General features: G+C 42.1%; 2 protein-coding genes, 1 long non-coding RNA gene and 1 other non-coding gene across 4 annotated transcripts; 1 reads left to right on the forward strand and 3 right to left on the reverse strand.

Moving 5' to 3' along the window:
- Positions 1 to 1,938: 1,938 nt before the first annotated feature.
- TBC1D9 (TBC1 domain family member 9) lies at positions 1,939 to 112,016 on the reverse strand. Its single transcript, XM_045798932.2, has 21 exons — positions 110,983 to 112,016; positions 67,308 to 67,418; positions 54,893 to 55,011; positions 47,918 to 48,146; positions 47,245 to 47,506; positions 45,307 to 45,514; positions 39,693 to 39,899; positions 38,617 to 38,787; positions 37,721 to 37,871; positions 34,808 to 35,022; positions 32,356 to 32,473; positions 30,775 to 31,060; positions 29,907 to 30,036; positions 19,203 to 19,301; positions 18,987 to 19,055; positions 14,123 to 14,363; positions 9,162 to 9,227; positions 8,260 to 8,346; positions 5,373 to 5,447; positions 5,175 to 5,278; positions 1,939 to 4,105 (listed from the first exon to the last, which is right to left on the reverse strand). Exons 1-21 carry the CDS (start codon positions 111,110 to 111,112, stop codon positions 3,386 to 3,388), a joined length of 3,798 nt encoding a protein of 1,265 aa, XP_045654888.1. The 5' UTR covers positions 111,113 to 112,016; the 3' UTR covers positions 1,939 to 3,385.
- LOC123793418 (U6 spliceosomal RNA) lies at positions 33,948 to 34,053 on the reverse strand. The gene has a single exon (XR_006779953.2). It is a non-coding gene; the product is annotated as a U6 spliceosomal RNA (small nuclear RNA).
- A 50,868-nt stretch (positions 112,017 to 162,884) lies between the features above and the next one.
- On the forward strand, positions 162,885 to 169,955 carry LOC148109071 (uncharacterized). Its single transcript, XR_015726434.1, has 2 exons — positions 162,885 to 163,151; positions 169,820 to 169,955. It is a non-coding gene; the product is annotated as an uncharacterized LOC148109071 (long non-coding RNA).
- A 16,223-nt stretch (positions 169,956 to 186,178) lies between these two features.
- Positions 186,179 to 447,790, reverse strand: RNF150 (ring finger protein 150). Its single transcript, XM_045798931.2, has 7 exons — positions 446,646 to 447,790; positions 294,138 to 294,388; positions 269,319 to 269,390; positions 268,779 to 268,861; positions 242,155 to 242,251; positions 234,486 to 234,696; positions 186,179 to 194,589 (listed from the first exon to the last, which is right to left on the reverse strand). Exons 1-7 carry the CDS (start codon positions 447,130 to 447,132, stop codon positions 194,471 to 194,473), a joined length of 1,320 nt encoding a protein of 439 aa, XP_045654887.1. The 5' UTR covers positions 447,133 to 447,790; the 3' UTR covers positions 186,179 to 194,470.
- Positions 447,791 to 510,935: the final 63,145 nt, after the last annotated feature.

Consider the following 510,935-nt stretch of genomic DNA (forward strand, 5'->3'; position numbering starts at 1 on the left):
TAGTGACTCTTTTACGCTGCTGTTACAGGATCTTTCTAAAACTTCCCTGTAATCATGTTCCCGTCCCATCCCAACTTCCTACAGACAAATAAACAAGCACGTAGGAATGGTCATGACCTGTCACTGCCTGTCCACCCAGAGACCGATTTCTCAGCACTGGTCCGTATTCTAAGAGGAGAGGAACGTTGAGTATACAAAGTATTACAGTTTATTCATTTTCCGCACTGGCTAGTTTGAGTGGTTACAGCATCCTCTGTCATGCTGTCAAAATCTGTGAGCCACGTGTGCGATTTTAACCCCTCCCTCAACTCTCACTCTGTTAGAGTCAAGAACTGAAACAGCTCTACGCTTAGGCCCCCGAGACCAGCCCAAGACTGGGAGGCTGCCAGCAAATCTGTGGGAACAGAAAAGTGAGTCCTGCTGTGACAAGGACATACTGTGAGCTGCCCTCTGTCTGGCTGCTCGGGCTCCCAGACCACGTACCTGGGAGGGAGGTGAGCACACTGTTGGCATGTGAGCCTTCTCACTGCCGGTGGCTCCCTTTGTGGGACTTCCACGTGGCTGTTCCCCCCCCCCCCCCCGTATCCAGAATCAGACTGGAAGTGACGCTGGATGGAACGAGGCTAGATCTGTGGTTTCCCTAGCATCCAGGCTCCAGATGGTTCCTTCCTTCCTCCTGGCAGTAGCTTTTGCTTTTGAGTTTTCATAGGTAAAAGCCCTGCTGAGGCCAAGGCCCAGCACTCTGTAGCGAAGAGCTCACTGGGATGCCAGGTCAAGTCCATGAGGGCAGACTCAAGAGAACCGTCTGGAGGGTGTAATGTTTATTAGCCCGGGAATCTAATCATCACAGAGCTAGTTCAAAAGGGACCACTCAGAGATAGTAAATCACGATCAATTGAAATAGAATAATCCATGAAGATACTAAAAAGACACAACACAACCATTACAGACAAACCAGGAACTTGAATCTTTTTTCAGAAAATGCTCTGCCTGCCTTCTGCAGGCTGAGGAAGATGAGCTGACAGGCCTATTTGTCTCATGGGCTAAGCTGTAAATAACCAATTCAAAGGCTCGGGGCTCCTCCGCATGCGGCCTAGAGAAGCCGACGGACTAAACACGGCGTTAGGCAGTAAGTATGTTCCTGCGGCGTTGCACAGTGGGGTGTCGGAACGGGGGGGGGGGGGGGTGGGGGGGGGGAGGCCAGTAGCACAATCCGGCATCGACACAGACGTCTGCTCTCAGAGACACACTGTTCAAAGCCCGCTCAGCAATCATGGGAAATTCTGACTCCTCTTGTTTATCTGGGGCAACACATTTAAACACATGCTTATTCTCCCCCGCCCCCATCCCTCTTCGATTTTGGCAAGGTAGAGGTGAGCAAGAGTATCAGATTTTATAGTTCTTTTTATCTTTTTTAGATTTTATTTGAGAGAATGAGTGAGTGAGAGAAGCAGACTCCCCGCCGAGCAGGGAGCCCGACATGGGGCTCCATCCCAGGACTCCGGGATCATGACCCAAGCCGAAGGCAGACGCCCAACCGACTGAGCCACCCAGGCGCTCCAGCAAGATAGAAACCAGTGATGGAATGATGTGTAACTGTCTTAAAGTTAAATGAAATGAATGACTACTCAACTAGATACAAAGCAAATGGTACTACAGTGTATTAATAAGGATGAAACAGAGGGATTTTCATGCTTTTATCGCTTCTGCAGGGTAAGTTAAATAATTAGATAACTGATAAGCATTCTCTTCCTTATTTTAAATACACCCATTCACACGCACATCACTACATATGGTATTTCTTATCTCAAAATATTTGCCTGTAAGCGCTGGTGTACTTAGTCAAAATGATTGCCCAGAGAGAATCCCCCGTCCTCAGAGTTGTCGGAAGAGTCACGTCATTGCCTTAGGCAGGAACGCACACACTGAGGTAAAAGCTGTGTCTGAATATCTGATGTATTTTATTTGTTCACATTTGTCCTACTTGAGGTTAACACTACTTCACTGGACAGTTTAAAAATCATTCTGTAAATGAAATAAAAAACAGCAGCAAGAGCTAAAATAAAAACACAATGCATCATAAAGGAATGTGTTGAAAGAACACTGTGAAGAAGCAAAGAAAATGTGACCATGATGATGATTCAACAAGGAGAGAAAACCTTCAACATCTGTAAAAGGCAAAACTGTAACAGTAATAAAATTTAAAAAAAAGCAAGAATCCAAAGTGCAGGTGCGCTAGTCTTCTTTTCCACATCCATTCAGGAAATAGATAGAGCATACTATTCTTTTAATAAAGTGACAAGTTCTGCTTTAAAACATTCAGGTACGTTATCTTGCAGATTTTTTTTTTAAGTTTACACGATCTCTACTTTACATTGATCTAACTGGAAAGATGATCATAGGCGATACATGGTATATAATTTCTCGAATCTATGTAGAATATAGAAATGGTAAAGTTTATTGTTTTAGTTTTTGCTTTATTTGCAATGAGTAACAAGAGGCTGAAGATCCAGTATCAGAAGCATCAGTACTTTTACTCTTTCCAGGAAAAAAAAAAAAAAAATCCTGAGCCCTCTGTCATCTTTGTTGCCATTTTCAGATTCTCTGTAACAAAAGACTGTTCATTTTCCCTGAATTCTGGTCAGCTGACTTAAATAATCAGAATGGTTTTCTAATGCAAAATCAGTCCGGTATTGGTCCAGGTTGATCAACTACAAGGCATGATTCTGGTGTCATGTAAAAATCAGTTACATGTTCATAATTGTTTAGAACCTCAAATGTTTTCTGCTTGAAAGGAAACATCTGTTGAATATGATTTTTGAATAGAGGACTTTAATGAAATATATTTCAAATATTAAAAAATATTTTGAATGCTCCCTAAGATGGTACAGGATTTCCCTCGGCTGACAGTGTCTTTTCCCTCTGGGAACATTCTTGTGTTCGTGGCATTCATTTTCCTTACGGGTCTACTTTCATTTAGAAAGCCCAAATACACAAATGGCTGTTGCCTTATTTAGCATTAAAGAGCACTGTTTTTTAAACCATGGCTACAGCTCAACAGCTAGATTAAGAAGTTAAAATACACACATACCACGGACAGATTCATCTTTTTTTGGAATTCACTGAACAAACTGTATTCTGGTAAATCCCCCTCCCCCCAAGACAGTGTACTGTACCTATATCGAGGTGTTTAAATATTTCTCCAACGGTTTTCATTGTATTATATTATGAAAACACTAGGCTTCAAGCCGGGTACTAATAAATATTTAATTTAAAGGGAAGAAAGAAACCCCAACACAGAACATTAAAAAACAAACAAACAAAACAAAACAAAAAACCCCTTCCCCTCCCTCCCGTGTCCCCATCCCCAGTGAAGGCGCAGGTGTCAGCCTGACAGGGCCGAGATCTCATAGTCACTGGCCGAGGTGAGGGGCTTGCCCAGCATCCGGATGTTTTTTGCACTGGTGATTCTGGCCATCATGCACACGGGCTTGTCAAAGTACTTCACCAGCGCCGGCTCAGTCAGGAGGGAGGCCAGGAACTGCTCGAAGGTGATGGCCCAGTCCCGGTCCAGGCTGGTGCTCCGGGGCAGTGCCCCCGTGCCCTGGCCGCTGCGCACCAGGACTGTGTCCTCCCCAATGTCCTCGCAGTGCAGCTTGTCCTCCTCGTGGGAGCCGGCACTCAGCACCGAGTACGAGGACATGGAGCTGTCGTCCTTGGTGTCGTCATCGGAAATCAGCATGGAGGAGCAGGCCCCGTTGTCCCGAGGGGAGGAGTCCTCCAGCTTAATGTCCTCCATCTGCCCTCCCAGGGAGTGCTCCTCCTCCACCGTCAAGCTGGCCGGGAGGGGTTCAACAGACTCCACCACGTAAGGCTGGCTGGGCCCCTTCTTGGGGAAGAGCATGCCTGGGATGCCCGGGGTGCAGGTGGTTCCGCTGCCCCCGCTGCCGCCCTCCTTTGCAGGCTGGCTGACAAAGAGCTTACCGACCTCCCCAATCTCCAGCAGGAGGCTGGTCACTGCAGCCGTGGCGTGGTACAGCTCCTGCTCGTTGGGGTCTTCGCTGAACATGTTATACATGGTCTTACACAGCTCAATAAACTGCCCCTGAGAAGTGATTCGGAGAAACACAAAGGATGTGACCATCTCATGGGAAGCACAGAGGCAGGACTGAAGTGGATTGGAAAGCTATTTAATATTAGGGTTCCTAGGGGCGCCTGGGTGGCCCAGTTAGTTAAGCGTCTGCCTTCGGCTTAGGTCATGACCCCAGGGTCCCGGGATTGGGATCCAGTCCTGCATCGGGCTCCCTCCTCAGTGGGGAGTCTGCTTCTCTCTCTCCCTCTGCCTGCCATCCCCCCTGCTTGTTCTCTCTCTCTCTCTCTGTCAAATAAAATAAATAAAAACTTAAAATATTAGGGCTCCTGAAAGACTCCAGAAAAAGTCCTAGATGTCGGATGAATTGACGTGTTGCTTAAAGTCTCTTTACTCATGTTTCCATTCCTTTTAATTTGAAAATTTTTCAACATCCATAAAAGTAGAAAGAATGAAATAATGAACCTTCATGTACCTGTCACCTAGAGTCAGAAATGACTGTCAGACAGTTGCTCCATTAACTCTTTTATTCTTTGTTCAAGTATCATAAGTAAATCCCAGGCCTCATCTCATTTCATGTCTACACGCTTTGGTATACAGCCCAAGGTGAGCTCCAGTCCCCTCTCCCATGACATGAGCCCCCACCCACGTGACTTATCTGCTCTCCGTCAGGAAACCCAGCATTGTCATCTTGTGTTACAATTATTTATACTGTTTTATCTGCCTCATGACATTTCAGCTTCTTAAGGAGAAAATGTGTTAGATATCTTTATAGCCGAGCACAGTGATCTGAAAACAGCATGAGCTTGTCTTTTGAGTATCTGAGGGTATTTTTAATAACTGAAATGAGAGTGCTTGTAGTCTCAAAATGGAATCTTGTGTGATTCACATTTCTCTGAAGGGGTCACCTTCTCACGACTGAGCCTATTTCTGATGCACAAAACCATGCACAAAACAGATCCAAACAGACCCTAACAGCCCGAGTTACCATTATCTTTGAGGGGTACTTATGCTACATTTTTCTATGACTAGAAAACAGAGCGCCAAGGTTCGCAATGAATAAACTGAAATGTTAAACACTTACCTGATTCAATTTGGGTAAATCCTTTGCGTTCTTTGATTTAGATTTATTTTCTGGAGTCCAGAGTCTCAGATAATTACGATTTTCTTGAGAATTTGCCCTCTTCCCTAAAACCGAAGTGTCAAGAAGTAAGTATTCCAAGGTCAAGAAACAAGTGTCCCGCCAGCACTAAGGTAAACTAGCCAAGGAGGACATTCTTACCTCTGTCTGGCTGCAGACTCACTGTAACGAAGCCGTCATCTGCTCCGTGCTTCCTCCTGCTATCCAACCCAACCACTGCCAAGAAATATTCACAAGAAAAAGAGCACAAGATTATATAATAAACCCAGAGATTCAGCAGTTGTAGCAAACAGAAAAACCTCTAGGTCGGGTTGCCTGATTCAGCAAAACAAACAAAACCAAAACCAAAACCCAGGACATGGCGTTAAATTTGATTTGAGATAAATAACCAATAATGCTTTAGTATAAGTGAGTCTTAAATATCACATGGAACATAGGCTGAACAAATGATTTTTTAAGTATCTCAAACTTAGCTTTTACTACGTGTTCCATATTTTATCTGATAGGCCTACTTCTCAGTAATGGTTTCCCCCAGAATTATTTTTCGCAACTGGGGTTCAGTGTAGAATTAGGGATTAAAGGAACGATGTCATGTAGTCTTCCGTACTTAAAAAATGGTGGTGTTGGCCCAGTGAATGTTGATTTCCCTACCCTCTCTGTTACATCATCATCTTAACTTTGTACACATGAGACCAGTTTTCTGCCAGGCCTTGCAGAAGATCAAGAACTTAAAAAAAAAGATCTATGTTGATAAAAAGGAAAACAAAAAAATCCTACAAAATTCCTTACACTCATAATCTGGTATTTCAAAGATATGATAACTTTCAAGGAAACCACTTATAACTGTTTTCCTTTTTCTTCTTAGGACATCACAGGGCACATAAGGACTTCAAAAAGGAGAGGCATATAACCCCCACCCCCATTCCCATTCAGTCTTTCAGCTGTCAGAATACATTCTAGCAGTTCTCCAATCATCCAAACGGTGGCCAGTTTGCCCGATATGGGACCTTTGCTGAATTCAGCATCAGGTTAATCTCACCAGCTTTTTTAAGACAGAGCGAGCTCAGTGTACTATATGTCACCAAGAAGTTCTTCTCCTCTTAATAGCTGAAAATGATTTAGGAAACTAGTAGATACTAAAAAATATTTAATATATGGTGAGTTCATGCAATAGATATAATACAGCCATTTAAAAACCATGTTTTCAGAGAACGCTTCATGACATGGTAACATGCTCACTAGATTTTAAATGAGAAAAGTAGGATACAACACTGTATAGGCAGTTTGGCCCCAGGTTTATATACCCTACATACATATTATTATAATTACAAGTTATATGAATAAAGATGACAGAAAAGAAATATTTCAAGATACTGTTATCTTTGTATCATAAAATTTTAAGATTATCTTTAGCTTATTTTATATATTGTATTTTAAGAATTTCAACACAAAGCAATAGTGATTTTGGAGTTTGAAAAACATTTTTAAAAAAGCAAATTTTGATGATTATTAAATACTATTGGCATGTGAGCACTGCTGAAGCATTCTGAAACAGGTGGACCCTTCTCTGAAATGAGTATTTAAGAAAGACAGGGCTCACATTTTGCAGCCAAAATACTACTGCTAACAAAGTTAAGAGTATTTATAGGACATACTAAGACACTATGCGAAAAGCCTTCTTACATTATCTCCTTAAATTACCATGCTACACCCAAGAGGACAGCTATCATCTCCATTTTCCCCAGAAGGAAACCGAGACTCAGAAATACCCAGACCTACGTGAGGTCACCTGGGTAACAATATACAGAGTAGCAGAGTACCATTCTGTCCACAGATCCTACCCTCAACTCGTATTGACAATAAGAAGAAGACTAGATCTGGTTCACCCCTTTCTACTCAATCATAATAACACAGTTTGATGACAGATGGTGATTATACTTATTGTGATGAGCACTGAGTAATGTACAGAATTGCTGAATCGTGCTGTGCAGCTGAAACCAATACAACACTGTATGTTAATTATACTCCGATAATAATAATAATAATAATAATAATAATAATAATAATAAAAGCTGGTCTAAACCGTGCTAATTTTCGAATGGCAAGATTTAAGAGGCTAAAGGACCCAGGAGCAACCACATTTACTTTTGGACTTGGGTGAGGTCATGAAGCTTCACTGATGACCAGTGAGAAGGTAAATAACGGGCCGCAGCGGGAACATGGGAGACGCTGCTGAGATTCGCACAAGTAAACAGTACGTGCCGATCTACAGATCTGCAGACGGATACAATGAGTGGAGTCATGTCTGTGTCCGTCTAACAACTACATGAGGCAGCAGTCAGCACGGTTATTTTGTAAAGGGCCAGAGAGTTAATATTTTAGGCTCTGCAGGCCATACTGTCTCTGTCTCAACTACTCAGTTCTACGCCTGCAGCACGAAGTAGCCAGAGGCAAAACATAAACGAGCGGCTTGGCTGTATGCCAATAAAACTATTTCTAGGCGCTGAAGTTTAAATTTCATATAATTTTCCCCTCATGAAATATTATTATACTTCTGATTTCTAAAAACCATTTAAAAATGGAAAAGCCATTCTTGGTTCACAGGCTGTGCAAACGGACCATGGACCACATTGGGCCCACGGGCAAGTCTGCTGACGGCTGTTACAGAGCAAAGACAGATACAAGAGAATTCTTTCTGGCAGACACGTCCTGATTCTGGAGAGCAGCATACTAACAGGATGATGTTCTTAATGAGCCTGACTACAGCAGGGAGAGGGGAGCAAAATATATAGCTCTTTGGGCCATGTTTTCCCTAAGCCAGGGGGACACGGTGTACATGGTCCCTTCCGTGGGCCAAGTAGCCGCTCCCCAGTAGTTGGTTGCCCGACTTCAGAAATGTGAAAAGTAACATACGAGGCAACTGGATTGGTATACTTCTCTGACTGACTAGCTTAGGAGACAGCTTCTTCCGATGACGGGGGCTCTGCAGAAAAGAAACACAGTACCCCTGGCGAGGAGAGTCGCTTACCATGTGTGCATTCTGGGGTGATATCTTCAAAGAAGTACTGAGTTGCTTCAAAAGCAGAATCTGGCTCGTCTTGATCAGAAGATGGCTCTAGAGAGAGGAGGAGAGGTAATTCTCAGATTGGCAGAACGGAGCCTCAATGAAAGCGTGCTTTAGCTGTTAAAGCAGTGACAAGGGAGAGGGTGAGAGCTGACGTTACAAAGGTGGAGTGGGGCCCATCACCGGGGGCCCTGAACGCCTGCAGCCTCTAAAGCCTTATGAGGGGCAGGGGGGGCTCACTCCATTTTTCACTCCATCTTCCTTTTTAACAACCTCACACAAAAGTGTCCTTTTATATCTCCTTTTTATGAGATTTTCCCAAATTTTGTGAAATGCTTCACAAACCAACTTTTAGGAAACTGTATGCAATTAAAGATAATTCTCGAATCTACAGTTCTACCCTATTTCTGTCCTTCATGCTAATTCCTCATATATATATTTTTTAAGTGTTTGCTAGATATATCCCAGCTACAGGCCAACCTTTTTAAAACCTGAGCTCAGAACCTCTCCATCTTTCCCACTTGTTTCTATCAGTGTTAAAACGATTCCTTCTTAACTCAAAGTCTCAGGGACCTACCCTCTTTTCTCTTTTACAACCTTTGTATCCCATGAGTTACCAAACGCTATTTGTTCTCTCTCTTGCAGAAGTCTGCTCTTTTCTATTACAACTCATACCTCGGACAGGTAAATGACCATGGATTCAAGCACTTACTGATTCAGGAACCGATGTAGGTAATTACTATTCAGATCACCCTTAGTGACCAGTGATTTTGTGTGTGTGTACACACACACACACACACACACACACACACACACACCCCAGGTCATAGCTACAGATACATGGGCTCCTCGTGTAGCTCACTTACCAGGCACGACGTGCATTTTGTACAGGAGTTTGAGTTTCTCCGTTAGGTCCCCGTGGCATGCAGCACCTAGAATCACGTAAGTACCAATGTGATATGTATTGTGTGGTGCCAACACCTGTGGGCTTAGCATTCCCCCGGAAAGTCTACTTTTTGCAAACTGAAATCAAGATACTGGGTGACAAAAGGTCTGGCCAGCACATATTTGGGCTAAGAGCTCTGGAACCAGGATGCCTGGTTTCAAATCCTTTGTACTTACTATACGCCCTTCAGAGAGTTAACCTCTCTGTATCTCTGTTTCCCCTGTATAAGGCCGGATGATACACAGAAGATTCTACCAGTGGTCTTGACATCAGGATCAAAGGAATGTGAGAATTAAATGTGAGAACACATATAAAATGCTTAGAATAGTGCCTGGCACATAATAAATGCATTATTAATAAGAAAAATCATGACTGGGTCTCAGCACTCTAATGGAATTCAGAAATAATCTCAAAATATGTTTGAGATTGCTTCCAATTACTCATTGTAGAAACCCCGTTTAGTTGTTTTGGGAGTCTCCAAAATGTTTCTTCAGTTTAATTCATCCTAATCTATCTGCCACTAAATCACCATCACTTCAATCAAAAGAACTCTGTTACTTCTTCCTTTGAAGTCCCTATTTATTTCAGGAATCAGAAAATCCTCTGTAAATATCTAGTCTTAGAGCACCTAGTTGGAGATGAATCAGCTTTGGGAAAAGAGGAATCACAGAATCTGGGTTAGCAGGAACATCGGGGGTTGTCTTGTCTGATGTCCCACTGAATGTAGGCATCTCCTGTGATCCATGAAAGACCGGAGTCTAGCACCTGCTTGAACACTCTCAGAGACTGGAGATCGTCACCACCAGAGGCATTTCATTCCACCGATGTATTCTTAAATACTGAAAATTCTGCAGTTTTTCTGTCTTAGGATCCCTAACCTGCAATCTCAACTTCAGAAAGTCCATGAAGCCCCTAAAATGTAAAATTTTTGTCTCTATGTCCATATGTCTTTTTGTGGGGGAGAAAATATCCACAGTCCTTATTAGATCTCCAAGAGTCCATGACTCAAAGGTTGAGAACTGCTCTTTCCCTTATTCTACTCTTTAAAGGCAAACAGAATATTTCTGTTGCCTCAATACCACAAACCTTCAGATTTTGAGGATAACGCAGCTGTCTCCCTCAAGCTTATCTTTTCAAGGCAAGTTTATCTATTTTCCACTTTCTCATGTGACATAGTTTGTAAACCCTTCCCTACTTTTATGCACATCTACCTTATGTGTCAACTTGTCAATCAATATCCTCTCTCTGGAAGAAGAGTTCCAGAAGCCTCTTGTCCACTTCACAGAATAGTGGAGCTATTCTCAACTCTTCTAATACAGACTGAGTCTGCGTTCAATTTCTTATACTCTTTCACTCTGGAGTTTCATATTGACCACATGGTTAACTAAACCCCAAGATGTTTGCACAACAACTAATACTCATCATGAAAATAAGGACATTTATTAATTCCTTGCTTTGTGTTAAGTCCCATGCTATTTAACTTGTGTAGTTCACTTTCCTCGCACAATTCTATGAGATGGAGATAAATATTATCTCGATTTTACAGATGAGGAAAGTTGAGCTTATTGGTGGTAAGTACTGCATTCAAGGTCATAGACTAGTAAGTGGCAAGCCCAGGATCTGTACTGACATTTGTCTGACCCTAGATCCCATGCTTAAATCCACCATACCATATGTAAAAACGCTAGCTAGTTTTTTGGGTTTTTAAAATATTTTTTATTTTTAAGTAATCTCTCTACCCAACATGCGGCTCAAACTCACAACCCCGAGATCAGGAGTTGCACACTCCACCAACTGAGCCAGCCAGGCGCCCCTGTTTTTTTTTTTGTTTTTGTTTTCATAATCATTTCTTAAAATTTAGGATTTCCGGTTTATTCTTACCAATTTGTTGTTGCCAATCATTTCCTCCAGTCCTATTTTTTTTAATCTCATTTTTGTCATTCAATGTATTGGCTCTCTCTCTCAGCTTCGTGTAGCCCACACATTGGGGGAGTAGGCCTCCTCTCTCTCTCTTTTTTCCAGTTATAAAACTACCAGAGTTGGCCTTTATTGAGTCAACGTCACATAGAAACTCATTCTTTCAGATCCCCAATATTCAAAATATCAGACATTGGACTTTAGTTGGAAAATTTGGTGAGCAATACTGTTTTTTGTTTTTTGTTTTTTAACAAGTTTTAATTTGGCCTTCTTTTTCTGTGGCTTCAGTTGCCGACTGAGTCCAGTAGAGGGGGATGAAGAGTAATCATAGTAACAATAATAACTAACCCTTTCTAAGTCACGCACTGTTCCAATAACTCTACTCGAAGTATTTCATTTAATCCTGACAGTAACTCATTTGCAAATGAAGAAAGATCAGAGGTTAAATATCAAGCCCAAGGTACTAGAGAACTCAGTTGTAACTGATTCATTAGCCATCCCACGGCGGGGGGGGGGGTAGTGTTTAGCCAGTCACCCAATCACCAACTTTTACATACTCCTCCCTTTTCCATTTATAACGAGCTATCTGTCAAATGACCAGCTGCATCATGACATCTATGACATATTTAGAGACTGCCTTTCAGCAACACGACTGGAAAAGGAGATACAGCTCATTCGTGGCTTCTGATAGGAACCCTTCATTTCTAATTCCATATAGACCATCTGTTCATGAATTTCTCGAGGGAACTTTCTGGGGACTGGCATTAAAATTACTAATCCATCTTTTCCAGAATTCATCTTTTAGTTTTTAAAGACTGAACAGAACTTCTCTTTTCTGTCTGTCTCCGTAACTATAATTGACCCACATAACTAACAACAGCTCTGAGCATTTTCCCAGTATCTGGGGCGAGGCTTACTTTGCTCAAGAACTCGATTGCATTTTGAGAAGCCTGAATACTCTTTTCCAGTGTTTTCACTATCCCGGACTGCAAGCTTCTCTTTCCTTTCTTGAAGATTTTAAAGAGTATTTTCTTACTGGAGTCACTGAACTTAAGTAAATTAAATATTTATATTGATTTCTATCACTTTCTACATGCAGAACGGTCTCTTTTTCTTCTTCCTTATCCATGTCCAAAGATAATTTTTAAAAATCTCCTTTTGATAGCTACCAATCTGGTAATAAGTAGTTTACCTTGGAGTAGAAAAGACTGGAAGAGGGTCAAAGGGGTCTTTGGCCCTGGATTGTTTCGCTTTTTTTAAAAAGTGGAAGGTACTTATGTGTTACTTGTGTAATTAAAAGTTGATGGCTCCTCCTTCCCTAAAAAAATACCCTGCTTGCTGTCGTCAGCACAGACTAGTGAGATAAGGGTGAGCGATCAAGACTGACAGCCCTTGTGTGAGTCCCAGGCCCAGCAGGACTAACTGTACAGTTCAGTTCAATGACAGATTAAGTATTGACTCACTAAAAACTAATATCCCAGCAAGTTATTTAACTTTTCGGAGCTTTCATCTCTTTAACTGACAAAGGGGATGGGATGATAATAGTAAGCAGGTGGGTAATAAAGCATAATAGTAACAGCACCAACTGTGCCCCTGGAGTGCCTGGGGTCAAACTCCAACTTTGTCGTTGTGTGCCTTGGGCAGATTAAAGGTACATTTAGCATTGGGGCTGTGCCCGGAGCACAGTAAATGCTGCATGTCACTGGGATCCCCTCAAAAGGCTGCTGTTTGGATCTTGCGATCAAGTACAAATTCTAAAGCATCCAAACAGCGTCTACACTTAAAAAAGGCTAGTTCTGGGCTGCCTGGGTGGCTCAGTGGGTTAAGTGGCTGCCTTTGGCTCAGGTCACGATCTTGGGGTCCTGGCATCGAGTCCCACGTCGGGCTCCCTGCTCAGTGGGGAGCCTGCTTCTCCCTCTCCCCCTTTGCCCGTGCTCTCTCTCTCTCTAAATAAAATCTTAAAAAAAAAAAAAAGGCTAGTTCTTCCATGTCCCCCTCCCCCTTTAAGCATACACGTGAGTGCTTTATATAAATAATTCTTTCCTTCCTAAGAGCATCTCATCTATACCCCTTTGCCTTTTTAAAAACCATCCGCTTTCTCTGGCCTTTAAGCCTTCTAGTCATTATTCTTAAAGATTTAGAGCACTTTTTGGAATCATCATTGGCTCCATGCCTGACCCCTTCATCTTTCCTAGGCATGTCGTTTTAAAGTACATGGCCAACGTCACAAAGTAGCACAATTAGAATCAACTTTTTTTCCCTTTTTCTCTCATTCTGGCAGCCTGACATAACGCCTGCTACAACCAGAACCTCCTATCTGCTGGGCCAACCTCTACCAGCCTGTAGCTCTTCTGCTGAATAACACGCAGAACAAGAGTTCAAAAGAACAGAGGGCAGTCCTGCTAACACAGAATCACGGTCAGTGAGGCTGACGGGCAGAAACTGCGTGCTGCTTGTGAGAGTGGGTGTCCTTGCTCATGACGGTCCTTCCTCCAAGCAAAAGGGAGAGAAAAGACCTCCATTTAGACTGCAGAGCTGTTGTGGTTTCTTCAGCCCTCTATTAAAAACATTATGAAATGTTTTTATAAAATTTTATGAAATATAATACAGTTTTTGTCAAAGAAAAATAATCCACCCAAATATTTCTTTTTCTCTTATAAAGTTATCATAGTCTGTGGTTTCAGTGTTTAAGTTGGCATTTTATTGTCTTGCAGATTCTCTGATAATGTATTTTAACTAGTGCTGAGAGCTAACTAACGTAGAAGAAAATGCTTTACTCATATCGTAAATCCATTCGCAAAAAACAAATGTCACCAGCAGTCTGCAAACCTTGAAATGTGCTCCCCTGCCCTCTAAACCCAATCTTGGGAGGCAGAGTGGGGCTGGGGCCCTGAGGGCAGCACTGAGGACCACCAGGAGCGCGGCATTGTCCCCTCCAAAGTTGTCATAACATCATGTGCTTACTTAGCCCAGAGACAAACTCTCGGAAGTTTATCAGAGAATCTCCGTTTTCATCTAATAACTGGAACAAGCGGGAGGCCAGCACTTCCGAGTGAGTTCCACAGGCCCAGGGAAAGAGGAGAGCAAACATCCCCTTGAACTGCTCAAAGTCGATGCGATACTGTTCAAGGTAAGGCAGGCTGGGGTCGTGCCGGTCCAGAGCATTGCTGCTCCCGCCCCAGTAGCAGCTGGTGAGATGCTCTGCCTGGAAAAGGAGAGAACAGGAGGGTTACTGGGGAGGCGATCTCACAGCAAATACCAGGAAGAAAAAGGCCCTGCCTGACGTTGGGAAAAAGGCTTTTGGTCAACCCGTGTACATCTCCTGGGGCAGTGCTCTGGTCTCAGGGCTCCCGGTGTTCTCCTTGTTCTACGCAGACCTCCACCGCCCACCCACTAACTGCACAGTAACCACCCCTGCAGCTTACATCTGGTGTGAAAGGTCCAGTTCGATTCCTGGAGGCAGGTGAAGAAAGCCCCCCCCCCCCAAGCATCCCTCCCGTACCCCCATGTTTTCTCCCTCACACACACACTCACAAGCATAAAAAAATAACTCCTGTGAAAATAAGCAAAACTTTTCATTTAAAAAAATTAAACAGAATGTTAACCTGAAAAGGCTCTGTCATTTAAGTGATCTGACCACCTTGTTTTCTAGGTGAGGGTGAGAAAGCCCAGAGGCTGAGTGGCTCTCACAGGTTGTCCACCCAGTTACTCAGAGCACAAGCATGATGACATTGGGGGTTTCTGAAGTCCTAGTGTAGTGGCCCATAAACCCCCTGTCTCTTGGTCACTGAAATTACATAAATATCATAGTCACAGTATTCAAGCTACAAACGTGTGGTCTTCTTATTGCATACATCTGAAAATAGCTCTAGGAAAATTATGAGTAGGAACCACTATGGGAAGGAGAATAGAGAGCTGGAAACAACAAAAAGCTTCCTGTTTCTGTCCTTAGAAACAAGGCAGCCTCTTATTCATGAAGTCATATTGATTCTGGTAGATATATGCACCCATTCTAGGAAGACCACAAAGATAAAACTCTTGTAATAGAAAAGCCCAGAAGGACACCCCTCCCCCGCCATTTACAGTTAGCTCTGGATGGTAGATGGGAGAGATGGGAGGGGCATGAAAAGGAGGACTTTATTTTTACTTTATTCCCTATTGTACTGACTATTTCACGACAGTAACGTATAAATCCTGCAATAAAAAAAAAAGCACTTTCGAAACAGATCTTTCCCCCTTGCCTGGGAGTTGTGTAAGGGGGGGTCAGTCATGTGCGTAGTACTTCAGTTTTGCTCTCACTTAGAAAGGAGCAAAGCTCAAATGTCTCTATCACAATTGTTTACTGGGAATCACAGCTAATAAGTTAAGAGAGAGAGGAGTGGGAGTAGGCAAGAGAGGAAGAAGGAGAGGTGGGGAGCAGAGACAAAGCCAGGCTTCCACAATGCAGTCTCAGGAGAGTGAAGGAAGCAGGTCAGAGTTCACCAGGCCTTTGGGGCACATTCCTGGCTGCAGAGGGAGGTCAGAGTGCGCCTATCAGAGGAAGGCAGGTAGGCGAGGCTGAGATCAGAGAGGCTGAGATCAGAGAGGCCGCAAGGATTGAGCGGGAAGGGGATGCCCAGCAGCCTTCTGTGGGTGGGACGGTGTTGGTGATCCGCCCCTGGGAGGAGTCCTCTTTACCTGAGCTATGTCAGTGGATAAAGGTTGCCCAGAGCATTTCCTCCTACTGAAACCTTCAAGTTACTCTGGAACCAGGCTTGAATGTGGCTCCAGGCCCTTTCATGGTGCTCCCAACCATCAGGCAAAGACAAGCCTGTACCTTGATAAGCCCCCACACTCCATCATGTAGGGACCAGGGACCCAGACATCCAGAAAGCACCTAAGGACTCATTCAGAGTTCAAGAGAAACTAGGGCAAAGGGGCCCTGAACTACATTTTCCATCAAACATGCCTCAAGGTGGCAGCCTTTCCACCTTTTTCCTCCAAGTTTAACTTTTTATTTTTTATTTTTTTTAGTTTGAGTACAGTTGACACACAATGTTACATTAGTTTCAGGTGGAGGCTTAGTGGTTTGACAAGTTGATGAGCTCTTTGGGAGAGGGCTGCATCTTTCCTTTGTATCTGCAGAAACCCCCCTGGAAACTTTTTAAAGGACTCAAGAGGCTGGCAGAGTGTCTGACACATACTGACACCTCAATACATGTTTGTTCAAGTGATCTAACGCCGATTAGAGTGTTCAGAAGACTCAAAAGAGAGTCCATAACTGAGGTTTTTATCTTGGGTTCCACAGTTATCTCTTGAGGCTCCTTCCCAACCCTGATGCAGTCTCAGATTCTTTCTTGGGGTGCTGGGTAGATTTGGGGAACTCGGGCAGGGCTCTGGAGTCTAAGAATAGCGTGTTTTCTTCAGGCATATCCTCAGGGTCCACAGGACACACCTGGTACCTGACGGTGCGCCGAGCAGAGAGTGCAGGGTGCCCAGGGAAGAAGCCGTGGCTTTAGCAATCTCCACATCCGGGACTTCCGCACAACCAGCCTGGTCCTCCTTGCCCGGGCATCCCCCAGCCTCCTCTTTCTAATGTCACTGCCCTTCCCGTTACCTGTTCACAGCCTTGCTGCCTCCGGCTGCTACTCCCGCTTCTGTTCACTTACCCCAAAGCCCAGCTCTAACCTCCACGCCATCCCATGAAGCACATTTCTTCTGGTCCTCAGCATCCCTTTATAATCGGATCTTAACTGGATCCTTGTATCTTTTTGTTTTGATCCAAGCTGGATCATTATATTTTTCCTTTATGAAACCAAGAGGGACCCTTTATTATGGATAACCAGCTTACACTGAGCAGTCGTTACGATGTACGGATAAAATACGGATCGGCTGGCATATTATAAAGACTTCACCGTCAAATGCCAAAGGGAGGCTGGTGGGGGAGGGGGTGGTATCCACTCTGCGGGTCACACTGCTGGGCTGCACGAAGGGCATCACTAACCAGCCGTGCACCCGCATCAGAAACATGCAGAGCTTATACTGGATGGGTAAGTGATCACTAATTTACCTATGTATTCAACACACGTGTTTAGAGCACCTGCCAGGCAGAGCCCCTAGGGCAGGCAGCAGCAAAACAAGAAGAAATAAAATAGTGGCGCTCTTCAGTAGCTCACAAGCAAGTGGGAATATTAGCAAAAACATTCCCAGCTATCACATCCTCTGATGCTAAGATCTATTAGTACTCAACCCAGATCTTTGTTCGTCCTTTTATGCTTCCTGCTATCTTTGCAGTCCTCCAAATAGTCATGTTTAGCTCTGGCAGGAAAAGGCACTACATACAAGAAGCTATCCAATTAGAAATCAGGATAAACCTTACTCCAGTTAGAATGGCAAAAATAGACAAGGCAAGAAACAACAATTGTTGGAGAGGATGTGGAGAAAGGGGATCCCTCCTACATTGTTGGTGGGAATGCAAGTTGGTACAGCCACTCTGGAAAACAGTGTGGAGGTCCCTTAAAAAGTTAAAAATTGAGCTACCCTATGACCCAGCCATTGCACTACTGGGTATTTACCCCAAAGATACAGACGTAGTGAAGAGAAGGGCCATATGCACCCCAATGTTCATAGCAGCAATGTCCACAATAGCTAAATCGTGGAAGGAGCCGAGATGCCCTTCAACAGATGACTGGATTAAGAAGTTGTGGTCCATATACACAATGGAATATTACTCAGCTATCAGAAAGAACGAGTTCTCAACATTTGCTGCAACATGGACGGCACTGGAGGGGAAAATGCTAAGTGAAGTAAATCAAGCAGAGAAAGACAATTATCATATGATTTCTCTCATCTACGGAATATAAGAACTAGGATGATCGGTAGGGGAAGAAAGGGATAAAGAAAGGGGGGGTAATCAGAAGGGGGAATGAAACATGAGAGACTATGGACTATGAGAAACAAACTGAGGGTTTCAGAGGGGAGGGGGGTGGGGGAATGGGATAGACTGGTGATGGGTAGTAAGGAGGGCACGTATTGCATGGTGCACTGGGTGTTATACACACCTAATGAATCATCGAGCCTTACATCGGAAACCGGGGATGTACTGTATGGTGACTAACATAATATAATAAAAAATCATTAAAAAAAAAAAAGAAATCAGGATAAAATTGGTATCGGCATAAAAGACATCTTTTCAAAGTTTTCTCCTGCTCATTGCCACATTTTTACCTATGAGGCTGATAAAGATAGTTAAGAAAAAAGTATTTTTTTCTAGAAGAAAAAAATTCTACTTTGCTATATTTATTAATAAAATGTTTTGTCATTCAGACCTAAGATTGGTATGGGCTGAATTATGGAACGAAAACCACAGAAATTTAATCAATCAGGCTGTTCCTTAGACAGCTGAACAGCTTTCTTCTTATTCTAGCTACATATTTCTTTTTCAGTGTGTTTTAACATAGCTGAATATAGGAAAGCTCTAAGGGTGCTTTAATGCAGCTTAATATTTAAAAAAAAATCACAATTTACAATAATTTCAGGCAGTGTTTAAACTCAATTGCCATTGCTCCAATGAGTATTATAAAGTAATACCCCTTTTTGTCAAGTCCAAGGAAACAGCTAAAATATATGGAGCGCCACGAAGCTAAAACATCGGCTTAAATGAGTTAGGAGAACATGCTCATTTTTCACATTAAGCATTCCGTTTTTATACTCTCAGCTCTCTGTATTTACACATGTTGATCCTCACGCTGTCCTTTAACGACTTAACAGGAAAACCTACAACTAACTGAATCGTTAAAGGGAACTCTTTTATTCCCCTGAATGTACATGGATTTGCTTTGAAACTCACCTTGAAAAGAGCATAAAGTTCTTCTAGCTCATCAATAGTAAAGGAAGTTTCTGTCACAATTGTCCGGACCTATAAGAAGGTAGACACGATGAATTTCACAATCTCAAAGATATTATATTGGGAAAGTTTGTGATTTTCTTCTTTTAAATCATCTCAGTCTGTCCAGCAGGAATTTATGGAGAAAGAAGGCCACTCGCTATCTTTCAAAGGACCTACCACGTTCCGTTTCGTAGTATCCTCCAGGGTCTGGATCACCTTCAGTCTCTGTTTGAATCTCATCTGCTCAATCAAATCTGCCCGGATGGTTCCAAATTTCTAGAAAGGAGCAACAGCGGTATTTCTGAGAGATCTGCTCAAGCACACAGTATCATGTCTGCAAGATTTATGGAGACACACTCCAGATACATAGAAGAAATTTCTTATGAAACGACAGGCGTCCGAGACTATACCTTTATTTATTTTAAAAGCAATTTAATAACCATAAGTAAATACAGGAAATTCTCATGCTTAACAACCGAACTAAATTTCAAAGTCAAGTTAGTCTTGCTCAAATCAACAACAGTTTATAGGGAAGAAAAGGTTAAATAAGGCCATCCGGGCTGTAAGAAAAAAATGCTTCAAAGGAAGAATTTTCTTTACAAGAAGAAAGGAAGTATCTGAGGCTTACTATTAGCCTGAGAGGTTGGAAGAAACGACTGTGTGAGGCTCCCTGTTCCTGTTCTCTAGTTCGATAGCATTTGTACTGGTTCAGAAACACACACTGTCTCTGGATGGCAGACACCATGGGCTAGCTACCTTTCCAAACTCCAAAATACCTCCTATTACCTGAATGTTTGTTGAATGAAATTTCAAAAGCTAAGTGAGTCTCTCAATCTGAAGACTGAGAAGGAATATACCGAGTTTTACATCTCCTAGCGGTGTAAGAGAAAAACAAAGAAGTTCTGCTTAAAGCATGAAGCTTGACCCATGCAAGCAATGTCTGACATGGTTCAAGACATTAAAAAGATAAAGAAAAGGTCGACAGATAATATCAAGTGTTGGCAAGGTTACAGTACAACCAAAACTCTCAGATGCTGCTGCTCAGAGTATCAGTTGGTACAACCATTTGGGAAATTGGTCCACAGTATCTACTAAATCTGAAGAGATATACATACCTATGACACATTCCTAAGTACTTCCCCCAAAAGTATATATGTTTTTAACCAAAGACCTATGCTAGAATATTCATAGTGTCACTATTCGCCAAAAGCAAGTAACCACTCAAATGCTCGTGCTTGAAATTATGAAATGAGGAGTAGCATTATCTAGCCAAGACAAATGCGAGACGTTCCTAACCGTTGTCACACAGACTGGCAGTTGTCTTCCCAATCTGTTCTCCCTTCACGTATATAAATCAAAATTTCAGCCGAGTACCCAGCTGCTCAGCAAAAGACTACACTTCCCAGCTTCCCCTGTGGCTTGTTGTGCCAGGTGACTAGATTCTGGCTAACAGGATGTGAGTAGAAATTTCATGGACAAGGGCTCATTCAAGGAGCAGAGCACATGAACCCTATCTCCTTCCTGGGGGGATAAGACATTTCTTAAGAGTGGATAAGAAAAAGCCTGGGTCCCTGATGCCACTGAGTGCCACACCAGCCCTGAAGCACCTCAGCGGACTCAAGTGAGAGACAAACAAATTTCTATCCTGTTAACTCTACTTTGGAGTCCGTTGTTACAACCGCCTAGTCTGCATCCCAAGTAACAGAAGATCTAACACTTATAAACTGCTTCTTATGGTGCTTGGCGTAAGTTCACGTGTTGTTGTTGTTTTTTTTTTTTTTAAGATTTTATTTATTCGACAGAGATAGAGATAGCCAGCGAGAGAGGGAACACAGGCAGGGGGAGTGGGAGAGGAAGAAGCAGGCTCATAGCGGAGGAGCCTGATGTGGGGCTCGATCCCATAATGCCAGGATCACGCCCTGAGCCGAAGGCAGACGCTTAACCGCTGTGCCACCCAGGTGCCCCAAGTTCACGTGTTTTGTTTTAATTCCACTTAATCCCATCTCCTGGTTCTCCTCATTCCTCACTGGCTACTTCTTTTCTGTCTCCTCTGCGTATCTTCCCCATCTCTAAACCCTGAGGAGCTCCAGGGCTTCGTCTTTAGACCCCTTCTAACAACACTGACTCTCTGGGGACTCCCAGTCACGGTTCACCCCCTCTCCCGTCACCACCCTAGTCAAAGCCACTACTGTCTCTTATAATAGCCTCTAAACTTATCTTGCTTCCTCAAAGCACCTTTATTTTTCTCCCAGAAGGAAGAGTGTTCTGTCTAAACCCTGTGTCTACTGACACTATGCTGGAAACCCCAGGCGCTTTATAGTGGGTCAAATTCTGAGTCTTCAGCTCAGGCCTACAAGCCCTACATGCTCTCCCTGCTCCACAGCTACCCCTCTGCTCATTCCCCTCCAGCCACAGCAGCCTCCTATGGCTCCTAGAATGCGTCATGCAGGCTCCTTTGGCAGCCGGAGCCTGGGCGCTGCCTGCCCCCTCTGCCTGGCACGTGCTTCTTGCCAAAACCCATGTGCTTGCTTCCCCGTGTCATTTGTGTCCTGGCTAAATGTCACTTCACCAGAAATAAAACCTTCATAGCTCACATCCACCTTTTACCCTGTTGTGCTTCTTCTCGAATTTATCATTTTACGTTATGTTTGGTTTTTACTTCTTATACCTACCCCCCCCCACCCTTACTAAATGAGAACAGAGGCTGTGTCCACTGGAGTGGGGAAGCGTGCTGATTTAATAAGTGTTCAACAAATATTTGCTGAGTACATTGAATCCCCATGGTAATACCAGGAGGAAAGAAAGGGCTTTCCTTCTCCCCATTTCAGAGACAAGCCATCAGAAGTTGAACAAAAACTATTAACTTGCTCGAGTCCACAGAGCTGGTGAAGTATTCACTGCAAAGTACATGCTAACGACGGAACCGGGATTACTTCACACTGGGCCATAGTGTGCCTTTGATTAACAACGAGAAAGCATTAGCCGTGAGACAGAAGGAAACGAAGTTTTATCGCACCTACAACTGGCAGGGCCACTACGGGCCACGTTGTGGGCCCCTCACCATAACCTTGTCAGTTGGTACTGTTACTTCCATTCCACAGATGGGAAAACCAAGGTTCACAGTGACCCAGAGTTCCACAGGGGCGGCGCTCCAAGTTGGAGGCCCGGAGCCCAGCTCCATACCTCCGCCACCTACCATTCCATCCGACAGTAAGTTCCTCCCTGTCTCTGTGTACGTCAGAACATAGATTTTTGGAGCTACACAAAATCTGATTCAAATTCATGTTCTTTGACTAATTAACTGTTGTGACTGCACAATTTAGTCGCGTCCTTTGAACCTCAGTTTCTCTGTAAAATGAGACCCCAAAACTGTCCCTGTACAACTGCTGTTAGAGATAGATATATTAATATAAAGTATCAATAACAGGGGCGCCTGGGAGGCTCAGTTGGTTCAGTGTCTGCATTCCGCTCAGGTCATGATCCCAGGGTCCTGGGATCGAATCCCGCATCAGGCTCCTTGCTCTAGGGGGAGCCCGCTTCTCCCTTTCCCTCTGCTCCTCACCCTGCTCATGTTCTCACTCTCACAGATAGATAAATAAAATCTTAAAAAATGAAATAAAAAATAAATTTAAAAAACTACTGATAATAGTACTAATATTAAACACTGGCTTGATAAGCTTTGCAGATTGCTAAAGAAAGAATTATTTCCCCCGAAGCCTGACCTTCGAAGGCCCCTGTATATTTATATTTAATTACCTAGATCTAGTTGTTTCTCAAGTAGAAACTTGAGAAAGCTGTTTGCTAGGCAGGACCCTCTCCCTGGGACTGGCCACAGACAGAACGCAATGGAAATACAATGAGGCTTCCATCTGAAGCAAACAGTCCCAACCTAAAAGGAAACCACCGAGTCCAAGTTCCTGACTGGCTATTTCCGGAGGATGTCTAAAGGAAAATGAGCAATGAGAATGACTGGGTCCCTCTCTCTCTCTCCCCTTCTCCCTCTTTCTCTCCCACCTTTTGCACGGGCTATGACAGAATGAAATGCTAAAAATGGGGCAAATAAAAGGTGGCTCAGTCCATCCTGGAGCCAACATTTCCCATTACCCGGAACAAGGGCCCGGGTGTAATCCTCTCTCCCAGGCACTGCACATTTCAGTCCCATGAAAAGAACCAATTCACTAATGTAACAACAATTCTTTTTCTAACAAATAGAATTTAGTGATGGGGGTGAAGGAGCCTAAAATTATTATTCTAAAATCTACTCTTCCTTAAATAATAAACAGAATTATCCATCCCCTTTACATCTCTTCTCCCATTCAATTTTTTTTTTTAAGATTTTATTTATTTATTTGTCAGCGAGAGAGCATCTTCTTTAAAATACACCGCTGGGGCCCCTGGGTGGCTCAGTTGGTAAAGTGTCTGACTCTTGATTTAGTTAGGCTCAGGTCATGATTTCAGAGTCGTGAGATGGAGCCCTGCCTCTTAAATGTTTCTGAATTTGTGGGGTACTTATTTCGCTGGGATGCAGAATGGGGCTCACCCCTGTTAGCTAGAGGACTAAACACCATTCGCACCTGAGGGTCCTTTCTTTGGCCCGTAATCTCCAAGTGTCTGGGTGAGTGAGGCTTTGCCTTGGAAGAGTGGGCCGGGGGTGGGAGGAGCAACAGACGGGATGTGAGCCTCTGGACTTAGAAAAGCTGTGAAGTTGTGGGAGGCTGGAACCAAGGCATGGGTGATAGATTCTCGAACAGCTGACGGAGTACTTCCCCCGAACTGTCCCCTGCCGCCTTCTGCAGTGGTGGCATCTGTCTGTCCTGCACACGTGTGTGTTGGGCGGGGTGGCGGTCTTCAGGTGAAGGAAAGAGAAGGATGAGGAGGAAGAAGATAAGAAGGAATCAGGATATGAAGTCAGTGTGGACTCTGTTTGTTGGAGTCGCATGGAGTCTCTTACGTTTCCCAAATGGGTTGTCTCTATAGGGTCCTCCGATCTTTAAAGAACTCTCAACTCATGACAATACTCACATCCATGCAACACCTTCATAACTCTGGGTCAGAAAGCAGGCCCTTAATTTACCACCAAAGTTGCTCTCCTCAAGGTACTAACTCTTTCAAGATTTTTGCCTAGCAGAAAGGGCTAAAAAAACCATTGTCACACAAGAAGAAGGCTTACAAAAAACACTTGAATCAGCTTCAATGTAAAATAGCCCATGTGAACCGATTATTAGCTAGCTTGAACATGCTACTTACAACGTAAGAAAAGACGAGTAGCAGTAGAGACAAACAGACCTAGGGTCTGAATCTCAGCTCCAACATACCGGGAAACCTCGGACAAGCTACCTAACCTCTCTGAGTTCTGTTATCTGTAAAAGGAGCATAAAAATACAACCCAACTCTCAGTCTTTGGATCACTGATTCTGATAGGGCATGGAAAAGTCAAAGCACAATGCCCTGTATCGTTATATATTTACCTACAATTTATTTTAAAAGTTGTAGAAATTACAAAGAGGCAGCCAATAGGCTAGAAAGACCGTGGCACGTACCGTTTGGCCCAGAGAGTATTTTGAAAGTTAGGCCAATTCAAATAAAATCATGACCTCCAAGTTCTCTTGAAAAATCATAGGTTCTGGAAACAGTGGTTCCTCATCTCCAGTGGCAGACAGACTGGCCCACCACCAAGCAGGCCTTTACCACCTAGTACCCCAAGGCCACTTTTCCCCACTCCTTCACCCCCTGCCCACTTGGTGTCTGCCTTGCAGGCACAGTCATGTGAACTTGCCACCTGCTCTTGAGCACCTTCTCTGAAAATACACCGTTGGGGCCCCCGGGGGGCTCAGTCAGTTAAGTGTCTGACTCTTGATTTAGGCTCAGGTCATGATCTCAGGGTCGTGAGATGGAGCTCCTGCACGGGGCTCTGCGCTGGGCATGGGGCCTGCTTCAGATTCGCTCTCTTCCTCTCCCTCAATCCCACACCCCCTCTCCCCCTCTAAAAAACAAAACAAAACAAAAACAAAAACAAACCCAAACCTCCATAACTCTGTTAATGTAAAGTCTGGCCTCTATAAAGGAGACATGTTTTTGACAGCTGGGTATTATAGACAGGGTACAGTTTCACAGTCAGATATGGATGCAAATCTCACATTCCACAGAAGTTTCATGAAAACCAATGACCCTCAGCTTCCTTATCAGCAAAATAGGGAAAATTATTCCTACTTCTTTGGGTTGGGTAAGAAGTTTATGTGCTACACAGGCAAAGCAACTATTACATGGTGGCTGTTATTACTCCTAGTAATGTTGGCAAAAGGGGGAGGGACAAAGCACATATCTAAAGATCAGGCAGAATGTACTAATGTTGTAACTCAGGTTCCACTAACAACTGGTGATAACTAATTTAGAGGTCTACATTTCTCTTTTGAGGGATGAGTAGCCTTTTAAGAATTAAACTTGGAAATCAAAGCTATGCATTAGCAAAAAATGTCAAGCCCCAAATGCCCTCCTGTTAGAGATACATAATGAAGGGTTTACAAGTGAAATAATATGCTGTCTAGAGATTGCTTGAAAATACTCCAGGAAAAAAAAAAAGTGACTTAGATGAAAGAGATCAGAAAAATGTTGGTAACTGTTGGACTGTGTGATGGGTTATGGAAATGCATCAGGTCATCCTCTGGATTTCTACTGTGCTGGAAAACCTCTATACATTAAAGAACGAGAAAGAAAAATATTCACATGAGGTGTTGATAAGGTATCCCCAGGGCCGAGCATGATGCCTGCCATAAGACAGGCACTTACAACATCTTAAATGAAGATTTTTTTTCAATAAATGGATAGACAAACAGTGTTTCTTGTATCTCTGGGGTCTTCCCCCACTGACACAACTGTAGTATCTTCTTTGCCAGTCTATTCCTTCAGCTCTCCCCACTCCAATTTATTGCACGGGGAGCAGAAATAATGTCCTTGAAGAAAAACTCCCCTCAGCTTCCAAAGGGCTGTTGAGTGCCTTGCAAATAAATCAGTGGCTTCAAGATCCCCACTAGCCAGCCTCTCCTGGACCAACTGATCTCATGTCCATATGTACATGTACAATTCCATCTCCGTTCTATCCAAACAAATCCCACTGGCTCTAGCTTTAATGCTAGAGAGCTTTCTAGCTGTGTGGCCTGGAAAAACTAGCTCAACCTCTCTCAACTTACATGTTCACCTTAAAAATGGGTTAATATTTACCTAGTGGGGCTATCTGTGAAGCACCCTGCCCACACAAGGTAGGCTCTCAGCGAGCGGTAACTTCTGTGGTCCTCATTAATAAGCTCGACACATTATCTGGAACTTTCCTAACTGCTTGTCCTGCACAAACTCCTCCCTGTGTTTTATAAGCCACATCCTTCCCCTACTTTTCTCAGATTCAACCCACTGGGTTGGGTTGTCTTGAACACGAAGAAACTGCACAGTGGCCATGTGCGTGCTGTAAGGTTCTTCTTGTGCCCTTGTGCTTCTGAGGAGGGTCTCACCTTGGTCTATGGATCAAACCCGAAGGCTGGGGCTTTGTCTTGCACTTCTGCATAATTCTGCAAAATTGCAGAGCCCCCCCCCCCCCCCGCCGGCCCACAAAAGAGAATACTGTCTTTCAAATGGTCTGTACAATTCCTTCCAGTAGGGTCTTAGGAGAACTTAAAATGAGCAAGAATTTCTCCATGAGGCATTTATGAATAAAGTTATCATCTCATCAGGAGAAATCTGATCGATAGCTAACCTACCTCCAGCCACCTGGGGAGTCCTTGACAAGACCTCAAAGCTGAATGTACTTCCAGTGTTTTTCCTACTTTTCTATCTTCCTGGCACAGAAATAAATGTGTTGCATGCCTCAGAAAACCGGTGTCATGCCTTAGTTCAAACCAGGTTATAACCAGCCTCTGCGACTAGTGGCCCCATTCTGCATCTAGGGCAGGGATTCTCAACCCTCACCAGGCACTGGGACCATCAGGGGAACTTCTAAAAAATACTTATTTCTTAGGCCTCATGCCAAAGATACAGATTTAATTGGTCTGGAATGGAACCTGGGAATTCACATTTTTAAAAGGCTGACTTTGGAAAAAAAAGTAAGTGATTTTAATGCACAAGCGAGACTGAGAACTATCAATCTAATGGTTAGGAGGGAAAAAAGAGAAAAGCAAGGGTTTGTGGTGGTCCCTCTAGGCTGAACTGTAAGGCACTGGGGAGCCACTGGAAACCGATGAGCAGTGTGGTGACACGAAGTAGAGACAAGAAAAAACCAGTCATGCATCGAAGACCAGGTGATGCAGGCATCACATCGGTATCAGTACAAGGGGTCGTCTATCCAGGCAGAGGAAGGAAACCGCTGCTGTATCCTGCGATAGGATGCTTGACAGCCAAAGGGCCACCACAGGGGATCAGCCGGACAGGAAACCAGCCCTTGGTCTTGCCTCCATTCTCTTCTCTTTCCCATTAAAAATAGCTCAAGTGCTGCCTCAGCATGTCGTTAGCTTATCTGCTGTCAAGAATAAAGCTGTGTTTCCACCTACTAAGCTTTATGACTTTGGTCCAGAATTCTCCTAACAACAAAGGTTTCAGGGGATGACTTTAGGAAAAAGCACCCACCGCTATAATAATAACTATTGCCTTTAATCACATGGGCTCTTTTTCTGGAAAAATAATCATCCAAAATTTCCAACAGACTGCTATCCAAAAGTCCTGAGGCAATGATGTTTCTTTACTGAATTATGATAATAACCAGTTTTGGAGAGACTGATGTGAAATAGCCATCCTTAACCTCCACTGGTGGAAATATACATTAGGACAATCTTTATGAAAATTGGACAGCATGTGCTAAGAGCTTGGAAATAATTCATACTTTTTGATCTATTGCTATAGATCTATTCCTTAGAATGGACTCTAATAATCAGAGATGTGATATTTGCATACTAGTTTATCATAGAATATATATATATATATATATATATATATATATAATCATACCATATAAGTTTGCTGTAAAATACTGAAAATTTGGAAGTAATCAAAATAAATGTCCAACAAAAGTGACCAGTTAAATAAATTCTGGAACTTCATTAAAGCAGAATATTAATAATCTATTAAAATTATGGCTTTACAAACTATGGAAAGAGCCCAGATGTCCATTGACAGATGAATAGATAAAGAAGATGTGGTGTATATATACCATGGAATACTACTCAGCCATCAAAAAAATGAAATCTTGCCATTTGCAATGATGTGGATGGGACTCTAGAGGTATTATGCTTAGTGAAATGAGTCAATCACAGAAAGACAATTATTATATGATCTCACTGATATGTGGAATTTAAGAAAACAGAGGATCACAGGGGAAGAGAAGAAAAAGTAAAACAAAACGAAATCAGAGACAAGCCACAAGAGACTCTTAATCACAGGAAACAAACTGAGGGTTGTTGGAGGGAAGGTGGGTTGGGGGAGGGGACAACAGGCCGATGGACATTAAGGAGAGCACGTGATGTAATGAACACTGGGTGTTATAAAGAACTGATAAATCACTGAACTCTACCTCTGAAACTAACGATACACTATATGTAATTGAATTTAAATTTAAAAAAAAGAAAAAATTATGGCTTTAAACAGTATTTAATACATTAGAGTGCTCGTTGTATATTTTAAGTGAAAAATAGGATTTGCAAGGCACTTTTTAGTAGAGACTTATCTTTTTAAGTGTATTTTGCAAATATAAAAACATACTTGAGGGAAAATATGGTAAATACAGTTTATAGACTATTTTTTCCTCATATTTTTCCATAGTTTCTACATTTTAAAAAATAAACATGCATTACTTTTATGATTTTTTAAAAGATACAAAAAATGTTTTGTTTTCAGTATGTACTGAGTGTCAATGAAAATTTTTAAAAATAATAAATGAACAGTCTTGCCCCCTTTATGAGTGAAAGGACACACATTTCTGAAAAGGCTTCTGGATCTATACCAATATTTTTTAAAGCACCAAGTTTTTTGTTCACTTTAAGAGAGGTTTCTTCTGACCTCAGCTTGTCCCTCACCATTAATCCAGGCTGTTCCTAGTTGGCATGCGGACAGTCACAGTCCTACAACCCGCACACATCTGTCAGGGGTACTGTGCTCAGCAGAGTATTCACGTTCTTTCTTACTGATCATTTCTATAAAAAGTTTTCAGAGTCAAGGATCAGGAAATGAAGAAACCATTAGGTATTATGCACACTTGAGTCCCTGAGGCTCCACAAACCACCAAATGCCCCTGAGTCCATAACACTGGCTCCTTCACCTCTAGAAGCTCATTAGTTCTACTCTGAGACTCAGGACTAGATCCAGGGTCACTGTGGACCGGAAGGCTTCTTCCCCCACCTATGCCAAGCAAATTTAGAGAAATACGAGGACTCTGGGTCTTCTCGAGGATGGTATACACTATTCCACGTGTCCTGGACTAAAGAGAATTGGCTTGTTTCCTTCAGGGAAGACCCAAGTACTTGGCATGAGACAGGAAGTGGATTGATGCATACAGGTCAGCCTCACCAGGCCTGCTCTTGACAGCCCCTCCTTAATACACCCAGAGTTGAATGTGAGCTGCTACTTGGTCCAGCTTCAGGGTGGGCATGGCAAAGAAAGCACCAGAGGGTCAGAGCTTGTCATGCCATTTGCGCTATGGTCTGAGACCCCACGGGAGTCCTAGGCCCCACTCTGTTCCCATCCCTGGAGCTCAAAGCTGTCAGCTGGAAGGCAGCTAGGCAGCTGTTTGCTTTGACAATTAGTTCTCCGAAGGTGAAAGGAAGCAGGTATACCCGTAGTTAGCAATGGAAGCAGGTGCCGCGCTCTCAGAGCACTGGTAACACTCGGGCAGGAAATGAGACCCACCTCATAAGACGTTCTGATGAGTCTGAAGATGTCTACCTCAGGGTAGGGCTCCACGTCATCACTGAGCAGGGAGTGGAGGTGAGGGATGGGAGGCAGTGTGCTGTCTTTATTGGTCACACTGTCTAAATACCTGGACAAAGAAATGAATCAGAAGTCACGGGAGGCTAATTTGGAATTCTCCCATTACGGTTCTCTACCCGTGTTCTGCAAACGCTGCATTTTATTTTATTTTATTTTTTTAAAGATTTTATTTATTTACCTGATAGAGAAAGAGACAGCAAGAGAAGGAACACAAGCAGGGGGAGTGGGAGAGGGAGAAGCAGGCTCCCCGCTGAGCAGGGAGCCTGATGCGGGGCTTGATCCCAGGACCCTGGGATCATGACCTGAGCTGAAGGCAGATGCTTAATGGCTGAGCCACCCACGCGCCCCTGCAAACTCTGCCATTTTAAAAAAAGCCTAGAATTTCCTAAGAACAGAATGAAATTCTCCTTCTAAAGAGGCAGCTTATTAAAATAAATCCTCAGCCACAGACAAAAGTGGGCATTATGATTACCACCAAGCCAATTAAGACTCATGAAACCAAGGAGGAAGATAGAAGGCAAGTTCAGAGAAGCCAGAGGCGGTTTACAAAGTGAGGCTTAGAGGGCACCTGGGTGGCTCAGTCGGCTAAGCGTCTGACTCATGATTTTGGCTCAGGTCATGACCTCAGGGTCATGAGATCAAGCGCTGAGGCTCCGCGTGGAGTCTGCTTGTCCTCTCCCCCTCCTCCTCCCTCTGCTTGCGTGTGCACACTCTCTCTCTCAAATAAATAAAATCTTTAAAAACAGTAACAATAACAACAACAACAAAGCGAGGCTTCGCCCGTTACCTTCCCAAAACAGTCATGGCCTCCCCGTCGTCCTTACAGCTCAACAGTTTGTCCACGTTTGCATCCAGCACAGCCAGGGCCAACTGGAATATCACCTTGATTCCTTCATAGAAGAAACAGTCCACGACCACAACTGCACTCTCAAACGGCATCACGCTGAGGAACAGCGTGAGGAACCAAGACAGGGAGATGGTGGAAATCACGCCCAGGTCCTGCATGCAGTCGTACAGCTGGGGGACATAGTCCCGTGCTAGCTCCTCGAAGACACCCTGGTCCACCAGTGCGCCTGCAGCAGGGGCGGGCACAAAAGGCCACAGGTGAACCCACCGCACCTTCTTCCTGAGGGACCCCACCAATCAGCTCGGCTAAGATAATCTAGCTCGCAACTGCTGCTGAGACAACTGGGCTCCTTTCTCTAACTGTTCTGCTGCTACCATGTTACTAGTTACTGTGTTACTAGACCAAGGTGTCAACACTGCTCAGTCAGCAGATTAGTTCTGGGTGCTTCTTCTCTTTCTGGAGCTTTCCTGGTCTGGTTCCCTACCACAAAAGAGCAATAACACAACCATAAGGGTTGTTGGAAAGGTCAGTTTAGAAAGTTCTCCTGATATGTAATTGTTTGGCTAGGCATGAAAGATATATCTCAGTAGCTCCATTTCTTGGCAAACTTATTTAAAAAACAAGTTACTTTTCTGGATGCATAGTCCCCATATATGAGGTGGGGTTTTTTTGTTTTGTTTTGTTTTTAATGTGACTTTTTTAAACTTAAAAGCATTCCAGGGGCACCTGGCTGGCTTAGTGGTAAGTCAGCATGAGACTGCTGGTCTTAGAGAGTTAAGTTCCAAGGCCATGTTGAGTGTAGAGATTACTTAAAAAAGAAAAAAAATCTAAAAAAAAAAAAAAGCATTCCAGTTGTACATACATTCTCATGATCAACTTACTGACATTTCCAGAGAATTATTCCAATGAATCAAATTAGTGTGAAAAGGTTTAGATATGAAGAGCACAAGAGGGAAGCATAAAGCATACATTTTACCACTAGCAACAAAAAGCTTGTCCTGCTAAAATCAGTGTCTAATACTTGAGAGGATTATAAGGAGTAAGAACAGTAATTTGTTTAAAGGCTTATAGTCATTGTTTCCTTGCAATGAAATCAGTTCTGAAAAATACCATAGAAACTTAGTTTTGGATAAATTTTTAGATGCTTTTTTTTTTTTTTTTGCATACTTCTGCTGTCCATAGAGTCCATCCGCTTCATGAAAACTTTTTTTTGTCAAATCTGATTGATGGTCAACATATTTGGTGCAGTTCCCACATGCCACAGAGTGACAGCGACATCGAGTGTTTTCTATAACGATTTCTCTAACAGTGAAATGTGTATATTCTCTTAAGCTCCATGGGGCTCCTTTGAGTACAATCCATATTAATTCAAGCCCTCTCATTCCCATTTTGGGAAACTGGAATAATCTGAAACTCTTTTGGCTAATGGTGACTGGAAATGGTGTTCTAGCCAGCACCCTGGCTCTAGGAACACCTTCGCGATGAGCCACGGGTTAACATGTTAACTCCATCCCCACATACCAACAACTCTGGTGTTGTAGTAATCAGGAAGCATGCGCTCGCACAGAGCCACTAGCAGCCAGAAAGCTTCCTCCTCTTTGGCATAAAGCAGCAGCACGGATGTGACAATATTCATGGCCTCAAGGAATGAAAAAGGGTGTCATCAAATATATTTCAAGTACATCAAACACAGGTTAACATAAGAAAGTTTGTGGACCTAAAAAATTACTGAGTTAGTCTCACAGGGTCGGCAAACTTTTTCACCAGAAGGGCAGGTAATAAGTATCTCTAGGCTCTGCAAGCTCCACATACATATTCTTCTAAGTTTTGTTTTGTTTTTATTACTTAGAACCCTTTAAAAATGTACAAACCTTGAGTCCTTGAGCCTGGAACTGCTAAGGGCATTCAGGAACACCAGTACTCACTAAGGACTGAGCCCCTGTACGCAGGCAAGCCCTCACTCAAAACCTTTGCCCCAAGGCTCTTTGACAAAGCTTTTAACCTGCTAAAATCTCAGTGTTTCTAATCCTTAATTCACAAGGTAAATATTTCCTTTTTAATCTTCCATAATGGTTTCTATAACCCAGTACACATGGCCTGAGGCTCTCCTCTGAGAACAATAAAACCTTTCAAATTTGGAAACCTCACCCACTATTTCCATCTGGATAAGGATGGTAGAGATAAGCAACAGTGATTTAAATTCTAAAGTAACCTACTTTATTAAAAGATATTACCACATAGCTCATAACCACTCAAGGCTCAAAGTACTTTAATAGTCCTCTTAATTAAAAAGAGAAAGATCAAAAGATAAAAACGAATTCTGTAATTGTAGAGGCCAACTAACTCCTGTACTTCTTCTGATCTTTTACAAACCAGTAACTGCTCCTCCGACCTCTACAACATACATACCAAAGAAAGGAATTTTGGTCCAATAGGCTTTTTCTTGTAAGTTGTAATATTTTCCCAAGTGAAATCATTATTAAAATTCCACTTGAGAATTAACCTGCTGATTCTAGTACACGATCAAAGTCGTGGTTAGCTCCTTAGTCATTCAGTCAAGGTAAGTTTGTAACAGGCTCTGGACTAAGTACTGGGCGAGAGGAAGTGGGGGAGTACAGTACGGTGACCAGTCTCGCAGGATTCATTAGATGGAAAGGTTAATTAATCAATTTGGGGGGTGTACTTAAGGGCTAGCAAAAAGGTAAAATACAGTGGTACAGGAAGACCCGTACTGTGTGTGTAGAGGAATTAAGCCTGCTTTAGTGTTTATCTATCTGCCTACCTACCTACCTTTCCCTCTATCTATCCATTTTTGCGTTAAGCGGTCATTTAGTAAAAAATATATTATGCCATCTTTCTGGATTTGGGGGATGTTTGAGGTATTTGTCAATGTATTAAAAGTTGTATTCTGCTGTGATTTCTTTTCACATTTTTTTGGAATATAGTTGACCCAAGTTTATACATTAGCTACATTCATCGCCAGTGTAGCTACCCGTCCGTCCCGACAGACACACTGATACGTCGCTATTACAGTATCGCTGACCACATTTCTTATGTGTGTCTTCTATTCCCATCACTTGCTGATTCCAGTACTGGAAGTCAATATCGCCCACAAAAATATGGAATGTTGCACATATTTGCGTGTCATCCTTGAGCATGGGTCATGCTAATCTTCTCTGGATCGTTCCAATTTTAGTGCAGTGCTGCCAAAGCGAGCACAAGCCTGCTTCAGCTTTTAGCTGGGCGGTCAGAGAAGGCCTCTCTGAATATGTGGCCTTTAAGTCTAGAGTCACGTGATCTTGGCGCTTTCCAAATTGGGCTAGATGTACCAGTACAAGGGGTAATTTTAGTTGGTAGGGGGGCAACATTTTTTGAGTACTGGATTAAGCATTTATTTTCCTGGGTATTAAAATATAATCATAAGATATAAAAGTTATGTTCTCAAGTATGTTCTTACTTAAGGTGCAAAGTAGGAGCATTATGGGACTCAGAATCCAGAATTACAGGCCTGGGGCTCAGACCCGCTCTCTTTTACCTCAGGGAGGGATGAGGGGTAGCTCAGAGAGTAATCAGAAGCGACCTGAAGGTCACCTAGGTATGAGGTGCCGGATCCAGAAAGGGCATTTTGTCTCCCAGCTCCTCTGCTCAGTGCTGTGGTCCCAATCCAGGGAGAGTTTGTTCCCTAGGGGCTATCTGGCAATGTCTAAAGACAGTCTGGCTGTCACAACTAGGCAGTTCCACTGGCATTTCGGGGAGAGGTGTTATTAAATGTGTTATTAAACAGGAATGTTATTAAACATCCTACAAAGCATGAGACAACCCCGAACAAAGCATTATCCAGTCCACAATGTCGGTAGTGCCGAGGTCAAGAAACTTAAATGCAGGGATGGTTCTGTTAACCATTCTTCTTTATTCTTCTTACTGACTTACTGGTTTATAAACAATAATAATAAAAACCACCTCTGTCATTTACCTGGCAATATCCTATGTTAGGATTTCGAAAAGCATAAGCTGTTAAGACTCTCCTTAGAGCAGCAATGCCCATTTCGTTCTGGAAAGCTGGGTGTTCTGGAAGGGAGCGGTGTAAATCCCTCTCAATCTCTTCTGTGGCGAGATTATACTTCCCCATGGACTTCTCCACTAGATCTTCGTAGTACCCGGGATGCGTGGCCTTCTCGTTGATGGCACCTAGGAGATACCCAGCAGATACACCATCCGAAAGGGCGGGCCCTGCCCTCGGTCTGCAAACACAGCTTACCCGGTGAACCTCTTCGCGTTCCTTACCACGCAAAGGACACTTGCAACATAATGACAGCCCACAGGTGAGGGGGGCTGTTGCAACTGCGGCCAGACTAATAAATTTACTTGCGGCCTGAATCCTTCTTTCAACTTCATCGTAAGCCAAATCAGAGGTTTGCAAGCTAAAAATCTGTGTTCCGCAGAACTTCCTCAGATGATTCTGGGGCACTACTGGGGCAAGAAGAGGAAGGAATAAGAGGGAGCCAAAGCTCCCCCGTCTCATCCCTCCCTCCACCATAGCAGGTCTGCCGGTATTTTATTGGGGTTTTCCTTAAGATTTCACTCAGACGAGAAAGTTCTGTCTCCCTTAACAAGTTTAAAAACGGCTTGCTAACGCATAAGCTTTGAAGAACTCGAACGGCCATACTGCAGGGTAGGAGCAGGTGTTCAAATGTAGGCAAGGGTTTTTAGGATTGCAGTGGGTGGTGTGGGCATTCCTCACAGTGAGCACCGCTCTGGAGTCCTCAGGTGGTGGGGATGAGGATGGGGAAATGGGTTGAGAATCACTGGTTTAAGATATTTGCAGTTTAAGATTCTTGAAGACAGAAAAGCCTGTATGAAAATATCTAAATCTAATTAAATATAACGTGTAATTATAAATATCTATACATACATAGACATATACACATATAAAACACACACACACATATATATACATACTATACATACTACCCCCCCCCCCCACACACACACATACTAAATGACAGGATAAACTGATCTGTATTTCACTGATTAGAAATTAGAACCCCTGGGCTGGCCTGGACTGTGTCAATGATAGTCACCCAGAAGAGACAGCCTTCCCACTCACACTCACCCTGGAAAAGGAAGTCTGGTTGACAGCAACTTAACACTGGCTTTTGCTTTGTTCTCAAGGGAGATTTGCAAAGCTATCTTACCATCTGGCCTGCAGGTCACTTCACTGCGTACACCGAGCCAGGGCCTGGTACAGTGGCTCTGAGAGTCATGGGGAGCAGGGCGGGACCCAGGCAGGGCTCCTCTATAAGGAGTGGGGCTCTCTCCATAGGTGAGCTGGCTTGCATCCTACCACATGTATCCTACCCCCAGTGAGCTGGGTGGAAATATGAGCTGAGGGCCTCTCCACCCCGTGGCCTCACATCGTCCATCACCGTTAAAGAAAATATGGCGTCCAACTCTAAGTGTGTCTCTGCAACAGTGCTGTGTACTATTGTGTCCTATTCCTTGGCTCTCACTTTGAATCTCATTTTCAGCCAAAGAGCCTGTAAATAACTTCTAATTTGAATGAGGTTGAAAATAACATTTTTCATTTACTGTATCAGTGTCCTGAATCAGTTTGTCAAGGTGACTAGTTCTCCAGACACAAGGAAGACAGAAGACGGGACAGTAAGGCTCTTCTTGGGCTGGATTTGTAATCAGAGATCATTTGACTCAAATTTGGATTTCTAAATGAGGAGTTAAGGCTGGTCTACTTAAGGAAAATAAGCCACGTAAATGAGGATAGAACAAGCTAGTTTTACATAAATCACATAAAGCCAATTATTTTTTAGGATTCTATCCCCCAACTGCTGAGATGTTAATACATCTCATTACGGGCAATTACCATTTATATCTACTTTTAGAAAGAAATATGAGTTTGTTTGGCTGTTTTTAAAAGGCTTTCCTGTAAGTGTGGCCACTATTCTTTTAATTTTAATGTCATTTTTAAAATAAAAGGTTTTAGTAACAGCACTTGGGTTGCACCATCTTAGGTTCAAATAAAAATATTCAAATAAGCTTATCTAAGATGATTACATTTCAGGCCTCTAACCAGGTACAGCAACTGATTTATAAAGACTGGTGACACCAAAAATTGCCCTGATGTTCACGACGGAAAAGACCCCTGGGATACACTGGACACTTTAAGCTGGGAGGAAGGCATGATGGACCTAGCCTGAAGAGCCTCTGGTCTCCAGCAAGACTCAAAGGTGACCCCACAGGGCTCTGTTGGGGCATGAGCCTGGCTGTGGACCAGTGAAGGTGGGCACATCTTTCCCACCGGTCCTTGACACACCCCCTCCTGTCCTTCCTGGCACTCCAGCTTGGGGTGTTAGTGTGATCTAGGCCTTTAGTTCTAGTGCACATTCTGGCCTCTCCTTCCCATTTCCACGTGATAACCAGAAAATCCAGGCGGTGGCAAAAACCAAGGACGAGGCTTTCTCATTCCTCCCTCCCTGTGTCTCAATGACTCCCAGCATGTGCCACACTTAAGCATTCTCAATGACATGTATTCTCATCACTGGGCACAGCCAGGAGAAGGCAAAAAAACTCCCCAAATCACAAAGAATTACGCTCTTTCCCTTTGGTTCTCTTTTCTCCTAAGTAGTGTTAGTGAAGGGATGGAAGAGGTTATGCAGACTTGAGGGATGGTGGCTTCAATATCTGGACACTTGTATATGTGTTCTGTGTTTTCACTGAGGGACTTCAACACTCTAGGGAGGAAAGGCAATTTAGTGCTGAACTGGAGGGCTGCATATTTGAAAGAGCCCAGATGCATGATGGAAGGCGGAAAGGGAGCGCTGAGGTCCTGCACACTCCGGGGCCAGGGCCCCCAGCCCAAGCCCGGTCATACCTGACAGCAGCAGCCAGAGCTCCCCCCGCATGCTCTCTGGGATGCCCTTCAACACCAGCTCCCGTGTTTTTTCTGTGCGGTACATGCAGATCCCTTGCCCATACTCAGCAAAGTGAATCTTCCAAGCTTGCTCCTTCAAAAATTCTTTGGCCTGAAACAGATAATGAAACATTATTATGTCCCAAAGCACTTTAAGGATGGCAAGGAGAGGTTGAATGGAAAGTCAGAATATCTCCCCTAGTGAATGGAGTGGTTATGTTCTGGACAGAACTCTGACGAACAAAGAACTCAGATTTTCTATAGTCCTTCCCTCATTTGATACCGGAACCTAATTTGAAGCCTGTGGTTCTGCTTTGAAGCTTTCTGGACCAGAATCAGAATTCCACTTACCTGAAACAGGTCAGCAGAATGCAAATTATATTTATGGCTTTATGTCCACACCTCCAAGTGAAAATGAGTTGATAATTTTTAAATGTGGGCTGAGAAATTATGTACTTGTTGGCTGACTTAAACAACAGTTAAAAACAAGACAAAAGTCCTTTCATCGAGCCCCGCATCGGGTTCCCTACTCAGTGGGGAGTCTGCATCTCCCTCTCCCTCTGCCTCTCCCCCAGCTCTCTCTCCCTTGCTCTCTCTCTCAAATGAATAAAATCTTTAAAAAAAAAGAAGAAAAAAAAAAACCCAAGACAAAAAAATGTCATCCGTACTTTATAACTCATCTCCTTCCGTGAAAAAGCCATTCTAAAATTTAATGAGAGATTTAGATAAAAATCTGCTTTGCTTACAGGAAGGTATTTATTTACATGGATACTTATGAGTTTACTTTGATTAAAAAATATTTTTAAGTGCTATTGTTCTAACATGGAAAGCTTCAGGCACAAGCAGGAGGCACCCACCAACTTGGGGTTGAATTCCTCCGGAGACCGCCGTCGGTACATGGTCATCAGGGTCTGGGTGGCTGTGGGAACGCTGTTCCCGTTCAGGTTAAATTGGCGCTCTCCATCAGCATCGGAGCTCGTGCTTCTCTGGGGGCTGGAGGAGACGAGGCTGCTGGGCCGAGAATACACCTGCCGATGCAGAGAGGAACAGATGTTGAAAGAGTGTGGGCTGTAGAATCCACTTCTTCAGTGTCCTCTGTACAGACACCAATAGCTACGTCATGGTTGCCAACATGTTTCTTGCTATGTGAAAACAGGAGGACGGCAGCAAGCCAGCGCTTGGTGGAGATTAAACAGGTGTGTGGGTCATAGACCATGAAGCTTCGATGCTCAAAACAGGTTTCCTCTTATTTTAGATGCATTTTTGCAGCAAACTGGTTGGCTGCTAGGTTCTGGTTGGCATGCGTGCAAAGCATGACATGGCTGAATCAACTCTTATGGGACCGCCTCCCCATGCCCGCTCTGGCTTCTGATGCCCCTGTGAGCTTGGACCAGGTGGACGGAGCAGGCATGTTCCTTGTGAGGTCATCATCTTTACAATACATTTCACCTGCCAGTAATTGCTCTGTCACTTGAGCTGCTCACCTATCTTCCTGGGCTCCACTTTCCCTGGATGTCAGCCCAGGGCCTAATTAAAAAGGGACACAGTATGTATTTTATCATAATAAAGTCATCATCGTGATGTTGCATTTCAGATTCCAGAGTTTATTTAGTGACCTCTGTACATTCCCAACAATGTCAATATACGGACCAGAGTCCCTTGTTGCGTAAACAGGACCAATTACTTAATAAGTTTTTCAACTACAAAATAAGAAGGTTAGGCCAGATGATCTACAGGGTTCTGTCCAGCTCTGTGATCCCAAAGACAAACTCCATGAGATTTAAATGAGCTATTGCTGAGATATTGCTCTGGGCATCAGGGTAGCTGCCTTATCTTAGCATAGCTTGAGGATCAAACAAAATGGACAAGGAGGGTACCACTTGGGCAGAGTAAATAGGATGAATGCATAGACCCACAGGCGAATCCCACAGACCTCATCATCAGAACTGTTGTAGCTGCCTGCAAACTCTTTGTCCGAGTATATCTTGGAGGTCGTCTGTTGCAGGAAATCCGAGATCCTCTGCACTAGAAAGTCTCTATCTTTCAAATTGGCAAATAGGAAGGTCATCCTGTTCCTGGTGCTGATGGATAAAGGACTAGGGAGTACGCTGGAGCTATCTGCCTTTTCCACAATTGTCACCTGAAAGAAACAGGAAACAAAGAACATTACTTTCCAGGAATGACCCAACAGCAGCCTCCGAGTAGCACCAAACAAGGAATGCAACACTTTTACATTCTGTAGGAACCACCCATATTCTACTGAGGCAAAAATGAGATTCTCTGACTCTGTTCCAATAAAAAAAAAATAGCTCCTAACAACTCAAACTGGAGCTCGTATCAGAAGCTGGACTCATCGTGCTGGTCTTTCTAAATCAGCAGTTCTACACTGGGAGTGATTTTGCTCCCGCAGAGTCATCCGGCAACACCTAGAGGCATTTCCGGTTGCCAGGAGTGGAGGGTACCAGGCATCCAGTAGGCGGAGGCCGGGGATGCCGCTCAACAGCCCACCGTGCACAGGACAGCTGGCCCCCAACCAAGTCTGGCCCACAACGTCAACGGGGCCACAGTTTAGAAAACTTGTGAAAAAACTCCCTGGTTTTCATTAAAATTTCAAGGAGTCCTAAAGGAGAGGACTCCTCGCTGCTGCGTCATCCCTAAGAGACAGAAACAACCTGTGATACCGGTGCCTTTTTACCAGGCTTAACGTTGGGATGGTTTCCAAAACCGCACCAATCTTTCAAACATCTCATTCGAATTCCAGGGCTTGCAACCCTCCTCTTACTACCTGAACATTTTAGAGGCTCAATTCCGAACAGACACGATGTAAACAGCTTAATCGCAACCCCACTGCACGGGCTGACCCTGCGTGCGCGAGGCTGTGCGCATGCGTGTGGTGAAGTAGCTCTACCACGTGAGGAGACGAGCAGGAAAGGACATCTGTTTCAGCTCTGAACTGAAGACATACATTTGGGTCTTTATAATAGGATTTTCATCAACTGGAAGCTAGGGTAAGTGCATAAAAATATTTTTCTTTAGCACAGTAGGAAAAAAAATCTCAAGGCAAGCCCTAGATAAATGGTTTATTTGCAGCAGCTCTGACTATATCCTTAAAGTTCAGTTTCTCCTCCCCTCTTCATTTCCACCTGTAAGCTGTCTAGACAGGTTCAACTTTAACCTCCTCATCAACATTTTCATGTGAAATACATTGTCCCCAAAGCAGAATTTGAAAAGCTTTTTCCCCTTCACAGCTAAGAAACCTGTTGGAGTTGCCTGAAAAGTTGAATGGCCCTAAGTACAAAATGGGGACAACTGGGATCCACAGAGGGAAGACTGCAGGACCTGACTTCTACTCTCATATTTTAGCAACACATACAGTTAGATATGTATTTATATATTTTTTTAATTAAAAAAAATTTATTTATTTGAGAGAGGGAGGGAGAGTGAGTGGTAGGGAGAGGGGGAGAGAGTCTGAGGGAGACTCCACGCTGAGCACAGAGCCCGAGACATGGGGCTCGATCCCATGACCCCAAAACCATGACCTGAGCTGAAACCAAGAGTCAGACGCTTAACTGACTAAGCTACCAGGTATATTTATATACTTTTAAAGGAATCCCCTGAGGTACTTGGAGGTGCACATTTCCTAATGCAAATAAGCTGGAGAAATAGGAAAAAAATTTCTTTATCATGAAGAGGATTTTCCCATGGTACTTAAAATGTACTAAACAGTACCTATTTTTAAAAGATCTATAGGGGTGCCTGGGTGGCTCAGTCGGTTAAGGGGCTGCCGTTGGCTCGAGTCATGATCCCAGAGTCCTGGGATCGAGCCCCGCATCGGGCTCCCTGCTCAGCGGGAAGCCTGCTTCTCCCTCTCCCACTCCCCCTGCTTGTGTTCCCTCTCTCCCTGTCTCTCTGTCAAATAAATAAATAAAATCGTAAAAAAAAAAAAAAGACCTATAAAAACCCCTTTTCTCACAATAATTTTTTCTGATTCTTTTGGTCACCAGCTGTCTCACACTAAATGACAAATGCCAAGGGGACATAAGGTTCAAGTTCCTCATCTAAAACCCAGATAGCCATGTGGACTTGATGAGGTCAAAGTGGAAAGTCCTTTAGCTAGATTACGAATACAGAAACAACCAGAAAGCTCCCACATAGAACATAAATGCTCACATGGACCACAAAATATTTTTTTGCTGACAAATTATTTCTGGTAGGATCCGATCCCATAAGTTTTGTGACGCGAGCAAAGGGCAACAGCTACATACGAGTATTCTAGTTTAATGAGACACGTTTCATTACCAACTTGGGTTATAAAACTAGATGGGAATTTAGTCAAAGCTTGATGTTTAACGTGTAATATCTGCAAGGTAATTTACGATTAAAAAAGAGAGACTTCATCTGGAATCTCTAATGAAAAACCCGATCGGTTCACTTCATCTCCCTGCTTTGCTGCCTCAGGAATTTCTTAAAAATCTGTAGTAACATATGATCCTGTGCCTATTTGATCCACCTTAAGTCTATCTGTGGAATATACATTAACCATCTCCAGTCCATATTTTAGCTTATTTATAAAAAATTAAATGAAACAACAATTCCTAGTTTATATAGTCCTAAAGTGGCCGCTTCACGTAGGATGTTCCCAGGGAGGCTGCTGCCCAACAGTCAGCTTAAGTCAGTTCTAAAAGGTACCCAGTTCACGGACAGACCCCCTCCGCTCAGACAGATCCCATGTATGGGGGGAGGGACAGAGGGGGGGGGAGGAGAGGGGCCACCCCATCACTTTTCTGTCATTAAGATAACGTAAAGGTTGTAAAAATTACACTGAGTCCTTTGCTTCTTCCATTAGTTGGGATTAGGGATCTATTGTTCAGTACTCTGGAGATTCATCAGGTTAAAGAAGGGGCACTGCTGCCCTCTTTAAAGTTGCAACCACGCACCATCACATGCTTTATTTCTCAAGGCTACTACCTCCAGTGTTGTTCCTCCTCTAATTTACCCTGAAATATGACTGGGTGATCTCTGCTGTACCAGCTGTTAGGGAAAACAAGCAAGCCAAAGACGGGCTGAGAATATCAATCCCCATTCTCTCAGCTGCCCTGAACTCTCACTATTGTACTGTATGCTGCACTGACGGGTGAAGAAGCCAGCAGGAGGTGGGGAACAGGAGAGCAGACATCTTGAGCCAGCCCCACTCCTTCCTTATCTCTATTTGGATAAACAGAGTGAGGACTCCCTCGGATTCACCAATGAGCATCCTTAATCCTGGAACCCTTTGCCCTAGCTTTTGCAGGTAACTTCCTTTTGGGTCGTCCTTGGTGAAGAAAACCAGAAATGAAGAAAATGAAGTTTAGTAACAGTCTAAGGCAAAGAAGGTACATTTGCTGGAAAAAGTTATGAAATCCACTCCAGAGCCAAATGTAAGTACTTGTCGAATTATCCACCTCAGAATTCACCCCCGCCACATTTCACCTCACACAGTGTTATAATACCAGTTTGCTCATCTTAGAAGAAGCAGAACTAGATTTGTCAACTACCTAACATTTTGGATTCTTTCTGACCCACCCATTCGGCTTCTTGGAATTTATAATTCCTACTTTAAGGAAAATTATATATATAATTGGAAGAAAACGAGAAACAATGCAAGAGTCCAAGCACAGGCAACTGAACAAATAAAATTTTATACATCCAGTTAACGGAATAATATGCAGTCATTAAAATGATGCTATAAAAAACATTTAATGATATGGGGGCAAGTTTACTATACATTCAGTGTTGAGGGAAATAAGCAAAAAACAAAAATTCCCTATGTTTTATATCTAAATAACATACATGACATATACACAGCCAAGTACAGAAAAAGCCTAGAAAGCCATACAGCAGAATAACAGGGGCTACCTTTGACTGGTGGAGTAGGGATGAATTTTGTTTTCTTTTTATTTGTCTGTACTTTCACAAATTTTCTGTGATAATGGTGAGTTATTCTTAAAACAAAAGAAAACAAGCAAAAACAGAAAAAATCTCTTTAAATAAATATCTCTTTAAGAAAGGAAAAAAAAGGCAGAGGGATACTTGAATCCTTTACTCTAGGGAATCTTAACAAAGGGTCAATCTTAATTACATAACCGAAGTTTCTAACCACCTTAACTTCTAGAAAAGGACCAGGGCAGGTTGAAAGTGGTCTCCAGGACTAGAAACTGTAGGACTCTAGCCCCCAAGAGCCTAACCTGGAGTTCCTTCTCAACTCCGAACGTCAAGGCAAGTTCTCCGAGGGAGTACTGGAACCACCTAGCACCGTGGAAACAGGGCAGAGGCCACCTCCTCCCGAGAAACAGTAGAATGCGTACAGAGTAAGAAGGAACAACGTCTTCATGGTGCACGAGAATCAGCCTGGGACTTTATTAAAATTCAGATTCCAAAACCTGCAGAGATTCAGAAAATGTGGGGCGGGCTCCAGAATCTGCCTCTGTGGCCAACAGCCCGGTGGTTCTGTTGCTGGTAACTGGCCGACCAGATCCAACACTTGGCTTTCTGATTCACAATCTAGACTGTTTCCTTGGGACCAAGCTGCTCTTAGGCCATAAGCAGGTGTAATAACTACATTTTCTAGTTTTTGTATTTGATGCTTTGATATCCTGGGCCTTGCTGACCCTGGCAGGGGCCATCCTCCCAGAGTTAGCGAACTCCAAGAGATAATAAAGGACTCACCTGGGAGCAGGCCATTCCTGTGCAAACCAAGCATGCAGAGGCCACCACACTGCTTCCACCTCCTTTAACCCAGCTCTCACACTCAGGGTCAACTATCCTTGCCCTGGTCACCCTGGGAGCCCAGATACCAGATAGCTAGGGATGGCCCCTATGCCCCTGCTGAAATTATTCCAACTAGCCCATCCTAAACCTGCTTACCTTGCCTTGCCTGTTTCTTCCCATGGAAATCACAATAAAGGCTCTTGCCCCTATTTCCTGACTCCCTCCGCCTATGGACCAACCATGGTGCTTCCCCAGTGTGCCCCATGGCCTCTCCCAGAGGGATGGTGAGTAGAGCAAGCTCTCTTTCCAGGACGGCCACCTCCTGATGTGTTGGCCTCACCACACCTGAATAATAGTAAAATCTCCATTTTAAAACTCTAGGCAGGAGGCCCCTGGGGGGGTCAGTTGGTTAAGTGTCTGCATTCAGCTCAGGTCATGATCCCGGAGTCCTGGGATCGAGTCCTGCATCGGGCTCCCGGCTCAGCGGGGAGTCTGCTTCTCCCTCTCCCTCTGCTCCTCCCTACTGCTCATGCTCCCTCTCGCTCTCTCTCTCAAATAAATAAAATCTTTAAAAAACCCCCAAAAACCTCTAGGCTGCCTTTTCTAGGAAGGAAAGCTCTTTCAGGTCACTGAGAGCAATGACAACACACAAAAGGGGGTGACTGGGGCCACCAAAGAATTATGAACATTCACCTATGGTTAAAAACCAACGAAATGCTGGTAAAGAAAACATCTGTGGTTCACATAGAAAAGGATTACAAAGGAAACTCTTAGAATATCCACTTTGACCTGACACCTACCTCCCGGAGTGGGATGATGAGGCTACACAGATTCTCGCCCTTGCTGGTAAAGCAGATATAATTTGTGGACACAAACATCTGCCCCAAAATGTGCATTTTGTTGAACGGAGTCCAGAGGGTGCAGTCGGTGTGGCCGTCTAGTTTTTCATCTTTGGGCAGCCGGAAAAGTGCACGGTATCTCTCACTCTTTGCCCTGGCATCGAGATCACTGGAAAGCAATAACAGAGTCACCTGACAGCGAGAGCAACATTTCAATGGCTTGTGAAGGAGGCCGCAGGGGAGGTCCCCTGGTCCATCTCTCTGCTCCTCCATCCTGTCAGACTCATCCCCACCTTCTCGCCCTTCTATTGGAGCGAACTCTAACCTAGGACCCAGAAGCACAATTTAATTATTTTAATATACTCAGGCCCCTTGGGCAGTCATTTTACAATCAGTACTATAAATGCTAAAGAATCTTAGGAAAACCAGGTCTGGATAGGAAATCCACTCTTTTTCTAAAGGAATACAATAATTTCTAAAGAGATTATTCGCACTTCTCCAGAGCCACTTTTGAGGCCTTATCGCTTAAGAAAGATCTAATGAGAACGCAGACGAGCCTCATGAATCTACTGGCTATCACTGTCCGCCCTAAAAAGACGACAAAATTGCCTGAAACACAGAAACAACTAGAGTTTCCAACCTCAGCTCAGTTGTTTTTCCCCCTTTTTCCTGTTTATCAAGTCAGCTGTTCAAACCTCTCCTCTCAAGCTTCTGTGCCACCTCGGCCCCTGGGTGGTCGACTTTCTGGCTCCCCAGAACAAAGGGGAGCTCCCCCCACGCCCTCCCTTTTCCCTCCAATTCGCTTCCACCCTCACCTGCCCTTGCTTTCTTTCCATTGCAGAGGGAGAGGTATCGACACACATGCAAGCGATTTTTCCCATGCCCTATTGGATGTCGCTTCTATAATGACTGGTTTTCTTACAGCTTTAGCTCTGTGCCCCCTCCTTCCCCGCACCTACCTTCACCACAAACCCTTCCCCTTCTATCCTATATTCAAATCTTTTACATTCTAAGAAGAGCACTCCCTCCTCCTTCACCACTGAATTTCTTGAAAAAGCAGTCTACACTTGCCTAATTCCCATTCCTTGCCTTTCCTTTGTGACTCAATCCACTGCAGTAACACCACTCACCCTCAACCAGTCTACTGAAACACCTCACCGGACAGCTTAACGCAGTGATCTCTTGTCACGTTCCAATTCCCAGCTGTAGGCAGGCATTTCCAATCCCATCTATGTTCGGGGCCGATCTTCTGTGTGATGCTCTGCTGACAACCAGCTCCACACAATCAAAACGGAGCTGGCGCATCCCTTGGACACGCTCTCCCTCTCTCACTCCCCACTGCAGTTCCGGAGAGTTCTGTGCATATACTCACACTTGACAGCATGGACTTTTCCCTCGCCCTCTCTCTAGCTCCACTCCCACATCCGGACTTCCAGGTTTGTCTGCAACCTCTCCTCGTCACATGCCTTGCCACTTTCTAGACACTGATGGACTTCACTCCCTCTGTGCTTTCCCCTTGAGATTCCGGCATCATGTTATTCCCTCTGCCTGAAACAGCCATCCTACTGAATCTGGATGGGGAACTTCTACTACCTCTTGAGATCCATTCCAAGCAGCCTCCCCTGAGGGCCTTTCCCACCACCCTGTCCCATCTCCCCATAGCACCCCGCCCCCTAGGACCAGAAGAGTTCCCGTCACTTTGTGGCAGAGTTGGCCGTGCTGGCCGTGTCCGCCTCCCTCATTGACATTTGAGCCCTTCAGACAGCCTTTTTCAGTTCTGCATCTATACCCAGAAAAGCGTTCGGAACCTTGAAGTGATTCAGAAGAGGTTATATTTCATAAAAGAATGTAAGAGTTTCTCGTTCCTGAAGTGTGTAAGACTCTGTCTCTGTCACCTACCGTTTTAGAGCTGACACTTTTTTAGGAGACTTCCTTTTCAGTTTGGGCAGGGATCTGTCCTGTTCAAACCCCTCATTATCTAAGAGCTGCCTCATGGCGATGTTGGCGAGCTGCTCCATTAACTTGAAGGTCTCGCTGATGCTGAGAAACACGGAGAAGAAATGTTCACCGGACCTCGTGCTCACTTTGATCACATCAGGCAGAAGCAGCGTGGCGTTCTTCTCCAGCTGTGTGATGTCCACCCACCGGATCACCAGCTTGGCTGAGCAGGGGAACAAACTGGTCAACACCGGGCCCCTTAAAATCCCCGAAGGATCCTTCAGTCTCACAACCCAGCCCCCGCCCGCGCTGAACTCCTCTGAGTGGGCATGCCCCTTATTTATTACTGTTTTGTCTGTTTCAGAGACAAATTCGGACCCCAGAAATTCCGAAGTCATCATGATTATGAAGTCCATGTCGATGACATTTATCATAGCTTCGGGGAATCTCTGTTACTTAATAACCTTTTTTTTAATAGTGAAAATAACTGACTTCACTTATTATGTAGTTAAAACACAGTGTTGACCGAGTCGTAACTACAGGTCTGTTTTTGGCATTTTGACGTGGTTTATGCGTTTAGGGCAAACCTCAGCAGACTTTCCCAAGCTTCCCTCTGAAATTCGAGACAACTCACCTTCCCTTCCCATAAGGAAAGAATAAAAGCAAAGGTGGTTAATACTGAGGTACATCCAACCCTGACGGGGGACCTTCCCCTTCCAGTAGCTGCAAGAGTAATAGTTGACGAGCTTCTCTTCCTCAGGCATCCCGAACAGCCTGTGGAATTTCACAATGGCTTCTTTAAACTTCTCCGTGTCATCATCTTCCTTCACATCATTGATCTTGTTATACTCTGCAATGATGCCCTAAAGCAAGGAGACAACGAGGCACGCCAGGAGCATTAATAAGACTAGGGCTGCTTTTCGCTGCCTGCTGTAAATACTGGAAAGGAAAAAACCAATTCCTAATGCTAGAATTTTTTTTTTAATTGATACATTCTTTTTCAAAGGCACCCCCCAAATTCTAAGCCCGTTACCGAGGAGCACTTGTGCACTAAAAGATCTTCAAATAACAATATGGATTTATCTGTTTATTGGTGCTAGTCATTTTAAGAAGTTCACTTATGATGAAGCCCATGGTTTTATTCTACAAATGAGGAGATGTAAAGATTTTGCAAGTTAGACTGTTTTTCCTAGCTCATCATGACGAAGTCACCCCAAAGGTCAATTTCTGCTTTTCTCAACATTACTACTTCATTAAGAGAACAGAGATGGTTGGCTTTCATGCAGACCAGGGGAGATCCATTTGGAACCAGGGCTAATTCGGGGGTGAGCAGGCTCTGGTCACGTGCTGCGTCAGGGAACTTCAGACAACCACGAGGTGGCATGAGGGCCCTGGACCTCTGGGTGGGGAGAAGAGCCAGTTCAGGAGAAGGATGGACAAACCTTTCCCAGTTGGCAAATATACCTACAGCCTATGTGACATTTTGAAATTATCAATGCCTTTAGAGGGGGAAAATATATATATATATAGAGAGAGAGAGAGAGAGAAATAAATGAATGAGTAAATATATATATATATATATAAATGAATGAGTAAATAAAAGTGACTGAGTGGGAACCCACTAGTAAGTAGGAGCAGTTGGGTTTCTAGGCAACCCCAACGGCCAATCAACTTAGAGTAAGCCTGGAGACCCTCAAGTGGGCTAATACCTGTTCCCCTGGACCACTTAGCAGGGCTCTGACCTAAAGTCAGAATAAGGAGACTATTAGAAGGGAGTGAGGTATAAAAAAAACCAAATGATACCCATGTTTTGAGTGGAAAAACATTCAAACTGCATTATCCCAGATCTACCAACTATCACACTTCTAGAATGCTCATCTAAATTTAAAAAAACAAACTGTTTCTAATGTGAGAGAATTTGTGAGGCTACAGAACTGAGACACAACACTTTGGAACGCTCCAGGGCCTAGTACGTAACATCAACAAACCAAGCCTTGCCAACTGATTTCAACAGTCAGGGTAATAGTCCCCATCAGGTTCAACTCCCAACTTCCCCACCTTTAAGAAGAGAGAGGATGTAGAATGCAGAACCTCTCCTTAGTTTGCTTGTAATTTTCTAGCCAGGTGGACCAGATGATGGAACAAAGGGATGGAACATCTCCTTCCTTTATGCCTTACAGGTTCTACGTAACATAAAACGGGTTATCCTGGTCCCAGGCAACAGCTCCACATCACTTAGAAAAATTACTACAATCCAAATATTTGGGATGCCCAATACAAATTTAAATACACAAAACACACTGACACAGAATTCACAAAAAGGAAAATTAACTTCGTGAACATGAAAAAATGTTCAACCTCATAATCAAAGACAGAAAATTCAAACAAGAAGACCCCAACTTTTACCTATTAAAGCTGGAAAACCATTTAAACAACCAGAATGCTGAAAAGTGAGCAATGGTATAATTGCACAGGGATTCTACTAAACTGACAGTCTCTAGGAAGGGCCACTAAAAGTGTGTAAACTAACTCAGTAATCAACATTTTGTAATTTGTAATCTATCCCAAAGGAATGAAACAAAAACTAGAGGAAGACTTATATGAAAAAGTGTTCACTGTAGTGTATTACTGTTTGTGCCTGCCCCCACCGGTCTCAAAGCTAAGGAGACTTCTAGAAAGAGAGGAATGGTAAGGTCAATAGTGGGATGATATTCCACTATTAAAATAACAACTAAAAATTTTATAACAATTCCAGTCAAGGAAACAAAGATGTGATACAAAATTATATGCACAGTAAGACTACTATGATGATAAAATGCACCCCAAAAATCTAGAAAGAAATATGCAAAATGTTATCTATGGGTTTGGATTATGGTTGCCTCCTCTGTAGTTAATTATTACATTTATAATTTATAAAAGTTAATTAAATCTCATAACAAATAAATTTGTTGGTTCCCTTCATTATTGGACAACTGAGAATGCTTAAACCATTCATTTGCACATGAATGACATTCTTTCACACATAATTGCATTAATAGCAATTCCTTTCTCATAATTGGTTTCAGGGGAATTAAATGTGACATTTTTGGTATAATAAAAACAGTGAGAACAGCTATTTGACATAATTGGTCCTTCTTTTCTTTTCTTTTTTTTTTCTTTTTTTTTAAGATTTTATTTATTTATTTGACAGAGACACACAGCCAGCGAGAGAGAGAGAACACAAGCAGGGGGAGTGGGAGAGGAAGAAGCAGGCTCCTAGCAGAAGAGCCTGATGTGGGGCTCGATCCCAGAACGCCAGGATCACGCACTGAGCCGAAGGCAGACACTTAACGACTGTGCCACTCAGGCGCCCCTTGTTTTATTTTCTATTTTTCTGTGTTTGTGTTTGTTTTCCTCCTGGCTATTGTCACTTCTAAGCAATCTGCATCTATTGCCCAAAGATAGTACCACCTGAGGGAGGACTAGCAAAACCTAACTGAGGACCTCGGTAGTGGCTCCTGGGCAGGGAAGAGGCCTCTCGCCCATCCCCACACCAGTCAGCGGTCCCCTGCGACACGGTCAAATGAGGAACCTCACACTCTCTCCATTTCCATTACTTCCCAGAAATTCAGACACATGACTCAGAAATGAAATGAAGAAGTTATAAAATCAGAAGGGTTTTATCAATAAAATAACTCTCAGTTATTCGAGAACACTCTTTTGTTTGGAAGCTCCCACCTCCTCCCAGCTTCAAACTGACCCTTCTGAAATCAGCCATCCTGAAGCAGCAAAAGATCCATCTTGGGGGCAAAGGGTAAGGGAAAGGAAGAGGGTGATATGTTATACGTGCTTTTGGGCTGCTCAGCCCTTCCTAATTTTATGTGGTCCAGTTAAAATTCCGTTCTCTCCCTCAAAAATATCAGACCCTAAAAAGCAATGATAGTCTACTTCTTTTTCTGATTATAAAACTACTACTTGTTCGTGTAAAAGTTTAGTGAAAGAGAAGAAATCAAGTAGAAAGTGACCATCCTGTGTAATTTTAATGAGAAGAGAACTATCAGGTCACTTCCTAGAATTCTTCCTTAACCTGGGTGTAAAGAAAGGCTTCCTAGTGATGACTAAAAATTTGGAAGGAATTTCTAATTTTGACTAAATAAAACATTTAAATGTTCCATGGCAAAAACTATCATGAGCAAAGTCAAAAGACAAATGACAAACTTAGGGAAAATATCTATGATCTATATCTCCAATAAAAGGCTAGTCGCCTTTATATAAAAGAACTTTTAAAAATTAAAGAAAAATAAGACCAAAGTCCCATAGAAAAATAGGTGAAAGACATGAGCAATCTACAGAGATATAAAAATGGCTATTAAACATTTAAAAAGATGTTCAACTTCAGTCATAAGTGAGATAAATGTAAATTAAAACAACACTAAAATATTTCTCCCCCATCAGATTGGCAAAGCCTCAAAAGCTTGATAATCTACTTTTTTGGCAAAGTTGTGGGAAAACAGGCATTCCCATACATGCCAGTGGGAATATAAAATGGTACAACTCCTGTGCGTGGGGGTGAATTTGGCGATATTAAGCAAAATGACAAGTGCATTTACCCCTTGATTTGGCAATCCCACTTCTACCAATTTATCATAAAGATAGATCCCCACAATACACACACACACACACACACACACACACACACACACGTGGAGATTATATATATATATGTAATATATCTCCATATTCATATATATCATGTATATTTTTATATGTGTGAATTATAATTCATGCATATACTATATGTTTGTGTGTGCGTATGTATATAACTATTTATAATTTCTAATTATAATGTATAATTTATATACATTATATACATTATATACATTATATAATTATAATGTATAATGTATACACACACACACGTGGAGATATATATATAATATATATAATATATTATATATATATAATATATCTCCATATTCGTATATATCATGTATATTTTTATATGTGTGAATTATAATTCATGCATATACTATATGTTTGTGTGTGTGTATGTATATAACTATTTATAATTTCAAAATATTGGAAACTACTTAAATGTCCAAGTGTAGGAGAGTGCTGAATTCTCTATAGCACATACACACATAACATGCACCTATGAAAAAGAATTAGGCACTAAATGCAATGTGGGATCCTGGATTGGATCATGGAATAGAAAAGGACATGAAGGGGCGCCTGGGTGGCGCAGCGGTTGGGCGTCTGCCTTCGGCTCAGGGCGTGATCCACATCAGGTTCCTCTGCTATGAGCCTGCTTCTTCCTCTCCCACTCCCCCTGCTTGTGTTCCCTCTCTCGCTGGCTGTCTCTCTGTCACATAAATAAATAAAATCTTTAAAAAAAAGAAAAAAAAAGGACATGAAGTGGAAAAACTGGTAAAATCCAAATAAAGTCTGTAGTCAACAATATTGTTTTTCTAAAGATCTATTTATTTGAGAGAGAGAGAGAGTGCACATGCATGCACACAGGACAGGGTGAGCAGGGGGAGGGGCAGAGGGAGAGGGAGAGAACCTCAAGCCGACTCCCCATTGAGTGCAGAGCCTGATAAGGGGCTCGATCCCACAACACCGAGATCATGACCTGAGCTGAAACCAAGAGTCAGATGCTTAACCGACTGAGCCACCCAGGTGCCCCTGTAGTTAACAATATTGCATTACTGTTCATTTCTTAGTTTTGATAAATACACTATGGTTACAGAAGATGTTAATATTAATGGGAGCTAAGTGGTAGGGTCTATGGGAATTCCCTCTCCTATCTTTACAGTTTTTTTGTAAACCTAAAAATTAGTATTTCAAAATAAAAACAAAACTATTAAAATGTTTTTTTAAAAAACAAACACAACATGTGGATACTCTCTATGAACTGATATGAAGTGTTACCCAAGAGTTACTGAGTGAAAAGAGCAACTGCAGAGGAGCATACGTACATGAAGGCTTATGTGTAAGAATTAAAAAGAAATAAGAAAAATACATACATCTGCCTCTTTTTACAAAAAGAAACACAGGAAGGACAAGCCAGATAAGAAGGAAGTTGGTTAACTACAAGAGGTTGGGGAGAACAGGGTAGCAAGGAGGCAGAAGGGAGTTAACGCTTTGGGAAATTTACAATTTTGGAAGCATGCTAATATTTTCTGCATGCAAAAAATGAAGTTAAACTAACAATGCAGCAAAGAAGAAAGGGCCTGAAACTGAAAGCAAACTGAAACAAAGGGTTGATTCCAGGACTGGGACAGAGAAAGTACAAGATGAGTTTGGGACATGGGGTGCCTGGGTGACTCGGTTAAGTGTCTGACTTCAGCTCAGGTCATGATGCCGGGGTCCTGGGATCGAGCCCTGCATCAGGCTCTCCGCTCAGCAGCGAGTCTGCTTCTCCCTCTCCCTCTGTGATCTCTCTCGCTTTCGCTCTTTCAAATAAATAAATAAATAAATAAAATCTAAAAAAAAAAAGAGGAGTCTGTGGCATCCCATATAGCAGAAGTAAAGTGTTCAAAAAAGCTACAGGGACATGTCACAAGGACAAAGGAGGCAATCTGTAGGTGTTTCCTCTAGCTAAACCTGGGATAGTGTGAGTGCCAAAATTATTAAGTCCAGTAATGAAACATGAACAACTGAAAAACACAGGAATCCACGAGTCCATAACAAAAATAAATCAATGAATAAATGCCAAGAGAGCTCTTGCTTATAGCAGAATAACAGGTGCCAACTGATAAATGTGAGAGAATGCTGGGATCAGAAAGCGATCGTTTTGTAAAAATGTCACAGCGAAGACTGGTTCAGACAAAAAAATCACGAACGGACACTAAATCATGGGGCAATTTTGATAAGGAGTAGGTTATTTGCATGGCTTTAGAGTGTTTTCCCATAGAACATTTCAAATTGTTTATTATTGGAAAAGGCAAAATTAGTAACTCTACAGTGGAGAACCCGGGTAGGTAACGCCTTGCTGGGTTTCTATCAGCCACGAGGGGAGATATCATGTGCCTCCAGAAATGACACTCTGAAAAGGACGTAAGGTCACTTATGAGGTGCTCCTCCTGGGTATGCATAATCAGAATCAAATCCTAGGAGACATCTAACAAAACCTAAAATGAAAAATATCCCGTTAAAAAAAATAGAAACACATACATAAAAACATGAATGTCATAAAAGACAAAGAAAGGCTATAGAAACGTTCTAGATTGAAGGAGACAAGAGATGAAAACCAATTCAACAGCTTCCTAGACTGGATCTTGCACTGGACTGAAAGGGAAAAAATGCTAGACACTGGGTCAATGAACAAGATTGGAGTATGTGCCAAATATTAAAGTATAATGTTAACGTTAAATTTACTGAAGGTGATAACTGCAGTGTTATTATTTAACAGAATGTTCTTAGAAATACACAGTGAAGGATTTGGGGGGGTGGATTCCCCTCAAACAGAAAGTAAATGAGCACTCCATTGATACTGTAAATGGGGTAAAATGTTAACAATAGGAGAACATGCAAAAGGTCTACAGGCTCTTATTTTTACAACGTTTCTGTAAGTGTGAAATTATTTCCAGTTAAAAGTTGAAACAAAACAAAACAAACAACCCTCTACCTGTATTTTTCCTCTCACAAATGTGGTGATATCATTCTCGTTTTCAAAGATGGACAGTGTCTGCAGTAAGTTCTGCTCAAGCCATTCCCAGTGTTCGGTGATTTCCTTTCTGGAACCGCCTATATGAATAATAAGATGATAAAACATGATACTAACATTTCGTGAATTTACAAGATACTTAAATAGACTCATTTCATCAATACACAGTGTCACTAAAGGAGACCGCTGTCCCAACAGCTCTGCCTTTAAAATGCTTTCTCCCTTTCTAAGTAAGCAGTGTCTTATAGTCAAGTCTTATCAGGTGGGTTCAGAAACTTCTCCGACGCTGTCTCCAGTTAGAAGATAGCAACACTTCTCCCACTTACTTCTCTGGATTGGGACTTGAGTACGACCCTCCACTTGTCTCCCTCCTAGAACCTGCATGCCCTTCACAAGGGAAGCTAGATCTCGTTAGGATACGAGGTTACGGTTGTTAAGTTGCAAGAATATGAGAGCTTTGGTATGCCCCTGGAGGTCTGATGTAACCACCTTCTATAATGGGCAAAAATGATCCTCGCTCACTTCAATTATGAATGAGATGTGAAAGTGGACGATCGCTGTGGAACAGCTGCCTGGCTCTCGCAAGCACGGCTGCCTTGAAATGTAATGGGATGAGGTCATCCTCACAGCCTCCGAGCAAGTCACCACACTTCGGTCAGTGATGAGAAGCATCAGTCACCTCGCCTGGCAAGCTCCACACTGACACAACCCTAGCCTTGTAGCACATGTAATGGGCACCGCTCTCCGCTCAGGGCTGCACGGGTCCCACGGAGGTATGCCGCCAGGATGTGGCTGTAAAGATACTGGGCTAAATTCCTTCCCCTTCCCCTTTTATTCTTGCTCTGGGATTGTTAATGATCTTGCAGAAAACCATGTTTTATAAATCATTCATATCCATATATATAAATCGTAGGCTACTCATCCCAGAATTAAGGAATGACTTTCTGATTCCACTGATTCAACCTCCAGGCATCTCCTTAGATTTCCAAGCTTTCTTTTCCTTAATTTCTTAACAGTGTCTCTTCTTCTCTTTGTTCTCTGTCACCAGTAATTCACGGTAAGTCAGAATCGCACTCTGACTCCTGACAAAGAAAGGCGGGAGGCACGAATGTGTCTACAATGATACTCAGAACTGTCAGAGCAGAACTAAAATCTCCCCGAGGTGAGGCAGGTTTGAGGGGTTTCAGAACCACTGTGTAAGGAGAGAAAAAACAAAACCAAACCCAAGTTCATTTTCTTTTCTTTTAACACTAACCACAAAAGCTGCCTACACGGAATACCGATGCAGAGGATGAAAGCAGATTTGTTCGTGGAGAGGCAGCGCTGTGAAACACGAAGAACAGACCGCTGATCTCTGTGGGCGTTACCCATGGCTCGTTATTTGGGGCCACAGTCAACCACAGGGAAAGACAAGTGATGACTCTGTACCGCGATGTCACGGAGAGAGCTAGAACGCAGACACCTGCGCCCCCTCACTCCGCCACCAGCCAGTGGATGACTTTAGACAGTTTTGTTTAATCTGTAAAATGGAGATGAATTAAACACACACACACACACACACACACACACACACACACACACCCCTTTATCCACCTCAGAGCAATGCTATAAAAATCCCAAGGAATAACGTCCACAGAGATACTTTGGAAAATAGGAAATATTTTTCAGATGCAAACAACAATGCCCATTTGGAATATTGAGGGGAATGAGTCATTTTGGAGTTTACCAGAGTGCTTTAAAACACTTCAGACTTCAAAATTTTAAACAGTCACTGGAAAGGTTTCTTTCTTTTTAAAGATTTTATGTATTTATTTGAGAGAGAGCAAGCAGAGCATGAGCAGGGGAGGGGCAGAGGGAGAGGGAGAAGCAGATTCCCCACCGAGCAGGGAGCCCGACTCAGGGGCTCGATCCCAGGACCCTGAGATCACGACCTGAGCTGAAGGCAGACGTGTAACCAACTGAGACAAGCAGGCACCCTGGTCACTGGAAAAGTTTCTAAAACATGCCGTGCCCTTCCTTGTCCGTAAACAGGTCCCTACCATCACCAGCTGTGACTGGCTGTGATAGGCAGATGGAGCCTGTTAATGCCTGCCATGAGCCCGCCACCCCGGGCACCTGTGCTTGCTGGCACTGTCGGATGTGTGCACCTCGGGACAGAGGCACTCCTGGAGACCCACGGGACGGCTGAGCTTCCACAGACCTGCCGGGCACAACTCCCAGCACCTGTCTGATCTTGCTTCTTCTTCTGCCCCTGCCTATGCTGATCGCAGAGGTGCTTTCCAGAGGCTGGTTTTCACACGGTCTGGCTATTGACTGGTACCTTACCATGCGCGGCCCTTGACCAGGTACTTGACTTTAGAGTCCTGGTTACGTTGGCTCTGGAATCCAGCCTCAGCTCACCCTCACTAATGTTCAATTATTCTGGATGGAAAAGTCTTATCAGCTATAAGACCCAGGACAGAACAGGTGTGCTTTCAGCTTTGCACATGCTGCCTTCAGAGTGTTCTTTCTGCACGTATTCACGTAAGCACACGCAGCCACCCACACATGCAGGGTAAAAATGGTGTAGGTGCACACATATACTCATTCAACAAACATTTACTCATACTTCCAACTGTCGTGGATAAAATACAAAGACATTATGGCTAATTCTCATCTTTTTTTTAATATATATTTTTTAAGATTTTATTTATTCATTTTTAGACAGAGAGAGCACAGGGGCAGGGGAGAAGCAGAGAGAGAGACAGTACCCTTGTACTAAAGCTCAGATTTACTATAAACATTGTTTCCCCACCTACTGCCTTCTCTGCCGTCCCAGGACCTGCTGTGTCCCACCCGTTACACTGTCCGTCATGTCCATGATCTCCACCTTGTACCACCTAACACCATATGCACCACCGGCTCTTCTACTTCTTGCTGCCCAGGATGGAAATCCCCGCATTTCTATCTTCGATTACTACCACTGCCCCCCACTGCTGCTGCCCGTGAGGCTTCCATTCTGCTCTCCATCTCCTGTTGCTTCTCCCATACTTCTGAGTGTCACATGAAAAGACTAGGCCTCTAGAGTTATCCTGAGCCGCTCACTGCTCCCGCATATAGGAGAGGAGCCGACACCGCATATCTCAGCATCTTGAGGTCCTGCAGCTCTTTCAGTGTGCTCAGTGCCTTGGGCCTGCTTCTGTACTACCAGACAGGTTTTGGAGGTTTCTTCTGGCTCTATCTATTATCTAAGATTCCAAAGTTCCAGAAGACTGAGCTCTAGATAAGGAAGGACTTTGTGTACCATTATAGGAAACCATTTTCACCATATACTACTCGAGAAGAGAAAAAGACACAAATGCCATCAGCCACTGGTAGTTTCAGGAATTAACTATGGACACTTATCTATACCCAACAGATACTTTTTTTTTTATTATGACCAGTTAGCCAACATCATTAGTTTTCGATGCAGTGTTCAATGATTCATTAGTTGTGTATAACACGCAGGGCTCATGACAACATGTGCCCTCCTTAATACCCATCAACCGGTTACCCCATCCCCCCACCCTCCTCCCCTCTGTAACCCTCAGTTTGTTTCCCGGAGTCCACAGTCTCTCATGATTTGTCTCCCTCTCTGATTTCTTCCCATTCATTTTTCCCTTCCTTCTCATAATGTCCTCCATGCTATTCCTTATGTTCCACGTATGAGTGAAACCACATGATAATTGTCTTTCTCTGATTGACTTATTTCACTTAGCATATTCCACTCCAGTTCCATCCACGTCGATGTAAATAGTAGGTATTCATCCTTTCTGATGGCTGATTAATACTCCATTGTATATATGAACCACATCTTTATCCATTCATCTCCCAAGAGATATTTTCTAGGGTGAGTAATGAAATATACCTTTTACATTTATTGCTTACTATAGAAAAGCACCACATTGTCTGAACACTTTCCTGAATGCTCCAGGTTCTGGGGACTAGAAGTACGATCAATAGGGATAAAACAGAGCTGGATTCCCTGACCCAGCAGACGAGACAAATTCTGAAGACGCCATTCTTGTAAAAAGTATTTCTGTAATCAGGTGTCCATTCCTGTCCAGTTCTCACTCCAGACCAGAGTCCACATTACCTCTCAGAGATCACAGAGCAAATGTCCTGTTAACTGCTTGAGACCCACTGTCACTTTGCTGGACCACTCTTTAGGAATGAGCGAAACGCCAAAGGAAAAATGTTGAAATCCTAAATGTTCCTTATAAATAGCTCTTTCCTTTCTCAAGACACTAAATACAAGTGCTGCAATAGTTAAGATCTTGGAAACTTTCTTTTGTTATTTTTGAAGGTGAGGTAACAGGGGCTCCGGTGCTGTGACTAGGGACTGGTCTGTTTACCCAGAAGTTTGAACAGAAGGTGTTAGATGCTCAGAATAAGGAAGGACTGGCTTGGCTGTCGATTTTCTGGAAAGGCTTCATTTACAGAGCTATAGCAGGAAATCCAAGCTGACCTGACTGTGCAATCAGCTGGAACAACGAAGAAAGACAGCGTTGGGAATGAGAATCCTTCAGAAAATCCAAGTCAATCCAGGCTGAAGCATTCTGCTGTGGTAAAAACTAGATCAACACTTGAGGGGCTTAAGGTTACTTAGAAATTAATTTTGGAAAAATGGGAATCTTTATCTTTTGGAGTGGTGGTTTTTGTTTTATTTATTTTGTTTTGTTTTTAAGAATGCTAGTCATAGGCCCTGTTGCACATATCTGGGCAAAATTTGAACATTATTTAAGATGATGAAAAATACAAAATCATCCTAGTCTAACCCTTCACCTAACTTAAAATATATCTTAAAGTACATAAAGACTACTTGAAATAAAAAGGAAGAAGTATTAAGATGGACCCACGATTTGATTCTATCATATCTGGCCTCTGACAAGTAAAACAAAGGCTTAGGGCCCCACTGATAGATAATCAGCAGATATTTCTTTGTGATGCATGATTACCTAGCTCCGAAACCTATACTTAAGGATGAATACCTACCATTTACATTGATGTGGATGGAACTGGAGGGGTTTATGCTAAGTGAAATAAGTCAATTAGAGAAAGACAATTATCATATGGTTTCACTCCTGTGAGGAACAGAAGGAATAGCGAGGAGGGAGAACTGAAGGGGGGGAATCAGAGAGGGAGACAAACCATGAGAGACTCTTGACTCTGGGAAACAAACTGAGGGCTGCGGGAGGGGAGTAGGTGGGGGGATGGGGTAACTGGATGATGGGCACTAAGGAGGGCACGCACGTGTTGGGATGAGCACTGGGTGTCATACGCAAATAATGAATTATTTAACGCTACATCTGAAACTAATGATGTACTATATGTTGACGAATTGAATTTAAAAAAAGGATGTTAGTTGGGAAAACAAAACAAAATGCAAAAAAACAAAACCTGCGTAAGTGCAGTAAGTATGACTAGAGATTAATAATAAGAAGCCTGGTTATCAGGGAGACAAGATCACATCATAGATCAGAACACAGGCTTTGATGTCAGAAAACAGTACAGCTGGTTTCAAAAGTACACATACTGACTTGTAATCGTAGGTAAATTACTTAATTTCTTTGTGCTTCAAATACCTCATCTGTAATATGTAGGTAATAACCCATACCACATTGGTTTGTGCTGGGGATTAAAGAAGATAACACACACATGTGAAGTCCTTAGCACAGGTCTAGAATACACAAAGCACTCAATAAACAGCTGCTTTTGCTATTACCATTGCAAGCAATAGACAAAGATCTCATTTGACAGGTGATGCAGGACGCATTTCTAACTTCTGATGTCAGGGCACTAAGATAGCGGCTGTTTAACCCTTGCCTGAGTAACACACATTCAGCAAAAATCTCTCTGGCCGTGGCATCATTATGTTCGGACTGCAAAGTGTGCACGTTACTGGAGTAAGGTGCGCCTAGAACAACTCCTTGTGTAACTACTGTAAGCTTCTTACATAACCCTGCCTCTGATCTCTTATGGGTCATAATAATATGCTCATAGCATTATAACCACTTTGAGAAAAGAGAAGCCCGGGTAACTCCTCCAGCCTTGACTGTAAAATTCTTACAGTCCTGGATGTGGTTGATCTCCTTACTTTACTTATCTCACTTAAGTGCCAAGGTCCTTTCCCGCTCTGATGGGGAGAAAGTAAGTGGCTATCTTTCTGGAAGGCAATCCAGCCAGAGACACTAAAAGCCTTACAGATATGTATACTTTTTGACTCAGCATATCTATTTCTATAAATTTACCCTCAAGTGATGAATAAAGGAATGTGAAAAGATTTTTTTCAGAGGATATTGATTCAGGTTGTTCAAAATGCAATTAACATTAGGGGAAAAAAGACTTATGTTTCCGATAATAGTGTATCAGATAAATTATATTACACACAAAATAAAATATTGTCTACTTATTAAAACTGACATTACAGAAATAGTTTTATTAACATGGAAAGCCTATACATATATGTACATACACACATATATACATATATGTTTTTACATACACACACACACATATATATACAAAGTTTCAAAGGTGATTTGGAGGGGCTCCTGGGTGGCTCAGTCAGCTAAGCGTCTGACTTTTGGTTTCGGCTCAGGTTGTGATCTCGGGGTCTTAAGATCAAGCCGCATGTGGGGCTCCGAACTCAGCGAGGAGTCTGCTGAAGTTTCTTTCTCCCTCTCCCTCTGCCACCCTCCACACCCGTGTGCTCCTTCTCTCCTTCTCTAAAATAAATAAATAAATCCTTAAAAAAACATAAAAATAAATAAAAAATAAACAAAAGGTGATTTGGAGAGTGGCATTATTGTTTTCAAACTTTTATTCCTTTTGCTTATCCGTATTTTCTAATTCTCTGCAATGAACATGTATTATTTAAAGAAAAAAACAAGTTCTTTTTTTTCCCCTGGAAAAAACCCAAATCTTTAGTTTTTCTCCTTGCCTGGCACAGCCCAGACTCCAGACACCTGAGCTTCGCTTTTTTAAAGATGTATTTATTTATTTAGAGAGAGAGAGAGTGAGCAGAAGCGGGAAGGCCAGAGGGAGAAGAAGAGAGAATTCCAAGCAGACCCCCTGCGGAGCACAGAGCCTGACACGGGGCTCGACCCCACAACTCTGAGACCATGACCCTAGCCCAAATCAGGAGTTGGATGCTTGACTGCACCACCCAGCCGCCCCTCAAGTTCTTTTTCTTAAGCTGCTGTGTTCCCAAGGATACGAGAATAGTTCTTGAGCTACCCGGACCAAGAAAGGATGGTAAAATACCAACTTCCACATTACATGCATTTCATGTGGATGGCAACTAAATTACCCCACATTTTCTCTCTCTAGTGTAGAGAAACGGCAGAAGCAGAAGCAACTAGCAATCTCTAATTAAACGCTGGGTCTTCCCAGCTGCTGACTGCAAGAATGCTTCATCATAAAAGCCAGTATAGCACTGCTCAAAAAGTGCTGGGCTAGGAAGGGGGAGACCTAAGAATTAGGTCTCAGCTCTGCACTAACTAGCTACAACCAGCTTTGTGAACTTGGGCAGTTCACCTTGCCTCTGCATCCTAGTGAAATAAAACTGTTAGGCAAGATGGTGACTAAAATATCTTGCAGGTCTGAAAATGAATGACCATCTAGGCCCAGATGAAATTCTGGGATGGTAAAGAAAAGAGAAACTAAATCAGCAGGGAGCCCAATCAAGGCACTGAGCAGGGCTATGTCATCAGTGAAGTGCCCATCAAACACACATCCCCCACCCCATCTCCTTTATCAGCCCTGCTGGAAGGTCAGATGTATCCACAGGGAATTGTCATCAGCTCCTTCTTTCTGTTTGTCTCTCTTCTCGGTGGTCCCAGAGCTCCTCTGTAGACAACGTCTTTGGAGTTACCAGCATTTTTATGTGTCTATATTCTCACTGAGGCTGTATAACCCTTCTTACAGTTAGAACCTTCTAACTCTTCTAATGGGGAGAGCCAAATGGTTTGCCTTCTACTGAAATCCAATGAAGGCCAAGGAGGGCAGAGGACTGGGCTCTCTCCAGCCTCTGGGGCACCAAGTCCAAAACACCAGCTGCTGAGGGAAGACCTGTAGCTGTTTAGCTCCCTAATGAGAGCCTCAGATGCAAAATGGTCAGTCAACTGACTGGTGGGGAGAGGGGGAGACTGTCGGAATATAACAAGCTCAACAAAGCTGGCTAGACAAATTCCTATGGTACTGCTTCGTTTATGTTCTTAGAGATGGCAAAAGGTATAATTTAATGCATAAACCACTGAGCAAAATGCAATTCAGCAGGCTAGAATTGATGGCACAATGGAATATCAACCAAAGAGAAAGGTGGTTGGGACTCCTGGGCGGCTCAGTTGGTTAAGCATCTGCCTTGGGCTCAGGTCATGATCCCAGGGTCCTGGGACCGAGTCCCATGCTGGGCTCCCTGCTCAGCGGGGAGCCTGCTTCTCCCTCTGCCTGCCACTCCCCCTGCTTGTGCTTGCACTCTCTCTTTCTGACAAATAAAATAAATCGTAAAAAACAAAACAAAACAAAAAACAAACAAACAAAAAAAAACCAAAGAGAATGGTGGCTTCATTTTGGGTGGTAGTGGAAAAAAAACAGTCATTACTGAGGACTGTTTTGGGGTCCCTTTCCCAATTAAAGGTCTCAATGCCAAGGAAAAGTAAAAAAACAAAACAAAACAAACCAATCAATCTGGATACAACTGTTAAATTAGAAGCAGCATATGAAAATAATGTTTTACCAAATAGCTCTTGCTTTTCCCCGCTCTTCTTTCTGTATGGTTCATACCGCCAAGGGCCAGGTGACTGACTGCTATATTGGGAGTAAGTGAGACTCAACGCAAAAGACTCCCCCTCCCTGGCTCTTTGCGGCTCAAGTCTAAGGCAAGTCAAACACCTAGGATTTACCCCTGCTCTTCTATAGAAAGTGGTCTACACGAACACACTGATGGTAGACGCTCCCTTGAATCCGATTTACACGCTGCGAATTCACGACGCGTACGGCGCACAGCAGTGTTTTGCAATCCTGTGGCTTCTACGGGGCAGGGAGTCAGACTCACCTAGTTTTCTGCTGATGCTTCTCTTACAGCAAAGATTCATGAAAGTTAAGCAAATTAAAAAGCTCTTGACACACTGTCCCACCAAATACCAATTCTGTAGTTCACAAAAAAACAACATTAAAATTACAAACCGAAAGGTCAGCGTATCAGAGAAATCTGAAAGCTGGCAGCTTCCGCTCTTAAAATCCTCTCCTGAAACGGAGCCAGCAATTTGGGTTTTAAATGGAATTCGGTAAGAAGGACTAATGGGTGAATGGGACTTTCACACTGGTTGTTACTTCCGTGGACTCTTACATAAGGAAATTCTGGAGGTATCTCTATGGGTAATCAATATCCACAAAAGCTAAACTGAAACTGTTCTTGGCTTATTCTAATGAGATCATGCAGTTGTGACAGGCATTATTTACTGGGGAAATGAAAGTACATCTCTTTGTGGGATAAATTATGCCATCAGCATGTATTGCCTCGTGTTCCTTAGCTTTGGTTTGGCAAATAATTCAGGAATAATTCAGCTTTGAAACTCTGGGCTCTTTCCTACACGAGCATTCACAGGAACACCCGCTTCACAGAATCATAGAATGGCAAAGCCCCAGAAACTGAGGAGTAGCGATGTCGGGTCACAGGGAAAGAAGAAAAGGCTAGGGCTGAGGCGGCAGGGAAAGAAAAGTCACAGAGGCACACACCAGCAGCTCCCCTCACCGTAAACACAAGCTGACTGGCAAGGCCAGGCGCCTAGAGTTGCTGTGAGGAGACCTATGAGGGCTCCAAGGAGCTCCAGACTCCAAAGGATCTCAAAAGCCTCTGGACGCAAGTGGTAGGCAGGCTGGAAGGTGAGAGAGAAAGTGTCAGAGTGTCCTTTCCACACGGTTGTTAAGTCAAGTGGTTAAGCGGCTCTGCCTGATTTCCAATTCCCTTTCTTTTTACCTCTTCACTTGCTGCCTACAATGTCTGTTTTAACACATTCTAGAATGTTTGCCGACTAACTGTGACCCTTTCCCCACCCCACCCCCCAGGGCGCTTCCCCTCTACAGTAGCTATTGGGTCCTTCCCCTGTGTATTGAATGATGGCTGGAGTGCTGGCTTAGAAAAGCCTGGGTGGCTGGGGAAGGCCTGTCTTCTTCAGGGTCCCCGCTTCCCTCTTCCTTTAGCCTCGATCTCCTTCCTCTCGCTCTAATCCCCACCCTTCCCTCCCAGGTGGTTTTCTCCATGCCCTGCACCCTGATGCCATTCCTTCATTCACCAGAATGCATAAATGACTGATATATTCCATCATTTCTCATGGGACTGTTTGCATCCTAACCAGAATAACTCGAAAGGAATATAACACTACAAAGTTAGAATTTCAGGTACCATTAAATCCTTGAGGGAGCATTCCTAGGGCACCAGGGCCTTCTGGCAGCTGGAAATCACACCCAGATAACCTCTCCTACCTGTGTGAAAGGCCAGCTGAGATTCCTGCATTTAGCTGGGCACCCTGCAATCAGCTGGCACTGCGTGGTACTGGCTCACACTGGGCTATAATTGAATATTTATTTCTGTTCTCAAGAGCAGAGACCGGATCTAATTATTGTTATATCTTTAGATCCTAGGACAGTACTTCCTACCGAGTAGAGATCAATTTAAAGACTGAGCAAAGTCAACTGAAAGAGCTCCCAATGGCCGAAGCTAGAATGATTTGAGCAAGAAAATAAAGCAGCATTGGACTCCTCCAAAGTATAAAATCAATATGCATGATTCCATACTGATAAAAATAATTGAATAAATGAAAAATCCCCACTCCTTAAGGGTGGGTTGTGCATAGTGACTTCCAGAGAGTATATAGCATGGAAAGGGGAAGAAGTTGTGATATAACAGTGGAGAAACCAAAAAAATACTTCTTCAGCTGGGTGATCAAGGAAAACCTCATCAGTCATAAATTAACAATGTGTACCCTTGCTTGACATAATGTAATAAAAATAGCACTTTATCTCTCTGATCTCCCTCAACAAAAATCCATCACCTTAGCCTAATCATGAGAAAAACATCAAATTCCAATAGAGGGACATTCTGCAATATACCTGACTAGTATCCTTCAAAACTGGCAGGGTCATCCAAAACAAGGAAAGCCTGAGAAACTTCCACAGCCAGGAGCCTGAAGAATCATGACAACTAAATATAGTATCCTGGATAGGATCTTGGAACAGAAAAAGGACATTAGGTGAAATCTAAATAAACTATGGCTTTTGTTTAGTAATAGCGTATCAAGGGGCGCCTGGGTGGCTCAGTCGGTTAAGCGTCTGCCTTCAGCTCAAGTCATGATCCCAGGGTCCTGGGATCGAGTCCCACATTAGGCTCCTTGCTCAGCGGAGAGCCTTGCTTCTCCCTCTGCCTGTCACTCCCCTTGCTTGTGTTCTCTCTCTCTGTCAAATGAATAAACAAAATCTTAAAAAAAAAAAAAAAGTAAATTAGCTAAAACAAATGTACCATACTAAGATAAGATGTTAATAATAAGGGAAACTATGTATATGAGGGCAGATTAGAGCTCTCCGTACTATCTACCCAACTTTTCTGTAAATCTAAGACTGTTCTAAAATATAAAGTCTAATAATAATAATAATAATAATAATAATAATAAATCAAGCGGAGGTAAAAAAATGGAAAAAAAATAAGTTCTCAGTGCCTTTGCTTTTTCCATGGCTATTTGCAAAGCCACATGCAAACTTATACCTAAAAAAAATCTTGGCCACTTTGGGTTAAAAATTCTTGTGAGAGATCCAATAATGGCAGGGCTGTTGACCACCTTTTTAAACACAGGACATTATTATAGATTATGATCAGGGGGGAAAAAAAAGATCCCTACTCAAGTAGGAAATAGGGTGCTCAGATATGTAAGTATTACTTAGTACACCCAAGTAGTCCCCACATACCTTTTCATTTCCCAGCTGCCCATGGAGTTAAGCTGGGGTCACGTGACTGGTTCCAGCCAACACCGTGTAAGTGGAAGAGATGTGTGTGACACGTCTGGGCCCAGGGAGTTAGATGTGGGCGTGCCTTTATCTCCCACTTTTCCCTTCTAAGTCGTTCTCCCATGCAGGCTTTGTGTCACTATGGATGGAGAAGGCCCAGGATCCAAAGGAGACTTTGCCAGAGTGAGAATGGGGTAGATAAAGGAGCCATTAAGATCTGGAGTCTACCTGCTTTAGTGGCTATGGTTAATTACCCTAACATACCAACTGATTGTATTCCCAAATAAAGGTTCCTTCCCTTCTGGCAGAAAGTTAATGATAATGTTTCTCTGTATTTCTGAATATCACTACTTACCACAGGCGATGGTCCAGTAGACCAAAGAGTCTGGAGTCTGGTATAGGATTCGGTAAGGAGCCACCCGAGCGCTGGAGTCCAGCACGACATCAAGGGTACCCACGAGAAGGCCTGAGGGTGGAGAAGGGAGAAGAATGCTTAAGGGTTTCCCCAGTGCTTCCCCAAATTCCCAGAGGCAGTGTCCACACACTCCTTCTGTTGGACCTCCTTCTTCCCCTACAACTCCTCTCGACAGCCCCTCTCCTGTCGCACCCCACCGTGACAAAATGTTCATCTGAAACAGTCCGATGCTGGCTCTACAGTACTTGTTCCAACAACCTCCAAGAGAAACTGCAAAGTTGGAAGGCAGTCTGCTGGTATCAAAAATAATGGGAGGCTGACAGAGCTGGGAGCTCAGTCCCTGGCATATGCCGGTATTTACAAATGCTTACTTAAAATAAAAATAAGTACGGTATTAAGCACTTATGTGTTGGTGTCTCTGCTTTATCTACATTATGCCCATGTGCATTACTTCCTCCCCGTTTTCACCTAAGAAACAAATCCTTAATTTGAGTAACTTGCCAAGGCTGGGAAGCAGTCATGTCTATCTGAGTCAGTGTGCCAGGCTGGCCTACATATTATTTTAATCTGTCCCACTTTTCTTTGTATTGAAAAAGTATAGGTCAGCTCAGCAAACACCAAGGAAGTACCTACTAGGTGCAAGGCCAAGCCCCCGGGCACAAAACATAGTAAGACAGAGTCCTTAAGGCATTTATAATCTAGTAGGGGAGAAGGCCAAGCAGTGACTGAACACTTGTTTAGGCGTGAACAAGGACTGTGAAACAAGCATTTTCACACCTCAGTGGCAGAGTCCTTTGGCATTTGTCACATCCATCATTAAAACCAGAGATGGCTGCAGGTGACTGCCCTCTGCAAGGATGCAGTAATTAGGCTGAGGACCAGAAAAGGCATTGGGGTAGCATACGGTGGCATTCTGTGGGTCAGGAACCCCACTGATCTGTCCAGACCCTGGGGGAAACTTGCCCACGTCATCCAAGTCCAGGATGCCTCAACAGTCAACAAATGAATTTATCTATTTATTTGTGAGAAATGCAAATACTCAGTACACCAATGCTCACTTAACAAGAGGCAGTGTTTTCTGTTCTCAGGAGTGCAAATCTGTTTTGTAAGTACCATTCCTCCAACACCCTTCCTCCAGGAAAGAGTGCCTCCTCTATCTACCCCAGCCTGGTATTAGGCCCCGAACATTTTCTTCACTATTCAAAAATAATATGGACACACCCACAAATTTCACAAAGTCAAATAAACTATATCCCTAACTTGGCAGGATGAATCCAGAAGATTCCCATAAAGTAAATGCCCATGATTATTCCAAACGTCTGACAGAAGTCAGCAGGGAGCAGGATTTGGACTCAGAAGAACCAGTTAGGAACTTGGGCTACTTTTCATCTTAGGGCAAGACATCTTATTTCCAATGCCTCGGTTTTCTCAATGACAAAATGGAGACAGTATCGCAGTTACAAGATTGTTCTTATAATAAGATCGAATGTAACAGGATTTCAGGGCAAGAGGCTGAGTGGAATAGGGGTTAAGAAACCTGTCTGGAGGGGCGCCTGGGTGGCTCAGTCGTTAAGCGTCTGCCTTCGGCTCAGGGTGTGATCCCGGGGTCCTGGGATCGAGCCCCGCATCGGGCTCCCTGCTCCACTGGGAGCCTGCTTCTTCCTCTCCCACTCCCTCTGCTTGTGTTCCCTCTCTCACTGGCTGTCTCTCTCTCTGTCAAATAAATAAATAAAATCTAGAAAGAAAGAAAAGAAAGAAAGAAAGAAAGAAAGAAAGAAAGAAAGAAAGAAAGAAAAGAGAAAGAAAGAAACCTGTCTAGAACTTGCCAAGACACTCCTTTATTTAGTTTGACTTCTACTTAGATGGCATGTCTATTAAAAATGGCTTTGGGATACTACTGAGATAGCCTGCGGCTGCGAGGGGAGGCGAAAGGCCCCCAGGCTCACTTGCTCTGCTCCTGTTGAAGAGAAGCTGCAGACCGGGAAGCAGGAAGCTCAGTGCCTGGCTCATAGCAGGATTTTCAGGAAGTTCCGCTGAAACTCTTGCCACTAGTATCTCCTGACATGTTGTCTTGTGACAATGTCTTGAGGTTTGGTTCCCACCCTATCACCATATTGAATACCTTGCTGTGGGTGATGCCACTGAAACTCACTTCCTTCTGCACTGGCAGCCTGGGGTCATGGAAAGAGCCATACTGCTGAGTCACCTAGTGTGCCCACGAGCTCAGTTCTGGCTCTGACTCTGACAGAACCAGTTCTGTGGTGTGGACATGCCACTTAACTTCTTGTTGCTTTGATTGGCTCAGTTGTAAAGTGATTATAATAGCACTTGCCTTCCTGGACCAAGGTTATTAATCAAGAAGCCTACAGGAGGTTAACCATGGGCAAGTCCTACAGTTGTCCTTGGTCTTTGTCCAAGGACAGGAGCCCATTTAGGTTCACTCCAAACCACAGTGACCATAGTCAACCTGAACACACCAGGAAAAACAAACTTTCACTAAAGTGGAAATTAATTCATTTGTTTGATCTGGCCTGTAGGAAATACATTAAAATCCCTACAGCCTACAGTTTTCCAAGGGGTAAATTTCCACATAATGCCACGCATGTATGCATTTTTGTTTTCTCTACTGTGGCGTGGATTTACTGCAAGGACCTCTAATTCCTTTTCATTTCTCTGCAGATGAAAGACTATATTAATAGGAAAGCAGAAAAGAGCGTGAGCTAAGCTGGATTCCCTTCAATGTTAACTAGAAACACGAGTACATCATTCGTAACTGAGTGTTTGTAATACTTCACTCTTCTTGAATCAAAAGAAGAAATGAAATCCCCAAATACTGGAAATGTCACGTACATTGATTCAAAGGAACACACACTTCCTTCTGGGCTTCGGGAATTCGGTCAAGGATTAGCCTACAGGGTTTAATGAGCCTACAAGAGTGTCCTCACAGACAAAGGTTCTTCATGGGCAAGCACAGCTCGTTGGGCAGAGCAGCCAACAGAAGCGGTCCTGGTTCTGGAATTCTTCAGCCCTGGCCCTGCCACCACCCAACTCTCACACCCAGCCTCCCTGAGCCTCAGTTTCCCCATCCTTAAGGTCTCACTAGACTTCTATACTTTGTAACACACAGGAGGGAAGGCCTCTGAAAAGGTTCAACCTGATCCACTCATCTTGGCCACCGCAAATGTCCCCAACTAAAATCCATCTTCAATACCCACGATCCTAATTAACAAAATCTCCAGGGTCACTCAGGGACAAAGAGAACTGGGTTGTTCAAAGAACACACCCCAGAGTGAGGGCTTCTGATTAGATAGCAGCTCATGAACGCTCAGTGTGCATTCACAACTTGGCACCACCAGCTTCCAGTAAGATTTAGATGAAAACAAATAGGTACACACATACCTACTAGAGGGTCCATGCTGAAATGCTTTAGACTACAGACAGCATAATATTGTAATACTCACATGACGTGCACTCAGTACAATCAGAAAACTGTTGTGAAAATTCTTTGAAAATTTAAGGTACTAGATATTCAGACTCTGGGAAACAAACTGAGGGCCTCAGAGGGGAGGGGGGTGGGGGGAATGGGATAGGCCAGTGATGGGTAGTAAGGAGGGCACGTATTGCATGGTGCACTGGGTGTTATACGCAAATAATGAATTGTGGAACATTACATCAAAAACTAAGGATGTACTGTATGGTGACTAATATAACATAATAAAAAATTATTATAAAAAATAATAAAATTAAAAAAAAAAGTAGTACTGTGAATCGAGGTATGCAGGTGGCCAGTCGAATCAAGAAATACACTCTTCCACATTAACCCAGATGTGCCCTTTCCCTTTGTAACACTGACCGGAATTTCCCCTCCATTTGGAATGTTGTGCTTATCTGTTAACTCTCACTTCCCACTGCCTTAAATGACAAATTCCTAATTATTTAAAACCTCTCTTTCTACCCCTCATCCCCTCCAAGTTCTGCTTCTGTAGTATCTATTGAATTTATTTAAAATTACTGGCACATTTGCCTCGTTCCACGTGGACTCCTCTTTCCAAAGGACCTCTTATGGTGGAGGCTGACTCTCTCTGACTCCTAGGTCCTGCATTTTGCTTGGGGCACAGTAAGCCCTGAACACACGTTTGATCAATGGATGAGCGCTAGGTTTTGAAAACCTACGGAAGTTACCACTGTGCTACCTACACACTATGGGTACAAAGAGTCAAGACTCTGGGAGAGGGAAAATATTCCCCCTATAGCCACTATCCATACAGAATACTACAAGATGGGAAATCTGAGCCAGAGAATCCAATCCCCCTCACCCCACCCCCCCAAAAAATCAACCCAGCAATCAAGATTTTCTTAGAAGTTTTATTACTCATACCTCTGAAATGGCTGTCAAAATACTGAACCTTTGATCATTTCCCACACGAAGCGCTGGTAGCAGCTGCTCTCGTCAGCTATTTCTGGTGTTAAACAGTCTTTGATTGCCTGAGATAACTGAGTCAAATTATGGCCCTCAAAATAACTCTACCTATTGTATTAGTTTGGGGGCATCTTGTAACATAAAAATGCTGTTTTCAAGGAGATTCAGAAAACACTACAAAATTGGTACGTTTAGGCTTCCCATCTGCCTGTGGGCACTGGAGGGTGTGCGATACACACAGTCATCGCTCGCTCTGCTCCCGTGTAGGAATGTAGGAATGTGCCTGTGACAATGACCCATCACCTACTGACGATCTTGGAATACCTTAACGTTAAAGGGGACAAGATCCTACAGCTCACGCAGCCTTCCTCCACCCCCTCAGCCACGCAGCCAGTCAGAGGTCTACAAAGACCATGGCAGCAGAACAGTCAACTGCACGGGCAGGGACAGTCCCTCCGCTGAGACTGCCACAGATGCCCTAAGCACTATTGTTCAAGGATGGCTTTCAAAACCACAGAAGAGTATAGGAAATTACAAATACATGCGCCACTACTCTGACTTTCAACATCTGACCTCAGCTGCTTTGTTTTTTTTGTTTAAACAAAGCAAATGTAACACACATAGCAAGGGTCCCCTTAATGCCTCCTCGATCCTATTTCCCTCTCTCCATTCACCACTGTCAGGTTGTTTTGTATTCCCCCCACCCAGGTCCTTATACTTTTATTGCCCCTCGTGTACATACATGAATGCACACTTAACACTGATGTGCACTTAAAAATTCACATTAATGATGAAGAGTAGAAATTGTTTGGCAACCTGTTTTTTTCACCCAATAAAATGATGATAAAGTTGACCCAGGTTAGACTTGTAAATTTGATTCACTCGTTTTAAATGCTGTATAATATCCACTGTATAAATATAAGTTACTCTTTTTCCTAATAAAGGACATTTTGGGTTTATCTCCAATTTTTTTCCTATAATAAGCACTGCAATCATTTTCCTTATATATGATGTTTTAAGCATGTGAAAACATTTTAGAATGGAATTGTTGGGTCATAGGGTAAGTGCATCTTTAAACCTTATCAGACATTACAAAATTGCTCTCCAAAGTGATTATGCCAACTTACTCTTACCAGGAAAGCTAGAGAATGTTTCTCCACAATGGTCCCAACACTTAGTATTATCAGTGTTTTGGTTTTTTGGTTTTTTATTTTCACCAATCTCAAGGGTGAGAAATAGTATCCATTTGTTGTTTTTGTTTTTAAGTAAGCTCTACACCCAGCATTGGGGCTCGAACTCAGAACTCTGAGATCAAGAATTGCATGCTCTACCAAGTGAGCCAGCCAGGTGCCCCTCCTTTGGTTATTTGAATTTGCATTTTTCTGATTATTAATGAGTTTGAGTATCTTTTCCTGTTTATTGGCTATTCAGGTTTCTTATTCTGTGACCGATTTGCCTTCCCCACCAAACTGACTTGTGCTGGGGATCCAGTTCAGAGATTCAGAGTTTACCTTTTAGAGGCTTCCACGAATATATACCCTGCAATTCATTTCACCAAATATCCACTGATCTCCCTAAAGCCAGAAAGGCGTATACTTGGACTTACTTCTTTATATATATTCTATATAAATGGAGGGATTTGGGATCAGTATTTACAAACCCCTCTGCATCACTCCCATGGAAAGCTTCCGTAGGTCACGGGCTCCCACCTTCTCCTACCTGCTGCTCCCAAGGTGTTATTGGTACATCCCCTGTAAGTCTTAGCACTGAGGTAGGGTGACATGCTCTTAGGCAGAAAGTAATTAAACAGTAACACCCAGAAGCAGCTGCTGACAGAGTTATAACCTCCAGAGACACCGCAGTTTCTACACTTCTCTTAATGAATCTTGTTTCTTCCCACCAGTCTATGAGCTCCTGGAGGACAGGCACAGCCTTGTTTACTTTGGAATTCCCAAAGCCTACAGTGAGTCCCTCAAGTTATGCTGAATATTTATAAACTGGGCCACAAAGTTTCACTTTGATGGACATTGGAAGAAACCAAGAATTATTTTCAAACCTTATTCAGCTACCATAGTACCTAATAAGTTCTAGCAAATTGACCTTAAATAATTAAAATTGTCTAAGAATCATTCAATGAATGGAGACCAACACTTGAGAAAAGGTTGGAAAATCCCACCTCGGAGAGTGTGAGGTAATACAGATCAAAGCCACATCTAAACTTTGTACCACGGGAGATCAACTTCTCTAATTTCAGAAGTAATTTGCCACTTTTTAATGAATGTTGAGACTTATCTAGAATTAAGATGGACCAAAAGCGGAGATACTTTGGGAAATCACAAGTCTTTCTATTCTCCTACTTTTGGAAACTAGTCCAGAGATTGGCAGTTGTTGCCGAAAACCCAGAAAATTACCCTAAAGTTTAGCCGGTTTAAACTCTTACGCCTACACACAGACTGGGAAACAATTTGTTTGCATATCATACTGGCCAGGGGACCAGGCGAGAGACTAGGAAAAACCATCCTGTGTGCAGTGAAGGAGAATGCTGGAATCGCCAGTGGGGGGTCAGCTCCAGGGCTATAAAAGCACCCGAGTCCATAGTGTCACCATGAACCATGTAAAGGGACACACGGACTACTGTAGACCAGCTACAGTATCTCTGAGAGGGGCCCTGTCTGTAAGGAGCTGAGGGATGTAGGTTTGTTGGGAGAGATGGCTGGGGCTGGAGATGGGGGCAATGAGTTTCTCAGTTTCACAACCTCAAAGAGTCTAACAGCCTTTGTCAAACAGGGGTCGTACTGGCTAAAAGGGAGAGACTGAACCCCAATACTGGGATTCTACCTTCAGTGTAGAACTGTCTGGGCATGTTTTTATTTTAAGTATTGCATACATTCTAACCCCTCTAGCATGTTCAGGTAAAAACAGTTTCTCAACACAGTTCAAACCACTGTTGTTGATTTAACAGGCCATCCACAACTCTCTCAACTTCAATAGCAGTCTGTCATGACATCATCCCAGCCACAGGTACATCATGGCCGCCTTACCATACAACAATGCCTCTCTCTTGAGGGGAGAGAGGAGAGTGCCCGTCTTATACACACACACACACTCACACGATGTCACCATTTGTGGAAAGATGAACTCACGAGAAGTCTGGTAGCACAGGAAATACCCTGCCAACTCTGTCAATTAGGCGAGTACTCCTCAAGCTATTTGTTGTTGTTGTTTTTTAAAGATTTTATTTATTTATTTGACACAGAGAGACAGCCAGCAAGAGAGGGAACACAAGCAGGGGGAGTGGGAGAGGAAGAAGCAGGCTCATAGCGGAGGAGCCTGATGTGGGGCTCGATCCCATAACACCGGGATCACGCCCTGAGCCAAAGGCAGACGCTTAACCGCTGTGCCACCCAGGCGCCCCTCCTCAAGCTATTTGTGATCAAACACCAGTTTGGTTTTAGTCTCCAATCGGTCATAGACTGATGACACTTTTGTAAAATATAGTACATGTGAAATGCTATCTCTATAGAATATGAAAAAAGACAAAAACAAGCCTCCAATTTTTTTCTTATTTAATTCAACAAATTGCTCTAGGTTTCTAAATGCTTAATCTCAATTTATGTTCTTTAGCTCAAGGCAGTGGTAACATATAGGCTGCAAACCAGTACTTTGAATAGCACTAAATTAGGGACGGGAAGGCTGGAGGGCAGTAATTTCCTTGGGACTGTGTTTATTAGAATCACACGCATCGTTTTAAAGAGCACATTCAGTTCTATAATACGCATTTTTGGGGGGGAAATTAACACACTTGTCTACCCACTGCATTAAAACGAAAGTCAACAAAGTCATTTCTCAATTGAAGGCGAGAATATATGAATGGGGAGGCATGAGGATTTTGTTGTATATTTCTTCCAAGGGCACTGGTTTAAAAGTGTGGAAAATCTGCACTTCTGCATTAGATGAGTCTTGGGAGACCCTTGATGCACTTCTTACCAAAAGGGGGATAGGCTCAGGGGCAGAAAGACAAAGCTCAGAGAGGCAGAGCACTCCCTCTGGAGTAGTTCGAGCTCATTCTGCAAGGCAGGGTCTTTGAAGTTCATGCTTGCTTATATAAGTACAGTAGTTCCCTCTCCATGGTTTCACTTTCCTGGGTCTCACTTCCGCCCAGTCAACTGCCATCAGAAGTAGATGACCCTCTTTCTGATTTGTGGTTAGAAGGCCAACAGTAGCCTCACGCATGGCACAATGCCTACGTCATCCATTTCACTTCATCCCACCACGGAGACATCTGATCATCTCACGTTATCACAGGGAGAAGGTGAGTGAGTACAGTCCAATAAGATATTTCAAGGGAGAGAGACCACATTCACATAACTTTACTAGAGTACATTGTTATAATTGTTCTATTTTATTAGTAGTAATTGTTGCTAGTCTCTTACTGTGCCTAATCTATAAATTAAACTTTACCACGGATATGTAGGTATAGGAAAAACATAGTATACATGGGGTTAAGCGTTATGCACAGTACCAGGTGTCCACAGGGGGGTCTTAGAACATATCCCCCACAGACAAGAGAAAACGACTACACACAGAAAATGAGGGCTCAAAAGGAGAGAAAGAAGCCAAGACTGTCATATTCTCCACCACAGAAGATAAAGCACACAGGCTGGTTTATACCTAGAGTAAGTGCAGAAACTACAATCTGAAGAGCATTTCCGCAGCAGAGCCGCTGTCATACAGCCAAGGAGTATGTGCTGCTCAAATCTACCAAGCACCCTTGAAGGCCACGTCTTCCAGGAGCTGCTCCGGTTCACCCTGTAGCCCAGTCTCTTAAAAGTCACACGCACCTCCTCCTACAAAAAGGCAGGCCAGTTGGAATTGATGTCTCCTTCTCTTTGGGGCCATGTCTGAGAAGGAATCATTAAAATATTTTAATACCTTACCTAACACCCCAGTTAGGACTAACTACATAATTTGCAGGGCTCCGTACAAAAATAAAATGCAAGTCCCCTTGCTTGGGAATTCTTAAGAATTGAAAGACAACTAGTAGCACATTCAACCAAGCCCGGAGCCCTCTAAAATGCGGGTTCCTGGGCTACGGCACAAAGCCACATCCCCAGCAGGCCGGCCCCAACCCCAGTGGGGTGGTGGTGATTTCATCCCCACAGACAAGCCGGTTGTTCTCAGACTTTTAGCAGGGATTCAAGTCTGCTCTGACATAGACCACTGAGGACAAGGAACTGAATTTATTTAAAAAAAACTCTCTAGGTACCTGTGTGTTCTGATTCCGCAAACAAGCCCTCAACCCGAAAAGAGGAAGGTAGGTGCACTTTTGTTACATTGCCAGATGCTTCCATATATGCAACAGGAAGGTGTAGTGTTTCTGATTTTGACTGTAGAGGCAGGTATGGAAAACTGCAACTGGTGGCTCAGGGCTGGCCAAGGTCAGCCTGTAGAGTGAAGATGGAGGGACCTTTCTAGTGCTGGTGGGAGTAGTTCCACACTGTGAAGCCTACCATTTCTAAGAGATAAGCCACATCCATGACCTCACTGAAGCCTGGGCACGATGCCCCTCGTATACCTTCTACCCGGTGGGCCACACTTGTAGGAGACACTCACTGTCCCAAGATCATTGCCAACCCTCCTAATTCATGGAACCCCTTCTCCACAACGAATTCATATCATGAGATAGAAGCAATTATGAATTTTAAATTACATTTAGGTAATGACCTAGTATGTCTAAATAAGTTATAGTATACGCAATGATAGATATTGAAAATCATGCCCTTGGGGCGCCTGGGTGGCTCGGTGGCTTAAGTGTTGGACTTCAGCCCAGGTCATGATCTCAGGGTCCTGGGATCCAGGCCTGCACCCAGCTCCCTGCTCAGCAGGGCGTCTGCTTCTCCCTCTCCTTCTCCCCTGCACCCCCCCCAACCAACTCATGTGCTCTCTCTCTCTCTCTCTCAAATAAATAAAATCTTTAAAAAATAAAAAATAAAATCATGCCCTGAAATGATTATTTAATGACACGGTGAAGGATGTCTGGTATGTTATGTGAAGAAAAGAGCATAAAACTAAAATTTTTGTTCCATAGGATTCCAACCAAATATAAGTATAATATCACCATATTATAAACTATAATATATGCATTATTTTTTAAAGACTACAAAATTAACATATTGGTGGGTGAAATAATTTTACTTTTTTCTGTATTGTTCTGTGTTTCCATAAGTTTTTCAAATGTACATTCAATACTTTCATGATGCAAAAAAATTGTTTTGTTATCTCAATTACTTGCAACCTTCTATCGTGGGCCTGTTTTACTTACAGAGAGGTTAACAGCCTTAAGGAAATGAATGGTCACTGCGTTCGTGAGAAGGCTGCTACTTCACTCAAGATAGTCACAGGTTAGTCACCTTGTTGCTAGAATGCAATCCCACGGGGAGGGGGTCAATATCTAAAAGAATGGCATCCTCAAAAACACACTCTGATGGAGAGGGGCCTGGCTTTATCTTTCAGAAATTTGTTTAAAGTTCATTTTTTCCCTCTGGTACACAAATCGCATCAATACCATAAACTGATCCATATTCAATCACGCGGCAGCAAATTGCTTAACTCAATTGTAGGGACTACAGATTGAAACAACTAGCTTAAGTCAGGAAGTTTATATTCCCCAAATAAAAACTACAAACGTTAAATGGATGAAATTAGTTTTGCTACTTTCATTACTGAGTCTTCATTGTAATAAGTACCCATGGCCCTGCCTTTGGCTACACATAAGCAAGGCAAGGAAAGAGGCTGTATGTGCTTCTATTTACATAGCAAATGTCCAGGAAGGATGTACATTAAACTGTTAATAATGGTTACTTCTAGGAAATGACATCGATATGAGGAGACACCCCATAGGGAAGAAATCAGACTCTTTTGACTATTAGAACTATATATTTTTTTAATTTTAAAATATTTTTATGCTTTTGGAACTATGTAAAACTAGACTCTTGAGTATGTATTACAACAAAGTAATAATACAAGAATAAAGAAAAACAAAATATTATAATAAATACCCTGCTCTAAGACTTTATAAAAGATGCAACTCTGTAACCAATCCGCTCCTGCTACTCTCTCTACCGGGCACGGGGCTACCCTCAGCACACCCACAGAGTGATTGGGGGCAGAGAGCAGAATATCATCCCGGACCTGATAAGACTGCCTTTCACCAGGGACTATGGTCAAGGCTGACACACAGGGCTCAGAGGTGGCCTGGAGTGAAAGATGTGGCAGGCCAATCACACCCTCTTCCAGGGAATTTGAGCTGAGAAATGCTAAGTGAAAATTCAAATAGCTACAGAAGCAGAAGATGAAAGGATTTCAAGGCAAGGGAACGGAAGGGAGCACACAAGCCAGATGACAGGGAAGCAGGAACACCGAGGTAAAGGAAAGAGGGAAAGCAGAGGTCAAGAAAGGCAGCCGTGCCCCAAAAGAGAAGGGGACAGAAATGCAGAGGGCAGACAAGCAGCCCGCCTGCCCCGCAGACGCACGTGCAATCCCCAGGAGCTGGGAGGGGAGGAGGGAGGAGAGGAGCCACTTCCCCACTGCTGCCTGGCTCCCTGTCAGCTTTCCGAGCGAGCCTGGTTCCAGCTCCTGGGCACCCCGGCTACAAGCACCAGGTACTAGAGGCCTGAGTTCCTTGCACCCAAAGCGCCAACTAAAACCCTAACTCACGCCTTTGGCTCATCTAAGCTGAACTGAGTAAACATTCCCTTCAGTACGGCAGGAAGACTGGTTACATAACCAAGTATCAAGGCATTAACAGCAGCTTAATAATATGCTTTCCAGCCTTGCATCCCAATATTCCAAAACAGACAAAAATAGCAGCTACAGGACTGTAATGACAACAGTCATGCTATTTCCAGGGGAGTTAGAGGAGCCACCCAGCTTGATCACTGGGAATTTTGTCTGACTCCATCACCTGGAAGGCATGCACCTCCCCTTGCCTTCCCTCTTCAGAAGAATTCCAGTTCGGGGAGCCTGGGTGGCTCAGTCGACTGGGCGGCCGACTCTTGGTTTCAGCTCCCGTCATGATCTCGGGGGTCCTGGGATGGAGCCCTGTGTCTTTGTCTTTGGGCTCTTCGCTCAGCAGGGAGTCGGCCCGAGGATTCTCTCTGCCCCTTTCCCTGCTAGGACATGCACTCTCTCTCTCTCTCTCTCTCAAATAAATAGATTGATATCTAGACAGAGAGAAGAATTCCAGTTCTAGCTTAGCCTTAATGCACCTAGATAAGGTTAAAGGGATATTTCACAGAACTCATTCAGTTTGTGACACATCAAGTGATAGCAGCCTTCATCTAAGGTCCAGGTAAAGCTTCAAAGAGAAAAGTGAGCAGGGAAGACCTGAATATAAAGCGGCTATCATGGCACCCATGACTGGAGAAACTAAACAAGGAAGCTTGCCAAACATGGTTTCACTTTGCAAAGCCAGCTGTGTAGGAGCAAGTTACGCCCTTATTTTGCCAAGTTATTCATCATAATATTATGCATTTTTCAATATATGTAAATGACCTGCATATGCAGATGAGTCCCTTATGGAATACATGAGATCCAAATGAGATTTCCTAAGAACAGTTCAGGTACGGCCTCGAAATAGCCTATAAAATATTTGGAAAAATACTGATAATGGATGGAAAAAGGTTTCACTGACAATTACAAAAGCAGTATACGGAGGTGGGGGGAGCATTCCGTTGCAACATGATTTTAAAGTTGTTTTCAAGAAACTGTTCTTTTCTCCTGTTATAAACTATGTCATGACACAAGAGACATGGAGCAGCATGACCCCAAGGGTGTGATACCAGCAATGTCACCGCCTCAAACATCCTCAATTGGAGACTGAAGAACAAAGATGAAAGGTGAGGGAAATCACTTTTCTTTTTTCTTTAAGATTTTAGTTATGTATTTACTTATTTGACAGAGAGAGAGAGAGAGCGAGCACAAGCAAGTGAAGAGGCGGGCAGACAGACAGGGAGAAGCAGACTCCCTGCTGAGCAAGGAGCCCAATGCAGGGCTCGATCCCAGGACCCTGAGATCATGATCTGAGTCGAAGGCAGCTGCTTAACCAACTGAGCCACCCAGGCGCCCTGGAAATTATTTTCCATATTGCTGTTTTACTAATGAATGGGGAAATTAAAGTAATAAAGGTCTTGTGATGTTTCTCTCACCCTGAATTACACCTTTTACACCTAGCTCCTTAATTTGCAAGTGAAAGTGACATATGTACACATACATGTATATACATGCATAGTGTAGACACACGTACGTACACACACATACCATAACACATCACGCTCATTGAAAGCATGTTCATTTAAACCGAGTTTAAAGTAGTGTGGGCTCTGAAAGACCCCTGAAAGCTTGGCTTCGATCTTTGGATTTAATGGAACATGATGATGCAATGAAAGAATAAGGTTACATCAAAATAAATATTTTCAAACTTTTTAAAAAGATAATCACATGCTAGAATTCCTTTTATGCCAGTGTTTCTCAACCAATATACTCTCTGAATAAACACCAAAAATGCCATTCTCTCCCTCAGATTGTTATGCCGCCTACGCATGATTCTGTAGAGAATCACCTTATATTCCCTGAATGGAGAAGATACACACAGAAGATTTTTGCCCCAACTTTCCTTTCTGTCATTTGTTTGAGAGAGATACAGAGAGAGATAGAAATAGAGGGGGATAGAGAAAAGGCTGTTTTTTAAAACAAATTATCAGTTATAAAATAACAGTATTTTAAAATTTTTTATTTTAGAGAGACAGAGACAGAGAGAACACAAGTGGGGGGAAGGGCAGAGGGAGAGGGAGAGAATCCCAAGCAGACTCCCCACTAAGCACAGAGCCTGACGCGGGGCTCCATCTCACTACCCTGAGATGGTGACCTGAGCTGAAATCAAGAGGCAGACACTTCACCCACTGAGCCACCCAGGCGGCCCTAAACTGACAATATTTAAGAAGCTTCTTCAAACTGCACTAGCTTCCTGTTCATAACTACTACATAAATCATTCAAATATGGTCTCTGATGGCGCATTCACATCCCCTATCCTTTTAGACATGCCTCCCCTTTGTGCCCGTTATGACAGTTGATGGCTATCAAATTCATTTCCCGACAGCGTGTCCTCTGGAGCCACGGATGGCAGGGACAGGCACGACGCTGGGCACAGAAAACAGGGGCAAACGCTCTGCTGAGAAGGCTCGGGCACGGGGAGGCATGGCGTCCCAGCACTCCCCGGCTTCCAACTTGCCCTTCACGGCTCGAGGGCCAGGGCCTCTGAAATGCACACCACGGATCAGGAGGGCAGATTCTTTCCGCAGCTCAGTCACACTGTGAAGACCAGGCACTCGGAGAGGCATGTGTTTCCCGCCCTCACAGTTTCCATGGGGAGCAATCCGGTGCAGTATACGAGCGGCAGGAAAGCAGGACCCTGGGTTCCCAGGTGCCCACCCCTTACTTCTCTGTCTGCTAGGCCAAGAGATGGTCACAAGTGTTTGTTGTTGCTGGGTTTCTGTTTTGTTTTGTTTTTTGCATTTTCAGAGTTTTATTGAAAAGACAGAAAGGCCATTCCCGAGGGTTTTTGTGGAAGACAAGCCATGCCACTCAAGTCTGGTTTTGAAATACACTTTCAGCACTGGAGAGGCACATGGATTCCGCAGCCCTCGGTGGAGCTGAGTGGGGTCTTCCCCTGCGTGTCCTGCTAAGACTACCATTTGCAAAGTGTGCTGTGATGTGAAAATAGGTGGAAAGCTCTGTGTTAGACAAAACAGAGCACAACAAGGCTTCAGGTCGCAGCACATTCCACTACAAAATTTCTATACATTTAATCTCAGTGACATAATTCAACTGAGTTAACAGTATGTAATTGTCCCATAGTTTGCCTAAAAAGTTGTACTAAACATGCTTTAGTTTACTTATATGCAATATATGTATTTTTCTTCTTTTATAAGAAAGAAGCATAGGGGTGCCTGGGTGGCTCAGTCAGTTAAGTGTCCAACTCTTGATTTCAGCTCGGGTCATGAGCTCAGGGTCATGAGATAGAGCCCCGCGTCAGACTCTGTGCTCAGTGGGGAGTCCGCTTGAGACTCTCTCCCTTTCCCCTGCCCCTCCCCCTGGCTCATGCTCTCTCTCTAATAAATAAATGATGTTTTTTAAAAAGAAAAAAAAATACACCCAAATTTGTACATTGGGAAGTGATTCATGCGACATTTGCCTGATCTTTGCTTCTCTTTATGCTAGTTCTTGGGAAATTTTTATTAGGATCAAAAAAAGTCTCCCCTAAAAGTGTTGGGATCTCTGATCCCTTTCTCCAATCTTCTGAAAGGACCCCGAAGAAGTGAGCCAGGGCCACCCCATAACCGGTGCCCAGGTCTCAGGCCTCCTGCCCCCCAGCCAAAGAGTCCAATGAACAGACAACCACTGCGACTAAACACCTTCCCATGAGCAAGCCAAGTGATTAGGAAATTACTAACATGCCTACTTCAAATTATTTTCAAAAAGATCACCAGGAAAACCGCTTAGAAAAACTCAGCTCTTCTAACTTAAATCTGGAAGAGTACCCGGGAATCCAAGGGAAACATTTAGATGTTTGTACTGGCCTACTTCCTTGAGGGAATAGGAAAGTTTCTAACGTGGCAGGGCCCACGCCGTGTTGCAAAGAGTAATCACAGGCAGTGGTTTAGGTTCCCACTTCCCCACTCAGGAGCTGTGTGCCTTCGGACAAGTCACTTAGCCTCTCTGAGCCATAGTTTCCCTCCACTAAGTCGGGGATACTTTATCTTCTCTGCCCGTCTCCCATGGTTTTTGGAAAAGTCAGATGACATATAGAATATCTTGCCTGTGTAATGTATCTAGAATTTTTTTGAAATAATGTTTAATTTTAGAGCAAGAGAGAAGCTTTAGGTCACACATTTCCATCTTCTTGTATTACAGAGAAGGAGACTGAGCATTAGATGAAAAAGTGCTTGCCAATGTTATGTTTTGAATCCTACTAATGGTTATAACTGTCTAGAAAAGATGGAGGAATAAATATGGTCGCAGTTCTGGAGATCCTCACTTTGTTGGGCATTGGACATATAATCTATCTCTACTCTCTTGGAGGAAAATGGGATCTGGCTGGGAAGACAGGAGGAGTCCATGCAGACAAGTACTATTAGAATGACAATTTGCTCCGTTAGTTCAAGGATGCATGTTAACAGATGCCATAGGGGCGACTGCCCAGGGCTGAGGTGCTCCTGCAAGGGACAGTTTTGAACAGTGTCCTGGAGTTGGGCTTTGGTAGAAGGTAACACTTAAAAGCACTGAGATAAAACTTGCTAAGAAAGTAAATCTTAAAAGTTCACACCACAAGAAAAAAAAATTTTCTCGTAACTATGTATGGTGAAGATGTTAACTTGACTTATTGTGGTGATCACTTTGCAATATATACAAATATTGAATCCTTATGTTGTACACCTGAAACTAACATAACGTTATATGTCAATTATATCTCAAATATATAAATAAACATATACATTCATAAATACATAAACAGCTAGCATGGAGAACCTGAATGGGATCCCAGTTTGACTATATCCTCGGGTCAGGATGGAGCAAGGCATACAATTTATAAAAACCACAATTTCTTCACCCAGGCAAGGTTGCAGCAAGGATTAAAAGATGTGATGTGTAAAAAACATTTCCACAGCGCCGGGCACTTTGTAAGTTTTCAATAATAGGAACTACGGGGGTTGCTGAGGTGTGGCAGGGTAGCCCAGCCAAGAGGGCAGGTATGGGGCATGCTTGGGGAGTGACCACGAGGTTTGGAAGAGAGACCAGATTGTGGCTGGGCAGCCCGGTGCTACACCGTTTGGACTTTACTCTACCCATGACCGTTTCCGTCTGGAGCTACATAGGTTGTTCAGAAATCCCTCTGATGGCGTTGTGTAGTAGTTGGGAAAGGGGGAACGGAAGCCAGAAGACAAATTAGGAACTTTTTATGAGGAGGAGATTTACTGAGCCCCTTCTTTTACACCAAGAACTTTCCTTATACAGAATCACCTCTTTAATCCTTGTGAACCCCCAGCAAGTTCTTACCCCATTTCACAGATGAGACAATAGAGGCTCAGAGAAATTAAGGATGAAGCCAGGATCTGTGAACTGTCCAGGTGAGTCCACGGTGGTGCTTCCCCCGTACAGGTGATAAGGGCCACAGGCTGTCAGGTGCAGCCAGAAAAAACAAATACCGCTTCATTACCTGTCATTACTTGGACGGTAATACTGGCCATCGCAGGGAAGGTGGCAAATTCTCTGCTGTTTTTATTTCCATCAGGGGCAAGGGTTTCTTAATCCACTCTTTCCGGGGAAGAGGGAGGGGGACTAGCCTTTGAAGAGCTGGTTTCTAAGGTGACCCATAAGCTTCTACCCCTGGTAGCAAGTTCGACCCTCACAAGTTAATATTTTCCGCTTACTGTCCAGGAGGGAAGATGGACCCTAGTAGCTGGGCCCACACACCAGCTCCTCATGTGTGCACCCAGAGGGGAGCCACTGTGGCCCCAGCAGCAAACACAGCTCCTTTCCTGGTTCCTAGAAGGTGCTTTTCTGTCTGGGATAAATGTCCTCACTATAGCTCAGCCAGCCTTCAAGGAAGTTTCCAGAATTACCCTGGCATCTAACTAACAACAGATAACTAGACCCAAAGGGAGAACCTTAGGGTCTGGGGAACAGAATCCACATTTCCACTAGAAGCCTGTTTATACTCTGGTTGGAGAAATGAAATGAAAATTGCTCTATATGCCAAGCAGATGTATATTATTCCAATGGACCCCTGAAACAACCACCAGTTATCACCAATAATATCTAACACCGATACCGCTATCACCAATAATGGCTAACAGCAGTGACCATATGCCAGCTGCTGTCCTTATCACTTTATATGCACTTTCTAATTTAATCCTCACAACATCCTATGCCATATATATATATATACGTATTTTTTGTCATCCCTATCTGATGGATGAGAACACCGGGGCGCAGAGAGGTGAAGCAACTTGCCCAGTGGGCACGCAGCTTAGGTGGCAGCTCCAGTCACCGTGCCCAGGGCAGGAGGACGGCAAAGCCTGTGACAGCTCACCGTACCAGCTTCTAGAATCATTTCTTTAAGGGAGTGGAGGTTGCTCAGAAGGAAGTAGTACAAATAAAAAGAGGAATAATCAGAACTTCCTCTAGTTTCCAGAAAATTCAACCTTATTTCAGTCCTTATCTACTTTAGATCCTACAGTGTCCTTACCATTTCGATAACTTTTTTAACCGACAATCTATTAAAAACTGTGGTATTCTCGTCAACCCCCACTTGTGGAACTGTCGGAAATTCTCATATGTAAAGATGACTCACAGTCAAGATGAGAGACTCACAATAGGCATTGTCTTGGAAACTGTGCGTCAGCTTAGAGCACCGGTTAGCCTGTAACAGATCCTGATTTAGCCTCCCATCTGTGAGCCCACAGTGGTCCCTCACCTCTCTTCATCTTCCTAAATCCCAGAGTGGCGGAAGGCGGAACACTGGTACCTGGCTACCAGCAAGGTTTTGTGACAGAGTACTTGAGGAGTCCCCGTCTTCCGGCTGGTCTGGTGAATAACAAGGTCATTTTGACCCAGTGTCTAGATTTATTCTCCAGTGGCTGAATGGCCATCTTGGCATCTTGCCCAGCATCTCCATTCCCTTAGCATACAGTCTTTCTACCTGCTAACACCTGCTCATCTCTGCCTATGTCTTAACCAACTGCCTTTTGCTGAGACTCTCAGAAACATGCCTAGCCTCGGTGGGTCTAAGTGTCTAGCTCCATTCTCCCAGGGCCGGCCTGTCCCATCACCAACCCAGGATTTAACCCTCCCCTGCCTGGATTCCCACAAGGCCGGAGCCTGTTTTTCAATCAATGGAAGTAATAACTGATGCTGAATCCATACAAGTCAGGGGCCTTTGGGGGACGAGAAAAAGTTAATTCAAGCCAAGCTTCAACAATCAGAATAGCTCCAAATGACACGAAATCAAAGAAGTGTTACAATATTACCTGGGCATATGAACCAATTGTTGCCCGTCTCTCATATGCCATGATGAAGACGGGTATCTGGTCATTTGAGAAGTTCCACTGATCACAGATCATTCTTCACCTTCACTCATTTCCCATAAAAAACACCAGCCCTCAGAAATCTAGAAGGAACAGTGGCTGTGTATACTGCACCAAGTGTGTTTACCGAAATCCTTTCTATTAACCTTTTCACCTGGTTCTACAAAGAAGTAAATCACTGTCATAATAAAGCCAAGGCCATACATATTTTTACTCAGTCTGAACTTAGGTCAGAGATCTAAACATGCCCCGAACAGACCATTTATTTATCAATTCAATCATCCATTCACCCAGCAAACATTTACACAGTGACTTACCAGATGTCTGGTATGGGGCTGAGTCATGGCAATGCTATGTGGATCTTAACTAAACCCAAGGTTAGTGGAGACTAACTAATTTGGTAAATAATGTAATTCTGGCCTGATATTAATTCTCAAAAGTAATACCATTCTGGGGTGCCTGAGTGGCTCGGTTGGTTAAACATCTGCCTTTGACTCAGGTCATGATCCCAGGGTCCTAGGACTGAGTCCCACATTGGGCTCCCTTTCCTTCTCTCCCTCTGCCTGTTGCTCCCCCTGCTTGTGCTCTCTCGCTCTCTGTCAAATAAAAGAATTAAATATTTTTTTAAAAAATTACAAAAAAGACCTAATACCATTCTAAGCCTTTCACTCTTCTTTCACCCTTCAGCTATTACTAAATCAATTAGACCACTATTTTCTGCTCCATGCTGTTACTTATTTATTTGGTGGGGTTTTTTTTTTTCCATATTACTTTGAAAAGACTCTCATCACCATTTTGTCTGAAATGTCATTCTCATCCCCTGTAAGGTGTGCCTCTGACTCTCCCCCTTCTTTCCTTCTCAGAGCATTGAATTTTGCCAATAATTCTCCTTCCTGTCTACTGAATTATGACTAATTACTCTTTGGGCTCTCTCTTATCATCTTTCATGCCTCCCCTCATCACTGCTTTTCTCCCTCTTCTTTACTTCTTTCAACTTCCTTTGGGAGTGGGTGAGCTTTTCATTTTTTCTTAGACCATCAAATTATATTGCATGATGGAAAGCACAGTATTTACTCATTAGAGTCCTTTCAAATGAGAAAGGCCTTACTGTGTCTGAGTGACTATGGCATCTCGAATTACAAACTCTAATAACTCCTAGTAATTACCCCTTATATGCTGTACACTCACTCTCAGCTTCTCTTCTCAAGACCCTGGGTGGCTGACATAAATAAAAGGGTGTCCATATACCACAACTTAATCATTTTGGCCTTCCTTCAAGGACTTACTATGAAGAAGGCATCACCAACAGACCCTGCTTCAAACTAACCGATTTTTATCATTACTTTCCAGTCTTTGACAGCTTCCTTCCAATTTGGATAGGCACTTAAAATTATTGAAATGAGAACATTTTTAACATATAGGCTCCATAAAAATGTCAAATTTAATGATCAAAAACGCTGCTTTTCAGGGGTGCCTGGGTGGCTCAGTCAGTTAAGCATCTGACTCTTGATTTTGGCACAGGTCAGGATCTCAGAGTCGTGAGATCCGGCCCTGTGTCAGGCTCCCTGTTGGGCGTGGAGCCTGCTCTGGATTCTCTCTCTCCCTCTGTCCCTCCTCTCTCCCCCGCCAAAAAAAAAACAAAAACAAAAACAAAAAAACTGCTTTGCAATGGCATAGGTAGCATTACTTTCTGAACAAATTTAAGATAACGAAAGTCACAAAAATAGCAAGTGATGGTATATTTGTAAAATGAGACCAAATGGGCCTGATAAATGCAAGGTCACTGTGCAGTTTCCAGGGTCAGCTGGCCATTTCTGTTCTACCCTTCTCTCTTACCAAAGTGCTAAGGAAAAGAAACCGGATACAGGCTAAGGCCGGGGGTGGTCTGTTACTGGATTGATAGGCAACTGAAATGTCCTCGTCCAGTGTCAGGCCCTTGAAGCTCTGCAATAGGTAAGAGTGATGTAGGAAGTACCACATGACTCCAGAGTCATGTGGCTATGACGTAACCCAGAAGTACAACCGCCTCAGCACTGCTGAGTACATGTTTTGAAGGCTTTTTCAAAATTCCCTTTGAATTTGGAGTAGGAAGGCTTTCTATGATTCACAATCCAGAAACCGCTTTTTTTAAACCCCCAAATTTCTACATGCCAAAAATACCCTAAGTTATGTCAAAAGACAGACGGGGGAAAAAGATGCAACTCAGATCACCGACAAAAGGCTTACGTCCTTAATATATAAATAGTTCCTAAATGCTGGTAAGAAAAAGAGCAGCCACCCAATAGAAAGTGAGCAAAGAACAATAACAGACAGTTTACAGAAGAGGAAAGAGAAATAGTTTATAAATATATGAAAAATGTTCAACATCACTTATAGGAGAAATGCAACTTAAAAACATACCAAGATACTATTTTCACTTATCAGAATGGGAAGAATCCAAAGTTTGATAACACATTCTCTTTACAACGAGACTGGGAAAAAAAGGCAGTCTTCACATAGTGCTTGGGAGAGTGGAACTCAGTAAAACCCCAAGGCAGGGTGATTTGGCAACATGTATCAAAATTCCAAATGCAAGTATCCAATGGCCCTGCAATTTCACTTCTTGGTATTTACCCTACAGATCTGTTTCACTTAGCTAAATAACATTTACAAGGTTATTTATTGCAGCATTAGTTTTATAGTAAATGTTTGGAAACAACATAGGGGAGAAGTTAAAGAAACGATGGATTTGCCATATAATGGAATAATAGGCAGCCATAAAAAAAAGAAAAACAATGGCAGCATTCTATGTCCTGATATAGGAAGATATACTGTTCACTGAAGAAGAGTAAGGTGCAGAACAGCCTTTCTGTACAAGGAGTTGAGGGAAGGGTGGGCTAAAGCTATATACTGGTGTTTGCTTGTATATGCAAAAAAGGATCTGGGGAAGATACACCCAAAACATGAATACAGTGGTCACCAAGAGGGAGGAACGGGGCTGAGAGATAGTGCAGTATATACCTTTTAATAGTTTGGGGTCTTTGAATCATAGAAATGTATTATTATTCAAAACTTATTTATATTTTAGGAAGTAATTTCCTGACTGTCGAAGATGTTCTTTGCTGAGAACAATAATAAATCATTAACCTCAAGAATTAGAGGCTACCTGAGGGTAAGCTGCTAAGAGTCATCATTTGCAGTCTCTTCGTGTCTTATACAGCTTCCCAAACATGAATTATGGACCTTAAAGGTGGAAACATTTTCACAACCCCCACCCCAGTAGTATCTTTCCTTGAAATGGCATTACTTACATGCACACAAGCACAGAACCAAGTATAAACTTCTTATGCTCAAAACTCATTTACTTTCTAAAGCCAAAATGTATTTTCAAATTAAATAGAGCAAAATTATAGAACCAAGAAAAATCTAAAATAACCAGATTATAATTGAAAGACGAGGCTGATGTGTTTGAACTACACTGTCCCTTAGGGCAGGAATCCTGTGTAGGTTCTCCGGGATTCAGTATATTGCATTACCTTCTGTTACGCTACCACCATCTTCCTCTATTCACAGTCAGGAACATCTGCGTGGCCTGTGTTTAAATCATCGGACCCTCCTCTGACCAAATGTACCTTTGATGTATTCCCCTCCTCCGTCAGTTTCTCAATGGCTGAAAACAGCTGATAGCAAAGTATCAGACATAAGGCCGAGCGCTACCTGAGCGCTGAAACTGCTATCGTTCATAAGATGGTCACTCCAATAATCCAGGATAAACTTGTATTAAGATTATTTAATTCACATTATTAATTTTTAACATCAATGTGTCTTCCTATATCAGGACACAGAATGTCGCCGTTCTTTTTCTTTTTTGTGTCTGCCTATCATTTCATTAAATGGCAAATCTATCATGTAATGCTGCACAGTGAAAAAATCAACTTTAAAAATTATGAAGAGAACTCAGGCTGAGAGTGAACCCAGATCGTGGGATGCAAAACACAACTGTAATCAGTTACTATGTTTGTGAGATGCTGCCCCTGTTCATTGCCCCAGTTGAAGACTCTGCCCTGGTTTTTAAGCCTCTGAGGGATCAACTCTGGCCCCTGAGCCTGCCTTCAACCTTCGATGCCCTCTTTGTGTCACTGCGCACAGCTGTGGAATCGCCTGGTCCCGCTGCAGTGCCCACTTCCAGGCTTACAAACCCCATCCCGGGGCAGAGTCTCAAACCACTTATGGGCTAGGATGAGAGTGTGGACGATCCGTGATGACATCATCCCCATTTAGTACAAATGACAACTCTCCATAGAGGGCGCATGCATTTCAATCTGCATTTCAAAGTGTCTCTCAGTAAGTCTTCACCAAAACCAAGAAACTAATTTCAGCATGAAACATCTGTGCAGATTCTTGCTGAATCCAGGCTCTCAAGCGTAGGGATGATGTCATGTATTTTTGCATCTTCAGTGCCTAAACACCTAATATGTTTGACGGATAAGTGAGTCAACGGATGAATAAATGAATGAATGGGTGATGAAGTAGCAGAGAGTACAAATAGGGAAAAGGCAAAAAAGAGCTCATCCAACTGTACTGTGGGCTGGTAGACTCTAGCTGAGACATGAGCTGGCCTCTCCTTCCTATCTCTAATATCTCTTTGATTACACAAAAGCAGTACTACCCTTTTCAATTAAAATCTTTCTCCAATTGTAGTAGTTTTTATTATATTTCTCTGACAGACTATGGTTTAGCATCTTCATGGGCATTTATCTGTAAAGCATTTGCAGGTATATTATAGAGGGGCAGTCTGACACTTGGCCCTCGCCAAGACGAAAGCTGAAACGAGGAGATTCTACTGGACTTCAGTTAATGAAGAATGTAATGTGGTAAACACTTTTCCATCAAATGGTACAGTGATTATAAAGGTCACTGGCTACATACTTCAGGCACATTCTTCTGATACCACGTTCAACATCAGTCAGGAATGTTGGCCACAGTCCAATCTAAGGAGGAAAGGAAACAATTTTCTCTCAAGTTCAAGCAGCTTCTGAGCTACATGAAGGTCTGCATTTATTTATTTATTTACTTCACAAGGTAGAGAAGTAACTGCTCCGCCAAAGCTTTTGATTAAGTTAGCCACTTTAGAAAAGGTGGAGATCTACTTCCTTTGATGAAAATGTAGGCATATGTGATACAAATAAAGGGGAGTATTTACTGCCATTCTGGAGTCCATACCAGATTTTTCTGGCATTGCTTTGTTCCCCTATGTATCCTTCTCCTTTTTGGGTTTTCTCTATGTCACAGTCCTCATTCACCATAACCATGGAAGGGGCATTAACGGGTTGCCCCATGTCTCTAGTGACGTTTCGGGAGGTAGGCTGCAAAGTGTTTCAGCAGGTGGGCTCAAGGCAGACTGCCTGGGTTCACACACCACTAGCTCAAGCACTTACTGGCTGAGTGACCTTAGGCTCAGTCTCCTTCACCAAAAAGCGGGGATAATGGTAAGTGCTACTTTTGGGGGTTGTTCTGATGGTCAAAGGAGTGCACCAGACTCTCAGTAAGTATTCAACTGGTATTACGTATTATTATTATTAGGATCACTAGTTATTAGGAGGAGTCTCACTGCCCAAATCCAGACACTGTCTTCTGACTAACCCATTAAAAAAAAAAAAAAACGAGCCTTTGAAATCACCAGAATGACTGATTCACAAAAGCGTAAGTGGTTTGCAAGCTTGTGCCTGTTTCGTGAAAGAAAACCCGGTCCAAAATCCTTGCAAGCTCACAGTAAAACAATACTCAGCTAAACATCTGCAAAGCATCTCAGTGCATCCAGACTCATAATTCATTTGATCTTAGTGAAAATCCCGAGGAGCAGTTACCTTTCGCACCCTATACCTGTATGAAAAAACTGAACTTGGTAGCACGGGGACTCAAAGCCCAACTTATTTCTTATCCCAAATCCTCTTCTCTTTCCGCTGCACCCCGAAGTGAAAATGATTCCTAACTGGTGCTTTGGACCTCGAGGTGGAATCCGGTAAGAAGCGTGCCTACTTGGGGCTTCCGCTTCTTTCCGATAATGGAAACCTTCTACTAACAAAAGGAGTTGAGTGCCATGGGGTGAACCTCCCCACCCTCGCTGCCCATTCTGTAACTCCTCTTCACCAGAGCCAGGACTTACTGAGCTCTTGCTAGGCTCCGAGTGCTGGCCTCAACGCTTTGCCATTTATCAATGTAAACAACTCCAGTACGAGGGTACTCTCATCCTTACTTTAAAGAGAAGACTGAGGCAGGGAAATGCAATTTGCCCCGAATCACACCAGCCTGGAAATGAGAAGTCGATCTCAAACTCAAGTACAGGGCTGCTTTAGGTCTCAGAGCAATGTATTCATTGCAAAAAGGTACTGAATAAGAGGGATGGGTGGTGGGTGGTGCGGAAATGTAGCCCCAGCTCCATCCAGGGGGTCGGGGTGGGGTTGGGGGAGTGGCTGTGTTTTCCCAGCAACACAGCTCAGAAGGGACACCTTGTTCTAAGTGCACACGGCCCTGGGCCAGACCTGCTCAGGAAGCAGCTCCAAAGCCGTGCTCTTAAACACAAGCCTATACTCTTAAACACTACACCACTGGCCCTATGGGGAGTACTCGTTGAAAATATAAACTCAAAAGAGCATTGATGAATGTATGAATAATGTATAATAAGTAATGGGTTCTAAGTTATTACAAGGGAGTGGGATTTTGAGGCATGGGATAGATTATACCTTACTCTTTCCTGGCTGACTTCCAGGACAGCAAGTCTCCGTGGACAGTTGCTTATCCTTGTCGGACACCTGCCGCAGGCCTTCTCTGGAAAGAAAACCAATCACTAACAGGTACCTTTGTACAGCTACAAATATATTCAATTATGCAAATGTGTTCTGCCTTAATAGGCAGATACTAATGCAAGATGTCTCAAATATAAGAAGACCTTTGGGAAATCAGAACACCTTTCCCAATGAGGACACTCTTAATGCTTATTCATCCAAGTTTTAAACAAAACATTGCTCAGTTCCCATCTCATCTCATTAAGTGTTTATTTCATTAACTGAAATAAAATCTGGTCTTGGTCAGCTGGCATCAGCCACGCCACCACCAGTTAAAACCAGTTTTGATATAGAACTCAAGTCTTTCCAGAGCTTTTTATATTACAGGATGTAACACTCCACCAAGCCCCAGAATTCCCTCGCTGTTATCAGGAAACCAGGTTTTCTATGGAAAGTGTGATTTTTAGAATCAGTAACATGTTGGGGCTAATTTCAAAGAGGTTGAATACATAGCAGGGAATGAACATTCCTACTGATACATTCCAACCAACAGCATCTATTTGTAAATTGTAATAATGGACATCACGGTGAAACCGTACAATACCATTGCCGGTATAAACAACAGCCTGGGACTAGCTAGCTCAGTGACTCGCTAGTCTGCCCTGGTCCCGTCACTGCTGACTGTCTCCCCGACACTGGGAGGAAGGCCAGTTTCCACTCATCACCTTGCACTCAAAAAAACTACAATCATTGTTCATAGTAATGAAATGTATCTCTAGAACCAAACACTACATCTCTATTCAAGCTGGGGGGGGGGGGACAGGCTGAGAGGACTATAGGTTTCAAAATATTTGGGAAAAGGTATTTCTTCGTGCAACAAAGAATATTCCTAAGTGTTTAACATTTAAAAAAATTGACCTTTACTATACAGACAATATCCCTCTTCCCTCCATTCCCTCCTTCCTCACTCCCCTTCAAAAATCATTATTTGAGTTTAAAATGCCAGGAGTTATTAAACATCCAGGTACTAATCCCTCCTTTATTTAGCTGGTGTCAAGATTAGACTTGCCCCAGGGGAAAACAAGAAAAAGTCTTCCCAGAGAAATTTCTCTTTCTGAGAGATGTTTTCTAGATCCTTCAGGGGTTGCAGGGGAGGGAGGGACCGTAAGTCCTTCTTAATGTCAGGATCTTCATTTTCCCTGTTACATTTCAGCAAACAACCCAACAACTTTAAATGAAACATTAAATTCTTACTATGTGCGTTTAAACACTCACTTCTATAAACCCAGACTCTTCTCGATTGTACCTGGGAGCCTGGCAACCAGGACAAAGGGCCTCCCAGGAACAGGCAGGCAGGCTTCCTCCCCATTTCCTGTTTTGATTGTCCCAGAATGAAATCATAACAAGGTACATGGAACTGTTTGACTGTGTGAGATGTAAAAATAATGCTTGGCCTATTCCCCAAGAAATAAGGAAGAGTCGGTCAGTTTCACTTAGATTTAAAAATACAGAACCTGACAATTCGCCATCCCAGACGCTTACTGAAACCAAACACTGTCCTTTTCCTTCCTCTTCTCTTCTTTCCTCCCCGTCCTTTCTTTCCTGTCTTTCTTTCCTTCCTTCTTTCTAATGAACGTCTGCTCCTGTGGGCAAGTCTGTCTTCTGTGCGCACTGTTTTCTCCTGGCGCTTGCTGCTACGGAGCTGGTGGCTGCCCCGTGGGTTCGGGATAAGGTCACTGCAGCTGTTCCTGCTTTGGCGGAGTGGATGGAGGATTCTTTGGAAATACAAAATCCTGACACCGTATTAAACCTGACTGACGCCTTCAGCTTCCAAAGCACTTTCAGTACCTCATTTAACCCTCACAGTGAAATGCGAGGTGGTTGGAGGGAACCATCCCCACCTCCAGATGGAAAATAGCCCCAAAATAAGAGACACCATTGCTGAGTCTCCTTCCACTCTAGAGATCCTTCTAAGATAGCAACCACCAAGAATGTTTAAGCTCTCTCACTACAAATATAATTTACAATGAAAAATATAGAATTTCTCTTTATCAAATGCTCTCTTCCATAAACAACCTCAGACAGCAACAAATATTCTCTTTGACATTTACATTCTCTTTGAAGGACATCTCCAAGCCCTTTCAGAGATGACCATCCCCATTTACTAATAAGCCTTTTGAAAGTACTCTCTCTTCCATTCTGTATAAGCATTACGGATCCTTTAAGACAAAGATCCAGCTGGTAAATAAGAACAAGGAAAAGAAAAGTTTTCAGCTAAGGACTTTAAAAATCTGTGTGCTCTTCTAAACTTTAAAAATGTGGGTTATAAGCACAATAGAAATAGAAACCCGCAAGTGGCACACGCGCTACAGTTGAGTATGGCTGTGACATCCAACTGTATTCAGTCCCAGTAACAACCTGAAATCTCCACCAAGGGCAAAAGAGCAAGGAGATGTCCTTTGCTGCCCGAAGTTTCTACTGGCTTTAAGAAAGGGGAGACAGATCACAACACATTATAGATATTTCTACCCAGGTACAACCTAAGTTATTTAAGTTGTGGAAAAGTCCTAGGGTGTTTGTGTGGTCAAACACATCCCAAAATTGGCATCATGTGGACAAAACTAGCAGCACTCCAAAAAGAACAGCCCATACATCTATGAATCTTTTCAAAAACAAAATGACATGAGGCCTTTCTGAAGACTCCATGGAATCTGCCATGAAGATGGGGTTGTCAGAAGGAAACACTGGCTCTTCTGGGGGAGACAGCGAGGAAGAAGGAGACAGTGGGCTCTCAGATACACAGATTAGAACAGATAAATGTTAAAGTCACAGGGCAGACGGCAGCCTCGTCCTAAAGATCACAGGTTATGCCTGGGCAGTAATCTTGGGCCAGGACTGAGAGACAAGAGGTGGTCCAGCTGCAAAATAGAGGCTGGGAAGAAAGAGGAGTTTGCAACTCCTATTCTGAGGATTAGGCTTCTGGCAGTTAAGTGAAGCGGAGCCCATGCTCTGTGATGGTTAGCCATGCCGTCTGCTCAGATCTGCACAATGACAGACTGATAGCTGAACTGAAGAGAGCCAAAGGGAAATGTCAACTCGCTGCTCTGTATTTAGACTCCATTCCTCTCTCCACTCGCCCAAAGAGAAGGAGAATTAATAAGAGAGAAACAGGGAAGTTACCTGTTAGAGTTGTGTGCTCTACGTTACAGAGCATCCCACAGAGGGCTGCCTGCCAAGGGCATCTATAGGGAAGGCAAGAGCCAACTCCCTCCTTCTCTGCCCCCTTCCCTCTCCCCCTACACGCATGCACACACACACACACACATACACGTGTGCACACACACACACCCTAGGGTCTTCCCCACCATAAGAAACTGAGAACTGTAGTTGAACAGTCCCACATCTGGGTACCAGGGTAAGAGTAAAAGAAGCACCAGCATTTTTATCCCTGTATTCGAAGACAGTGATGCATTCCGATTGTTTAAACAATATATAGCAACCGAATTACCTGGAAATGGATAAGCCTTCTTACAATTCATAGTAATCCTGGTACAAGCAACAGCAATAAAGTTCTGAAAACTGCTTTGGTGGAAAATTCCGCACTGAGAAAGGTAAGACTGTAGGGTATTAGCTCTTCATTTATTTGATTCACAATCCACTTTAAGCAGCTAATGGAAGTGGTGGGGCCTCAGCTTTAGAAAAATACACACTCCTAATGAATTCCATAAGTCTTGTATATGATTTCAGGCCATTCAAGGACCTCCTGAAATCCCCACCAGCTTAAATATTTCTAAAAGAAAAAAAGGTTTCAGGAGTATGATCCCATAAAAAACTCAATATTTTTATATCCACAGAGAAAAGTAGATACTAAGTAGAGAAATTCTTTATGACATTTGACATAAATTACATTACTAAAAAATCAATACTGTATGTCAAGTTTACATTTTTCCTCCTTGGGGGCCATAAATTCTTTGACATTGACCTCATTCACAATAAGCATGGATACTGGTCTTCTCTGTGAAATATTCAGACAAACAGGCCTTTCCCTTGTCTGTCCTCCACCCAGAGGCTCAATATGCTTCTTGACTGGAATGGCTCCACACTGTGGTCCCAAAGACAGGTTGCTATCCCAGGAAATGGGAAAAGTTTGGAAACCTTTTTAGGAAAATCCATAGATGGTGTTCGGATTTCCACCCTGGTGTACACAGTCACATAAGTGTCAACCACGACAGCCGCTAGTCAATGACGTTACAATCCAGGAGAAGGGGCAGCCTTGCTCTGCCTGTTGCCTTCATTTCCACACTAAAGACGGCATTTCTAAGACTGGGGCGCACTTCGCCCCAGTTTCCTTTAGCTTTCCAAGTGCTCCTTTCTCTCTTCTTTTTTATCTCCCTTCTCCCTTTCCGAATTGAATCAAAGTCAAGTGCAAATCCAAGCTCTGTCTGTTAGTAGCAGGGTCTTCTCAAGTATCTTACTTCTCGAAGCATTCACTTTCCTCATCTGTAAGAGAGGGAACATCTAGCCTACAGGGTTGTTATGAAAATCAAATTTGTGACATATGATAAGTTGTCAGCAGAATGCATGAACCACAGAAGGACTTCAGCAAACGTTAGCTCCTCTGCCTTTATAATTATCACATTTGTAAAATTAATAAAAAATATACATAATCAAGTATTAACTAAAAAATTTGACCACAATAACAATGCTTTCAAATTTGGCTTTTGACCACATAGATCTGAAACTTTATTACAAAGATGCTTTTAGAAACAGTGCATTTTCTATTATTTACTATAGCAATAGATATGTAAATGTTATAAAATGCCAGTGGGGTGAAAGACAGTAAACGAATTAATATTTCTTTTTTTTTATGCTTTAATGAAAGAGTCCAAATATAGGTCTGGTAAGTCTTGCTTATTTTTATTAAAGACTACCTTGGTTCCTAGATTAACATAGAGATTTAAAAGATTAATTGGTATTACTGAAATGTAAATAGTTGTTCTTATTAAGAAGTATTACAGGCAAGTAACGTAGAAAAAAACTAAAGATCAACAGAGTTCATTTTTTTTTTGTTCTTCCGAATGTAAACAGAGATCAAGTCCTTAATGTCCTGCTTTGACCTTCCCTCTGGCAAGTACTTGCCCAGCAAGCCTTAGAATAATGCAGATGCGAAGGGGAGTGTTTCACAGACCTCACCTCTAGGACTACACAGTTACCTGCCCAGCTCTGTGCTCCTAGGACCCACACAGAAAGTAAAAGAATTGCTTCATCTAAATGCCAGTTTCTAGTCCAGATCTCCAGAGGAGAGTTTAGAAGAACCTTCATCGAGCTCTAGAATGATCCCAGCGCTTTTGAAAGGATGTTATAAATAACCTAACAGCAAAAGTGTGAAAGGAGATTCGAAGAAAGCTAGAAGCCAGTGGCAATTTTAGAAACCTTTAAAAATGATTGGCCTATCAGGGGCTCCTGGGTGACTCAGGTCATGATCCCAGGACCCTGAGATCCAGTCTGAACTCCCTGCTCAGCGGGGAGTCTCCTTCTCCCTCTGCCCCTCTCCCCTGCTCCTGCTCCTGGCTTGCTCTCTCAAAAATAAACTTTCAAAAAAATGACTGGCCTATCCTCTGAGCTCTTTAGAACATACATCTAACAGGAAAGGAAAACAAAGAAATGCGGAAAGTGGGTTAAGGACTATTCCATCATTCTCTGGTTTAACTATTAGAACCCATGTTTCTAAATTACAAACTCCTGATTAACTATTAACCATTTATACATATAAAGAGAAAAGGCAGTCCCTCTCTGTCTCCTGCCCCAGTCTTCTGCTTAGAAGTCCCACTTGCCACGTCAGAGAGAAATCATTTGTGCAAGGAGAGAAGAGAAGAGGGAAGGACAGAGGAGAGAGGCAGGAGAGTGGGAGAGAGCACTAGGTTTCCTGGCAGAGTTTTCAAAAAGTGCCTGTCCTGGAAGGGAAGGGGGAGAGGGAGGGAGGGGAAAAAGGCAGGTATGTAGAAACAATTTAAAGTTGCTGATCAAAAATCACCTTTAAAAAAAATTACCATCTTCCAAAAACCCTGAATATGATTTAGCTTTTTTAAGCCGCCTAAATATCAGACAGTTATCCATTTGCTTTAACAGCACCCTTTGAAAAATGCAATGTCTCTGTAAACTGCAGACTTCCCTGGCTTGCACACTAGTGTGAATTAGTTAGGAGTCAGCTGCCTCCTAACACCTTCCCTAGATCATCTGCAAGGGTAGAACAACGATGGGCCATCATCTGTGAATGGCTCTTTATGCCTGTACTTTACATAACTTAATCCATAGAATCCTCGAAACAGGTGCTAAAGGATTATTAAGCCATTTTACATAAGGAAATCAAGCTCAGAAAGGAAGAGAAACTTCCCCGGGATGCTATGTCTTGGTAATAGATGGGGCTGGGATTTGAATCCCAAGGTCTGCTTAACTAAGGGAAGGACTGGAAAAGAGCAGAGCCCTGTGACACAGGTAGTAAACACAAAGAAGTTGCGTGAAGAGCAATCCTGGTGGTTTTCCAGCTTGCCTGTGGCATTCCTTACACTCCACCGTGCCTTGAAGCACGCATGGGCTTTAGCCCCCAACACCCAGAACTCGAGGTGGTACCTACCAGAGCTGTTGGCATAAGCCACCCAGTTCCAAATGACAAAGTCCTGACTTGTACACAACTACAAAACAGGCTTTGTGTAGGCTTTTGTGCAGGCGTGGGAACCATCCCACAACTGAGAACCTGATCTCTTCAGAAAGTGGGAACCCTGTGCATGAGAGCAAAGCAGAAAGTATATGCAATGTCCCTAGAACAGGAGGTGAGCCCAACCCCTCAAATTTATGAAATGGATCTTGGAGTAAATAGTCCCCTCGCTCCTTTTTAAAAGTTTGTTTGTCTGTTTATTCATTTATTTAATCTCTACCCCCCGCTGTGGGGCTCGAACTCACCACCTCGAGATCAAGAGACACACTCCTTCAGCTGAGCCAGCCAGGCACTCCCACCCCCCCACCTTTTTGAGACCAGTTTACAAAAACCCAGAAGATTTCAAAAGCCATCTCCAGGCCTACCCGAATTACACGCATTCACTCTTCAGCCTCTTTGTAGAATACGGTAAAGTCTCAAGACAAATGGGAATGGGTGATTCAATCATTCTGTGGACGAAATTCTCTTAAAGTTCCTAATAACAAGTAGAGGGGGAAGAATTCGTGGAACAAGCAAGCAACATCTGCTTTTATCTAATCATGCTCCTTGCTAGGAGCACGTGCTTATTACGTATTATGAGCCAAGTGCATACACAGCTGCAGAGGACTGCCCATCCCAACACAGAATCACCAGTTATGACATGAAACTTCATCAGGATCTAACACAAATTTTACTTGCTTTTATATATCATTAATCCACAAAGAAAAACTTTTACTGCTATGCGCAACCAGAAGCCCCTTTGTTGATACGGTATGTACAAATAAGCAAGATGAAAGCGTTCACCCTAAAAAGGCACCTGTTAACTGGTGAGGGCTTTAAGAGCATTGCTTTGTTAGTTCTCTCACCACTGTGAATTATTTGTTCACACAGGGGAGGAAAAATTTTCCTCGACTCTCTTAGGATCCCTGGCTGGGTCTGAAAATTAAACAGACAAAGATAACTGAAGAAAAACATACAAATTTTACTAAATTTGTGCATGTACAAGGGAGCCCTCACAAGAGAATAAAGAAACAAAGAAGTGGCCAGAGCAGGAAGCTTTTATACCTTTTAGTCAAAGAAACAGTACTTTGTGAAAGACATAGGGGTTTGGGCTAGGAGTAATCCAACTAGAACTAGATTGTCTTCACCTTCCTTAACTACGAAGATAAGGGGGAGTTTAACAAGGTTTGTTTGTTCCTCTGGTGCCTTCTCTGGGCAGATAAGAGTCTGTTGTCAGGAAAAGGGGAATTTATTTCCTGCCTTGAGGCAGAAAAGTGAGAGTGTTTTCCATGTTTACTGCTCCTTAATTGCTTTTAGCTCAAAATAATTCCTATGTCAAAGCGACATGTTTTTGGGTGACAGCCTGGTTTTCCTTATCAGTAAGCCAATGGGGCATTTCCCTAGTTGTGAAGGTCTCCAGTGATTCAAAAAGTCCAATTCCTGGGGCGCCTGGGTGGCACAGAGGTTAAGCATCTGCCTTCGACTCAGGGCGTGATCCTGGCGTTATGGGATCGAGCCCCACATCAGGCTCCTCTGCTATGAGCCTGCTTCTTCTTCTCCCACTCCCCCTGCTTGTGTTCCCTCTCTTGCTGGCTGCCTCTATCTCTGTCGAATAAATAAATAAAATCTTTAAAAAAAAAAACAAAAACAGAAAGTCCAATTCCTGGGCAGTCCAGTGCTGAATCTCTGATGGGAACCATCTGAGAGATTTAGTCCTCACTAGTATCATCATCTTCAAGCCTACATTCTTACTTCTCCCAAATTTATCGATACAGGTTTGATCACTAGGTTAGTAATGAATGGCTCAGCAAGAGCCATTCTTGCCTTTTCCTTCTTGTATATCTTTATAAAGTTCAGCATTCATAATAGCTGGTACTCAAGCACATTTCTGACAGAACTGCTTACAGCGGATATTACACTTTTGATTTCCGTAATGAGAAACTGTCTTGATCTCTTGGTGATATCCTCTAACTTGAAGCACCTATGTTCTAATTCACCTGGGATCCATGGAGCTCCTGAAATTGCAATGTAACATTTTGGGGGTGTTTTCATTTTTCTGGAGATAGAGTCAATAGTTTTTATTACATTTTCAAGGAAGATAGTAAAGAAAATAAGATTAGTCCACACCATTATAATCTTGTAAAGAAAAATAAATAAATACAAAATCTAATTGGCCTTTAACTTATTAGCTGCGACCCATGGCAACGCACACAACCTTTCTAACACCTTAGTTTCTTTTTCTGTAAAATGGGGATAATAATAGCAGCCACCTTATAATGGCACACAAGGTAATTTGCTACTAAGGACAACTCTACAGAAGGGATAAAATACACTTTAAAATTTCAAAAAATTAAAAAAACAGAAATTACTTCACTTAGGAAAGAGAGCAGCTCAAAGAGAAGAGCCCTCATATGGGCAGCTATTATTTGGGGAGGTATTTGCCACTTCTAGAAGGGGCTGCTGAGTGGCTGAAAGTCTGGATGTGCTTTTAACAGAATCAGAGATTGGGAAGACAAGGATAAGAATCAGTGCCACCAAAGTGGTAGGGAAACCAATACTGCTTCCCTCTCTTTGCTTTGGGACCTGCAAAACCTACAACCTAATCATAAGTGTGAATCTTAAGTAGGCAAAATCACCTGGTTGGAGCTCAGTTTTGAAATATATCAATACCTAAAGTGATTTTGGTTTGCAAGTGGCAGGAAAAAAATTCTCTCTTATATCAACCATCTTCTACTTCAGATTACTTCTGCAAAGTAGAAGTACAATGTCCAGCACATAATCAAAAGTAGCCAGGCATACAGGAAGACATAACAGCATGAATGAAAACTGGGAGAAACAAGAGACAACAGAACAGACCCACATGGGCTTTAGAACATGGGAGGGAACAGAGACTATAAAACAACTATGCCTGCCATGCTCAAGATAGATTTTTTTTTTTAAAGATTTATTTATTTTAGAGAGAGAGCGAGAGAGAGAACAGGGAGAGGAGCAGAAGGACAGGGAGATACTCTCAAGCAGACTCCCCGCTGAGCACAGAGCTCAACTCAGGGCTCCATCTCACAACCCTGAGTTTGTGACCTGAGCCAAAACCAAGTCAGACGCTCAACCAACTGAGCCACCCAGGTGCCCCCAAGATAGATTTTTTTATATTGAGAGTTTTGATACATAACTGGAATTTATAAAAATGAGCCAAATGAGAATTTTAGAATTTAAAAAGTAATTCAGAATGGGTAGGCTTAACAGACTAAACACAATTAAAGAGATGGTAAATTAAAACATATACCAAAAGAAAATAACCAAGATGAAACAAGTAAAAGTCAGAAGGTAACAGACACAGAAGATACAATGAAAAGATCTAATATACACATAATGGGTGTGCCAGAAAGAAAGATGAAAAGAATGAGGGAAAAGCAATATTTGAAGAGACAGTGGATGAAAAGTTTACAAAACCAATGAAAGAAGTCCTATTACACCAAGCAGGTTTTTAAAAAATCCACAAATAGCTGGATCATAATAAAACTAGAAAACCCTGAGGGTTGCCAGAGGGGAGGGGGTGGGGGATGGGGTAACTAGGTGATGGGCATTAGGGAAGGCACGTGATGTGATGACCACTGGGTGTTTTATGCAACTGATGAATCACTGAACTCTACCTCTGAAACTAATAATACACTGTATGTTACTTAATTGAATTTAAGTAAAATAAAATTTAAAAAAAAACTGCAGAAAACAAAAATCAAAGAGAAAACCTTAAAGGCAGCTGGAGAAAAAGGCATATTATCTACAAAGGAATAATAATTCAGAGTGACAGTTTACTCCTCAAAAAAAAAAATAGTAAATCATTAGACAATAGAACAGTATCATAACCATACTTAGAAAAAAATTAACTGTCAGCCATTCAAAACAACAATATCCTTCAAGAATGAAAGCAGAACGAATACATTTTCAGGCATAAAAGACAAAATTTCTCAGAAGCAGGCTCTCACTAAGGGAAACAAGAAAAGGGCTTTTTTTTTTTTCAGACAATAGAAAAATGATTTCAAAAAAAACACAGAAATGGAAGAAAGTACAACAAAAACTATAAACATATGTGGAAATGTAACTGAATACAGACTTAAAAATAGTAATTATATGTTTTCATGTTGAAATATGTAAGAATTAAAATATACTAAAACAATGGTATACGAGTTGGGGGTGGGGGGGTGGTAAATGGAGTTAAAGTTTTCCAAGGTCCCTGTGTTATCTGAGAAAAAATTAAAAGTACCAATTTTTAAAAAATTAAATAAAATGAAAGTACCAATGAACAATATACTTTGATAAATTAAGAATGCATTATAATCTCCAGGGTAGCCACTAAAAGAACAGTGAAATGAATACAAAATTTCTAGCTAATAGAGGGTTGAAAATGTAATTTTTTTTAATGAAAAAAAAATCCCATAGCCTAACAAAAGGGAAGAAAAATTAAAAATAGAGCAGATAGGGAAAAAAAAGAGAAAGCACTAGTAAGATACTAGAGTTAAACCCAAGTCACATGTATATTGACTAAATAATCCAATTAGGAGGCAAAAATTTTCAAGCTGGATTAGGGAAAAAAATCAACTCTGTTATTTATAAAAGACACATCTAAAATATCACCGTATGTCCTACAGATATGAAAAATGAGATTATTAACAAATTTATGCCAATATATTTGAAAATCTATATGAAAAAGATAAATCCTAGAAATAGCTAATTAAACTGACAATAAAAGAAAACTTTAAATTATTTGAAATACCATTCAACAAACCTACAAATAAAAGTTCAAGGCTAGCTAGACTTCCTCACCAGTGAATTTTGCCAAACAATATCAGGATGAAATAATACTACTATCACACAAACTCTTCTAGAAAATTGAACAGAGTGAGCTCTCTCCAACTTTTTTTTTTAAGATTTATTTATTCATTTGAGAGAGAGAGAGGAGAGCACAGGGGGGAAGGGCAGGGGGAGAGGGAGAGAGTCTCAAGCCAACTCTGCTGAGTGTGAAGCCCCAGGAGGGGTTGGATCTCACTACCAGAGATCATGACCTGAGCTGAAACCAAAAGTCTGATGCTTAACGAACTGTGCCACCCAGATGCCCCTCTCCAACTTAATTAAGGCCAGTATAATCTTGATACCAAATTTCACAATGATGTTATGAAAAAGAAAAAGTACAATCCAATGCTACTAATTTAAAAGGATGCAAAATTCCTAAATAAAAGATTAGCAAGTGGGGGAGCCTGGATACAAGGTCAATATGAAAAAAATAACTATATGTCTAGAGGTCAGCAAAAATTGATCGGAAAATGAAATTTTAGGGGCGCCTGGGTGGCACAGCGGTTAAGCGTCTGCCTTCGGCTCAGGGCGTGATCCCGGCGTTCTGGGATTGAGCCCCACATCAGGCTCTTCCGCTATGAGCCTGCTTCTTCCTCTCCCACTCCCCCTGCTTGTGTTCCCTCTCTCGCTGGCTGTCTCTATCTCTGTCGAATAAATAAATAAAATCTTTTAAAAAAAAAAAAAAGAAAATGAAATTTTAGAGAGAATTTTTTTTTAAGTAGGCTCCATACCCAGTGTGGAGCCCAACATGGGGCTTGAACTCAACCCCTGAGATCAAGACCTGAGCTAAGATCAAGAATCAGAAGCCCAACCAACTGAGCCACCCAGGCATCCTAGATATTTATTTCCTTTTTCTAAGGATTTTACTTATTTATTTGAGACAGAGTGGGGTAAGGAGCAGAGGGAGAGGAACAAGTTGACTTGGCACTGAGCACAGAGCCTGACTTGGGGCTGGATCCCATGACCCTGAGATCATGACCTGAGCTGAAACTAAGAGTCAATGCTCAACCGACTGAGCCACCCAGGCACCCCCAGGTGCCCTAGAAAATGAAATTTTAAAAAGATAAAACATACAGTAGAGTGAAAAAATATGAAATATCTAGGAACAAATCTAATAAGATATGTGTAAACCCTCTACACAGAGAACTATGAAACATCATTGAGAGAAATTTTAGCAGATCTAAATAAATAGAGGAACAGCCCATGTTCATGGACCAGAAGACTTGATATCATAAAGATAACAATCTTGCCCAAATTTATTTACAGACTCAATGCAATTGCAATCAAAATCCCAACAGTTTAAGTCTTTGTTGCTGCTACGGTTTTGTTTTGTTTTGGTGGAACTTTAATAAGTTGATTCTAAAATGCTGTGTAAATGTAAAAGACAAAGATAGTGAGAAACTCTTAAAGGACAGAAAACAAGATAAGAATACTTGATCAAATGAATGTGAACTCTTATGATAAAACTACAGTGTGATACTGGTGCAAGAATATTCTAATAAAGAAAAGGAATAGGCTAGAGTGCCCAAAACAAATCAATTGTCATATATCTGGGCACCTGATTTATGGCCAAGGTAGCCCTACAGAGCAGTGGCAACAGATTAACCAATAAATCATGCTGGGGCAACTGGATGTCCACACAAACTTTTTAAAAATAAAACATGACCCTTATCTCACACAATATGCAAAAATTAATTCCCAGTGAATTGTAAATATAAATTTAGGGGTTAATACTGAAAAGTTTCTAGAAGATTATAGATTTATAACCTCAGTCTAGAAAAAGACTTACTGAACAGGACACAATAAAACGTTAACCATAAAGGAAATGGAACCTATAAAGAATTCAGACCTTAAAATTAAGTGAGAAATTACTCTCTCCTTAAGAGAGTAAATAGGCAGGCAAGCAACAGAATGAAGATTTTGCCACACATATAACCAACTATGAACTCATCTCTAGAATATATTAAAAAATAACTATAATCAGTAAGAAAAAGATAAATGAAACAATTGAAAAGTGGGCAAGAGACTTGAACAAGCACGTCAGAACAAGCATTTCAAACAGCCAATTAACATGAAAAGGTGCTCAACCTCATTAGTCAGGAAAAAGCAAATGAACTCCGCAATATTACTAGAAAACCACCAGAATGGCTACAATTACAAAGACTGATGATGTTGGCAAGGATATGGAGCAAGGGAAATTCCCACATGCTGCTGGTGGGAGTATACTGGTACAACTACTCTGGAAAACAGTTTGATATTATCTGCTGAAGTGGATACACATAACCTATGAGCTAGTAATTCGTCTCCTGGGTACAGACCAAATAGAAATGTATGCCCATAGGCACCAGGAACACACACAAGAAAGATCATAGCTACCTTGCCTTTAATGCCCCCAAAAAGATCATTCAAAGAGCCACCAACAATCCGGTGGACAAATATGAACAAATGACGGTGGTATACTTGAGTGATAGTTTTCCATACAGCACAGAAAAATAAACTACAGCCAGAAACAACATTCATACATATCACAACCACAATGCTGAGCAAAGAATCCAAACGCATGAACACAGACTCTGATTACATTCATTCCTTGTTCAAAAAACAGGCAAAACCAAAACATGTGTTTAGAGCTATGTTGTCAAAAAAAAAAAATCTATAAGGAAAAGTAGCAAACTGTTACTAAAAAAAACACAAGGATAGTTTTTTGTTGTTGTTTTCTTTTTTACCTTTGGGACAGGGTAGGTAATGATGGGGAGAGGGTTACAAGGAGGAGCTTTTGGGGCAATGTTCTATTTATTATCCTGGTATTAGTTGGAAGGTGTCACTTTGTGAAAAATCACTGTGCTCTGAATCTTTATTTTGTGTACTTTTCTGTATATGTATGAAATCTCAGTTAAAGGGGGTTAAAGAAACAAACCTAATGCATCTACAATAAAAAAAAAAAACTTCATTGCCTCAGTACCTACGTATATTGCCTGGATTCGGGAAGGGAATAGCTTAATTAAAAAAAAAAACAAAAAAAAGCAAGGGTCTTCGCTGTGATGCATTATTTTTTATAGCTTTTACACTGACATCTCACCAAGCATGTGGACCAATGAGCATTCCTGGCCAGGTCTCACTGAGCAGGTTTCCCATTCATCATCTCATCATCATCACCATCCATTTAATGAGTGCACAGGCCCGGGTAAAGCACATTATATAAAGGTCCTGAGCTCTTCCAGAAAATCTCCAACAGTTGACGCCCAACACTTGGTCATGTCTCCTCACAGGCTGATGTTTTTCTTTCTTCAGTTCTCAGCTCAAGTGTCACTTCTTCAGGGAAACTTCCCTTGCCCCCATCCGTGCCCACCCCCTCCGACTAGGGTAACCGACACCATGTTCCTCCCCTTTGCATTAGGACTGGTCACTCTCAGTTTGCTCTCACCTCCCAGATCCATCCCTAGGTGGCTGATCCCTAGGGACTAGATTACCAGGACATCCTGTCCAGCTTGGGTTCCACAGATGATAGACAGTGGCAAAGCTGGCAGGATAGGAGGAGAGAAGTCGGGCATGTCCTCTCCACTTCCTTTTTGCTGTGCTGTTTCCGGGGGAGCCTGCTTCTCCAGAGGCCCAAGCTCCTCCTGCCTGACTCCAGCTCACAAGGCTTCCAGTAACATCATTCCTGCTGCCTAGAGTGGTAACAGCCCCCACCGCTGGGCCTTTCCCCGGTTCTGGTAACCCTGCCTCCATCTTTCTAAGTTGTCTTTTCACCAGCTCTCTTCATTTGAACTAGGTTTGGTTCTGTTTTCTGCTGGGACCCTGTGGAGTAGCAATTCTATATTAATTTATATGATGATTTTATAAACACTTGTCTTCTCCACAAGGCTGTGAGCTTCATGACGCTGGCACTTCAGACATTGCCAACAAATATTTGTGAAATGATTTAGTAAGCTAATGAATGCATGAAGGAACTCATGTTAGGATCAAAATATGCTTTACATAGTACAAGGATTTCTAAAATGCTCCTGCTACATTTAACGTGGCATCAATCTATCAGAGCAGACATTTTTCCTCTTTCAGTTGAAAAAAAGCCTTTGTTGGCAGGAATATGTTTACTCATGATAACAATTTCAATTATTCTAGCAATAAGTGCAATAGTTAATGATTTTTCAATTAAAAAGACAACTTTATCTTTCTGAAGTATCAATAATGAGATTCCTGGTGGACTGTGGTTAGTTATAGCTCTGAGTGAGTAGGAAAATAATAAAAATATTAACTCGGAAAAGAAGGCTCTGCATCTCTGATTTTTTCATAACCTATTGCATACGACTCTAGAAAAGAAATACTATTTAGTAGTTACACAGTGTAGGATGGTTAGCTCCAGGCAGGAAATGTTCTTTGTTAATACAATAAACTACCTACTTTACCTTGTTGTTTAAGGCTTAAAGAAGGACAATCTGGGCTGATCCCAGTATCAGATATGCAAGCTACATATTAGTGTACATAGTTAGACAACTTCTACAAAATGAACTGGAAAATTCTAATCCTAGGCCACTAATCAGAATTTCCAGAACAGGGTCTGGAGCTCTGCGTATTGCCTTCTCTTTTATGGCAGAAAAAGTGTAGAAAAGTCAGGTTAGGTATAGGCGACATGTTATATTAGCAAGATTCTTTAAACACATATATGCCATAAAATGTGTCACTTGAATTTTAATCTAGAGAAAACTAGTCCGTTAACTACAATCGCACTAAATACATACCATATCAAAAATTTTTAGTTAATAGCACAGCATTTTGAAAGCAACAATTTGGCTAGCATGCAAGCTCCCAGAGGTTGATATAGTTTGGACTCTGAAGTTCATCTCTTTTCTGGTTAAACCTCTCCTATTTCTTCTGCTAACTTCGTTGTAAGAAGTATCCCAGTTCTCTTCATTCTAACCACCATGGAGAGGGGAAGGTCCAATTTCTCTAGTATGGTATGAGTTCAAGATTATTTGGAACCTCTCAGCAAGCAAACTAGTTAGTTAATAACCAACATCTTTCTCATATGGCACTACTTGGGATATGGGTCTGATTTTACAATCCTGAAACGACAGGGCATGGTTTTAGTAATAGTTTCATTATTAATAATACCTTGTGAGAGGATTCGGCTAAGTGATTGAGTTAAAATAGTTAAAATGCAGTTACACTGCTAATTCTTTTTACAACCAGATAACTTGCTTCATTATGTCTAATTACGTGCAGCAGCAACAACAACAAAAATCCTTTTTCATTCTCTTCAGTCATAACTAATAAAGGAAATGACCACACCAGCCTCTTAGTGATTGCTTCCCTGGAAACAAAAGGGCATTTTATACCTGATCCTAACACCATCAGTAAACAGAATGAAGTAAAAATCAACCGTCCTCTCCCTCACTTGCCCATATACAAAGCGATATTTTTTAAGGGGGATGGGAAGGGGGGGTCAGGGAGAAGTACTGCATCAATTCCTAAAGGCTGCTCCCCCCATCTCCTTTCTCATCAACATCACCCACTTAGGGGGCGCCCGGTACTCGAAGGGCCCCCTAGCCTGACAGGGTCAGAGAAGAATCATCTCTTTGACAGACTGAAAAATCCTGACTCCTGATGCCTTCCACGCACCCAAGTGGGGCGGGCCGCCCAGCCCCGGGGGACCGGGCGGTGTCCCGGGTGCCCGCAGCCCAGGGCCGCGGGCGGCGCCGCAGAGCTGCCGGCCCCCTCCCGCACAGACGGGCCGCCGCTCCTTACCCGCCAGTCCGCCGCCGCCGCCTCCATCGCCCGCGTGCCCCTTCCTCCGCTGCAGGATGAAGTAGGGGTTGGCCCTCTCGGTGATCCACAGCGCGTTAGCCAGCAGCACCTCTTCGGGGTTCACCCACATGTTCCCGGGCGCAGCGGGCGGACACACAATGGGGCGACGGGTCGGGTCCTGCACACACCGGCGCGCACGGGCGCGCACTCCCGGGCACACGCGCGCCCTCCCGCCCGCTAGGTGCGGCGGCTGAGAGCGACTTCAGCAGCCGGCCGCCCGCGGCGCCCGGGCCCCAACAAAGCCCCCGCGGGAGGCCCGGGAGGACGGCGAGGACGCGGGCGCGGCGAGCAGCATCGTCCCCACGGCGGCGCCGCCCCCCGCGAGCCCGCGGCCGCAGACGCCCAGGCCCGCCGCCCGCAGCCCGGCTTCGGCCCACGGCGGCGCGAGCAGCGGGAGGAGGAGGAGGAGGGAGCGGTGGCGCTCAGTCCCGGGAGCCGGGTCCGCGGCGAGAGGTGCTGGGGCGGCAGGAGCGCACACGGCCCCGCGGCGAGGACCGAGCTGGGCTGGGGCGCGGCTGCTCCCGCGGCACCGAGCGGAGCTCCGGGCCGCCTCGGTCTCTAGCTGCTCCGCGCCCTGGAGGCCACGGGGCGGTTAACACTCCGCGTCGGGGCCACTCGCACACGCAGCGAAGCCCGGCTCGCCGCTGGAAGGACGCTCCGGACGCTGCGAATGAATGACGCGAGCGCGGCTCACTGGGAGCGGGCCCGGGTGACAACAGTTTCCGCGGACGCGGCTCCTCGGCGGGTTCCGAGCGCTGAGCCCAGTTGCTGCGGCCGGCTTGGGGGCAACCTTCTGGGGACCGTGGGCCAAGCAGTCGGCCCCACACCCATTTCAGCAGAGAGGACGCTGCCAGCCTCGGTGGAGGTGTGTGTGTGCGTGTGTTTGCTGTGTGTTTATGGTTGACGCTCTGCAGGCTAGCGCCACCCCTCTTCCCAGGAAATAAGTGTTTCAAGGTTCCAGACTAGGAGCTAGATACCCGGTCGGAAGTGGACGCAGCCAATGGTTGTCCGTGTTTTTGTTTCCTGCATCCCTAGGGCAAGTCATGCGCTAAACTTGTCACCGCCTATAACCCCTCCCCCTCTCCATTGCATTGTAATTAAAGTGGCCCAGCTAAGTGCATTACATCACTTCTTTCCTTGACCTGTGGGGCATGAGCAATAGCGAAGTTGGAAGCAGCCCAAGAGCTTAGGCCAACTAATTCACACTACAGCTGTTCCTATTTCAGGCATTTGGAGATCCGAGGACCGGGCACAGCAGAATTCAGGGATTTATTCACACTTATTAGATGGATTTTTTTAAAAAATTGTTTTTAATCATTGAAATCAGAGACACACAAAGGCCCCCTTTATCCTTAAACGGTTTGGCGTTCCCCCAATACTTCAAGCCTCTTGGGATCACAGCCAATCTACCTATGTATCTGATGACCTTTTTTCACCTCTTTTTTACACCGGGGAGATCTGCAGACAGCCAGATCAGCAAAAAGAGGCTCTACTTCCCAGATAATGGGAATTTACCAAGCTCTGCTTTGTTGTGGACATCCTAGAGACTTCTTCCTTTCCAAATAAGCAAAGCAAACCATTCTCAAAGCAAACGAGACTTTCTAGTGTGGACTTAAGCATTTTACTTCTGTAGCTCTCATTTGAACTGCTGAATTCCTTCAAATGGCAAAGTGAATGCATCCCAGCCATTTTAATGAGACTGCCTCCGTGCCTGTCGGTTTCTAGTCAGCGAGCTCTCAAGGAATGGAAGTCTCTCTTTGCCTTATCACATTGACTGACCTTCTGCCTCTTCAGGAAACATTTTAGACCTCCAGGTATTTGTGGAAACCTCACGTATTTAACACAGACTCAAAAATGTCATTTGGCATCTTTGGCACAGTGCCTTTAGTCACAGAATCTATTGCAAGTCAAGCACAATAAACATTAAGATTGCAAATCATACATATGTAAAAATCTAATTAATAATATATTTATATAACTGAATATTTTCGAAGGGTTCATGAATATTCCTTCATTTTATGTAATTAGCATTTTTTAAAACTCCACTAAGTACCTTCATATTGTCTTTTTTTTTTTTTTAAAGATTTCATTTATTTATTTGAGGTGGGGGGCACACAGGGAGAGGGAGAAGCAGACTCCCAGCTGAGCAGAGACCAGACACGCTGAGATCATGACCCCAGCCTTAGGCAGATGCTTAACCAACTGAGCCACCCAGACGCCACCCCCCTTTCATATTGTCTTTTAGAGTGTCCTTGTCCTACTGCTCAAAGTTGTGGTTTGAGAGCTCTACCATAACCCCAAAGTGTGATTTTAGCTTAGCACTTTTTATCTATTGGTACCAAAACGCATTAATTCAACACGTAACTATCGAATGCCTACTATACTCTAGGCCCTGGGGATAACAAGTGAACAAACAGTATAAAAATCTTCGCCTTCATGAAGATTAAAATGTAAAAATAATAAAAAAACAGAACAAATTTACAAAAACTTGCTCTGAGAACAAGATTGGGTGCCAAGGGGAAAGAAGAAAAAATGTGAAGTCCTTAGCTATTTTCTAGTTCTTATAAGAGGTAGAGCACATTCTTTCCAGGAAATCGGGGTTTCCATTATTATAATGAGTTGTGTTACTTGTAGCAGAAGGCATTGCAAAGAATCAGAAAAGCTACAAGGAGTTTATGGCAGCTTGCTGGTCTCATACTGCCAACTAATCGCCTACTAAAGTGTATCTTTGTTCAAAAAAAAAAAAAAAGACAATCAAATATACCTGAACTAGAAATAATGCAAAGAGAACCTAATTAATCCAACCGGTTCCTCAGTGAGATAGGTAATTTTAGCTTTCAATTCATTCTCACTGATTTTAAGCCCAAGGATTGTCTCAAACCACTTAAAAAAGAAAAGCATTTAACAGATGCCTAGATAAAGTAGGGATAAATGATGTCAGTCTTTGTGTCTCACTGAAATCTTTTACTCTCCCTTCCCCCACACAGAAAGAATCAACCCAACTAGGGTTTTGATGCCCCCACACCCATCCCCTCCCGTTGGAGCAACCCATGGGTTTGCTGCTTAGTGGGCAGATCTAATTGAAACAAAATTGTGAGGGTAGTAGATTTGTCTTTGGCAATTCTTACCCCCCCCCCATTCCTACAATGTTTCTACTTTTTCTGCTTATCACCTTCTCAGTGGTCTATTTTCCTCTCTGTCCTCACCCCTCTCCAATTTTGCCTTTTAGGGATTTGCCCCACCCTTGGAAATGCTGTGGAGTCTTGGGGACCTTATTTCTGCCCATACCCTCTCACCTCTCAACTCCAGCAGCCTCAAGCGTGGGCAAGTCAGTAGAAAATCCAGGTCTAGTTTCAGCAGAGAAAATTCACCCAGCAGAGAAAGAAAGTACTAATGCTTCCCTGGGAGAAACCCACTCCTTCCCTAGCCTTCTAGCTGAAGGTAACATGTTAATAAGAACCATTTTTTCTTAAAGTGCCCATATTTTCCTTGTCCAACGTGGAAGGGCAGTAGCTACGGTAGGACATGTGGAATTTCTAGTGTCCAGTGAGGTAGAAGGAGAAGGATTACCAGTTGGAGTAAAGAAGGGTGATATTGTTTCAAAGATCCAAGATTTTATAGTAGCTTTGATATCTGAAGAGACCTTCCCGGTGGGTCTGCGTTGCTAATCCAGCTGGAAAAACTAGATCTACCAGTCACCACAATGTCTACTCTGCAAGTAATAGAGCTAATTGATGATACAGAAGCCACAGTTTGGTTCTTTGAGCTTTAAATGGCTGAACAGATCCGTAGCCAAGACCATGACCATCCTTACATGTAAGTGCACATTGAGGGGAAAGATCCTTCAAAACAGCTCGGGTCTGTAACAGTACTGCCCTGCGTCTATTCAGTGAATCAGTCCACCTTTTGAATTCTGAGATGCTCTGGAAATCAAAAATGAATAAAACATTATTTCCTTCCATGTTGGAGAACTGTGGTCAGATGACCTTTGTCAAATGCTGTGTTCCTGGAATGAAGAAAAGACAGAAGACAGCAAGTCTTTGGGGGGAAAAATGAAGCAAGGTACCGCACCAATTCATTTCCTCACTAACTGTCATTAAAGAGGGCACGTTTTAATGGTTGGGAGAGATAAGGTCAAGAGCTTAGACCATGGGGAAGGGAAGGGAGACACTCTGCCTGCTTCAAAATCATCCTTGCAAGTTCCCTGAAAGCCAAGACTGTGAAAAGATCGTTGTCATAACCCCGGGCATAGCACATGCACCTCTGAAAATGCCCAACAAGGAGGTGCGTACTTGACTGCTGAATTTCAAATTTAAGAAAGGTTTAGAGATTTAGGAAGGAAAAGAGACCCTGATTACAGTTACATTCAGCTCCTCATATTATGTACAAGGAAACTGAAGCTCAGAAAAAGGAAGAGGCTTAAAAAAGAGAGAAAGAAAGAAGTCAAGAAAGAGAAAGAAAGAAAAGAAAGAAAGAAAGAAAGAAAGAAAGAAAGAAAGAAAGAAAGAAAGAAAGAAAGAAAAGAAAGAAAAAGAAAAGAAAGAAAAAGGAAGGGGTTTGACTCAGTTCACATAAGTAATTAATAGCAGAGTTGGAATTTGGTCTTTTTATTTAGGTGACTATTATGGCCCCAAATCTTAATGGCGACTTTTCCTTCTTTCCCCACATATTGTCACATTTTTCTCAAAATTAAAGTGATTGATGATTATTTAATGCTGTCATGGCCATTATCTATCACTGTGGTCTGAGTCCATATCCACTGATGGGCTAGATCTGAGTCACATGCCTGCCCTGGAGAGGTGGTGACAGAAGTGAGGGGTCAGTGGGTGTGGGATAGTCCCCAAAGGAAAATCATAGAGCTGTTATCAAAATAAGGTGTGAGGGTTGTGGGCAAGCCTGAACAACAGACTTCTACTAGATAACCTACTGCTGACATTTTTTTTTTAAGATTTTATTTATTCATTTGACAGAGAGAGAGACAGCCAGCGAGAGAGGGAACACAAGCAGGTGGAGTGGGAGAGGAAGAAGCAGGCTCCCAGCGGAGGAGCCTGACGTGGGGCTCGATCCCAGAAGGCCAGGATCACTCCCTGAGCCAAAGGCATTTGCTTAACAACTGAGCCACGCAGACGCCCCTGACAATTGTTTTTGAAATGACTAAATCCTCTTGGTTGTAATTTTCTATTGCATAAATATAACATACTTTGTTTTGTTTTGTTTTCTGCTAAAACCTAGTGTTTTGACCCTTTTGATAATTAAGGTCAAAGATCATTTAATTTACCAGAGGGATGAAGGAAAGAAGAAGGAAGGAAGGAGGGAAGGAGGGAAGGGAAGGGAAGGGAAGGGGAGGGGAGGGGAGGGGAGGGGAGGGGAGGGAAGGGAAGGAAGAATTTTTTGTAAGAACTCACATAGACTGTACTAGTACCAGAAACCTTCAGGAAGTTCTGGGACCAGCCTCTCAACCTCTCTCTTGCACTTGCAAGATAGGGTTTTGATGCCCCCACCCCCACCCCTTGGAGCAACCAATGGGTTTACTCCTTCTCTCCCTCCCTCTCTCTGAATCTCTGGTTTTCTTCACAGGTTTTAGTGTCTTTTCTCTACTGACTAGCCTCCTTTCCTCACCCATAGTTTCTGTTCCTCTTAACTTAAGCATGTGCGTGACTCAGAGCTTCTCTGCTTCCATCTTTTGTCATTGCTTTCAAGCCATAGCTCCACTGTTAACTAAAAACTTCAGGTATTTCATAGCTGTAATTCATCAAAGGGAGATTGATTCTCACCTTATATTTTTGTCCAAGGACCAGGTTGTCACCCAGCCAATGACTGGCTGCCATGTGGTCAGATTACCAAGACATGGCAGCCATGTACGTATGCTTGTTGTGTGCGACTGATACTTCACAAAGTCTCACTGTAAGTTCATTTTTTATTAAAAAATTCGTCATTTTGAGAATTGACCCATTACTTGGCCTTCAAATACTCTACTACCTGGGAAATGTCTGACATCTCCCCTGTTTTGCATAAGCCAATCAGCCATATCAACAAAGGCAAACACTCTTTACTCTGGTCTATAGCTGTGGGCTCCCATGATGCATGATCATAAAATAACCTCCTCATTTCTTTTAAGGATTTTTTTCCCCTACAGTCATGCTGTTCTTTTGCCAGTGACTAATTTGTCCATTTTCTTGCTTGTTAAAAACATGCAAAAACCCCACCATCAACAGGATTTTTTAAACATGTGAATTTTTTAAATGCAAATTTTTTAAACATGTGAATATAGGTAAAAAAAAATAGACCAGGACATTGATATTAAGGTAATAATAGTGTTTCTTCTGAATTGCACGTATAAACCTAATAAGTAGGTTTTTCTTTTTTTAAATAGAAGAATACAACTTTTTTTTTTCCTCTGAGGATAAGAACCAATATTTTTACCGATTTTTTTAAATAAAGTACTTTGATTCACACACGTGTTTTTATGAAAGAAAATGGTCAATTTTACACAGATTCTCTAATTCAAAAATACAAGGAAAAAATGCAGTTTCCTTTTTAATAAGACAACCCAGCTATCTTTTTGTTAAACTGACGACATTCCTAGTAGAGAAGTACTATATTCTATCTTGAATCTCAAATCTTTAAAACATTTTTATATGTTGGACGAAATGATTTAAAAGAAAACAATATCTAGGCATCCATACTAACACAAAATAACGTATCACCCAAAGTCCCTTCATTATCAACTATATTTAAACGCTTTACCTCTTAATTCCCTCAGAGCTTAAGGGGCTCCTGGGTGGCACAGCGGTTAAGCGTCTGCCTTCGGCTCAGGGCGTGATCCCGGCATGATGGGATCGAGCCCCAAATCAGGCTCTTCCACTGGGAGCCTGCTTCTTCCTCTCCCACTCCCCCTGCTTGTGTTCCCTCTCTCGCTGGCTGTCTCTATCTCTGTCGAATAAATAAATAAAAATCTTTAAAAAAAAAATTCCCTCAGCTTTAGATTACATATTATAAAACAGAATATAATCTGAAGATTGCAAATCTTTGAAAAACTGTAAGTATATAACATTAAGTGAGGAAAAAAAAAACCCAGCTTATTCTCTGCACCAAGGGAGAAATAGTTCAGATCACTTAATTCCTAAAGGATAAGCATGCAAGTTGGCTGTGGAGCTATCTTTATCAGAATTGGGGAAAGGCAAAAAATAACTCACGCTTTATTTATCCCCAGGGCTCGTAACACTCTCATTAGGCATTTATTACTGAGGTTTTTTTTTTAACAGAATATATTGCCCTTTAGTGACATCTTTGATTTCTTCTATAAAATACAGACCTAAGTAGGCATTTTCATCATAAAATCGTACTGGTGAGAATTTTGCTTTTTTTTTTTTTTTGTCACTTGTGATCCTCTTATAGGCTGTGAAATGCAATCTTCCATAAAAAGGGACGTGTTAAATCACACTGATTTCTATTCCAATGAAAATTACAGTTTGCTTTTAATGGGAATGACTCAGTCAATCAAATCGAACCTTAGACATACTGTCCCCGAATGAAACTTGAAAACATAATTCCTTCTTTCTTCCTTTATACAGAGCCAACCCTCACTCACCTAAAGAGCACTGAAGTGGGAGGCACGTATTTAAAGCACAAAAATATATACCTTTGAATGTATCCTTGTCACAAACTGTGGCCCTTGGATTTTAACATGAAGTCTCAATTAAAAAGCCTTTTGAAAGAAAAGAGAAAATCTATCTCAGATGGGCCAATAGAAAAATCACAGAAGTGTAGATAAAGACAGCTAGTTGGTGGTTACATGAAACGGTGCTATTTTAGAGATTCCATTTGATTAAGTCAACTCTATAAAAGTAATTTTATGGCTACAGTGGGATCCCACGGCTAGGTGCAATTTCGAGATAATACGGCTTTGCATCTGTGCTTGGAAGATTTCTTTGCTGCTTGTTCCATAGGCAGAGCGAAAGGGAGGATGAGAACTGTGATGATGTCCTCTTTCCCTCAGAGTGTGCAAGGACAGGGTGGAGGAAAGAGGTCCCTTTATGCTCCACTCCTTCTATTTATATGGGTAGAGTAGGCTCTGAAAAGATCCTGAAGATGTAGGCAAAGTTCAGTGACTACCCCAGCATCTTGCTCAAACTTAAAAGGGAAACACAGCCAATGCGAGTGATTCTAAATGTTCCCCTTTCGAAGAGATGAGGGTTCCTAGGTAAAATGTGTGGTGAACCCTCCCCTCCGGCTGCCAACGCGCAGTGTTTCCTGAACAGAAGGGTCACCTACTAGCCCAGCTGCTTCACAATGTTTTGATGAATCTGGCATATTTTGAAAATGGATGGCTTCTAGAACCTCATTTTACAGCTAAAAATATAGGCATTTAATGCTATTGTAATAGTTTTTTTCCCTAACCTCTTTGTTAGGATAGTTCTTCTTGTTAAATGTGGTTTTGCCGGGCGCCTGGGTGGCTCAGTCGGTTAAGCACCTGCCTTTGGCTCAGGTCATGACCCCAGGGTCTTGGGATCAAGTCCGGCATCAGGCTCCCTGCTCAAAGGGGAGCCTGCTTCCCCCTCTCTGCCTCTGCCTGCTGCTCCCCCTGTTTGTGCTCTCTCGTTCTCTCTGACAAATAAATAAACTTTTTAAAAAATGTGGTTTTGTCCATGTTGTACTTTTATGGGAATTGATATCCCTCCTTGCTGAGGGGTTACTAGCCAAAGAGACTCAGGGGGAACATTTGTCTTTCTGGCTGCTCATGACCTGAGCATTCTTCCTCTTCTCAGGGAAGTCCCTCAGAAGGCCACCGGACTTTCTCAGCCAGGACCACCTTGGGTCCCACTTGGCTCATAGGCATTGGTGACCACCCAGGTGTAGCTGGATCCACACCCAGCCCTGGAGTCGGCCACACCACGTCTTTCCGATAAGACTGCCCTTCTCCCAGTCCCGGGAACCCCTTCCAGGCCTGCTGGTGTTCAAGTGGTGGGGGAAGAATGGAAAGACAGAAATTTTTGGACCCCTCTCTGCCTCTGGGAGGTCTGCCTTCCCACCACGGACATGACACAACTCCACTTCCTATTACACCTGCTTCAGTAGGATGGCGGGGGGTGTGTTACTGACGGGGTAGAGAAAGCAGGGTGGGGCGTCTTCTCACTGAGGCATATAGTGGAAGAGGAACTGGAAGAGGCCCTAGTTCTCTTTCTGTTGTGTCTTAAACTTACAGCAGGAGCTCTGCTGTCACATTACGTGGGATTCAACCTGGGGAGGCCATGGGGGCAAGACGATGTGTGTATGTGTGGGGGGGATTATTTATGCACACATCCTGCATATTATATGGTTAAAATGTATTGAGCATGAACTATGTCTAAGGGCATGTATATTATTGCATTTGCTCCTCACAGCAACTCTTTGAGGGAGGAACTAAGTAAGCTATTATTGAACTCCCTGTTATAAATAAGGAAGGAAACCAAATTACAGAAAGTAAAGTAACTTGAGGTGCCTGGGTGGCTCAGGCTGTGAAGCGTCTGCCTTCAGCTCAGGTCATGATCTCGGGGTCCTGGGATGCAGCCCCGTATCAGGCTCCTTGCTCAGCAGGGAGCCTGCCTCTTCCTCTCCCACTGCTGCTTCCCCTGCTTGTGCTCTTTCTCTCTCTCTCAAGTAAATAAATAGAATCTTAAAAAAAAAAAAAAAAAAAAGGAGAAGTAACTCGACCAAAGTCATGCAACTAGGAAGTGGTAGAGTCGAAATTCAAAACCAAGCTGCCTAAACCCAGCCTGCCCTCTTAATCATATTCTTTTTTTCTATAAATATTGTCTATTATTACTATCATTTTATATTTTTATTATTTGTCTCAATATGATTATCTCAATAAACTTTTTTAGGTCATGAAATCATTCTCAGATCTTCTTTGGTATAAGAGAGAGTTTTAAGTGCTTTGAATGCAGATAGGCAAATGAGATTATACAAAAACAGACCTGTCTGTGAGGATGTGGTGGGCTCCTCTCTTCAAGGTTTTCGGCAGGGAACTGTTGAATACAGCCCAAAATTCTGTGTCGACTTTGGTTTTCAGTTCTTTCCTTCATTTTTTATTTACATTTCCGGCAAGAAACTTAGGCTCTATGGTTTCATTTGTCTGCCTTTTCTACCATTTGAAAGTCATAAGATTTGTGTATCTCGGTGGTTCTCAAATGTTAGTACACCAGAACCACCGGGATGCTTGTTGAAAGAGACTGCTGGACCCCCGTTCCAGAACTTCCGATTCGGTAGGTCTGAGGGAGACCTGCGAATGTGCATGCCCGACGAGCTTCCTGGTGCTGTTGGCAGTGTTGAACCAGGGGCCACTCTTCTGGGAACCACTGGTTAGATCAAAAATGGATATGTGAGCTGGAAGCTATTTCTTTTAGACAAGCATGGATTTACTTAAACAGACAGGTAAATCTAGGTATCGGGCCTTCGGCCCTGGATTCATATGCCCCTTGACCCCAGACTCTACCTTGTAAAATGATCTCAACGGATCTCTCAGTTTTACGTTGGGCCCCAGACTACCCTTGTGATCCTGTATTCACTGCTGGGCTCTACTTATAACCAACACGTGACGGCACTAACTGTTGGCGAATACCTCCTAGATGCCTGGCATCTGCTGGGTGCTGGGAGTGGGAGTGCACGTCGAAGAAAATCAAACACTATTACACCTGCAAGAAGCTTATAGCAGGCAGGATTCAAATATTAATCAACAAATAAAATTCAATTCTACTGTGATAAGCATTAAGAGGGAGAAGGCCATGTGTTCCGTGATCTCGAAGTCGGGGGTTTTACTAAATCGTGATCATCAGCACCTCCTGAGGTGATGCTTTAAGCTGAAGGATCAGAGAAACCCAAAAACCCCACTCAAAGATATTGCAAATGATGTCTATTTCAAATGGTAAGTAACATTAAATACAAAATAATTTTAGCAAGAGGAGAAACGTTCCCAAAACCCAAGAGGGCCCCTGTGGATTGTTTTGGTTTTTTATTTTATTTTACTTAATTTTATTTTATTTTATTTTATTTTATTTTATTTTATTTTATTTTATTTGAGAGAGAGCACAGAAGGAGAGTGAGAAGCAGACTCCCTGCTGAGCAGGGAGCCCAACATGGAGCTCAATCCCAAGACCCTGAGATCATGACCTGAGCCAAAGGCAGACACTCAACCAACTGACCCATCCAGGCCCTTAGCCCCTGTGGATTGTCGAATGGACTAGAATGTGTGGTATTTTAGTAAACTACAAATCCCGTGACACTTCTGTACTTCAAAGTGCCAAATCAAGTTTTAAAACATCACATGAATCTCATAAGGATTGATCAGGGTTTATTTCTCACTTATCCGGGGATCCGCTTGTGTTGGGGAAAATATCTAGAGTTGGGAAAATGCTCATAGTCTCAGGTCTTTTAGAAAAGTTTATTAACGCAAATTGTTCTTAGTACTTTCCTCCTCCTCTGAGGGGAAGTGGAAAATAAAAAGCTAAAATACCTTTGACTCATATGAGCGAAACTGGTGTGAATCTCTGGAGCAGTCCAGCTTTGTTCCAATGAAGACTCTGAACATTTCCTCAAGAAAATAATCTTCTCTCCCCAAGGCTTATTAAAGAAAATGAAACACATTTCCTAGGCTGTGGGAGTGAAATACATCCCTTAATTTTTATTTCTTTTCTCTTCGCTTCCTAGGTAGAAGCTGAGAAGAATCTGAAAAGCTGAGTCACAACACTTCCCGTGGCAGCGGGTTGGAAGAGGAAAAGAGTCCCAGGGGCGTGAGTAGTAACGGAGGGAAGAACTGTTTGCTCAGCGATCAGGTGACAGGCTTTGGAGACCCAGCATTCCAGGATTATTCCCTAGGTCAAGTTCAGGAAGAAGTTAGTCATGTGGCATTTAGGCATATGGAGGCTGTTTAGGAAAGACCTTGATAATGACATCACGGAGAGGGAGAGCCTGGTAGCCAAACTACATGCCTCCAGCTGTCTCTGAAAGTTGGCAGAATATCTGCATTTGGCAATTTCTATAAAATAAATATAAAATATCTAAAAACGCAAATATTTTTGAAGCAGAATCTCATTTCTAAGAATTTATTTTACACATAAATATGTGTCAAAGGTGAACATACATCTATTGTATTGTGGCATTATTTGCATCAAAGCACAAAGATTGAAAAAACCTAAATGTCCTTTTAACAAAAGACAGGTTATATAAATTGTGCTATATTCTTATAAATGGTATAAATCACAACTGTTAAAATATGAAACCCCTCTACATGTATATCTGCTATGAAATGAGTTTATATGGAATACCGATAAGTAAAAAAAAAGCAAGGTTCAGGACAGCATATGTCGAATGTTCTAATTTATATAAAAAGAGGGGTTATCTCTATCCATCCATCTGTCTATATTCTAGTCTATTAATAGTGGTATTTTCCAGTAGTTTCCTCTGGAAAAGGAGGACTCTAGCAGTGAGGGTCTGGGATGAGAAGAAGAATTTAAATGTCCTCAAATCCCATACGTAGTATATAAACATTTTACTATGCCCATGTGTGTTTCTTATACAATTTTTTTAAAAAGTGTTTTGGTGTTTTTTTTGTTTGTTTGTTTCAGAAAGAAGGACCTGACTGTGTGTACTCCCAGTCGACTCCAGCACGGGTCAGGCTCTTTGAATTCTGCAAGGTAGAGGCTACATTAGTTGTATTGGTAACTCTGTTGTATTTGTCTGCTCAGGCTGCCATCCCAAATATCTCAGGCTCGGTGGCTTCAACAACAGAAATTTATTTTATCATGGTTCTGGAAGCCAAAAGTCTAAACTAGGGTATCAGCAGGTTTGTTTTCTGGTGTGATCTCTCTCCTTGGCTTGTAGGCAGCTGTTTCCTCACTATGTGCTCACATGTCTCTGTGCATGAGTAGAGAGGGAGGTATCTGTTGTGTCTCTTCCTCCTCGTATAAGGACACCAGTCCAACGGATCAGGGTCCCACCTTTTATGTCTTTCCTTAATTAACTTCTTAAAGACCCTATCTCCAAACACAGTCACATTGGAGGTAAGGATTTCAACGTATGAATTTTGGAGGGACACAGTGCAGCCCATAAGACCTGGTAAGTGTTTCAGAGCATCCACATATTTTCAAATCAGCCTGGCCTCTCACACCTTCCTTTGTGCTCCTTTTAGCACCAATAGAAGCAGGTGAGGAGGTAAGAACTGTAGCAAGAGATTGTTGGGGGTAAAGTGGGTCATTAACTCTGAAGCTGATATTGCTTGTGGCCTCCATGTTCTATCAGCACCACACCCCTCTCTCCTGCCATTCTGGGTCCAAAAACAATCAACTGGAGCCTATGATCAGAAACCACGTCTGATTTCACTGCTTCCAGAACAGTAAGATTATCTGCAACGAAGTAATTGGTAAAATAAAGCAGTGTCCTGAAAGAGTTCATTGCCTCAACTTTTTTGAGTGAAATGTCTTGTCTTTTCTCCTTTTTAAATTTTAATGGGCCAGGTGAATTGTTAAGCATACAATTTGCACGTAATGACTGAGGCCTTTGGCATTTTCCATGTGAATGCCCTTGGTTTTATCAGAGCGGCCTAGCCTGTGAACCGTATTGCATTGGAAGTGATCTTGTTCTCTATGATAATATACAAAGGCTCTGGGGGAGAAAATGTGATTGTCTAAGCTGGCCGTGTGTCTGCGATAGTGCTTTCTGAGGCGTGATAAGGACACTCAGCCTGTATAAGACATCCGTGGAGGTGAAGGATGAGGAAATAGAGAGGTCAAAGGGAGAGTCAGAGGCCCCATGGTAACTCAGAAGAGCGCCATTGGCCCTGAATCCTTCAGTGGTTCACCACAGCTTTGCAAAGGAAGTCTCAGCCTCGTCTGTCTAGGACGGCACTCATCTCCCCGTCTGCCTCAACCCCCACATTCCCACCTCATGCTTCACGCTCCGGAAATAAGGAGCTGGTTGCTGACATCTACTTGCGTCATGCTGACTCCAGATTCTCTGCCTCTATTCAAGCTGTTTGCCTAGCCCGAAATTCCCTCTCTCCGTGACTTTGCTTTGATAATTCTACCTCATGTTTCAACATTCAGCAGAACAATCATCACCTCCGGGAAGCCTCTTTTACATCCATGGGCTAAATATCCCTCTTCTGTGCTTGCTCAGCTCTGACCTCTTACTATCACTCTTGCTGTCTCTCTGTCTCTTTCTCTCAATTTCTCCTCTCTCTCTCATAATTGACTTTTGTATCCTAACCAGTTGGCACAGTGCCTGGCAGACAGGTAGTTTTAAAAAAGCATTTTGAACTGAACAATTTAAATCTAATAATTTATCTACGACATCTGATATCTATTCACAGTGACCAGAACTTTCTCCTGGCAAAACTGTTAGTTGGAGGGGGGCGCCTGGGTGGCTCAGTCGTTAAGCGTCTGCCTTGGGCTCAGGGCGTGATCCTGGCGTTCTGGGATCGAGCCCCACATCAGGCTCCTCAGCTGGGAGCCTGCTTCTTCCTCTCCCACTCCCCCTGCTTGCGTTCCCTCTCTTGCTGGCTGTCTCTCTCTCTCTCTGTCAAATAAATAAATAAAATCTTAAAAAAAGACAAAAACTGTTAGTTGGAGAAGACCGGACTTGGGACTAGAGGTAGACTCTTTGCATACGATGTTATTCCTCTCTCGGGGTTCAGGGCACAAAGATGCCAGCCTGCTTGCCTATCTGCTTTCTGGAACTAAAACTGAAGGACTGCTGTACGGTAGGAGCAGGAAGAATACAGCTGGAAAGCAAGAGCTCTTGGCCCCAGGAGCTGGGTTAATGCTTACTCATCCATCCATGTATTGTAGCCTTACCTTCAGGCAGGCCTGGTACTACGTGCAAGAAACAAGACACAGACTTGGCTCTCCTGGAATTCACAATTTTGTTTGGCTGATAGCTGTGGCAGCAAACACTGCCGATTCTTCTCCTAGGCATTTAAGATTACTGCTTATCATGATAAGCAGATATAAAATATATAAAATATTTATATATAAAATGTTTGGCAATAAAACATTTTAAAGATTTCTTTCAATCTGATTTTTAAAATATTTGTTTTTTAGAGAGATCAGTGGGGCCCATCATTGTCCTCTCACTTTATCTTTGAGCCTCCAAAGGAGAGATCACTTTTACTTTCTTCATACTTCGCCTGGTTTTCCACCACCAAATGGCAGCACCCAGGGAGGTCTTCGCCAGATCCTCACTTGCCTTGACTTTCCTGTAGCATTTGAGGCCATTTCTTTATTAAAAGATTTTGTTGATTGATTGATTGATCAATTGCTATAAGTAACAGAGAACCCATGGCTATTCTCATGGCAAAGCAGAAAGAGGACATTTCCTGCTTCATGCTGCTTTTGTTAGAGGCCTGGGGGAAGGAGAAAACAGGAGCCTTTTATTTCATACTTTACCCGGTTTTATATATTTATATATAAAATATTTACATATATTTATATTAAAATATTTACATATATTTATATATAAATTATTTTTATATATTTTTGATAAATTCTACCCTTTATAATTAAATCAGCCATATTTGTTTTCCCTCTAGAACATTCTGTAAACTTAAATAGCACTGAGTTCATTCTAATATGGTCTCCTGGCTTAGAAAAAATATCATTGCATTCAGTGGAATCTAAAGGTTTGACTGATCTAATGAAATATAGTCCTGGTAATCAGATCCCATGAATAATACAAATAGTAAATCGGGTTTTCTTTTTAAAAATTAATACCTCCTAATATGACATTGTATTCCAAAAACTGAATAGAGTCCACTCGGTGCCTTTTAATGAAACTTAAACTGTACATGTTAAGCCAACCCCATATTTACCCTGAAAATATGTCAACAACTTATGGAAGGAGATTTGTTGTGAATGAGATGATCTTTTTCAAACAATTTTTGAGTTTGCGTGTGGATCAGCTATTTTGACAGATAAACTCGTTCTTGTTAATCTAACACCAAATTGATTCAAATAAATAACTGGCTTGATTGATGCTTTTCATCGAGTTGGCTTAAAACATTTGGCCAAACTGACTTCTTGTTTTGGTATCTGGTAGTCACAACTAAAGAAGTTCATTAACTAAACCAGCTATTTTTAAAGGCTCCGTGAACCATCTGCCAGTCCCTTTCTAGGCTCCACGGAGCACTTCTCATCAACCAGGAAATTGGTCAATTTGACCAGCAGTTTTAGAACATTTCAGATGTTTATTCAGCTAGCAAACCATGACTGATTTTCCTATTTTTTCCCACTGATACAAAGAAAACAAATAAGTCTTTACTGAGGTGCTCTCTTCCATCTCTAACACAATGTATTCTATTTCTGAAGAGATGTTAATCCATGTGAAAATGAATTAACAGGGTAAAGGGGCACATTCAGTATTCAAGAGGACAGGTACACTGTAGAATAGTAGAATCCTGAGGATTAATTACAGTCAAGAATTCAAGAAGTACTTATTTAGCATTGAACATAATGGGTATAAAAGATAGGACATAATGTCTCTACCTTTAGTTTCAGTTCAATAGAGGGAGGTAAAATAAGTATACCAATGGGATGGAGGCCACAGGCCAAAGCACAGGGAAAGGACATTTAATTTAAGGTATGGCTTTGGCCATGTTAAACTACGATTTTGTTCTCTTACATCTAAAATTGGCCAGTAATAGCAAACTCACATTGCTGCAAGATTTCAAAGAAAAAGCCTACGTGATAGAACTTTTGTAGTAGAAACCTACACAAGATTACTATCATATATGCTACATGCACATGTGTCACTATCATACGTATGTGGATAGTACATGTATGCATGTATATATATATGATATTATGCATAAAAAAGGGAAATAAATACGATGGGATTTCAAAAGCACTGGTATCTGGAGAATTTATAAGACCGATGATTTACCTTCGTTCCCCTCCCCTTCCTCCTCACTAAATTGGTAGTCGAATTATTTTATTATTGTAACTGCGATGGAATACAATTAGGAACGGAAGCTTGTTTCCAGGACCCTAATAGGAATTCTGTCCTTGTCAACCCAGTTTCCCTGTCCATGGAAGATTTCTTCTTGCTAGTCCAAAAGCAAAATCCATCCACATAGTGAATTATGGAGGAAGTAGGGAAGATGAAAGAGGAAAAAGAAAAAAGTTGGCACTTGGAAGGTGGACAGAGGGGCTTCTTCTGACAAGGGGCTTAAGGACAGCTGCCCTGCAGCAGCCATGGGGGAGAAAAAAGTAAGAGAAGACTGGGAGTTTCACCAAGTGGTACTGTGGATAATGTGTTTGGATTTCTTTTACTGTCCTACAAGATATTTCAGTAAAGAATGCAATTTATTTTTCCTTATCTTTGCTGTTTGGACTGTGCTTCATAAACATAGTACCAATACTGAGCCACATGGGTTTGGATATATTCAATATTGAAAGTATTTCATAGGTGTTTGCCACGTACTGGGCCGGTACAGCATCTATGTCTGCAGAGATCAGCAAGAAAGCCTCCAACCGCAAGAGATCAAGGGTCTTTAGTACAGATAAGCCTGTGTGCAATGAGTGAAACCAAGTGTTTGGGGGCTAAGGTGGACCAGAGCAAAGGTTTTACGTTAGATGTATGTTCTTAAAATATGGCAGCAAGGGGTGTTCAGGAGTGCTGGGGATGCTGGACACCAGGAAGATCATTACAGCTCCAGAGATGGTTCCCGACTGACCTAGGGAGGTGACAATGGAAGAGGAGAGACAAGAGGGGGGAAGACTGAAACCATGTGCTATTTTTCTCCTAGAGACTCTGAGCTGCTAAAATTTTTCTGTGGATCTCTTTAAGGTTTGATTCGTTATGTAGATAAGCCAAGAAGGCCAGAGTGATTTCCTCATGATTTTAAAGATGACTCCAACACACGGAGAAAATCAGAGGACAGAGTCTTCCGCAATAGGTGGAGTACAAGATTTCTTCAGGAGGAAAACTAGAAGTGCGCTATTACATTGCTAAATGCTTATTAGGTCGTTACTAACTTCCTTCATAGCTGAACTTGAATGCTCATGCTTGCAGTAGATGCTGTCATTTCACAACGAAATGTGCAAGGTGTCTACCATAGCTGTGAGCATGTGAGTAATCTGAGCGTTCTGTTCGACACGGGGCAGATGATGCATCATGACTAACGAGGGATACATTCCATCCTGGTAGCTTGAATTACAGCAAAGCAAAGAGGGAAAGAGGATCAAGCCAAATACACAACACATTTTTAAAAATTGTGTCTTCTATTTCATGTACTGTACTTTCTGTCGTCTATGTGAGCACGGGAAAGGAAGTATGAGGTGAAATTCGAATCAGGCTTCTCCTTTCAAAGTTGGTCATTAGCTTAAATAAGAGTGTTTCTGTGCCATGGTTCATCCCTCAGTGAGGAGGAGGGAGATGGGGGAGAGGAACACAAAGGACGTTTCCCAAGTGCGCACTTGGGGCCAGGCACGGTCCTGGCCGCCTCACCTGTGATGTCACTGGCTGGCAGTGGCGGGAGCGGCGGGACAGGCAGTGTGAAGAGCAGGCTCACTGGCTGGGGTCCTGGCTCAGCCACCTACTCCTGTGACTCTGGGCAGGTTATCTCCTGCTCCTGGCGACTGACACTCCTTGAGCTTTTATACTTACTAGGCAGGGGGCAAGGGCTTGTTTTGTTTGTTTGTTTGTTTGTTTATGGCCCTCACAGCATCCTTATAATAAGAGACTGTTACTGTTATTTTGAAGATATGGAGGTAAAGAGAAGTTAAAAGAGGGAGAACGTAAAGGTCAAAAGCATTTGGTTCTATAGCAACAATGCTGGGTCCCATCCCCGCCGGACCACTTATTAACTTGGGTGGATTCCTGAACCTCTCTCGAGCCTGGTAGAGCGTTCTCTGAACAGTGCTTGGCGCTCAGGAAAAGCTTGGTCATGTCAGCTATTAGTATCATTCAGTGAAATGGCAGCGATCCTGTTTGTGAAGGACATTTCCTGCTGGGCCTTGAGTAACCAAGAGAGGGAGGGTATCTTGTCTTTAGGACTCCAGTCTGAGGCCAGGCGCTGTCCAGCACACGCAGGTATTTGTACGTGGGTAGTTATGGCCATGCATGCCCTCTCTGGTCCTTCTCTCCTCCATCAGGGTGTGTGTTCCTCTTTCATTTCCCCTTGGGGCTCTGGTGGGGAGGAAGGGGGAAGGGGAGGGGTGCCACGGCCTCGTGATGTTTCTGAAGAACAAATCAAGGCTGCAGTAGTGGGTGTTCCAGAGTGCTAGGACCTGCCTCTTCCAGAGCCAGCTCAGGTCTTTGGCCACTTTACGATCCGAAGAGTGAGGTCTTTGGCTTGGCAGCCCCCCAAAGCCAATGAGCTGCTGAAGATTCGTCATCAGAGGTGTGTGTCCCCTTTTCTGTTTTGATGTTGCTGCCTGTTTCTTTCCTCAGCCCACCCCCTCTCCAGCCTGTTATGATATAGGCTTGGCCCAGCCATGCAGAACGATCTCCAAAGGGACAATGAATGATCTTGAGAACAAAATGGCACATAACTTGAATGGTTTCCATACATCTCCTTTGGAGATGTTTGAGCATGTCCTAAGTGACCTGGATGGTTCAAAATACAGCATTCAGTGTGTCCCAGCCAACTGTAGTTAGGTGTCCATTGAGATGGCCATGGCAATCTGGTTTGAATTATGAAAGGGCCTGTTTAAGGCCAACTAGTATAGAGAAGGTATAACCCCAGGTGTAGAGTGTGACTAGTATCAGTTCCTTTCTAAAAACAACATTTTCTGTTTCCAGTGTGAAAATAGGTAAACAAAAATGTTCAATGAGCTGATAAGGATCATCAGAGTGTATGCAAAATTTAAAGAATAATTACCCAATAAGTTAAACCATAAATAATATTTAAGATTAATAGTATTTTCTGACTTCAAAATTAGCTTACTATCCTATCAATATAAAAGTAGTAAAATAAAATTATGCAAAACAAGGTGAGCTTAGTCTCTAGAATCAGAGAATGAATATAAAGGATTAAGCTAAATGGCTTCTGAACAGTGCCGGTGATGGCTGGTTTGTAGGCTGGTACCCTGGAGGGGTCGGAACTTAAGGCAGGGTCGAGAACTGGCCCTTCGCTCTGTCTCAGTGTCCCTGGCCTGCTTCGCCTACTGACCCCCTTGCAGCAGGCAGGAGCGGTTTGAGGAACGTCACCTTGACATGGACGCAGGGTGTGATAGGAGAGGGCTCCTCCTGTTCTGTATGGACAGCTGCTGCAGAGGAAGTCTCCTGGTGCCCCTTCCCCTTCCACCTGGCTGGTGGTGATGACAGAGAGAGAAAGAGAGGGGAAGGGAGAGAGAGAGTGACAGGGGAGGGAGGAAGAGGGAGAGGGAGCGAGACGATAGGCATGATATCTTCTCTGGGCTAAGGCTGTCCCATGCACTCGCAGCTCAGGGGGATGCTCTGTCTCCCCCCGCCCCCCACGCTTCTCTGTGCACTCCAGGGACCTCAACCAGCAGGGCTGGTAGGGCTTAGAAAAAACTTACTTCTATTGCTTCCTCTGGCATTCCCAGAAGCTCCATTAACAGCTCTGGTATCTTTGGCACTTGTTTTGGGGGAGGGTTAAAATTTTCTCTTGCTCCTGGGACACCTGGCTGGCTCAGTTGGTAGAGCATGAGACTCTTGACCTGGGGGTTGCGGGTCGAAGCTCCATGTTGGGTGTAGAGATTACTTAAAAATGAAATCTTAAAAATAAAAATTTCTCTTACTCCTTTCCAAGCTGAAGATCAGTTTCTTTAACAGAAAAGATGAAACAAAGGAAGAATTGAATATTCCTATCATTTTTTGTGACATTGAGTTTATGTTGCTAGTGACGATCTTGATTTATAATAAGATACTATATATTGCAAAAAAAAATAGAAAGACATTCAAAATGTCTGATTTCTTTTTTCAAGAAATAATAGAAAGAGCAATGCAAGGAGGAAATAATTATCAACATATTGCTAGGGAGGGAAAATATTAATGTATTACAGAGCATGGCAAAGACCATTAGTTAGTTATTCCTCAGTGCTATGGGTCAAAGGGTGCCTTCCCCCAAATCCATATGTGGGAGTCTTGATCCCCAGGGCCTCAGAATGTGACCTTATACGAGATAGGGTCTTTACAGAGAAAATCAAATTTAAATGAGGTCATAAGAGTGGGTCCTAATGTAATATGACTGGTGTTCTTAGGAAAAGGGGAAATTTGGGCATGGAGACAAGCATAGAAGGAAGATGGTATGAAGACACAGAGGGAGGAGACAGCCACCTACAAGTCAGGGAGAGAGGCCTGGAACAGAACCTCCCCTCACAGCCCTAGAAAGTAGCCAAACTGGCTGTCGTCTTAAAATCAGGAGGACTTCTAGCCTCCAGAGCTGTGAGACAGTAAGTTTTTGTTTTTTTAAGTCACATGGTTTGTGGTACTTTGCTATGGCGGCCCTAGCAAGTGAATGCACTCAATCATCACTTCCAGTGGTGACCGCCAAGGAACCATGCCTCCCAAGATCTATGCCCTTCTCACTCCACTCCTCTGGAATCTATGCTGGTCCCATGGCTTGTTGTAAACCACAGAAGGCAACTGAAGTGAGGCTGGGCCAGTTCTGGGCCAAAGCCCTAGGAAGGCCTAGCTTTCAAAATGTTGCACTCTGGGGAGGCCTGAGAGGCCATTTAAGGAGTTTGGCTACCCTGCTGGAGAGACCACATGGAAAGGCCTTGTAGAAAGGGAAACATCTTGAGTCTACACAGAGAGAAAGCTCCAGCTGTCCGTGCTTGTCAGCTGAAGCCAGCCTTCCAGCTATCCCTGCCAGGGAGCCACAGAGGCGAGTGAGCCAACTTGGACATTATAGTTGCGGCCACTGTCTGACCGCAATTACACCGGAAATCAGCAGAAGAACCACCGTTTGATTTAGGGTTGTGAGCGATAAAAAAAAGTCGTTGTGTCTTAAGCCACTGAGTATTGGAGTCGTTTTGTTACATAGCCATAGATAATTGAAATATTCCCTTATTTTACAGCAACAGAACTTCCAATAGACCAAGTACTGGCCAATGGGATGTTAGGAGAAATAGCATGTCCTACTTCTAGAACGTGTCCTTAAACCCCTTTCCTCTAACCCGCTCTCTGGAATGTGAACGTGCTGTCCATCTCAGGCGATGAGTGAGTCATGTCCTAGAGATCGCTGAGCACCGAGATAGCCTGGGCCCCCGTCATGCCTGCCTTAAACTGTTAGATGAGAGAGAAATAAACCCCCTGTTGACTGGTATTCGGGCTTCACTGACAGCAACTAAACACATATCCTAATTAATACATAAGGAATTTTTATTGAAGAAAACATTTTACAATCTTTTTCTCAGAAAGTTTCTCAGCATGTTTTACAGTCTTTTCCTCAGGAGGCTGTTTCTCCACACTGCAGTGAATTAGGACATTGCCTTAAATGAAAGAAGGAGATAAAATACAGGATGATAACATGGGATCCTACATACATCTGTATGATGACTTTCTCCAGATGTGATCTTTATAATATTAATTCAACGTACTTAGTTCGTAGTTCCGTGACGGGTAAAATGAAAAGGGGTAATTCACACGAAGGGGTTTTAAAATGAAGCCAGGAGGCCACTAGGAGATGGGCCATACGCACGTTCTCACTGGTAGAGCCATGAACTTTTGAACTGGGCCAAAACACAAATATTCCAAGGACTCAACCTGAACACCTGCAACTTGCTGTGGTAAAGACTTTGCTTAGTGATAGCCCTGGCAACCAATTATATTTAGCCACGATTAGCTCTCTGCCACCAATACCAATCAAAAATTCTTCGTAAACAATGTATATAAGCATTTCCTTTCTCTTTAGAAACCCCTCGCTTTGCACCTTAATGGGACACTATCTAGGTTGCTACCCAAATCTATGTACTCTGAATTGCAATTCTTTGATCTCAAATAAATGTTTTTGCTTAAGTTTTGCTCCCTGACAATTTTAGGTCGACAGTTCCTAGGACACCTCTGAAAGAGTTTGGAAAGATGGCAGACCATGTCCATCTTCTATCTAGAGATTTGCAATGCACAAGAATCTTTTAAAATTCTGTAGTACTGAAAAGTGTTCCACTCAACTAGAATCCCATGGAACTCCCTTTGGGAAACAGTAATCCAGAAGGGACTAGATTGGTTTGTGTTGACACTGCATATTTTTGTGAGAATAAAAACTGGAATCTGAGTTAAAAAAAAAAAAAATCCATGCAGGACTGAGTTGTGTTTACTGGACAATCTCTGCTTTTCCTTTCACTAGCTCTTTGGTTTTGATCTTCTGGCTGTGGTTACTTTAAGAACCCAACAGACACCTTGAAAGGCTTTCTTCCCAGCCTCTGGGCTCTTCCTAGGTCAGAGACTCTTCCTCCACCACAATAGCCCCAGGGAGAGCTTTTCCCTTTTTTCCCTTGTCTGCTTCTCCTTCCTTGTTTCTTTACCGAGAATTTGTTTTGAATGGAGTTCTCGCTTGCTTCTTTCTCACCAAACCTCGGCCTCGGGCCAACTCCAGTCCTGGCTTCCAGTGCCTTAGCCTGGCCCAGTACCACTCTCCTGGAGCTAATGGAGGGGTTTTGGTATTCAGCAAGGTCTTTTATCTGTGAGAAGGAAGGAGCAACGGAAGGAATTAAAGCTGTCTAGGGGAAACACTGCTGAGCTTCCAGACTGGCCTACTAGGTCTTGGATCACTGTTTGGGTCAACTCAGGGGCACTGGAGCTGCCCTGTCTGTCTGAACTGAGTTTTGTCCCCCCTGCAGAAGGAAAGACTGAAAGATCTACTGGGGAGTTTCAGACCTGGAAAGGCTGCAAGAAGGCGTCAAGATTCATCACTTAGTCAGAATCGAATTCACATGCAGCACAGAGCCAGCCAGCTGGTGGCGGATCTTTGTGCTGGTTCCTCTTTTCCCACATCTCATTTTCCGTTTTTGATTAATCTCTTCCTTCTGCTTAATATATGTTTAGGTCCTCCTATAAAACCATTGACTAAAACTATCGGCCCAAGGAGATAAAAAATCAAGGCATTTGAAAACTTTCTGTGGCTGGATCCCAACAAGGATCTTGACAAACTCTGGTCAGGCTCCTCTGAGCTCACTTCTGGACTAAGCTTCAAACTGGGTCTATAAAAACTGCAGGCTTCCTCTCACCCCATGTCCGCCCAGCCCTCCAGGTGCGCGCATGCACACACACACACACACACACACACACACACACACACACACACGAGAAGAGACTTTCTTTCTTCCTTATTTCTTTTTCTTTCTTCTTTCTTTCTTTCTTCTTTCTTTCTTTCTTTCTTTCCTTCTTTCTTTCTTTCTTTCTTTCTTTCCTTCCTTCCTTCCTTCCTTCCTTCCTTCCTTCCTTCCTTCGATTTTATTTATTTATTTGACAGAGAGAAAGCCAGCGAGAGAGGGAACACAAGCGGGTGAGGGGGGCAGGTTTGAGAGGGAGAAGCAGGCTTCCTGCCAAGGGGGGCTTGATCCAAGGACCCTGGGATCATGACCTGAGCCAAAGGCACCAGCTTAATGACTGAGCCACCCAGGCGCCCCCACACAAAGAGACTTGAACAAACACTGGCATGATATCTAGCAGCTTAAGGCCACATCCCTAGGATGATTCTAGGGCCCCTTAAGATGCCTGCCTGCTCTTTTGAGAAAGCTCAGTGAATTCAGGAGAATTCGCCGTTTGCTCTAGCCCAAACTGGTAAAAGGCAGACAGGCCACTGACTTCTCTCATACAGCAGTGACTTTAGAAAACTTTAATTATAAATCATTTCTCTGACCCTTTGAGCCATAAATCTTCTACCACCTAGAACTGTCTTTTCAAGGACCCGAGAGCTGTCAGTTTGCAATGCAAACATTCAAGGGGATAAGGTCACTCTCTGCTGCGGTCTGGTGCTCCCCTTGCTCAAACTTATCTCACTGCCTTTTGTAATAAACATATGAGCAGTGTGTTTCTTCTCTGGATAAGCACCATTGAACAAACCCGGAGGTTCTAGTCACAGGGACCAACTCCCTTTACAATGCTCAGTGCCTTTCCTTTAGCACCTCCCACCTTTAAAAGGGCTCCTGCCTTTGGTTTCAGCCAAACTGAGTTCCGTTCATGCCGGACTTTCTTTTCCTGTTCAGTCGTTATTACTGGATAACGTCTACCCTTACTGCTGTAGCTAGAGTCTAGCTTCGTTTCCCCCGACAGTCAGAGCGTTGTTTGCCTTCAGCTTCTCCTGACCTCCACGTGCTCTTGGCTTGTTCTCATTCCTCCCTCGTTCTCATTTCTTTTTCACAGAATCCTGCAAGTGCAATGGTCAGACTCTCCTGATCAAGACTGAACCTTGCTCACAGTGAACACAGCAGAGGGTGTGTGTCGCGCCGTGGCCAGGTGTTGTCATTAGCATATTATCTGACCTTTCTGAAAGATTGACTCAACTGTTAGATAAGACTTAATAAAAACTCATTTTCTCTGGGCTCTTTTCTTTCTCCTTACCTCAACCTTTTCTGTTCTTCCTGCTTATTCTTTTTGCCTCAGGGCACACCCAGAACATTACATTGGGGGTTTCTTTTCTTTTCTGTTCTTTAAGATTTTATTTATTTATTTGTCAGGCAGAGAGAGTGCTGGAGCACAAGCAGGGGGAGCGGCAGGCAGAGGGAGAAGCAGGCTCCCCGCTGAGCTGGGAGCCCGACTGGGGCTCCACCCCAGGACATTGGGATCATGACCTGAGCTGAAGACAGACACTTAACCGACTGAGCCACCCAGGCGTCCCTACACCGGGGGTTTTCAGTGATATTTGATGTATGAAATAAAATGCAAACCTTCTGAGCTCTAACTGTCCCCTTTCCACGGTGGCTTGGGAGAACCAAAGGCAGGCTCAGCGTAGGAACTTCCAGGACACTGCTCCGCTTGCGATTCCGGGTGGAGGCTAATATTGTCGGTTGAGGACAGACGTGATTGGGTTTCTTGCTGAGTGCTTCGTAAGAACCAGTGTGGGAGTGCGATGACTTGACTGCATGTCTTGCCAGCCCTGGTGCGGCTGTTTGTGGGAGGGACAGCCGGTGTGACCACTAAGAAGCTGGAGGGCTTAGGTGAATATCCAGCCACCGTCTGTAATTCAAGTTCATGACTGTGGATCTTCCGGACTTCCCTGTCCACGCTCATATGCCCCTATGTGGCTGTGGTTGTTAAGGACAAGCTACCAGAAAGGCATCTTTGCCAGCCGGACCAGTGAAACAGAGACTGAAGAGTAAAACACCAATGACAAACCCCAAACTCCCAAGTGGACAACATTCTTCATCCCCAAACCGTAGGTACCTCCCGGAAATCCTGTAGGATGTAAAAAAAAAAAAAAAAAAAAAGTGTAGACACCCAGTAAATATTTATGCTGCAGGCACTGTGTTAAACACTTTATAAACATTATCTCATTTAATCCCCTCAAGCTCCTCTGTGGTCGGTTCCGTTACTACCTCTATTTATGAAGAAAACGTAACTGAGGGGAGGTTAAGTGATCTGCTAAAGGTCAAACGCCTAGCAAGTGGCTGAGCAAGGACTTGAACTCATGATCTGTCTCTACCTCTCCGATTTTACATCCTTACCAGGTGATCTCTTGGTCACACCACTGGGCTTCCGGCTCTTGCTACAAAAGCCAAGCACGTTCTGCTCTGACACCTGAACACATGCTGCTCCCACCGCCCGGGACTCCCCTGCCCTCAGGTGACACATGGGCTTCTCGCTCCTTCCACCCAGGTCTCGGTTGACTAGCACTCTTGAAGTCTTCTAACTCTCCTATCTACAATGTTATCTCCCCCCTCCTCCCTTGCCAGTCTTATCTCCAAATCCTGCCTTATTTCTCCCTCTAGCGATTATTTTTTTCATCTTGGACCACTGCCCTGAAGTCTAGGCTCTGATGACCAATTGCCAACTTGACATCTCCACTTGGCTATCTACTGGTTTCCTCAAACTCACTGGAGCCGTATCCAAAAGGGAGCTCCGATCCCCCTCCCACCTTCCCGCCAATCTGCTGTGTTCCTCATTTCAAGGAATGGCAACGCTCTTCTTCCAGTCCCCGAGGGCAAAACCTCTGAGTCACTTTTCAGGTCTTTCCTTCCATCACCCCTCCTGCCCAATCTGTCAGCAAATCCTGTTCTCTACCCTCAAGGTAAATCCTGGCTCCAGCCAGCTCTCCCCGCCTCTAGGCTGCCTCCGGGCCTAATCACCGTTGCTTCCCACCGGATTAGTGCAATCATCTCCTCACCGAGCTAGCCTGCTTCTGCTCTGGGCCTTTCAGTTTGTTTTCCACACAGCAGCCAAAGCAAGCCTCTCAAAATATTAGACCATGTCTCCTGCTTTACTCTCTTCAAAGAGATTTCACAGTTTTATGCTTATCTTCTATGCTAATGGTTATCAAACCTAGTATTTCAAGTTCCACATATGACGTTTCAAACAGCTGCCCTGAGGAGGCCTGGTCCTTGAGAACGTAGGCAAAAAACTCGTGCCAGGTGTCAGCACAGAAGAGCACAGCCAATAAAGGTTGGTTCTTGTCTCTTCTCAGGACAAAGGAAAGGCACACATCAGGGAAGGCTGGGGTGCAGATGGAGGAGGCGGGGACCGAGGAGGGGGTGGTTCTGTGACCCGCTGTTTTATGGCTGCTCGGTAGGCTTCCCCTCATTTGCATCGACCTTCAAAACATGGAACTAAAAATCTGTCTCCGGCCACCCCACTCCCCCTCAGGTGCTTCTACCTCCTTCCTGTTCACTGTAAGAACAGGTGCACTTCCTCCCTGGAAAGAATTCTCGGCTGAGGGAGCCACACATGCGTTTTTTGGGCATGTCCTTTTTGAATGTTTCAGGGGAAGGAGACGTCCAGCTACTCCCCTTGCCAGCTCTGTGATGCACGTCACATCTCTTTTTCCTTTTGGCAAAAATGGGTTTCTCGTCTGTAGAATGGGTACATTATTTGCTCTGTCTGGTACTGTGTGTTTCCAATGAGATGATAGGATGCAATAGTAGTTTGAAGATATTAGATGTGTATAGTTTTCATTTGTAATAGACTAAAAATATTCTATAATAAAAGAGAAAAGAAGTTGCTGGAAACTGGGGGGTGGGGGAAACGGAGAAGTCTGTGAAGGGCAACAAACTTTCAGCTATCAGATGCATAAGGTCTAAATAAAGTCTAATGTGAAGCATGGTATCTATAGTTGGATAATACTGTTATTGTGTAATTGAAATTTGCTAAGAGAGTAGAACTTAAAAGTTTTCACCAAGAAAAGAAAAAGGTAAGCATGTGAGGAGATGCACGTGTCAACGTGTTAAGTAACTGCATGGGACGAATCCTTTTACGATGTATACACATATCCAATCACCACTTTACATTTTAAATATCTTATAATTTTATGTCAGTTATGCCTCAATAAAGCTGGATTTTAAAAATAAAATAAGAAAATGCAGCACTTCTAATCTATTTTTAAAATATATTTTATTTATTTATTTGGGAGAGAGAGGGCCTGTGAGCACCAGCAGAGGGAGAGGGAGAAGCAGACTCCCTGCTGAGCAGGGAGCCCTAAGCAAGGTTGGATCCCAGGACCCCAGGATCATGACCTGAGCCAAGGGCAGACACCACCCAAGCGCCCCAGCACTTACTATCTAGTAGACCCTTCTAGAGTAGGTAACCAGGCTTATCTCACAAACAGAAGCACACGGCTCCTGGAGTAACAAGTCGCATTGCTCCCTTCCTTCCACTGCAACACCCCCCCCCCCCCCCCCCGCCAAGAGCATTTATTGAAATTGGAGACTTTCCCCCAAGGTTTCTGGACCTTTACAGAGAAAAAGAGAATAGAAGTTTTTCCAGCGTAAGACCTGTCCTGATCTTTTTATAGCTCGATAATGCTTCCATTAATTTTTTAAAGTTTTGTGCTTGTTATTGGTAAGATGTCATAAAATACAGTACAACCTTTTAAAAAGATTTAACGTAAACGAAGAAAATGACATGTATTAGTTTTCTTTGACTGCTGTCACCGATGACCATGAATTTGGTGGTTTAGAACATCACCCGTTTATTCCTTTGCAGTTCCAGAGGCCAAAAGTTCAAAATCAGTTTCTCTGGGTGAAAGTGAAGACGTCGTAGTCCTGTGCTGTCTCTGGAGTTTCTCTGGGAGAAGCTGTTCCCTGGCCTTTTCCAGCCTCTGGTGGCTGCTGGCACCTCTTGGTTCACAGCCCTTGCTCTCTCTGCAAAGCCATCAGTGTCGCGTCTTCACGTCTCCCTCTGTTTCTGTCATTTTCACACCTCCTCCTTTCTATTCTGTGACAGCTCTCCTCTGCTTCCTCTTAGAGGGACACTTGGGATTGCATTTAGGGCCACCCGGATAAGCCATGGTACTCTCCCCACCTCAAGATCTGTAATTTAATCCCATCTACAAAGACCCCTTTCCCTTGTAATGTCCTGTTCCAAGACTCCAGGGATTATGACCCGCGTATCTTTGGGGTCATATTCAGCCCACCACTGGAAGGGCACTATTATTTTTTTAATAAAAAGTTCAAAAAATATTTGCTAAATAATAATAGTAATAGTAATAATAATAATAATACAGTGCCTTCTATGTGCTGGACACTGTGTTAAGTATTTGGTGTGTGTGTGTGTGTATGTGTAATCATTTGTTTCTCACTTTGAAGATTTTGGCTCAGGTCTATTCAGGAAATGCAAGAAACCTTTTGGCCCACCTACATCACCTGCTTCAATTTTGTACTGGTAAAATAATTTAGTTATTTCAGTAATAGGAATGAAAAGTTATTATTAAAGAAATGTACAGGGAAACGGGAGGTGGAAGGATTGTCAACTCATTTGTGTTTCCAATAGGAATACAGTCATTTAAACTTGAAACGCACTATCTTAAAGTGTAATTACTGGAAAGTTATAAGCCCCCAAAATATTGTTGATGCACCAGTTAACAATACATGAGTTAACTCGACAAGCAACGATAAACTATGTGGATAGCAAGGAAGCTAAACTAATGGGTATTGGTGGCTAAAAGAACAAAGAGTCACAGTGGAGAATATAACCATCTGAGAATAACACTGATGACAAGATTTGCTTCCTGAGAAGAGCAGGAATCCCATCCCACACCTGTGGGGGTGCACGGGCAGTAGGAACTTTGGTACAGGAACCAGCATTGCCTAGCAACCAGTCTACTGAATTACAGTCTTTAGTAAACCTTAGAATATGATCATTTTCACTACCAACACTGATTTTTATTACTTCTCAGAGGCTTACTCTATTTAGCAAGTCTTGATAATAATGATGAAACTTACGTATTTGAGCCTTTACTATGTGGAAAGTACTGGGCTAAAGAGTGCATTAATTTCTTAATCTCGCATGGATAGGAATTATAAATCCGAGGCACAGTGAAATCAAGTATCTTGCTCCATTACACAGCTAAAAAGTAGTGGAACTGGGGAGGATCCCAGGCAGCCCTTAAGAATAAAAATGAAAGGCTCTGGCATAGTTTGGGCCAAACTTTGAGAATCATTGTTTTTGACATTTAGACCGCCACTTCTTCCAGAGTAGATATGTATAACTATAAACACTTTTATAACCTCTACTCAAGCCACCTTAGGATTGGATTATAGTTACCATTTACCTATAGATTTCCTCCATGAAATTGTCAGCTCCTAGAGATCAGAGAAGTCATCTTGTTCTTTTTTTTTCTATGGCTCTAGAGAAATTTCTAGCATCTCTTACTGTCTCAAAGTATGTTAACATGACTGTTTCATGTGGTAGAGCTGACCACCATATTTTACTTCTCTGCTGATCTCCATGTATTATTTTAGTAACTATGTATCCAGCACTAGCCTCAGTCATGGGGTAGAGTGGTGATAAACTCATGTGTGGTGCTCCCCTCCAGCAGTTTGCATCCAATGGGGGAGACAGGCGTTGAAGGAGCCATTAATGTGATACAAGAAGAGATGCCATCTGACCACGCTGTAAAGGTGCTACTTCTAAAGGAAGGTCAGGGAAGGACTCGTGGGCAAGTGTTGAAGGTTGAGAGCTGAAAGCTGAGGGGTGGTAAGTCAGGTTGGGGGGGTCGGGAGTGTGGGGAGGATAGAGAGAGTGTCCTAGGTAGAGGGACGGTGTGTTGAAAGGTACAGAGATAAGAAGCATGAAGCACGTGAGGGCCCAAAACAACTTCATCAAGTTCTTGAGCCTATAGGACAAGAGGGAAAAAGGCCGGCGTGGGCTGGCTCTGAGAGGGCCACGTTATGGATTTATCCCAAGGCACTGGGAAAACACTGGAGGGTTTTTGTTTGTTTGTTTGTTTTATTATATTCTGTTAGTCACCATACAGTAATCCCTGGTTTCTGATGTAAAGTTCGATGATTCATTAGTTGCGTATAACACCCAGTGCACCATGCAATACGTGCCCTCCTTACTACCCATCACCAGTCTATCCCATTCCCCCACCCCCTCCCCTCTGAAGCCCTCAGTTTGTTTCTCAGAGTCCATAGTCTCTCATGCTTCATTCCCCCTTCTGATTACCCCCCTTTCTTTATCCCTTTCTTCTCCTACTGATCTTCCTAGTTCTTATGTTCCATAGATGAGAGAAATCATATGATAATTGTCTTTCTCTGCTTGACTTATTTCACTTAGCATTATCTCCTCCAGTGCTGTCCATGTTGCAGCAAATGTTGAGAACTCGTTCTTTCTGATAGCTGAGTAATATTCCATTGTATATATGGACCACAACTTCTTTTTTTTTTTTTTTTAAAGATTTTATTTATTTATTCGACAGAGATAGAGACAGCCAGCGAGAGAGGGAACACAGGCAGGGGGAGTGGGAGAGGAAGCAGCAGGCTCATAGCGGAGGAGCCTGATGTGGGGCTCGATCCCATAACACCGGAATCACGCCCTGAGCCGAAGGCAGACGCTTAACCGCTGTGCCACCCAGGCGCCCCTGGACCACAACTTCTTAATCCATTCATCTGTTGAAGGGCATCTCGGTTCCTTCCACAATTTAGCTATTGCGGACAATGCTGCTATGAACATTGGGGTGCATATGGCCCTTCTCTTCACTACGTCTGTATCTTTGGGGTAAATACCCAGTAGTACAATGCCTGGGTCATAGGGTAGCTCAATTTTTAACTTTTTAAGGGACCTCCACACTGTTTTCCAGAGTGGCTGTACCAACTTGCATTCCCACCAACAATGTAGGAGGGATCCCCTTTCTCCACAACACTGGAGGGTTTTATTTTATTTTATTTTTTTATTTTTTTTTAAAGATTTTATTTATTTATTTGACAGAGATAGAGACAGCCAGCGAGAGAGGGAACACAAGCAGGGGGAGTGGGAGAGGAAGAAGCAGGCTCCTAGCGGAGGAGACTGATGTGGGGTCCGATCCCATAACGCCGGGATCACGCCCCGAGCCGAAGGCAGACGCCTAACCGCTGTGCCACCCAGGCGCCCCTACTGGAGGGTTTTAAACAAGGTTAGTGTCTTGCTAGGATTTACATCCAGAATGATTTCATTTGTTGTGGCGCAGAGAATGGCTTGTAGTAAAGGCGTCCAGGTGGCAGAGGATGGAAAGAAGCTTCAGATGCCTGGTCAACTGAGCAGATCAACCAAGTTCCTAATTAAAGTATTAGAAAAAAACTTTCTCCAACTGCATCACTAATCTCATCCTCTGTGATCTTTGGGAGGGAAGAGTATGTGGCTTAGTACTGTTGTGACTCTTTTTTTTTAAAGATTTATTGTATTTATTAATTTGAGAGAGAGAGAGAGATAGCAAGCACAAGCAGGGGGAGGGGCAGAGAGAGAACGGCTGAAGCAGACTTGGCGCTGAGTGCAGAGCCCAGTCTGGAACCTGACTTGGGGCTCGCTCTCACGACCCTGAGATCATGACCTGAGCCAAAATCAAGAGTTAGATGCTTAACCCACGGAGCCCCTCAGGCCCCCCAGTATTGTTGTGAGTCTAAACTCCATGCTGAAGGTCAAGAGAGTAGCATCAGCTCCACTTGCAGATGAATCAGGCCATGATGTTTAAGTGGTCCACCATGGTGGGGGAGTGGGGGACAACCAAGGAGCCAGCGGAGAGACGCGGTAGTTTCCAACCAGAGCTATGCATCTGAACCACCGTAGAGTCCAGGGCCCCATTCCAGATCTACTGACTCACACACTCCAGAGGTGCTTTCAATGCCCTTCAGTTAAGAACTTGCTGTCTAGGGCAGGAAGAACTGAGGGCCTGAATAGGCCTTTTCAGAGAAGAGTGATGTGGGAATTACTAAGGAGATATCATTTCCAGGACTTGGCAAGCAATTGGATGTGACACAAAGAGAAAAGAAAGAAGGTTTCATAGACAAAGGTATCTGCGATTGTCCTTTAGGCCCTTTATGACCTGGGATTTTGTGAGAAGTGGATAAAGTCACCCATGTGGGCACAGGTTGGATTTAACCCCCCGACAGCCCTTCTGCAGGGTGTTCCCATCCTCGCATCTGTCCCATGAGGCAGCACTGGTTTCCCACCTGGAAACTGGAGGCCTAGGCTGCGTGGGACATGGGCAGGTGAGCAAAGAGACAGGTAAGTTTGGTTTGGATCGTGGTATGTTGGTTATGCAATAGGATATCCATCCCTCTGCAGGTATTAGAGCAGGTAAGTGGACGTGGGGTCTGCTGCTTTTTTAAGACCAAGGGTGGAGCTGAGAGCTATTAGTACAGAGGCAAAGGCCAAAGGCAGGCCATTGACTGCTACAGCCAAAGGGATGATTACATATAAAAAACAGAGTTCCCTATTACCCAAGTGTAAGTGGTGACGGTTAAATTAGATTCGGTGGGAATAAACAACCACTTAGATCGTAACCAATACTAGGACAGAATTCTCTCCCTACAACTGAAAGGTCTTCCCGAAGCTTGGCCTATAGGATAGCAAGCGATACTTTGTTTGGGTCACTTAAGGCCTTAGGGAGAAACAGGAGCCAACCCTGTAGGAACTTACAAATATTACCACACATGTTGGTAACTCAAACAACGGAGCACTTAATAACTAAATAGACCGTCAGTGACATTACACGGGCCTAAGTTAAAGGGCACTGGGCTTATTCATTGCCATGTACTGACTCCTGCTTGTGAGATGCTTTTCAGGATTCTGCCCCCCACCCCCATTTACCCGAGATGGTTAGAGGTTCGCTTTGCATCATTGCAGGTAATGTTTATTTGCATTTTAAGGGTTTTTTTCTTTTTTCTTTTTTTCTCTATCTGGGTTTCTGCTCAAGCGTCCAGCCCTTTCTGTTCTGGAGTTGCTCTCTCCTGCTTCCTAGAATAACTCTGATGTTTGTGAAGGACCATTTGCATCACCGTCTAGGTTACCTCTCAAACCCAAAACAGAGCAGAACTTTGCAGCCTGGCTCTGCCAGTTCCTCTTAGAGGTTTCGGTTCTCCCGGCAGAACATAGCTAGCTAGTAATAAAAATCAACACTTGCTGGACATTTCTGAGCACTTGGTGTGGGGCTCGGTGTTTTACCCTTACAATTATGTTGTGAAGGGAGTATTATTATCACCATTTAAAAATGGGGAAACGAACCCATAGCCTAAAAATTTGGGTCAAGGTAATCTCACCTGTCAGTGGTAGAGAGAGATTTGAATCAGGTTCAGCTGACTGTAAAGCCATAAACGTTCATTTTTTTATTATGATGATGGACATATAATATAATATAATGTTATAATATAATGTAATATGTTATACATAACATAAATTTACCATGTAAAGCATTTTTTAAAGATTTTTTTTATTAGAGAGAGAGAGAGCATAGCAGGGGGAGTGGCAGAAGCAGAGGGAGAAGTAGGCTCCCCGCTGAGCAAGGAGCCCAACACGGGGCTCGATCCCAGGACCCTGGGATCTCACATAAGTGGAGTCATACAGTATCTGTCCTTTTGTACCTGGCTTATTTCAGTCAGCATCGTAGGTCATAGCACGTGTCGGGACTTCCTTCCTTTTCATGGTTGAATAATATTCCACTGTGTGTATCACACCACATTGGCTGAGGGCATTTGGGTTGTTTATACCTTCTGGTTATTGTAAATAATGTTGCTGTGAACCTCGTCCCTGCTTTCAATTTAAGGTCCTTGATCTTAAGCACCAGCAAGGAGTCATGGCTCAGAGACCAGGTCGGTGAGCATGCAGTTTCCTTTAGATAAACCAGAGCAATGCATCTCCGACATGACAGAGAGGAAAGGAAAGAGTACGGGAATTTGTTACCCTCCCAAAAACTTCCCAGCAGAAGAACAGGGGCCACTATTGTTGACCTGATCATACCTGGAATCAGTCATGAAACATAAGTCACAGTTCTTTTCACAGTAAAAACCAAAACAAACCACCCCCACATTCTCACCAGTATAGAAAATGCTTTTTTTTTTTTCTTAAAGAAACCCCCTGTTCTTTGGTGTAATTTATATGACTGTGCCATTTCAACCGCCCCCCCTCCCCAGCCTGCCTGGTTCTCTCCCTGTCTATCCGTGGGCACTTTGGCTCATGCTGATATTTGCACAGATCTGTTTCACTGGGAAGACACATTTCTCACTCTCTTTGGTCATTCTCTATCTTGACAGAGCAGGACTGGCTTATTTCTTGGTAATTAATTAGAAAAAATGTGAAAATGAAACTTTCTCTCCTGATTCTCCTTGGTAATCTCTCAGTGCCAAACCTCTTCGGCACCCCCGTCTGTTCTCTTTCCCAAGACCCCCATGACCTCCCCTTCCTTCAGTGTCTCCTGGTTCAGGAGGGTCCCCAAAAGAGGCTGGATAGGAGTCACCAGTGTGTCAGGGATTGGGGAACCCTCAGGGTTCCAGGGGAAAGACGCCCCTGCCCTTTGCTCCAGCCTCGTCTCCTAAAGCTGCCCCGTGGCTCCCTCTGGCCCTGCTGCCTTCCCCGCCTCACTGCCCTCTGCCCAGGGCTTGGCTCGACCCTTTTCTGACGCTCTGTCATAGGAACAACAAAAATCCACAGGGACGTGCACCTACATTCTTACGACTGGGGGAAAGGGACCCAGGGCTACATGGGAATGCTAGATGGGTCGAGCTCCGCTCTGCCAGCAGGGAGGTAGCTGTCCCTTACTCAGAACGACAGGGCGGAGAAAAGTGGTGTCCCAAATCGCAAACCAAGCTGAGGGAGAACCGGGAGTGGAGCTGGTAAGACTCGCAAAAAGAACACGAGGCAGATTTTAGTTTGGGGGTCAGAGTGCGAAGCCAGGAGATAGAAGAAGCCTGTAGGAAAGGTTATGATAAAGGGAACTTGAGCTGTGGTCCTGCCCTGGGAGGCCCAAGATGGGGGCTAAGGGTCAGGCACGGAGCCCATACTAGTCCTCCTAGAGTTCTGAAGGGCAGGTGGGAGGAGCCGCGGTGACACACCTGAAGGTCTTCCCTGCGGGAGTTTCAATCTGCCCTTTTAAGGCTACACTGGCCATGAAGAGAAAAGCCATCTTAGAAGGGTGGGTATTTTTTATTCAGCCACTAGGTTTTTTTTGTTTTGTTTCTTTTTTTTAGAGAGAGAGAAAATTCGAGCACGATGGGAGGGGCAGAGGGAGAGAGAGACAGAGTCTTAAGCAGACTCCTCGCTGAATGCAGGGCCCGACACAGGGCTTCATCTCACGACCCTGAGATCATGACCTGAGTCAAAATCGAATCAGATGCTCGATCAACTTAGCCACCCAGGTGCCCCACTTTTTTTTTAATGTTTGTGTAAGTAATCTCTATACCCAATGTGGGGCTTGATCTCACGAGCCCAAGGTCAAGAATCGCATGCTCTTCGACTGAGCCAGTCAGGCGCCCCTGGTCACTTTCTGTTCTCAAGGAGAATTTCTACTGTAGTCCAGCTTCATGTATTTATGCATTAGGAAATCTGCTTTTGGTGTTAGGATCAATGTTCCCTCTGAATTTTTTAGGCTTCAGGTGGAATATCTTGTTAGGGGCCGAACAGAATAGGAAATTGGAATTCATGGAAATAGATATTAATTTTGAAATTGAATACAGTTTAAAGTGGCTTCCCTGAGGCTTGGGCTCCCTGGCAGTTAGGCATTTCAAAGCTCTTGCTATCAGCCCTCCTCCTCCCTCCCCAACCAAGCAAAGCTTCTCTGGCCCTTCTCCACACAGTCAAGCCCAGCCCGTTGTGCAAGACACAGCTCGGTGCCAGCTCTTCCAAGAAAGTGGCCTGGGCTGCCGCAGCCCCGGGGACTTCTCTCCTCCCTCCGCCACATGGCCGCGTGACCTGTGGTCTCTCCCACATGGACATATTCTCCTGACTTAGACCCAGGAGACGCCATGCCTTCAGGGGGATCCTTTTGCTTTCTGTATTCTGGGTGGTAAGTGTTGTCCCTTGAGAAGAAGGCTCCCGTGTGGGAAGCAGGCTCCATGGATTGTGTTCTCCACAGGCAGGTCCCGCCCGTCGCTGGGGCCCAAATTGGTTCTCAGAAATGACCTGTTGACTCAAGCACCAGGAAATCAAGGATGAAGGGCCTTGCTTTCTTGTCACACCTCAGTGCCACGGTGTTGCAGAACCATTCGGAGGGAGGACAGCGTGCTAGGTTGGCAGACCTTGTTTTCCACGCTTTTCTAAAGTTAGCTCCTTCAGTGGCCATTTCCTAAACCTCATAACCAGAGAGGGACATTGGGAACAGGGAAGGGTGGGGGTATTAGGTTTTTACAGAGAAACAGCCAACAGAAAGGGGGGGGTCGATTTTAAAGGATAGGTTCGGGCGACTGCGGGGTCCTGGGTAGGCCGGCAGGTTGGAGACTCAGGGAAGCGTAGCAGTCTCAGTCCAAAGGCAGTCTGATGGCACAATTCCTTCTCACTTGGGGGAGGCCTGTTTTTGTCCTATTAAGGCTTTCCACGGATCTGATGAGGCCCACCCACATAATACATGGTAATCTACTTTACTCAACTTCTACGAATTTAAATTTTAATCTCATCAAAAAAACACCCTTGCAAAAACATCCAGCATGTTCAACCAAACAGGGGACTTTCCCCGCCTGTGGGATTGACTAGCAACTAGAGGATTTAGTGCAAAGGCCTCTGAGCCATATTTCCAGTGAGACTAGAAAACAAACAATTCTCTAAATGGGAAAAGGTCAAAAGGGAGAAGCACCAATCAGATCCAGGCTGCCGATTTTCACAGGCAAGGGAACAGATGGGCCACATAAGGCACCTCTTCCTGGGAGGCCAGACACAGCTGTTGAGGGCTCCTGAGAGACCCCAGTGCGCCCCCAGACCCAGCTGGGGGTATCCTCTGTGGACCTGCTGCTGCCCCCCGCCCCCCACCCCCAGGCCCCCTTTGCTCCCGGCATCCAGCCTGAGCCGCAGGCTTGGACAGAGAGGGTCCCGCACTCTGGAGAGCCCCAGCTGGCTTCCGGGCTCTCCTCCTCCACGAGAGCAGGTCGTCTTCTTTCTTTCTGCTCCGGAGAACACTTGGGCACGTCTTCAAGCTGTGCTCCACGGCCACCTCCCGCATGAGGTTCGGCCTGCATGTGTCTCTCCTCCTCCGTGAAGCTGTCTCTGAGCTGGCTCTGCACGGCACGCGGCTCAGGTCAGCAGGTGTGGTCTACGATGGGTGTGACTGTGGTAACCAAATACCACACGCTGGGGGCCTACACAGCGCATACATACTTCTCACAATTCGAGGGCTAGAAGTCCAAGATCAAGGTGTTGTCAGGGATGGCTTCTTCCCAAGCTTCTCTCCTTGGCTGGTAGGTAGCCATCTTCTCTCCCTGTGTCTTCACATCGTCCTCCCTCTGTATGTGTCTGTATCCAAATTTCCTCTTCTTTCTTTTTTTATAGTTTTTTTTTAAAAAGATCTTATTTATTTATTTGAGAGAGAGTACGCACAAGCAGGGGGGAGGGGCCGAGGGAGAGGGAGAAGCAGGCTCTCCTCTGAGCAGGGAGCCTGATGTGGGACTCGATCCCAGGACCCCGGGATCATGACCTGAGCTGAAGGCAGATGCTTAACTGACTGAGCCACCCAGGTGTCCTAAATTTTCTCTTCTTGTAAGGACATTAGTCATATTGGATTAGGGGCCACCCTTCGGGTCCCCTCTTAATTTAATCATCTCTGTGATCACACATCTCCCAAGTCACCTACCTCCCAAACAAGGTCTCACACCTGAAGGACCAGAGGTTAGGACTTCAGCATAGGACTTTGAGGGGGCACACGATTCAGCTCATAAGTGTCCTTGGGCGAGCTGCTCAAGAGCTCAGTTTCTTCACTTGCACTATGGGGATGGTAGGAATGGGGGTCCCACAGGGCTTCCGTAAGGCCGAAATGAGTTGATGTGAGTAAAGGAATTAGCACAGAGCCTGACAAACAATCATTATTCAGTACACGACAGTTGTTTAATAATGCTACTTAACGACTATTGCTATCTATTAAATGTCTTATTTAGTAATTTTATATTTTTGGGCACCTGGCTGGCTCAGTCAGTAGAATGTGCAGCTCTTGATCTCAGGGTTGTGAATTCGAGCCCCACGTTGGGTGGAGAGATTACTTGAAAATAAAATCTTTTAAAAAGACGTATTTTTAAAAGTTTAACACTTAGAATTGTTCTTATTAAAATAAGAATTAATGACAACACTGAGTTAAAATTGTGGGCTTTGAAGTTACACAGACGTGGATTCCCAGCTCCAGTAGTTGCTTGATCAGTGGCAAGTTATTCAATCTGCTTGTCTGTGTCTCGGTTTTTTGTTTTTGTTTTTTTTTAAAGTAGGCACCATGTCTAGCATGGAGTCCAACTCGAGGCTCGATCTCATGACCCTGAGATCAAGACCTGAGCTGAAATCAAGAACTGGCCACTTAACCAACTGAGCCACCCAGGTGCCCCTGTGTCTTGTTTTTTTTGATCTGTAAAGTGGGGACATGAAATCACTATGTCGCATAACTATGTAAAGACCTGCAGAGCTGATGTATACGAAACACGTATTAACCATTCAATGAATGGTAGCTCCATCAGTTACATTAAAAACTAACCCAGAGGCTGCAAACACAGTCCTGAAAGAAGAGTGAGGCTTACGTCTCTCTCAGGTAACAGTGAGCCAGCCAGACTGAGAAAGAAGGCAAGCCCTCTGCTTTGCAAGGTCAGGGGCACGCTAGGTCCCTTCCCCTTTGTTCTCTGCCATCCCAGGGTGTTGTCCTCATCTGTACAAAGTGGGGTTTGCTGCAAGGTCCCTGTTACAGCCAGTGGGTGGGAGAAAGAGACAATCTAGGATAATCGACTTTCCTTTAAGCAAGTGACACCCATGGAAATTTTCTCATCTGTGCTTAGAACTTGATCCCATGGCCATCGCTAACTCTAGGGAAGCTGAGAGATACAGTCTCTAGCTTGGCAGCCTGTGCCGAGCCAGGATTAGTCTGTTTTCATGGAAGGAGGAAAGAATGGGTTTGGTTGGGGGAGGGGGGCGTGGCGATAAAAGGAGTCTGCGGCAGGAGCCTCTGTATTATTACTGCGTGTCTTAAGAACAACACTGGCATGCCTTCATTATCTTCCCACTATAATTACACTCTGTGGTCCTTGAAGGCAGGGATGTCGCCTACCACTTCAGTTCCTCTCATTACATCTCAAGAGCCAAGCCATAGACGCAATTGCGCTAGTCGTTTGAGCAAATACTTGGATTTGGTTGTATGCGTCAAGCAACACAGCACTAATGGTTATACCACAAAATCAAGTATCCTTTAATTTTCGAAAATGGTATCTTCAAATTATGTTGTCTAGAAAGTAAATAAGATTTTTCTAGTTTACTTACATTACAAACTCTTAGAGGCATTCCCGAGAGAAGCAAGCAATATGATTAGCAAAGAAAAAGGAGGGCCCAGGCAGGGCTTTGGAAAAGGATGTGATGTGAAAGCAATGAACTCCTTGATTGAGAACAAGTAAGAATTTAAAGACTGATATTTCATATAAAATGTTTGTAAAATAGTTCAGCAGTAACATTTAGCAAGTGTGCTCCCCTGTCCCTTGCACAGTGTTGGTATTTCCCCCTACGTGTGTGTCATTGTTTCCACTTATGACTCTGACCACAGTTTGCCAGTTTCTTGAGCTCTTACTTTTCTGAACGCCCCCACCAACATGTTTCTATAGTCACCAAGATTTTGCCATTCATTCTCTTCTTTTCTTTCTTTGTTTTTTTCTTTTCTTTTCTTTTTTAAGATTTTGTTTATTTACTTGAGAGAGAGCAAGAGTGAGAGAGAGAGCACAGAGGGAGAAGAAGAAGCAGACTCTCTGCTGAGCAGAGAGCCTGTCATGGGGCTCGATCCCAGGACTCTGAGATCATGACCTGAGCTGAAGGCAGACTCTTAACTGACTGAGCCACCCAGGCGCCCCATCCTCTCCTTTTCTTTTCTTCTTTTTTTTTAAAGATTTTATTTATTTATTTGACAGAGATAGAGACAGCCAGCGAGAGAGGGAACACAAGCAGGGGGAGTGGGAGAGGAAGAAGCAGGCTCATAGCGGAGGAGCCTGATGTGGGGCTCGATCCCAGAACGCCGGGATCACGCCCTGAGCCGAAGGCAGATGCTTAACGACTGAGCCACCCAGGCACCCCCCTCTCCTTTTCTTATTCTACTCTTTTCAAGCGGTCCTATTTGTTCTAATACATTTTTTTAATATGTAGACTCATGTTTTGTGTTGAATTCCAGCTTAGAATTTCCTATCTGATGCCTGACCCTGAAGGTCACATAGCTAGCCCCAGTGCCACCTGCCTAAAGTTGAGCTTGTCATCTGGCCTGTCCATCTGCTCCTTCTGTGTTATCCACTGCAAGTAGGAACATTACCATCCTCTCTAGACGCCAAGTTAGAAAGTCTGGACTTACCCTTCCTCATTTCTACCCTTTGTCCTTCTCCTAGCCCCCTCCCTAGAATCTAACTGGTTACCAATGGCTGTCGTTTCTAACTTCACGAAGATTTTTGAATGCTTTCCTTCCTCACCATCTTTTCTATCACTGCTGTATGCTTTTTTTTTTTAAATATCATCTGTGGTAGTATCATGTGATTGGTTCTAGTCTTTACCCAGCTGCTCTCTAAAATACGCATCTGAGCTTGTTATTTCCCATTAAACAATTGTTTATGGTTTTCCATGGCCACTGGCGGGTTGGGTAAATTCTTTGGCAAGAGATTCAGTAGTCATTGTACCATGGCTCGTCCCTTACAGTCTTATCTCCTGTATTACTCAGTATGCAACCCACAGTCTGCCTCTCTGGCATCTCCCCAAAGCGCTTTAGAAAGTCCCATTTCTGTATTTTTGTTGATCCTAGTTCCTCTACCTGGAACATACAAGAGAACCAGTAAGCGCCATGAGGGGTAAGGAAATAAGAGGATCACTGCCGTCTAGTATCATTAACAAAGCATTTCGTTGGAGGGTGGATCTGCAATGGGGAATAATGAAGCACATAATCTTGGATCTTCATAGTAGGGAAAAGATATAGACCACACTGCTTATCATGGGGAGTTTGCAAATACACCCTTTACTATTTTGAGCCATTTAACTTTGGGCAAACTTCTTTATCTTCATAGAACCTCAGTTCCACCAGCTAAACTGAGGAAAAAGAGAACATTATCCAGCTAAGGATAATAATGCCCCTCTCGAAGAGGTAAATGTCTCAGGCTTTCTCCAGGTTAATTCTAAGTGGCATTAACCTGGAGAAACAACACAACACAAAACCAAATAAAACCCTCGTCCCTACCCGAGGAGCTTGAAGTTAACCAAGTCAGCATCGGAGCAAGTGGGACTGGTGATGAGTTTACTGAAGACTAAGAGAGGAGCAAGGTGTCAGAGAAGAAAGTGGGAATCAAAGTGGGTCCTTTTTTTTTTTTTTTTTAAAGATTTTATTTATTTATTCGACAGAGAGAGAGACAGCCAGCGAGAGAGGGAACACAAGCAGGGGGAGTGGGAGAGGAAGAACCAGGCTCATAGCGGAGGAGCCTGATGTGGGGCTCGATCCCAGAACGCCGGGATCATGCCCTGAGCTGAAGGCAGACGCTTAACCGCTGTGCCACCCAGGCGCCCCCAAAGTGGGTCCTTTATACTAATCCTTCTCCTTGATATGTTCCCGTCTCCTTGACAGTGACCAGTTCTTCTGGAAGGTGGTAGAGTCAGCATTTTCCTGGGCAGCCCATGGCTCCCACAGAGCCTCCCTGCTGGTGCTGAGCAGCATGGGGACACGATAATGGAACACTTGACAAATATCTGGTGAATGATGAAGGCAGCTTCTGTTACACACTGGCAGGATCCTTCAGCTGTCCGGACATGATGGCATGACTATAGGGCCAATGAGATGTTTCTCCACATGGGAGCCTGCTTCTTCCTCTGCCCCTCCCCCCACTCGTGCTCTCTCTTTCTTTCTCTCTCTCTCATTCTCTCTCTCTCAAATAAATAAAATCTTTAAAAAAAAAGAATTTTCTCACATCATACAAAGCATTATTCTAATGCTAAGGAGATTTGGTTGGCTTGGACATTTTGGCTTGCAGAACTTAATATTTTTGATCAGGCAAAGGGATGGGACTGGGATCCGTTTTAGCTAAATGCATGTGAAGAACTGTTTTCAGAACATCAGTGGACTGTGACTCATGGACATGGTTCGGACTTCAGCACCAGGAGAAGAAAATTTGGAAGAAAATCCCACAAATCATGGAAATCTGACGCCTGTGCTGGGATTGTCCTGGTTTTTCCGGAACCCGAGTCAGCACTTCCTCTACGACTCACGGGGCCATCAGGCTGCCGCTGGAATGGACCAGATATGGGATGCTAGGGATGAAGGAGTGACTAAGTATTTGCAACTGTCACTTAGTGAAAGCTTTGGTGAAACGCAAAACTTGGTTAGAGTGAGCTGACTATGGAGCAATGATGGAAGCAAGACCGCTGGTCAGAAGACGGGAGAAGGCGACCGGGAGAGGAGCAAGGGGATGAGAATTTGGAGGACAGGCTTGGCTCCTTGAGAGTTTCTCCTGCTAAGCCCATGGACTTGTGCCTCAGTCTCAGGTAGGAGAGAGAATGAGCAGAAATGTAAAGGATGGTTTTCACATGCGGGTCACTGCATGGCACTGAGAACTAAGGGCAAGTCTCGTCTGGAACTATGGTGACAGAGGGTGGCACAGGGAGGACGTGCCCCACTTCAGTAGAGCTGCTCTGAGCAGATCTGCGCAGGCTCAGTATGATCGTGATGGCCAGCCTGGGCGGTAGAGGAAAGGCATCCTCATTTGGCTTTGCCAGCAAAATTCTGCAAGAGGGCCAGAGCAGAAAAAAAGGAAATAACAAATGACCAGAAGTGGTATAAAATATTTGTCTGGGGGCGGGGTGTGTCTCCCTGGCCAGAATGGCTTGAGTGGGGGAGTAGAAGGTCCCACCCAAGGGGGTGAAAGTGAACCAGATAAATGTGTTATATCAAATCACCAAAACAAAGTCTCCCAAATATCTATCCACTCATGCCAAATCCCAAGTCATGACATCACTAAAGAGACTGCTTGCTGTTCTTTCATCAATTTAATTTGGAGGCTGGGAGATTTCATGTGACAGAATCCTCTTAGATATCCACAAAGCTTCCGCACGCCGCTGTGAATTTGCTCTTCCGAAAAGAGTGCGAAGATGCATCTTGTTTTTCTAATGGATTTCTTCCAAAGAAAGGTATTAAAAGACGAACTTCATATTTTCAGGATTCCTGTGTGTGTGTGTGTGTGTGTGTGTGAGTGTGTGTGAGAGAGATTTATTTTGATCTTATCAGGAAGGATGTCTTCACACCTTGAGAGCAGCTAGGTGCATTTTGTGTATGTATCTGCTACCATCTGGGCCTCTCGGGGATCACTGTCAGCAATTTCTAAGTATTCTTTCTTGCTATTATTAATAATTGCACATTTTTGTAATGCTCTTAAGCTCACAGAGCGCATTGACCTAACACCTGAATGCACTTTCTTTTCCTAAGAAGATATGGACCACATTTTATGGACGAGGAAACTAAGACTTGAATATCCTCCTCAAGGACTAGCTGCTAATGGGACAGATGCTGTCCGTCTGCAGGTTTCCTGGTGTTAAACGTTTATTCTCTTATCTATGCAGAGGGACATTGTACTACCAGTAAGTGCTTTTCACAAATCATTTCTCAAATGTAATTTTATCCAGACCTTATCAACCAAGTTGTTAAGCTGGAAAAAAATAAGAGTTCCCTCCCACTGATCTAATTGAGAAAACAGACCAAAATGTAGCCAGCAGGAAGAAAGAACATGCTAAGAAAACTGAGGCTAAGACACTTTGGTGTCTGTTTCCCAGATGGAAACGGTACTGTCGTGTGGGACTTACTGCTCTTAGGGCACTGGTATCCCATAGAGAGGACATGGCACGGGGCTGGCTCTCTCTTTCCATGAACCAGCTGTCTTCTGCTGTGTCTGTCCTCATCTGAAAGCTGGGCATGGCGCAAGGAAGCCCAGCCTCCCTGCTGCTAACACAGCACGCCTGCAGCTGTTAAACCTCCAAGCCGTCACCCTGGAAAACACCACAAGACAAGCTGTGTGTGGCTCACTCCTCCCCCTTGGACACCCCCAAACTCTGCCTTGTCTGATTCCTCTTCCCCTTCCACACCACTTGTGGTGTTGGCTTGAAGGAGCTAGCCCTCCTCTGAAAACGTCGGAGGGAGCCCTCTGTTCATCTTCCCTGTGAGGCATCAACACGTTGCCTGTTCCTCCTAGAATATATTGTCTTTAAAAAACCCACTCGACTTCCATGTTGTTCGGGTGAGCGCTCCTGTGATTGGGGTGGATAAAAGTGTTGGAAACCATGGCGCCTTGTCACTGATCACTTCTGGACTCTGGCAAGCTAACTTCTCCCTGGCTATTTTTGGAGCGATGACTCACTGTCAGTTCAGTACATTAGAAAACTCCTTAAGGGCCAATAGCAAGGCACCGAGTGGAGCGGGAGAATCTCCTACCCATTCGGTGTTTACCGAGAATAATTCAAAACATTCGCTAAGCAAGGCCAGGTGCAAGAACTCTTGCTGCCCAGATCATTTCAGTATCAACTGTGCTGTTTCCCTTACCGATATCTAAAAGCAGGGACGATGTATGAAACATGCACATTTGTTTACTAGTTAGAGCACCTTTTGTTTTTCCGAATACGGTTGGCTCGGTTCCCCTAATTCGGTTCCGGTGTGTGTGCGCATGCGTCACAGTGCAGCGGTCTCCAGCATGGGCTTGGCCTCATGGGTGGCCTCCCCCCTGGGCTTGGCTTCACACCGGAGCTGCTGCCACTTGCTTAAGAGGGGCCGGTCCCTTCCCGTGAAGCTGGAGCTATGGAAAACCACATTTAGACGCAGGAATCAGGGGTCTTCTAATCACTTATATTAGTAACGTCTTTTCATTTCTATCTGAAATATATGTGACAAAACACTTTCAAGTTGCAAAATCTTTTGGATCTCCGTGAGAATCCTGTTACCAGCAAGAATTATCCAGAGTTCACAAATAAAAGAACTGAGGACCCTAAGCATAAGTAGTAAGATCATAAGAATAAAGGTGACTTCTTGCTGCCGTCTATTGAGGAACTACTCTGGGCCAGGCATGGTGGTAGGTGCTCTACTCACATTACCACTGATTTCGTATCAGCCCAGCCAGGTACACCCTGAGCCCCATTTCACAGACAAAGAACTTGCTGTTCTGTTGCTCAGTGAGGTTGTTACTTGCCTCAGGCTAGATAGAAAGCACCAAAGTTCCAGATCCCGGGGTCTTTCCACCCTATCATACTTACATAATTTGCGCAAAGAACTGAGGTATTCCTACTATAAATTTAATTTGCTTTCCGTTGCATCAAAATATGCCTATTTTAAAATTCACCCTTGATTGGTTTCCCTTCCATATTCCTTTCTTATACACCTGGATTTCCCTACCTAAGAGTGTCTGATAGAAAACCCACCATGTCCTAAGACGGCTTGCTAGCCCCTCAGGTGATAGTCCATTCTCTCAAGTCATGGCATTCTCAAGATGGAAGTGAGTTTCATTACCTTTTTTAGAAAAAGGAAATACCAGAAACAAGGAAATTACACGATGAAATATTATTATCCCAGGCAGGGGTTTTGGAACACACGCACTCTTAGTGAGGGCTCTTTCGTTTTACTGACGGAAAATCAACTCAAAATGTTTTTAGCAAAAAGACATTTATTAGCTCAGGTTCCTGAAAGGTCTTGGGAACAGCTACCTGCAGGGCTCTGTCTTTTTCCATTTCTCCCCTCCGTATTCCTCTGTTATCTTCCTTTTGAGTCAGGCTCCCTCTGAGGACTGGTGTGCTCTCTTGCTCCAGCTGCCATAACAAAGTACCATGGACTCCTTTCAAACAGCAGAAACTTCTTTCCTACAATTCTGGAGGCTACAAGTCCAAGATCAGGGTTGGTTCCTTCTGGGGACTAGGAGGGAAGGTCCTGTTCCAGACTTCCTCTCTGAGCAAGGGCAGTCTGTTGAGGGAATAGCATGAAGAAAGTCACTGAGTCATGGAAAAGCATGGTGTATTTGAGAAAGAACCCACAGTCCAGTGCTGTTGAGGCAGAGAGTGCGTCGAGAAATTTCTTTCCAGGACTTTGTGGTAGCTCGAGAGGGCAACTCCAGCCTTGTTTCTGCTGGATCTGGATCTGTAGTTCGTTGGATAATTATCTCCAGTTCTTCATTTCTTTGTTCTATGTGGTTCTTGGTCCTCATTTGCCATATGAAAGTGGCTTTCATGGGCCTGAGAATACTGTAGTTCTAGGAGAGAAGCAGAGAGTTTAAGATGAGGAACAGAGAAAAATAAGGAGCTTGTGTGTGGGTCTAATTCCCTATGAAAGGGGAAAGCAAGTCTAAGTTTGGATGTCATAGGGTTACCTTGAACGTCCGCTGTGCAAAATTAACTTAATTAATGCAATTGTCTTAGCCAAGTCTAAAGTTAATCAATACCTTCAACTTCCTCTGAAATAAATCCACACTGTTGACTATTTTAACTTTGATCATTCCCCTCCCAATTTACACGTTTTTGTTGTCATTTTATAGTCAATTTAGCGAGGGTCTGTAAGTAGTAAACTCTCTCAGTATTCGTTCGTTCATTCATTCATTCATTCATTCATTCACTTATTTAGAAAGCATCTATGTTCAGTCCACAGACTAAGGACCACGAGAAGATGCTCAAATACAAGTCCTGTCTCCCAGCTTGCTTAGTCTCTGGTATTTTTCATCTGGTCCCCCAATATTTCCTATTCTCTTTTACTAACTGTTCAAGTGAGACTCTTGTCAGTGCCTTATATTCTCCTGGGCCAAACCTGCTTTTTTTTTTTTTAAAGATTATTTATTTATTTATTTATTTGACAGAGAGAGAGACAGCCAGCGAGAGAGGGAACACAAGCAGGGGCAGTGGGAGAGGAAGAAGCAGGCTCCCAGCGGAGGAGCCCGATGTGGGGCTTGATCCCAGAATGCCAGGATCACGCCCTGAGCCAAAGGCAGATGCTTAACGACTGAGCCATCCAGGCGCCCCCCAAACTTGCTTTTGATGTAACACTTCAATTAGGACTGTCTTGCAAGTTTCTCAGAGAATTGTACCTTTACTTAAAGAATGCACTCAAGAGATTGTGTACACAGGGCTGTGAAGGTTGGTTTGTAAATGGTGAAGCCCACTGAAAAATTAGTTCACATAAGCCCTAATCTAGACTTCACTACTGGCCTTTCACTTTCAAAAATAAGCTTTCTATCTGGGGATATTTTTAGATTACATAGAAATTGCAAAGGGGATGCAGTAAGTTCTTGTATGCCCCCACCAGATTCAGTTTCCTCTAATGTGATCATTGTGCATTACTCAGATCCATTTATCAAAACTGAGAAACCCTACATTGGTATGTTGCTATTAACTAAACTTCACACTTTATTCAGATTTCATGAGCTTTGCCACTAATGCCCTTTTTCTGTTCTAGGCTCCCATCGAGGATATCATATTATGTTCAATCATCATGTCTCCTTAGTCTCCTCTGGTTTGTGAGTTTCTCAAAGACTGATTGTGACCTGGGTGGTTCAGTCAGTGAAGTGTCTGACTCGGATTCCGGCTGAGGTCGTGATATCAGGGTTGTGGGACTCAGCCCCGTGACCAGCTGTGTGCTCGGCGGAGATTCTGCTTGAAATTCTCTCTCCCCCTCTCCCTCTGCCCCTCGTCCTGCTCTCTCTCTCTCAAATATATAAATAATTATACCTTAAAAAAAAAAAGGACTGATTGTGACCGTTTTTGAAGACTACTAGTCAGGCATTTTGCAGAATGTTCCTCAATTTGTCAGAGAAATTTGTAACAAATGATGAGAATGGGTTTATAGGTTTGGGGGAGACCACCACAGAGGTGAACTATCTTTCTTACCATATCATATCAGGAGGTATGTTGGTTTATGGTTTTAGAGAATCTATTTCTTCTCTTAAAACCTTGAGCTTTTACTCGTCTTCATCTAACATACCGTACGCAAATCTTTCCTTCTGATTTGGCTCTGTACAATCTAGCTACGAAAATTCTCTAATTTCCCCCACACTTCTTGACAGTTTTTTTTCTTTAATCCTGCTCTTTCCTCAAGCTCCATATGTCCCTCTTCATCTTTCCCTCTCTTCCTCTCTCTGTGCCACCTCTTTATCCCTCTTCACAACATCGGTTCACTCCCTAATTTACTTGCCACTTGGCCTGAGCCCCTTCCTGGCTTCTGATTTGTTCGCTAGTGATCTATAATGATCATCAGATCTCATGAAGGAGTAAGAGAAATCAGGAAATGAGACTGAGAAAGATGAGAAAAGACTGTGACATCATGGAAAAAACATAGCATATAAGCCAGAAGAGTTGAGTGGGAAAGACAGCTCTTTCATTCGCTGATTTGCTCTCTATATGCACCTCACTCCCTGTCCAGGTGGAATCATCATCTTCTGTAAGAGACGATACTGTTTCAAACTCCATGTATTGCACCTGGCCCCAACCCCATTTGCCTGCGATACTCTTCTCTCCCTCCCTGCCTATCCTTTCTGAGATCCAACCATCTGGTAAACTTCCAGCTCATCCTTCTGGAGATCTAATGTCCGGTGTGATGATTATAGTTAACAATACTGTACTGCATACTTGAAATCTGTTAAAGGAAATTGACCTGAAGTAGTCTTACCATACAAACAAATGGAAACTATGTGAGGTGACAGATACGCTAATTAGCTTGAGCTTGGTAAACATTTCACAATGTATACATATATCAAAACATCACATTGTATACCTTAAAAATATATAATTTTAATTTGCCAAATATACCACAGTAAGGCTAGAAAAAAAAAAGAATCAGTTTTTGAGTAATTTTTAGGTCCTCTGGAAAAGTTCATCATTCCCCCCTTTGAGTTATCAAGTATTATGGTCTCTAATATAAAGGACCACAGGGTCTATTGATCTATTTATTTATTTAATGTATTAAACTATTTTGGGTTCTCTGAGGACACTTACTATGGCTTATATAGTTTTCCTTTGTACCTATCACAGGTGCTTATTTGACTCTTAAAATTTTTACGGAATGACTAGATCAATTAATATTTAATGTTGGGTAAGTCAAATAGTATCATCCTTAGGCTTATTGTAAAGATCAAATGAGACAGTTGTGGAAGCACCTAGTAAAGTGTAAAGAGCTATGCAAATTTATGTCAATCCGCCATCACCTATTTCTTATTCCCGTGAACGCCCCCTACCCCAAATACTTGGTTTTTATCACTCATATGGCACTCACCTCACCATAGTTTGCGGGTAGGTCATGTGTATTAGTTATCTACTGCTGCGTAACCAATAACCCCCAAACTCAGTGACTTAAAATAACAAACATTTATCATAGTTTCTTTTCTTTTTTAAGATTCTATTTATTTATTTGACACACAGAGAGAGAAAGCACAAGCAGGGGGAGCGGCAGGCAGAGGGAGAGGGAGAAGCAGGCTTTCTGCTGAGCGGGGAGCCCAAAGTGGGACTTGATCCCAGGACCCCAGGATCATGACCTGAGCCAAACTGAAGGCAGGTGCTTAACTGACTGAGCCACCCAGGCATCCCTGCCCCCATCATAGTTTCTGAGAGTCGAGAACCCAGGTACAGCTTAGCTGAGTCCTCTGTATCAGGGCTTCTCAGAGACTGCGTTCAAGGTATTGTTGGGGCCCTGCTTCTCAAAGCTCAACTACAAAAAGCATCTGCTTCGAAGCCCACTCACCTGGAAGGGGGCAACCTCAAGTGTTTGCAGGCTGTTATTGGTCAGAGACTCCCTTCCTTGCCACAGGGACCTCTCCATAGGGCCACACACAACATGGCAGGTTGCTTCCCCCAGAGCAAGGGCTAGAGAGAGAGTGAAAGAGAGTGAGAGATGGCGAGCAAGACTGGAGTTCCAGTCTTTTTGTAATGTAATCTTGAAAGCGATGCCCCATCCCTTTTGCCATATTGTACTTGTTTAAAGATGAGTCAGCTATTAGATCCCACCCACACTCAAAAGGACAGGCTTACGCAGGACATGACTCTCAGGAGCCAGGGATCATTAGGACCATCCTAGAGGTTGCCTACCACCGCGCGCGACCAAACTGCGATCACTCCAGAATCTAGCCCTGGCTCACGGAAAATAGGTAGGGCCTGCGTGGTTCCTAAGTTGATTTAAAGAGCACAAAGCTGTGGACACCGCCGAGATAAAACAGGTGCTGCCACCAGGAGAAATGTTCCCAAGCATCTCCTTATCTCTCCGCACCATTTGCACTGCTGTGTGGGCCACCCAGAACTCCTGCTGGGCACAGCCGGAAGGGGACAGTCGGTTCCGGAAATCAGCGCACCCTGCTTGAAGCGTGGCTCCAATGTCTTCCGGCGCTGGGTCTCGAACTGCGCATTACTTACAGGTAGCAGGGAGTCGTTGAGTCACCCACCCCACAAAGATGAATCGAGTGGTTTCTACTTGCCAGGCTCTAGAAATTCAGTGGTAAAGAAAAGGAAGTCCCTGCTCAAGCCTGCGCTGTAGTGATTATTTTCTCTTTGGGCCTGACATGGTTTCTCTATTAGTGTTCCGGAAAAGGAGCCAGACTTGATTGCACGCTGACTGCTCCGTCGTGCCGGCCCCGGGAGGAATATCTGAAAAGGTATTACTCATAGCAGGAGGGCTGCTCCTTTCTAACTCCCTCAGCTTCTTTAAGTCTTTGCTCACCTATGATAAGGCTTGTCCTGACTGTCCTATTTCATGACATGGACGGACCCCTCCACACCCACTCCCAATTCCCCCTGGCCTTCTCCTGCTTTCTTTTGGTCCACATCACGTATTATCTTCCAACCTCATTTACTTACTACCTTTGCTCCCTAGTGTCCCTCACCCCTGTTTGAATCTAAGTCCCACAGGCGTGGGGATCTTTATTTTCTCTCTGCTGTATCCCCAAAGCCTAGAACTGTGCTGGGCACCTAGTTGGTGCTCAATAAACATTTGTTGAACAAATGAATGGAGTCCCTCCAGGTCAGGCTTCCTTTCTAGGCCCCACTTTGTAGTTTGGGAAATTTTTCATAAAGGAAGAGAGATGCAGAGGGAGCCAACGATGCTCTTAGCGGCCACTGTTGGCTCCAAGGAAGGGAATTAAATGTAATCTGTTTGTGGGGCTAAGAGATGAGATGCGATGAGTCAGTGCCAAGTTGGCCGATGATGGATCTGTGGCCGTCACTTTCTCTGGCTCACTCTTCCAGGCTGTCCATAGCCCCAGCTGTCTGCTGTTCACTCTGGCTCGGTGAGTGCGCACACGGGCAGAGCGGGCGGAGGAATGAGAGCCTGGGGCTGCCTGGTGATTTGGAGTGACTTGTGTGTAATTGGAACCGAATCGGCACCCCTGACCGTTTATCCCCCAAAGAATGGGGAACTGTTGTACTCCTCAGTCAGTTCAGAAAGTTAGTGCTGTGATTCTTCCAGGCCTTACAGATAATAGGAAGTGATTATGGGAAGTGAAGCTACTTTGGCTGACCTCCCCTTTTTAGTTTAACTTTGTTATCGCTTCTGTCTTACTTGCTTTGCTCCTCATTGCATGATAGGCTTGAATTAAGAATGATCCTTTGGCTAAACCCTTAACATTTTGATGGGAGGGGAGAAGTTTTACTTCAGCTTTGAACTAAGTTCACAGACACACGTCCAGAGGGGGATGGGAAACAGATCTCTGCTTCTCTCCTGTGGCTGCTTTAATCTACATGGAGCCCACCTCGGAAAGAAGGAAGGACTTACCTGTCATTGCTCCCCATCTCCTCTCTTGTCCACCTGCCCTCGAAGTCTCATGTCTGCTTCTTCCTTCTCTGGCCTCGGTCGTCATTGTTTATTTCAACTCATCTGGTTTTCCCTTGGAAGTGGTGTCAAGTCACAGCAGATCATCCAGGAAAGAAGGAAAGGGACTTCGAGGTCCAGACTTGCTGCCTGTGGAATTAACACACCTTAGCAGAAGTCTATGTGTTTCTTTTCCTTCTTTAGAAACCGCCCCCCCCTTTTCCTTTTTTCCTTATAGAACAGGGCAGGCTCCAGAAATGAGGCAGACATGAGTCCACCCACCAGAAGAGGGTGAAAATGGAGAAAGGCCCTTCCTGTCATATAAATTTGAATGGAAATAAAATCTATAACTCTGGTGGGTAGGAGTTCTCTTCAGGGGGCCAGAAGTGCTAGGAGAAGATATTAATTATGATACGTAATCATATCTTTAATCTAAGAGTCTGTAAAATCTAGTGCCCTGGAGGCTCACTTAATATTAGTTTCAATTTTTAAATGGATATTTATTTTTATACTTTAAGATGAAATATGTCCGTTAATACACATGGAATAATTGAATTACCATAAACCGAAGAAAAGCACAGAAGTAGAGAGAGTACAAAATTAAAATCATATGTATTATCCATCACTTGAAGACAACTAATATTAACATTTTGTCCTACTTCCCTTCAGTCTTTTTTTAAATGATCGTAACTATCATGATTACGTAACTGTAACTATATAGTTCCTATTATTCTGTATCCTTGTGTCTTCTCATAGCATGAGACATTTTCCCTTTTTTTTTTTTTTTAACAAACTCCCCATGAACATTTTTCTCAAGGGCTGCAAAATAGTCCAGGAACCCTATGGGGTGTAGTTTCCTGACCCAATCAGCAGATCTAAACTAGGAATGAGCATATTCTTTCTATAAAGGACCAGCCAATAAATGTTTTTGGCTTTGTGAGACATTTATCTCTTTCACAGCGCTCAGCATTACCAAAGTGGCGCAAGCAGCCAGGAACACTATGTCAACCAATAAATGTGGCCGTGTTCCACTAGGACCGTATTTATAAAAACAAGCCATAGGTCCCGTGGGCCCCACAGGCCAGAGTTCGTGGACCCTCTTCCAAGCTATTATGTCGTGTTCATTTTTGCTATTTTAGATTCTGTGATGATCACGGCGCTTCCTCCACTAGGACCACTTCCTTAGAAAACTCTAATAGTAAAACTGAAGTGAAGACCAAAGTCTTTGAAAAATGTTAAGGCTCTCCATGTTGCCAGATTTCTCCCTCCAAGGACACAGCCGTCAGCGATGTGGGATACTGCCAATCTTACCCCATTTTTTTTCAGTATTTATTTTACTCATTTCATTCAATGTCATGTTTAGAAGATAAATTGCTAAGTGGGAAAAAGCAGGCTAAAAATAAAGTGTGAGGAAAAATGTGAAATTTACAGTGAATAAAGAAATCTGTCATTTTGATGGGCAAAAATATGAAATGTCAGGATTGTTTTAAACTGCGTTGCCTGGAGGCTGGGTGATCTCCCGGCTTTGCTGTTCTGCTGCATTTCCTGTTTTGTGACATGTCTGCTTCTCTCTTTGCTCCCTTGGACTCCGACGCATTCGCCTCTCCACCTAACTGTGTTGAGTAAGTTTCACGGGAGACCTCTAGAACTACCTGATGACATCTTAAGAGGAATGTTTAAATACATTTTGAAGTATAATTAACAACGGCGTTTTAAGTGGTCATTGTCAGTTTTTTGTTTGTTCCGTTGTTCTTTTAGAACCGCGAGTCAAGGGAATGCAGGGGCCGATCAGCCTCTATTCAGAGCAATCCGTAATCACACAGCCATGTAAAGCGGCTTTATCTTTTTAAGTTTCTCTCTTCATCACTCACTTCCTGTGGCAGCTGTAACAAGTGAGCACAAGCTTAGTGGCTTAAAACAACAGAAATTGATTCTATCCCAGTTCCGGAGGCCGGAAGTCCGAAATCCATACCACCAGGTGGAAATCAAGGGGCTGCCGGGCCACTTTCTCTCTGGAGGCCTTCTGGAGCCCGTTCCAGCTTCTGGTGGCTCTTGGTGTTCCTTGGCTGTGGCCACATCACTCCGATCCTGAAGATCGGCAGCTTTGACTCTCTCTCTCCGCTCCGTCTTCCTATCACCCTCTCCTTTGTGAATGTCAAATCTCCCTCTGCCTCCTCTTCTAAGGACACTCAGGACTGTACTGAGGGACTCCCGGGTCATCCAGGTCACCCTCCCCATCCCGAGATCCTTAACTGAATCACATCTGGGAAGCCCCTTTTTTTGACTAAGGTGACATGTTCAGGTTGCAGGGGTTGAGTCCCAGTATCTTTGGAGGGAGGCATTTCCCAGCCAGCACAATCTCCCACTTACCCTCCTCTTCTTGCCCTTTGCGTAGTTAAGCACTTCCACACATTTCATGCATTTTCTTCCCATTTGCCTTCCAAACATGGATTTATATATTTATAGCCTCAAGGAATGTGTCATGTGGTTGTGTTTTTATCTTTTAATATTTAAAAAAGAAATGGTATTGTGCCATAAAAACCTTGCTGTTTCTTCTTTTCCCTTCAACATTATATTTTTGAGGTCTCTCTGGGATGTGACTGTAGCTCTCATTCTTGTTTGGCTGGTGCATTTTTCTTTTTTCTTTTCTTTTCTTTTTCATTTAACATTTTTTTCTTAGCCAAACGCACATCCCTCTACCTGTGGACACATGGATGATCTCTGATTCCAGTTCAGCTATAAATTTTATATCATTACCTTGTTTGGTTTCACAAACATATGCTTGACTTTTATAATAATATGAGCCAATGATCACCGAATGCTTACAACATGCTGGGCATTGCACAAAGCACATTTTAAACCTTGTCCATTTAACATGTCCAACAGTACTGTTAGCTTTGTCACTATCACTTTTAAACTTAACAGGGACCTGAGCGACAGAACAGCCAAGCAACTGGCCCAAGGTCATAGAGCCAAGTCAGTGGGAATACAGTGTGAAAAAAGCAGCCCTTATTCCCGAGGAATTCCAGGTCAGATGAGGGAGGACTATACACCCTGAAAGTCCATGGCAGTGTGGGTACACACACACACACACACACACGCACACACATGAGATTTCTCAGATGGGGCCGAGCCCATGAACCCGCTCGCCTCATGGCAGGCACCATCTGGCTGGAGGTCTGGGATTCCCATTCGTTCTGGCTCTTTCGGCCTCTCTGCCTTGACTCTCTATTCTTTTCTCTGAACATAAAGCATCAGAACAATTGCCAAGCTCTACACATTGTAACCCCTAAACAGCTCTCAAAGTCATTGCTTAATTTTCCCTGGTGAGTATTTCTTTTCTTTATGGTTTTAAACATGTAGTAAATGTTTATTCAGTGCCTATTCTGTCCAGACGTTGTTCTAAAGCCACAAACATTAAGTCAAGGTTTTGTTCAACTCAGTGAGGTGGGTATTATTATTTCCCCTATTCTCAGGATAAAGAAACAAAAGCACAGAGAGGTTAAGTAAGTTGCCTGAGGTCACAGAGTTGGGGTTTAATCCTGGCAGTCTGTAGATAATGAAGCTTTCAACTGCTATGTATACTGCCTTCCTCCCCCTGCTGCTCTCTTTATTTTTCTCCTTATTCCTTCCCTTTTTCCCTTCCTTCCTTTCCATTAGCAGCTTTCTGTGTTAGACCAAGGATATACCAGTGAATAAAGCAGTGCCCTCGGGCACACACAGTGGGGAGGATGCCCATAAACAAACCAGCCAGCAAACAAACAAAATTGACATTTATGATTAATTAAGGAACCTTCTGGGTGCTGTGACTTGTTCTTCCTTAAACCAATCTTAGCATTTTAAAATGAACTCCATTGTAGAACCCACCTACATTCTTTTTGGAACTCTTCCGGATGTATTTGCATACAAATCTTACCTGTCTTCACATGGGTCAAATTCCAAGAAGTGTTGATTTTTTTTTTCTTTTACGCTCAATACTACGGGCACAGTGAATGTACCAAATAAGTACAAGCTGGATCAATGGATTGATGGAGTAGCTTCGGTCAGTGCAAACCCTGCTTGGTGGTGGCTGGTTACCCTTAGGTTCTCAGGTCAGGGCCAGGGCCTGGCGCATGGCTGAGTCAGCATCGGGCTCATTGATCTGGGGGAGGCAGGGGCCTGCATCCTCACAGTCCAGCAAGAATCTACGGATACGTCGGAGCAGGGCAAAGAATTCATGACCAGATTTACGTAAGGAAGAAAGGCCTATCTGACATGCTGTTCGCTGTTCTGGATACTCTCACTTGTTGGGCTTCGTTTAGGATTTTAGGAGTTCTTTAGCCCGTAAAGTGGGTTTGCCTGAGCTCTGGGAGAATCTGTAATAAGCAGCACACATTTGTTTGAATCCTGCCAAGCTGGCCAGGGCTAAAAAATTATAGTAATTAGTATCATGGCAATAAATGAGTTTCTAAACCCTCTTTTTTTTTTTTAAAGATTTATTTATTTATTTATTTATTTGAGAGAGAGCGCACACAGAGAGAAAGGGAGAGGGAGAAGCAGACTCCCCACTGAGCAGGGAGCCTGATGCTGGACTCGATCCGAGGAACCTGGGATCATGACCCGAGTTGAAGGCAGATGCTTAACTGACTGAGCCACCCAGGCGCCCCAGTAAGCCCTCTTAATGCCAGAAAAATAAAGTCAAAACAAAGTTCTCCGTGTGTGTAGTACTGCCTTCTAAAATAGGGGGAAATTGCTCAAAAGGCATCAGTGTGCAATGGATGAGAGGCAGACCAAGAGATGTCATTTGAATTTAAAAACGTATGTTTGTGTCTTTGAAGTCTGGAAGCCAGGCCTGCTTGAGCCTTGTAGCTGCTCTCTTCTGTGTAGCTGCCGTCCCCCATGTCGCTGTTTGGGGTAGCTGGCATTGCCTGAGGCCTTGGAGGTATGGCCAGTCCTGGTCTGCTTCCATCGTAAGGAAGATTCTCCGCAGGCAAGTTCTGGAAAACTTCAATTTCCTCCTTCTAGTAAACAGTTTATGATTCTGTGCTCTGATGTACATACGAGACAATCCGTGTGTCAGTTGACAAGGAAAAAAGCTTATCGAGAATGTTTATATCTCCATATGACATTGACCTGGGTCCAGAAAATAATAAATCTTCCAGGAAGAAGAGAATGCTTTCTACTTCAAAGGAAGTCATCACACCTCTGAGTGCCTCCACCTCAGCCTGGGAAACCCTTGCAGTCTCTAAAAGTGCGCTTGTCCTGGCCTAAGGCCAGAGACCTGGGTGTCAGGGTTCCTGAACACCAGAAAGGATGACTCATCCTTTCTCCTCTTTTTTCCACTCTCAGCCTCTGACTGATACCTATAAGATAGCCGATTATGCCCATAAAGATCTCAGCTGGTGAGGGACCTCAGAATTCCATGGGGTTCCAAATGGAGTTTACATTTCATTCACAAAGCATCGTTCGTCATTCATTAACATATACGTAAAGCTAGCAAGGTCATGTGACATTACGATTCTTTGTTTTTCCTCCTAGATTCCAAGGACTGCTTACTCATCTTGGGCTTCCTTGTCCAGGACGGAGCCTGGCAGAAGACATGCCTTCAGAGGCTGTTTGTTTAATGAGTAAATCAATAAGGAATGCTTTGTTTAATAAATGGAAATGTCTTTGACATATTTGTTGATTATAAAAAGTCTGAAATGTCATTGTAAAACAAACAAAAAAAACAACAACTCATAAGTATATAGAAATCTCTAACACAGTAGCTTCTTCCAGAGATAACTACTAGTAGGTTTGAGGTCTATATCCACAGGGCATGCCTCACAGAAAGAAACAAGAAAGGAAGGAAGAAAGAAAGAATGTGATTTTTTTTTTCTGTAACATCTTTTTTATTCAATATATGATGTATTGGGCATATTTTCAAGTCAGTACATAGGGAATTTGTGAAAAGGAAAAAAAAGCTTATAGAAAATATTTATACTGCCATGTGACATTGACCTAACTGTGGCTAGAAAATGACAAATCTTCCAGGAAGATTTTCTTAGTACCTTAGTAAAACTTGGTAGGTGTAGAGCATAATGAAATTAACAAAGTAACTCCTGTTGGACTCTAGATTGTTTCCAGTTCTTACAATGATAAATAATATTGTAATGAACGCCCTTGTTAACAAACACATTCTTTCACACTTGTCTGGCTATCTTCTTAGAATAAACTCTAGAAATAGAGTTGTGAGGTCAAGGGTAAATATTCAAATTTTTTATATTTTCAGATCACCCTCTAGATAACCTGAAATTTTAACTAATTTTATTTTTAACAAATCAAAAATTAATACATGGCTATTAATAATAAGTAATAAGTTTACTGAAATAATAATTTTAATTCAATTAAAGATTTCTGTCAAGGTATCCTCATTAATGCTGGACATTTTCAGTGTTAAGACTTTGCCATGATGATGGGTTCCATTGCTTTGCTTTATACTCCCATCATTGTTTGTGAGACTAAACATATCTTCATGTTAGTCTTCAGCACTGTCTTCTTCCTTGACTTTCTTGTTTTGTCTTTCATACATTTAAAGTTTCTAGATTGTTTCTTAAAAAGATTTTGACATCATATTTTTGCCTAAGGAGCTCAAGGCTGACTGAGTTTTTATTAGTCGTAAGAGGTCTCTGTGAGATAGATTTGATTTTCCAGGATGGGGCTGCTTGTAGCAGCGAAGTAGACTGAGGCATCATGGTGGGGGTGGAGTATTGTTAGCGTCTTTCCGAGGGTTGAGATATAAATCTATGCATGTCACAGTATTCACATTTTGATCCAGTAATTCCAAATTCTAGCAAATTTATCTAAGGAAAAAGGAAAAGAGACAAGTATTGATATTCGAGGATGTTCATCCTCTGTCATTTATTTAAAAATGCATGATTTGAAAATTTGGTACATGTTATTGCCATGACTTTAGTAATGTGACTGGCAAAGGTTAAGAGGCATATAGAATCCAATCATATTAGTTAAGTAACAGTAAGAATTGTGGCCTAGACGGAGAAGAAGAATGGACACGTAATACAAGGTGATGAACGGAGTGAGAAGTTGAATCCTGTCAAGTGGGCAAGAGATAGAGAAATCTAGAAAAGAGGTGCACATTTCCCTCTATGCAAAGCAGGAGGCAGTACTAAGAACAGTATGAGCAGAACGCAGGGCTGTAGACTGCACAGGAGAGAGTCCCCGTTGCGACACTGACTATGAATGGAGCTGGTACAGTCATCAGAGACACTGGTGAGTTTGCCAACATATCTCCAGCCCTAGATCGGGCATCCTTGCCCGAACTTTCTGGCCAATGAGTGATCTCTACTTGCCGATGTTGTCCTCCGCTTTCTCCTGTCGTGGTAACTCCAGCAGAGTCTGCCTTGAGGTTTACCAAATTTAAGTCATTCATCATATCTGTCAGTTTTGGATCTGTTACAATTAATGTATTCATACCCCAAACACCCATTCTAGATTCCACCTCATATTCCTGTTCTCCACCTACTGTCTCTCTACTTCTGAAAGGTAATCCTTTAAATAAGTACAAGATTCCATTCGTTAGCACCTGCTGTATAACAAACTATCCCGAAACTTAGCAGCTTACGTTAATATTATTTTGCTCACAAGTCTACAATTTGGCAAGGTTGGCAAGACAGCTCATCTCCCCTGCTGGGCAGCTTGAAGACTGTGAGCTGGATTCCTCTGAAATCTTCCTCACTTTGATGTCTGGTGCCTGGGCTGGGAAGATAAGAACAGCTGGGACTGAGGTCATTTGGGGTTCCCTGGGAATTGGCCTCTATCCCCAGATCATCTCTCCATGTGATGGCTGCAAGATAGCCCACTTTCATATAGATCAGCTTGGGCTTCCAAGTCGCATGTTCCTAAAGAGAAAGCCCGGCAGAAGCTGTATTGTCTTTTATGATCTCATCTTGGAAGTCTTGTCACACCACTTCCAATGCATCCAATCAGTGGAAGTGTTTTCAGAGGTCCCAGAGAGTCAAATATCCCATTGTGAATAGCACCGTGGGGTGGGAGACAGTGTTGTGGCTGTCTTTGGAAAACACACTCTTTTACAAAAGTCAAGATAGGTTCATGGACTATGTATGCCAAAGAGTGAAACACGTTAGAAGGACTTTCTTCCCCTAAAAAATGTAGTAGTACTTTGACCACTGCACTTTGAAATGCGGTCTTCTTAGATTGCCGCCAAAGAGCAGATGAAGTGGGAATGGTCGCTAAGGGAGGTTTTAAGCAGAGGGCTTTATGGGGACTTTTCTCAACCCTGAATGTTTGAGAAAGACTTTGCTGTGCACTACCATCAAATCAGTCTGTTAGCAGCTTGTCATCAGGTTGTTGAGTCTCAGGCACCTTTGCCTTTCTTGTCTTTCTTTTGGGCTTGTCTGGATGGTCAGTACTGTCCTTAGAAAGCAGAGGAAGCTGAAGGCCATCCATTCCTAAACCGCAAGGGCGGGGAAAGGACGCTGCTCCATGTGGGGACAGGTTGACCAATAGAATACGGCAAAAGTGACACACATGTCTGTTCCAGGGGTAGCTCTTACTGGCTTAAGAGCTTCTGTTCCTGCCTCCTCGAAGCCAGCCACCATGTCAGTGCAACTAGCCCACGACTAGTAATCCGTGAGAAGACCTGGCTGTGTGGAGAGGCCCTGGACGAGGAGACATAGTGTAGCGCCAGAGGGCAAGGTGCATAGAGGCACCAGGAAGTGAGGGAAGGAAGCATCTGGAAGTGGAGACTCTAGCCCTAGCCACTCCAGGAAACCACGCATGGATCAGAGACAAAGCCCCCAGCTGAGCCTTTCCTGAAGTCCTGTCCTACAAAATCCTGAGTAAAATAAAAGGAATGTTTTTAAGAGTGCTGACTTTTGAGGAAGTTTATTATACAATAGACATCTGGGGCATTGTCCCACTCCATTGTTGATACCATAGGGAATTTCAGTTCTAGGTTTTATTTGATACTTCTTAAAAATGAGCACTTTTTAAAGACAGAAATTTTTACTGGTTTACTGACCTTTTTATTCTGAGATAATTGTAGACTCACATGTGATTATAGAGATAGATTCTGTGTATCCTTTGCCCAGTTTTTCTCAATGATAACATCTTGCAAAACTATAGTACAATATATAACCAGGAAACTGGCATTGATACAGTCAAGATACGGAACAATTCCATCACCATTAGGATCACGTGCGCTGCCTTTTTACAGCTGTACCCACTTCTGCTCCCATCTCCTCATTAATCCCTGGAAACCACTCACCTCTGACCCATGTTTATAATTTTGTCGTTTCCAGAATGTTATGTAAATGGAATCCTTCAAGATATAACCTGATGGGATTGGCTTCTTTCACTCAACATCATTCTCTGGAGATTCATCCAGGCCGTTGTATGTCTCAATTGCTCATTCGTGTTTGCAGCTCACTGGTGTTCCGTGGTGTGCGTACGCCATGGGTGGTTTAGCCGTTCACGTACTGAAGGGCCACTAGGCTGTTCCAGTTTTTGGCTATCATGAAAGCAGCTTCTGTGAACACTTATGTATAGGTTTTTGTGCGAACATAGTCTTTATTTCTCTGGGATACGTGTCAGGAATGTAATTCCTGGTTCATAGGATAGCTCCATGTTTAAGTTTTTAAGAAACTGTCACACTGTTTTTCAGAGTGGCTGTGTCATTCCACATTCCCACCAACAATGTGTGAATGACTCAGTTTCTCTACATCCTCACCATCATGTTTTGTACTGTTATTTTTTTTTAATTTTTAGTCCTTCTCATAGGTATGGAGGAGTACCCCACTGCGGTTTTAATTTACATTTCCTTAATGGTTCATGATGTTGAACATCTTTTCATGTGCTTATCTGCCATCTGTCTATCTTCTTCAGCAAAATGTCTCCTCATGTCTTTGCCCATGTTTAATTGGAATGCTTGTTTTCTCTTGTGGAGTTTTGGGAGTTATCTATACTAATTTTGTCAAGGACTTTTGTATTTGTATTTATCAGGGATATTGGTCTGTAGTTTTCTTTTTTGTATTCTCTTTGTGTGGTTTTGGTATAAGAGTGATACTGGCTAAAGAAAATGAACCGGCAGATGTTCTGTCCTGATGTTCTGTCCTGATGGAGAAGAGACCGTATAGAATTGGTATTAGTTCTTCTTTAAATGTTTTGTAAAAATTTCCGTGAAATCCTCTTGATCTAGAGATTTCTTTTATGGGAAGATTTTGTATTTACAGATTCAATTTTCTTTTCTTTTTTAATATTTTATTTATTTGAGAGAGAGAGAGGGAAAGCATGAGTGGAGGGGGGTAGGGGCAGAGGCAGACTCCCCACTGAGCGTGGAGCCCGATGCGGGACTCGATCCCGGGACTCTGAGATGGTGACCTGAGCCAAAGGCAGATGCTTAACCCACTAAGTCACCCAGACACCTCACAGATCCGATTTTCTTAATAAATATAGGGTCATTCAAATGATCTATTTCATGTTGGCTGAGTTGTGGTAGTTTGTGTTTGTTGAGAAATTGGTTCATTTCATCTAAGTTGTGAGATTTATGTGTGTACAGTTGTTGGTAGTGTTCCCTTATTACGCTTTAGGGTATCTGGAGGATCAGCAGTGATAGTCTTTGTTCATTCTTAATGTTGGTAGTTCATGTCTTCTCTCTTCTTTCTTTGTCAATCTTGCTGGAGATTTGCCAATTTTTTTGATCTTTTCAAAGAACCAGGTCTTTGCTTCTTTGATTTTCTCTATTGTTTTTCTGTTTCCAATGTTATTGATTTCTGTTTTAATTTTTATTGTTTCCTTCCTTCTGCTTGCTTTTGGTTAATTTTACTCTTTTTCAGGTTCTTGAGGTGAAAACTTAGATTATTGATTTGAAACTTTTTCTCTTCTCTGATCACACATTTAGCACTATAAATTTACCTTGCTTTGGATTCACTGGGCTTCTTGACTCTGTGGAATTGTGTTTTTCATCAGTTTTAACTATTCTGAACTTTAACAGTTCTGAATAATTTTAACAGTTCTGAAATTTCAAATACTGCTTTGGCTCCATTTCTCTTTTTACCTGTTGAGACTTCAAGTAAGCATGTGCAGTCTTCTTTATTCTTCATGTTTCTTACCTTTTCTTCTGCACCAGCAATTTGACACTCCAGCCTTCATTATGGATACTTTTATTTTTTTTTCCAGTTCATTTTTTTTTTATCATGTGTTAAATCTTCTCTTAAACCCATCTGCTAAGTTTTAAATTTTGGTTATTTTATTTCTCATATCTCAAAGTTCCATTTGATCCTTTAAAAATCTGTTTTATACTTTTAACTATGAAACGATGACTCTCTTGACAGTTTCTCTTTTTCTTCAGATGTTAATTGTCAAACAAAATTTTAAACATAGTAAATTTATCAATTCTAATATTTGAAGTCTTTGTAAAATTATGATAGTCTATAGACCATAGTCTATATATTGTAGTCCATAATTTCCACTGGGTATCACTCATGGCATGTACTTCTTTATGTGTTTTGTTATCTTTGACTTAATGTTGGATTTGAAAAATGTATTGGATAAATTATTTGAGGCCTAATAGAAGTTGGGCTTTTTCCAGAAAGAATTTACATTCGATACCAGGTGCTTGGTGGTACTACTCGTTTAAGACAACGCCAAACCAAATTCAAGACTTGAAACTTCCTAAAAAATAAAGGAGAGGGAGAAGAGTTTAACTGCAATTTTGTGCCAGGACTGGTGCATATAAGGGTTGCAGCCCTTCGTAGTCTAGACTATTATGGGGTGAATCTCCCATTAGACTTTCTATTTTATGTCATCTCTGGGCTTTGACTTCTTTCTTTCTCTCTCCAGAAGGCTAGCAAAACAAAAATCCAAAATATTTGGGATGGATAATTACTCTGAGAATGAAAGAAACTTCTGTCTTTACTTGAGCCTCTTGGATCCTGATTTCTCTTCATTGTAAGCGTAGTAAATCCTTACTACCATCATGTCAGTTTTTTGATTCTTTTAAGATGATATGTATATATCCACACACACATGTATATACATATATACATATGTGTGTGTGTGTGTCTTTATATGCTTTGTTTTGTTTTTTAATTTTATCTCATTTAAAAATTAAGCTTTTACCAGGAGCGCTGGTCCGAATAACCTGACTCAGCATTTCAAAAAACAGGGTGGGCTTTGTTAAGAGAGTAAATGCCCTAGAATTTACACATTGTGGGCAAAGGTACTCCCTTTTGCTGTTTTTCTCTCTGGCTTCACTTCCTCTGAAGTCAGCCGGAATTGGTTTTCATCTCATCAGAAGTAGTAAATTCTGAAATCCAAGTGTTGTTTTTCTGAGACTGTGTGTGTGGTGTGGGATAAATGAATAATTAATAGATATTGTTATTCTATCATTTCTTGCATCCTTGAGATTCAGATTTCTCATCATAAAGGAGATGCATACATATGTAACAGAAAAGTAATTAGAAAATAGTGTGGTACTGACCTTGAATCAGAATTGTCGATATAGGGCACCTGGGTGGCTCAGTAGGTTAAGCAGCTGCCTTTGGCTCAGGTCATGATGTCGGGGTCCTGGGACGAAGCCCCTCATTCTGCTTCTCCCTCTTCCCTCTGCACCACCCCCCACTTGTACTCTTTCTCTCTCTCAAATAAATAAAATCTTTTTAAAAAGAGAATTATCAATATAAAGTCAAGAGGTATTTTTTTTCTTTCGTTCCCACCCCCCCCCTCCTTCTTCTTTTTAACGTATATATCTCCAAAGAGACATGGAAATAATAGCCATGCCTCTAGCAAAAAACCAAACAAATAAAAAACAAAAAATAAAAAAATAAAAAACCCAAGCCAGTAGCAATGAGCATTGCTAGTTCCCAGATCGTTTCTTGACATATTATTTCTTAGAGATAGGCCGATTCCATGTTTGGGCAGAAAATGTACACGATGATTCTGGAACATTATTATACCAGATAGTGAGGAAGCTCTCGAAGACTAGTGATATCATGTAAAAAGGACTTAGAAACCAACTCAAAGATAGAACAGTTTAAGCTTCCCAAAGTCTAAGCGAAAGGAGCAATCTAACTGGTGTAGTCCAGTTTATAACAATCTTGCCTTGGGCATGGCTTTCCCTGGCATTCAGTATTCTCACTAGAACCTCGCCCTGCTAAGGAGAGGCTGCACTGAGTCAGGGGCTGAGTTTTCCAGGTTCCTTGGTTTAATAATACCCAGCCCAACCTGAATCAACATACAGAGGTGCTAATCTGCTCCCCATCAGCACAGGTATTCTGGGAGATATTTCTCTAGAAAATATGTGCCTCTGATAACCTGTCTCAAATATGACAAAATTTTTGTTTGATGTCATCTTATCTCTTATTTTTTCTATTATTTTTTCTCCATATTTTGTAGCTAAGTGCTTTTCTTGTTACATTATTTTCCCCAACTTTCTCAAATAGCCTTGTTTATAATAGCCAAATACTTACTAGTTCTTGTTCCTGAGTGCAACATTTTTTTCTTTTTGGATGAAAAAATTAAAACAGGCAGGCATGAGCTGGATTAGTTGTTCCTTCAATCTTCTATTCTATAAATATATGTTGACAACCCATGCTAAGCCAGGTCCTACGCCAGGCCCTGGGATACATGGGGAATAAAAACATGAGCCCTAATGCCAAGGACCTTGCAGTCCACAGAGGAGACTCGATCTCAATCTAACAACCACATAAGAGAGTTATCAACGCTAACCGTTGTTTAGTGCTATGGTTAGCACATGGAGCAGACCTGTCACTAGAGGTATGAAGGCAAAGTACAAGGCGCTATGTAAGCATTTAACAGGGCTGTCTAATCTAGGGGTGAGAGGAGGTCTCTCCAAGGGAAAGCTTTCGAGCTGAGACCCCAGGATAAGTAGGCAGTAACTAGAAGGAGGGGACAGGGGCTGGAGCACATGGAATGAGTGGACGAGTGATAAGATAATGCTAGAGATGTTATCAGGGGCTACATCAACAGACTCTGCAGAATGTTCAGAATTTTGTATTGTACTCGGACATAATAGAAATGGGAGGGTATTAAAGAATTTTAATTGGGTCGCTCTGTGTGTGTGCTTGCGTGCTGTTCCTGGGGCTGTGTTTAGGTAAAGGGTTAAGAGCATGCGCTATCTTGAACGCTACATGGAACAGTACAGTTGCGGTCAATGAGTAGATGATACTCTAAGAATATCCTTCCCACATTACAGGAAAACGAGTCTGGTCTAGGATAAGGCATTTCTAGATTTGTCAATTCTAGTCAGCTTTTCATGGAGGGATATACGGTTTCAGTAATACGTAGCCCTAAGGGCTCTGTTTTCTGGTAAAGTCCCTATGCTCCCCTCTGTGAAACACCTGTACCCCAACCATGTAGGTTTCTATTGCCTAGTTGCACTTTCCTGCCCTACGAGTATTACTGGAGATTTCTGAATGCTTACTCTTTCTCAAAGTTACCCAAGAACTCTTCAGAGAGGAAGCCACCTACCTCTGAGCCAGTGCCGGTGTCTTTTCCATTTGATGGGCATCAGAGCCCCCTACTGGGAGAAACACAGCTCAACGCCATAAATACCGACACAAAGGGCAAGAGTCCTGTAACATGTGGAGTATTTTTGTGTACGTGGTTTACCCATCCGATGTTAAATGTAATTACTGTGCGCCAGCTAAGAAACCTACCCATTACCTTTGCAATAAGTCTGACATGTAGTTGTAAATAATTAACTTCTCATTTGGTACATTTTCCAGTTACTCTGGGTTGAGGAGTCACTGTAACAATTAATACAAATCTCAAATTTATAGTCTTAAAAAAGTCTGGAATTGATGTGAAGAAATAGTTCAGTCCAATCTCCTGCTTTAAGAAAAAGAACATCAAACATCGTTAGGATGTGGAGTTCTTTGTTCTCTTCCTAAAGTTTCCCAGGAAGGATACTCCACAGTACCAGCAAAGACCAAATTCTGTGTTTTTAGTCATCCAATGGTTTCTTATTTGATAAAAATATCTTTTAGAACAAACTTATTTCAGAATAGTTTTATACTTGCAGAAAAGTTACAAAGATAGTATAGAGAGTTCCTGGATGTCCTTCACTTAGTTTTCCCTACTGTGAACATCTGACGTGACCATGGGACCTTGGTCACAGTTACGGAGACCACGTTGGTATAGTATGATGAACTGACCTTCAGTCTTTATTTGGATTTCACCAGTTTTCTTTGAAGGTCCTTTTTCTGATCCAGGATCCCATCCTGGACACCACATTACATTTCATTGTCACGTCTCCTTTGGCACCTCTGGTCTCTGAGAGTTTCTGTGACTTCGCTTTTGATGATCTCGATGGTTTTGAGGAGTACTGGTCATATATTCAGTAGAATGCTCCTCCGTGTGGATCTGATGGTTTTCTCATGGTTACGATGGGCTTCTGGGTTCTGGGGAGGAAGACTGCAGAGGTGAAGTAACCCTCCCATCACATCATATCTAGGAACATGCTATCAACATGACTCACTGCTGCCGAGGTGAGCTGTGATCGCCTGGCTGAGGTGGGTGGTGTTTGTTGGATTTTTCCATTGCGAAGTTACTCTTGGTTGTTGTTTTTATTTTATTATTTTATTTTATTTTATTTTTTAAAGATTTTATTTATTTATTTGACACAGAGAGACAGCCAGCGAGAGAGGGAACACAAGCAGGGGGAGTGGGAGAGGAAGAAGCAGGCTTCTAGCGGAGGAGCCTGATGTGGGGCTCGATCCCAGAACGCCGGGATCACGCCCTGAGCCGAAGGCAGGTGCTTAACGACTGTGCCACCCAGGCGCCCCTGTTTTTATTTTATTTTTTTAAATTTAACTTTCTCTCCTTTTATTTTCTATAGATAGAGAAACTTGTCAGCTTTCCTTTCAGAAGAGGGAAGGCTGTGTAATCTGGTGGTGAAGGACCGCTTTTCGGAGCCAGAGAGATCTGAGTTTACCACTCATCTTCTGTGTGATCCTGGGCAAGTTGCTTCCTAAGCTTTACTATTAGAATTTGTAGGATGGGGATAGTAGTACTTTCCTCAACTGCTAGGTTGAGGGTCAAAGGACACGATGTACATAAAGCCCTTACGGACCCGCTGATGCAGCAGCGAACTCTCAGACTCAAATGCTCGCCATGATTACTAACATGAATATGACAGCAATAATCATGAGCACTGTGTATTCACTTTAAAGACCCTGCTGAGTTTATTCCTCTGTCCACAGCAGCAATTCCTCAGCATGCAATGCGTTCCACTGGTATGCCGGGCTTGCCTTGGGGCCTTTGGGCTGAGAGGCTATGCCTGGCTAGTTCATTCGGTCGTGGGTTTAACAATCTTCCATGAGCTCCTCCTCGATCCTGAAGATACAGTGTTGAACCAACAGATACAGTGTGGCCATAGCCCGCCAGTCAGGTGGAGAATGCTCAGACAGCGGGACATGGGAGCTGTGGGCAGGGTTAGATCAGGTGGGACCCTGCACGTCAAGTGTAAGGAGAGCCTTGATTACCCCGTCCCTATCTGCAAGTCAGATAGTCTGAAGCAATAAAGCATTTTAGGGATGACATTCACTCTTCTCCAAGTCCACCATCATACGATCAGAGTAGCCCGACCAGACTAGTGACTTCAGCTATTCTCCCCTTCCCGTCTTGATTTTGGGAACTCTGTGCTTGAAACGACTAGAAAGGTGTTTTCAACCTTAGGATATGTTAGTATCAACTGGGGGATTCATTGCACACGTATTTTATATCCTGTACCTGGTATTTCTGAGCCTGCCTCTGCACTCTGTTCCTTGCTGTGCTGTGTTTTCTCATATACTTTGGGATTTGTGATTGTGAATGTACGTTCTTTTGCAGCGTGGCTTTGAGGAATTTCTTTGAGACCTGGGTTCGGAGTATTCCTCTCACGGTTCAGAGTATTCCTCCAGTGAGGATATGAGTTCATGAGTTTGATTCTACTAAACACTTAGTGTAACTATCAATTTGGGACCATTTTACACCAAGTCTGTGCCTTAGGTATTCAGGTCACACTGGTGGTTGGACTTGGGTCCAGAGCTCATGAAAGGGTTGTTAGGGGTTAGGGCATCTGAGGGTGAGAGGTGGGACCAGGGGCCTTATCTTTTCTACACTTTGTCTAGAACCAATGCTACTACTTATGAACATTTGCTTTTATAGTTTATTTACCAAGGTCTCCTAGTTTATCTCCCATTGTGGTGTTGGTTTTGTGCCGGAGTCTCTGATTCTGACCCTGGACTTAGTCCCTGTTCCTGGCAGGAGCAGCATAAACCTTTCCTTTGGTCTGTTTTTGTACGGCCTTTGAACTAAGGACAGTTTTTATATTTTTAAAGGGTTAAAAAACAATAAGGAAGGAAAGTTACAGAAACCACATGTGGCCCACAAAGCCCAAAGTATTTATTATCTAGCCCTTTACACCTTTACAGAAAAGAAAAAAATTGTGTGTCCTTAGACCACCAAGGGTCAGCATATGTACCCAGGGCAAACTGCATTTCTGATGTTCATTTTCCCCTCTGGGTAGAACCTTCTAGTTTCCAAGAATCGCTCTTACTTTACCACCAGCTTAGCTATTCATCTTAAAGGACATTTCTAATATCTGATCCTCATATTTTTAAATGTTCTGTAGTCTAGGGGGTTTCTTGGACATCTATTTCCCCATAATATATGGAAAAGAACTCCTCCCTCTAGACTTCCTGTCAAGCAAGTCTCAGGGCTACAGCAGGGGCTGGAGCAAGGGCAGGCTGTTGTCTGTGAGGTAGTTTTGGAAAAAAGCAAAATAATAACTATTTTATTTTGAAGGAGTGAGTCTAGAACGTAATAACTCACATTGGGATGTTGAGGCAGCCGGCTTCCTTGCACAGCTAAAATTAGACCGCACTCACTGGGGACCCCGTTGCGGATAGTGGGTTTCGCATGGGTGGGCGAGTGTGGGGGTGTGCACGTGTTCGCGCCCATGTCCCCCTGGGGTTGTGTCCATCCTATTCTGTTTCCAGATTAGAACTGCTTCTGATCAGGGAGTGTTTCCCGACTACACAACAACCCCCCTGTCAATCTAGTAAAGTTCAACTTTCAGTTCTTGGTTTTTCATTCCTGAGATTTTTGAGTCGTCTGGCGTTGCCTCCCCATTTATGGAAGGATCATAGTACAGCCCAGAGAGCTCTGGCAACTCAGGAACCCCAAGTTCTTAGCTTTCACTCTGGTCCTCATTAACATTCTCCCTTTTTCTCCTCCTCCTGGTTTCAAACAAAAGAAATAAAAAAAAGCAGGGAAGACAAAGTGACGAGGCAGATGGCCCACGTTCAATTTTCCCTGTCGTGCTGGGAGAGCTGTGTGCTCTCAGACATCCGCCCAGGCCCAGCGGGATGGGATCTTATTCTCAGGTCTCCCTCTATTGTAGTCTCATGTTGTATAATTACCTTCTCTGCCCTCACATGTATTGATAGGTCCTGATGCCATTTCTAACGCTCTGAAGGATGTGGGTTATTTTATTTAGAGGCCTGAGACCCGCGGCTCCCACTAGATCTGTAAGATCGATGACAGCTGTGTTGTGTGTACAGCTCTCGTGGCGACCACAGCAGCGGCCCGCCCCGAAAGCTGGCCCTGGCTTCTCCCCTGGCGGGTCAGTAAACGACCCTTAAGAACAAAGAAGGCAGGAACATGAGGGGGATGCATGCAGGGGTGCTTAGGTTAAGGGGGTCATGACTGTGATCAGACCCTCTGGATGTTCCCACAGGAGAGGATGGGAATGTCTTCCACGACAAAAAGGTCTGAGGGGCTTGGACAGTCTAATTTTTACCTCCCAGAGTGCCCACTGCTTGGAGACTCAGGGTAAGGTGCTGTGACTGCAAATCAATGATGGGACATCTGCTCACGGTAAAGCTGAGGGCCCCCTGGTCTTTGACAGCGGCACTGTCCCTTATTCTCACAGCCAAGAACAAAGACTCACAGAGACCTGAGGGAAACTATACCGATGAATGTGATGGAATAAGAGGTAGACTGTCTTTGGATCACTAAGGATGATGGAACAATTATTCTAAAATGTCTATGTCTCATAAACAGGAAACCTCTCTCAGTCATCTGAATTACATATCAGTGGACGCTTATCTCTTCTATGTATAGTAATTATCACAGAGTAAATATAATTCACACTCTTCCCCTGCATCCCTGTCCCCCAGTCTGGTGTAATGCATTGCTCAGCCAAGGCGAAGAGATGGGAAGAGACACCAACGCTGATTTAGAAGGAATTATGAGACCTAGATAGGAACTAAACATATTTTTGTACTTAAAAAAAAAAAAGATTTATTTATTTATTTGAGAGAGTGAGAGAGCACGAGTGGGAACAGCAGAGGGAGAGGGAGAGCGAATCTTACTCAGACTCTGCACTGAGTGCAGGGCCCAACATGGGGCTCGATCTCACGACCCTGAGATCATGACCTGAGCTAAAACCAAGAGTTGGAGGTTCAACCCACTGAGCCACCCAGGTGCCCCCATTTTCTGTACTTAAAAAAAAATTTTTTTTTAAATTTTATTCATTTATTTGTGAGACAGAGAGCCCAAGCAGGAGGAGGGGCAGAGGGAGAAGCAGGCTCCCCACTGAGCAAGGAGCCTGATGTGGGACTTGATCCCAGGACCCTGAGATCATGACCTGAGCTGAAGGCAGACACTCAACCAAATGAGCCACCCAGGCGTCCCTTTTTGTACTTTTAAAACAATGGTTTAGCTCCTCGTACTCCAAACATCAGTGTTAATAGAGTTAAGAAACAGGGGCAAAGCTGGCCTAGCTGGCTTACTGCAGAGCTCCGAGGAGTTTCACATTTTCCATTCTCTAAAGGACGGATATGCTGCATGACTTCTCAAAACAAAAGCCTGCCGAGTGGAGTGTCTCGGAGAGCAGGGCCTCTATTTCTCCGGGAAAGGTGACAGCAGGCTGCGTAGCCGTCCAGTGCTCCGTGGCACCCGTGTGGCTGTGAGCAGCGCCCCGTGGCCCGCTTCCCGGGACAGCTCTGGTCAGGTGAAGCAGGCAGCAGGTGGCCAGTGCGACCTTCCCCTGAGCGCTGGAGCGGGGGCAGGAGAGGTGGAGAGCGGGGAGACAAGGTCTAGCAGCTTTTTTCTAGTTTGAACGCCAACATGTTCCACATAAGTGGTCTTGTCCTGTGCAGTTTTGAAAATGATGACCTTTGAAAAAGAGGACTGTCATCCATCAGCTTAAGAAAAGCTGAGTTACACACAATTAAATGGGTAACTCAAGAAAAGGCTTCTCGTAAGTTTTTAATCGCTTCTAATGTATTCTATGAAGACTTATTCCAACTGAGTTGACCTTGGGACGCTGTGTTGTAATTTCTAACAGATCCTGGCATGGATCCCACAGAATCCATTTTCCAGTTTGGGAAACCCTGGTCCAGCAGAAGGAGTGTCGAAGTTGGAGAGATGGTTTCTAGATCCTGAGTCATAGCCTCCCCCCCTCCCCTCGCCGAGCCACACACGCAGATGTCAGCTTCACTGCTGACAGTAGGTGTCTGGGAAGGTTAAAATCGCAATAACAAAAGCATAAACGAAGTTCGAAGTGCCTTCTAATGTGGCAGAATCTTTACTGTCACTAACGATTCCCCGATTCCCTGGGACTATCTTCCTACCTACAAATGAGGCCAGCACTGGCCCCTAGAGCAAAGCCTCCAGGGCACGAATGGTTTTCTGGCTATCGACACAGCAGTTGGCCATTTGGGTGGGAAAGAGCTCCAGGAGGCCACAGCACTCAATACAGTTTGACTTTTGCCAGAACATTCTGGCACATTCATCTGGACCACCATGTGTGTGATCTGCAGACTGGCCAGAAAGACCTCATAGGGAAGCAAAGTAAAATTCTATTTGGGACATTGTTCATTTTACAATAAAAGCACACACACTTATGTTTGGGAAGAAGAAAATAAATCCATTGGGTTTGTTTTGTTTTGTTTTTTCCTGCTAACTGGGAAATATTAGATCTGCTAGAATCCGCAGCTCCTGGAGGGGTGCCTTGCCAGGTGGAGGGCTTCAGTCAGTGGCTGAACTGCACTGGGCATGTCTAACCCTGCCTGCTCCTCCAGGGGACATGTCAGCAATCTTGGATGGGCCAGACAGAGGTTCAAAGGCACACCAAGGGGCCTGGCAGTTTCAAGAAGGTGATAACAGCAAATAGGGGTGCCTGTCCTTTTTTAACCTTCCTTTCTTACCTCTCCAGCTGGCAGCTCCCATATTTTTTATTTCCTTAGCATTCCCTTGCTAATTCAAGGGAATTGCTATTAAAAATCATTTAGAAAGTATAAGTAAATATAAAAAAAAGACCTCACCCCCCCAGCCCATCTGGTGGTCCCTGCTTAGGGTACCCTGCCCAAGATGGCATACATTGTAATCTCAGTTCCGACAGAACAGCACTCAGGCTAATTCAGCTGCCATTCTTCTTCTGAATTGCTCAAAATCTTCTTTTTTAAAAATATTTTATTTATTTATTTGAGAGAGAGCGCACGCACGAGCAGGGGGAGGAGCAGGAGAGGGAGAGGGAGAAGCCCGAAGCAGAACTTGATCCCAGGGCTCCATCCCAGGACCCTGGGATCATGACCTGAACTGAAGGCAGACGCTTAACCGACTGAGCCACCCAGGGGCCCCTGCTCAAAATCTTCTAATCACTTTACTTAGAGGAACAGAGTTAAAAGGAGGTCGGGTGCCTGGCACCTGAGAGAAATAAAACAGTTATTAAAATCTCTCATTTTAATGTTTTTAAAACATAATTATGATGTAATGATAAATACCAATGTATTAAAATCCATAGGGTCGCCTTTGGAACTCAAGACGAGCCAACGCGATTGGGAAATATGGATGACACGAACACAGGCATCTGGTTCCATTTTATTAAAAAACAAAACCAAACAAAATTTTGCAATGAAATTTCCTAGAATTCACAATCCTTTTCAAATCTTTATAGTTGCATTTTTTTCTGACCGGTACATAAGAACACCATTGCACGTATTTACATGATCGTCTGCTATAGAACAAAGATAGCCATGTTGTACGGTTGAGTGTTTCCAACTCTCGTCCTTAATACTTCACCACTAGCCCAGTATGAGACAGACTGTTTATGCTCGCCAAACACACAGATAATAGAATAAAGCAAAATAAAAGTCCATGTCTCTTAACAGAAGACAAATCCCTTTAAAGACAGTTTTTTAAACTTCTGTGTATTTCAAGAGAGATATAAAGTGCTCTGGAAGGAGTAAGGTGGGTGACTGAGGCGGGGACAAAGCAAAGAGAAAGAGAGTTATACCACCTTCCTCCCCCACTGCCTACCCCCCCCCCAAGCCCCAAGCCAACTACACCACCTTCACCAATCATTTAAATATACCTGTGATTTTGTACAGAAGATGATGTTTTGGTAAAAAGGCTACATGATCCACTACTAAATTTCTTGGCAATGAAGAGCTAACCAAGGTCCACATTAAAAGCTACCCATGCAAATGCCATCAGGGGTCATTTTTGCGATTTTTGAGTCAGGTGGCAAATAAATCCAGGAAGCTGTCCCTTGATCTGAAGGTGGAGGATGGGGAATAGTGTGACAGCACCACCATGTGTACCATCTGCAGACTGGCCGAAGCACAATTCTACCTGTGACATCATTTCTTGTACGATAAAAGCACACAAATTCATGTAGAGGGAGGAAAAATAAAGCCACTGCATTTTTTTCTCGCTAGCAGGGAAATACTAGAGATCGGTTTACGGTGCCATTTCTGAATATTTTAAAATGGTAAATTCTTTGTAGCACTTTTTTTTTTCCAGTGAAAATAACAATGTGTTATATACAAAGGGGTTAAAAGAAGTCGGGTTTTTTTTCTTTTCACATTATTGAGATGGCAATTGCTGGTCATGGTCTGCAGTCTATAAAATTGGGTATCACATATACACTGCCTGGGAGGCTCCCCTGGAAACTAGAATAATCATCCTCCCAGCTCATGAATATTTTAAAGAACAAGTCCCATTATTTTTCAGGAGATGAATGGAATGTAACTTTTCACGAGTACAAAATTACTTCAAGTTTTCTAAATAGAAGGGACATCCCACTATAAAAATAACAGCCCCTGCCCTCCCTCCCCCACCCCCACCATCTCTTTCTGGTTATAAAATGGTACGACCATTTCAGATTACTAATGTGAAAGCAGGAAGTAAATATATTATTATGTACATGTACAAAACACGTCAGTATTTCACACCATTTACATTCATATGAAAGAAGTCTGTTTATTGATCTTCCTTTGTGATTTGACAAGAAGAGAGTTGAGATAAGTTACAAAACACTCAGGCCCTTGCCTTCGAACTCTGCACAAACATCCCAGCCGGACGCAGCTTCTTTGCCAACAGAACTAACGAGACGCTTTGACATTTGCTGAAGAAAGGGCTGCTGAGCGCAGTAAGATCTTCTGTGGGGCTCTCCTTCCACGTTTCCGAGCTTGTGACATGCCTTCCTCTTTTGATAAACGTGGACCAAATTCTCAACTACCGAGGAGACTGTATGACGGAAGGCAAGTGACGAGTCCGTGGAGGAAATGGTGACCCTAGTCAAATTAACTGGCTGAACGCATAACGGCGATTCTGCCAGCAGAGGGCGCCCTGCCCCCTCGCACTAACCGCCTGCTCACCAGTAAGTACCCCAGAGGCCAAGAGGAAGTCGTGCCCTGGCAACCCTTCTTCAAAGGCTCTGCTCTCTAGTCGTACAGGCAGTAGTTTGGTAGTTTCTTCAAAAACGCGGGATCCACTCTAATTACGAAGCTCTCCTACATGAAAATTCTTTGGCTATTTAAAATCTTCACATTCTCAAAGAGAACAATAATTCCGAGTACAATAAAGCGCTAGTTTTGTCTAAAACTTTTTGAGGGAAAAGGGGACGAAACACCAGACTAAAGATGGTGTGGTACTAAGGCCACGATACTTTTTTTTTTTTTTTTTTTTTTTAGATTTCTGGATTTAATAAGGGCAATCACCAGCCTGCAAGAGAAAACCCCCTAAGGTTTCACAGTTTCGTCTGACCAGGCAACCCACCTTCCCTTTTATTGACAAGAACATGAGGAGAAAATTAAGCGAGTCAGTGGAAGAACATGTGTCCATTTGGATGGTGATCGGTCTTTGGTTTACATAGCACACATGGTCCTCACATTTTCCTGCTCCTCCAAGCCCTTCGATTCAGTTAGGATGACAAGACCACAGACATTCTGCCAAGCAGTGATTCTGGGGCCCTTGGGTGGAGCTAAGTTCTCCACAGAAGTTCTCCCTTGCTCTGTACAGAACTGCAGACCCCTTAAGAGACTATGTCCTTGCCTTATCATTAACACCAACAAACATGTCTCAGGTGGCCATGGAGCGAATGGCTCTGTAGGAAGTGCAAACGTCAATCAAGAGCAGCACAAAGATGAAAAGGTCTTTGATCGCTGAGATTCCTGAAAAAGCCACTTGATTGAGGCAGGCATGGTTCACGGCTGATAGAGAGATGTGAGTGACCTCATTGGGTTCTTTGCACAACCAGCAGGTTTTGTCATTAAAGGGCTTGATAATGAAGGATCTACATCTAGGATCCAGAATCACCTCTTTCGTTTTGGGGTAATTTCGTGTCATCACAAGGGTCAAAATGGAAGCATGGCTACCAATCTGTATGGGTTTTTACAAATTACTGTTCCTACTACAAAGGGCTTGGAGCTGTGAGATGGGGAGACAAGGGGGCAAAGAGAAGAGGTGAGTGATGCTGAGAGACTCATTCCTGTTTCTCAGAACTAATTTATCTTTCAGGCAATCCCAACCTTCTTTGCAACCGTGAGTATTTAACTCACGAGGGTTAAACTTCTTAAAACACACACATACGCACCCCAAAACACCAGGTCAGCTCCAAACCTAGGGGATGAGCATTTGTCTGGGAAGGGTGCCCATGTTCATATCCTGCCATCCTTTCTCACTTCCTGCGGGCTAGCATTCCCACCTCCTCTTAATGCCATCATCAATTACACGTCTGTGACACACGGCACTGCACAAGGAACCTGGGTCCCTCCCCTTAGGAGAATGGATTCTTTGTGTCTCTTTTTCAGTCTTTAAGGAAAAAGTGGCCTCTCAGATCCCTTAGGAAGAGGAAGTTCTTGTGCTAAGAAGCTGAAGTAAGAAGCATGAGTGGACATCAGATATGGTCAGCCCATACATTTTTCTTAGAAGCCCTAACCTCAGGGCCTGTGGTGAACTAGGAAGGTCACAAATGCCCAGAGTAGAAGATAATAGATCTCGACAGCATTCTGGAATTGCGACTTCGCCATTATTTGCCTAGGAGACTTTTCTGGCAAGGAAGCCTGAAAAAAAGGCAATAGCTATAGTGGTCTGTGATTAAATTAGTGCTAGGAGAGGTGAAAACATGGCTAACTCCATTATGGAGGAAACTGATTTGCCTTTAGAGTAAACTGGTTTTCCTCATCAGAAGTGCAAATATAGACATTGCCACACAAGAAAAACAAGAAAAACACCCAACAGTAACAATGGTAATCACAATAATGATAAGACTATAGATCCAAAGCCACCAAGGTTTTTTTGTCCCGAAAGATGGGAAAAGAATGTGTGTAGGTGTGTGTACAGAAAGAGACAGGCAGTCAGAGAAAGCCACACACACACACACACACACACACACACACAGAAAAGGGAAAGAAATCTAAGATCAAGCATATAAAAATGCTACTGGAAATTGCTGCAGGGGCCCCAGCACCACAGAGGGCTGGGTCCTTGCTCCACAGAGGATGTGACTCCCTATCTTAGATTTTCTGAGTTTTGATTTAATGAGATTTGTTTTCAGTCAAGGTGATGCATTCAATGGATAAATAAATGCCACTTATTTTTTATGCTCTGCAAGCATTTTCATCTCAACATAACTCCTAAATAAGAAAGAACCCTATGTTAGGCTATCTGTCACCATTTTTGGTTCTGAAGGTGTGGTGGCCGCAAGGACGTCGGCACTGTCCAAAGTAGCCACTGGGCAGTGTGGTTTCTGACATAACCAAACCCAGACCCATGAATGTCCAGAATGAGGGAAATGCTGGAAACAATCTTTGGACAGGGATTTGCCTCCATGGTTACCATCATGACTAGGTGATGTCAGAATAGGAAGGTGCCTTTGCCAGTATTCTTTTTTTTTTTTTAATTTTTTTTTTTTTAAGTCATCTCTGTATCCAATGTGGGGCCTGAACTCACAACCCCAAGATCAAGAGTCGCATGCTCTACCGACTGAGCCAGCCAGGCGCCCCTCCACTATTCACTTTCTGCCTTCTCACAACTCCCTTTCTTCCTGCCTAAGTGACAGAGTTAGTATTTCAGGGGCGACTAAGCCCTGGAGACTAAAATCAATGTTTAGCTGCTGTACTCTTGATCAGGGCTCAGTTCTTCTCAAAGGGATCAGCCACACAGAAAAGGCGATTCCCGAGGTGACTCTCAGTTTTTCTGAGGGAATGGAAATGCTCCCTTTCTTGGCCACAGCCTTGGGGGGAGAGCTGGTGGTTGTAGGCTGTTGTGATTCCCCCAATAGGCTGGGCAGTCACAACCCCAAAGACTTCTCAAGAAGGTCACTCAGAGTCTTGCATTTGGAGTCAGTACATAACTTTCCCACTTTCCCCCCTCAAATCCCAAGGAGGCACTGGCACTGGGAAAAGGCCTTCTGCCAGCCCGGAAGCAGGAGAACTAGGGATTGAGGTGAAGTTGGATGACTGTAGTCCGGAATTCTTTTTGGCTCCTGAGTGCCACATACCAGTCTGAGGGTTTGTCATAGAAGTGAGGGAGATAATTTTGTTTCAGCACCAAATCAATATGGTTTGTGTGACTTAAAAAAAAAAAAAACAACTGGTCAGCGAAGTAACAGTGACAGTAATGGATATCAGTGTATGGTTAGAAAGATCAGGCAGAAATTTCAAAAAGAATGGCCTGAATATTTACTCATTACAAAACAAACAGGTCTTTGGGCCTCTCATTAGGCAACTTGGGTGGAGACTAGCTCTCTCTGGAGGTAATTAGGTTTTAACTTTTTTTTCTTTGTAAGGGTCAGGGGATCGTGTGAGAATACTGGAGCAGCTCTGGGCGGGTCCAGCTGGGAGCCACGGGCCACGCGTGGCTGTTGAGATGGAGCTGGAGATGTAGCCAGTCCAAAGTGAGGTGTGCTGCGAGCACAAACCACACGATGGGTTTAGAGGACTTAGTACAAGAAAGAATGTAAAATATTTCATTTATACTTTTTATGTTGAAACAAAAAGATTAAATAAATGATTAAAATTATTTTGAACTGTTCCCTTTTCCTTTTTAAAATGTAGCCAGTAGAAAATGTAAAATTCACATGGGTGCCTTGCATTATATTTCTATTGGATAGTGCTGGTCTGGACACTCATTATAGGAAAATGCACATCTGTCAATACACAATAAAGTTTGCATATACTTCTAGAGGGTTCCCAGCTCAGAATTTCCTCTTTGGGGTGGGGGGAGGTGGTGAAGAAGGCTATGGGAGAAGGTTTTCCTTTCTTTTAAACCCTTCTATGCTGGTTAAACTTTTTTTTTTTTTAAACCACTAAAGCCACAGGAAAATCCTCCGGAAACAAACCTTTGGTAAGTGGAGAGCCTCCTAGGCTCCAGAAACTCCTTGGGGTAGTCACAGGCCTCAGAGGGGTACACGGGCAACTGATTTCTGATTCACCTGGTCACCGGCAGGAAGAGACAACACCCATCAAATGAAGGATGCCATCCAAAAGGCATTTTCTCTCCTGGGTATGGAATACGATTTGTATTTCTCGTGCTGTTGGATTGTTCTTCTAATTCCACGTGACCTAAGTTAATACCCGGATGTGCTTCAGGTAGAGCTGACTGAAGGAGTACATGGTGTAACCCTATGCTGACCAAGAACAAGAACCACCCTGAGATGAAGAATCCCACACTAAGGACTAGGATTTGAAGGTATCCAGAGATAACAAACTCTGTGACTAACCGTGGTTTTAAACAAGGCAAGACAAAGCCACTCTTACTTGGACTTCGACCTTGCATCATATCAATATTCCTTTTCAGCAACATAGGAGTGCCGAATTCCAAAAAGCCATTAGCGCATGTCACCTGCCGAGGAACCGCCCCTAAGGTATGAAGTCAGCGGTATGTCATCGCCATCTGCCAAAACATGGACCCTCCTGACAAAAAGCTCCTTGGCAGTCTTAAGGCCAGAAGAAGCCTCAGCCATCATCTTGTGAAACTCCTTCATTTCGCAGAGGGAGAAGATGAGGCCCAGCAAACGCATGGCTCAGCCAGGACTCCTGGTTCAATGCTGTCTTCACTCCCCCTGCCTGCCTTCGCACACTGACACTGGGTTTCATTACAGGAAGTGTGACACTCCCAGAGAGAGGTGACATTTCTGAAGGTGGTAATCATTTTCCCTGCCTTGCTGCCTACTTAGAAATCATCAAATAGGAAATCGTTAAAGATGGTGAAAAAAGAGCAACCAGAAGTCTGACATCTACCCCCTTGACATCCAGTCCATGTTTCGGCAGCGGGGATTTACGACACAGCCCAGCTCTGGTTTGGGGATGAGTATTAGTGTAATGAGGTGGAGAAGCCTCGTCAAAGACGTAAATAACTCAGTGAGAAAAGCTCTCCTTCTTAGTAACCCACATGTCGCCTTCTTATGGAGGATGAGGTGATCCGCGACTGTCCAGGGAAACCATTCACTACCTTAGTCATCTCTGCATCTGGGTAGTCTAAATGTATTACAAAATTGCCCACTGAAAAAATAGCACATCTCTGTCATAGTTACAAAAAAAGAATAAAAACGTAAGTAGTTTAAAAATGCCGGTGGGCTTCAGTATTGATTGGATGCCTCTTTCCCTCTCCCTCCTTGTCTCTCTCTGTTAGAAGAAACGGTTAGCAAATTCCCATGCTGTACTTTTTAGATCGAATGGTTTATCAAATCACACGTCCCTCCTCAACTTGGTATTTAGATGTACTCGGGGAGCCCTGGGAAGCCAGCTGCTAAGGATTCCCCTAAACCCTTCCTGGAGGTCTGGTGACGTTTAACAGAAGTGTGTTGGGATTAAGGTAAAACCTAGGTGCTCCGGCAGCCCCCACTGTGTTGGACACTGGGCTCCAAGAGGATTGGGTCTCTTCTGAAGCCTCCATCGCCTGCAGAAACCACTTGTGGAGGGAACAGAAGACCGTTCTAGCCTTGGGGACACCAATAGAACAGACGTTTTCCTTTTGGGAAGAGTATGTGGTATCTGGTCTTAAAACTGGGCTTGCCGTCCCAGCTACAAGCCCTACGGTCATGGAGAACAGCGCCTCAGCCCTGGAGGGGACTTCTGAGTTTGGGATTTCAGTCAAAGACTGTAAAATCCAGGCAAAAATGGAGCTTCCTTCTCATGTCACGTGGGCCATTAACAGAGCCTGGCAAGTGGAAGCCAGCGTGATGTGGGTGCAAATAGTGAGTATAACCTCGGTGGGTTCAGAGCTTAGTGCTGGGGTCTCTGGCAGCTAGGATCTTTAAGATCTACTTAAAAGAATTTAGATTCTTAAGGAAAGCTGGCCTTAGACGGTTTCAGGGTGCTGCGGCACTTCCCCAAGCCATGCACACTTCATGCTGAGAGGTCAAGGCCATTCATCTCAGAGATGGTGCATACAAACCGATCATCGTGGGAACCGGTGCTTCGAAACAGAACTCTCTGCAAAAGCTGGAGTCAGCCAAAGGGGTGGACGTCCTTAAACCACACACAGTCTTTCAAAAGAAACTGCCAAAGAAATCAAACAACATTCCCCAAACAACAAAACAAGACCTGGAAGAAGAGGAAATAGAAGTAAGAAGCCCTAAACATGTCCTTCCTGTATGTTTTAGGAGCTTCTGAAGTGTGTGTCTACAAGGACATGGGAGGGAGAATCAGCTTTCGACTTCCCAGCTGCCAAGGCCGCGGACTGTTGGACAGATGGAGAGACGGCTTCCTGATTAACGTGACTTTGGATAATGCTTTCGTTCCCATTCTTGAGTGGAGCGCTGTGGAGTTACCAAGTGGTTCTGGAGGTGTGGTGTGCCCGGTCCAATTGTTGAGGTCCTCCTCCCTTCCTTCCCCTTGGGTCCTACCATCCCTTTGTTCTATATTCACCGTTTCAAGACTTCACCTCTTCGCAGTCTTGGTCAGTGGAAAGTTCTACATCAGACAGTCCAACCTCCATCGCCATAATCAGCGAGATGTCAGAATCACTGCTTACAGCTGGCTCCTGCTCGCCTGCTAGGAGAAAGCAAAGTTCATGGTGAACACTGAACTACGTTTTTGGACACTGGTTATTTTAATACAATTGTCTTTAGTAACATTTCTTTGATGGCTGAGAGAAGGCATTAGAAATATTGGCTATTTTGTAAAAAAAACCCCAAAACTAGTTAGAGCCTCATTTCACACTATAGCCCAAAATAATTTCTAAGTAGGTCAAAAAGTTAAATGTAAAAAAGAAACTAATATAGCTAGAAGAAGATATATCTTATAAGTGTATATCCAAGTAGGAAAATATCTCATATATCGAAGTAGGGCAAGAAATTCTATGTGGAAAAGCAGCTGAGCAATTCACAGTAGAGCCGATCGATAAATGTGCATAAAATTCAAAAATATTAAAAACATGAAAAATAAGATCAAAAGGCATACATCAAACTTGAAATATCTGTGAACATTTCACAAAGGGCTGCATTTTCAACATAAAGATTTGAAATCGGTAAGAAAAACTAATCAGAGAAGTGGGCACAGGTTGCTATTATATAATCCACAGGGCAGTATAACATAAATGACCGATGACTATAAGGTAGAAATGGGCTGTTTTTTTAAAAAATAAAATCTTCACTCTTGAAGAAACATAGCATTACACTGAGGCAAGTACTTTGATTTACTGCATGGAGAACTGTGACATTTTCACTCAGTAATTTCATTTCCAGAATGTATCACAGAGAAACAGAGATGCAAAAATATTCATTGAAACATTATTTACAGCAGCAAAACATCCCCAGTAACAAAGTCCAACAACAGAGAATACAACATAGAGGAAAGCGTGTTACTTCTAGAACACCAGCTCCTTGTTGTAACAACTAAAGTGGCATTTCCAAAGAACTTGCAGTTACGTAAGAAAATGCTCGCAGTATTCTTTTAAGTGAACACTGACGTAGTCAAAGCTTTATATACAGTGAGGCTGACAGAGGACATTAACAAGAAGCAAGAGAAAATTAACTAGAAGCAAGGAAGCCAACAGCGATAGGAAGAGTTGTCTCAAGTTTGGGGATTTACATTCATTTTCTTAAAAAAATTTTTTTTTCAGTTTTACTTCCAAACATTCTGCAATGAACAAATATCATTCATTCACTCAAGATATAGTCAGTCCCCACTATCTACAAAGGATCTGGCTAGATGTGAGGGACCTGGGTAAGAGCAAGACAATCCCTGTCTTCAAGGCGCTTACTGGCTCGTAGGAAGACACACTATTAGATAGTCAATCACAGCACACTGGGATATGCCTGCTGCTGGGAGATGCAGCGGGTGTTACAGGAGCAGGTAGGAGGGCTGTGTGACCGACTGCAGAGTCAGAAGGATTCCCATGGGGTGCAACGTCTACACTGAGCCCTCAAGGAGAACTCGTATTCTAGCCAGACGAATGAGAAGGAAGCGTCTCTTAAGCACTAGCAATAGCACGTGTAGATGGAGATGTCCGAGCATGACAGGGAGCCTTCTACAGACGGATGTCAGAGCGTATTGAAATAGGACCAGAAGGCAAGCTCAAGCCAGGGACACCGAAGGGAGGCCGGGGCGCTCAGCTGCAGAAAAGGCAGCTTTAAAACCAAAAGAGCTTGCAGGTCCCATTATCCTGCTGAAGAAACACACCATTAGAAGACAAGCAAAACGTCTTGGTGGTCATAATACTTTTGCTCTGATAATCACTGGTATAATTTCATGTTGAGGTACGCTTAAGGAGAATACAGGAGTTTCATGAAAGACGGAATTCTTTTTTTAATTTAAATTCAATTTGCTTAACATATAGTGTATTATTAGTTTCAGAGATAATTCAGCGATTCATCAGTTGCATATAACACCCAGTGCTCCTTATATCACGTGCCCTCCTTAATGCCCATCACCCGGTTACCCCATCCCCCCACCCACCTCCCCTCCAGCAGCTCTGTTTGTTTCCTATGATTAAGACTCTCTTATGGTTTATCTCCCTCTCTGTTTTTGTCTTTTTTTCCCCCCTTCCCATCCCTTACATTCATCTGTTTTTTTTCTTAAATTCCACATTTGAGTGAAATCATGTGATATTTGTCTTTCTCTGACTGACTTATTTCGCTTAGCATAATACCTTCTAGTTCCAACCACGTTGTTGCAAATAGCGAGATTTCATTCTTTTTGATGGCTGAGTAGTATTCCATTGTGTGTATGGTATGTGTGCATGTATACACACACACACACACATTCACACCACCTCTTCTTTATTCATCTGTCGATGGACATCTGGGCTCTTTCCATAGTTTGGCTATCGTGGACATTGCTGCCATGAACACTGGCATGCAGGTGCCCCTTTGAATCACTATGTTTGTATCCTTTGGGTAAATGCCTACTAGTGCAATTGCTGGGTCGTAGGGTAGCTCTATTTTTAACTTTTTGAGGAACCTCCATACTGTTTACCAGAGTGGCTGCACCAGTTTGCATTCCCACCAACAGTGTAAGAGGGTTCCCCTTTCTCCACACCCTCACCAACATCTGTTGTTTCCTGACTTGTTAATTTTAGCCATTCTGACTGGTATGAGATGGTGGGTATCTCATTGTGGTTTCGATTTGTATTTCCCTGATGCTGAGTGATATTGAACATTTTTTCATGGGAAAAGACAGTGAATTCCTAAGATGTTTAAAAGGAGACAAACAGAACTAACAAAAAGTTCTGGCCTTAAGAATGAGCTCGACAGAACTGGCTGCTTCACAGGTATATATCCAAACTAGAGACTGAGCTCTAATAGGTTTCCTAGGCCCATGAATGCACGAGGCTCTTAGTAACGGAGACAGATCCATGGCTAGAATAAGGCTTTGGAAGCAGCTCTCGGCAGATAGAAGTACGTAGTATTTGAAAATGGGGGCACTCAACAAATATGTAATAAAACTAGTCATTTAGAAAAAAAGGCAAAATTGGATCCCTGCCCCACATTACAACAAAACACATTCTAGGCTGGGGAATACCTGTGTCTATACCTATATTTATAACTACATCTAGACCACATCCACATCTGTACCTGTATCTGTAGCCCATTTTTAATTGTGTGTGTGCACTTCCTTCCCATTTATCCTCTTCTCCAGAGCCACCTGGTACTTTCAATCCCTGACTTTTTGCAAATTGGGATGGTTCTCTCTTCCCTCATGGCCACTTTGCACTTGTTTTCTCTTCAGGGCTATGGCTTGCTGCTGTGCAGGCTATGCTCAGCACCACTCCGAAGAAAGCCTTCACTTTGGAGTCAGAGTAAGCAGTGTCCACTAGATTGGGACAGTGCACAACCTGCACAGCTGGACACAGGAGCTCGCTCTGTTTCTCAGATCCACTAAGTCCTTGGCCCTTCATTCATTTTTTTCCAGTTGCCCAGATCTTGTTATTGTCTCTTTTTACCTTTTCCCTGTCCATGTTGGTCTACACCTTATAAAATTCCCTTGCTGTAATTTATGTGGGGTTTTAGGAGAGGCTGGAAGTAGTTTCATATGTTCAATCTACTCGTTTCACTCAGCACTCTCCTAAAGCATCACTTTTACAAGGAGAAATAGAAATAATTAAAATTGTATTCACAAGAACTGGGAACCCATTTTACTTCATGAGACTGTATTCTAGTCTCAGCTACAGTAACTACACGTTACTTTATCTAAGTCACTCTGTCCTCTAGGGCTAAAGTTTGGTTGTCTACAAAATGGGTTTGGACTAGATATCTCAGAGTCCTTTCCAGCTGTTAGAATTTGTACCTGGATATGCTGATGTCACCCTAGCACAGTGTCTCCTACATGCTGCTTTCTCAGTAAATATTTACGAGAATTCCCACCGAGGAACAAAGTTGTAAGCCTCTCTTTTTGCACAACTCTCCAAATTGTTGTTGTTGTTTTGCTAGAACATTCTTTTCTTAATCCAAAAAATGTCTGTTTGTTGTACATTTAATACAAGTATATACTAAATGGGAGAATTCACTACTTTGAGGTGTAGTGAAAGCTGAATTATTCTTATTCCTGGAGATAAAAAATGAGGGTTATATTATAGAGATATAATATTGATTGTTTGATTGCTTGATTGATTGCAATGGCCTATGAACTAATTCAGCTCATGAATGGCCAAAATTTTCAGCTCACAATTACACTGTAAGTCAACCAAGGAGCTCATCAAGGGGTGGTTTTATGACTTTCATAAATATCTAGTAAAAAAAACCAAAGGCAGCCCCAATGAAGGGCTGAGTTGGTCAGCGTTCTATGAAGATAGTGCTATGGACCCGCAGCGGCAGCTTCTCACCCCCACTCCTGGCTTTTCAAGCCACCGGCCTCAGCAGCTTTCATGGGCTCATTCTCACTGTAGTGTTTTCTAAATTGGAACTTGTGAATTGAAAGAAAGAAAGGCCATGGGGACTGATGGAACTATGGCTGCTGAATTCGTGATGCTATTTTGGAAAACGACCATCCCACACAACCCCAGGCAAAGATGAATTCGAATCAATGAAATCCGATACGTGCCAAAAAGTGGTTCAATTTTTACAACGTAGCACCACATCAAGCATATCGTCTAATCATTTTCCATTTTGAAACTTTAAAAAAATGATCTGAAGACATTTGAAATTATTTTTTTACTCTGTCCCGTGTTTTTATGTGAACTTAGTTTGTTCCAAAATTTTTGGAAGCAGGGCTTTATCTTTTAATTAAGGCAGATGTTTTACTTTGAGGCCACAATAATACAAATGAAACTGCTGTCACTAAAACATTTAGAAGGTTCTCTGTAGGTGGTACTAATTGGTGAGTGTAAAGTAGCTATTAACAATATAAATGATCACTGAACGTTACCTCCTTCCCTGCAAAAGCTGATATAAAAGGAATGCAGAAATAACACTGGCCTTTACTGAATCCTCACAACAGCCCTTTGATGTAGGTAGCTTGATTCCTGTTCTACACATGGAAAAAAAACAAAAAAACAAAACAATTCTCAGTCCATTGGATGCAACGGTATTCTACCTACTTGACATACTTCCTTCTCTTGGTTTTCATGCATTATAAAGACATCAAGAGAACTGAAACAGAGAGTGATAGGATCCACTTAATATTTTAAAGATCACTCTTGCTGTCAAGTGAAGAACAGATGGGTAGGACAAAGGGTGGAGGGAATCTGGAGGAAACTATTGCAGCAAAACGGATGAAGCGTGCTGCTGGCTTTGGTACAACAGCAGGGATGGAGACAAGGGGACACACTGAAGAGCTATTTTAGAAGGAGGATATACAGAAAGGCGATGCGCTGGGCAAGGGCAACAAGAGAGGAGAAAGTAGAGGATAACCCCCACATTTCTTGAGCAATACAGGTACCATTTACCCAGCGGGAGGAACTGGAAGATGAACCGGAAGGGAGAGAGCAAGAGTTTAGTTTCGCGTGTGCCATGTTGAGAGGCCCAAAGGGAGATGTGAGACATGCAAAGGGAGATGTGGGCTTGGCAGCTAGATAGAGACAGGAGTCTGGAGGACAACACATGAAGTGAGAGGCTTCAGCAATTTGAAACCAGTAGATGAGGTGTTTCTAGCAAAAGATTACAGAGAAAACACCAGGGGCAGCGCTCCCCAGAGCACAGAAACCTACTGCCAAACACTCAAACTCATCCCGCCAACACGATTCATTTGGCCTGCACCATGTTTTCCTTCAAAGTATGAATTAGTTATCCATATTTAAATGTCACAATATTTTACATACAAATTTAGATTTGAAATTTATCTTGGAAAAAGAAATATCTGGCAATATATGCTCAATTCCGGGGATGAAATCATTGAGGGGGAACACAGTGAGGGCTGCCCCACTTAGCTCAAGCAAAGAGGCTCTGGGTCTCCACAGCTGTCCAACCGTCTGTTGCCCTGGTTCATGGTACTTGGCCTGTGTAGCTATGCCAGCTGAAAACCTCATATTTAGGGGGAGGGCAGAAGAACACCAGAGGAGGGTAAGCCCCCAAAGAGCGTGAAAATGGCCAGAGAATACTATGTCATTGATTCAGTTCTTTTCTTTTAAACATATTCTGTTTTACCTCCTTTATTGGCACTGACTCACAATGAACAATCCATACCCAAGGAAACGAGGTACTGTGAGCATTACTGTTTTGGTTGGGTGGGTTTTAAGGCTAGCTCTGTCATCTAATTCACAGTTTCGAGTGTCTTTATCACAGCATTAACGAGCATCTGATGAGATGGTGAGCAGGAAATTCTTCACTTTAAATGGAGCTTCGTAACCTATTTTGTTGACCCATAACTACTGCTTTCATACATTTCCACATTTAATTTTAAGCAAAATCCAGCAGTAGCCTAACCTAATCAAAAATTTCTTAGTGTTGGGATTTATTCCATTTAATCCATAAATTATAAATATCTTAGGTTTATGTCTTTCTTCTTTAATATATAAAAAAATTACCTAAAGACTCAGTTTCCCTTTGTGAAATGGGCAATGCAGTTGTAGTTCTGTATCAAGTTTGTATCAAGTGTGCCTGAATGACTGTTCAAGTTCCCTCCTGGGAACAGAAGACCCTGAGATCTGCCTTGTCTGGTGTTGCATACCTGGCCTGTCCCTGGCACTTCTTTGGCTCCGGCCCATGCCCCCATCAGTGTTCCCATTTCAGAATCCCACCACGCTCCTTCAGAAATAAGAGGCACTTGGCAGATGTCTGTAGCACTGAAGCTGAATGGAAGTTCCTCTCTGGCCATGTAGGGCTCAAGTTTTGTATTTTGTCAGCCAGTAACAATCTTAATGCTTATTGAGTACTTAGTACATATCAGGGATTACACTAAGTATTTAAACAGATTGTCTAATTTCATATTCAAAATCAACCTATGACATAGTATTATTTCTATTTTCAGGCGATGAAATTAGGGCTCAGAAAGGTTAAATGCCTCCTGAGCTTACACTGCAAGTAAGATATGGAAGGAGAATTTGAACCTAGATCTGACTGCAGAGTCCATGAACTTGACCGTATCTATACTTTAGAGGGGAGATTCTTAACCTGAGGATTAGTGGGCTTGTGGGGGCATCCATACAAGCTTATACGGTTATGTGCAGATATACATTTTTCTGGTAAGAGGAATGCGTTCACTAGATTCTCGCCAAACCACAAAAAGGCTAAGAGCCGTTCACCGAAGAGATTCCACATCCTGTGTGCAGTAAGAGTGGCTTGCCTTCCTTTTTAGTGCCTATTTTGCTTTACATTTCACTGACTGTATGTTCTGTTAACCTGATATGACACTTTTCATATGAAGTCACTGTTTTCCTACTTAATTGTTTCTTTCTGATGGCTATTCAAAGCTAAAGCAGAAAATTATCCTTCCCAGAATGAAGTTTGATATTTACTGCCTGTCTTATGAAAGAAGGCATAGAGCAGTCGCAGGCTGGAATAAGTCCTCCTCTGTTAAGAATGAACAAACATTGCCCTCAGAGTAAGTGGTCTCTGTGCTGAGAGAAAATAAGGTGGTGATGAATATAATCCCCCAGGTGTCCTGATTCTGCAGGGGGTCTGGTGTTACCTGCTGGGAGCCTCTCTGCATTACATAAAGCCTTATTTTTTCCCATGTACTTGAAAAATCAGGTTTCGAAGGAAAATGGCACCCTTCCGCCCACTGCTACCAATGCTTATCTTCTTGAAAATAAGACATCATTTCCAATCGCCCCTGTATGATGCAAGAGCACCACAGGGGAGATGCTCAACCAGACTGGATGACTTAGAACATTACCTTTTCATCTCTTCTCAGAAGTGAGGTTTCTTGGGGCTGGGGCACTGCCTATATTATTCCCCGTCATAATCTTAGTGGGCAAGTTAATTCATGGCAAATGCAGAGTGCTTTCAATAAGGAAATGTGTTTTTCTCGCATGGATTCCTTGCCTTATCTCTTCTGCCTAACAAGAATTTCTGAGATAAACTTCTAATTTGGTTTAGATTTTCCCTTTCAGGAGGGGCTGCTTCTGCGAGAATGGCAGGCCTGAGGGTCACTGTCCTTAGAGGCTGGGCAATAGTATTAATAACAACAGCTAGAATGTACTGACTCCTTCCTGCTTGCTTCACAACGACATTGTGAAGTAGGCGTACGATTGCCCCAATGACGGCTACGCATTTCACAGGTGCAGCCAACTTGTCCAAAGTCAAGTGCACAGAACGGGGCAGGAATGGAATCCCTACCCCAGCCCGTGATATTGACAACTATGCCATTCTGGAACGGGAGAGCTGCCAGGTTTTTATGTGGCTGCTAAGCTGGTCTTACAGACAACACTTGGCCACCTTTGGGAACTGAGCATTCCAGGGCGACAATATGAATTTATCCACCTGGTGAAGTGACTTCTAAATTGTTCCAATACAACTAGCACTTTTGCCTTTTTAAGTTCTTGCTCCATAATGATAAATATATGCATGTTGAGATCAAACTGGAAAAATTCTTTCTTCCCCTTTAAATGGGAAGGTTTAAGGCATTATTTTTACGTGGACTCGGTGAAGGAGAATTTCCAGGAAGCTTATATACTAAGTAAGATCACATCATTATGATTTCACTTTGCTTTTACCTCTTCATCACTGCTTTTCTTCCCTGGTGACACTTCACCCAGGAGGGGAATGATTTCGTCCAATTGCTCAAATTCCTTACAGATTTCATTAACAGTTCCTTCGTTGAGCAATTCCTTACTAAGTGCCAAAGAAGGGACAATGTGACTTTGGCGATAGTTTTATATTAGTTTGTGCAGGAAGGGATGTAAAACCTAGTGAACATTTATTAACATTGTTAACAGCTGTTTTACAATCCCCGGTTAGGTTCCACCTACAGGAAACCTTCAGCAGTAAGTGTAATATCTGGTATATGTAAAGCTCTCGGGAAATGTGAATATAATTGGAATGAAAAAAAGTAATAAAAAAAAAAGGGCAAGCTGCCAGATAGATTTAGAGAGATAGGCAAATATACACACCCATTTTTACAATTGTATAAAATTATCTATAGACTTCAATTATTCATCAATTTATTTAATCACTCTTTTATTCAACGGGTATTTACTGATCACCTTATTAGGTAGGCACCCAACACTGGAGATGAGCTGTGGAGGAAATAAAGATGAACTAAAACACACTCTTACTTTTAAGTTGAATTTGATCTAGTAAAAGACTTGCACCTGTGTAAGTTTAATCCAAGGTGATATATGCCAAAGGTGGTATAAATAAAATGCTAAAGAAACAGAGGGGTGGGGAGAATTTTGCCTTCAACTGGATAACCAAAGGGCTTCATGAAGTGGATCACAGGTAAACCAGTGGTGAGATCTAACTGGTACTGGGAAGTATGGGGAGGAGGGAAAACGGCATTCCTTTCAGGCGAACCAGCATGATTGGCTGTTATCAGAGCATACGTCAAGGCATGTGGACTGGACTGTAGCTTAGGATATGGACGATGATGCGCTATGTGCCAGAAGTAGCTGGTAGGTACTCTGCACCCTTCCCGCCCTCTCCTGGTTCATGGGGAGCAAGAAGGCTGGGAACTGCATTTCCCAGGCTCCTTTGCCAGCTGGCTTATGTGAGGTTCTGCCAAGGAGATTGGAAGGCAAGAGGAAGAGGGAAGCTACTATACTTCTGGTTCAGGTTGTGGGTTCCAGAAGTGTTGGCAGTGGTTTCAAGAGAATCAGAGTGGGGAGGAACTGAGTTCCTAGTTAGCCTCAGTGCTGGGGCATCCCCAGCACAAGCAAGACAGCCCTGGCAACATCAGAATAGCGAATGCACACTCAGGTGATCTCGGTAACACCGCTGGATACTTTTTTTTTTTTTTGTAAATCAACTTTATTGAAGCATAATTTACCTACAATAAATTGCGTCTGTTGAAAGTGTATAATTTGGGGTACCTGGCTGGCTCAGTCAGTAGAGTGTGTGGCTCTAGGTCTCAGGGTCATGAGTTTGAGCCCCATGTTATGTGTGGAGCCTATTTAAAATTTTTAAAAAAGTGTATAATTTGATGAGCTTTGATGGATGTATACACCTGTGCAATCACCATTATGATCCTGAGGGTGTTCTGAAATAGTGAACACTTCGATTTCCTCCCACAGTTTTCCCGCGCCCCTTCAGAGTCAATCCTTCCTTCTGTTACTGGCCCCAGGTGACATCTCATCTGTTTGTTTTTTTAAAAAGTAACTTTTCATCTGATTTTTTCAACATTGGTATAATTGACATTTACGGGTGGATAATTCCTGGTTGTGGGGGGGGTGTCCTCTGAATTGCAGGATATTGAGCCGCACCTCCATCTCTACCCGCTGAATGCCAGTAGTCCCACCCTCTCCCCAGCTGTGACAACCAAAACGTCTCCAGACATTGCCAAATAAATCACTCCCAGCGAAGACTCTGGGCTCTAGTTTAAGGTGCATTTTCTATCATGCCAGTTTATAGCATGCCGTCTCTGGTGTCGGGTTCTTTCACTCAGTACGCTCGTTTTCAGATCTGTCCACGATGTTGCACGTATCAATAGTTCATTTCTTTTCATTGCTGGGTAATATTCCATTGGACGGTTGTATCACAGTTTGCTTATCTATTCACAAGCTGACGAACATCTGAGTTATTTCCAGTGCTTGGTTATTGTGACTCAAGCTGCTATGAACATTTGCGTGCAAGTCTTTTTGAGGGCATACATTAGAAATTTTTAAAAAAATTTAAACTCAATTAGCCAACATACAGTACATAATTAGTTTCAGATGTAGTGTTCAATAACTTGTCAGTTGCATATAACACCCAGTGCTCATCACATCACATGCCCTCCTTAATGCCCATCACCCAGTTACCCCATCTCCCCACCGCCCCCCCCCCCACAACCCCTCAGTTTGTTTCCTTTAGTTAGGAGTCTCTTATGGTTTTTCTCCTTCTCTGATGACTTCCCATTCCATTTTCCCTCCCTACCCCTATGATCCTGTTTCTTTCATTCCACATATGAGTGAAAGAGGGCATAAATTTTCATTTCTCTTTCGTAAACATCTAGAAGTGCATTGCTGGGTCCATATGGTAGGGATATGTAAACTATATAAAAAACAGCCAAGGGGCGCCTGGGTGGCGCAGTCGTTGAGCGTCTGCCTTCGGCTCAGGGTGTGATCCTGGCGTTATGGGATCGAGCCCCACATTAGGCTCCTCCACTATGAGCCTGCTTCTTCCTCTCCCACTCCCCCTGCTTGTGTTCCCTCTCTCGCTGGCCGTCTCTCTGTCAAATAAATAAATAAAAAGTCTGAAAAAAAAAACCAGCCAAACTGTGTGTGTGTGTGTGTGTGTGTGTGTGTGTGTGTGTGTGTGAAAAGTCACAACACATTAAATTCACTCTCAAAACAATTTTCAAATATATGGTACCACATTGTCAACTCTTATGTACATTGTTCTGCAACAGATCCCCAGAACCCTCTTCCTCTAGCCCTCCCCACCCTCTCTCCCTCTTTTTTTAAAAAAATTATTTATTTATTTGAGAGAGAGTGAGAGAGCACAAGCAGGAGAGAGGAGCAGAGGAAGAAGGAGAAACAGACTCCCCACTGAGCAGGGAGCCCGATGTGGGGCTGGGTCCCAGGACCCTGAGATTGTGACTGGAGCCAAAGGCAGATGCTTAACTGACTGAGCTGCCCAGGTGCCCCTTCTCTCCCTCTTTCTAAAAATAAATAAATCTTTTGAAAAATGCCATTGATTCTCATGCTTCATTCCCCCTTCTGAAGCATGAGAGACTAGGGACTCTGAGAAACAAACTGAGGGCTTCAGAGGGGAGGGGGTGGGGGAATGGGATAGGCTGGTGATGGGTAGTAAGGAGGGCACATATTGCATGGTGCACTGGGTGTTATACGCAACTAATGAATCATGGAACTTTACATCAAAAACCAGGGATGTACTGTACGGTGACTAACATAATATAATAAAAAATATTATAAAAAAATAAAAATAAAAAATGCCATTGAGATTCTGATAGGGATTGCACTGGGCCTGCAGATTACTTTGGGTACTATGAATGTTTTACCATATTAAGTTTTCTAATCTATGACTATGGGACATTTTCCCATTTATTTGTGTCTTTTAAATCTCTTTTGGAAATGTTTTTTGTTTTACAAAGGGAGTAAGGGGGTAGGCAGAGGGAGAGAGAGAATTTTAAGTAGGCCCCATGCCCAGCACAGAACCTGACATGGGGCTCGATCTTACAACCCTGAGATCATGACCTGAGCTGGAATCAAGAGTCAGATGTTTAACTGACTGAGCCACAGGGCGCCCCTCTTTTGGCAATGTTTCATAGTTTTTAGTATACAAGTCTTTCATCTCCTTAGTTACATTTATTCCTAAATATTTTATTATTTTTGGTGTTACTGTAAATTAGATTACTTTCTTAATTTCCTTTCAGGTTATTCACTGTAAGTGTTATAGAAATGCAGTTGTTTTTGTGTGTTGATTTTGTATCCTGCAACTGCTGAATTCGTTTATTAGTGCTAACAGGGATTTTTTTTTTACTTGAATCTTCGGGATTTTCTACATATTAGATCATGTCATCTTCAAACACAGATATCTGACTTTTCCTTCCAATGTGGATGCTCTCTATTTTTTTCTTGCTTAACTGCTCTGGCTAGGACCTCCGGTACTATGTCAAATAGAAGTGGTGAGAGTAAGCATCCTTGTCTTGTTCCTGATCTTAGAGAGAGAGCTTTTAGTTTTTCACTGTTGAGGATGACGTTCACTGTGGGCTTTTCATATGTGACTTTTAATACACTGGAGTAATTTCCTTCTATTTCTAGTTTGTTGAGTGTTTTTATCACAAAAGTGTGTAGAATTCTGTCAAATGTTTTTTCTGCATCAAGATGATCCTGTTATTTTTATCCTTTGTGCTATAATGTGGTGAATCACATGTTGAGATCTAGGATCCATTTTAAGTTAATTTTACGTATGTGTGAGGTAAAGCTTGGCGTTCATATTTACCCAAGATTTTTGTGATCGTTTTCTTATATTAAATTTCCCTCTTTTTAAATACCTAGAGTGATTTCCACTTTCCTGACTGGTCTCACTGATTACAGTGATGAGGTTGGAAAGAGAGGCTGTACGAAAATGAAGAGGAATTTGAATGCCAGGCTAACAAGTCATAAACGTTTTTTTAACATACATGGGTTTTATTATGTTGTGCGTAAGAAGTACTTGTTTAGATAAACTGCTAAAAAATAAACAGTCTCGGGGCGCCTGGGTGGCACAGCGGTTGAGCGTCTGCCTTCGGCTCAGGGCGTGATCCCAGCGTTCTGGGATCGAGCCCCACATCAGGCTTCTCTGCTATGAGCCTGCTTCTTCCTCTCCCACTCCCCCTGTTTGTGTTCCCTCTCTCGCTGGCTGTCTCTATCTCTGTCAAATAAATAAATAAAATCTTTAAAAAAAAAACAGTCTCAGTTTCTCTCTCAACAAAATAGTGATAATACTCTTTTGTAGACTGTAATGACATTCGGTACCTTTTTGTGTAGATACACATATGCATGCACTTGTGTGCGCACACACACACAAACACACACACACTGCTTTGTGTCACCATATGCCTGACATGTGCTGTACCAGACGATACACTGCCATTATCGTAGTTAATAAATTTACTCAGAACCTGCTTTATTCCTTTCCCGTTAAGACTCTTGGCTGCTTCCTTCTTTGCCCATTAATGTGCTGGCAGACAATGGGTACCTTCTCTTTCCTTGTCACTACCCTACTGTTTCTATAATGTTCTGTTTCCTCGGTGTTATTGGATGCAGGCTGATGCATCAACATTTCATCAAGAGCTCATTCACCATGTGACAGCCTCATCCCTACTGCTTGTAAAAGTGTCACCCTGTCACAAGATAGCCTAACACAAGAGTCAGAGGAAACTAGAGAACAGGGCTCTGATGGAAACACAAAGTCTAGTTTAAAGGTCAGGCTTCAGAACATAGTCAAGTCGGGAATCTTTCACTTCGCTCTGGAAGGGATGGGGGAGGGCAGAAGTAGGGACACGGTTTCTTACACATACCTTTTTTTTTTTCTAAGATTTTATTTATTTATTTGACAGAGAGAGACAGCCAGCGAGAGAGGGAACACAAGCAGGGGGAGTGGGAGAGGAAGAAGCAGGCTTCCAGCGGAGGAGCCTGATGTGGGGCTCGATCCCAGAACGCCGGAATCACGCCCTGAGCCAAAGGCAGGCGCTTAATGACTGCGCCACCCGGGCGCCCCTACACATACCTTTTTGAAAGAAAGAAGCATTTAAATAGGGACTCTGCTGAAATGTAAGTCTTCAAAAAGAGCATAAGCAAACTGTAAGGTAATAAATAGTTCAGTGCTAGAGGCTAGACACTGCCAAGAGCACATTTGGGTCTCTGTAGGCAGGCATCATTTTACATCAGTCTGTTCTACCACCACAATCAATTTAAAGTTTTGTTTGTTTGTTTTAAAGATTTTGCTTATTTATTTGAGAGAGAGAGTGAGAGAGAGAGAACAGAAGCAGGGGGAGTAGCAGAGGGAGAGGGAGAAGCAGGCTCCCTGCTGAGCAAGCAGCCCAACACAGGACTCGATCCCAGGACCCTGGGATCATGACCTAAGCTGAAGGCAGATGCTTAACTGGCTGAGCCAGCCAGGCACCCCTCAATTTAAAGTTTTACTATGGTTGTCATTTCTGACCATTCTGACCATCTGCTTTCCCATAAAGCACATCGAGAAGCCTGCTTATAAAACTTCAAGACTGCAAGTCATTTGTTTAGAGGAACCCCTGGTTGCCCCTACCTCCTCCAACAAACACAGCATCACTCACCTTTGTCTGGTGTGAGAACAGGTTATGACCTGGTGTTCTGGGGCGGGAGGGGAGGACTCAAAGTGGTGGCACAAATAAGTCCTCAAAAACTGTTAGACTCCTCTCAGCTCAAGAAAAGAGGCCTGATGTTTTGACCCAGAGCATGAGTTGAGATCCCAACAATAAATTACTGAAATTCACAGCAATGGGGATGGATGTGCCTTCCTGGAAAACCTCATGGATTCTATCTGAAGCACAAAGTAGCAAGGGCAGTGGTCCAGTCATGCATTATAAGATCATAACCTAACCCATTCCTCTGGCTCGCAGAATGCAATTTCTAGCTCCTTGTGTTTAGGGCAGAAACCAGAATTTTAATCAATATTTGGCCATGCAATGGGAATTCCTTGCCGTGAGTTTAGGGTAAAAGTAAGGGAGATACAAATGATGTAATGTGATATGATTTATTAGAAAGATATATTTGATTATTCAAATGACCAAAATATATTTCTCAGATATATTCGATCTTCGTCTACAATTTCTGAAAACACGTCAGAGCCATAAAGGTGACAAGGGTGTCTTGTTATTAAGGTGGCTTCTGGACGTCACCCAAGGGCAGGAGGTCCAACCACATGATTAGAGAGTTGGAATGTTCAGTCCTGCCCCGACCTCCAGGGAGAGGAGAGCGGCTGGAGTGTTGAATCAGCCAATGACTTAGTCATGACTGTGTAATGAACCCTTCATAAAGACCCAAGAGGACACATTTTTGGGCCCCCCTTTTTTTTAAGAGCTTCCACACTTGAGGAACCAGAATGCTTCAGAGCCAGGCGCCAAGCTCCAGGAGAACAGAAGTTCTTTTGTTTGGGACCTCACCATATGTATCTCTTCTTCTGGTTGTTGATTCATATCCTTTAATAAACTTAATTATATCCTTTAATAAACTGGTAAACAGAAGTGTTTCCTTGAGTTCTATGAGCTGTTCAAGCAAATCTTTTAAAAAAGATTTATTTATTTATTTATTTATTTATTTATTTATTTATTTATTTGAGAGAGAGATAGAGAGTGCACAAGCAGGAGGGGCAGAGGGAGAGAGAATCTAAAGCAGACTCTGTGCTGAGCACAGACTCAGACGCAGGGCTCCATCTCACGACCCTGAGATCAGGACCTGAGCTGAAACCAAGAGTCAGAGGCTTAACTGACAATGCCACCCAGGTGCCCCTTTCTAACAAATTAATTGAACTCAAGGAGGAAGTTGTTGGTACCAAAAATCTGTAGCTGGTCAGTCAGAAGCACAAGGAAACAGCCTGGGCTTGTGACTGGAAGTGGAAATGATGGTGGTGGGGCAGGCGGTCCTATAGGACTGATCCCTTAACCCGGGGAATCTGACACTATCTCCACGTAGATAGGGTCACCATTGAGTTGAACTCGTGGCCATGCTGCTGGTGTCTCCGAACTGCTTGGTGTTGTATGTGTGGGATCCCCACCTCCCCCAGTGGGATGGGATCAAAATCATAGAGGAGAACATAGGCTGTAACCTCTTTGAAATCGGCCATAGCAACTACTTCCATGACACATCTCTAAAGGCAAGAGAAACAGGAAAAATGAACTTGTGGGACTTCATCAAGATAAAAAGCTTCTGCACAGCCAAGGGAACAGTCAAAAAAACTAAGAGGCAGCCCATGGAATGGGAGAAGATATTTGCAAATGACACTATAGATAAAAGACTGGTATCCAAGATCTACAAAGAACTTCTCAAACTCGATACATGAGAAACAAATAATCAAATCAAAAAATGGGCAGAAGATATGAACGCTTTTCCAATGAAGACATAGAAATGGCTAACAGACACATGAAAAAATGTTCAAAATCATTAGCCATCAGGGAAATTCAAATCAAAACCACCTTGAGATATCACCTTACACCAGTTAGAATGGCAAAAATTGACAAGGCAGGAAACAACAAATGTTGGAGAGGATGTGGAGAAAGGGGAATCCTTTTACACTGTTAGTGGGAATGCAAGTTGGTACAGCCACTTTGGAAAACAGTGTGGAGGTCCCTCAAAAAGTTAAAAATAGAGCTACCCTATGATCCAGCAATTGCACTATTGGGTATTTACTCCAAAGATACTGATGTAGTGAAGAGAAGGGCCATATACACCCCAATGTTCACAGCAGCATTGTCCACAATAGGTAAATTGTGGAAGGAGCCAAGATGCCCTTCAACAGACAAATGGATAAAGAAGATGTGGTCCATATATACAATGGAATATTACTCAGCCATCAGAAAGAACAATTACCCAACATTTGCAGCAACATGGACGGGACTGGAGGAGATTATGCTAAGTGAAATAAGCAGAGAAAGACAATTATCATATGGTTTCACTCAATTATTGAACATAAGAAATAGGAGGGAGATCGGTAGGAGAAGGAAGGGAAAAATGAAGGCAGGGTAAACAGAAGGGGGAATGAACCACGAGAGACTATGGACTCTTGGAAACAAACTGAGGGCTTCAGAGGGGAGAGGGGTGGGGGATTGGGATAGGCCGGTGATGGGTAGTAAGGAGGGCACGTATTGCATGGAGCACTGGGTGTTATACGCAAACAACGAATCATGGGACACTACATCAAAAACTAAGGATGTACTGTATGGTGACTAACATAACAATAATAAAAATAAATAAATAAATAAATGGGGAACCCCCCCCCCCAAAAACAACAAAATCACACTCATTCCCTTTGTATCTCATTTCTAGTTTTATACTCCCAACAAAGCAAATACTAGTAAAACCTGACATGAGTCTTTGCATTTTATACAAATGTGTATGGGGGGGGCACACACGTGTGCATACATCTATGCAGGTAAGAAATAAAACTATGAACAAGTTAAGTGCTATTTTGTGTAAGCATTCAACTTTTTACACAAATGAAAGCTTGCAGCATATGTTTTTTTCAACTTATTTTTTTTCTTAATCTTGTTTTTTAATGCTGTTAAAGAGTCCATCTAAAAATATGCTGTATTTTGTCTTTCTAAAATGGGATTATAATTTCTGACTATTATAACAATTTTTCCTTATATGTATCTTCTAGCACATTCTCCATAAATGTTAGTTTTCTTTTCCTTTCCTTCTTTTCAGAGTAAGAATACATGATCACTTTCTTCTCTAGGGAAGGGGCATTTTGAGGAGTTTTATATAGCTCCTAGGTGCTATCATTTCTTTTGGCTTCCAGAAAATAAACATTAGAAGAATAAAAGAAGTAAAGAAGTGTAAATGACCGCTTTTAATCACTGGTCCCAAAAATGATTGATTATAATAGCTAGTCCCCTGCCCATAACTACCAGTATTTCATGATTATGGCAAGGGTCAATGAGGATGGAAGGTGAGGGTGGGCAATAGCACACTGGTAGAAAATGGCAGATTTGGCACAAGATTGTTCTAACATCCTTTTTCACAATTATAAATATTGTTCTGTCATCATCATCTTCATCATCGTCATTCATTATTTGCTTTCATTACTTGCTTTCAAAGATTTGAGTTCATTTGAAAGCAGGCTGCCCGTATCTCAGAAAGGCTACATTACTCTCTCAAGGTCTCCTGAAGTGCCAGTAAGTGGCTGAGCTAGGACTTGAACCCAGCTCTCCTGTTCCTGCTTGGGTGGTTTTTATGGTGCTCGGTGCTTTGCTAGCAGGCCTAGGGGGTCTACTATGGGAGGAACCCGGGGCGCTGGGTGTGGTGCGTGAGGATGGTGATGATGATGGAGGTGAAGACAGTCACTGGCACAAGAAGAGCCTAGACTGTTCTTTCCACACCCATCCTCTCCCTGCCCCAGCATTTAGTGTAGCAAATTCAGAGGGAGACGATTAGTTAATAGGGTAATGAATCTTTGTTGAAACCATTTGTTAAACCCTCTCATTTATTTTACTAATCTGATCTTTATTTCCTGGAAAGCCAAAGTGAAACAAAACAAGCACCTAGTAGCTACAGTGAACTTTATCAAATGCCTCTTCCTAAGATGATACAGGAAGGAGGGAGGTAGACCAGTACTTCACTGGACTACGCTGTGTTGGGGACTTTTCATTTTTCATTAGCCCCCACAAAACCAGTTTAAGTTTACCTCTTTACTACATTTGAATTGTCCTACATTTGCACTGGGTTTGAAAATGGGTTTTGCTAGTAAAAACCCAAATAAAAAGAAGGGTGTGGCCAATTCCAGCCTTCCACACAATGGCAGTTTGCATCCTGCTAACTTGGGCTCTAGTAAGTGGGGTAGGGACTCTTGAGTGATTTTCTTCTTCACTCCTGCAGGCTCCTTCCCACTGGGATGGGTGTGGCCAGAGGTCAGAGGGTAGTGCTGCCCGCCACGATGCTACTGCCCCTTTTCTGAAGAGAGCCTGTAATCCAAGATATCCTTGACACCTGATTAACAGCACCGCCTTGTTTCATTATTTAAATATTCCACCCATGCAGGTATTTTTCTCTTAACTAGAGCTGTTAGCTCTCAGAGGGCAGCGGCTTACTTCACATGGACACTGCCAAACCTCCATCCCCAATGCTATACAAATAAATGAAATATAATGGTAACCACCAGCATGCATTAAAGAAAAGAATGGGAAGATCTGAATAAATTATGTTGGTTTTTAAAAGGCTAAAAACATTGGGGAGGGAGACACCTACTTTTTTTTTTTTTTTTGATTAAGTAGGCTCGGTGCCCAGTGTGGAGCCCAGGTTGGGGGCTGAACTCACGACTCTAAAATCAAGAACTGGGTGCCTGGGGCGCCTGGGTGGCTCAGTCGGTTAAGTGCGTGACTTTGGCTCAGGTCATGGTCTTGGGGTCCTGAGACTGAGCCCCACACTGGGCTCCCTGCTCAGCGGGGAGCCTGCTTCTCCCTCTGCCGCTCCCCCTGGTTGTGCTCTCTGTCAAATAAATAAATAAAATCTTAAAAAAAAAAATAGCCAGGCACTTAAGCAACTGAGACACCCAGGCACCCCCTGGCCATCTTTCTAATAAATATTCCCAAGTTTTCATTGATAAGAATTACAACTATGGATCAAATTTAAAAAACCACTGGGACTATGCCCAACTGACTGAGGCACCCAGGCACCCCAAGACTCCTGCCCTTCTAATTTCAAGGCTGCATGCAAAATGTGACATTAGGACATCAAGCAGGCCCATAGAATGAGCTAAGAAAAACAAGATCTAGGCTATACAGTAATTGAGGTAAGTGTTTCATTTACTTATATGGGCCAGGAATCTTACTCGTGCTCTTCCCAGCCCCTTCACCTTAGTAGGTATCTTCTAAGAACATTTTCTAGTTTCTTATTTCTCTTTAATGGTTTCAGAGTTGCGCTCAGCACCTCTCTGAGAAGAGGGGCCGTCAATGTGGCATTCTGTCTCTCTGGCTGACACGGGTGGGGGTGTGACTAAGCCAGCAGTTCTGCCAGAGGCTTGCTAAACTTAAACATGAAGAGACGAGAAGAATTCAAAAGGTACCATTTCGAGACGGACCATCATGGGGGTGAACATATCTATGATAAACACAGAACAAGGAAAATGACTTAAGACCCAGCAATTTTCTAATATCAAGGATGGAAAATAGAAAACAGAGATGTTTCATCCTAATATCCTTGAATATGTGTTCAAAAGGCCAAATCCCTTGACCAAGCCCGTCGGGAGTTTGTGGAATTTAATGTGGGGGTGAAGGTCTTAGCATTTCCTTCAGCAGCCTGAGAGTGACCATTCCCCCTCTCTCTGTAAACTAATGAAAGCTATGCAAATCCCTCATGTAGACAAAGCCTTTAGCAGACCTGGCAAATGAGACCTATTTAGAAAAAAAAAAAATGGCACTTGGCAAAGTAACTTCTACTTTGTACACATCTGTTTTACATCTGTCAGAATCCAAATTTCTTCAGGGGAGGGGTGATTTCATCCTAGTTCAAAACATGCATTTATTAATAAACATTATACCGAATCACTGACATTGTTGGCAAAGTGGCTTTGTGCAGCTGATGAAATGGACTTCTAGATTAACTTCTGGTGAGCTTGTTCTAGATACTTTCAGAGTACTTTAGAATGTTTATCCCTCCAGTTATACTTAGTATCTTTTCTGATCCTTGTGTACAGAGTCATTTCAACATGGGGTCTATGTGGATTCTGAATTTTGCTTTTTTTTTTTTTTTTTTTTTTAAGGATCACGCTCCTGCTATTTGGAAAGATTATTGATGTCTACAACGACTTCCCCTGCCAGCTTCCCCCCATTTTTTAAATCCCATGTTGGCCTAAATATTTGTCCGGGACAGAGCTCCCGCCCAACCCCCTTTGATTGCTGCATGCTGTGTTTATCATTTTGCCAGTGCTCCCCAGTGGCTCATAATGAATGAACATTTTGAACTTGTATTTCTGAAGGGTCTATAGACACAAGCATAGACAGTGTCCCAAATAAGAGGAGCTCTATCGCTGGACAGATCTTACCATTTGGTCTTCAATGTTTATTTTTTCCCCCACTTTTCCTGCTTGCAAATAATTTATATGACTTTGCCACAGAAAAATAGCTGCCTCACACTATTGTTACAGTCTCCTGTAACATAGGATGCTTTGCCAAAATTGGTAAATAATGGCGCAGGGTGCTTAAAAAATCCATAAATCCCCAAATCACATGTAACCCACTCATCTGGTGCTGAGCTGAGTTTCCATGGATAGCCAGGGACTGTCTTCCATTTCGGGAACTCATAGAGCAAACTCCGTCACTCCCCCAGGATCTGCAAGCCTAGAGACAAGTAGCAAGGATCCTTGAGAACTCTATCTGTGCAGACCCTGCTCATTAACCCATCGGAGACTGAGGCTCAGGCCACCTTCACTTTTCTTAGGCTCCCCTAAGAGAAAATCTCCTGGAGAGGGAGGTACACGCAGCATGAGCGCTGGTTGAGATTTCTGAGACCGAATATTTTTCCCTCAAAACTTTGACTGTAATCCCAGCATCAGAGGTGAGTGTATTTTTCCATTTTATGGTTGCATTTTTAGAGAGAGAGTTTCTATAAGAGGGGGCTGCATATTTAGGCACTGAGAGAGTCCTGGAAGTAGAAGATGACTGTACCGTAAGCACAGACATGCATCAATGTAAAGGCAAAGTCCCAACAATAAGACTTGGCAGATAAAAACATACTTGACTTTAAGAAATTAGCTATATACATAATGAGAGCAAGGTCATGGTTCCATATGTTCCATAATGGTTAATGTTCATCAAGATTAAAAAAAATTAAAAAGAAAGAGTTCCTACCATTATAACCTCCTTCCAAGTACAGCTGACCCTTGAACAATACAGGGGATGGGGCGCTGACCCCCACCCAGTTGAAAATCTGAGTATAACTTTTGCCTGCCTCCAAACTTAACTACAAATAGCCTACTGTTGATGGGAAGCCTTACTGAGAACATAAATAGTTGATTAGTATACATTTTGTGTATTCTAAGTATTATATGCTGTATTCTTACAATAATGCTAGAGAAAAGAACTTATTAAGAAAATCATAAGAGAAAACACATTTATAGTAATGTACTGTATTTATTGAAAAATATGTGCACATAGTGGACCCATGTACCTCAAACCCATGTTGTTCACGAGTCAACGGTATTAAGCTCCCCAAGCAAATTTTCTACACTGTCTTGGACAGGAAAGAATGCTCCTTAGCTGTTACTAGTTAGTGCTATGCTGCAGCTCTCAGCTGCCATAAATCCAAAGGAACTATAAAACATAACCTTGTTGCCTTATCCTTTCTCGGCAGTTAATTTTATGACACTAAAGACCTCTTTCCTCAATAAAGTTATATAGTTGAGAAAACTAATCGTGATTTTTTCCAAATTCACCTTTTGCTCTACTGGATCAAGGACTCTCTTTAGTAACTCAGGACTGTTGGAAGTATTTTCTCTACAGAAAGCACTTCCTTTTACCAGGAGGTGATTCCAGAGTTACTGCTTATGGTCAAAACGTAAATGAATGCCTATAACGTAGCGTGTTGGTCACATACCAGGTCTAAGAAACAACGAGCAAAGAAACAATTGTTTTAATAATCAAAAGGCAGTGGTCTCTGTCTCATATAGCAATGTTGGCTGCCAGGATTAAATCTCCATCAAGATCTCAAACAAGATAGAACTGAATAAAAATATTCTTAGATTTTCTATCAATTTGCTTTTGGGATTGGGATCAGTGTCACAGGGACCAGCAGGTATGGATAGACAGTGTGGGAATTTATCACCCAAGGACCAATCACACAAAGTGGCACCAAAGTGTGTTCAGTTGGGAAATATTCAAGGCTGAGTCAGAAAGAAAGAGGTGAAGTTAGTTGGGTTGAAGAGAATGTTCCAACGCCAGTGTCCCTGAATAAAATTAGCATCAGGGTAGATAGAGATGAAATGTACATGGATTGTAGGGGTAGACAACCCAGGATGTGCGAGGTGCCCCAGGTCTGTTCTCTCTGGGCAGGCATTCTGGGATGGCAGCACTAGTCCTCAGACTCTGGTTTTAGAAAGAATCACCCAAGAAGCCGGATAATAATTCCACTACTGGGTAATTACCCAAAGAAAATGAAAACACTAATTTGAAAAGATACACGCACCTGCATGGTTCTGGTAACATTATTTACAATAGTCAAGATATGGAAGCAATCTAAGTATCCATTGATAGACAAATGGATAAGAAAGATGTGGTGGAGTATAATGCAGCCACAAAAAAGGATGACAGGGTGCCATTTGTGACAACATAGAGGGACCTTGAGGGTATTCTGCTAACCGAAATAAGTCAGGCTGCAAAAGTCAGGCTGAGAAAGACAAAACCAAATGCATAAAACAAAGAGAATCAGACCTATAAATACAAAGGATAGACTGATGGTTGCTGGGTGGGGGGAGCCGAGCGGGGGGAACTGGCAACATGGGTGAAGGGGAGGGGGACATAAGGCCTCCAGTTATGGAATGAAGAAGTCATGCGAATAAAAGGCCCAGCGTAAGGAACGCAGTGAATGATACCATCAGAGCGTTAAATGGTGACAGACGGTAGCTACACTGGTGGTGAGCACAGCATAATGTACGAACTTGTCACATCACTATGTTATACACCTGAAACTAACATGACATTATTGGCCACTATCCTCAAATAAAAAATTTTTTAAAAATGACAGTTCTTAGCCCAGCCTTGAACATTGTGATTTGGTAGATCTGGGCTGGGGCCAGGAGTCTGCACTGCAGTTACAGCCCAGGCGATGTCCGCCCACAGCCGAGCAACGCCAGAGTGCGGGGAAGAGCCGCTGGGCAGAGTGACAGAGCTCTCAGCCCCGCCTGCCATCTACTCAACGTGTGACTTCTGATGAGGTTCCTGGACCACTCTCACGTCAGCTGCTTATATGTAAGGGTGACAGTAATTGTGAAGGTTAAACAAAATACCCTAAAAGCTCTCGGCAAGGTCCTGGGCACATGGTAAATGCTTCATAATGCCTGCGCTCCCTCTCTCTCTTCCACTTCAGACAAGAAAGAACATTTTTTAATGCTTTTATGGACCAGACCCTTTTCCAAGGAGTTTTGATTACATTTAATCCCATGAGGCGGGTGTTCGTATTACTCGTGTTTTACAGGTGAGGGAGTGGAGCCACAGAGAAGTTGACCAATTTGCCCAAGGCTGGCAAGAGCCTGCATTATTTTCAGGGGTACAAATCAGGGACAGGGAATGTGAAAACCTCGCCGCTGTCTAATAAAGACCCACCCTTCACTTCCCGGCACCCTTACCATTTGGTCCTGTTCCCCGATGCCTCACCAGCCGACCATGACACTTGCACTCAGCGTGGACACAGACCCACACGCTGTAATGTCACTGTAAGTGTGTCCTTCCATTGTAGGGCACACGGGCTAGGAACACACCATCTAAAACTGAGGACTGCTTTACTTGTGGGGGCCCATTTCCTTTTTCCAGATATTAGAGAGCGTAAAGGTCCATTAAAGAAACAATGACACACGAATTTGTTTGGGACGCTGTTCCCTCTCTGACAAGCGAAAGTGGAACCACACGGTTTCATTTTCAGGAGTAACAAATTGAGAGTCATGACCAGAAACGTCACTGAACCCTGTTGAGATGCAGTGAACTACTGTGACACAGAGTTGAGGGTACGGAGTCACGCGTGTATATGTGTGCAGGCACGTGCGTGTGCCATATAAACGTAAGATGCGTACGTGCACGTAAGTCCTGCTTGAGGCACACACGCACACTACACGCTATGCAGGTGTGAGTGTGTGCGAACACGTGTGTTCCTGGCATCCGTCTGTGCATGCACGTGCACGCTCCACGTGTGACACTAAACTGATATTATACTTTGATTTCCAAATCCAATTTCCTAATTAACTCCTATTTAAACCACAGCCGCAGTATTATTATGGTATTATGTTTCCTTAAAAAATTCATTCCATTGCTCCTGTTGTACAGCAGGGACTTAAGCGCAGCCAACACTTTCTTGTGCTGACAGCTCTGATTAAGGCAGAAGTCTTTATTTGTATAAATGACGTTTGACAAAAATTCTTTGGAATAAACTTTAGTCTATAAATCTACTAATTGTTTCTCCCCGCTGGGAACAGTAGTCACCAGTGAGAGCAGTAACTGTGTCTGCGGCTGCCTGATCGGCACACATGGTCGCACTGCCAGGATTTTACCAGTGCTGTTATTTTAATGCGACCTAATAGGACTATTCCCAACTGTGACTGTCCCTTAGACATCAGTGCCGATGACAGAAGCCCTGCTTGCCCTGAACCCGTCTCTAAATTTGTGATGACAAAGCTGGGGTGAGCTGCGGAGGGCATGTTTGGCACTGAGGGCCCGTCATGACTCAGGTCTAGCCAGTTAGCACCACCAGGGAATGAGGCCCAGGATCGCTGCAGCTTCCAAAGCTTTCAAGTTGCAAATGCAGATTTGTATGTAAAATCTAGCTGCATTTATTTATTTATTTATTTATTTATTTATTTATTTATTTATTATAATTTTTTATTATGTTATGTTAGTCACCATACAGTATTTAAATGCTAGCTACTAACTAAAGCATCCTCAGAAGCATTCTCAGGCCCAAGCTTGACTCCTCTGCCGGCAAGAGGAGTCACACGGGACAATAGTTTGCTCCCTCTGCCCACAGTAATTCTTGGGAATCCCTAGAAATCTATTTCCTAGTGGTTTTTGGATGATGAGCCAAGGCCCCGGGGGATTGGTGGTGGTGGTGTGTGAGTGCATGTGCACATGGTGTCTATGTGTGTGCAAGTGTGCATACACGTGTGCGCAGGAAACCTCGCTGGATCCCCACCTTGGCGTGTGCTCCATGGGAAGCCTCTGGAGTGAGGAGGATGGAGAGTCTTCCCACCGTCCTGGCATACTGACTGACTTACCCAGGCCAAGTGGCATATGACCTAACTGATCACACCACAGCTGGGGTGGCTAACTCAGCCACCATGCATGTTCTTCTCTCTAGAAGTTTCTCTGCAAATTACCCCCAAAGGGAGGAAGCACAGTGAGGACCACCTCAGAAAACACCAGTGAGTTAGATACTTCTGTATCTTCAAAGTCTCCTAGTGGATTTTCTATGTGGGGGTGTGGCACCCATTTGCTGAAGACTCAGAGGTTTCTAAAATGGGTACTTCCAAAATTTTTGTTCTAAGCTGTTTCCCCGACGGAGCAAAATCTGAGATTACTAGTTTATCCACAGATCATTCATCTGCAGGGCTGTCTGCTCAAGACACTCTCTACGGTTATTTGTGGGGCTGCAGTCTATTGAGTACCATACAGAGCTGTGCGCAGAAAGACCTAATTATGCCTTTCTAGGAACTGACACTAATGGATTGTTGATTGATTGATGGGCTGCCTCGTGATGATCCTGATAACCTGAGCCGTTTCTCTACAAATGGTGTTAGAAGGACAGTCATTGCTTTATATGAGATCATGGTCATAAAGCTTGCAGTCAATAACTCAGTAGTACTCAGATGATCAATTAGCGAAAAAGAGCGTGCAGTTCTGGCTCAGGACGTGAAGCACTTCTGGTAATTGAAGAAGAACCAGGTAATGTCCAATGGTTCAGGATACAACCTACAGCCGTAGGGCCTTGGAGTCTATCTGAGAAAGGCGCTCTGTAGATATTTTTATGAGGACGGTCCAGTGGCACTAACAGGGACCTGCAATGCGTCTGTACAGTGCGTGCTCTCGTGGGGAGGTGCTGGGTGGGTGGGGAGAGGCAAGCCGGCAGCTGCAGATACATGCATTCATTTCGCCCTCACAAGGGGTAGTGAGGTGGATTATACTGGAACAATTTTAAAGGAAATTAAGGCCCAGGGATGTGAAATTGAGTTGCCCACAGCTACCGGCTCAGCGGGCAGCCAGGATCTGAGCCCAGATATGCCTGATGCCAAAGTCATCTGGTTTCCCCCCAAGCCTGGATTCTCTCTCGGGAGGGTTATCTTCACTCATCGTAGATGAATATAATATAAATAGTAACAGCAGTGCCTATGGTATCACGCAAAAAAGGGAAGAGTTTCCTTTAGGCTGTACCAGCACCGGGGCCTTTGGTCTGTGCCATTTCCAGGCCTCTGCAGAAGGTGCTGCACTGGGAGGTGGTGGAGCCTTTTCTCCACACCCCCCCCAGCCCCCTCCACTGCCATTTCTGCCACTCTGGCTCGCTGCTGCCTTCAATCCCCCATTTCTGCTGTGTAGTTCAATATCAATAATGATAAATAATAAATCATCGATCCATTTCCATGAGGCATTATTCTCCCTCCTTCCTTGCGGTGGGGGACAAGTGTAGCATTTGTGCCCCTGTCCAATGGGGGAGGGCACAGAGTCATCCCAGAGGAACTGGTTATGGGGAGGCTCGTCCAGTGGTACCTGGGTTTGGCTTGAGGATCCTTGGAAGAATATATGTATTTTCTCTTCATTAGTGGAAAAATACAAAAATATAACCCAATACAGCCTCCTCTTTTAACTATTGCTGTTGTTGAGTTCTTTAAAATTCTTTAGCATATTCATTCGTTCATTCAATGAATGCTTATTGAGTCTAACTATAGGCCAGAAACCGTGCTGGATTTTGGGATGTGAAGACAAAAAGCCACAGTCCATACTTTTTAAGGTCCGATAAATTCAGTGGGGTGACAGACCCTTTCTTAAGAAATTTTAACAGAGGGGCGCCTCGGTGGCACAGCGGTTAAGCGTCTGCCTTCGGCTCAGGGAGTGATCCTGGCATTGTGGTATCGAGCCCCACGTCAGGCTCCTCCGCTGTGAGCCTGCTTCTTCCTCTCCCACTCCCCTTGCTTGTGTTCCCTCTCTCGCTGGCTGTCTCTATCTCTGTCGAATAAATAAATAAAATCTTAAAAAAAAAGTCTTTAAAAAAAAAAGAAATTGTAATGGAGAATTGCTTGGAAGAAGAGAATTCTAAAAGGAGCATCAGATTCTATTCTGCTTGGAGTAGGAGAGAAGGCATCTCAGCGAATACAGCAGATGAGCTGTTCCTGAAGGATGCACACGACTTGGCAGGTGAGGGAGAAGCGTCGGGGGACGTGTGTCTGGAACTACGAGCAGCTTGGAGATGCTCTGTATCAAGCACCAGGTGGGAGTGGTTAAAATCCAGAAAGAGATACGCTGATGCCAAATGCTTCCGGATTTGTTTAGATTAGCCAGCCAGAGATTTTAACCCATAGGTGATAAAAATATTTTGAGCATAACAGTGACAAGATCAGATTTCTGTAGACGGTTCTCCAGGAAGCAGGGCGAGGACATACCGGTGGGGCTCGAGGCTGGAGGCAGAGAGTGCAGTGGCAGCCGCAGAGAACGCAGAGGTAAGCGAGGATAAGGTCTTGAGTTACAGTAGCAGGAGAGGGAATGGGCCATGGGCAGATGGTTAAAAGGCAGACTAAACATTCGGTGACTGTTTTACAACAGAGGGAAATAGAGTGGAAAGAACACAGGTAATCCCACCTTATTGGCTTGAGCACTAGGAAGTAATCTTGTTGTAAAATCTGTGGTCACTAATTTATCTAATAAACCTATACACTCATATATTACAAATATAACACAAATGTGGCATATGCAAAAAAGAAAACACTCTTAAAAGTTTTGTACCATGAACACTTGCTGAAGCAAAGTGTGCCATGCAAGGCCATAGTTTTCACTGTAGTAAAAAAACACATTTTGGGCAGGAGGGATGCTGATACAAAATGTATGTGGAATTAGTGAATTCAGTCTTCAGTGGCATGTCAACTGACTCTTGTTTTTCCTGATTTTTAAATTTTTCAACCACTCTTTTTTTTTCTTGCCAAGAACGCAGTTTAACTAGACAAATAGCATTTTATCTTTTCATCATTCTCTGGGAATTGTCACTCTGCTATATTTTTAATATTCGAGCATTCTTCTCATTCTCTGAAAATTCCTATTTCTTATAGTATCTGTTTCAACAGTATCTCCTGCAAGATTATCTCCTCTGTAAGGACACAAATTATAGCTTATGGAATTCTGTGCTCTGAGTTATCTTGGTTTCTTTTGGATTTCTCTGTTTTTATTTGTTGCAGTCTCTCTCTCTTAGATTTAGTGCCTTCTCATAACTGTCTAGCCATCCTTGCTTTCCACTCCTATTTACCAAGGAAGCATTCTAAGCGTGCATGGGTGGGGCTTGCAAGGGGAAGGGACCTTGTTACAGGCCTAAGACCCCCAGCAGGTGGCTCAGGATGGAGAAGGGGATCTGAGGGGCCTAAATGTTCTGCCGCCTAAATGTTCTACGGTCTACCACCAGAACTTTTGAGCACCACTCCTCACCCTGGCCTTCCTGGGCATCTGGTGCCCTACATCTTGGGGATCCCCAGGGTTCTGAGCTAAACTGCTTGTTTCTTATCAGCATCTTCCTTAGGAAGCACTTACTAGATTTTGTCTTTCTCCACTTTGCTAAATGAATTTCCACTCATCTGTTACCCAGAATCTGTTGGCCTATTGTAATCTTTTTATGTTCTTAGTGCCCATACAGGTTTTTATTTTTTATAAACCCTTTGATGGGACTTTGTTAGGTAGCAGAGATAAACCTGTGGGTTCAATCTTTCATGTGTAGGCAGAAATTTCAAGTTGATTCTAGATGGTTCTTTCACCAAGAAAACCAGTCGTAATGCCCTTGAGTTTCAACCACTTCCTATGGGCATGCTTTAACTAGATTTTTAGCTACGTACTATTATTAGTCTGGAACAATGAGCTTTCCTAGCATTTCTCTGCAGGCAACCAGTATAACTCTGTAGTCCAGTATTAGAAAGACTATTTGGCCAAGGCAGGAACTCGATTTAGCTCCTCTATTTCAGTTTTTCCTTTTGGGATAGATATTCCTGCTTGCTTCTGCTGCCCAAGAACATTATGAAGACAGAACAAGATACTGTGGGTGAATTATGCTTTGAGACCTTAGGAAGAATGGCCAATCACTGGATTCAAAGAATTCCTTTCTGCCAGGGGAGAGCAAGCCTCAACTCCTTGAAAGAGGATATTAAGATTTCTTACTCCTACTGCTTTAATAATGGATTAACATTAATTATTAAATTAAATGTTCTTTACAAAATATGTTTCTGCCTCATAATTTCTATAGAGAGGGGAATCTCATTTTTTAGCATTCAACTTGTTAACCAATTAAACTAAATCCCTAATAAAACATCTGGTGTTTAAATATTTCAGTGACAAGTAAAACAGAGTCTGGTTCTAAAATATTCAGGTGAACTGGAGCTATTCTTAGGTGATTATCAGTTATTTCCATTAAAATTACATGAGGGATACATGAATGGAGCCACACAGTGTAGCCTGCCCTAGAATGGGGATCCACCGAGAGGGATTTGCTTCCTCATTTTGGGACCAACAGCTCTGAATGTGGTACTTGGCAGAACCCTCATTAGTTACGTGGAAATAATACCACTTCCAGAAGATGTCGCAGGGCTTTTTTTTTAAAAAAACTACTTGCCTGAGAAGAGAAAGTGAGGATATATGCGGTATCTACTGTAAAAATAAAAAGCATTATAAACACACAAAAATCATATGAATAGTGGTTGGAACTAAACACCAACTGTGTATTCATACACATATCAAGACCTAAACATAGACTTCACACCGACAGCCCTATCTACTGAAGAAATTCAATGCTCTTTTTGAAGTATGGCTTCTCATTGCCTAGCACCAATATTACAGCAGAATCGAGAGTTGCTCCGCATAATATTTTGGTTTGTATCACATGTCACCATCACTACCATTTTAAAAATCACCACTAAAGGCTCTATGAGAGCCAGGTGAGTGGTGCTGAAGAGCTTCTGTGAGCAGACGGTTGTCACAGTCTGGGTCCGGGGTACACTGTGTGGTGGGCTCCTAGGGGCTCTGGCAGTGTTGTTCCTGCCATCTACACACATTGTCTTTCCATCCACTCATCTGACTCGAAGATGGGCAGATGCGGCATCTCCTAAAACCCTCTCCAGTTTCAGAGAATGTGGCGGTGGGGAGAGAGCTGGGGCACAGTTCCTTGCTAGTTGGCTTAGAGGCACTAGAAGGGGAAGGGTAGCAAGAAGAGCGCGTGAGAATGCCAGATCTTGACTGAGTCTTTCCTAGTGGGACTTGGGAGGGTGCCAAGAGGGAGTCTAACTGTAATCATAGAGTTATAGAACTGGAAAAGATTTTAGAAATCATCTGCTAGGGGTGTCTGGGTGGCTCAGTTGGTTAAGCATTCAACTTTCGGTTTTGGCTCAGGTCGTGATCTCATGGGTCATAGGATGGAGCTCCATGTCCAGGTCCCCACTCAGCGGGGAGCCTGCTTCAGGATTCTGTCTGCCCCTCCCCCTACTTACACACACACTCTCTCTAAAATAAATCTTTTTTAAAAAGATTTTTTTTTTTTTTTTAGAGAGAGAGAGAATGTGAGAGAGAGAGAGCACAAGCAGGGGCGAGGGATAGAGAGAGAAGTAGACTCCCCGCTGAACAGGGAGTCCCATGCAGGACTCGATTCCAGGACCCTGGGATCATGACCTGAGCCAAAGGCAGACGCTTAACCGACTGAGCCACCCAGGCACCCCTAAAATAAATAAATCTTAAAAAAAAAAAAAGGAAATCATCTGCTAGTACAAGTGCCTTATTTGACAAGTGAGGAAATGAACGTGCAGAGAGGCTAAGTGACTTGCCCAAGGTCACATAGCTAATTGGAGGCCAAATCAGGACTAAGGCCCAAATTTCCTGCCTCAAGCTAGTGGTATTTCCCTTATATCATCTTACCTCACGTAGTAATGTCCTGGTGGTTGCATTTTTTTCCCCCTGTACCACTGACTTTCATTTCTGAAATATTTTGACTTACAGTACCCTGAGACTCTGAATTTTCAGAGCCAATTCTTATGTCATTCAAAAGGCATTTTCAGCTGTTCCTGCTTTCTGAATCTTTGAATGATGGAATTTCCTCACGATATGCTTTAGAATTGAAATGCAAAGAGAAATGTTATCTTACTTGCCCTCCATGCTACTCAAATATCGAAAAAGTGCGGACCTGTGAATTGTGTTTCCTGCCATCAGCTGCCCCCTCCTGCTGAGATCCATGTTCCGTGTGACAATGCCTGACAAAATGCAGGTCTACTCAACAGCCCTTTCCCCAGCCCACTTTTGGAACAGCTGCTGAGCTGCGACGCTTAGCTGGAGCCAGACAGCCCTGGGAGAGATTCATCAAGCTGGAGATGGCGCTCTCAACAAGTGACTTAGAACCTCTCAGACAATCTCCCAGAAATGGATGGATTTGGTCTGCTGGCTGGGTTACTCTGTTTCAGGAAGACAGGTTTCTTCCACCTGGATGGCGTATGTCATGTCCAGACTGAGGGCTCCAAGGGGCAATACATCGGGGGGTGTAAATTGATTAATTCTCTCACAGGCTGTTTGTAAATCTACAGGTTCTCAACACTTCCCGTCAGAGGCAGCAGACGCACGAGACAGAAAAACCCTGGCAGCCTGGTCCTGAGTGGGCTTTCTTGGATTGGCAAATGTTTTTAATCAAGAAGAAATTTTTTTAAACAATTTTTTAAAAAGATTTTATTTATTTATTTATGAGAGAGGGAGTGAGAGAGAGAATACGCAGGGAGAGCAGCAGAGGGAGAGGGAGAAGCAGGCTCCCTGCTGAACAGGGAGCCCAACATGGGGCTCGATCCCAGGACGCTGGGATCATGACCTGAGCCGAAGGCAGACGTTTAACCGACTGAGCCACCCAGGCGCCCCAAGGAAAAGTGCTATCGTGGAAAATCTGGTGGCTTGTGGATTGGACAGTTGCCACCTGGGGCATTTGATGACCAAGGCACATGCTTATCACAATGATCTTTCCTCTTCAGAACAACTCTCTCTCCGCTGATGCTGTCACTGAGCTGGTGAGCTGGATGTCTCAGAATCAAGGGGGTGATGCTGCTCTGGGGGCCTGGCACATGATGAGACATGGCGCTGATTGTGGGGGGCAGTATTGCCATCTGCAAATGCTTTCTTCTTCTTCTTTTTTTTTAAAGATTTTATTTCTTTATTCGACAGAGATAGAGACAGCCAGCGAGAGAGGGAACACAAGCAGGGGGAGTGGGAGAGGAAGAAGCAGGCTCACAGCGGAGGAGCCTGACGTGGGGCTCGATCCCATAACGCCGGGATCACGCCCTGAGCCGAAGGCAGACGCCCAACCGCTGTGCCACCCAGGCGCCCCCAAATGCTTTCTTCTATACAGAAGTAGTCCACCTATGGCTTAACTATTTTCTGAAGGAGAGAGGACAGTGGGGTCTAAACTCTTACAGGCTTGGCTGATGCTGCTGTCTGCTACAATGGAATATTCCCATAAATCAAAGCAATCACCTTTCCCAGGCTAATGCGAATCTTATGGGCACCAAGGGAGATCATTTTCATCGCTGGTTCCAGCCAGCATATTCATCCAGAGTCAAGGGTAGCTACTTTGCCATCTCAGGCTTTGATGCAAGTCACAAAAGCAGACATGGCTACTTACTCTTGCCTCTCCCATAAACAATGGAATACTTCAGCTAGATGTGTTTATTTCTGGATGCACCAGCATACTTTGCAGTCACATAAAACCTGGAAATTGCTGCTTTGCAAATATAGCAGAGCGTAGATGCACATTTGAAACAGAAATGTAATGCTCATACCAGCCCTCCCTTTTCTCTCTCTGTTGTCTCGACTCAGACGTTCAAAACTGGATTCCCTGGAAAAGTCCTGAATGTATGGTCTGCCTTGTTTTCACATTCAGGCTGTGGGCAGAGCAAGGCTAGGGGCATTTAAAGCTTCTGGACATGGATGTCTTAGTGCTTCACCGATTGCTCCCTAAGTAGTAAACAAAGAACTTAAAAAAATGAGTGAATGTCCCCTCTGGCCTAATTTTAAGAGAACGTGTCTTTAGCAATGAAGAATCCTCAGAGAGGCTTATACTGAGTCCCTCAAATCAGAGAAAGCAAATCATTCCAGAGACTATACACAAGTCTCTGAATGAACTTTCTGGAAGTTTTCCCCATAATTAGGATGGAGTATGTGTCCCTGGAGGGCTCCTGGGGATTACAGGGGGAGCTGTTGGTGGCTTTTTTTTCTATAAATGCCTCCCCCCCTTCCCCGGCTGCTGTTTCGGCTATGCTTTAGCAATTATTTTTGTCTCATGAATGCATTTTGAAGAGTATGAGCATATTTTTTTTTCCAAAAAGGCTGACCTATCTCTAGGTTCTTTCAAAAGAGACCATAGTTTAGTAGCCTTCTGTGCTAAGAATATGGTCCCTCCAGTAGAGGTCATCAGGATGTTCAGAAACTAATTCTTTAGCTCTCTCGTGGGACTCTTCCTGACTGTTTCTACTGAAGAGGTGTGGACAGCCTCTCCCACCTCTATCCACTGCTTTGCTCCCCATTCCACTGCTGGACGTATGATGGATATGAAGGGGAACCTGTTCCAAGATTCTTGACTGCGTCACCCATCTTGAGATAATAAAGAGGAGAGAGAAGGAGAGGGAGGTAGAGAAACTGGTAAAGAGATTGTCTGAGGAGAGAGTATGGTCCTGCTGAATGCCACCCCTCTAACAAAAGGGGTGGGGAAGGGCTACCTCCCACACCCAAGCCCAGAGAGGAGTTACTATGAGGGCACCCTAGAGGCAATCCTGAAATGTGTTCTTCTACGTGGGACTGACTCAGAGAGAACGGACTTCAGCCTTCGAAAAGCTAAACCAGACTGTGGACTTGGGTCTCTTTCCTGTCTGGAGGGTAGAGAGAGGAGGCAGATGGCCTGCATGAGGTCAGAGGCCAGACACAGCTGCTGGAACGGAGAGGACTGTCAGGACAGATGACGTGTGAGGGTCCAGACCTGGACTGGGCTCAGCTTGGGCCCTATCCAAAAGGGCCTAGAGGGTCAGGGTACTTCAGCAGACAGCAGCTGCGAACAGACTGGGGATGTACTGGGGAGGCAGGGGGCCCTGCCAGTACGCAAGAGAGCCAGCTGTCCTGAGGCATGGGAATTACAAGGAAAAGGGCCCTGCAAAAAAAAATCTGTGTTTGGGACCTGAAGGGACCTTTAGAACTGTCAGTTACCTAGAAGTGAGCAGAAAATTCCTAGGCCTGCTGGAATTTTCATCCAGGGGAGGGGAATATTATACCCACTCTGTACATTTAAAGTGGCAGTGAGGCAAAAATAAAGATGTATTTTAAACACATCACACATCGTATTTGCGGAATACACTGGATGCACTATGCTTCCCCCAAGGATCAGAGTTGATAGAAAGTTAGCGAAGGAAGTCTCCTGGAGGAATCCCATACCACATTTCATTTCCACTGGCCGAGTACATAATAATTCATGCGTGCCGCTTAACTTCTGTGAAATCTGAAGACCAGATCTCCCAGCAGCACACATTTTGGCATGTGCTCAGAAGATACAGGGGTAGCTTGCAGGTGTCTTGATCTGACCCATCTCCATGCCTCTTTCTAGCTCACAGCTCCCTCCACCCCTCCCACCCTCCACTCTCCACCCTCCACCACCTGGGCTGAAGGCTGGCTTTTCTGGTCAAAGGTAGAAGGAGTAGCAAGTGGGTATGACCAAGAGACTGCTAGAGGGCTGTGGAGTGCAGTGACTCCATAGAGCAAACGGGCAGCTTCCTGAAAGAACAAAGGGAAGGTTTCAGACCCTCCTGAGTGGACGTGGGGTGGCACAGACTGTTTCTGGGGGGAACTAATAGAGTCTTCTCCTCTTGTGTCTTTAGCTCCTGTCTGGAAGTCTGCAAACACACAGAGCTGTTTATTTAGCTGTGTTTTTCTTTGATCCTCAGGAACTTTTCCTCCTCCTGAAGCAAATCCAATAGGCTGCAGCCCGGGCCTGGGGAATGAGACGGCAACGTCTGTTTGGGTGCAGTTCGGCGTGCCCGCAGGTAAAGACCCGCGAGGGACGTCGGAGCGCTCAGGCGCACGCCCCCTTGCACCGAGGCTGGCAATCCCTGTGTGATGTGGGACTGCCATGTGCGGTTGTAAAAGGCAGAACGTCAGACACATTCGAGATAATGCGGACGAGCACATCTTCCTCCCCAATGTCAGACTTGCAACAAGTCTGGGTTTCCTTTGCTGTGTAAGTGCTTTTCTTTTTTCCCTTTCCTGAGACTGGAAATGATCCTTCCATGCCAGATTTTTCCATCCTCACTCTGAAGGCAAGCTGTTCTCCCCCCGCCCCCCCGCCCGAGTGCTGAAACGACTTTCACATGCATTCGATCGACCACACACCAACGCCATTTGCCAGACAGGAGGAGCAGAAGTAGGCATGAGCGAGCAAGGAGGAACGACACACATTTTCGATCTTTCTGAGATTCAGGGAAAAAATGGGGAAAAGGAATACGTACATGAAAGAAGGGAGCAAGCAAGTGTGTTTATTTTTCTCCCCTTGTTCATCCTCGGAGCACAGCGCAGCTAAGCACGGGGCTCTGGAGCCGGACGGTCTGAATTCCAACTCCACCTGTCACTAGCTGGGACCTTGGGCTGCTTTCTTTAATCCCTGTGTGCCTCCATTTCTGCATCAGTAAAATGACAATAAAAATCCTATTTCCCTCAGAGGGCTTAAAAGGGTGCCGGTGCACAGGTGGTGTGATGTATTTGTAGTTATGGTTATTTCCTCATTATCTAGTAATTTCCTGGGTCTGTCGAGATGTGAGGTGGGAAAGGAGAACGTGAAGAAAAGTTAGGTCCAACCTCTACCGGGTTACTTATCTGTGATTCGCAGCAATACCGCACGCCAGCTACACTTCATTCTCCATGCACGTTATTTTTAGACAGCATTAGAGCTCGTTCTAACGGTCTTGATGAGAAGTTGAATCTTTTCACCCATTTATTCACACATCTGTGTTTGTTCATTTATGGATCAGTTATTTGAGTTAGGGCACTAGGCCATTTACAAACTTGTAAACAGCAAAGGATTTTCTTCTTAAGGAATCTCTATAGCCATTTGGTTGGTGACATCAACAATTAATCAGAATGACTGCGTTTGGAACATTCTGTTAGATCCCAATAAATAAAACTAATCAGAAATAAATGGGCTAGGAAAAATAGCTTGAAAATAAACTCAGTTTCTGTATTAAGAGACTGATTTTTCTAGCCATATTCCTGGATGCCATCAGTCTTCAGACTACAGAGGTGGCCTCGGGCCTCTTTTTCCTCAAATTTACCAATAGCTTCCTCTACAATGACCCGGCATTTTTCCTTCTGTCGAACAGGAGCCCCCTGCTTCAAGATTAGGTTGGACACATCTACTGAAGGCCTGTCATGGACTAAACACTCTGAGTCTATTTTAGGCAAAAACAGTTTCGAGATTACGAATTACACAGGTGCAGACCATGATTCTGTATTTCATTTTTGGATGTATTTTAGCCCACAAGTTATGCCTTTCCACTTGTCAGCTGGGCTTTATGGGGATGTATGAAGTATGTATCCACTTTTAAAAATAAGGAATCTCACACATAACACATTTTCTCTTGAGAATGAAATAATATTTTATGGCAAGGAAAAGGATCTGTTTTTGATTGGGTTCTTCTTATGGGCTCGAGAAAAGCTATGCCGTCAGTGTTTTCAAACTGCTGGCAAAATTTTATCGGGCCTCCCAATATACTTCACTTAGACCACGAGCAGTGAAATGTCCGACGGTAAGCAAAGACGTCAACAAACGCAAAAATCACGGGACAGTCTTGTACCCTGAAAAGGGAACTTATCGTTTGACCTGTATCAGCCATTTACTCTTCTGGGCCACGACTCTCTCATGCTAAAAATTAGAAGTTTATCAGGGTGAAGATTAAATGACTATTAAGGTTCTTCTGCCCTGAAAGTGACTAGGACTCTAGGTCTGTGCTCTGGTACGGTAGCCACATGCGACCCCTCACACCTGAACTGCCGCTAGCTCAAACTGAGATGCTCTGTCAATGGAAAACACACACCAGATTTTGAGGAGTTAATACAAAAGAAAGAATGCAAAATATTTTGAGCACATTGGGTTAAATAAAATAGATCATGAAAAGGAACTTCACCTATGTGTTTTACTGTGACTCCAGAAAATTCGAAATTACGTATGTGACTCACAGGATATTAATACTGGACAGCACCGCCCTAGACCTTCAAAACAAAGGGATGGGAATTTTTTAAGGACTTCGAATGTTTTAAGTCATTGTTTCAATATTGTGGTTGTTATGCCTCTAAAAGTCATGTTTTCAAAGTCAAAATTCTTATCCACCCAAAACTAATAAACTGTGCGGGGAGAGATAATTTGCCACCAAGTTCCTCTTAAAGTTACTTTCTGTTGAGGACCTCGGGAAGTTCTACAGTCATTATACTCAACATTCAAACCCTATGGTAATGTCTCAATTACCCCATATGAGATTATCAGGAAATATACCAAAATGTTATTAAAAGTGATTATTTCCAGGTGGTGTGCTGAGTGATTTTTGTATTCTTTTTTATTCTTTTCTTCATGTTTCAATCTTTCAACAGTGAGGTCTGTTGGTTTCTTCATCAGAAAAAAAGCATATCTTTACAATTCAGGCTGAATAATTTTACAAATTCTACGAATATCACAAATATGTAAAAAAGAGACCAACTTAAAAGGAAATATCCCCAAAGGCTTTAATCTGCTTTTCTCCATTTCCAAATTTTCTGTAGTGAATAGGTTACTTCTATAAAGAGAAATAATACACCTTATTTTAACATCTCAATTTCCACCCACCCTTTAAACCTTAAACCAAAGTTAATTTGCATGCTGGTTTTCTTAGACCTCCTGAAGGTTTTCTCTCTCCTGTGTAAGACTAAAGAGCAGGCAAGAAGAAAGGGAGGCGGTAAACAGAAGGGGGAATGAACCATGAGAGACTATGGACTCTGGGAAACAAACTGAGGGCTTCGTGGGGGGGGAATGGGATAGGCCGGTGATGGGTAGTAAGGAGGGCACATATTGCATGGTGCACCGGGTGTTATATGCAAGTAATGAATCATGGAACATTGCATCAAAAACTAGGGATGTACTGTATGGTGACTAACATAATATAATAAAAAAATATTATTAAAAAAAAGAGCAGACACTTTAGGTTTTAGCTTCAATCTTGATGCTAACACAGCTATTTAATATTTTTATAACTACCATCAAACAGAACCAGAGTTCGAGTATGTGCGGAGGATGGTGAAGAAATCCAGGGGAAAGTTTAATATGCCACAATGTACGGGTTAGGCTGGACTGTACAAACACCCATCTAAAGGAATGCCGTTTCCATCTGAGTCCTGCAGCAACAGCGGAGAGCACCCCCCTGCATGTAGCCCGGACCAGCTCACAGGGCCATGTGCACACTTTCTCTCTATCCCTCTCTTTCTTTCTTTCCTTCTCTCTATCCCTCTCTTTCTTTCTTTCCTTCTCCTTTCTTTTTTCTTTTCTTTCTTTTCCTTTCTCTTTCTCACACACACACACACACACACAGTGTGTGTCCTAGCCCAGTCCCGCTAAGCCTCCCCTGCAGTTGCTTTTTTCACTTGCCCTTCACCAGACCAGACCCAGCACCCTACACACTTCAGGTACCCACTTCTTGAGGAAAAGTGTCTTTTTCTAATTCCCATCTGGTGACAACCCTGTGGACGATGGCGCTAAGCACAGTAGAACTTACTGTTAGTAGTAAAGATGACTTCTCCTTCCTGCAGGGCGGGGTCTGTATCCGGCACCACCTGCAAGGCTCCCACCGTCCGGACAGCAGGGTCCAGAGTGACTGAACTTTCGTTTACAGTCGTGTCGCTCGCGCCTGTGATCTGGTTGGTGGGTGGGCCTCCCAGAGATCCATCGAAGTCGGTGGGCAAGTCATCCATGCAGTCGGCGTTGGGCTGATACGAACAGAAAAGGATCTGTCCTTAGTGCTTGTCGCCAAGTTAGAGATGAAAGGTTTACAGCCTAAGTATTTTGTCTCAGTGGAAAACCAAGTTCTTTACTGTTTTCCTCCTGAATCACTTAAAAAAATATTCCATTATAGTTTCTGTAACTAACATGAAAACATCTTCCAAAATTTCCTTTTCAAGGGTTCCATTTAGATCTAGATATAACATTTTCATTCCAGGAGAAGCAATATTCATATATTACTATCATCTTGGGGGGGATAAGGCATTTATTTATAATGATAGCCCTTCCTTATCTATAATGTTTACTCCTCATATAGGAAGTAGCCGGCAGCTGATAATTACCCCTGAAGACCCATGCATTGCTTGCAAATGCACTGATGACAGCAGAGTAGGGGAGGGGCACAGAATCTGCCTCATGGTGCACTGTTTAGTAGAGATACACACAAAAGCACAGGGTGAGGCTGTTTTTGTTGTGGCGGTGGGTAAACATGAGCTAAAAGCCAGCTGTAAAAACTAACCTATTTACTTAACAGGCAAATTAATCATAGGTTTGTCAAATCCTCTAAATTAAAATTTTAGAATCCTAAAACTAGGGTGATGCCATCTAGTTTAATGATCCACTCATTGCAAGACTTCCCCTCCCTTCAGGCCCTCATCCTCGGATCTCAGACAGCCTCACTTGAATAACATGAAAATGGGGAGCTCTCTGCTTTCGGGGCAGTCTGTGTTGGCTAGATCTGTTACACTATTCATCCTATCATTGGGCAAAATCTTACCCTTGGCAAGGTTTTCTCTTTGGTCTTAATTCTGCTATTTGAAATTATATTGAATATATTTATATCTCTTCCACAAACAGCTTTTAAAATGATTTTCAGTTGTTGTGCCTCTTTCTAAACTCCAAAATCATTTCAAAAGGATGGTGTTGCAGAGACACACGGTCTTGAGAAATATGAAGAACAGCCAGGACTTAAATTCTTCTTTGCTTGATCTAACCATCAACATTGCCTTGAGTGATGACCATTACGTGGTTTTGCACTTGCAATGGACGCAGATCAGGACAGGCAGGATCAGGGGAGGAAAATTCTGGATTGGCACTGATTGAATTAACATCACAATGGCTACACTGTGCTCAAAGTTCACCCAAAGGGAAAATCTATAACTCATGGACTCACGGGGAGCACAAAGCAAGAAACCCAAAGCGGGGGACTCTTGTCTTAATTTTCCACTCTTAAACCAGTCTCCCAAGCTCCACACCTGGGTTTCCAATAGTCAGCTGGAAATTTCCATCAGTCTCATAAAAAACTCAAATTCAGATCATTTCTTCTATCTCTGTATTTTCTCTTCGTTTCACCTTCTTCATCTCTATTGGAAGTGAGCCAATTCATTGAAACACAAGTTATCCAAAGTCAGTTCACTGAAAGACCAACCCACCATATTTATTAAACTTAGAGGTCGTAACACTGGACACGAGCAGGTATGTTATGGACTTTTTCTCCCCATTCCCAGCCTTCCTATTTCCTTCATAGTTTCTTCCCTGGTATATTTCATTCTCTACTTTCTTACCAGAGCACTTTTTAAAAAACAAAACAACTAAAAAAAATGGGGCACCTGAGTGGCTCAGTCAGTTCATCATCTGTCTTTGGCTCAGGTCAAGATCCTGGAGTCCTGGGATCGAGGCTTGCATTGGCCTCCCTGTCAGAGGGGAGTCTGCTTCTCCCTCTAACCGTCCCCCCTCTCATGCTTTCTCCCCCTCACTCTCTTTCTCTCTCTCAAATAAATAGAAGTCTTAAAAACCCCCAAAAATGTATGATTCTTCTTTTCTCTTAAAGAATGAATTATAAGCTCCTTAGTGGGGCAAAATAGGGTCTCTACACCCTCACCTCAGCCAGCTTTTCTGGCCTCACCTCAGCCTTTGAAACACAGACCATATATTTGCTATCTCAGCGCTTCCCCTTATGCTGTTCCTCTGCTCAGCCCCAAACATCCTCACCCCCTTTCCCATCCCCAGGTCTCAAACTAACTGTGATGAATTCCTAACCATCCTTCAATTCCCAGGCCAAATGTCACCTTTTCTAAGTAGTGTTCCCTCCCAGGTAGCATCTTTGATACTGTGACAGTTTGTAGGCATTTTTCTCTTTCTGTTACAGTTTATTTGTAACCGGGCTTATCTTTGTCTCACTCTACTGGTCCACAAGATTTCTTCTCCGCCCCCCCCCCAGTTTTATTCAGATATAACTGACATGTAACACTGGTAGTTTAGACAACAGGATGACTTGATACACACATATATACTGGACAATGATTAACACATAAGTTTAGTCAATATCCATTACCCCATATAATTAGAAGTTTATTCTTGTGATGAGAACTTTAAAGACCTACTCTCTTAGCAACTTTCAAACATACAATACAGGATTGTTACCATGCTGCACCTTACATCCCCAGGATTTTTTTATCTTATCATTTGACCACCCTCACCCACTTCACCCCTACCACAACCCCTGGCCTCTGGCAACTACCAGTCTGTTCTCTGTTTCTATGAGCTCAGGTTTTTACGTTCCACATATAAATGAGACATGGGCTTTTTAAAGTAAAGCCACTACATTATATTGGTCTTGAATTCCAAGCCCTATGCTCAGTAAATGTCAATTTGAATATTTTATCCCAGTCTCAGTTTACTGTTGTGAGAAGCTGGGAATGTTAGTGTCCACCCTAGATCAATGAAGGGAGGATTTGAGAAAATGCTTTTAAAAATTGTCAAGTTGTGTGTGAAGGCAGGGTATGCTATTCAAGGGTAGAATATGCCACCCCAAAATGTGCCGCTGACGTAGGATTATTTTACAGTTAAACACAGTCAAGAAGAAGCAGATAAAGAGATGTTCTCTGCCCTCTCCCCGCCTTATTTCTCTTGACAAAATACAATAAAAAAAGATACCCACTGTAATGGGAACTTCATGATCTGCAAGCTGTGCTTTCAGGTCATAAATTTGTAAAGGTGGCCTCCCTCCTTGTACCAGGAAGAGAAGAACGTTCTTATCACCAGAGTCTGGGAGTTGACACCAAAATGGATCTGTAATAACACATCTTACTACCATGACCTCATCTACCATTAGTTTCCCTCATATATGTACTTTCCCACAATTTGCTTCCCTAGAAACTCAGGGTCCTTTTCCTTTGTCTTGTCACTTTTCTAAAAATTTTTCTTTCGTGAAGATGCTCTACATGTCCAGGTTCTACCACCCCTTTGAGTTACTCATCCCTCGGCGCTCCCATGCGCATGTGCAATGCACATGTGAGTAAATGTCTAGCTCTTTCTCTCTCTCTCTTTTTTTAAAGATTTTATTTATTTATTTGACAGAGAGAGAGACAGCCAGTGAGAGAGAGAACACAAGCAGGGGGAGTGGGAGAGGAAGAAGCAGGATCCCAGCAGAGCAGGGAGCCTGATGCGGGGCTCAATCCCAGGACCCTGGGATTACACCCTGAGCCGAAGGCAGACGCTTAACAACTGAGCCACCCAGGCACCCCTAGCTGTTTTTCTCTCAGTAATCTTTTGCCAGTCTCATTTACAGGACCCCGACCAGAGAACCTAGGAAGGTAGAAGGGAAAAACATGTTTTTTCTTCCCCCACAGTATATAAAAGTACTTCTAAGCAAAACTGATTGTGTGTGGGGTGTCACGGAAGAAAAGATTTCACGATGAGAATACGCTGCTGGTTGGTCTTTCATCCAGAAGCATCTGAATGCAGTCACAGATGCGATAACAACTGACATATTTTTCAAAATGTTGACTTCTCTTGTCAATATTGTTCCTTTGTTTTATCTCTTTTCTTTTAAAAAAAAAGTTATTAATTTTGATGCAGAATGTTCTCTTTTACTTTGTGGACTAGGAGGAACAGTATTATATCCTTAACAGAAGGGGAAAAGAGAAAGAGCTAATCAGCTCAGTGAGACTGCTAATTGTGGCATACATGGATAATTTGGCTTAGGTATAATATTTAATAGACCACAACTTACAGAAACTCAGTTTATATCCACTCTAAGTGGTTCATCAAATAGAAGAATATTTTGAAAAGAAACCCAATTTATAGAGTTCCAAGAGAAATTACAGTCACAATGTTTAGCAGAGATGACAAACGCCATCTGCAAGTGAATCCGGTCTAGGTATTCAAACTCAGGTGAGCACGGGAAAACTCCTCAAATAAACCAATCTCTAAATAGCCAGGAACCTGGGAATACCCCAGCTACATGGGATTTCTATGCAGTAACTATCGTCCTGTTCCTATCAGGACAACAGTGACAGGAGAAGGTGTTTGCTGGGATACGAACCACCTGGCTGTCATGGTACCTTGTAGCACTCTCTGAGACCCGTGTTCTGTCGTCTACAAAGACACCTCTAGACCTGACTGGAGAGAAAGGAGGGTGAAGCACTGTTGTGTAGATAAAGGGATGAGAACACTTCTGACAAGAAAGGGCCCCCTGCCCCTTTAAGGAGCAGTATTTTCTTTCTCTTTCTTTTTTTAAAGGTTTATTTATTTGAGCAAGAGAGAGAGATGTGAGAGAGAGGGCACACAGGGGGAGGGGCAGAGGGAGAGGGAGAATCCCAAACAGAACTTGTGATGCGGGGCTCGATCTCACGACCCTGATATCATGACCTGACCCTGATATCATGACCTGAGCCGAGATCAAGAGTAGGATGCTTAACTCAGTGTGCCACCCAGGCTCCCCAGTATTTATTTCTCTTGGCAAAATACAATAAAAAAAGATACCCACTGTAATGGGAACTTCATGATCTGCAAGCTGTGCTTTCACTCCTTAGCTCATTTGAGAGAAATCCACTTACGAAATGAAAATGTCCCCAGTTTCCAGCTTTCAACTGACAGGGATTTGCCTTATAGCACAGGTGTGTACAAGGATACTCAAAGACAACAAAACCAAAACTAAAAACGAGCCAAAAAATCCGTACCACCTGTATCTGGACAATTTGACCAAGATTACAACCGAGTCCTTGGTGAGCGAACACTGTTCAAAGGAGGGTCAGCCTGAAATTCATAGATCCGATTCTGTGACCGGCAGCCTTCAGACCCCAAAGGGCAACAAGGCCACAGACCTTGACCGAGCACTTGGCATATGAAAGGGATACAGAGATAAGAACCAACAGGCACTAATTGTTAGAGACTGACAAGCTCTTTTCAATTTTCCTTAAGAATGGAATATAAGGAATTTAGAAAAAATATAAAACAATCTCTTCAAGCAGCATAGAAAGGCTTTCAGTCAGCTCTAGGAAGTGCTTGCTAATTGAGAAGGTGGCGAGCTTGTCCAGTGACATGGAAAGTTAAACGAATGCAATAAAACGTCATCTTTCTGGTATAGTTCAGGCATAGTGCTACCCAATGGCGAAGTATGGAGTGGAACAACATCCCAAATTCCTCCCAGATCCAGACTTCAGTACCATTCTCTGGGACAAAACCAGAAAAGCCTTCGGGAGGCAAGAGGGTAGCCATATGCCTTGGTGTTTCCCGAGAAGTAGCACGCATGCTTTCTTCTTCCTGGAGGCTGTTTTGTTCTCTGGGTCAAGCTCAGATGCGTGTCATGTTCTTGTTCAGCTAGACTTATGAATCCTTAGTAAAATCCAAAAGATGCTACCCGTGTTTATTTTTCTGGAACTCAGGTGTGCTAAGTAAAATCCTATCGTCCATACTTGGTGGGCGTGGAACCATAAACAAAATGCCCAACTGCTAAAAGTGAAAATGTTATTCATTTTGGAAATAAGCCCAAGGGCCACGCAATAATTCTATTTTTAAAACAGTGTCTTTTTCTCAACTCATTCTCAAGTAGCTTCTGGAGAAGTCATACCTCCTCTGGAAAAGTCTGAAGTCAAATGCTATTTAGTACAAAACTTAACTACCAGGGGCAGTTTGGTTTCATTGTCCTGACCAGGAAGCACTGGAGCTTCGGAAATACCCTGAGGAACAGGAACTGGGTCAAATAATGTGAATGTCTACCTTTCACTGTAAGGATTCTAAAGACGTTGGAGACAAAAGACAACATACACATATGCAAGCACACACGTACATACATTTCCCCCTCCCCGTATGAACCAGGTGCAGCCAGAAATGTAAAAAGTGCAAACCCTGAGTTCAATTTTCTAAGCTCCCAATATCTGGTAGAGAGGTTGGGTTCTTACTAATATTTCATGTTCGCTGTAATTGATTTTCACCTTGAATGCATTACGCCTTTACAACTCTGGTCTGAAAATTTAGTGCATTGCCTTTCAAAATCTAGCTCAAAGCCACGGTCACACGAGTTCATTTGTGTTTGGTGTATCAACCATGAAAAACAGCACACAGCTGGCGTGGACGCAGCTGGTACCGGGTAGAATACCGGGTAGAAAATTCTGCCAATGCCTGACCTCTGAATGCTTCCGGTGTGCCCTCTCCAACAGAGCCACTCTGCGAGTCCTAGGATAATTAGCCCTTTGGCATTAAAGGAAACCTTTGATATCTGATCCTTTCTTCTTCAGTGATATCTTGGGACCCTTAACATTCTCTTTATTCTCTGCCATTAGTGGTGAGAAGCGACAACAGAGAGGCTGCGGCAGAGTGGAGGGAACGGGGAGGAGGTTGCGCTCCGTATCCTGTTTGTCTAGCTGCTTTCGGACAGCGCCTATGTTTGTCCCACATCCCTGTGCAGCCCTCGGATCTGGTGGCCCGGCTCGCTTCCGGCCCTCACTGCAGTAGCTGGTGCCTCACCAACCACCCGCTTGTGGGCTTCGCATGCATACGGTCCTGGGAAAGCCCTTCCCTGGAGCAGCGAGCCGGCCAGCTGGTGGGGTTCGCTTTGCACTGGGGGAGAGGCTAAATTTCATAAACACACAACTGAGGGCACCAGCGGGATGGTAGCGCTAGAATGAAGGGGCTCTGGCTCTGCTTTCCTGTTCAGTCAAGGTCTCTCCGGAGACCTGAGTTGAGCAGGGGCTCGGGGCCAGAGTCTCAGTGGCTGGCTTTCCCTCCCCTTGTTCAGGAGAGCTCCTTTCCCAGGAAAGCTAGGTGCAGGGCAGCCTCAGAAAGCACGGCACGCAGATGCCCTTGCAGACAGTGCGTGAGTAAGGACACAGGAGGCGAGCAATGGGCAACTGGGCCGTCCGCCCTCTGCCGTGTCCTGCCTGCGCTCACACCCTGGAGCCCAGATGAGAAACTACAAGCTTCTCGAGAAGCAACATCTCGAGTCACAGGCGTGGATGTGGTGAGAGGGTCGTGATGTGCTCCAACTGAGAGAAGTGAGAGGAGAAATGTTTTCAGACATGGGTGTCCTCTTGGGGCCTCAGCGGATGATACCCCTGCTGTGCAGATGAGGGGTCAGAGAAAATCCACGTGTGATGTTTTCTCCCTGCTTTGGGGGTAATGCAGAAAGACACACATTACGATGCTGTAGGCTGGGCTGTGCTTACCGGGATCCCTAGGGCTTTAAGAATGTTCATCTTGCACATGGGACAGGTGCGATGGTCTAGAAGCCAGGGGTCAACACAGGACTTGTGGAAAAGATGCCTGCAATGAGAACCATACATCTTAGAGCGGCGGTAACTGCAGAGACGACCTAGTCCACCACAGCCCAGAGACTTGTCCAAGGTCACTCGACTGCTCAGAGGCAGAGCCAAGACTCAAACCTCCGTCTCCTAGCTCCTGGGCCAGGGAGCTTCCGCTTATACCCTGCACTGCTACAGTCAGAATTTGTCTGGATCCCAGGTCTGTCCTCTGTGATTCACAACTGAGTCTTTCAAGTTTTAGAAAATGTAGAGAATGAGAGACTTTTCTCTTTCTCAGTAGGAAGAATGCTTAGCGGAAAGAATGTAAGCAGGGAGGCTGCATAAACCTTTGAGGATAACTCGACAGAGGCTACTTGCAAATAAATCCAAAGTTTCTTTTTCCACGGTCAGAAGACAACTGCAAAATAAAGGCTTGTTTCCATTAATATTTGGGCTATTACACAAAAGGGCAGAAGAGCTCCTGGAAGCATTTAACAACACAGATGACATTTTATGTTGTGATGGCTGCTGGCTGTCAAGTCAGAAGCTGCAGTGAGCCGTCCTGTAGCCTTTACTGTTGGCGCAGCTGATGTGCTCAATGCCACTGCCGCTCTCACGCACCAGGCCCGGGAGCCTTCCCTGCGAGCCAGCAGAAGCGGGGCACTAGGAGGGGCAGGAGGGGGGCTTCCTAACTGACCTTTCACTCAACTTGGCTCTCAGGGGCCCAAGAGATCATCAGGGACCGCTCGAGTCAGAAGCTTTGCTTCTCACTCACAAGACTCCTGACCACAGGCAAAAGTAGTCAGAACTTCCTGCCTGGGGCAGGAAGAGAGGGAACGGTCTGTCTGAAGTATGAGGGCTTCGCAGGACATCCCGTCCGTGCCTGACCTCGTCCTCGGTGCTGCACTATTCCCGGAATACGTTTACTCTCTCTCGCCTTTGTCTTCTTTCATAGTAACGGTTCTAATCGTTTACTTTGTGTTAGAGGGCTTTAGGCTCAAATGCTTCAAAGGGACCCTTAAACAAGGGAAGAGCGCAGCAAGGGCCAGCTTTTAAATGGAAACTGAGAAGAAACCCACGTGCTGAGGCTGGGGTTAGCTGTACACTGGACGGGATTAGGTTGGGGATTAGAACAGGAGGAGAGGAGCAACCTGCATGTGTCATCATGTTCCCAGATGATCGTTTGGAATGCCCGCAGATTTATTCCTTGGAAGATACACATCACACTCATTTGTTCCTACATCCATACATTCGGCCAACAAGTAACAAATGCCAAGGATCGTCCTCAACGTGGGGAATCAGCATGGTAATGATTTGGCTTCTTCCCTTAGGGGGTGTAAGAGGAGGAGCAGATGTTAATAAAATACTAGAAATCAACTACTCAGCGACAACAGTGCGCGTATCGCATTAGAAGAACACGGGGTTCGGGGAGGCTTATAACTGGGAGACTTATCTAGTTCGGGTACTCAGGGGAGATCTTCCTGATGAAGTGGCAAAGCGAACACTTGAGGGCTACACGGACATTATCCGCATGGAGGGGAGGGGAGAAGAAGGAGGGCATTCTAGGCAGAATGATGGACTGGCACGAGAGCCCCGAGCTGGGCACAGGCAGAAGTGAGGGAGGGACTAATGCGGGATGAACCCCCCCGACCCCCAGAAGCAGTGCAGACCTCCCCATGTTTGGGCTCTTCACTAGGGGAGCAAGCTTGGAATCTGAACGTGCTCATCAACTGGTGTTCCTTTGGGAAAACTGCTGGACATCATGATCCTTCTGACTGTTCTGGGGAGGCAGCCTCTGCTGCGTCTCCTGCACACGTGCTGGTGTAAGAACGACGGGAGGCCAGTCAGCAGCTGTCTGAGCCTCAATAAGTCTCTTCTGATCCCTAAGCCTCAGATACCCCACCTGGAAGCTGGAGATACATGCAGAGACATCTTCCCAGAGTCTCCAGTCCGCAAAAGCTGGTAATTATTCTCGAACGCCCCTAGGCATTCCACTCTGTGCACTGGTCATTCTGACATCTCTGTGATGGTAAGTTCTGTGGGTCAACCTGGCTAGGCTGCAGGGCCCAGTCATTCAATCAAACCCTAATCGAGGGGATGTCACAGATCTGGTTAACATCTATAGTCAGTTGACTTTACATAGAGGAGATGATCCTAATCTATTGAGGTGGGCCTTATCTAATCAGTTAAAGGCCATAAGAACAAAACTGAGGTTTTCTGAAGAAGCAGAAATTCTGCCTCCAGTCCACGGCATCAGATTCTGCCCGAATTCCTAGCCTGTAGGCCTGCCCTGCAGACTCCTGACTTGCCAGCCCTATAATTGTGTTAAGCCAATTTCTTGAAAAATCAATGCCTTGAAAACTCCCTTATATACATACGATATATAATATAGTACAATACAGTGGGATTCTTTGGAGAACACTGACCAGTACATCCCCCAATGAGAATATAAGGTCCATGAGAGCAAAATTCTTGCTTGCCTAATTCATTGTTGCATCCGCGGCCTCTAGAATAGTTCCTGGCACAAAGGTGATGCTCAAGAAACATTTGCTACATGGATGGATACTTATCCAGAGGCCTGGTACTCCTCACTGCCTACGCACCGCCATCAAGCCACATGGCCTCCCTCTAGCTAAATCTCTTTCACATGCTCTGCTTCCCTTCTATTCTCAAAGCTTCTCCCTCACTCCTAATCTTGTTAATGGTCTTTATTATTAAAATAACTTCTCAACTGCTCTCCATGCCACCAGCTTTTCCTGTTCTTTTCATCCCACTCATCCTTGCCAGATTTATCTTCCTAAAATACAGCACTGGTTGCGTCACCCCGTTGTTCCATTCTGTTCTGTGCTAGGAGCTGGGTACAAAGATGAATAAGACAAGGGCCCTCCACCAATGCAGGAGCACAGGGCTTCAGTGGGTCCCTCTGAACTGCAACAGAAAGGCCACTGAAAAGCCACACTCCCGGATCCACTGCTTTCTGGCTGTTTGGTCTTGGGCAAGTCTTAACGTCTCCAAGACTCAGCTGCTCACCTGTGAAATTTTCCTCAAAGTTTGGAGTTTGCAAGTGAATGAGTCCGTGTGTGTGTGTGTGTGTGTGTGTGTGTGTGTGTGTTGGGGTAGAGGGGATAAATAATAACCGCAAGGCTTAAAACATAACTCCTGGCCCTCCTTAATTATAAGCTACCATTAATCTTATTCATACCACTGCACTGTATCTTGTTTTTAGATATATTATTACTCTGATTGCTACTTTTTAGAATATACTTTTAACATTTTAACAAGTAAAGGCAAATTTGAAAAAATCAAAGGGAGAATAGGGCAAAAACTCCAAGTGCTAAAGTGACACAGAGGGCGATCGTGCTGATTATTAACTAACATTCATTTATTTCTAGCCCCATATTTCTTGTGTGGACCATCAAATATGAAGACTGCATCTTTATCATTGGAATTGCAAAACAATTCTTCCCTCCCCATGGAAAGAAAAATAAAAGTTACTAGGCTCAATAAATAAACAAAGAGATAGGGAAAGAATCGGGCCTTTAGTGAGATGCACCAATGGCTGAGTAAACATGTCTATGACAAAGTCAATCTCAACTCATCCTGTTTGTACCATCCACAGTACAGCACTGTTCCTTCCCCTGTTTCAACAAAGGCTGCGGGAGAAAGTCCATATTGAGGAACAATGGGACAAGAGAGTCTATCTCTTCACAATCCTGGCAAGCTGGAAACACAACAGAGGATTGACCAAAACTCTTCTCCCTCTGTAGTCATCAAAGGGAAGCAAATGTTTATGAAAAAGTTCTTCAAACACCTGACAAAAGATGATGCTGACAACCGCCTCATGACGCTGAGCTGATTATGAGTAATAAGTTCTCACCTTTTTTTTTTAGCAGTAATGACCCAGTTAAGCTCATTTTCACATTTATTAATTCTTTTTTGTTGTTGTTGTCCTTTTGCCTATGTGTGTGACACTCTCTCCAATTAAATAGCGTTTTCTTCTCCACATGGATGAAGAATGGAGCCCTTCTGGCCTATCTCATTCGTTTTCATGGGCTTTGTCAGCCCCTGACATTGACAGTAAAATTCCGTGGCTTCCCTTTTAGCACCAATACAAGCTGCTTCATTCCCTTCAGTGACATGGTTATCAAAGAACACGAGTCTCTCAGGGACCCAGGCAACATGAACTATTTAAATAGGATGCATCTAGTGCTTCTATGGGTAGTCAGGATATTTTCTCAGAGCCTCAGAATCTTATTTGTAAAGTTGTCAATGAAGTCAGAGTTTTTAAATTAATAAACACAAATTTAATTTAATTAATAAATATCTACTGGTTACTAAATGCCTACGTTGTACCAGGCACGCTGTATACATTATTAGTTCATAACGGCTCTGTGAGGTAGAAATTATTATTCCCATTTTATGGAGGAGTAAGCTGAAGGTCATCGAAGTAAGTTCAACTCTCCAAAGAGCTAGTACGCTGCCGAGCTAGAGCTCAAACCCAGTCTGACAGCCAGTGGTTTTACCTAATTCTGCGCTCCACCACCCTCCTTCCCCTACTGACTGTCGTGGGTGGGGGGTTGGGGTGGGGTGGGGGAATTCAAACTGTTACTCTTTCCCAATGTATTTTTGTGGTTCAGCTTTAAGGAGATAGCATCTTACAGGGGTTGGGGATCAGGCAAGACCAAGGGGACAAGTGATCTGCCTTAAGTATATTCACTTGGCTCCAAAAGGGAAAAGCTGTCAAACATTGGCCTCATCAGGACTATACTTAGATATTAGTTTGCTTGATTTATTTGGGAAGAGGCTAACACTGGCCTCTAAATGCTCTGTACTCCTCCATTCTCCACTGCCCAACGGATCTGGTAAATGTTGCGTTGGCAAGCTCTATCACCTTTCCACAAGATTTTCATGTTTGAATTATGAAGTACCAGAGAAAGTTATACCCAACTTTTTTTCAGGGCTTTCTTGACATGGTCTGGTTTCCCTTTCTTGCTTTAGCTTTCTGAAATACAAACATCACTCTGCAGACTTGGAATGCTCCAGCTGCCCCTCCCCCCCCCATAGCACCAAGTCAAGATGCATGAACACAGAGCACACAGAAGGCTCACCCAATCTGGCACTTGTCACATCTTCTGTTATGCCCCCACATTTACCCCATACTTTCGCCATCACTCTGGAATGCCCTTCTCAATTTTTTCCCCCTGGTGTGTCAAATCTTGCTCATGTTTCAAGTCATAGCTCAGATATCCCTTCTCTTCTCTGAACATCCCATCCCTTTTCTCGAAACTCTGCCAGGGAGAGTTAGTTTCTGTTCCTTTTTGCCCTATTGTGTTTTCCTACATAAGCTGCAGTAGCTGAGTATGTGTTCTGAATTTTGGAGTTTGACCACCACTCCTTAGCTTTGTGACCTTGAGTAAGTAATTTAACTTGCCTGTGTTTCAGTTTTCTCTTTTGTTTTTTATGACAATATCCTTTAATTGATGTAACAACCCTCTGAAGTGATATTGTTTGTGATAATCCCTCAGAGGGCTGTTATAACAATCAAAGGACAAAGGACATAAGGAAGAAAAAATGAAGCCCAAAGTTAGTAGACCAAAGAAAATAACAATGATCAGAGCAGAAATGAATGAAATAGAGACTAAAAGGACAATAAAGAAGATAAATGAAATTAAGACCTGGTCTTTGAAAAGATAAAATCAACAAGTCTTTAGCTGGACTCACCAAGAAAAACAGGGAGACGACTGAAAATCAGAAATGAAAGAAATGTTACAACTGATACCACAGAAATACAAAGGCTCATAAGAAACCAGTATGAACAATTTCATGCCAACAAATTGGGCAACCTAGAAGAAACGGATGTGTTTCCAGAAACATACAATCTGCAAGAGTGAATAATGATGAAGTAGGAAATCTAAACAGACCGATTACTAGCAAGGAGATTGAATCAGTAATAAAAAACTTCCCAACACTCTGGAAAACCGTGTGGAGGTCCCTTAAAAAGTTAAAAATTGAGCTACCCTATGATCCAGCCATTGCACTACTGGGTGTTTACCCCAAAGATACAGACGTAGTAAAGAGAAGGGCCATATGCACCCCAATGTTCATAGCAGCAATGTCCACAATAGCTAAATCGTGGAAGGAGCCGAGATGCTCTTCAACAGATGACTGGATTAAGAAGTTGTGGTCCATATATACAATGGAATATTACTCAGCCATCAGAAAGAACGAGTTCTCAACATTTGCTACAACATGGACGGCACTGGAGGAGATAATGCTAAGTGAAATAAGTCAAGCAGAGAAAGACAACTATCATATGATTTCTCTCATCTATGGAACATAAGAACTAGAATGATCAGTAGGGGAAGAAAGGGATAAAGAAGGGGGGGTAATCAGAAGGGGGAATGAAACATGAGAGACTATGGACTATGAGAAACAAACTGAGGACTACAGAGGGGAGGGGGGTGGGGGAATGGGATAGGCCGGTGATGGGTAGTAAGGAGGGCACATATTGCATGGTGCACTGGGTGTTATACACAACTAATGAATCATCGAGCCTTACATTGAAAACCGGGGATGTACTGTATGGTGACTAACATAATATAATAAAAAATCATTATTAAAAAAAAAAAAAAAAAAAAAACTTCCCAACAAATAAAAGTCCAGGACCAGATGGCTGCATTGGTGCAATGTACTAAACATTCAAAGAAAAATTAACATCAATCCTTCTCAAACTCTCCCAAAAAATAGAAGAGGAGGGAGCTCTTCTATAGTCATTTTATAATACCAGCACTGTTCTGATACCAAAACCAGAGAAGGACACCACAAAAAATATATATATAAGCCAATGACCCTGATGAACATGATATGATGCCAAAAGCCTCAACAAAATACTAGAAAAACAAATTCAACAATACATTAAAGGGGTCATACACCATGATCAAGTGGGATTTATTCCAAGGATGCACACCAATCAGGGGATGACCCACAAATCAGTCAGTATGTTATACCACATTAGCAAAATGAAGGATAAAAATCATATGATCATCTCAATGGATGCAGCAAAAGCATCTGACAAAATTCAACATCCATTTATGATAAAAACTCTCAACTAAGAAGGTATAGCGGGAAGGTACCTCAACATAATAAAGACCATATATGACAGGGGCGCCTGGGTGGCACAGCGGTTGGGCGTCTACCTTTGGCTCAGGGCGGGATCCCGGCGTTATGGGATCGAGCCCCACATCAGGCTCCTCTGCTATGAGCCTGCTTCTTCCTCTCCTACTCCCCCTGCTTGTGTTCCCTCTCTCGCTGGCTGTCTCTATCTCTGTCAAATAAATAAATAAAATCTTAAAAAAAAAAAAGACCATATATGACAAACACAGCTAACGTTATATGCAACAGTGAAAAGCTGACAGCTTTTCCTCTAAAATCAGGAAAAAGACAAGGATGCCCACTTCTACCACTTTTATTTAACACAGTATTGAAGTCCTAGACTTCACGATTAGGCAAGAAAAATAATGGCATTGAAAGTGGAAAGGAAGAAGCAAAACTGTCACTATTTGTAGATGACATGATATTATATGTAGAAAATCCTAAAGACTCCAACAAAAACTGTTAGAATAAATGAATTCAGTAAAGTTTCAGGACACAAAAATCAATACACAAAAATCAGTTGCACTTCTATATACTAACAGTGAACTGTTAGAAAGAGAAATTAAGAAAAAAATCCCATTTATAATTGCATCAAAAAAATACCAAGGAATAAATTTATCCAAGGAGGTGAAAGACCTGTACATTGAAAATTATAAGATATGGACAGTAACTGAAGACAGACATAAACAGAAAGATACTCTGTGCTCATAGATTGGAAGAATTCAATATTGTTAAAAATCCATACTACTCAAAGCAATCTACAGATTCAATACAATCCCTATCAAAATTCCATTGTTAATTTTCAAAGAGATAGAATAAATAACCCCCAAATTTATATGGATCTACATACACAAAACCCCAAATAGCCAAAGCAATCTTGAAAAAGAACAAAGCTGGAAGCATCATGCTCTCTGATTTCAAATTATATTACGAAGCTATAATAGTTGAAACAGTATGGTATTGGCATAAAAACAGACACACGTAGATCAGTGGAACAAAACAGAGAGCCAGACATAAACCCATGCAAATACGGTCAATTAATTTATGACAAAGAAGCCAGGAATACACAATGGGGAAGTGCAGCCCCTGCAACAAATGGTGACAGGAACACTGGGCAGCCAAAGAACGAGAAGTCTACCCCTATCTTACACCACACACAAAAATTAACTCGAAATGGACTGAAGACCTAAACATAAGACCTGAAACCATAAACCCTTAGAAGAAAACACAGCCGGTGAGCTCCTTGACATAGGGCTTGGCAATGATTTTTTGACTCTGACATGAAAGGCAAAAAGCAACAAAAGCAAAGCAAAACAAAACAAAAAACAAATAGAATAAAATAAACAAGTGAGATGACATCAAACTAAAAAAAGCTTCTGCAGAACAAGGGCAACCTCAACAAAACAAAAAGGCAACCTACTGAATGAGAGAAGATATTTGCAAGTCATGTACCTGATAATATCCAAAATATATAAAGAATTCATACAACCTGACAGCAAAACATAGTCTAATTAAAACATGGGCTGACGATCTGAATAGACATTTTTCTAAAGAAGATATCCAGATGCCCAACAAATCATGAAAGGACGCTCAATATCACTGATCATTAGAGATATCCAAATTGAAACCATAATGAGATATCACCTCACACCTGTTAAAATGGCTTTTTTTCAAGACATTACAAGACATAGCAAGCGTTGGCGAGGATGCGGAGGAAAGGGGGCCAGCACGCGCTGTTGGTGGGAATGCGAACTGCTGCAGCCGCTGTGGAAGACAGTATGGAGGCTCCTCAGAGATTACAAATAGAACTATCATATATGATCTAACAATTCCCCTTCTGGGTCTTTGTCCGAAGAAAACAAAAACATGAACTCAAAAAGACATCTGCACCTCCACATTCCTTGTAGCATTACCTATAACAGCCAAGATAGGGGAGCAACCTAAGTGTCCACCAATGGACGAATGGATAAAGAAATATGGTGTACACACACACTCTCTCTCTCTCACACACAATGGAATATATTACTCAGCCACAAAAAGAATGAAATCTCACCATTTGTGACAACATAAATGAACCTGGAGAGCATTAGACTAAGTTAAATAAGTCAGAGAAAGATAAATATTGTATGACGTCTCTTGTATGTGAAATTCAAAAAACAAAGACAGCAACAACAACAGCTAGACAACAAATAGATATAGAGACCAAATTGTTAAGTTGCCGGTAGCAGGTGGGAGAAATGGGTGAGGAGGTCAAAAGGTAAAAAGAAAGAAAGGAAAAAAGATACATAGTTTTGGTGCTGCTTCGCTAATATCATTCCAATGAATTGGAAACCACTGATTACATGTTGATCTTATATTCAGATATCTTAAAATTGTCTTATTTGTTCTAATACATGTTCACAAATGCATAATTACTGTTGATGAAAGAATATTCCTTGCTGATATTTTTGCCCAAACTGAAATTAAGACTTCAGATAAATGTGTTAAAACACTTGCAAAAGTGGTGCTCCTGGGTGGCTCAGTCAGTTAAGCATTGGACTCTTGGTTTCGGCTCAGGTCACGACCTCAGGGTCGTGGGATCGAGCCCCGTGTCAGGCTCCATACTCCGTGTAGAGTCTACTGGAGATTCTCTCCCTCTCCCTCTGCTCCTTCCCCTCCCCCACTCCTGCTCACACTCACATGTTCTCTCTCTCAATTAAACGAATAAATAAAATCTTAAAAAAATAGTTGCAGAAGTGTTTCCTAACTAAAATAAGAAAAACAGAAATTAAAACAATGAAATATTTTTGTGGATAATTTGCATTTATTTTTAAATTTGATAATAGCTTGTGCTGGCAATGGGGTAAACACTCATATACTTTTGGTGGGAACATAAATTGGTCTAACCTTCTATGAGAGCAATATGGCAGACTGCACCAATATTGAAATGCATAATTCCATTTATCCTGCAAAAAAAGAATCTGGTTTAGATTTAGGTCTTTAAACTGAGAAGAAATTTAAGTTGTAAAAGAAAAAAGGATGAAAAATATAAAATATTTAGAATACTATCTGGCACATTAGAAGCCAAAGTACCATGGGTTTTTTGTTTGTTTGTTTGTTTGTTTTTAAGAGAGGGAAGGGTGAGCGGCAGAGAGAGAATCTTAAGCAGGCTCCACGCCCAGAATGGAGCCAGACACAGGGCTCAATCTCATGACCCTGAGATCATGACCTGAGCAGAAATCAAGAGTCGGATGCTTAACTGACTGAGCCACTCAGGCACCCCTGGTTGTTTTGTTTTTTGTTTTTTGTTTTTTTTTAAATCACTTATTTACATAGGTGAAATTAACAGTATTTTAACAACTGGTACAGCAAAGGCACTGATGGATCAGAACAGATACCAGCTCTAAACGGTGAACACAGCCCCGCAGGCTCAGGATTCACCCTGCTTTCCTGTTCTTCGTCCCAAGTGAGTTTGAGACACACTGGGAGGGCAGAGTCAAAGGATTTCTATCTCCAAAACCTAGCAGAGTACCTAGAATAAGATATACTTTTCAGTATTGTTTGCTGAAAAAATGAATTCTGAAAGTCCATTTCCCCTAAGTCATGATTTAATTAACAACAATTTAGTTCTTATTCCTTGTAAGTGAGCTTTCCGTGGTAGAGCTCACTCAGGAAGCACTTCTCTCTTTTTTTTTTTTTTTTAAAGATTTTATTTATTTATTCGACAGAGATAGAGACAGCCAGCGAGAGAGGGAACACAAGCAGGGGGAGTGGGAGAGGAAGAAGCAGGCTCCCAGCAGAGGAGCCTGATGTGGGGCTCGATCCCAGAATGCTGGGATCACACCCTGAGCCGAAGGCAGACGCTTAACGACTGAGCCACCCAGGCACCCCAGGAAGCACTTCTCTTAATTTTTATGGATTCTAAAATGTGAAACAATTCTGCCTTCTTCTGGGGGCCAGTGGCTCCCAACAAGAACATCAGGGGCATTGATGAGGCTATGCTCTGCCTAGACTGCCTGGTAGACATCACACACAGCCATTCCTTTTATGCACATCTCATTTTGGGAACACTGATTTATGGATCTGAGCACAAGCATTACTAGGTTAGATGACCAAAACGGCAGTGAGGATGGCACTTAGAGAATGACGACTGAGCCCAGACAGTGTCACGGGTGTTGCATAGGAGAAATGTATTCTATTCCTCCCCAGAGGACAAAAGAAATCTAAATTGTTCTCATTGATTTTCTTACAGGATTCCATTTGTCTAGCTGCTCCTAAAATCAGGTGAATTCAATGAGAACTTCACCAGACTCTTGACTGTCACAGCTTTGAAAGACACATGGAAACGTTGTGCATTTTCTTCGGCCCAAATGCCATGCCTGTGGTCCAATAACTAGCAACCCAGGCATTCAATGTGTCATGGGATTTCTCTACATTTTCTCCTGTGCTATGTTATGCAGACCAGTAGGTTATTTCCATCCTTGTTAGTGAAAAAAGAACTTCGTTGACACAGCAGCACTTGAATACAGTATGGAAGGTACATTTCTTAGCTATACGTGAGAAAATCTGGAAGAGTACTTCTGTATGTTGCTGAAGAGATTCTTAAGCTGATGCCAGAACTCACTACTTGGGATGTTGCATTCTCAGAAAAAGTAGGAATATCAACACAGAAGAACAAATTCATTAGTGCATAATAGTTATATAGTACTACTTTATACAGAGCACTGTGCAAGGCATTGGGGCTGCAAAGATGAGTCAGACATGCATCCCTCCGGTGAGGTGCTTTTAACAAAGAATTGATAGGCTGATAGGAAGATGCACAGTCCGTACTGTGTAGAGGTTACAAGCTCAGGCTTGGGAGGTAGAACAAGTTTCATTTTTGACACAGTTTGGCTACAGTCCTGAGATAACCCTTACCCTCTCTGAAACTTAGTTTCTTTGCCTGTAAAATGAGGATACGAGTACCCATTTGAGGCACTCATTAATATAATTCATCCAATTCGCTACCTCTGCATCTTTCAAGCACATGGGATGAGTACAGGCTCTCCTGTTGGTAGCCATGGCTATGTAACTAATTCTGGCAAGATTAAAAAAGAAAGAAAGAAAGAAAGAAATAACAGATTTCACTTCAGGCCATGGGATTTAATTACTGACCTGTCAAAATTTACAATGTTCGAGATGGTAACTGCTTTGTCACCCGACAGCCACGAGAATACACTCTTTGTTGATGCACAAATAAACACAAAACATAAGAAATCTCTGTTGTGTTATAGCCACTGAGCGTTGGGACTTTTCGGTGGTGTTGGTGCTGTTGCAAAACCTTGGCTATCCTGGCAAGAAAACACCACACCAGGTTGTTGTAAGGATTAAATACTTGTTGGTTAAGTGCTTGGCTAGTACATGTTCAGTGGATAACGGTGCCATTAACTGTATTAAGTGATATTAGTAAAACATATGAAGGGATGGGTCATAAAGAGATACAAATAAAAGTATCACAGAATTCAAGGAAGGGAGCAGTTACTTTGTGAGGAAATCAGGAAACTGTAGGATGGGAAGAACTTTCAAGTGTGGAGTGGAAGCAAGGCTCTGAGGAGAAGGAATTTACGTAAATAAAGACAGCAGCAGTAGCATGATAGGTATGAGAAACTCAGTGGGGTTGAAAACTAGACTATTTAAAAAGTAAGAACAGGAACTAAAGCTGGAAAGGATGGCTCCAAATCAGCATTTTGAAATAATCTAGGTGGGCTGAGTAGCCGAGAGGTATGAACACTGAGGAAAAGAATCACGGAGCTGAGCTCGATTTCCCTTCCTCCTTGTGATGATGGGCTTCTGGTCATCAAGTTATTTCCTTCCACACCGTCTCATTTTTCTATGTCTCCTATACAGAAAGTCCTTGCAGTGGTGACAATGTGGTAATGTGGTGTTTTGGGGCATGGTGTGGATCAGGCCAGGTAAGCAGACACCAGCCCCTCCCTGTTGTAACCCTATCCAACTGGCCCAGTGCCTCACTGGGGGGGGGGGGGTGACTCTGCTATTGGGCTTGGTCTGAAACCTGTGGACCTATTATGAGAAACTGCATTTCCCTGATTCCCCCCTATTTAGGTTATGGAAACACTGTTGAAAACAAAAAAGAAGAAAAGGAAAAGGAAAAAGGAAAAAAAGAGCTCTCACACAGAGCCAGCAGTAACCATATTCTGGCTATTGTTTAAAAACATAATTACTTTGTTTTGGCAAGCTAATACACTATGTTAGCAGTTTTACCTGATGGAGGGAAAGAAAAAGAATTCACTGAAGGACATTACTACTTCCCTCACAAGCACCGGCACTGCCTTCCTATGAAGAAAGCTGGCCTGTTTTCAGGGCCACACAACCAAGCCTGGAACCACTGTGGAGAAAGTAAAACCCTTAAAGCTAGCCTCCATTCGATTCATTTCCCTCGGGGTGCTCCCGCATTTGGCTTAGAGTGAGATGGGGTTTTCTGGAGCCGACTTAGGCAAAACCATATTCCCAGAGCCGAGGGCGGGGCAAAGGTGTCAGATCTTCTGCCAGATTTACAGTGGAAAGAACACTGGCCCCGAAGTCAGAGAACCTGGCTTTGCTTTGGGCCCTGTGACCAGCCTCTCTGAGTTAAGGGTTTCTTTTAGTAAAATAAAGGAGCATTAATGGTACCCGCTTTACCTCTGGTATAGGGTGCTTTGAGATGAAACTAGACATTATATGTAAGGGAGCTTTATATATAAACAGCAGAGTGCTTTTCAAAGTTAAAGTATTGTAATAAACAGCCACTTCATTTCACCTAGTTGCCCACAGCATTAGGTTTAAAGAGCATTAAAGAAAACCCAACAAAACTTCAAATCCTAAGATCCTCTCTTGACTACACTCAATTTCTGTTTTAGCTACAATGGAAGAAATGGATCCTTTGGGAATGCAAGTTCCAAGGGAATTGCAGAAACCCTCATTTTATAGGTGTCTCACTCTGTTAGGTTCTGGTACAGGGTGGCTCTCTGCTTAAAACTTGACCCTGGTCTAATTATATCGTTTGGCTGGGTCAGCAAAGCTGGTTGGCATTCGTCCCGTGCGTCTAGTTGATTAATATAACTGGCGATCAGGACATTTGAAGTCAGAATGCCATATTTAACAAGGTTATTACAGTTCGAGACTTCTTTCCTACGGCAGCATTTTCTCTGTCGAAAGTACAACAGAAAATAACTCATCAGACATCATTTATCAGCACTGCCATTTCCATTCATGTTTCCTTCCCTTAATCCCTTAGATTAAGTGATCACTAATTTTTGGCAGTGTATACATGTAAACCCGAAGGAATCAAAGAAAAAATTACTAGAAAACACCATCAACAAACTTTGAGTTTAAGTTTTATGTAATTCTGACTAATGTACAAAGTGAACTGCTTTTTATTTTTTAATTTTTTAATTTTTATTTTTTTAAAGATTTTATTTATTTATTTGACAGAGAGAGAGAGAGACAGCCAGCGAGAGAGGGAACACAAGCAGGGGGAGTGGGAGAGGAAGAAGCAGGCTTCCAGCAGAGCATGGAGCCCGATGCGGGGCTCGATCCCAGAGACCTGGGATCACGCCCTGAGCCGAAGGCAGATGCTTAACGACTGATCCACCCAGGCGCCCCAGTGAACTGCTTTTTAAAAAAGTCCACAACATAGCTTCTTTGGTGCTTAAGACATTTTTTTTTTCCATTATTTGAAATGAAGGTATAATAAACAGTAAATTGCACAGATCTTAAGAAAGCTTGGTTTTCTGAGTGTGTATATGTATATATTTATGTACAAATATCCAGATATGGATACTGTTTCCATCACCTCCAGACAGTTCTCTCCTCTCCCTACCAGTCAATACCCACTCCTTGCCATGAAACCACCATTATGACTTCGGTCACCACGCACTAGCTTTGCCTGTGACCGAATTTCATATAAATGGAATCATAAAGTACGTATTTATTTTTACCTGGCTTCTTTTGCCCAACAAGATGTTTTCAGAATTATCTGTGCTTTGATATACAGCAATAGCTTATTTCTTTTTATTGCTGAGTAATATTCCATTGCATGTAAATACCAAACTGATCTAGATTTACCTGTTGTTAGACATTTGGGTTATTTTCTTTTTTTTTTTTCTTTTTTTTTTTGCCCATTATGAGCAAACATGCTATGACCATTCTTGTACAAGTCTTTCTGCGAACATATGCATTCATTTTCCTGGCGACAGATCTAAGAGTGGAATTGCTAAATTAGAGGGTAGTATGTGTTTAACTTTAGTAGAAATTGTCAAACAAATTTCCAAAGCAACTATGAAATTTTAAACTCCCACCACACCATATAACTTATAATTTGGCAGAGTATGTAAAATTACATTTCTGAAAAAATGAGTGTTCTAAATAATAGTTTTCATATGCAGTGACTATTGAGATGCTTTATACCCACAAAATTTCAGATAAATTTGAAAAATACAATTAATTAATTGATCAGTTATCTTATTTCTTGATAGGGAAGCATTAAAGAGATAAACAAAGGATAAAATTCATAAATTTTATAAAGTACTTTTTTTTTAGTCAAAAAGCATTATAAAAACAAAATAAAAACAAATGAGAAAAAAATGAGAAATACTATTTACTAAAAATATGAAAACAAATATTAAAAATAGTCAATATCATATTTTACCAATTCTAGGCCATACCACCCCCCCCAAATTAACATCTCTGAAATTAGGAAGCGTCTTACAGCCAATGACAATTTACATCAGATATGATTTACGATTTGGTCAACAGTATGGATTAAGTACAGAGTACTATGGTAGTTAATAGTAACGTCTCAGAGAAATCAAAGACATGGGAACCAAAACTAAGCACTCTCTTTATACTTGGCTATCAGATGAGAAAGATGCTTAAACCATGCTGCTCCGCGGTTCTGAAGTTTCACTAACATAAGCACGCTCTCATCCCGCTAGTGGGGAGTAAATCATTACCACCTTTCAGGAAAGCAGTTAGGCAAAACTTATCACTTCTAACCCAGTAAATTTACTGTTAGGAATGTAGTTTGAGGGATAAATACAGAAAAAAATATAAACAATTAAGGTCGTGATTTTGTAATGGTGAAGACTAGAAGCAATTTATTTGCTGACCAGTAGGGGGCAGTTAAAATAAACTCCAATAATGGACTATATTATGCAACCACTAAAGTATTTTAAAATAATTTCTTTTTTATTTTAAAGATTACTTTATTTATTTGAGAGAGAGAGAGAGAGAGAACACGAGTGGGAGGAAGAGAGAATCCGAAGCAGACTCTGCACTGAGCATGGAACTCCACATGGGGCTCGATCATGACCCTGAGATCACGACCTGAGCTGAAACCAAGAGTGAGATGCTTAACTGACTGTGCCACCCAGGTGTCCCTTAAAATAATTTCTAAAGTTATAGCAAAATGCTTACTTTTTAATGTCAAATAACAAAGTAGACAAAAATTGTATTAATGGCCTGCCTCTACAATGTTTGACAATATACATGTGATGCTTACATCTATGCATTAGAAAAAATTGATCTACCGATCATTAATAATGATTACTTCTCGGTGGTGAGATTAGATTTGTTTACTCCCTTATACTTCTATTTTCAAAATTTCCCACAATTAGCAATAAACCTTGAAGTTATTTTAAAAATCACATCTATAAAGAACAGCTGTGAAAATGATGACCAATAATCTAATCTGCCTAACATGCGCATGAAAGGATAAGTCAAACCTCATGAAAATCAGCCAATACTCATCGCTCTTTTAAAAAAAAAAGGAACTTGGAAAAAAATCTGCTCCTAATCAAGCCTACGTAACAGGCATGGCAGGGTAAAGTCAGGATAGACCATTTCTGCCTGGCTAGGAAGCACCCCTTTGTTTCCTGCTTCATAAGTTCTAGGACTCATAGTCAGAATCCTGATCACATTACAGAGCTTTATATATGTAATATATATATATATTATTTTTACTCATAAACAGTTTGGAATTTTCTGTCCACAGAAAATGTCCACAGACATTCAGTTTATTTGACTCATCTTACAATCAGACTGGCCCCTGGCATTAAAAATCTTAAGGGGCTAGTACCTATTTTTAGTACTTTCAGTAAAACTCGATTGTGATTTTTAAAGTTTTCAAATATTAAAATGATGTTCATTTTTATATGAGATAATAAGTTATTTTTATGTTATGTGGTTTATTATGACCCTGTAGTATCTGGCAGGGAGAGTGAATGAAAGACCCTTTGCCCCTAAAAAAGGGAAGTTCACAGATGAATATCAGGACTGAACTGCGATATTTTCTCGTGTTGTCATTAAAGGATCCAACACCTGGCTCTCCCATCAGAGTTTCAGGAGAAGCAGGGGAGCCTATGAACTGGCCAAGTGGGTTGGGTTGGAGGCATCCAACGAAAACAAGAAAATTCCCTGAGACATAGTGAACAGTTTTCCAGGGAGGCCCATTGGATGCAAGCCATTCTTAGTGGCTAACATCTCCATTAGCTCAGTACAACTTACTAATTTGATTTTAAGGGGGCTGGGCCTTGCCAGGCAAGTCAGTCTGGAAGTCATAGGAGGCATGCTTGTTCAGAAACTTTTACCAGTGGATCCCTCTACTGTTTGCCATGGACTTTATACTAGATGTCTCCCAGAGCTGTTTCTCTGGTAGAGGAAAATGTCGCCTGTCCTAGAGCACAGGAGTTAATGGATTGTAACATTTGAGGAGGCAATAATGAGGTCCATGTTAAAACTCTCTCTCAGTTACATTAACTGAGAAAGGAAAGCAGCTGGCTGGCTGACTGGACAGGGATGATGTATGGGCATCTTGCCGACTGTCAGCATCTGTAACAGGCCTTTCAAAGAATTCATCAAAACCCGTAGAACAAATTTCAGCATTGACTTTTCAACAGCCCTCCAAAACATTCCTTTTCCAAATTCCCAGGCCTAACCCTTTTAGGTTCTGTCTGACTCAGATATTGAAATGTCACCAGAAATTCCTTTGTAAGTTAGAGTATCTATTGCCCCAATTTGCACATATAAACTTCATTAGTCCTTCACTATAAATTTGTTCTATACTCTAACAGTAACCACGTCTTCTTTTTTGATTTATAATTTGGCATATTATTGTGTTTAAGTCTCCATTTCATCTCTTTCAAAACAAATGGTGTTACTTGTGCTCTGATCTTTGTAAAACTGTAGACTTTTGTTTAAAAAAAAAAAAAGGACAGTATGATATCTTCTATGTCCACAGCTACCAAAGAGAGCTCTTAAACCGACACAGTTGAAATTCGGTCTCATTCCTAAAATGGCGAGAAGAGGAAGAGGCAGGGCAACATAGCCCTTACCAACAATTATCTATTCAAAAGAACTCTGCCTAAACGACCAAGTTATGGGCATGTTCTGGGGCCAATAACTCAGAAGAAAATCTTAAAAAGATAAGCCAAAGCTGGTCCTCAAGGTTTGGGTTTTTTGTTGTTGTTTTTTGAATAATAAAATCTGTTTCAGTGCTTGAAATCTGTTTCTTCTGTTACAGTTTTTGAGTAATGATGCTACTTGCTGGACTTTTTTCTATTGTTTAGAATCAGAATGGAAAGATATGGGCATGTTTTAAACAAACAAATATAGATGTATCTACCAGTCACCAGCTGATATGGGCAGCCATTTTCAACTACTCCGAATGCTGTCTCATGGGGGGTTTACTTCCCAAATCTCTCCTGACTAGATCAAGCTCTCTACATTCCCAGTGCCAACGCTGCCATTCAGGCCTTCAGCATTTCTTACCTTGACTTAGTAACGGTCTCCTCACTGGCCCCCAGCTCCTGTCAGATCCCTCTGAGCTACATTCCACATGGTGTCACATGCTATATGTACAGCAAATGCTGAACCCCTTAGCAGGCCCCCAGCTCCTGGCTATTACCCAGGTGGGCACTCAGGTCCTCTATGATCTATACCTCTATACCATTATCCCCGGCTGTGCACTATGCTCTGTCAATTCCAGGTTACTGCTAGTTATTGTTGCTTGAGATATTCTTACCTCTGACTGACTGGAAAACTCCTTCAGTAGCGCTTTATGGAAAACACGTAGGCAATTTGAATTCATAACCTCAGAAACAAGGAAATAACCTGAAATGTGACCCCAGGTCTACATAATAGCTATTTATCAGAGCAAAAAAATCTATATGCACAGCCTAAATGTCCAAAAATAGTCAAATAAAGTATGGCATAGGAGATCTATTAATTAAAAATGATGTTGACAAAGTTTTAAAAACGTGGAAAATGTTTATCCTAGAAAAGACCTAAGGTGACTGAGGAGATGCAGATATCCAGGAGAATGCCTTCCACGACCCCTTGCATGAGCGTTCACCTCTTCTCTGGCAACCCAGTGTGTTAGATTAGGCTTTGCTATGATAACAAATTAAACCCCAAATCTGAGACCTGCCCAATAAAGGTTTATTTCTCACACAAATTTGTGTGCAGTTTGGCTGACTCCAGAGCAGCCATCTTCCATGTGGTGACTCAGGGATCCAGGCTGTTTCCTGCCCGTGTTTCCATCCACTCAGCATGGTTCTAGGGCTGCTGTGGCAGAGTAAGCAAGAGCTGAGGGCTTGCCTCTGCCCTTGAGTGTTCTCTGAGGGCTGAAACTAGTGCTATGGCCCTCCAGTGAGCAACAGGCTGAGAAACGTGGGAGTACACATGGACATTCGGGGTACAGTGCCCGTTTCTGCCACAGGGAAGGCAAAGATGCCCACCACTTAAACGTTCCCTAAAACTGGCCTGACCTTTCCCATAGTTATAGAATTACAGCACCTCTTGGTATGTACAGATTGTTTTTTTAAATAAAGGGCTAAGCATTGTTAATTAAAAAAAAGTATCATAAAAGCAAAAGAAGACATTAAAACAAGAATGGAGACATAAAACAGTCGGGGCTGAAGCTAAAAAAATCCCTTTTGGCTAGGGGTGGGCGACAGATTTGGCTCTCAACTTTCCATCAACAAACATAGAAAAAAATCTGGACGGTATCATAATTCAGTACTCACAGTATAAAAACATTCCCTTGCTGGGAAGAAATGTGGTTACGCCGTACATGAACTGCTCTGGCAAGCCCTCATGAAGAAGCCACAGGATAAAATCCTAATAAGACACACAATGGCAAGTTCCTGAAGATTGCTTCTCACAGCAATCCCTGATAAAAGTGATGGCAGTGGCCCCAGCCAACTCAGCTCTCCCGGAAGGAGCTAATATGCAATAGGATATGATTCCCAGTTTTCTGTGAACCTAGAGGTACATTTTAGGGACACAAAAGGACTGAATTCTGCTTCAATTAATCTTCCCAAAGAATAGCTTTTTAAAAGTCACACTTTTGCTATACTTAATGAGTTTAAAGTTGTACTTGCTGAAAAAGTACCTGGAGTCCAGCTCATCTAGCTGGATAATTAAAAATAGGCTTATCAGAATGAATAATTAAGGGGCAGGAGTTGAAGCAGGAAGATTAGCGAGAACGCTGCTGCAGAAAGCCTGGGAAGAATTGATGGTGGTAATGATGTGAGCGATGGTAACAGGACCAGTGAGAGTTAATCATAATAAGAGTAACATCATATTAGTATTGCAGGAATAGCAACAAGGACAACAATACCAGAAACATGTAGAATTATCATTCTTTGTTAGGTTTTGAACTGAGTATGTAAAAACCGATTTTTAGTTAGCCAGCTTAAATTAGATGCTTAAATCAAAATCTAAGTTTCTTCATGGACATTTTCTTTTTAATAAAAGTCAAGGCTAAATTACAAACACAACACACACACACACACACACACACACACACACACACACACACACCCCCTCCAGACTAGGGGAATGGGGAGTCTGTGTTTAATGCTCACAGAGTTTTACTTTGAGAAAATGAAGTTCAGGAGAGGGATAGTAAAGGCGGTTGTATGACAATGTGAATGTAGTTCACGCCAGTGAATTGTAAACTTAAAAACGGTTAAAAAGGTCAATTTTTATGTTACATGCATTTTATCCCAACCCCCTCCAGAATCATCTAAGCAAACAGATAACCTTGCTCGGGACAAAACTGACATCCTGTTGTGAAGAATGAGGAATCTGACAAGCCCTGGACCCACAGACCCCCCACTGCCCTTGACTCAGAGGCTGCTCAGAGCGGCCATGGCCATTGCTCGCCTTCAAACATTGGAAGCTGGCTTGAAGCCCCAACACTAAACAGTACAAGTGCAATGCTTCCCAAGCAGAACTGCTTCAGCACAGGTGTTCCTAGTTGCTTCTTTACCCAACCACTACTCCCTGCTCTAAAATATAATATGCAAAGACCCCAAAATACAGGCGGTAGTCACACTGCCTCCTACAGCGTCCTCCAGGAGACACTGTTTACAAAATGTAACTCCGTGAGGGAACGTGTCGCATGGGAACTTTGTTGAGGAGCAAGGTAAAAGTGGGGGCACATCGATGGGAGAGAATAACTTGAGTTTTAGAGGATTTTATTGCAATCCAACTGTAACAACAGGAAGCCAGCAGGGCATGCTGCCTCCACGGGCCACTCCGGCACACCCAAATGATACCGACATGGGCTGTCTATGAAGTGCTGCTTTTGTCTGTCTTCTCGAGTGGGGTGGGATGGTGAAACACGAACGGCGCATCAATGGCTTATGAAGAAATAAGCAAAAGGGAGCCTGGAGACATTCCTGTTTAACCTCAGTAGAAAATTCTGCCTGGCCTGCGAAAATGTCCTGACTCCCGAGGAGCAAGTTCTGCATAAGCACCAACGTCCCAGGGGCTTTGGTCGGTCTATTTAACTTAGATCTTGATCAGCATCTGCCCACAGAGTCAGAGGCCAAAGGAAGGTCAAGATGCGCCACTAATAATCCAGAACCATTTTTAACATAGTCCTAGAATATTAGGTGAAAAGAGCAGGATGATAAATGATGTCAATAGCAGTATCTCCAACTTACAAAAACAGGTATAGCAAATAAAAGCAAGGAAATACATAAAAATGGTAGCAGTAGTTATCCGCATGGGGGAGTTAGGTAGATAATTAAATATTTATCCATTATACAGATTTTCTAAAATGAGGATGCAGTTGGCAAAGCAAACCATTGTTAGAAAATACGAAGATGTTCTTTCCCCTGGGGAGCCTTTCTTGTGCCTGATATTGCTTCCTCCAGTTTTTAAAAATCCATCTTGCTATTGCTGTTGCACATCTCACTCTGTATTGTGATTACTTATTTAAATTCCCATCCCTCCTCCACACTAGACTGATTTCCTTCAGAGCAGGGATCAGGCCATTTATCTTTTCAACTCTGGTACCTCTTACTATTTCTGGCATACAGTGGCTACAAAATAAATGTTTGTTGTTGCAAATGCAGCATTTAGTTACTAAAAAGTTTATGAAAAGGGTCTGCTTGTTATCAAGGAGCTTTAAAATTCTTCCTGCATCATAGAAGAGTTCCCAAAGTCAAAGGAAAGACAGTAGTAGAAACTAATATCCTCCTAAAGTAGCGATAATGCTGGAGGGATCAATTCGAGAAAGCAAAGAATTTTAGAGGCACCTAGGGTATGGACGCATACATTGCTTTTTTTTTTTTTAATGGCAAACAAAGACTTCTGCCCTGCCCAAGGAGGCTCTTTCTGAGCAGGACTGTTTGAAACTGGGCAGGTAAATAGACTGAAATGAATAACCATTGAAGAACAGTAGAAACACCATAGGATTAAAGCTCTGGAAAAATCTGAGAGCCCAACTTATTCTCTGGACAAGGGAAGATGATACAATTTCCATTATATGCTTCAATAAAATATCTTCTTTAGCTAAAAATGATAATCACAAGTATAAACCTGACTCACAAGAACCAGCCTTAAAATACAACATGATGTAGATTTCGGCATATATATGCTCTACGCAAAAACCAAAGTTCTTTGGAAAATACCCCAGTGGTGTATTAGGATCCAACCCAAACCACAAAAGTTAGAGCTGTCTGACCCCGAGTGCTTTACGTGCTGCTGCCGATGCGCATGCCCGCTGGCCCCACGCGTGGGGAGCCTCGCTACCGGCCTGCGCTGGGGAACGCCCCTAGGGAAGACAGAGCAAGGCGAGAATGTAAGTGTGTACGCGCATGATTTAACTTTAGTAATCGCCATGACAACAAATGAAGAGGGGAAATCATTTATTAATTCATCCTAATTTGTGCAACGGTTTCTAAAAGAGGCAAACAAGAGAATGATTCTGAAAAAAATTTCAGTACAAGAATATCCCGGAGTGATTTGGAAAGACACCCGAAGTGGCCACAATAGAGAAGTGATACATGCAGCGGGTGAGGAGTCAGGAGGCCACAGAAAAGAGTATAAAAGAAGGAAGACAAAAACTGGATCTTTTTTTTTTTTTTTTTTGAAACGATTTATACTCCAAGGAGATGCAAAAAATTCTGCGGGTGAGTCAGCCTGGAAATAATGAGAAAGAGTCTATAAAGTTCATAGGAGCTGGGGCTTAATAATACCCCAGAGGAAATTATGTAGCAGAAAGCAAATGCCAGTGCATTTGTTTGATAACATCCATTAGTGCAAACCGTCTGGCAGAGACAAGCAACAGGCATCAAAATATCTCGATTTTAGAGTCAGCATGGAAAAAAAATGGATGAGCTCTTCAAAGAGTAAATATATATGGCTCATCTAAGATCAAACAACAAGTAACTCAAACCTGTACTTGGTAATTCTCAATGTGTTTTGTTATTTAAAGCCAGGCCTACAAGAAGGAAATAAAAGCAGACGGACAGCAAGAAGCTTGAAACAGAAAGTATCAAGAAATGAGCGGAAAAACAAATCATAATGTAAAAAGGGAAGAGTTTTAGGCCAAACTGAACTGGCCTAGGGCAAGGGCTAGTATAAATAAAATTAAAGTTCCCAAAGTTGTTTTTTTTTTTAATATTAAAAAGCTATTTCCTTGGTTAATATTTCCAAAAATTATATTGTAAGAGATCTGGAATAATACATCATGACAGTCTAAACACTGCTAAAGCAATGTAATTTGTCATAATTAAGAACTGAAATCAGCCAAATGCCGCACAGCAGGGGCATGGTACATTGAACTATGGCACATCTATGGCTTAGAGAGTATGCAGCTTCTAGTAATTCTATGCAGTCATACGGAATAGACTCATGACAGAGCTTCAAATGAATATGTTATTTCATATAGTATGGACCACGGAGCTGAAGTAATGCTGTATATAGTTTTTTAAAACAGATTTTCTTTTTTTTTTTTTTTAAGATTTTTATTTATTTATTCGACAGAGATAGAGACAGCCAGAGAGAGAGGGAACACAAGCAGGGGGAGTGGGAGAGGAAGAAGCAGGCTCATAGCGGAGGAGCCTGATGTGGGGCTCGATCCCATAACGCCGGGATCACGCCCTGAGCCGAAGGCAGACGCTTAACCGCTGTGCCACCCAGGTGCCCTAAAACAGATTTTCTTAATTACGTTTAGATTCTCAGGAAAAAGTTGCAATTTAAATTAAATTTACTTTGGATATTTTTTATTAGCAGTACCCTCACTGGGCTCTAAACAGTCTCCAAGCAGCGAAGGAAAGGAAAGCACATTCCTTGCTTATCATTATGAGGTTTAATAAAACCCTTAGGAAAATATTGCAGAGATAAAAGATGGTACCCTGAGAGGCTCCCTGTGGCTCACACGCTGCCTGCCATTCTTTACCGGGTTTCTGGAAGTGTTTCTGGAAGTCACCATGTAAATACCTAGCGTAATGTCTAAAGAAAGAATTTATATATTCCCCCCTAGGAAGAAAACCACCAAGTCTTGCTGTGTCCCAATTTATGATTTTGTCTTAGAGCTAGTCCAGCATCTAAACACTAAGGAAAGTGAATCCCAGTTGAAGGCTTTGGCTGAGGCCAGCACAGTGCACTTTCCCCAGGCCCGTTTCCTGATGATCAATTTGCCTAAAAGCATTTCAAGAAAGATGCATTCCCCTCGGGAGTTTCTGCATCTATTTACATATCTGTCCTTTTTTGACCCCTCTTTGTCATTTTGGGATTACTAAACTAATTCCTCTACAGGCATATTTTATTTCTTTCGTATTTTTAAGAAATAGTTCTTAAAGGTGCATTGATTTGTATCTTTCTTTTATCTACTTTATTAAGTACTCTTAAGAATTTTTTTCTAAGATTTTATTTATTTATCTTAGGGAGGGAAGGGCAGAGGGAGAGGGAGAAAGAAACCCAAGCAGAAGCTACACTGAGCGTGGAGCCTGACTCAGGACTTGATCTCACAACCTGGAGATCATGACCTGAGCCAAAATCAAGACTCGGACGTTTAACCCACTGAGCCACCCAGGTGCCCCTTAAGAATTTTTAAAGCTCATCTTTCTAAGTGAAGAACCTTTCTTCAAGGGATAATTTTTTCTTTTTAGGATACTTCACAGATGCAACAACACCAAAGGTATTCAATTATAGGAAGACAGCTTTTATGAAACTTTAAAATATTTGATGTTATTGAAGTATTTAAACTTAGTTAATTTTAACTATATAAAAAATTCAAACACCTTAACAGTAAATTTCAATTAAGGAGAAGGATTAGGGTTATAGGAAAATCACTTGAGGAGTGTTTCCAACTACATATGTTGGCATCCTCCCCTAGATTCTAGAAATTTTGGGGTGACTGTCACATTTCCTTCTCGCTGATAAAACAACAACAACAAAAAACCCAAAAAACAAAGGAAATGGAATTTACCTTTGGCTTCCCACTCGCTCCTGACTATATTCTGGCTGTTGATCTCTTCATAATTATTCACAACATATATATATATATAATTTTTTTTTTTTTGAGAGAGAGAAAGGGAGAGAGAAGGAGGGTAGAGAGGCAGAGGGAGAGGGAGAGAGAGAATCTTAAGCAGATTCCACATGCCCAACTCGGAGCTTGATCTCACAACGTGGAGATCATGACCTGAGCCGAAATCAAGTCAGACGTTTTAACCCACTGAGCCACCCAGGCGCCCCAATTCACGACATATTTTTATGAGTTCACTAATTAAATTAAAACAGCACTTGTGAAAGAACTGATTCTGAATATCGTAATTTTGTTGTTAAAGGAAACTCACACTTGGAGTCACATCATCAAATTCCGTCTCATGAGGTTCTAATTCATAGCAGTATGCTTCCTTTGGTGCAAAGATCAGAAAAATATTTATTTCACAAGAAAGCATGTTTTCAAAGAGAAAGGTTACACCAGAAGAACCAGCTTTTTGATTGTTTGATATTTAAACCCTGAAACGTTTGGGCTGACTGACCTTGCAGGGCTGGGCCAAGCAGGTCTGAGCCAGGGAGGCCAGCAGGCACCCTCCACACACACACCCCATTCAAAAGCAGGAGCCCCAGTGACTCACCGGCAGGGCAAGATCCGCACAACGTCATTGGGCTTGTACCCTTCGATGCAAACTGCACAGTTATCAAAATCAGGCTCTGTTTCCTGCAACGGACAAAGCACAGAGGAGCTGACTTGTGCGCCTTCAAATCTTGTGTAAATCCCCAAACAAGCATGGGGAGCTTGGCTGCAGCAAGGCTTTCAGTCGTCCCCGTGCCAGTTTTCTTAATCAATAATTGACTGTATTTTGGCTCCGTTTCCATTCCTTCCAAGCTCCACTTTTTGTTTCTGGGCTCCACTGCAAGTGCTTTCGTGAGGGAACAATTTTTTAATGTATCGTGACTAATAATGTTATTTATTATGGTTGTGAGAAAGCAATTTTTAAATATACCATGACTAGGAATGCTAGTCAGTATAATTAGAGGGGTATAATAACAGACACAGGAGAGCTATTTTCAGGTATTCCCCTTTTCCCGTCCTTCCCCCTCTTCTACCCTGGCTGCCAGAAAAGTCAGGAACTTTTCTGAATAGTCCCTCGCCAAGAAGAAAAGAGGCTGTTTACCTTGTCACCCTTCTTGATGGTTCTGACCTGGAGCTTGCTGATCGCTTTCTTTGCGGCATCTCCCAGTCGGCGCTAAAAAAAAAAAAAAAAAAAAAAAAAAAATACAACCCAAAACTGCTTGTTAGTAATAAGATGTGTAATTCTTTTTTTTTTTTTTAAGATTTTAAATTTATTTATTTGACAGAGATAGAGACAGCCAGTGAGAGAGGGAACACAAGCAGGGGGAGTGGGAGAGGAAGAAGCAGGCTCATAGCGGAGGAGCCTGATGTGGGGCTCGATCCCATAACGCCGGGATCACGCCCTGAGCCGAAGGCAGATGCTTAACGACTGCACCGCCCAGGCGCCCCAAGATGTGTAATTCTTGACTTTGTTTCCGATGGCATTTAATAAACCAGGGCAGCGATCTCTGAAATCATGCACAAGTGGCATGAATGTTAAGGACAATGGCTGGGGAGCTGGGGCGGTGAGAGCTGTGCAAAGTGCGTCTGGTACTTGAGGTCTATTAAAGCGCTGTCAATGAGAGAAACTCTTCATGCCCAATGTTAAGCAAGGGGCAAATGGCCTGGAAAAGTCCCGGCCTACAGTGACTCCAGCACAGGTTACATGTGTGCAGACTAGCACACACACACCCAAGTTTGGTAAATTGCCACTCTAGCCATTTAATCTGTGACAAGGAGATTGCCAATCTGGACAGCTGGAATAAACGTCATGTCCTCTTTTACACAATCAGGGTTTATTGCTTGTGTACTTCTTTCAGTTTGGAATTTTAAGGAATTTCCTTTGCTTATATAGACCCAGCACGGGTTTGTATATTTCATCTGTACTATCCTTTTCCATCACTTTCTTCCATGTCAATTTCACCTCCTCTGTGTTTGTTTAAGTGTGGGTGTGCCTATAGGAAAATACATAAAACATACATGTTCAGCTTAGCAAATAATTATAAAGCAAACACCTGTATAACCACTGTCACTCGTGTCAAATAACATATTCGCACTCCTTTAAAAAATTTTTGCTTTCAAAATTTTGAAATTCACCTTCTTTTAAAAAAATTATGTTATGTTAGTCACTATACTGTACTTCCTTAGTTTTTGATATAGTATTCCATGATTCATTGTTTGCGTATAACACCCAGTGCTCCATGCAATACGTGCCCTCCTTAATACCCATCACTGGGCTAATCCATCACCCCACCCTCCCCTTCTAAAACCCTCAGTCTGTTTCTTGGAGTCCATGGTCTCTCATGGTTCTGACTCCTCCTCCAATTCCCCCTTTCATTTTTCCCCTCCTTCTCCTAATGTTCTCCACGCTATTCCTTATGTTCCACATGAGTGAAACTATATGATAATTGTCTTTCTCTGCTTGACTTATTTCACTTAGCATAAATTTTTTTTGATAGAGAAAGTTGCTATCCTAATAAGAGCTGCAATCATGTGATGATAGGACAGTCAGGAAGACGGGGAGAGGGGGAGGATGGTGAATTAAGTTTTAATTTGTTGAGACTTTCTTGTGTGCTTGTGAGTTTCCTACATGTAACAGCTCCTTCTTAGGCTTGTGTACCACGATCCTGTAATAGACATGTATTTGCAGCAGTGAAACATATTTTAAGGGCTATAATAAATCAGACAAACATTTACATGGAATAATCACTTGCTTTCACTAATTTTCTTCCTTTTAGAAACAACACTCAAGCTTCTTTCTTTTCTTTAAAATTGTGAACATATACTAGTGAACTGTTAACATATCCTACGTACCATGCTAAAATTTTATATGCAGTATCACCTTTATTCTTACAACAACCCTGTGAGGAAAAAAAATACTATTTTATAGAATGAACTGAGACTTACAGAGCTTAAGTTAATCGTTTATCATAATCATTGAAAGGTCAGTGAGAATCTGAATAAAATTCAGTCTGACTTGAAAGCCAGAGCTAAACCACCACTCTTATTATTCACTAAACCACGCCATCAATAAACTGGCCAGTCACCCACCCAACCAACCAACACCCACCCAGCCAGCCAGCCAGCAATCAACTGACATTTGGCCAACCAGCCAACCAACCAATATCTAACAAGCCAGCCAGCCAACCTACCAATCACCGAGCAGCAAACCAACACCTGGCCAGCCAGCTAACCAGTCAACCAGCCATTCAGCCAGCCAGCCAAAAGCATCTAACCAACCAAAATCTATTAAGTATTTATCATATGGCACTTCCTCGAGCATACAGCAGTTAAAGTAAACACGCAGAAGAGACGTGTCCTCCTTGTTAATTCATTTTGTCTTTGATATTTTGTCCTTAGTTTCTAAAATGATTACTAGCAATTTTAACAGAAAAGTAAGTTTGGTTGTTATCTTAAAGGAGACCTACATACAATTGAGATTTATGCAGAAGTCCATGAGTAGCTAGCAAACTAAGGTTGCAGGAAAAACAGGGAGTGTCTGTAATGATAAATACCACGGTGGCGGGAGGACATCGAGTGAGAGGGAAAAACAGGGATGAAACTAAAAAAGGATGGAACTCTCTGTCCTCTCCTCTTCCTCTAATTACTGCGTGATCATCCTTTGATCTCAATTCAGGCCACTTCTTCAGGGAGCTCTTCCCCCATGTCTCCCAAGAAAGAAGATCCTTCCAGTCTATACCTTATGGAACCTGGTCCTTCTGCTTCATAGCACTGTCATAACATTGGCAATTTGACATTTGTTTTTATGACCAATCCCTGTTAAGTTTCCTTCATGTAAACTCCCTGAGGGCCAGGTTGTATTTATTTTTGCTTCTCATTGTGTCCCAGCACCTAGAATAAAGCTGCCTTTGATAACTCACAATCATTCCACATGTATTTCGGATCATTTATTTTGTCCCAGGCACAGCTCTGGGTTTTGGAAAGAATGGTAGTGAAAGGGGGCACCTGGCTGGCTCAGTCCGTACAGCATGCAACTCTTGATCTCGGGGTTGTGAGTCTGAGCCCCATGCTGGGGATAGAGAATACTTCAAAAAATTTTAAAAATCTCTTAAAAACATAGTAGTGAAAAACACACATAAATTCCTGTTCTTTTTAGCTTACAATCTAATGGCAAGGCCATAAATGGTTGATGAGTGAATAAAACTTAAACCAAAAGATTTTTGTTAAAGCATGGAAAACCATCTGTGAGATTTAGCCAGTTAATGGGAAAATTAATGGACAGACTATAAGCAATATATGCAGTAAGATAAGCAAAGCTGTGATCTTGGCCTTGGCAAAACCAGTCAGTCTCAGTCAAGAGCTGCTTTTCATTGAAGAAGCCTGGAGCAGGAATTGAAAGGAAGTGATACCAGGAGTAAGTTACCAGGAGTTAAGTGCAACAAACCTGAAGAATATTACGTTTAGAATAAGAAATCTGGACCCAAATAAACACATGTTGATTGTTTTTCAGTCAAGAGCTCAGATATTTTTGCAATTGTGTTTAATTATATAATATCTGGCCCCAACAGAATCACTTCAACTGTTTTATATTTTCAAAGGCTAAGCAGAGCAATTAAGTGGCAAATATTATTTTCAAGCAATGGTCACGGAGTATACTCAAAGAAAGAGCCACATTTCTTAAGGAGATGAACCAGAAATTATGTTTTCAAAATTTAGTTTTATCTAAAACAATTCTTTTAAAAAACTTTCATAAATTTTTATTGAAATTCAAAACCTAATTGAGTACAATTATTTTTTTTTAGTGTAAGTATACTAATGAAGAGAATGGAATTGTTTTTGGTGGGAATAACATTTCCTTTGGGGTTCAGAGTTAGTGCTTCCCATCATCAGAATCACTTGCTGATCTGTAATGAGGTTTCATGTACTATACTGAGTACATTGTTTTCTATGCATAATTCTGTGTGATAGACATTACAAGGGAAAAATAATGAAATATAAGGCATAACCCCTATTCTCATGGAACTTATAATCTATTTGTAAAATTACCATTGCAGTGGGAGAGCTACCTTAATAAATACAGTACAGCATTACTGCTTTAGGAGAGATGAAAACAAGTGCCTAAAATAATTTTTAAGACAATTTGTATAGTTCTGAAGAAGGATACATATAAAAAAGTGAAGACAGGCATGTCTTTAATTTTATTAGAAAGTCGGTAGTATGGCTTATGTTAACTTATACTTTCAATATTCATTTTCTTTTTCATGTTACCGTCTCTTGGTATTGTTACTTCATTATATAATAGTTATTATTTTTGGCACAACCTACAAGGAATGTCATTTTTTTACAGAAGTTTTTATTTTATTTACCCAGTGCTCATCACAGCAAGTGCACTTGTTAATTTCTATCACCTGTTTCACCCATCCCCTTACCCACCTCCCCTCTGGTAACCATCTGTTTGTTCTTTTTCCCTTTGCTCGTTTGTTTTGTTTAAGTTCCACATATGAGTGAAATCATATGGTATTTGTTGCAAATGGCAGGATTTCCTTTTCTATGGCTGAATAATATTCCACTGCATCTATCCGCCACATCTTCTTTATCCATTCATCTGTCCATGAGCACTTGGGCTGCTTCCATATCTTGGCTACTGTAGACAGTGCTGCTATGAACACAGGGTGCATGTGGTGCGTGTATCCCTTTGAATTAGTGTGTTTGTATTCTTCGGATAAATACCTAGCAGTGTGATTACTGGATCATAAGGTAGCTCTATTTTTAACTTTCTGAGAAACCTCCATACTGTTTTCCACGGCGGCTGCACCAAGTTTGCACTCCCACCAACATTGCAAGAGGGTTCCTTTTTCTCCCACATCCTCACCAACATCTGTTGTTTCTTGTGTTTTTGATTTTAGCCATTCCAACAGATGTGAGGTAGTATCTCTCTCATCGTAGTTTTGATTTGCATTTCCCTGACAATCAGCGACGAGGAACATCTTTTCATGTGTCTGGTGGCCATCTGGATGACTTCTTTAGAGAATGTCTGTTCATGTTTCCTGCCCATTTTTAAACTGAATTGTTTTTTGGGTGTTGAGTTTTATAAGTTCTTTATGTATTTTGGATACTAACCCTTTATCAGATATGTCATTTGCAAGTATCTTCTCCCATTCCATAGGTTGCCTTTTAGTTTCATGGACTGTTTCCTTTGCTGTGCAAAAGCTTTTTATTTTCATGCAGTTCCAGTAGTTTATTTTTGCTTTTTGCTTCCCTTGCCTCAGGGGAGCTATCTAGGAAAAAGTTGTTAAGGCCAATGTCAGAGAAGTTACTGCCTGTGCTCTCTTCTAGGATTTTTATGTTTTCAGGTTTCACATTAGGTCTTTAATTCATTTTTATCTTTGTGTATGGTATAAGAAAGTGGTCCAGTTTCATTCTTTCGCGTGTTGCTGTCCAGTTTTCCTACCATTTGCTGAAGAGACTGTCTTTTTCTCATTGGATATTCTTTCTTGCCTTGACAAAAATTAATTGACCATATAATTGTGGGTGTGTTCCTGGATTTTCTATTCTATTCCATTGATCTATGTGTCCATTTTGTAGCATACTGTTTTGATTACTACAGCTTTGTAATATAATTTGAAGTCTGGAATTATGATACTTCCAAATTTGCTTTTCTTTTTTTAAGGTTGCTTTGCCTATTCTGGGTCTTCTGTGGTTCCACACAAATTTTAGGATTGTTTATTCCAGCTCTGTGAAAAATGCTGGTGGTATTTTGGTAAGGACTGAAATAAATATGTAGATTGCTTCAGGTAGTATAGACATTTTAACAATATTTGTTCTTCCAATCCAGGAGCATGGAATGTCTTTCCATTTCTTTGTGTCATCTTCAGTTTCCTTCATCAGTGTTTCATTGTTTTGAGTACAGGTCTTTCACTTCTTTAGTTAGGTTTATTCCTAGTTATCTTATTATTTTTGGTGTAATTGTAAATGGGACTGTTTCCTTAATTTTTCTTTCTGTTGCTTCATTATTGCTGTACAGAAATGCAACAGATTTCTATAGATTGATTTTGTATCCTGTGACTTTACTGAATTCATTCATCAGTCCTAGCAGTTTTTTGGTGGAGTCTTTTAGCTTTTCTACATATAGTATCATATCATCTCCAAATAGTGAAAGTTTTACTTCTTTCTTACTGATTTGGATGCCTTTTATTTCTTTTTGGTGTCTGATTGCTGTGGCTGGGACATCTAGTACTACGTTGTCTTGTTCCTGACTCTAGGGGAAAAGCTCTAAGTTTCTCCCCATTGACGAGGATGTTAGTTGTGTGTTTTTCATATACGACCTTTATTACGTTGTGGTATGTTCTCTCTAAAACCACTTTGTTAGGGTTTTTATCATGAATGGATTTTGTACTTTGTCAAATGCTTCTTCTGCTTATTGAAATGATCATATGATTCTTATTCTTTCTCCTATTGATGTGATGTATCGCATTGATTGGTTTGTGAATATTGAATCACCCTTGCATCCTGAGAATAAATCCCACTTGATCATGGGGTATGATTTTTTAAATGTATTGTTGGATTCGGTTTGCCAGTATTTTGTTGGGGATTTTTGCATCTATGTTCATCGGAGATATTTGTCTGTAGTTCTTGTGTGTGTGTGTGTGTGCATGTGTGTGTGTGTGTGTGTGTGTGTGTGTGGTGTCTCTATCCTGTATCAGGGTAATGCTGACTTCCTAAAATGAATTGGAAAGTTTTCCTTCCTTTTCTATTTTTTTTGGAATAGTTTGAGAAGAATAGGTATTAACTTTTCTTTAAATGTTTGGTAGAATTCAGATGTGAAGCCATCTGGTCTTGGACCTTTATTTTTGGGGGAGCTTTCTGATTACTGATTTAATTTCTTTGCTGATAATTAGTCTGTTCAAATTTTCTATTTCTCTTCACAATATTCTCTTATAATTCCCTTATAAATTGTATTTCTGTGGTATTTGTTGTTATTTCCCCCTCTCTCATTTGTCATTTTATTTATTTGGATCCTTTCTCTTTTTTTCCTGGTAAGTCTGCCTAGAGGTTTATCAATTTTATTGATTTTTTTTTTCAAAGAACAAGCTCCTGGTTTCATCATTCTCTTCTATTGTTTTTCTACTTTTTATATTATTTACTTCTGCTCTAATCTTTATTATTTCCTTCCTTCTGCTGGCTATAGGTTTATATTTTGTTTTTTTCTTTTTTGTTTTAAAGATGTATGTGTGTGAGAGAGAGAAAGAGAGCATAAGTGAGGGAAGGGGCAGAAGGGAGAGAATTTTCAAGCAGACTCCCTGCTTAGCATGAAGCCCAGTGTGGGGCTTGATCTCATGACCCATGAAATCATGACCTGAGCCAAAATCAAGAGTCAGATGCTTAAGCAAATGAGCCACCCAGGTGCCCCTGTTTTTCTTTTTCTAGCTCCTTTAGGTGTAAGGTTAGGTTGTTTGAGACTTTTCTTGCTTCTCCTTCCCTCTTATAACTGCCTTTGCTCTGTCTCAAAGGTTTTGAACTATTGTGTTTTCATTTTCATTTGTTTCCATATACTTCTTATTTTGTCTTTTATTCCTGGTTGACCCATTCATTGTTTAGTAGCATGTTAACTAACCTCCATGTATTTGTGGTCTTTCCAGATTTTTTTCTTATGGTTGACTTCCAGCTTCAGAGTGCTCTTGTCAGAAAAGATGCATGGTATGACTTTGATCTTTTTGGATTTGTTGAGGCTTGTTTTGTGGCCTAATATACGATCTACTCTGGAGAATGTTCCATGGACACCTGAAAAGAATGTATATTCTTCTGTTTTAGGATGGAATGTCCTGGATATATGTGTGAAATTCATCTGTTCCAGTGTGTCATTCAAAGCTGTTGTTTCCTTATTGATTTTCTGTTTAGATGATCTGTCCATTGACGTAAGTGGGGTGTTAAAGTCCCCTACAATTATTATATTATTTTTGGTTAGTTCCTTTATATTTGTTATTAAATGTTTTATGTATTGGGTGCTCCTATGTTGGGTGCATAAATATTAAATTGTTGCATCTTCTTGTTGGATTTTCTCATTTATTATTATATAATGTCCTTGTCTCTTGTTACAGCCTTTTTTTTTTTAAAAAGATTTTATTTATTTATTTGACAGAGATAGAGAGAGCCAGCGAGAGAGGGAACACAAGCAGGGGGAGTGGGAGAGGAAGAAGCAGGCTCATAGCGGAGGAGCCTGATGTGGGGCTCAATCCCATAACACCGGGATCACGCCCTGAGACGAAGGCAGAAGCTTAACCACTGTGCCACCCAGGCGCCCCATTGTTACAGCCTTTAAAGTCTATTTCGTCTAATGTAAGTATTGCTACTCCAGTTTTTTATTGACATTCATTTGCCTGATAAATATTTCTCCATCCCCTCACTTCCAATCTGTAGTGTCTTTAGGTCTGAAATGAGTCTCCTGTAGGCAGCAAATAGATAGGTCTTGTTTTTTAATCCATTCTGCAACCCTGTGTCTTTTGAATGGAGTGTTTAGTCCATTTACACTCAAAGTAATTACTGATAGATGTGCATTTATTGCCATTTTATTACTTGTTCTGTGGTTATTTCTGAAGATTTTCTCTGATCCTTTCTTGTCTTTCTTTCATGGTTTTCTGGTTTCTTTAGTGATATATTTGGATTCCTTTCCCTTTATTATTTGCATATGTATTAGTTTTGACTTGTGGTTACCATCAGGTCTGTATATAATATCTTCTGCATAAAGCAGTCTATATTAAATTTGATGGATGTTTAAGGTTGGACCCATTCTTTTCTCCTCCCCACATTTTAGGTATATGGTGTCATATTTTACATTCTTTTATTTTGTGAGTTCTCTGATTTGTTTACAGAAATATTCATTTTTAGTGCTTGTGTGTTTCCTACCTCCATACTGTCATTTTGGGCCTTTCCTTTCCACTCAAAAGTCCCCTTTAATATTTCTTGCAGAGCTGATTTTGTGGTCACTATCTCCTTTAGTTTTTGTTTGTCTGGGAAACTCTTTATCACTCTTTCTATTCTGAATGATGACTTGCTGGATAGAATATTCTTGGCTGCAGGTTTTTTCCATTCAGAACTTTGAATACATCATGCCACTCCTTTCTGGCTTGGAAAGTTTTTGCTGAAAAATACCCTGATAACCTTATAGGGTTTCCTTTGTATGTAACTATCTTCTTTTCTCTTGCTGCTTTTCATATTTTTTCTTCACCACTATATTTTGCCATTTTAATTACTGTGTGTCTTGGTGTGGACCTCCTTGGGCTGATTTTGTTAGGAGATCTCTGTTTCCTTCCCAGATTAGGGAAGCTTTTAGCTATTATTTCTTCATAAATTCTCTGCCCCCTTTTTTTCTCTCTCCTTTTTCTGGTACTCGTGTAATATGAATGTTATTACATTTGATGGGATCATTGAGTTCCCTAAGTCTATTTTTGTTTTGCATAATTCTTTTTTCTCTCTTTTGTTCAGCTTGATTACTTTCTATTACTTTGTCTTCTAGATCATTAATTTGTTCCTCTGCTTCTTCCAGCCTGCTGTTCATTCCATCAAGCATGTTTCTCATTTTGTTTATTGAGCCCTTTATCTCTGCTATTTCTTATCTCTGTGTTAATGGTTTCACTGATGTCCTCCACTCTTTGCTCAAGTCCAGCGAGTGTCCTTATGATCACTGCTTTAAATTCTCCATCAGGCATGTTACTTACATCCATTTCAATTAAAATGCCAGCCATGGCCTTGTCCTGTTCTACAATTTGGGACAAATTCCCGTTTTCCCATTTTACCTAAGACTCTTTGCCTTTTTGTGTGTGTTAGGAAAGTCAACTATGTCTCCTATTCTTGAGGGTAATAGCTTTATGAAGAAGACGTCCTGTAGTGCCCTGCGGTGTGGTGTCCCATTACCCAGAGCTTGGTGCTTCTGGGAGTGTCTCCCACGTGTGTTGTGTGCACTTTGCTGTTGTGTCCTGACCACTTTATCCTTCAGTCCAGTTGTCTGCAGAGGCTCTCTTTGCCTGTTGTGGGCAATGTTTGGCTTCTGGCCTGACTGTGGCACATTTTAACTAGGTGTACTCTAGTCTGCTTGTGAAATGAGACTTGTCACCACTGCCTCTAGAACCAAGGCCTCGCAAAACTCCCAGTTTGGGAGACATGGTGCTGGCAGGAGTTTGGAGCAGTCTTCTGGGGGAGGAGGCCTGATGTACTGGGACTGAGGAAAGCACGACTCAGAAGGGCGGTCCTACTGTTGCACAGAGAGGCAGGGCTTGGTGTAAGCAAGTTAGGGAGCCAGTGCCTGCCAGCTCCTTTGTTCCCAGAGAGGTCTCACCTTGAACAATGACTCTCTGGGACCTGCTCCAAGATGAACAACTAACCTCCCCACTGTGTGCCCTAGGCCCTCCTCAGATCACTGTTTCCACATTGTATGTCCATAGGCTATTGGCCCTGTCTTTTCTCCAAGAGTGGCCACAAGTCCTCCAAGCTCTCCCAGAGCCAAGCATGCTGAAGTTTAAAACTCCAGGCTTTAAGCCCTGCTGGTTGCAAGAACTCATGAAATTCGGGCCCTCTTGCTTTCCCAGACAATTGCTACAGGTATTCATTTTCCCTGTGAGCTCCTGTGTATTAGTCTGTCTCTTGTCCTCCTTGACCACGGCTCCCTCCCCACCATGGTGGCCACAATCGATTTCTTCCCCAAACCGTGTCTCCACACTTCTTACTGTGTTTGTTATGGCCTCTTCTCTACCTTTAGTTGTGGAGTTAGTTCTGCCAGTCTTTAGATTGATTTCTGGGGTATTTAAGATGATTTCATAGTTACCTAATTTTAATTGTGGGACGAGGCAAGCCTAAGGTCTTCCCATTCTGCTGCCATATTCCCCTCTATTTAAAACAATTCTTTAGCAAATGAAATATGCCCTTCTTAAATGTGAGCATGAAAGGTAAATTCAAAGACTACTTTAAATTTTAGCCCTGCATTTAACTTTACTTTTGGCTATATCTGAGTAAAGATGAGGTGTCTTTAAAAAACATCCCCTTTCTCTCTTCCAGAAAAAGCCATGTCCATGACCTTTTAAAGGAAAATTCAAGCTGCCTTTATTTAAGGGAAAAAAGGTATCTATTCAGGAAATGTAAAGCAAGTGGACATTAAGGTGTCAGGGATTATGGCTAACAGCAGAGATAATGGTTAAGGAATCAGACAAATTCCATTTCTGGTATCCTGGTGGCTGAGGGCTGATGAGGTTAAGGAGTTCAGTGGAGGATAAAGTCAGTTGAGAGTTCCCAAATTAGCAGAATTAACAGACGGAGAAATTAGAGTAAAAAGGAAAATAATCGAGTCCTCTTCAACATCTTCAAGGTCTATGAGGCCTTTCTCCCTGGAAGCCCCAAGATATCAAATGATTCACAAAGGTTGGAAAACATGTTTTCTATAATTATAATTATTCTGAAAAATGGTATAATGGCATTCCTTTTCCTTTCCTTTTTCCTATGGAGTCCTTGAGTCAAATCTCATTCCATATGTTATTGAGAGACGATATACATATACCTCATTTGAGGAAGAAAAGGAGAGCATTTTGAAAGAGGCTGATGGGGGATATGAAAGTCTGCCCCACCAGTGGAGGGACAGATGCTCTTGATTCCTGGAGAATACAAAAAAATCAACCTCTGAGATATATATATATATGAGCATTATGCAACCATGTAGTGCTAGATTTTTTTCGGTAGGAGTTCTAGGTTAACAAAATAAAGGACAAAGTACCATAAAGTTTTAAAAATGCTACGGCCATTTGCATGTAGTCAAATTTTGTTAGTATCTGCATGTCTCTATTTCTTTTTAGGTGACACGAAAATCACACACAGAAATACTGACTCCTGAATTAAAAAAAAATTGTTCCACATTCAACAGCTGTCAGACCAGTATTTTTGGACTTCCAAAATATAAACTAAAGAAATAATGAGTACAACATCAACATTCTTAATAAAATGGCCCAAACAAGTTAGTTGCTTCTGTAATTGGTTCTTTCTGTCTTTGTGTTTCTTAACTGTGCCAAGTATAAATGAGACCTAGGGGCCATCCTACATTTGTACAGGTCTTCTGTTTCATGCAGGGCTCCCCCCCCCAACCCGGGGTGCTCCTATAGATTTTCCCTACCACAACTGTACCCAAATCATACCATTCACCAAAGATTGTCAGGAGTGGGACGATCTTGGTAATTAGATTTATCCACCAATGTGATCGGAACAGGTATAAGAAAACATTTACCAGGATTACTCATTCCTTGACAACAGTGAAGATAAACAGCTTTATGAAAAATAAATACAGAACTATTTATTAACAGAACAAATTCCCACATAGACACCAACAAAGATGGTAAACAGCATACTCCAATCAACCCAATACTTAGAGTTATCTCCTACATATTTAAGAAACTGAGAAAAATAAGACACTCTCTTTTTGTTCCCTTCACAGAAGTGCAGTGAGGCTGATTAAAAAACAACAACAAAGAAACAAACAAAACAAAACAAAACTAGGAATAAGGGTGCCAAAACATTGCATCAAAATCAAGTTTATGTTTTTTATTTCACTTCACTGGATAATTCTGTTATCATATTTTCTCCTTTTACCTGACAGCTTTATTTTATAATCATGATTATTATCATTACCACCAAGTGGAAAAATAACTAACTGTTCTTATGTTCTAGGTGAAGGAAGGGCACTGTAAGCATAAAAAGAATTGGTCCCAATTTCCTGGAACCTCACATGGCCACAGGTGACTCAAGCTTCCTCCCTTGCTCTAATACATAATAATAATCCTTCCAGACCTGGTTGATGTGACAGAAATCTTTCCACAGCTAGTCCAATTTCTATGATATAAGGCACTGCGCTCCATAAATCTAGAAAAATAGATAAAGAATTAGACTACTCTAATGGCCATGGTGACCTCATGGAGTGGTGACTTAAGGCTATTTGCATACATACAACGCGAGGTAAAAACATCAGGGTTATTTTTTGTGGGAGGCTGTTAGAGAAGAGAAGGCAATGGCTTGGAAGTGAGAAGATCTGATTTTTAGTCCTATTTTCTGTCACTAGCTGTGTGACTTTGACCAGGTCACTTAAACATCGTGGGCCTTAGTTTCCCTTATTAGTAAAAGGAGGTATGTAAAATAATGCCATTTTCAGCTTTACCAGTTTAGGATTTTCATCCACGCAGAACAGAACTGGGGATCAAAGATCCTTTCAGATCTGCATTATCTTAAAAAAAAAAAAAAAAGCAAATCCATGGTGAATTACTTCACTGAATATTTCATGGATACAACATAGACTTTGCCTTTCTGGGTTCCCCTCCCCCACCCAAGGGCTCCACACATTCTCCAGATCAACATCAGGGACTATTTTGGTCCTTTTTCTTCAGGAGACAGAAGCATCTCTGGTTGGAGATCTCCTCCCTGGTGGCTGACACTCAACATATTCCCTTCCCTTTTGCTCTCCCTGTAAAATTCAAATTTGTCTTGCATTCCATTACTTTTCTTGTTCTAACAGAGCTTCGGTACTGATATGTGCAAATGCAATCAAAGGGACCTGGACCATGTATATGCAAATAACAGGAAAAGGTATTCACAGGGAGAGGTAACTCTTTCAAAAAAAACTTGTTTGAATGTCATTATGAGGCCTCACACAAAATAAGGTCTGGTCTCCTTGGATTAGCCTCAAAGGCAATATTGCTTGTGAAAAACAACAAGAACCTTACTTAGTTTCTCTTATCTGCCTGTATTTGAAGTAGCCGCCATCTACTGGGAGTCCTGTGGTTTCAGGCCACAGACCCGGTCCCTGTGTCCCAGATGGGCTGCCCTAGTAGACAGTGAGACAACGTGCCAGAGCACCACCGGGTATCACCAGAAGGCAGGCTCACCTGCCCCAGTCATGGCGGGAATACTGCCTGCTGATTCTGCTTTGCCATCCTGTAGGGTTTCTACAAGCAGGATAAGAATTACAACAGGGCAGCAGAAGTGGCACTTCTGTGAAATGAGGGACACGTGGTACCTTAACCTCCTGGTGGGGAGGGGAGACTGCCCATACTGCACAGTGGTGTTTGGGGTCAGGAGTCTGTCACGGATCCAGCCCTCCCACCTCAGAGTTCAAGAAGTTAATAGTCGGAGGTTGTTGGATGGGTAGAATGAAGATGAATCCTTGGCATCCTCTGTGAAGCCCCCTGAGGTAAAGAATCTTAAACTACATAGCAGAAAGGACTTAATCAATCCTTACTTCTAATGCCAAAAAGGACCAATGTTCAAATCATAGAAAGGTGAGGAGTCCTTCCATTCACTGCTACAACGGAGGTGGGGCTGGCAACCTCCCTGTGGGTCAAGTCTCCTCAGTATCTCAATACTGTGGAGGTAGTTTGGTCTTGTGGAAACTACTCTGACTTGAAATCAGCAACCTCGCTGCATCCCCATGGAAAAAAAATCACTTGGGACCTGGGTGGCTCAGTTGGTTAAGCGTGTGCCTTCGGCTCAGGTCATGATCCCAGGGTCCTGGGATTGAGTCCCTCATTGGGCTCTTTCCTCAGCAGGGAGTCTGTTTCTCCCTCTCCCTCTGCCTGCCGCTCCCTCTCTCTCTCTGACAAATACATAAATTCTTTAAAAAAATCACTTATCATTTCTCTCTCTCAAATTCATTATATCTAATATCCCTTTAAGTTCTAAAAACTATGATTCTGGGGTCAGACGATCAGCATTCTCAACTGCATGAGTAGAATCATGGCCAAGTGTCTTCTTCCTCCCAATTCCTACAACTGTGCTTTCTCATCCACTGCCTTCTGGGAATGGGGGTTTACAGGGGGAGATGTGTCCAGGCTATGCATCGAGAAGTCCACCTTGCTGCCATCGGTGGGCTATTTTCTTAAAGTTCTCATCCAGGGGCATCGTGAAGACTCGTGAGGAGAGAAAGAGAATGTCACAGTATTTAGAAGTCACCCAGACATGTGTCAAATGGCCACTGAAATGTTTTTCCTAATCATTACAGGACCTTTCTATTTCTGAAAAGTGGGTTGTGGCTTGCGTCTTCCCTTCCCACACCATCCTGGTGCCTTTACCAGTAGCCTGCTTCCTTCCACAGGTGCAAGTGTGGTAGAAAAGGCCTCCTTTACCTCAGCCCCCTTCCCTCAGCTTCCTCTCCTGGCCCGCTTTCTTCACTCAGGCTGGCTTAGCCACTGTTCCAAACTTCATCGTTCAGATCTGGCTCCTGCCTTCAAACGCTTCTGTTCTCTTCCTACATTGGATTGTCCTCTGCCTCATGGTTCTGCCCTGCCTAAGACCCTGATTCTACTCTGCTCCAAAATCACAGATTCAAACCCTCTTTTTTTTTTTTTTTTTTTTTGCTTCAATAACAGAAATTTATTGTCTCAAAGTTTTGGAGGCTAGAAGTCCAAGATCAAGGGGTCCGTGGGGCTGGTTCCTTCTGAAGGCCGTGAGGGAGAATCTGTCCCATGCTTCTTGCCTAGCCTCTGGTGGTTTGCTGGCAATCCTTGGCTTGAATATGTATGGTCCCATCTCTGCCTTCATCTCCATACAGCATTCTCCCTGTATGCATGTCTGTGTCCAGATTTCCCCCCTTTATAAGAAAACTAGTCATACTGGATTAGGATCCCAACCTACTCCAAAATGACCTCATCTTAAATAATGATGCCTGCAATAATCCATTTCCAAATAAGGCCACATTCTGCGGTATGCAGGGTTAGGGCTTCAACATATGAATTTTCAAGAGGCCATGATACAACCCATAACACCATGCAGTGGAGTAATACTCAGCCGTAAAAAGAAAGAGGAAGCTCTTTATGAAGTGGTATGGGAAAATCTCTAAGATGAAAAAACATGTACAGATTTGGGTACGTTCATAAAAATATCGCTGAATGTTTACACCAGAGATCACTACCATGGGTGTCTCTAGGGAAGTACCTGGGTTTCTGGAGGAGAAGGGTGGGAAAGAGAATTTTCAGTCCATAATTTTTTTATACTCCTTGTATTTTGAACCATGAGAATATACTATTTATTCAAAAATTATATTTCAGCATAATGGAGCAAATGCAATCCGACTGCTAACCACCCTCAGGAAGGATTATACCAATTTAGGAAGCCCCCGACCCCTAACTACAGAGCCCTTTACACCCTTGCCTCCCCAGGATTGTTTTTTAGCAGGTTTGTTTTTTCCTAAATGGACAGGCAAAATAAAATCATATCTGATTGTTTAATTTGCTTACCCTTACAGTGTCCTCCTCCAAGGACCACCTGCCCTCCTTAGCTCAAGTATTATCTTTTTTGTGGAGTTTTTGTTCATTGCAGGAACATATACTCTATCAAAGAAATTCACCTTTTGAATTTGCCATACATGTTGGTAATGTTTTTACTGTCAGTGAGTTCCTTTCACACATGGAAGATTTCAATGCATGTGTAAAATCTACATGTGGCAGGGGCAGTGTTGAGCTGCCAGAGAGACAGGAGTGAACCTGGGGAAACGTGAATTATCAGTGGTTCTTAGGGATTTCTCACGGTCCCTGGAAAAAGGTCTAGAAGGAACAGCAGCCCTCCCACCATTCTCATTTCTGGTAGAAATCTTTTTCTGGTAGAAAAGATATCTTTTTTCCCAGAAGTCCTGAATGAAGTTACATCTACAATGATAATCAAAAATAGTGAGCACTTTTCTGGTGCTTATTCTGTGAGCCAGAGAAGAATGGCATCTCCAGGAGAAGACCAGCAGCTGGGCTTGGACCAGCAGGTGCCAAAGACGTTCTCAGGACAGAGCATTTCAAAGATGCTAAAGATCCCAGCTTTAACACTGCCAAGCTGTGTGTCCTTGGGCAATTGCTTACCTTCTCTGTTTCCTCACCTATAGAGTGGGGTGATACATACAGTGCCTTCATCATAGAGCTGTTAAGATGCAGTATATCTATATCTATATCTAACTCTTAAATCAGAGCAAACTCTGTTTACTTTTAAGTAGTCCCAGCTCCTGGTAGACACCCCAGATTTGACAATATTCTGGATCCTCGGCTAAACTGCCTGGGAGAGTCACATTTACATCTGGGTTTATGTGTGATTATGCAACAGCACACTCCGGATTCCTCAGAGATGAGGCTCCAGTGGGCTGGAATGTGACATTATGAAAAGCAGTCCCCTCGAGGTCCTGTGCTCTGTGATGACCTGCCCTAACCCGGAGGGGGCCGCTTCAGCAGCCTCTTACACATCACAGGGCTTGTTCAGAAATGGGAATCAGGAGTCTGGCCACCTCCTTCAGTTCTGCTGAAACAATGAGGCTGATAGACCAGGGTCTCCAAAGGATGCTGGCCTGAAAGAAATGAGGACAGGGCTGTACAGAAGACAAGCATCATGAGCGAAGAAGGTCCTTGCAGACCCGTGGACCCTGAGCAGAGGAGCAGTGGCTCCAGATGGAGTGTGAGGCCATGGCTGGTCTCTGCAAACCAGCCTCGTTTACCTCCCTCTGGTTTGCCACCCTCTGGGTGCCGGCATGCACGGGAAAGTGAGGTGTGAGGCAAGGAGGGAATGGCTTCAAATAGTGATATGAACTGGAGAGAAAATAAAACAAATACATAAAATAATATGCCAGAGGGAGAGACAGTGGGGCCTGAGGCCACATTAGCATATATCGAGCTGTCTTGAGCTGTCTTCAGCCCTCTTCTCTCGGATGCTCTCTCTCCAGGGGAGCTCCTCCTGTCCTGGCCATGTAAATGGCATCTATGTACCCATATTTCTGTCTCTAGCTCTTCTTCTCTCCTGACCTCCAGACTTGCAGGTCATAATACCCGGCATCTATGTTAGGGCTGTGGTAGATAGAACAGTCTTCTCAAATGTAACGTCTCCAAACCTGAATTCAGAGTTCCCAGCCCCTCAGGGTCTCTTCTCCTGTCTTTCCCATTTCAGCTCAGGCCGTGAAAACAGACCTAACTGCATCCTTGATTCTTCTCTTTCTTTCGCACATATGGTAAACATGTCATTTATTATCCAAACTGTCACTCTTGAGAGTAAAATGGGGAGTTATTAATAATTAGGCTGGTACAACAGGTATAAACTACGATATATTCTTTATAGTCTACACTTTACTCATAGGACTTTAAAATACTGTCCTAATCGGATTCCTGCTGACTTCTCGCTCACTCTGGCCCAAATTTGTCACCCGTCATCTGACTACTGGACTACCCTCTGAGTGGGTTCTGTTGGTTTTCGTGTGTATTGCTTGTTGATGCCACTACAGTGCAAGCTATGTAAAGGCGGTGTCCTTGTCTTTGCAACAAATGCGGAAAACAACCTTTCTTATATCTAGCACAGAAACGTCTGGAAGACTTGGAAGGGAAGTGTTATGAGTTGCTCCCTTTGGGGAGAGCTGGAGGAAGGGAGGTTGATAAAGGGAGTTTGAGGTGGAAAGAAATTTACTTTTAAATATACACGCTTTTATTTGCTTTTTAAAAAATACTGTGTGCGTACACTATTATTGTTAATTAAAAACCCCTGCTACATGGGGAATTAACCTCCAAGAAAGCCTGATTCTTTCTCTGTAGTCCATTTATATGCTTTCCTTTTCCCATAACTCTGGAGAAGAGATGGAAAAAAGATCCCATTTTGTTTCAAACTGTGTCATCTAAGCTAAAAACCCATATTTAGCTTGAAGTCTTTGTGAGTTATAGAATTGAGCTATTTAAATGTAAGGGAGGGTATTATTTTCTAAGAATTGCCTTATCTGTTAAAGGTGATCCAGTTAACAATTGTCTAATAGGTCACACATATTTTCTCATTCGACACCCCTTGGAATGGGGCTGACACGTGATCAGTCTCACTTTACATGTGAGGAAGGACAGGAATAGAAAGGTAAAGAACCGTTTAACCTGTGCAAACTCACAGACCCAGGAATCATCAGAGCAGACTGGAATCCAGACCTGTCTAACTCCAAAGCTGGTGTCTGTGATGATTACCTTGTGCTCGATTTATCTTTGCGTAACTGCATTAGGAAATGCGGCACACCAGCCCAATCTCTCCACTTTCAATTCTACCCTTATTCTCCATGTCACCATCTAAAAGACCCTGGGGTGTGAGGCTATTAACACATAGATTATCTAGCAAGTCGTCCTCCATGGGAAGCTGCCGTGAAATGATCTTCTCCAGGTACAGTAAGACATGAGGGCTAGTGATCATGTGAGATGATGGTGACTTTCCTTTAGTTGCGATCTGCACAAAGCCAAGCAGCGACTGGGGTGCTCACCTGCCTAATTCAAGTTCAGTCTCTCTTGCATATACCTGAGTGGCTGGATACGTCACCAATGCAACACTAAGGCTTTGATGTTCCATTTTAGGTTGTGAGCCTACCTCTAACCCGAGAGCCAATCTTTCTGAAGGGCCAGTAATGCTTTAATAAAAATAAATGACTTAAGTTAACCTGAGGCTTATTACAGCCGTAGCCTGCCCAGCTGAAGCTCTCTATCAAATGGAACGGAACCCTGTCCATCAAAGGAGAAATTTTTTTCTAAAGGAAATTATATGTTCTTATTCCATCCATCAAAGGGCCAAAGTACAGTACCTATTTTGATCAGGAAATGGTGCTAACTTTTAACATGATCCCAATTCGCTGAGTGACCCTGAGGGTAACATCTTGCAATTTGAGGAAAGTTAAAATGGGAGCAGAGTAAAAACTGAAACCCTATGAACCACTTCCATACCATCTGCTTCCAATTTTCACACAAATCACAGAGTATGTGTACGCCTAGAGACACGCAAACTCAATCTACCTGCACAAAGTGAACTGATGATGGAAATAAGTAATCAACTAATAAATCCAAGGTTAAAATTTCACGCTTGACTCAATTGTCTAATAATGACTTGGACTATCTATAGACTCAAAAAAACAGGGTTACCATTTTCATTTAGCATTATCGAATTAGCTAGGTATCCTAGCAATAACTGACTCACACGTGTATAGTTTATATAATGTAAACTTTAGCAACAAGTGAAACTGAACATATTCTATATTTTCACTGTCTTGTGTCTGACTGGCAGTTAGTGTCCACTTAAATCCCAAATATCCAATAAAAATGGTAAAGTGGATTTGTAAGTAGTCATCAAGGAATCTACATGACAGTAATAATGGGTACTATTCATTGAGAGTTTAAAAAGTGATTAGCATCATGCTCAGAGGCTTTGAAAAATAATATACATTAACTCATATAATTTTTACTATAACCATAAGAGGACGGTATATTCCCATTTAGTTCAGAAAACTAAAGCGTGAAGAGAGTAAGTAATTTGCTCATATTTGGTAAGTGGTGGAATTGGACTAATAAATAACCACTAAAAATCATGTTTTAAAGATTATTTAATGACAGGGGAAAATGCTCTTCAACTAATTAAAAAATAGGACTGAAAACTTATATGTGTATTTGTGTCTCATACATAGACACACATAGAAAATATGTGTGACATATTAGACAGTTGTTAACTGAATCACGTTTAATAGATAAGGCAATTCTTAGACACATACAATGACAATTTACCGAATATATATTTAGGTGGTTACAAAACCTGAAAGGTACCTTACCTTTACTAGGGGTAATGGGTGATTTGTCTTCTCTTTGAGTAATTTTTTTGAATGCCAAAATTTGTTAGACTGAGCATGTATCTTTTGACAATCAGATAAGAAGTAGGAAGATCAGTAGGAGAAGAAAGGGAAGAAGAAAGGGGGGTAAACAGAAGGTGGAATGAACCATGAGAGACTATGGACTCTGGGAAACAAACTGAGGGCCTCAGAGGGGAGGGGGGTGGGGGAATGGGATAGGCTGGTGCTGGGTATTAAGGAGGGCACGTATTGCATGGTGCACTGGGTGTTATACGCAAGTAATGAATCATGGAACTTTACATCAAAAACTAGGGATGTACTGTATGGTGACTAACATAATATAATAAAAAAATATTATTAAAAAAATTCCAATAGGTAGTTCCTAGATGTGTGACTTTAGGCAAGTTATTCTCTTATTACCTTGTCTATGAAATGCAAAAATAACAAGGTAAATTTCCTTTAAAAAAAAAATGAAAAGCAGTAACAAATGTTTTTAGAAATTGTCCAGAAGCTATAACAAATTTAAACAAACCAATTGCCATTAAATAGGAAAAGTCAAGGAGTTGTCTTCTTAAACAACAACCCAGACCTTACTGGCTTGTAGAAATTTTCTACTAATACTTTAAGAATCAGCTAATTCTAGTCCTATTTAAAATGCTCTTGAGTTGGACTGTCCAATAGAACTTTCCATGATGATGGGAATGGCTACCAAATGGCAGTGCATATATAGGACATTCGAAATGTAGGTTGTGTAACTGAGAAACAGAATTTTAAATTTTATTTTATTACAATTAACTTAAATTTGAATGATTACACAGGGCTAGTGGCTACCGTGTTGGACATTGCAGATCTAGACTACAAAAAATGGAGGAAAATTTGCAAATTCCTTAAAAAAGCCAGTATAACTGTTACCTGAACATGATAAAAATGTAAACTGTGGATGAATTTCACATACAAATATCAGGGTAAAAAATAAATAAAATACAAATACAGTCTAGCATGTGTTAGAAGAATAGTAGGATTAGAAGAATAGGAAGATTTAGGATGGTCTAATATTGGGAAATCCATTAATATAATACACTCCTATTAACAGATCAAGAGAAAAACTCAGACCACAGCTGTTGAAAAGGCATTTGTTAAAATTAAACCTCCATTCCTGATTAAAAACTCTGAATGAGGGACGCCTGGGTGGCTCAGTGGATTTAGCATCTACCTTCAGCTCGGGTCATGATCTCAGGGACCTGGGATCGAGCCCCACATCGGGCTCCTTGCTCAGCAGAGAATCTGTTTCTCCCTCTGCCTCTGACCCTCCTCCCCACTTGGGCTCTCTATCTCAAATAAATAAATAAAATCTTAAAAAAAAATACAAAACTCTGAATGAAATAAGACTAACATGCATTTACATAACACAAGAAAATACATATCTCGATCTAGAAAACTATATGGGAAAATAATAAAATGGAGCAATGATAAAAAAAAATCCCATTAAACTCAGGATGTTCCTATTAAATGCTTAATGAAGAGGAATATATTCGGCACTACCACTATTATTTTAGTTGATTCTGGAGGTACAAGCCAATGAAATTAGGTAACAGGAAAAAAATAAGAGGTTCAAAATTTGGAAGAAGTAAAATATCACTAACTGTGCATATTATTAATGTGATCCTGATAAATTAATATAAACAATCACGAATACTTCAATATAGTGGTTAAGAGCATGGACTCTAAAGCCCTGCTGTTGGTTCAATTACTGGCTTTATTAATAACTGTGTGACATTGAGCAAGCTATTTAATCTCTTTGTTTCTTCTGTAAAATGGGGACAATAAAATCCTATCAAAGGGTTGTTAAGACTATTAACTATGCAAATATATACAGAACTCTGAGAACATGCCTGCATATAATACTAGTTAGTATTACCATTAGTATTAAGGTAATACTAAGGCATGTTATAATTATTGCAAAATTATTACAAATTATAAAACATATAAACTATAAAATATGTAAACTATAATGTTCAAAATAAAAAGTACAAAAATCAAAATCCTTCCTATATGAAAGAGGATATTTCATCTATAATAGCAACATGATTATTAAATACCTAGGAATAAGAATATTTAAAAATGCTAGTAGGGGACAAACAGAATCACTGAATAAGGGCAAACATATACTAAGGAAGATTCAACAACTTAAGGTTATAAATTATTCTATAAACTTAAAAAACAGATAAAAGTGATTTTAAATTTATATAAAAATAGACATAAAACGTGAAGGCAGAGCAATAAAGGAAGATTAGCATGAACAGATATGAGACAATATTATAGTGCTAAAGTACTCAAAATAGTATGGTACTAGAGTATGAATAGATAGATTATGGTACAGTTTCGAGGTCACAGAAATAGAACCAAATACGTATGATATTTATTTATTTTATTAAATATTTAATTTATTTATTTGTGAGAGAGTGAGAGAGAGTTTGAGAGAATGAGTGGGGGGAGGGGTAGAGGGAGAAGCAGACTCCCTGTGGAGCAGGGAGCCGGACGTGGGACTCAATACCAGGACCCTGGGATCATGACCTGAGCCGACGGCAGATGCTCAGTGACTGAGCCATCCAGGTGCCCTACATATGAGTATTTAATATATGCTGAATGGGGATACTGCATATGAGGGGGGAAGATTAATTACTGAACAAATACAAGTTATAAAAACTGGTAGGTAGGCCATCTCAAATAATGTTGGCTCTCTATCTGATTTTTTACACTGAGATAAATTCTCTGTAAAGACTTAATCATAAAAGTGAAATAAAAAGTAGTGGATGGAAATATGAGAGAATGTTTTTCTAAGGTCTTGGTCTATAGAAGATCTTATTATACAAATCTTAGGAGTTATATAAAAAGATAAATTCAGTTATGTAAAACCCACAAACTTCTGCATGGCAAAAAGCACCAGAGATAAATCAAAGGCAATTACAAATTGGGAAAATAAAATTGAATCTTATGTCAGTTAACTCCTTTGACTAATAGTCTTCTCTCCAATTCTTTGACTTACACACATGAGTAAGAAAATGACCAACAACTCAACCGAAATGTGGTCAGATAATATAAGCAGGTACTCCAGAGAAAAAAATTCTCTTTTTCTATTTTACTTGAAAAGATGTCCAACATTATTTGTGATAAGAAAAATGTGATACCATTTTTAACATCAAATTGCATGCACCAAAAGCTTTAACATTCTTTTGCTAAGGATGTGGGAAAACAGTATTATTAGTATATTAATGTATATTTAAGTATAAGTATTATCCTAATGTTTACATTAGTATAAACAATATTAGTATATCATTGGTTAATGTAAAAATTGATTCAACGTTTTTGGCAGACTTTGGGCAGTATCTATCATAGGTTTATATATATATATCACTGCCCTACCTATTAAACTTCCAGAATTTACCTTAGAGGTATACACACAAATGTGGTCAGTACCACATGTACATTTTTGTTGTTGTTGTTTTGGTAAGAGAAAACATGTTGGTAAGAGAAACTGGTTTAATACATGTGAAATATGCAGGAAATGAAATGTTATACAGTCATTAAAAATGAGAAGATAGCTTGGATTGAGTGTGGAGATGAATAATTCCAAGAAGTGAGAAATAAGGGTACAGAATTAAGTGTGCTATCATTTGTTAAAAAATGTGTGTTTGTAAGCACATAAAATATCCCTGGAAGAGAAGCTATTCCAGGAAGATGGCTGGATAACTGAGAGACAGGCATGGGAAGACAATTACTTTTAACAGCACACGATTTTATATCTTTTGCATTTTATACCATATATCTCATATATATATATGATATATATCTTTTGCATTTCATCATATATATACATATATATATATATATATATAATCTGTTCCAAAATTAATTGCTTTTTAAAACAGCTTTTATTTTTTAATCTCCTTTTCTTCTTCCATTCGCCAGAAAATCCTGTCTCTTCCCACACAACGTTGCCGCATGAGCACAATCTCAGCTCACTCCCCTTTCTCCCTTTATTATGTGCCTAAATAAATAACTGTCCAAAAAATGTGGGACAAAGCACCTCATGCCACAGAACAATACTAGTAAAACATCGATACGTGTATTTGGAAAAGAGCTGAAAAACTATATGGCAAATGGGAACAATGTTTATCTTGAGTGGGGGGATAACAGGTAATTTTGGTTTTACCGTGGTATTTTCCGTGATTCCCAAAGTTTATATAGTTAATATGTATTACTTTTGTAATAATTTTTAATTTTTTTAAAAAGCTTTTTGCTACTCACCTGGTTCCTGTCCCTGGCATTTGCATATCGAAACCTCTGGATGTAATAAAAGACCAGCCATGCGAGGGATATGATCATCAGGACGATGAAGGAGATGGAGACAAACACAACCGAAGTGCGGCTCACGTATTTCTGCAAGTTCCGGGTTCCGATGGTGATGTACATGGTCACCGTGATGTTCCTTTCCAGCAGGCTTACTATCTCCTTCCCTTTTGGCTCAGGAATCATTATTGCCACAATGTCTTCTACACCTGTTGTGACAGGGGCAAGGAGGGGGTAACAAGGATGAGGGGAGAAGAGAGAGAGGGAGAAAATCATAGTGAAATGTCTAGACAAAGTGACTCGGAGCCATATAATGACCCTACTTTTGACAATTCTATGCCAGATCTAATAGCCAACTCTAATTCTAAGATTTCACAGCCAGAAACGGGGTCAAATTCTCAACCTCTTTCAGCTACCTTGTATATAAAAAAGAACCTAAATTGAATTAATGACCCTTCCCCCCCAGCCCAGTTTACAGCTCTCTGGGGCACTTCACAGACCCCCAAGGAGGGGAAGAGGCACCTTCTACCCCGTGGGAGAAGGGTAAAATGCCCAATTCTGTGCCGTCCACCTGCGAACCCTCCCTTCCCCCTCACAACACTAGGAATACTCAAATAAGATCTCTGTCATTTGTAAGGCAATTTTCTCCTACACTGAGTACCCAAAGTAACCCCAAATGGGTTTCTTGACAAGCTCTAATGATCTGTAAACATAATATTGTGGTCTCAGAACTATTTCCTGCTTATTTTATCTAATTCAATGTAAACAGCTTGGGTCTCCTCATACTCAGCAAAGAGGGAAGATGGAGACTGCACAGATAATTTCAAAATTATTTTACGTCAACTTTCAAATATTCCTACCCCCATGCCTATTATTGGAGAGTGTGCGGCCAAAGTAGCAATTTTGGGGGATCGGAATTACCCTGGATCATTGTCCCTATTCTTTAGGATGCCGCAGGAGGCACAGCCTCTACAGGGCGTCTTTAGTGAGGGTATGATACCAACTCAACATGCCATGTGGCTGATACTTGAACTAGAATACTGATTTCGATTTCACCAGGACAGGTTCTCTGGTATCATCCCAATTCATGCCCACAAAGCTCTTCTTGAGCCCTACTTCCATACGCAAATAGCCCATCACCTGGGGGGTCACTGCAAATTAAAGGGAGCAAATTTGCAATTAGGATGTTGCAGATTCAGGGCAAAATTAAACAGGGCTATCGCTGCTCCGGGCTGGCCTTGTTAGCGTGCTGAGGTCAGCTGGATGACCTACCAGATTACATTTGCTCAGAGTGTTGCAAGCTCTTAGAGGCTACTTAGGGCTTTCACTTGACCTTGATCTCTATGCAAGTTTTCAATCCTAAATTCCTTGCTGGTATTTCACTGAGTAAATACTTGAAAAGCTAACTACGTACGAGGATATCTAAGTGTGCTACATCAATTACGTATTTTTAAAAATTCCCAAGACTTTTGTGTTGGCCCAATTGTAAAATCACAAAGCCACAGAGTATCTAGATTTAGCTGTTATTTCTGGGAATTACTGAAACTGATGGCTTGAATTTCAATTCTGCAGAATTTACTGACAATTCCGATGCTCCTTCTCTTTTCATGTTTACTTTGGCTAATGGCTGCTTGTGGTCTGAGGTTTTGTGAGGGATTAAGGCTGCTGACAGGTTTTGTCTCTACAGAAATACAATCTTCTGTGTATACTGGACTAATCTGGCCTGGGGAGGCTTTTCCAGAGCTGTAGTTATTTTATAGGTATTTAAGTAGTGGTAGAATAATAATTTTTCATTTAATTTACTTCCTTATTTATATTTTTAAAGCATGTCTATTCAGGACTCTAGAACTAGACTTCTGACGATGGGACCTTGGGGTTATTTATGAGACTTTGTGTGCTCAGACTTGCACGCATTCTACACTTTTCATTCCTAGTCCAGTCCTTTTTATTTTATTATTTATTTTTATTGAAGTACGGTGGCCATCCAGGGCTGTACTCGTTTCAGATGTATGACATAGTGACCTGACAATTCAATTCTATACACGATGCTATGCCCACCATGTCACTTTTTTTTTTTTAAAGATTTTATTTGTTTATTCGACAGAGATAGAGACAGCCAGCGAGAGAGGGAACACGAGCAGGGGGAGTGGGAGAGGAAGAAGCAGGCTCCCAGCGGAGGAGCCCGATGTGGGGCTCGATCCCAGAACGCCGGGATCACGCCCTGAGCCGAAGGCAGACGCTTAACGACTGCGCTACCCAGGCGCCCTGATGCTATGCCCACCATGATAGGCTTTTACAATTCTTAGTAGTCTAATTTTATTAATGTATTCCTTTATGGCTTCCGGTTTTGATTCTCTGCTTAGAAAGCTCTTCTCCACTCAAGATGATAGAAAGACTCATCGAAGATTGCTTCTCAAAACATGGTTTTATGTTTTACATTTAAATCTTAACCCGAATGTGATTTAGTAACAAAACAGTATGTATTGAGCTCTTATAATGTGATGGGCAGAGAGGAGACAGAATGCAGTTTATTTTCCCCCTAAATTCTCAGATACATTTAGATCTACTTTTGGACTGTGTTTTACAGTAAGGCTGACCTTTCTTTGGCTGAACCTGCTGTAGGCTGCTTTAGTTGTGCAGCTTTTTTTTTTTTTAAGATTTTATTTATTTATTTGACAGAGACACAGCCAGTGAGAGAGGGAACACAAGCAGGGGGAGTGGGAGAGGGAGAAGCAGGCTCCCCACTGAGCAGGGAGCCCCATGCGGAGCTCGATCCCAGGACTCTGGAATCACGCCCTGAGCAGAAGGCAGACGCTTAACAACTGCGCCACCCAGGCACCCCCCAGTTGCGCAGCTTTTAACATCTTAATTCTCTGGCAGCTTAACTCTGTCTTCGATAATTCTCCATACAATTTTCCTACTCTCTGCTTATCCTTAAAAGACCATACAACCTAACAGTGAAGAGTCAAACCCCAGCTCAGCATTTTAAAAACAGGCAACCAGGGGCACCTGGGTGGCTCATTGGGTTAAGTGCCTGACTTTGGCTCAGGTCATGAACTCAGGGTCCTGGGATCGAGCCCCATGCCCAGCTCTGCGCTCAGTGGGGAGTCTGCTTGTCCCTCTGCCCCTCCTCCTGCTCATGCTCTCAAATAAATAAATAAATAAATAAATAAATAAATAAATAAAATCTTTGTTTTTTTTAATTTAAATTCAATTAGCCAACATATAGTACATCATTAGTTTTTGATGTAGTGTTCCATGATTCATTAGTTGCATATAACAAAAAAATAAATAAAAATAGGCAACCAAAGTTTGGATATCCATGAAGTTTTATTTAAATCACTCATCATTCATTTTTAGGGACCTGAGAAAACACTTTCTCTTCCTATAGGGTAAAGTATAATTAACTATTTCAAAGCATTTAAACTTAAGTGCTTAGTTAACACTGCCCGTATTGTTCGTACTACTGGTGTACCTTCACGATAGAGAACAGACGCTTGGAAGGAGAAACAGTGAAAATGGCAGTGGAGCAGTTCTATTCATCTAGACCTCAACTTTATTCATCTTTCTAGGGCTGATGATGGTAAAAAAGAAACCACAAAAAATAGATGGGATTCTTGGATATTTCTCCATGTACTTTAGGCTATGGATTACTGCACATGATAAAAAATGGTATGCATTTATCCCAACAGTAATAGTCCTTAAGAATTTAGGTACTTAGGTTATCCAAAACCAGTACAGTGAAGTGGATCTGGATGAATTATCTGATCAGTCTTATCAATGCACAAAATCCAGGGCAAAAGCTACCACAGGGTCTCATATGTTCAAATGAGGCATGTGCACCACGGTAAGTAATCAGATGACTCCCTGACCTTTGCTTCATTTTGAAACGTGCAGCCACAGCATCAGGGAGAAGCCAGCAGCTTCTCCCCAGGTAAATGATAGTGTAATTGCTTCTACGGGTGTGTGGCAGAGAGGGAAGGAGAGAAGCAGGGGTGAGGAGGGGGCGGGGAAGAATGCACTGAAAGCCTAAGTGATCTCAGACTTACATGCTGCCCTGAGTATTTAATCTGGGACACATGGGAGGCTCTGAGACTCAGGGGAAGAGAAGTTAGCAGGTAGCCTCTTTTGTTGGGGTAAAATCCACAGAGGCCCTGCCTGCTATTTGGGCAATTCTGTGTTTACCGTGATACCTAGATGCTTTAATATTGAGTGCCTCTTTTGCAAAATTATGTCAGCTGATCATTTATTTTCCTCCCAAAGGCACTTCATCCCTCCGAGTGATCGCTATTATATAATTATGGTGTATTCTGGAAAAGCTCTTTGGCCGTGCGAGACAAAGTGTGCCCAGCGCACGTATGACCTGGCAGCCAAACAGCAGGAGAAGTCTGTATTTTTAGCGCTCCCTTTCCCAGGAGAGAGCTCCACTGCCATTATCTAATTTGGTATATGCAGATAGTAAAGGGTCAAAACAAGAGTGCAGAAAGCTAAAAAATGTTTAATAACTAGAAAATCCTTGACTTAGAAATTCAAAACCAGGTCGTTCAAACACGGCATTAAGACAATGTCTAGGACGCCAACAGTGTTAGGCATTTTACAGAGCGGCAGCCCCGTTCCTTCCTGCACATCTCTGAGGGTGATAACATCCCTCCTAGGTTCCTGTGATCAAAAATCCTTTTTCAAATCTCTGTATCCTCTACAGAGGGCCTTTGAGAATTTAGGCAATAATAAGAGAAGGCCGCAGTATTCCCTTTGGAGATATTTTCTATTCATCTACTTAATATCTAATGTTTTTGTTTTTTAGTCAGCTCCTGATTATCATCTGTTCTTGTGACATAATGTATGTAAACTGATCTTAAAAACGGCGAAGTATCATATTACCACTTACTTAAAAATATTTTTAATAAACACAGATGTAAAAATCGTAAAGCGCTCACAACTAGAATCCAAAAATACAGTAAAAGAATCTTCATGACCAAGTGGGATTTATTTAAGGAATGTGGGGGTGATTTAACATCAGAAAATATATTAATGTTTTTTAATATATAACAAGTGAAAGGAACAAAGCATATGATCATCTTGTGTAGCTAGCTGTCCTTCAATATCTGGTCTCTTTCTCACCTACAGTCTGAGTGTGTTAGATAGGCACAGGCTGACCAGCGGAGTGTTAGTGCCTCGGCTCTCTTGCGGCTAGATGTGGGTGCGTGATTAATATTTGGCCACTGAGATGTGAATGGAGACGACGCTTGCCACTCCAGGGTCTTATCCACAAAGGACTGAGTATTTGCTTCCAGACAGTCTCCCTTTTCCCTGACTTCAGCTAGAGAGATGTGGAGCAGCCGGCTTCTTGGGGGAGGAAGCCATGTGTTGGGGATGGCACCCATTCCTGATTCTTAATTAAGAACAGTATAAGGCAATGTCCTTAATGCGATAAGGATCTTCTAGAAGTAGCATATTAAATGGGGGACAGATTAGAAGGTTTCCAATTCAAATCGCAAGTAAGACCAGGAGGAGCCAACATTTAAAGCAGAAGTGATATCTGGCACCAAGAGACATACGAACTAGAATGTAAATACTAGAAAGAAAGAGTGCAAGCTCTCATTATTTCAGGAACTCACATAACCATCTAGAAAAGCCAAGATAATTTAGCTTTTGAAATTAAAAGAACATTCAGGAAATACAAGATTCAAGATCTACATAAAAAATGACGAGCTTTCTATACACAGTATAGAACCTGCCCAGAAAATGTAATGGAAAAAATGATCTATACATCATAGCAGCAGAAGTCATAAAATATCGAAGCCCACATCTAATAAACACCAGCCCCATAGGAAGAAAACCATACGATGAAGTTTCTCCGAAAGACATTAAAAATTTCTGAAGCAGATTTCAATTTAACCCAAGGGTTATTTAGTATTAGTGTTATATACTTAGTTTCCAAACACGCGTGATTTTTGAGTTATCCATGTGTAATTATCATTATTTTATTATTTCATTATGGTCAAGGAACATAGGCTCGTGTTCCTTAATCATCTAATACATTTTTTGGGGGAAAAATGCTCCATTGTATTCAGAAACATTGTATTCAAAGCTGTTCTTTGGTATATATATCTCATTGATTAAGGTTATTAGTTACATTTAGATTTTCCATATCTCTGCTTATTTTTGTCTACTTGATTGCCTGAAAGGGGTGCGTTAAAATGTCTCCTACCACTGTTGCTGTTTTCCCTCTGAAGTTCTGTCAGTTGCTGCTCGTTACGTTGAGTTTCTCTGGTGAACTGCACATATGACTTCATGATGGTTCTGTCTGCTTACACCGTTGTTGCCGGGACGGGTCTGGGGTCATCAAGATGCTTGTTCTTTGTAAGTGATCTGTTCTCTTTGCGACCTTTTGAAGTTATATTTGAGAATAGTCTTTGATGTTTTTAGATGTTACTGTGTCTATTTATGAGTATTCTTCAGTTAGTTTGGTAGCCCACTGATGCCCCGTTAGCCATGGTTTCAGTTCACCTGCAGTTAACTGTAGACCAGAAGCCCATGATCTTCCGGACTATCATCAGAAGGTCCCTAGTAGCCTAACGCTACATCACAATGCCTACGCCATTCACCACGCTTCATTTCATCATGCAGGCATTCTATCATTTCACACTGTCACAAGAAGAAGGGAAAGTAGAGTACAATAAGGTATTTTGGGAGAGACCACATTCACGTACCTTTTATTATGGTAAAGTGTTATAATTCTTCTATTTTATTATTAGTTACTGCTGTTACTCTCTTATTGTGTCCAATTTCTAAATTAAGCTTTATTATAGTTATGTGTAGGAAAAAATAGAGTATATATATAGGGTTTGGTACTCTGCATGCTTTCATGTATCCCCTGGGGGTCCTGGAACATTCCCCTGCAGATAAGGGGGAATTACTATACACGAACACTTTCAATCTGAGGTATTTCATTATTTTATTTCTAAAACATCTGTCCATACTTTATTCAAATATTTCCTCCTGTATTTTTTCTGCCCTGTGATTCCTATTATCCTGTTGATGGAATTCATTCTGTTAGCTATATTTTAATACTTTCCCCCCTCATTTAAAAAACCTTTTTGTTTTGAAATGATTACAGACTAATAGTGGCAAATGTAGCACACAGAGGTCCCATGCACACATCTCCCAACTGTCCCCAATGGTGGCATGTCACATAGTACAGGGCACGATCAAAACAGGAAACTGACTGGCACAATATAATTAACCAGATTACAGGACTTAGGCTTCACCGGTTTGGGCATGTGCAGAGTTTTGAAAGGTCTTTGTGTAAAAATCCATGACATTTTATCGCACATGTAGAGTCATTCTTATCACTACCACAATTAAAATACTGAAATATTCCATCACCAAAAAGCACTGCCTCCCCCTCTCCTTTCCCTGCCCTAACCTCTGACGTCCACTTACCTATTCTCCATCTCTAGAATTTTATCATTTCTAGAATGTTATATAAGTGGCATCACACAATATGTAACACTTCGATATTGGCTTTTTTGTTGTTGTTGTTGGGCTCAGCATAATGCCCTTAACATTGATCCAAGCTGTGGCATGTATCAGTAATTCATTTCTTTTTACCAATGAATGGTATTCTATGGTATTTAACCACAGGTAAACTATTCACCCATTGTTGGACATACGGGTTATTTCCAGTTTGGGGCTATTAAGAATAAAGCTGCTATAATCATTGGCTCACAAGTGTTTGTGTGAATGTGAGTTTTCATGTCTCTGAGATGAATGCCGAGGAGTGAGATTGTTAGGTTGTATGGTAGCTGCATATTTAGTTTGTAAAAGAAATTGCCAAATTGCTTCCCAGAGCGGATGTATCATTTTACATCCCCCCTGGCAACGTGTGATCCAGTTTCTCAGCATCCTTTCCAGTACTTGGAATTACCAGTTTTTTTTTTTTTTCTTTTAGCCCTTCTAATAGGTATATAGAGGTATTTCACTGTGTCTTGTATAATTTCTCTTTATCTGTTCTGGCTGACCATGGAAGAATCTCTCAAGCTCATCTTCCAGCTCATGAATTTGTCTTTAGTTGTATCCATTCTGTACTTTATCTTATTTATTGTGGTCTTTATTTAAACCTTTGAATTTTTCATACTAAATGTTTCCTTTAAAAAAACAAACAACAACTTCCGGCTCCTTTTTTTTTTCCTCCTTTAAATAACTTCCACTGAATAGAAGCTTCTCTTACTTAATATTTGTGGTCCATCTGTTCAATCATTCTTTCTCAGCTGGTATCTGCTCACTTTGTACTTTCCTTAATAATGGTGGTACTCCCCAGACAGCTCCTTATCTCTGCCTGTGAGTTCCTATTTCCCCAGTGGAATCAGCTACTCTGCCCAGTCATATTTTCTGTGGGAAAACCAAGGCAGGGACCCTCGTTCAGTTCCTCCGGGAGATTAAGGAGAGACGTGAATAAGCTCAGATGGCCCCATGCACAAGCAGTGCCTCTCTCTCCCATCAGGCAGGTTCCCAGCAATACTGCAGACTGCTCACCCTCCTCTCAGGGGCCCTGTCCCCTTCCTCTGAGGCACTGCAGAAGTCCCCCCTCAGCCCAGTCAGGAATTATCTCCCAGGTCCCTGTGGCTCTGCACATCCTCTGACCGAACTCCATCCCCTACCCACAGCCTGCTTCTCAAACCTCCCTCTATGACTCTTGGAAACTTGAGTCTCTTGTCAACAAACCTCCTACTAGCTAGCTTCCATCTCTTCTTAGGGTGGTTCCTTTGCCTCTTTGCTTTGATTGATCTGGCTACCTGACAAGGACACTAGTTTCTCTGCACTATCATGAAGGGGAAAGGTGTTTTAATTTTTATTTATTTTTATTAAACCACACTCCTCATACCTCAGAGCCAGAAGACAGGCTGGTGTCCAGGCTCTATTCTGCTACTTCTAGACTGCTATTCCCAGCCCCTTCCCATCCTCCTTTGAAAGCCACTTGTCTTTGAGATCCCCTCCACCTGTGTTTCCAACCCTGTCTCTCATCTCCTTGCCTTGCCTACCAATCTCCTGTTTATCTCTTTTACCACCCCCTTTAGCTCCTGGCTCATAACATTCATCCTCCTTGGGCTGGCATTTCAGTATTCACACGGATATGCCACCCACTACTCTGGCCTGTCGGTTGTTTGCTCTTCTCTTCCCCATTCATCTTCCTTGTCCTCTAGTCCTTCTCAAGACACATATTCTTACCCTGGACCTTGTCACTACTAGGAAACTGCACTACCTCTTAAATCCCAATTTCAAGGATGTCACTTTCCCAATGCCTCTTGCCTCTTCTTCTAGCTCTTTTTGCACAGATACCTCCTTACCCATGACCCCTCCACTACTTTTCTTACTGCCTATCAACCCTCCCCCGTCTTCACTTCTGTCCTTACCCATCTATCCTAATCTCAGCATAGGTCACATGGGCCATCGTTATCAGAAATCCTCCCAAAATACCCTTAGCTCCTTGCTCTTCTATTTCTCCACAGAACGTGTCCTACAAAATGTGCTTTTCTATGCCTCCACTTTATCACGTGAGCACTGCTAAGAGAAAAATCTCACAAGTCATCTGTTTTCACTTCAAATTTATGATCCCTTTCCACAAATGAACACCTAACACTGCCTATCCTACTCTGTTCTGGACCCGCTCTCCCTTTGTCCAAATGATGACCTCAGATCTTTACATCTCTCCCCAAATCTCCTGTGCCTCTTCCCACCCACACTCTCAGTTAGTGATCTTACTGCAGGAGTCCCTGAGAAAAAACACCCACCAGAGGTAAATCTCCTGTCCTGTTATTAAATGAGGTAACTCACAGTGACGCACGTAAGCACAAGGCCTGCCATATAAAAACCATGTTATAGATGTCAAGTTTTATTAGAATCATTAAGGTTTTACTACTGCCAAATACACAAATGGGACTGCCCCGCCCCATCCTCTTCTTAGCACAATGCAGGACGTGTCCCCTCTGCTCCAAAGGCCTAATCCTGTAAGTGCAACTGTGCCCAACCAGTGACATCACTTGTCAGCTGTGGGCAGGGCACATAGGACTTTTATTTGAGGTAAGAGAAAAGCAAATGCCCTCTTTTTCTGCTGATCTTAAACAGAAACATCTGGGAGGCTATGCTGTGGCAGTCATCTTAGCACCACAAGGGGAAAAGACTAGGGATAGAGCTGGCACAGACGGAGGAGAGCCAAAAAATCAGGGCAGAAATAAAGTGGTGACATGATCTGAGAGCCTTGATCAAGCCATACCTGAAGTTAGAATCTCTTTGGACTTTACAGGTATCTTGCTAAAGACAGTTTGGGTTGAGTTTCTGCCCTTCGCTTCCATACGACATAACCAGGTAGTTATCCCCCCAAAATGTATGTGTGTGTGTGTGTGTGTGTGTTTGTGTGTGTGCAAAAAAATCCGGGTCTTCTGAATCCCAAGCCACTGTCACTGAACCTCATTATATTTCCATGTAATTTCTTAGGTGGTCTATAATTTTACTTTATCTGAATTCACATTAATATTCTCCCTTAGTGTTTTCATCTGTGTACATATCAGGTAAGAATGTCCACATGAAGCATGATTACTACTGTCTGCTTTGCACGTATGATTCCAAGGCCATCCTAAGCCACAAATGAGTGGCCATTCCAAATGGAGCCAGTGTGTTATTAGCTCTTCTACTCCAGAGAGAGGTTAGCACTATCCTGAGCCATGTACCTTTCCTGAAACCCATGTGTGACTATACTTGTTGGGGATGGGAAGGATGTTTTTTGGAATTCAGTCTTAGTCTGAACTATAAAAATAGTTTTCAGGGGATAAAAACAAAGTCACAGTAGGACTAATTAAGGACTATGAAATGTGTCGTTTGGGAACCAAGCAGACAACTTGTAGTGCAAATCAACAGACATGATTCCTCCAGAAGTCCCTTAAGCACAAAATACTAAAGATTTATCTGAGTTGTTGGCTAAAAACTGGCGGATCTGTGCTCCCCTAGTCCGTTGCTGAAAACTTGAAATATGTCAAACGCTGGATGTTACCAAAGTACATTTTAATTATGCACAGGTCCTTTAAGTGGAGATTTACCATTATAGTCAAGCAGACACTCAATAGCAACGAACGTTCATGAGGTAAAAAAATGTTTAAAGGAGATGCTAACAATAGCCAATTTCATTTTCTCTGGAGTGGCTCTAGTAACTTAACTCACTGATGTCAGTTCCTCGGCTACACTTGAGATGATCAATGACTCACACTCTTTAAAAAATTCATATTTTTTCCTGATTTACAAGTCTGTAGAATTTTCTATGCATTTGTGATAACTGTAGGGGGAGTGATGAATATAATATAGGTATTTTATTTATAGCCCCACCTGTAGCATTTTCTTTGAACATTTTCAGTAAATCAGACTCAAAAATAACTTACTTCCAGTTTTTGTGAGAATTTTAAATGACTTAAAATGGTATCATAGAGCCCAGGCTGAAATAAAACTAATCACAGAATACTACATTGATCTGTACAATAATTCTGTTTTTATTAGAGCAGATAATCTTGCTTAAAGAACCTTCTGCTTCCATATAAAATTCTTTAAATTCTAATTTTAGCTTGGATAAAAACCAATATACGTATAAATCTCATTAAAGAGCAAACTGATGGAATCACAGGATAGGAGATGATGAGAGACCAAAACTCTAGAGCATTTCTCCCTTCCTAATAATCTAATAGATGAAATTAAATAGCAGAATCATTCACCATAACTTCTAGCTGGATGACCCTGGAAGGTTTACAAAATCTTGAAGCTGTAGTTTCATGATCTCCAAAACTCTAACAGCAAACCTACCTAGTCCAAAGGGGTGGGTGAGGATTAAAGGAAATAATGCATATAAAGAACCCAGAAATAGTGGGTGTTCAATAAATAGAAGTTATTATCACCAACATTATCTATCGAATCATTATTTAAAACATTCCAGAGAGGGTAAGACTTCCACTGACAGCGCAGGCGGTAGGGCAGGGGTGGGAAGGAGCAATGCCCTCTTTTTCTTGGCTTCCAAACTTCCAGACTTGGCTTCCAACCTATACCGCATGAATACAATGGGGACCCCTCCAAACAGCTGGGGGCCATGAGGCCCATGCTGAGCAAGTTGCCATTTCTGCAACATGAAGGGTTAACTTTTCACCTCCCACTGATCAATAAAAGGAAACTCTGAGGTAGGTAATCAGGAAAGGAATCTTCAAAGGAAGAAAATGAATGTCACTGGGTTAGCAATGAATGGCCTAAAAGATACTGCTATTAAAATAGGTAGTGAAGAATAAAAATAATGTAACTTTTAGCTCAAAACAGTCCATAATCAAAGAATACATGGATGTATGTTTTGTTTTGCTTTGCAATACTGGGGAAAATCAGTATCATTCCCCAGTAGATGATTTTTAACAATGCATGGCTAAGAACTTCGTATTACAATGAAAAACCCCACAATGTCAAGGATCTAAGGAGCTTCTAGATATTTGTGGCACACTATTATGTGCCATTGCATAGAATAGGGAAATATACATGAAGCTTTTCTCCTCACAATCCTTGCTTAATTGGCAGAAGTGACTTGGAATTCCCAATTCACTGCAGAATTATTAAATGCCTCATTCCTTGATTTATCTCGATGTTTCTTTTTTAGTAATCTCCAAAGTTGTCTTTAGTAGTCTTTGAAAACTAAAAGTGAGAACTCTTTATTAAAAGTCCATATTGGAAAATCCCTTTCTTAAGAGCAATTGAAGTTTACTATTTTGGTTTCTAAGAGGAAGCTGGGAATCCCCACATAGTTTTCCCTATAGTAAGATGACACAGACTATAAATCCAACAAATAATACTAAGGTCAGTTGAAAGGCCAACTATTAAGAAATACAGTGAGAAAATACAGCAAAAGTGGGACAGAACTTGATGATAAACCTTGGTGCACAGTGAACGGGCTTCTCAAGGATCAGAGCTGAAACACCAAAGAAGTAGAAAATACTGCACATCCCTTGGCCAGACCCACAAATTCTAGTAACTAGTTGTGATAAACATTTGTATGAAATACCTTCAGACTAACATGTAAATAGATAAAGCCTATAAGCCTCATTGGTCTTTACGCCTCCATTAATAGATATCAGGGCAAGAGGAACAGGGTACATTTTATTAGGATCTCAGGTCTAGGAAGGGACGAAGGGCAGGGCAGGAGCATATGTATTTTGAAGAAGCTCCACAGATCTGAAATATACCTCTCTGTCCTTTGTTCAATACATTCTACACTGTAAGTTAAGGAGTGTCTATCATAGATGCTGTCCGTTATCCAACCCCCCGGCCCTGATCCCCTAGCCCATACTATTTTAGTGCACACTGTCCTGACTTTCAACTGCCAGCTCTGCATTACTTTGCCTAAATGGCTTCCCTTGCTTCCTAGATACCACTCGGACTGTGTGCAGTCCAGAGAAAGGAGGAACTGCCATCACTGGAGAACAGTCTTGAACTAATGACTGAAGACGTTGGTGCCTAAGTACCTCAGCTCCCTCCTCCCTGAGTCTGTAGAACTCCATGGCACATAGCCACACACTTCCCAGAGCTCTCCAGTGGGATTAAGCTTTAGGGACTCTCAGTGGTAACTTGCCAAATAACACATCCCTTACTGGCTCCTCTCCTTCCCTGTCACATGTCTCCATTTCCAAACAGGTGTTTCTTGGAATCACCTCTCAAATAAATGGGTTGTACTTGAATTCTTTTTTACATCTGCTTCTGGGAAAACCCAAACTAAGACTGTGCCAAAACTTATTTCTCTTCTTCTTCTTCTTCTTTTTTTTTTTTTTTATAGTTCCCTGATGCCCTAAATACTAGCTATCTTTGCTTGTGCCTTAGCGACACACAGTGTTTCGTAAGTATTACTCTTTAATAGGTCTACAAATGGAAAGAAAACACCAAAAGCAAGAACGTGAGCTCCTCCACACTAATTTTTTTTTTTTACTAAAGAATTATTCAGCAGAAGTAGCTTTCATACCTTCTCATGTCCATTTGCCCTGAACATAGCTGTAGTCACATACCTGAAAACTACTTGTTCAAACCATTTATCTGGAGAGAGAATCAAGTATCCTTCTCTCCATCTCTGCCCATAGTGGAGAAGGATATTCTTTGGACACTGAGCATTCACAGAAATTACCGAACATATCAGTCATTCTATAGCATTCACTGAAATTATTGCACATTCTGGAAGGCATCGCTAATATGGTAACCACCAGACATATGGTGTTCTTGAGTACCTGAGATGTAGCAAGTATGACTGAGAGATCGAACTTTCAATTTTAGTTAATTTAAATTTTAATTTAAAACCATTACTCAGTTCAATTATTGTAAAACTTTTAAACATTTTTGAAACAACTTGGGTATGAGAATCTACTTTTTTAAAATGTAAATTTTATAAAATTTAAATACAGATCAAGAATGTCTGATAGAAATTCAGGACCCATATTGAGACATGAAGTGTCAAATATGCACTGGAATTTGAAGACACTATAAAAAGTCATTAGTAATTAATATTCAATCATTAATAATTAGTAATCAATATTTTATATTGATTAAATGAAGTGATAATATTCTTGGTTACATAAAATATATTAAATTTAACTTGTTTCCTTTTTTTTTTTTAATGTGACCATGAGAAAGTGAAATTACACATGCAGCTCACATTATAGTTCTGTCGGACAGCACTGTTCATCCACCCTATGGGTAACTTTTATTGCTAGCCTAGTGGGTAAAATCATTGCTGTATAAAAAGATTAAGACAAGAAAATACCACTCCCTGTTCTTAAGGAGTTGACATTTTAAAAGAAATGTCACAGGTTCGGTCATAATATTGAAGCCAAACTTTAAAGCAAAATAAAAAGTAAAGGTATATAAAACTTTCTCATGGAAAGAGCTGTTCTCTTATACGAATAGATTACTGATATTAAAGTAAATTACAGAAAGTAATGTAAGAAGCAGTGTTATCCTCTCTAAGAGCCTACAGAGCTTGCTCCGCCTAAACAAAGAGCTGAATGCTCTGCCAATGTCAGCTTTCTAGATGTGCATGGAGTAACAGAATTGGGCAGTTAGGTCTTAGAAGGGGTCTCATCATCCACTCTGACATTGTCTTCTTTATTTTACAGGTTAGGTGACTTGTTTAAGGTTGGAAATCATCTCTTTCTTTCTCAAAGGAAAAAAACTCCATTAATTCTCAAATATAATTTACGTTCTTATCAGTGAAAAATTTTCCATCATTGCAAAGCTCATATGTTAAAAACAAGTGGTTCTCACATGTATCAACTCTTCTACTTCCCCTCATATTTCCTCCCATGTTTCTAAATAATATGCTTATACTAGTATATCTCGGATTATCACATTTGGATATTTCCTAGTGACATCCTGCCATGTAGACGGCAGCCTACCTACATCCTTATCTAATCCGTCCCTGGACAAATCAGGGATATTCAATGCAGACACTGCTCAGCACAGAGCCAGGTAGTATACAACAATTATGCACCTTTTCTTCACTTTTCCAAAAGTGTGTCATTACATTATTCCTTCATTCGCCTGGTTTTCCGTATTTCCACCTTTCTTTTCCCCAAACGCTGCCATCTCCGAATGTGTTTACAATAACATTTTCTATATTCTTCACATACACTAGTTCTGTTTGTCTTTTCAACTGGGACACCTCTCCGCTGGAACCCACTATTCTCCTGCTCCAACATGACGGGTTGGCTTGAAGCCCGATGCGCAGTTGTCATCTGGGGGCTTGTCTTGCAAGGCAATCTAGGGATGGGAAAAGCTTATTTCTCAAGTCAACTTTAAAACTAGCTTTTATTTGTATTTGCAGACACACATTAAACAACAACAAAACACTACCATCACCACCACAAACACTCTGCTTGTGTAAGATACTACGCTGAAGCATTCTGGTTGCCCCTCCAGCCAATGCTATTAAAGCAACAGAGTAAATTACCCTCATTGCTGCCCAGACCTGGAGTACACGGGTGCAGGGGTCAGTCAGCAATATTTCCAGGGTTACTTTCTGTTTAACTCCTAACTACTTAGCTCATCATCATTGGAAAATAGAATCAAGAGGCTTTTATGACCAGGTAATGTGGATCCATTTGGAATGTAAAGCCAGGGCTTTGTTACTCTGGTGGTGGTGATGAAGGCATTCTGGCTCCTGCTTATCTGATCTGCTCATCCAAAGAAAGCACCACTTTTAAGCTGACCACCGAAGAAATTCCAGAGCTATGAAAAGTTGTTGCAGAACCATAGCGTTCTACCTCTGGAAGCCACCTGGAGACCACCTGTGAAATCTGAACTCCATATTTTGCAAAAGAGAAAACTGAGGCCTACAGTCTTACCCAAGACAAAAAAAGGGGTTGGTAGAAGCTTGTAAGTAGGCTTCTAAAAATATTTAGAAAGTGGGGTGCCTGGGTGGCTCAGCTGGTTAAGCGTCTGACTCCCGATTTTGGCTCAGGTCAGGATCTCAGGGTGGTGAGGGTGAGCCCTGCCGTTGGGCTCTGTGCTCAGCAGGGAGTCTGCTTGAGGATTCTGTCTCTCTCCCTTTCCCTCTGCCCTCTCCCCGCTATATGTGCGTACGTGCAGACACTCCTGCTCGAAAATAAATACATAAATACTGAAAAAACATTTAGAAAGATAAAAGTAACTGGTTGCTAACAGATAAATTATGGTCTTGCAGATGGATGCTGTGACTTTGCACAAGCTAAGCTTCCTGGGAGAAGCAGAATCACTTAAATATTTATATTGATAACTTTAACTCTTGGGCATTTATCCTGTAATACTACAACTAAACGTGTAAACTGAAGCAATGAATCACAATCTTTCTCCCTTGTTTTTCTTTTCTTTTTTCTTTTCTTTCGCCACATGAAACACAAACTTTGAGGACTTATTAATTATTTACCACCTGGCTTTGGAAAGTACTTGAAGCAAATTATCGGTTACTGCTAATGGTTAGTCTGGTTCTAGAAAGACCCAGCTAGTCACAGGTTGCTGAACACAGAATTAAGAGCATTTTGACTTCTTGTTCAGAGACAGCCTTGCCAAAGTCCTTAGACACGGGCCTGAGGTCACTGACTTATTTGTGTAAAAGGAAAGCACCAGTAACAAGTCAAGAACTAATGAATAAAATGAAATAGAATTGTTCTTCCTTTGTTTTGGACCTGGTTTTTAGCACCTATTCAAATTTTCCAAATTATAGTGAGATCACTCTAGACAGCCCTGCTAATGCACAGTAATTTTATCATTTATATTCATTGGCTTACACATGCCCACGATGGCATTCTCAACACCAAAGAGCTAAAGGCCTCTTCTGACACCCATCGCCCGCTTTCCATATGCTGCCTTCTCAGCCAATGCACAGTGTTCATTATGTGGTGCTAACTGTTTCCCTTTGCTGATTCTAGAAATTACTACTTGTTTTCTTCTTTGTAAACAACTGAAGTGAAACAAAATGATAGCTTTTTTCACGTTAACAACTTTCATCGGGAAAAATCATTTGCGGATATTAGTTTCTAGAGCCTTAGAACCATTCCAACAGATTACAGCTGTCAACTTCATTTCCTCACTAGAAACATACTACTCTGAATGTCAAGATTTCAAACTTAAATAAGATTCTAACGAAGGCAAAATATAGTTACATGTTTGGGTTGCTGAGCAACTGATAAAGCATCTTTCCAAAGCCGAAGCAAATAAACTCAGTCTAACTGAAATTTAAGAACAATAGTTTATAGAGAAATAGTATTAACTAAAGCATAAATTTAAAGAGCAAAGAAAAGCATGGTTGATTTTTCCTGGTGTAATGACAGAAAAATTATACCAAATGTGGAGACACTGAAATCCTGTTAATATTCTTATCTTCAGATAGTCCAAATCTTAATGAGGTCATTCAAGAGCTAAAATCCTTAGAATAACGCAAAATGTCTTCTCAAAATACATACAATAATAGTAAACACGGTTTGTTTCTAGGAGGAAGGGCTTTTATTGATAATATGTAAAATTCTTCAAGTTCTCAAATTCCTTGTCCCAGAAGAACATGCAGCAATGATTCCAACTTGAGTTCTCTTTATTTAAAATTTTAGTGTACTTGGGTATACTTCTATGTTTCTTATTCTCAGCTTTCAGAATTTCCATCTGAGTACCTAGGAATTTTCAGACAACATGCTCAGGAGAATGAGCTCACCAGGCACCGGGGAAAACAAGGAAGACAGAGCAGAAGGTAGAGCTGCACCTCGGGGCAGGTGTGGAGACGGAAAGCAGGCGACTGCGTGGCCAGCTGGGCCTGGGCCTTGCACCTGTGGCCGGTGGCAGGGGAGGCGCTTGGTCTGTAGCAAAGCAGCCTAGGGCAAGGCCACACAGCATGCTCCACCTCGACCCTGTGAGTGAAGCTTTCCTTGACCAGGCTCTTGGACCCTCATGGGGAGGAAGCGCTCAGAAATACCTATTTCACAGGGTCAGCTGGGGGTGTTAATGAGCAATCCTCCTTCCCCACCTCAGGGACAGCTGTGAAAGTCAGGGTCTGTCCTATGTGAAGAGAGGGGGTGTTTTTGTTGGGGAAAAGAGCTGGGATCAGGGGGGCAGTTTCCTCCTGCATAGGAGTCCGGGAATGCCCTTGGAGCAGAGCAGCAAGCGACATCAGTCTTCCTCCTCAGGATCCACTAGAGGTAGGGAGGGGGCTCCCAGGAGGGATGCATCTGCCCTGAGGATGTCATGCTCAGTCGTGATGGGTGGATTAGTTTCCCATGGTGGTGGTGACGAATCACCACGAACATAGTGGCTTAAAACAACACTGATTTATCCTCTTACAGCTGGAGATTGAAAATCTGAAATGGGTGTCAGTGAGCTAATATTAAGGCGCCAGCAGATCTGTGCTCCTTCTGGAGACTCCAGAGGACAATCTGTTTCCTTGGCTTTGCCGGTTTCTAGAGGCGGCTTGCATTCCCTGGCTTGTGGCCCCATCACTCCCACCTCTGCTTCATTTGACAAACTTCCCCCTCTCTGATCTTTGTACCTCCTTATCTCAAGATCCTGAACTCAATCACATCTCCAAAATCCCTCTTGCCACACAAGACAACGTATTCCCAGATTCTGGAGATGAGAATGTCTCCATCATCTCTGGACATCTCTGGACTGGGGGCGTTGTTCTGCCTACCACAGTGACATTGGTAGTAGGACATACTTCTTGACTAGGCCTCCCAGAGGCATGTGAAGGGAGCCAGATCTTCCCCGATCATAGGGAAGGCCCCTGATTTTCCCAGGTGTTTACATAGCTTGGAGAATATTGTTTATGATTTCTCCCTTCATCCTGCTCAAATAGACTGACTTCAGCCAGGGGCTGATTTCAAAAAACATTAAAGGCATTATTTCTCAAAGTTGAGAAGGATAGTTATTCCCTGTCTCTCCTCTCCTCCCTGCCTATTAGCTCTCAACACCCACCATACCACCCCAAATCCCAGCACAGCGGCAGGCATTCAGCAGTGAGCAAGATCCCGGGGTGAGAATTCCAAGGCAGTGACACACACTCACTGTACAACCCTGGCCAGGAAGGATGACAGGCCTGGTCCATTTTGGTATGAAAAAAAGTTGCGCGTGTGGGTGTTGTTGGCATAACAATGATAATTTGCCTCCTGGGGCCAGAAATAGCTGCCCCCAGCATCTGAGAATGGAAGAGCTTTCTAAATAATTACCCACTCCATCCCTGCTCCCTCTAGACCTTCACAAGCCACATGGAGACACGCACACTTCTAGTCCCTCCAAGAGAACTGCTCGTGGAAAGGGTAAAAACAAGAGCGGGCAGATTAGCTGTGTTTGGAATGGAAATCCACGGTCATGCCTGCTCCCAAACAGCCAAATCCTGAAAGATTTCAAACAGGGTTAAGCTGTAGCCAGATTAACATCTCCCTACAGGGGGAGTTACTGTGTTGTCTTGAAGGCCAAGACCCAAATGACCTGTCAGGCAGGGCTATTCTAGGACGCAGCGATCTGTGTGTGTATCAGACCAAGGGTGCAAGCTGAAGGCATGAATGAAACTCACCGTGAATTTATAACAAATATGGGTACCGGTCGTGGAGCTGTTGCTGCTGTACACACACACACACACACACACACACACACACACACACGTGCACGCATGCACACACACACACACACACACACACACACACACACACACACTCTGCTGCCTACTTAACCAGCCCTCATCAAACCAAAGCCAGACGCTAATACTGAACGAGTGATGGTATTGTCAGGGCTGGTCACACAACAAAAACCGCATTTAAAAGGCATGGAGACCAAAAATACGGCCCTGGTGAGGAAATCCAGGCTATGAAAGAAATGAAAAACAGTTTTCTGTATTCCCTGAAGACTGGCAACACTGAAGGACAAGCAGATTCATTGCCAGGCGCGCTAGAGTAGACAGCAGGGCAGACTTTTCACTCCTGGCTGTCACCCATCTGGTTTTCACCTGGGTCATCTGGATGCACGTTTATGTTCAATCAGCCCACAGCTCTTTACGGAGTGCTCACACTACCTGCTAAGACGCAGTGTGAGTGGGAAGTAAACAGTTAAAACTGGTTTAAAATCCTGCCTTATCATTTCACAGCTGCGTGACTTGGCCATTTAAGCCCACCGTGTCGCAGTTTCTTCACCTCTATGAGGAAATAATAACAATAATACTTTACATAATATGTGTTATTTAATTAGATTTTAATAACGAATTTACTAAACCTAAGAATTTATTTTTACTATTATTCCTACTATGGTTATTTCAAAAGGCTGATGAAAGAATAAAGGAAAAGTTTTTATCCTATTAAATGTTATAAAATTTATATGCTACTATTACAGAGTGAAGTAAATTTTGGTTTCAGTGATAGAATCTAGTTAGGGAAATGAGATACCCACAAGAAATATTTAAAGAGAAAAATAGTCTTTAGCAAAGTGGGAGAGAGTCCTGTAGTCAATGAGATTTTCTGACTCCGTGTACTTATATAAAAGTTCGTTGCAGTATAGCCCAAGAATAAAAGTGAGAAAAGCATTTGTCAGAAAAAACTTCAAAGGGGCACCTGGGTGGCTCAGTCGGTTAAATGTCTGACTCTTGGTTTCAGCTCAGGTCATGATCTCAGGGTTGTGAGATCAAGGCCTGTGTCAGGCTCCATGCTCAGTGTGGAGTCTGCTTGAGATTCTCTCTCAACTCTCTTTCTGCCCTTCTCCCACACTCTCTCTAAAACAAATAAAATCTGTAAGGAGGGCACATATTGCATGGTGCACTGGGTGTTATACACAACTAATGAATCATCGAGCCTTGCATCGAAAACCGGGGATGTACTGTATGGTGACTAACATAATATAATAAAAAATCATTATTAAAAAAATAAATAAATAAATAAAATCTGAGGCACCTGGGTGGCTCAGTCGGTTAAGCCTCTGCCTTAGGCCCAGGTCCTAATCCCAGGGTCCTGGGATCGAGTCCCGCACTGGGCTTCCTGCTCAGCAGGAAGCCTGCTTCTCCCTCTCCCTCTGCCTCTCCTCCTGCTTGTGCTGTCTCTCTCTCTGTCAAATAAATAAATAAAATCTTTAAAAAATAAAAATAAAATCTTAAAAAAAAACTTCAAAGAAAAGATCTTGAATTGGATATAATGAGGCAGAAATAAACTGGGAGAACATTCCAGAATGTATTTGTGAGCCAACACAGAGATTAGTGTGAAGTAAATCTATACAGTTCCTCGGCTTCCAGGAAACTCCATCACATTTCAGACCCATGTAATACCCTCTCCTACAAACCATGATAGGGAATAATATGACAATCTCCACCAAAACATGAAATGTACATACCTTTTAATATAGCACTTTCATTTCTAGGAACTTATCCTATAGACGTATATGTATATACATGTGTAAATAATATTTAGAAAGATATTCACTCAGCCCAGTTTATATACTTGATAGAAACAGAATTTAAAATCTAAAAATATAATCAGGCCATCAATAGGGGACTGTGGTATATCCACACTGAAATACTTCACAGAGTCTATAAAACATAAAATATGTAATAGTTCTATTTGCACTGATTTTGAATAATTGTCAAGATTCATTATCAGGTGAAAAAACTAAAGTCTAGACCCACGTGTGCAATATGCCACCATTTGTGGGAAAAGAAAAAGACTATGCAGTTTGTGTGTCAGTGCACAGGCTGCTTGTACAAAGGTAGTCACTAGTAACAGATTAGGAGAGAGGAGCGAGAGGGGAGACATACCATTCCCTTTTGAATTCCAGAGGATATTCACGTGTTATCTATTCAAAAATTACTTTAGAAGTATGATCTAGCGGCGCAGTGTTTTCAGAGACTCCAGATAAATTTGCAGACTATGACTTCAATTTAGGAAGCCCTGATACACAGTGTTTCCTGAAGAGTCTCTAATTAAAATTGCTTCCAGGTAGATAACGATGCAAAATAAAGTTGTCCAACACAAGGTCTAGTCCAGTCCCCTGTGGACCTTAGTGATTATAGACTAAATAAGACTGGACATAACCTACCATAGACTGAATGGTGTGCCCCCCTCCCAATTCATATATTGAAGCCCTCACCCCAATGTGACTGTGTTTACAGACAGAGCCCCTAAGAAGATAATGAAGGTTAAATAAGCTTATAACAGTGGGACCCTAAATCTATAGGATTAGTATCCTTATAAGAAGAGGGACAGACAGCAGAGCTCCCTCGCTCTCCACCACGTGAAGACACCAGAGAAGGCAGCCGTCTAGGAGCCAGGGAGAGACGTCTTACCAGAAACCAGCCCTAATGGCACCTTGATCTTGGACTCAGAGCCTCCAGAACTGTGAGAAAATGAATTTCTGTTGTTTAAGCCACCCTGTGTGTGGTGCTTTGCTCTGGTGGCCCGAGCTGACCAAGACAGGTGCCATCATGGACTCCGGCACCTTTAAGGCTGTGCTGGCAGGCTGTGCTGGCAGTCCTCCAGCCAGAGGTAAGCTGAGCTCAAGCGTGCCTGCAGTGCCTGGTCTGCCCGGGGAGCACCCGACCGCTGAGACACTGTAACACGCCACTCGGTAAAACTGAAAGAATGTGAGCGAGCAGCCCCGGGTCCTGGTTCCCCGGACTGTGACCTTTAACGATCAGCCTCCGCGGTGTTTGTCTCAAGAATCTCTATGTTACTTCCAGCTTGTGGGTTCCGAGATCTATGACACACAGACGACAAAATATGCCACTGCCGAGAGTCAAGCTCACTTCCAAAAATAGAGCAGTTTCATATTTGTGAGCGACACATAGCAGCCTGTAACCTAAGAGTTCCCAATCAGAGCAGATCTAGCTCAGATCGCGAAGCCTCCCGAAGCGGACTGCTGCTCTTGCAGTCACAGAATCTCCCCTACGCTCTCTGTGTTGCTGGCATTCTCTAGGCAGGGAAGGCAGGGCATGTTCTACTCTGAGAATCTGCTACTCTGGAAATCCACCTTCCAGAAAACTGCACACTCTGTGGGGAAAAAAGAGAAACTCTGACAATTCCTACCGTTACCAAAGTAAGAGACGCGGTGTTAAGCCAGTAACTGCAATACCCATTGCTCGGGTATCCTTCACACCAAGAGGGAAGTGACTTAGCCGACGGGCTGATCCAACACTTGAAAGAGAAAGAGCCAGGAGACTCTCGTGGTTACCACTCAACTTCACATCCTAATGAAAGAGCATGGAGGCTTTTTTTTTTTTTTTTCAGTCTAAGGTCTGAATACTTGTGTAGCAACACGGAGGAATAGATACCCTTGTTGGTTTGGGCATGGAATAATGTCTTTGAAAAGTATTTCGTCTTCAAGATAAAGACAGTTGCCTATATGGATTTGAAAATTGTGATCTTGGTCTTGCCTCGCCTATAGCTCAAGACAGGTAATGGGCCTTGCTAAGAACAGCTGGCTCTCCACCCACAAATGAGTTGTTGCCTAAAACATTGTACTTCAAGATGGATTTTGTTTGGGATGCTTCATAAACGTTGACTCCTTGAGAAAGGCATCCTTATTCAAAAGTTATCTCAACTTGTTAGAATCACGAATGGTACCAAATAAGTGTAACAACACAGAACCTTTTCAGCTGAGTTTTGCGAGTCTTCTGGCATAATGACTACCAGAATAACTCACGGAGTACTGATTTATCTGTGGCCTTTCAAAACTGGCTACACCCACAAAAAGAAACAAATTAGCCTAACTTTACTTATAATTGAATAATTATTTTGGAGAAATGTGGGAGACAACCCATTAAGATATAGGCCATATCTATACCCCCATATCTATTATTCAATCAGGTTTATCAAAAACTTTCAAGCGATTGTATTCCCACCATGCCTCTGGTTGTAAAATGCAACCTATCTTTAAAAGTCCAATTGAAATGACCTCCAAAGGACTCTGTCATCCCATCACAGCCTCCCCTTCCAGGTATCTTTCTTGTTTTCTCTAGATACTGTTCTATTTGTACTTCTCTTGTGGATCATCTTTGATCTTCCTACATTTTCCCAATTCTTTCTTATCCTTGTAATAGTCCCTCTTCATTTGTCTTGTCTACTCCTTCCTCTCCTGTCTTTTCTCAGTGATTATTCAATAGAGATCTGTGTTTTCTGTTCTCAATTGTAAAGAAGATGAAAGGAATACATTTATATAATCTCCTAAGAGGATTAGAAGTAAAACCAAATGTAATGGCTTTTCTTGTTTTCTTTTTATAATCTTTCAGTAATTCTGTTCTTGTTTTTTACAGAATATATTCTCCCATCCCTGGTATAAAAAAATGTCTAGCGGCACCTGGGTGGCACAGCGGTTAAGCGTCTGCCTTCAGCTCAGGGCGTGATCCCAGCATTATGGGATCGAGCCCCACATCAGGCTCCTCCGCTATGAGCCTGCTTCTTCCTCTCCCACTCCCCCTGCTTGTGTTCCCTCTCTCGCTGGCTGTCTCTATCTCTGTGGAATAAATAAATAAAATCTTTTAAAAAAAATAAAAAAATAAAAAATAAATAAAAAAATAAAAAAATGTCTAAAATAGTTGAATAGGTATTTGTATTAAATGTAAGCAAAAGAGTAAATACTTTTAATGGAGGCCACAAATAGAGAGTTATAGAGATTAAAGAGTATTCTTTTCTTGTTGGAAAGGACTTTCTTGGAAAATCAGGATGTTTTAAAGGCACATAAAAATCCAACAGATAATATCAATAAACTGAAATAATCTGGATCTGTTAAATAATTTATACAAGCTTTTTCTCCAAAAGAATTTTAAGCAGTCTACACAAATACTTTTTCTTTAAATTTACTCACTTTATCTTTTATTTTCATACTAATGAATAACATCTGTGAAATAATGGGTTTGATGTGATTGCTATGTGCATATATATATATATATATATATCCTATGTGTATATAGCTATCTGTAATATTGATCCACACATCACTTAAAGTCATTTCGTTGTTTGAGTTCCCATTTTAGTTTGAGGAAATACAATATCTCAGTTCTGCTTAGAGAAAGCAAATACTTTTATTACAGATCACTACAGAGCTAAAGCAGCACTATTTGAAGAGTTACAGTTTTGAGTATTAGCAAATCTTTTTACCAGGGTGTTCCCTGAACTTTTTAATTGTCAAAGTCACATGCAGGACACAGTCCTTACTGCATTTGATTAAGCGCACACGAGGACAGGTTATCGGACTCCTCTCAGCGTTCTATCAACAGCCTCTGGTTCTAAGAACAGATCTATGATGTCAGCCCTCAATCTAACTCACTCCCCCACCTCCTTCCTTTCCTCACTATCTTAAACCATGCCACACGGAGTAAGAGCTTGGGTCAAAATGATGTGGTTATATAAACACCCACTATTTCTGTCTTATGGAAATGCTTCCCCTGTGAATTACTCAGTATGCTTCTCAGCTCAGAGAATGCATCTCCACTCCAGGCTTGCACTGAAAACAATACCATTTGGCCTAATCCCACTGACAAATTGCTAAACCTTGAAGCAGGACTGCTGCGTGCACCACGTGACAGCCTCCGATTTGAACGGGGCGGCTGGCAGCTTATAACCCAGCCAGATGTAGTGCGGGGGGAAGAGTGGCAGAAGTCGGGCCAGGCAAAGAGACCGGGCTCCCTGCTCTGGTTCCAAGCTGCCACCCCCACGAACTCACGTCTCGCCAAGCCACCATTTTCTCAATGAGGCAGTTGGCTTATTTCAAAGGCCTCTTCTAGTTCTGATTTTTAAGCTCCTCACCGAGTGCTCTTTAAATTCCAAAAGGGAAGAACATTACCTCTGGTATTCAGTACTCACACACCGAAGGCCTACAGCACGGACATACTAGGTGCTTAAAAGAGACTTGCTGAAAAAATGAACCAAGTGGCAAGTTTACCATTATACGCTCAAGTGGCTGTCATTCATTTAGGAGAATCCGATTCTTTCTGCCCTGGGGAGAGAGATTTCTCGAGCAGACACGAGATTAAGTACTACTTATTTGGCCAAGTATGGGAGGTAAAACTAAATAATTAGGAAAGGACTGAATTTTGAGAAGGAGAGAAAGGGCTATGGGAATATTTTTTGAGAGTAAACACGTTTTGCAAAGTAGTACTACTCTGAAGATTAATTTATGCCACAAAAGAGAGCATGTACCATAGAGTATAATTCAAGAGACTCTGGAGCAGAATCTAGGAGGCACCCCCCCCATCCCCTATATTGATGTTATTAGACCGGACTACCACCTTTGCAAACTACCAGGACCCATTCCCTTAAGTCCAAGGGGACTGATGGCATAGGGAGTGAGACAAAGAAGGCAACTGCCTTGTCTTCTCTTGTTCCCTCACCTTTCCCATTGCCTTGTTCTACTTCGGTAGCACCCACCATATTGCAATCCCCCGCCCCCGTCACTCAATCCCCAACATTCTCACGTACCCTGGTTCTTCTCACCACAGTATCAGGAACCCAAGTGAAGGGGAGGAAGGCCATGGACGTCTGTAGACCATGTGTGAAAAAGTAGGATGCTGCAGGATTAAATTTTCTTCCATTCTACAGGAAGGGAGTCCTGGTGAGGACTACAGGGGACAGGAGTAACAGGCAGCTCAAACACAGAGCCTCTGGAAAGAAGGAAAGCCATCCCACCAGGTTCTCTGTGAAACTATGCCTGCACAGCTAAGGATGTGAGTCCCACTCTTGCCCAGGACTCTGTTTCTATTCTGTTCCCCTTCTCGGGCCTTCCTCACCCTCCTCGCTTTCTTCTTCCCTGGTCCCAGCTCTGAGTAAGCCCTTGTCTTACATCACCAGAAAACCACCAGCTGCTTCCATCTTATCATAGCCTGCAGATAAAGGAAGCCCACTATGATCAGGGGAGGAAGGAGCGGAAGGAGTGGGGTTGTGTACCAGAAACCGATTAGGATTCTGACTTCAGCGTATCAACAACGCATTATACCCGCTGCAGTGGTTCTGGACTGTTTTCAGTTCATCCATTCAAGAGCATTCAGTCAATATCTACTAAGCATTTCCAACACACCACCCTAGGCTCTGGGGCTAGAATGATGGTGAACAACAAAAACAACAAAACATGTTGCCTACTTTCACGGGGCTTAAAGTTTAGTGGAAAAAGCCACGAATGAAAAAAAAAATCTCTACCCATAAATGTACAATTACAAACCAAGATAACCATCATAAAGAAAAGAAATGAGATTCTCTGGAATTTTCTACAAGGAGCCTGAGGGAGAGTTAGGAGTCAGGAAAGGCTTTCCAGAGGACTGACACTAAAGCTGAGCTCTGACAAACGAGTAGGAGATTTCTCAGCGGAGGCAGGGGTGAGAGCAGAAGGAAAATGACGAGGCAGGAAATTATAACCCCCTTGAACTTGAAAGTCTATAATTTTCTACATTATTCAAATGAGGCTAATGGAATCATGTCTGAAAACTTTCTACAAGGCCATTAATGAAATACTCTTGTAAGGTAAGAGGTTACAGACCCAGGTGAGTATGGAGACAGGATTCTGATCAGTGACCCTTGTGTCATCAATTCTGTCTTATAACAACCTTTTTTTGTATGAACTACAAAATTGTCCTTGCTGGGTTATGTTTTCTAAGGAAGTTGTCTTTGAGGCATGCAGACTTCAAAAGTTATTGCCTTTGTAATATAGCCATTAATCTTAGTTGTCAGAAGAAATTGCTTTCTACCTGGTATTTAACAGAAGAACTTCAAAACTCTGCTCCCTACTCTTCCGCCTTCAGGTCTGAATGAATCAATAAATTAGCACTCCAGCAGATGACTTCCTTTTTTTTTTTTTTTAAAGCTCAAGTGAGAGATTTTTGCCCCAACAAATAGCACAAGCAAAAACCCTGTGGCAAGAAAGAGCACAGAATGTTCAAAGAATATTGGAGAAAAATGGGTAGATTTGGAGGAAAATTGACAGGGCTTATAGAGACATGCGTGATGAGGGAAGGTTGATGCCAAGAATGACCCTGAAATTTCTGACCTACACACCTGAAAAGATGGTAGAGCCTCTGTTTGACTTGAGGGTGGTGGTTGGACATGGACAGAATCCAAATTTTGGAGGGAAGACATGCTTTTTGGACATGCTGAGTCTGAGGTGACTTTGAGCAGTACAAATAGAGATACTGTGGATGGATCTGTGGAAAAGTTCGGAAGGAGAGACGCCATCAGAATGTAGATGGTACTTGAACCATGGGTGGGGACAAGGTTGAGCAGGCAGGTGGTATAAAGAGAAAAGAGAAGGCAGCCTGAGATCAAGTGTTGAGCAAAGGAAAAGGAGCCTGCAAGGGGTCAAAAAGCAATACCCAAGAGACAGGTGACAACCTGCCGTGACCAGCGCTACAATTATGCCTGGTAAGAGAGGAAGTCTTTTCTCAGATAGAATTCTAGATAAGTGGGCTTCTTTAAGGGGGTATGAGAGCCTAAGCACTGTGCAAGATACTTACACTGGAAAATTGTCTCTGAATTGCAGGTAAAACCTAAGAGAAATGAGATTATACCAAAATGGGTGTTGACCAACCCACCTTACAAATTAATTTTTGAAACATTTGCAACTTAAGTAAATCATGTACTATGACAGAAGGACATATTTTATTTTAGTTACATCTTAAATATTTTGAGTGAACAGGGTTATTTTTTCTAATAGCATTTTATTTCTGGAATTTGCTGTCATTTGAGTATCTATTTTTAAGAACTAGAATGAAGAGTAAGGAGGACTGAGACATAACTACATTTCTCCACTCTTTGTGAATCTCGCTTTTGTCTTTGTCAGTTCTGTGGTTCCCTGTAAGCTGATCAGACCCTGCCTTCTCTGTGCCAGAGGGAAGAACTGACCAACATGATCTCTGGCTAAAGCAATGTCTGGCAACAATGAGCTAAGGAAGGGAATACAGCTACAACCAGAGACAGATGTCAAGTTCCTTTGTGTTTAATCCTCTCAATAATACATGATTGAACTGGACATGCTTGATTAGGCACTCGATGCTTGTTTGTTTTAGTTGATACGTGGAAGTCTGAGGCTATGGCTCTGCTGAAATCCTTATCTACTTCTCAGAATCAAGGACGTACATTGAGGAAGCATGGGCTTTGGAGTTGCGGTTTTGATGTTCATTCACACCCAACAGTCTATATAAATAGCATGTCATTCCTAAAGAATAAGAAGTACTTTGCATAATTTTTTTTTTGCAGTTGTGTTACATCCATATTTTTGAGGTTTAGACTTATACTTGTGAGTTAAAACAGAGGAGAACAAAACAGGTTTAGACAGTTCTTCCTTTAAAGATATGTATATACTTGAGTTTATACTGTATTGAGAACAATGTTGTTCTAGAATATAGAAGTTTGTAAGAAAACCACAAATGTCTGAGACAGTTAATTCTTCATGGGGAAAAAAAGAGTTCTGTGTACTACCCTAGCTCCTAAAAGGCATTTCAAAGTTTGCAACCTTTTATTACTTTTGATTTTCTTTTTTATTACTTTTTTTAAAAAAGATTTTATTTATTCATTTGACAGAGACAGCCAGCGAGAGAGGGAACACAAGCAGGGGGAGTGGGAGAGGAAGAAGCAGGCTCCCAGAGGAGGAGCCTGATGTGGGGCTCGATCCCAGAACACCGGGATCACGCCCTGAGCTGAAGGCAGATGCTTAAGGACTGAACCACCCAGGCGCCCCTCTTTTTTTATTACTTTTTGATTTTCAATATAAAATATTAATTTCCAAAGGTTGGAAAGGAATTGAGGCATGAATCAATCCCCACCTCTTCTTGAATCATCTATCTGCTGAACGGCTCACTGACTCATATCCACACACCTGAAATACAGAAGAGCTGGAAGGCAGCCCGGGCTCATCCTTGTTTGAAGATAACAGAGATTTACTGAACATTCAGCTTACGCATACAGGGGAATGGTGTAGTGGTAGTGACAGACTTCCATAAAGACTCTGTGAAAATAATTCTCCTGGAAAATGAAAGGCCACTGGCCAGAAATTTGGGGGACCCAAGTTCATGTCTGGCTTCTGCCCTTACTAATCATGTAACTGTAGGCTAGTAGTAAACGTAGTAAATGTAGTAAATGTCTCTGAAACTCATCTTTATTCCTAAATATAGTAAGTAGACTGCATAAATAACTTTAAAATTTCACCCAGTTCTATAATCACATTTTTCTTATGTTTCAGTTGATTTTTGGCAACCTTACTGCTCCCAATCATCTCGGGTCCTTGAAAGGCCATCTGATTTGTTCTTTGTGTATTTAAATTTTTTAAAAATATTTTATTTATTTATTTTTGAGAGAGAGAAGGATAGCACGAGAAAAGGGTGGGTCAGAGGGAGAGGGAGAAGCAGACTCCCTGCTGAGCCCCATGTGGGGCTCGATTCCAGGACCCTGGAATCATGACCTAAGCTGAAGGCGGTCGCTTAACTGACTGAGAAACCCAGGTATCTGTAAATTTTCTTATTTTATAAAAATAACTCTGGATATTGAATTAGAATTCCTCAACTGTTTCAACAAAATAAAGACTTAAAGGTTTTATTTGACCAAAAGCAGATTTAAGCATTAATACGGTTCCCATTCCTTGGTATGATTAATAAAATTAACAGAAGTGAACTTTGTTTCTATACCTCTTTCCATCTAGGCCTTACAAAGTATAATATGAGATAAAACTCAGGTGGGAATGTGAAAACACCCTTTCCACTAAAGTGCCAGAGAGTTTGGCAGAACTCAATAGGTTTGGCATAAACTCAGACCTAGCTAATTCCAAATCCCATCTTCTTTCCAATATACCAGTTTGCCTCCAGGACAGCTAACGACTGGAAATTCCTTGAATTATTAAAGGGAAAACAGCCTTCTATTACCTACATACTTCCATTTCTCAGCCCAAAGGTTGCATACAGTAGGTACTCAATGATTAATTTGGGAAGACGGGGAAGGGAGATTTCCATTGCCAAGGTCCTAGACTTAAGTCACTTAACTCGTGGACTAGTATCATGGATCAATTACAACTCTGCTTTTATTTCATAGAGAAAATCTCACAGACCAACGTCTTCATCCTGGCATTTAGAATGTCTGATGTTCTGATTCTTGGTATTTTGGCTGCAGAGCCTTCAGGATTTGTGTGTGTGTGCATGTGTGTGTGTGCACACATCTGGCTGATCCCAGAGAGATATATATTCACCATCTCCATTCCTACCTCCAAACAGTAGGTATTCTATAAGAAGGAATCTCCAAGTTTTTGTGAACCTAAGTACATTTCTATTTGCCCAAGGGAAGTGATGAAGGTTGTAAGTGAAGTGAAAACCCTGAGCAAAGAAGCCTGTGAATAAGAATAAGGAGGGGATGCAGTTCCAGTCCTCCAACTTAGCAAGCATGGTGGATCCGAGATTACTCAAAGATCCTTACCCACTAGGTAGGCACGTCTATTATAAGATGAATATACTTGCTCTGTAGCCATCTGCATTGGAGTTTTAGATCCTTGAATAAGCACATAATTAAAGAAGGAAATTTCAATATATATTTGAAAATTCTACTAGCAGGGGTACCTGGATGGCCAAGTCGGTTAAGCATCCATCTGACTCTTGATTTTGGCTAAGGTCGTGATCTCAGGATCCTGCTTAGGATTCTCTCTCTCTCCCTTTCCCTCTGCCCCACCCCCTGCCCCATGCATGAGTGAAGGTGCTCTCCCTCTCCACAAAAAAAGAAAAAAGAAAAGAAAAGAAAAAAGAAAAATCTCTATTAGCATCATACATTTTTTTTTAAAGATTTTATTTATTTATTCGACAGAGACAGAGACAGCCAGCAAGAGAGGGAACACAAGCAGGGGGAGTGGGAGAAGAAGAAGCAGGCTCATAGAGGAGAAGCCTGATGTGGGGCTCGATCCCATAATGCCGGGATCACGCCCTGAGCCGAAGGCAGACGCTTAACCGCTGTGCTACCCAGGCGCCCCAGCATCATACATTTTTTAAAAAATTTTTTATCCTCCTTTGTACATTGTCTAAGTCATTTTGTTACTTTTTAATTGAGTTGGCAGTTTTTTTCCCCGATTGGTATGAGTTTTTTTTTTATTTTAAATATTAAGTCTTTTTTATTATGTATATAGATTGTGAATGTCCTCTACTGTGTGATTGTTTTTTCAATCTCTTAGAAAGACCCCATTATGCATATACATTCTTTTTTTTTTCCCCTTTAAATTCAGTTTAATTAACATATACTATAAAGTCTCTGTTCTTGTAGACTGTCTCTGTTCCTTTCAGGGTCTCTCTTCCACTCAAAAATTTCCTTTAATATTTACTGCAGGGCTGGTTTAGTGTTCACAAATTCCTTTAGTTTTTGTTTGTCCTGGAAACTCTTTATCTCTCCTTCTATTCTGAATGACATCCTTGCTGGACAAAGTATTCCTGGCTGCATATTTTCCCCATTTATCATATTGAATACATTATGCTAGTCTTTTCTGGCCTGCCAGGTCTCTGTGGACACATCTGCTGCCAGCCTTATATATCTACCCTTGTAGGTTAAAGACCTCTTGTCCTGAGCTGCTTTCAGGATTTTGTCTTTATCTTTGAAATTTGCAAGCTTCACTATAATATGTCCAGGTATAATATTACAAAAGTATATTATATTTGTATAATAATACAAAAGTATTATTTTTGTTGATTTTGAGGGGTGTTTTCTGTGCCTCCTGGACTTGAATGCCTATTTCCTTCGCCAGACTAGGGAGGTTCTCAGCTATAATTTATGAACCCACATTCTTAATATAATGAAGTCTAGTTTATCAATCTTTTTAATGGTTAGTGCTCTTATTTCCAATTTAGGAAATCTTTGTTTATGTCCAAGTTATAAAGATATTCATTCACCTATGCTTTCCTCTAAACTTTTTATTGTTTTAGCTGTGATCTATCAATTTTTTTTTTTATACAGTGTAATGGAGGGTTCAAAGATCCTTTTCCACATGGCTATCTAATTGATCTAGCAACTCTTATTTAAAAGATCTCCTCTTTCCTGTATTGCAATGGAGACTATTCAAATCAAGTGATCTTTTATGTTTTGGTCTGATTCTGGACTCTCTTTGTATGTCCCTGTTCTATTTGTCTATCTCTGTACCAATACCACACTGTCTTACTGTGACTTTATTACACATCCACATACGTGCTAGCATAAATCCCCCTACTTTGCTTTCCTTCAACAATGCCTTGGGCATCACAGCCCCTTCACATTTTCATATAAATATAACATTACTTCATCAATTTATATACACATACACACATGTGTGACCTGTTTCAGATTTGAATTGAGTTTTACAGTATTTATAAACCTATTTTGAGAGAATTATCACCATTAATTGGAGAGAAATTAGAACCATAAGAGAATACCACTGCATATCTAAGGAAAATGGATGAAATTTACAAAAAATTTTAAAATCTGATAATGTGAAATGTTGCCAAGGATGTGGGGCAACTGGAACTCTCCCACATGTCCAGCATGAAACAAACTGACCCCGTCACTTTGGAAAAATATTTGACAATGCCTACCAGAGCTAAACATACGCTTATTCTTCACCCAGTGATTGCACTACAGTCTTTCATGCCATTCCATGTCTGGTGCTTCCTTCTTTCTTTCGTGTGTGGTTTAAAGCATGTGTTCTAGAGTCCAATTGCTTGCCTGCCTATTGCAGCTCCACCTTACCTGGTGGGGTGACTGTGGGTGAGTTACTTGCCCTCATGTATCTCATGTGGACAAAATGATTAGTGTGTTTGCATATCCTTTATGATTTTCATCTGCAACATGGTGGAGGGAGTGGAGAGTACTTACCCTCCTAGGGTTGTTGTCCTGAGAGGACTAAATGATACAATCCACACGGGAATAGTGTCTGGCAACCAGTAAGAGCTCAATAAACTTTAGCTGTGATTATTATTTTCTACCTATTGTAATGTTACCTTTCAATGCCTACTTAGTCCAAATGGCACCTCCTCCATGAAATTGTTTTTCAACAAGAGGAGGATGGAAATATTAATTCTGACAGACACATAGTCCCTCTCCCTCTCTCCACACTTTATTTTAATCTTTTCTCATTCTTAATATATTTGGCTTTGATTACGGATTGCCCTGCTGGTGTTTGCCCCTCCAGGCTGTGAGCACCCCAAGATAGAAATCTCTGCTTACCTGAGTGTCTCTCTAGATCTTTGCCTGGTGCTCGGCACTTAAATGTTCAATGGATGTTGGTTACATTGTATCAAATCTAATCAGGAAGGGAGACTGCTAGGTGCCCTTGAGTAATAATATTACTGGATGTGTTTGCTTTCCAAGAAGCCTGCCATTTGGAATTCCGCTTAAACAAACAGTTGAACTAAAAGGACAGTTTTTTAGTGACCTAAGAGGAAGGCCATGAGCAGTTATGCTAAGATCCAGGAGAGTGGCTTGGACACTGGCATGAAAACACTTGGACTGAGTGGAACAAGTGGCTGGGGTAAAATCTGCCTTTATGAAGTTGATAAAGATGTTTCCAATTATGATATCAAAACCAGAAACTGCCTTAGGGGATATTAAGATAGCTGCAGTTTTAATTTTTCTTGAAATACTTTTTTTTATTTTAGAGAGAGAGACAGTACATGTATGCACGCAAGCACAAGCAAGGGGAGGGACAGAGGGAGAGGGAGAGACTCTCAAGCAGACTCCCCACTAAGCAGGGAGCCCGACGCAGGGCTCCATCTCATAATCCTAAAATCGTGACCCTGAGATCGTGACCTGAGCTGAAATCAAGAGTAAGATGCTTAAGCAACTGAGCCACCCAGGTGCCCCTAAGATACCTGTAGTTTTCAAAGAGAATTGGATTTTCATACACTGGGCTCAGTCTTGAGTTTGTGGCTGTAAAGCCTTGAGCTTTTAATCCTGGAGTATTTTTTAATTTAAATTCAATTAATTAACATACAACGTATTATAGTTTCAGAGGTAGAGTCCATGATTCATCAGTCTTATATAACACCCAGTGCTCAGTACATCACACACCCTCCTAAATGTGATCACCCAGCTACCCCATCCCCCTACCCCCTTCCCTCCAGCAACCCTCAGTTTGTTTCCTACTATTAAGAGTCTCTTATGGGGTCACCTGGGTGGCTCTGTCGGTTAAGCATCTGCCTTTGGCTCAGGTAGTGATATCAGGGTCCTGGAATTAAGCCCTGCATCGGGCTCCCTATTCAGTGGGGAGCCTGCTTCTCACTCTCCCTCTGCTGCTCCCTCTGCTTGTGCTCACTGGCTCCCTCTCTCTCTCTCTCTGTGTCAAATAAATAAATAAAGTCTTTAAAAAAAAAAAAGAGAGTCTCTTATGGTTTATCTTCCTATATGACTTCATCTTGTTTTAATTTACTCTCCCTTCCCCTATGATCCTCCGTTTTGTTTCTTCAATTCCTCATGAGTGAGATCATATGATAATTGTCTTTCTCTGATGGACTTACTTCACTTAGTATAATACCATTTTTATTTACTCAGATTGACTCTAAAGGTCAATTTGTGCTAAAGGCTTTTACTTTCCATTGAGACTTATTTACAAAAATCCCTGAAGTAGGCCTCCAACTCTTGATTTTGGCTCAGATCATCATCTCTGGTTCATGGGATGGGGCTGTGTCACAGGCTCTGGGCTCAGCACAGAGTCCGCTTGGGATTCTCTCTCTCTCTCCCTCTGCCCCTCTGCTCACATACTCTTTTCTCCCTTAAAAAAAAAAGAAAAAAGAAAAAAGTCCTATCTCTAGGGCTGCCCACTTTGAAGATCCCCAGGCAAGAGCACAAATAGGGGCCCATACAATATGTGTAAATATTTACTAGGTAAATATTAAGGTAATGAACTGCTACACAAAATACATTCTATCCTTCCACCTTCATAAGGACCTGGAAGCCAAGATCAGATTAAGAATTCCTGGGCTCCTCCTACTTCCACAGTGCCAAGGCTTCCCTTCTCTTCCAGCCCCAGCTGTCCCTGATCTTGATGGGCTTCCTGAGCAGGTCTGAGCAGGTATGGACAGCCAGCCCATGTATCCAAGTTCCAGTAACACCTGCCCACAAATAGCTGCTCTTTTGGCCCCAGAGACAGCATGGTCTAGCTTCTGGAAGATGGACCTAAGAAAAAGAGCTGTTGGACACTGGAAAGCAGTTCTGGGGTCCTGGGCTTTCTAGTGTGGTGTGGCCCTTCTCTTGCATTATGGAGAGGGTATGGCTGGAAAAACACCAAAACAAGGTTTTCTAAAGTATGGGGTCCTCCTGCTTGGATCTAAGGGGAATACCAAAGCTACTTAAATAATATGCAAAATGATGGAATATTTTTTATCTCAGAGTATTCTCAAACCCTTATTTCCATGAAATACCGGCATTCCTAATCACCAGTACTACAGTACTAAACAGAATTCTGGTGTTACTCTCTTCTCCCCAACAATGAAAAGTCTTAAATATTAAAGAATTTGTGTAATAGTAAAACATAAGTAGTCACCAAAGAGCAAGCTATTTTCCTTGGGCTTTTTTCCCCACCATAACTCTGAAAGCCATGGACTCGGTGCCACTTCTACCTCATTCAGACTAATTTGAAAGAAAAAGAGAAAAATGAGCATTTGCTTTAAAACCACATCAGAGGGCACCTGGGTGGCTCAGTCGGTTGAGCATCTGCCTTTGGCTCAGATCATGATCCCAGGGTCCTGGGATGGAGCCCTACATAGGGCTCCTTGCTCAGCGGAGAGCCTGCTTCTCCCTCTGCCTGCTCCCCTTGCTTGTACGCTCTCTCTCCCTCTCTCTGTCAAATAAACAAATAAAATCTTTAAAAAAAAAAATAAAACCACATCATAACAGGACATCATGGCCAATGGGAGGACGGGTTGTTATTAGTAAAGGTTCATCAGAAACTTCTCCACCGATTTGAACGGAATGATCTATACCCACTCCATATTTTTCTTCTCAGAAACACAGATGTTAGAACATCAGATTTATTTACTTACTTGTTCTGAGAAAAACAAAAGCTATAACATCCTATCCTGGATATCTCCCTGTCAGGACATGCCTAAGTAACTCATAAATAAGCTTTGAAGTCAAATAGATTTGATTCCCATTTTAGCTCTGTCATGTTACTACTATGTGACAGATCCGGGCGACACCATGAAGAGCACAAGTTGTAAGGATTAAATGGCATCATTTATGTAGAAGGACTTGGCACACTGCCGAGACGCTCCGTGAATATTTGTCTCCTTCTTTCCTCACTATTTCTCTTCACTGCATTCAACACAAATTTTTAAATCATCACACAAGTAGATCACTTGTGATAAATTAGAATATAAGTGACTTCCATTCACTCAGTAGTTATCAATTCCATATTAGGACATACGATACTAACTTTCAGATTCACATGCACAAAAATCTCCTCAGAGTGAAAGGAATTTTGGAAGCTTATCAAGGGATGTACTTGGTAGTTCTGAAGAACAAAGAACATTCTTGATATTAAATTGAACTCCAAGATTTCATATTCTCAGGTTACAGCTGCATTTCCGTTAACCCTGTTCCTTTTTGAATAGAGCTACTCCTTTTAGAAATTACTTTTTCACGAATCACTGCCAATCATATCGGAGTTACTGTGAAGTAAGGGATCTTTTCTTTCAAAAATCCACATTCGAATCATAACATGGGGCCCGACAAAGAAATAGAAGAGCTCCCAAGGCAGCTACTTCTCCTGGAGAACTGCCTGGAAGGGACCTGCAAAGAAGCCCCCAGGCCTGCCCATCCCCCCCTCCCCCATCAGGAGTGGGGCTTCTGGTCCTGACGTGGTGGGTTCACCAGGAGAAACTGGTTGAGAAGCCACGGGACTTCAATGTCTGCGTCCCTAAATGTAATTGCTGGGTATCAATGGGGAAATAAATTGGCTTTCTGCCCTCTCTCCTCTTGCATTGTAATATCACAGTATTTTGAGTTTGTGTGTGTGCGCCATCTCAGCCACATGCAAAGATTCACAGGAAAAATGGAGACTATGTATACATATATATATATAGGAAAAGGTGTTCCAGCTTTTTCTTTTTATATGTAAACGATGCCTTACTTCTTTACTAAAGAACCTAAACAACCTTTAACTGCTTGTCACAAACATACCAACGTTATATTTAAAGGAAATTGTGTGGGGACAGGTACATTTCTGTTATTTTTGTCTGCAAACAATTCACAGCCACAGCTAATTGAGGCACTCCTGCACTGCTCCCTGCTAAGCACTATAGTAGAAACTCCGGGGTGGGGGGGATAATTTTTTTTTAAAGAAATGGAAGTCCTTGCTGTTTGCAGCATTGTACAGTCAACATTTAAAACATTTCTAACAACATATGAAAAATGTCACAAGATAGTTAGAGTTTCTGGGTTCTTTTTCATTTAAAGGGAATCCTGGGGCGTCTGAGCCACTGCTGAGCTGCGACAGCTGCTGGGAATCCAGCTGGTTGTTGATTACACAGATGCATTAAAAACACATACAGAAGCAAATCACCGGACAATAAAGAACCCGGGTGTGCCTTCCCATTGGGGGAAAAGTTTATTTTTTCCTAATAAATCTAAGGGTGATGTTAAGAAGAGGCTCTGATAGTGTAAACGCTTTGTTGAGCTAACCACTCCCCCTCCAATTTTTTTTTTTAAATGATATAACTTCAGAAGGAGAATACACTGGATCTTCAAAGACAAAGCTCGTGAAAGTGGTTGCTAGAAGCAAGAATGATGAGAGGGAAAGCAGAGAGCAATCTACAAACTTTGCTTATGCTCTGCTCTTCTTCCTCCTAAAGACCGCCTTTATAAATGACTCCTGTGCAACACCTTACTTTCTCAGCCCACATCTCCCACTTTTCTCCTCCTCATCCTTGAAAATCCAGCTCCATTCCTCTTGCAATACCTGTTTCTGTACCTCCTGCTTTCTTGGGAGAATTGGTCAGACTCTCTCCTTGGACATTTGATGTCATATGATGTCTCCTGACTCCAGATGTTACAGGGTCTTTGTATCTGTATGTAGATTTAAATCTTTCATTTGACTTAGAGGTGGCAATAGAGAGAAGTGCTTAAGCAGTTGGTCTCTAACGACAGATTTGTTGGCTTTGAGTCCTAGCTCCAACATTTTCACGAGCTGGTAACTTTAGGCAAGTCACTTACCTTCTCTGTGCCTCCGTTTTCTCATCATAACATGGAGAATAGCATCACCTAACTCATAGGGTTGCTGTGCGGAATAAAGGAGCTAACACATACAAAAGTACTTAGAACAATGCCAACCACAGAGTAAACACGGAATGGCTATTATTCTTTTGGCATCAACAGCATCTTAGGATAGGAGGCATTTTGTCCACCATCTTCTGCCTCTAAACCTTTCCTGGCTGGTCCAGTCCCTGATATCTCACCATTGCCACCATAAGGGGGATCTTGTGCCCTCACTGTGGATCTTATGCCTCTGACTCCCATTTCAATGGTCAATATGCTGCCCAGAAGAGGGAGAGGTAAAGAAAGGGAAAAAGTGTTGCACGCTGTCACGTGCCAGCCCTGGGCTCGGTGCATTCATACTCCTCACCTCACCTCATTTTCATGACTCCTAGGAACCCGAAGGCCACCACTGGCCCTTCTCTGAATCTTGACTGGAAAAAAAAAAAAAAGCCAAAACAAAACGAAACAAAACAAAACAAAAAAACAACTGAAAAAAACACTCATTTTGAGACAGCTAGGAAATTGGAGTATGTATTTTCCAGGGAATACTGTGTGCCTAAGGAGACTAAGGAATGTTTAATTTTCTTAAGTGCAATAATCTCATGGTGGTTGTATGTGTCTCAAAATGCACTTAGTAGCCAGAGATCCATATTGAAGTAATTATAGGTAAAATTATCTGATGACTGAGATGGGCAATAAAATATTCCACCACACTTCCACCTCACAAAAGCGTGTGGTGGACAGATGATACAATATTAGTACAATTTTGCTAATTTTTGAAACCCTGTAATGGTAACATGGGTTGTCTTTATTTGTAGTATATTTGAAAACTTCCATAATAAGAAATTTCAGGGGTGTCCGGGTGGCTCAATCGATTGGGCATCTGCCTTCAGCTCAGGTCATGATCCCAGCGTCCTGGGATCGAGCCTCACATCAGGCTCCCTGCTCACAGGGAGACTGCTTTTCCCTCTCCTTCCATCTCAGGGCTCTCTAACTCAAATAAACAAAATCTTAAAAAAAAAAAAAAAGTATCTCATCTGCCAGTGAGGAAGCTGGGGGTCCCTAGAGGCTACGTACCTTGCCTAAGGTCACAGAGCCAGTATCAGAAGTCCTTTTGGATTGATGCCAATTGCATCCCCAAGAGAGGCTCTTCTAACCTGTTGATGTTGTCATCTTCCTCATATCAAAATATGTATACCTACAGGCACCTGCTCGCTTTTCACTCTAGGTTCTGAGGAAGTGTTCCTTTTTCTCCAACGCTCAGCCTAGAGAGAAATATCTGACTGTTTAATTCTACTTTTCTTTATTTCAACACTGTTAATGTGACCTCTCCACTGGTCACTCCCCTGTTCCTGTCAAGGTCTCCCCACTGTAAAACGGCCTTTTGCTGACCATCTCATCCCTCAGTCCATGGCTTTCTGCTTGCAGCCTTCCCTGCCAACATCCCTGACACCTGTGTGCTCAGCCTTTACAATGTGTTTCCATCCTCACCCCTTGAATCGACAGGCTTCTCAAGGGAGAGAACATAACCTAATTTCCACATCATTTGGATATTTCTCAGTTTTCACCCCGCTCAACATCCCTGCAGCTGGCTGACGACCCACTTCCACTTGAATCTCTCTGTGCTGCTTTTCCTATCCCTGCACTTGTCTTGCTTCTCCTCTCCATCTCTGAGTTCCTAGATTTTTTCCACAAAAATCTCACAATTAAAAAAAAATCTTAGAAATCATCTAGTTGATCGCTTCATCCCATGTGTGCGATACTAAGGGAAAAAAGTCAACGTATGCAGACATGTTTCCCAAACTGTAAGTACCATAGGAATGCCAAGTCTAGGATCGATGAGGGCTAGAAGCAGAGAAATGTTCCCCTTTAGCCCAGAAGGCTGACCTATAGCCTGCACAGCTCTGATAAGGATCAAACACACACTGGTTGCTATATTCTTAAAGGGTCTCATGACTGCCTGTATATCTTACCAATAGTTAATAGCGAACTGAATGATAAGCACCAGAGAAATTTTGTGAAAGTAGTTCTACGTGTAGAAATTCGAAGAAATATTTATGGTCTAATACGCCCTGCACATGCCCTCCCCCTTGAGCACTAAGCATATAACCACCAGCTTCATGCAGCAAACGTGCAGCTCTTTTTGCCCACGGGTCCTGTCCCCGGGCTACTTAAATAAACTTAGGAAGTTGCACCACATAACATCTCGAGAATTCTTTCTCGACCGTTGCGCTTCATGACCCCGCACCAGGACAATCTAGTTCTGCATTCCGTTTGCTTGCTGGACATCTCCGCGTGGTTGTTATTCAAGCCCCTGGACTTAAAATACCTCAGCTGGAATTTATCATCTTTCTCAGAAACCAGCTTCTTTTCCCCACACTCCTTCTGTGAAGGGCAATGCTATTATTTTAGTCAAGAAGGTTTAAGATCCTGAAATCATCTTAGACTTTTTTTCCTAATAGGATTTAGTTTTTAAAGCAGTTTTAGGTTCACAGCAAAACTAAGTGGGAAGTGCAGAGGCTTCCCACATTGGTTCTCCCTACACCCCCAGCCTCCTCCAACATCAACCCCACACACACAGCGGTACCTTCCGTAACAAAGGACAAACCTCCGCTGATTCATCACAATCACCCAGAGTCCACAAGCCCACAGTTCACATGACAGCTCCCTCTTGGTGTGGTACATTCGACAGGTTTGGACAAATACATGAGGAATGACATGCAGCGATCACCACGGTATCCTACGGAGTCGTTCCACTGCCCTCAAAAATTCTCCGTGCTCTGCCTGCCTGTTCATCCTCCCTCTCTCTAAACCCTTGGTCACCACTGATCTGTGCACTGTCTCCATAGTTTTAGCTCTTTGCCTTTTCTAGAATATCATATAGTTGGAATCATACAATGTGGCACCTTTTCAGATGTCCTTCATCACGTAGCAATGTGCACTTAAATGTCCTCCATGCCTTTTTGGGGCTTGATAGCACATTTCTTGTTAGTGCTGAATAATATCGCACTGTCTGGATGGACCACGATTTATCTACCTATTCACCGACTGAAGGACATTTTGCTTGCTTCCAAGTTTGGGCAACTATGAATAAAGCTGCTACAAACATCTGTGTGCGAATTTTAGGCTCTTTTTTTAATCCTCCATAAACCTCACAGCCAATAATAACAATTTATATAATGTTGAAGGCTTATATACACTTAAATGTACTATCCCGTTTGCTATAGGCATTTGAATTTCCTAACTACAAACGGGGACTATGTTTAGCAGACATGGAAGTGGGGATAGAAGGAGCAAGGACGTGAGCCCCAGCTTGTCTCCTTTAAACATCAATCTAGTCCCTCCAAGCTGCCAAGTCCTAAGTTCCGTGTCTTGAATGCACCCTTTCCTTTTCACGCCCACTGTCACCGGTGTGGTTCAGAAAGGATGTTCATGCATGAACTCGCAATGGTCTCCTCTTCGGTTACACTTCTCCTGGTCTAATCAGCCTTCTTAACTTCGCCCCCTCAACCACTTTACACAGAGTCTAAATACACCACACCATCTCCTCCCTGCTTGGAAAGCCTCAGCGTCTCTTTGTTGCCTCCTGAATAAAGTGCAACAACTCACCCTGGCTCTCAGAGCCCCGTAGCCTGGGTTACCCCCCCCCTCCCCGCGCCGGGTGCCTGTGCATTTTTTGTATCCTAAAGAGTCAGTAACACCCCCGGCCTTACCCACCTTCCTCTAAGTCTTTGCTACTCTAAGCTTTCTGCCACCCTGGCCCCTCCCTATCATCTCAAGGGCTGGCTGCTGCACATGGGTTCCAGAGACAGGTGGTGCAGAGAGGCGAGTGCCCAGAAAGGGTTCCCAGCTGTCCTCTGCCTGCCGATGTAATCACAAAAGGATTTGGGGGAAGAAAAGATGCAGTCTGCATTTGTACTTATGCATACATCTTTTTAAAAGTAGCAAAACTGGGACGCCTGGGTGGCTCAGTTGGTTAAGCGTCTGCCTTTGGCTCAGGTCAGGATCCCAGGGTCCTGGGATCGAGTCCTGCATCAGCTCCTTGCTCACCAGGGAGCCTGTTTCTCCCTCTGCCTGCTGCTCCCCCTGCTTGTGCTCTCTCTCTCTCTCTCTGACAAATAAATAAAATCTAAAAAAAAAAAAAAAAAAACCCTTAAAAGAAGTGGCAAAACTGCCGCTAAAACTAGTGACCCCATTATTTGTTGACTCAAAGAAATAAAGTGGAAAGGGTAGTAAAGTCACTGAAATGTTGCACAGGTCTTTTGTCCTAGGGGTTGTCCTGGTAGTCTAACACTGCTGGTTTTTTTTCCTATTTGTCTCTGGAGTTACAAAAAAATCCTTTGAAGGCAACCTAACAGCAAAGAAATATATAATAAAATGACTTTATACAAATCATGTTAGGAGAAATACACTGGAATGAATAAAATGAGTTCAGATTTCCTAAAACATAACTTCTGGCTCTGTATAGACGACATTAATATTTTAATCTTGTTTACAGACACAAACCCTTGGATCTCAGAATGTAAATAAAATCAATGGTCTTGAATGAAAAGATATGTGTCAAATGTGAAATAGCTTGTAGTTATCAAGAAAATAATTTTAGGTATTTGTGGCTGACACCTTTCTAGTTGTCTGTAATTGACTTAACATTATTTTTTCCAGGTACAAAAAAGACACTTCACTATTGTGCTTTATAATAGTCTTTGACTGGAAGACTATATTTAGTTCTTATTAGATAAAGAAAATCATCAATCATATCGCTTTCAATGTAGTGGAAATTTTATGGTAAGAAAATCTGAGAAGATACAGTATTTTAAGGTGACTCCTCAAGTGAGCTGTGTTGGGGATTAGAAATATGTGCTAAATTCTCATCATCATTACCATCACACCTCTCCCACCCCCCACCTTCCTTATTCGCCAGCATCTGTTTATAAACTGACTATGTAATGTCTGCCATCTGAAAATGCATATGAAGACCTTTTCACATTTCCAAGTCTGGTAAGAGCAAATGACTTTTTCACATGTCTTTAATGTTAACCAATGCAAATGGTTTTCTGAACAACAGGTATGTCAATTATGGAAAGTCCCAGTAGCAAGGTTATTGATTTGGTCCTCGATAGACCCTCACAAGTTGATAGAGAAGAGAGCTTTAAATACATAACTGGAATAGCTTGGCATTTTATGGTTAAGCTCTACATTCAGCCTGTAAGGCAAAATGTGCCTGGCAGACTCCTTGAATCACCCACAAAGTACAATATAAAGGGTTGGTTTGTGTAGACCATACCACCTGCGTGGCAACTTCATCCCTTGAACTCTAGACCCTTCATTATTCAGCTCATTTATCCACAAAACACTCTTTTCTCTTTGGCCACTGGAGATTTTTTTGGCTTGTTGTTTTGTTTTCATTTTATTATGTCTTATTGGTCAATGGCAAGAAAATTTCCTTAAAATCTTTCATACATACATGTTGTAGGCTTCTCTGTGTTAGGCTTAACTGCTCTGCTCCCTATGGTATAGGCCCCCCCAGAAAAAAACTATTTGGTCAGTGGGAATATTTACAGATATGTTTTTCTTCTTTCCCCTCCGCAAGCCCCCAGTAAATAAGAGTTTCATCTGGGTAAGCTATATGCACATGCGATGTAACTCCACGCTCCGAGGTCAAGGCGTTGGCATGAGAGCACTAGGCTGAGGGCCAAATGGGGGCTGGGATCCAACCTGATCTCTGCCATTGGAGCCATGGAGTTTCGGCTCAGGGAAGTTTTCGAATTCTCCCAGAGGTAAGTTCCTAAATGTCCTGGTTCTAGAAAACACTTCTTGTTTGGTGTGTTTGTAATGCTGCTTCCTCCTGCCTGGGGACCAAGAGGTTGCGGGCATCTCCACCCCAATCCTTCTCAACAGTCAGGAGCATATGGCAAACCCTATGAACCATGGCCAACCATACAATTCCTACCTACTCGGCTCAGTGGGACAATTATAGTCAAGCTAAAGCTAGAGTGCGGGTCATTTCGTGATGTGGTTTCTTTTCAGAAGCTCCTTGTGATCTCAGCTATTCCATTGATTAGATTATGGAGGAAGAGCCAGGGAGTGTTGAGGAAGAGATTCTGCCTAGACTAGACCCATGCAAACAGACACGCATGGTGGTTCAGCTGTACCGAGTGGATAAAACACTTCCTCACCCTCTCAAGTTCGCCTGCATGCTCCAGTGAAGCACCGCTATCTCGCTCACAAACACCACTGAGCGACATCAGAATCTAAGGGGTATAAAGGTAATGGAAGATAAGAGACATAAGTCACCAAACCTGGCCCTCTGCTTGGTTTTTAGGACTTCTACGTCTGGCTAACAATGGGGATAAATGGACAATTCCTTGCCTGTGAACTGGAACGCTACACATATGGATGGAATCAAGAGGACATGTGATAAAAGTTACAGATAATTCCACTTCAAAGATATCTGCACTTTCCATTTTCAGATGCTTTAATCACTTGGCCCATTTGGTCTGCAACACAGGCCGCTAGGGGAACAGATGTGTCCCATTGTTACAGGTAAAAGCCCCACATGTGGGAATCAGGCCATCAGTAACACTCCATGCCAAAGCCCATCGGCCCCTGGTGCCCCACACCAACAGTCCACACATGGGAGAAACTGTAAATGAAGTAAACTTTTGTGGCAGAACCCAAAAGGGAAAACATGAGACCTTAGCTGGGCTCTACGGCTTGCTAACCAATCCCTCTGCAACCAGTGAACAACCGAGAATTTGCATTGCAACTCATGCTCTGCTCTTCATCTGAGCAGAGTCCGAGGACAGCAGCTGCAGGGACTGCAACTGGAGGCCCAGCGCACGTGCTAAGATACGGTGCCAAGTTAAGAGAATAAGGGGCAATGAGAAAGAAAGCCTTCTTTACAGAGGCAGAAATGGTCTCTGGGGACAGTCAGCTGGTACACAATTTGGAACCAAGGCTTATGATCCTTTGCACTGGGACAACAGCTCTCTGGGAGCCTCAGATCTTGTAGCTTTATACTCTTTCATGAGGTTACCTCCCCCACCCCCACTTAGAAACAGACCATACGGACTTTGTCGGAGGGGTTATTGTAGAATATATACAGTAACAAAGGCAAAACACCCTTAAGAAAGTCACATCACCGGCTAAATGGCTACATACGCTACATCAAAAGCTAATGATGTACTGTATGGTGACTAACATATCATAATAAAAAAAAAAAGAAAAAAAAAGAAGTGGCTACATACAATGAGAATGAGCTGATGCCTTTGGAAGCTGGTTGTCTGACTTTGCCAGTGACAGCTCATTTCTCAACCTAAAGGCAAAATACCATTCAGTGACCAAGCAAGTATAAAAATCCCGGTATGAAACAAGTACTTTCATTGTTGGGTGTTTTCTGAATTCTAGCACCCTCTTTCTCATTCTGTACACCCAAACAATGAATGAATGAAAGCCAATTTAGGGAAGCAGATTGGCTAAAATGTTGGAGAAAAAGTACGGATCAAATTGAGAAAGTTTTTAATTGCATTTTTGAGATTCCTTTCCTCAAGTGCTTTTCATTATATATCGTGTCAAAACTTTTCTACAGCACCGAAATGTCTGAAGCATGACAAAACCATGGAAGACGATTACTGAAGGCAGGAGTGTTTTTCTACTCAAGTGACTGTCAAAAGCATTTATCCAAACTCATTTTCTCCAACTACCTTCCGCCTAAATCTGCTGCACTACAGTGAACTGTATTTTATTCCCTCACCTCACACTCCCTCAGCTGGGAAAATCTGGTCGGTGATCGATCCATTATGGGAAAGTATTTGTACATATCATAAGTCTCATCATTTATATACCACGTTTAGGAATAAAGAGAGACAATTTGTACTAAATACCTTCCTTATTCAATTGGTATTTATTGTGTACATAGCAGGTACTCTAGTGCTGACCAACAGAAATCGGGGAGTCACAAATGAAATTTAAATTTTTCTAGTAGCCATATTCTTTAAAAAATAAAATTTTAATATTTATTCAATTATCAAAAATATCATCTCAATATACTGTCAACATAAAAATTCAGACTTTACATTTTTTAATTTTAATTCAATTAGTCAATATATGGTACATCATTAGTTTCAGAGGTAGAGTTCAGGGATTCATCAGTTGCATATAACACCCAGTGTTCATCACATCATGTGCCCTCCTTAATACCCATCACCCAGTGACCCTTTTCTCCCACCTACCGCCTCTCAGGCAACCCTCCGTTTGTTTCCTATAGTTAAGAGTCTCTCATGCTTTGTCTCCCTCTCTGACTTCTTAGTCTTCCCTCCCTTCCCCTATGATCCTCTGCGCCTTTACATTCTTTTTTATTCCAAGTCTTCAAAATCTAGTTGGTACTTTATAACTTCAGTGTCTTATTTCACCATCCACACTCAAGTCCTCAACAGCCCTAGAGAGCTAATGGCTCCCAAGTTGGACAGCGTATTTGTAGACAAGTTGTGCTTTCCTGCCTGTCTTACTTATTTGCTTTGCTCTCTCTGCCTGAATGATTTGATGCTTCACTCATACGTCCACTTACTCATTCAACATGTCTTAAACCTTGATTATGGCAGCACAGCCGAATAATGAGCCTGTAAACCCACTTCTTATAAAACCCGAAGATAGTTTTGCTATAACAAATATTCTTTGAAATAAATAGCTACGAATTAGAGGAAAAGAAGGAAAATTTGCACCCAAAACTAGACATGGGTGGAAGAGGTAACTAGGTTGCCACTGGGTTGGTCCTCGGCATCTGACAAGTCGGGCTTCCATGTCACGAAAGTGAGGACTGGCAGAGCTCGAGACATGAGTTAGAGCTGAAATCTATCTCTAACAATGGGACCACAGAGGGGTATTCCCACGGTAAAACAGGAATTCTCCCTCAATCATAGAGGAAGACAAGAATAAATGGGGAAAAAAATCTCTTAAAATTTATGTCTATGGATCTCTCCCCCCCTTAGGCTTGTTCACATTTAAACTGATGTGTACGTTCCAATAACTCCCAGAAATACTACTGGGTGCTTGCAGAGGCAAATACAAAACATCGCATATGAATATACCCCATCCCAGGGCACAGCAGATCGTAACTGGTTAAGCTCACAGTACATGCAAAACCAAATGAGAAAACAACACATCCTGGGCGAGAGTTAGCTGGACCAACAAACAGCAGGATGAGACCCCCTCACGAAATTCTGACACTAGAAATATCAAAGAGAACCTGTAAGATAAATACACTCACAATATTAAAGTCATAAAAGGAGGCAGCAAAAACACGAGAAAAGAACAAATGTCATGAAAAAAGAGCAGGCAGATTAAACCAAATAACTAAATTGTACTTGAAATGGTGAATATTGCCATTCAATTAAAAAAAAAAAAGCCCTTATATTTGGGTTAAGTACTGACTTCTGATTTAGTTTGAAAAGATGGTGAGTGAACTGGAAGAAAATGATTTATAACTCCATAACTGGAGAAACTACCACTTAAGAATTAAAGATATTTTTAGGCAAAGCTTTAGTCTACCACTCAGAGACCCATGTTTTAAAAAAGTACTGAAATATTGTTTAATCAATTGTTTAGAACAGGAATAATAACAATAGAATAATTTATTTGGAAGATATAAGAAAAAGTAGACCTAAAAATGGTACTAGAAATGGGAGATGAGTGGTCTTCTAAGAATAAGATGCTTATTGGCTTTATACTTTAAATTGTAAATACATTTAAACATTTTAAGGGTAAAATTAAAAATTGAAATACTTAAAAAAATTTTTTTTAAACATGCAGAGAGGAAAGAGGAGATGCAGTAAACCCAATCACAACATTATAGATCAGGTGCTGTATGAGACACTGGAATCCCCAGAATGAATAATCAAGGAAAAAAACCATTTAGCTGATGCATAAGAAACATAAGCAAATATTTATGATACACTGAGAAAAGACACAAAGTGAGAGTATGTTGGAAGAAATTATCTATTCTGCATAGAGCAATCAGGAAAGAATTAGTGAGGATCCTAGAGCAGCCCTGCTGAGCAGCCCCAATAGAAATACGAGACACACGTCAAGTGTGTCAGTAGTCCCACGTGGCTGATGGCAATCACACTGGCTGACACTAGACTAGAGCAACAGCTTATGACTTAATGTTCTGTGTATCGATGTGCTCAAGGACTCTTAGGTGGAGTGCACAATATATTTTCTGTGTTCAGATGAGTTTGGTAAATTCCACGATGAGCAGAATTAAAGTCTAAGCCACTGAAGAGCTTCTCAGAGCCTTTAATATGTATACACCCCCAAGAGAGAACGTGGTATGCACTCTAATGTTTCACAAATGTATTTGTTCACGTAGTACTTTTTATCTACTGCACATCTGATAATGTCTCCTGGAGAAATGTGCTGTGGAATATCATTGAGAAACTCTGATTTCAGTCATATGGAAACTCAAAGGAATTGGCAAGATGTAAAGTTGGAAACCCAGGCTAATGTCAGATCAGAATCTTACCCGATAGGCTAAGAAGTTCGGATCTTGAAATAATAAGCGATAGGAAGCTCTGAAGACATTGGAGCAGGGGAGTTAGGATTGTAATGCCTGAGTTTCATATGTGACCATATGAAGCTAACAGATGTTATAGTCTGCCATTTCCTAGACCAGAGTTGAGAGGGGGTCCTTACATGACTTTACTAGGGATATGGTCAGATGCTTTCCTCTGGTTAAATACAGGCAAGGCTAACTTCTTTCTTGTCAGCTGATCACACAATCATTCTTCTTCAGGGGACCTGCTGAGATGAGAGGAGGAAAAAAAAAATCCCCAAATTGAAATGAACCCAGGTCACAGATAGGTTCTCCCTGATTCTGGAACCAGTTTAGTTCAAAAGGAATTAGACCATGCGTGCAAGCCATAATAAAGAACAACATTCTCTGGAGTACATGACTGATAATTAGGATTGGGGCACTCAGCATTAGACAGACAACAACTTCACTTTTTCTGAAAAAATGTGTTTTTTTTAATAGGTCATATAGCCTCATTGTTCAAATTATACACACGCACACCTGCACTGTCTTATACAATGAAAAGCTTCCATTCTGCTCTTCTGCCTAGCTTCCATCACTTATGTAGCAGAAACTGGGTAGCTGGTGTTTAATCCTGTTTCTTCTTTGTCTTGGCACACAGCGAGACTACATTCCCCAGCCGCTCTTGCAATTAGATACACTATGAGATTGAGTCTCAATCAGGTGACTATATCGTCACTTCCCTGTCTGGCCCATAACAAATTCCTCTATTCATGCTCCCTCTTTTCCCATCTGCTGGCTGAAGGTCCACACCTACAGCAACCTTGGAAGCCGTGTCAAGAAGGTGAGGCCTCTATTAACCTTGGGTCCTGGGTGACAGAGGACAGAGCTCTCCTCCCTGTCCCACTGGATAGCCTGTGTGGATATATTCCAGTTGCTTTAACCAGTCTCTCATTTATGGATTTGGATTAGACACCGATTTTTAAAATATTTATTTATTTGAGAGAGAGAGACAGAGAGACAGAGAGGAAGGGAGGCAAAGGAGCAGCGGGAACGGGACAATCAGAGCCCAATGTGGGCCTCGATCCCAGGACCCTGAGATCATGGACCTGAGCCAAAAGCAAGAGTTGGACGCTCAACCCACTGAGCCACCCAGGCACCCCTAGACACTGATTTTAACCCTCCCTGTGCTGGGTTCTTCAAGATCATTAATGAGCTTAGAATATTCTTCTCCAATCCTTCTTCATCAAGATGTATACATAGTACAGAGTAAATCTGACAGGAACTTAAAGCTAGAATATAACAAATGATGAATTGCAAGGCTGAGAATACTGTTACTGATAAACACACTGTTGAAATCTCACTTTGCATACTGAGTACACTGTTGGGACAAGTTGGAACCCAAAATCCCCTCTGTAGAATTAATCATATTACTGCGTAGAGCACCAGACAACTGCTCCATTCAAATACTACTGATGTCATATGAAAAAAGGCTGATGGGTTCACATTTGGCATTCATTAAGAGGTAGTGGCTGGAATTAGTCAGAATCCTTGGTGATTAATCTTTGATATGCATGGCCACAAATGGTGTGCAGTCACTTAGCCAGATGTTTCTCATGGATCCCGTTAAAGGACCGGAGCATGTCTCAGAAACCATTTGCTTAGTCATTTACCTAGAGTGTTTGCTTTTGCCAACAGCTTGACAGTTTAAAAAAGAATAAAAGCCTGTTCCCCACTGGAAAATTCTGGAATTTTGCCATAATCATTACATCCAGTGCTCTTAGGAAATTCCAGCTTTATGGCTCTTTAGACAAACGGAATATGAGTTTTACTGTCAGCAGAGAACACTAAAAAACAAAGTAATAAAAGAAAGCAACAATGCAGCACCATGCTCTTTAATAACCTTCTTCAAAATTAAATATCAATTATAATTTTGCAATTCCAAACAAGAACTGTTGAGCATTGGAGGCTTTGGACTTTAGTACTGGTGTTAGACTTATGATGGAAATGAAGTGCTTAAATTTAAAACACTATAAAATTCCCAAAGGTATTCTTGACACTTCACTTTATTTCATGTGTTTCTCAATAATGAAAATACCATTTAAATTTTTTTTAAAAACTCAGTAAAGCTCATATCTTAAATATTCAACTATTGAGTGGGCTTTCTTTGATATGATGACACTAATTTAGGAAAGATTCAACACTGGCAATTAAAAATAACATTAATATTCACCCAAACCAACATCAATTTATTAAGATATGCCACCATCATTAATGATTATTTGCTTTCTCTGTGAGTACTTAGGAAGCATCTAAGAATGGATGCCCTAGATATTTTCACAGCTATTCCTACAGTCACCCAAGAGCTAGCTGCATTTTAATGGAGAAGATGACTATATATAACTTGTGAACACATTGATATTCCCTGAGATGAAAGGTTCTGCAGAAACCACAGAATGCACATATTTCCTTAAAAAGAAAGGCAAACATTTTCCCTGGATTCTATCCTGGTTACTTAGTATGTCATTCCCTTGAAGATTTATAGAAACAGGCTCCATCCCCATGTAATGCCAAGTAACCTTGAGATTGTCCCTACTGATAAAGCTTTTATTTTCTTAGGTACCATGGATGAGGCTACACAATACAGACCAGACATCCTACTTCACAAACTCAGGGTCAGGCACACCAGACTTAGAACAAAACAGTCTCTCTGCACCTCTCCCTTCAACCCTCGTTCAGTTTATGGAGACCTTAAATCAGATTACCCTATTTTACAGTCACAACAAGAAATATGTTAAGTTTTTTTTGTTGTTGTTGTTGTTTTTTACTTTACACTTTAGTATATAGGAAAGTATCAAAATATCGTCCTTATTATTGTTAGTGGTTTAATGGACGTTGGATAACCATAACACGGAACAGGAATGAATGGTCAGTACTTATCCGGGTAGGAGAAATTCCTGGCTATACATCAGCAGACCAGCCAAAGAGAATTCCTGCACAAATTATGGCATCAGATGTTAAATTAAAGCCAGTCCTATCGATCCACAGAGTGAAAAGGTAAACTATGGAATGGGAGAAAATACTTGCAAATCATGTATCTGATAAGGAGTTAATATCCAGAATAAAGATCTACAACTCAAGAACAAAAAACCTCAATAACCCAATTAAAAAATGGACATAGAACCATAAAACATTTCTCCAAAGATGGTATAGAAGTAGCTAACAAGCACAAGGAAAAGATGCTTAACATCACCATTTATTAGAGAAATGCAAATCAAAACCCACGATGTGTGATCATCTCATATCCATTAGGATGGCTACTATAAAAATAAATAAAGAAAGAAAACAGAAAATAACAAATGTTGGTGAGCATGTGGAGAAATTGGAACCCTTGTGCACTGATGGTGGGAATGTAAAATGGTACAGCTGCTTTGGAAAACAGAGTGGTAGAGTCTCAAAAAATTAAAAATAGAATTATATGATCCAATAATCCTACTTCTGGATATATACCCAAAAGACTGAAAGCAGGCTCTCAAAGGGATATTTGCATACCATGTTCATAGCAGTATTATTCCAATGGCCAAGAGGTGGAAGCAACCCAAGTATCCATCCACAAGGAAGAGCTGAATAGGATACACACATACAATGGAACACTATTTATTCTTAAAAAGAAACAGAATCTTGCATATGACATGAACGAATCTTGAGGTCCTTATAGTGAGAAGAAATCGGCCAGTCCCAAAAAGACAAATACTGTAAAATTCCACTGATATGAGGTATAGGACAAAGGAGAATGGTAGTTGCAAGGGGCCAGGAGGGGGATGGGAGAACGGAGAGTTACTATTTAATGGGTACAGAGTTTCCGTTTTGCAAGATGAAAAAGTTCTAGAGATCTGTGCACAACAATGTAAATATATTTACTGCTACTCGACTGTACACTTAAAAAACGTGAAGCTGGTAAATTGCATGTTGTTTACCACAATTCAAAACTATAAAAACAAAGCAAAACACAGCCCTCTGGGCCAGCCTAAGAAACCACAGTCATGAAAACTCCACTAGAATCCTACGGTTCCCCCAAAGGCAGGGCTAGTTGCTTTCAGCTGATCAAAGCTCCTTTCAGGTAAACCAAAGTACCTTTTACTTTCCCCAACTCTTGCCAATTTAAACCCAAAAAGCTACAGTTCCAGCATGTTTTAATAACTTTGTGAAGTTTTTGTTAGGCACTCTCCCTTCCAAAGGTCAGTGAATAAAAAAGGGACATAACTGAAATTAGCTAAGAGAGTAGAGCTTAAAAGTTCACACACGTTCACACACACACACACATACACACACACACACGATATCTAAATAGGAAGAACCCTCTCACAATTTATATTTGTAATTAAATCACAACGGTATGCACTTTAAATATCTTACAATTTTATATGTAAGTTATACCTCAATAAAGCTGAAAAATTTTTAAAAAGGACATAACTGAAAATATTTAATCCAAATCAGATGTCTACACTGGCTCTGGAGAATGGAGACACTGGCCCTCACCCATCTGTTCTGAGCCCTCTGGGTGTGAGCCACGATGCAAAGACTCCAAATCCGAGCTGCTTTCTGCTGCTGCTTCACAGCCTACAAGGCCATGCACATGGGCATCCTCACCACAGTTTCCTCCGAGAAGAAGGTCATGGAACGTTTAGCGAATAAATGAAGAGGACACAACAGAAGTTAATTACACATTCAATATCCATGGGGAAAGTGTGTATTGCTAAATGCCAAGTGATAAAATAAAATCCCACAGAATGGCACCATTAGCTCAGGAGATGATGCTGGTGACAGAACACAGCATAGAAAGGCAGTGACCCGCATTCATGACTCAAGGTTACATCCTTGCTCTGCTCGCAGCTCCTTCGTAAGAATGTGATCTAAGTACACCCGATCCTCATAATGAGGCATATACGGCACGAGGTGGTATGCCACTGAGCCTGCAGAGACAGATAAATACTATAAAGAAAACAGAAATTGATGTAGGAATATAAAATTAAAAATTAAATAGAAAACAGATACAAATACAAATGAAAACAATGTAGTTGGTCTGTACTAAGGAAAGAATTTAAGATATTTTAATAGTGTCACTTAATTTACCACACCTTCTTCTGTGTCTGTTTCCATGCAAAACACTGCACCAACCACGGGGCCAGGCCAGGGGCACAAGGAAAGCTAAATGACACAACACAATAAGACAGTCAAAGGAAGAGCTTCATCGTTGGGTCACGTGGAAAGATGTCTTAATAGGCCCAGGAAGCATGAGAATTGAGAGAAGAGTTGAAAGCCAAGAGGGCGTTTAGGACTTAAGAGTATCGTAAAGCTGTAAAAGTACATAAGGAGAAGTATATATGGAGAATACTAAAGATTATGGCCAAAGCCTAAGGAACAAGAATACATACAGTATCCCCTCCCACTGTAGCAATATTTTATCGTAAATTTTGCGTGTGGGGCTATGCCTGGCTTGTTCATTGCTGTGCTTCATACGTTTCTGGCATAGAACAGGTGCTTGAAGAGATCTGTTGAATGGATCAACAAAACATGAAGCTAGGAAGACAGTTGTGGGGCCAGGTTATAACTGCCCTTGAGTATCAGGCATTTTTTCAATAGTATAAAGCCCATAACCTAAAATTTACTATCTTAACCATTGCTAAGGGTACAATTCAGTAGTGCTAAGTATACTTACAATGTTGGGTGGCATCTCTAGAACTTTTTCATTTTGCAAAACTGAAACTCAATCCCCTTGAACAACAACTCAGTATTTGGATTTTGTTTTGTGGGCGATAACGTATTCCTGAAAGTTTCTGAGAAAGAATCCTGCATTTTGGGAAGTAACCTGTAAGAATGATAAGTAATGCTAAGGGTGTGTTAGACTATCAGTAGGTTACACGAAAGGGGTTAGTGAATCTCTATGGTGCACTGGCTACATTTTATATTGTTGTTTTCATAAGGAAAATCCCAGATGCAACCTATTTATTGGAATTGATGATATGTAAATTTATCTGAAAAATATTGATAATGATTGCTCATAACATTTTTTTTTAATTATTTAAAATAGTAACCTAATACTAAACAACACAGCTCAAGATAGATTACAATTAAGAATATGTTTATTTCCCTAAAGGCCATTTGCCCTCAAGTGTTCCAAGTCATGGATTGCTGGTTTGAGGACTTCCAATAAGCACTCTATTACCCCACCATTGAGTCCCGCACTATCACTCTTCCACTCGACCCAGTATTTAGCACAGAATCACAGCTTTTCACTTATTTCTTGCATGTTATTCTTTAACAGGCCATGATAAGAGACATATATAGTGGTGGGTTGTTATAGACTGGTTGGCTGTCCTTATTTATTTTAATGGATACAGTATTCTATTTTTTTTTTAATGTGATTTTTTCCACTTAAGGTTTTTTTGTTTGTTTTTTAAAGATTTTATTTATTTATTTGTCGGAGAGAGAGGGCACAAGCAGGGGGAGCAGCAGGCAAAGGGAAAAGCAAGCTTCCCACTGAACAAGGAACCCAAGGTGGGGCTCAATCCCAGGACTCCAGGATCATGACCTGAGCCGAAGGCAGACACTTAACCAACCGAGCCACCCAGGCATCCCTGTTTTGTTTTGTTTTTAATAAGTAAGATCACTTTTGCTTATCATCTTTCTGCTAAATCACTCCTCAGCTTTTTAGAAAGCGTAAAACGTAGCACCTGTAAATTTACTGCATATCACTCAAACAGCCAGTAGTAACCACCCTATTTTAAGTCGATAAGTCATCATTTAAAAGACTTGAAGAAGCCAATGAATAACGTCTAGGGAGAAAACTTTAATGTAAGGATAAGCTAATAACAAGAGAAATCAATTTCATTAAGAGAATTTGGAAGAAGACAGAAAACAAACATAATCTGATGAGAACATAAGACCTGCATTTTCTTCTGAAGGAAATGAAATACTTCAAGAAGTTTTGGAATTTCCAAGTTACTTTGAAGCCATTTTAGTCCCAGTTTCCCAATAAAATAATATAATTTATTTTCTTTTTTCATCATGTAAACAGAAGCCTGAACCATTTTTGCAATGAACTGTTGGATCAAAAAGAGCATTTTTCCCAAGATAGAAAGTTAAGGAGCTCAGTGCCAAGGACTAAATTATTTCCAGCTGTAAAAGTTGATTTTATTTTTCCTGGGAAAGCCGGTATTAGCCGAATTCAATGCCATTTTTGTGATATTTAAGAAAAGACAATCAGTGCAAGATTAACAATGTAAATCAATCGATGGGCATCACGTACACTTTTAGAATTAACCACAGTCATAAAAAAAAGTTTAAGTTCCTACCTAGATGTATCTATGCTAGAGGAATGTACATGTTAAAACAGCCAACATGCAAACAATCACATATGCTAACATGCTGAAATATAATTATTAAGTACTCACAGTTCATAGAATTTAAATTGTATACAAAATAATTATAACACATTCAGAGACGGGAGACTCTTTCGTACCCCCCACCCTGAGAAATCTGGGACATTAGGTTAGTCCCCATGGTGCTCCAGGTGAAGGAACACTTGGCTGATTTTCAGGTTCCAGAATAAAAACTCCCCCTAAAACAGGGAAGACAAAAGACTTCCTCAGTCTCTGGGAAAACTGCTGGAAACAGTTGGGGTCCAGGTTATACAAACTTTGGGATACTCCTTAGAACATGACCTTCAGTGGTATCACTTAAATATCTTCCACCTTGTCCAGAGCACTTCATCTAAGAAATCAAGAAATAAGGCTGAAAACTTAACGGAGCTGGCAGCTTCTTTTGATGCTAAGGTCTGAATTTTTGTGTCCTCCAAATTCACACGTTGGCTTACAAAGGCCCAATGTGACGGTATCAGGAGGTGGTGTCTTTGGGAGGGGATTATTAGGTCATGAGGGTAGCACCCACGAGAATAGGATTAGTGAAGAGGGACCCCACAGAGCTCCTGAGCCGCTCCTACCAAGTGAGGATACAGGACGAGTCCGCAACCCAGAAGAGGGCTCTCCCCTTGCCAAGACGGTACCCTGATCTCCAGCCTCCAGCGCTGGGAGAACTAAATCTCTGGTGTTCATAAATAACCCAGTCTGTGGTATTTTGTTACGGCGGCCCAAACAAACTGACATTTGGGGACCTAATGACTTGGATCAGTAGGAAATGGCAAGAGGCATCTGGAGAAGCAGTGACACTGGCCGCAGAGCAGAGAGAACTGTGGAGGTCACTTCTACTCACTACAGGCTGAGGACCTCAAATGAGGCCCCCTAACGCCAGAGGAGGGAGGACAGGACCAGAGGCAAGACACGGGCAATAGCCTCACCCAGGACAGCCAGGCCCTTGGGGAGAAGGCGGGTAGCTTTGGGGGGAGAGGGTGTTGCTTAAAGGTCTAATGTGGATGAGATCCAGAGTTCAGGAGGTTGAGTTCTCCCACGATCGGTACCCAAGCATACCCATGATACTGTCTACCCTTGGGAAGCATGTAAAAGCCCACTCTGTGTCTACGTGGTGGGTGGGCAGTAAAGTGTAGAAGTAGTATTTTCAGAAAACAAAGTAGAGGCCCTTGGAAAGAAAATCACTGCAAGTCTCCTGCTTGTGGTTAGGAACAGGTATTGGAGGAAGACGTAGTAAGCTTAAGAGTCTCTTTAGTGAAAAGTAGGTGAAATTCAAACATGGAACACAGCATTCTAGACACTGGTATGGAGTAAGAGATCATTTGAAACCAGTTTAACTAGTTAAGATTAGTGGACAATTTGTTTCAGCAGGGGAAGAGAGAGTAAGAGGAAAAGAGGAGAAAAAGACAGGGTTGGGGGGAGGGGAGATGTGGAGTGTACATAGAGTACACAGATTCATTTAAATAAAATACATACTTTTGGGAATTAGGTTATGGCAAGAGTGTACTGTCGAAAGAATATATTGTAAATAAATTCTTTGAAATAGCTCCTAAAATCTGCAGAGATGGAAATAATAACATGTTTCGAACTTTCTCTTTTATGTATAATTTTCCTGGGTCAAGAGAAAGCAAATGCAATAAAATCTCTGCCTAAAAGGTAGAGTGACTATATACTTTATTGTCCAAATCAAGGCAATTCTGAGAGCAAAAGGGGACGCTATGAATAATTCTACCAGAACAACAGGCATAAGCTGGGATGGTCCTAGGCAAACTGGGGAGTTTGCCTCAGGGCAGACCTCATGAGTGTTAAATAATACTTGTATCAGTGGCTTCAGCCAGCCCTGGGGGTGGGGTGGGCACAGAAGTATTGTAAGTACTTAAATCTAAATGTCCAACAAGGACTGTCAGTAGAGAGACAAGTATTATACACATTTATATACGTGTGTTTCAAATGTCTACAGAATACAGTATCATGGTTTATAAAATTCAACTATGTTTCAACTATTATAAAACTCTTGGTAAATTTTGATTATTATGTATTTTCTCAACCAATGGCTCCTAAAAAGACCATCCACCTTATGTGCCTGAGAAAACTTCTAATCTCTAAGAGTGCTGGCGCTTACTTTTTAAGTCACTGTTATTCAAAGTATTTACCAAACTGGTTAGCAAATGTTGGCTATCATTATAAACAATCATTTATTTTAAAAAAATGAACTGAGTACTTGCCATGTAGTACTAAGCCTAGAGCTAAAAATCTAAGTGTGGTTGCTATCACTAGAAGCTCAGAGCTCATTTAGGGAGACAGATACTCAAACAAATAATTATAACCTACTGTGATAAGCGCTCTAATATAGATACAAGCAAGTGCTATGGATATCTTATCTAAACAGGTAAATCACAACATACCATGGCGAAGGCCACATGGATATATAAACAGTGTGTCCTGAGGTCATGGCGGGTGGAAGGATCAACTGTAGAGCAGTAGAAAACGGCATGAGGGTGAAGAGCTCACTTCATGATGAGGGAGAAATCAAAGTATACCATGCAAACAAAACATGACATAGGAACTACATGCAGAAATAAGATCGTCACTTAAGCCTAAATTACAAGAAAGTTAGACTTCTCACCTTAACACAGAGCTATACCTGGCTAAAAGTTCCCAGCTGTTAAGACTATAAAATCTGACCGGAAGCTAATTTTTTCAAATGTATTTCTTCTGTGGGCCATTTTGTCTAAAAATGTTCCATGGTTACTTTTCCGGGCCACTGGGAAGAAAAATTAGGAAAAGAATTAATGGAAAGTATACTACTACTTTTAATAAGATGCCAATGATATTTGCTCTGAAGCAAATATAAGGTCCGAAAACAGAAAGTAAATGAATAAAGTTTTCCAATGTCCATTTTTAAAGAAATGAATACTACAAGTAATACATGTGATGAAGCCTTGAACCATCTGCAGAGCCACCATGACGTTGATCTAAAAAAACCACTTAGCAAGCAAAATCATCTGAGGAAATGAGAAACTGTAAGATCTAACTTATTTTCAAAGAAATCCCTGTGAAACTGTATTTTGATAACTAAAGAAACATAATTGTAGGTCTCAATGGGGCCAACCTGAAAGATAGCTACTTTCTCTATGAAAAGTTAATGATTCAAGAATATGGAATCATCAATAAAAATTAAGCATGTATTTATTGAACATGTTCTGGCCATTGACATTTGCAGCTCACCTGCCTACAACAAAGCGAGAGGGGAAAATCTACAAAACTCAACTTCTAGTGACTCAGAGAAATTCTATTTACTTAGTGTGTTGAGGGAACATTTTGCATTTGGAGACTGTCAGTCTTACTGCATAAAATGTGAGCCTCATTTTATCTAGAGAATTAGATTGCTGAAGACAAACAAAATTTAAAATCAACAAGATTAAATAAAGCCCAAGTCAACACCTCCAGGTCTCTTTACTTTGCCATTAAATACCTCTGACGTTATTATGAAAGAACAAACTATTCCAAAGTTCTGAGGCATTTGAAAAAGTAGGTACTTTCTAAAATTTAACTAGTTTAATTTGAGTTGGTTCTCTTTCCCTGAGGCTCTATGCAAGATGAGGTGAGCCTGAAAAAAAAAAAAATGCAATTTGGCTTCATTACTGCACATGTAATTTTTCACTATGTCCTAAAGAAGACAAATTCTAAAATTGCTAGGAAAACAAAAGGTACTAGCAATAGCCACCAGTACCAAACAGAAAAATAAATACCATCATATAAAAACTGAACACTAAAAATCCGACCTAACTGGTAATTTCTATTGGAGGTATGACTCTTATCTCCTACACCAATGTTCTACTTCATTTTCTGATACTCATATATTCATTCTCCTTCTCACCCAGGGCCCTCCATGCTGGAGGTGGTAGTGGTAGTCTCTGTCCTTTCTTCCTTATGGCCACACCAAATGCACAGAGGTAAAGCCCCCTGGGGGAATTTTTGAAGTTCTTGAACCTTGTCTTCAGCATACTTTTCCAGGTAAACCAAGAGAAGAAAAATCTTTCAGGGAAAATTTGGTAGAGTTGTAGGACAATCTTTTTTCAAATTCAAAATATCTTCCAGTGATCAAGTCATTTGAAGGAAATGCTTTGACTTAAGTTTTAGTGGAAAATATAATCTGAGAATCAAATATATAGAAAAATATTCAAAAATAATTTCTTTGTGGGTATGAGTCTACAAATAAATAACACAGATTTACCTGGAAAGGAAAACTGGAGATCCTCCCAAGAGATAAGTAGGTAATTACCAAAGAGGAGGATGAAGGTTTTAAGACCTATAGATTCATGGTGTGTTTGTGAAGGAGAGGAAAAGTCATACAGAAAACTGACCTCTGAGTCTCTCTGATAAAGGAGAAACACCAGTCTGTCATAGCGAGAGTTTCTGGAAGGAGTTTAACTATTAACACAGCAATGGGTCACTGTTTCTTTATGCCAAAATAAAACATTTACTCATACAAAATGGCTTAGCAAAAGCATTTGTTCCAAAACTCTCAGTAGTATTAGAAGAGGGCCAAGTCTAGGCCACACCCTGTCAACTTCACATGATGCGTGAATTTTAACATCTTTTCTAGAGAAATTCTATTCAGGGAGACTAAAAATACAGAAATACATTCTTCTTATAAATACGTTCTTGGCATCTGAGTCAAGCTTGGATTTCTATTCTCTTGAATTGTGAATCAGACTAGCCATGGGAATATATGCAGAATGAAGTCATTTAGGAAGGAGGATACTAGGAGGTTGGTCTAAGGGGAAAGGAAACCATTTTGACAGGAGGCTGAACAGGTCAGTGGTTGGATGTTTCCATTACTAGCCAGTTTCTGAATCTACAGAATGCAGTGGTTTGATTGGTAATCATTCCTTTCTGTATTATGGAAGCAGGTCAAAGAGGTCACTCTACAAGTGAAAGTGTACTCAGAAATAAAAATAATACTCAGAGGGGCACCTGGGTGGCTCGGCGTTCGAATCTTGGTTTCGGCTCAGGTTATGATCTCAGGGTGGTGAGACAGAGCCTGTGTACAGGCTCTGCTCTCAGCACATAGGAGTCCTCCCCCTGCTCGCACACACATGCTCTTTCTCTCTTTCAAATAAATAAATAAAATCTTTAAAAAATAATACTCAGAAGATTCATGGACCACAACTGATTTCAGATTCCAAAATCATCTCCCTGCCCCCAACACACATGCAACACAACAGTGCTAAGGTTATCCAACAGGATCAGGAAGAATCCAAAGCAACTAACACTTATGAACTCCTTAGGTTGTTTATATTTTCTCATTCGACCCTCAGAATATCCTCACAGGGTCTATAGCAAAGTTGAGGTGAATGTACTCTACTGATACCTATCAAGACTGCCTTTGTTTCTTTATGCAAATTAAACATGCATATGCAAATTACGATACATATATCACATGTTCAAGGTGATCTATCAAACACATTAGAAAAAGTGTCTTTTGGAAGGGGGAAGGAGTATACATACATATGTTAGCAAAATGCCTTTTTAATTTTACAAATATTTCAATGAAATCATATTCTTCTAGCAACAGATATAATCAGTCTTTACTACTTTGCAGCCCATAAGCAGAACTGAGTTTAGTGCACTTCCTAGAAATTCTATACATGAGCACTAACCAAAAGGTCAAAATGTTGATCTTTATAAAGGAACTCTAGCTCTATATCCAAATCCTGGTAATGGAGAAGAAATTGACCAATGTCATGTAACCCAATCATTAACATATGAAAAATGGATACATAAAATTTCAATGGCCATGGGGCGCCTGGGTGGCACAGCAGTTAAGCGTCTGCCTTCGGCTCAGGGCGTGATCCCAGAGTCCTGGGATCGAGCCCCACTACAGACTCCTCCTCTGGGAACCTGCTTCTTCCTCTCCCACTCCCCCTGCTTGTGTTCCCTCTCTCGCTGGCTGTCTCTATCTCTGTCGAATAAATAAATAAAATCTTGTAAAAAAAAAAAGTTTCACTGGCCATTCTCATTCTCTTTGTGTCCTATGCTAAATATCTACATAACAGGATTGATAGTTGAAAAAGATAAAGAAAAAAATCTTGTCTTGGACTGGAAAATACTGTTTTAGCCTCCAGATGTGGAGGATAAAAGAATCTTAAAGCCATTTAGACTCAGATAAGAAGCCTCCCTCAACTAATTCAAATTCAGCATATCTAAAAACTAACATTTAAAAGCCAATCCTGGGGGTGCCTACATGGCTCAGTAAGTTGAGCTTCTGACTCTTGATTTTGGCTCAGGTCATGATCTCAGGGTGGGGATCAAGCTCCACGTCAGGCTTCCCGCTGAGCAGGGAGTCTGCTTGAGATTCTCCCCCTCCCTCTCCCTCTGCCACCCCCCCAGCTTGCGCATGCATGCGCTCTTGCTCTCTCTCAGATAAATACACCTGGAAAAATAAAAAAATAAATAAAATAAAAGCCAATCCTTACACGTTTTGGGACTATTTTCAAATAAAGGCAAGTTGTGAACATTGAAGCAAAGCACACACTGTGCTCCCACGAGCCTAGGATGGTCGGAACAGGACTTCAAAACTTGGAAAAACGTGCATCTTACTGGAGCATCCAGTGCTATTTGTTTCAGTTTGGGAATGGGAGTAACCTGGTAATATATTAATGTATCTATTTACAGCTATTATTTATGGAACATTTACTACATACCAGGGCAGTGAATAAGTATTCTACAAGCATTATCTCTTAATTATCATAATAACCCTATCAAGTACAGCCCAACAGAATTTTCATTTCATAGATAAGAACATTGGCAGTTTTAAGAGGTTAAGAAACTTACACAATTTGGCTAAAAAGTATTAGTTCTAGGAAAACCAAGCCATGTTCTGAATCACTAAGCTCTACTGAAATTTCCCAAATCAATGGACAAGAATAGAATACACAACAATTTTAAATCAAGACTGGAGACTTCACAGAAACATCTTGTTAAATGGAGGGTCACACCACGCTTCGCTCTCTAACCTACACATGTGTGTGTCAGAGAAATTTGATGTGAGCTGCCCAAATCATTCTCCTGAATAGAACACACTCTAAGTTACACTCAGTGAACATTTATTAGGGTCCTACTCCATTCAAAGCACTTTGCATTGGATTCTCGGTTATAAACCTCTATAAGCCAGGTCCCTGATTTCAAGTAATTATGCTGATGTAGTAACCCGCAAAGTTTATTAACCCATTTTTATTTACAAACATATCCTTATCAAGTATTACGGTCACTTTAAGATAAATAACCCAATAAAGGGTTCTTCTCATCTTAAAATATAAACATATTTGCAATGTATTTTATATGAAATTGAAGTTCAGCCATAGCATATTTCTTCGTCAAGGTGTCCACATGAAAGGTCAAATTGAAATAAATTACAAATGTAAAGGAAAAATGACTTAATAGGAAAGCCAAAGGGCCTAATTATATAGAGGGAAATATAGGAGATGGATAGAAATGGGAACATTTTAAAATTACAGAAATTCTGGAATGAATTATGATCCGAAGATGGGTTTCAGCACAACAGGCAAAAGGATGTCAAAATATCAGTCTATAGGTATGACTGACAGTTGATAAAGGTTTGTCTCTCTTGTAACCTTGGATGGGGTATTGTATTTCTACAGAGCTTTCAGATTTTGTGTCCTACCTAAATATACCAACACTGAAGATACTAACACTCCTCTCTAAATAGAATGCATTCTTCTGTTACTCACATCCGTGACTGGACTAGAGTACATTCTTTGGTTGCCAAAGCTTGAGACAAGTTATATAAACTTGTTATTGGAGCATTCTAGGAAATACACCACCACAAGCCTGGGAGGAAGCTGCAGACTAGACTCTGCTTTCATACAACTGTTATTTACTGACACCCACCAGGGCCAAAATTGAAGTTCACACTTCATGAGTCACTGGTTCCCTATCTTTGGAAGCATGGTGTATGAAGAATTCTTTTCAAACTGCTGATCGCTCCCTCAGCTTCTGAACATCTGTGTTGCTCTGTTCCCATGACCATTTTTATTTTGTTTTTTTGCCAACTGAAGATTTCAAATCAAAAGGCAATTTATCACGCTCAGTTTTCTCCACACTTCTTCCACTGGGGAGGAAATTACCGCCAGAGAGGTCATGTGGCCTCCCCGTCACTGGGCCTAGGTAAGAGGAGGTATGTTTCCTCAGAAACAGATGTAAGGATAAAAGGAGAGATCTTGATTGTTTCACCTTGTTTGCAGGACATTTTTGGATCACTTCATTTTCTCTGCCTTTTAACTCTTAACATTTACCCTAGACACCAATAAAACAAAATGACCTCTCCCCATTCCCACTGAAAGGAACAGCACTCAAACTCAGTTTTGAAGGCCAGTCCAGACCTTCCCGGTCATGGAAGCACAGAGTGCGCGCCTGAGCGTACGTGCGCGTGCATGCACGTGTGTGCTTGCCAGCTTTAATATTTCACAGCTTGCCTACATCTACCACAAAAAGTTCAAAAACCATGTGTGAAGAATTGGCTTTTAAGTTTTGCTAGTCGTTACCGATGTGAAAATGCTGTGACGGTATTCTGCATGTGCCAAGTGCCATTAACCTTTCCTGCCGAAGGAATCCTGACCCCTCACAGAACACCCCCACCCCACCCCCATCCCAGCTCTCCACTGTCAACAGGATTTCCATCCGTAGCCCAGAAGGGCAGAGGCTGGTCCAGATCAAGGATGTGGGCTTGTGCAACTCTGAGCATGTTCCCAAAACTGATCAAAGGCAGGCACATACACACACGTAGTGACTCACAGGATACATTTTTCATCAAAAATAAATTCAAGGAATATATCAGTGGATACCGGTTGTAAATCATTTCATCCTGAGAAACAGAAAATGGAGGTCAAATAAAGATTTTTTTTAATGCCCCCAAACACACCAAAGAATCAAATTAAAGTTAACATGGACAACGGAAACTTCTTCATACAGCTGACTGTTCTTGAATCATAGGCACAAGATGGGTTTCCAGGGATCATAGTTCAGAAGCAACAAAGGCTATGTACCCGCACAGGGTGATAAAGGGCCTCCTCAACCCTTGTTTGGTGAGAGTACTCTTTCCTTCTGTTAAAATTTTCTATTGTCTTTCATCGAGGAATTTAATGGTGCACGTACTTCTTTCTCCAGGATGTCATTTTTTCCCTTGAGGTGGTCAAAGCAGTCACCTGTAATGAAGAGTGGCACAGGCATCTCCCACCGCCGAGACAGCAATGAGCCAGAAGAGAACACAAAAATGACAGTATGGTGCTTGAGAAACACATCTGTGTGTATGCTACCAAGGTAGCGTGGAGGGGACCAGGAAAAAAAAAAAAAAAAAAAAGGAAGAGGGGAAGAGGGGTAATGCTCCACTTTCATTAGCCTCCTTAAAGACTGAGATCTACTCTGCACCCTACCTTTTTCGTGAACACTTTCATCATGTCATATAAAGCCACATTTTATATTCCATGGAAAACAAAGTCTTGAATGAAACCAGTAAAGTACTGCTTGCTGTCACACACCACCACCCGGCTGAGAAGTACAGAGTAATTCACAGCAGAACTGCTGCACAGTGTAAGTGCAATGAACTGCAAAGCCTCCATTGAGCTACCTTCTGAAAGAATGTGACCAATATAGTGGGACCCGTCAAAGGACCACTGGGGAACAAAGCCCACAGAGCACACCCATCTTGGCAGGCAGCATCTGGGATGGGCCAGAAGTGTATGCAAGTGATAAAGGATTGGCTGTTACAATAGAAGAAGGAAGAAGAAGAAGGAAGAAGAAGAAGGAAGAAGAAGGAATCTCTCCTAATTGCTTCTTTGGTTATATATTGCTCTGTGGAAGCTACCTAGATATACCAAGATGACTGAAACCAGCAGAATTCATATTTCTCATTCCCTTCAGATAAAATCTAAGAACAAGGGTTAGCAGCAACCGACTTTCGAAATAAGAGCCGCAGTTGGCCTGATACTCAGCCGCAGACTGGGCTGGTACCTACTCTGTGTGACAAATACCAGGAAATAGTGTTAACATCAATTGTGCCTCAGTAAAGGGATGAAAGACACCTCAGAAAAATGCAGCAGAGGGGAAAATAAGGAGAAGCTAGGTATTTCAAAGGTTTATATCTTGCAAATAGTGAAGAAGGAATTATAAAACAGTCTATTAGTAAATACTAATTATAACAACTGAAAAATGGAGCCAACTCAAGGATAAGGATGAAAGTTTTATTTTGTTTTAAGTCTTAAGATACAAGATCTAGAAAGAAAAAAAAGTGGCATACCCAAGAGGAAAATGGTAAAAATAAGAGCTCTAAAGACAACAAAATTAAGTTAGAAAAGCTTAATGGAAGAGGAAAAGAATTTACAACAGCTATAATAAGAGTTAATTTTTAAGTAAAATAAAAAATGTTTTAAAATGTTTTTTTTTAATTAAGACATTTAAAACATTTTTAAATAAGGCCACCATCAAAACCCCAATGGATAAATGGATGAGAAATTCAGAAATTTAATTAAAGAGGAAATACAGAAAGTAAAAACCAAAAACTAACAACCCCCCCCCACAAATGCAGAAACATTGTTACTTAAAAAGTACAAATGAAAGGAATTACATCAGCATATACTCCAGAAAAACTTTTTTTTTTTAAAAACAATAAAAGTCCTGGTATTTGGACTGGGAAAAATCATTCATTCATTATTGACATTAAAAATAGCACATATCTGGGAAGTGGTTTACCAATGAGAAAACAACACATGTGTTCGGTGATCCCATTGTTGTAAATTTATCTATGGGTATAATTTTTTAAATGTGTATAATGCTTACAATAAAAACTAACTATAAACAATTTAAATGCCCCCTAATGAGGGAGCCAATTTTATTGGAGTGTATTGATGTAATTGAATAACATGCCCTCACTAAAAGGATAAATCTGATATAGAAATGTGTATTCTCTTAAAATCATTAAAAGAAAAATAGAACTCTATATGTAGGGGCGCCTGGGTGGCACAGCGGTTGAGCGTCTGCCTTCGGCTCAGGGCGTGATCCCGGCGTTGTGGGATCGAGCCCCACATCAGGCTCCTCCGCTATGAGCCTGCTTCTTCCTCTCCCACTCCCCCTGCTTGTGTTCCCTCTCTCGCTGGCTGTCTCTGTCTCTGTCAAATAAATAAATAAAATCTTAAAAAAAAAAAAAAGAACTCTATATGTAAATACACACATATATATGAATACACATACTAAAGTACATAAAAATTACTTTTAATTATGAATATTGAATATTATGCTGCCATTAAAAAGATAAATATAATTAACAAATATGGAGAAGTACACAGAAAATAGCAAGGGAAATAGAAAGATACATACATACATATATACATTTACATAGGCATACATCTATTCCAATGATGTAAATATGTTCAAGAGTAAAACGAAATTCAGAAGGGAGCACAAAAATGAAACTGGATTTTGAGGTGTTTGAGATTTTTATTATGGGTGAATATTTTTCTAATTAAAATTTTTTCCTTTTAAAATTTTTTTCCTTTTAAAATTTTTTCCCTAATTTTATAAAGCAGATTTGAGAGGAAACTACTCTTAAAACCTGGAGAAAAGTATTTTCCAGTTGACATATTCTAGATTATAAAAAACCCAAAAGAATTTACGAGTTTACAGACCCAGATTTCTCAGAAAGGGAATTAGGTGAGTTTATAACTTTATTAAAGGTCACTGATATTTGATTTGTGTAAGAATCCCTCTCCTTGAGAAAATATTCAAGAAAAAAACTCAGTTCTTACAATCTTCCTTTCTCTTCAGAAATATGGGACTCTAAAATTGCTGAATGTAGCACTTACTGGTGGTATGCAGAAGTTAATATCGATGCAAAGAGACATTTCTTCTGACTGGCAATGAGCAAAATATGTGTGTACAATACATAATTACATAGACACCTAGATATACATACTATACATACAAACTATACATTCATACACACACGTTTGGAGAGTGACAATCTTCTAAGTGACATATGCATTGGGAGATAACAGAGCGTGTCTTAGGAAGAGCGTTCCTAACAGCAGCAGAGGCCCAAGTTCATTCCTCTCCCTGCTCTAGCCACACTGGCTCTGTATGTGTTGGTTTCTTGACCATTTGAACATACTTTGCCTTCGGATCTTTGCTGTTTTTCCCACTTTTGCTTCGGATCTTGCTGTTTTTCCCACCTGAAACACTATTTTCCCATATGATCATAGGCTCAACCAGAGGTTATATGCAAAATAAAACAACTGGGATACTTTTGGGAAGCAATTAGTCCTGACATTTGACCATTTGACTGAAGGACGCTGGATATAAAATTCATAAGGCTATACATGTGTCTTCCCCACTGGGTGCAGACTTGGTGCCCATTCAGATCTGGGCTCAAATGTTACCTCTTTAAGGAGGTATTCTCTGACAGCCCTAACTAAAATAGCACGCCTGTCATTATCTCATGAGCACCCCCTTTTTTTGTCCTGTAGCATTTATTATTACCTGACGACGTATTACATATTTGTCAAACTTTCTACTGTCTTTATTCCTCCCTACCATGTACGTTCCAACAGCAGGGACCTTGCCCACTCTTCTCAAGGTTGCCTGTGACCTCCACTTGCTAAATCTAACGGTCCCTGGTCAGAATTGGTCTGAATTCTTCTTATTTTTGAGTTATCATTGGCAGTCAATCACTCTTCTTTGAACCCTTTTTTCCCCTAAGTTCTAGCACATCAAAAAAAGAGTGCCTAATTTTCCTTCTGTTTTTCTGGCTGTTCCTCCTCAGTCTCCCTCTCATCTCCCTGACCTCTAAGGATTGCTAGAATGCTCTTGGGCTCCATCGCTTGGTGTTCTCAGCTAGAATCACAGCTCTGAAGAACACCTATATGCTGTGACTCCCAAATTCCTAATTTCAGCCTGAACTTCACTCCTGAGCTCAGACTCATTTACCCAATTACCTGTTAGACACGTGAGGGAGATGTCACACAGGCATCTCGAATTCAACTTGTCTCGGACAAACTCCTTGCTCACCACACCCCTCTTCCCCAAACATGTCCCCCAAATACTCTCTAGCTCAGTAAATAGTCATTTTCCCAGTTGGTGACCAAACACCTTAATCTCATCTTTGATGCTACTCTTTCCCTCATGCCCCACATCCGGTCTGTTAACAAAATGTGTTAATTCATCCTTCAGACTGTATCTGGAATCTTATCACTCTCACCACTCTGGTCTGAGCCATCATCATCTCTTACATGGATTATTGTAAAAGCCTCTTAACTGATCTGCTTCTTTCCTGGCTCTTTTCAATTTATAACAGCACCAGAGCCAGGATGATCTCACTAACCATAAGTCAGATCATGTCATTGCCTTACTCGAAAACCTCCAATGGCTTCCATGTCACCTAGGTATCCTTATTAGGACCAGGAGGCTCATTATAACCTGGGCCCTTGTAATCTCTCTGACCTCATCTGTCATAGCTCTCTCCTTTCCTTCATGCTACTCCAGCCTCATTGGGCTCCCCTCTCTGCTTCAAACAAGTCAGAAAAGCTGCTACCTCAGGGCCTTTGTACCTCTTTCCTCTGCCTGGAATGCTGTTTCCCAAATATGCATCTGGATGGCTCCCTTTCATCACCCAGAGTCAATTTCTTATTGAAGTCTTACCCAGCCAGTCCATTTAAAATTTAAACTTTTCTAGACTAGTTTGCTTATATAACATTGACTTTGATAACATTTCCAGTGCTCCTAGTTTAATATAGCATTTTAATGGGAGGAGATGAGGCTTGAGGAGAAAGCACAGGCCAGATCACAGAAGCCCTGGTGAACCAACCAAAGCTGGAAGGTGAGGAGGAGCCAGCAAGGGCTGTGAAGTAGGGATATGATACATCATAGTTATGTTTTAAAATGACTACTTTGGTATACTGATTCTCCTTTTAAACAAAGCATAGGAAATATCAAGCTATGCCATGATAAAGAGACTGATGATATTTTCTTAGAGATTTTAAGCAAACCTAAAATCTTCTTTGTCAAATTGCTTCTATTTTTACTTATTACTCTGTAACAACCTTACACTTCAATGGTTATGTTCAATGAGTCTACTTTATAGGGACCAATTAACTCCAACTCTTGAACCACTTCGGATTTCACATTAACTTTTCCCCATAATGCTCAAAATTGCAAATATGAATTTGTGTAATCAGAAAGCCCCAAATGAAGCAAGATTCTGCATTAACAGGAAAACCTTTAAATATTAAGTAGCACAATAAAATTATAAGTAACATGGGTCCAACTGTGGCCATGCTGAGAGGGAGTCTGTTTCCCTCCTGAAGGAAGAGACTCTACTCAACTCCAGCAAATTGTTGCCAGACTTTTCTATTTTCCAAGAAGAGCCAAAATTGGGATGTTTGTATGAAAGCTCCCAAGTTCTGAAATATTGAAATGAAACCAAATCTTTCCACATCTGCATTCGACTCCAGCTGTACCAGGCTTCACCATGCGATGGTTTTGGGGTTCCTGCTACCCTATCAGCCATTTACTTCCTTAGCCTCTCTACGTCTGCCTCAGTTTCCTTAACTGTAAAAATCAGATAGTAACAATACCTAATAAGGTTACAGGCAGGCATGTCATGACCTAGTGTGTGTCATATAGTAAGTGCTCAATAAAGGTTACTACTCTCGTGATGAGTTTTCCACTGAAAATAAACACGTAGATTCTTCCCACTTAAAACTCCTGAAGTTTCTGAGTCTACTATTTCCTGATTCAGGCGTTCAGTGCAGATCATGATTCTGAGAACGATACAAAGAGACAAGGAAAAAGAAGCAGGGCGTAGGCCCTTGTCAGTAAAACTAAAACGTGAGGAGCCAGGGTAAATGTGCAGGGTAAAAGGCGACTTAACGATATGCACCCAAAATCATAAAATGAGCAAATGGGTATTAGCAAAATCCTCGGTAAAGCTGAGAAACTTAAGACAAGGAGGCCATGTGAGGTGATGGATTATAAAGTAGGGCAGGGTGTAACTATACTGGAATTAAAGTAAAACAAAATAAAACAAAAAATAAGGCAGGGCAGGATATGGGATGAGGCCACACTCCGTAGTTTCCTCAGGAAAATGAGCATTTAGGCAGGTTTCAAAACAGGACATGAGAGGATATTTAAATTGGTGACTATATGGGAAGAAAACTGATTAGGAAGTTTAGAAAGATATCATGGAAGTCGTCCAAATGTGTGAAGCCCACATGTTAGATATATTTTCCTGGCTGGAGTAGAGCTCTGGAAAGGGAGTAAGGGCCTGGGGCATTTGGTTATGAGGGGTGGTCACAAGAAGAGATTAAATCTGTCAACCATGATAAAAATGAAAAAGAAATGAGATAAATAACCTAGCCTCATTTCCTCTGCTAATACTGCCTCTTCAAAATGTTCTCTTCCCTTAAAGGGTTAAACAGGATGATCTGTTTAAAATGTCCCTTCAGGGGAGTCTGGATGGCTCAGTCAGTTAAGGGTCTACCTTCAGCTCAGGTCATGATCTCAGGGTCTTGGGATGGAGTCCTGTGTCTGACCCTCTGCCCCTCCCCCCTGGCTCATGCTTGCTGTCTCTCTCTCTCTCTCTCTCTCTCAAATTCTTTAAGAATAAAAAAATAAAAAATGTCCCTTTATCATCACACTGAAAGCCTGCTCTCATCAGGGAGTATAAAAACTCTGAGCACTTGGTCTGTGAGCCAATTGAGACGTCCTATGTTTATCTATACTTTTTGTCTTTACTCCTTTCAAAAATTGCACATTTGCTGTAAAACCACATAATGACATTTAAGGGAGATATTTCAAATGAACAAAATTACTTTTAATTCCCAAAGCTAACACAACTTTTTCCATTTTTAAATCTTCTTGTCTAATTTGTGGCCATAAGTCTACAGATTTGTCAAGTTATCGTCACTGTGTATATTCAATCCCATTGCCTATTTTGTTAACTCACCATGAACACTTAGCAGTTGTTCCCTAGGTTTCTACAATCATTATGACCGAAATGTCTGCATAATAATAGTTCCTCAGGTTGATGCCCTCTAATTTAATAAAATATTGGGCATTTAAATGATGTCCATTCTTTTCTATCACAGAAAATGCTACAATATGCATCATTTTGCCGAAAGGGCTTTTTTTCTTTTGTTTATAATGCTGTTGTACAATTTCCTCAGGATAAATTCAAAAGAACAGAATGACTAGGCCAAAAGGTACGTACATTTTTATTTCCCTTTAATCGACATATATTAAGAAGCACATGATGGATCGACACAGTATGATAAGGAACTGTGAACTTTGGATGCATAGCCAAAGACATTTAGCCTGCAGCGTGATTTCTACCACCTTACACTTCAGGTCTAAAGATGCTCCATGACCTCAAAAGGTCTGGACATACAAGAAATTGGATGTTTAACAGAGTACAACTGAATGTCAAGACAGGTCTTTTTTCCCTTCTAACTCCCCCTACAAAGTTAATGTGCTGATAGTAAAGACATAAGCAGCCACCTTCTCTCTTTGGATAAATTGCCCAGGAGAGACGTGATAGTGATTCTGCAAGCCTCCAAATCTAATAAACAAGAATTATCCGATACTGAGAAATATGAGTAAGGCATAGTTCTGAACTACATTAAGCACTAATAGAATAAAAGGATGAGGTGAGTGAGTGCACAGATTGAATTGAAACCATAAATCATACAGAGCTCCAGAAAAACTGTTAGAGTAAATGTGATAACGAAGAATAAAATCAAGGTTAAAACACCTGTGCCATTTTATAAAACACTATTACTTCAAAATACAGTGGAAAAGACATGTTAATGATGCTGTTATTGAAGAGCACAATTTACGTGAAGCAACTTTGGTCCTAGTTTTTAGTTGAGCAACTGGTATTAAGTGGTTTAGGAGGAGTAGAGGCGTGTTGTAATAAAGATGGAGGGCCTTAGGAATAATTACTAAATCTAGCTTCATGCAGGCAGTGTGAAATGAACACGGGTTAGTTTTCTGGTTAATCTCATCAGGATAAAAGAACCAATTTTGGGAGTTGGTCAACATTCCTAGGACCATCCGGGATAATAAAATACTCAGGTTACACAATCGGCTGTGGCTCAGGACACATATCTTGGTTTTATCTCAAACTACTTTCAAGGGAAGTTATCGTCAAAGGTTAGATAATGTTATAGAATCCCACTTCTAGGAGAATGGTGGGCGAGATGCGCTGAAGAGTCTTCTCAAATATAAGACAACTAGCATTCAGATGTTCCGTTGCAGCTCTAAACCCATAGTGAATAAGAGAAATTTCCAAGGTGAAAATATATCAGATACCTAGGGGCCTGAAAAAGTCATGTTTTCCTGGGAGCAAATGCTAGTCAGTGCTACTAGGAGACTGGGATATTAGGTGGCACCAAGGTGACAGAGGTGAGCCACAGAGTCCCGGATGAGCCTGAGATGCTGATCAGGAGCCAGGGTGGCCCCAAGTCAAATGTCCTGATGACAAATGCAGTCTTTGGAGAAAAGTACCTTAACCTAGACCTTCTATTTTTCAGTTTAACATCAACTACATCTGACCTCCACCATAGCAAGAGTCAGCAGAAATAACAAACAACTGAGTTAGACGACAAGGGCCTCATATACTGGGATAAAACAGAGCTGTGGAAGGCTTAAGAACATTTTAAAAATGACATCACAAAAATAAGCAATAGGAAGTAATAAAAAATGATTAGGAGATTGAAAAATGGAATCTTTGGGAAAAAAATTACGACTGAAATAAAAATATTCTGTTCATGGTTTAATCCAGGGTACACTAGGAAAAATACTCATCACCATTTACAATCTGGGTCCAACATATCCTTTCATGTTTGTATTTTTAAGCCATTTTAGTAAATAATCTATAGAAAAGTGATAACAGTATTCAATACGCCCATACAATAGTTTCAGAAAGATTAAGTTTTATACTATTAAAAATTAGTAAATTTTCTTTGTTTTTCAAAAGACCTCTTAGAAATAATGAGTCATGGGGTATCAATTCTTAAAAATAGTTATAATTGCCCACGAAAGAAACTAAAATGCTAAAATTGGGTACAATGGGCACTGAGGATTAAGTAACCATTTAAAAACAGTTGATGACAGAATTAGTAAACAGAATGATGAAGCAGAAGAAATTACCCACAACGCAGCACACAGACCTGGAGACAGAAATCTGCAAAAGAGGTGCAGAGATATGAAGGACAGAGAATGAGACAGTCTAATATATGAGGAGAGTCTCAAAGGAGAAACTAAATTGTCAAATCACTATGTTGTTCACCTGAAACTAATGTAATACGGTATGTTGACTATATTTCAATTAATTTTTTTTTTTTTTTAATGGGCACCTGGGTGGCTGGGTTGGTTAAGCGACAGACTCTGATTTCGGGTCAGGTCATGGTCTTAAGGTCGTGAAATTGAGCCCCACATCAGGCTCCATGCTGGGCGTGGAGCCTACTTAGGATTCTCTCTCTTCCTCTTCCTCTGCCCCCCAACCCCTACTCACCCACTCTCAAAAAATTTTTTTTTAATTTTAAAAAAGGAGAAACTAGATTTAAGAGATACAATAGTTCAAGGTCTGAGGATTTTCTATAACTGATTAAAAAAAAACCCAGAAATACAGAAAGCACACTTTTTTAAATGACTCAAGAATTCACACTTCAAAAACTGTTTTACTCATGTATCCCATGCACAGATGCACATTTTGAAGAAAACATTGTGCATCTTAGGTCAGCAGTTACTGAATGCCTATGTGTCAGGAACTGGTCCAGCACTAATTTACCAGAGCAGTGCATTATAATTAAGGTGTTCCTCTCTTTATACAATGTAATTGTTGACCAGAAATTCTGCATAAATTATTTTTACTGAATCCTGTTTTAGAGGTAGTGTAGTATACATTGCTATTTTGAAATACCCTATTACATAGCTCTTGATAAAGACGGGACTCCTTCTATAAAACAAATATTATAAAACTATAATTTTTCACATATTCTAGAAACAGATTTAAATACCTATCTGTGAAAGTAGCTATTTTTATAATTGTTGCTAACACAGACCTCAAAATAATACCTAAACACCTGCCCAGGTCCTTAAAATAGAAGGGTGTGGGCTGGCAAGATGGAGACGGCTGAGCAGTCAGCACTGACAATCTTTGCCAGATCTTCCAAGGTCTTTTTATACTTCAAAGAGTCTTAGGTTGCTCCTCCTCTCTGTTCTCTTTTGTAGCACTTTTTAAAAACATGCAACAGAATGGGGAATAAATAACCTTTGCATTCCTTTTCTCCCCTACAAGGAACCCACAACTCTCTCCTTAATAGCCAGAGATTGTGGGGGGGGGGGCTCTCATTCTCCTCAGCCTCCCCCACCTTCCCCAACAGAGATCCCAGGACTCAAGATGAGGGTTGGAGAACCAGGGCTTCTTAGGGCTTCTTGGCCTGCCTTCCTCTTACTCCTCACATATCCCTGCATGCCTTTGATGGTCATACCACCTGGGGCCCAAGGTTTGAGGAAAGAAGAAAATCTACCTATATAAAATCCATAACTGGATTTGTTAAGAGTTATGCGTGATTCACAATAGTGTAATTGCTTCAAAATGAAGGGTTGAGCTCAATCTTGACTATTCAAATATGAGCTTGTGCTCTCAGGAAAGTTATTTAACCCATGTTTCAGTTCCCTTATCTATAAAATGAGAATAAAAATAGTACCTACCTCATAGGGGTTTTGTGAGGTGTAAAGGATACACCCTTAGGGTCCACTGTATCCAATTTTAGCTTTTGAGATTAATTTTGAAACAGTATTTAGTGCCTACATATGGTAGGCAACCAAATGTTATTTTTTAATGTATTTATATAATTATAAGCTATATTTAAATATTTTACATAAACGTATCTGTATAATTATATATTATAATTCTCAAATAATTGAGACAAAGTCTGGAAGGATAGAACTGAAGAGGTTCATATCGGTTATTTCTAAGTAAAGAGTTTAGGCTTGTTTCCTTCCTCCCGTTATTTATCTAAATAGATTTTATTTGTCTGCAATTAATATGTATTACCAATATAGTTATAAAAAGAAAAAATCATTAAAAACCATAAATAATTAAAACAATCATTTTAGTCTTCCCTAACTATAAAGATGTTGAAAAAATATTTTACTTCCTATGTGACTAAGCTACCTTAATTTTTATAAACATGTTTGACTTTCTGAGCTACTCTATGAAAAGTCATCCTCTTGAAAAACACTATTATTACAAAAAGGTAATATAATTTCTTTTGTTAACATGTGTTTGCTCATATGAAGACAAAAGTTTCCAAAATCTTTCTTGGCTCTAAAGAAAAGGTAATTTAATTATATTCCTTAACTTTCAATACATCTGATGGTGTTGTAGTTATGTTCTTTATCAGAACATGAACATCAAAAAGTACATTGTGTGGCAATGTGAAATTTGTGGTTTGTTTGTTTTTTTTAAAGATTTATGTGAGAGAGAGAGAGAGAGAGAGAGAGCTACTGTATGAGCCAAGGGGAGGGGCAGAGGGAGAGGGAAAGCAGACTCCACGCTGAGCAAGGACGCCAAAGCGGGATTCAATCCCAGGACCCTTGGGATCATGACCTGAGCTGAAGGCAGATGCTTAACCAACCGAGCCGCCCAGGCGCCCCTGGAGTTTAATTCTATACATGAAAAAACCAGCATATCACAACCACCAATGTAGCTGTCAAAATCAGGCAAGGGCTGGAGGGAGTACATCCAGTTAGATGCTCTGAGAGCTAAAGTGGGTTAATTTGAAAATAGGAGATTAGCTATCTCAACCATTCTGATTTCCCATCTGGGTGACTCTAGCCATTCATACATGACAATGGTGCAGAAGCAACTCATTATAGTTGCTAATCACGAGTAACAAGAGGACAGATGACTGAAGACAGAAATCACCAAAGAATCACTCTTTTTGGGTTTAAAGATTTATTTATTTGAGAGACAGCGAGAAAGAACACGAGAGGGTTGCGGGGGAGGAGCAGAGGGAGAAGCAGACACCCCACTGAACAAGGAACCCGATGTGGGGCTCAATCCCAGGACTCCAGGATCATGACCTGAGCCAATGGCAGATGCTTAACTGACTGAGCCACCCAGACACCCCTTTTTCTGGTTTTAGAATTAAATTGTGATTTGTTTGGCAAATTTATTTTCATAATTCTCTGAATAGGCAGTTCAGCAATGTACAGAGAAACTGAAAGAAATTGGTGAGTGTTCAATTTTTTCTTTTAAAACCATTAAGCAAATAATTCATGTTAAGGTAATTAAGAACATCACGCTTTATTTGCTTTCTATGGATGAGCTTTAATTATCCAGAAAGAACCCGAAAGAATGGTCTGCTTGATTAATAGGTCTCTGGTCCTTTAAAACACAGGACTTGCCATACGAGCCCTGCAGGATGGTGGGTGAGACCTCTGCCCTTCAGACACATCCTTTCCCGCCCACCTGCCTGCGGGCCTCCCCGTGACTTCCTTGGGTCCTGAAGACCTCTCAACTCTCTGACATGCATCCGCAGTCCCTTTGCCAGAGCTCCTGTATGCTGGTATCTGCCCTCCTCTGCTTCCCACACGGCAGGCCAACCTGGGCAAGAGCCGACACTCCACTCTTGACATCCTGTGCCACCCAAAGAACCAAAACCCTTTTACTCTGCAAGCGGTGGAGGGTAAAGTCTAAACTTTACTACGTAGGACATAATAACAACTCCACGTGATCTTCTTGTAATTAAACACAACATCACTTACCCTTTAATAAAACTGAAATAAGCAATAGGATGTCACTCTGGCTGTGATCCCATGAGCTACCCAATAAAACAAATGTGTGCACAAAATAGAGTATATATTATCAATCAACTGCATACACAATGTGTATTCTGATCTTGATGTACTAAATAGATGTATTCCAACTAAGAGGCTGAATATCTCTCATTTTTCTCCATATATAGAAGATGTATTCCCAATGGAAACCTTTAATTATAGGCTTCTTATTATAAAATTACTACATATTCATTGTAAAGGTTAGGGAAATACACAAAGGAGGAAGAAAGGGAGAATTGGAGGAAGACGGGGAGGTAGGGGGAGGAGACCCTTACCCTTAATCTCACCCTCCGGGGACAATACTGTAAATATTTTGGTGGCTTTTCAGAATTGAGAATATACCCTCTGATTTTTCGTCTGCCCTTTCCTACAAAATATAGGACACTCCATCACCAGCATCGTGTTTAACAGCCGCACGGTACTCCAGCCTGTTAGGCAGTTCCATGCAGCGGGATGAAGGGCAAAGGTCTGGAGTCAGATTGTCCTGGGTCTCAATCCAGCCTCCACTGGTTACTAGTAATGTCACTAAATGGTCCTATGCCTCAACGTCCTCATCCTTCACGTGCGGGGAAAAAAAACAAACTACACCTCATAGGATTGTTGTGAAGATTAAATACAGTGCTGTAGACAACTTGTTTAGCAGATGTCTGGTATACAGTAACATAGTTAATAATCGTTACCCAGCCGGTTTTCCCAATTGCTATAGTCACCTGCACAGCTAGACTGCGGGAGCTCCTTGCAGGCAGCAAATGTGTCTTTATGCACTTTGAGGTCCCAGAGCTGGTCAGAGTTGACACATGAGAAAAGAGTGTTAATGACCAAATGAATGACTGGCTGGCTGGTTGATGTGTTAACTGGCAGGAGCCCAGGGAGGTTTTAGACAACAAAAAGGAGGTCACTAAACATCTGGAAAACAGGACCTAGTTCCCCGCAGAACGCAGCGAGTCTGATCACATTAGGTTTCTTCACAAAGTTCTGAGAGCAACAGGAGACACTCTGTTCCAACCCTGGATCTCGTGGTTGGTTCTTCGACTCTAAACTCACATCATCTTCCTTTCTCTGCAAAGCCTGCTCTCCAGCCCCTGTTCTTTCCTGGTGGTCCCCTTGTTTCCTGGAATCTTCTTGGCCACCAACAACACAGCGGGGCGGGGGGGGGGGCATACATGTAGCCAGGTCATTAATTCCTTAGCCTCCTCACCTGTATCCTACTATATCCTATGATCCTTTGATCTTTTCCAGATACAAATTTCAATGGCATTTTGCATCATTTCCACAAAGTCTATATACACTCATTTAAAAAAATATTGTTGACTGGTCAATCATCAAATGGAAATTTCTCTTGCTGATTTGTTTTCAACCACAGAGTCTTATAGTTTTTTAATCTAACAAAACATGTGCTTTCACCAGAAGTTTAATGGTTTTAGCCAGGGCCCCATTTTCCTGCATGTCTCTTTAGAACTCATTCCAGTTGCAATTTTATTTCTTGCGGTACCTTTTTCCTAACATTATAAAAGTGTTTATTGAACACCAACAGTTATTAAGAATTCTCATTGAGGGGTGCCTGTGTGGTTCAGTGGGTTAGGCATCTGACTCCTGACCTCAGCTCAAGTCTTGATCTCAGAGTCGTGAGTACAAGCCCCATACTGAGCTCCACACTGGGCGTGAGCCTACTTAAAAATAGAGAAAAAATAAAAAAATAAAAAAAAATTCTGGTTGAAATTTTAGCTTCAGCTGTATATGCAATGTGAGATAGAAAATTAAGGTAATTTACCCAAAAATCTAACTGCAGACACTGGCTATGTTGGGGAAGTTCACAATTAAAAAATCATCTTTTATCTTTGCACTCACATCTCAGAATAAAAGAGACAACTTTAACAGTCTTTAGTGCTCATGTTTCTGGTTTCTAATATTCTCGGTCAATTCTTTAAGTTTTCAGAGAAGTATTTGGTTAAAATTAGAATTCATAATAAAACCTGATTTTTACTTAATATTACAAAACTGAATATTTACTTTGCTATGTGAAGAGGTAGTTCTGTCTTCCAAATGAGTTATAGGATTGTAAGATAAAAAAAGAAATAATCTGGGGCACTAGAGTGGCTCAGTCAGTTAAGTGTCCGCATTTGGCTCAGGTCATGATCCTAGAATCCTGAGATTGAGTTCAGCATCGGGCTCCCTGCTCAGCAAGGAGCCCACTTTTCCCCCTCCCTCTGCCTCTCCCCCTGCCTATGCTCTCTCGCTCTCTCTTTGTCAAATAAATAAATAAAATCTTTTAAAAAAAATCCATTGGAGTTAAAAAAAAAAAAGAATCTGGACTTAATCAAAAAAATATTTTATTGAAGCTTTCATACCCTTCACACATTATTTCTAAATAGCTTACATTGCAATGTTTTACTACAAAAACATTCATCTTCATGACTGAGAAAGCTAGCTATAAAACACTACTAAATAAAATCTATTTTAGCTTAGTAGATTCTGTGCAATAAGGATTATTATAGATAATTGTCAAATATGTAATAAATAGCAACCAAATACGAAATTAAATACAAATATCAGGAGTAATAGAAACAGGAGGGGTAGGGTGGTTTTGGTCTTACATTGTATCATCTACCAATGTAAATTACATCAAGATATGAGAAATCCAAAGGGGGGGAAAATGATGCTTCGCATACCCTCTCCTGGGCTGCTACAGCTGGGATGTACATTCACATAAGATCCCAGCAGATATTGGACTAAATTTCCATCTTTTATGACTGCAGGGAAGTTTCATTATTTTTTCCATAACATTTCAGAAAATAAATTTTGAGCTATTGAGCTATTTGTTCACACCCTGGGGATAAAGTATATTCTTAATGAAAAGGATGCTTGGAAAAAGGAACTTATTAACTAACACTAAATGTTACCAAATATTTATATGGTAGCAACAGAAATAATTCTTGAAAATCATCAGACTAGTGTTACACACTATTTAAGCCCAGTATGACCCACAATAAACAAAATGTAATATGGCTTTTCTAAAAGATGAAATGAACACAGCACACATTAATGAGAAAATGCCACTGAACTCGATGTCAAAGAAAGAGGACTTGGAGAAAATCAGTTATAGCACATCAAAGAAAAACGTCAATAAATTACCATCAATTCAAAGGAACCCTGGCAAATATAGGCTCACTCTGCCTAAAGAGTGAGCCTACATGTGAAAAAACTTAAGAAATAATGTAAAAGAAATAACACAAAGTATTTTATCATACTTTACATGAGTCATTAGCAAATTTGCTTATTATAGCATATTCCACCTACTCACAAAAGGATCTGAATTAAGCAGGCTCTACCTCAATTGGTATAAACTAAATTTCAAAAGTAAGGGAAATGCCTCCCCAAAGTATATAGGTTTTAAAATCTAACGAACTATATAAGCAAAAGGAATCAACCAGATAATTAAGAGTTGCATAATTGTTATAAATAAAAACATTTCTCAAAGAACTTGTAGCTATCTTTTGATTTAAGATTTGAAGATTTGGGAGACTTTTTTTTATACTAGAGTAGAAAAACAAGATTTTAAAGAAAATGAAATATATTACATCCAATGTAAAGTAAGACATAAAAGGAAAAACTATAGTAAAATCTATTTCTTAAATGCAAAAAATGATGAGTTTTGCTTTTGGGTTTTTATGTAAAATTGCTAGCAAGTTTCTTTGTATCATAAAATAAACAGACACATGTGTGCACGCGCGCGCACACACACACACTCGCTAGCGGCAAGTCTGGAAGGTGTACATCTGTATAAAACGCCTGGACTGAAAAATCATTCATAACAGTAGGCTTAGAAGCAGCACCTCTGGACATGGCATCCAGCCAACTGACGTCCAACCTATGCATTCTTTAGGTACTGATTCTATTTTATAGGAAATTTTGTATTCTGCATTTTCCCCCCAGATAACATTATATTTGTTGGCTTTTTTTTAATGATTGCAAAGATAATTTTAATGAGTCATATTCATAAATTTATGCATTAAATGAATCTTTTGCAAATTAATTTATTTCTAGCCTATCCTACCTACTCACAAAAAATCTAATTTATGTAGATGCTACCCACCTCACTTGATATAAACCAAATTTCAGAACTGAAGGAATTGCCTGGATTTTGAATTCTACTGAAGCATACAAGGCTTATACTTAATCATCTTCCTCTCTGTCCTTACAGCTGTATAGTTTGTGTCCAAGTTTTTATTAATAAGTAAATGCAGACAAACCCTTTGTGTGTAAACCGAAGTTATTTCCTTATTATAGAGTCTCAAAAGTTAAATTAGGAGGAGAGTTTGATTTTTAAGTTCTTAATAAAAATAAGCAAACTGCTTTTCTGAAAGATTGTGCTACCTTACATTTCTAGCAGTCACAGGTAAAAGTGTTGGTTTGAGGCTGAAACTGTATTTATTTATTTATTTATTTATTTATTTATTTATTTTCAGGCTGACATTGTTTTCAGTTCTTCAAGAGGAACCTGATAAAACTGGGTCTGTGAGTAAAAACCAACTGATTACTTAGAACACACTACGTACAGGCTATCCTGCTAGACTCTAAAGATACAAAAATAAATATAGCATTCTTCCCCTTGTACATTTTACACTCACAATTTAGAATGTGTGCCTACATGTATACGTGTCCCTGTGTGTGTGCATGTGTATCTGTGATGGTTGGGGAGGTTTGTGAATCCAAAGATTGAGTAGCCAACAGACATATACCCTTTATTTTAGTTCAAGGTTTTGGTCTTAGCCTTTCCTGTTCTTTGAACTATGAGAACAAAATGTCCCAAGCAGCTGACTGGTGACTCCATAAACTGATTTAATCTAAGTGAAAAAACAGACTCCCCTGATTGAGCCAATCAAGTTCAACATTTCTTTTTATTCTTTCTTTCTACTTTTTAAGCTCTGCTTAATAACCATAAAGCATATTGAACATTTGCTGTATACCAGATGCTAAATACTCAGCATAGCTTCACTAATATGATGCTGGCAACAACCCTATAAGTTAAGGAATACTAACTGCCTCATTTAACATCTGAGAAACCAAGGGCACATAGCTAGTAAGCGGCAGAAGTGGGATCTGCACCTTGGTGAACTCGGTTAAGAAAATATCCACTACTCAACCTACTATATAAGTCGGTGTTTGAAAATCTTAATCACTGTTGGCTATGTATGTTTGTATTTTAGCCTATAGCTTGTGACTACTAGGAGGTCAAAGGTTAGGACTAGAATGTACATGGCTTCCCTCCACTAAAAGAAACTAGTTACATTTCCATTACAGTCATATTTTTAAAAAACTATTAAAATAGTTATTAAAATAAAATGCAAACTATGGTTTTATAAAATGCAAGTTTAATGGCCTGGCAATTCTTAATAATTTTTAATAATAATTCTTAAATAAATTCTACCTATACCCCAAGGCTCAACATCTCCAGATCAACTTGTTTCTCTCGTTTCAGCAATAAACCTGTGCATCCTGGGCTACTGCTAGCTAAGGTGTGAGGCAGCCACAGACTTGGGCTCTGTATGTCAGAGGGAGAGGCAGGAAGGAAAGGGACAGAAATAAACATAAAGGAATTCCCTGAGATTGACATCTGAATGTTTGACTCCCCTCAAAATAGGAAAAAAACCACTCAAAAATATTTGAAACAATAAGTCAATCAGAGAAAAACAATTATCATATGATTTCACTCATATGTGGAACTTAAGAAACACAACAGAGGAGCATAGGGGAAGGGAGGGAAAAATAAGATGAAATTAGAGCGGGAGACAAACCATAAGAGACTCTTAACCATAGGAAACAAACTGAGGGTTGCTGGAGGGGTGGGGGTGGGGGGGGTGGGGTAACTGGGTGATGGGCATTAAGGAGGGCACTTGATGTAATGAGCACTGGGTGTTATATGCAACCGATGAATCACTGCACTCTACCTCTGAAACTAATAATATACTATGTGTTAATTAATTGAAATTAAAATTTTTAAAAAGTTTGCTAAGAGGAAATCTTGAAAATTCTCAACACACAAAATTTGTTGACTATGTATGGTGACGGATGGTAACCAGACATTGTGATAATTATTTTGCAATACATAAAAATATCAAAGTGTTATGCTGTATACCTGAAAATAATATAATTTGTCAATTATAGGGGTGCCTGGGTGGCTCAGTCAGTTAAGTGTCTGCCTTCAGCTCAGGTCATGATTCCAGGGTCCTGGGATCTAGTCCCACATTGGACTCCCTGCTCAGTGGGGAGCCTGCTTCTCCCTCTTCCTTGACTGCTCCCCCAGCTTGTCCTTTCTCTTTCTGTCAAATAAATTTTTAAAATCTTAGAATATATATATAAAATATATACCTCAATTTAAAAAAGGAAGAAAAAAATATATTTGAAAGAGAAATAGTTCCTAGAATTACATATAGAAAACCCTTGTTTGTAATATATTTCAACTTTCCTATACCAGCTAACTGCTTAATAATACTTAAGAGAGGCCTCCTAACAAAAGGCAAATTTTAAAAGGCAATGAATTAGAATGCTTTAAGAACAAAGTCCTTATAATTCATTCTTCGAAGATAAACTGGACTCAGCAATTTAATAACAATATTTCTACTTCTGAGGTCAAACATTGGAAAAACTGGCCTTGACGAACTCAAGACGGCTAGGGTAGGAGATCAACGGTCACCTCTCTTTGTCTATCAAAATCCCAACTCCTTTGACTCGTAAGCCCTCCATCTAACCGCACAAAGTCATACATCTTGATTACGATCCCGGAAGTAGAGACGATGTACAACTCGCACAACCATCTTTATTTTGATGTTGAAATCGGCTGGAATCCTCTATCTTTCTACAGTCACCTCTGAAAAGGCTTTTTTTCCCTGAAGTTGTTCTTGCTAAAATAACACTCTGCAGGCATGCTCTCCGCATGGGTAGCTTTCTCTCCCCGATCTTTTCATCGGGATTATCTTCTAACCCTTTCCAGTGTTATTTGATTCATCTGATCCAAGTGTGTTCAATTTGGAAAGGGATGAATCAGCATGAACTTCCTCTCCTGCTGTTAAATTATTCCTCCTTATGACCCTTCTCCTCTGGATGCAGGAACAGTAGAGCAAGGTGCAATTGTTACAAGCTATCATTTGTTCAGTATATGTGTAAAAAAATTATTTTGTTCCTCAGTAATTTTAGCACTGTACAAATCATACTTTAAATTTCAGAAGAGTATAGCTGTGTCGTGTGTGAGGTCAGTTTATTCTTGGCAGAAAGATTAATGTTTCCTTCCCACAGAGAAGCTCTCAAAAGGAATTACTGCACTGTCGACAAATGAGCAAAGGGCAATTCACATACTGAAGCCTAATCCAAAAACAGGATATCAATGCCTCCTTTATGTAACTTTTTTTAGTGTACACTTCCCAGATACTTTATAGACAAAAATACAAACATGTCTTAATACCAAAGCAGTTATCTGTATCAAGAATTCACAATAAACAACAACAAAAAATCACAATAAACAAAACTTACATTTTAAGTCGTGGTCATGTTCTAAACTTTTCTAAGCAGTTATAACACCTTAAGTAAGCATCCTACTGTGACAATTTATGAAAATAAAAGATCTTTGTAATATTGGATCTTCCTTTTTTTTCAATTTTTTGTTGCAAAGACTCCCCCCCAAAACACTAAAGACATACAAGCCACTAAACAGAAATAATATAAAATACTTGGTTGACTACTAATGTAATTTAGTATCAAGTCTGAACTATTACCACTGAGTACCTACAATGTACATTTTTTTTATTGGTATGATTGTCTTATTTATGTTCAGTTAGCCACTGTAGAGTACATCATTAGTATTTGATGTAGTGTTCAATGATTCTTTAGCTGCATATAACACCAAGTGTTCATCACAACACGTGCCCTCCTTAATACCCATCACCGAACACCCCATCGCCCCATACCCCTCTGAAACCTTCACTCTGGAAAACAGTATGGAGGTTCCTCAAGATGTTAAAAGTAGAGCTATTCTACAACCCAGCAATTGCATTACTAGGTATTTACCCCAAAGATACAGATGTAGTGAAAAAAAGGGGCACAAGCACCCCAACGTTCATAGCAGCAAAGTCTACAACAACATATGTTTTTAAATAACTTCAGATTACTTGCAAGTAGATCAAGGCTTGCCTAATTCAGTTTTTATGTGGAATTGCTTCAATAACAGGTAAATAACCTGTTAGATTATTATTTGCTTCTTACTTGTAAAAGACTGAATACAGACTGATGGAGGTTGTCTAAAAAATTTACTCTTTTGCAAAAATTTGAAATCATCCTTAAACTATTAGCATTCTAAGTTGAAATATTTTCAGAGAGAAAAGAGGTCAGCCCTATCAGAAACACCAGAAATAGATGAGCTTCATCATAGCTCCAGTAAATTCCAAATAGATCAGCTTTATTGTAACCTGGCAACTCACTGCAAGAGCTCTTATTTCTTGGATTCATCAAGTCAAGTCTGTGGCTGGGTATGTCCATATGGTAGAAACAGTCTGACTACCATGCAAGAACCAGAAGTTCTAGGCTAAGCATTTAGTGCCTGTCTTGACGTGATCAAAACCAGACACAGAGTACTTTGATTAAATTCAGGGCATATTATCTCCCTACTACTGAAGAAAAAATTCCTTGGTCTTATTGACCTAGACTGATTTTCTTGATCAGTTAATATCACCATGTAATTATTTGGTTATTTTTCCAAACGACTTGACTATAAATTACTAAGAGGTGACCTTTTAGAGCTTTCAGCTTTGATTCCCATTTTCATGTTCAGAGAGCATAATTTCCTAAAGGATTTTTATGCTAAGATGGAAAAGTCTCAAAAAGCCCAGAGGAAAAGCTAATAAAAGAGTTTTTCAATCATCTAAGGATACAGGTAAAAATCAAGGATCTCTACGGAAAAATTCACATGTGAAATGTATTTTTTTTTTTAATTTATTTGACAGAGAGAGACAGCCAGCGAGAGAGGGAACACAAGCAGGGGGAGTGGGAGAGGAAGAAGCAGGCTCCCAGCAGAGGAGCCCACGATCCCAGACTGCCGGGATCACGCCCTGAGCCGAAGGCAGACGCTTAACGACTGAGCCACCCAGGCACCCCATGAAATGTAGTTTTCTATCTCTAGGCTAGAGTCAAGATTCTTCATAGTGAACGAAACTGGCTTCTGTCACTCAAATTATATGGCAAGTTTTAGCACTGAGATCAAGCAAACAAAAACAAATGTCTCCCAGCTGGTTACTGATAAATCTTGTCTTTTAAAAAAATTTAAAAATTGGGTAGCATTTTCAGTCTAATTCTAAAAAGCTGGAGACATCATATACTTTCACATTACAGACAAAAAAAAAAAAAGAAAGAAAAAGAAAAAGGAAAAGGAAAAGAAAAAGAAAATAAAGGAAGGCAATGAGAAAGGAAGTAAGGGAGGGAGGTTAGGAAGGAAATTTATTGCTGGAAAAAGGGTATTTTTGGCCTACAGTGAATTAATTTCTTAATTTTTTAAAGATTTTTATTTAATCAATTGAGATAGAGAGCGAGAGAGAGAGCAGGAGCAGGGGGCAGAGGCAGAGGGAGAAGCAGACTCCCTGCTGAGCAGGAAGCCAGAAGCATGGCTCCGATCCCAGGACCCTGGGATCATGACCTGAGCAGAAGGCTCATGACTGAGCCACCCAGGCGCTCCTTGAATTAATTTAAAATAGGAACACAACTAAATTCGTAATTGTTGAGTGTGGTAACATTCTCCTACAAAAATACAACATCCTACAGTTCTTGAAAAGACATGTATTAAGAGACAGGGGTATTTTCACGGGTAACCATGAACCACCTACGCATTTTTAGGAAATACAGATGTTTTAATCGAATCGAAAGTGATCATGGTGGGAGCTCTTGTTCTTTCAGAATAAAGGCCATTCACCACTACTAAAATCTCGACACCGTCCCAAAGATGGAAAGCTATCGTGTCAGAGCTGCCACTGTTGAGTCCTAGCAACACTTATGTTTTTTCTTCTAGGAGGAAAAAAAAAAAATCAAATAGACATGAGAGACTCTGCCATCATTTCCAGCAACTTCCAGGGCACTGCTATTCAAACTTCAATGTGCGTTCGAATGGCGTGGGCATCTTGTTAAGATCCAGCTTCTGATTTCATAGGCTGGGGGCCTGAGCTCCTGCATGACCCTGCAGTGGCAGCTGCTGCTGCTGAACACACTAGAAGCAGACGCTAGGGCATTAGGAGCCCTTTCCACCCACAGCCCTGCAACACAAACTGCTGCATTAGGTGAAGGGTTTTATAATTTGAAAGCGACAGATAAATGCGCTTTACGTTATGAAAGGATGACATTTTTTGCCACCACCGGACACTTCTGATAAACTGAGTTTTAATGAACCTCTGTTGTGGCTGAAGTTCTCGGCAGAGTCATTACAGGTGGCCATACGTTAATAGAGACAGACCAAGGGCACAATGACAAACACTCTCACTTCTGCGTCTGGAGCACGCTGTGGTTCGGGCAGGTGTGTTTTCAGTGGGACAGAAAGGAAAGGAAGATTCAAGTGTGTATTTAAAGTTTATCTTTGGGGGCGCCTGGGTGGTTCAGTCAGTTACGCGTCCGACGCTTGGTCTCAGTTCAGGTCTTGATCTCAGGGTTGTGAGTTCAAGCCCTGCGTTGGGCTCCATTCCCAGCATGGAGCTTACTTAAAAATTAATTAACTAATAAAAAATAAAGTTTATCTTTGTTAAGTTGCCTTCATCAAACATTCTGCCTAGTATCAAGTGACAGGACATCTGTACCTCAAGCAGTGTATAAAAAAGGCAATCACAAAAGTAATTACATTTTAGAACAGTTTTTGGAGAAACATTTGAAAACTAAATTATATAATAGATCTGAAAAGTGCACATTTAATTTGCCATCCCTGTCGAAAGCTGCTACCAGTTCCCAGTCTCATTTTTACTCGATACACCTCTATCACCTGCGAGCGAGATGAGCACCCTATCCCGTCTGGCTCCCTTTTGCATTAGCTGAGTTACCTCTAACAATCACAGCCCGAGAACCAAGAGAGCTGCAATACTGAAAACCGATTATTTCAGATTCAAGCAAGGTGGATGACGGCATCCCAGAGGACTACCCCACACAGGGTCCATTACCCAGGATTCCTTGGGAATCCGGAATCCCAAGACCAGCGTGTTGGTCCTGCTGCCTGCTCAGTGCTGATGTTCCTCACAGCTACTGTGGCAGAGCCAAGGGGGGGCAGAGTTCCAGTAGGAGGGAAGAGCGACGGCAACCGTGAAGCAGAGACGGCCTCAGGGAGCGAGAGAAAAGGCCCCTCCATGGCCACAGCCAGGCTTTGTCAGCTTCCTAGGCAGGGTCATGGAAAGCAGCAGTGACCATCCCAGAGATAAGATGACAAAGGGGCAGACCTGACATCTGACAGGGCAGCACCTCCTTTGCTGTCCTAACCTTTGCTTCCCATTGAACACAAAGATCTCACAAGGCCTCATACCAGAGATAAAATGCCAAGGGACCAACTCTTACCTGCTCTCTGAGATTGTTGTGCCTCAGTTTCTTAACTTTTTAAAAAATTATTTATTATTAACATATAACATATTATTTGTTTCAGGGGTACAGGTCTGTGATTCACCAGTCTTAACACAATACACAGCACTACCCTTCCCGATGTCCATCACCCAGACACCCCATCCTTCCCACCCCCCTCCACTCCAGCAACCCTCAGTTTCTTTCCTGAGATGAAGAGTCTCTTATGGTTTGTCTCGCTCTTTGGTTTCTTCTTGTTTCTTTTTTCCTCTCTTCCCCTATGATCCTCTGCCTTGCTTCTCAAATTCCACCTATCGGTGAGATCATATATAATTGTCTGCCTCTGATTGACTTATTTCACTTAGCATAATACCCTCTAGTTCCATCCTCGTCGTTGCAAATGGCAAGATTTCATTTTTTTTGATGGCTGCATAATCAGTTTCTTAATTTTTATAACATAGCAATAATGCTTCCCCACCCTCAGTTCACAGGGGATGTGGAACAAAATGAGATATGAAAAGACTCCAGTCCAAGCTATTCATTATTAATTGCTACTCACAATACTTGCAAAAATTTTAAAAATTTATCACCTGGATTGCTACATAGGTCTAAGTAGCTAACTACAATACTGTGCTCAGTGAAAAAACCTGGGGAAAATGGCAGGATAGCTTTTTTTTTTTTTTAAGATTTTATTTATTTGAGAGAGAGCGAGCGCGTGCACAAGCCAGCAGGGGGAGGAGCAGAGGGAGAGGGACAAGCTGACTCCACGCTGAACACGAAGCCTGACGAAGGGCTCAATCCCATGGCGCTGAGATCATGACCTGAGCCAAAATCAAGTGTCAGCCCAGAGTAAGGCACTGAACCAACTGAGCCACCAGCCACCACTAGTTATTTTTATTTAAATTCCATGCAATTCTTATTTTTTGTCTGACCAGTCAGGCTTGGTGGCATCTCTACAATCTTAGCTGCACATTAGACCAGAAATGCTGGTAAAATGGTAAAGATACAGTGGATGAACAGGGTTGTCCTGGCTCAAAGAGGGTGTGGAGAAAGGGCTAGGGGCTAGGTGGGGCCTGACGGAGTGTTCAGCTCAGGCAGCTACAGCACCAAGCAGGAGAGTGGTGAAGATACAGTGAAGATTCTGGAAGTGGAGGACTGTCACTGGGAGTCTCCCCATCCTGGACTTCTGGGGCAAGCAGAAGAATCTGAAGGCGGTGAAGGAAGGCATAGCCAATACATAGGGACCACAGTATGATTCAGTGTCATTCCTGATTTTGAACTTCGAGAATACATTATTGTAAAATAACAGTGAATAGAATCTATTAGGACGTGGTTGATATTAAGCCATATCCGTCGAGCAGAGAAGCGAGTTTTGGCACCATGCAAATCACAATCACTATGGCCGGCATGCAATTCTGCCCTAGCTGGTTGTGTAGCATGACCAGACTGATAATAAGAGAAAGCAGGGGTGCCCAGCAACCGGAAAAAGGGGAATCCTGACAGTAAGAATGTGAACAAGTGACTCTCCAGGATTAATCTGGGCAGAGGCCTTGATGTCTGTACCAGTCACGGTCAGGTCTGAAAAACAGAAACCACTCTCTTTCAAACAAAGGAAACTGGTTCACAAGGAAAAGATGAGAAGCAAATAGGGGACATTGAAGCAACCTAGAGATTAGGGTCAGTAGGAAGTTCTACCACTCTGGGGAGAAGAAAGGAAAAAAGGAAAAAAGAAAGGAAAAAGGAAAGGAAAGGAAAGGAAAGGAAAGGAAAGGAAAGGAAAGGAAAGGAAAGGAAAGGAAAGGAAAGGGAAAGGGAAGGAAAGGAAAGGGGGAGAGAGAAAGAGAGAGAGAGAGAAAGGGGAGGAGGAGGGAAGGGAAGAAAGAGGTTATGGGGCTGGCCTGTGGGATCTGGAGCAAAACGTGAGGTGCTCAGTAGAGCAGAGCCACGAAACAGGCAAAATCACTCCAGAGATGTCACCTTATGCAGAATGAAAGAGAAACACCTGCGTGCTCCTCCTTCCCCAGTCTTATACCACTGCCTCCCATTGCCAAACCTTCCCAGAAACCAGTTGGCAAGGAAAACTGGAACGTTCCCCGGGATACAAGGAAGGGCAGGGAATGGTTCTGAGGGCAAACTGACAGAGACTTGTCCGGTTACGTATCCTCAGGCACTGACCTTGTGCACACCACACAACCTTCCAAATACCATTTGTTTAGTGAACATAGACTATTCATTCACTAACCAACACAATAGCTATTCTATTTCCCTAAATTTCTGACTGTAAATTTGGAACTTCCCTGTTTTAAATATAGTCTGCTAGGAGTTCTATTAGTGTAATTCAATCTCCCTGAATGAAAATCAGTAGCTGGGTCCTAGGAACTGAATATAGACCAAAGTTGCCCAACGAAGGGAAGCCCTGGTTCCAGACAGCTGACTCTAGAGTCATGGTGGGCAGACTTCTTCAGGAGAGTCAAAAGGTAAATATTAAACCTCGTGGGCCATGTAATCTGTTGCAACAACAAACTGTCCCAGACTTACTGGTGGCCTTGGGAAAATTGCCTGGTCAAGGGCTTATGTTTTTTTAAGATTTTATTCATTTGAGAGAGAGACAGAGAAAGAGAAGAGCGCACATGAGCAGGGGGAGGGGCCGATGGAGACGCAGACTCCACAGTGAGCAGCAAGCCCGACGAGGGGCTCAATCCCAGGACCCTGGGATCACGACCTAAGCAGAAGGCAGGTACTTAACCAACTGAGCCACCCAGGCACCCAGGGCTGTATGTTCTTTAACTGCACTAACTATACTTCCTTCTGAATAAATTGGGAAAGAAGAGACAAAAAAGGGGGATGGAAGCCAATGAGTTATGCCCATTCAAAATAAGAAAAGACCCAAGAGAAATGAAAACACAAGTCCACACAACTACCTGTACATGAATGTTTACAGCAGCCTTATTTATAATCACCTCATCCCACATGTCCTCAGTGGGTGAATGAATACACAAACGGGCACACCTATCACAAGAATACTACCCAGGAGCAAACTATGGATACATACAACAGGGATAAATCTCAAATGTGTTATGTCCAATAGAAGAGGTCAGACGCAAAAAGCCGCATTCCATATGATTCCATTCATACAGCATCAAAGGCAAAACCATAGACACAGAGAACAAAGCTGTGGTTGTCAGGGGATGGAGGTCGGGGGAGGATTTGACTACAAAAGGGCAGCACAAAGAGAATTTTGGAGGGGGTGATGGAATTGCTCTGTGTCTTGACTGTGGTGGTGGCGGCACATGGATCTTAACAAAACTCATAGGAATGTAAAAAAAAAAAGTGAATTTTTAAAAAATAAATGTCAAAATCTTCTCAAAAATAAACACAAACTCAGTTGGTTAAGCATCTGCCTTTGGCTGAGGTCATGATGCTGGGGTCCTGGGATCAAGCCCCACGTCGGGAGCCTGCTTCTCCTTCTCCCTCTGCCCCCTGTTCGTGCTCTCACGCTCTGTCTCTTGCTCTCCATCTCAAATGAATAAAGTCTTTTAAAAATTTTTTTTAAATAAACACAAAAAGAGGTGAGAGCCTTCTGGCTGTGGAAGCAAGAACAGAGCCCATGAAAATGAAATTCCACTATTGTTTAGTTAATAACTTGGGGAAGATTATGCTTCTTTTCTTAAGTTCCCCTCTCTCCAGGCTGGTGTTCTTAGTGCCTGTCAGAATTCTGCCCTTGCACAGGTTCCACTTGACCTGGCCCCATACCCTGATGAAGACAAACCAGCAATCCATCCTGGCTAGAGACCTGGCCAGGAATGGGCTCTGCTCAGGGCTCTGTCCTGATTCTCTGACCACCAAGGTTAAGTTATTTCTCTAATCTAAATTATAGTCTTTGGTTTTTCTTTCAGTAGCATTAAAACAAAGAACTAGCAGTTGTTGCCTGCATCAATCTCTGAGGTTTGGGTCAGTAAAAAAATGAACCCTAGGGGCGCCTGGGTGGCACAGAGGTTAAGCGTCTGCCTTCGGCTCAGGGCGTGATCCCGGCGATCTGGGATCGAGCCCACATCAGGCTCTTCTGCTATGAGCCTGCTTCTTCCTCTCCCACTCCCCCTGCTTGTGTTCCCTCTCTCGCTGGCTGTCTCTATCTCTGTCAAATAAATAAATAAAAAAAATCTTTAAAAAAAAAAAAAATGAACCCTAAGTATCCCTAGGTAAGCACAATACTCTGGTTTCAATTTTTCATAAAATATGATCACGTTCTGAAACAGAGGGCTGCACAAATGGCACACATCGATTCTCTGAGAATTTATTCTGTCCTGTGATGAGACCACTGCAAGATGCCTGTACTTGACCATTCTCTGGGTCAGTGTGGTAAATGGTGAAGTCTGACAGGGTTGCCTCTGAAATCTCAGAATTAAAATCTCAAAAGGCTCTGTCGGATTCTTGACAAGGTACTTGGAAAGGAGAGCCTATGTTTTATAAGCTTCATTGCTTTGCAAGGGAAACAATTTCATCCTATCCCATATTAAACTATTACTGGGCTTGCTTTCAAAAGCAGCAGAGACTGTGTCTATAAATAGTCTCAAAAGGAGTTTGAGATTAAAGATAGGTTCATAAAAAGTCTTCCATTTCAAATGCAAAATATCTCGGCATAACTCACAGTGATAGCACAGGGTTAGATAGTACTGGTTAACAAGTTATTTAGTTTCATCATCTTTATCAGTCTGTCAGGTTCTAATGGAGACAATTTGTGAATAGATGTGCCTAATTCACTGTAACAGTGATAAGGAGTATTGAGCCACAGAGATGCATTCTTCCTGCAGAGACTACTTGGAGAGGGCAACTCTTGGCTAAAAATGTTGGCTTTCTGCTCTTCCCAACCCCAGCTTATTTGCTCTCAGCATATCCTACTGTGTTTTCAATGATCAAACTAAGCCTTTTTTTCATTCTGAAAAACATTAGGCCACTAAAACTCCCAAGAAAACCAAAAGGCTGCTTTGGTTTTTTTCCTTTCTTATTTTCACTTTTCATAGTCATTCTTTGAAGAGTGTATGGTGATCAATTTTCATGTTCATTCTTTGAAGAGTGTATAGTATCAATTACTAGAGTCAGACTGCCTGTGCCCAAACACCAGTTCTACCACTTAACAGTCACATGACCTTCGGCTAGATACTTAACCTCTCCATGCTTCAATTTCCTCATGTGAAAATCGGAATGGTAAGTAGTAATACTTATCATGCAGATCCTTCCCTTAAAAGAGTTAATCTATGTAAAGTGCTAAGAACAGTGCCCACCACATAGTAAATACTATAAGGGTATAATTAGCTGTTACTAGCTGTTGTTGTCAGCAGCTCAATCTGCATAGCACCACATACAGCAGTGGAAAGAGAATGATCTGGGGGACTCAGACAGACATGACTTTAAATCCTACCACGAATTTGCTTAATGTACTCAGTTTCCTCATCAGTAAAATGGGGCTAATGATGCTTCCTAACATGACTCTTATACACAGATTTAACACCTGGCATTTATCTAGTATCCTGCTCCTATATGTAAGCAGTCAGGATGGTTGGCTCCGGACCATACAGCCTGTGAGACTATGGACACATTTCTAGCCTCCCTGAGGTTCTGTTCCTTATAAGTAAATGTCAATACAAGCAATCCTGAGTTCACAGCATTGCTGTGATGATTATATGAAATAAGGCAGATAGAGCATAGCTGGGACTTTGTATACATTGTTTAAAATTATAAGACAGATGCTCTTTGTGTATAACATACAGGAAACTGGAAAAAATATTCCTAATTTAAAAAAGCATATTTAGGTAGTATTTTAAATTAACAAATGAAAAGGTACTTCTCCCTTCAAAAAACTCCTCTTCCCAGGGAAACTAGAAGAGTCAGCTGTAAACAGGAAGATCAACCTGCAGCTGCCCATGAAATCTTTCCATAGTCTGTCATGAAATCCCACTGCCTCTCTTTCCAGTAATCTCTGAAGTCTGTCCTTCCCCTGTGCCTCCACTACTAAGTTATCAGCCCACCTACTACTATTTTGTTTTTGCTGCAAAGGCAAATCTAGAACAAAACCTCTCACTCATCATCAAATTTGAAACTGCCTGGCCAGTTAATGTTAACTTCAGTTAACAATCCAGTCCTCGCTGCTGCTACTAAATTTTTTCTCATTGTCAAAATGTGGCACTGTGACCGCTTAAAACATGTAATCTCGTTTCTTAATTAGCTTCATTTCGTATTCCTTATCTCAAATATGTCCTCTTTCACAACATCTCCTAGAAGTTCTCTTCTGTGAAATGCCAGTGACTTATCTGAAATTGTATCTTTTTTCTCCCCTTTTCTGTCTCTAAACAAACTATTTGTGTGAGAAAGGGCAAGAGGAAAATATGTCAGCTGTTACCATCTAAGATCAGCTCTGTGGAGAGCGATAGAATTGGTCCTCAAGACAGGCTGACAGTGATGAGAGAGACGAGGCCATCACGACTGCACATGCCCCGCATGCAAAAGCCAGGCTGAAGGCAAAGGTACAGCATGACCCTGACAGGAAGTCCACAGGAATCTCTCAGAAGTCAGGGGGTGCTGCCAGAAGCGGGGAACGGTTCTCGGACCACATTTGAGAAGTCTGATTACCAAACGGCATCTGCTCATATGGCTCTGGGTCTAGTGATCTGTCTACTGCACCACGAGTCCAGTGTGGCTGTCCCCACTGAAGAACAGCAGGATTTCTAAAGTATTCCCCTTGGGTAAGTGGCCATCGTGAGTTGGAGCACCCCAAGTCACAACTGTCTGGATCATCTGCCGCTTTGTCTACCTGCCTTCCACACTGTCGGCCCTGAGGGTACGGACGGCTTCAGATGCAAGCGGCCCTTACGGCTGAAACATCTTTCATGCTCAAATTCCAGAAAGGAATTTGAAAGGAGAGCAAAATGGTGTCGTTCATGTCCAGCAGGAGCCTGTGTCAAGCAATGACACAAGCAGGCAAGGTACCGTAGCTAGGAGATCTTGCTGGGACCAACGTCAGCTGATGCGGTGCGGAACTGATAAGGAGCAGAATCAGAGGAGGTCTGTGGGGACCCTTTTTAACCCTTTAAAAGGGAAGAATTTGGGCAGCAAACTGTCAGACTCTTCAGACCTGACCTCTCTCTGTCCGACCACTTAAAAAAGGCAACTGCCCTGAAGGCTCTGCCTGATTGATCTCTGAACAGAACCGAGATCCCTCCCTGCTGGAACATCAGAAGCAGTCAGTGCCGAGAGCTGACCTGGACCAGACCGAGGCCTTATCTCAACTGTGCGGCCACAGACTGACTTTGTGCTCCATTCCTTAACATCCTGCACCCTTCTGTTAGCTTGCTTGTTGTGTGGCTTTCTTCTGCCTGGGTCTGTGCGCTGTGTCAGAAGCCAGGTTTAACCACATGGTGAATTGTCACTGAGTTTGGAATCCTGGACCTGCTTTATCACTGTGACTTAACTTTGCTTTATGAGTGAATAAAGCTAACACTGTGGAAAGACACAACGTGTGTGCACGCCTTCGTAGTGTGCTCATGACAGAAGGCCAGGCTAAGGACGTGTCAGCATTTGGAAAGCTCTATTTTAATTTATGAACAATGCTATCAGTCATTAAAGTAAATGGCTTTAGATGTTAGATGAGCGGCTACGTTGAAGCAGCTTAATTTTCTCTACATTCTTTCGGTGTTTTCTCTGAGCTCCTCCTTCATCTGCCAAGCAACTCACTCAAAGAGATGCAGAAGTGGGCTTCTTATGTCTGCTGATAAGAGCAGGAAATAAATGAGACAAAAGGAAACCCACACTGCCCAAAATGGAAACACCTGAAGACCGTTGCCTTCAATGGGACAGAGACGAAACCACAGCTCCATCAACCAAATCCTTCTTGGGACAGGAGGGATTTTGTATGCATGAAGCTGATTTAGCAACTTCAGATTTATGAAATTTCCCTAGTAAAGGTTAAATTTTTATCTTCTAAAATTGGGGGGGGGGGGGAGAACCACAATCCTGAATACCACCTAAAAGCATAATGAAGGAAAATAAGCAAAGACAAAAGAGGTCTGTAAGGTGCAAGACCTTTTAGAATAATCGTAATTGAATTCTTCTTCTACATCCGTGCATGGGAGAGAAAGTATCCATCCATCTATATTTAGGGAGAGAAAATAGATTAATAGTTTTCTAAAACTGATTATTCCCTTAGAGACAGGCAACTTTCACGTGTGTTCAAAGAACCATTTACACGGAGTCCTTCACTAGGGTTTGCGCATGCGCCCATTCAATAACCACGGAATGCACACACCTTGCATTCTCTTTTCATTTTCTACTCCCTGCAGAGAATTCTGTTTCATTTTCAAAACCATAAACTGTTTTACTTGTGCCCCAGGGTCCTCAGAACTTTATGGTCACTCTGCACTCAGTGCTATTTCACTGTCAAAGTAAAATCATGTGTTTGCACCAAAGAAAGTAAATGCCGTTTGCTTCCCAAAAGCATGCTTCAGCTTCGCCATTTGGGTTAATTGCTCAGGCCCAACAGGCAGGCGGAGTCGCTGCAACACTGGTAATTTGAGCTCTGAGTTCCTCTGCTATTCTCAACTCTTCAGAGAAAAGGGACTGAAATAATGCAAAGTAATTATTGACCATATTCCCTGAAGGCTTTTTTTAAAAGCCTAAAAGCAATGTACATAATGGAGGGATTAAATAGAGATTCCTATGTCACCGCTGCAGGGCTGTATACATTATGGGCCACATTTCCTGGAAACCATGTAACTTTTAAAAACAATGCACAGGGTAATTGAGGGATTCAATACAATTCCTGCTCAGTTGTCCCTCCCACCATTCCTGGTTCTTCCAGCATTCTCTGGTTGTTCTGGTCTTTATGTCCTGAGATGAATGATTTGGGGGCTACGCTCCTTGTGCTCCTGATCTTGACTATCTACGTCCTCGCCTCTGTCTTTCTAACTCAGTGCAGAAAGGAAAAATGTGCCTAACAGGGGAAGGTGTCAGGAACCCTCAATTAATTTTTAAGTGTAATGTTAGCTACGCTTGCAAGGATCATGCTCAGAATGGTTTCCTTCAACCTTCAGATGAAGAATCTCCATGTTAAAGTGATAGGTACAGCAGTGAATCTTAAAAAAATCAGTAATACACCATTTTCCTCGTCTCCAAACCTTTTTAGAGCCTCTGTAGATACTTATCATATAGTCCAACAATAAGCTTGCCTGATGTTTTCTGATTTTTAAGATGTCTTGCAGTAAAAGGCATACTGCTAGCAAACAATCAGCATGGTTCATAAACGATGGTAAATCCAACAGCAGTACTATACAATTCCCCTCTCATACCATAGATTTCTCTACAACCCAAAAAGCACAGAGAAAGAACCAATTCCTTTGAATTTGTGGAATAAGTGAAATCCTTAGATACTGACTTTTTACCATAAGCAAGAAAAACATCAATAACCATACACAAAAAACAAATCAAATGACAGTGAAAATGTTTTGTGCTCAAGGTCACAACCTTGATCCTAACTTATGCTCTTCTTTTTTGCCCTCCTCTTCCTTTTCTACTCTAGCTTAGAACTATTAACAGATTTCATTTACACGTTGGTGTTGGTTTTAGTAGGGAATTCTGGCATTGTCTTGCCTGAAGTCACAGGAGGTGTTGAACCCAATGAGACATGGCATCATAAGACATGCAAGGTGCATAAAGGGTACAGTGAGGACCCTGATCAGTAAGAAACCAATGTCACAGGAGAGAGCCTGGTTATACATCTCCATTTGTCCCTTCTTTTTGCCCAAAGACACAGAGACCCCGAGAATGGGTGCAAAGCAGTTTGTGGAGTGCTTTCTGCCAATGTAACAGAATGTGGACACATAATTCACATGTATATGCACACAGTTGCACAGTACAAATCTCTTACATGACTCATATCTTTCTAGGCATTTATGAAAGCTACAACAGCAACTGACTAAAGCTTTACTGAAATACGCATAAATAAGACTGAGCAAAGATTAAAAATACACTCTCGGGAAGCATAGTGGAAAATCAAGGTAAGAGATTCGGTAAGTGCCCCAACCCCGCCACTGCACAAATGTGCCTAATTTCTATCTTTTAGCCAGTGTCATTTGGTATAGATAAGACTGCCCCTAGTTTGAATCATATTTAAGTAGAATGCACCCATTTCATTCCGAGGCATGAATCAGAAACACATGACCAAAAAAAAAAAAAAAAAGGCAGCTCAGCAACTCCTGAATGTTTACCATTTTAATGACTTCAGCTTAGCAGATAACTGTCCCCAGGACCTGGAGCACTATCACTGTCTCCTAAATAACTGAAAAGAGTATTATCTTATCATTCCTCTGGGTTTGTAGCAATGCTACATATTCGGAAATATTTGTTCATGCAATATCTCTGAAAGACAAAAAAAAAAAAAAATCTGGGTTATAACTTCTCTCCAGGAAACAAAACCAAATCAGGAGTGTTACCCTTTGAGAGAGAGAACTTGCAGAGCAAATAGATTAATTCACCACAAAGCTAAATACCAGGGATCCAGCATTTTTGAAAATAAGCCCAGTGCCTACTTTAATTATAACTAAGTCTCTTAAATTTCCCAACTATGGAAACACAGCAGACCTTAAAAATAACAGAGAAGCACTTTTGCTTTTCCCTCCAAGGCCATTCTTGGCGGCCTGCAGACTGAGCTGGTGCTAAGGGATCCCTAGGCTTCAGATCAGCAGAGAGGACGGTCGGGGACAACTGTACTACAGAGTGGCATGCACCGGAGCGCGGGCTCAGGGCTAAGCCTGAAGAACAGAGAGGTGATATGACTAACTGGTTGAAATGAAGATTACTTTTGGCAAAGCTGGGGTTGGCCCATGTGGCAGACCATATTTTACAAACACGCCATCACCATACCTCCCCGCCTATACATTGTTCTCACAGCGCGACCTTGCCACTCCTCCCATTGAGAGAGGAGGTCCACGCCCCGCACCTTGAACCTAACTGGGCAGAGCTGTAGGACCCCCTCCACCCACAGGGCATGACAGGTGCTCTGCAACTTCTGAAGCGAGATCCTAAAAAGGCCTTGCTATCTTGTCATACTCGCTCTCGGGGCCTGCCGCCAAGCTGTGCGAGATTCCAAGCCAGTCCGGGCGGAGGCACCACACGCGGAAGCCGCACGCAGGCTCCGGCCGACGCCACAGGGGAGGGCTTCGCAGAATCAGCACCGACTGCTGACATGAGGAGAGATGACGCCAGACCGCCGCATCATCGAGTCGCCTCCAGCTTTGGAGTCTCCTCAGCTGGGAGCCCAGACAACGGGGGTGGAGAGACAAGCCTTTGCCTCTGTGCTCTCTCCAAATTCCTGACCCACAGAATCTGTGAGTGTAAGAATGGTGGTTTTATGCCACTTGAGTTCTGGGGTGGTTGGCTGTAACTGGAACACACACCTACCATATTAGAACTCACATATGACCGGGCTACCAGGTGTAATGGAAAATCACAGGAGGTTTTCAAGCAAAGTGATTTTGTAATGAAGAACTGAAGACACTAGAGGGGTTAAGTTAGTAAGAAGAAAAACTATTTAAAAAAATGCTCCCCTTGGCTTGGTCTAATGTCACGGCAGCAGGACAGAATGAAAGAGGAGGGAGACTACATGCGGTTGGAAGAGTGAGTTTTGATGCTGACGGAGTTTGAAAGATAAAGGAGAGGAACCACCCACACTTCTCCCGGGAACCACTGGCAGTGGGACACACAGACAGGACAATCAGTCACCAGGAGGTGGGAGACGAACCACAGCTTCCATTTAGACTCAAGAAATCTGATGCAATGGTAAAGTACCCAAGGAGGACAGTTTCTTTAGGTGGCTTGAAGTAAAGGACTAAAACTTAAGTGAAAAGATGGGTTAAGATCCATACATCCGCTGTATAAAGGGGATAGTTTAAAGTGCAAAATGGGGGGCGCCTGGGTGGCACAGTGGTTAAGCGCCTTCCTTCGGCTCAGGGCGTGATCCCGGCGTTCCGGGATCGAGTCCCACATCTGGCTCCTCCGCTGGGAGCCTGCTTCTTCCTCTCCCACTCCCCCTGCTTGTGTTCCCTCTCTCACTGGCTGTCTCTATCTCTGTCAAATAAATTTTTAAAAAAAGTTTAAAGTGCAAAATGGAACTGTTCTATGAAAAGAAGGAAAATACAGAAGCAAAAGAGGGCCAAACACTTAAGATTTACAGGGCATCTAACTTTGCCAGGCATAAAAAAGTGTCAAAGACCAATCTATTTAAAGCATGTCCCTTTTCATTCCTAGTGCCAGCACCTGCCTCTTTCTCCAGTTCCCGACTCCCTCCAATTCAGCTGCCCCTTTCCATCCCCTCACTGTCCATCCCAGGCCTCCCATCCTGCACAGTTCTCCTTTCCTTCATCATGGAATCCTTTGCCCATCACACTCCTCGTTCTTCTTCCTCCTTTTCATTTCGTCCCTGCTATAGGCTGCACTGTGTTGCCCTAAAATTCATAAGTGAAGCTCTCACCCCCAGTGTGACTGTGTTTGGAGACAGGGCCAATGAGGAAGTGATAAAGGTTAAATGAGGTCATAACGGTGGGGCCCTAATCTGATCTGGCCAGTATCTTTATAAAGGAAGAGACACCAGACCCTCCCTCCTCTCTCTCCCCACCATGTGAGGGCATGGCATGAAGGCAGCTGTCTAGGGACGCCTGGGTGGCTTAGTCGGTTAAGCGTCTGCCTTCGGCCCAGGTCATGATCCCAGGGTCCTGGGATCGAGCCCTGGGTTGGACTTCCTGCTCAGCAGGGAGTCTGCTTCTCCTCCTCCCATGGCCCATCCTGCCAACCCATGTGTGTACACATGCATGCTCTAATAAATAAAATCTTAAAAAAAAAAAGAAGGCAGCTGTCTATAAGTCAAGAGGAGAGGACTCAGGGTGAAACCTACCTTGCCAAGCGCCTTGATCTTGGACTTTCCAGCCTCCAGAACTGCAAGAAATAAATTTCTGTTGGTAAGCCGCCAGCCTATAGGGTTAAGGTTAAAATGGTATGGTTCCAGCAGCCTGAGCTAATACACTCCCTGATCCAAATGTTTCTTTCAAATCTCTTCCTACAAGCCTCCAACTTTGTGCAGGCCACGTATGATAGATGTCCTGAAACAGCTAAGATCGTAGAAAGATACCCTCATAATCACCAAGAAATTTAAATAATCAATGGAAATACATTAAGAAATGATCCATAGTTTCTGTTAAAATCTTTTTGTTAAAATACTTTTTATTTTTTTGTTAAAATACTTTCTATTTAGTAAATACTTTTATTTAGTAAATTCTTCAACTGTGTTTAAACTTCATGTTGGTTATGAAAATTTATTTTACACAAAAAAAGGAATTATGGATGTTATTTGGGTAGAGCTGCATAGGAAATACATCTGCAAAGAACAGAGAAAAACTAAAGTACAAATGGGGACAGGTGGACTGGAGCCTGTGCAAAGGGGAAGAGCAGGGCATGTGGGAGTATGACCCACGGTTCCTAAGGAGAGGCTTGGCTTCTAACAGTATTGGCCATCTTGGCTTCTCTCAGCAAGACAAGCACTGGCAACAACACTAAAAACTGTAAACCTTAGGGAAACAACAGGCCAGTGCCTGCTAGCAATGGGCAATAAACCCAGGGACATAAACCAGAACCACAGGACTAATAGGGTCCTTTACAGTCATCGAATGCAAACCCCTCAGTTTACAGTAAGAATCTCTCAGGACCTGTTACCTCTCCCACTAATGTTAGGGTGAGCGAGAAACCTCTCTAGCAGGACTCTCCTGATGTTCATTCATTCACCCATGCGTTCATTCAACATTCCACAAAGACATAAGAAGTGCTAAGTGCCAGATTTTTTGCAAAGTAGTTTGCATAAAAGATTACAGACTAAACTACAATTCAGTGATGTAAAACCCACTGTGTTGCAGGAAACACTGATGTTATAAAATGCAGTGAACACAAAATGGACTCATTCCTGACTTAAAGCACAGTGACCAAAAGCCCTGCAAAATAACAAAAATAAGGACAATCATAATTCCAAAGTTTTAAAATTTTTTGATATAAGTCTTTACTGACTTCATTCTGAGAGGTAGCAAAGAGGTAACGATACTATGTAACCCCCCCACCCCCTGCCAGATTTCTTTTTTTTTTTTTTTTAAGATTTATTTATTTATTTGACAGAGAGAGACAGCCAGCAAGAGAGGGAACACAAGCAGGGGGAGTGGGCGAGGAAGAAGCAGGCTCCCAGAGGAAGAGCCTGATGTGGGTCTCGATCCCATAACGCCGGGATCACGCCCTGAGCTGAAGGCAGACGCTTAACCGCTGTGCCACCCAGGCGCCCCCCCTGCCAGATTTCTAAAAATCCTCTTCTGACCTTGGAATGAACTGAATAGTGGCTCCTAAAAAGATATGTCCAAGTCCTGTCCCCTGGAACCTGTGAATGTGACCTTATTTGGAAAAAGGCCTTTGCAGATGTAATTAAGTTAAGGATCTTGAGATGACAAATGTCCTTCTCAGAGAAAGGTAGAAGAAAATGGGGACTCGTGCACAGAAGGGAGAAGATGGAGCCAACGAATGCCTCGAACTGCCAAAAGCTGGAAGGGGCAAGGCAGGATTCTCCCCTGAGCCTTCAGAGGGAACATGGCCCTCCTGACACTTTGATTTCACACTTGCAGCCTCCATAACTCTGAGAGAATGAATTCCTCTTCAAGCCACCCAGTTGTGATAACTCATTCTCACAGCCCTAGGAAACTAATACAGCCCCTTTCTCTCCAAAGGCCCACTAACTCATCACAAATGCTCACCACAGAGCTCTTCTTTTTCTCCCCCAAACTCCAGCCAATCTGGGTCTCCTCATTTGTTCTCAACTCCTTTCCACTTTTCCAAATATGTTCTTTTCTTCAGGAGGTTGATGCCTTCTCTGTAATCTTAGTAAATATGTTACATTTTCTGTATTCTTCAAATTATCTTGCTTGATCTATTCTCTCTCATGAAGGTATGCTAAAAGCCACAAGCATAGGTTTCTACAGGTTTCCTAGTGAGTCACTGCGTTTTATCTAGAATCTATAGTGTAGGTACAGCACAAATTAAGGATTATAATATCTCTTTAGTAGACTGTTCTTATTAGTAATAAATACTATTTATTTATCCCTATACATGCTTTTGCCTTAATTCCTATTTTATTCAATGATTGCTATCATTAAGGCCAGCCTGCCTAAGCTTAGTAAGGGGGGGGATGCATGTGCAAAAGAAGTATATTGGCATTAATTAGTACAATTCATGAACTATACACAAATATAGTTATCAGTTTAGTAAGTAAAGGGATATACTTGTGTAAACTACTAAATCAGATGCATATAGTTGATAGCACCTAGTTAATATCAATGCACTGCTTTTGACGTCCCACTAAAACACAGAATAACTCCCGTAGATACTGAAGAGAGATCCCTGCAGTAGGTAGCCACAGCTGACACTGTTCTCCACCCTGGAGTGCAAAAAAAAAACCTATTACTAAGTATTTCAAATAAAATAGACTGGTCCTTGTTACAACAATGAAGCCAATGGCTCATGTGAATAGGGCATGACTAAGGAGTGTGCACCTTTGGAAAACTTCCCCTTGACTGTTTCCCCACATTGCATATTTTTTCTACTGCCCCTCCTTTTTATGTCTACCTTTCCCTCCCCCTATTTATCTACTCCTTCCTTCACCCTATTCTAAGAGGCTAATTATCTATTTCTACCTTAAAAAATGTATTTCTTCTTTCCATCTCCCTTCCTCTGTTTCCCCAACTCTTTCAACTTCATGCTAGGAAAACACATCTGCTTTGAAATATTGGTTGTACAGTGGCTAATAAATGATGCTTTATGGTCCCAGCTCTTAATTTAAAAAAATCACTTACACTTTTAAACGCTTCTTTTTAAAAATGCACTATGTACTATTTTTTCTTTCATATATCTCTTGCTTAATTTTGTTTATTGTGAGTCAGTGACCCTCACTTGAGAAAAAGCTCCTTTTCCAACACTTACTAGTTGGACTGCAAGAATGTCTCTGTGATGATGGCAGTTACTTTTTTTTTTTAAGATTTCATGTATCTGTCAGAGAAAGAGCACGCACAAGCAGAGGGAGCAGCAGGCAGAGGAAGAGGGAGAAGCAGACTCCCCTCTGGGCAAGGAGCCCAATGTGGGACTTGATCCCAGGACCCTGAGATCATGACCTGAGCTGAAGGCAGACGCTTAACTGACTGAACCACCCAGGTGCCCCTAGGCAGTTACATCTTTTACGACAGTTGCTTCACAGATAGTTTTTATCAACAGGAAAAAGTAGCTGCCCCCAGATTAATTCTGAATTCTTTGGGCTGGTCACCCAGGACTTCCTCCAGCGGATCCCAGCAGTGGTGGGCAGTGCCCCTCCCCTGGGGAATGGGGCGGTTCAGAGATAGGAGGCTGGCCTCCAGAGCCCATTGGAGCAGGTCTGCAGATCAACTCTGCCCCTTACTCATTAATAACTGTGGGCAAAGGACTTAAACTTTCTGAGGCTCCATTTACTCTCTGATACCCTGGGATATCAAAAACCACTTCTCAGTGGATTATACGGACCAAACATGTTACCTAACATCCAAAGTGGCTGACACATAGTTATCTGTCCCACTGGCATACAGACTGCGCCCTGAAACTCATCGGAGCAACCCAGCCTCCTGGTTTCTGCTTTTCCTTCCATGACAGGAAAAGGGAGGATCAGAGGAAAGCATCAGGTTATCAGCATGATCATAATTTAAGACGACTAAAAGCCGACTTGAAAGAGAAGCTGGGCTTGAAAGAATGAACTGCTTGTATCGTTAATATTAGAATGTTAGCCCGACATCTTTTTTTTTTTTTTAAGATTTTTTATTTATTTACTTGACAGAGAGAGACAGCCAGCGAGAGAGGGAACACAAGCAGGGGGAGTGGGAGAGGAAAAAGCAGGCTCCCAGCGGAGGAGCCTGATGTGGGGCTCGATCCCATAACACCGGGATCACACCCTGAGCCGAAGGCAGACGCTTAACGACTGAGCCACTCAGGCCCCCTAGAATGTTAGCCTGACATCTTAAACTATTACTCTTTCTTGCTTTATAATTACTGATAAAATTGAGAAATTTGCTTAGGAGAGGTTGCATAAAACAAATGAAAAAAATAAAGCAATTAAATGGGAAATTCAACTACATGTCTTTTTGTTCCATATTGGTTACCTGTGAATTTTGGCAGCTCTAAGGGGATCAAGACTTGCTATATCATCACCTCAGAAATATAAGGTGCAGAAACACCTTGCTTTTCTTTTACACACACACACGCACACACACACACACACACACACACACACAAACGCACGCACGCAGGCAGGCAGGCAGAGAGGAGGGGAAGGAGGAGGAAGAGAGGGAGAGGAAGAACGAGGGGGAGAAAAAGAGAATATGACGATTCACATCCTTACTAGTCTTTTATCACCAGTAAAACATGCTTACGTGTCCAGAATCAGTGTTTTCACCATCCAGGAAAAAAACTCTTCCAATAACATGTTCCATAATTGTCTGAGATAAAAGGGAGAAAGTCAGATCTCAGATCCTAGTATTTTACATTATGGCTACCAAAGTCTCTATCATGCAGTCAGTTGAATTCTCCTACAGCCTCTCAGTAGACTGTTCTCTAGAAAGGCAAGGTCTGGTGAGGTGTTATGCAGCCTGGAGGCACTCGCAAATGCAAAGGAAGAAAAATGAACTGCTAATTCTCTTGCTGCCTGGTTTGGATCCCAGAATCCTCCAAGATGAATAAATCTGAAGTACTAGGCGGGGGTGCGGGGGTAAGTGGTTAATGAGCTCTGCCATTAGGGGATTTGGTGAGCTCTATTTCTAGGAATACATAAAATTGGACAAGCGGTCCCAGCAGGATTAGAGCTACCATACCATCTAAAAGAGGCAAAACCCACAGACCCAGGGACTGTGGCTGTGAGAGTCTTTAATCATCTTTAAGGGCCTGGGTGCGTGCTGTTGAGAGGGCATCGAAGAGGAATCTTGGATTCTCAGCCAACTGGAGGCAGGGACGTGAGTAAGAAAGTGGGAAGAAACAGCTCTAAGAGGAAAAGAAAACTGGCTGACAACTTATGGTTTATGGCAAGAAAACAGAAGTGATCAGGGGGACCATCTAACTCTCTAATAACTCCCTGCATCTCTGACCTAATTTTACCAGCACCAGGCCTACTGCAGAGATGTTCCCCCCAAACGCATGATAGGGGCATCCTGTAATCATGGATAAAGGAGCAGACCATGGAGAGCGCCCCCTCCTATCAGCAGTAGATATACTCTCTTTTGCTTTTCCCTGATCTCGAATTACTGGCTACACACACTTGTGTATACACTCGAAGCTATGCATAGCATCAGATCATAGAGTTCTGTTCTCTGCCCTTAGTGTTTTTAAGCAGTAATCTATATTGCTTATAGGTACATGGATGCCACTGGAATCAAATTTATAGATGACAAAGAGCTAGGAGACAAAGACGCTGGTTATCCCCAGTTATTTTCCTATAATAGACACTGATCTTTTAGCTGAGCACATGGCCACTGTGAATAAAGTCAGCATATCCTAGCTTCCTTTGAAAGTTGATGCTAAGTGACAATGTTAACATGTGATTTCCAAGTGGTCCCAAAGGGCAGCCGGGGCAGTCCCAGAATGTGTGTTGGAGCTAGTAAAGCTACAATACTAAGAGAAAAGCTTAGTTCCTGAAGGATCACGAGGGTGCTAGAATAACCCTGGATAGTACAAATTCACACTTCGTTTCCATGAGGGGGGAAGCTTCTGCCTGGTTGAAGCCCACGTAATTTTTGATTTTCTGTTATTTGCAGCTATCTCTATTCTTTAAGACTAATAGCTAATCTCATAGATAACTCCATCAGGATATAAAAAGGCATCAAATTATAATAAGCAAAAAAAATGGGTTGATCTAATTCAATAACATTTAATGGGATAAGTGGAAAAAATTACTTCTACATTTATGGATGCAGGATAGCAATCGTATAAAGATAGCATAGGGAAGCATGTCTTAGCGGCATCCTTAGAAAGCAATTTAGAGGCTCATGACCTGGTACAAGACAATAGTGGATCCATATCAGCCCAAAGAGGCAGTATGTCCTTAAGGTACATACATAAAAACCTAATACTTTGGTGCTGAGTTCATGCCCTCAGGTGACGACAGGGTCTGCAAGTGAAGGAAGTGCAGCAGGAAGACAAGTGAACTGGCAAACACAGGCCTGCTTTAGACAGAGCCACTGCTCAGCTCCCAGCGGTGGTTGCTTTTTAGAAGGACCTGGGGTTACCAGATTTCGAATTTTTCCCCAGAGAAGTTAGAAATGTGGATTGCTGACATCTCCATTTTCCAACACTGGTTATTAATTTACAATTTTTAAATAAAAGTACACATGCCCCCCAAAGTCATACCCTCCTGGGAGGTGTGCTGGCTGCTTGTTTTCTGGCAACATCTCGGATGACAGAGGTCAGTCCCACTCCACCCAACTGAGGGGAGTCCACCCCTGGAACCGTGTGTTTTCCTGGCCACTAACGTTAAGGAGAAACAGCGAGAAGAAATAGTGGCAAATCGGTGAGGGTATTAGAGGTCTGGCTTCTAGAATCAGAGAGACCAGGGTCAGAATCCCAGCTCCAGGCCTTCCCAGACACGTGGCCTGGGGCAACCTCCTTGGCCCCTGCAGGTCCAGCTTCCCTATCTGTAAAATGGGGGATAATCGCAAGACCCACCGCACATTAGGACTGACATGAGGATTAAAAGCACTAATGTGTTCAAAGAGCTAAAGCCACGTGTGATGCATTTTAAGCTAAACGGAAAGCAAGAAAACTTGAAAATAGGTTTTTTAGAGAACTGCAGAAACTTGCAATTTCCCCCTCAGATTAGAAAAAGATCAAATGGCAACATTATATTTGTCTTGAACTGTGTGGATATGTGGGGGTGGCTTAGCCAACCTTATTGATGAGGTCCCAGGACAGGAGTGGAAAGAAATGGAATGAATGGAAATGGAAAGGTATTTGGGATCTGGGAAAAGAAACAAAAGTAGAATTTGCTGTTTCCAAACACAATAGGGTAGGCTTCCTTTCCCTGGAGGAAATGAATTAAACCTAAATTCACCACTGGGTAGATAAAGCAGGGGGTAGTTCAAGTACTGAACTAGGGTGAGTGTAGGAATCAGATAAACGAGGTGACCTTCAGGACCTCCAAGTCTGACACTTCTGTGATGCTTTTGCACAGAAGCAAATACATTCAATTCCTCAGGTGTCCTTTAAGACAGACCGCTAATTCACATGGAACTTGCTACCAGCACACAAAGGGACAAGGACAGGCCAGCAATTCAGATATGCCCAAAAGGAATCACCGCCAAACAGTCTGATTGTGTCAACACACAGATGTATACACACACTACAGTATTCACGGCCAAGACTCCCAAAGGCCATCTCAGTAGGGAGATGGACTTAAGTCAAGGCTAGCGTGATGGTAAAACCTCGCAGATCTTTTTTTTTTTTTTGGTTGGCATCAAAAAAAGGGAAACAAATGTGACCTCTTAAGGTAATTGGTCCTCATTATTTTTTTCTTCAGAGCCCTCGATATCAGGTACCTGAAATGTTTATTCTTAGCATTATTAAAAAGAATGCCATACACTTCTGGAGTACTCAATGATTTATGACTGTAGGCAAAGAGACATTATCTTATTCTTTTTCTTATAATATATCATAAGGCAGGTCAGGCAGAGATTATATTTCCATTTTTCAGACCAGAAAATTAGGCCCTGGATGGTATAAAGTAAGTGACAATGCAGGGTCCTCCAATTCCAAATTCTATCTTCTTCCCATTGCGTCATATTGTATCTTTAAAAGGTCACATGGCATTTTTTTCCCTTTTGAGAAGAATGTAAGTATACATATTGTAGACAGGTAAGTAGAAAAAGGGCTGGTTTATCCATTCCTGTACTACAGGGGAAAGAAACTCATTCTAGGACAAAACACCTCAACATATGGGATAACATATTTAAAATATCTCTTATAAAAGAAATGAGTTGGAGAAAAAGGCCAGAAATAAAAAGGCATGATTCCACACAGGTAAACCAACACTAAAGGTCCACTGTGCTGCAGGCCATCTACTGCTCCTGGTGGTCTGGAGCTGGACTTTATAAACCACTCCTGTGGGACAAAGACGACAAATCCCGGGGCTCAGTAGCATGAGAGAATGAAAAGGAAGACTCAAGTAAAGCTAGAATCCCTGAAGGGCAGCCCTGAAATGGATGAACTAGAAACAAACAACCTTCCCCATAGGATGGTCTTCTGTTTGGGCCTTGGATGCCAGTGTGATAAAGAAAAAATACTTCCCAAGACGCCTGGGTAGCTCAGTCGGTTAAGCATCTGACTCTTGATTTTGGTTCAGGTCATGAGCTCAGGGTCCTGAGATTGAGCTCCTTGTCGGGCTCTGCACTAAGTGTGGAGTCTGCTTCTCTCCCCCTCCCTCTTCCTCTGCACCCCCACCATGAGTGTGCGCTCTCTAAAAATAAATGAATAAAATATTAAAATATATTTCCCTTGGATAATTCTCCCCTCTAAACACACTCTACACAGGCAGGACCTGAATTCACTCTCCTGAGTGACCTGTAACACCACCTCACCCTCCAAATTGTTTTAAAGTGGCCTTGGGTTAGTGCATTGAGGCTCTCAGCGGAAGCAAATCCACAGTCTCTCAGAACAACTCTATAAACACATGCCTCGGAAAAATGCTCATGGACAAAGCTCCAAGGAACTTAAATTTGTAATCAAATTCAATATACAAATGAAAATATAAGCCCCGATGAGTGCAACAGAAAAAGTACAGAAGCAGGCATGCAAAGCCTGCAGGTGTTAACAGAGCATAAATGTTTATTATTTTTAAGGGAACAGAAGAGATTGAAAATATGAAAGGTCAAGAGACTATAAAAACTGAGCAGATTTGAATGAGAACAGAAAGCATACTTGCCAAAATGAAAAGTATAACGGCAAGTCCACGCTCAGGTTCGGCAGATGATTACAGACACAGAGGGACAGACAGACCATCAGTGAGCTAGGAGACGAGGCTGAAAGACCACAGAGAATGCAGAGAAGAGAAAATGTAAAAGGAGGTTCAGAGACATGCAAGATAAAACAAAAACATTCAACATGCATTTATTCGGAGTGTCAGAAACACGTAGATGTGTAGAGAGGCAGTGTTTTAGGATAACTCAGGCTTTCCTAGATAATGAGAGTCGTGCCCATACATTTCACAGTGAAACTGAAGAACACCCAACACACAGCGAAGATACTGAGAGCAGCCAGAGAGGAAAGATAGGACATTATAAAATAGTGCCTGGTAACTATTAGCCAATTCCCCAATAGCAACACTAGAAGACAAAAGGCGATGGAATATTATCTTTAAAATGCTGGGAGAAAGTCCCTGTTAAGACAGAATAGGACCAGAGGTTGGCAAACTTCTGTAAAGGGCCGAAGAGTCAATATTCTAAGTTTTGCAGCCCCGTGTCTTTGTCCCATATTCTTCTTTTTAATTGACACCGTAAAAATGCAAAAGCCACGCTTGGCATGCGGCTGAACAAAGGCAGGCCTCCCACCGGGTTTGGCTCATGAGGCTGCAGTTTGCCAGCCCCTGGAAGAGACAACAAAATTATCTGTGGAAAAGAAACAAAGACATTACCCACAGGCTCTCAGTAAAAAATTTGAAAAGGGTACTTTAGGAAGATGCAAAATGACTCCAAAATGTTGGAGACGCAAGAAGAAATGAGTCAAACATTGGTAAACACCCGTGAAAATCCAGGTAAACACTGGATAGGTTTTTCACTATATACATAATATACTGTAAAAGTCTATGAACTAAAACACTAGAAAATGGGCTTCTGCATAAGACTTGGAAAGCTGGAAAGGGTGCTACTCCCTCTTAACAGTGAGGAAAAGAACAACAGAAGAAACCGCAGAACTTTAACTTTTCTTGACCCTATCGGAGAGCTGGGCACCCGGGGGAGAATGGGTTCCAATGAGGGGCAGCCCCCAACCCCCATCAGGAGAGCAGGTGGTTGGGCACGGGTTCACCTGGCAGGGGCACCCACCATGGGAGGCGAAGATGACCTCAGCTATCATTTTAAGGAATTGTTGGAGGCCAAGTGTGGGCTGACATGTCGGTCTGGAAAAGCTAGGGACTCCAAACTCAAAGGGGTTTGCAGTCAGTAGTAAGTTCTTGTCCATAAGCCTCCTCCAGTGAGTTCTCTCCAGGAAGGAGGCCAAGAAGCCCCTCCTCGGAGCAGGCACGGAGGAAGGGATCAGGTGCTTCTCCCTAAAAAGCACAGAATCCACTCCTCACGCAGACCCTTCTCTCATATGGAACAAAAGCCTTAAGAAAAAGAAAGACAGAAACCACCCAAATGTCCATCAACAAAAGAATTGATAAAATGGATAAAGTGTAGCATACTCATGCAATGCAATATCCTACATACTTTAAAATGGATGATTCTCTAAAACATAATTCTAAGGGGAAAATCTGATTCAAAAGGATTCCATTTATATACAATTAACTTGACAGTCATGTAAGATTTGTATATAAATTTTGTGTTGATATACACATGCACACATTTTTATACAGTGTCTAAGACAAGTAAAACAAAAATCTGTATTTTTAGGGCTACATGTGTAAGAATTAAAGCAAAGGAATGATTTAAGAACTTCAGGTTAGTGGCTGCCTCTGGTCAGGAGAGAGGCATGCAATCCTGGAGGGGCGCCCAGGGTCTTCTCAAGTGCAGATTATGAAGAATCTAGTTAGTAGACTGAGTGCTGGGATTTGCTTTATTTGTAGTCATCATTCTTTAACTTTACGTATAAGTTACATACATTCTTATGCATGCATGATCTATTTTTTAATCAAAAGTTCTGTGCAGATATGCATGTAACAGTTAACAGTAGTTGCCTGTGATGGGGGGAGGAGAGAGTTAACACAGCCACGTTTACTTCTTGCTCAAATGTGCGTTTCTGGATTTGTTTCTGGTGTTTTGGTAACACAAGGAGTAGCGTGTCTTCATACTTTACTGTTTTCAAGGAAAAAAAACACTTAAGATAATTTTTGGCTTCTGAAACAATGAATACTACTCATTTTAGGAAGGTTCTTTTCTGCTACACAGTAAAAATACCTCGAAGGAGGAACATGAGGGTTGTACAGCTTTCATTTTTCTAAGCTGCAAAAACCCATGTAATTAGTTTAAAAACAAAGATACCCTATTTAATGATACTTTAAAGTCTTTGTTGCCGTATTTGTTTGCTTCAGGAAAAGTGGCATTTAGGTTTACTGGGATCGAATAATCCTTTTATTTTTATTCCAGACAAGGTAGCGTGGTGATTTACAAGACTGCTTACTCCTTTACACAGACAAGAGATCTTGAAGTCCTGATTAGCCGAGTGGAGAAAGCACTCTGAACGCTTGGCTGAAATACCAAGAACCTTTAAGAATCATCAGTGTTATATTTCTTTTATCCCTAAGTGACTTCAAAATTCCTTTGTTTGATGAACAATAACCAGAATGAGAAGAACTTTATGTGGGGACTTAAAGCATTCAAATGCTCTTCCTGGGTCTAGAAATCTTTTGGGCTTCATTTAAATGCAGCCATGTCCTCAGCAACTGGAAAATGTGATGCAATTAGACTCTCTTCGTGTGGCTTTATCAGAGAACAGCAGCCCGAATATAAAAGCATCATCTGCCAAAGCAGACCCTAATCTGTAGAACTGTGTTGCTTGGGACTCTTACTTCTCCCCAAATAGAATGTGAGTTCCACAGAACAAGGGCTGGTTGTGCACAGTTCCGTATTGCCAGAGCCTAGTTCAGTGCCAGAAACACTCCACGTACTGATAATGGGTTGTCGGGTGCATTTGCTTGCTTTACAGCTCAGAAAATTAATTTTAGTCGTCCAACCATACAGTTCACAAACCTTTCTTCTGTGCCAACTCTGAGCCAACATAATAGTAGATATTGAAATTACAAATATGATTGATACACTTTTATGCCTTTAGGGGGTTAAGTCTACAGCATAGTTTGGAATTACATATACCAGCAACAACGTGAGTTAAAGTCCCAAACACCATGTTGAGTGAAAGATGCTAGACAGAAAGGGGTACATTCTGTATGAGTCTGTTTATATAAAGTTCAAAAACAGGCAAAACGAATGTATGGAGTTTGAAGTGGTTACCCTTGAGAAGATTAGTGCCTGGAGAGAAGAGGGCATGAGGGGCATGAGGCTAGGGTTTTGTTTCTTTTTTTTTTTTTTTTAAGATTTATTTATTTATTTATTCGACAGAGATAGAGACAGCCAGCGAGAGAGGGAACACAAGCAGGGGGAGTGGGAGAGGAAGAAGCAGGCTCATAGCGGAGGAGCCTGATGTGAGGCTCGATCCCATAACGCCGGGATCACGCCCTGAGCCGAAGGCAGACGCTTAACCGCTGTGCCACCCAGGCCCCCCTAGGGTTTTGTTTCTTAACCTGGGTGTGATTACTTTTTGAAAAGCCATCAAGCAGTACATTTATGATTTGGGCACTTTAAATATGTTCAACTTGAATAAGTATATGCTTATACTTTATATACATACTTTAAGTAGCTCACTTTTAAAAAGAAGAACACTTTTTAAAAGTGTATGACTTGAAGCAGGTTTCTCTTTACTATTCATGCAGTTCAACACATTCTCAACGCTTTCCTAATCTTGTTCTAACTCAAATGCCACTTCCTGCAGAAACTCTCCACTGAACTCGAACAAGTTTTTCCCTCCTTGGAGCTGCCATACAGTTTTTGTTTATGCATCTCCTTCACTTTCCTTAACTCTAGGCATTGTGTTAAAATGTGAAATAATCTTCAACTCACACCACCTATCACAGTGCTCCAGATATATTAGGTATTCAAAATCCTTAAGCAAATAAACATTTAACATTCTATTCCTTGACCTGCTCCACATGGCCCTTTCCTGTGTTTCGAGGTGCTCTTTGATCTGTCCTTTTATTCAGCGTAACATATACTGCATCAGCTGTGGGAACCCACCCTAAATGTGAGGTCAATCAACCTGAAACACTTTCTACTGATGGCTTGGACACATTCAAAAGAAAATAGCATTGTTCTTTCATTCTAATGATTAACAGAATATAAAAAATTCAGAAACAAAGGAAAAAAATTTCAAAACAAAGTAAAAGTTACCAGTAATTTACCATATACTTTGTCTTAGAACTTGATTTTCACTCCAATAACACCATACACATCTTTTCATGTCCGCAAATGCAGTTCTCACTGAAGTGCATCACCTTCTGGAATGGCGGCTGGGCATCATGGCGGCATGCTGAGAGAACTGATCTTACTTGGCTTAACCAACTCCCCGTCTATGAACATCTGGGCTACAACAAAATTTTTACTTTTTAAACAATGAACGTCTTTATACAAACTGTCCATTCACAGGAACGATGTAAGAGTAAATTCCTAGTGGTTTATTTTCCAGGTTAAAACTATACACACCACAAAGGATTGTTTAGGGTGCCCATTGTCAAATGGGAAGCCTGCAACAGTGTGTGTTTCTACAATAGCAAATTCCACATTTCACAGATCCACGGTTTTCGCCTTGTGACATGTTTGAAATCAGAATGCTCCTTATAGTTTCCGGCCTGTCACCACCACTGCTGTCAGTCAGGTGGCTGTCGGGACGAGGCTAACACTGCCCAAGTCACACTGCAATGCCTCAGCCGGAAAACTACTTAGAGGCCATTTCGGGAAGAGCTAGCAGTTGGACTATCATCTGAAAACACTCTGAAACCTTCTTTAAGAAAGTGGAGGCGCTGAATCTTACAGACTGAGTGTTGGTGGCTTGGAAAAAAAAAATCCAAGCAGAGCCTTCTTTTATGAAATGCCACATGCTCAAAGCTCTTGATGGCACAGATAACACAGGGTGAAAGACATGGATGTTGACGCTCTAAGCTGAAGAGAGATTCAGAAGTGTTGCACTCACTGTGAACAAATTCTAGAAAATAACCAGCTAAAGCATTTTGTTTGTATTTTCTCCTTAAGTATGCAAAGGAGTGACTTATGGTTCAAATCTATATCTAAGTAAGTAAAAGCATATTTCAAAATAATTATTTTTTAAAAGATTTATTGGAGAGAGAAAGCAAGAGAGCATGAGCAGAGGGGGGAGGGGCAGAGGGAAAGGGAGAAGCCGATTCCTCACTGAGCAGGGAGCCCTATGTGGGCCTTCATCCCAGGACCCTGGAATCGTGATCTGAGCCGAAGGCAGATGCTTAACTGACTGAGCCACCCAGGTGCCCCTATCTTACGATAATTATAAAACAAAATTCTAAATAAGATAACATTGTACAATAGCTTACGTGATGACATTTTAAAAAATTCTTATAATACATGAAATAATGTCGGGCTTTAACGCTGCCAACTTAAATTCCATGAAAGGGAATTCAGTATCCTGAGTTCTATCGAGTACTAGGTTTTGTGCTTTTTCTTTATCTTTGCCAATTTTATATTAAAATGACCCATGTTTTAATGGGTATCCTTTTTATTTTTAAAGATTTTATTTATTTTAGAGAGAGAGAGAGCACAAGTGGGGGGAGAGATGGAGAGGGAGAGAGAGAATCCCAACCAGATTGCATGCTGAGCAAGGAGCCCGATCCAGGGATCGATCTCACGACCCTGAGATCATGACCTGAGGTGAAATCGAGAGTTGGACACTTAACCAACTGAGCCACCCAAGGCTCCCCAAGGTGTCTATTTTCAATAACTAATGAGGATGGGCCTTTCCCCCGCATTTTGACCATTTATAGTCCCTTTGTAAACTGCCTGTTTTTTGTTTTTGCACATTTTTCTATTGAGAGGTTTATTATTTCCGATTATTTTTTAGAGAGAAAGTGCATGTGTGTGTGCACAGGCAGAGGGAGGGGCAGAGAGAGGGTGTGTTGGGGAGGGAGAGAGAGAGAGAGAGAATCCTTAAGCAGACTCCCTGCTGAGCACAGAGCCTGCCACAGGGATCTCAGGGCCCTGAGATCATGACCTGAGCCAAAATCAAGAGTCGGTCACTTAATGGAATGAGCCACCCAGGCGCCCCTCTGATTACTTTGTTGTGGCAGTTCTTTATAAATTAAGAATATTAAACCTTTGATCTATGCCATACAAACATTTTTCTCAGCTTATCTATCACTTTCATTTCCTTAATTTTTTTTTCAATTCAGAGACACATTCAACTAGTGAGAGAAGCCAGCCAATTTCAGATTTAATCAAATTTTATCAATCTTCTTCAGACACCTCCCTCATGAAAATTTCCCACAGACAGGGGAAAATCATATGCATATAAATGTCACATGGCTAGAAATAACTCCAGTTACCATGAGCACACACTAAAAATTATAAGACACCAGAGACCTGCATCCAGTTCCCATCTTTGGTCACATTTTCCCCTCAAAGAATGACATAAGAGGTCTTTGCAGACCAGCATTCATTTTGGGTTTTCGTTTTGGGTGACTTCACAGCCGCTCAGTGATAATGTGATCACCTGTTCAAAGGCAGTTTGATGAGAAATAGCTTCTGACAGCCACTCCTTAGAACCCTCCAGCTTTCTGCGTCCGGCCTTGTCAGCACACAGGCCTCCTGATGCCACAGCAGGCCAGACATCCCCAGTACAGCATGCAAACACAGCCGGCCTCCGCCATGTCCAAGCACAGCCTGACTGCGGGCACGGTGGGTGCCGCCCTGGACCCAGGGTCAGGAGTCATGGGTCCGAACTTTGGCTTTGCCTCTAACCAGAGATGTGACCTTGGAGAAATAATTCTACCTTGCTGGGGCTCGGTTTGCTCATCTTTAGGATAGGAGCAGGAGGAATATGGGATCTCCAGGGTCTTTCCAACGCCCACCCCTGGCCTGTGGTACATACCTAATCAGCTCTCCTCACTTGCTGCCCCAATCATAAAATAATAATAATAATAATAATAATAATGTATTCAAAGTGTCTCTTTCTCCACAGGTGCTCTTCTTCAATGTTTTGCTATCTTGCCTCTCTTGCATTCAGAGAGAGCAGTTTGAGCTGTTTCCCTTCCTCATTTCGTAAGGACTGGGTTGACTTGAAAGTCAAGGTTAGAAACCACAAGGAGTTTTATTAGACTTCTGACCCACTCACCTCCACCAGCACAGACTGGCTTTAAAAGCACATTGAATTCATTTTCCAGGTGTTTTTACCAATCACAGAGACAGGGTTCTTTCAGCACTTCCTTAAAAAATCTGTTCTGTAATTACCTAACTCTACCAGGAGTTTTGTTTCTGAAATGCAGTCTTTGGGGGATTCTTCTCCTTCTTACTGTCCCCATATCTCAATATTTTTTGCCCCTCATATAGTGAAAACTAACCCTAAGATTTTCTTATTTATAGCGTTCAGAGAATTTTGAATGACAATCACAATGCTGGTATAAAAGGGCAGAATTACTCTAAACACAGGAAACCTCTTTGACTGGGGCCGGAGATGAAACAGCTCAAGCAGAGAGCATCCACGACTTCCAAAGCTTCAGGGAGGAGGCTGAAACTGGCCCACAACAACCTGGGAGAGAAATGGACGGTTCTGGAGTTGGCAGCTGTTGAAGAAAGGAGACCGAGGAGGGAGGAACCAGGAAAGGAGAAACTTCTGTTGAGTTGTCATCAAAATCTTGCACACCTACCATGGGAACCCTACCCCATCCTTGCGTCTTACACCCAAGAGAAGTCTAATGAGAAACCACATGAGCACGCAGAAGGGCTAGGAAGGACATTTTGACGTCTGAGGTAATATCTATTTCAGGGGAACGGATGGAAAAATCAGGGACCAGAGATGCCAGTTTGAACACAGGGTTATACCAGGAAGCGACTTGACATGACGACAAAGAACAGGATGTGTCAGTTATCCACAAAGTTAAAAACAACAACTTTCAAGATCTAAAATGCAATATTGAACTATACTGTATGTGATGTGATCCCTCAGATTTTCAGCAAAATCTGGTGCACTAAAACATGGAGATTTTGTGTGCATGTGTTCTATGTTTCAGTGGGGGTCTTTGTCTTAGAGGGGTGTGGAGAGAGAGAGAGACAGAGAGAGAGACTGAAAGCTGAGGAGGTTTGGATCAATGTGATGTGAGACAGACATGAGCAAAAATCTCATGATAACCATGAAAACATAAGCTCCCTGGAAAGCTCAAAAAATCTCAGGGAAGAATTTCAACTTTTATAGGACATAGAATGAAGATTCATATCAATACTAAGTAGACCTCAAGGAACAGAGGGTCCCCAACTGATATCTGGATTTTACTTCTTTACCCAAATACCATTTACATAACTTTATAGTATGCTAATTATGTTCCAGTCTTTATATATTTACATACGTCTTCAAGTTCTTTCAAAATCTTTCCTAAGGAAGGCAGTCATCTCCAGAAAGAAATATATAATTCTCTCTTGCAAGAACAGGGTGAGAGGTTTTCATCTCTACTTGGAGAGAATTCTGGAACAGATTCTAGAATCTTTTCACTAATGGAAAGGAGTGATATCTTTTCTTCCATCAAGTCCAAAGTGATAAACCCAAATACCACATACGTACTACATGGCATCAGGGATGTTCGGACCCTCATATCGCAAACTGACGGGATACAATGCAAAGGCCACACAGGGACAGGATTTCACCGCACCTTTTCCCTTTCTGACATTTACCAGCCTCACCGATAGCCGATCTGGGAGTCATCTGATGGAGGGTACCACACGAGGATGCACGCTGGGGAAACAGATCTGGGGTAAGCTTTCAAGCGTATCTACAAAACGTCTTTTCGTTAAGCCATTTCTCTGTCGACACTATATCAATCCTGTTAAAGATCTATGAGGGATTTTACAGCTTAGTTCACCCTTCTAAAAACAATTACAGTGGCCAAAAGACACAGAATGTAAGAAACAAGAAGGAAGAGCAAAAAGCCAGACATCCGATAGCTGTTCCCTGATCCTTTCCTTCCTCCTAAAGCTCAGGAACGCCTTTCAGCATGAATACCTGGCCATTTAGCACCTCTTACCTGCCCTGACAACAGCAGAGAGCTGTGGGAGGTTGACAGTCTCCGTATCAAAAGAGAAGTAGATCACATCACATTCCCCCACAGGGGGGAAATCCTACGTGAGCGGTGGTGGTCACAAACAGGAATCACCCTCTCCAGAAGCCACTCCGTGGTGGTCCTGCTTTCCCAGCTGGGCTGACCGCAGGCCAGCCTGCCATGGCTCAGACATCAGCTGCTAATCCAGGAGGAAGGGCCCTTTAACTTCCCCATTTGTAAAGCCACGGTTGAGAAAATGTATCTTACACCACAGAATGAACTGTACACCATTCACCACGCAGTTGTCTTACAAAATAACTGAATAATCGAAGTAAAAATAACTAGAGAGGTAGGGTGGGGTTCTGGCATCACTGCAGTCCCTTCTCACTCGCTACGACTAAAGGGCAGCCTGGAGAGACCAGAGGGGCCGTGGCTCCCGGTCCACAGGCTTTTCCCCAGAGTCTCGGTCAAATACTCATTCGCTGCCACGCTCAGCCACTTTCAAAATGAAGATCCTAACTGTGTACTCCATCCCCTGTCCTCTGAGATCTGGAGGTTAAAGTACAGAGCCTTTCTCCCGCACCGTGCAGCCGCCACCAACCGCACTCCATTGCCAGAGATTCCGGACCCCACTCGCTAGTTCACAAGAGCTAAATTCGCTGGAGACCCTTCTCCAACGTGAGCACACAGCCCTCTGCCTCTGATAAAAGCTATAAACACCTCTGCACAATCGAGGGAGAGTGTTAAGAGATCTTCCTGGCTTTTGTTCAGGAAAGACTAGACTCTGAGCTGTGATGGCTCTTCTTTACCCAGAAGCCCTTCTGTGCAAGCTTCTATTAGTAAACATCCTGGTGGGAGCAGGTACCAGCCTGCTCCCAAACTACTCAGTACAGCGGAGAACACACAGGGTCATAATACTTGGCACTGAAAGTGTTCTTAGAGAGTGGAGAAAAAAAATATGATGAATCACTGAGATATTATCTAAGACCTTAGCTGTTAAACCCTCTGTGACCTCTCGCACACATACATGGGTATGTAATAAAAAGTTCTGCAGAACAATAGCAACCCATACACATGCAGTGAATTATCATTATTTTTCACTTGTTTCATCTGAGCGTTGTATAACTTTCTAAATTTATTGTTTGAATCGCAGTTAGAAAAAAATTAGTATAAAAGGTTAATGAGACACGTGGAAATATAATTAAATTGACCTATTTATAGAAAAATCTCAGAAACAGTAGTGTGGAAGTTTTAGATGTCAAGTTCTGTTCCCTTAGGTATCAGGATGATTTCATTTACACAGAATTCCAAACCAAAAGGCCTGGGGACATCCATTTAGCTTTTATTACATGACAAGGCAGTAGGACTGCAGGGGGAAGTAGGTAGTGTTTTACTCCACATCTGAATAAACCCATAATAATTTAACGAGTTTACACTCCAAAATGAAATAATGGAGACTGTGCTCTGATCAGGAATGGTGAAGAGAAGCAAATGGTGAAGAGGTATGCGGGCAAAGGAGGAAAGGTCAAGTTTTCTTGGCTTAAGCACATCACCTAATTGGTTCAACCCTGAACCTGGTAGTGTTCTGGAGTGTTCAGCACCTACTGCTTGGAGCACAAAAGAACAGACTCCTGCAATTCAGGTCAGAGGTCACTAGTAAAGATCAAAAAAACTATCTGCTCATCCTTATTATGTGGGTTCTAAGCATAACCGCAAGAACCATCTTTCCAACTGTTTTTCATCATCCCTGGACAAAATTCTCAGTGCAGAAACCTTGGTCTTCTATATGTTTTGAATCATCTCTAATAAAGCCAAGGGCAGTCAGAGCTAAGGAGCAACTCAGCAGAAGAGCTATGACGTGTTTCCATTCTTTAAAGGAGAAAAGAGTTAATCTTTAGAAGACTGCAAGTTTCCAGTAACTAGAACACCTTAGATCTCTTTATACCTTAAGAATGATGTATTCGAGCTTGAGCAACACATCGCTTCCCTCCTCTGAGGAGGGAACAAATGATACTCCAGATAATATCAATAATACTTTGATGATTCCACTCAGTACCCTAAATTCAAACTGGCTGCAGACGTAAGGAGCCCAAATTGTCAACCTATTTTCATAAGGGGGTGGGGGGAGCAATGCTTGCTAAAATGCCAGTGTTTGCAATGGCCTAAAAAATGATCATTCCAGTAATGAATTATTTTTGAATGTTTATATCTTTGTAAGTTTGGAAAGGATGTCTAAGTTGAAATCATTCTGTAGGGCCCAAATAGAAACTCAAGCACTTCGAGCACCATCATGGTGAGAACACTCTCTCACCGCCCCCCCCCCTTTTCATTGCATTGCAATTCCAGATCTTATTTATTCCCATCATGATTTGGCATCCAAATATTAATATAATCATGGTATTTTACCCTCATTTTTATAGTCCCAAACCTGTAAGCCTATTGTTTGCAAGGTTACATTTGAGAGTCTTCTGAATTCTATATATTCCATACATCCCAACCACTAACACATTTCTTCCTGGAGATTTGAATGCCAGGACTAGCACTGCAAGACCAAATTCACACCCACAAACAGGAATAGGCCTCTGGCAATGATTTTGTAAATTAAAGCATTTCTCCAGATTGGCCTATTTACCTAATATTATTTGTCCTTGGGCAAATCTGTATGGGGGAAAAAAAAAACTCCCAAATTAAGGGCCAGCATATTAGCTGGATAGGATTTTTGATATCATCTAGTCCAAGTATACCATTACAAATCAAATTCAATAGCCTCAGCCCCTTGATCTCTCCGCATCTGACATTGTTCTATACAGCTTTGCTGAAATTCACTCATTCCTAGGTTCCCATAATTTTAGTCATTTTGGCTTCCTTCTAACTAAAAAGTTCCTTTCCACTACCCATCCCCAAAATGCTGTCCCCTGTCCCCCCCCCCAGGCTTTATCCTCCCCTTACATCTCCTCCAGTGTTGGTCCCATCCATCCTCATTATTTCAATGTCGGGAATGTATTAGTGATACCAACATCAGTGTACAGCATCAACAGTCTCCAATGCAACACGCCCAATACCAAAAATCTACATTTTCTTTCTAAACCTTTTTCTTGTATTGCCTTTTTCATGTCATTCATCATTCACCCAGTCCACAATGTCATTTTTTAGTCCACTCTCATATTCAGACACCAATTTCTAGAAATTTCTAAAATCTCTAGACCACTGTTATCAGCCATATAATTAACATCCGTTATAACCAATGTCTCCTATGCACACTCTTCAGTAGACCTAGCACAACTATTTTCTAAAGCAGAGCTCTGACAATGTCTGCTTAAAAACCTTTAATGATTTCCCGTCACCCATCACCTGTGAAAAAAAAAAGTCCAATTTCCTCAGCATCCTTCCCATCTCAAACTAGTTTTTAGTCTCCTCTCACCAGAAAGCCATCTCCTTGTCACTCTGGTCCATTCACCTTCTCTCAACAGTCAAATGCATGGTTTCCTTTGCTAAAAGTGCTCCCATCTTTACTTTGCTCACAGTTCTGCTTATTTTAAAATGTCACCTTCTCTATAAAACCTCCCTCAAATCTCTAGGCCACTTAATCATTCCTGGGTGTTCCTCTAATAGTCTGTTCACACTAACAATATCACACATCCTCTCCACCCTTCTTGTCAGTTAGACGGTCACCTGCTTCAGCAAAAAAGTGGTATAACGCTCTTTGCAAAGCTAGGATTAAATACACCCGCATACAATAGGTGTCCAATTAACAACTGCTAAGTAAATATGTCAACACAGTGAAAAATGCTTTTGAATTAAGACGTGAATTTGAGTCCTGGCTTCGCTAGAACTCAAACCCTGTGACCTTCAATTCCTTCACTTATAAGCTAATAGTATCTCTTCCATCTATGAAGTACTATTATAAGAATCAATCAAATCAAATAGAAGTATTATGTTAAATACAAATATTTTAAGTATGATCCAAGAGAATCATTTAATGTTTGTTCACCTGAAATATATCAAAGGTTAAGAGATTCCACAGCCAATGCCCAAATTGGGGATGAACACCAACACAATGAATATGTTAGCATTCGGTTTTGCTAAAAATCAAAGGTGACAATTTAATGTGATCTTATGATATTAAGTTTTGGCATGTAGAAGCACTATATTATAAAACATAGATGTGAATCCTAGTAGCTCATATTACTTTGCTTTCTTACTACCAAATGCTATTACAGTGATTGTATGTATAAATGCTTTATATAAATTAACCCATTTAATTCTTACAAAAACTCAATGAAACATTGAGTCCTATTATTCGCATTTTACATACAAGAAACTGAACCAGGAAGGTTGGTTAACGCGTACCAGGTCGCAAAGCTATTATGAGGCAGAACTGGGATCTGTGTCTATGCAGACGGTCTCGCCTGGCTCTAACAGTAAGCCATGCGTGCAGCCTACCTCAATCATGATGTGACAGGCCAGCACAACGCCTGACCCCCAGTAAATCCTTGAAAATGTTCATTTTCTTTTGAACGTGGTGGTGCTGAAGTGATGACAACACGTGCAAATGTTCATGAGGCCTATTACATCATCTCCTGACAAGCTTCCCATGCTATACAGACTCTGTGGAAAGGGATCTTGTCTGTATCTTGTATTACCCTCCTTACTACATGAATAGAATTTCTGGAATTTCTGAGAAAACTAGAAAAGATCAAACCATTTTTACTAGCTCTTAATTCATCCAAATAGGATGTCTTTGTTCTTTTGTTGAATGATGAAAATGCCATTACACTGGGCCGAGGCCAAGAGGGAGGGGTCACCACTTTTGTTCTCTCAGCTCTTCCGGTGGTCTTCTGACACATCCCAACACATCAATTACATCTTCCATTACAGGCAGCACGGATGGTTCACATTGTATTACCGGGTATCCGTCTTCCCTCCCCTCACCACGGAGCTCCTCCAGTTCCCTCTTGAGCACGCCCCCCAGGGAGGAACGGTCTGAAACAGGCTCTCCAGCCCAGCTCGCATCTCTGTGGTACTCTTGGCCTGTGCTGGCTTCAGACCTGGGGAGCACTTCTCATCACAAGGACTGAGGCACACCAGTCTTCTGCAGGGTTCTTCCAGCCGGGTTAATCCTTACATGTTCTAGTTGGTACCAGCAGGCTTTTAATTACTGGCTTGAGAATATTCTTCTAGTTTAATACTGGTTCTTTTTAAATAAATTCCATGTCTCTTCAGCATCACAGGGGTTCTTAGATTACATACTGGTGCATTATCAATATTTTATGGTCCTGTATTTAATCATTTAAAAGGTCCTACACTAAGTGCTTTTCATGCTCATGCTCATAAAATTCTCCCAACAAACTGATGACATGGTAGCTCAATTCTATGAAGATTTTTTTTTTTACATTTTAACATCTCTGAAATCGAGATGCTTATAATCAATACGTCAAAATTGTGATATTGTTTTTTTTTTCAGTGTACATAAGATATTCAACAAAATTTGCTAGTAAGTACCATACTGATTGCTATTTTAAAGTCGAACACAAGGAGGTTCAACCTGTTACCGGGATTTGCCCAAGATTCCTTACATTGACATAGCAACCTAAGTAGACATATTTGCATGTCAATAGAAGGCACTTTCATTTATCTTCTTTTTTATAGTTCACTGCAGGCTGAAGACAGGGAATCCATCCCATAATATGTGCCCACAGCTCAGGCTCTGGAGTTTCACTGGGGCTCAAGTCGCAGTGCTGCTGCTAAACTAAGTATGATTTGGGGCATGTTGCTTAAACCTAATAACCTCATCTATGGGCGAAGTAATCTAACCCTAGAGGGTTTCTGAGAGGATTAAGTGAGATAATCTATGTAAAAGCTTAGAGCACAATGAGAGGAAAAAATGAGAAATACGAAGTGGTCAGCGAGTGGCAGCGATAAGGGAATTAATTTAGGTCTGCTTTGCTCTTTACCGCAGCCCAATTTTATTATAAATAATATAATACCATGACCATGCCTCTTTGTTCCTATCATATACCAAGAACATTTTGGGGGCACCTGGGTGGCTCAGTTGGTTAATATCTGCCATCGGTTCAGGTCATGACCTCAGGGTCCTGGGATCAAGTCCCATGTCACCTCTTTGCTCAGTGAGGAGTCTGCTTCTCCCTCTCCCTCTGCCTGCCACTCCCCCTGCTTGTGCTCTCTCGTTCTGTCAAATAAATAAATAAAATCTTAAAAAAAAAACAAGAAAAGAAAGAACATTTTATGGTAAAAATTCTAGTTCTAAACTTGAAGACGTCTACTCCCATGCTAGCTAGCCCTCTACAGGCACTTCAGTTCTACACAACATCCTGAGCACGGGCTTTGTAGAAGGTCCTGTCCTTCATACTAGGTGGTACAAAGGAATCCAGGGTGTAGAAGGAGTTACTCTGTCCTCCGGTCGCTCCAAATCTAATGACGGGGATACGCAAACATAAGATTCATGGTGAAATATGGCAAATACCTTAATACAAGTACAGACAAAAAGTCTGAGAACATGTAAGGAAGAGTTCACATCTAGAAGGGAGCATAGGGAAATGCCTCAGAAAAGAGGAAGCATTTAAGATGAGCCTTGAGGGCAAGACAATAGCTGCAGATTCTAGGAAAAGAAATGCATAAGGAAAACTAAATAGGCTAATTTCTTTTTTTACCTATGATGGAGCAGACTGTAACAGAATAACCCTCACAATTAACAGAAGATTAAAAAAACAAATAGCCATTTAAGATGAGAATAATCGAGGCAACAAGGACATGAGGGGCCAAGAGCCCAGAAAAAAGGAAAATACACTTAGGGGAGCCCTACATTTGCTGCCTCCCCAACTCCCTCCCCTCCCCCAGGGAATCTGTGAAATGGGATCTCAAATCATTGTGACCAGACAGAAAGCAGCGGCCCGGGGCTTACTGCAATCTTACTAGCTGGGGTGAAAAAATAGGAGGTCAAGGCTACCTAAGCTGCCAAGACATGTAAGACCAAGGACCCAGATAAAAAGGAACCAGAGTGCCGAGAACATTCTGCAGGCAACTTCCTCCTGAGGCCTCTGACGACACTTGAGCTGCGCACTGTCAAGGGAAGAGGCTTTCAAACCAACCAGAAAGCAACTGTTCAAAGGCTACAAAGCCAGTCGGCTATTTTGGCAATTTCAGAGTAACCATGGGCAAATCTGCTCCTCTGCATCCACTTACTTATCTGGTAAGGAACCTGAAGGGCCGTGCCCTGGGAATAAGAAGGGACAGAAGTTAACCAGTGTTCACAAAACCTGTGACGCACATAAGTTATCCGGCCCAGAATGCCAATAGTGCCAGGGTAGAGAATTCCAACCCAGAGGAAATGGTCCCTAAACCTGTCCCAGATACCATCCAAGAGAGTTTCCCTTCCAACTGCACTTCTCCCTTGCTATGGAGTCTTCAGCAAGGCAAACTGTTGGGGCTTCATGGTTTTCATTGATAAAGTAAAATGATTAGGGGCACCTGGGTGGCTCAGTCAGTTAAGCGTCTGCCTTTGGCTCAAGTCATGATCCCAGGGTCCTGGGATCGAGCCCCGCATGGATCAGGCTCCCTGCTCAGTGGGGAGCGTGCTTCTCCCGCTCCCTCCGCCACTCCCCCTGCTTATGTGTTCTAGGTCAAGTAAATACATAAAATCTTTAAAAAAATAATTCATATTTTTTGTCAATAAAATAAAGTGATCAAAATTGATGATCTCTGAAATCTTTCAGTAAAAGTCTGTTTCTATTTTGTGGTTAATTAAATAATATAAGTAATACCTAGGTAATTTTAATAAAGACGAAAAAAAATTACAAACCCACTGACCAACAGGCAGACATAAGCTCACGCTATAAGGGCCTTTTTGGCCTACTTGCACCCAGGGAAGTTTGTGAACAAAAACAATGTACATATGTAAAGAAAAAAATTCTCAGGAGTACTCTTACTAATAAGAATCTTACAAGTAGAATATACTAGGAATGTTAAAATAGGCAACAGAAGAACACTAAAAATAGACAAGTGAATTACTGAGCATGAAGAACCACAAACCCAATTAAAGAAAATCTTATTTAAAATCAAGGGTGTAGCAATTTAATGAGCAAGCAAAACTGTTCTGGGATTACATGAATCAGACATCATCCAAGTCCAATTAAAATGCTAAGCTATATACTATATATATACACATGTATACACGTACCTATTTTTAAATTCCCATAATGACAGTAACAGTGTCATTCTTTCATTTTGACCTGGAAATATTTTTATGGTAAATGAGGTTTGGCAGTGGTTTGCAAATGTTAAGAGTAATTACAAACTTAGGAAAATCACAGTAGGATAAATTTGAAGGGAATGATTTATTTATAAAACTAAAAATAACATTCAGTGGTAGAAATCTGCAGAGACCCTTTTACTTTAATAGCATTAGCAGACAGGAGCCTGATGCAACTCTCTAAGAACACCATCATTTTTAACTGATAGGAATAAATCACTCGAACTAGAACTATTCTTTAAGTCACAATATACAGACAAGGACTATAATATACCAAAGAGATGACCAGATTCACAGGGGGACAAGGTTTGACTTGTGGAACAATTAAATCCATGGTAATTTATACCTTATATTTCAGTAAGAAACATTTCTGGTGCAACCAAGGAATTACATTGCTGCAGACACATGATAAATTTAACAATGGCAGACTAAGTTTCCCAATTCTTATGGGAAACAATGCTTCTATGCAGCTTATTATCTGTAAAGAAATCTTTCCCCTCATAAAAACGTATACTGAAACAAAAATTAGTAGAAAGTAGAAAGTAGATGGCTTACTATATACTTGAAATTTATACAGAGCTGGATTAAAATACCAGCTTTGCTTTGGTCCATCTGTGCCTTTTGGCAAGTTTCCAACTCACAGGGTCTGTGAGAGGAGGAAAGTATGAAGACACCTAACACAGTGCCTAGAACCTTCTGTGTTCACGAGTGTTCACAATCTTCCAATATTTATTCAGTCCAACCAAGATTTGTGGAGTTCTTCTAACGAAGAAGGTGACAGATTTAATATATAAGCCTGGAGCCAGAAGAGGGGATTTGCTGAAAGGCTGTCTGGGATTATTCATAAAAGAAGAATCTTCCTCAGTGGTCTTCCATGGGAAGAGAAGATGGGGCATGTGGAAAGAGTGCAGCGACTATTTAGAATGGCCACATGCCCCCCACCCCTACCCCCACCCCCAGAGTGGCTGCTGAGAACTCCCGCTCTACAGGTCCTAATCTCTGGGGAACTGCTGAATGGCCCTAAACGCACGAACAGCAAGGCATAGTATGACTTTGTCCATCGCCGAGTTGCTAGACAGCAAGACATGGGCTGGTGGAGAGGGTCGAGTCACACCTACTAGCCTTTGAACCCCGCCATTGAACACCAGTTTGCAATGATCCTGGTTCCTTGTGTCTCAGGTTTTTCTCAGCCTGGAGCACAGTTCAGTAACAGCCACGCTGTACACTTAGGGAAGACTGGCTCCACGGGGTTGAGCAAGTAGCTTATTCAAACCGCCTGTGAGCTACAGAAAGGAAGCATGTCCTCTTCACCAGAAATTCCCATTCCTTGAAAAAGATGGATGGAATCTGGGGCTGAGACTCACCCAGAAGCACAGGACAGTGGAATGAATCCTGACAGTGACACCCCCCCCCATCAGTCCCTTTGTGTGACAACACACCTTTTTTAGAAATATGGCAGTTAACCAAGAGGCCAGCAAGGTAATGGCATATTTCAAGGCTATTGTTCCTTTGAAAAATAATGCCCCATTTTAGTAAGCAAATCTATCAATCAAGGGTCAGAGTTTGAGCTGTTGTTTTCTTATTCAAATTATTCTGACGGTAAATGTGATGAAATGCAAACAGGAAACAAAACAGAATATATTTGCATGAGTCAATGAACAGCAATTGTTTTAACAGAGCAGTGACAGCATGCACTGTGTTCCAATATCCTAACCTACTCAAATTTCATTTTAATGTCAAAATATCACTTACTCTGAAATGCACAAAATGTACCTTAGTAATTATGTGCCACCTTTTCAAAGATTAAATATAAAAGTAATGAGCAGGCTCATGGTTATGCTACGGTTCAAGATGCTTCTAAGGTTCTAATTAGTTTCACCCAAGAAAATGGTTTTTCCTTTTACCTACAATGTATTTTTCACAATAGGACTAAATAAAACACAAAAGTCTTCTTGAGTAATAAGCTAAGATATACTTAATATAGAATCTCCCTAGAAAAGGGAGAAAGTTGATTAGTTTCAGACAGCAGTAAACCAAATCGCAAGAGTCATTTCATTTTACCAAAGAGAATAAGACTTTCTAATTTAAAAGAATCAAGTTTTAATTAGGTAAATGGTTTTTCAAGATAGTCGTAAAGGTTGACAGGATGAAAGATACTAAAGACTTTTTAATGTACAGAACTTGGATTGTATGTAATAAAGCATCACTTCATGTTTTGTCTGAGCTTGGCCCCGTAAGACGGACACTTACCTCTCCTGTGCAGGATTAGTGTTTGCAAGGGGAGCCTCATAAGATGCTGATTATTTCCTTTAAATGCTTGATATAAAGGCCAGGTACCTCCCACCAGGTGAACGGCATCATGATGGGTCATGATGCACCAGATTATTAGCACAGATGGGGAATCATACAAGAAACCCGTGCTAATTACCAGGGCAAGGGGCTGGAAGCATAAAGCACCTTCACTCAGAAAGCTCACGGTCTAGAAGGAGAGAATTCATCTCAATAAAATAAAATCCGGTTCATATAATATGTGCATTTGTGAAAGGAAAGAACAAAGTAATGATACAGTATGTATTTTTTATACAAATAAGCTCTTAAATTGATAGGGATAATATCACCTAATTGCTTCAAACTCTATGCATATTTTTTTTAATGATTTTTTATTATATTATGTTAGTCACCATACAGTACATCCCCGGTTTCCGATGTAAGGCTTGATGATTCATTAGTTGTGTATAACACCCAGTGCACCATGCAATACGTGCCCTTCTTACTACCCATCACCAGTCTATCCCATTCCCCCACCCCCCTCCCCTCTGAGGCCCTCAGTTTGTTTCTCATAGTCCATAGTCTCTCATGTTTCATTCCCCCTTCTGATTACCCCCCTTTCTTTATCCCTTTCTTCCCCTACCGATCATTCTAGTTCTTATGTTCCATAGATGACAGAAATCATATGATAGTTGTCTTTCTCTGCTTGACTTATTTCACTTAGCATTATCTCCTCCAGTGCTGTCCATGTTGCAGCAAATGTTGAGAACTCGTTCTTTCTGATAGCTGAGTAATATTCCATTGTATATATGGACCACAACTTCTTAATCCAGTCATCTGTTGAAGGGCATCTCGGCTCCTTCCACGATTTAGCTATTGTGGACATTGCTGCTATGAACATTGGGGTGCATATGGCCCTTCTCTTCACTACGTCTGTATCTTTGGGGTAAACACCCAGTAGTGCAATGGCTGGATCATAGGGTAGCTCAATTTTTAACTTTTTAAGGGACCTCCACACTGTTTTCCAGAGTGGCTGTACCAACTTGCATTCCCACCAACAATGTAGGAGGGATCCCCTTTCTCCACATCCTCTCCAACAATTGTGGTTTCTTGCCTTGTCTATTTTTGCCATTCTAACTGGCGTAAGGTGGTATCTCAGTGTGGTTTTGATTTGAATTTCTTGATGGCTAATGATTTTGAACATTTTTTCATGTGTCTGTTAGCCATTTGCATGTCTTCATTGGAAAAGTGTCTGTTCATATCTTCTGCCCATTTTTTGATTTGTTTATTTGTTTCTCGTGTATTGAGTTTGAGAAGTTCTTTGTAGATCTTGGATACCAGTCCTTTATCTGTAGTGTCATTTGCAAATATATTCTCCCATTCCGTGGGCTGCCTCTTAGTTTTTCTGACTGTTTCCTTGGCTGTGCAGAAACTTTTAATCTTGATGAAGTCCCATAAATTCATTTTATCTTTTCTCTTGCCTTTGGGGATGTGTCCTGAAAAAGGTTGCTTTGGCCGATGTCGTACAGGTTGCTGCCTATGTTCTCCTCTAGAATTTTGATGGATTCCTGTCTCACATCGAGGTCTTTCATCCATTTGGAGTTTATTTTTGTGTATGGTGTGAGATAGTGGTCAAGTTTCATTCTTTTGCATGTAGCTGTCCAATTTTCCCAGCACCATTTATTGAAGAGACTGTCTTTTTCCCACCGGATGTTTTTTCCTGCTTTATCAAATATTAGTTGCCCAAAGAGCCGAGAGTCCATTTCTGGGCTCTCTATTCTGTTCCATTGGTCTATGTGTCTGTTTTTGTGCCAGTACCATGCTGTCTTTGTGATCACAGCTTTGTAGTACAGCTCGAAATCCAGCATTGTGATGTCTCCAGCTTTGTTTTTCCTTTTCAACAGTTCCTTGGAGATTCAGGGCCTTTTCTGTTTCCATACAAATTTAAGGACTATTTGTTCCAGTTCTTTGAAAAATGTCCTCGGTATTTTGATCGGGATAGCATTGAAAGTGTAGATTGCTCTGGGTAGCATGGACATTTTAACTATGTTAATTCTTCTGATCCATGAGCATGGAATATCTTTCCATCTTTTTATGTCTTCCTCAATGTCTTTCAAGAGTGATTTATAGTTTCTAGAATATAGGTCCTTTACGTCTCTGGTTAAGTTAATTCCAAGGTAACGTATGGTTTTTGGTGCTATTGTAAATGGGATGGATTCCCTAATTTCTCTTTCTTCGGTCTCGTTATTCGTGTATAGAAATGCAACTGATTTCTGAGCATTGATTTTGTATCCCGCCACGTTACTGAATTGCTCTATAACTTCCAATAGTTTGGGAGTGGCTTCTTTTGGGTTTTCCATATAGAGTATCATGTCATCTGCGAAGAGAGACATTTTGAATTCTTCTTTGCCTATTTGAATACCTTTGATCCCTTTTTGTCGTCTGATTGCTGTTGCAAGGACTTCTAGTACTATGTTGAATAATAGTGGCGAGACTGGGCATCCTTGTCAAGTTCCTGATCTTAAGGGAAAGGCTTCCAGCTTTTCCCCATTGAGAATAATATTTGCAGTAGGCTTTTCATAGATGGCTTTTATGAGATTGAAAAATGTACCTTCTATTCCTACATTCTGAAGGGTTTTAATCAGGAAAAGATGCTGTATTTTGTCAAATGCTTTTTCGGCATCGATTGAGAGGATCATATGGTTCCTGAGTCTTCTCTTGTTGATATGATATATCACGCTGATTGATTTGCGAATATTGAACCACGCTTGCATCCCAGGTATGAATCCCACTTGATCGTGATGGATAATCCTTTTAATGTACTGTTGGATTCTATTAGCCAGGATCTTGTTGAGGATTTTGGCGTCCATATTCATTACGGAAATCGGTCTGTAATTCTCCTTTTTGAGGGAGTCTTTGCCTGGTTTGGGGATCAAGGTAATATTGGCCTCATAGAATGAGTTTGGTAGCTTTCCTTCTGTTTCTATTTTTTGAAATAGCTTTAGGAGAATAGGTATTATTTCTTCTTTGAATGTTTGGTAGAATTCCCCAGGAAAACCGTCCGGGCCTGGAGTTTTGTTATTTGGAAGGTTGTTTATCACTGACTCAATTTCTTCATAATTAATTGGCCTGTTTAAAAAATCAATTTCTTCTGTTTCAATCTTGGTAGTTTATAGGTTTCCAGGAAGGATTCCATCTCTTCCAGATTGCTTAGTTTATTGGCATATAGCTGTTGATAAAAATTTCTAATAATCCTTCCAATTTCAATGGTGTTCGTCGTGACCTCTCCTTTTTCATTCATAATTTTAATAATCTGGGTCCTTTCTCTTTTCTTTTGGATAAGTCTTGCCAGTGGTCTGTCAATTTTATGGATTCTCTCAAAGAACCAGCTTCTGGTCCTGTTGATCTGCTCTACTGTACTTCTGGTTTCTGCTTGATTGATTTCAGCTCTAATTTTGGTCAACTGCTTCCTCGTGCGTGGATTAGGCCTGTCCCTCTGTTGCTGTTCCAGCTTCTTGAGGTGAGAATATAAAAACTGCATTTTAGATTTTTCTATTCTTTTGAGTGAGGCTTGGATGGCTATGTATTTCCCCCTTAAGACTGCCTTTGCAGTATCCCATAGGTTTTGGACTGTTGTATTTTCATTCTCATTGGTCTCCATAAATTGTTTAATTTGATTTTTGATTTCCTGGTTTATCGAGTCATTCCTGAGCAGGATGGTTCTTGGTCTCCAAGTGTCTGAGCTTCTTCCAAATTTTTCCTTGTGGTTGAGTTCCAATTTCAGAGCGTTGTGGTCTGATAATATGCAGGGGATAATTTCAATCTTTTGGTATCGGTTGAGACCTGTTTTGTGTCCCAGAACATGGTCTATTCTTGAGAATGTTCCATGGGCATTAGAATAGAATGAGTATTCTTTGGTTCTGGGGTGTAGTGTTCTATATATATCTATGAGGTCCAACTCGTCGAGTATGGCATTCAAAGCCTTTGATTCTTTGCTTAGTTTTTGCCAGGGTGTTCTGTCTATTTCTGATAGTGGAGTGTTGAGGTCCCCTACTATTAATGTATTTTTATTTATATGTCTCTTTATTCTGGTTAAGAGTTGGCTTGTGTATCTTGCTGCTCCCCTGTTGGGGGCATATATATTTATAATTGTCATATCCACTTGTTGAATACTTCCCTTAAGAATAATATAGTTCCCTTCTGCGTCTCTAACTATAGTCTGTAGTTTAAAATCCAATTTATCTGATATGAGAATTGCTACCCCAGCTTTCTTTTGAGGTCCATTTGCGTGAAAGATGGTACTCCATCCCCTTACTCTCAGTCTGAATGCATCTTTGGGTTCGAAATGAGTCTCTTGTAGACAGCAAATGGATGGGTCATTTCTTTTTATCCAATCTGCAACCCTGTGTCGTTTTATGGGAGCATTTAAGCCATTAACATTAAGACTGATTACTGAGAGATATGATTTTAATAACGCCATGTTGCCAGTAAAGTCTTTGTTTGTATTGGCTGTGACTTTCTGTTCTGTATCACTCTTGGGGCCTTTTTACTTTTATAGAACCCCCCGTAATATCTCCCGTAGGGCTGGTTTCGTGGTTACGAAATTGGTTAGTGACTGGCGATTCTGAAATGTCTTTATTTCTCCATCAATTCTGAATGACAGCCTTGCTGGATAAAGGATCCTTGGCTGCATGTTTTTCTCTGAAAGAGCTTTAAATATGCTCCCCCAACCCTTTCTCTCATTCCAGGTCTGTGTAGACAGGTCTGACGTAATTCTGATGCCTTTGCCTTGGTACATGAGAAATTGCTTTGCCCTGGCCGCTTTCAATACTGTATCCTTGGATCTAATATTTGCGAAATGCACTATGACGTGCCATGGCATAGACTTGTCGTGGTTGAGCTTGGGAGGGGTCCTCTCTGCCTCTTGGACACGAATTTTTGTTTCCCTTGCTAGATTAGGGAAGTTTTCAGCTACAATTTGTTCAAATATCTCTTCTAGACCTCTGTTTTTCTCCACCCCCTCGGAGATGCCGATGATTCTAACATTGGATCGTTTCATTGAGTCAGTAATCTCCCGTAACCTACATTCGTGGGCGTGGATTTTTTCAAGACCATCTTCTATTTTCATTTTTTCCTCTATTAACCCATCCTCCAATTCACTAACCCGTTCCTCTGCTTCTGTGACCCTGGCCGTCAGAGCCTCTAGTTTTGCCTGCATTTGGCTCATAGAATTTTTAATTTCTGTCAGATTCGCTCTCATTTCTGTCCTTAGGGATTCTATATTCTCAGTAACCTTTTCGTTAATAGTTTTTTCAATTCTACTCATCATTTTGACCATCGTTACTCTGAATTCCATTTCTGATACTTTGGTTACATCCATATCCATTATTTCTTTGGCAGAGGCCACAGATTCACTGTCTTTTCTTTGCTGGGGGGGGGGGGGGGCTTCTCCTTCTTGTCATTCTGATGAGGAGAGGTTGCAGGGTTGTCCAGAGCCCAAATTATTGACTGGGTCCCAGATCATGCCCCTTGTTTTATAGGGATCTTAGGGATGTGGGCTTCTTCTTTAAAGATTTTATTTATTTATTTATGTGGCAGCCAACCAGCGAGAGAGGGAACAGAAGCAGGGGAGTGGGAGAGAAAGAAGCAGTCTCCCAGCGGAGGAGCCCAATGAGGGACTCCTTTCCGGAACGCCGGGATCACGCCCTGAGCTGGAGACAGGCGCTCAATGACTGCGCCACCCAGGCGCCCCGGGTTGTGGGCTTCTTGATTTTTCAGCCTGCCTTCTGGGGGAGGGGCCTGCTGCGCCGATACTCAGGCAACCCTGTTTGGGTAGAGTCTCCGTGTCCCCTGCGAGGGGGGATGGGGATGGACACTCTCTGAGCCGGTACTTCCAGGCTTTTGTTCTCTGGCGTCTTTCCCTGGCTGTTTGCTGTGCCTCTTCTGAGAGTCAGCAGCAGCGGCCGAATTTCAGCCTCTGTCACAGAACAGAGGGATTGCGGCCCGTTCTCCACTGATGTTCTGGCCACTTTAACTCTGTTACTGTTGGTGCTGCTCAACCCTGCAGCGTCCCGGGATGTGCGCCCCACACCCGGCGTCCCAGCCCTCACTTCCAGGGCCGGCGCGTCTCTGTCCTTTGTGTTTCTAACGCCGCCAGCCGCCAGTCTCCCCGCGCACGCTCCAGAAGCTCCCGGTCTCAGTCTGGATCCAGTGAGCGCACCGGGATTCCGGTGTTCCGCGAGACGCCTGGTGGCGCGCGCACCGGGCTCACGGTCTCAGTCTGCTGTTTTGCGGGTGTCGACCTCGAGCCCGCCCGCTCCCCCGTGCAAGTGGCTACCGCTTCCGGGCGCTCGAACGCGGTGGCTCCCTCCCCCTTCCATTTATCTTCCGATATCTGTGCGCGGTTTCATGGCTCCCCGCTTCGTACCTCAATACTCAGCGCTGGAGATGTTCATTTGTAGAGATCCAGATGTATCTTCCTGCGTCTCAGGCTGATTCCGTGGTTGTTTAGGCTGGTCTGGTACCTATCCAGCTCGACTCGGGGGACCTGCTGAAAAAGGTGTCTCCTACTCCTCCGCCATCTCAACTCCTCCCTCTATGCATATGTTCTTAAGAGCTAAAAAGTAAAGGCATGCAAATACATAAGAAATTAAATTCCTTCTAGAGCAAACTTCAATGCTGCAGCCAACAGTTGCTTTAGCAAATTCCTCTTACTCAGATTTAAGAGAAAACCTGAGATTTCTCTCACTGCCCAAAAGGTCACAATTTGGCATATCTCACTGATCATTTGTCATTTGCTATTTCCTTCATTGGAGAATTCCTGACATCCTTTTTCCTGCTCCATTAACTTTAGATTCTTCTGGAATGAAGTAGTGTGTACACAGAGAGACGGATTCATAAACCACACAAATAGGGTTTACCCTCAACCTATAACCTTTCCTTGCAGTAACACTCGGGTCCCCTTGAAGTATGAAGTCTACCAGATGCCCAGCTCTGAGTAAAACCATCCAGGCAGCACTACGCCCAGCTACTTCTTTCAGATCTCTTGCTGTATTTCCTCACAGGTGACTCCAAAGGACATTTCTATTCCATTATCGGTAAAAAAAAAAAAAAAAAAAAAAAAAAAGATTGGTTGCAGACCACCAAAGCAAAGCGCCTCAGAACAGAGAAGCACTTGTTTTTAGGTACTGGGGAGTAAGCATCCAGGTCTCCTCAGACACATTGGTAGGATTGGAGAAGATCTCAGAAAATAATGACTGGCTTCCCGCTCCAGACTTCCCAACATTCCTGAAGGGAAGCCAAAAGAAAAAGGCCCTTTCCATTTTGCTGGGAATAATGAATAGGGAAAGAATGGTTCCATGAGCCCTATAAGGGGGCACCTTATCAAGGGTTAAATTCAGGTCAGGCAGTACCCCTGTGCACAGGATAAGAAAATTTTTAGAGACTACGGACTCTGAGAAACAAACTGAGGGCTTCAGAGGGGAGGGGGGTGGGGGAATGGGATAGACTGGTGATGGGTAGTAAGGAGGGCACATACTGCATGGTGCACTGGGTGTTATACGCAACTAATGAATCGTTGAACTTTACATCAGAAACCAGGGATATACTGTATGGTGACTAACATAATAAAAAATATTATTATAAAAAAAGTTTTTAATCATTCAAATCTTAACTTCAACATAAGGCAAATAATGTAGATGTTACAGGAGTCATTACTTCGTCCCTTGAGTGAGCAATGCAGCTGGAAACTATGGCTGGGTACGTGTCCCACCTTTCCTTTACCCACTCATTCTCCATAGATACTTGCCAGATGCCTTTAACGTGTCAAGCTCCAGGAATACAGCAGTTTAGACAAGAACCTTGTCTCTGTGGAGTTTATAGTCTCCTAAGGTAGATAAACAGTAATCAAGTAAATTAACGGATGAAATAATGGAACAATTTCAAATGGTGATAAATGCTATGAAAAAACATAAGGGAGAATAAAGGAGGAGAGAATGAATAGCAGATAAAAAAACAAAACAAAAAGCCCCACAAAACTTGATGTGGCCAGGGAAAACTCTTGATAAAGGGGGCAACTGAGCAGAGTCTGTTGATATAAAGGAGCGAGCCATACAAAACTCTGGAAGAAACCTGCAAAAAATGGAGGGTGGTGACTGGTAACTCTCCCTGCCCACGTGAGTGCTTAACTCCCATGATTCTAGAGCCACCACACTGTACTTTGCTGTAGGGTATTCCCCTCAGGGTACAGGGGATAGAAGAGCAAGTGGAATTGAAAAAAATAAGTTGGTTAAATAAGGGGGAAACAGATAAATGTCTACCAGACATTCCTGTTTGGGAGTCATTCTCACACATTTCAGAAGTATAAAGAGACATTCCATAAAGAGATGATTTGCTGTATAAATACGTAGTAATTCTGTCAGGAAAGCTGGAGGAAAGAGCGTTCCACAGGCCCTAAGTGGCAGCAGGTTGGGCATATCTGAAAACCAGCAGGAGGGGCTGGGAAAGAGTGAGGGAGGGGAAACATGGCTGGAAAGGACGCTTGGACAGGAGGCAGGGACAACGCCGGGCCAGGCCCTGGGGGTGACAGCAAGAACTTGGACTTGGTTCCAAGTATGATACACAGACCCCAGAAGATCTGAGGCAGGGAGTGATGTCCTTTGATTTTTGAAACTTCAGCCGGTCTGCAGCATGCAGAACAGATTGCAGGGGGGGGCAGGAAAGGAAACTGGACATCGGCCGGGAATGACAACAGCCCAGGCAGAGATCATGACAGCTGGGAATCATCTGGTCAGTTTGTAGTCCGAGCCCGAATATATTTCTTTTGACAATTAAATGCTCACAGTTGCCCCTTCCCTGCATTGTGTGAGTTCACAACAGTTCTGACGGACAACATATGAGACTCATTCACAGGTGAAGACTTAGGTTAATCCCTTGCTTCCTGAGCTTCTAGCCCTCTCTGCCCCGCAAGACTCTTAGTTCTTGACAGTTCCTTTTCCACTGTACTCAAATCCTAGAGTCCTCCCATCACTCTCACCAACCAGAAGACTTCAAGTTTCTACCTCCATACATACGGTGCTTTAGGTCTCCCTAAGCAAGTGACTCTGTCAGTTCAGACCCAGGCCAGTTGTGGACCAGAACTGTCTTTCTCACCACCATCACCACCGTATACGGCCTCCCGAACTGGGTAAGGACAACCATGATGTGCCAAATGCGATACTTCCTACTCAGTAAAAATAACATGGCATTCTACCTCTTATGCCAGAAGCCTACGATCAAGATAATGAACATTTAGCACATCGATGAAATTTCACCCCACTTAATTAAAATGTCTCATCTTTTCTGACTCATTATTGTATTCTTTTTTGACTGTTACAGAAGTTTGTGTGCTTTCCTGTACTTGCTGTGTTTGCCATCTGTTTGTGTTCCCGCTGGTCCCCAAAATCTGGTTATTATTAGAGAATCACTAACTCAGGTCTTGAAATAATACTTATTGTACACACCCTCTTAGTTTTAATCATTATAATCCTGAAATTTAAAAACATACTCCTGTAGAATTCAGATATTAACGGGAAAAAAAAAAACAGTATTTCTTTAAGTTATTAAGAACTACGGGATGTTGGAACTCGAGGCAACCTTTAGATTCACCCAGCGTGGTGGCTGCCAGCCCTGGCTGCACATTGGACTCATCTGGAGAGTCCTGCGCCCACCAGACTGATTACACCTGAATCTCCGCATGTGGAAGCTGGGCATCTGTAATTTTTAAACTCCCCAGATGATTCTGACGTGCAGCCAGAGTGGAGAACCACTGCTCTAAACCACGTCCCCCTCCAGGAGTCTCCTGCCTATCACCTCCAAATGACAGAAAATGAGACCCAGAGGGGGGAAGTCACTTGCCAATGGTAAAGCCAACGCGAGGTACAGCCACAGCTGAAACCCGCATTTCCTAACACACTGTTCAATCTGCATTTAACATCTCCAAGACTTAGATGAATGTCAGGGAGCAGAGAGGCGTTCCACCAGCTGCAGTCCTGATGATCCTCTTACCCAGGCTTCATTTCTTCTGATCCGCCACCTACTGCGTCTTGCCCCAGCTGCCAGACTGGTCTAGCTTGGAGCAAAATCCTGCAGAAAAGCTACGCTAGGCCCCCACAGCAGCACCAATAACAGAGAGATGTTCCTTCTCCTTCAATGGAGCCGTCCTCGTGAGTGAGCATACCCCTGAAGACTTCACACTAAGTGGGTTACCAAAACCCCTGCTCCACAGCTGCCCATGAAAAACCTCTAGCTAGTCCCATACTCGGGAACTTGACCGAAGAAAAGTAATCATGGATACGCACGCATTTTGGGGTACATAAGGATGTTTATAGCAGCACTGTTTATGTCGGGGGAAAGTGGGATCATCACAGAAATATCATGGAAACAAATTTCAAAATGTACCCTTAAATTGAAAAAAAGCTATAAAACATATGCAATATATTCCCAAGCTGGTAAAAGTAAATATGTATTCACATAATGAAAAAAAGAGTTGAGTGGTTGAGTTATAGATGGTTTTTATTATCTTCCCTCTTTTTAAATGTTCCATATTTTCAAGTTTTTCTATTAAGCATATGTCTCTCATTTAAAACAAGAGAAAAAATATATACTTTTTTCCTAAAGCAGGACAATAAACACATGTACAGAACTGTATTTGGTTACAGCTTGTTTTTGATACCCTTCTGCTTATGTCTTTTTCGCTTTAGACCAAGAAGATGAACCAGGCACTTACTTCCTGCCACATTCTACAGGAGGAATAAGCATTTTAGCGGGAGACTCTAATTAGAATCTCCCTGACTTCACTTATGTAAGTCAAAAGCTAAGAAAAATTTTAGTTTCATAGAATATTTTTTCATGACATTAGATACATATTAACACAGTCCATCTTTCCAGTCTCCAGGTTATTTAACAGATCTTAATAATATTTCCTGAGCACATTCCATGCACCAGGGACTCTTCTAGGCTTTGGGAACTTTACGATGAACAAAAAATGTCTAAAGCCCTGTTGCTTGTGGCTCTTATACTGGGGGGTGAGGAGAAGACAGACAATGAAACATGTTAATGAGAAGTAAAATGAAGCAGGGAGAGGGGTCGGGAGTGCTGGGGATGGTGAGTGGGGGAGGGATGCTGCTGTTTTAAATAGAGGAGCTGGGGAGTGCCTTAGTGATGAGGTCACTTTAGAGAAGGGACCTAACCCAGGCAGCCAGTCCTGTGGGTCTCTGGGAGGAAGAACATTTCAAGGAGCTTTCTGGTAAAGAGAGGGGAAAACATCTTTCCTGTTCCACTATTCTCTAGGGGTTTTGAAATCACATTCCTGATGTAGGTTTAGTCGGCTCACAGCTACAGAATGGCCTGACGATTTCTTCTGTGGAAAGTGGGGACCAGAAAAAGAGAAAAATTTGAGGAAAAAAGAGGGATTTGTGCAGGTCAACACTTAGAAAAATGTCAAATCTTTGCCTTCTCAACAGTGCTTTAGCAGACTATGTAAAAAGCCACTTACGATGTTATCGCTCGATAGCAGGTTGAATTGGTTAAAAAAACATTTCCTGGATCTTACCTAAAATATATACTCATTATATATCTTTGCCTGGAAAGGACATGAATGAGCCATACATGTAACACAAAATTATTTCTAATCTTTAACCTCTATTATTCAATGTATGAACACATATTTCATATAAAAAAAAGGGCTAACAATCTAATGCATAAGTTTTCATTTTATGACAAAGGATGCTTATTTCTGATGAAAAAACTTTCTAAATACACATATACTATGGAATAGACAAAAAAATTAAGATACTTACAGAAATCAATTTATTACCAATGTTTTTGAAGTAAAAGAAATTTAACTTTCCTCTCCTAGAGAAAAAAGAACTAGAAATATAATCATTAATATTTTTATTTCAATATGTAAAACACACTTGTCTTACCTTAAGTTAAACTGCCAAGGGATTAATCCTTCAGTGTTTAAAATAAAAAATGACATTAAACCTACAGACAAGGTTTCCACGGAACAAAACCACTGTAATTGCAACTTCATAAAGAACAATCGCACAGCATAAGGCGGCCTTTTTTTCTCGGGGTCTTATATTACCAACAAAATCCTCAAGAGCAGAGATAATCTGAATAGGATTTGAGTTCCATTTTAACTCAAACTTACCATCTCTCAATTTACATGTTCAAATACAGGGAATTGGGGCATCACCTCAGTCACTCAGCAGTAAGAGAAGACGGACTCTAGAGTGTATATGAGAGGGGGCATCTCCTCCAGGGATAGGCTGAAGACTTTCAGGGGCCATGAAAATATTACATTCTTTATATACTAAGTTCTACGTCTAGAAAAGCAACGATAACAGGTACGCTCCTTTTAAAAAAATGGAGCCTGGTGTCTAGATAAATTAATGTTGCATCAGAAGCTCAATCGTTCCTTTCTAGAAAACTAGGAGTTCTAAAGTCCTGGATTCTTTCTAAATCTTTCCAAATTTCCTAGTCCTAAAATTCCTTCCTTTTTGCGAAGCCTGGGGATCTTTAAGAACAGAGCCATCGGGAGAGAGGAGGATGGAATGCTTACTAAAGACAGGAAGGTAGACTGTAGGATTCCTTCCAAATCCCCCAAATATGTATTTCTAGGACCCAAACTGAGTAAACAAGGCATACAGTTTCTTGAAATGCCCAGGCCATATGAAGTCACACCGCCAGGAATGTTATCTAACACTGACACTGAATTATGACTTTTAATAACAGCGTCTGGAATTCCTGGCTATTGCAAGTCTGTGTGCCATCGGAGAGACAGGTGAAGAAGTAGTTTAGTACCACATAAAGAAGTATATAAACATCAAGTGTGGAGGGTGATATTGGCCTGGGAGATTAAGAACAAGCATAAATGGTATTTTCCTCTAAAGACATATACAGAAAATCTAAGTGGAAACTGAGGCTCTTAAATGTTTCTTACATATCCAAATTTCAGAGAATCATGGGTGCTCAGGCTTCAGAAGACCCTTAAGGCATCACCCAGTGGAACCCTGTGCATGACTCCTACATTCAGCTATTCCACAGCAAACCCGTTCTGATTTCAATCTGAACACAAGAGAAAGCTTCATCTACCCCAGGAAGCCTCTCCCCCTCATACAGTTCTTTGCTTCTGAACATTTCCCTTTACTAAAGAAGTCTACTTTCTAGAACTTCTCTTCACTAACCTTGGTTTGACGCCATCAAGTGGGGACCCCAAATACACTGGCCTTGGGGTTGAGGAAGGGGCATAAAGGAGTGGCACAGGCCAGAAGTGATGGGGATTGGGGCCAACCAAAGAGCGCACTGCCCCTATTAGTGGCTAGCCACTGCTCTGCTCCAGCCGGCTGCTGCCATGTGGGACACAGGTCCCTGTCATCAGTTTTTGTGAGGAAGCCAGAAATCTGAATTTGAGTAGAAATATCTTGATTTCTGAACCTATAAGGAATAAATTATGGAGTTCAAACAACTCTTAGAGATCAACTAACCCAAAGCTTTTATAGAGCATGAAAACAGAGATCCAGAACAGAAAGCGTGAGTGACCCCAAGCCAGTTAATCAGAGGCATGCCTGAAGGAGGAGAGCCCTTAACATAAGGTCCCACCTCTCCCAGCACAGACATGCAGCCTGTGAGTCAACAGTGCATTCAGCCTGCAGACTTGCTAAAGGATTCTGAGCTAAGAATCAGCTTGAGCTCACTTCCTGTATCCATTAAGTCCTCACAGTCCCCGTCTAGTTTTCATAGTGTCCTTCAAGCTGAGAGCATATGGAGCACAGGCTCGGGAGACACACTACTCAGGTTTGCAAGCCTGGTTCCACCGCTTGCCACCTGCAGAGCACCTCTCCTGTCTAGGCTTCAGTTCCTTGGTCTGTGAAACAGGGATAACAACAGTACCCACCTGAGTGTTGTTGGGAGAATTAAATGAGCTAATACACATAAGGTGCTTACCGCATGCGTGACAGAGTAAGCACTGCATGGCCAACATTACTTCCAGAGAGAGAACTACAATATGCTAAGGAAGAGAGTTACTGCAAACATACTAATTAAAACAAAACCACACATGGCCTAGAAAATCAGGAGTCCTGAAAAAAGTTCTAGCAGCTAGTTTCTTTACAGAGGTTAAGGCAAAGGTAGCCATTAGAAATCAGAAATTAAAATAACGGCCACAAATGTAGCATGAACCCATAAATTAAACTCTTAGCACCCGCCAAAACAAGAAAGCATTAAAAAGCTTCCTGTTTTCTCCTCCAGCCTTGGAGAAGTCCTAGTTTACAAGGGATATCCTCCATCCTGGGCTCCTCCTCACCACACTGAGCTTATTCTCTAATCAAGTACTTCGACCACCTCCTCCTTTCTGTCATCTCCGAGGACTATTAGGGACCAAGTCCCTCAAATGTTCTTCCATTCAGCTGGACGTTTAGTCTTCTCATTTCCCTTTCACTATACACTAGCAATAGACAAAGATAGCAAACACATTCTTTTAAAAAAGGAAAAAAAAAGGTATCCTTCCTTCGATGTCACAACCCAGTCACAAACTGTCTCCACACACTCACAGATCTACCATGTTCATCATGCACGTCCCTGCTAGGAGATTTCAATTTCAGCCAAGAGAGAGGCACACGTGTAACAGGAGAATCCTCAAACGTTCACCAACCATCAGAGGGAGCTGGAATAGCCTGTCTCAAATCACAGAAGCCACGAAAAGAAATTAGCACTACCGCCCTGGTCTTCAAAGCATAAGAGGGTAAGTAAAGTGATCTTTCCCAGGGCCTCAGTGCACCCGAAGGCTCTGATGATCCAGTTTATGGCTCTGTGTATCACTGTGTACAATGCGTGTAAGGGTCACATTTATTGACTGCTACGTGCCGGCTACAGATGAAAGCACTGTACGTGTGTGTACTGACCCATTTAATTACAACCAAGGTAGGTACTGTTATCCCTCATTTCACAAACAGGGCAAATGAAGCCCTGAGGGGTACAGCCACTTGCTGAAAGAGACACAGTAAGAGGGGTGCCTGGGTTAAGAGTCTGCCTTTGGCTCAGGTCATGCTCCCAGGGTCCCCGGATCGAGTCCCACATCAGGCTCCCCGCTCAGCGTGGAGCCTGCTTCTCCCTCTCCTTCTGCCCCTCCCCCTGCTTGTGCGCATACGCGCTCTTTCAAATGAATAAATAAAATCTTAAGGAAAAAAAGATACAAAGAAAGCAGGAGAGCGAGGACACAAACCCAAGTGGTTGGCCCTGGAGGTCACACTAATTAACCACTTCCCGAAACTGCCACTATAGATTTCTGATAGGACTTCCCTCAGACTGCACCATAAGAAGGTTCACAGGCATCTGACCAGCTCCAAGGAGATAAGTGGGGTCTCAAGGCCTTTACCCTCCCCTGACAGTTCACTTCTAGGACTCTCACTGGCAGCAGCTACATTCCTATATAGCTTTTTACTCAAGGAAAACTTAGGCAGAGGCTAAAGAACCAAAAAGGCACTTCCCCACGTCCTTTTATAGGGGACATGTAAAGTCTGTGGTCCATGGGCTTTAATTGGAAGAGGTAGATTTTTCTCTATTAATCTTTCTCTCTTCTGTAGGACAAAAAGTGTATGAGCTCAAAGTCCAGGAAAGGACAAGTGATGGCAAACAAGGAGAAAAGAAGCAAAATGAAAAGCAGAAAAAGAAATCAAGACTATGTTAAAAGTAACCATTAGTCGGCAGGGAAATGCAGCTTAAAACCTCAGTGAAGATACTACTCTTGGACAGGTTGGCCAAAGTCAAAAATGTAACATGTGTTGATGAGGATACGGAGAAAATGGAACCCCCATAGAGTGCTGGTAGGAGCGTGAAATGATTCAGATGCTTCGGAAAACAATCAGGCAGTTCCTCAAAAGGTTGAAACAGGACCCAGAAATTCCACTTCTACCTATATACTCAAGAGACATGTCCACACACAAACCTGGACACGAACGTTCGTAGCAGCATTATCCATAAACAAAAGTGGAAATTACCCCGATGTTTATTAATTGATGAATAAATGAAATGTGGTATATCCGTACAATAAAATATTTGCAACAAAAGGAACGCAGTATTGATATATGCTATAGCATTGATAGATCTTGAAATCATGCTAAGTGAAAGAAGCCAGTCACATAAAACCACATATTACATGATTCCATTTATAGATCTTCCTCAACTTACAATGACGTTACATCCCAATAAACCCATCGTAAGTTGAAGATGCATTAAGTACCCCTAACCTATGGACATCAGAGCTCAGACTAGCCTACCTTAAACATGTTCAGAACACTTAGTCTACGGTTGGGCAAAATCATCTAACACAAAGCCTATTTTATAATAATATGTTGAATATCTCATTTACTTTATTGAATGCCATGCTGAAAGTAAAAAAAAAAAAAAAAAAGAATGGTAATATGGGTACAGAATGGTTGTAAGTGTATCCGTTGTTTATTCTGAGTGGCTGGGAGCTTTAGCTGGCTGCTGCCAGGCATGACAGAGTATCAAGCGGCATATTGCTAGCCCAGGAAAAGATTAAAAAAAAATAATAAAAATTCGAAGTACAGTTTCTACTTTATGTGTATCACTTTTACACCATCATGAAGTCAAACCATCCTAACTCTAACTCGGGGACCATATGTAAATGAAATGTCCAGAATAGGCAAATACGCAGAAAGCAGATTAGTCATCGCCTAGGGCTGGGGGGTTGGGGAGGAATGAGGAGTAACTACTAATGCATGGAGGGTTTCTCTTCAGAATTAGTGGTGAGGGTTGTACAATTCTCAGTATAGTAAGAGCCGTTAAATTGCAGACTTTAAATGTGTGAATTGTAAATGTGAATTCTCTCTCCATAAAGCAGTCATATTTTTTAAAAGATTTTTAAAAAGTGGTTACCAAGTAAAACTACTAGTGTATTCCAGGAGAATCTGTGTCTTTGTGAATGAGAAACCATAACTGCAGAAGTGGCAGAAACCCAAAATCATTTCAGCAGGAAAAGAAAAAAAAAAATCAGAAAGTCTATATGGAAAGGGGAAGGGGAACCGATTGCTATTTAACTGAATTTCAAGGTAGTGGGTGTGTCGGGGTCATATCACCCCATATGCATAGATATTATACGATGGGTTGCATAACTAAATTCTGACCTTCTCACCCGAAAGCTATCAGTTCCAAAAAATAAGGGATTTAGAGGAGAGGTGAGATTTAAAAACAAACAAGAAGAACAGGCAAAGCCTGATGTTAGCTTTTTGGAGACTAAAAGTTTACAAATGCAAGGATCCTCTGGCGTATTGCACCCCATGTTCACAAAATAAGAATACTGATCTGCATCTAAAATGTACACCATTTCCTAAGATGAATTTAGAAATAGGACTTTAAATAGAAAAAAGTAGAGCAAGTTCTGGAGCTGAGGGGAAAGACATGGACAGCGAGATCAGTGCAGGGTTTGAAATGTGGGAGAAATATTTAAAAGTGAAGGATTTGCCAAGCTACCCAGTCATGTATCTCCTTAATAATGAGACTTTAGCAGAAATCAATGCAATCTCTGACTAACACGAATACAGAGTCTCCTAATATGGCAATATGTCAAATAATATGGAAGCTTTATGGCCATTAGCAGACAGAGCCTTAACACATTTTTGGAAACAAAATAATAGAGAATTTCATTTACATTTTTTAGCCTTTAATGTTCAAACTATTACCAAACCCTTTACTCCCACTCTGTCTTAAGCATCATTTGTATGGAAAATCAGCCTACTGCTTTCTTTAAGAACAAGCAAGCCATTAATTGATCCAATGTGTTGGCAGCTCCTGAGAACCTTTTTAGACAGGAACAAATGATGCCTCTTTCTGTTCAAAGAAGCCAAGTCTAACATTTCATGCATATGCACAGAGAAACATTTAAGGAATCCTGCAAATTAGCTAACAATCCTCTTGGAATTTACAGAGCAAAAAAACCTCCTTCAGTACCCCTCAAATCAGAGTTTAGATATTAAATGTTTATTTAAAGATATTTTACATGACCTAAAGTGCTCTTCCACAGTCCTCCAAATCCTCAAATATCATAAAGTTTAAGGAGTGTTCCTATGACTCAATGTTGGGGTACAATCTTTTACCCTACAAAACTGTTGAGCTCAAGAAAATAGATCAAGTTCTGCTAAATGCTGTATCATAGCTTTTCTAAGTGAACTGCCTCTCCTCTTCATTAATTAAGGGACTGCATTTTTCTGGCCTATTAAAAGCACTGAACTTTCCCCATTTCACCTGTTTGTGTTAAGGCTGACAGTTTCCTTGTTGAAGACAGCTGGTGTCTATTACAAGAGGCAGACCAATTCTATACCTCATTAACAGGTGATATAGCTCTCAGAAGAAAAACTTCTCCCCAAGAATGCACCCCCCCCCCAACAATACAGCCCATTTCAGTAGCATAGCTGTTTGTTAAAACCTAGCTTTTAAAGAAAATGACATTTTTGATCAGGCAACACAGTCAGAAAAATGCATCTGTCATTTCTTCTCCCCCCCCACACACACACCCTTATGGATGCCACAGCCTTAACCCAGGAACCACCCCTGGGGAAGGAGGGCCCAACTCAAGTAGGCCAGTCTGCTAAAAGTAGCTGGTTATGCTGACAAGCCTGGAGAGTTCTGTGTTTTTTTGTTTTTGTTGGGTTTGTTTGTTTGTTTGTTTTTGGTTCCTATCAGGGAAGCAGTGGTATGTCAGGCCTACGGGTAAATAATTATGAGTTTCAGGGCAGTAATGTATTTCTAGCCCTGGCACTCCTCAATCATTAAGAAAAGCTTATTCTTTCTACCCTGAAGTCGCCTCATTCTCGCAAGAAAACCTTCAGCATATTTAATCTCCCAATGAGACAAAGGATAATGCAATACTGGAAAAGTAGGCATAACTTTATGGCCACCACGCTCTTCGTGGCCGGTTGAGGATTATTTACCATCGTGCCTGAATGACACAGAGCACAGGATTTTTATTATTATTAACGACGTGCGTCGTCAACCCAGCAGGGAGGGGGAAACTCTTAATCTCCCAGGAAGGGCTGAAACCTGACTTGAAGGAGCAAGTTAGCGGTGGTGAACTGCCAGCACCAGTAACCCTACCCGCCTCTTGACACACGAACGCCTGCATCAGGAGCGTACCCGATGCACACACGAGTGAGCGCAGAGCTGAGTTATCAGATCTACCGGCTCCAAACAGGTGCGGGGCCGGTCAATAACTGAGAACGACAGGCGAGCCCTGCCCCCAAACTTCACCGTCCAGATCCTCCTGGGAAAAGTTAGTCCACCTCGGCGAACCCACGCCGCAGCGGCTCTATGCTAACCGGAACACACTCTCTGACACCCCCCCCACCCCCGCCCGCCTTCCCCGATCCGATTAGTCCTGCTTGGTAAACCCCCAAAGTAACGCGAAGCAAAACTTAATAGGTCCAGGGAACAGAGACGCGTCTTCTGCACAGACTTCCCAGAAAGGAGCTAGGAGGCAGGCGCTGGATCCTTCTCGGCGCCTACATCCCCTGGGGCTCCCCCTCCCCCGCGTCCGCCGCGCACCCGCCCGGGGCGCTTACCTGCATGGGACATGGTGATGGTCTCGTTGGTGTTGGAGCCCACGTTGAAGATGACCACCGCGGAGGCGTTCTGCAGGAACGCGTTCCGGATCTTATCCCTGTACGTGCAGTTGCCCTTGGGGATGAGGGCTATCCAGTTCTTGCCGTGGGCCGGGGCGGCGAACTTGGTGTTGGGGTCGCAGGCGAGGCGGTCGTGGGCCGAGCTGGCCATGACCACCTCCCCGCGGGCGTCCTGCTTGGGCGAGTGCTCCCCGTAGCGCCCGCACTCAGTCTTTTCGGTGTGCAGCTCCGTGCCGCCGCCGCCGCCCGCCACTCCGGGCCCGGGGTCCGGCGCGGGCTCCGCGTAGGTGATGTTCACGAAGGCGGTGTACCATTCCTCCTTCTCAGCCACGGTAAAGTCCAGGCAGAGCAGATGCACGAAACAAAAGGAAAGCAGCCATGTTGAGAGAGCCAGACTGCGGCACGCTTGGATGAGAGACATTGCCATCTTTATCCGCCGGGGCCCCCTCCCCGCCCCCCGCGCCCTCCCCCCGCGCCGTCCCTCCTCCCCAGCCCCGGCCAACCCCGGCCGGCGGCTTCTCCTCCTCCTGCCGCTCACTCCCGGGGCCCGCGGGCCCGCGGCCGGGACGCGCAGCCGCCGCGGGGGCCGGGTTCCGAGCCAGGGGGTGGCGCCGGCCCCTTCCCCTTTCAGCGGGAGCGCGGCGGCTGCATTTCGCTTCACGGGTGCTGGTGGGGCGCGGGCAGAGGAGGAGTCCAGCTGCCGAGTGTCCGGCTCCTGGGCCCGGCTTCTGCTTCTCTCATAGGGGTGGCAGGGGCCCCAGGAGCGTGCGGGGTGGCGGCTCCGCGCGCTCCGGCCCCGGCGGGGGCGGGCGCGGCTGCTCGGAGCCGGGGGAGCTGCTGAGGGTGTCCCGGTCGCCGCCGCCGCCGAGCGGTCCGGCGAGCGGATCCGCTGCTGGCGCGGCGGCCGCTGCTGCTGCGCGCCGCCTCCCTGGCGCTGTGGACGCTGCGCTCCTCTCTTCGCCCGGGGGCCGCACCGGGGACACACTTGCCGGAGGAGGGGACGGCTCAGGGGCAGAGGGAGAGAGCGGACGGAGGGGAGTACGAGGTCCGTGTATGTCCGTATATGTTTGTGTGTGTGTATAATGTGTGCGTGCAAGGAGGAGCTTAGTGTGATGTCAAAGATTCTGGGCTTCGCTTGCCACGCTTCCTCCGTCTTTCTAGATGGGCAGCAGCGACCCCTGCCGGGTCTCAAACTCAACACAGTCTTTGACTTGGTCCAGGTGGAGGCAAAAGGGGAAGCGACCCCCTGACCTACGCGTGCAAGAACAACTTCCTGAGCCTTAAATATAGCGAAACGAGCGTGCCTCTCGTAAACAACCTTGTCCTGTGCAGGAGAACTGCAGCGAGCTTCGTAACTACCCACCCTAGGGCCAAAGGCTAAGGCAAATTGGTAGCGAGGGCCTTCCAACACCACGCCTGGACTTTCTAGGGCAGTGACGATCAGATTTAAGTGTGTATTAGCATCACCTGGGGGGGTGTTAACGCTCAGGCTGATGGGCCCTGCCACAGAATTTCTAATTCACCACAACTGGAGTAGGGCTCCAGAACATACCTAACAAGGTCCCAGGTGATGCCCAAGCTACTGGTCTAGGGACCACTCTACTAGAGGGAGGTATGGGTTTCTTTCCTTCCATCCGGAAGCAAACATGTGGCATTTGTTTTCTTACAAAATTACCTGCAAAAGGGGTGTTTCTCTATAAGAAAAGAAACCGAGTGCGCTATTTCTCCACTGTGTTGATTTGGGTTGTCATGACTGGTAGTGTCAACAGGCAAGGGAGGGTTCTTTGTGTTATTGTTTATAGCACGTTCTCTGGGTGGAGCTAGAGATCACAACTCCTCAGCAGAGCGTACAGCCCCTTTAGAAGAGTGTTCTTAAAACTGACACAGCACAGTCCCTTACCATTTAAATGTTTGGAAGGTTGTTACACTTTACACCAACAGTTTCCTTGGCTTGAGATACCTGCCATATAAAGTCTCTAAGATAATTCAAGTGATGGTTCTCAATCACTCACGTTGAACTTCCCACCTGGAAAAGTCCACCTTTTCCATAAGACCTTAGTATGTTTGCAGCTTTCTGTTAATGACAGTCCCCCAGCACAACTTCTCTTTTTCCAGCAGCAGTGCAAACAGCTGGTGGCTGTTTGGGGAGAGCAAGGAGCCCCAGCTATCCCCAAATTAGAAGCAGGCACAGGAAGAACTGCTTAGAAGAATTCATCTCTATGGTATTTGATGTGCCGGTTTTGTGTGTTTTCCTAACTTACTCATTTTAGAAAATAGGCTTCTAGGCAATTGGGACAGTGCTTTTTATAGTACCTGATGCCAAGGAGGCAGACGTGGAGACTGCCTGGCTGCTGGTTCCTAAACCACTGGAGATCTGAAGGGAAGAGTCCATTGGCTGAGAACTCCTAGCTAGGTTCTGTACAGATGCCTTAGCAAACCAAAGTGGTTCCCCAAACCTCTCCATCTCTTAGCAATTTTTCTCCAGCCACAACACTTGGAGAATCTGTATCATTAAGAATGTATGACTGCCTGGGCACCTGAGTGGCTAAGTTGGGTAAGCATCTGCTTTCAGCTCTGGTCATGATCCCGGGGTCCTGGGATCCAGCCCCGCATTGGGTTTCTTGCTCCGCGGGGAACCTGCTTCTCCCTCTGCCTCTGTCTGCAGCTCCTGCTTGTGTGCTCTCTCTCTGACAAATAAATAAATAAAATCTTTTAAAAATTAAAAACAAAACAAAACTTAAGTGGGACAATCACATTTTTTAAAGAAATAGAATACTGTATCCATTAAAATAAATAAGGACAGCCAACCGATCTATAATTTTCTGCAACCCACCACCATCTACGTTTCTTATCATGGCCTGTTAAAGAATAGCATGCAAGAAATAAGTGAAAGGCTGTGATTCTGTGTAAATACTGGGTCAAGGCCAGGAGCATGAAAGGGTGATAGTGTGGGACTCACTGGTGGGGAATAGAGTGCTTGTTGGAAATCCCCAAACCAGCAATCCATGACTACCACTATCCTTCCTTTCTCTTAGAAAAGTTAGAGGCTAAAGAAATGACAGGATCAAGAAGGCAGCATCCTGGATGGGAAGTGATTAATTACAGGGACATTGGGCAAATAAGTAAAATATTGAATATAATGGGAGCTAGGTTTCTTAGTGTTGGAAAAAACTTCACAAATATGGAAAGAAAGAAAGCACTGAAGAACTCCGAGGTGTTGGATTAGTTTAAAAATGGGTGTGAGGGGCACCTGCGTGGCTCAGTCATTAGGCGTCTACCTTCAGCTCAGGGCGTGATCCCAGATTCCTGGGATCGAGCCTGCTGCTTCCTCTCCCACTCCCCCTGCTTGTGTTCCCTCTGTTGCTGGCTGTCTCTCTCTCTCTGTCAAATAAATAAATAAAATCTTTAAAAAATAAATTAAATTAAATAAAAATGGGTGTGAAATCACACACACATGTACACCATAACTCTTTTCATTCAGAGGCTAGAAGCAATGGATCATTAAGTGGCCAAAAGATCTTGGCTTCTAAGTACCCTCCTCCAGTAAAAGAACCAGGGCTTGGGCTGGGAAAATCCACAGTAAGCCTGGAACCTCTTATAGGGCAGTGCTCAAAACATGATGGGAAACGTGCCGAAAGGACACATGAGCCGGCTGGATGGAGCTCCCATTGGCCAAATCTGGAACAATTTGAGCGTCAAAATAAATAATGATAGTAACTGATTACAACCTGTTGGATAAAACAGGAATCCATGAGTCTCTGCTACCATAAATGAATAAATAAATAATGATAGAATAAATAAATGGAGGAGAAGGGACAGCTCTTCCTTATAGCAGAATTCAAACTAATAAGATTGTTGAAAATAGAAAGCCACTATTCAGCAGTGTTGATTAATTCAGTTAGGAGCCGTCAGTGGATGCTAAGACTGGTGGGTGGATGTTTGATGGACAGCCTGGTCTTGAAGTACCTCCTGAAAAATGCTTATTAATTACCAGCAGGGAAATAGTGAATATATTGAAGAAAACCCTGGAAGACACCAGATCGACCTGGGGAACAAGATAAGCATCACCAGGAGTGGAGTGGGTCACATCACATGCCTCATGTGATGCTCTGAGAGGAACACAGCATCATTTCTCTCACATTTCTTGCCAAGAACGTCTGCCCCAAATCTGGACATGGGGAATCACTGGGCGGACCCAAGGTGAGAGGCAGCCTATAAAATGAAAGATTTGTATTCTTTAAAACTCTTAAGCTCCCGAGAGACAGAAAGACAGAAGAACTAATCAACCCAAATCAAAGGAGACTCAAGAGACATGACGACTCAATTCAACAAATGATCCTAGATTGGCTCCTGGACCAGAAAGGAAAAATATGACCGTTGGCCAAAATTGAATGCAATCTGTGGATCGGACGGTAATGTCTTTGCGGGGCTGATTACCTCATTTGGCTGTGTGTATCGTAGCTATGAGAAGAAGGTTCTTATGGGAGGATATGCTCTGAAGTACGCAGTAGTGATGAGGCGTTCTGTCTGCAACTTGCTCTGACATGGTTCAAAAAAAAAAAAGTGAGATAATCTACCTATAAGGTCTTGGTTTCCACCAGCCACTATTGCAGAGAAGCTGGAACCCAATTCATGATAAAATAGAAAATCGAGTCTACTTCGGCGGGGGAGTGGTTAATAAATCTGTTTCCAGCTTCGTGCTGACGATTCTTCTCTTTCCAGGAGCATTACTTGACCCATGAAGCTGGGTGTTCACTAGGAAATAAGACAAGTAAGGTTTTTGCTCTCATGGAGTTTACATTCTGGGCTGGAAGAAATACATTCTTCTAAGTTTCAGATGATATCAGGTAATAACAGTGCTATTGAAGAAAATGGCCGAGCGAGAAAGGGAGCCCTATTCCATATAAGGTGCTATTTTACATCAAGGTCAGTGGCTCTGATGCCGTGACCTTGGAACAGAATCCTCCAAGTACAGGATCCGTGCATATATTTGGGGGACTGGTTGTCCCTAGAAGAGGGAAGCATGAATACAACAGCCCTGGGGTGAGATTGTATTTGCTGTGCTGGAAGAAGAGGTTGGAGAGGAGTGAGAGAAAAAGAGAGGTCAGAGAGCCGGGCGGCCCATCATACGGAGCCTTGGAGTCCGACGTAAGAACACCTTGGATTTTATTCTGAGTAGGAAGAAAAACCTTTGGAGAGTTTGGAGCAGGGAAATGACATAGTCTGACATGTTATAAAGGTTTATTTTGGCTCTATTGGCGCAAGTAGGGGAGCAAAGAGAACGAGCAGGCACTATAATAATAATTCAGGAAGCAGTGGATAGTGACTTGTGCCAGGAAGGTGGCAATGAACAAGGGGAGGTGATTGGATCCTCAAAATATTTTGAAGCTGGAATAAACAGTATTATCTAGTGCATTTAAAATGCAGTATGATGGCAGCGCCTGGGTGGCTCAGTCAATTAAACATCTGACTCTTGATTTCTGCTCAGGTCATGACCTCAGGGTCACGGGACGGAGCCCTGTATTGGGCTTCGCGTGCAGCAGGGAGTCCCGTTGGGATTCTCTCTCTCTTTTTCTCTCTCTGCACCTGCTCCCTTTCTCTCAAATAAATAAATCCAAATAAATAAATAAATAAATAAATAAATAAAATGAGGTATGAAAAAAAGAGAGGATTTCAGAAGGACTCTACAGTTTGGAGCCAAAGCAACTGGCAGAATGGAATTGTCATTTTCTGAAATGAGAAAAGTTGTCCAAGGAGCTGGGTGAAGTCAGAATCAAGAGTTTTGAATAGGAGGTCCGAGGTGCCTAGAGATATCCAAATGGCAATTTAATGTCATTTGCTTCAGCGTAGAATCCCAGAAGGAAGATTGCTGGATGAAAGTACATGAACAGTTTCCAAGTTATTGACACAGGCAGGATGGCTAAATTGCTTTTCCAAGGGTTGGCCTCACTTGATAGACCATGACCCAGAGTAGAGTGAGCTCCCTAAGTTTTGAAATATCACCAGAAGACAGCTTAGTGGTGAGTCCCGACTGGAAGGGGGCTCTCTCCACCAGCCAAGCAGCCCAGGCCATAAGTTTCTCCAGGGCTTTTTAGTGGAGGGAGCTATTCGTGTTCTCATAAGGGGCAGAGGTAGATCTGGCTTAAATGCATAAGCACACACATGTCTGAGTCAGAAACAAAGAACAACCCCAACAGAGAATTGCAGTGCCCCATTTCTCCAAATGTCAGCCAACAGGATTTTCCTTACGGAGCTCTCAGCCTCCACACTGCCTTTGCATCTTGCCATTAATGTGCACTGTTTGTTCAAAAGGAATTCCACCATAGACTTAAAAAAAAATTTTTTTTTAATGTTATCGCTACACCCAGCGTGGGGCTCAGACTCACAACCCCGAGACTGAGTTGCACGCTCTACCAACTGAGCCAGCCAGGTGTCCCTCTACTGTAGACTTTTAAAAAATGAATGTAAACCCTTGAAAGTACAATTCCTTCTACATGTACACATTTTAATGATTTAATAAAGTTTAAAGTGGAGAAGTTTCAATATCAGAGTTTGATCTATATTGTGTTTTCGATTTTACATCGATGATAATTTTAAAAAATCGATGACCATTCAATTTTTCAGCATAGGTCCTTTTTTCACAGTAAGTTCCTAAATAACTATCCCCATGACTGACAAGAAGGGAAACCCTTCAAAACATGACTGTGAAGGGGGAAGAATCCTCAAAATATAATGGGGGATTCAGAAGCCCATACGTGTAAGGGCTGGCATTATTTTTTTAAATGATTTCCTATGGAGAAACATCCTGTGGTATTTAATTTCATATGGTCTGTCTTAAAGATATTTTCCTTTTCCCCATCTTCTATATTCGTGTGGAGGGGAAGTACAATGTGCTGGAGTGAAGGAATGGGGGCTTTGATGCCAGGTGAACCAGGATTAGAATCTCGGTCCTGCCCCATGGGCGATTTCACTGTGCTGGGACACAGTTTTCTCTTTAAACCTGGAGTGATTACACCTCCTCCCAGGACTGTTGGAAGATTCTAACAAGTTTTGGGCACATAGAAGAGGGAGAGAGACTCCAAGGACAGGTCAGGACAAGGGAAATAGGAGGGAACAGAATCTAGAAAATTTAGTGTCCAGAAAAATTTAAAGAAAGTCCATTTATTCATTTATGCAGTCACCTAACCTGTGTTAGTTCCTGTGCTCAATGCTAAGAGGAATACGGCAGGGAACCTCTTTCAAGGAGTTCAGAATCTGGATTGTAGGACAGACATTATCATCCAAGAGAACCGTGAAGGTAGAATGTGGTAGCTTCTAACCAGAACAAGAATTCAGTGAGAGCAAAAAGAATTCTACCTGGAAATGACAAAATGCAGGGAAGACTGAACCAGGTTGATTCTGTATCACATTCAGCAGAGACAACTTTACCAAGGACTGGGACGCCATATTCCTGCTTATATTCCAAACATTTGCTAAGATGTTTAATGATACAGTAAGCATATAGTAAACATCAATACAGGTGTTGAATAATAAATAGTAATGAAGAGTTGCAACTCTTTTTTTTTTTTGAGAGGGGGAGGGGGAAGGGCAGAGGAAGAGGAAGAGAGAGAGAATCTTAAGCAGGTTCCACACCCAGCAGAGCCCAACCCTGGGGCTCCATCTCACAACGCTGAGACCATGACCTGAGTTGAAATCAAGAGTCAGATGCTTAACCGACTGAGCCACCCAGGCGCCCCCAAGAGTTGCAACTTTTGAGCACTTAATATATATACAGGCACTATTTCTTCTAAGCGCTTTACATAGATGGTCTTATTTAATTCTTGGAATGACTTTATGAGGTAGGTATCATTGGTCCCATTACATAAATGAGGAAACAGAAACTCAAAGAAGCAGAGTAACCTGCCTGAGGACATGCACCTAGCAACTGCAGGAATGGGGATCTGATTACCAGAAGTCTGTCTCCAGGCTCTGTGCCTAAGAGCTATCCTACCACATTGGTATTCTCTTTGTCGTAGCTATTCACCATCTTGTCCATTAACTTGATTCCATCTTGTAATTCCACTTCTTTTTTTTTTTTTTTTAAGATTTTATTTATTTATTCGACAGAGAGACAGCTAGCGAGAGAGGGAACACAAGCAGGGGGAGTGGGAGAGGAAGAAGCAGGCTCATAGCGGAGGAGCCTGATGTGGGGCTCGATCCCACAACGCCGGGACCACGCCCTGAGCCGAAGGCAGACGCTTAACCGCTGTGCCACCCAGGCGCCCCGTAATTCCACTTCTTTTGGCTCTGGTTAATTTCTTTGTTCACTCCAGTCAGGCTGTGTTCACTTTAACCTCCATCCATAGGCAATTTACCCACTACTGGTGGTGGGCTGTCCTGTTTTTCTGCAACCAGATACTAGCTACACAGGCGGAGTGGGAGAACTTCTGGCATCCAACAAGCCCTGTAACTTCCTTTTATTTTTTAATTAATTAATTATTTTAGAATGAGAGAGATTGAGCCTGCTAACATGGGGAGGAACAGAGGGAGAGGGACAAGCAGACTCTGCACTGAGCGCGAGCCAGACTGGGGGCTCCATTCCTCAGCTCCGGGAGGTTATCACCTGAGCCAAACCAAGAGTCGGAGGCTCAATGGACTGAGCCACCCAAGTGTCCCACCCCCACCCACCCCATCCCACCCCTACCCCAACTTCTGCTGCAAGTGCTAGCTACAGATGGAAATGGAAGGTTATAGAAAGTTTTCTTGGAGAGTGTGCAGAAAAGTAACAATATTCCTTTCTTGGCTCTTTGTTCCCTTACCAATTTCTCAAATTTCAGAACAATAGCATAGTTTGCTAAAAATAACCTTTTTTTCTTTTTTGCTCCTTTGAATTATCAAATGAGCTCCTCTTAGTTCAGTCTTTGATACAACTTTGACTTTTAATTTGGGTTTCTTTACCCTTCTCATTAAGCAGAACCTTTCCAAACAATTTTATGGCATGAAATGTTTTGAGTGACTAGAAATGGAAAGTCAGCCTAGAAAAATTCACTTGGGACTTGAGCCAAAACCAACAGAAAACATTTTCACCACAATACATCTGTTTCTTTTTTCTTTTTCGTATTATTTTTTTCATATGGTTATTCATTTTTTTTCTAAGTGATTATGTTTCATTGGGAACATTTTAAAAAACTGGCATCTTTTCTTTTCTGTAGTTTTAAAGATCATCTTATCCTCTTTCACCAGAAAGCTGGGATGGGAGAGGATGTGTCTACAGGCCAAGACACTCAGAGGATTGCATGCTGACTGACCATAACAGCTGTTAGACACAAGCAGCTTTCAACTATACTTTGTCAGAATTATCAAAGGGGAGAGAATTCAGGCCCTTTCCTGGCCTTGCCATTTGTCCGCCATTTGGAAGGATGTTTTCATCGTTTCCCTTTTAGGATGAAGCCCATTGCCGTGAGGCCGGTGAACAGCAATCTGCACAATTGAGGGAAACAGCCTCAGGCCTGAAGGGCACAGGTGTGAGCGTCTTAATCCCAGCACCGTGTCTAATTTGCTATGTAGGTCAAGACTGCAGAATGACTAATCACTCATTTGGGCATACTTTCCTTTTGATACTAATTCCGAAACATCCACTGAGCTGTGGTCACACGGACCTGTCCCAAGACTACAGCATTAACATATTTCCACTGACTGATTCTCTCACCACATGGAAAGGTCACTGAGTAGGAACAAGGGACAGAAAATAACATTCGTGTATTTTGCCCCATAACCCAAGCCCTCTGCTAGTTGTCATCTAAGTTATCCAGGCTGAAGTCTTGCCACAGTGCTGCCAGTGACCAACATGGGAGCTGAGACAGCCGCCTCCGAGTCTCTTCTCTCTTCTGTAAAACGAGGGTGTCAGAACAGATGATTTCTATAGACCCATCCAACAATCACTTGCTGTGAATTTCATGATTTTCTTCATCAGGTCACATACAACTGTGTATGTCCTTTCCTGTTATTGTTGCTGTTGGGCTTGACTCTGTTGAGTTCTCCAAATGGATCCCAAGAACCTGGAATTTCTAGCTACTCAATACTCTCGACAGAAGAACAGACGTCCTGTCTTTGGAAATGCTTTCCTCTTTTAGTACGATGGGAATGAAACTTTGAGGAAGGTGACACCAGCATGGCCAGCCTGTTCAGCCCATTACACCATGGAGAGCACTGGCGTGACAGGAGTCAAGGAGAATTCCCGCTCATATCTATTATTATCGTTTATTATTGGGGATCTCACTAAACTTAGCTCTCAAGAGCAGTAATTAAAATATTCTTGTGCTGGTTACACTTTTTTCTTTCTACTTTTCATTGCTTTAGTATTTTCTTTTAATTGGCCTACTTTCTATTATATTTGATTTCATAAATCTAAACCCATTGTTTTTCTGGACAAGGCACTGGCCTAATTACTGCTCTTGAGTGTGAAGTATAGTCAAAATTTCCTAATAAAAGGAAACATTGGATTAAGTAGTTTTTTGTTTCATAAAAAAAATAAAGACAATTTGTCCTTAGACACAAAGTAAATATTAACTGTTATGGCTGTAACTTGCAATTACTTCTGCTTGTAAGGCATTCAATGAGGATCCTAAGGGCATAATGAACTATAGTGGGAACTACTCCCGTGCTATTAAAGCAAACCGTTGGCAAGGACCCACTACTAGATGGAAAATAAAAATATACACTCACACACATTTACATATATACGTTTGTTTTGGTGCGTATCTAACTTTCTCGCCAACTGTAGGAGTGACCTTGGGGATTTTTAAATATTTAAATTCAGATACAGAAATTTGATCATACCTAATAAGAGTGTAAAATTTTCAGATTTTGGCTGACTTCACCCTTAATTATTAATTCTCAATTCACATCCTCAGATTTATTGGCGATGGTAAGTGCAGGAAAGAGAACATTCAGATCACCTCGTTTAGGTCCAGATCTCAGTCTCTGGAGTAAATCAATATTCTCAACCCTGGCTACACACTGGGATCACCTAGGAAGGTTTCTTGTTTTGCTTTTGTGTTTATATATTAGCTACAGAGATTTGGATTTAGTTGACCCGAGGTGGGGCTCTGATGATGGTAATTTTAAAAGCAACCCAGGCTGAGAACCATGGATAATTTGGATAATTTAAAAAAAAAAAGAGAGAGAGAAAGAAAAGTGAGAATTTAAAAAAAGAATAATGGGTAATAACTGTTACACTTCAACTCCCGCACTGGTCAGTGTTCATAATTGGCTAAATCATTTCCTAAACTTTACCTAAATTAGGTTATATCGGTTTTTAAATGGCAAATAAAACTGTATAGAATTTAAATAGTTTACAAAATACTATTAAGGTAACAAAAACAAAATAAATACTGGCCTATGAAGCAATACATACAAATTGAGTTAAAAATGTTTTCATTTAAAATGAATAAGGTGAAACTAATAAAAATATGCAACGTGTAGAATATTATGAAGCCTAGCTTAATAGGAGGCAGCCAATAAAGAAACATAAAGCTATTACAATGATAATCTTAAAATAAAGGAACTCAACGACCATATGGCTAAAATATGCATGGATCATTTTCAATTAATAGGAGTGTGTGTATGTGTTCTTGTGAATAGTGTAGTTGACCGTTTATCACAGAATAACTCCTGGGAGCTGGCCAATGATTTACAGCCTATTTCAACTCTTGCTGCATTTGGCATGGGTACACTAAATTGAATAATCTTTAAAACCAGGTATTACAAAAAGAAAAAGAAAATCTCATTATCTGGTATAGAGACAAAAAACGAAAGACAGAAATCATATCATCTATTCACCCAAAATAAAGTCTCTCATGGGTCAAGGCCTATTTGGATGACTGTATATTATGGAAGATCCAGTGCTTGGTTCTACCATGGTTCAAGTTCCCAATTTCTGTAAGTTGAGGAGATTTTGAGGAGTCAAGTTGTGTCTCAGGGTATCACTGTGTCAGGACAGATGTGGCAGCCACCGTCAGCTGCCTGGGTGTATGCCTGGGGTTCAGACATTTTTAGTGTCCAGCTGCCTCCCACCTACTGCTCACTGGGACATAACCAGCTTCTTGCTGGTCCCTTTTCCTGATACATCAGAAAGAAGAACCTAACTTTACTGGTTAAATCTTTCTAGAACTCAGGAAGAGGACATGTTCTAACCAACAATTGGATTTATTACTTTGTATAACTTAGGGACACACATTTATGAGTCGCAAACAGGGTTGGTCCACTTGACAGAGTCAAAGCACTTTTTCAATTCACATCACACCATGGATCTCAATGATAGAGCCTTTGACCCTGTTTTCCTGGGGAGGAAAACATCTGCAGGTGGAATATTCCTTGTGGAGATTGAAACCTTCTTCAACGCTTTTTATTCCAACCTCCATTATTATATGATCATGAAAGAATAATTGTTCGCTTAATTAAAAATATTCACCATGTCATTCAGAGAATTGTAATTTCGTTCTTTAGGAAACGGGGTCAGCATGTGACTATGATCACATAATATGAATCAGCTATCCTTAAAGTATAGGGTAAGCCATCTTCTCTTTTCTGAATGAGGAACTGCCTCCTGGGAGTCCTCAGGAGTGAACCAGTGATCCGGTTCACAGAAAAACTTGTTGGGGATACAATTCAAGGGTAAAAATGTCAACATTTAGGATGAGACCATACACAGCTCCCTACACAAAGTTGCCATTGAACATTAGCCAAAACTTGAAGCGCTCTTAGATATGAAACTTACCAAATAGCCCCGCTGGCATCTGTCCGATAGGTCCTACATCTCACACAGGGCAAGTTTCTTATCAGCACCAAGAGAACGATACAATCTGTTGGAGGTTTAAGGAATCGATACATAACACTGTTTCTACCTACCAGGAGTAGAACAAATTGAGAGGTAGATTAGGATTCAGACAGGTGGCGGCAATATATTAGCTCTATTACTGATAAAAACTCTTTGGAGAATGTGACTGTATTGGTTATAAGTAATGCTGTTTTGTCAACAAGCCAATCTTAAAATCTTAGTAGCTTCATACAGCCAAAGTTTGTTTCTTGCTCACGTGAAATCCAATAAGGACGTTCCTGTTTGGTAGGTACCCTTCCATGGGGTCATTCGGTGATCTTCCATCATGTGGGTCCAGCATCCCCTCGGGTTTTGGAGTATTTTTCTGAAGACTCTATACCTAGCCAACAGACTGGACAGAGAGAGTGTGAAAGATTACACAGGAGGTTTTTATAAGCCAGTACCGGAAGGGGCACACATCAGTCCAGGTCACACTCGCTTACCTTAGTCACGTGGCCTGATCTAACACTAAGGAGGCCTGGGGATGTTGGGAATTTAGTCTATGTCCAAAAGGTAGAGGAGATGGATTTTCATGAAAACGTGGCGGTCTTGGCCAACATAATGAGATCTCAGGCAAGTGGGCCTGCTAAGATTTCCTCTGGGAATTGAGTAGACTCATCCCTGAATAACAGAGCATCCCTGCAGGGCAGCCGCTGCCTCACTGCGGCTCATACATGGCTGATGGAGAGGCTCAGAGCACATAGGTGGATTCCAGAGAGTAGGGAGGAAAGGGTTGATTGAATGCTACCAATTTTTCTTCCCATCTTATTGGTCAGAGAAAGGGGGAAGAGAGAATCCAGGAAAGCTAGTCCAGAAAAATCATGCCCCTTGGAAACAGTCTTTATTCTATTCTACTCTGGCCTCCCTGACACAGCTGCCTGAGTAATCATGTTAAAACAGAAGACAGGTGGTATCAATCCTTTGCTCAAAAGCTCTAGTCCATCCCACTCGGGGCAGGGTGGGGGGAAGGTTTTTAGAATGGCCTATGTGGCCCTCCCGGAACTGGCTGCCCCAAACAACATCCCTACATCCCAGTCCTCATTGTACCTTAACATCCTCTTAGCTCACTCCACTGCAACGACTCTGGTCTCCTTGCTGTTCCCTGTGGATGCCTCTCACCTCAGCGTCTCGTCACTGGCTGTTCCCTCGGCAAAGCTGTTCTCCAAGGTATCCATGTGGCTCACCACCTCACCTTCTCCAAACCTTGTTCAAATCTTTGCTTTCCTGATCACTTCATTAAAAATGAACCCATATCCTTTCCTGCTCTTCCCCTCATCCCCCTCAACGGATCTCCATTTAACATGGTATACAGTTGATTTTGTTTATTGTCTTTTTCCTCTCTTTCTTTCCCCTCCTCACTCCACTGGAATTTAAATATTAAGAGGGCAGGGCTTTGCATCTACATTCTTTATAGCTGTAACTTTAGGACCAGGATTAGTTCCTGTGTACTATAGTACACGCTCACTAAACAAACAATTCTGGAATGAATGAACGAATCAGGTATATTAAGATAATTTGTTGTTTTTTATTTTATTTTATTTTAATTTTAATTTTAATTTTTCTTTTTTTTAAAGATTTTATTTTTTTATTTGCGAGAGACAGAGATAGCGAGAGAGTGCAGGAGTGGGGAGAAGAGGGAGAAGCAGACTCCCCACTGAGCAGGGAGCCCTACGCGGGACTCCATCCCAGGACCCTGGGATCATGACCGGAGCTGAAGGTAGACGATTAAAGGACTAAGCCCCCCAGGTGCCCCAATTTGTTGTTTTTTTACAGCCGTTAAAGAATTGTAAGAATAACTCAGAATAATCCCAGCTTTTTATTTTAAGTTCTTTAAGCAATGTTATTATAAAAGTAATTTAAGTCAACACTTAACTCGTTGAAATACACTGTTCCAACTAGGTTGATAATAATCTAGATGAATCAGAGGTTGCAGTAATATATGAATTGGGAGGAAACCTAAATATTATCTAACATTTTACCTTGACATAGAACAATTCCAGCATTACGAGAGTGGTTTTGTTTATTTGTTTTAAATTTTTCTGTGGCTCCTTGTCTGCCAACATTTCAGGACGTTATGGGCAGGGAAATTTTTTTAATCTTTATCGCATTTGTATTTACAAACAATTTGAAATTCCCTGAGGAAGCCAATGTGTTGCTGTGATAAAATAAAATTCTTCACAGAAAATTTCCTTATTATACCAGCTTCATATTTCATTCAGAAAAGAAAAGCTGTTCTAATGGATTTAACAGATAGATACTGTCGGGAAATATTTAATTTTTGGAAAAAAGCATGATGTCAGTCTGCCATGTGTTCTTTTACAAATCTTTCATTTATGTCCAAAGAAATACGTAGTTTAGTAACAGTGATAAAATTGTCATTTACTCAATTTTAACAATGGCTTTTACGCAATCTATTAATCCCTCTCAAGCAATTTGGTAAGTGTTGCTATGAAATATTAGAAACACATGAAGGTTTGAACGGTGACGTTTTATTAGAGAATTATGTGATCCCACAGGGGCTCTTCAGTGGGTGACGCAATGCCAGGGTGAAATTCACTTAGGAGTTCAGTTCTATTGCCTGTGTCACCGGAGGGTGTATTAAACACCCACACTGTGAAATTTTGTCTAGTTCTATGAAAAGAAAACATGAGAATTCTTTTCCAAAGTTATTAAGTTTTAAGATGAACAGAGCTAAATAATTAGTCTTTGAGGGAATTGTCTGCCCTCTTGAAAAAATGAATATGGGATATCTCAGTATTATTTCAGACTGTGACATCAGTTTGTTATTTTAATGTAACACACTGCGAATCACAGAGTGCCATCCATTTATTTGTGTTTTTTTCTATTTATTTTGTTATTTATATGTATAAAAAGGAGGTAAAATTTATTCACAGGAAGCATTGCCCTCTATTTGCTGAAGTAGATAGAAGATCTCACTCTGAATTACATAATAAGGTCTTCCCAACCTTTCTATTTGTTTTATCCTCATTTTTAGGACCAACTCTCAATTTTATCCTGCCCCACGAGGTGTTTGAGACACACAAACCACTTCTGGGGTATAAGAGGGAAGTTCAACCAATATTTTATTGTTAGGATAAACTTCACTTCCTGCAGTCTGTGTATGTAACACCTTGTGACGAGAAGCACTTCGAATTAACCTGTGAAAATGATTCTAGGCCGTGTTTTTGAAGAACCAAGAGCATGTCCCCAGGAATCATTCACAACATCTTAATTATACACTCTGCTTACAGTATACATAATTATATTCTTTTTTTCCCTGCCTTAAGCTGAGAAAGGTTTTTCATTCTTACAAGTGCTGGGGTATACTGTCATTAAAAATGTCAGAGCACTGTCTGGGACAGGGAGTTAATGCAGTGTTATGGGCTGAGTTGTGGCCACTCCCCCAAATTCATATACTGGAGTCCTAACTTCCAGTGCCTAAGAATGTGACTGTGTTTAGAGAAAGGGTCTTTCTTCTTTTTTTTTTTTTTCTCCCCTTTAGAGAGAGAGCTGGGGGAGGGGGGCGGAAGGGGCAGAGAGAGAAAGAATCTTAAGCAGGCTCCACACTGAGTGTGGAAGCCATCATAGGGCTCCACCTCATGACCCTGAGATCACGACCTGAGCTGAAATCAAGAGTCACATGCTTCACCGACTGAGCCACCCAGGAGCCCTTAGCGAAAGGGTCTTTAAGATTCCGTTAGAACGAGGTCATTAGGGTGAGCCCTAATCCAACTGACAGGTGTCCTCATAAGAAGAGGAAATTTGGGCACAGACAGGCACAGAGGGAAGACCAGGTGAAGACCCAGGAAGAAGACGATCATCTACAAGCCGAGGAGCCCCCCGAAGAAACCACCCCTGCTGACACCTTGATGTTGGACTTCTAGACCCCAGAACCGTGAGACAGTAACTTCCATTGTTGAGAGCCGCCCAGCCTCTGGTGCTGTGCTCTGGCGGACTCCACGAAGTAATGCGTAACAAAGCAATAAAGGTAAAACATCTTCGGCTGAGCATTCACCTACCCAAATAAAACCAAGATAGTGGGATAGTAGATCAAGAATAATCCAGAGGGATGCTGGATCTCCATTACCTACTTTTCTATTCGTTTCCCAACGGGATTGTGGTGTTGCTCAGAGCAGAGATGTTGTCTAATTAGCCTTCGAATGCCCCGCCCTCTGCACAACAGTGGGCGCTCCTACAACCCTCAGAATAGATCATGGTTAACTGGGGGAGGCTGCGGCAATGACATCCTGTGTGGGGGGGTGTGGGGAACTGCAGGGTTAAGAGAGCAGGCTCTGGAGTGAGATTGCCTGAGGTTGAATCTCAGGTCTGTCACTTACAGGTGGTCTGCTCTTGGGCAAGTTTCTTTCTCTCTCCCTGCCTCCGCTTCCTTGTGGGTACAACAGAGCTCTTCCTCATACCCGCCTCATCGGTTTGCTGCAGTAAATGAGTACACACGTGCGAAAGCACCTAGAACGGCTCAGGGCACAGAAAAGGCACCCAGGAAGTCCCTGCTACTAACTCAGTCATTTTACAAACGTCCAGAGTGTGTGACAGGGGCAGCTTTGCCTTCCTGGTTGACATATAGCAGGATTCTGGGTCTGGTGATCCCGCTATCAGTTCTTTGGCCCAATTCCAACTTCTGTTCTTTCCAGTAAACAGCCAAATCCTCTCCACTCTGGGAGAAGAACTGGCTTTTAGAAAGCTAAAAAGGAACTTTGCAGCCTGCATGATAAAGAGCAAGGTCATTCTGCCCTTCGTCAGCCTGCCTGTAGCTCAACACTCTCCTGTTAGTAGGGGTTGCTAAGGCAAGCCGTTCTTGCCACTTATTGGCAATGACTGTTGAGATCAGAAGGCTAAATACTGGGGGGGTGGGGGTGGGGTGGAGTCAGAGAACACACATATTTACAGATAAGTAAAGGCCAAAATTTCTGCCTTGCTTGACCTCCTTGCAGTCCTGGTATATATCTAGAGAGAGAGCATATGCCCACGTGCAGCAGAAGACTCTAGCAGTGGTACTTAAAATGCAGCCCACAGACTGGAGTTCAAAGGGGACATAAAGTAACATATAAATTTAATTTGGGGAAAGCTTGTTTTAGAAGGTGAGCTCTTGGTAAGGTTTGATGGGTGAAAGAATATAAATTGGTAAAGACAAGGAATAGAAAAAAAACCATTATTCAAGGAGAACCTATGTTTCAGATGCAGCATCTCATTCGATCCCCTTAATTACCTTAAAGGTAGGTAGAGGCAACTATCTCCATGCCTGGCACATAGTGACAGGAGATAGGAACTGCGACTGATTGATCACAAAAGCAAATGCTGAGGGATGTCATCCTTTGTCCTACTTGCATATGTGACCAACCTCCTTCTTAAAGATTTTTTGTCTTGTCTGAACTCCTGTTGCTCCACTAACCTGAGAATTACGGTATACAGTATACGCACTTGCAACTCTCTGAGCATAATCTATGGGTGATTAAAAGAAAGGAACTGGGGCGCCTGGGTGGCTCAGTGGGGTAAGCGGCTGCCTTTGGCTCAGGTCATGATCCTAGGGTCCTGGGATTGAGCCCTGCATGAGGGGGGGCTCCCTGCTCGGTGGGGAGTCTCTCTCCCTCTGCCCCTCCCCCTGCTTGTACACTCCCGTGCTCTCTCTCTCTCAAATAAATAATAAATAAAACCAGGTCTTCTGACTCCTTGCCCAGTGCCTCCCTCCAGTGCACAGAACAGTGGGACAACAGAATAAGCACTCAGCACATATTTGTTAAATCAATGGATTCAATGTAAAACTTGGAGAAGTGTTGAGATGCCTGGGTGGCTCAGCCGATTAAGCCTCCGACTCTTGATCTCAGCTCAGGTCTTGATCTCAGGGTCATGAGTTCAAACCCTCTGTTGGGCTCCACACAGAGCACGGGACCTACTTTTTAAAAATTCTGGAAAAGTGTGCATGTCATTTAAGTGATTTGTTTTTGGAGCGTTTGAGAAAATATAAAGCACTATAACCAGACTGCCACTGGAGGTCGCTATGATTTCACAAAAGGAGAACTTGTTACTCTGTCAGAGCACCCTCTTCTGTTTTAAAATGCCAAGTAAAATGATAATGGTGGTTGTTACATAACATTGCCTGACTTCCCAAGGCTCTGACTTTCCAAGGCTTTTGGAATAGAAAACTTACGCTTGGTGTATTTAGTGTTAACATTTACCAAACATTCTGCTGACTGCCATAGCTAACTTTTTTCTGTGACATTTCCCCAAATTTATAATTACCATTTCTTTTTTTTACAAGGTAAAGATGGTGGGGTTGTTTTGTTCATAGAAAATTTTCTTTCCTCAAAGTTGGTTTTCCCCCCTTGTTCTATTCCCAAGGAGGAGTCATCTATATTTCCCGTGGGTATAATTTGAACATTTAGAACTCATACCCTCTTTTCACCTGGGCCATCCTTGCAATTCATTCACGGATACCTGACTTCATCATTAGCTCTTCATTCCTTCTTTTTAAGTTTGCATTTCCGCTTTGAGGGCCTGTATTCCAGAACGGCATTTCCAAAATCGGAGTTCTTCAAAATTGGTAAGGCATGCAACATGCCACAAAAAGGAGGGTTCTTCAGTCAAGTCAGACGGGGAAATGCTGCAAAAGATAGTCCGGTTTGCAGCTGCAGAACCTCATTAGCAAGTTAAATGAAGAGAAATTCAGCAGCCAAGAAATCATTGGTGTTGCTTTAACAACGTTTCCAATTTTTTTGAGCGGAGGTCAGCAAACTTCTGTAAAGGACCAGATAAGGAAATGTTTCAGCCTTTGTGGGTCATGCCTGGTCTCTGTTAGAACTTCTCGAATCCAGCATGGTGGTGGCGGAGGCCGGGGGCAGCGTGCAGATAAAGGAAGGACTGTGGCTGTGCTCCGATACAACTTTGTTTATAGACACTGACATGAGATCATGTAATTTTCACATGTCATGAAATATTACTGACATACTGATTCTTCTCCTCACCATTTAAAAATCTAAAAACCTGCAGCTGTATGCATTTTGTTTGGAGCTTGTGATGTGCACCAGACTTGGCTGATGAGCCGAGTTTGCTGACCCCTGCTTTAGACCACAAGCCTTCTCTCCTTACTTTTTCATTTTTCATGTGGCATTTATTAAGACCGAAGGGGCGATAAGAATATAATTTGGAAAAGAGCGGTATCTAACTCTTGTGCATTTGTTTTTTTAATCTGTCAGCCTGCTTGCTTACTTGAGATATACTTTTTTAAGATTTTATTTATTTATTTATTTGAAAGAGTGAGTGAGTGAGAGAGAGAGAGAGAACACAAGTAGGGGGAGAGGCAGAAGGAGAGAAAGCAGCAAGCTCCCTGCTGAGCAAGGAGCCCTACGCAGGGCTCCACCCCAGGACCCTGAGATAATGACTGAGCTGAAGGCAGATGCTTAACCAATGGAGCCACCCAAGTACCCCTGCTTGTTTTCAATTTTTGATGTTGTAAACATGTTATAATCCATGAGTTACATTCCTGGATCTCTTCTTAGATATATTGCTTCCTTAAAGAAATGACCCAGGACAATTGAGGTACCTGTACATAATTCAAAAGAAGCAATGATTTTGCCTCTATTTCTGGACAGATGACATTCTGCCCTCTGTTTGCTAAGAAAGTAGTTAATAGTGATCCTGGCATTGGCACTAAAGGAGAGTAGGAAAGACAAAATTACCCAGACTCCATCCTTCTACTCATTTATTCCAGAGGCTTTGAGTAGGGAAGATAAATGTAAGGGCAGAAAGACAGAAAAGGATTTGATCACAAATTACACCAGTAAAGCTGTAACACATTGGGGAAAATAACATTAATCCCAGGAACAGTTTTAGTTTTTTGAACTATGCCTTGGAAATTAACAGAAAAACAAGTGTAGTAAAAGAACAGGACCTTCTAGAACGCACTTGTAGAAATGTCCAGTCAAAGCAGATCAAGATAACTTTAAAAAGTGAGTAGGAAAAAGTAGATATCCTATCTTTGGGGACATCGAGGGGGCAGACATGGTGGGCGCGACTTTGATGGTAGTGTCAGGGATCCTAAGGCCTCCTGATGTTTTTGAGACTTTCGCCTTTGAAAATTATTCCAACCCTTATTTCTGATTCATTTACTTGACGTTTCAGACACAAACACCAAGAGTTGGTTTTTAACTCCCAAACTACTTTCATCTGTTAAAATCTGCAGCATTTGATAAAATTTGGCAACAATCCTTAGATAAGTAGCTTCCTTGTTTCCAAATGTTCTTTAGCTATGATTCTGGAAACTGGGTTCCAGATCAGCGGCATCAACGTCATCTGGCACTTTGTTGGTGACCATGCAAATCATCAGGTCTCCCCTAGACCTGTGGTGCTGGTCCAGTGACTTGTGTTTTCATAAACCCTCCAGGTTATCCTGACATAGGCTAAAATTTGAAAACAACCACTGTTTGACAGCCACTAGACAGAACATACTAGAAGATAAGGAAAAGAGAGTCTGAAAGCTATCGTGGATTATTTGGCTAAGGCAAAAACAACTGTTAAAGAGTAGGAACCGAAAGGAAGCCTGCTGGAAATCTGCATTTTAGGGGAGGTGCTGGTGGGTATACTGACGATCTTATCCCAAGAGTCATATGACTGTATAAACCCTAAAGTATAACCGTAAGATGTCTTCTCAAAGAAAAATAAGAATAATGTAAAACTTTACAAATAGTCTACAAATGTGTCACCTCCTGGAAAAACGTAAAAGAACAAAATTAGTTAACTTCTCAACACATATTTCTTCGGCACTTTTTTCATGGTCATAATTTGGTAAAGAATCAGAGTACTTCATTTAGGAAGGAGAAACAAAGCATTCACAGGATGAGTAGCAGGAAAAGAGCCAAGAATCACAATAAAAAGGTTAATGTTTACACACTTTTTTTTTCTGTCTGCATTTCAAGGTCTTTGAGAGACTGTTTTCTCTTTTTTCAGGTCTTCCGATTTTATTTTATTTATTTTTGTACTGAAGTATAATTGATACACAATATCCTATTATTTTCAGGTGTACAGCATAGTGATTGGATATTTTTATACATTATGAGATGACCCCACAATATGTCTAGTTACCATCTGTCACGGTACATGGTTATTGCAAGATTATTGACTATATTCCCTAATGCATCCCCGTGACTGACTTTCCAATTGGAAATCTGTGCCTCTTGACCCCCTTCTCCAGTTTCGCCCAGCCCCCGGCGCCTCCTCTCTGGCAACCCACAGTTTGTTTCCTACATCTGTGCCTCTTTCTGTTTTGCGTTGTATGAGTTCATTTGCTCAGCGTTTTTTAGAGTCCACATTTTAAAGGAGCGAGTCTGACATGGGATTCATGACAGGGCTAGAGTGAGCACGAAGACCTTCTGGAGTAAATTTCCCCCTACACTTAGCTCATCTTCCTTTGAGTGATCTAGTCACGTTCGGATTGACTTTAAGATATTATATTTAACTCGCTCTTTGTTATTCTAGTCATTTTCACCTTTCAGGTCTAGCCTTTGTTTTGTCGCAATATTTGCGATTTATTTCCTTTTGCCATGTAGAAAGGTAATTATAGTTCTGTACCTCTCCAAAAACTATCTAGCTTATCAAGTCATTTAACATGTTTTCCTAATCTCTGTGGCCTCAAGGGTCCTCACTTCCTTAAACTGCATGATTCTACAATTTCCAATTTGTGCTGTAGTTCTGGAAATCCCAAGAAGTAAAGGAGATGAATGAACTTGTTAAGAGAAGCATTTCAGAAATAAGAATCCCAACATTAATATTTATTTTGCACTAAACTAAACACGAATCTAGATTTAGGGATGGTTCACTGCTCATATAATTAAGCTAATGTTACAGAACTGTGGAATCATGAGTCTGCAAATGAAAAGAAATGGAGATACTAACTCAAATCTAGAGTTAATGAGCCTTTTTCAGGCTTCATCGTGTTAAACAATATATTCCATTATTATAAATATTTGTAACAGTTATAAATCATTTGATATACAGCACATTGATAGACACACTTTAGACCAAGTAGCCTGTGATTTCACAGTTATTTTGAGGAACTTTATCATGTAGATGACATTTGCTCCATGTCCTGAGGCACCTGTGGATGATTTTTTATTGAGACATGAATCGCCGTATAATGCCTAGATGACCGAAGGTTGCCTCTAGATTATCAGAGCTGTCAAAATCCGTTTTTACACACAGATTGAAAAAATAATAAAAAGTAACTCCTTTAACTCACACTTATTACTTCCATTCTTGTGATATAATTCCTACTCTGCTTAAGAAAGTGAAATCTATAAAGGTTTCTTTTCTGTCTCTGCAAAGAAGAGTCTATTACCAAAGCAGTCAAAAATGACTCTGATTACTTTTCCTAAGATAAGGTCATAACTTCTATTTGGACTTTCAAAATCCATTAGAGTGGGGGTCTTGGGGAGACTTCCATACAGGGATACTAAAACAATCAGTAAATAATCTCATTTTGGAAATGGCCACAAGAATCACCTCATATGTCAACTGGCTTCAGAGTGTTCCAGAAAAGAGTCACTCTTGTTAGAACTTGAGCGTTGTGAGTTGGGGTGTCAGAAGTATCTCCATTCTGACTCCCTCCCCCAGTTGGATAAGTTTGTGTCCAAGATATGAAGCATCCAGGCTGAGCTTTAGAACATAACACGTATTAATTAATGTATAGGATGTAGCAGGCACTGTGTTAGAAGCTGAGAATATGAAGAATAGTTTTAGATGCTTCTTTAAGAAAGCAACAGTTTCGGGACGTCTGGGCAGCTCAGACTGTTGGGCGTCTGCCTTCGGCTCAGGTCATGATCCCAGGACCCTGGGATCAAGCCCCAAATCGGGCTTCCTGCTCGGTGGGGAGTCTGCTTCTCCCTCTGCCTCTCTCCCTGCTTGTGTTCTCTCTCTCTGTCAAGTAAATAAATAAAATCATAAAAAAAAAAAAAGGAAGCAACAGTTTCGTGGAGGAGGCAAAAATGCACAACTGTAATTCTGATACAGTCTCATCGATGTTAGGAAAGTACACACACAGTCTGTTTAGGAAGCAAGGAGCAAGCTTTCAACACAAGGCTAGAAAGACTGGCTTGCCGGAGGGAGGCTTCCAGAGGAAGACCCCTTCCCTCCAGCCCATTCGGCATGATATTAGCACCGTGTAGCAGAACCAGCACCGGCCCCTGGACCTTCTTGTGCTTCCCAGTGCTCTTTGTGCCAACGAAGATGCCTCTTGGCATCTTTCTTCTTTACAGTGGTCTACACAGGGATTGACCCATACAGTGGATTCTCCTTCTTGGTGAATTCAGGAAAACATTTTTGGTGACAGAAGTGGGGATTCTCACTGCTTGCCTGTGAGTAAGCAGGGAATGGGAGAACTGAATCTGCTTTTCTCTCAATTCACCTCATTCCACGCACCTGTCAGGGCTGCTTAAGACCTCTGAGCACAGGGATGGATGCTGACTTTTGAGGCTCTACGCCACCTTAAATCAACTTTTTTTTAAAGATTTATTTATTTATTTTAGGGAGAGAGAGCGAGTGGGGGAAGGGCGGAGGGAGAACATCTCAAGCAGGCTCTCCACTGAGTGCGGAGCCTGACACAGGGCTTGGTATCAAGACCTTGAGATCATGACCTGAGTCCAAACCAAGAGTCGGTTGCTCAACTAAGCCACCCAGGCGCCCCTCCTTAAATCAAAACTTATTAAAATGTATCCATATCCCACTTTATTTATTTATTTTTTAAGATTTTATTTATTTATTTGACAGAGATAGAGACAGCCAGCTAGAGAGGGAACACAAGCAGGGGGAGTGGGGGAGGAAGAAGCAGGCTCCCAGTGGAGGAGCCTGATGTGGGGCTCGATCCCATAACGCAGGGATCACGCCCTGAGCCGAAGGCAGACGCCCAACCACTGTGCCACCCAGGCGCCCCCATATCCCACTTTAAATACAATGTACATGTAACCATGAAGTAGCTGGACTAATTGACTAGTTGACATCAAGTTTTATTTTGTAGATATTGAATGACAGTGTTAAGTCCCCTCCCCCATATTTTGGAATAATTTTCTTCAGGTTTCAGACATATCCCCGTGTTCCTGGGGAAGCTTGTTGCTGGTAGATCTTGTGTCTGCCATGCCCAGGTACCTCTTTCCCTGTGATCATCTAACCCTGCTTAGAAGGAGTTAAAATACTTAAATTATACTTTCATTATATGCTGGTATTTGGTATGCACTGTATAATAATGTATACATTATTTTATAGCTACATATAAGATCAATGTTTTAATTAGCTGTTGCCACAATAATGTTCTCTAGCAAAGAACCACAAAATCTCCATGGTGTCCAACAATAGGCTTTCATTCTTTTCTCCTGAGTTTGCCAGTAAGTTCTGTTCAACACACTTCTCATCTCTCTCTGGGCCCATGAGCAGGCTGTGCTAGCATGTGCTTCTCGTGATGAAGGCAGGGGTGTGAAAGAGCACGTGTAAACTTGTGGGATCTCCTGAGACCCAGACTTGGAACTGGCACAGTCCTTTCTGTCTACATTTCATTAGCCAAAGCAAGTCACAAAAGTGAAGGGGCAGATAAATATACTCTCTCCGCATTGAGACTATGGCAAGAGTGTGGATGTGGATAGAGGGGAAAAATTGGGGCCAATAATTGAATCTCCTAAGTTGCCCCCAACCCATGCAATGTCTGCTCTGTTCTGTGAGTGATCAGAAGTATTTGAAAGGTATCATGTATTCGTGTATGAGATGTGACCCGACTGTACCTCCATCAGCTGGTGAGTCGGGTGCCCATGAGGCCAAGTCACTTAGGTGAACTGCCAGGGTTGGCGCTACCTTCCTGTATGCCCAGGATCACCACACTCATTTGGGCATGAATTACACTGTGGTCAAAGCCGGGTTTAAGAAAATCAGGATATTTATTTTACTTTAAAGTAAAATGTTACTGAGGGCAGGTTTCCAGGAAAAAGCTCCTTCTATCAACTCATTGCCATGAGATAATCAGTGACTACTCTCTCTGTACCAGATATTAGTGTTTTGTCCACAATGGCCCTTCCTTTATAAGGCTTTCCCTTATCTTATCGGCCAATCCCTGATGCTTTGATCTGTTATTGCCTGTTACTTCCAGTGATGGCTGACACGTTGGCTTTAGACTGGGCATCTTTTATAAATTTTTGATTTTGTGTTTATTTATTTTCATTACAAATACGCCGTATGTTTATTGTAAAAAAAATTAAATACATAAATAAGCAAAACGAGTCACGTGCTGAGTGCTTTATAAGTATCATTGCAAATATTCTCCACAACCATGCAAGACAGTTCTTGTTTGGCCCATTTGACAGAAGAGGAAACTGAAGAACAGTGAGGTCAAGGAACTGCCTAAGCTGCCAAGGCTTATAAGTGGCTGACCGGATCTTCCAGCTCTGTAGCGAGTGCCCAGCCTTTATACCATGTTACAGAGCACTCACACCCTGCATACGGTTCCTCGACCTGGAGCTCTGGGCTGCCTTTGCTTTATTTCCTGAAAACTTTAGTTACTACAAATAATAAATGCAGCCTCAAGTATAAACATGTAAACAGGGTAGAAATATTTCGAGTAAAAAGTGAAAGTTCACTGTCAAAATCCCCAAATCTCATTCCATTTCCCCCCTCGGAGACAGCTACTGTTATCACTTAGGTGTGAATTTTCCCTGGCCTTTCCTTATGCTTTTATAAATGCGGTTTATGTTTGTGGGTGTGTCTTTACATGGTATTGGGGTGTGTGCATGTGCGCGTGCGTACTTCACAGAAAAGGAGTCATATCCTACCTAGTCTTCTACAATGTGCATTTCTTACCTAACATTCAATTTCAGAGATGTGTCTGTGACCGAGTGCTAACTGGCTCTAATATCCATTTCCCCATTCTTCATTAATAGAAGGATTATTATCTGGGCATATGCTGCCCAGAATAAAGTGGCATTTTCTACTCTTCCTGGCGGCTAGGTGTGGCCACCTGACTAAATTTTGGGCATCAGGGTGTATATGGGAGTGTTGACACAACTCCTGGCTCTCTTCTTTAAGAGACAAATTGCCATGTGCTGTTTGGGCCCCTCCTTCTCTGTCCTTTTTGCCATCCTGCTGTCTGCAATGCAGATGACACCATCCTGAGCTTCAGGGTTGGGACCAAACATAACAGAGCAATAAATGCAGAGGTCCGTGTGTCAACCCCATGGGACACCATACCAGTTCTGATCCTCCTCTCTTTGCCTAAAACAGAAATATATCTCTATTTTGTTAAAGCCACTGTTAGTTTGAGGACTGCCATTATCTGCACCTGGTCTTAGTCCCAGAATCGTGAGTTGTAGCGAGTGGCTGACCCAGAGCACGTGCCTCGGCGGAAGTGACTTAGGTGGTGGATGGCAAGGGATCAAATATTATTGGCTAGGAAGTCATGATCCTTATTTAGCTCAGTGGTCCTTATTGTGTCTTGAAAGGCAGACCATAAGCTGACAGGGGCTGTAGGTTTTGGGGAAAGGACGAGAAACTGGTGAGTGTTGATGGCTACACTTTCTGCCTTCTGGGTGCACCGAAGTCCCACTCAAGAGAGATGAGCCCGCATCAGGGAGATCCAGGGAGATCCAAGCTGGAAGAGAACACAGCTGCATGAAGGACAGACAGCATTTCTGCTTGGAAACTGCAATCTAAGTTGTCTCGTTGGCTACTACGTGGGACCGTCTACGAAAGGAAAACGTTGCACACCCACATGGAGAAGTTCTAAGCGAGGACTCTGGATTAGCAGCCACAGCAGGAAGTAAAAGCCCCAAGTCCTCTCAATCGAGTTCTGCTAAGAGTTTCCTGACAAATAGCAGAACCCAGCCCTGGGTTCCGGGGCGGGTGGGGTGGAGGGCGTGCGGGCGTTAAAAGATCCAGGTTAAGAGGATTGATTTCCAAATTGATTGTTTCAGAAGGTGACCGTCAGAAGGCCTCTAGGCGGCCAAAATCAAGCTGAGAAAAGGGAACAGGCAGAATACTGAAGCGAGGGAGGAAAGCAGTAGTCTTCGGGCACTCTAGGTCGGGCTGGAGCCCGAGTGCCGGGATCAAGCCTCTTAGCTGCGCTGCCCTGGAAAACTGCTTGTCGCGCCGCTCAACACAAACTGGTTGGGCTCCTATTATTTTGCCAGGCACCCTTCATGGGCTGGGGACAACATGATTGTTGTGGGTCTTGAATTGTAGAGAGAGGAGAGAGAGTTATCAAGTAAACAGATAACGCGGTAATTGCAGAGAGTGGAGAGTGGTGAGAAGCTGATGAGGCTAACAGGGAGAGGATTACCAGTGGCTATCACATCCCAGGAAAATTTATGTTATTTCTAAAATCCTTCTGCATTACTCACTGCAGGGATTTAAGGGAGCTAAAACATTCATTGCAACTCTGTTTCCTACGTGAACCCTAGTCCGCATGAGAGATAAAGCGAAGGAGTCAGGGTGATCCCACTCAGGGGACAGACCTATTACCGAGGAAAGCTAAATTCGAGTCTGTGGCTTGGTCTGTGACAAAAACAGACTTTGGAATATGGAACCTCAGAATTAGACTAACTTTCCCATCCAGCCATTAGGATGGGAAACTTTTAAAGAAATGACAGTTCACCCAGTATAACAATAAAGCCCAAAGCAGGTAAAAATCTGATGAAAAAGAACCTTCACCATCTAAGACTATAGGTTATACTTTCAGTATCTTCAAGGAATATAATTTATCAATATTTCCTTGTCTTTTATCTTGATAACAAGCAAAATAGCCCATTCAGTGCCTTGCATGCCCAACATTTTGTCACTAGCACAAAGCTTTTTTTTAAATTTTAAATACTAACTTTATTTTTTTAAAGGATTTTATTTATTTATTTGAGAGAGAGAGAACAAGCAGTGGGGAAAGGCAGAGGGAGAGAGGAAGCAGACTCCCCACAGAGCAAGAAGCCCAATGTGGGACATGGGGGATGCAGGGCTCGATCCCAGGACCCGGAGATCATGACCTGAGCTGAAGGCAGACACTTAACCGACTGAGCCACCCAGGCACCCCTCGCTAGCACAAAGCTTCTAAGTCTCTCAAGTGTTCTCTACTAAACACGCTCATGTCTACTGGTTCTATAAGTCAAGGATTAATAAAAAGTACAAGATATAAAAAGTTTATTTCTCCACCATCATCAATAACAATCTATAGTTACAGACAGAACTGGAAATCTAGCAAAAGGGTTTGTATCCTGGACTTCGGTTGTGTGTAATTGTATGAAAAGGAAGATGACTTTGAAATGTTTCTGATTCCCTCCAATGAACCCACTATAGGAATGGAAAATTCCAAATTGGCTCTTTGCTGCTTTGTTCTGATACATCCTAAAACCTAGTTCATATTTCTACTGAGGATCGTAGGGTCTGCCAGCCTGCCAGCATTGCAGATGAGGTCCAGGGGTGTGGCAATGTCATCTTGATCTCACCTGTTCCTTTTCTCTCTTGTGATACAGCCTTGAATGTACATTAATATCAGGGCAGAAACCATGGTGCAGGGCATTTCATTGTCCAGGAATGTCAAACTTTCCTAAGAAGCCGATTTTTCTTTAAGAGAACTTCCACAATCTCGATGCATGCACTGACATTCTCTTTCCTGGGTGTGTTATTTCTCACGCTCAGTTCTTGTTCTTTTTTCTCTGACATTATAGAAGAAAATTAATGGAACAGAATAAATTAGGAGCCCTGGTGCTTTATCATCTTAACTGTTCAGCAGATCTAATTGATACCTTGGGGAGACCAGGAGGGGCTTGCTGATGACTCATTTAGAACAAAGGGCTTTTTATTTGTTTGTTTTTGTTTACTTTTATGTTCTATTTACCATAAAGAATCTCATACTGTTATGGTGCTATATAAATAATAAATACAATTGGAAATATGATAATTAAAGTTTTGGGGAGACATGGCAGTTTTACCCTTTTCAAATTAAACTGCAGTATTTTGTCCCCAAATTATCTATAGAACTGACAAACCTGGTCATTTGATTGGAAGTGAGTAAGTAGGTTTCATTAAGATTTCTAGTATATTTATAACACTGAAAAGAAGTACTTAGGAAGGTTGAAGAAATTCTCTTTTCGGAGGTATCTGAAATAGGATTTCTTTATTTGGGGAGGAGGATTAGGGATGAACCTTTGAGAGGGTATTTTCTCCATGTCTGTTGCAACCTGTGTGTGTGTGTGTGTGTGAGAGAGAGAGAGAGAGAGAATAAGCACATGCACGTACACACCGTTTTCTCCAGAGCTAAATTAGCAGTGCTAGCTTATTGGAGGCTTTCTATCTAATTTGAGGTCCAAACATGTATCAAGGTTAAAAATGATAATTTTCTAAATGAGTAGTGAAAGAGTAATCTTTGTGCTTTAGATTTAAAGAAGTTAATTTTCTCTTACATTCTCTCTTTTTTCCACCTGAGAGATGTGTCAGAAAGAACCAGTTCTGGAGAAATTTTAGGGCTAAAAGGAGGAGGCCACTTCTCAATTGCTTGAAGTTATCAGCTGAGAGGTCCCTTGGTCATTCATTTACTGTCTTTAGCTTAAAGAGGTTGAGTTCCTGGGGGCCGACAGGGGGGAGGAGGGTGCAGATGTCAAGAGACTCAAGGTTCAGTCAAAGATTTGAACTTGTACCGTAGAGGACCAGGGCAGGTCTGATTCCAATGCTCCTTAATATTTTTCAGATTCAATTATGTATTTTTGCTATCTAAGTATTCCTGCGACATTGAGTAGTCCCACCTGGAATGCTGGCCCCACTCTTCCTCTGACTAACACCATTTTTCAAGTCCAAGCTTATTGCCACTGTCTCTAGGAAACCTTATTTGACTTCTAAATTAGGATCCTGTTTTATAGCACAAAGGATCATAAGGGAAGGGATGGAAAATTGTAAGGGAAGTCATCGGAGAGGGAGAAAAACCATGAGAAACTCCATTATAGGAAACAAGCTAAGGGTTGCTGGAGGGGAGGTGGGTGGGCAGATGGGGTAACTGGGTGACGGGCATCGAGGAGGGCATGTGATGTGATGAGCACTGGGTGTTATATGCAACTGATGAATTACTGAACCCTACAACTGAAACAATGATGTACCCTATGTTGGCTAATTGAGTTCAAATAAAATAGAAGGATCCTGTTTTATTTTTCTCTCTCAGTACCCTGTTCCTTTCCTTTAGAGTAATATATGTATAGACATATACGTACAGGGAGATCGTTTATAATTGTATATTAAGATCTCTCTCTTGCTAAAAGTTTCTCTCCTACACGCGACTATATTCTCTAACAGGATGGGAATCCTATCTGGACAGTCCGGTAGCAGACAGTAGACAGCCAGGCAGGATTTCCTGAGTGAATCCGTACATATTGCCTCTCTGTTTCAGGGTGGAGTTTGAGAGCTTCCCTGTCTTTATTAAGTAATCTTTGGTTGGCGTTACTCCTTACCGGTTCAGGTTAAGAATTGTATCGTTCTTCCTTCATTGCCAGGGGATTTAATATTGAAAGGAGTTCAACAGAGATTTGTTTTGTAAAGAAAGAAGTTATCTGATTGTATAAATATTTCATATTCTCTTAAAGGTTGTGTTTATTTTCTCACAGATGCTCCCTTGTTTGCAGGGTTTCGCTGCTAGGGCAGTGTCCTTCCACAAGTGCTGACACCCCACTCAAATTTCAGTAAAGGACACTCTCACCTCCCACCGCCCCCACAGCACAGTTGTACAGGATTTGGGAAGATTCGGTTCTGTTTTGCTTGTGGGTGGCCAGGGGCAGTCGCTGGGCTCATAACCTCGAGATGCACAATTGCTGTGGGGCCAGAGCCCGGTCCCGATGCCACACAGAGCCGCAGGGGGGAGATGAGGCCAATTAATGAGTAGTAATTACTCTTGAGCCAGAAGATCTCCTCCTAGTACGACGAAATAGAACAAAACCCACCATACAGTCTGCTCAACCGGTCAGAAGGGCGGGGCTCCACAATCCAGAGGCACACACCGACCCTCTTTCCCGGGAAACCAAACACAGCTGAATACACACAGCAGAACACCCTGCCTGGGTGCGCCGTCACCTCTGGTGACCGTGCCAATTTGTCTTTTCCCTCTTAGTCACAAGGATCTCAAGAATTCAGTACCCATTTAGAACGCCTTGGGCTATCTGACCGCCAGTCATTTAAACAGGAGATGGTACTTGTCCCATCGCAGGAAATCTGGAGGTTGGTGCTTGCTGATGTTTGGTCAGTGGCTCACGAAGTCAGGACTCTGGGGTAGTGTCTCTGATTCTTACATCAGGCAGAGGCTGGACGCAGCTCCCAGCAGCCTCCGCTCACACGCCCAGGTTCACGGGCAGGCAGCCGGGGCAGCTGGCGGCAAAGGTTTACTGCTCACTGCCGTCTCTCTCTTCGCCAGGAGGTAGAAACCTTCCCCATAAGCTTCCCAGCTTCCTTTATTCCACCCCCCACTCCCCCCCCCCCTTACGCTTTATTGTCCAGAACTAGGTTACATGCCTGCTCCAACCGGGAAAAAAATGAGCATAGTAGGGAATGGAAATTGGAGAAGGTACTTGGAAATGGTTTTTGAAGAGAGAAGAAGAGTCTGTAGGCGGTTCTAAGTGGGACCCTGCTCAGCCCTTCCCAATCTCATTTATTACAGGACCAAATCTGCATTCTTGGTGGTGACATTCTTATACCTTGAGATCTTAAGATGTTCCTGCTTCTCTGTTTGGTGCCACACCTCCCACCTGACCTCTCCTTAAAAAAATATTTGGCCCTGAATCAGCAAATCATACCTTTCTATGGTAGATTAAGCATATCAGCGGAACACATACGATTTTAAAAAGATTACGTTTAAAAAATGTTTTTTCAAATGTTTTTCTCCCCACCACTAGGGTATTGTTTTCCTCTTTTCTATGGGCTTTTCTCAGGTAACTGCAATTCCTAGAATCATAAATGTAGGCGTTGACACCAGACTACAGTTAATTTTTTAGTTTGATATACAAATGATGTGAGATCAGTAATTCCACCATTTGGGTTGCATGGTGCACAGAAGCATTGCTGTGAACGTCACTATATTTGTTATTGTTTGAAAAGGTAATGTGAGGTAGATGCTGTCCTCACCGCCAGCCTTTCTAAAGTACACAGTTTAATCAAAATCTGTCCAGGCTAGAGGTGTTATCACATAGGAGTCCCACCATTCAGTTGGAGCCTCTTGGGTGGAATCATCGCGAAATTATGAGCACAAAATCTGTGGCTGAATTTCTCCTACCTGTGGTATCTTAAGTCACTGGGTGCCCCTGAAGGGCAAATGGATTCACATTTCATTTCACCGAGAAGAGAAAAAAAAAAGGACAACGTTCTTGGTAATTGTTGATAGTTCAGTACGTAATGCTATCAAGTTACCTAATGTGCTACCTTTTCACCTGAAAGAAAAAACAGAATCTGTATAATCTTCCTATAATTGTGATTACTTACAAAAATGGATTGACCTGAACTATTCAGTTTTTTCATCTGTATATAATTAATAATAAATGAATTCTGCAAGCCGAACGATTTTTTTTAATTCATTTATTTGATAGTCTTGATTTGACCTCTTTGAAAATACCCTGGAGCTCTGCTTTTTGTTTGCCTCTCTGATTGGGCATGGGCAATCACTCACGCATAGAAATTCTTCTGACTCACTCAATGACACTTTCTCTTTTGCATACAAATGTCCTCTCTAATTTTTTTTGCTGTCATCAAATGTCCATGCGACATGACCTACAAATATGAAGACCGTGCTCATCCAAATGGAGTTCAGTGTTTAAATAAAATATATAGAAAGTTAATCTGACACATATTTAATGATGTGTATAATTGTTATTGTGCTGCACGGTGATTTGGCATAAATGGTAAGCTCCTCATGTCATAGCAATGGAGAATATATTTATACAGACAGACTCCGCATTTTTATAATCTGCCGTGGGAAGAATTTGAAAGTGGGGGCAATGAGAATGGAAACGTCTTGTGTGGAAAGCTTCTCCCCTACCATATGACCATATGAAGACTGAATGTTTACCTGTTTTCTCCCAGTTCTTTTTTTTTTTTTTTTTAATAGAGAGAGAACATGATTGGGTTAGGGAATGGGCAGAGGGAGAGAGAGGGAGAGAGAGAGAGAATCTCTCTTTTTTTTTTAAAGATTTTATTTATTTATTTGACAGAGAGAGAGACAGCCAGCGGGAGAGGGAACACAAGCAGGGGGAGCGGGAGAGGAAGAAGCAGGCTCCCAGCGGAGGAGCCTGATGTGGGACTTGATCCCAGGACCCTGGAATCACGCCCTGAGCCAAAGGCAGAGGCTTAATGACTGAGCCGCCCAGGCACCCGGAGAGGGAGAATCTTAAGCAGGCTCCACACCCAGTGCGGAGACCAACGTGGGGCTTGATCTCGTGATCCTAAGATCATGATCTGAGCAGAAATCGGGGGATGTTTAACTGACTGAGTCACCCAGATGCCCCCGTTTTCTCCCAGTTCTGTCAGATCCTAAGGAAAGGTACCTAGCATCTCAGGGTCTCTCTTATATTGTTTTTCCCAGGGTTTAGATGGACTAGCATGTCAGTCTACACTGGGGCTTCTTAAGCACATAAATGTGGGTCTCCCATGTGGATTGTTTTGGAAAGAAAAGAAACTGATTAAAGAACTAAAATGTCCAACAACTCTCAATAAAACAAGTAGGAAAGGAAATGTTTTCCACATATCATTATCTTGGCATAAGACCCCTTGGGCAATGGCCCTTTGTGCTCATGGGTGGAGAAGATACAGTTTGCGTCCTTACCCTGAAAGTCTATGTGTAACCAGTTGGGGCATGGAAAACACTTCACAAGCCTAGGTAATTATGGTGGTAGATCTCCTAATTACTCATTTAGTTGGTATGTTAGTCAAAATTCTAAACTTAAACTTGCTGATTAAAGTGATTGCTGTTCCTTCTAATTTTAAACATTCTCATTTCATGTAAGTATTTAGTCAATTTGAAGTCTAGCTCCACCAGACACATTTCAACATCCCATACCTGTTCCCCTACTTCCCAAGTTGGCATCTTGGTTCCATCGAGAACTTACTGCCTTTCTGCATTCTCACGGTGGTAGAAGGGAGATCCATGCAGTGACTTCTGGTTCCTTACTGGTCTTGGCCGTGAAAGGGTGGATCTGGGCTTCTCTCTAGGTGGTGACCACTGAGCTGGGACTATTTTGATCACTGACCGTTCTGCTGGGGTCTGCTGCAGATCTGTGGCTGCCATACACCATGGCTGTATCCCTCTTACTTGGTCTGAGCTTCAGGCACTGCCTGGCTGACACAGCCTCACTTGACTCCCTCTGAACCCCTTCCATTTGTCCCTGGTTTGGATGTTCCTTCTCAACCTTTTGCCCTTGTAGGTCCAATAGCAGAACCTAAGGTTCTAACTCAACATTTATCCACATCTTCGCCTGTCTCCAAAAGGCATGCGGAAACTTCTGGATCTCATCCTCCCTGAGACAGCTAAAATTCAACCTTCCTTTGCCAGATCACAATATGCTGGTGAGTTTCTTTTGGCATGTCTACATGCTGCAAAGATGCGAGGCACTCTCCTTCCAAAATCCTAGATGTGAAGAAGAGCAACACTCCCTTCCATCAGTGTTTCCATAGACTTATCTATCGCATTTCTGCCAACCTAGAAAAAGGCTAAAGGGACAGATTTAGACACACATATCTCCTCCCTGCTTCTCCTCCCTCAGATTCTTTCTTCTCTACCATCCCTTGTTGGTAGAAGCAGCTTATTTTTATTTATCCGTTCTATTCTTCCAGGAACACCCTGAATACATTTGGGCCAGGAAGGGAGGGCTTTGTGCTCCCTAATTCCTCACCCATAATGGAGGATGGGAAGTGGTTGAGAAAGACAGGTTGGCCAATAAGTCTAAACTGGAGGGTATTTTGAAAATAGTATATCCAACTACAATGCCCGTGTAATAAAAATTCCCCCATGTCAGGGATATATTTACTCCTATTTAAGGGGTCCCTTCTCCCTTTACCCAAATAGCAAGAGCTAAATTTCTGCCTTGAATTTACTTTCTGATTTGTCTCAGCCCCCAGGTCCTCTGAGGGCAGCTGGGTAAACTTGGGGACTGGTCAGCTCCAGTGTTCGGGGATACATCTCAGATCCAAGAAAGCTGGAGTTTTCCAATACTGGCCATTTAGAGACCCAGGTCACGTGTGCAAGTGGAGCTTCCCTTGAGTAAAGGTAAGACTCAGGGGATCCTGACTAGCTAGGGATGAGTTGTTTCCTATATTTAAAGATAGAAGGCTCTCCGAGATGCCACCTCCAAACCCGAATCCACCTCCACGTTCTCTTTGGCCATGACTCTCTAACCCAGAAGTGAAAAGGTCACCACTGAGGTTATGTCTTAAGACCAGAATGCCCTCACTTTCTATCTTTGTGAATTTCTCGAGTCAAACTTTGCTTCATATCTGTCAGCTATGGAGATGCTTTCTGGCCTAAATATAGATTTGGAGTCCGATCCCTTTCTCCAAGGCATAATTTTTGAAACATGTCCTGGGCCTGAGTTGCTGGCATAAGACTTCACCCTGCTGAATGAGGCTCAGTCATTTCAAAGAGAAATAGTCTTATTTCCTCTTCCCCAGCCCTTCCTTTCTTTCATCTGGTAATTGTCTATAATTGCCTGTATAAATAATTTGTATTCATTGTCTTGGCATCAAGATTATTCAACTCTCAAATTCTCATCTGGGTGTTTGTTACCTGTCAGCAGTACAGATATTGTACTTCCCACAGGTTCTTAAAGATCCCAAATGGGCTACTTCATGCAGCAAGCTTGCAGATTTGTTTCCTTTGATGTGGAAAGAAAATGTAGCTTATTTAATTTATTGTTAAGTGGTTTGCTTCCCCTCATAAGCCTGAATTTTGTGCTATGCAATTTTTCAAACAACCCTTTGAGATAATACTCCATATCTTTCTATAGACATGCGTATTTCCTTGTATTTCCACATAGCTCCTGCCCAAGAGAGCATCTGTGTGATTGGAGGGGTGGTATAGCTTGATGATGGAGGGAAAACAACATGCGTGGATCTGTATGGTGCTTTATAAAAAGAAATACAACACTTACAATACACATATATATAACACTTTATATAATATACTGATTTACAATCTCTCTCTCTGTCCATCCACCCACCCACACATACAACGCTTTATGTTGTTTATAAAGCTCTTAAAGATCATCCTAGCAAGGGCTATTCCATGGCCTTGTGCCCGCTGAGGGCTGACAGTCCCATCTCTGGGTGCGCCACAGTGTGTGCTCCAAAGGCCAAAGGCCAAAGTGTCCTGGCCTGTTTTCTTACTCTTGGTCTGGCCTAGCCATCTTTCCTGAGGCTTTGGTCCCACCTTGGTTCTCCCCGGCTTTGTAGACAAACCTGCTTCCTTCGGGCCCCACTCCTTATCCCCAGATCCCCATGAACTAGATGGAACATGAATTGGGTTGTTTCTTCTTTTTCTGGTCCAGATTTCCTCAAAATTACCACTGCTTCCTGTCCTACAGCCACAGCGATCTGAATCCCAAATGCTTAGAGTCTGGTTTGCTAAAGGATTTAGAAAATGCTAACTCCCTTCGAGTCCATCGCCTTACTGCAAAAACCCTATTCTGAATATTAGAAAATGAAAATTAATTCCTTAATTCTCTCTCTTTCCTAATGTAATAACCTTAATGTCTTCTCTCCACTTGCAGCAGGCAGTTGTGTACCCCTGCCAGCTAGAGGGCTGGGGAGAGAGCTGGGTACACAGAAATGCAGGAGAGGAAAACAGGGTAATATTTGTAAGGTTATTACTGAAGTGCACAGAGTGAACAGCAGTGAATAACATGGAACATTCTCGGCTTCTTGGAGCTATAGCCTGGTGAGAGAGACAGATATTATACAAATAAACATATAATGCTAGGTTGTGGGCAGTGGTTTGAAGGAAAACAGCTGGCAGGAGAGAAAACGCCTGAGGTTGACCGTGGTAGGAGGCATAGTTAGACAGGGGCATCAGGGAAGGCACCTGTTGAAAAGCAACAGAGACCTGAGGCTGAGTAGATGTTGGTCAGGCACAGTGCAGGGGGGAACGCGCTCCAGGTGGAGGGAGCAACATGGGTTCTAAGGTAAGAGGCATGAGAGAAAGCCAGCACTTGCTTCCTTCCCATCTCCCTCAGGGCAGAAGCCAAAGTCCTCCTATCACCCACAACGCTCTGCCGTGTAAAAGTTACCCCATTATCTAAACCAATGCTGGGGGCTCCTGTTATCTCTCTGACCTTATCTACCCCTTCTTTCCTCATCATTCCCTCTGGAATACCCACGCTTACCCCCTTTCTGTACATCAAGCACACCATGCAAGTTCCTACCTCAGGGCCTTTGCACTTGTCATTTTCTCTGGCTGAAGGCTCTTCTTCTGGGTAGTGACAGGGATCACTTCTCATCTTCTCCCAGTTTTTACTCAAAATGCATCCTGTCTGTAACACTTGCCTCGGTCACCTTATCTAAAAATGTCAGTTCCTCCTGCTCTGACATTTCATGTCGCTCTTTCCTGTTTTTACTTTTCTTCTTAGCACTTCTCATTATCTAATGAACCATATGTTTTATCCATCTGTCTTAGTGATTGTCTTTCCCCGTGTATTGTAATGTAAGCTGTGAGGGCAGGGATTTTTGTCAGTTTTATTTGCTATTGCATCTTAGCAATTAGAATAGTGCCTGGCGCATAGTAAGCATTCAATAAGTGTTTGCTGAATGAATAAACAGGTGGTTGCCACATCTGTTCATTTTCGATGCACTTTGGTTTGTTTTCTTCCCTGCCTCATGGACTTTGCTCGGCCTCAGTCCCTGTAGCCTCTTACGGTCCTCTTAACCAAGGCTGTCTCATCTCAGTCTCTTTGCTATAGATCCCTGGCAACCAGACACCTGCATTTTTAGCTGGTGGCCCAAATTTTGTTCCTTCCTTCACACCTTTAATGATTATTTGTGGGGCACCTACTATGTATCAGGACTTTCCTGGGCACTGGAGATGTGGTGACCAGGAAGACAATATCCCTGTCACCACGGAGCTTAGATTTTAAGCAAAAATTTTTCCCCAGAAATTCTGTCTTGTGACAAATGCATTCCCTCTGACTCTCCTCTGCTTCCACCTGCCAGAGAGCGGCAGGAACAGCAGCCAGCCTGGCAAGACGCACCACTACCCAAGTCACCAACTATGGCGTCATGGGGGGGAGGGTAGGAGCAAGAAATGAGATGCAGGCCTGTCTGATGCAAATCTTGCAGAGGGATGCAGAGATGCCCGGGCAAGTAACCCCTGAAGGAATTATTCAGCGGGGAGGGAGCGGTGACGTGGATTCCCTTGTTGTGGATAAATACAAACCTGCTACCCAATTTCCTGCTACCGTTAAACTTCCTCATTACATGACAAGGAGGCTCATTTTATTCTGAATTTGTTCTTAGATAAATTGGAATGGCCACTGAGGAAGAATGGCTACATCTGTGTAGTCCGTAAAAAGCAATGGAGCGTTGTCATTCCGATCCCCACAAGCGCGTGGTTTGACAAAAGTTGATTGCTCGCATTTGGACACGCCATTTGAAACGCACATACTGTGCGCTCCAGACGGCGCCCTTCCAATGTGGCAAATGCCTATAGAAAGTTAACCGGAAAATCGGACGGGTCCCCATAGCTGGCGCTAATGCCTTTACAAAGGGGGTTTTGATGTATGACAATAATTACAATGAAAGAAATTGGAAATAGAGTATTATACACGTTCAAAATATTACAAATAGCTTAAAGTTTCCTGGGGAGAATCAATTTGTATTGGTATATTACAGCTGATGAAAAAGGCTAAGAAACATATATATGGTACTTATTTATTTAGACTTTACATTCTAATGAATGCATAGTATTTTCATACATAAATGAATCTTAATAGCTAATATCATTTTCATATTTTAGATTGGCCCACATAAAATTCTTATCTCATGAATGCTGCCGAACTACCTGCTAGAGCACTATAATTGTGAGCCCCTTCAGGGAGAGACAGAATCCTACTCATGCTTCTTTATTCTCACGGTTCTAGAGCACCGAGGAGAGCCCCACATGTAGGAGGTATTCAGGGTGGGTCGAATTGATCAAATTGATGGCATATAAACCGGTTGGCTTCGAGAAACACAGTTCACAGGGAAGGTAGCAAAAACCATGGCTTTTGGAGCAAGACTGCCTGGGTTCAAACCCCTAGTCTGCCACTTGACCATGTACCTCAGGGCCATCCTCTGTATAATGAGGATAACAGTGGTAACTCCCTCACAGGGTGGTGGTGAGCATTGCAGGAGTTAGTTTAAACATGTGAAGGCATGTAGAACGATGCCTGGCATGTGGGAAAGACACAATACTATTAGCTAATGGTAGGTACGATAAGCACACATACTCAAAAAGAAAATACAAAATAGAGCATTAATAAGTGTTTTTCTACCCGTCCCCTCTACAAGACTCCATTCCAGACCTTTCTCTACACATGCACATTTGCAGACACATAAACCCCTTCATGAAAATGAAGAGAAGCGGTTCCTTCCCAGGCTACCAGGAACACTACTTTGAAGGCATGCAGGGATCCGGATGTAGTGTCTGCCCCTTTAAATGAACCAGCCTGCCCTTGTAAACCTGACCTGAGACTCTGTAAAAGGTCCCTGCAAGGCCTCTAAGCTCTCTCCCTGGACAAATTCCAAGTCATTTTCCATCTGCCAGTAGTGCTAATCCTTGATCTTGTGTGATTAGATAATCTTTTCAGATATTAATTTATGTGGCTTTCTTCCTGCATCTTTTCTTTTGCAATGCCCCTGACAACTTTGCTCTCTCTTCCTCCTCTGCCCATATTCAAGCTGACCTTTGACTCGGCTCTGCTTGCTTCAGTAACTGGTGAAGGTGGAAGTGATGTTGGGGGATGTGATTAGGATGGAAGGCACTAGTAGTCTGAAAAGCGTCCTGAATTTCTTTGCTCAAAATCTAAGCACATCTGATAAGTAGAGGATCCATAAAGTTGGTAGAAAGGTTAAGTGAATTTGTGGGGGTAGAATAGTCTAGAAGAAACATAAGGAGAGAATGATTTCCTGCAATTTTTTGAGGTCCTATTGGATTGTGATAGGGTTTGCCATCAGACTGTTTTACCAGTAGAAGAGATCTGAACATTATTCCCTGCCAAAATTTCAAACCTGTGATGTGACTCCAGGATTGGCTGCACAGCACACGGGGAAGCTGGGACCACAGACACCTTGTTAAAGTTTTCCATATGCAAAGCTCAGGTTGGAAGTGATAAAGAGCTGGCAGTCAGAACACATGAGGACAAAGATTATGGGATTCTCCAAGTAATCTATGTGGACGGTAGACCAAAATTCAGAGTGCCCCTTCCCTATGTCTTGGTAATGGAGAAAGCTCTGGAAACAGTAGCAAAATGCTTATGGGTAGAGAAAAGCCAAGAAGTGACAGGTACAGTTTCCCACCTTCTGGATGAGTGGGCCTCAAAATAGAAATTAATTTGAGGAATACAAAATAACAAAGTGTAATGGTTTGGGAAAGAGTTTTGACCTTGTAGCAATCCTTCTCTTTCTTTTGCTAACATAACCTTGACCCCACTTGAGGACATTTACATCCCCCCATTGGAGGAGATGCAGTGTACTTGTTGGTCAAGTCTTCCAATAGCAGAGGAAGGGGGGCTCAGGCCCAAATTAGATCAGTCAGACTTCCCTCTTCTAGGACTTCGCTTCCGACGAGGAGAGATCCAGGTACCAAAGCTCTGTTGGATCTGACTGGTGCACACATCCGCTGCTGCCCAGCCTCTGTCCTCTGCAGGACCCGTTCTGCAGGTCTGCCTTCATTCTGAGAGCTGCTTCCTACACTTTCACCGCCTTCCCCTTCAGTTCAAAAGGTTTGGGGTAGAAACATAAGGTTAGGAAGAATTGGCATTTTTTGGTTACAACTCCTAAAACTGACAGTTCCAGTAACCGTCCTACTGTCCTATGGTATGTAGCTTTGGATTGAGGAACCAGTGACGAATTGCAGTCATAGTTGTCCTAGGCTTTTCGCCAAGATATGCATTTTGGCATTTCCTTCAGCTTTGCACACTGACCCTTCTAGTAAGAGGTGACCCATCTTTCCTCTTTCTCAGCCCAAGTGATGGAGTCCTTCCACTCCCCCTCTCCCAGAATCTGCTTCACAAGGAGGAGGACCAGGGAGGTGGCTGCCTCCTCCCAAATCTCCTGATCAATTAACAGATGATCCCTCATCTTCACTATGTCCCCATGAGTTTTGTTTCCTTAATATCCAGTTTTCAAAACATTAACATGAACCTGTCTTGTTCAGATCAGTGGCTGACATCAAGAGCTGGATTCAGTTTTGTTCCAAAGACAAAGTGTTTTAATAATTTTTCTCTTATCCTTTTGTGTCATTTCCTTTTACGTGAGCTGCAACTTTGTTTACTATATAAATGCCACGCTGAAATTTTTATTTTATGAAAAATCATTCATCTCAAAAATTAGTGAATTCATAATTGCAATCCAATTTTGAATGTCATTTTTTTTACCAAAATTTAATTTGAATATATCAGTGTTGGTTTGAATCATTTATCAATAATAAATTTAATTTTATATCTGTTAGATATATGTTTTCTTGATTTTTGAGTTTCATTTCTCTCCTTTTCTGTAATTTTATCATCTTAATATTTTAATACATAATTTAAAAGATAAAGAATTAAAATATACTCAATGTATTAATTTAAAAAATTTTTAACATTTTGTATTTCAACTTACGTTGTAGCAGAAACCATTTTCAGAATAATAAAGCAAGTTAATCTAAAGTTTCTTTTACTTTTTCCCTCTGAATATACCTTTATCAAATCTTTTTGAATTTGTATTTTCTAAAGTTAAGTGATCAAATATTAGGAAATAGTCAAAACAAGCCAAGTGCCAACACACAGTAAATGGTTAATTAAATATTTATTGAATAAGTGAACAAGACAATTTGATTTGAATTTTTTTTTATTCACTACAAACTATGTTAAAGGGCATTAAACCACACTTCTTCATCTGTCCCTTTTCACATATCGTGAGGGATTAACCCACAGGCTTATCAGTTAGGTCTGTTTCCACCATGTTCATACAGAAACGCTCTCCGCTCACCTGAAGTGTTCACGTGAGGTGAGACTCAGTCATTACATAAAGCTTGTTGAGCATCTATAATGCGTTGGGCTTCAGGCTTACACAGAAATTCTGTGCATTATCTCTTCCTTCAAGGAGTTAGAAGGAGTTAAAGAGTAAACAGATGATAAGAGCAAAAAGTGGTGAAGTGCGGTCAGTGGTACACATTCAGAGGATAAGGATCAAATGGACATACATGTACATCTGTAAGGTGTCTGCGGATAGGAAAGGATTCACAGAAGATGAGCTCAGAAATTTCAAATCTGTGTTAAAAAATCCATAAAAATTTCCTTGCTCTGGTGCTAAGAATATCCCAAGCATACTCTCTATCTTCAAGAGAAATTTTATCGGATAAGGCTAAATAGAGCAATTAGGTAGCTTAACGAAAGTAGGGTTTTACAACACCAAAAGCATAATCCATAAAAGTAAAAAAAAAAAAAGATAAATTAGACTTTATCAAAATTAAAAAGGTTTTCTCTGCAAAAGTGAATGAAAGACAAGCTGTCGACTGGGAGAAAATACTTGCAAATCACATATCTTATGAAGATTATCATGTCCGGAGATAAAGAGAACTCTCAAAATTCAAAAATAAGAAAAGAAACATCCTGGGGGGGGCACCTGGGGGGCTTACTTGGTTAAGCATCCAACTCTTGATCTCAGGGTTGTGAGTTCAAGCCCTGTGTTGGGCTCCCAGCCCCAGGTTGGAGCCTGCTTAAAATAAAAAGGAAAAGAAAAGGAAAGGAAAGAGAAGATCCCAATTAAAAAAAGGGGGGGAGCAAAAGATTTGAGCAGATACTTCACCAAAGAAGAAATACGGATGGCAAATAAACACATGAAAAGATTCAATGTGTTTCATTCAACATCATTATTTATTCAGAGAAATGCAAATTAAAACTCAGTGAGATACCACTCCATACCCATTAGAATGGCTAATACCATTCACCTTCTCCCTGCCAACAACACCAAGTGCCAGTGAGGATACAGAGCAATTAGAACTTTTATACACTGCTGGTGGGATTGCAACATTTTATAACCACTTTGGAAAACAGTTTGTCAGTTTCTCATGAAGTCAAACATACACTTACCATATGACCCAGCAATCTACTTTTTAGCCAATAGAATGAGAACTTATATTTACATAAATGAAGGTTTATAGAATTGATTATTAACTGCCCCAAACTGGAGACTATTCAAATGTCCTTCCACCCACGAATGAATAAACCAACTGTGATACCCTCATATAATGGGTCACTACTCAGCAATGGAAACACACTACTAATATACTCAATAATGTGGATGAATCTCAAATGTACTTTGCTAATTGAAAGAAGTCAGCCCCAAAAGGACACAAAATGTATATTTTCATTTATATGACATTCTAGAAAAGGCAAAACTTTTGGGACAGAGAGTAATAATCAACGGTTGCCAGGGGTTGGGATTGTTGGATAGTTGACTACAAAAGAAAGGCAGGAAGGGAATTTTTGGGATGACGGAATGGTTCTATTCCATGACTGTGTTCGTAAACATGATTATGTTTTTGTCAAAGCCATAAACTGTACACCACAAAGAATGAATTTTACTATATATAAATTTTAAAAAATGAAAAAAAGCAGGGTTTTACTTCCTAGTCTTTTGCTCAAAACTATAAAGAAGATAAAAATAAACTCAACCTTTAGTGTAAGGCCCTCAATATTGAGTTCCGTTCAGTCCATCAGAGTACAAACTATTCGGTTATACAGGTGTGCACATAGATCTCTACACTCAAGGTGCTCGATCTATGCATGGATACCAACTATTTCAAGTATAAAAGGATGAACAGAGGAAATTAATTTAAAAACCATGAATTTCTGATAAGGCTGTGATGTAAAAATCCATAAAAATAGAGTAAGGACAACCCACAGAAAGGTGCAAGGGCACCATCAAGAAATACCTGTGAATAGTGAAAGAGCAACTCTTTGCATTTGGTTTTACAGGAGCACTTTTGGGTTTAGTTCTTGCTTACCCCTGCTCCGGAAATTGTTGGAAAAGAGTAGGGACCTAAAAGTTCAGGTATCGTGTCCATTGGGAACTCTCAACAAATCCGATCTATCAAGTATTTTAGTGGCTCTACTAGTCAGGACTCCACAGGTGGCAAACGACAGAGACCTAACCTCAATTGGATTAAATAGAAGCATAGTTTACTGGCCCACAGAACCCAGAAGGTGAAAGAAAAAGGCGTAGAAAATGGAAAAACTACAAAAGGGAAAGAATTCACATGCATTTGACATCTTACTCTATGAAGCTTTACCAATAATTTCAAAGACACAAGTAATTGTGATAGATGAAGCAGGGAAATGTTTGGGGACCCCCACCCCCGACCACTGGTGCAAGGCCACACATCTTTTGTTATCACATCTGGATGCACTTTGGCCCAGATTATATATGTGTTCTAATGCGCGAGGCAATATTACTCACACGAAAGAATGTTGTTTTATTTAGGAATGTTTTGTACCCAAATAATTACATAGTTTGTATGAGATTTTCTGGGGAGCCATGCCCCATAAACTTATGGAGTCCAGATTTGCTTACTGTAAGTGATTCCACATAGACTGGGAACATCCTTCTAAAGACATTGCATAGATGAAAATTCTCCTCCTAGTAAATATCACTGGCCTGTTTTCTAGAAGGTCAGTCATTCGGGTGTTTATAAGGACATTTGACCAGATCGCCTTTCTCATTTCTTCCCTGGAGATGCCACTGCCCCAATGCCTACCTGAAAGTCAGAGGATGGGTACAGCCCTGCTCTTGTTTTCTTCTTGAAACCAAAGCCTTGAACGCTTCATAAGTTAGGGACTCAACCACATCAAGAGATTTTTTTTCTTTTTCTCTTCTTCGTTCACTGTCTCCCTCTGCTTGGCTTCATTTTGCAGATATAGTCTCTCCTTATCATTTGGAAGATGGCTGCCATCTCTAACAAAGATGTTAGAGACCATAGTAGAAAGAGTTATTTTGATTGTTTCACTCAGAATCCCAGGGAAAACCTTGATTGTCCCTGTTTGGGCATCTCACTGTTGTTAGGGAATTTAAGTCCTGTGTCAAGTGGAATCAGGGGAGCACGTCCTGTTATTTATGAAGAGATATGAGAAAACTTCCTGCACAGATAAAAATAATAGCCCACTAAACTGTCTGAATCCTTCTTGCCTTAAACACAACCAGAGTTTAGTCAGAATCATAGTATTTTGATAATAAATGTACTCCTGAAGATACTTTTGTCCATGTTTATTAGGTGTGATTTTAAAGTAAAACTTTTGTTTAGGGGCGTCTGGGTGGCTCAGTCAATTAAGTGTCCAACTCATGATTTTGGCTGAGGTCATGATCTCATGGGTCAGGCTCTAAGCTCAGCAGGGAGTTTGCTTGAGACTCTCTCCCTCTGCCCCTCCCCTCTCTCACACACACTCTCTCTCTCTCTCTCTCTCAAATAAATAAATAAATAAATAAATAAATAAATAAATAAATCTTAAAAAAAGAACTTAAAAAAATAAAGTAAAACTTTTGTTTAAAAATACCACAGAAATTCATATCAAATGATTATTTTTCAACTTAGTTTTTCGGGGGAGGGTTTATTTAAAACATCCTGCAAACATGTAAAAGATTTTTGGAATTTTTAAAAGAGGTTTATCCACTTATTCTAGAAGGAGTAAGAATGTAATGCGGGGAGGGCAAGAAGGAAAGGGAGAAAGAGAATCTCACGCAGACTTCCTGCTAGGCACGGAGCCCAAGTCAGGCCTCGATCCCACCACCCTGAGATCACGACCTGAGCTGAAGTCAAGAGTTTAGCCGAAATTGAGAGTTGGGCACCCAACCAACCGAGCCACCAAGATGCCCCAGATATTTGGAATTTTTTATGAAAATGCTTTCAAAATCAGTTTATGACTTACATAGAAAATTATTCTCATTACTTTATAACATATTAAATTTTCTTGTCTGCAGTCAAATGTTTTGTCATTGGCGTTTGTCTTAGGAGAAAACTCTGAAAGTTATTAAGTATACAGTGGCAGAAAAATATTTCCACAAGTCCTTAGGGGTCAGACCACTTCCAAATTAACAAACAATAATATTTCACTCTGCAACTGTACCCTATTCCATAAAATGGAATGGCTGTAGAGGATGTAACGGCAATAAATCCTTAAAACAAGAGCATGCTGTTTGGCATGCATTTAAAAATAGAATTCATGTTTTCTGTGGAAATGCCAAAGGATTTATCCCAATTTTGTTTCGTAATATACATTTTGACTATATGACCACTCAGTTGAATACGTCTTCAGCAGTTTTTTGTTTATTTGTTTTGTTTTTCATTAAAAAGGATCATGGCACATTTATGCAGACAAAAAATGTGATTATATTGAAAAGTGTGGACTCTGATCATTCTGTGTGATTGAGAACTAATTATGTACCAGTCACCATTTCCCCAGATGCCAGCCCTTGGATAGACAAGGATCGCTTCTGTCTAATTTACTTCAGACCCAAAGGCACCAGGTCTGGCAAGGTTGCTCTCAGCCCTCCTGAACCTTTAGAGGTCTTTTCTTTGTACCTTTGCAAGTTAGCTGGGCATTGCCTTCAGGGGAGATTTTGTTTTGTTTTGTTTTGTTTTTGCTTTTGCCAACAGTGCTGCTGGGGTCTGAGGTGGATAGAGAAAACGCTGATTGAAAGGAGAGCTGTGGCTTTAGGCAGGTCAACTGCCACACGGTCACACGGCCCCAGGGCCACAAGTCAGCTCGGGTCTTCCTGGCATCTAATCACGAGAGTAGCAGACACATGCTCTCCCGAACACAGTGGGGGAAAAACAGAGCTCTTCTCTAGCCCTTCTCAGAGGGGTAGCATTTCTGTTAGGGCTGGGTGGGGCTTGGTAGGAGGCACAGGAGAGTGGGGAGAGGACTCTAAGTCAAGGTGATACCACGCAAAACACATTCAGGAACTGGACGCAGTTTGCGAAGGAATTTGGACTTCGCTCTGCGACCTATGAGGTCCATTTGAAATGGAGAAGCTCTCCGAGCAGGGTGCTGTTTGGAAGCACGGGTTGGTCTTGCTGCCACTAGAGGCCAGATGCAGGCAGATGAGATTGGAAGCAGGGACTCGGTCCGCCGCTGGGAATCTCCTGGGTGAGAGTAGGTGAAAGACCCGAGGGTATATGCAGGAGAGGTGAGAAGGGGAAAAAGGAGGTGACACGTAGGAGCTATTACTGACAACTTATGATTTATCGGATGTGAGGGTTGAAAGGGAGGTGATCTTCCTGCAGCGCCCAGAATGATCTCTGCAAAAAGTAATTATGATAATCTATTCACCTTGTTTAAAATGCCTTCATTAGCTTCTTGCTTTTAGACAAAAAGACAAAATTCCTTACCTATTCACTTATGCATCTTTGGTACTTAATATATGGTAGACACTTAATAAACACAAATACTGTCCACCCCACTTCCTCCCTGTTCTATGAATACGTGCCATTTAAATTGATCTATATTCTCCCCTGAAGGTGGAGAGAGATTTTAAGGGAGATAAAATGAGGTTACTGTTGGTGACAGAGCTGAAATCGTTCTTGGGACTCATAATGACGAACTTGACACTCATCTTGTCCAAATAAGGTAACTGAGGTGGAATTCTCAATAAACTTTAAATTGTAATACAAATATAAAGATTATGATTATGTTCTTTTGCACATTTTATACTAGCTGAGGTCCTCAGTCTTTGGTAGAATATTAATAAATGTTTTTAGGGTCAGAGATATAAATGTTCTAATCTCAGTGTAACCACAAGCTAAGACCATTTATTATTTTAAAGGACCTTTCTCATATAAGCAAAACCCAGGGGTATTTTTGAGCGTAGAATTTTGGCAAGGCCATCTGATATATTCCTATAAATGCATGCCTTGAGGTCTTTTCTGAACATAGTTAACCCATTTGGGATAAACATTCTTAAAATGATCTTACATCAAATAAATATTGACATGTTTTTAAGGTCATTTGACACAAGACTAGAATATTAACCAGAGGCTAAATTTGATATATTTTTAATTTTACCAGTAAGTGGAATTAAAATTCACTGCATTTATTGTATAATATAAATTTCAAGTATTAAGAAATCGTTTGAGTTTTCTGTAGCCCCTCCATACCGTAGGTGACTAGTAAAGGTATACAGGCTATTCACTTACAATGCTTATAAAATGTTTTTCATATCCCATTTTTTCTTATAATGCTCTGAGACCAAAAGATCTGAGATGATAAAACAGAAATTTCTTTCAAGTTCTTATTTATCTCTGCATATTTAATTTTTTCCTTTCTAGACTATGCTTCATGGGTAATAGAGGAAACAGAAAGAATGAGAATTGGGCCTGGGAGGACAAAATTAGAGAAGAAAAATAGTTTCTATTATGGAGAAAGATGATGAATTTATCAAGGCAGGACAAAAGATTCAGTCATCCTTCTAATGAATATTTTTGTTCCACATCAAAGCACAAATATGTTTCAGGGTTTATGTGTGAGGGGGTATCCTTATGATGAGAAATATTTCTTCTTGAGAGCCAAATAGCAGGGAATATATTTCATATCACTGTAAAGCTAGACACTTATTTTGCTTATTTGACAAGAAAATTGGTGATGTCCTCACATCCCACAGAATGACCTCTTAATTTCTAGGTCCCAAGGAACAACTCCAAATTCCCCATTCACCTCAGATCAGACTTTTGGCAAAAACTGATTTTAAGAAATTACTGTGTTTTCCAATTTTGGCCACTTCCAGTGTGTGTGTGTGTGTGTGTGTGTGTGGGTGTGTGTGTGTGTTCGCTGGAAGGGAGGCTGCTCAATTAAAAAGAATTAATGTGTAATTGCTGGAGAAAGGAAGAAGCGGGTCTTAAATCTTAATTTTTAAAAAGGAAATCATTGAAGTGATTCCTTTATAAGTGGGTGCACTCTTTTTTCCAGGTCCGTTCATAATCACTGCTGGAGTTCTTGCTCTCGAAAGTCACCTGGGGTAGGCTTTGTTATTGTTTCTCTCTTACATCGGTAGTTCCTTTCCATCTCTCCTTGTCTTACTCCTACCTAAAGGGGTGTCTAGAAACCAAAATACCAAGCTAAAGAAGATGGCTGCCGTCAAAGGCGTATCATAAAGTTTCATGTGAGAATGTCAAATGAAGCATATGTAACAAATAACATTCACATTTTTAGATGGTGTGGCAGGCAGGCAGACTACCCCTCCCCCCCCCCCCCAAGAGGTGATCATACCCTAATCTCGGGAACCTGTGAATATGTTATGTGACCTGGTGAAGGGGACTTGGCAGGTCTAATTAAAGATAAATTGAACTAAGGAGTTTATCCTGGATAATCTAGGTGGGTGTAGCAGAGAAGCTTCTCTGGTTGGAATCAGGGAGATGCAGAAGTTAGGAAGATGAGAAATGTGGGAAAGAAAATTCCTCAAGTCTGTCATTAGAGAGGGTCACATGGAAAGCATGAGAGTGAATGTGGTCAGTCTCAAGGAGTAGACACCAGTCCACACCCCACCACCCACCTCCGCCATGATGGCCAGCATGGACCCGAGGACCTTAGTCCTACAGCCACAGGGAACTGAAGTAAACCAACAAGCCAAATGAACTGGAAAAACTTTCTTCCCCACAGCCTCTACCAAGAAACACAACCCTGCCGACCCTCTAATTTTGGCTTGGTGAAACCCTGTTTAACTCCACCTAGACTTTGGACCTACAGAAACTGTCAAATTAAAAAAAAAAAAAGTGTTATTTTAAGTCATTAAGTTTCGGACATTTGTTATGGCAGCAAGTAACTAACATATAGGGATATAGCTTTTTATAGAATCTTTAGTTCTATTTTTACTGTTCAAGTTCTGACAATGAAGTGGGGGGAACTAAAACCAATTTAGGAAAGCTTTTCCCAAATTAACCTTCCTTTATCAGGCAGGATTCAGTCAGGACAAGGGAAACCACTGCAGGTATTTCAAGCAGGAAGGCTACTAAGCATTTTAAAAGCAAAACCCAAAAAACGAAAAACATGGTCGAAGGAACAAAAGTGAGGAAAACCACGCGTAATGAAATATGGGAATTGAAGGAACCACAAGAACCCACTGCTGATGATCTCAGTTATTGGAGGCACCCAAATGAGTGCTTCTCAGAAGAATGACTGAAAGGGGTTGGCGAACGTTCATTTATTTCTATTGTCTGCTACGGCTCTATGCCTGCCTTGCTCTGTTGGAGGGATAATAATGGCTTTTGCCTCTCTTCTGCTTTCAAACCTCACGTGATTGCCTCTCACTGGTGGATTCAAAGTCAGAAGCCAGGCTTCCACTCCTGCAATCCAGAGATGAGCACAAAAGGAAAATGACTCCGAAGGGCTGGCACATCACCATATTTCAAGGTTTCCATTGTATTAATACCACCTGTAGGAAAAGAAAGGAGGGCTGGAAGAGGAAAGGACGACCATCTACCAAAGCACTTAATGATATAAGATTCAGATGCTTACAAAGTAAAACAGTAAAAGAGCCTCTAGTCTTCCTTGCAAGCTCTGTTTTATCTTTGCCTCCAGATCTTGGGGTATTTTTTTCTGTACTCACACAACATAGAATCATGGACTATTAGAAACTATTTACTTCACTTTTCTCCTTTTACGTAAGAGGAACAAGAAGGCTGTAGAGGTTGCTGAAAAGTCCACGTCGAGAGAGCTAGTGACTAAAGAGGGTCAGGGTCTTTTGAAGTCTTTCTAGTCTCTCGACTTATGTCAAGGTCCGTGAAGTATCTGGGATTTGACTCGACTTACAGGCTAGCAGGATAGCGTCTTACCGTGGATGTTGGCAGAAGACGCAAGACTCTCGGGTCAGAGACGAAAGACTTGAGTCAGAGTGTAAATATGGTCGTCATATTGATTCCTCTTGGCTCCCAAATCTCATAGAAGTGATGCTGAGGGGCCACATGGATACTGTGCACATAGCAGGTTTGCCGCATAGCCCAAGAACACCGGGCTCCAGGAATTTACTGCCTTGTTTAGCATGTGGAAGCAAGTCTGCTCTTTGTCCAGTGAAACATGCTACTTCAATCCTCAAGGTTGCTCATTGCAAACATAATCCCGAGAAATGGCCCTGCTAAAGGGCCTTGCATTCCTGGCACACCAGCAAAAATGGGCAGGTGAGGAGGGCCCATTGCCTCTCTCAACACCCACTCCATAGAAAGTATTGAGAGGATAGGATACAAAGCAATTATTCACTTATGATTTAAAATACATAATTTTTGCAACATCTAAAAAAATATGCAATATATATGTAAGCTATATCTGAAATTATCTATGATTCCGCATATTGTTATACTTTGTTCTTTTCACTACCATAAAACATGGCATTGGGTGAATATGTAACAATTTACAGATCTGTTCTCCTGTTCATAAACTTTTGAGCTGGTCTGTAATATTTTGCTATTTATGCCACAATTAATATTTTTGCATACATTTATTGGTGCATATGTACAGAAGTTTCTTTAGAGTATTTAATTAGGTGTGAAATTACCTGATTATTAATGAGGCTAGAAATAACTTCATACATTTATTCACAATTTGTATTATCCTGTCTGTGAATTTCCAGTTCATATCTTTCACCCACTTTTCTATTGGGTTGTTTGTCTTTTTAAGTTTATTTTTAAGAATTCATGATTTCATCCCTGATTCATGGTTACCACAAAAATCTCTTAGCAATAGAAAGGAACATTCTTATTCTGCCCCCTGCTGCCAAGAATTTTTTTTAAAGGTTATCTATTAAAATCCATAATTTCAAACATCATTTTAATGGCAATATCATAAAAACATTCTCTTTAAAATCAGAAACCAGATAAGAATCCTTCTGTCATGGTTTCCATTGAACATTGTATTGGATGTTCTCCCCAGCTCACTAAGGCAAGAAAAGGAAATAAAAGATATAAGGTGCTAGAGTGGCAGAAAGAAAAAGGTCACTGGTCATAGGTTATATAATTGTCTTATAAAAACTGAAACTACTCATGAGTTATCAGACATGGTCAGAGAATTTATAGGATGTATGGGTATATTTAGAATCACAAATAAATGATGAGCGAAATGTTTTTCTACAAATAATGAGATGACAATGTACTTTTTTGTCTTTAAGCGATTAATGGGATGAATCATTTGTAGATTTTGTGTGTGCGTGTGTGGCCATTAGGCCACTTCTGTGTGTATTTGTTTGTCTTTTATTATGATCTCATGCTTGGTTGATTTTAATCTGTGGACAAGCTGGAGGCCTAAGTTGGCAATTCTTTCCTCCAGCTAGGATTTATGTTTACTTCTTATTGAAGCTGGGGACACCACTGACCTGGGGCCATTTCAGCTGCCTTTAAGGATCCACGACATAACCTGAGCCTGCGATTGGGCTCCTTGAACTGGTTGCTGGCAAGAGGCGGAGTTTCATGTGTGCAGTGCTGATGTTGGTTTTGGCCCTGAGACAACCCCCCCCCTTCCACATTTTAGTTTACTTTTTGAGCACTGGTTGCAGTTTCAGCTTTTGTTTTATAGGAAAGGGGGGTGTTTGTGTTGGAGATTCCCCTTACTTCCCATGAGCTGAAACCATTCCATTCCACTTTTTTCCCCAATCCATGCCTATAGTTTTCAAATTTCCTGTCTGGTGGAATATCAAATATCAAGTTGTGGCTAGAACCGCTAGTTTCCTACTTACTATCTAGTATCCATTTCCCCCTTAATAGCAGAACCTCAATTTTATGTAAGGATGCAATGTATCCAGATAAAAACATTGCCGGGCTTTCCTGCAGCTAGGCATGTTTATGTGATTCACTTCTGGTCAATTATCCAAACCCAGAGTCATTGGTTGGGCTTTTAGGAGAGCCACTGACAGGGGTTGGCTCAGCTGTTAGGGGTCCCTTTGCCTTTTTCCCCATCTTCAATTTTTCTGCCTAACCCGTTCCTTGATGGTGATTACTCTTGAGAGCTTGGCCAAAAGAATCCCAAAGACTTTGGCAGTAAAGTTCTTCAGATACTGAATTAGTTCTGGACTTCCTGTAACAGGAGAGAGAGAGAGAAAAAAAAAACCTATCTTGTTGAATCTACTATTATTGGAGTTTTCAGTTAGATGCAGCTGAATATAGTTCCCAACTGATGTATTTCATATCTAATTTTGATGTAATTTTTAATTGTTGTCTTCACATCTTTAAGTAGCAGACTTTAAAAAAAATCACAGTAACAAATCACAGTTTTTCACATGTTTGGTAATTTAAAGTGTTTTGCTTTATCATGCTTAATTATGGAAGCAGCTGGAGATTAGATGTATCTATGCTTGTTATTTCAAGACATCCTTACTGAAGTTATAATTTGATCTTAGTCGAAGAAAAATGAAACTATAATTTAAGTCAATACTATCTGATTTGAGATATCTATCATGATTAACATGCTGTCCTCTCCTAGTTAGGAAATTATCTGATTCCGTTATTATAATGTCTTGCTATTTCCTCCAGGTATTTAACTTACTGTACTTCAACTTTTATAATACTGAGTCTGTTTTAAAGGCCTTGAGGGTTTATCTACATGTTGTTCTTTCACTAGTTCCCAAGTAGAGAAGTGATAGAATCAACTAGCCTTTTAACTATTTGCATTTAATTTAATGTATCAATTTTTTTGGACGTGCGGTAATTATTGTCATCCAGATGGCTACACTGGCTAAAAACCATATTCTATGTTCAAAATTAATAATAATTGACTTCTCTGGTTTGGAAGATAGGGCAGTTTCACTTTGATGTATAATCTTTATTGTCAATATTTTCATCAATTTTTAAAAGTTTATTCCATCTGAAACTCCCTGCTCAGGCAGAGTCACAGTAATGATCATTCCTCGAATAGGGGGAAGTAACTAATAAGAGAGGAAACTAGAAAAAAAGTGAACGCTTTGCGCATTTTGAGTTGAGTCTTTATATTATAACCTGTAACTACCTTGTCAGATTTTTTTTGTTGTTTTCTTTTCCCCTTTATTTGTTTGTTTGTTTAGTTTCTGTACAATTAATGTACAGTATTATATTAATATTAGTTTCAGGTGTACAATATAGGGATTCGACAATTCTGTACATTACTCAGCACTCATCGTGATAAATGTACTCTTAATCCCCTTCACCTGTTTCGCTATCCCATCCACCTCTCCTTTGGTAACCACCAGTTTGTTCTCTATAGTTAGGGTCTGGGTTTTTTTTTTAATCTCTTCTTTTCTTTGTTCATTTGTTTTGTTTCTTAAATTCCATGTATGAGTGAAGTCATATGGTGCTTGTCTTTTTCTGAACTGACTTATTGCACCTAGCATTATATCCTGTAGATCCATCCGTGTTGTAAATGGCAAGATTTCATTCTTTTTATGGCTGAGTAGTATTGCGTGTGTGTGTGTGCGTTTGTGTGTGTGTGTGTATACCACCTCTTCTTCATCCAGTCATCTATCAATGGACATGGAGCTGCTTCCATTGGGGGAGGGGCTATTGTAAATAATGCTGCAATAAACATAGGGCTGCATCTATCTCGTTGGATTAGTCTTTGCATATTCTATGGACTACCCTGTCTGATTTAAATGTCTCATGTCCATGCTCCTGGAGTCCCAAGTGCTACAAAGACAATATTTTACTGAATACTCTGGATGACCCTGTAGATACACTGGAGGCCTGTTGTCTAAAGCAGCATGGCACAGGACTATAGATGAGCTGGGCCTGTGGGTCCCCTAGAGCCAGGTACGCAAGGAAGAAGGCACTTCATACCATCTCCCCTGTGCCGGTCACTGTGCTGTGAGTTTCACACCCAGCATGTACTTAATCCCTTCCAGTTTTCCTGCGAGGAAGAGGCTTTGTTACTGCAGACCAGGGATGTCACACCTTGTGAATGTTCTGGAGCTTCTAACTTCCTTGTATTTGCTACCTTTATTTCACTATAGAATACAGTGGGAAAAGCCTTAAAATCAAACTAACAAATGCCTGAACGTTGAATGTGGGTTTGTCCTTAGGAATTCTCATGTGGTGTTTTTTTGTTTTTATTTTTTCCCACCCTACTAAGAGACAAAGGTGACACAGGGAATTGTCCCTATCACCTTCTTCTATGTGGCAAGAGGTTTTGGGGTTTTTTTTTAACCTTGTGTTCGCACTGAAGGTGTTGTCCTTTGTAAGGCCCAGCTTTATGTCCAAGTCTTCATACAACATCCTACTCTTCTAGGCCACAGGGCCTTGTCTCAGTGCAGCTGGTACTCACTGCATCCAAGTCTAGGTCACTGGGTTATCAGATGGTCTCAGCCAAATGTCAGCTCAGGAGCTTGCATACAGTTTGGATTCCCACTTTCTTGCTCCTCTGAATTTCCATGAAATTCTACTACTTTACTGTCGGTTTAGCCATGCCGTGGAAAAAATGGTGTTTGTTTGTTTGTTTGCTTTTGTTTTGTTTTATTCAGAATTTTGTGTGCTCTGTTCTTAGAGAGTTTCTCCAGACATCTTGCCAGAAATATATATCTTGACCTTATTGAGAGAATGAGCTTGGAAGATAATTTGGAGGTCATATTACACAGGCTTAATTACAAGAGTGATGGGCAGGAGAGAGGAGAGTGTTTGGGTTGACGCTCAGATTTCTGGCTTAAACAGTTGGATCAGTGCCTTGCGTTCACTGAGTTAGGACTCCAAGGAGGAGGCATCAGTTTTTGTAGAAAGATGTTGAATTCGATTTTGAACAGGTATCATTTGTCATGAGCGATACAACTAATTTACAGCTTTCTTATTTATAAAGTGGAGATAATACCTGCTTTACGACAGAGTTTTTATGGGTATTAAATATAATAATGAATGGGAAAATCTTAATAAACTGTAAAGGGCTATACAGGCATGAGATACTTAGAAACTAATTGGTCAGATAAAGGAGATACTTAGCGCCTCCCTTAAAAAAAAAAATTGGGCCAGTAGATAATAGGGTGTGATAACCAGTGAGAAAAGGAGAAATGAGCAGCTAGCTCATTCTCAACAGAGTAAGTCTTCTCCAAAACACACAAACCATTTGTTAAGGATCATTTATTAGCCTAACTGAAGAATTTGGTGCTTTAAAAGAACTGAGGGGGAATTGGTCAGGCAATCATTCTGTGAACCACCATTATTTCCGTTCTGATTCTTAATGACAGTGAAATACACGAAAGATGGACAACATTAGTTGTCTGGACCTGGAAAGTGATTTTTCTGAGCTAGAAAATGTATTTTTTGTTTGCAGAATTAAAATTAAAAGAAGCCAAACTGAAAAACTCTTAAACGGATAGGGTAAGAAGTCCTGTGGTTCAAAGGTCCCCAAAGTATCTACCCAGTACACTCGTATGCTGCAAATGAGTTGTAAGTGTGCCTTACCCTAGGCCCTTGAGTTGTGGCCAGAAACAAAAAAAAGTCCATCTGCTTCTAGAAACAACGAGTATAAGAGTATAATTATGAAAATGCAAAGAATATTTCTTTCAGGAAGACAAATGAATAGAGATTTTACCTTTGCACTAAAAAAAGGTGGGGCGAGTGGAGTAAAGTCACACACACACAAAGTGAAGGGAAGGAGAAAGTCTTCTCTACCCAGAGAGGTCTTTCAGCTGGACTAAGAATTAAATTTACATGAGACAGATTGATAGGAGGAAAAGCCAAAGGTTTATTACATGTTCATGGAAGCCCAATTATGAAATTAAGACCTAAAGAAATGACCAAGGCATTTATATTTTTAGACAAGACACAAGAGATCTTCAAGGAATTGACACAACCGAGAAAACTTAACTTTCAGAGCTTCAATTAGGAAGGAATTCTAAACAGAATTTGGGCTGGGATAGTAAATTAGTAATTAGCAAATTAGTAAAAAGTAACAAGCGTTGTTTATAAAGTCTTCTCTGTGCTAAATTTCCCATCTCTGGTCACAAGGATGTCTCTTTACCCCCTGTACAGGGAGGTTACCTTTTACAAGGGAGCTGTTTCCCTGCTTTCAGGGAGACAGAGGAGGGTCTGGTCCCTGCATAGGCAGTCTCCCAAGTAACTTTTATTTAAAATAATCAATATGCCACAGTGGCCCATCTTGGGGCTGCCTGCCCTTGGCCCCTACAGGAGTTAACTCTGGCAACAAATAGACCTGTCTGCTTACCCTCGTGTGCCCTTTAAGTATTATTTTCTATTTATGCCACAGCAAGGACGTGTTTGGGAAGGACTGCTGTAGATGGCTTCTTTTAAAACTTTCATCCAGATTTTCTGCTGTTATTTTTAATTGGAATTCCTTTAGAAAACTTGTAACAAAACATTGCTTGTATATGACATGAATCATAAATTTACAGATTGATGACTTTCACAGTTTGACTTTCCAGCACTCCCATTTATGACCCCTTCCAGTCGCTACCTTTTCCTGAAGGTGTTAAAAAGAAACAACAGGCCCCAAACGAAGTCACTTCTGTTACGTACCACGATGACTTAATGCCTAACCTAAATGTAGTTGCAGCCCCTCCCAGGAGTGGAGTTTTAAATCAAGCCTTCTAGAAGCCCGGCCCCTCCCCCCACGGTCACCTTGCCTGCAGCAATCCTCTCTCTTCTTTTGCTAATAACTTCGTAGTCAGGCCATTTCTGCCTCTAAAAGCCTCCTAGTTTGGAGCGCCCTGCTGTTTATTAGCTGGGAGCTGCCCCATTCGTGAATCATTGAATAAAGCCAATCGGAGCTCTACATTTACTCTGTTGAATTTTTGTTCTGTAACAAAGGTAACCACTATACAGGATTCTAACCGCACGAATTTAGACTATTCTTTAACTTTATATAAACAGAATTATAATGTAATTCTTTTTTCATTGCTGACTTCTTCTTCTTTGCCAGCTTCATTTGCTAATACGACTAGGACTTCCTTCGGGATCTGCCCCTAGCCTCCCTCCCAAAATCATTTTTGTGAGATTTAACCATATTGTTATGTGAAGTTGTCGTTTGTTCATTTTTTAAAAGATTTCTTACATTTATTTGAGAAACAGAGCGCATGGGTGGGGGGGGTTACGGGGGAGGGGCGGTGGCGAGGAGAGGGAGAGGGAGAAGCAGACTCCCTGCTGAGCAGGGAGCCCCATGGGGGCTCAATCCCAGGACCCTAAGATCAGGACCTGAGCCCAAGGCAGGTGCTTAACTGACTGAGCCACCCAGGCGCCCCTAGTTCATCCATTCTTGTTGGTGTACAGTATTTTGTTGTACGAATAAGTCATGATTCATTTATCCATTATGCTGTTGAAGGACAATTGTTTTTTTTTCTAGTTTTAGGGTTAATTACAAATAGTGCTGCAATAAATATCCTTATTTTAGTATTTAGTAAATGCAGGTATGCATTTAATATATGACGCTAAATAGTTTACGAGGAGGTAGTCCAAATTCACACTCCCCCAAACTGAATGAGAGTTCTGGTTGCTCCACAATTCTTTTTTAGAATTTTTCCCCCCTTTTCGAACTAGGCCCCATGTCCAGCGTGGAGCCCAAAATGGGACTTGAACTCATGACTCTGAGATCAAGACCTGAGCTGAAATCAAGAGTCATACACTTAACTGACTGAGCCACCCAGGCTGCCCCAGTTGCTCCATATTTTTATCTACACTTGGTGTTGTCAGTCTTTTTAATTTTAGCCATTCTAGTAAATGCGATATTGTTACCAGAAACTGGTCTCACCTCTTGGTGGGTGCTGAGCCAAAAGACACAACCAAACCAAAGAACAGGAAAAGGAAGGATTTTACTTGTAACAAGTAAAGGAGAACAATGGAAATATTTCTCAATGTTGTGTCTCCTTGAACAACAAAACTGGGGAAGTTTTAAGCTAATGGTACATATGTATTCACGATGGGGCTTGTACAATGGGGAATTCAGCTTGAACCTGGGGCAAAAGTCATGGTAAGGTGATAGAATCCAGGTCGAAGTCACAACAGCCTAGTCAGCAAGGGTCACCAACAATTCTCTGGCTTATGTTGGTTTGGAACCTGAGTGCTCAAAGGGCTTTAGATCCTGGACAGGTAACTCAAAATAGTGCATCAGGTCAATCTTTACTTTTGAGCCAGCACTGGCAGCTGTACTGATAGAGCAGGCAGGTTGCAGATACGAGCAGGGAACAAGTGTGTTCTAGCTGATGAAAGGGCTCAGGCCCAGGGAACGTGGCTGGCTTAGTTTGTAGAGTATGTGACTCTTGATCTTGGGGCAGTAGGTTCGAGTCCCATGTTGCGTGTAGAGATTACTTAAAAATAACATTAAATAAAGAAAGGGCTGAGGCCAAGTTCCAAACAGCCTGGACAGACCCTGGGGGATGTATATGGATTCTCCCCTATGACCACTGCCCTACAGTAACCTATAGCTTTATTATATATTTATATTGTGATTTTAATGCCTCCCCTCCCCCAGAGAATGGCTACCATTAACAGTTTCTGACAAGGGACATATAAGGCCAAAAACTTCCCACCACAACCGGTAGGAGGAGGCCTTTAGATGATTGGCTGCAACCTTAGTTAGACACTACCCTAGCCGTGACCTATCGAAACAGAAAAAGAAGCTGATCCCTGGTGCAGCTGCCACCTCTGGCCTGCCTGCTCTCCCACCTCAAGAGTGTACTTTTGCTCAAACTGCTATTAAACCCTTGCTTGCTTAAGAGTTTGTCCCTGAATTCTTTCTTGGCTGAACTCAAGGCCCAAGGTTGGGGATTGGGACTCGCCATTGCCATTACCACTGATTTATTGTCCCTGGTGTGATTAGGCTATCTCCTGACCTGATAGTGGCTGTTGGCTCTTACATTTACTTGCTCCTTTAAAATTATTACCTACTGGGGACTTTCCTCCTGTAATTTCAACATATCCCAGCAAGCTCTGCAAGGATTGTGCTTTGCTTTGGGCAGGTAGTGCCACTCAGGGGCCTAAAATGACTTTTCCTATGTCTCATCTTTCTTTTTCCAGGGACCCCTAACTCCTTCTGCTTATTAACAGTATTACTTATGTTTTTTGATTAGCATCGTTCTGATGAAATGATAGCTAATGCCTCATATCCATCTGTTCCCTTTTTCTCACCAGAGATAATCACGATCTGAAGTTAATATAATTTCTGTGGATGTTTTGATACTCTTACTAGGTATATATTTCTCCATAAATAATGTATACAATTGGTTTTTTTGCTTTTTCAATTTTATTAAATAGTATCTCAATTAGATTTCTCTTTAACATAATGTTTTTGGATGATCGATGTTGATGCTTATAGATTAAGTTCATGAATTTTAATTACTATATAAACAGCATATAATTTATTGCTTTCCCTAATAAAAGATAGGTAGTTTAAATTTTTTTGCTATTAAAATTGCTATTAAAACCTGCTACAGGTTTAACAATTTATGCTACCACCAGAATTGCTTGAAATCTGCTTTTCCACCTTTCCTCAATTTTTAGAATTGCTGGGATCTTTCATTTTGGCCCATCTGATGGACGTGAAATGGTATTTCATTGTGGTATTGATTTGGATATTTTCAATGCTAATTCAGATCTCCTCTTCTACAAAATTTCCTGTTTATATCTTTTGCCTACAATTCTTTTTGGGTGTTTGTGGGGTTTTTTTTTTGTTTTGTTTTCACCAAATGGTTCTTAATTTATTCTACATGCAAATCTTTTGTCAGTTACATGCATGCCAAACTTATTTCTCTAATTTTTCTAATTTGTCTTTTCACTTTGGTGACTTTATTCATGCTGAAGTTTTAATCTTTAATTTAGTTACATCCATTATTTATTTTCTTTAATTTTTTGCTTTTTTGCATCTTATTTAAGAAATCATGTGTACTTCAGTATCATAAAGGCTTTCTCCTACACTTATAAGAGTTTTACATTTTTGCTTTGTATATTTAGGTCTTTAATCCACCAGGAATTTATTTGTATGTACACTGTTAAATAGGGATCTAATTTGGTTTCCTCCATATGGGTAGCCAATAGTCTCCACCCCATTTATTGAATAATACATCTCTTCTCACTAATACTAATGAAACCTATACCATTTATCAAGTATCCAAATATATGTGAGTCTCTCTCTGGGATTTATGTTCAGTAACATCTGTCTAGTTTTCAACATATGACTCTACACAACACTGCTTTAATGACTAGAACTTTACAATAATAAAGGTATCCTTCTTTTGCTGGTGTTTAAAATGGTCTTGGATGTTCATGGTTTTTTACTCACCCACATGAATTTTAGGATCAATTAATCAAATTCCATGAAAAAGTCCGTGTTGGGATTTGATTTGAATTGCATCAAATTTATTTTTATTTTTAATTTTTTTAGATTTATTTATTTGAGAGAGAGAGAAAGGGCACATGTGAATGGGCAGGGGGAGAGTGGCAGACAGCAGGTCAAGAAGACTCCCCTCTGAGCAGGGAGCCCAACTTGGGGTTCCATCTCAAGACCATGAGATCATGACCTGAGCCAAAATTAAGAGCAGGACGCTTAACCAACTGAGCTTCCTAGGCACCCCTGAACTGCATCGAATTTAGAGACAATTTCAGTTCCTTGTAGTTTTCATACCCAAAATTGTCTATCACAGTTCTGTTGTTTTGTACAGATGTTTTAGATTTACCCTATATGTTAAATGAATTAACACTATTCATTGTTGCATCCCCCTCCTTTCTGAATTCCATTTTTATCTTCTTTGTCTTTGTCTGAATATTTCTTTATTTTGTCATCACTTTTTGTAGTGAATACTGGGAAGCACCACCCATATTTCTCTTCAGAAACAAAGGGCTTACTCCCTTTGCTGCTGGGAGATCAGTAAGCTAACAAATTTGAGATGTCAGCCCTCTTCAGTAGTAGTCTAGCCCGGGGTTATACTTGTTTTCCTTGTCAACTCACATCTAATGACTGTCACAGGTATATAAAGGCTGAGCCCACTTGCCTCAAGTCTGAAGGGACATCCCAGATTCAAAATTGAGGTGTTCACTGAGACTATAGTATAGGCCAACTCCTTCCTCTGTCCAGTCCTGCTACCATCCATTCCTCAGCTGTTGTTCCTAAAGCATTCCCCCATGAACTCTCTATACTTATCCCTGACTCAGAGTATGCCTCCAGAGAAACCAATCTAAGACAGCTGATGTTAGGGATGATTCAAGAAAGTTGAAGCTCATATGAGATTTTTGACTTGAATCATTGGCCACCTGGCTATCAGTGAGGACCTTCTCATTGGTGATAAATATAGGACAGACAGACCTTGGCACAAGGTAACAGGGCAATGGGTAAAACTTTCATCACTAGTGAACCGGGATGTACTCTAATGAAAGATAATATACCAGTGGGCACATTTGAGAAATACGAAGGAAACTGTAATCTTAAAGACGGAGGAATTGGCTGTTGCCAAGCAAAATCGATTCTTTGGAAAAAGCCAAACACTGAGATGGTTAATGGCTATTAAAAATCTAAGAGTAAAATTCACAAAGCTTCTTTGGTAGCAAATAAAGAGGCTTTTATCTCCTGTAGTGGGAGGGCAGAAAAAGCCAAGGAACAGGCTCGGCACTAAATCATAAGTGTGGCCGAGCTCCAAAGGAGATTAACAACCATACAGCTCAGCTCGGTCGGCTATGCCAAGGTCAGAATGCTGGATCGTAAAGGAAGAAACTCTGATGCAGTGGGCTGGGTTTTGACACCTGAAACTCTTGAATGCCCAGATTCTCCTGAACCCTCTCTTTCGGAACATGGTCCCATATTCCTGATTAATGGGTAATGTCCCCACCACACACACCTTGCTTAAATACCATGCAGAGGCTTCCTTCTGATAGGACAACTAGTACTCCCTTCAGGAACTATCCCCAACCTCCCTTCCAGGAGGTGAGAGAGAGAGAGAGAGAGAGAGAGAGAGTGAGGTTGGGGGAGGGAGAGTGGGACTCTTAAGCAGACTCTACACCCAGCCCGATGCTGGCCTCCATGTCAGGACCCAAAGATCACGACCTGAGCCAAACCAAGAATCAGATGCTTAACTGACTAAGCCACCCAGGCGCCCCCTGACACAATTATTATAATCACCGGCAAGGGCAGAGTGGCAGCAAGGGACCCTCAGGAGACTAGGAAGATGGATTAAAGAATATAGTGTCCCCAGGAGCAAAATGGACCCCCAGGCAGCAAGCAAGGATCCTG

This window comes from Ursus americanus, chromosome 13 (genome assembly GCF_024610735.1).
Source record: "Ursus americanus isolate L20-20 chromosome 13, mUrsAme1.1.p, whole genome shotgun sequence".
In the NCBI taxonomy this organism is placed as follows: Eukaryota; Metazoa; Chordata; class Mammalia; order Carnivora; family Ursidae; genus Ursus; species Ursus americanus.

What these genes read in the sequence shown, in the direction of transcription:
- TBC1D9 (XM_045798932.2), bottom strand. Translation starts at nt 111,112, where the DNA reads ATGTGGGTGAACCCCGAAGAGGTGCTGCTGGCTAACGCGCTGTGGATC. An exon ending in ACAACAGTTCTGATGATGAG is followed by an intron (nt 38,788 to 39,692) that starts GTCTGTGGGATT and finishes CTGCATCGGCAG; the next exon opens with GTGTATTCTCGGCCCAGCAG. An exon ending in AGGAATTCAACCCCAAGTTG is followed by an intron (nt 37,872 to 38,616) that starts GTGGGTGCCTCC and finishes TATCTGTTTCAG; the next exon opens with GCCAAAGAATTTTTGAAGGA.
- RNF150 (XM_045798931.2), bottom strand. Translation starts at nt 447,132, where the DNA reads ATGGCAATGTCTCTCATCCAAGCGTGCCGCAGTCTGGCTCTCTCAACA. An exon ending in GTGCGGATCTTGCCCTGCCG is followed by an intron (nt 242,252 to 268,778) that starts GTGAGTCACTGG and finishes TTCTCATTGCAG; the next exon opens with GCATCTTTTCCACAAGTCCT. An exon ending in TTAAAGCCCTAGGGATCCCG is followed by an intron (nt 234,697 to 242,154) that starts GTAAGCACAGCC and finishes TGTTCGTATCAG; the next exon opens with CCCAACGCCGACTGCATGGA.